At 40.7% G+C, this 576,716-nt stretch overlaps 6 protein-coding genes and 1 non-coding gene across 25 annotated transcripts; 3 read left to right on the top strand and 4 right to left on the bottom strand.

Moving 5' to 3' along the window:
• Positions 1 to 212,161: 212,161 nt before the first annotated feature.
• LOC129510073 (U6 spliceosomal RNA) lies at positions 212,162 to 212,265 on the bottom strand. The gene has a single exon (XR_008664515.1). It is a non-coding gene; the product is annotated as a U6 spliceosomal RNA (small nuclear RNA).
• Positions 212,266 to 227,442: 15,177 nt separating this feature from the next.
• Positions 227,443 to 400,485, top strand: PRLR (prolactin receptor). 12 transcript variants are annotated; one of them, XM_055324915.1, is made up of 12 exons: positions 265,755 to 265,896; positions 299,695 to 299,922; positions 345,061 to 345,122; positions 360,161 to 360,336; positions 374,507 to 374,718; positions 377,545 to 377,677; positions 379,074 to 379,243; positions 386,824 to 386,993; positions 389,031 to 389,172; positions 390,652 to 390,751; positions 391,252 to 391,321; positions 393,479 to 400,485. In XM_055324915.1, the coding sequence occupies exons 5-12, from the start codon at positions 374,649 to 374,651 to the stop codon at positions 394,499 to 394,501; spliced, it is 1,878 nt and encodes a 625-aa protein (XP_055180890.1). In that variant the 5' UTR covers positions 265,755 to 265,896; positions 299,695 to 299,922; positions 345,061 to 345,122; positions 360,161 to 360,336; positions 374,507 to 374,648; the 3' UTR covers positions 394,502 to 400,485. The 12 variants fall into 12 exon arrangements, with proteins under 12 accessions (XP_055180893.1, XP_055180884.1, XP_055180883.1 ...); XM_055324918.1 differs by lacking the exons at positions 265,755 to 265,896; positions 299,695 to 299,922 and adding an exon at positions 227,443 to 227,560 and having other exon boundaries at positions 374,606 to 374,718; XM_055324909.1 differs by lacking the exons at positions 265,755 to 265,896; positions 299,695 to 299,922 and adding an exon at positions 227,443 to 227,560.
• Positions 400,486 to 411,360: 10,875 nt separating this feature from the next.
• AGXT2 (alanine--glyoxylate aminotransferase 2) lies at positions 411,361 to 448,015 on the top strand. Of its 8 annotated transcripts, none has more exons than XM_055325762.1 (15): positions 411,361 to 411,503; positions 411,911 to 412,051; positions 418,178 to 418,263; positions 419,557 to 419,741; positions 422,885 to 423,008; positions 424,089 to 424,183; positions 425,928 to 426,021; positions 426,683 to 426,776; positions 430,857 to 430,957; positions 431,527 to 431,619; positions 434,410 to 434,542; positions 436,801 to 436,892; positions 438,436 to 438,585; positions 442,977 to 443,075; positions 447,313 to 448,015. In XM_055325762.1, the coding sequence occupies exons 1-15, from the start codon at positions 411,416 to 411,418 to the stop codon at positions 447,418 to 447,420; spliced, it is 1,683 nt and encodes a 560-aa protein (XP_055181737.1). In that variant the 5' UTR covers positions 411,361 to 411,415; the 3' UTR covers positions 447,421 to 448,015. The 8 variants fall into 8 exon arrangements, with proteins under 8 accessions (XP_055181737.1, XP_055181736.1, XP_055181738.1 ...); XM_055325761.1 differs by having other exon boundaries at positions 418,175 to 418,263; XM_055325763.1 differs by lacking the exon at positions 447,313 to 448,015 and adding an exon at positions 444,020 to 444,385 and having other exon boundaries at positions 418,175 to 418,263.
• Positions 448,016 to 470,882: 22,867 nt separating this feature from the next.
• DNAJC21 (DnaJ heat shock protein family (Hsp40) member C21) lies at positions 470,883 to 495,041 on the bottom strand. Its single transcript, XM_055325889.1, has 12 exons — positions 494,859 to 495,041; positions 487,380 to 487,473; positions 485,722 to 485,845; positions 484,815 to 484,937; positions 482,790 to 483,094; positions 481,767 to 481,918; positions 479,529 to 479,616; positions 476,761 to 476,919; positions 476,307 to 476,349; positions 473,502 to 473,674; positions 471,898 to 471,973; positions 470,883 to 471,384 (listed from the first exon to the last, which is right to left on the bottom strand). The coding sequence occupies exons 1-12, from the start codon at positions 494,953 to 494,955 to the stop codon at positions 471,223 to 471,225; spliced, it is 1,596 nt and encodes a 531-aa protein (XP_055181864.1). The 5' UTR covers positions 494,956 to 495,041; the 3' UTR covers positions 470,883 to 471,222.
• A 3,272-nt stretch (positions 495,042 to 498,313) lies between these two features.
• BRIX1 (biogenesis of ribosomes BRX1) lies at positions 498,314 to 508,728 on the bottom strand. Its single transcript, XM_055325366.1, has 10 exons — positions 508,535 to 508,728; positions 504,829 to 504,940; positions 503,503 to 503,546; positions 501,758 to 501,828; positions 501,444 to 501,493; positions 501,247 to 501,320; positions 501,050 to 501,100; positions 500,626 to 500,727; positions 498,966 to 499,094; positions 498,314 to 498,725 (listed from the first exon to the last, which is right to left on the bottom strand). The coding sequence occupies exons 1-10, from the start codon at positions 508,691 to 508,693 to the stop codon at positions 498,456 to 498,458; spliced, it is 1,062 nt and encodes a 353-aa protein (XP_055181341.1). The 5' UTR covers positions 508,694 to 508,728; the 3' UTR covers positions 498,314 to 498,455.
• Positions 508,729 to 508,810: 82 nt separating this feature from the next.
• On the top strand, positions 508,811 to 517,990 carry RAD1 (RAD1 checkpoint DNA exonuclease). The gene is made up of 6 exons (XM_055325367.1): positions 508,811 to 508,982; positions 509,372 to 509,636; positions 511,134 to 511,242; positions 512,750 to 513,008; positions 515,018 to 515,116; positions 515,428 to 517,990. The coding sequence occupies exons 2-6, from the start codon at positions 509,442 to 509,444 to the stop codon at positions 515,609 to 515,611; spliced, it is 846 nt and encodes a 281-aa protein (XP_055181342.1). The 5' UTR covers positions 508,811 to 508,982; positions 509,372 to 509,441; the 3' UTR covers positions 515,612 to 517,990.
• Positions 517,991 to 523,262: 5,272 nt separating this feature from the next.
• Positions 523,263 to 576,395, bottom strand: TTC23L (tetratricopeptide repeat domain 23 like). The gene is made up of 11 exons (XM_055325888.1): positions 576,241 to 576,395; positions 575,317 to 575,391; positions 570,953 to 571,136; positions 567,225 to 567,348; positions 555,923 to 556,079; positions 554,360 to 554,485; positions 551,258 to 551,435; positions 549,181 to 549,289; positions 538,861 to 538,988; positions 530,672 to 530,754; positions 523,263 to 523,493 (listed from the first exon to the last, which is right to left on the bottom strand). The coding sequence occupies exons 2-11, from the start codon at positions 575,382 to 575,384 to the stop codon at positions 523,412 to 523,414; spliced, it is 1,239 nt and encodes a 412-aa protein (XP_055181863.1). The 5' UTR covers positions 575,385 to 575,391; positions 576,241 to 576,395; the 3' UTR covers positions 523,263 to 523,411.
• Between the last annotated feature and the right edge of the window lie 321 nt (positions 576,396 to 576,716).

The raw sequence follows: 576,716 nt of genomic DNA, 5'->3' as shown, positions 1-576,716 counted from the left end.
CTATCCTAATGTGTTGAATATTTTTTGTCATTCATTTAACAGTAATCATGAGTGAATGCTTCATATTTCCCATAATTTTCCTTAAAACTCATAAAACAAAACAAGACAATGTTTCCATAAGTATTTTCATATATTTTACCATTGATAAAGATTGACAAAAATCTTAAATTCTAAGAAGAGTTTTAAATATATAAAAATGTGTTCCTCTTGGAAGCCCACCTGCACAGATAGGCAGTCTTGGCTAAGTTCTCTTTGCCAGTGTGTCCCACTCTGTCGCAGCTAATCATTGCTAGTTACTGTACTTCTTTGCTGCTCAAAATGTGTTCTATTAACCAGGGGCATCAACATCTCCTGGGAACTTTTGAAAATGCAAAAACCTCCAGCCCCTTTTAAGACCTACTGATCTAGAAACCACAGATTCAGTTCTTCATTTAATTCCTACACAAGTTAATGTTTGGGAAGCACTGAGTCAGGAGTGATGAGAATAAACGCTTTCAATTATCTTCTCCTTTTTTTTTTTTTTTTTTTGGTTTTGATTTGTTGAACTCTATTTAAACCTCACCTTGAAGGTGAAAACAACTATTACATAGTACTTTTCTGCCCAGCTTGAAGTGAGTATCTTTTTTCTTTGATGGGGCACAAATGCCACTACATGATTTCAAAGCAAACAAATCAAGATAAAGTTTTCCTGGGAAATTCAAAGGGGGAGAAATCAAGAATAAACAATTGCCTAAGTATACTTGCCAAAACTAGATGTATTGTTCAAGTGATAAGATTCCTTCTTTTTATCCACAGGTCATAGCAAACAAAAACACAGGCTCCTTTATATAGGTAATTACTACATCAGAGTTTTATAAATGACACTTTCTGCTGGCAGATTCTTTTTGATGAAAGTGGGTTCTTTGAAAACTACACTTTAAAAAGTATGAATATCTGTACTAGAACAATTCAGAAAAATAACATGTAACTTTTTGACCACCGAAAGTCAATAGAGTATTTTTTCAACATCTAGTAGAAAATCGTATCTCTGATTTAAAAGAGCAGATGGAAAATTTTCTTCTGAAAATCATTGTTAATAAGACCATCTCTTCAATCCTTGCAAGAATTTCACAATGTGTACATCTCTAAACAGAGCAACAGGAGAAAAACAAGATTATTGTTTTTCCTATGAACCTGGAGGAAATAATCACTCTTTTCATTTAATCTGTGAGGAATAGATAGATGAAAGTCTCTAAAACATATACTTTCACTTATTGTTATATCGTTCCTGAGAGATTCTTTTGCACACTTTTTTTAAAAGATTTTATTTATTTATTTGAGAGAAAGAGAGAGAGCTAGAGAGAATATGAATGGTAAGGAGGGGGAGAGGGAAAGGGAGAAGCAGACTTCCCATTGAATGGGGATTCAGTAAACATGGGGCTTGATCCCAGGAACCCAAGATCATGACCTGAGCCAAAAGCAGACACTTAACTGAGCCAAACAGGCCCCCCTCTCCTGAGCATTCTAAGAAGCTAGACTTCAGGTAGCTTGTCAGACAGCTTTTGGTAGATTGAGATGGCTTTAAGTTCTTTGACATTCCTCCTTTCGATAGGTTGGGTCTAATGCCACTCTGTTTGCACCTGAGGTGGCCTTGTTACAGAATGCAGGGAAAGTGACACTGTGATGTCCAAGGCTAGAACACAAATCAAAAAGCAACCCTTGTCTTGCTTCTTGGAATGCCACCTATCTAGTTGCCTCACATTTGTTCCCCCTTCGGGACCCGGCAGCCATGCTGCAAGAAGCCCAGGCCATACAGAGAGGCCATGTGCAACTGCTTGGGTAACTGCCTCAACTGACAGCCCTGTGAGAATTATTGTGATATCCATGGCTCCAGGCCCCAGGCTACATCTGACTGCAAAAACAAAAGATGCCACCAAGGGAGAATTGCCTGCTGAATGCTTCCCGAATTCCTGACCACAAAATAAAATGGATGCTTTAAGATGCTAAATTTTTAGGTGATTTCTTCTACAGCAATAGATAAAACACCAACAAACACCTCACAGACCCTGTACACAGAGACTGTGTTTTCCTATCTTTTGCCCTTTAAATCCCATAGCATTGACTCTTTCTTCAGCACTAATATTAACCACAGCTTTGTCTGATCATAAATATCTTGACTATCTCAGATTGCTAAGATGTCGTTCACCTAATTTCATTTTGTTTTCCAAAGCTTAATAACCCAATTAGGTTGCATGACAACAAAAATGAATTTAGAGAGAATTATTGTCGCTAGGATTGGATTTGTAGCATGAAGACAATAGCTCTGGTACTTGAACCCTTGAGAAAGCTAAGTACAAGCTAAGAAGAGCAGTATCTAAGAGACAAGCAAAAACATGAATGAGAACAAAAACGTTGTTGGCTGCTTTTGCAAAAGGCTTTCCTAAATATGACCTCATAGCATAGTTTGTTCCAAAGCATAAGTGCTTTCCCAAGAACTTTAACAAACATCCATTTTTTAGAAAATGGGCCAACTATTTTCAACTACTAAAATGTGTTGTTTTCAACCCATGGATAAAAGAATTACAACTTTGAAATTAAAGTTTGTGGATTAAGCAGCAGGTTAGTTTCAAGTTACAGCTTGCAGTTCTTGACTTAAACCATAACTTGTCAGAAGTAGGGACTTCAATCATTTTGTGCCATTTTTAACCAGAGTTCCTATGTATCTTTCCTGCCCCTGCAGGCTGGCTTCATCTAGGTACTCTATTATATTAATATACTAGAGGCTTACAAATCTAAAATTGTTTCCTCCTTTGGTAGTCACCTAGACCATGTTTTGGCATATTCCAATAGGGCATAGGAATCCCAGATATTGGAACTGCATATGTGTCTTTTTTAGGGCTGAGAGGTGAAGGGATTTCAAGATGTTATGATGCTCACAAGATCCAGAATAGCTGATTTCTATTGTGTGGTCTGATGGCCTGTTTTCTCCATGAACGTCCTGTGATATTATATACTTAGTGAAACAATGACAATAGGGGAATCAAATCATCACCTTATTCTTAGCTGGATTACTGCCTAATACCATAATGTAAGAATCCCCCCGTAAAGTTAGGACAATTTAGGCTGAAGGCCCACGCAGCCCTCTTTTTTCCCATAGGGCCCCTAAGTCTGCCACCAATCCTAGAGTAATGCAATCTCCCCTGGGCCTGAGTATGTTTAAAAAGAGGAAAGAACACACAGCCTAAGACTAGGCCTTTATGTTAATTTACCTATCTTATAGCATATATGTAGGAATGTAGAACCAGAGTGAGAGTGAGATTCAGGTTCATGCCAACACATGTTAATTAAGCCCACAGAAGCTGGAAGCCAAAGGCCACAAGCAACCACTATATGGTCACTTGCAGTGGCCATGCCATCTTGTATAAGTGGCTCAATTGTATTAGCAGCTCCAGTCCTGTTATCACCCGCACCTCCCCACAAGGTACAGCAGAGTAACAAGAAGAGAATGGGGAAAGAGAAGCTTTCCAGTTTTCCTCATATTAGATAAGTTTTTCTTCTTCCTAAACTTGTGAAGCCAGAACGGGTATATTGATCCTCCTCTTCACCTGATAAATGAAGGTAAGAAAATCTCTACAGCATAGCTGTGAAAATCAGCTTTGTTAGAGGAGTTAATGTCTGTGACAACTTAGACTTCAAAGGTAGCTTCTTTGATTAAAATATTGATTCCATGGTAAAAAGAAAGTTTTTAAAATCACATATTTAAAGAAATGAGTATTTTTTTTCATAGATGCTTAATTATATAGACCACATAAGCATCAATGGCTGGTGTTGCTAAGGGAGTATGATGTTCCGCAGTCCCTATGTCTGCCTGTGTTTTCACTCATCCATTTCTTCTCATCTCTCTTGAGTCTAATCCAGTCAGGCTCTCACCATGCTTGCCCACCGATGCTCCTCTTGTTGAGGTCACTAATGAGTGCCAGCCTGCCAAACTCAGGTCCAGTGGAAGCTCTGTGCCAATGTGGGACCGCTGCAGTAGAGCAATAGATGGGTGGTGCTTAGCATGGAGAGGACCCAAGGCAACTCCTAGCCTGGTTCCCCTTATTCCTGCAAGGCAGAGAATGAACCCAGAAAGTCCTTCTGGAGAACTTTGTGGTGCAGGAAAAGGAAGTTAGGGAGGATATGGAATTAAGAGTTGGCATGGGGATCCCTGGGTGGCGCAGCGGTTTGGCGCCTGCCTTTGGCCCAGGGCGCGATCCTGGAGACCCGGGATCGAATCCCACGTCGGGCTCCCGGTGCATGGAGCCTGCTTCTCCCTCTGCCTGTGTCTCTGCCTCTCTCTCTCTCTGTGACTATCATAAATAAATTAAAAATAAAAAAAAAAATTAAAAGAGTTGGCATGGTTAGAGTGGCGCAGCTGAGGGAACCCTATAGTAAGGCTGTAGAGTGGACAGGCCAGAGTCTAGTGCAGCTAAGTCTTTGAGGTTTGAGGGAGATAGGAAGGAAGTGCAGGCAGTAGGAGGAGATGGCCTTCCTTTCTTGCTCCATATCTCCATGAGCAGACCTCCACTAGAATTCCACCTGGCCTTTCTCCACCTCATCACTTTTTACCAAGGAAGGAGAAGGAAGTGATATGATGCTGAATTGGAGAAAGAACTGAGAAAATGTAATGCACTTCCTCCTTCCCTTTCTGGATCTTTCTACCTATAGAGCACACATTTTAGTCTTCTCTCTCGAGGTCAATGGGGCCTGTCTCTGCAAGGTGGGGTGGGCTGGTGGCGGCTACATTTGCCCAGCTGTGCCAATGATGGAATGCCTGTTCAATTACATAGAGAATATTAGCTACAAGATCTAAGCTCTATGTTCTCCCATATTCTTTTGATCAGTGATCTCAGTTTCCCAAAGTCTTCTGTTTTTCTCTTAACTGGAACAGGAAATAAAATATTAGTTTACTAGCCTTCTCAAATCCCAATAGAGATTGGAGATGGCACTTTCAATACTTTGTTATACAGGCAACAAGCAACATGACAATAGAATGAAGGGGAAGATGGCATCAGCCTGTATGTTTGCATGTGTGCTTAATAGGAGCTATTATAGAGTTTCTGGAGGCAATAGGATGCTTCAATAGTAAAAGGCAAATAATAGAAGACACAGGGAACAGATGATAATTGCAGGAGCAAAGTCCTTCACTAGATGAAAAGCATGCTGGAGACTTGTGCACAAGTGGAGTAATTGCCCTCAAATGAGAGCAGGGGCTGAATTCCCATGGTAATAGGAAGGAAAACAGAGATTATAGGTTCAGATATACTCAACTGTGTGGGAGGACAGGGAAATTCTTTTCCAATTGCTTCCATTTTCTCAGTGAGATGGAAAAACAGGGTCATCTGCTATTAAAATATGGACCTAAATGTCAATATTTGGATCTAGGTTTGTTGATTCCATCTAAAAATAATTCAGTGTCCATGTGATTTCTTCAACATCAAACTAAACCTGAAGGCCTTTACCCCTGGATGGAGTCTGGTCTTTCTGGTTTTATTTTTAATTCTTCTGTGGATTTTTATTTTAATTAATTAGCTAATTCATTAATTTTAAACAACCTCCAATTCTTTGCAGATGCATCACTGATAAATTAATAAGCAGATGTAGAATGGGTAAACAAGTAAATAAAATAAATGTGCACTAATTGTAAAATATTATAGCTATTCTTTACCATAAGAATTTTACTAAACTATAAGCAGAGAAGACCTATTGCTTTCCATTGTTTTTCCCCAAGTGGAATTTGAAAGCAGCATAGCCCCATTTGCAGGTCTGTGCTAACAACATAGAACCAAAGACAAATTCAGTCATCTTTTCAGTATCCTGACACTGGACCTACTGCAGAGGGTCTACTTAAAATATTTTGATGCTTCTCAAATAAACTTTTCAGAATGATAAGCTTTGTACTCCTTACTTTGATGAATAGAGACATAGACAAGGGATGGCCAAGAAGCTGGCTCTGTGTCTTGTATAAAACAGGGGAAAGAGTTTTGAAATAAAGCAAAGACATCTGTTGAAGTTACCAGAGACTAAATACTCTTTGCTCCTCATCCTACTGCGGTATTATATGCTAGTATGAAAGTTAATCAAGGAAAAAGTAAGAGTAACAAGTGACAAAACCGAACATTAAATCATTCTCAGTTGTGAAAAGACAAGTAAAAACAAATCAAAAAACAAAAAAACAAATCAACTGATAATGGACCATCATACCCCATTAGGGACACCAGCCATGTTTATAATAAATCCTCTATGATAAAAAATGACATATCCTGTAGGAGAAGGGTGAAAAGCAAAGATATTTCCCTATTGGGAGATAAACTAGGTGGAAGGGAAAGGGACTCTCAGAAGCATAACTTAAATCAATTTTCTCAAATTACTAATGACCAGGAAACTGCAGCACTTTTGAAAATTTACTCAATTAAGACACCACCTTTGTATCAGTGAGTAAGAGCTAGAGTCGCGAAGAATGAACTCAAATATATAGGTGACAGGTATATTGACCATGAAAAAACTTTCCATTTACCGTTGCCTTAAGTTCAGATGCTAACTCACTTGTTTTTGAATATGACGAACCATAAAACAACAATGAAAAAAATGCAAGAAGTAATGCAATAGAATAAAAAAATGATTCAGTTGTCAAAATCTGTTTGGTTCCTTGATTTCCTTAATATAAACAATAACTCTAAACATTATATTTTATAATGTCTACAGAGATATCCAATTCAGACTTCCTTGACATTTGATGAGGGAGTAGTGCCCTGCAGTTAAGTGGCAAGGGAGTTTATAATTTATACTTTACAGAATCAGAATAACACATTTTCTTCCACTTTTAGGGAAACAAATATATTTGGTCCATCTTCTCACATTCATGGGTAACTGTCCATTTGATCCCATCCACTTGTAAACAGTTCCTTGTAAATACTCCTTCTTGTGCTTTTGTTTTTCAGTGCTTATCCATCAAACCTCTCTATTCTTCAGTGTATTTTTTTTTCTCTTCAGTGTATTTATCACTTGATCTTCCCTGTAGCATGTTCAAAGAATAAATACCTTTATCTGAAACAGGGGAGGACTTGTTTTCAATCATTGCATCATTCACATTTGTGGACACGGCTGGCTGCCTCTCAAGTTCAAAAGTTTTTGAGCAGTGTCTCCATTCACATGAAGTGTGCCATGAAGGTGACTTAAACATCTCCAGGTTTCCTGTCACAAATGAGATGTGATGACGTCATGCTCATTGAAGTCTGCTGTATTCCCAACCACAAAAAGGCTGAGAAGGGAAGTATGGCAATAATGTTGCCCATTCTTTCCGAGGCAAAGCTAAGGGTTGGAGTGGGAGAAAATGGGACAAACACAAATCACTTCATCTACATTCCTGGTGTGTAGAGCTTTCCAAAATGTACCTTGTAAATGATTTAGGCTTTCCGTAAAACTTCTTCTTTGCCAACAAGATACAACAGTTTACAAGGAAAGATTTCAAAAACCATGTATGTTGTCAGACCTAGATTTGAGTCCTGGCTTGAGACTTCTCATTAAAGGAAATAATCAATTCTTCTTATTGTATAAGTCAGTTGGATTAGTTTTCCTATGAAACTTAATACCAAAAGCCTCTTAACAAATGGATCAATTCTACAATATTGGAATTTGAACACCTACATCAGAGGGTTTTGAGAAAAGAATAAGTAAATATGTATTTCACATGGTGCATGTCATATTGCATATGCTTAATAAATGTCACCCTTGTCATAACTGACAGAGTATGTTATTACTACTACTACTATTATTATTATTATTATTATTATTATTATCTCCTAGTATTTCAGAGTAGGAAAGCTTAAACTAGACAAGTTAAGTGATCTGCCCAAGGTCACACAGTGAGCTGTGCATAAAGTAGGAAAGATCCTCATATTTCTAGACTCCTATAAGACAATATGCGTTTTGCCCCATTGTGTAGGCCTCCTATATTAGAAAAGTATCTCTACTTGTCACCATCACCTTCATGGGCTCTAAATTTTATGCAGAGTATCTTTTCCACTTTTTAAAATAATGGAGCACTAGATAGTCCTTTGATTTAATTGCTCTCTCCTTATAAGAAGCTTTACTATTCACATGCTTCTATTCATCTTCATGTTTTCTCTTGAGGAAGTAGTAAAACAAAACACTCCATTTGATGAGCTGGAAAATTGAAAGCCAAAAAGCAAAGTCTACATATTTTCTGTTTCACATAATAAATACTAACACTTTGGGTCAACTCATTTCTTTTCCATTTCACTGTTTGTTTGTTTGTTTCTTTTTCTGCAATGAGAAAAGAGCCAGAAATTGTAGAGCTATATCCCTATGGCAGAGCTTGGATTATGGGGAGAAGTAGGTGAAAGAACATTAGGGAAGAAACTACCCCATGTTGTCCCTTCATTTGCTCCAATTTTCTAACTTTTTCACAAACTGAAGCAGCTGCTAAATTTCATTGCTCCTGATGATGCCCTAGATGTCTGGAAAAATTCATTTCACATGAATTTTGTTTATAATAGATAAAGTTGCTTCGATTTTTATGTTTTGTCCTGACCTTATGGTTTCAGGACAAGACTGGTTGTTAAATCTCACAGCATTTCCTAGTATATTTGTGCTTTGCAAAGAAATGAAGCTTTCTCTGTCAACTTAACTATGTGTCATTGTGCAGTGCAAATCATGAAATCTGGCATTATTCTTTTCTAAAGTCATCTCCCAAAGAAGTAGTGTTCCTTCATTAAAATTTTAAAAATTACTTTAGAGACTTAGGGCATTGGAGTTGCCTGAGAATTAGATGAACTGGAAAAATACTGTTTTTCTAAAATTATCAAGAGCTTCTTCAGTTAAATAAGTTAATGTGTCCTCATCATAGTTCCCTGCAATTTCAGATTCAGGGTTGTAATACTAACATAGAAATTCACCTACCAGTGCCTCATGGGAAAAATTAAATCCTCCTACAGACCTGATCGTATCCACTCATATCTGCAGTAGTTCGAATGATTGATTCCCCCAAATCATTCCATCTCAGATGCATAGTCTAAAGTAGTAATTCCTTCACTAGTGGTTGGTCTAAGCATACATATGTGATGCAATTAAAGCAAGTGAGGCAGGAGGGTAAGCCCGGGGCGGGGGGGAGATAAGGGGGGCTTCTGGAATGAATGAGCTACAGACATTTTATCTTAGGCTGAGTTCCCTAAAGAACTGATAAAAAAATTCGATGTGGACCTTTATGAAAGGTATTTACTGAAAGCATACTCTCGGGAGAGTGGTAATGAGACAGGCAGAATAAGATATAGAAGAAAAGCTAAGCAAGAATGTACTATCAGTGGGTGAATGGCTTCAGCCTGGTCCTACAGGAAAACTTGGAACAAAAATTGCACTTGAGGTTGGTTCTACCTTGAGGCAAAGGGATAATAACCTTTTGTTCTCCCTTGTCAATCAGTTATTAGGTGCTGGTTGCCCCCTTCTCTTACCCTGCCCTCGAATGGAGGGTCATTACCTCCCAGACAAGGTGCCTTCTATTTGGTCAAATGCAATTCTCACAGCAGCTTAGGGACAAGTATGATCTGAGCAAGTCATCAACAGTATTTCCTATGGATATGATACCCAAACTTGTGGGTCTGAGGATGCCTGCACGTAGGACAGGGCAGGTCCAATTCACCACAGAGAAATGGAGCAGACCCTTGACACACTCAACATACTCCAGACTTCCTCTTATATGAGATACATTGTGGAAACCACCTAGACTCATCTTCTATTCTTGTCATCAAGATATTCTAACTCAATACTTACCAACAGGTGATATTTCATATACTATTATTGTAATAGGCGTACTTAGAAATAAAACATTCAAAAAGCAAACAGATATAAATCAAAATATGTATTTTCCCTGTCCCCCACCCACAGCCATCTCCTCGGATAAGTTGACTCTTATTTCTTCTCATCTTTCCTCCATAATACAAAGCATTATGCTTATTATATTTCTATTTCTTTATCAATTATAAGTAGTATCCATTGATCTTTTGCCATAAAACCTGAGAAATTAGCTCATTGATGTTACCTCCACTTTCCTGCTCTTCTGCCCAATATTTATCAGTTATGTATATTCCTTATGTCTTTACTTTGGTATGTTGGGACTTCAAAAACAAACTCATTGCTTTTTAATGGATTCATCAACTTTAAATAGTTTCTGATTCCCCAGTTATAAAATGAGGTGAGGTGTGTGTCTGTACTTCTTCCTCGACCCTTCTGCTTGCCTCTAGATCAAAACTTTGCTTGGTTCCACCATTATCATGTTGTTAAGACCTATAACAGTCCTATTTCTCCATAAGCCTTATAGCAGATCTTGCTTAAGCCCACCACTCCATGTCATTGGACACTTCTAGAGGTCAGAAGTCCAACTAAATTAAATAAATTTAATTAAATATTATATTAAATTTTAATAAATAAATCTGTCACAGATAGAAGGATGGATTTAAGGAGAGGTGACCAGAGTAAGGACTTGTCCAGGTCTGAACCAATGAAAAAATAAATGGAAACATGGCATGAAGAGTAAAGAAGGAGAAAGAGATTTGAGGAACAATTAGGAAATGAAATCAGCAAAATATGGTCATTGATGAAAGTAGGGTTAAGTGAAAAGGAGGAAATCCGTAATATCCCAAGATTTCTAGCCTGGTGACTGCTGTGGCCACTGATGAGTTGAACTAATGGCCAACAGTAGATGGAAGTGACAGCAGAGTTGATAAATTCAATTTGGGAAACCTGGAATTTATGGTATTTATGGGGCATTTAAGAAGAAATAGACAACAAACACTTGGCTACAGAAGTCTGAAGATTTGCGAGGATAAACTAGAGCTGAAGATGCCTATGCAGCTGTCATCAGGATATTTATTGTAGGTGCAGGCAAAACCACAGGGATTTCCCAGAAGGAGGTGTGTTCCAGTTACAGACCAATAATGGCCCCCAAAGATGTTTATGTCATAATCCCTGGAACCTGTGAATATGTTATCTTACACAGCAAAGAAGACTTTGCAGACGTGATTAGGGCAAGGATCTTGACATAAGGAGATTACATTGGATAATCCAAATAAATCCAATGAAATCACAAATGTCCTTATAAGAGGAGGGTGCAAAGGTCAGAGTCAGGGAAGCAGAGTTGATGGCAGAAGTCAGAGAGAGATTCAAAAATGCTACACTGCTGGCTTTAATGATGGAAGAAGGGGAAATCAGCCAAGGAAAAGCAGGTAATCACTCTAAGCTGAACAAAGCAAGCAAATAAAATTCCCCTCCCAGGTCCTTCAGAAGGAATCAGCCCTGCCAACACCTTGACTTGAGCCCAGTGGGACTGATTTTGGACTTCTGTCCTCCAGAATTATGAAACAATAAATTTTTGGTAGTTTTCTACAGCAGCAATAAAAGACTAATGCTGTGACCTTGTGTGAGTCACTTGACATCTGCTTGACTCCATTTATTCTGTCTTTCCAAAAATGTGTACTGAATAGGTACTCTGTCCCAATAAAGTAGACTTGAGAAATCAACAGCATAGTGGAAAAGGAAGAAACAGAGAAATAATTTTAAATACAGAGTGAGGGGGCTGACAAAAATAGAGCTTTGTAAAGGAACCATGGAGTCGGACAGAATGGAAGGGTCAATTTTCTCTAGGATGAGATATAAGGAAGGTCCCACTAAGGTGATGAAGCTCAGTTGAGTCCAAGAGATGCCTGTAAAAATTACTAGAGGCTTCCTGAGGCTCCTCAAAACCACAAAGTTCTGATATCAGCAAATCTTTTGTAAATGGAGTGACTGATGAGGGTTCAGAAGGCAAGCTGAGGACAAAACACAAGCTGACACCTCACAAACACAAGCTCACAGCCCACACACACACACACACACACACTTCTGGGTGGAATATGTGTGAATTCTTTAGGAGGTTCCCACCTGTCTTAATGTCAATGCCTTGCTAAAGGAAAAAAACCTTAACTTTTTTTTTTTAATGAGATAGAGAGAGGGGTAGAGACACAGATAGAGGGGGTAGCGGGGTCCTCAAGGGAGCCCGATGTGGGACTTGTTCTCAGGACCCCAGGATCACGTGAAGGCACATGCCCAATTGCTGAGCCACCCAGGCATCCTAAAATAACCTTAACCTGACAGTGGCAAGGCCTCTGGTATCCTGTGAGTTTCTTGAACATAAAAATCCTTTTGAAACTTGCCTTTCCTTTACCTCTGCCAACTCCCAAGTATGTCATCAGCTACCCCTCATGACCCTGGGGCAGCCACTCTTCTTGCCCAGAGGTTCTGTCCTCATGCTTTAATAAAACCACCGTTTTGCACCAAAGACATCTCCACATTTCTTTCTTGGTTGTGGGTGCTGGACCTCACCCCACCAAACCTCACCTATATTCCAAAACTACATTATAATTGTGAGACATCATAGGAAATAGGCAGCCATTCTGGACTAAAGTGAATGACTTCCTCAATTACTTTTTCTGAATTTCTCTAATCATGACTCACACTTCTCTCCTCCAGATGATTCCCTTTGGATGGTGACATTTAACATTAACCTATCATTCTTAGCAACCGAAATAATTAAAATTAATTATACTTCTATTTTTAGTTGATTGTTTTTTCTTTATTTATTTATGCATTAGTTTTATACCAAAAACTAAGTGACTCGAAGCAATGGGATCTTATTGTCTCACAGTTTTGGAGTCTAGACATCCAAAATCAGGGTGCTGGCAAGTCTGTGCTCCCTCTGAGGGCTCTAGGGGAGAATCCTTTCTTGCCTTTTCAAGCCTCTGGTGCTTGCTGGCAATTTTTGACATTTCTTGGTTTGTAGATGCATCATTACAGTCACATGGCCAACTTCTCTGTGCCCAAATTTTCCCTTTTTATAAGGACTTTAGCCATATTGGATTAAAGCCCACCCCTAATGACCTCATTTTAACTTGGTTGCCTCTGTAAAGATCCTATTGTCAAGTAAGGTCACATTCTGAAATAGCAGGGATCAGATTTCCAACATACGACTTTTCCTTTGGTGGAGAGACACAATTCAACTCGAAACGGAATAGAAATTTGACAATAGATAAGAGAAGAGCAAGAACAAGGCAAAGTTCAGGAAAAAAAATATGCAATTAATGCATGCGGTGACAAAATAATTTTACCGTTTTTAAACCCATATTAAAATTTCTATTTAAATATTTTTTAACGTTTTCAATCTCTTTAGGAAAATAGTTTTGTTGTCACTCAAAATTTGTATAAGTACAAGTTATTTCATAAAGTAATCTGAATCTGAAATGAGACTAAAATAAATAATTAACGGATGCAGAATTGTTCTCCTATAGGGAAGTATAAAAGTTGACGGTGAGGTTGGAAGGGTTTTGGGGAGGAATAAGTGAAATAATGCATTTAAAATATTTGCCAAGTGATTTGCAATTAGCAAGTTTCCAATATCACCTATTGATAAAATTAGTAAGAACAGCTGGGAAAGAGCAAAACTCTGTGAAATTTCCAATATTATCATCAATTATGCTTTTTTACATTTAAAATTACTTCCTATTGAATTAGAGGAAAAAAAGGTAGAGACCAGCTGAGTACTTTTAGTCTAAAGAAATGACACCAAAATAACCTTTATAAAATAATAGAATCAATACACCAGAAGCAAGAGGTGCCACGGGCAGATACTGAATATGAACACATGGGGATTTCAGCCTAAATCGCTTGCCTCACAGCAACACAAATACAGAATCAATTTCCAAGAAAAAGTACAAAAGCAAATAGCAGAAATGCTTTTAAACTGGTAGACATTAATTGCTTAAGGATGATTAAAGAAGCCATAATTTTAGATTAAAATGGAATAAAATGATATGATTGTTAGTGTAAGCAGCCCCTTTTAGTGCCCGCAGTCATTACATTTTTTTTAGATAATAAGAAATACTATTACAGAAGAGAAAGATCCTGTAGAATTGTCACTTCTTTAAGGCAGCAATTTGTGAAGCTACCCAGGATAGAGACTGTTCTCGTCAGCAGGGAGAAGTGTATGATGATTTCATGCTGCTGAAATCAATTTCTTACCCATTCCTTTATTTTTAATTTAGAGTTGAAGAAAATTTTAAGAGAAAGACCAGAGTTTAAATCTATTTCAAATCAGCTATATATTTGCTTCTGGAGAAGAGAGTGTGGGTGAAGTTTACGCGAATATACAGGAAGTTAATTTTAGGGGAAGAATTCACCAGAAGCACAAGAGTTACTCAGAATGACCAAATCAGCTAAGTATCTCTCCCCGTCAGCTTTACATACAAAGGGGCTGCATTCAACATGAAGTCGGGTTTTTTTTCCCCCAAAGATTATGTGTGAATGGCAACATTTTGCTGGCGGACGGGATTTCTATGGGAAGCTTTTCTTGCCCTGTGCTGGCATAGGAATCAGCAATCCCATTCCCATCCCAGTCTAATCTTTAGCAGCTCTCCTCAATTTCCATATGAATTTCCTTGTGGACCAATCACTTCTCTGATACCAGGTTCTAACGGGATTCTTCTTGCTGCTTCCCTGAACTGAATTATTGAAAAGCCTGTTGTAACCATCAGAATGCCTTTTCATTAGAGTCAACATTATTATTCATCCAACCTTGTAACAGACCAACCTTGAAAAGACCTTGTAACAACAACTTCCCAAGTTGGGAGAGTTTGATAAGCCTCAGGAATCTGAATTTCTTAAAATCTCTCTTCATTTATATTCTCTGATCATGTATATAAATCAACATGCAGGTCCGTGTAAGAACCTTCTCCCTAGAAGAATGGGGGAACTATAATTCTGTACCTTGTGAGTTCCAGTGCCCTGGACATGGTAACGCTTACACATCGTGTGTATGTGTGTGTGAGTACATCTATGCGTTTTAGAGTGTATGTAATAAAGTCTATTTACTTCCAGATATTTGGAGAAAGATTTAGACTGTTAGTAGAAATGAGAAAGCAAAAAGTAAGCTCCCTGATAAATCAAGAGCTTTAAAATTATTTGAGCATTAATTCCAATGACAAAGATAGATTATTAAGTATGCAGCAAAAATAACAAAGGAGTGATGAATCAGTCCAGAATATCATAACCACCCATGTTCTTGATTCCTATCACTTCCTTCTATTCATGATATTTTATGGATTGCATGAATTTTTGAAGCTCTTGTCAATCCTTCTTTAGAGCAGAGTTGCCAGTAACCAACAATGATAAGACTAATAACGCTACTAGCAACGACTGAGATCATCTGTTAAGTTCCAGACACTACAGCAAGCACTTTACATATAATATTATCTAAATTCACATCTACCCTATCAGAGGGATATCATTACTCTTCCCATTTTACTGATGAGGGAACTGAATACTGAGCTTCCAAAAGTTTGAGTCCTGCAACTGAAAAGTGATTGGGCTGAGTGGAACCCATGAAATCTGATTTCAAAGCTTACCATTCCTATTAAATAAATAGAACCATTTATATATTTTTTTTAAAAAAATGGCATTTTAGGGGCACTTGGGTGGCTCAATCAGTTAAGCATCCGACTCTTGATTTCGGCTCAGGTCCTGATCTCAGGGTCATGGCATTAGGCTCCGTGATCAGCAGTGATTCTGTCTCAGATTCACTCCCTCGCCCTCTACCCCTCACCCCTCATGCATACTCTCTCTCTCTTTCTCTCTCTTAAATAAATAAATCTTAAAAAAAGAAATAGAAATGGCACTTTAAAACGCACGCTTGTTTGCAACTTTGCAAGGTTTTGCCTCAGGACATAATGCCCCAGACCAGATTTTGGTTACTGCATGCATTATTTATACTGTGTCTGCTTCCCAAATGAACTCGAATTGGTTTACAAGAACAGATACATCATGCTAGAGGGAAACATCTAAGAATGATGACCTTTAACAACAGAAGGAAGTATGAAGAGTTCCCACCAGAAGACCTACTTGAAATGAAGCCACTGTGATTCAAAATGAAGTCTTGGCAACTGAGACACCAGAGTGGTCAGCAGGAGTTTGCAGATTATTTATGTATTTGTTTTTCCTGAGTGTAGAGGGAAGATTTCTTGAGATATTAATCTTGGAAACGCTTCTTTTTTCTTACCCTTTCCAATCTTTTCCTTGTCAGTCTGTGATACTCCCCCCGCCAACCACCATGGCTTTGAAGGGGAAAATGTTGTATTTTATATCATAAATGCAAAGAGAAAAGCATAATTATGTTCAGCAATCACTTTAATTTCCATACTGAGCTTCTGAGAATCAAAAGGGAAGGCTTGCAGGAGAGTTTTCACTGTGGAAATGATTAGAAAGAGAAGAGAATTGGTGTTGCCTCTCTGGGCAATTGCACAAGGAAGGGCGTTTGTCTGGGGGATGAGTATCGTGAACACAGGTCTCAGAACCTCAAGGTTCCACCCAATGCAGCCGGGTGAAAAGCTGGGGACTTCCTTCTGCTCTTGTACAAAGGGTCCATGTCCACTTTCTAATTTGGACCTTCCCTCTGCAGCTGCCTGTGTGGAACATCCAGCAGAAGGACCCCTGCCTGTGCTGCTGGAAACTTGTCTCAGGACAGCAACAGCTTTGCCAAGAACCTGGGGCACAAAGTGGAGTCCTTGATCCTTAGAGGGGGTGGGGTGGTGTGGGATGAAAAGCCCTGTGACAAAAATGAAAGGAAGCAAGGAAACCAATCCTAGGCTGTCACTGACAGAGGAGGAATTTAGTGCTTCAGCACACATACACGCGTACACTCACACACACAGTGATTTTTTTTTTAGAAGACTGTATATTGCCATAGGAAATATATCCTTTCATATTGCATTTTTCTCTTAAAAATCACTTTCATGTAGGGTATGAATAGTGTAATAGAAATTTTTTAAATGTTGCAGAAACACATTTCAATAAATAACTTTTTCGTCTCTATTTGGAACTGTAATTCATTGGAGGCCTTTGTATGATAAATTAAGACAGAGCAGTTCAGATGTTTCTTTCAGCCTCCCCAACTTAGTGAGAAGTTACCACGTAGGGCAGCAGTCGTGCATTAGAATCCCCTGAAAGGCTTGTAAAAGATTGCCGGGCCCCACCTCCAGATTCAGCAGGATTAGGGTGGGGCCCAATATTATACATTTATTTCTTTTTATTTTTAAGATTTTATTTATTTGACAGAGAGAGAGCACAAGTAGGGGGAGTGGCAGGCAGAGAGAGAGGGAGAAGCAGGCTCCCCACTGAGCAGGGAGCCCAATGCAGGGCTCAATCCCAGGACCCCAGAATCATGACCTGAGCCAAAGGCAGATGCCCAAGTGACTGAGCCACCCAGACACCCCAATAATATACATTTCTAACAAGTTCCCAAATGCTGTTGTCTCTGCTGGTCTGGGACCACAACTTGAGAAGCATTGACTTGGGGGACTTAGGAACTTGAATTTTCAACATATCCTTTAAGATCTGTCACAAATACTGGTGGCTTCACTTTGAGTGGACCTTTCACAAAGCCTGGGGTTAAGCAAACACACATAAGTACTTTCTCTGGGTTAGGCAATGGCTCAGGCTATGCACTTCATCCTCACAGCAATCCCATCAGGTAGGTAATATTATTAGCCTCATTTTGCAAACTGGGAAACAGAGGCACAGAGAGGTTAAGTGACTTGCCCAAGGTCACACAGTTAGTAGATCACCAAACTAAGATTTGAAGTCAGATCATCTGTTTGTGCTTATAACTATGGTACACTGCCAGTTACTGAAGTCCCTAACCAGTCTTGGAACTGTAAGTATTTTCTCTGAGCGCTTTAGATATAGAGTATGTAGACAGGACATTGGCCTCTTATGATAAATGACTGCAGCATTTGGGATGGGAATTAGGCCAACTGGTACACCAACCTTTTCAGGGACATGGGACCCAGAAGGCTCGTGGGCAAGAGCTTCCTAAGCATAGAATTTTACACCACTCTCTGCTGGGACTAGAAATCTTCAAAGGCTTCCCTTCACACTTAGACCACCATCCCAACCCTCGCTCAGCCTGCTCTGACTTCCCCTCAATCCCTCTCATCTCCACCCTGCACCTGTCCCTCCTGTTTGCCTGCAGACGCCCTCTTTCCACATCCCCTGCTCTGCTCTTTCATTGGCTGGCTTCTACCTGAATCTTGCCTGTGGATAGTACAGAGGAAGAGGGAGAAGGGAGGTGTTGAAACATTCACCCCTTAGGTCTCTGACCTGTCTTGTCCATGACTCCTGCCCTTGTCAGGAAAGTCCTACTCCTGTAGCAGGGCCTTATCTGGGCCCCAGTACCCCTGAAGATTCCCTTAGCACTCCCAGCTTACAGCTGCTAATGACTTCTTGCCACTTCTAATCTCTGGGTTGCCTCACCATCCCACCTGGCCTCTCAGCTCTCCTGCCACCCATGCAATCAGTTCTACATATTAATTTCCTCTATTTTCATGCATTGAGTGGTTTTTACTTTCCTCATTAGACTGTGACAGGTACTTCTTAATTTATCTGCACCAGCCACCCTGGATCTCTTTCTTTTGTACTAGTTGTTCCCTCTATGAAATGCCCTTCTCTGAAACGGTTTCATGTCTTGTTCTCACATGTCATTCCAGTCTTGGTACAAATGTCACTTCCTCAGACAGCTTATCTGATCATCCTGTATAAAGTAAATTACCTGGTCTCACTTTATCAGATTTTTCTGTTTAATTTTCTCATAACACTCATCACTAACTAAAGTGATATTAGTTACTTACGTGTTTACTTATTTACTGATCATCTTCCCACAATAGGATATGGAGCTATAGGATAGCTCCAGGAGGGTGGGTATCTTGGGTGTCTTGTTCATTACTGTGCTTTCATATATTGGGTACACAATGTCTGGCATTTAACAAATATCTATTGATGAACAGACTGACTATCTGATAACAAAGTGATTGATTGAATGAATTAATATATCTTCAGTGAGATGACCCCAGGAGGGCAAATGGGTAATGACTTGAATGCCAACCCTGATCAAATTAGTCATGTCTATAGAGAGTACAAAACATCCTAGCCTAGAGGATTTTGAGGGTAAGTCTTAATTAACAGTGATCTAATTGAGCTTTAAAAGGATTTTAATTTGATGCCTGGAGCAGGTTGGATTATGAACAGTCTGTTAACACAATAGACACCCAGGTGTTCACTAACCTGCTAATGTATCCTTGGATGGCTGAATGACTTAGTGACCCGGGCTATTTAACACTGTCCATTTAAATGCTAGAGAATGTCTTCCTGCCTCAAAATAATGACTTGGGTTTTACATGTTGGATATTGTACTGCTCTTTCTGACAGTAATTGGTGGTCAGGGTTCAATGCTTCTTAAAGCAACTAATGAAATAAAGAAAGGTATGTATCTTCCTATTTACTGTAGAAGCAGAGAATGTGCATGTTTGTTCAAAAGTGATGTATATTTTATGGCAGAAAACTTAGAAAGTGCAGAAATCACAAAAGAGGAGAATTACCCAGAGAAAATCACTGCTAATGATTTAGTATAAAACCTCCCAGGATCCTTCCATGCACACATATGCATTATTTTCACAAAAACTGTTTCTCTTATGCATACTGTTTTATATCATGATTTTTTCACAAAAATATATTATGTACATTTCCCCATGCTGTTGGATAGTCTTCTAGCATACTGCCATAAGCCCTATACTGTGTTTCATCATAATGCCATATGAATCCTATGGATTTAATTATTTTTCTATTGGTGGATTTATAACAGTATTTTTTAATGTAATATATAGATCTTTAACATTCTCTTAGGTATAGATCTGCACAAATGCATACTCACTTCTTTGGAGCACATTACTGGTAAAGCAATTACTGTATCTTCTCCTTCATTAATATTTTTTTTATTTCCATTGAGCTGTGGAGTTATGTTAAAATAATTCAAATATTTCTCTAAAAACATTAGTTTTTATGTTCTATGCCTTTCCTCTAAAAGCATTCTTCATGAACTTCATTTCATTTTATTTCTTGATCAACAGACAGATGTCTTCTAGTTGTTAAAGAATAGTGAATACATGGGTGACATGCTTTACGAGCCCTTCCAAATATGAGTGTGAGTTTTAATTACCCTTATAGATAATATTCAGTTGGACCTGGGACAACATGCTTGGTCACATTTCCCTAATTGCCCTAGAATTTTCTTCCATATGGTTCCACAGAAGAAAAATCTTGGCTTAACCTGAGTGTTGCCTACTTACAGGCTCTGGTTATAGACATAGATACAGATAGAGACATAGACAAGATATGTGTAGCTTTCGGTATAGTCATAACTATAAAGATATGCTTTTGTCTAGAGGTTCTGCAGAGCATTTTTCTAATCCTTGCAAATAAAAATATTGCCATATGTATTCTGGTGTATATTTCTTTTCGTGCATTTTGCCTGTAAGATGGATAAATTAAAAATGCATCCGTAGATATGTTTGGCTTTGGGAAAATTTCTGATCATTGTTTCAGAATTTTTGTTCTTTCTTATGAATTACTCATTTTTTTTCTTTGAGTTTCTTTCTCTCCATTCCATGTCTGTCTTTCCTTTCTTTGCATTTCAGGAGAGTATCCTAGCTGCCTATTTCAGCTTTTCACATCATGTTTTTCATTCCCTACCATGTGGGCTATCATTTCTTTAATACGTGTTTAGTTTTTTGAAAATTTTTCACTCCCTTATTCTTCTCTTTCTTTATCTTGAACTGTTCCACCTTTATTTTGGTCTATTTCTTCATGTATCTTTCTATTTCTGGTTTAAAGAAGTCAGGTCAGTTGTTACTTTGTTAAGGTCAACATGGTCTAAAAATTTTCTTCTCAGATTACTAGTTCATGATTTTTCACCAATGTGCTTTGCTTCTCAGTCTTCAGAAAGCTTTTTGTTTTTTGTTTTTTTTTCTCCTCCATTGGATCAAGGGTATGGATTTTTCTTGCTTTCATTTCTTTCAGCTTTTGTGCTGACCAAAATCCATCCTCAGATTTATATCTGGAGGACAGAGATTCCGTGACAAGTTCCAACCCGATGACCAAGTTTTGGTGGACAAACACCTCCCCTCCCCAATTTTGTCCTATTCTCTTTATTTTTCTGCAAATGATTACTTGGTATGCTGAACAATTGAAATAGGTGAAACACTATGCAGAGTTCCTGGAAGTTCTTCCTGTCTTTAGCCTAATGCAGGAGTTTTATATCTGGAGACCACATTAAATTTGATGTTGTGGCATTTAAATACACCTAGAAATAAAGAGGGTGGGGCAAGACACAATTCTCTGTCTTAAAACACACACACACACACAAACCTTTGAGGAAGAGACATCAACTCCATCTCAGTCACCTGGTTAAAAAGGTGTCTGGTGATCTGAATCTAAATGCACAATGGGAGATGTTAAAAACTTTTCCCCTCTTTTTATTCTGGGTTACTTAGATTTCAAGAGGGAAAACTGTACATACCATCTCCTTTTGGAGGCTCTAGAGGAGAATCCATTCTGGTACCTTTTCCAGTTTCTGGAGGCCACCTACATTCCTTGATTCCTGACTCATCATCTTTTTTTTTAATTCATAAATTTATTTTTTATTGGTGTTCAATTTGCCAACACATAGACTAATACCCAGTGCTCATCCCGTCAAATGCCCACCTCAGTGCCTGTCACCCAGTCACCCCCACCCGCCCCCCCTTGATTCCTGACTCATCATCTTTAAAGCATGTCGCTCCAACCTTTCCTTCCCGTGTCACATCTCCTTTTCTGACTCTGCTTTCCTTGCCTCCACTTCCTAATGACCCTTGCAGTTACATTAGGCCCACTTGGATAATCCAGGACAATCTCCCCATGTTGAGAAGCTTAATTATGTCTGCGGAATCTCTTTTGCCAAGTAAAGTAACCTATTCACAGGTTCCATGAATTAGAACAAGGACATCTTGGTGGGGACATTTTTCTGTCTACCTCAACCCTTCTGCCCTAATTTTCTAGGTAAAATTATGCATGGTATATTATAAAAAATACCCTTTCCCAAAATCTCAGTGGTGGTAAACCTATATTAGCTACCTGTTGCTGCATCACAAATTACTGCCAAAGTAAGTAATTTATAACATTTATCATCTCACAGTTTCTATGGATCAGAAATCTAGACTTGGGTTAGCAGTGTACCTTCATAGGGTTGCAGTCACATCATCAGCTAGAGCGATGCTCTCATCTGAAGGCTTGACTTAGATAGGATGCGCTTCCAAGCTTACCTATGTGTGGTTGGCAGAGTCAGTCCCTTGCTTTGAAGGTCTCTCCACAGGGATGCCTCACCAGAGGGCAGTTGGATTTTACCGGATGGGAAATCCAAGAGAGAGCAAGAGAGAATGTGTGCAAGGTGGAAGTCCACAGTCTTTTTAAAATCTTGTCTTAAGATCACATCACTTTGCCATGTTCTGTTCATGAGAAGTGAGTTGAGGCATCTACTCCATATTCACGAAGACTGGATAAAACATGAGTATTATAGAGATTATTAGATAGGCATGGCATCTTAGAGGCTGCAGACACCCTAATACATTGAAAATTACACAAATCAAAAAAAAAAGAAAATTACACAAATCAAAAAAAAAGAAAATTACACAAATCTTTCTTTTCCTCTATTTCCACATTAGCATTATATTAAATGGTAATTTTAGAATATTTTGGAATATATTTTTTGAAGATTTTATTTTTTTATTTGGGAGCAAGAGAGGGAATGAGAGAGAGCCCTGAGTTGAGGAGGGCAGAGGGGCAGAAGAAGAAGCAGACTCCCTGCTGTGCAGGGAGCCTGAGGTGGGCCTCGCTCTCAGGACCCCAGGATAATGACCTGAGCCAAAGCCAGATGTTTAACTGACTAAGCCACCCCGGCACCCTAGAATATCTTGAAATATTTTAAATGGAGCAGTTTTTTAACAGTCTGTGTGATTATGTAACTCATTTGTGAAGAATAGAAAAAAATATAATCATTATGGGTTTCAGTTTTAACAATGTTTTTTTCTATTGACAATAAAGGCTGGAGAAAAAAAGAATGAATATTATTAACCCAAATTGAAATACTCTAGTGGATATGTTCAGATGACAGGTAGATAAAAATCAAATTGGAGGGAAAGTATCTCTTTTACCTTAAGCCTTTACCGAAAAGTCCTATTCTGTAAAAGACCACTGGATTTCTACCCTACAATTGAATTAAGTACTTGATTATTTCTCTTTTTTTTTGTACTTGATTATTTCAAATAATGGATGATACGTAATTCACTTTTCTCTCATCTTTTATTATTTCTCTCTCTTTTTGTATAATGCTACTCAACATAGAGATAACTTTTATCATTATAGGAACAATCTAAATTTCAGCACACTTTTTTTCAACGGATCAAGGAGAGTTTTGACTTGAAGAATTTATGTGCCCATTCACCAAAGCAAACTGTCAGTAATAATTAGTGTTGTTTATTCAATGTTAGTTCAATAATGTTGGTTCTTCATCTTAGAAAATATAATCCTGGCATTTAAAGTCAGCACAGATTGTCTGTTTTCTTACCATTTTTTTTCATTATTGAGGAAACAAAAAGGTACAATAGCAAAAAAACAAAAAATAAGTGTTGAGAGTTTTTGTTTCTTTTTTAAGATTTTATTTATTTGTTCATGAGAGACACAGAGTGGGAGGCAGGAGAGGCAGGCTCCCCATAGAGTAGGGAGCCTGGTGTGGGATTCAATCCCAGGACCCTGGGATCACAACCTGAGCTGAAGACAGAAGCTCAGGGTGTTGGAAGTTTGAAGGTAGAAGGACTAAAATGATAAACATGTTAACCCAGTTGAACTCAAGGTGTGAAATATGGAGAGGTTAAAGGGAATAAAAGAAAAACATAATAATTGTAACCATTCTTTCTAAATGTGAGTAAAGTGAATTTTATTTAACCACATTAGAGTTTTGAAGAGAAGAATGAAATGTTTTAAATTTAGGGAAAAGTACTTAAAGAGAGGCATTTTAACTTCTTAAGACAGAGGGTGTACAGGGAAGAGGTCATGTATCTATATTATGTGTTTAAGAACCTTTGCAGGTTTTTTTTTTTAATTGAAATGTTTGATCTGTTCTTCTATTCCTTCTGTTACTTGCATTCCTTCTTGAATCATTCAGGCAATCCTTGAACACCTCCAAGCACACAGCAGTATGTTTCTTAGGAGAAAGTGACTCTGTAATAATATACTGCTTCGACAGAATCAAATAGGTTGCCCTATAACTTCAATCAATAAGTTCTAGTTGCCTTATTGGATTATAAATATTATTTTCTAGAAAATGGACTCCTATGACCTAATTTGAATCAGATATTCTTCTTTGGCTAATCCTCTGTGGCTGTGTTTGTGCATATCTGAATGTAGAGGACAGTCATACTACATTAAAATGGCACCATCAACCATATAAATGAAATGAAGAGAGGAAATTGAAAAGGTTGATTTCTAGGAAAAGAGGTCACAGAACCCAGAATAAAAGGAACATGAAGTAAATAAAACCAAAATTTTCAGTATAGCATAATACCTTTAAAATACCTGAAGATAATCATCAGACTTCCTATGAGTCTTCCCCTTCCTAATTTTTATACCATGAGACTTTTTAAAGATTTATTTATTTATTTATTTATTTGAGAGAGAGAGAGAGAGAGAGAGAGAGCAGGGAGAGGGGCAGAGGGAGAGGGAGAGAAAAAAATCCTCAAGCAGACTCCTGGCTGAGCCCCGGACCCAACATGAGGCTTCATCCCCGGACCCTGAGATCATGACCTGAGCCAAAATCAAGAATTGGCTGCTTAATTAACTGAGTCACCCAGGCACCCCTATACCATGAGATTTTTGAAAACATCTTCATATGATTTTGAAGCCCTCATCTTTTAAATTTGTGAATATTAGATAATGTACAGTATAATCAGTGACTAGCATAATGTATAATTCTACATACCTGTCTAACCAGTATTCATGGCAAGAAGTAGAGTTTTGCCCACACCTGTAAGGCCTCCAATACATTCATTTCCTTTATTCCCAGGGAAAAACAGTCCCCTGACTTAATTACTTACTTACTTTGTTGCTTTTATTTATTTATTTATTTATTTTGATAGTATGTATATCTATCTATATATATATCTATCATCTATCTATCTCTTCCTTAAACATTATAAGTCACTTTTGTCTGTTTTTTTTCTGAGCTTTGTATAATGGATTTGTAGAGTATATTAATCTATTTGTGTCTTGATTCCTTTGCTTAAACATGCTATTTACAAATCCATGCTATTGGTGTATGTAGCTATATTTTGTTGTGTTTATATTGTGTGCCATTAAATGAATGGGGTACATTTCTTAAAGTCATGCTAAAGTTGAGGCACATTGTAAACTTCTCAAGTAGGATGTTATTATGCACACTGGTGCTGTGAATCTTCTAGATCATGCGTCCTGGAACAGAAAAGTATGTGTTTTCTCTAGGGAGTATACCAAGGAGCTGCAATGCACAACAATAGGTTGTGCCTGTCCTTAGTTTTCTCAGATAAACACCTACTAAAGAGGTTACACCAGTTTACATCATCAACCCCTGGTAGGATATGAGAGTTCTTTTTGCTCCACATATTCACTATGATTTAGTTATCCTCACATTTTCAACCTCTTCTTTGTGGTTATATTTTACAAATGTTCCCATCTTAAATCATGGCCCTCAGAATTGTACCCAATGCTTCAGATGTGATTTAACCAGAGCACTGTTAATTCACTTGTTATTAAATAGTATACGTCTATGATTAACCTAATCACATAAGTTTCAGACTAATCCAAACCCTGAAGTCTTTTATTGAAAAGTCATGTCTCTCTCATAGTATATTTTTGCAGGTGACTTTTGGATAGAACTTCAATACTTTATGCTTATTTTTCTTCATCTTAGTAAATTAGATCTATGATTCTACTTCTCAAGATTGTTAATTGTTCTGTCACCAAAAATACTAGCCATCTCTCTCAGTCTCCATTTGATGTAAGTCACTGATACATTGAGAAGAATAGGGCACAACTTGAAAAATGTACCAAAACATTTCCCTCAGGTTAACTCCTGGCTGCTGCTCAGGATTCTCATAGTTTGGCTTGTTAATCAGTTGCAAAAGCATCCCTATTATTTTACTGTCCAGGAGTGTTCACGTTCAACCTATAATTCATTAACTTTCAATTGCTAGCCTTTCCTTCTTGTTGTAATATAAGGTATAAGAACCCACTCTTTGCATGTAAACTTTCCCTCCCAAGACTTAGATCATTCTGAATTTTGGCCACCCTGAGCTTTTACTGAAGGACTGTAGAACCTTTGATATTCTCCTTTGGTTATTTGCCCCTGCTTTTATCTTGTACACAAGCCCTTGAAACTTGACCCCATCTGCGGGGCCTTGTAGAATCAGCATGTTTTCTTTTTCATATAGCTGCTCTTCATTTTCTCACTTGCAATTATGAAATCAGATGAAATTGTCAAGAACTCTCTGAAAAAGAAATTCCATGGTTTCATAGATTCATGTCATGAAGTCATGCCTACTTTTTTCCCGACTTTTTAAAAAAGGTTTTATTTATTTATTTCACACACACACACACACACAGAAAAAGAGCACAAGCAGGGGGAGCAGGAAAAGGGAGAAGCAGGCTCCCCACTGAGCAGAGAGCTTGATTCAGGGCTCCATCTCAGGATCCTGGGATCATGACCTGAGCAGAAGGCGAACCCTTAACAGCCTGAGCCATCCAGCCACCTGTCTCTGATTTTTTTTTTTTTATCTTTCTAAAAATCAAGGGCATACCTTTGGTAGGCTACCATGAACTGTGAAATGAGTGTTTTTTCCCTGGCCCCACGATTTCTCCTTCAGTAGTGAAGAAATCATTCCTATTGGCAGGTCCTGTTTTATGTGTAGTTACAGAGTCCTATGCTCAGAAAGTTCCCATGTTTTTAAGTGCTCTGTCATCATCATTTTAAATTCTTTTTTTTTTTAAGATTTTATTTATGTATTCATGAGAGACAGAGACAGAGAGAGAGAGAGAGAGAGAGAGAGAGAGGCAGAGACATAGGCAGAGGGAGAAGCAGGCTGTCTGCAGGAGCCCGATGTGGGACTCTATCCCAAGACCCTGGGATCGCGACCTGAACCAAAGGAAGACATTAAACCACTGAGCCACCCAGGTGTCCCTCATTTTGAAATTTTTAATAAGTTCTGAATAAAAGGCCTACATTTTCATTTTCCTTGGGGTTCTGAAAATTATGTAGCTCTTCTTGCATTCATAATAGAAAATTATCCATTTGCTATCTTTATTTCCTAGGAGATAAAGTGGATTATAAGGCAAGTTAGGACATTTTCAGGTTTTCTTCACTCAACAATATTTCCAGGGATGTTCACTATGTTTAGCAATTTATTCCTATAACCATGGTTCAGAACTTTTGGTCAAAATCTATCTCCAAAATATTTCCCTTAAAAAAATTAAAATTGCTTCCAACAAAAGAATAGCATATTTACTGCAAGAAAATTGGAAAGTAAAATAAGACTTTTCTACAATTCATTAAAAACTAGCTTTAATATATTTTTAGACTTTTTAATGATCTATTAACATAATTATGATTAGTCAGCATCTACCAAGTTTTATAAATCAATATTTTAAATGTTTTTTTTTCTAAAGATTTTATTTATTTATTCATGAGAGACACAGAGAAAGAGGCAGGCAGAGACATAGGCAGAGGGAGAAGCAGGCTCCAGGCAGGGAGCCCAATGTGGGACTCAATCCCAGGTCTCCAGGATCATGCCCTGGACTGAAGGCAGACACTCAACCACTGAGCCACCCAGGCCTCCCTTAAATGGTATTTTTAATTTAAAAAATACATATTCTCAAGTTTTAAAAAATGAATCCAGAAGATCATAATTTTTTTTATTTTTTTAAAGATTATTTGAGAGGGAGGGAGAAAGAGCATGAGCAGAGAGGGGCAGAGGGAAAGAAAGAGAGAGAATCTCATCTTTTGAACCACATCATGTCTCCACTGGCAGCTAGTGGGTGGAGATGGGGGATGCTGCTAAATATTCTACAATGCACATGAGAGTCCATTCCTCCTCCTCCACAATAAAAACTATCCAACCCAAAATGCCAGTAGTGCTAAAACTGAAAAACTAGTTTAATATAATTCTGGGTGTGCTACAAAATACAATTACACAGGAAAAAGAAATGAGATGTATAAATATTGGAAAGAAGAAACACTTTTTGTTTGTTTTGCAGAAGATATGATGCACTAGTCTACCCGAGGAAGCCATTTAGAACACTACTGACTGATTTTAATGTGTAACAGAAAAAGGAAGTATACTAAAAATACAAAAAAGTAGTGCGCATAACAACTTGTGATATTTTAAGGTGTTAACCTCAACCAGATGTGTATAAATAATGAGAAAATGTAAACATATATTTCGTTTATAACTTCTTCTTGTAATCATCTAAATTTTTAATCAAATCTATTTTTTTTTTGTCAACAAATGTGGTTTGGAATTAAGTTTTCTGCAGGAATATGCTTTGATGATGCAGAGGAAAACATCTTGAAGTAGGTGCCCAGATTAAGAAGCTGTGCTGGCTTGTAAATCAACATACTGTCTCCTTCCTTGACAAAGTCTGCTATGAAAAATATCAGCTGATCTAAATAGTGTGCTTACTGAGCTGCAAAAATTGTGAATTACATAAAGACTAATGTATTAGCTTTGATAAAATTCTTTTTATTCTGTTTACCATAGAGTTGACTATGAACAAGTGTCATTTCATGGTGACATACAAGACTGGGGTTTCAAGAGGAAAAAATCTGTTGAGAACACTTGAACTACAGAAAAATCTCTTTGTGTTTTTGGTCCCAACATTTTAAAGATATAAAATGGACATCCAAACTTACTTTTCCCTAATATCTTCTGTATTTTAATAGCTTTAATACTTCCATGCAACATGCTTTGCAGTGACAGTTAAAAGAACCAAAGTGAAAATACAAAGCTTGGAAGGAAGGTTTCTACAGACCGATTTGAACTTTTTCATCATTTAAGTATAATTAAGCATGAAGTAGGTGATGATCTTAATATTGCACACTTGCAAAAATCAACCACTGAAAATTTTCTGGATTTGATAGGATGCTTTGAATTTTATTTTCTGTCAAAAGATCCATTCTAGGAAATTCACTAGTTTTGAAGCCACTTCTTTTATCAGAAGATACTGCAAATGTATAACCTTTAAGAATAAGCTGTTGGAACTGAATACTGATGAAAATTGAAGAGGGATTTGGAAATACAGCTTCATTTGAGAAAAAATTATAAATGAATATTGAGAACTTAGTAACATTCCTTTAACTTCTATTGCCATTCCCTTGAGCATACTCCTGAGAGCTGAGTTTCTCTACTCTGAATGTTATTAAAACAGTTTAGATATATTTGTCCCTCTGTGAGTAGTGAGATTGTCAGTCCAACCCAGAGAAGACACATGCAAAAACCAAGTTCACTGGTCACATTCAAAACCTTAAATATTCGTATATGTGGTCATTCAAAGTATGTGCATAGGTATCTGATGTGATAAACTGTGGTGAAGGACTAGATTTTTTTTTTAATGAAGCATTGATCCAAAAAGAGGAAAAATATAAGAAAATTATTTAAGAGACTTTGTCTCTAAATGTGCTAGGTCTAAGTGGTTTTCAGATGAGTTCTTTTAAACATGTAAAGAAGAGATGATTGGCGCAATATTTTAAAAGCCCTAGAGCATAGAAAGAAAGGAATCACTTCATTCATTATTACGAGATCACAATAACCCTCCTGTGAAAACAAGGAAGACAAAGTGGAAAATTATATTTAAAAAAGCTTATGAAAAAATTCTCACATGAAATGATTATAGGCACATATTAAAACAACTCCAGAATGTAAGGATCATTCGATAACAGAAAAACTATAAATTTAAATAGTACTACTCATGTACCATATTAATAGGTCAAAACAGAAAAACATAACTATTATAGTAGATGCCAAACAGACATTGGACAATGTTGAGCATCCACAGTTGATGTTTAAAATTTAGAAAATAAAGATAAATACTTTTTTATATACATATATTAATAGTCAGACACCCCCCCCACACACACACACACAAATCTCAGGTTGAAAGTCAGCATTATGCTGAATGATGAAATGCTAAAGTTATTGTCATAAACCAGGAACAAATCAAGATCTATCATCATTATTGTTTAATACCATCTCCAGAAATTTCTCTTGGAGAGATTTAAAACTCTAATATAGACGGGAATGTGGCAAATTGAATAATGGGTCCCTAAAGATATTCTTGGAAGCTGTGAAGATATTCTATTACATGGCAAAAGGGAATTTACAGATGTGATTAAGATAACAGAACTTAAATGGGATAATTACCCTGGATTATAGATGGGCTCAGTCTAATCACACTATCTCTTAAAAAACACAGAACAAAGAGTCAGAGATTTCAAGTGTGAGAAGGATTTGACACACTGCTGCTGCCTCAAAGAGGAGGGGCAAACATGCAAGAGCCTTAGAGATACCTCTAGGTGCTAAGGGTGGCTCCCAAATGACAGCCAGCAAGGACACTGGGAACTGCAATTTCAAGGAACTAGATACTGCCAACAATGAGCTGGGAGGCAGACATTACCCAGAGTCTCTCCATAAGAAGCCAGCATGACAACACCATGATTTCATCTTCATGAAACCCATAGAGGAGAAACCAATCCAAATTTCTGACCCACAGAACCATGAGATAATACAGTTGTGCTCTTTGAAGCTACTAAACTTGTGTTAATTTGCAACATCAATGTTATGGACTGAATTGTATTAGCCAGAAGTCCTATGTTGAAGGCCTAACCCCCAAGATGACTGAATTTGGAGAGAGGGTCTTTAAGGAGGTAATTAATTTGTGGTCATAAAAGTGGGATCCTAATTCTTATAAGAAGAAAGGAGACACCAGATCCTCATCCCATCCCTGCCCCTGTAAAGGTCCTGTGAGGACAAGAGAGGAAATAGCCATCTGCAAACCAAGGAGAGAGACCTCAACAGACACCTTGATCTTAGACTTCCAGCCTCAAGAACTGTGAGAAAAGACATTTCTGTATTTAAGTCCCCCACTTGGTGGTGGCATTCTGTTGTGGCAGCCAAGTAATAGAAAACAAATGTGGTTAGCAAGAGGGTCCCACAGGGGACTGACCCTTACAGTGTGAGATTTCTGGGTTTGTCAGTTTATTTACAGTTAGTTGACAATGTATTTTTGCAATCTTAAAATTTTATCAATGTGATCAAATTTATCACTCTTTTATGGCTCTGGATTTTATGTCTTGCCTCAGAAGGTCATTGGATCTCTCTACCCACCATTCCTTACTATCTCTAGGATAGTTGGGGTTTTTAAAAAATGTATTTATTTATTTGAGACACACAGAGAGAGAGAGAACAAGCAAGGGGAGCTTCACAGGGAATGGAGAAGCAGGCAATCTGCTGCACGGAGCCTGATGGAGGGCTCCATCCCAGGAGCCTGGGATCGTGACCCTTAACTGAGCCACCCAGGTGCCCCAAGAATTGCTTTAAATATAAGAGTGCATAATGGGCATTCTTCCCCTATCCAACATTGTGTTGTTTTTTAAAGTCTCTTCTATTAACTTTCTCTTTCCTGTTTACCAGTATCCTTGAATACCAAGAATAGCGCATGGTATGTAATAGGCACAAAATAAATTTGTCTTGACTAAATGCAGTTACTTTTGAGAGATGCGTTATCTAATTGCCTTGTCTGAATTTCTTTTTTTTTTAAGATTTTATTTATTTATTCATGAGAGACACAGAGAGAGGGAGAAAGGGGCAGACACACAGGCAGAGGGAGAAGCAGGTTCCATGCAGGGAGCCCAATGTGGAACTTGATCCTGGGTCTCCAGGACCACGCCCTGGGCTGAAGGCCAGCGCTAAACCTCTGGGCCACTGGGGCTGCCCTGAATTTCTATTGATTCCTTTGTGAGTTGTTTTTTTCTCCCCACTCACTGTATTATGTGGCAGATTAAAACAAAAAGGCATGCCTTGAACATTCCAATCCTGTTCAAAGCAATACCCAAGACGTTTCTTTACCTCTCTTTACTTTGGACTATTATTTCAGATTTTCTTTCTTTTTTTTTTTTTCTCAAGATTTCATTTATTTATTCATGAGAGACACAGAGACATAGAGGCAGAAGCAGGTTCTCTTTGGGGAGCCAATTTGGTACTCATGCCAGGACCCCAGGATCACGCCCTGAACTGAAAGCAGATGCTCAACCACTGAGCCACCCAGGTGCCTCTATTTTTTAAGATTTTCACCTTTTTTTTTTTTTTTTTTTTACTACTCATAGTTCTTTTGACTTCTTTTCATGCAGTCATGTAGATACTATCTTACCACAGATCACAGGGAGTGGTGAGTTGGAGCCCTCTTGTAGCAGCTCATAAGAGCTAAATGTTTGCCTCTTTTTCCAACACTGTGTTTAGTGAGGTCAGTTAGTCACTTGAAATTAGTCATGGTGGGAGTATTGACACCGGAGGAATTGGCAAATGCTACAAATCAGTCTTTTCCCAGAAAACACTGGCTCTAAGATTCAAACTGTAATTTAGTGTTCCCCATGCTCTCTAGTCACACTTGTCCCTAGGAGAGAACAGGGGACAAGAAGCTAAAATAATCTTCTTGTGCTGTCATTAAACGCTATTTGAAAAGGTTACTCAGAAGATTTGGATGACCACTGGAAGGCTTTTTTCAATGCTTGTGTTTTTGTAATCTTATGTTTGAAAAATTGTTAGTTAGCTTTTATTTATTTTTTTTGGAAAATAATAATCAAAAATGGTTTTTATTTCTATAAAATAAAGAATTAAAAACTGAGCTTAAAATTTTATACAAGGTCATTTTAATAAACTAAATGTCTATTAATAGGGTAATGTTAAATAACTTATGTTAAGCCCATACAAAGGAATATCCTACGGTGGTATAACAAGTGTGTATGTTGTTGGCATAAAAAGTATTGTTAATTAGAAAAAGTAAATAGTAGAAAAATGTGTATCTTACGATTGCACTTATGTACAAAAACTATTGAAAAGAGGCATTCAGGGGGGCCTCTGAGGGTGCTGGTGATGTTTTGTTTTTCGATTTGGATGGTGGTTGTACTCCGGGGTTCAGTTTGTGTCAATTCATTATGCTATAAAATTATGATATGCCTACTTTTGTGTGTGTGTGTGTTATACTCCAATTAAAAAGTTTACTTAAGAAGATTGTCTAAAAACATGTGTTTAGCTATCTGTGTGTATAATTTCTTAGAAGAAAATTTAAAAGTAAACAATTATTCAGAGTGTCTTCCTCAGGTGGGAGGGGTAGCATTTGGGAACTAGCAAAAGGGACTCTCACTTTCTACCCCTTATATTTTGTATTGTTTGAATGTTCTACAGTGGGTATATGTTATTTTGGAGGGGGAAAAAAGTCTCTCCAAGGAACTATTTAAAAAATTAACTACACATCTGTCACTTTACCTTGAAAATGGATTTTTTTACTTTCCACATTCAGCTGCTACTTATGTTCTACTTGAAATTCCAAATGGTGGGAGGACTAATCCTTCCCTATGATTTGTAAACACATTAACAGAGGTGACACTTCTGAAATGTAAAATCTGTGTGACAGCCTTCTTCAAAGGAGTCTCATTTGTCTTTGAAAACCAAGTAAATTACCTGAGTGGATACAAATTCCATTTTGTGAAATCTTTGTTGAGAGGTGAATGAATAATTGATCAGAAGCCTGCAAGCAGGTACGTTGGCCCTAACTCTCTTCCTGGGGACAGTTGGATAAATATTTTAGTTTTAAAACATTTTTGAAAGTTAGTATAAGAAAGTATTTGAGGACAAGAGACACAGGGTTTTTAAATAATATGTCCAAGGCTGGTCTTGATCTTGATGAAGCCTTCTAGGGGACTAAGAGAGAGTTCTTCACAGACTAAAGTACACATGTTTCTTGAGACTCCCAAACTAGGTCTCATCCCCTGGAAAATAGGTTTTTAACTATTTTAATTCAACAAGAGCTGCTGTATATATCTGTTCAACTGCACTGAGAGCAAGGTGGTCAGAAGCTGAAATCTGGCTTTTGTTCCTCCCCTACCACTACCAAAAAGGCAGCCTCCATCCGGAGGGGGCACCATCTTGTCAACCACAAAAGCCACTTTCTAGGCTGATAGTAGCCCTGCTTGGACCAATATTAGAGAAAGAAGGACTATTTCTTTTGCATTCATCATTGGAATATCCTTTGGAATTTTTTTAATTTTTAATTTTTATTTTTTATTTATGATAGGCACAGAGTGAGAGACAGAGGCAGAGACACAGGCAGAGGGAGAAGCAGGCTCCATGCACCGGGAGCCCGACATGGGACTCCATCCCGGGTCCCCAGGATCGCACTCTGGGCCAAAGGCAGGTGGCAAACCGCTGCGCCACCCAAGGATCCCTATCCTTTGGAATTTAAGTCATTTGAAGCTATTACTTACAACCATATTGGATTAGGTTCATCTATATTTCTGACACTTTTAGAGCCTAAGACTTTGGTTCCTTACCTCACCCTATAGCAAAATCATGGAAATGCCTGGAAACATTTTTGTTTACTTCAGCACTGATAATTTTTAAAGTTACTCACCAGATTGCCATTTTAAATCTTTGATGTCTGGGCTGGTGAACGAGACCTTATCATATATTGTACCTTTTCATCTCTCTAAAGCAAACCAAACACCTTCTTATTAGACCAAACAGTCCTGGGCTCAGCGTCCGAAATTTGCCTTTCATTCTGCCTGCCAGTCCTAGATTAAGCTTGGGGGAAACAACATGGCCAAACATGCTGGCTCTGGCCAACCAACCTCTTGGTCAAATCCTAAACTGTGGATAGCATATCATAGAATTTATAGCTGATCCAAACTCTGGCTAAGCGTCTAGGCGTATGCTTAGATCTTTAGCTTACTTTTAGCTCTGCCTTCCAAACCCCCTGTGTTAACCTCAGGCAAACTTTCCTTCTCACTGAGTTACAGCAAACCCCTTCCAGGTCATTAAACCTTCAGTCTTTTAGTTCATCCTGCCATGCCTGAAAACCAATCTGTCCAGTTTGCAGTTCACATCAACTGCTTCCTCTGAAGTTGTCATAAGACTTCACTTAAGCTCTGTGCAGTTCTTTAAACCTCTCACTGCAAATTCAAAAGCCACAATTTTGAAGGTCTGAAAATGAAAATTTAATAGTCAGAATTCTAATGTGTCAATAAAACTTGACTAAATCACCCAAAAACCACATAATCCAGTTGAGAAATGGCCAGAAAAGATGAATAGACACTTTTCCAAAGAAGACATCCAGATGGCTAACAGACACGTGCAAAAATGCTCAACATCACTCATCATCAGGGAAATACACATCAAAACCACAATGAGATACCACCCCATACCTATCAGAGTGGCTAAAATTAAAAACTCAGGAAATAATAGATGTTGGCAAGGATGCAGAGAAAGGGGAACACGTTTGCACTATTGGTGGGAATGCAAACTGGTGCAGTCACTCTGGAAAACAGTGTGCAGGTTCCTCAAAAAATTAAAAGTAGAACTACTCTATGGGTCAGCAATTGCACTATCAGGTATTTATCTAAAGGATACAAAAATGCTGACTTGAAGGGGCACATGCATGCCAATGTTTACAGTAACAGTATCAACAATAGCTAAATTATGGAAAGAGCCCACATTTCCATCAGCTGATGAATGGATAAAGAATATGTGGTATACATACATACAATGGAATATTACGAGGCAATCAAAAAGAATGTAGTCTTGCCATTTGCAACAGCATGGTTGGAACCAGAGTGTATTATGCTAAGTGAAACAAGTTAGAGAAAGACAAATATATGATTTCACTCATGTGTAGAATTTAAGAAACAAAACAAATGAACATAGGGGAAGGGAAGGAAAAATAAGATAAAAATAGAGAGGGAGACAAAACATAAGAGATTCTTAAATACACAGAACAAAATGAGGGTTACTGGAGAGGAGGTGGGTGGGGAATGGGCTAGATGGGTGATGGGCATTAAGGAAGGCACTTCTTAGCATGAGCACTGGGCATTATATGTAAGTGATGAATTGCTAAATTCCTGAAGCCAATGCCACAATGTATGTTAACTAACTTGAATTTAAAAAAAGAAAAAAACTTGACCAAAGCATATATTTTAAATGTTTACACACAGTGCTCACAAATACTTTTTACTCCCATATTTTCTCTGATTTTTTAAAAAGTTTTGTTTATTTAAGTATTATTAACACTCAACATCAGTCTCAAACTCACCACTCTGAGATCAAGAGTCACATGCTCTACGGACTAAGCCAGCCAGGCACTCCTCTGACTTTTTTAAAAGACAGCATTCTGTAAAGATAATTAACTCCGCAGTAATAAAACTCTGGTTTGAAACTCTGTTCCTCTCCTTGCTTAATTCTTCTCAGGTGGGAAGGCTATTCACTATTTTTAGGGTTTGTCCCCTTCTATGTAAAATGAAGTTGTGCTATACTTACCTTAAGGATTTCTTTTGAGGATCAAATGAAATAACAGGGGTAATATACCTGACATAAAGTAGATGCCTGGTAAAGGTTAGTTCCCCTATTACGCCCTTGCCCCAGAATAATTTGCTTACATTACTTTCTAAGTAAAGTAAATAGATAATGATTGATTTTGCATATTTCTCAGAACTTCATCTATCACTGACATTGTCATTTCTCATCATCAGTAAGTTGATTTACCCAAAGCTAGCCTTCAAACAGTGAGTAAGCTCATTGGAATTCATTGTTTTGTCTTCTTTCTTTGATGTAAGTTTAACAACTTTTATCTAGACATCAGTCCACCTGCACATCCTAAAACTTGTCTGTCATCAAAGAGTTTCATTCATTGCTGTTTAACAAATAAATAATATTTAAGAAAAAAAGGCTTTCCTTAGTTTTCTTCTCAAAATTAAGAGTAAAAGAATTATGGGAGAAAAGGTACAAAAATTAAATATGATACTTATTTTAAATGCAAGTAATAAACTGTTAAAAGTAATTATAATCTCAATATATTGTAAGCAAAGTGAAAAATTGACATTCTTGTCTTAAGCAAATCGACTTTAGATTTTCATTCTTGATCATCTCTGTAGTTCAAAGCAGATGTGCTTAAACTAGAATACCAGGAAATGAATACAATCAACATTTAAATACATTTAAGTATTACTAATTTTTAAAATATTTTAAGGGGTTAGCCTGGGTGGCTCAGAGGTTTAGCGCTGCCTTCAGCCCAGGATGTGATTCTGGAGACCTGGATCGAGTCCCACATCGGGCTCCCTGCATGGAGCCTGCTTCTCCCCCTGCCTGTGTCTCCGCCTCTCTCTCTCTCTCTCTCTCTCTCTCTCTCTATCTCTCTCTCTCTCTGTAACTCATGAATAAATAAATAAAATCTTTTTAAAAAAACAAAATAAAATATTTTAAGAGACCACATGGATGCAATCAAGCGTTCTCACTTTTATTTTTCTCATTTTGCCTTCTTTTTCATGACATTACTTCTCTACACTTAAGACAGCACAAATTATCTGTTTCCTTTGTTGGCTTTATAAGTCCAAGATCTTTCCATTTTTATACTCTCTCTTAAGTAGCAATTTTATTAGGAATTTTCAAATAAGTATGTGAGAAGAGCATAAGGACAGGTAGTTTTCAAAAGTACACAGATCTCCTATCACCCAAAGGTGCCTCTAGTCAGGCTCAACAGCGAGGCTGGTGGAGTTTAAATGTTTGCATATTATAGACCTCCATGCCTTCCAACTGCTCCACCAGGATAGGATTTCAGTTGCTCTCTTCATTCCCTTTAATCAAATGCTCTGTATTTAAGAGTTCTGATTCCATCCTTAAGAAAATGAAATTATTGCATGATCATGGAACTGCACTGGGAGAGCAATAAATGAGAAGTCATTAAAAGGTCTGATTCAGCAGCCCTCAGACAAAGGTCAAGTCAATTTTTCTACAAGCAATGTTGAAAGCATAAATGGTGAAATTATTGATGCCAAAGTGGTCCACTCTTACTAACAATAATATTAGTCTGTTAACAAATTCTTGTAATGCAAACATTTGTCTCTTCAGAGGAGCAAAATGAGTTGCTGCATTCAAACATCCAATCTGTTGACTGAAGATTATTTAGGGTAGGGAGTGGTTTCACAAAGCCATTTTATGAATTTATTCCATTAAGATTTTTTAAGACAGATGATGGATAGATGGATAGATGATAAATAAATGAAATAGGCAGGAGGGAAGATATATATCTAAATAAATCATCATATAGAACTAGATATTGAGAGAGAGACACTGTATAAAGTATATGACATATATACACCCATGTGCCAAAAACATTTAAAATAGATATTTAAAACCTACAAGAATTTTTTACTCATTCTATTCATCTATTGGTGGACATTTAGGTTACTTCAGTCTCTTGGTTATTATGAATAATGCTACAATTAACATCAGTGTGCAGGGGTGCCTATGTGGCTCAGTCAGTTAGGCATCCAGCCTTGGTTTTGGCTAAGGTCATGATTTCATGGGATTAAGGTCATGGGATTAAGCCCCATGTCTAGCTCCACACTCAACAGGGATTCTGCTTGCAGATTCTCTCCCTCTGCATCCACCCTCTTCCCACTCATGCTCAAACACTCTCTCTCTCTAAAATAAAATAAAATAAATAAGTCTTATTTATTTTTGCTTTGGGTTTCATATCTGAGAAAGCATTTCCAAATCCAATGTCATAAGGATTTTCCTCTGTGTTTTCTACTAGGAGTTATATAGTTTCAGGTCTTATGCTTAGATCTTTCATCTATTTTGAGTTGATTTTTGTATATGGTGTAAGGTAAAGGACCAGCTTCATTTGTTCACTTGGTGGATATCCAGTTTCTCAACATCGTTTGTTGTAGAGACTATTCATTCTGCATTGTGCAGTTTTGGAATCCTTGTCAAAGGTCATTCTACCATATACATGAGGATTCATTTCTGGGCTCTCTATTCTGTTTAATTAGTTTATATGTCTGTCTTTATGCTGGTACCATACTGTTTTAATTACTATATCTTTGCAATATGTTTTGAAACCAGGAAGTTTAAGTTCTCCAACTTTATTTTTCTTTGTTTTGACTATTTGAGTGCTTTGGAGATTTTGTATTAATTTTAGGGTGATTTTTCCTATTTCTGAAGAAATACCATTGATATTTTGGTAGGAACTGCATGAACTTATAGATTTCTTTAGGTAGTATAAACATTTTAACAATATTAAGTCTCCCAATCCATGAACAAGGACTTCCAGACTATGTTGAATAGAAGTGGCAAGAGCACTTGCTATATCTTACTGGGAAAGCTTTCAGTTTTTCAGCTTGACTATGATGTTAGCTATGGGGTTTTCACATATGACTTTTATTATGTGGACATAATTTCCTTCTATTCCTAGCTTATTTAATATTTTTAACATGAAAGGGTATTGAATTTGGCCGAATGCTTTTTCTGCATCAATTGAGACGGTCATATGGTTTAGTTTTTTTACATTCATTCTATTAATGTGGTGTGGTACATTAATCTTACAATCTAGTAATAAATCCCACTTGGTCTTGATGTAGAATTCTGCCAATGTGTTGTTGAATTCTGTTAAGGATTTTTCTATTGGATGGCCTGGGTGGCTCAGTGGTTAAGTGTCTGCCTTCGGCTCAGTGCATGATCCTAGGGTCCTGGATTGAGTCCTACATCAGGCTCCCTGCAGGAGCCTGCTTCTCCCTCTGCCTATGTCTCTGCCTCTCTCTCTCTCTCTCTCTCTCTCTCTCTCTCTCTCTCTCTCTGTGTGTCTCTCATGAATAAATAAATAAAATATTTTTTTAAAAAGGATTTTTGTATAATATTCACCCAGATATTGTTCTACAGTTTTCTTATAGTATCTTTGTTTGCCTGATTTGGATATCAGGGTAATGCTAGTAATGACTTTGGAAGTGTTCCCTCATCTTCAATCTTTGGAAGAGTTTTAGGAGGATTTGTGTTAATTATTCTTTAACACAACTTTTATTTGAGAAAGAGAAAGAGAGAGCACATGAGGGAGAGGGAGAAGCAGACTCTCCACTGAGCAGGGAGCCCAACACACAGGGCTTGATCCTAGGACCCCAGGATCATGACCTGAACTGAAGGCAGATGCTCAACAAACTGAGCTATCCCAGCACCCCTGTTGGGAAGTTTTTTTATCACTGATTCAATCTTTTTACTTCTTATAGGTCCATTCAGATTTCTTCATGATTCAATCTTGGTAAATTGTATATTTCTAGGAATTTATCCATTCCTTCTAGCTCATCCAATTTGTTAGCATGTAATTGTTCCTAGTAACCTCTTATGATCCCATGTATTTCTGTGGTGTCAGTTGTAAAGTTTCCTCTTTCATTTCTGATTTTATTTGTTTGAATGTTTTTTTTTTACTTAGCTAAAGATTTGTTGATCTTGTCTATCTTTTCAGAAAACTCAGTTTTATTGAATTTTTTTTTCTCTTTCAGTTTGAAGGACTCCTTTTAGCAATTCTTGTAAGGCAGATATGAAAAGGTCTTTACTTCTCCATCATTTGCTGAATATAGTATTTTTGGTTTGCAGTTTTTTTCTTTTAGCACTTATAGTATGTCACTCCACTTCTGATATATATATACACACACACACAACACATACATACAGAGAGAGAGATGGAAAGATGGGAGGAGAGAGAATGAGAGAGAGAGAAGAGAGAAAAACTTATTAGAAGGAATTGGCTTTTGGGCAGCCTGGGTGACTCAGCAGTTTAGCACCGCCTTCCGCCCAGGGCATGATCCTGGAGACCCTGGATCGAGTCCCACGTTGGGTTCCCTGCATGGAGCTTGGTTCTCCCTCTGCCTGTGTCTCTGCCTCTCTCTCTCTTTGTGTCTGTCTCTCTTGAATAAATAAATAAATCTTCAGGAAAAAAAAAAAGAATTGGCTTTCACAATTATGGAGATTGAGAAATCCCACAATCTGCCATTTTTAAGCTGGAGACCCAGGAGAGCTGATATGTAGTGCCAGTCAAAGTCTGAAGGCCTGAGAACCAGGATTGCTGATGATATGTTATGGTTTGAAAACCAGCAAGCTTGAGATCCAAGAAGAGCCAATGCTTCAGCCTAAGCAAAGGCCGGAAAAGACCAATATCCCACCTCAAGCACTCAGGCAGGAGAAGTTTCCTCTTACTCAACCTTTTTGTTCTATTCAGATCTTCAGTTGATTGAATGAGACCCATTCACATTAGGGATGAAAATCTGCTTTATTAAGTATAGGCAAGAAGACATACAAAGGAGTTGACCACAATTTGGGGGATGTTTTTAATACCAAAAGGAAAACTTTCCTAATTCATGGCAAAGATTCATCGGCCGCATACCAGGTAATCTTTCAATAGAAGTCAATGCCACCAGTCATATTGCTCCTAAGTCCCCTGGTCAGAAGATACCGTAGAATGTTGTTTATTAAAATATGACCAAAGGATTATCTGAATGAGAATCACCTGGGTGAATTAAAAACACAAACGCTAAAACCTAACTCTGGAACTATTGCATCAGCATCTCCATGACAGTATCTGAAGTATGCTGAACCTTATATATATATCGCTGACTTTTGAAAGTTAAAATAATTTATTTTTTGGACTTCCCTTCCAAATATGGCTTCAGGGAAATAGGTAGAGGCTTGTCTATAAGCTTTGAACCAAATTTTCTCTGATTGTTCAATGTGGAGGGTGATACCAATCTCACTTGACAGCGAATGGAGAAGAGCATAGATTGGGTATTCAAAAGTTTTGCTCAATAAATTGAATTCTGAATATCTTTTCAGTAAGTGGGTTTACTAAATAAAATGATTCATTGGGCACTTTTGCTTCTTGGCATCTATTGAGTTAGCAGTCATCTGTTCTTTTGTGCTGTTCTTACCTTTGGTTTTTCAAGTTCTGAGAAAAATGAAAGGAAAAGAAACTAATAATTACACAGTTCTTAAAATACACCATGCTCAATATTAGGTATAATAACTTTCATTTTGCCGATGTAATCCTCACAGAAGTCCAATGGAATAAGATATTATTAAATCTCCATGAAACTCAAGAGATTCACTTTGCTTGTCCAAAGCCACACATGTAGTAACTTAAAGAGCCACAAATTGAACCCAAGACTATCTATCATAAGGCCCAGGCTCTTTATGTATTGAATATTGTTGTCCTCTTAGGTTAGACCACAAGCTAGTTTGGGGAGCATTTATTGAGAACTCAATCCAAAAATGTAATTCTCTTCACCTTAAGAGAGTTTTTGAATCAGTGAATGAATATACAACTGTCTGTGTATAGTAGGGAGGTCTTCTGAGCTATTTCTATACATTTACCAGGTATTTGTTAATTCTCATGTCTTTTAAGGTACTTGGGTGAAAGCCTGTGAGAAACTCTGCCCTAAACTATTCTCAGTATTGTCAGCTAAAACCCAGACACCCTAAGAAAGTACACAGAAGTCCAAATAACTCATTGAAACAACTGCTTGTGAACTGGTTTATACCCATTGTTCTTCTCTAATTAGATGTGTGCTTCCACATAATGAAAGTCAGAAGGAAGGATTAATATTTTATGAAATCTGCCTCCAGGAATAAAGCTGGCAGTAGAAGTTAAAGGGCAGTTCTAGCTATTACATGTTGGAAGTAAAAATAATAAAGCATAGGTACAAAAATTTTGTAAAATGCATGAAATTCTGTAACTTCCTCTTCTATGAGAATTTGCTTTCCTTTATTTCTCCACAGCAACTAGTAAAAAAGTTCATAAAAGCCAAAACACTTGTGTACTTTTATAGTTTATACCACAACAGCTTCAAAAAAAATTCTGACAGTAATAGCCCTGAGCTTCTGCTCCAAGGGAATGTCTAATGATGCTTTCACACTCAGGATGGACTCCAAATGTACTCTTCTTATGCAAAGGAGAATAATTTTGAACAAGTGCGAAGGGGAACCTTAAGAACTTTTTTTTAGGTCATTGCAAAGGCCCTGAGTAAGGAACAGCATGCTGTTGAGGTTTGCCTATACCCAATATTCCAGAATAGAGTTGGAGTCAGAATCCAAGGAGATAGAATGACTCAGGTCAGCATAACAGAAGGTAGGAAAGTAGACTGTGTTTCTAGGATAAGATTTCAGGGAGTTGTTCTGGACCTGGAGGTGACCTCATGGGCCTAAAAATAGAATGGTCAATAGGAGTTCCAGACACATTAGAGCCAACCAACTAAACATTGATGGATTTTAAGGCAAATTCAGGTAAGTCAAATATTTTGATAATTTTTACAGTGCTGAAATAAATGGAGTATTACTAGACTTTTAGATATCATCATGAGTAGATTCTTATCAATGAGTTCAGATTTCTTCTCTCATATCCCACTGACAAAAGGTGGGAACATATCAAGAATTTATCCACTCAGCAAATTTGGGTAAGGAACCCATTACCCAATAGCTCAGTTTGGGTCAAGGGCTCATCCCAGAATCAGTCAATGGTAATCAGAAAAGAGAGGATCACAATGTATGAACTTGGCTTTGATCATAGCAATGAGGATAAGGGGAAGGGAAGGCCATTTTCTATGCATTGCCAGGAAGGCAACACCATATGTGTCCAAAATAGCACATGTGATGATTTTTTCAGATGTCCATATGATTGCATTTTTCTATCATTGCTCTATAATTTTTGTAAATCTAGTTTCATGCACATAACCTCTTAAATACTCAGAAAGTGTTTGTTGAGTTAATTATGAATGACTTTACCTTTTCCTGTACCAACTTCATAATCTGAATTTCAAAGATAATATGAATACTCTTTATCTGAATCTGCATTTGTAGTAGAATCCCCAAAAGAATAGCATTTTGTCCTCTCTCTACCCTTTTCTTCCCTCAATAATCTTATCTATTTCTATGAATATATATACATGTATATTTCTATCATATATATGATAAAAATGATATAGATGATTCCTGAATATAATCTAGCAGAGATCTCATCCTTGAACATAAAAGCAGGATGGAAAGTATTTGAGTGAGGAAGTGAATAATGTGAGAAAGATGATTGGAAAAAGACAAGAAGGCCTGGGTGGTTCAGTCACTTAAGCATCTCATTCTTGATTTCAGCTCAGGTCATGACCTGGGAGTTGTGAGATCAAGTCCCAAGTTGGACTCTGTGCTGGCCATGGAGCCTGCTTAAAATTCTCTCTCTCCCTTTCCCACTGCTCCTCCCAACCCTCCAAAAAAAAGAAAAAGAACAAAGTTCTGGGGAAGAACACTATTTGGGGCACCTGATAGCAGTTGGTAATATCCCCCAGATCACTGCACTGTGAAGGATTCCGATCCTGCATCCAGACTCTGAAGGATAGAGTGCCAAGTGTAAGGGGAAGGTCAAGCAAGAGACTGAAGTCACTTGTACCACCTGTTTGAGCCACCCAGTAGTCATCTCCAATGAAAGGTTGCATGCGGTGGGGCGGGGGGGGGGGGGAGGTAAGTCAGAAAAGGAGGCTGGGATAGTATAATTAGGTAGGAAGAGAATTAGGATAGAGTCAAGTATAGGAAAAAGGCAAAAAGGAAGGCTAATAATATGAAACAGCTAAAATTCAAATATTATAAGGTCAAAAGAGATGTCTCTTTGTATTGGCGAATAAGTCATTGAGAATTTCTGTTGCCGTACAGTGTTGATTGTGCATACCTAACGCAAGTGGAGTGAAAAGCAGATGGGAGATGAGAAAATGTGGACAACGTTGTAGTCTACTCAGGAAGCCCCCTATGTATGAGAAGGGGAGCCAGTGACTAGATTAGGCTACAGAACGGAAATAAAGTTGTATTTTTTAAAAGGATGGAAGTGAGCATATTTGAAGCCTGTGCAGCAGCAAAGGTTCAATGGTTCAAGCAGTGCGGGAAAAATGTACTAGGATTTTCACTGCAGCATTGTTTGTAATAGAAAAAAAAACGAAAACAAAAACAAAAACAAACAAAAAAACCCCCAGAAATGACTAAATACCCATCAATAAAAAAACGATAAATGCTGTACAATCATCCATACGCACGCGCGCGCGCACACACACACACACACACACCATTTAATGTTGCATTTCTAGCACCTAGCACAGTATTCTATATTTATTACAGTATTCTATAATTATTAAGAAATAGTTATATGCTAAAAATTAACATTTACTAATTAAATTATAATAATGTCTGTCTCTACCTATAAGTGAAGGGATTTTGGTCTGTTTTGTTCACTGTGATATCCTTAATACCTAGACCAATACTCGGCATAAAGTAGGTGCTCAAGAAATATCTGTTAAATGGTTAGTATAAAATTGAATGAACCAGAGCTCCACCAATGAATATGGATGAATTACATAAGTATAATTTTTTTCATAAGTATAATTTTGAATGAAAATGGTAACTTTCAAAAGAAATCTATAAATGATGCCACTTCTTAAAAAGTTAAACTTTTGAAAAAAAAGTAGGTTAAACTTTTGCACAGTGGTACCATATACTGTTTTGGGTTCTATACATATATTTCAAATATGTATAATCAGATACATGGATATACAATTATAGGTATGGGTATACAAACACATACACATCTGTGGGTATATACATGTACATATATATATGGTCAATTTTCATTATTTACAGTCCTTCTGTTCTCTAAGATACCACGAACACTGAATTAGCAAATTCTGAACCATTGTTCCTGGGGAGAGTTCAGGGTTAGCTCCCTGTGAGGCTTGGGCCACATTTTTGTCAACTGGTCATGTTACTGATTCATTAACATTGAACTCATGGCCAATGGCTCTATAACTCACACCTGAATGAAGCATATCTAATGGGTGTTTTCTCCATAAGTCACATCACAGCCTTTTTATACTTAAGAGGCTAGAAAGCATTTCAGCCCTATGCTTAGAATTTGTTATAAACAGAGAAATCACAAAGAAAAAGCACAGAAATGCAAAAAGCATAGCACCAAATAGACCACAAAAGGGACACTTCTTTATAGTTTAAGAGCTGAAATGAAAAACACTATAGAGCTTCCCTGCTCAACCTGAGGTAGGAACACAGGGGGTCTAATGACTCAAAATTTATCCTGTTCTCTGCATATACACAAATGACCACAAAAGCACTGATGATGTTAACTTGGAAACCACAAATAAATTTTAGCTAGTAGGCAAATTCCCAAATATGGTGAAATCTGTGAGTAGTGAGGATTGACTATATGTTTATATACTTTGGTAGTCACTACTTTTTTAAAAAAGATTTTATTTATTTATTTGACAGAGAGAGAGAGCCTAGGCAGGAGGAGTGGCAGGCAGAGAGAGAGTGAGAAGAAGACTCCCCACTGAGCAGGGAGCCCAATGTGGGGCTGGATCCTAGAACCCAGGATCATGACCTGAGCCAGAGGCAGAGGGTTAACCAACTGAGTCACCCAGCACCCCAGTAGTCGGTATTTTTGAAGTCAGACAAGGTGGGAGTAATTTTGAATTATGGGGAAGAGGGAGAAGGGAAGGAAATGCGAATTATATAAACAATGGAAGTAGAGTGGGAGATAAGCAGTTATCTACTGTATCATCTCTTTCTTTTCCTTGTCTGTAATAGTTTATAATAAATGCAAAGGTTATTTTTAAAATAAGAGAAAATAGCTCAAAAATCAATAATTCTCTTAATAGAAGCAGTGTCTAGTTTCAATCCCACTCAGAATCTTACTTCCTACAAGTGATTGTCTTCAGCTCGTTTTTCAGATCATTTTCTTCTAGAATTTTACCCCACTTAGAAAAAAACAAGATACGCAGTTCTCTATATAGAATTAAGAATTTCATACAAAGACTGCATCACCAAATCACGAGTGTAGATTCAACCTAAGAGAAATGGAGTCCGTGGCCAATGTAGAGTTGTAGCTTAGTTTCCTTACCAGTTAAATGTCAGACCAATATTAGCCTTGGGAATCTAAATTGAGTGACATATGCAACAAACTTCTTACTATATTTCAAAGATTGGGCCAAATATAAAAATGAGAAAAAAAGGAGCCTGCAGATCTGATGGTGGTGGGAAGTCTGGAAATTTATATGTGAGAGACACCAAAGGAAATCAGACAGCAATCATTAACATCAGTATGGTGACAATGAAATACACATATGAAAAGGTGGCCTAAAGAACATAATCCCAAAATATGCTGTATAGATTTTGTCTGTCTCCATCTACTTTTTAAAATATTTTATTTATTTATTTATTTATTTATTTATTTATTTGGGAGCGAGAGAGAGCTAGAAGCAGACTCTTTGCTGAATAGAAAGCCCAAAGTGGGGCTCCATCCCAGAACTTTGAGATCATGACCTGAGCTGAAGGCAACTACTTGACAGACTGAGCCATCGAGGCACCCCAATCTCCACCTACTTAGTGAAGACATGGGTGTGTCTGCTGTGTTCATTAAATCCTGCCATGTGGTAGGCACTTAATAAATACCTGTTGAATTAACAAGTGAATGAATACAGGACTGTGGAAAATGTAAAAGAATATGCTATGTTACAATGCTATGAATAGTTTCCCTGAAAAACTCGTTCATGTGTAAACTCAAAATATTTCTCATCCACGTTGGAGAGCTAAAGAAGAGTGACATTTGTGCCACCTGCATCTTCACATCACTGAGGTCTCAGTGGATACCCAGTGGGTCTAGGTCAACAGCATGGCTTCCCCTTTCTCAGGAAGTTCCAGTGAGAAGAACTCAGTTTCAAAAGTACCTACTGATAAGAATTCACTTAAAATGACAGAGGGACTTCCTTTGGGGAGAACAGGGGAGTTCTTTGGGACACTCATGTTTAAAAGCCAATACTTAAATCTTATGTTTATCTCCCCTAAAGAGTCCAAAATTATTTTTGTTTGTTTCTTCCTCGTTTATGACTTTCCTGCATATTATGGCTGATATTTTCACACACAGCATTTTAATTATCTACAGAGGGACTGGCTTGGTTGCTCATGACTTTTTTCTTCCTTTTTTCTTTCTTTCTTTCTTCTTTCTTTCTTTCTTTCTTTCTTTCTTCTTTCTTTCTTTCTTCTTTCTTTCTTTCTTCTTTCTTTCTTTCTTTCATCGTTCAAGATTTTTAAAAACTGATGCATCTGAAAGAGAGAGAGAGAGTGATAAAGAGCATGAACAAGGGTCAGGGTCAGGAACAGAATTCCTACTGAGGAGGGAGCCTGACTCAGGACTTGATCTCAGGACCTTGGGATCCTGACCTGAGCGAAAGGCAGATGCTTAACCGACTGAGCCACCCAGGCACCCCATGACTTTTTCATTAGTATGTTAGTTTTATGTTTTTATGTGTTATATCCTGACAGTTCTCACCATATTTTGCTAGTTTACTTATCAGTGATCATTCATCACCAGGATTTGAATTAGCAAACGTATTCTTTTGTGTGTGTGTGATTTAACATTTTTTTATAAATTTATTTTTTATTGGTTTTCAATTTGCCAACAATAGAATAACACCCAGTGCTCATCTCATCAAGTGCCCCCCTCAGTGCCCGTCACACAGTCACCCCCAACCCCCTGCCCAACTTCCCTTCCACCTCCCCCTAGTTCGTTTCCCAGAGTTAGGAGTCTCTCATGTTCTGTCTCCCTTTCATATTTCCCGCTCATTTTTTCTCCTTTCCCCTTTATTCCCTTTCACTATTTTTTATATTCCCCGAATGAATGAGACCATATAATGTTTGTCCTTCTCCGACTGACTTATTTCACTCAGCATAGCAAACATATTCTTTTGTTTAGTGTTGCTTTTAATCTCTTCTTCCTCCGTCTTAATTTTGAATAGCAAAAATATTATAGTGCTTTATTCTTTGGGTCCTAATCCACTAACAATTATAAAGATCCATGAATTCCCTGTTCTTGTTTTTGTAACATTCAAAATTTCATTTTTTCATTACCTGCCGTAGCATATTGTAAAAAGAGTAAAGGTTAGAAGTCCTGATTTTTAATCCATTTTCTGCAATTTACTAACTCTATGAATTTCAGCAAATCATTCAAACCCTCTGTGCCTTAGTTTCTTTATCCATCCAACAAGGATAATAACACTATTTTTATAGGATTATTCTCAAACCAACTGAAACAAAAGCCTGACTGTCTTCCAGAATGCACAAAGCACTTTATCAATCTAAGATACTATTGCCAGAGGTACCTTTCCAATCAGGTTGCCCTGCTCACTGGTTTAGGTGTGCTGGCCCCAAAATACCTACTGTTCATGATAGGCAGAGTCATAGCTAGACACCTTGGTAGAAATCAGTTATTAAGTCATTCTTAATAAATACATATATATTTTTTTTTGAGCACATACTGCGTGGCTGACTCTTTTTGAGGAGTTGCCAATACAGTGGTCAATGATACAGATAGTCTTTACTCTTATGAGTTTACATTGGGGTCAGCATAAGATTATAGGAAAAAGATAGTTAACATAAAATTAAAAATATATATGTTCAGGAATATTTATCCTTATATTCATAATGCAGAAGTGATGACATGTTCTCAATGTTGTAAATTATACATATAAATAAGTTCCTGTTCCCCCAAAACCCCTCCCATTCTTAATGTGTATGCATGTACCTTAAAAATTCACAGGCATTCATATGGTGATATTTAGGTTGGAGATGGGGGAATACTCACTCCCCGAGGCAGGTGTCTTCATTAGCAACTTTACGGGAAGGTCATCTCCCATCCCAGATGCAGTTGCCTTTTCTCCATCTTGACAGCCCTCTCCTGTCTTTTCTTGTGGGAGAAAAACAGTTTGCCTCAGACCCATGAAAGACTTTTTCTTCACCATCTCCATCACCCCATTGATGTAAATGACTGTCATACTATAAACATCTTCCCTGTACCTCATTCCATCCTAAGGACTGTATATGTGCCCTCAATCTGCTTTGGATTTATTGAATCCTTTTGGTGGAAAGTGAAGGTTAGCTCATGCTTTCTCCTTGTAACTTGGCATAATAGTGGAGGACACATGAGTGGACGGCTGAGATCCCAATCATACTTCTTAGTAGCTGTGTAAGCTTGGGCAAGAGACGTAGTTCTTCTGTGCCTCAGCTTCTTCATCTGGAAGATGAGATAATAAAATTACTCACCTCACAATGTTTTTGTAAGAGTTAAGTGAGATAATACCTGTAATGTACTATCCAGTACAGAGTGATCCCTCAATATTATTTATAAAATTATTATTTCTTGACAAGGTAATTAATCTTGGTGCTACCATAATCTTCTCATAGAAGGCCTGATGGCTCTAAGAAAATGAACAAAGGTTTATTGGATAAATATAAAGTCAGACTGGATAATTATTTGAATAAGAGGAAGCTATATAACAGGTGCAATGTTTTGGACCCCAATATCTATGGCCCCAGCTAATTTAATTTCTCTGAGGGGGTCATTTATTTGCTCACCAATAACACAAAAGGATTAGCCTCAGTTCATCTCAAATTGTAAAAATGATCTGAAAAGGCATAATTACAGGAGAAAAAAACTATAGTGAGGACTTCAAATTATTCAGAGATGAAGTGTGAATAAGAATCAAGTGGAAAATGTTCTAAGCTGATGTGGACAGGAGGAACAGAAGAAAGTAGCTCTTGAGTCACATTAGCTGACATAAACCCATGACCCAAACAGAAAAGGTAGCTTAAAAGTCTTCTGGGTCATGGGAACCATGAAAGATAGAACAATAAGCTCTAAGTGCCAATTTCCTGGATTGTTGAGCCGGTGAAATGACAATTTCAATGTGCTTTGAAAAAGATAAAAGTGCCTTAAAGATATGAGGCCATTTAATAATGAGCAGATAATCTCCTTCAATAATGGATACTTATGACTGAAGACAGGATCTTGTGTTCATTCCTCAACATCCTATTGGTTTTGGTTGATTTAAGGCAGAAGATATAAGAGTCAGCCATTCTCTGTTTACTGTTCATTTAGAATCCAAAGTAACTTATTTTGCTGAGATTTTCTTCCTCCTTTTCTTTGAAACACACTTTTTGACTTTTGCTGTTGTTAGAGAATTTTAAAAAAATGTTTCTCAGTGCAACTGGAGTATGATTGTTCCTTACTCCCATGTCATTCTAGAGATTTAGGAAAAGTGGGACTTACACTTGAAATAAATTTTCATAATGGTCCAAGGAAGGAGTTGGAGAAGGCAATGAAAGTAATTGTCACAGGACACTGAAAAGGACAAGACACTTCACTAGATGAAAAAAAAAAAAGATCATTGTTTTATTCGTTGCACATTTTACAAATTATTCGCTATCAGAGACACTTTTATGTCTTAAAATACCTGTAACCTTTGTCAACAGTTGTGTTCGGTTACGTTCAGTTATAACGAAAGAAGATCTGATTATGATGTTCTTGCAAGATAACACTTTCAGTTGCTAGGACAACATCCCCCCCCCCCCGCCCCGAAGCCATATGCCTGGATCTTCAGTAAACAATAATAAATTATCAAGATGTCTAAAGTTGGCTCTTGAAAATCATCCAGATATAGGAGGCTGTGAAAGGAGATTTCCTCAAGATATGAGAAAAGACATCTGAAAATAAAAAAGCAAAAATCTTATTTTGTCAAACTGTTATAGTATTTAAAACATTTTTTATTTGTAGTAGTACCCTTCTATGTGCCCTCATTGTGTCCTATTTCAGTCTAATACACATGGAATCAGACTTTGCTATCCCCCTGAGCTAAGGTTATATAGAAGAAACCAAAAGAGAATGAAAGTTTCCTATAGCTTCTAAATCATTTAGGAAAAATAAATAAATCATATGATCCATATCCTATGGATAAGGACTGCCTTAGGAACTAAGGACCCAAGGAACTAAGGACCAAATGGGGGAGTAGATTAATACAGAACAGTGTCAAATGGTGTTTGCAATAAGCAGCACCCAAGATGGTCCCCAATGACCACCCCTCCTAGTATTCACACCCTTGTATAGTCCCCTCCACATCATACCAGGGTCGATCTGTCTTACCAACACTATGTGACAGGATGACAGTACATCACCTCTGAGATTTGGTTATAAAAGATAATGTTGCTTCCATCTTGGTCACTCCCTCCCTCCCCCTCTTAGATAATTCCCTAGAAGAGAAGTCAGATGCATGTTGTGAGCTGCCCTATGGAGAGGCCCACAAATGAGAATGACAGCTGGCAAGGACCTGAGCCCCACAGCCAATAGCTATGAGGGTGAGCTTGTAAAAGGATCCCACAGATCAGTCAAGCCTTCAGAAGACTGTAGCCTAGCCAGCATCTTGACTGTGATCTCCTGAGTCTCTGAGCTAGAACCACCCAGCCCTCACAAACTGTGAGATAACACGTTTATGGGTTTAAGCCTCTAAGTTTGGAACTAATTTCTTATGCATCAATATACATCTAATGCAGTGTTTTTCAGACTAAAACTACTCTCGGAATCAGAAAAAGAGAGAGGTCAGTGAGGCCTCAGCTCTTGTAGATAACGCAGCTTGGGGGAAGTGTAGCAAAAGAACAGGCATTTCAAATATTGAGAATAGATCTTCCTCCTGTCCCTCTATCCTAGCCCTGTGCTTCCTTTCTCCAGCAAAGTCAGTTACTGGTTGCCTGTGTATCTTTCTGGCATATTCTGAGCATTTCTTTTTTTTTTAAAGATTTTATTTATTTATTCATGAGAGACACACAGAGAGAGGCAGAGACACAGGCAGAGGGAGAAGCAGGCTCCATGCAGAGAAGCAGGCTCCATGCAGGGAGCCAATGTTGGACTTGATCCCAGGACTCCAGGGTCAGCCCTGGGCCAAGGGCAGGCGCTAAACCACTGAGCCATCCAGGGATCCCCTATTCTGAGCATTTCTGATGTTGATTTGAACATATTTGATCTACACAAAAAGAACTTTTCCTTCATATATATGGAAGACAGAACATGTAGGCTTGTGAAAACTTTGTACCATGTTTTGAACCCATCTGCAAAGTAGGTTTGTTTATCAATCCTAATGTTTAACATCTATTGTCTGAACTTACTTCCTTTTTATTTTGCTTTTCTATTTTGCTCAACTCCATAGAACAGACTATTTAAATTTGCAATTGGACTTGGGACTCCTTAAAAGTCACTTGAATAAAAACCTATCCTAAATGGTCACTACCATTTATGTAGCAGACTCGTTCCCATCAGTTAGTCTTTCCCTTCATTCTGGAGATATTAAGCTTTCATTAATAATTTATTATCTATTTTTAATAAATGTGCTGTTGGTGTTCATTAGCAATTCATTATTTGGTTTAACACTGTGCTCAGCTCAGTGTCTTTGAATATTAAATTTTTGGCCTTTCAGAATTGTGAAGATTTCTTATTCTGTGTAAAATTCACACATTAATTATTAGAGTTTTAGTCTTGTTTATGAGCCTCATCAGCTCCTGAGACTTTTCAAACACAGGCTATCCATGAAGTTATATTTTCCTTCTTCGGAACTTCTTTGTGCTATCTATATGTCAGCTTCTGGAATCATGTTGCCTACATTCTGCTTTTTTTTAAGTTTGACTGAAAAAAAAATGCAGATTATCTGAATCAACATTTGAAGATTCAATGAAAATCTATTTCAGTCTCAGGTACACAAAAGATAATTTCTTTATTTTCACTAACAAGTTTTTCCTTCAAATGTAATATTTCTATATCACTATTTGCCTCATTCTGTTTTTATGTCCTCTTTGACTGCAAACTGTTTATTTTTAACCCCAGACCACAAAATACATTCACACATCACACACACACACACACACACACACACACACACACACACACAGATTAACATATTCTAAAAGCCAGGAAAGCTATAGCACTCATGTTGTTTAAAACCCGGTCAACTGAGTCCACTTGTTTTCATTTTTATTTTCCAGAAGTGTGATTTCTGCCATTAGCTAGGTATTCCTAGACCGTATTTTCTTTCTTGCTCTAGCTAATTTTTACCATGGGATAATTTGCAATAAGTGATACAGTTCACAGAAATTTTCTCCAGCTTGCCCTCATTTCCTTTGTGATGGTGCAATAGTAAACATTTGCTCTTGGGTTCTACTAATTTCTTCCACCCCAACTTAACTAACTTTATTTTTTGTTGCTTGGCCCCTGCCCTGGGAGGCCAACCCCTAAAGTCTACTGCTTATGACTTTCCAGTTTTTCCAACTTCATTCTATTTGTCTTAACATTCACCATTGCTCAATTTTGTCCACCTCTCTTCTACCACACAATGCAAGCCTATCTTCCTCTGTGAAAACTTTCGGACTGAAACATACAATGGAGCTTGATAATCTAATGACTTAAAAAAAAACACACACACATAGTAAATAGTAAGGGAAAGCTAATCTTCTAATAAGGGAATATGACATCAGTACAAACCCATAGGAACAGACCCCATTCCTGGATTCTTTGGATGTTATCACAAAGATGACATGCATTGAGAGAAAACCCACAGATTAGTTCTCCAAGTTTATAGCTTAAGAACACACCGCCTGGGATGCTTGCAAAGGTTGTAAGTTCTAGGCCCTACTCCCAGAGAATCCAATCTGGTAAATCTTGAGGTTGGATCCAAGAGTCTGCACCCTGCAAGATTTCTTTGAAATCAGGTTTAGATTCATGTTTTGTGGAAGATTTCGATGGGAAACACAGAAAGCTCATACCATCAGATCAATATGTGTATGTTCATAGTATTGAAACAGGGAGGAAGACAAAGTAAGTGTTTATCACGCATGGGAAATTATCACCCATTTTTCAGGTGGTTTAGAAGATTCTTCAGAGAAGGTATAATTAAATGAACCAGTTAAGTAATCCAGGAAAAACATATATTTATGGGAAATTGTCTTGTGAAGAGTTTAAGGAAACTATTTTAATTTGCTTTGAAATCTGAAAAGACAGAAAAGTCTAAAGGAAAGTAGGTATTTTTACAAAGTAGAAAAATTGGAAACAACTAAGAGGGAAACTAATTTAAACTTTACAAGATCCATTAATTCTAATGATTCTGTCTGCTTTATTACAAATTTATGGGCATGCAATTGGCTCCTATTTAATGTAGAAAAATATTTGAATTAGGCCTTTGCCTACAGAGAAGTGACTCTCCTTCCTGGCTACATGATAGAATTATCTGGAAACTTTAATGAATATTTATGCCTGGATCCCACCCTCTATATATTGGGTTTTAATTAGTCTTGGGCATGGCCTGTGCATCAAGATTGCTAAAACCTTTTCAGATGATTTTAATGTGCAGCCTAGGTTACTAACGACTGTTCTAGTGAACCTGGAAAGTACTTCAGCACTACGAAATTAAGCTATCTGAGATAGACTGATTGACTAGAGCAATGCACACACAGTACGCAGTGCTTTGCAGTTCATCATTAGTGAAAGGCTTGAAACTCTGTACTTATTTCCAATGTTAAGTGTTATCAGACTGTTAGATGCAAGTTGTGTTTCAGTAACCGATTATAAAGATGAGTGATCCTTTTTTTATTTACATATTATTTATTTGGCCAATTAGTCCATACGTGGGAGTGAAATAAGCCTAAAATCAGATACGAACATCCTGATTTTCACACTCACTTGGACCTTACTTTCACATTCCACTTGAAAGGTGAAATAATGGCCCCAAAGATGGGTCCTAATCCCCAGAACTTGAATTGCATGAACACAGCAAAGGGGATTTAAGGTGGCAGATGGAATGAAGGTTGCTAATTAGTAGATTTTAGGTTAGGAAAATTATCCTGGGTCCGATGTCATCACAAGAGTCCTTAAATATGGAACAAGGAGGCAAAAATAAAGGTCAGAGAAAGATACGTGACAACATATGCAGGGTCAGAGGGACATGAAGTGAGAAGTCAGTTCACTGGTGGTACTGGCTTTGAAGAAGGAGGAGGAAGGCCATGAGCCCATGGAATGCCTCTAGAAGCTAGAAGAGTCAAGGAAATTAATTGTCCCCTAGAACCTTTAGGAAATTCACACAGCACTCTACCAACACCTTGGATGTAGCCAGGTGAGTCCATTTTGGACTCTGACCTTCCAAATCATAAGATAATGAATTTACATTGTGTTAAGCCACTAAGTTTGTGGTCATTTTTAACAGTAGCAATAGGAAACTGATAGAACTTACCTATTTCATATAAAAAAGTAAAACCCATGGAAATGTGAAGACATCCTTTTAGGATCAGCTCTTCGGTGGTCCCAGGGCTCAGGGACACAAACCAGCTTTCTCATGTCATATACACTAACCAGGAGGACTATGATTCCTACCCCAGTGTGTTGGATGATGCCTAGCCTCCTCAGTGAAAGCACAGCCTCTCAGTCCACAAATCCTCAGATGGTTAGGGGGACCAGCAGAGGGACAGCACTGAGAAAAAGCAAGCTCTCTCCTGTACTCTTCATCATGCCCTGTATTGTCAGTGTTTTTGCAGACTTCTAAATAAACAAAGCTATTGTTTTGAGGGTTTGTCACCACATCAATGAGAATTTGTTTTCTTGTTTCATGTGTCTCTTTCGTAATTAGCCCTGTGTACATATGTTGCTCAGTGACAACTTCCAGATCTTTCACAGTGAAGTTCTTAATTCTGTTTTCAGAGAGTTCTTTTTTGAAGTTTCTTTTTTTTAAGATTTTATTTATTTATTCATGAGAGACACACACACACACAGAGAGAGAGAGAGAGAGAGAGAGAGGCAGAGACACAGGCACAGGGAGAAGCAGGTTCCACGCAAGGAGCTCAATGTGGGACTCGATCCCGGGTCCCCTGGATCAGGCCCTGGGCTGAAGGCGGGGCTAAACTGCTGAGCCACCCGGGCTGCCCTTCCTTGAAGTTTCTATTCTGCAAACTTCCCTTTCTGCTTAGCCATGAAAATATGCAGTGTTAGGTCAATACAAACAAGACAATCACTCTAATTTTTGACAGAAGAGTATAATGTGAAAGGAAAATAAAAGTTATTGTTGTGCAGGGCAGATGCTGAACTTCCTGGCAAAGAATTCAGTTTCCTGATTGCATGATATCTGTATAGTGTCATTTTGTACTTCTACTTTCTCCTCGTTTAGCAAATATTTGAATAATTACCATGTCACTTTAGGATACGATGATGAAGATGGCAGGCATGACCCCATCTCTCCTGGAACTTAAAATCTAGTGGGTGTTACAGAAAAGAAAACAGAACATTCCAATATTGGGTTATTAATGTGTTTATTCACCTGCCAATTATTTATGAAGTACTTATGCTGAGCTAGTGCCAGGAACAGAAAAGTAAGACCCAAGGCTACATTTTAGATACTTAAATGAGGATGGTAGGAAGTCTCTTCCACACAAATTTAATGTTTATGGAATATCCTTAAACATAGAGATTTTATAAAACTGACTGCCTTCATCCCTGAGGCTGGCTGTGGAGTAGCTGGTACATTTGTGTGCCAGGCCCTTCTTTCTAGAGTCTCAGCAGACCCCACTTAGCACTGTAGTTTTTTTATTCTGAGATCCTCCCAGACTATGAATTTAGGATTCCATTTAGAACCTTTTTTTCTGAAAACTTGGAATTGTTCCCAAAACAAATAAATCAAAATCCAAGATGACTTTGCAACTAAGTAACCTTAGAAGAGGGGGTTTTGTTGGCCACATTAAAAATCATCTGGGAATGCTTGAAATTCCTACTGAATTACAATCTCAGTGCCTGCCTGACACTCTGGAACCTGCATTTGTAACATGGACCCCAGGACTGAAGTACGATTGTTACTGTCTTAGAGGATCCTCAGTCTATCCCACACTGTCATGTTTCTTTATCAATTTTGAACAGCCAGATCTCTCTAATTTGACTCTAAAGTCAAGAGGTTTCCTTAGGGATTTTGAATAAGGCTACCTGCTTAAACCAGTAAATCCCATACATCATGCATGAGATGACATCTGGAGAAGTAATGAGCTTATTTATAAGAGCTTGTTTATAAACGTTTGATCTGAGGAGAAGGGAACACTCTAGTTCAACCCTCCAAGGTAACTTGGATGCAATTCAGGTTGGCAAGGTACATAGCTATACCTAGGTAAGCAAAATAATGAAACCTTATCAATTACATTATAACAGGTCTTAGAAAAGCTTGTTAAGGGGGGCACCTGAGTGGCTCAGTGGTTGAGTGTCTGCCTTTGGCTCAGATCATGATCCCAGGGGTCCTGGGATCAAGTCCCACATCAGGATCCTTGCAGCAAGTCTGCTTCTCCCTCTGCCTATGTCTCTGCCTCTTTCTGTGTCTCTCATGAATAAATAAATAAAATCTTAAAAAAAAAACCTTGTTAATGGAAGGCTTCTCATTCCTTCAAAGTCTGTCTCTCTTTTTACCCTTATTATTGTCTAAAATAAAAGACTGATAGTGTTATTCAGCACAGGTGAAGGGAACAGGGTGGCTTGACAGGGAGAGAGGGGGAAGGAGACTGGATTTGGGAGAGAATAAACAATGGATCTTTAGACAAATCTTTTATTTTCTCAGTTAGAGATGAGTCAGCAGGCTTCACTATAAATGGGAGGAAACACTCTCAAGACTATCCCTAAGAGTCTTGGCTCTGAGTCCATAATCACTGCTCCGTTTTCTGACTGTAATTTGGAATCCCTGGAGATGTCACTACAGAGGGAGAACACTGGCCAGAAACCTGTGTACCCCAGTGTACTTAATGTTTATTTTTCTCATTGTATATTCATATGTTGATTTGTGGTTTATGATTCTTTCTCTGTTGAGTCTGGAGAGTTGGGCTCCATGGCCCCAACAACCCCTCTAATTATGGTATCAAAGTGATTTCTTGACTGCTAACTTGAGAGTCAAGACTCTGTGAGACCCAGCTTAACTGAGCAGCTGGATTTGTTTTTCAATAGCATTTCCAGGTTATTTCTAAAGAACTATAAAAAGTATTGTAGACTTTTTAGAGCTGTTAGGAGTCGATATCTTACAAAGAAGGAAACAGGCTCAAAGAGGTGAAGTGACAAGCCAGGGACACAGGACAAGAACACGGATGGCTAGAGACACAGACGTCTTGACTGAAAGGGCAACATTGCTTCATGCATTACAGCATCTCTGACAAACACTTTTGGGCACAAGGACTTTGTTTTCATCCGCTTACATGCCCATGGACTTTTAATGACCTTACACCTTTGTTAGAAAGCAGATCCCTCCACAGATATAAAGACTTCATACTTATAGGAGCTTCTCAGATAGAGTAATTTTTCCCAAGGCCTTATAGCTTCCAAAACCAATATATGTTGATGCATGATGATATACTTCTTAAGCCTGCCATGGATTTTTTCCTCTTTTCCTAGTCATTCAAAAGTACCCCTGCCTAAGCATACTAAAAATGAGGTAGAAGAAGATAAATAAAACTCCCTTGCTTGAAAATTTGATCTTCTTATTTTGACAATGACTCTTATGCTTTGACAAAATGTTTATGTCCTATTAAAAACACAGTCATCCATCAAACTTGGTTTTAAACTTAAGAATGAAAAGGGGAGGTCAGGATGCCCCACAGATGTGATTTACATCCTAAGGCATGTTTAGACAGACCTCCTGCCCACAGGATTGCCTTCCGATGTAACAGTCATAAAAACTTCACTTTATCTGTTTTGTCTTGTTTGCTATGCTGCGTTTGCCCAGTGCTTCCAGGGCTAGAGAATAACAGAAACCAGACCAGAAATCACGGCGTTTTCTCTGGGCCCGAAATATCCTGTGCCAGAACAGTCACTGGACTCCCACCAATCTGTTGATTGGATTCAGATTATGACCTCCCCACTTGTTCTGTTTAAATTACCATGAAGGTATGAGCTCAACAGTGCTCCGAAATGGTGTTGGCATATGCCCTGTAAACAGCCCACACCCAGGCCTTAGGAACCCCTCACCAATAGCCTAGGAAAATCGCTATTACAAAACAACTTAAAGGTTTGAACTCCAGAAGCAGTGAAAGTCCACTTTGGAATGTCTAAGTGGCAGCAGGATCTCAGAGCCTGAGTTGCTTCCCACTCTTTAGCCCATAAAAAGTGTCTCTTTATCAGCAAACAAGGATATTAAAAGATATAAAAATAATGTTTATAACATATGGTTGTCATGAGGATTAAGTGATACAGTTCACTTAGTATTTGAGCTACATATTCAGGAGATTATTTATATAATCAGCCTTTAATAGTTCTAACAGAACCTGGCACTTGGAAGTTCTTAAAATATCTTTCATCCATTCATTTTGAGGTACATTTCCTCTTTGGTACTTAGACTCTTGAGCACTCATGGCAAGAAGAAAGGAGACACAAGACAGAAATGCAAAAGAAATTCCCATCTGTTTTTCATCCTCTTATGCTGGGTAAGCAGAAATTGAATGGGAACCATGGAAAATTATTGTTGAATGAGTAAAATAAATCAAGATGAACCTATAACAGAAAAGTGTGGTATGGTTGACATAATAAGCAGACAAGCTTTTCAGCTTGGGCAGACAGGTTGACCTAAAGTGAAATTCACACAGAAAAATGGAAGATCAAGAGATGGCCCTGCCAACACATGCCAGGGTGAGAAACGTCCTCTCCTAAAAATGAGTCTTTTCCCCACTTGAATCCTCAAAGAGAAAGGGGAGGAGAAATACTGAGGAATAGAAACCCTGGACAGGAGGGAAGCCTGGGTAGCTCAGTGGTTGAGCGTCTGCCCTTGGCTCAAGTCATGGTCCCTGGGTCGTGAGATCAAGTCCTGCATCAGGCTCCTTGTAGGGAGCCTCCTTCTCTCTCTGCCTAAGTCTCTGCCCCTCTCTATGTATCTCATCAATATATATAAATAAAATCCTAAGAGAAAAAAAAAGGACCCTGGGGAGGAGCTGATCTGTGCTTCTCTCACCTGGCTGAATTCCTGACAGGTTTATTCATTCTGTTGTTGGTATGTCCCCGTCCCAGCATCACACTGATTTCAGGAAACTCTCAAGGTCATTAGTAAGGGAGCAAATTATCTGCAGCCAGAGATCACCTCCACAATGACACTCCTCTCCAGACTATTACAGAGGACTCTCTTTCCCTCCTAGTTGCACCGCTCAACCCCATTGCCTGTGTGCAGAGGGCCTCTCAAGGCTGCAGATGGAGAAGACTGTGATCCGAGCTAGCTGACAAATCTCTGATTGTTGGAATTGTTTGGCAGGGTGGATTTGCCAAACAACCAATTTCCCCTAACTTGAAAACAAGATGAGAAAAGAGGAACAGCTGAGATGCCTGGTGTCGTTGGCTTCCCCAGTTATAAAGGAAGGCTACTCGGGACCTTGGCACTGTGCCTTCTGGAGTAGATGCTGCCTCAGGCAGAGTGGACTGGACTCCAAAACCCAGGAGGGCCATCAAGGTTCGTGTTGGGCACCCCGAGGTTGTCCTCCAAATAGCCAAGCCGTCCCCTCCCACTGAATACCAGACACATTTGGGAGAATTGGGAAATTGACCTCAGTTTTTCAAAGGGCCTGTTTAGTTGTAAATTTTCTCACCCTCTTCATCAGTGATTGGCATTAGAGTGAGCATGTGACCCCATGCGGCCCAGAATGTCAGCCATCCTCTCAGTGCAGGGGTATCCACTGGACAGATGGGTGGACAGATGCGTGGATGGATGGGTGGATAGATGGGTGGCAAAGGAGAAGCTGAGCCCCAGTTAAACTGCTGAAACAAGCCTGAAGTGGGCCTGCCTTCGAGGACATCCTAGGAGATCTAATAAATGTCTTCACTAGCGCAAACTATTTGAGTGTAGTTTTCTTACTTGCTGCCAAAACATCCCCCAAATACAGAAATCTCTTTAACATACATAATTTGTCTTTTTTGAAAAAGATTTATTTGTTTGTTTGTTTGTTTGTTTGTTTATGATAGACATAGACAGAGGCAGAGACACAGGAGGAGGGAGAAGCAGGCTCCATGCCGGGAGCCTGATGTGGAACTCGATCCGGGGACTCCAGGATCTCGCCCTAGGCCAAAGGCAGGCGCTAAACCACTGAGCCACCCAGGGACCCCCATGATTTGTCTTTTAAACTGTTACACTTTGATGTAAACATGTAGGGGCAGCTCTCTAAGGAACACAGTTTCAAATGAATGAATGGATGGATGGATGGATGAATTTGCTTTTTAAAAGCTCATCTAATTATCACATTTTATTCATTAATTCTATAAGGCTTAATTAAATGTCCCCTCTGTGTCTAGTGCCATGCTTGACAGTGAAGGTCAGCGGGTACGTAAGACACTGCATTCAAATTGTTCATGTCTGCTGAAAGATACAGAAGCAAAAATGAACGGGGAAAAATACAATGTGATAAATGTGATAATAAAGCTGGGTTACTGTTCCTAGGTTCCAAAGAAGGGCTGTGGCCAGAGCTGTGTTTCACAGGGTGACTGAGAGCTAAGTCAGGGACAGGGGAAACAAATGAGTATTCTATGCATTGGAGACGTGAACAAAGTGAAGGCATCATCACTCAGACTGTAATGTGAATGAGTTGTTCAACGCACAACATACACTACTGTATATAGCAAGCCTCAGTCAAGACAAAGGAAAATGGAGAATGGTGTGAGAATTCACAGAACTATAGACTGTCATTCTCGCTACAATGGCATACAGGACATGACAGAAGATGAGGTTGGAGAGATACTCAGAGACGTGCATTCTTCTTAGAGAATCACCTATGTAACATGATAAGGAAGCTTTATTCCATAAGCAGGTTATTTTTCCTAAAGTATGTGTGTTTAGCATTGCCTGGTGAATGTTTTTCAAATGTAGACTCGCAGGCCTATCTCCCAGATATTGATGTCATAAGTCTGGGGGGAGTCCAAGTACCTGTATTTTTGACCAGAGCTCCAGTTGATTCTTCTTCTTCCTAAATTGAAAAAAAAAAAAAAAAAAACAGTGGTGGCGATGCAGTGTCCCTGCAGGAGGTCAGCCAGTGGAGTGACAGGCCCCATTTGTTTCAGAAAATGACCATTCTGGCTGCTGGCTGAGGAATGGAAGGGGAGCTGGCACACTGGAGGCGGTTAGGAAGATGGGCAGCAGTTCCTATGAAATGTGAGGAGACAAGGACGATGGGGATGGGAAGGACGCCAAAGATGCACGCAGCTCTTCGCAGATGGTCTCAAGGCCAGAGGAACACCATGACCCTCACTTGTCTTCTGGATGGAGAGCTTGATTTAAGAAACTCCTCACAAGTGGGCAGAGAGAGCCAGAAGCCTGTGTGGCCTCTCCTGAAGGTGTTACCACAAATGACTTTAAGGTTCTTGCTGAGGAGATGCCTGTTCCAACAGCTGAGGGGAGGCAGCTGTGTAGTAGTTGGTTCCCAAAGAAACCACCAAAGAAAATCACACACTCCTTATCCTCAGAAATCTTTCATTTGCAGGAGGAGAGAAGACATATGACCCCAAATAGTTGCAAAATATTCCTTCAACTGTCAAGTATTTTACAGCAAAAGAAGTCAGTGTGGTGAAGAGGAGAGGAATCAGGAAAGAAAGGGACAGGGGGAGACAGGTAGAGGAGCAAAACTCACAGTCTTCCTCAGACCTTTCGCATTCCAGGATTCTGACCAATTGGTTGAGGAGACAAAAGGGCTCATTCAGTAATCCAAAACCCAGTGTTTCCACCCAAGTCCAAACACTCCTCTGCTGCATACTAGATGTCTGGCCTGAGGGGAGTTATCTAATCCTTGTTTCCTCATCTGTAAAATGGGGGTAATAATTGTACTCCCTCAGATGGTGGCCATAGTAGTAAATGAGTTCCCATCTGTGAAGCTCTTAGAAGAATGGGAGCACTTTGTAGAACAACAGTACAACACCTAGCGAGCTCTTAGAATCCTTATTTAAATGTAATTTAAATAAAATATACTTAATGAATTATATTTAAGATAAATTAAATTCAAATTTGAATTAAAATGTGTGTGCTACATCTGCAATGACTGGCCAGGACCTGTACTGAGCCAGCATCTCTGCATTCAAGCCTTTATTTCCCTGTTGGGACCAGTGTAGTGGCTCATAGGGTCCAATAGCAGAGAGACATCTGTGATCGCACCTACGGAGAAATCTGTGCCCATATTCACGGTGCTGCTGTGCAGCCTCTTGCGGAGGCTCCAGAGTTGCTATTTCCTTAACATTGTTGAAAGCACCTGACTCTTTCATTTCCCCCATGGGTTTCCAGCCTTTTGTATTTTAACCTGTGGTTTCCAGCATTTTTCCCCCACTGATTTAATTTCTAAACGTACAGGAAAAGAGTGTCAGTCAACATTCTTGTTATTGCAACCTCCAAAATGAGCTTTTCTATTCTTCCTTCCACAATGATATTTTTATAAAAAACTATTAATATTATTTCTGTCTATGGTTCTACCCAAGGGATAATAGAATTTCACCTATGTGTGTGAGGCTCCATAAGACTTAGAAGAAAAAAAAAATGCCTTGAAGAAAAAAATGCCTGGTAGACAAGAGCCTTAATTTTAAAAGTTTAGCATTGAGTTCCAGTCCAAAGAACTGTGAGCTGGATGATAGTTAGTTCCCATATTTCAGAAGGGGAGGTAGGTGTGAAGACACTGTCCAGCCAAGCTACACTTGACTTTATGAGTGTATTTTATAACAGTAAAGAAACATCCATGAGAACCATCTTCTCTTGTATAGACTGAAAGACATTTGTTGCTCTGGGCAGGAGCATTCCATAGAAAATGGTTTCATAGAGCAAGGCTTTTGGACTTATGTACATCAGAAACTCCTCAAGTATTTATCAAAATTTCAAAGGCTGTACCATAAGCCTAAGTAAGCCATCTCTGAGAAGATCCAAAGGCTCTGGTATCCAGGCTCCTTGGCTAATTTTGTACATACCAAAGTTTTTGAACATGCTAACGAAGACTCCAACAGAGGGCACCTTCATGGCTCTGATACTTAAACTGAGGAAAGTGGTTAGTCAGAGCCAAAGTTTCAGAAATCTGGGTAATCTTGGGGTAAGGAAATTTCTGTTCCTAAAATATTGGTGTATAAATACATTATACTTCAGACAATTATAATCCAAGAAAAGGGATAGAGAAAGTGAAGTTTTAGAAGATAGACCCATAATAGGTTATGGACAACTTAAGGGTGGAATCCTATAACCTCTGGGGATCACCTCTCTCACAAAATATCCCTTGGAGATATTATCCACAAGGATGCTCCCATTTGACATTTGAGGAGACAGCAAAGTTGAGACTCTATTGTATTCTTCTATCAGATTGTAAATTCTCAAGGACAGAATCTGGGCCTTTGGTATTTGTCCCTCTGGACACTGCCAGCATGCCTGTTAAAGATGGATAATAACAGACCTCAGCAAATCCCGAGCAAAGGTTTGCTGAAATGAACTGGGGGAAGGATTGCTTTATTGAGAAGAGTCCCCCTGGAAAAGAGAAAACCCAACATAGTTCAAAGAGGTCCAAGGGTGAATTTACAAAACATGTACATTGTTATTGAATGCATCCCTGACATTTCACTAAAAATGTCAACATCATATTTTTCATTTCTGTCCTGACCCTATTCATGCAATTCTGTTTACAAAACTTTGTCATTGGCTGTCTCTGTGTCTCCGTCTTTTTTGGCTACCCAGAATTTTGCTAACCTTCGACTAATTTAGTAATACTAAGGTCTAACTTATAAAGCACACTTTAAATAAACTTCTCTGTTTTGATTTATTTTGATCTCTAGGGCCATTTTTCAGTGTATTTCAAAATAAGTATGGCCTTAAAATATTTCTTCAAAATGAGGTTGTTGGTTTTTTGTTTTTTTTCTTCTTTTTGGAGTAGTTCGACAGCAATATTAAGATACGAAAGGTCTTCCACTGGTTGTAACGGTCCCTGGTACCTAGCGTGCTGACATATTTCATAAGTAAAGCGGTCCACAAAAGAGCAGCCTCTTTGACCTCTGAAAAATCACATATGTTACGGAAAAGAGAAAACAGATTTTGGCTAGTTTTATTTCACAAGGTACTTGGTCCCTTTTTAGGAGTTCAGGAGGTTAGAGGAAGATTTGAGTTTCAATATTCTTGCAAAATCCTTGCTTTTCTATCTGAAAGAGAAGTTCGGAAAAGCAGCTTTTGCAAGTTGAAAAAGCTTTTAACATTGTTATGAATTACATAATAATATAAGCTAAGGATAAATGAATGAAAAACACATGGATTACCAATCCTGTTGATTATAGATGTGTTTGAAATTTAAGAGAAAAAATATGTTGTGATACAATACATGTAGAGTTTTTACAGAGCCAAGACTGTGTGTAGAATATAATTGACAGTGTTCAAGAAGCCCCTGGGATAAAGGCTTTCAGTACTATTTCCACAGCTATAATCTTTAGACAAACACAACATCAGCCTTCTTGTTATATAAGCATGCAAAAATACGGTTATTTGTGCAGGAAAAATAATCTAAACAAATCAAATTTACATAGAGTTTATTAAGTAGACCTTAACCTTTCACCACAGTGAAATGGACAATGAGATCATAGGATGCCACCCTGGAAAAGCCCCTAGAGATTATTGGGAATCCTCCCATATTGACTTGGGGTAGAAGATGATAAATTACTGGCCAATCACACAAGAGGTAAAAATTAGCATTAAGGCTGGCTCAAAACTTGTTATTTTAGATCCTGACAGAAAAGAATCATTAAGCAAGGAAAATGTTGGAAATGCTTGCTATTACTCAACATTATATCCCCGTGGACCAAAGATTTATCTGTAATACTGCATAAATTCTGCAGCAGGTATGGAATTAAATTAAAATCTTGCACTTACACAAAGTAGCTATATGATGCAAGTAGCACTTTTAGACTTACTACATTATAGAATAGCTCCGAATATCTAGTATTTTAGGACTTGATACTGAGTCAAAGGCAAATGGAAGGACTTGAATGGATACACAGGACAGACAAAAAGATGAATTCTACTCTAAAAGAAGAATGAGGAGCAGAGAAGCTGGAAGGAGAGAAGGCCAGACTACCACTCGCTACCAGTGCAATCTGGGTCAAGGCATCGCTTGGAGTCTCAAATTTCCGAAATCACTTTTTTGGATGATTCTAAAAAGTATTTAGAAACCATTCTAAAAAGTATTTGTTTAATAGATATGATATCATTGCTACTGTTATACTAATCAAATAGGTATGTATTATACTACTGAAAAGCATACAGTGTTCATGTTAGTATAATATAAATGTAAGAAATACTGTTACTGTTTTAAATGCTTTGATAGTCAATATTTTTGTGGTCATAGTGCCCATCATATTAGTAACTTTACACAGAAATCATTGTGGAGTTGGCAGTGCCCTTTTTTAATTGGAGTTCAATTTGCCAAAATATAGCATAACACCCAGTGCTCATCCCATCAAGTGCCCCCCTCAGTGCCCATCACCCAGTCACCCCAACCCCCGCCCACCTCCCTTTCCACCACCCCTTGTTCGTTTCCCAGAGTTAGGAGTCTCTCATGTTTTGTCACCCTTTCTGATATTTTCACTCATTTTCTCTCCTTTCCCCTTTATTCCCTTTCACTATTTTTTATATTCCCCAAATGAAATGAGACCATATAATGTTTGTCTTTATCTGATTGACTTACTTCACTCAGCGTAATACCCTCCAGTTCCATCCACGATGAAGCAAATGGTGGGTATTTGTCATTTCTAATGGCTGAGGAATATTCCATTGTATACATAGACCACATCTTCTTTATCCATCATCTTTTGATGGACACCGAGGCTCCTTCCACAGTTTGGCTATTGTGGACATTGCTGCTAGAAACATTACAGGTGTCCCGCTGGTTCACTGCATCTGTATCTTTGGGGTAAATCCCCAGCAGTGCAATTGCTGGGTCATAGGGTAGCTCTATTTTTAACTCTTTGAGGAACCTCTACACAGTTTTCCAGAGTGGCTGCACCAGTTCACATTCCCACCAACAGTGTAAGAGGGTTTCTCTTTCTCCACATCCTCTCCAACATTTGTTGTTTCCTGTCTTGTTAATTTTCACCATTTTCACTGGTGTGAGGTGGGATCTCATTGTGGTTTTGGTTTGTATTTCCCTGATGGCAAGTGATGCGGAGCATCTTCTCATGTGCGTGTTGGCCACGTCTATGTCTTCCTCTGTGAGATTTCTCTTCATGTCTTTTGCCCATTTCATGATTGGATTGTTTGTTTCTTTGCTGTTGAGTTTAATAAGTTCTTTATAGATCTTGGATACCAGCCCTTTATCTGATATGTCATTTGCAAATATCTTCTCCCATTCTGTAGGTTGTCTTTTAGCTTTGTTGACTGTTTCTTTTGCTGTGCAGAAGCTTTTTATCTTGATGAAGTCCCAATAGTTCATTTTTGCTTTTGTTTTCCTTGCCTTCACAGAGGTAACTTGCAAGAAGTTACTGTGGCCAAGTTCAAAAAGGGTGTTGCCTGTGTTCTCCTCTAGGATTTTGATGGATTCTTGTCTCACATTTAGATCTTTCATCCGTTTTGTGTTTATCTTTGTGTATGGTGCAAGAGAATGCTCTAGTTTCTTTCTTCTCCATGTGGCTGTCCAATTTCCCAGCACCGTTTATTGAAGAGACTGTCCTTTTTCCAGTGGATACTCTTTCCTGCTTTGTCAAATATTAGTTGACCATAGAGTTGAGGGCCCATTTCTGGATTCTGTATTCTGTTCCATTGATCTATGTGTCTGTTTTTGTGCCAGTACCACCCTGTCTTGATGACCACAGCTTTGTAGTACAACCTGAAATCTGGCATTGTGATGCCCCCAGCTATGGTTTTCATTTTTAATATTCCCCTGGCTATTCAGGGTCTTTTCTGATTCCACACAAATCTTAAGATGATTTGTTCCAACTCTCTGAAGAAAGTCCATGGTATTTTGATAGGGATTGCATTAAATGTGTAAATTGCCCTGGGTAACATTGACATTTTCACAATATTAATTCTTCCAATCCATGAGCATGGAATATTTTTCCATCTCTTTGTGTCTTCCTCCATTTCTTTCAGAAGTGTTCTGTAGTTTTTAAGGCATAGATCCTTTACCTCTTTGGTTAGATTTATTCCTAGGTATCTTATGCTTTTGGGTGCAATTGTAAATGGGATTGACTCCTTAATTTCTCTTTCTTCAGTCTCATTGTTAGTGTATGGAAATGCCACTGACTCCTGGGCATTGATTTTGTATCTGGCCATACTGCCGAATTGCTGTAGGAGTTCTAGCAATCTTGGGGTGGAGTCTTTTGGGTTTTCTATGTACAGTACCATGTCATCTGAAAAGAGGGAGAGTCTGACTTCTTCTTTGCCAATTTGAATGCCTTTTATTTCTTTTTGTTGTCTGATTGCTGAGGTTAGGACTTCGAGTACTATGTTGAATAGCAGTGGTGAGAGTGGACATCCCTGTCATGTTCCTGATCTTAGGGGAAAGGCTCCATTGTTTCCCATTGAGAATGATATTTGCTGTGGACTTTTCGTAGATGTCTTTTAAGATGCTGAGGAATGTTCCCTCTATCCCTACACTCTGAAGAGTTTTGATCAGGAATGGATGCTGTATTTTGTAAATGCTTTCTCTGCATCTATTGAGAGGATCATATGGTTCTTGTTTTTTCTCTTGTTGATATGATTTATCACATTGATTGCTTTATGAGTGTTGAACCAGCCTTGCATCCCGGGAATAAATGCCACCTGGTCATGGTGTATAATCTTTTTAATGTACTATTGGATCCTATTAGCTAGTATCTTGTTGAGAATTTTTGCAACTATGTTCATCAGGGATATTGGTCTATAATTCTTTTTGGTGATGCCTTTGTCTGGTTTTGGAATTAAGGTGATGCTGGCCTCATAGAATGAGTTTGGAAGTATTCCATCCCTTTCTATATTTCGGAACCACTTTAGTAGAATAGGTATTGTTTCTTCTTTAAACATTTGATAGAATTCCCCTGGGAAGCCATCTGGCCCTGGACTTTTGTGTCTTGGGATGCTTTTGATGACTGCTTCAATTTCCTCCCTGGGTATGGGTCTGTTCAGGTTTTCTATTTCTTCTTGTCCCAGTTTTGGTAGTTTGTGGTTTTCCAGAAATGTGTCCATTTCTTCTAGATTGCCTAATTTATTGGCGTATAGCTGCTCATAATATGTTTTTAAAATCGTTTGTATTTCCTTGGTATTGGTGGTGATCTCTCCTTTTTCATTTGTGATTTTATTAATTTGAGTCTTTTCTCTTTTGTTTTTAATAAGGCTGGCTAATGGTTCATCTACCTTATTAATTCTTTCAAAGAACCAACTCCTGGTTTTGTTGATCTGTTCCACAGTTCTTCTGATCTCTATTTCATTGAGTTCTGCTTGAATCTTTATTAATTCTCTTCTTCGGCTGGGTGTAGGTTTTATTTGCTGTTCTTTCTCCAGTTCCTTTAGGTGCAAAGTTAGCTTCTGTATTTGAGTTTTTTCCAGTTTTTTGAGGGATGCTTGTATTGCGATGTACTTCCCTCTCAGGACTGCTTTTGCTGTATCCCAAAGATTTTAAATGGTTGTGTCTTCATTCTCATTAGTTTCCATGAATCTTTTTAATTCTTCCTTAATTTCCTGGTTGACCCTTTCATCTTTTAGCAAGATGCTCTTTAACCTCCACGTGTTTGAATTTCTTCCAAATTTCTTCTTGTGATTTAGTTCTAGTTTCATACCATTATGGTCTGAAAATATGCAGGGGACAATCCCAATCTTTTGGTTTGGGTTAAGACCTGATTTGTGACCCAGTATGTGGTCTATTCTGGAGAAAGTTCCATGTGCACTTGAGACGAATGTGTATTCAGTTGTATTTGGATGTAAAGTTCTGTAAATATCTGTGAGATCCATCTGGTCCAGTGTATCATTTAAAGCTCTTGTTTCTTTGGAGATGTTGTGCTTAGAAGATCTGTCATTTACAGAAAACTCCGTGTTGAAGTCTCCCAGTATAAGTGTATTATTATCTAAGTATGTCTTAACTTTGGTTATTAATTGATTGATATACTTGGCAGCTCCCACATTAGGGGCATATTCATGCTCTGCATTCAGTCAATATTCATGACTGTTAGGTCCTCTTGTTGGATAGATCCTTTAAGTATGATATAGTGTCCCTCTTCATCTCTTACTACAGTCTTTGGGATAAACTTTAATTTATCTGATATGAGGATGGCTACCCCTGCTTTCTTTTGAGGACCATTTGAATGGTAAATGGTTCTCCAACCTTTCATTTTCATGCTGTAGGTGTCCTTAGGTCTAAAATGACTCTCTTGTAGACAGCAAATAAATGGGTCTTGCTTCTTTATCCAGTCTGAAACCCTGCACCTTTTCATGGGATCATTAAGCCCATTCACGTTCAGAGTTACTATTGAAAGACATGAATTTAGTGTCATCATAATATCTATTCAGCCCCTGTTTTTGTGGATTGTTTCTTTGGACTTCCTCTTTCTTTTACAGAGTCCCCCCTTGATATTTCTTGCAGAGCTGGTTTGGTGGTCACATATTCATTCAGTTTCTGCCTATTTTGGAAGCTCTTTATCTCTCCTATTCTGAATGAGAGCGCCTTGCTGGATAGAGTATTCTTGGCTGCAGGTTCTTCTCATTTAGGACCCTGAATATATCCTGCCAGCCCTTTCTGGCCTGCCAGGTCTCTGTGGAGAGGTCTGCAGTTAATCTAATATTTCTTCCCATTTAAGTTAGGGATCTCTTGTCTCTTGCTGTTTTAAGGATCTTCTCTTTGTCTTTGGAATTTGCAAGTTTCACTATTAAATGTCGGGGTGTTGAACAGTTTTTATGATTTTAGGGGGGGATCTCTCTATCTCCTGGATCTGAATGCCTGTTTCCCTCCCCGAGTTAGGGAAGTTCTCAGCTATGATTTGTTCAAATACCCTTTCTGGTCCTCTGTCCCTTTTGGCATCCTCTGGAACCCCAATTAAACATAGATTTTTCCTTCTGTCATTTATTTCCTTTAACCTTTCCTCATGATCTTTTAATTGTTTTTCTCTTTTTGCCTCAGCTTCCTTCCTTGCCATCAACTTGTCTTCTATGTCACTCACTTGTTCTTCACCCTCGTCATTAGGACCTCCAGCTTGGATTGCATCTCATTTAATTGATTTTTAATTTCGGCCTGATTAGATCTAAATTCTGCAGTCATGACATCTCTTGAATCCTTTATGCTTTTTTCCAGAGCCACCAGTAGCTTTTTAATTGTGCTTCTGGCGGCGCCCTTTTTTAAAGAATCCCAGGAGACTAATGAGATGTCCAAGGGTGGAAAGTGGGGAGCCAGAGTTCTATTCACAAGACTCTTTCCCTATCTAGTTACAACTTTTACTAATCTGTCATCCACCTTGTGCTTCAAGTTTTCCAAACACCTTCAGCATCTTTCCACTTGAATACCCCACTAGCTCAATGTCAACATGTATAAAACCACATTTCTTCCTTGTTCTCTGAATTCACAGCTCCTGGTGTTATTCATGATACCATAGGTGGCCCAATCACTCAGCCTGAAACCAACCTTGGCTTCATCTTCATCTTCACCCTGTCCTCTGCTCATATATGTCTAATTCATCACCAAGTTCTACTTCTTTTTTGAAATTGAAGTGAAATTCCTATAACATAGAATGAACCATTTTAAAACATACAATTCAGTGGCAGTTAGAACATTCACATTTATCAAGTTCCCAAATGCTTTTGTCACCCCAAAGAGAATCCACGTACCTACTAAGCAGTCACCTCCAGTTCCCTCATCCCTGGCCCCTGGCAACTACCAATCTTTCTTCTGTCTCTATGGATTTCCCTAGTTGAATATTTCAGATAAACGGAGTCATACAATATAAGACTTTTAGCATCTGGCTTCTTTCATTTAGAGAAGTTTTTGAGGTTCACCTATGTTGAATTATATATCAGTATTTCATTCTTTGGTATGACTAAACAATACTCCATTGTATGGATTACCACATTTTGTGTATCCATTCATCTGTTGATGAGCATTTGGGCTGTTTCCACCTTTAGGCTATTATGAATAGTGCTGCTAGGAGCATTTATTACAAGTATTTGAGTGTCAGTTTTCAATTCTTTTGGGTATATACACTCTTAGAGTTCTCCAGAGAAATCAAACCAATAGGTTCTCTCTATAAAGGGGCATATATATATACATAGATTTATTTTCAAGAATTAGCTCACAGGATTACGGGAGTTGGGAAGTCTGAAATTTGCAAGCCAGGCCAGGAGGTTGGAAGTTCAGATAAGCGTTGTGGTTTTGAGTCTAAATTTTGCAGATTGACAGACTCAGGCAAGTCTTATTTCTATGTTGCCTACTTGGGGAGAATTCTTTCTTCTTTGGGAATCCTTAGTCTTTGCTTTCAAGACTTTCAAATGATTGAATGAGGTCCATTCCCATTATGAAGGGTAATCTCTTTTACTCAGTTTGCTGATTTCAGTGTTAATTACATTTGAAAAATACTTCTGCTACAACATCTAGACTGGTGTTTGGCTAAATAATTGATCACCATAGTCTAGGGAGCCTTGTGCTGCACAAGTGACCTCAGGAGCCTGATTAGTTGACATTTGCTGGCTTCCAGGTCACAGCTGGCTGGCTCTTCTGGTCTGGACACCAAGAGCTATAAATCTTGCCTTCTATTCCTTCCAGCTCCAGGTGGCCCTGGCCCCCCAGCATGGTGGAATCTGGGAGGGGAGGCAAGCAAAAGCCTCCTTGAAAATGTAAACACATGATAACATAGAAATGTACCTCATTCCAAACTACATGTAGGCAAACAAATGTTTAATTTCAGACCCAGCCATTTGCCCCATAAATACAGCCCTAATAAGGATAGTCAGTTAGAAGCCTCACCTGAGGAGAGGGCACTCCACCCAGGCCTCTCAGTGGAGACTCCAACCTGGCTGTCTCCACGGGGCTTCCCCAGCTAATGAGGTAGGATGTTCTAAGTACCCGATTTGATGTAACTTTGTCTTATTCTTCTTTATTGCTTACTCTTGCCCTCATCTATGTGCAGATTTTTATTTTCTTCTTCTTGCTTCTATTAGATTGTTATAATATCAATAAAGTATTCTTTCCTCTTGGAAATTGAGAGTATGGCTGTTGTGAGTCTTTTCTTCAGAGCACAAGTCCAGAGCAGCCCGGGTGACTCAGCAGTTTACCGCCAGCTTTGGCCAGGGTGTAATCCTGGAGTCCTAGGATCCAGTCCCACGTCCGGCTCCCTGCATGGAGCCTGCTTCTCCCTCTGCCTGTGTCTCTCTCTCTGTGTCTCTCATGAATAATAATAAAAAAAAAAAACCCACAAGTCCAGGTTGTTACCTGTCCTAAACAACTGGCCATAAATCAGAGGTTCCCATGACCCTCTCCTTGGGTTCAATTAATTTGCTAGAGCAGAAACATTTTAGTTACTAGATCACTGGTTTTTTATAAAGGGATATAATTCAAGAACCAGATGGAAAAGATACATAGGGCAAATTTAGGGAAAGGGGTGTAGAGCTTCCATGCCCCCTCTGGGCATGCCACTCTGCCAGCACCTCCATGTGTTCAAAGCTCTCCAAAACTCTGTCTTTCTGGGGTTTTATGGAGGCTTCATTACATAGTCATGATTGATAAAATCATTGCCCATTGGTGATTCATTCAACCTTGAAGCTTCTTCCTCTCCCTGGAGGCTGAGAGATAGGATTGAAAGTTCCAACCTTCTAATCACATGGTTGGTTCTCCTGGCAACCAGCCCCCATTTTTAGACAGGATCCAAAATTCACCTCATTAACCTAACAAGAGACAGCTTTGTTGCTTTCAACATTTAGGAAACTAAAAGCCTTTTAGAGGTTCTGTGCCAGAAATGGGACAAAGACCAAATATATATTTCTTATTATAAACACAATATCAAACCATGAAATTGTCTCCACGGTAGCTGCCCCATTTTGCATTCCCACCAGCAAAGCACAATGATTCAATTTCTCCACATCCTCTCCAACACATATTAGTTTTTTGTGGTTTTTACTATAGCCATCCTAGGGAATGGGAAGCGGTCTGATCATTTTTTATTATACCTTTGCAATCACAAAATATTTGTTCTTGGAATTTCACTAAATAAGATAACTATCTTTTGCATGACATGAGAGGTTCTGGGGACCTGGACTGGATGAACTCATTGTTATTGAAGTATCCTTTGGAGAGATTACATCTCAAAAATTATTCCAGTACATATAGTGAGCAGGGAAATGCTCCTTCCTAGCTTCTGATGTTTCCTTCCACATAGAGGAACTTCACAAGTTAATACTGTAAGCAGTTCTGTACACTCTCAGACATAAGTGATGGCTGAGCTTGGATAGAAGAAGGAGGCATGGGTCACTCAGATCCTTCCTTTGCTTTTTTCTTAAGAGTTAACTGCCTGTAGAGAATCAGTCTTGACTCTGCTCATCTAAGGAAGAGCCCCATACCTGCAGGTTGAGAGTTATTTCCAGTCCCATGCTGATCTATAAGTCTGTCTAATCTTGGGGTTCAGTATGAGAAATCCATACGCTTACAGATCTCTGTTACAAAAGGTTTATTTTGGTCTCTAACTGTTGATCCTTTTGTCTTATCTCAATTATTTTAGAACTTAGGTTGGGAAATGGAATGTCCTTTATTGTATCCATTACGTGATGACATATCTATAAATATAATTAACATCACTGTATTAATTTTATTCTATGATTAATCTAATCTTGCAATAATGTAAGAATTCACTCATTTGTTGGGTATACTTTATAGATGTGAAAGATCCATCTCATTGGTTGATACTATTGAGCAAAGAATTGATTCCTAGGTGCTGAAGCTGTTTGGTTAAAGCAGTTATTATTAAAAGATGGGTCAGCTATGAATTTTGTACAAGAATTACAGCTGTAATTGTTTAACTTTTAAAAACTATTTTTGTGGGCCTGAGGAAAGGACCTGGTGGAGATTTTTCTTCTCTAAAATCAAAATGCTGCTTTTCTGAAACAAAGAATATAGAAAACAATTTAAAATGAGAGAATTCACAAGATTTGTGGGCTGGGGGAGGAAAATTTGAAGAGAGAAGTGAATTTGATTAAGTAAATCTTTGATTTATTCTGTTTGAACTGATCCTTCATAATGTACTTTTATAAGAACTGTTCTTACACATTCCCTCATATCATTATATTTTCTATTCCCACTAATTATGCTTTTTCTGGTCCTTTCATAATCCTCCCAACTTGATGAATATGTGCATATCTTTCCCCTGAGGCAAATTTTCTATTGTGACAGGTATTTATTTAAATAAGATAATTTATTCTCTAGACAGATCATTAGCAATGTGTGATTGCTGTGTGTGCTTCAGAATACCCAGATGGTCAGGCATCTTATTGTGAATTTTCTTGCAAAATTTCAAGTTCAGGTTTCTAAACAGATAAACATTTCTAAGAGCCAGTCAGTCTGCATACTTGTGTCCCATGTGTATGCCTGTCGCACATTCTGGATTCTTCTATTTCAAAGCCGTTATAATTTCTCACCACTAATATCTGAAGCATGAGATTACAAAAATGTTGTTCCAGGGACACTGTCAGCCTAGGAATTAATTATAGACAAAAAAAAACAAAAAACAAAAAAACTTCACTTAGAGTTGTGTACCTATATTGAATGCAATCTACCATTGTTAAAAGGCTGTCTCTACTTAGGTTATTAATTACTCTCTGTTATTTATTTTGAGGTTTGAATTTTACTTTTATAATGAATTATTTTATGAGCGTATTAAACAATAATAATAGAGCCAACTTCATATCTTTATACTAAGGATTTAATGAGTTAATACATGTATTTAGAACATGTTAGCTATTATTTCTATTATTACAATTATTATTATTATTTATATTAGTTTGGGAAGGTAGATTATATTATTTTTATTTAATCTTGAGATTAAAAGCACGAGCCTGAGTTTTGACCCAGACTTACCAGCCACATGAGTGTATTACTCAGCTTGAGCCACCATAACCAAAACAGATTGGATAGCTTAAACAATATTTTCTCACAGTTCTGAAAGTTGGAACTCCAAGATTAGGATGCCAGCATGGTTGGTTTCCAATGAGATTTCTCTTCCTGGCTTGTAGATGGCTACTTTCTTGCTTTGTGCTCACATGACATCTTCTTTGTAGGAGCTCTGAGAAACAGACAGAAACAGAAACAGAGACACAGAGAGAGACAGAGTTCTCTGATGTCACTTCTTATTAGAGCCACGAATCTCAACAGACCAGGACCCCCTCTCATGACCTCATCGAAACCCACCTTCCAAAGGCCCCACCTCCAAGCACCACCATACTGGATGGGGAAAAGCATCCACATACAAATTTTGTGAGGGATGCAATTCAGTCCATGTCAATGAAGCTGGCAATATTTACCCTCTCTAAGACGAATTTCTCAATTTGTAAAATGTGGATTAGAAGACAATGGAGTCATTGTGAGACTTAAGTTATTATTTTCATCATTTTATTTGTGTCATTTTGTGAGGTTTTTCCCCACCAGAACCCTATTGTTTCTATCATAAGAACAATTATGAGACAATCTTCTAAGAGGGGAAAAAAAAGTATCTTTTCTTTTTTTTAATTTGAATTCAATTAATTAACATATAGTATATTATTAGTTTCAGAGATAGAGTTCAGTGATTCCTCAGTTGTATATAACACCCTGTGCTCATTACATCACATGCCCTCCTAAATGCCCATCACCCTATTACCCCATCCCCCACCCCTCTGCCCTCCAGCTGTTCTTGTTTCCTATGGTTAAGAGACTCTTATGGTTTGTCTTCCTCTCTGATTACTTCTTGTTTTATTTTTCCTTCCTTTCCTCTATGCTCCTCTGTTTTATTTCTTAAATTCCACATATGAGTGAAATCATGATATTGTCTTTCTCTGATGGGCTTATTTCACTCAGCATAATAACCTCTAGCTCCATCCACACTGTTGCAAATGGCGAGATTTCATTTTTTTATGGCGGAGTAATATTCCATATATACCACATCTTCTTTATCCATTCATCTGTTGATGGACATCTGGGCTCTTTCCATAGTGTGGCTATTGTGGACAATGCTGCTATAAACATTGAGGTGCAGGTGTCCCTTCAGATCAATATATTTGTATCTTTGGGTAAATACCTAGTAGTCCAATTGCTGGGTAGCTCTATTTTCACTCTTTTCCAGAGTGATTGTATCAGCTTGCTTTCCCACTATCAGTACAAGAAGGTTTCCCTTTCTCCACATCCTCCCCAACATTTGTTATTTCCAGACTTGTTAATTTTAGTCATTCTGATGGGTGTGAGGTGGTATCTCAATGTGGTTTTAATTTGTATTTCCTTGATGCTGAGTGATGTGGAGCATTTTTTCATGTGTCTGTTGGCCACTTGTAGGTCTTCATTGGAGAAATGTCTGTTCATGTCTTCTGCCCATTTCTTGACTAGAGTATTTGTTCTTTGGGTGTTGAGTTTGAGAAGTTCTTTACAGATTTTAGATACTAAGCCTTTATCTGATAAAACATTTGCAAAAATCTCCCACTCTGTAGGTTGTCTTTTGGTTTTGTCGACTATTTCCTTAGCTGTGCAAAAGCTTTTTATCTTTTTTTAAAAAATATTTTATTTATTCAAGAGACACACACAGAGAGAGGCAGACACATAGGCAGAGGGAGAAACAGGCTCCCCATGGGGAGCCTGATGTGGATTTCGATCCCGGGACTCCAGGATCACATCCTGAGCCAAAGGCAGACACTCAACCACTGAACCATGCAGGCATCCTGAAAGCTTTTTATCTTGATGAAATCCCAAAAGCTCATGTTTGCCTTTGTTTCCCTTGTCTTTGGAGACATGTCACACCAGAAGTTGTTGCTCTTCTATTCTTGTTGGCTTTTTGTTCTGCCTGTTTTGCTTTCAAATTCCTTCCTGATGTAACCTCAGCCTATCTTTTCAGTCATGTAGTACCCTCTACTTCCACCATGTGAAGTATCTTCCAGCTAAAGCAGACCACTCTCTGCCTTGGTGCTCTGTTTGCATAGAGTATGCTATTTAACCAAATCCATACAACTTTTAAAATCTCTCTCTAGAAATCAGGTTTTTTCCTATAGCACCAGCACTTTGGGTCATTCTTATAGATGTTGTTTTTCATCTGCTTTGTATTATAATTAGTTATATGCAATTGCAGCTTATGTCCCCATTGGCGAAAAGCTCTTTGAGTGAAAGATGAATCAGATTATTTCCCAGACTTAGCACATAGTGACCATTCACTTCATAAATGAACTGAAACAACAGAAGGGCATGTGCTGAATTTACATTTTCCTTTGTACTTTTAAGGCAAAAAGAGATGATCATATTCATTTTAATAAAGAAAAGACCATGACGGGGGTAGCCCACTCAAGAAAAACAACTTTTGAGTACTCAAGAAACAGTAATTATATACACAGAGTTGATGTGTTAATTTATTTTTTTTAAAGATTTATTTATCCATTTTAGAGAGAGAATGCACACGAGCGGGAGATGCACATGAAGAGAGAGAGAGAGAGAATCTCAAGCAGACCCTATGTCCAGTGCAGAGCCCAACTCAGGGCTCAATCTCATGACCATGAGATCATGACCCTAGCTGAAACCAAGAGTGGGGCGCTCAACCAACTGTGCCACCAGGCACCCCAATGTGTTAACTTAAATTATAGTAAAGTATTCATTAAAGTAAATTCCCTGAAGGTCAGTATTAGACAACTGCTCACCAGTTTAGGTTACTACTCCATATACTTGAATACAATACAAATAAATTACATATATCTAGCAGTTAAGAGTCTACAAAGTATTTCCATGTACATGATCTCTTTTGATCATTACATTAGCACTGTGAAATGGACAACATAATTATTTTTAAATCAACTCTACAGAAAAAAAAATCCAAGTTTAAAAAGATGTGACCTGTCCAAGGTTATAAGCTGATACACACTTGTATCAGCAGATCTTTTTGCTCTGAGTCTGCTCTCTGTGAAACATATTATCTCCCACCACACAGCATGCCTTAAAAACTATTCCATTATCCATATATTTTAATAAATCAGACTAAGGTCTTCCACCACCTTCCTCCCCTTAATTATTAAGCAATTTTTTACTACACTCTGAGTTTTCATTTGATTAAACCTTCCATGGAACAGATTGTATTCGATTGTAAAATACACAGGGAAAAATCCTATTATGATTAGGTCAATTCTTTTTTTTCCAGTGGTTTTTTCTATTACTTAAGTAAACTACTGTACTGCATTTATTCAGTGTATTAAATGTATTTAAAAAAAACCATATCCCTATTAATTCTCTATTTATTTAAAAAAAAACCTTTGAAATCCAGCTAAATAGTTTAAATTGCTTAATTTCACAAAAATTCTAACATTGCTTCCCTGCAGAACACATCAGTAAAAATGAACTTGAAATATGACATATCACACACTAGTTTGTTTCTTATTAAAAGTTAACAATATTTGATCAAAGCATCTAAATTTCATAGACTTAAAGCATTTCTCGTGGGTGTATTTGCTAATAATTGGTTTGCTTGGCTCTGGGCTATTATTTGTTTTTCCTTATAAAATGGTGGTAAAGTTTTGTAATTTAAAAAAAAAACATGCTTGTTTAGTAAGTAATACTAATTATAATTTCCCCTGAGTGATGACTTTGATTCTATTCTCCAGGGAAAACTCAGCAGTATTGAGGACTTTTTTTTTTTTTTAGAACTCTTAAACTACTCCAATTAACTACTTGCAGATGGAATTCATTAAGTGATTTTCTCTAGAAGAGAATGTTTAGTTCACTTATGTTGTAGTGAACACTATGGTTGCTTCCATTTTGTGTGACACTAAATTTTTATTAGTATGACCCTCTTTTGCTTGAAAAGGCTGTACTAACCTTTTAGGCTTGCACGAGTATGAACAACCTCTTCCTGGTGGTTAAGAGGCTTGCCCTATACTTATAAGCCTTTGGCTTGGCTTCTTGCCATGACATCAATTAGGGCTTATTTCTTCTCTGTTGGGGTTAGGGTGCCAGTTTATGACAGGGAAAGAAAGCCCTTCAGATAATAAGTGCTACTTCATTTAGATTCCAAGATCATATCTTTCCATTGAGTTTCCTATGAAATTGTATCAGCTAGACTCTGGAGCCAAAGCTCTTAGAGACAGAGTTCAAAGAGTTGATTGCAAAAATAGTATAGTGATATTTTTGGTAGTAAATTAAAATTGGTATGGCCAAACTTCTGGATATTCTGAATGTTTTGATGTGGCTGGATGACTTTAAAGATGCCAAATGAATACCCTATGAGAGTGGTACATCCTAGAAAGATTGAAATTTTAGGTTCTAATAATGTGGAGTCCTCAGGGTCTCTGAGAAACAAAGGTAGCAGATCTGCCAAGCAGACATTGAGACATCAGGATGGGAATGAGCTAAAGAAGATGAATCTCAGGGCCCCTGGGTGGCTCAGTGGTAGGGTGTCTGCCTTCAGCTCAGGGCATAATCCTGGGGTCCTGGGATTGAGTCTTGCATCAGGCTTCCTGCTCTGCTCATGTCTCTGCCTCTCTCTGTATGTCTCTTGTGAATAAATAAATTAAAAATCTTTTTAAAAATGAGTCATACTTTGATATTCCAGTATGTTTTTCATTACCAAGATGTTAACTGATTACTCAACTATGTGTATATTTTATTGAAAGCCTTGAATGCCACTAGACATTGGTTGATATCTGGGCAGCCGCCAGATGCCCTCTATAATGACTGCAAAATGGCCTTCAATGAACTTCAGCTCCTGGGATTCACAGATATTGTGGAAATGATCACGTGTGACTTCCAAGGCCAAGTCATTAAAAACATTGCAGCAGAATCTGCCTTGCTCTCTTGGATCAGTCTGGGGAAAGCCATGTTATGAGGACATTCAAGCAACCTTCTGGAGAAATCCACATGGTGAAGACCTGAGGCCTCCTGCCAACAAACAGCATGAACTTGCCAGCCATGTGAGTGAGTCACCTCAGAAGTGGGGTCTTCCAGCCCCTGACACCTTCTGGCCACTATGTTTTGGGGTAATAGTTTGTGCAGCAACAGATAACTGCTATTAGAAATGTATAAAGTCTTGCTTTCCACAAACCTGATTTATCAAAAATTTGCTTCAGATTGAGACTCTTCCAGACTCTTTTCATGATGCTAGGACCCAAGTGGCAAAAGAGAACTGATGGCAAACATGGGATCATGACACATCATTCCAACTCCATCTTACTAACTTGGTCCCCTTGATTAACGGAACCGGAAACATCCAGCTGGTTACTCTGCTCTCCTCACTCTCTGTGATTATGAACACCATTTAAATGGGACCTGAAGGGGATCCCTGGGTGGCGCAGTGGTGGCGCCTGCCTTTGGCCCAGGGCGCGATCTTGGAGACCCGGGATCGAATCCCACATCGGGCTCCCGGTGCATGGAGCCTGCTTCTCCCTCTGCCTATGTCTCTGCCTCTCTCTCTCTCTCTCTCTGTGACTATCATAAATAAATAAATTTTTTTTTAAAAAAAGAACTTCTTTAAAAAAATAAATAAATAAATAAATGGGACCTGAATTTCAAGGAGACTAGAAATTTTTGTTCTGCAATTAAATAAATGTAATGTGTTCCAAACATTTTTGCTTGAGTTCCCTGCATTTCCAGCTATATCACGGGCTAATTCAGAGGTGAATGGGCCAGGTTGATGGTAACTATTTAACAACATCACAATGAAAATGGCTGAGGAGAGCAATAAGGAAAGAATTGAATCAAAGGCTAAGATTCAAGATGGCCAGCCTGTTTGAAGCTCATGGCTGAGCCCTTGGCCCTCGCCTCACATCCTAGGCAGCACTCTTGCCGAACTGCCACGTGTGGTACAGGAGCCAGGCCAGGCCAGGGCTGCATGCACACAATAAGCCGTGTCTGTGTGTGTGTGTGTGTGTGTGTGTGTGTGTGTGTGTGTGTGTGTCAGGGGCAGGAGGGGTGGGGGGGTTGGAGGGAGTGGATAAGCATGCAGTGAAAAAAATCAGAGACAATATTACAGAAGAAAACTCCAAAGCCAAAAAGCACCTATTGTGACTTTGAGTAGTCCAACACTGAAAGAGGCAGGAATTTGGAGAAGATTCTCCAAGGATGGTAGAATGATGTAGTGATTGCCTGAAACATGGGAAGACTGTAACACACACGGGTGCCAGGAGGCAAGACTTCCAGAGTAGGTGGAGAGAAGGGGAGTGTACAAGGTCTGGTGAGAAGTGGTGACACCAGAGGGGTGCTATGTGCATAGGGAGACCTTGAAAAACATCTGAGAAGAGAGACATGGACGGTAGCTAGAGAAAACACAAGACAACATCCCAACAGCCAGTGGACTTTGACGTTTCCAGCACAGGACTCACAAGCCCCAAAGGAAGGTGGTCTTCTAGAGTGAGAATGCTGGTTTTGAGGGGCCCTGGACAGATTTTCATTAAACGGTAGCCTTTCACTAGTCAAGCCTGTTGTATTGACTAAACAATACAAATAAAACAGAAACACCCTTGATAGTGCATATGAAGATGACAGATAATTCCTCCACATGGCTGAGAACTTTCTTAAGAGACAGAACTTGACCATGACATCGTTGGGTGCTCAGCCTCCTGCCATAATCCCTGGAATATAGTCAGTGTTCAGTACATACTTACGCAAAGAGAAAAATGAAATGTAATCATTTAATTGGTCAAATTGTGCAATTGCTCTCCGGGACCCTCTGAGTCTCAGCAGCTACAAAGTTTTTGCTTTGGGCTTTGGATTGCTTTGATTTGCTCCTCTGGCCACAGTTGCTGGAAATGTTCCAGCTGGAATAAACAAGGTTTTCTCTTCACCCTTCAGGGCCTCAGACTGTTCACATGGAACTAGAGGATCTCTCTGGTCCCATGCGACTCTCCTGCTAGTTCTGTTCAGTTGCTCCATTTTGCAAGTGGAAAATCAGAGGATTTTTCCCAGAGCACACAACTGGTGGAGAGTGCAACTGCGTTCAAACACCAGCTCCTTGGCTAGAAGCCAGCCCCCTTTCTATCCTCCAACTTATCAATAAACCTGTATCTACAAATAGCCATACTACTGCTTCTGGCCTCAAAATCAGCAGTAGGTGACCATGGGCATGACTTCTTTGTGGAATATCAGACTGGAACTTCAGCTGAGAATTGCTAAGTATGACACTGGCTTGGAAGATGAGCTGACGACCCTGGGAAACAGATGAACTTTGCAGGCAAATGTTGGCACTGTGGATTCCAGTCTCCTCCACGCCTTTCACTGACTATAGGTATCTGAGATGCATGCTAAGGGAAAAAAAAGAAAGGCCACACTGCTGATTATTCTGTGTTTGCTCTTCCCCCTCCTTGCAGATAAATCAGCTCTTCTCTGTCATGCTTTGTGCACTACGAGGAGGCATGACCCCTGAAACCTGCGATCCCTGGATCTCTTCGTCCTCTGGCTTCCCATCAGGTCTGGAGGGAGATCTGAGGGAAGAAGGAGAGATTGGGGTAGATCTCCCCTGCTCCCTTCTTGATCTAGCACCAAATTCTGGCAACCTGTGACACAGCTCCTGCCATCAGGCTCTGGAAAATACAGTCTCTACCTCCTGGATTCTTCTTGCTTGGAGGAGGCACCATCTTCCTGCGACTGGCAACCTTGGGAGCCTCCAGATCACTTGCTGCTCTTCCTAAGCTGCTCACATCTCGCTAAGTAATTCACTTCCCAGATTCCAGCTGAATGAGCCTTTTGGTTCCTGCCAGGACTTTGCCCAATAGAGTCACTCAAAGCAAAATGCCTGTCACAATATTAAAAAGGCATGGCTTTATAAGCACAATTGCTCAACCTCAGCACTACTAATATTTGGGGCTGGATAATTCTTCATCATCTGGCACTGTCCTGTGCATTGTAGGATGATTAACAGCATCCCTAGCCTGTCTACAATTTAAAGGCCAGTTGTACCCTTTCTCTGAACTGTGACAACTAAACATGTCTTCAGACTTTGCCAAATGTACTCTGGGTAGCAAAGTTCCCCTAGTTGAGAACTTCGTATTAATCTTTATATTAGTTTTGTCTCTAATAGAGTTTTATCTTTTTATACCTCAACTTCAATCCACAATTTATATTTGTGTCACCCAATAATCATGATAATACTATTTACAATTCATTTTTCATATATTAACCCACTTAACTTAGAAATCCTATAAAATCGACTCAGCCTACTTTGGTGTGAGACGAAAGGTCAAAGAATTTAAGTGATTTCCCCAAGAGCATTCAGCTAACAATTGGGAAAAGTTAAACTGAATCCTAAGCTTTGGCCTGTAAGTCCCTTGCTCTATTCTGGTGATTCTCACCTTGGGGTGGTTTTGCCCCCCAGAGGACATGTGGCCATTTCTGAAGACATTTTTGGTCATCTTGGGTGTGTGGAGGATATCACTGGTGTCTATCAGGCATAGGCCAGGGCTGCTGCTTGAAATCCTACAATGCACAGGTACAGCTACCCCCCGCCACTCAATGAAGAATTATCCTCCCAAAATGTCATTACTGTGTGGTTGAGAAAGGCTGATCTATCCACTGTGCTACACTATCCCCTCAACTATCTAGCATGTTTCTCTGACTTCTTCGTACCCTTTGGCCAGCGTGTTCTTTTGCATTTATAAAGCTGTATTAAAGCCATAAATTGATAGTAGCTCACATTTCAAGGAAGTTCAATCAAGCTAAGTTTAACTTTGGAAGTGTAATAAATCTACCTCTCTTCTCTATTGTTTTTAATGTACTTTCCTCCTTACAGTCTATGTTGCTGAAAAAAAAAAGCGTAGAGAGAAATTTTTATCTTCTTAGATTTAGAAAGCAATTTTGGAACATGGGAATGTCAAAAGGAAAAAAAAAGTGGTAAATGCTTTGAAGTCTAAATAGAATTTTTTTATAACTTGATTATTGATACAATATTTATAAAATATCTTAAGTTCTGTTTTTCAATCTTGACCGAGAAATATTGTAAATGGGGAATATAAAAAAAAACTTTTTTAATGAGGTTGGAAGGAGAAAAAGAACTTTTTAAATGAGGTCATACAAATTGAATCTTAGAATGTGTAACCTATTAACATTGCCTTGTTTCATTTATTAATATGCATTTAAGATTCACAAATAAAACCATAGATACTCACATTCAAGTTTTTCTGTATGCCTACATTTTCAAGTCAGTTGGGTAAATGCCAAAGATGAGAATTGCTGAATCATATGGTAAGACTATATGTAGCTCTGTAAGAAACTATCCAACTGTCTTCCACAATGGCTTTATCATTTTGCATTCTCCCCAGCGATGAATATCGCTCCATATCTACACTAGCAATTGATATTGATGGTATTTTGGATTTTAACCATTTGATATAGAGTGTATCATTCCTGACTCTTCTTTCCTGTTTACTGTAACATTATCATTCGTTTCACTTCTCCATAAATGTTATTCATTCAATACCTTTTCCTTTTGCCTAAAGAACAACTTCTAGCATTTCTTGCAGGCAGGGCTGCTGGTGTTAAGTTTCCTGGTTTTTGTTTTTTGTGGGATTTTTTTTGTTTTGTTTTGTTTTTGTTTTTTGTCTGAGAAAGTCTTCATTTCTTCTTCCCTTTTGAAGGATAATTTTGCTAGAATGGAAACTTAGGATGGCGTTTTTTCTTTCGACACTTTAAATTTTTCACTCATTCTCTTCTTTCAGGTATATTTCTCCTGCTTTGTATTACCTAAGCTTCCTGGCTTTGTTGTTTGGGTCTGTTTTTAATATTGGAAAGTTTTTGACCATTAGTACCTCAAATATTTCTTCTTTTTAATTTCTTACATCTCCTCTGTTATTCCAATTGTGTTCATGTTACATCTTTAGATATGTCCCACTGTTCTTGTATTTTCTACTATATTTGATACTTTGTGGGGTGTTTTATTTTTGTTTTGTTTTGTTTTTTAGTTTTAATTTCAGCTTGGGAAGTTTCTATTGGTTTGTCTTCAAACTCACTGATTTTATTCCCCATGGCCAAGGCCAGTAAGTATATTGATGAGCAAATCAAAGATATTCTTCATTTCTGTTACTGTGTTTTTGCTTTCTACCATTTTTTCTTTCCATTATTTTTAAGTGCATATCTCTCTGCGTATATTACCCATCTGTTTATGTATGTTGTCTACTTTTTCCAGAAGAGCGCTTAACATCTTTAATAGTTCAAGTCCCTTGCCTTAGATTTCGAAAATTGGTTACATAGCTGAGTTTGGTTTTATTTCTTTGTCTCTTTAGGCTGTGGTTTTTCTCACGTCTTTCAGCATGTTTTGCAATTTTGTTTTTTGAAAGCTAGTAAACTCCCATGCTTTTTAGCTGTGAGATGCTTTAGATGCTTTACTCAGCCACCCTGAACCCCAGGCACCTCATCTCTAAGACTGAGGAAATAAAACAATATAAATTTGTTATGAGGATTGCTTAAAAATAAGGTCCTGGGCAGAGAGTGAGACTTATGGCAGCCATGGTGAGGTACATAGATTGATAATTCTTGGATGTCAGCCTGGCTGACCTTAGGAAGTGGCAAGTGTTCTCTCTTCTGCAAGTTTCCATGGCAGCTCTCTGTTCGTTTGGGATGGCAGTCAGACGGAGGGAGTGTAGACAACACAGCACCAAGTCCTTTATACTGTAGAGAAGAACCCAGCCTAATGGTCGTGTATAAAGCCTTCAGTTGGCCGTCATCCTTGAGTGTAATATTCCATTTTCTCACACTAAATGCCATTTTTTAGAGCTGTCAGAATACACTTACACCTAAACACCATGAGGTCTTCTGGGCTGAAGACAAGTGGGATACCATGGTTGTGGTGGTGGGACATTTGGAGTCAGAAGAAAAACATATCAGGAACCACCCTCCAGTCGATGATCATTTGAATCAGCCCCATCTGATGGAGAGTACAATCACAGGGAAAGATATTTTGCAAAAGAAAAGATTAAAATAGCGTCTCAGAAAACACACAAAGACACACACATATACACACAAACCCACACCAATTAGTTATGTTAACTTCAAATTCCTTAATTTGAATCTAAGTAATTTTAACAGATAGTTTATTCTTCTGTATTTCAGTAGAAAGAAAACTATGGAATTGAGAGTTTGGGGAAAGTCTATGGAAGTAGTAGGTTACTTATCATTACAGACCACAACTGTGTCAGCTTTCACTAGTGTTGAAAATAATACCCATGAGAGGCAGAATAATGGCTCCCAAAGATGTCAGTGTTTCAGTCCCTGGATCCTGTGAATGTGTTGCCGTGCATGACCAGAAGAACTTCGCAAATGTGATTAGGTCAAGGAAATTCAGATGGAAGATTATCCAGGATTCCCAGTGGACCAAATCTAATCACCTGCATCCTTAAAAGCAGAGAACGTTGCCTGGTTGTGGCAAGAGGGAGATGTGAAGGATCCATGGAAGAATGATCAGAGGGAGCCAATACTACTGGCATTTTAAGATGAAGAAAGGAAGCCAGGAGCCAAGGAATGTGGATAGAAGCTGGGAAAGGCAGGAAAATGGATACTCCTTGAGATCCTCCAGAGAGTAATGCAGCTTGTTGATGCCTTGATTTTAGCCCAGGGAGGCCAGTGTCAGACTTCTAACCTATAGAATGGTAGGAATAAATTTGTGGTTTTTTTAAGCCACTAAGTTTATAATAATTTGTTACAGCAGCAATAGAAATCTAACACAGTACCCATTTTAGAAACAAAATATATCATTTGTAATAGTTGTACCACTCTTCAAAGAGGAGAGTCTTTCTAAGTCTTTCTCCTTGCAGACTTCCAGATCCCAGGGCTATATAGGATAGGTTATCAATATGGCATTAATATCCTAGAAGTCACACTGACCATTATTTCGATTTCAAATATTAAAAATTCGGGATGCTTGGGTGGCTCAGTGGTTGAGCATCTTCCTTTAGCTCAGGGCCTGGAGTCCTGGGATCGAGTCTCACGTGAGGCTCCTTGCATGGAGCCTGCTTTTCCCTCTGCCTGTCTCTGCCTCTCTCTGTGCATCTCTCATGAATACATAAATAAAATCTTTAAAAAATATATTAAAACTCCTTCAGAAAAATATCAATCCTGAACCTCGTGACAACGTCTCTGTTCACAGGTTTAGTAGTACGTATGTAATAGCTAAAATGATTCCCAATTTGTAGGAGAAGCGACAGACAGCCAAGACAGATTTACACAAATGTGCATGCTCTGTTCTAGCTGGGACTTTCATTTGCTGCAGGTAGCTGTTGCTGAGTCATTGCATTTCTGCCTCTTCAGTAAGTCTTGTGGCCCACTGAGGAAGTTACAGAGAGCAGAGCATTTTCTAGGGCTAAAAACAAACAGCAAACAAATGGACCCATGATCCTATGAATCATATCAGAGATTGGAGACAGATAATATTTCAATATAATTGAAAAAAAACACATAATACTTCAGGGAAAAACGAAATTGTAGGCCCTTAGAGCAAATTAAAAGGAAACTGTTCAGCATCTATCAGTCCAAAGAACTGAAAGTTAGAGTAAGAGTCATCCCACAACTTTCTTACTTAGCTGTTGGAGGTTGGGGGAAGAAGAAAGGGGTAGTTTCAGTAAAACCTGCTCCAGTGACAACTCAGTCGATTTAAATAAGAGATAGAAACATATGCCCACACATCAAATGAGTGGCAGCTCCATTTGTTGTGAATCCCCATGAAGTAGTTGTTTTTTAAAAAAGTATTTCTCTTATACAAAGATTTCTTCTGGAAGACAGTTACTGCTAGATTACTGCTAGTTACTGCTAGATTAGCACCAGAATTATGGTAATCAGAATCTTCTGCTATGAAAGACGTTTCTTAGGACAATTTGGCACTGTGGGTTCTTTAGTATTGCTGATACAGTTATGATAATTCAGTGACTTTTGCTTAAAAAAATTAGTTGAAAGCACATTTGAACTCAACAGGAAATGTGACAAAATAACCAGCAATTATTTTTCCCCAAATGCTGTAACTGCAAACATGAAAGCCTAATAAGTTTTTATAGCAACTGGAGAAAAAAAAAATCTTTTTTTGTTGAGAACCTACAAGCAGTTCATTCGCAATTTTGCATCGCATATTTTTGCCAATGTAACTTTCCTCCTTGATTTTTAGCCTGCTTTTGAGTCTAGATGGATATAATATTTCTCAATACTGTCCGATGATTGCATGCTAAATCATATGATATCAATCTAGGAAAGCCTCAGTCTTTTACTGGATAATAAATAATGGAGTATTTTAGAGAATTTATGTTAAAGATAAATAGAGTCCAGTAAATAGTTAATATGCCTTATTCAGCTTTTGCCATGCTGCTTGGCTCAATTCAAAATGAATTGTGTTGGCACACCTTGAAAAAATAGAAGAAAATACAGGTCAGAGGAGGTCTGTCGCCTGTAGGGGGCAGCAGAAAGAGCTTGCTCCTGGTGGGTAACGTCAGGACGCTTCAAGACACCTCTTTTGTCAATGAAATCATGTGGTTGTTTCAAATGTAATCACCAGATATTGACCCAAGTTACTATGATCCCTAAGGAGACACACTCACTCTTCCCTTTGTCACCCTTAGCAACATACAGAACGTAGCAGTTGTATTTCCTTTCTCAAATCTACAGCTGGGCTACAGAGATTTGCAGTTATTAACAATACACATAGGTAAATGAAGGACACTTTTCAGAAACCCTGCCCTTTGACATTTAGTAAGTGCAAAGTGAACACTCTTTTAGAGAAATGTAAACGTCTTCTTTCCTGCCTGGCTAACATTGATTGAGCACTGATTAATGCGCAAAACTGTGTTCTAGGAACTCTATAAATACTAAATTTTTATTACTCACAACAGCACTATGAAGTACCTTCCTATTGGCATCTCATTTTGCAGATGAGATAACTGTGGTTCAAAATGATCCCCATCTGCCCAAGGTCATACCCCTGATATACAGTAGAGCCAATAGATATAATTCTAAATATCCTGCGCCTCAATTACAACAGGAAACTGCCTGTGTGCAGTGGGGTGGAAGTAGGACACTTGGTGGCCTTTTATTAACACTATGTCCATTTTGTCTCAGCCACGACGCTGTAATCATATATTCCACAGCCAGGAAACCCACGTTTAAATGTGACTTACGTGAGATGCTGGTCTCAAAGAGCTCTTTAGTCCTTCGCATTGACAAATCAACATGGAGATCCAAGGAGCTGAGTGAATGTAGAGAGAGCCAAACTTCTACATGTCCTATTTTTATAGCAGCTTAGCTACGAGCAATTTAAGGAAGAAATAAGTGGAGCCTTTTCCTTTCCTTCCTTTATTCATCCCACAAGTCAATAAACATTTATACTGCTTGACTGTGTGCCAGGAAACGTTATAGGTTCTAACGATCCAGTGGTGACTAAGAAGCAGGTCCTGCCTTTGGAAAGCTCAAAATCTAGTGAGGAAGCCAGAAAAAGAGGTAGTTTACAAAGATGTGTGGTAAGCGCTATGCTACATGAAAGCAGAATGCTACAAGTACAAATAGAAGGATGTCTAACCTAGTTGGGAGATTAAGAAAGGTGGCTTAGAAGGGATAAAATGACTTTTAAGTTCTGGCATTTTAAGGCACTTAGTGAAAAGAGCCAAAAATAGCAATGAACAGTTAAAAAAAATTCTATTAGACTTTTGGAGACTTATACATGTTCTGCAGACATGAATAAAAACTTCAATTACTAAAGTCAACAAACAAATTGGGTCTCATGAGCTTCTCAAGGGAAGGGAGTGTGTCTTACACAGATTTATATGGTCAGGGCCTAACACAACAGCCAGCACCCAGTAAGTCTGCAGAACCGGCTTAACTGCAGGAATGAAATTCCCCGGGGGAGCGGGCTTGTTCTCGAACCTCACCTGTATCGAAGCTCTCTCAGGGAGTATGAAAACACAGGAATTGTTAGGAACAACTGACCCAATTTATACTTCTTGTTTCAGGTGACCATCATAACTCTAAAAATTGTTCATCAAGAAGAACTACCTGCCTCCAAATCTGGTTTGGGGATGAAAACTTAGATTTAGATAGTGGAATTGAATCTGAGGTGAATTCGGAGAGGGAAAAAAAAAAAGAATTGACACATGTCAGGGTTTCTACTTAATCTCAATTGAATCACTTCTCTCTCTTCCCTCTTTCCAGTTTTTCTACTGGCAAGAGGTTTGAGAGTAGAAATGGAAGAACAGGGAAGAGGTCAAGTTTGAAAGGAATGCTGGTAGCTCAGGAAAAGTCTCTACAGACTCGTAGCTGAATTGAATCCCCACTCATGAACAGACGTGTCAAGACACTGCCCTACACCTCCCACCCCGTGCCCCACCACTGACAGATGTAAGCACTTATATTGAAAAGAAAGCTAAAAAAAAGAAAGAAAGAAGAAAGAAAGAAAGAAAGAAGAAAGAAAGAAAGAAAGAAAGAAAAGAAGAAGAAGAAAGAAAGAAAGAAAGAAAGAAAGAAAGAAAGAAAGAAAGAAGAAAGAAAGAAAGTTCTTGACACTGTTAAATGCCAGAACTCTAACCGATTGAGGGCACCCTCTTGTTTCAAGTTATTACAAAGAGATTATTTTTTGGGGGGAGGGGGTACAAAACGACACATGAAAAGTAACTTTAGCATCTTTCTATCTGTTTTTAATAGTACTATGTGTTATTTTTTAAATTACTCAACTTTTTGAGAAATAAAAAAGTGAAAACCATAAATTTTATAAAACAAGTCCAGCTATGCTAAATTATCACAGGATCTTAGCCTCAGGACCCAGAGTAAATTCAACCAAACCCAAGATGCTCAGGAAAAGAAACCATTTTCATAAGGATTTACAGGATGTCTGCTAGCATCCACGAGCCACCACACATATCACTGTGGGGACAGCCTGCTGAGTGGGAAATGAAACAGGGAAAACTTTACAGGCTGGAAAGGATGTCTCACAACTCAATTTCCTTTGGAATTGCTATGTGTTCCACACATCTAGTGTGGTACTGCTCATGCAGGTCAGACCCGTAAAGTTAAGATTTTCATAGGAAAATTTTACAGTTTCTGAACTGAGTATTAGAAATCAGCTGATACCATGAACCGTTGGTTAATGGATCTGCAGCAAGATAAGCACTGAAAAGAAGAGTAGGCATTTTTTTAAAAAAGATTTTATTTATCTATTTATGAGACACAGAGAGAGAGAGAGAGGGAGAGAGAGAGAGAGAGAGAGAGAGAGGCAGAGACACAGGCAGAGGGAGAAGCAGGCTCCATGCAGGGAGCCTAGTGGGGGACTCCATCCCGGGACTCCAGGATCAGGCCCTGGGCTGAAGGCAGCGCTAAACCAATGAGCCCCCCGGGCTGCCCAAAAGAGTAGGTATTTAGACTTTTATATCAAGCTGACAGTTATTCTACATCTGTTGCATCTCATAAAAAAAAAATGGGGATTAAATTGTTATATCTTTTATTCTAACTTTATTTTCTAGTCACTCTATTTCATTTCAGAAATGGTCATTCCTTAAGAAGTTGGATGGTTTCTATTTTGGGTTTTTTTTTAAAGGTCCTTCTACATAGAGTTTGAGAGCTGCCCTGGGGGTCATGCTGAGATACCTCCAGGGCGGCCTGGGGCTGTCAGTATGTGGAGCTGCAGGAAACCAGCAGGCTTTGGAAAACCAGCAGGCTATTAATCTGTTTTAAATATTGGGTAACAGCAAGGTTTAGGATGGTTATAATGAAAACTGCAAAGATAATATTTACTTTGGAAAGGGAAAAAGAAGATCATATACCTGGAGTCTTCCTCTCTCTCTAAACAGAGGGAGAAAATATACTGCTTTTATATCTTTATATTTCCTTCTTTCCCTTCACCTGTTTCCAGGGATGGAAGCGCAGCCTAAAATACATGACCAGGTTGAAGGAGAAACTGATTTCAAAGCCTCTGCCTGTGTTGTGTGCTGCAGACCCCACTTTGAGCATCAGAGCCCACTTTGGGGGGGTGGGGGTGGGGGGTAAAAAATGAAACTGATCTTCATGAGAAATACTGGAAATCTGAGGATTGTGGAAGGCTAAGGTGGTGAGGGAGAGAAAGTTCTGGGAAGATGACTTTGAGATCAGAGCCTAGGTGAAATTCTCAGTGGCACAGAAAGGCTATGGATTTTAGAACACTGTTAATATTCCATTTAAATGACCGCCTGTGCTGTACTATCAGATGCAGTAATTTCCCTCCATTAGCCTGAATCTTCAATAAAAGTCAGCTCCCTCCGATTGCTTTGCATTAATGAAGCTCAGGGAAAGAAAGTGGAGTGTGTATGTGTTACCTGGGTGTACAAAGGGGGGTGCGGGTGCAGGTTCCCTACCGAGGCAAATTCACAAGCTCCCAGAGCAGCAGCAGCTGGAGCGGAGCACAGGGCACGGAGAGACTCTGCAGAGATCAGAAAAGTTGATGAGAAATGCCCGGGGTTAACAGGTGCTCCTGTCTCTCCCCTGGCCCACAAGCCCCAAAGATACTGTTGCTCTTTGAACTTCAGGTGGCAAAACATTTGTCTAGAATATGAGAGAAGGTGTGGGAAGGCGTAGGATGATAATGCTGAGGACGCTGTGGAAAAGCAAGCTGAACTTAGTGGTCTTAACGTTATCAAGCAATTCCTGTGTGCCAAGCAGAAGAATGTCCTGTTTGTCATCTCGTTTACTTTTTTTTTTTTTTTTTTTTTTTTTTACTTTTTATTTATTTATGATAGTCACAGAGAGAGAGGCAGAGGGAGAAGCAGGCTCCATGCACCGGGAGCCCGACGTGGGATTCGATCCCGGGTCTCCAGGATCGCGCCCTGGGCTACAGGCAGGCGCTAAACCGCTGCGCCACCCAGGGATCCCATCTCGTTTACTCTATAAAGAGACCCTAGTGGTTGAATTCTGTAGTAGATATCCCCATTTTACAAGTTTTATTTTAACAGAGCCAAAAATGCAGTAGCAACACATTGAAGGTCACTGAGTCCAACCTCCTTCATTTTTAAATGAGAAAATTGAAGTCCAAAGATAGTAAATTAACCCAATAGCACATGATAATAGGTGTCAGAGTCAAGTCTAAAAGAGGCCCAGAAGAACAGCAAGAGTTTACTTCTTGCAACAAGAGAGCAGAGAAGGGCTCAATAGCATAATTCTAAAGAATTTAAATATATACATGGGAAGCTGGTCTTAAAAATGACAGCTTTCTTTCATATCAACCATATAAGAAATTTTTCTTTTATCTATTCACCAGGTTGGATTTCTCCTTCTCTTTCTCCTGGTCCTTCTTCTTTTACTATTGTAAACACAGAAGAAGAAAGGTGTGCTCTTTTAGCTGATTATTCCCACCAGGACGTCCTGGTGAGGGCCAAAGTATTAGCTAAATGCAACACTAGATCCATGGATCAGCCTTATGTAGAGACTGACTACTTCAGTGTATCCACTTATTAGACTCTCCAGTTTTACGGCATGTGCTGGGTTTATATCTTCCTAATTTGGGAATTTATTTTGTCCCAAGGTGTTGAAATTAAGTGAGTTAAATTTTGTGTTCAGAGAGAAGGGGAAAGTAAAGCAGACTCTGTGTGAATTCAGTTGGGTAGACAGTCAACCACAAGAAGTTCTCTCTGTTGAATGGGTGTTGAGATGTCCTATTTGATAGCCCAGCACTCGGCGCCACACCCTGGCTTTCATTAAGGTATGAAAGAAACATTGTCCTGTCATCCTGATGATTCTTGATCCCACCCAGGGAAACATTCTTTACTGGTATTTCATAGATCATAATTTATTTTCATACATCCAATTGATACACAACTCAAACAGTTCCCTAGACTCAGAAATGATGAACTTGAGTCTTTATGTCTTCTAGTTTATATTTGGTTTATTTTATCCAAAGACCTATAACACAATTGAGACCATAAAGATCATCTCACGGAAACTCTTTGATCACCCAGATAAGGAAGCTGTGCCTAGTGCATAGTAGGCGCTCAATGAGTAGCTACTGAACCATTGGACAAAACAAATCTGACTTGCTGAGTCATGTGCCAGAGCTGTGACGAGAAACACGGTCTTCTAACTTTTTGCTCAGGTCCTTCCTACCGCATCACCCTTCCCTTCAGCCTCAATACATGTCTGTGAGCTGCTGCTGCCTCAGCTCACGAAGAGTGAAATTCCATGTAGAGATGCGAGTCACAGAAGGAGCCTTGGTTCCTACACAATTAACATCTGCATCTTTCTCAAGGAAAGACATGGGAATCATCTTTAATAGAATGCTGAACTAAGCAGAAGTAGAGGCAATGAGAACACTTTTTCCTTAATACCCACACCCACCCACACACACCCCCACACACACTCCAGTTGCACACACTATTAAAATATGGAATGCACCTTCATTTCTGTAATATTAATTGCTATTGCTGATTTAACATGCTGTCATTTCCAGCACGTGTAGAACAAATAACGTAAGCACGGTTACTTGGCCAATTCTGTGAGCAAAAGCCACAGGCCACGCAGTATCTCTGAGACTTGTAACAGAGAAACATTTTAAGACTTTGGTTCATAATTTTAATAAACCGCTTTTTAAGAGACAAAAAGAAGTCAATACTTCCATAAGATTGGAAGCTTAAATGATGCAAAATAAAAAAAAAAAAAAGAAGAAGAGAGAGAAAATTCAGAAGTGAAAAGGTGACGTCAAGGACTTCACACTCGGAAGAGGTGATTATTGAAAATAAATAAAACGAAGGCAACCATTGCTTAACGTGAATCATAATATTGCGGGAATGACTCAGCTCACTTCGCATCAATGCTGTAAGGAGAAGGCACATATCAAAATCATTCAAGGAACTTTTCCATCAAATGTACATCCCCCGCCTCTGGTTAATATATGTTCATTTCCCCCTCTCTGTGTGTCCTGAAAACTCCCCAAGCCATCCGGAGAGGAGCCCCCACTTCTCCTCCTGTTCTTGCTGGTGAGAGGATCTCCCACTTCACTTGTTCTTATGGCGAACTTTATGAATATAGCTGTAGTCACGGCATCAAGTGTAGCACGAAGATAGGGGAGCGGAGGGCTGGATTGATCACTTGGAGACGTAGAGCGCACAGAAGAAAAAGATAACCCCAGATTTAACAAAGTTGCAAAGAGAAGCAAGGAGCTGAAATTTATCAGGGCCTGTCACCTGCCAGGTAGGACATAGTCCGCACCCTTTAGGTACTAGCTCATTCATTAACTTACTCTCTATTCATTTCACAGATGTGTATTAAGAGCTGACTGTATGCTGTGTATGCAGTCATATCCCACATAGGCCTGGTCTCTAGATTCGCAGAGCTTGCATGGTAAATTGGGGGAGATACCATCCAACCAGGGGAGAGCATAGGTAAAAATTCAGATTCACCTCACGGAAGAAATGACTATGTGAAATGGAAGGAAACACAGGGTTAGGACAGTGCACCGGCTCTATTTTTATGCAGGTTCAGGAGGAAAGGTTTCTCTAAGAAAGGTACATTGAAGCCAAAGCCTCAAGGATACACAACACATAGCCACCGAAGCAAAGCCATCAGGGCCCTGTCCTGTCCCATCACACACAATTTCAGGGCCAGGACCTGACTGCCATCTGCCAGCACCTGTATCTCTTTCCCTGGGGGCTCAGGGGTCCCAGATGCCCCATGGGCCAGCAGGGGAAAGTGCTGGGGAGTTAACAGTCCCCCGAGAGTAGAACCGAAGTAATGTCTGTTGGGAGTTAAGGTGCAAATCCCCCCACTTCTGGGGCCCCTGGCCAGAGAATTCTAACCTGAGGATCCCAGGCTGATTCCCAGGGTCAACCAGGGGCAGGAGGAAGCGCCAGCCTTCCAGAAGAGCGGCCCTGTGAGTGGCTGCTCATTAGTGCCCCTTACTGGTCATTGATCCCTTCCATGCCTCAGCCTCCCCAGGTCCTTCCCTGTTTCTTGGGACAACCTTCAAAATGTGGGACTTGAACTCCAGGCCGCATCTCACCATATCTTTCCTCAAGAACTTGACTAGGACACCAGCTAAAGTGTACCCCAGGCTGCGGAGAGAGGGGCTGGGAAGCCCTGGGGCAGGCCACCGAGGAGGCCGGGGGACCAGAGCATGGGGAGGGGGCCACCAAGGAGGCCGGGGGACCAGAGCGCAGAGAGGGGGCCACTGAGGAGGCCGGGAGACCAGAGCACGGGGAGGGGACAACCGAGGAGGCCAGGGGACCAGAGCGCGGGGAGGGGGTGACCGAGGAGGCCGGGGGACTAGAGCCTGGGGAGGGGGCCACCAAGGAGGCCGGGGGACCAGAGCGCAGAGAGGGGGCCACTGAGGAGGCCGGGAGACCAGAGCGCGGGGAGGGGACAACCGAGGAGGCCAGGGGACCAGAGCGCGGGGAGGGGGTGACCGAGGAGGCCGGGGGACCAGAGCATGGGGAGGGGGCCACCAAGGAGGCCGGGGAACCAGAGCGCAGAGAGGGGGCCACTGAGGAGGCCGGGAGACCAGAGCGCGGGGAGGGGACAACCGAGGAGGCCAGGGGACCAGGGCGTGGGGAGGGGGCCACCTGAGGAGGCCGGGGGACCAGAGTGCAGGGAGGGGGCCACTGAGGAGGCCAGGAGACCAGAGCGCAGGGAGGGGACAACCGAGGAGGCCAGGGGACCAGGGCGCGGGGAGGGGGCCACCGAGGAGGCAGGGGGCCCAGGGCGCAGGGAGGGGGCCTGGAGGAGAAAGCCCGCGGGCCGGCGGTCTTGGGGTCATGGCCCTCCTCCAGCTTCCAAGCAGCCGAGGATGCGCGGCATTACAGCGGGGGCCAGGCCCCCTCTGGCTTTGAAGTCAGCGGCCTCGCAACCTTAATTCCATCTGTAGCCTCAACCCCCATTTGCCTGGAGCCTTGCTTATCCCCGGGCCTGGGGACTCAAACTGGAACCACTTGGTCAGGGGAGCCTTCTCTCTACCGTGACCACGTAAAGGAGCTTGTATTTTTCAAAGAGATACAGGCCAGTGGAAAAATTTAAACTGTCGAATGATATGATCTACCCTCTGTTCTTTTTCTTTCTTTTTTTTTTTTTAAAGATTTTATTTATTTATTCATGAGACACACAGAGAGAGGCACAGACATAGGCAGAGGGAGGCAGGCTCCCCGTGGAGAGCCTGATGCAGACTCCATCCCAGGACCCTGGGATCAAGCCCTGAGCCAGAGGCAGATCCTCAACGGCTGAGCCACTCCGGTGCCCCTACCCTGTGCTCTTAAATGATAGTTACCATATAGTGAATCATCTGCAGAGGACAGAAATGAAAACAGGATGATTAATCAGGAAACCAGGGATCCCTGGGTGGCACAGCGGTTTGGCGCCTGCCTTTGGCCCAGGGCGCGATCCTGGAGACACGGGATCGAATCCCACATCGGGCTCCCGGTGCATGGAGCCTGCTTCTCCCTCTGCCTGTGTCTCTGCCTCTCTCTCTCACTGTGTGCCTATCATAAATAAATAATAATAAAAAAAAACAAAAAAAATAAATAAATAAAAAATAAAAAATAAATAAAAATTTAAAAAAATTAATCAGGAAACCACTGCAAAAACTCAGGTGAGAAACAGTGGTAAGGGGGCCGAGGTAGTGGTATAAAAGATTCTGGGAGGTCAACAGAACCCGGGTAAGGATCAGATCTGAGAAAAAGGGAAAGGGAGGTTTTGAAAATGATTCCCAGATGTCTCACTTTTACGTCTGGAGGCTTAGCTGATGTGGAAAACATTGGTTTAGGAAAGATAAAACTTTCAAGTTTCATCAAGCTCATTTTTAGATACATGTGAAATATGTAAGTGATATAATTAAGTGGATATATGAGTCTGAAATTCAAAAGTGAGGACTGAATTAAGGGTATAAATTCTTGAGCCGCCACTGTAGTGATCGGAGCTACAGCCGTGGGAATGAATGCAGTCACCAGAGCACAGAGAGAAGCAGCAGAAAGGAATAAGGATGAGATCAAGCATTTAGGCATAAAATCCCGTACCCCGGGGCACGACCTGTTGGTTCTGCTGTTTGCCAGCTGTCCCCTCCTCTTTCTACTTTTGCCCATTGGACTTCTGAGTGGTGCTCATCAGATCAACTGTACTACATGGCTCTGGACCTTTCCTATTTTCCACTTATTACTTTTTATGCTACATTCTGGGTGCTTTTCTCAAATCTGTCCAATTTCATTGTCACCTGTGTCGATTTACTATTTAGCATGCTCATTGAGTTTTGATTTTATTTTAATCTAGTGATGATACTTTTATTTCCAGAATTTCTAATTAATCCCTTATAAAATCTGAATTCGCTTTTCCCACATCTTCTTCTTATCTGTTTGTTCTATTCCTTCCTTCACCCTGTTAAACATTTAAATCTTTATGTTTAGATCTTTTTAGTTCTCAGGGTGCAAATGCTCCCATTTTTTTCATTTGCTGTTTATTCTTTTGTAGTTTGTTGTGTCTGTGAGATCTGCCCCAAGGAGACTTACATTTGGTGGGAAATTCATGTGCCTGGGCTATGGACATTTTTTTCTCTCTAGTTGGATTCTATAGTTACTTTAAAAATATTATAGTTACTTTTAAAAGTTTACTTATAGTTACTTTAAAAAGATTAACCTTCTTAAAAAATTTGAGGCTTTTAACTTTAAAAAAAATCATAAATCTTGTGGGTCAGAGCAATCCAAAGTTCTGAGACTTCTGAACCTACCCACATTCTTGTTTGTTTGAAAAATGTAAATAATGATGCCAAATCCACACATGACTTCAATAACCAAAGTCAAGGAAAACTGCTAATACAAGGTTTTTTTAATCCTTCTAAATCTGGGTTTTTATCATGCTTGCAGCACTTTATCTGCTGCTTTGTTTTGTTAGGCTGGCATCAAAATGATATGTTCTAATGGGATCCCTTTAGACCTTGAAAATACATCGTCAGTTGGAAGATTGTTCACTAGCCTTTTGGAAGTTTCCATTCAGTTACGTCAGTTGACAGAAATGCAGTCTTGTGGCCTGGACATTATCTGAATCTCTGCAGGATCCATGAAACTTATTTCTACCAGAAACAATCAAACTGTAGATGGAAGACAGAAACTTTGATATGACCGTCCTTTCCAGCTCCATTGGCTCAAAGTAGCTGGCCTGTTTTAGTCAATGGCAGCCTCTAGAGCCTAAGTTAATGCCTTAGTGTCATGGTTTGGCTAGATTCATATAACTTTTGCTCCAGTTTTTTAATAGAAATGCCTCAAGATAATTTGCCTACCGAAGGCACGCAAAACACAGTCTGGAAAGAACTATATGCCATCAGCTATTGATGATTAAAGCACAGTCTCACAGAATTGGGGAAAGGATTGAACGAACTCCATTCAGATATAGACAAGTTATTATAGCATTAGGTATACCATGGCCTGAAGCCTTTGATATATGGATTCACCATGTGAAAAAACCTAATAATCATTGAGGACAGTGATATTTCCTTAAAACACAGGAAAATGGTTTACATGTCATATTTCATTTTGTAGATTAATACTATATTCAATAAAAGTCCTTATATTCTGACCGAATTTTTATACCTATAGGTTTATAGAAGAAAGTTATTTGGTTACCGTTAAAAGGGGGAAATAAAGAATGTTTTAAAAATAGGTATTATCATGTAAGTTGATATTTTTGAGCCAAAATATATTTGGTCTCAAAGATGCATGCATAGATCTGTAGGGTTTTTTTTGTTTTGTTTTTTCTTTTTTTTTTTTATGCCTAGTTGAAAGGCCCAGCAAAAGTCAATTGGGAAAACAGGGATTTTTTTCCTTAGTTTATGGATTTAGGTTTATAAAGACCAGCTGTTGAGAGTTGCTTTTTTTTTTTTTAAATGTACTTTCATGATGTTAGAATACGTTCCCATTAGAGGATGTGGTAAGCAGAATAAAGGCCCGTCAACGTTGTCTATGTTCTCGTCTCGGGAATGTGTGAAAATGTTAGGTATGTGGCAAAGGGTAATGAAGGATGCAGATGGAATCTTAATTGTTAATCAGCTGACATTAAAATAGAGATTATCCTGGATTATTTGGGTGGGCCAAATGCAATCACAGAGGCTCATAAAAGTGGAAAAGGAAGGCAAAAAAGGAAGTTAGCAGTTTTGTGAGAACTACGTAAACCACCCTTGCTGACTCCGAACAAAAGAAAAAGGAACCCATGATTCAAGAAAGCAGGGAGCCCCTAGGAGCTGTACACAGCCTACCTTAGAGCTTCCAGAAGAATGTGGCCCTACTGACAACTTTATTTTTAGCCCATTAAAAAAAAAGTGGAACTTCTAACTTAAAAAATAATAAGTTGGTGGGGTTTTTAAGCCATGAAGTTTGAGGTAATTTGTTATAGCAGCAATAAAAAACTAATAGAAATGCTGCCAGGATGATACAGAGTATCAACACTCGGGGGAAAAGAATAGATTGTAGCCACAGAGTGGACAGAGATAATACAACTCAAATTTAATGCCACTCACTTTGAATTCTGCATAAAAATATTACAAGCCTTTAAAAATGTATACCAAACTTTAATGAAAGGAACGTAAAATCCACTGGAGAGAGAGAAAGAATTTTAAATCAGAGGAAAAAAAAAAACACATAACTCGTGGGATTTTGAACTGGATACAAGCATCCTACTGGTAGTGGGAACAAAATGTTCCAGGATAACAAAGAGAAGTTAGTTACACCTTGAGCATTCAAGGGAGACCTACATGTGGTTGGCACATAAGTTGGGCCTACAAAGGGGAATGGATTTTCACCCTTATGAAAGGAAGGCAGAAAAGCATTGTAGACAGATATCAAGGACATTTGGCATGAGAGTAAAAAGTCTGTTCCCGAACCTACAGTGTAGAGTGACCTAGAGTTTAAAGGGGAAAGTAGATTGGGTCCAGATTATGCAAAGTCTTGGGTGCATTCCTAAAAAGTTTTGACTCTCTCATAGGCCAAAGTGCACAAACTAGAGGCCTGCAGATGTGTTTCAGTTAGTTCTCACAGTGTATGTCCATGTGTGTGTTTGAGGTTTTGGTTTGCTTATAATTTAAGTTACAAAATTAAAAACATTTTAAAAATTATGAGACCTAACATAAAATTCTAGGCTTCCAGCTTCTCTTTGGGGGGGGGGGAGGGGCGCGAAATAAAGAACTAACAGAGATGACTTGACCACATTAGGCCCTACTTGACCACGAATGGCTAGAGGTAAGTAGCAACTGACCCTTTGGTCTATGCATGTCCTCTGCCAGCCACCACAATTTCCTAACTCTCCACCACTCCCTATTGTATGACACCTATCTATGTCATAAATGTTTGTACCTGCTGGACTTCCACAGGCATTTGTGTTTGTGAACCTTTGCTGTAAGCAGGTGGTAACCACTGAAGGATTTTAAGATCAAATTTGTGCTTTGGGAAGAAAACCCCGGTAGCAATTTTAAAATATCCTTTGAATTCTGGTGGCACAGAATGTGCATTTCTGTCATTGTACTTACAACATTGAGTTAAAATGATCTATTGATGTGTTTTTGTCTTCCCTGCTAGGCAGTGAAATCTTGTAAAGGGTCAGAGATGTTTCTTATAAATTACTGTTGATACTACTGGATGATTGTGTAATGATTTCTTAAAATATTTTGAAGCACTAGACAAATGTTTAATAAACATAAATGAGTTTTAAGTCTTACCCAGATCCTTCCAATCACAAAGATCTTCTCCTGTGCCACTATGCTATGCGTCTTGCAGTTCTGAGGCACTGAAAATTCCACTGGAAAAAAAAATTTGAAATAAGTCATAATAATACTATCAAATTCAGACAGAATAAATGTAGATACTCAGATCACTTTCCTGGTCACCTCCCTGCCCTCTTTCATAGATAATACACAAATATATTAAAATCCACTTAGCATGAGAGCTTCTCTGATAATAATGTGTTATATTGCTTTAGCAATTATGTAAAGGAGTGAGAATAGCTTGATTTCAAATGACCGGCCCATTTGAAGCCGCACATGAAAATGGCATCGAGTGAAAGTTCAGTCGTAGTGTTAACGGATCATGAATATACCCATTCAGCTAAATGAACCAAGTTTCTTTTTAATTTATAATAGGAAAATAAGCTGTAGATCACTTACCCACAAGGAAAGTCATTATTTGGGAATAAAATTGAAAGCAAAGCTAGAAAATTTACCCCACCTGTCTTTGAATTTACACACCCAGGTTCTCATTGGACAAATTAACTGGCCATTTCCCAGGTATCCATATGTGGTAAAGTGATGTATCTATTAAATATGGGTGCATATCTTTAAGGGGAAACCTTACAAAATTCTAGGGGCACTGTGGTAACAGACACTTTTGCGAAGACAAAACCAAATACTTTTGATTTGAGACTGCAAAACAGCGTGCATAATTATGGACTATAGAGGGCCACCAATGTAAAGTGGAAAAAAAAAAGTGACTAGGGATTTACTGACTTAAAGTGTTTAACAGAAAGTCTGGAAACACTGTCATATCAGAATTTGGTGCTGGGGAAAGAAGAAGGCTTAATCAAAATCTTAATAGATGAATCCTTTTCTGCAGAAATAATCCACAGTCAAGGATGCCAATTTCTTTTTCAAGACCCTTTTTGAAGGCTTACTAAATAAACAGCCCCTGAGAAAGCGACCATAACACTGCCACCGGATGGAGAACATGCCAAAACTGATACCAGTGACAATGAGAACATGCCTGCTACTTTCATTTGTTCCTTCATTTGTTCCATTATCTATTCCTTTCCTCTTTGGCCAATGAGAGTGCCTTTTGCACAGAGACACATGATAGCAGATGGAGACACGAACAGAAAAGGAAGAAAATATGCAATTCGGGAAATCGCACACAAGCAACAAACAAAGTTATTAGAAGCAGCAGGCAGGTCAAATGTGTAACAGAATATGATGCAGAGTGAGGGGATACAGGGCAACACACAGCCAGTGGGTATGATCCAGAGAACATTTTCTGTAGGGATCGATTTAGGGTTAGAGGGACAGCTTCTGTGACTCTCTGATGGCCTTACCAGCATAACTTGCAGGACCCAGTGCGAAATGAAAACAGACGCCTTCTTGTTTAAAAAAAAAAAAATAATAATTTAAAAAAAACAAAACAAAAACAAAAAAAAAAAACAGGACAGAATGTATTTTCCTTTCTTCTGCAGTTTTCTGTCCTTACCTGTCATAGTATTTTTGTATTTGCTGTTAATGTGCTTGCTCAGGCACAGGAGTATCGTGGGCAACCCCAGATCCTCACAGGTGCCAGAGCCCTCTCTTATGACATAGCACATAAAGCACTTGTGCCCAACCCACCTCCCCTGACCTGGAGGCCCAGGATCCCATGGGAGGAGCGCCACAGTGATCTCAGGGAAGGCCATAAGATGCAGGACCATGAGCAAGCTGAGGTTTCAAGTAACTTGCACATGCTCCATTGATCCATTGGACTTCACTTACAAAACACAAATTCAAAAAAAAAAAAACACAAATTCACAGGTAAAATTATTAAGAATATCCAGATGCAGCCTTAAATCCTATTCATGGGGCACTTCTCAGAGTAGGCCAGTGCAACCGCATGGTCATATGTGGTAGTCACAACCACCATGTAGCCAGCCCTGTGGCAAATCAACCAGTCCTGAAAGATATCTCAAATTTTCACTAAGGTCGAAGTAAACGTAACTAGCCTCCCCACAAGAAAGAATTACAGAATCAAGGGGGAAAGAGAGAGGCAGAGAAGTTACTATGAACTTCACTGTCCATGTAAAAAAACTTTTTTAAGATTGAAAAAAAGGAAGGTCACAGAGTTCTATACAAAGTGAAATACACTGGAAATATTTTAAGGGTAAAGAAAAATCCTATACCTATCCAGATGCAAAAAATATAAATTTTCTTAAATGTTTCAACAAAGAAACAAAAACCCTCTGGACCTTACTTAGATGATCATCGATGTTAAAAGACAGAAGATTGGGCAGCCCCGGTGGCTCAGCAGTTTAGCGCCGCCTTCAGCCCAGGGTGTGACCCTGGAGACCCGGGATCGAGTCCCACGCATGGGGCCTGCTCCTCCCTCTGCCTGTGTCTCTGCCTCTTTCTCTCTGTGTCTCTCATGAATAAATAGATGGAATCTTAAAAAAAAAAAAAAAAAAAAAAGACGGAAGACTATTCCAGAACATGGTTTGTGGACAATAGTGGTGAAATGTGAGGGCTCTATCCTGGTCAAATCATTGTCTACTAAAGCAAGAGAAACCCATTCATATATATGCTCAAGTAACAAAACCATACACCAGCCATATATTCTTTGAGGGCATTGAGGAGAACTATTTGAAATGTGCTCTATCTGGCTATGAAATCAACCAAAATCAAGATACCAAGAATAAGAAAAATCGTTTTATTTAAAGTATCCCAGCAAGTATTAAAATTAAACATATAAAGTATAAATAATTTTTTCTATATCTGTGTTTAGATTTGAATTCCACCAGAAATAGACCCTGAGGCACGGATTTCAGAGCAAGTGTTTTATTTGGAATGTCAGGAAATAGGTAAAAGAACGAGAGAAGAGGAAGGCAACCAATACTGGGTCCATTGTCAAGCCAGTTACAATGAGGATTACTAGAGCTGAATCCCACAGGGAAGTTTTGACAAACTGTGCAAAATGCATGCCCCTGAGTCACCACACCCAAGGGATGAGAGTTCGGGGACACTTACCCCTCAATGTCCACTAGTCATTGGTTGAGAGCTACAGGAGTGGGTTATTGGGCCTCACTTCCAGCCTGGAGGCTAAACAGAGCTCCTTGGCAGCTTCGGGGTACAGATGTAAGTGGATGTTAGCAGGAGAACACTGCAGGAGGAAGGTCTGAAGGATGTCAGTGGCCACAGACAGAGCCGCAGGCTGCTTGTGTCACCCAGTGCAAGTAGCCACAACCAAAGGAGATATGATGGTGAAAAAATAAAAAATGCAGAGGGTAAGCTGATTGACAGCCCCAGATACAATCTGTAACACTAGAGGGTGAAGAAGGGTAGAGAAAACACAGCAAAGGAAATCCATGCCAAACTCCTTGTTGCTTATAAAAGAAAAATGCAAAGTTACTGTCTATTGAGAATTATAGAAATAGAAGCTTGGTTTAACCCTGCACTTGCAAAATTAAGGGCAACTACAAGAGGATAAAAAAAAATAGGGGGATCCCTGGGTGGCGCAGCGGTTTGGCGCCTGCCTTTGGCCCAGGGCGCGATCCTGGAGACCCGGGATCGAATCCCACGTCGGGCTCCCGGTGCACGGAGCCTGCTTCTCTCTCTGCCTATGTCTCTGCCTCTCTCTCTCTCTCTGTGACTATCATAAATAAATAAAAATTAAAAAAAAATCAAAAAAATAGTTGTTTTCTTGGTTTAACCCTGCACTTACAAAATTAAGGGCAACTACAAGAGGATAAAAAAAATAGTTGTTTTGCATCCATACTGCCACACAAAATTAAAAAGGAACAAATGTATCATAATACAAGCAAAAGAAAAGCAAAGAGAAGTAGAACAGAGTAACACCAACTGTTTCTATTTAACCATATGCCTGCATGAGTACACTGTGCTGCCAAAGAGCAAAAGTTGTCCTTTGTGTTTTAAAAATTCCTATATGTGCTGCTTATAAAAAATATGCCCAGATCTAAGTAGTATAAGGTTCAAAAATAAATAAGACACAATGCCTAAATGCAGTGCCAGGTCGAAGAGGAAATGTTTTCCTGTAAGGAATATACTCAATAAGGCAGAGTATGCCATCATAAAGTAATCATTCATTGTGTTTATTTATTTAAAGGGCTTGCTGATCTGACATGAAATACTGTCTTGGATGAAGATAACATAAAACTCATAATATGCCCCTGCAACGAGGACATTGACGAGAAACTGCTTAATAACTGTCATCAATTCAGAAGAGTCTAATACGAAAGCGAATGTGAAGTGCCCTGAAATCTTACAGCTCATGTAACAGAGGCTTCCTGAAACTTGACATTCGTATCACATGCCAATCAAGTGCTGTGCGCCTGAAATAACAGTAAAGAATGTTACTGGATTGTGCCAGAAGAAACTAAGCTAGCTTTCTCTTCTCTATAGACGATATTTTATTTTATTTTTAAGATTTTATTCATGTATTCATGAGAGACACAGATTGAGAGAGAGAGGCAGAGACACAGGTAGAGGGAGAAGCAGGCTCCATGCAGGGAGCCTGATGTGGGGCTCGATCCCAGGTCTCCAGGATCACGCCCTGGGATAAAGGCAGCACTAAACTGCTGAGCCACCCGGGCTTCTCTTTGATCTGTTTCTACCTGAAGACTTAGAAAGTCTTTTCTTTTTTTTTTTACTTGAAATGTTCAACCAATGGTTGATCCATAAATGATCATGGACAGCAGAAGGCAACTACTCCTCGAGACAGCAACTGGCCAATCACATCTGGGTGCAGGTTTCTACCTGTGAGGTCTAAGGTCTGCCACAGAGACTCATCAAACCTAGAAGACAGGAAGTCCTCAGTAAGTTGGGGGCACTAGATCCTGGAGGGCCCCACCACTCAACAAGGAAGATACGGTCATTAAATAGCCCTGAACCAAATTCTGAAGGAAGCTTTGGTTTGCAGTTGACTAGACTGCATAGATAGTTGCAGTCTATGTTTAATTGGTATTAAACATACTATGGTATTTTTGGTATCTATGGTATTTTTAAGACACAACTGTGTATTTCTTGCTCTATCATGGATAAGCTTCCACCTTCAGCTATACATGTGTGTATACACACACACACACACACACACATTTGTATTTCCTTCAGGTGGTTCAATGCTATCATTACAATGTAATGATCTGGAATTACAGAATAAAACTTTAGTGTTCAACACAATTTAATAATTTTGAAAATGATTGCTCAAATCATTGAATTGATTACTGAATAGGTAGGTAGGTTCAAATGGTCTAAATGATCCCACTGGCTGTTTTGTTAAGCATAAATGAGTTACCACAATTACCTAAATACCATGTAAATAGAACAAAAAGGAGGAAAGGTAGCACTACAGCTGACCTTTGCATATGGGTTTGAACTGAGCAGGTTCACTTATATGCAGATTTTTTACAGTACTGTAAATGAACTTTTAACTCCTATGATTTTTTCTTTTTTTTAAAAGATTTATTTATTTATTATGATAGACACACACAGAGAAAGAGAGAGAGAAAGGCAGAGACCCAGGAGGAGGGAGAAGCAGGCTCCATGTCAGGAGCCCAACATGGGACTCAATCCTGAGTCTCCAGGATCCCGCCCTGGGCTGAAGGTGGGCGCTAAACCGCTGAGCCACCCAGGGAGCCCCTATAGACGATATTTTAAAATCTAATCATATGATAGAAAACATTATAGGAAGAAGTAATCAAAGAGTGTGTAGGAGAGAAAAATGAAGGAGAAAAGGTAATATGGAGAGTATTTCAGACAGCTAATTAATAAAAAAATGCAGTGAATATTTCTGATTTTGTGATGTTTGTGGTATTTATGGCTGTATTTTCCTTTTTCATTCTAAATAAACATTCAGTAACATGCTTCATTTGCATTTGTAAATGTGTGTGTGTGTGTGTGTGTGTGTGTGTGTCTTCCGGAGCCCACCAGTGAGGCAAAGGACTGCCCCTGACCTCTACCACCAGGGGCCAGCAGCTCATTTCATCTTGTTCCTGTCACTTGTTAACATCTAAAATTTCCTTGCCTTTTTGTTTAAATGTGTATTGTTTATAGCTCTCTGTCCACCCCACCCCAACACATGGGATATAATACGCAATCCTGTAGCTGTGTTCTTCACTGTGAAACCCCTACCTCAAAGAACAGTTCTAGTCAACCAATGACTGGTGAACAAATACATAGAAAAAAGACTGGAAGATAATATATACCAGTTTGGCTTTTTTTTTTTTTTTAATGACCACTTCTGAGGGGTGAGGCTATAGATGGTCATTTATCTTTGGTTTTATGTTTGTATGATTCTTCAGGTTTTCTGTAGACACATGATCAGGAAAAACAAAAACAAAACCTCAATACCCATCAACAGAGGACGGCTGAACTACAGTAGTGATACATGCAAAAATTATACATCTACTATAAAAAAAAAGAGAGAGAAAGATCTTGGTACAGATATGAAAACATCTCCAAAATATATTAGTGCCAGACAGATGATCTGGAATGGCCAATCATGCTGGTTTGTCCAGGGATAAGAAGTTTCCCAAGACACGAGACCGTCAGTGCTAAAACCCTAAAACCAGGAAAGTTCTGGGCTAGCAGGCAATGGTGGTTGCCCCAAGTTTAGCTTCTTTTCTCTTTAAAATTAGTGGGAATTAGAATACAAGCTCAAATTCATTTGCATACACATAGAAAGCCTCAGGAAGGGTACACGAGAAAGTAACAATAATGCTTGGCTGTTTTATCTTTGGTGGGGATGGGTAGATGGAGCTCTGAGAGTGAAGAGTTATTTGTGGGTATGCTTTTAAATGCTTGACCTATGTGAATTTGATAGCTGTTCAATAATTAAACAGGCAAACACAGGGGTACCTGAGTGGCTCCGCAGGTTGAGCATCTGCCTTCTGCTCAGGTCATGATCCTGGAGTCCTGGGATCACTCCCACATCAGGCTCCCCACTCCATGAGGAGCCTGCTTCTCCCCCTCCCTCTGCCTGCTGCTCCCTTGCTTGTGTGCATGCTCTCTCTCTCACTCTCGCTCTCAAATAAATAAAATCTTTAAAGAAAACAGGCAAACATATAAACAAATAAAAATAACCCCCCAAAGACAGTCAGAAATTTGAAAACAATCTATTTTGTGGGGGCAAAATATGTACCCTCCCTAAGCAAAGTGTGTAGATAATTCACAGAGTCGAATGACTTGGAACCTTTCTTGCAAAATGTATTTTTTTTTATAACCTCTGCCATCTAGCTTTGGGATAATGAATGTAATGCAATGTCCTGCCCTTTGAGAACAGACATGCAGGCTGCCTTGCCCGGGTCAAAGACAGCGAGTCTGAGCAGCACTTAAATTTCTAAATTGACCAGAGTCTCAACATGGGCTCATAAACCTACTGTCTGTAAGAAAATAGATTGTACACAAACCAAATCAGCCCTTGAGCAACTGGATATGTACCTCACTTTGAAAATGCATCTATATCACAGATTTGACTCTTCTTTATACCGTCCATGCACATTTCAACAAGGCTCTGCAAAATATTATGACTTTAAAAAATTCCCATAAAACTTCAGCTTCAAATTCATATTTTTTCTAAAGTGTTTGTTTCTCCACTAGTTGGGGGCAGGAGAGAGAGGGAGAGGCAATAGAAACAGTGGGAGTAGTTCCTAGAGTGACGTGTATGCAACAGTGTGTGTGTAATATGCACATGTGTCTTTGCTGTTGAACCAGGAGCACCAGTGATGAAAGTCCCAGTTGAAAGGGGAGACCAATGTCCCACCTCAAACAGTCTGGGAGAGAGGGTACATCCTTCCTTCCTTTGCCTCTCTGTTCCGCTCAGGCCCTCAAGGGCTTAAATGATGCCCACCCTGACTGGCAAGGACAGTCTGTTTTACTCTACTGAGCAATGTTAATCTCATGCAGAAATGCCCTCAGAGACACATCCAGAAATAATGGTTACTCCTATATCTGGGTAACCCATGATCCAGTCAAGTTAACACATAACATCAGCTAACACGGGGAAGTCAAGAGATGCATGGAAATGCATCAGACATGATCTCTGCCGCTAGGAGAAGTGGTGACCATACAGCTGCTGAACGACAGGTGTCACAACCCCAGACGTGGCTGAGCATGATCTAGTTGGATTGTCCAGCTGGCACAGAGTGGGATTTGCCAGGCTTGGAACTGGACAGCTCATCTGAGGCAGCGATGACTTTATGTAGGTGGAAAGATGGTGTGCAGGTGCTTTGCGGGTGTTCAGTGCCATTGAAGAAGAGGACAAGGGAGAAGGGGGTTAGTGCAGCACTGGAATGAGCAGCAAAAACATGGACATGCAGAGCAGGAGCTGTTCAGGGGCAAGTAGACAAGTTATTGAAGGAATCATGGAGCGGGCACTATCCATAGCTGAGCAATCAGCTCCAGCAAGTCCACAGTGAGAACTGGGCCTGGGCAGAGATTCATCTCTACACACCTGTTCCCAAAGGTGGACGGAGGTGTGGATGTAAAGACCAAAACAAAGTGGCGATTAGTTCTAGAGGGACTGATGTATGGGGCAAATTTTTGGACCAGGTCCGGCACAAGAGCATACAGAGCTAGTTACCTCAAAATTTACTGCACATAATATGCAAAAATAGTTCAAGGAGGATCAGTTTAAAATGCAAACTAAAGCTTTAGAACTCCTAGAAAATAAGTAGGAGAAAATTTGCATAATTCTGAGCTCAACAAAAAGTTATTAGACAAGATGCAAATATTCCTCAACATAAAAGAAAAAAGATGATAAATTGGATTTGATTACAACTTAAAGAGTTTTTTGCTTTGCAGAAAACCACTGGTAAGACAAAAATGAAACTGCAAGCTACAATTCATAACACACGCATTTAAGAAATGAATTGTATTCAGAATATATAAATAATGCTTACACCTCAGTAAGGAGACAAACAACCCGATAAGACATTTGCAAAACTTGGGGCGTCTGGGTGACTCAGTTGGCTAAGTGCCTGGATGTTGGGATCAAACCCAGATCTGCTCAGCAGGGAGCCTGCTTCTCCCTTTCCCTCTGCCTACTGCTCCACCTACCTGTACTCTATATATGCATTTACTAAGTAAACAAAATCTTTATAAAAAAAAGAAAAGAAAGAAAGAAATTTGCCAAATGACTAAAATTTCGGAAACTAGGGTGCCTGGATGGCTTAGTTGATTGCGCAACCAACTCTAATCTCATGGGTTGTGGGACCAGGCCTCGTGTGAGGCTCCATGCTCAGTGCAGAGTCTCCTTGTCGCTCTTCCTTTCTGCCCCTCCCCCCTTCTCTAAAATGAATCTTTAAGAAAAAAAATTAAAAGAGCAAAAATATCCAGTTCTCATGTATATGTAGGGAAATGGGCACACTCAAATACTGTAAGTCTGAATTGTCACAGTCTTTTTGAAAAAATATCTGCCGATTTTAGCAAATTATGAAAAGAATATGCATATATGTATATTTATAACCATAGCCATAATGAAGAAAACCTACTTTCAAAATGCAACATCTAAAAATAAAAGTAGCAGTACATAAGAAAGTTTACTGCAGCATTATTTGTGGTATAGAAAATAAATAAGAAAAATTCGGAATGTCCATTAGTAGCTTTAAAAATTATGATAGTTCTGGGGTGCCTGGGTGGCAGCTAAATGTCGGTTTCTTGATTTCAGCTTAGGTCATGATCTCAGGATTGGAGACAGCCTCGTGCAGGGCTCTTCACTGGGCATGGAGCTTGCTGGGAGTCTCTCTCTCCTTCTCTCTCCTTCTGCCCCTCCCTGCCATTTGCATGCCCTCTCTCTAAAGAAAAAATAAACTATAATAATTCTATGCCATAAAATATTATTAAACTATTAAAACAATGAGCCATAGTTTCTGCCTTTGATGAGAGCAGTAGGAAAAGCATGGCCCATTTTGCTTCTGTGCTTGTCTTTCATGGATTGCATCTTCAGCAGTAGCACCTGAATCTCATTCAAGGATCTACTGCTCAGCCCTTGTGCTTCTTGGGGGTCCACTCCCAATACAGGGTAGAGCATAGTTATCTCGGGGAAACACAGTGAGCTCAAGAACACAAAGTCAGTACAACCAAACTCAATCAAATGGAATTAAACATCTTTTTCTGAGATGCTAGGAGTACAAGGTGATAGAAGGTGAGGCGGGTCTTTCATGCAGGACTTGGACAGAAGGAGGGTGGCCTCCAACCAGCCACATGATGAAGCCTGCCCACAAAGGAGCTGAGAGATCCAGAGAAACTGAATCCTGAAGGTATCTTCAGAACACACCTGGAGCTACACCAGTTCTTTTTCTTTTTTTAAAGGCTTATTTATTTACTTATTTCTTTGAGAGAGCAAGAGAGCAAGAGAGTGAGCTTGCACAAGCAGGGGGAGGATAGAGGGAGAGAGACAATCTTAACCAGACTGAGCTTGGAGCCCCAGGATGGGCATCATCTCCTGACGCTGAGATCATGACCTGAGCTGAAATCAAGAGTTTGCTATTGACCAACTGAACCTCTCAGGCACCTCTACACCAGCTCTTTAAAAAAGTCCTTATTGATACATTTACATGCTTTGGTAACTTGAATGGAGAAAGTTGGGAAATAACAGAATGGCAGATTTGTACTGCTCACCTAAAGGGGTCGAAATGAGAAGAGTTGAGAGAGGATTATGAAAGTATTATTAATGACACTATAATGTTACTGTATGTAGTAATATTACTCTATCATTAAGACACTTTTGGATTTCATCTGTCATTATCAGGATGTATAATATTTGAAACTGAAAAAAAATCTTACAAAAGACCTCGTGCTTTGACTATCATTATCAGTAAGTCTAGATTTCTGCTTTTGGAAATATGGAACATGAAATTCAAATGTGTCTGTGAAAATTCAAGGATGAATTTGCCTCTTTTTTTCTACTTAAAATAAGAAAACATTTCCCTTAAACAAAGCTTATCTTTGACAACAGGGTTGCAATGAGAATGTTCTAACTGCTTTTTGCTAACTGGTCCATATGGTTACTGCATACGAATAAAGTCTCTGCAGCCAACAGATCACAGCCTGTGTGAAGTTTGGGCTTCCAAAAGAATGGAGTAAGAGGTCCCAATAGAGGTTTAAACTGTAGAAGCAGGGGGTCCTGGGTGGCTCAGTGGGTTAAACATCTGCCTTCACTTCAGGTCATGATCCCAGGTCCTGAGCCATCCAGGCGCCCAGGCAGCCTGGTTCTCCCTCTCCCTCTGCCCCTCCCCCTTGCTCATGTGTGCTCTTGCTCTCTCTCTCTCTGTCTCTCTCTCTCTCAAATAATAAATAAATAAATAAACATCTTTAAATTGGTAAAGTAGGTAGGGGCTCCATGACCTTTGTAACATATGCTCAGAAATTTGCACTGTATTTGGAGATTGCTGGGGAGCTGAAAGGTTGGGAGCAGTCAGGGGACGTGGTGAGACAAATAACTCTGGGGGTTGTGTTAACCTGGGCTAAACAACACTAAATACCCCCTCGCATAGACCTGAAAATTTCTTCTCCTGGAGCCCTTCCAGGCTGCTTTAATCCCAAAATGATGTAAGTGTAATTTTGAAATAGTTCCACATGCTAGCCATGTATTTCTACTGTGATTCAAAGATTCAAATCATTTAATGCTTTTCCTTTTAAAAAGGAGGGTTTTTTATATTCAAATGCTCTAAATTGTTCAAAGCATTTATGCCATCCTAAATGGAATGATGTGACCAAAGACATAATTGTTAGTGCTTCCTGTCTTGCGTTTCTATGTTCTGTCCTCTCTTTTCTCATTTCCAGGTACAAATATTATTAGGAAGGAAGATTCCAAAAGCTCTGCAATGAAGTTTCAAATCCTTTACATAAACATTTGTCAATCACATATAGGTTAGTGTTGCCTCTGTCCCTCAGAGTCCCTGCTACCAAATGGAGGCATTAATTTTTTGTAAGACTATTTGGTAAACATCTAGTATAACCCAGGACTCTTTAAGGTCCATAGTAAAAATTTATTTTACAGAATCAGTATCTGCTTTTTCTTTTTTCTTAGATGTATAAAAAATTACATTTCCTAGCTCGATTTTAGTGAAGTGAAGTCATGTGACTGCTCATTATCAATGGATTAAAAGAAGTGGAAGGAGGTGTGTCCCTTCTAGGAAGAAACAAAGAAGAGCAGACATGAAATCTCCATGCTTTGTTTTCCCCTGCCATAGTACCCAAAAAAGGCCATGGTCCATATGGTGTAGCAATAAAATGAGAGAACTTCTCTTAGCCTGGATCACTGAGTTACCATCTAAGAAACAGAGAAGCCATCCTGTTCCTCTCCCTAATCAAACTGAATTGCACATATCCTTATGAATGAGAAATGAGACTTTGATTCACTAAGTCACTGCTATTCCAGGTTTCATTTGTAAGCATTGCTGGCTTATGCTGTCTAATAAAGTTTCTAAGACGCTTCTGAGAATCTGATGCTACTATGCAACCCCAGCTAGGTGTATATTCAAACATCTTAAATAAAGAATATGAAAAAGCCTCTCCATGAAGCCCCCACCACAGGTAGATATTAAAGATTAAAGAATCTTTAGCTACTTCCTAGCAAACAAAATATCCTGTGTGTGTGCAGAAACACTATTGCTTTATGTTATAATGGTTCAGAACTCATCTAACTTTGCAACTGGAAGTTGGTGGGTTGATGCAGGAAAATCAGGTGAATAATTCCTAAATTGCTTGTCAAAACAAGACACAGTCTGTCCCTAAGCATACCAGCTCTGATTACGCTAAAGCAGTAGCTTAGGGACCAGAGGCAAGAAGGAATCAGCTGGGCATTAGCTAAGTGGGCTGGCTTTGTACTATAGTAGAGGATAAAGAGCAATCTAGCGGTCTGCTCTACCTGGGGGTTGAAGTTGTGACCTGAAAACAAGAACCCCTTAGCATTCTGATTTGTTTACTTCAGAGAAAGCAATGACTTTCTGTTTCTCAGGGGGGGAAAAAAAAGAAAAAGGAAGAAAAATACTCTGAAGAGTCACACAGAAAGACTCACACAGAAAGACCTCCTTACCATCAAAGGGCTCTTCTAAGAAGCGGTGTTGGTGAAGGAAATAGAAAAGTATCAAAACCCTGCAGACAGGTTAAATGGTGAGAGGCACAAGTATGTTTGTTAGAGTACTTTCACTTTACCTAACTACACCCTAAACATTGAAAACATGGTTTTTGAGGTATTCATTAAATAAATCAATCCCTCACATTGTGTCTTCTGTGCAGCTATGTGTACTCAGGGATGGTTCCTGGCCGACATGGAAAAAAACACGTTTTTCCTATCGGGCTTCATTTCATTTTCTTTCTTCACTTTGGCCACCCTATACCTTCCTTCCCAGCTTTGCCCTTCTCTGCTAACTGCTCACTATACCGCTCTCGGTAGGGTGTAGGCTAATCCTTGGCTAACCAGGGCTAGTCAAACCTTCAAACCTTCTACTACACTTCCTGTCACCTATTGAAATTAACCAAGATATACGTACATTTGAGCTCTTCAGGGCTAGGTTGCTTGGATAAGTCAGGGGTGACAGCTTGCTGATCTAGGAAAATTGCAGTTTCTTAAATCAAGAACACAAATATACTGGAGGTCTTTTGCATTGGATTGCAAAATATGCCCATTTGTGCCTCGTGTATTGTCCTGAAATAATCAGCATGATAGATACAGTTCCCTTTTCCAGCTAGCAAAGAAAGTGCTAGAACAGATAACATATTTCTTAGAAGAATGGGGAGGTGAAATGAAGACATTTGTTTTAAATATGAGACCACTCAGGGTGCCTGGGTGGCTCAGTGGGTTAAGCATCCAACTTTTGATATAGGCTCAGGTCTTGATCTCAGGGTCTTAATTTTGGGGTTGTGAGTTCAAGCCCCGCATTGGGCTCCACACTTGGTGGAGCCTACTTTGAAAAAATTAAAAAGATGAGACCACCCACAGGGGATAAAACAGTAGTCTTTAGATGGTCTTGTACTGGAAAATGCAAATGCTCTGTTTACTGAAGGCTTGAAGGGGCAGAACTATAGCAAAGAGTGAAGAACGCATGCACAGAGACAAATGCTGAGATCAATACAAGAAAGATTTTATTGTTATTGTTGTTGTTAAACTTAAAGATTGGAGATATTTCTAAACTTAAATATGAAGGAAATAAAGAAAAATCATTGCATAAAACCATAAACGAGGACATCAAAAAGAAGAAATAACAAATAAGGAGTAGTAAGAGTTATAGCTAAGATTCATTGAACATTCCCATCTGTCTAGCACAAATGATTAAGAATCCAATTTATATTCATTCAAATAAACACCCCATCACAAATAATAGTAAATAATACCATTATCTCCATTATCATTTTAGAAATGAGGATACTTAGGCAGAGAAGTTGAGAAAAGTCAAGGAAAACCCATTCATGGTTACCTAGTAGTTACTGGAGCTGGGATTTTGAAGTAAGACACTCTAGCTCCAGACTCAGTGTTTTATCTACATTATTATTGAGAGAGGAAGAAAAAGATGGAAATTTGTAGGAGAAAACAAATGGAAAGATGGGTAAGAACAAAATGACTGGTCCATAAGCAAACTATAGGTGATAAATAAAGTATAAATATGAACAAATAAACATAAACAGAGGCTCGTAACCATCTCATGGACTTGATGGAATGTTTTGATAATATGTCCCTGGAAGAGAACTTATTCCTCATTCAAAAGAATACAGATTAACTTGAAAGAGAGAAGAATACAGATGAGTAAAATACGCTTACTCCTTAGATCTGCAAAGTGGAGAGGAGGCACTCTGAGGTAAGAATAAAAGGGCATAGCTATAAGCTGACTGGCCAAAAAAGGGATTTTAATGGTACATACCAGAAGCAGACCATTGCATAGATGATGGGCTGACAGTCTAGACACCAGCTGGCAGCCTTGCTCTTCTAAAATATAATGGTACAAACAAATTCTTGATTTGCTGAAAGCTAACTGCTTGAAGGTAGAGGAAATAATGAGATTTAGGTCTACTCTGGTCTTAATTTTGGTCAAGGAAAATTTATTGAGGGTGTGGAAGTGGAAGGATCCTTGCAAGAAAGTGGCAATGTGGTAATGGCATTTGTAATATCCAAGGAAGCTAACACTGGGTGTAGTAAGCTATTATATAGGGCTTTAGGGAGCAAAATTTCAGAGTTGACCTCATGCATTCTTGACAATAATATAAAGTATTACTTTTACCATTTTATCTCATAAGTCTGCAACCTTAGAACACTTTGAGGCTACTTACCATCTTCTTGCCTTTTACTATTATTTTCATGCATTTTAGTGTGATAGATAAGCTCCACTGAAATATTGTCTTGTATGGTCAATTTCATTTATATTTACTCTTCCTCATGTTCTTTCTTCCCACTGGCATTTCTGTTTTCATCTAGGCTCATTTTCCCTCGGCCTAGATAATTCCTTTTGTTGTTTCTGTCTGTTTAGGTAGTCTACTGATGGCAGCATAACTCAGGAGTCACTGTAAGGATTTTTTTCTCTGGGATGCCTGGGTGGCTCAGCGGTTGGGCATCTGCCTTCCGCCCAGGGCATGATCCCTGGATCGAGTCCCACATCAGGCTCCCTGCATGGAGCCTGTTTCTCTCTCTACCTGTGTCTCTGCCTCTCTTTGTGTCTCTCATGAATAAATAAATAAAATCTTAAAAAAAACAAAGGATGTCTTCTCTGGGTGTAGAAGTCAAACTTGACTGTTATTTTCCTTCAGCACTTTAAATACATCACTCACCAGTCTTGACTTACTACCTCTGAAGGCAAGTCTGCTGTCAGTATTATTGTGGTTTCTTTAAAAGTTAAGTGTCTTTTATCTCTATCACTTTAAAGAGCATATGCCACATGATTTTTACATTTTTGTTCATTTTTCTTCTTTGTATTTTGCACACTTCATTGGGTATTTTCTTATTAATCTATTATCCAGTTTATTAATTCAATCTTTCAATATATCCACTCTATTAAAATGCATTCACTAATTTTTTTAGCTCTAGAATGTGCATTTGTTTCTCCTTTTTTTAGGTTTCACTTCTGTGAAATCTTTTACCTTTTCATATTTTTTCCCTATCTTTTACTTTTTTTGACATATTAATCATAGTTATCTTAAAGTTCATGTCTGCTGACCTCAATTCTAAATCACTTTAGGGTGTGCTTCAATAGTCTACTTTTCCCCTCTTGGTTACTAACCAAATGGTTTTGCTTCATCTCATGTCAAGTATCGTAATTTTATTGAGTACAAAAGAACTATAGTGTTTCCAGATGAAATTATCTTCCCCAGATAGTTTTACCACTCCTCTGATACACAGAAAAGTAGATCATACATCACCATCATCCAATCAGGATTGAGCTAAGCCAGTGCCGCGTTTTGGTTTTGGTCAACTCTAGTTCATCACTATTCCTAGCATGTGGGCCTCTACGGTTTCTAGAGACAGCCTGGTGATCTTTGACTCTTTGTCCTTGATAGTCTGCAGACAATTTAGTTCAGGCATCCTCTTACAGAGGTCTCTGTTTTATGAGGATGTGGGAGATTTCATTCTGCTTTCCAGAGGCTGTGGATCTTAGCCTCCTGTATAGCTTCAAAGTTAAATAAGTATCTTGTGTAGGCAATGAGCCAAATATTTGAGATCTTTCCATTTTTCCAATATAACCCACCTTGTACAACTGCTGAAAGCTTTGTTAGTTTCTTTTTCTCTCACCAATAACTCTTCACCTAGACTAAGCCCCAATATCCGTCTTCTACTCTGTGCCCAGAAACAAATATTTTTAATAAAAATAAACTGTGCTGATCATCAGATCAAAATTGAATGATATGTCCTAAATACAATAATCATCTTTTCCTTTGACTTTCATGATACTATAAATATGTGGTGGGACGCCTGGGTGGCTCAGTGATTGAGCATCTGCCTTCTGCTCAGGGCATGATCCCAGTGTTCTGGGATCGAGACCCATGTCAGGCTCCCAGCGGGAAGCCTGCTTCTCCCTCTGCCTGTGTCTCTTGCCTCTCTCTGTGTGTATCTCATGAATAAATAGATAAAATCTTTAAAACTAAATAAATAAAAATAAAATAAATAAATGTCTGGTTTTCCTCCCAGCTCTCTGGCTATTTTGGCTTTTCTAATTGTAGTCTCTCCTCCCCACTATTCTTTCAGTGTCTGTGTTCCTCTCTGTTTGGCATTTATATCTCTAGTATTTAGCATAAAAACTTTCACCTAGGTGTATTTAATATATATCTAGTTGACTGAGAAAATAATTTACAGCATCAATAAGTAGCATAACTCTGTGGTAAGAATAGAAATAGGCAGGCTCTCATCCAAACTGCACTAGCCTTATTTCAGAGGAAGAAAATGAACAAAGAAACTAGCTGATGTATTTTATTTCTACCTTTTTCAGTGATCTTCAGTCAGTTGACAGTAAAAATAACCAACAAGGACTGGAAGTTCCAGATAGGAGTTTAAAAGAGTCTTTGTTCTATGCACTAATAAAAAGCTTTTGCATGGAGCTAAAAGTATCCAGTCGGAAAAGAAACATGCTAATTTTGTACATATATTTTAAGATTTTATTTATTTATTCATGAAAGACACACAGAGAGAGGTAGAAACATAGGCAGAGGGAGAAGCAGGCTCCCTGCAGGGAGCCCAATGTGGGACTTGATCCCAGAACCCCAGGATCACAACCTGGGGCAAAGGCAGATGCTCAACCATGGAGCCACTCAGGCATCCCTAATTTTGCTTCTTTCAGAATACTCCAAAACTTTTGATTAAAGAAATCTCCCCTTCTCAATAATGTCTATTCCCTTATCAAGTATACATATATACCATTGCCTTAAAGACATTCAAAATATAACTAAAAGGTAAGTCAACCACATTGAAATTATTCTCTGTCAATAAATAAATCAAAAAATAAAATAAAACAAAATAAAATAAAATAAAAAGAAAATAGTCACTGCTGAGCTCCTAGTACCTTAGGTAACACCTCATTGTACCAGTATCACACCACCACACTGTACTAATATCAATATTTCTTGAACATACATTAACCAAAGGAAGGGACAATGCCCAGAGTTCTACTCATTTTAAGAGGAAATCCAGTATATGCCCAAAAAGGAAAAAAAAAAAGATAATACACGGATAACTGATAATTGAATATACAGTTAATATTCTTTAAGATTATAAATCGCATGGATTATTAATGATAAAAACTATCATTTAATGAGAATCTATTCTGGGCTGACTGTGCTAAGCTTTTTGCATTTATTTCCTCACTTAAATCTCAACAATGTCATGAGGTAGTTATCACTGTAACTGCTTCATAGAAGTAACAAAGGCTTAGAGACTATGTGTGGTGTAAGAGTAAGGTCCGCAAACCAGATTCTTGAAGTTAGAACCCCAGCTATAAAATGTATTCGCTTTAACCTTGGGCAAATTGCTTAACCTCCCTGCTCAGTTTCCCCCATGAAAACTGGAGGTAATGATAATGAGCACGCTTGGGTAAAGCAGCTGGTACATAGTAAGTACCTATATGTGTATGACATTGGGGGAATTATTCAATTAGAATTTGTTCAAGGTCACACAACTAGTGGTGACAGAGCCAGGATGTCTTTCCAGGTTCCGAAGCTCATATCTTAACTAAAAATGTTCCAATTTCTTACCACAAATTAGATTGTAGTCTTTCTAATACGTTTAGCTAAGAATTAGTATGTATTTTATTGGGTTTCACACAACTCATTAAAATAGTATTAGTTGTTCTCACTACCCATTGTTGATTGAATCTTTACGGCCTAGAACCAGATACTTGATACACAATGAAGACCTGGAAGTGTCCAGAATAGAAATGTTTGGAGCTCTGCTTGGTGGGCATGGGCAGACAATTACTGACTCGTAGCCCCACAAGGGACTTGATCTTATGAGGAAAGATACGTGGTAGGGATCCGACAATTGCCAATGAACTATTTCCTTCACAGAAGAAAAGAAGCTACAAAACTAAGAAAAATAGCCTTCCTCTCTCTGCTTTCACACCTCATTTTGACTATTTACACAAAGGTAAATAAATATATGTCATTTCTGTCAATTCTGATGGTGATGTTCAGAGCAGCTGACATTTGTAGGATAATGCTGAATTTTTCTTTAAGCATAAAACAGGGGCAATGATATTAATGTTGCTCTAGCTCTGCTTTTGCTCCCCATACAAAAGCTGTGCCCAAAGGGGGTGTGTGTGTGTTTAGCACATTTCCTGGAGTTCTTTTTAAATTGATCTTCCTTGTTCAGAAAGAGTTGGCAGTAAAACATTGGTGGCATCAAGAGAAGTGAAAACTTTGTAACTCTGTTATCAGAGTTGTTGACTGAATTTGTAAATCACATTATAGGGTAATGCTGGAACCCAAATATTCTTACACTCAAGTCTGTGTTTAATAGCAACAATGGCTGTGACTTGAAAGCTGACACTGTAACAGAGACAAGACAAACAAACATGGTGTGCCTAGCTGGGCTGCCTTCTGTCCCAAGAAGCAAGCAATGTGAATATACCCTGCACTGACCTTGTGAACCATAGCTCAGAAGACTAAACTCCCTTCCCACATCTATTGAGTCATATATAAATGCCTCAGTCTTACTTGGAAGACTCTCGAAAATATAGCCTCAAACTATTTCATCTCATGAACTCTAATGTTTGAAGCCAACTGGACAACTTACGCCTTTCTCAACAAGATTTACATTTCTTTTAAGCCATTTAGCACATATTTATTGGGCACTGTTAGGGTATTGTGGTGGGTGATGGAACCATAATGCATTTGCCCTTGTAGAGTCTAGAAAAAAAAGAGTGACATTTGGTACAAGAGTGTTGAGTTCTATGGAGAAGGACAGAACACTCTAGGAATATACATACAACATAGGGAAGCAATCCGGTATGGTGTCAGGAAGGGTGCATGAAAAAATAACTTTTAGTTACAAGATGAATAAATTCTAGAGATCTAGTGTACAGCTTGGTGACTGTTATTAATAATAATGTATTGTACACTTGACCTTTGCTAAGAGAGTAGATCATAAATGTTCTTACTACGTATATATATGCACAAAGGTAAATATATAAACTAATGGACTGGTTAATTAACTTCCTTATAGGCATCATTTCATCATTTCACGATGTACACATATGTCAAAACATCACACTGCATACCTTAGAGTGATTTGTCACTCTATTATATATTTGTCAATTAATATTTAGCAATGATTATTTGTCAGTCATACCTCAATAAGGCTGCAAACAAATAAAAAAGAATTGATATTACTTATTCTAGAGTCAAGACTACGAATGGGTTTCCCATTCTGGTGCATCCTGTGGCTCTCTGTTTTCCTGCTTCATAACACCGCTGATCTTTCTTACCAAACACTGAGTAGGCGAATGTGCCTTGCCAATCTAAATGATCTACAGGTTTGTGTGACATTATTTAAAAATTCTCCATACATTTGAACTCTACGTTTAGACAACGGGAAGTAAAGCAGTATTTTAGTACTGGTCGTGTACATTTTTTTCTCCCTTCAATTCTAACAATTTCTCTGATGGGCTTATTGAGAGAAATGGATTTGTTTCTGGTCATTTACTCCCACTTTAAAGAATGGCCTTCTGTCTACATGGAAAAGTATTGGAAACCTTGTTTACCTGGAATTATTTTGACTCTGGACTACTAGTCAAAGACTTCTTGAAAACAACATAAAGTAATAGCTTTTGTGCTGGGCCACCTGGAAGCCTTGACACTGGAAGAGCCCTGTGGATGCCGTAGCAACTGCAAGCTTTGTAGTCATAGTAACAGCCTTGTGCTCCAGAGGCAAAACCAATGAGCTTTAAGCATCACTACATTCTAGCTAAGCTTCTCTGACCTTATCAGGGAGCAACAAGATCTGTCTGTTCTTCCAAGTGCACGTGCCCCTCAGCAGGAAGGGAAAGCTGTGCATAATGTACCTGATTTAAATGTCATGTTTGGATTATTCAAGCAAGTGAATCCTTACTCTCTTTTGATCAATCAAGTGGCAGGGTTTTTTAAAACTAGGTTGCTGATTTCAATTATCCAGGAGCATTGTCACAAAAGCAGACTATACAACATCATGTTGTGAATGTTGTGGTTACTAAATATTTCAGGGGTGAAAATATGTAGGTTTCCCTTCAATGACACAGATTGGAAATCCCAGGAGACCTGGAAAATGATTTGCATCTGTTCTGTTGAATGTTTTCCTCTCATGAAGGATGGTAATAAGGAACAATACTTCTTTCAAATTAATATGTCATGCTAAGGTTCCAGTAACAAGAAACCAGTCATAATCCAATCTATACTTGGCCGGCAACGTTTTTGAAAGGCTTATGAGTTCCCCTGAACACCACCTTCCTAAAACTGGGCTAATAAACTGTGACCCTCAACATTGCATGTTCAACTTTCTCTAGCTCAAAAGTCCTGGCTAGGCAATCCATTCATAAAAAGGACATAAGTAATTCCCCTTTAAGTTAAACATTTCTAGCCTTTTATGGGTGTATCGCCTATGCTTGCACAACCTCAATGCAAATGTGTGATGACAAATCAAATGAGTTTCCCAACTGCATTTATTTAACTATTGTTGTTTACATGAACTACTTTATACTTCATAGCATGCTTCCTGTATTAAAAAAGACAGCTCAAATATTAAGCTTTTAATGCTATTTGAATTATATATTTTTTTCAAGTCCATTTCTAGTTCATCCTGTTCTGCTGTTTATGTTCCAGGCCAGTATAAGACAAGAACTCCCTAAGGAAAATCATGCTTTATAAATCAGATTTAGTTAGATACATTTCTAATGCTTCTAATCTGTCTCAACTCTCAAAATCACTCTTTATTTCATGTATACAAAGTATGTATATGAAATGCCTGTTACATATTATGTGAAATGCCTTTGAAAGTACAAAAATGAACAAGAAATGGTTCTTGCTCTCAAGAAGTTTGCAAACTAGGCTTGTTAGAGTCAGATTGTCATTTTTGGTATTGTGCAGTCATCTAAAGCAATCATTTAAAGCCACTAAACCTCATATCTTCACTTTTAATAAAACTCAAGGAGAACTGGAAGTCTACCCCTCACTTTACGGGTTCACATGTTTGTTCTGTTTTTATTTTGCTAACTCTATGAACTGAAGCAGGTTTTTAAAAAAAAATTCTTAAAGCAAGCTATTGTGTTTGAGATATATTTTGTTGCAGGTATTTTGCAATCATGTATATGCCTTTGCTGAGAATTTATTTTTATCACTAGTTTATAAAATGGCATCTTAGATATTTGACTAGAATGGAAGGGTTGTTTTTTTTTTTTTCTGTCAGAAGAATCATAGTTACTTCATCGCACCTTTGGTTGCTTTAGTCTGTACCAGATAAAGAAGGTGTTATTGGTGAATATCTTGGAACTGTCAAAAAATGGGCAACAAAGAGAAAATTTTAAATGAAAGTCAGATTTTGTGAACTAAGCTTAAAAAGAGTCCTTGTCCAAGATATGACCTCACACCTAAACTTCGGGCTGATCATATGAAAAGTAAAAGCCAAATGGACAACACTGAACTTACTGGAAAATGGTCTGATTTATCACTGTGTCCTTTTGACAATTTATAGCTATAAGCTTCATGTCATTTAATTTTATCCTCATTTGGCCATTGAAATCTTTGCTAATACTAGAGAAGCAAAAAATTTAAAGAAAGTCACTGAAATCACAGATATTATACAGCTAGAATGGATATTAGATTCACGTAGTCATGAAACCCCATTGCTTTGCAAATGAGGACATTAATGCCTGTCTAAGTTTCCTTCTAGTCTAAAATTTCAGGTTTGACTATTTCTTGACAACCCAACCAAACTAACTAATTGATGTCAGTGTTGACTTTCAGTCAAATAAGTCATCTGCCTTCAGGAGGATCATTTGATTCATGCCCTTTAATTTCTTCCTATTTTTCTTCAGTTCATTTCAGTTTCAGCTTCCTCCAACTCATTAACAAGTCACCATGGTTAAAGTTCATGAAGGGTTAATAGGAGAAAGCAATTAACTGGTATCCTCCAGGGTGAGATCATCTTAAATTGTACTGCTTAGGATTTATGTTAAATCTGGTAAAGAAATGGTTAACAGTGATATCAGACTTTTGAAGAAATAGTTTGCTTTTTCTGAGTCTATTAATCTTGTGTTTAGGATTCTGTGTTTAAGATTTCCTTTGTTTCTTTTGTTTAGGATTTCCTTTGTCTCCATTGTCTTGCAGTTAGTCTCTGTCTGCCTGCATATTTTCATTTATTTTCCTCACTTCCTTCTTCAACTTTCTTCTACAAACTCATCTTTCTTCTTCTTACATCTGGTTTAATGGTAGCCATGCCAAGAGATGCCATTCAACCCTTGATGTCTGAATATTAATATAAACTCATGGTCCTGCGTGACTATTCTGATTCTGTAGCAGAAATGTGGGTGAGAAAACACACATATACACGCACACCACACACACACACACACACACACACACACACACACATTAATGCAGTCTCTTAGGGATAAACAAATCTGCTCCATAGACAAGCCATGGTTTGAAAAAAATTGTTCCCCATGTCCCTTTGCCAGCACCTTACTTTGGTAAGAGTGCCTCTCCTGAACTTGGTGAACACATGGACATTGTCTCTTTGTTATTCCTTTGGCAACTTGATGGAGCAGTTTCCTCACCCACAATGACCTGTGTCCTCAGGCTTTCCTCCTCCTTCTCCCCTTTGAAAACTTACTTCCTCTGGATATTATGCTTTCAAGATCCTTGTCTCTCAGGCTAGAGACAATCTTCTAAATTATTTGTCTGAAGATGTTAATGGATGATAATGGCTTAATGTGTATCTTAAAAGGACTCTTCAGGGCTCTAACCTAAATGAGCTGATTCTAGCACTGGGGTGTGCTGGCTGGGAATATTTGCAGCATTAATACTTTGCCCTGCATGCCCTTTAATTCATTTAGTGTACAGTCATCCATCAACTGTGAACCAGCTGTATTTATCCAGCTTAGATGCTTATATATTCCTGTACCTCAAAAGAAAAACTAACAATAAAAACTCGCAACTATCAAGGGTCTATAATGACCCTGAATTAGTTTGTTTGGACTGCTACAGAAAATACCACACACTGGGTGGCTTAAGCAACAGAAATGTATTTTCTCACAGTTTTGGAGAATAGAAGTCCCAAGATCAAGGGGCCTACAGGGTTGGTTTCTTCTGAGGCCTCTCTCCTTTTCTTGCACATGGCCCATCTTCTTGCTGTGCCCTCACATGGTCTTTCCTCTGGGCACACCCATGTCTGTGTCCTAATCTTCTCTTCTTATAGGAGCACCAGTCATGTTGATTTGAGCCTCCCCATATGTTTTACCTTAGTTATCTCTTTAGAGGCCCTGTCTCCAGTACAGTCACATTCTGAGTCAGTGGGGGTTAGGCCTTCAACAGTTGAATTTGGGGAGGCTACAATGCCACACATAGTAGAGTTTCATGTTACATTAAACAATTTACATGTGTCATCTTTCACCATTAAACAGGATCAAGGGCAGTCCCGGTGGCGCAGTGGTTTGGCGCCGCCTGCAGCCTGGGGTGTGATCCTGAGTCCCGCATCGGGCTCCCTGCATGGAGCCTGCTTCTCCCTCTGTCTGTGTCTCTGCCATTCTCTCTCTGTGTCTATGAATAAATAAATAAATAACCTTAAAAAAAAAAACAAAACAGGATCGAGAGAGGGTCATTTTATTGTTAAAATTTTTTCTGCTGAAAAATTGAGGGTCCAGAGGGATAAGTAACTTATGCAAGGTCATGTAACTACTAGGAAGTGGAATTGGAAATTGAATTGAGCCTTACAGTCCCAAAGCCTATACTTTTCTGCTATATCACTCTGCTTTCAGCTAAGAGTTACAGCCAGTCAGCCTGCTCCAAGACACAATGATTATTCTTCCTGGAATTTTTTACTCCATGGGATACAGACTTCACTGATGTGTAGGCAAAAATTCTCCTAAAGAACATGTGTTAAAAACACAGAAAAATGAACTATTTTCCTACTATAGTCAGATTCTGTAAATTGGTGAACATTAAAGAGGATTTGACTTTTTTCAGTAACAGGAAAGTCTTGTAATTTTAGTTTTTTACCAGCCACAGTGATGTTTTAAAAAATATCTATAGAAAAATTTTAAATCAACCAAAGGGTATTAATTAGCATGTATTCGTCTAGTTTCTAACCCACCAAGGTGTGCAAAGAGAAGTAACTTAGGATTTTCAATATTTTATGAGAGAAATAGTCCACAAAAATCCTTAAGTTTTTCTCAATTCAAAAATATTTTCAAAGGAAAGAGCCAGCTGAACATAAAAAGCCCAGTCTTCTTCTTTGGTATTCTTCTTTTCTATCACTAGAAATGTAAACAAGATGCCTCCTAACTCATTCATATTCTTTATTTTACTTTTTTTTTTTTTGCTGCAACACACTGAAATGGTAAGAGATAATCTGTGACAAGTTAGTTCTTTTATTTTATTTATTTATGTTTTAGCTGCACAGGTTTGTTTACATGAAAAAAAAATCCATAACTCTAATCAGATGATGAAATGATGATGGTATTCCTAAAGAAAGCAATAGGAAAGCAAAATTCTTCTATATGAGTTTTCAGTTAAGAATTGTTGTTTCGGCCTTCTAAGGAAAGCAGAGGAAAGTGATGAAGAAGAAAATAATGAAAAATTAGGATTCAAATCTTACTGTGCAAACTTGAAGATGGGAAATTGTTGAAATTGTGGTAAAATTCTTTCTTCACAGTCCTATCCTTAGCATGAAAAAAATAAGAGAAATGTAATTTCCTGCCTATAGGAAATTACACTTGCAAATGTTTCTTTCTTGTGGTATAGTCATTGCACTGGAATAAATGCACTGCTACTGAGTGATGATGAAAATATAATTCAGCAGTAGAGGAAAAGAAAGGAATTGGGTCCCTCAGATCTGATAATTAAAAAATTAGTAATTTTGCTGAAGGTCAAATGGGCAATTCCTTAAAATCCCCCATAGAGATAAAGCAGCGCTGCCATCATCTGCATGTCTATAGAGGGTTAAATCTATAGATTCTATTTTATGTGGGTTAGATGGGCTCCCTCTAGGTCATGGCCATTGACCTTACTTATAAACTCAGTTACACATCTTGCTCTTGGATACTCAAGATCCACAAATGACTAATGAAATAGTGGATAGTTGATGGCAAATCTAATTTAATTCAAAGAAATAGCAAAATAGTTAAGCAATTGTTACCAGCACCAGCACATATGTTACCATATGTAAAGAACAGCTTGTATGCCAGAACTATGGCTTGGCAATGATCCCACACCTCTAGAAGGTGGTGGAGAGGATTTGGGATTAGTTGTTTCTGGACAAGAAAATTAACTTTCTGTCTTATAGTCCAGAAATTTAATTGCCAGCTAACCTGAAGGAGATTAAATCCAAAGGAGATCATTTTATGAATCAAACTTAAGCTGATTGCAAATCAAACAAGTTGATTTGCAACCATTAGCATTTCTCATGATACCTAGCGCAGTGCCAGAGATGTGAGACACACCAAAAGTATTTACAAATCACAGCATCCATCTAATAGATAGTTGATAACCAAGACTACAATTTACTAGTTTACCTTAAGCAATAACACTTAACCTGTTTGGGGGTCATGAATTCCTTTGGGAATCTTTTCTTTATTGTGTTGACACACAATGTTACATTAGTTGCAGATGTATAATGTGTTGTGAGTCAACAACTATGTACACTATGCTACACACACCACAGGTATAGCTCCCATGTGTCTCCATATGAGGCTATTACAATATCACTGACTGGATTCCCTGTGGTGTATCTTTCATCACTGTGACTTGCTCCTTGTGTAGCTGGAAGCCTCTACCTCCCACTCCTCTTCATCCATATTGCCCATCCTCCCACCTGCCTCTTTTCTGGCAACCACAATACAATTTTACTAATGTGTGGAATTTAAAAAACAAAACAAACGAAGCAGAAACCGACTCATACATACAAGGGATCTTTTGATGCCAGAAAGCTTTCTTTCCAGAAAACATAAAACACACACATTCAATATTTTGTAGAGAATATTAGAGTGTTTAAAGGATCTTTAGAGACCATCCATGGGTACCAGTTTAAGAAGCTCTGATGGAATTTCCAGTGCTCAGTGTATTTGTGTCAATCCTTGAGGTATTGATACTTCAAGGAAAAGAAACAGGGAGAAAGCTGTTTGATGTGGCTATCACCAGAGAATTGAAAAAGAAATGTTAGGTTATGTCATCTAAAGTATGGAAGAATCAGTTGTTCTGCTCACTGAGAAAGGTTGTATATTGGGACTAAGCAACCTTGAAGCCCTTTGCTAAGGGCATCAGTAGCAGGCGTCAAGTCCAAAGTCAAAAGTCCACAAAGGCAAAGAGGACATCCTGTTTTCTCTGCTCTAAGTGGTTCAGTTCTGTATATTTAGAATATAAATCCTTTAAGACCATATCACACCTTTATGTCATGGCTTATTGTTGTCAAATTTTTAAGATAAGCCCACCCTCATAAGGGCATATTCACTCACATAAGGGCAAAATATTCATTCAACAAGTCATTTTTTTCAGTAGGCACAGAAATATAGTGATGACATACACTGTTCATGATTTTATGGAGTTTACAAACTCCATATGGACTCACCAAACATGGGCAAAGCAATTTTTTTAGAGCCATTAACCTTTTTTTATCTAAATAGACAAAAACAAGACAAAATGCAGCTGAGTCTCCTCACAATAAGGAAAATACTCCCAAACTTAAATGAATAATTGAACTAAACTCCTACTACAAATAATGCATTGTCTACAGAGAAAGAATAAGATTAGTCCTTGGTCTTAATGAATTTATAATTTCATTGGGAAGATATTGTAGCTGTTAAAAGTCAGGCAGATCTGGTTTTCAAATTTTAATTTTGAAAAGCTTTGCCTATTTTTTTCCCTTGGACAATCTCCTTATCCTCTTTAATGCTCAATTTCTTCATCTGAAAATAGGGAAAACAATAGCTATATCACAGTATTGTTACAAAATTTAAAGAGGTAAAGTTTTAAAGAAACTTGACACTAGGGCACCTGGGTGAGCTTCTGCCTTTGGTTCAGATCGTGATTCCTGGGGTCCTGGGATCGAGTTCTGCATCAGGCTCCCCACATGGAGCCTGCTTCTCCTCTGCCTGTGTCTCTGCCTCTGTTGTCTCTCTGAATAAATAAATAAAATTTTTAAAAAAAGAAACAACACTTAAGTGTTTAACAATAGCTCTCACGATTTCTAAAACAGATATAATAAATTCTATACAAATAATGTCACATATTGCTGACAATGATAAAACATCAAATGATTAGTACATGTAATAGCAGATTCTGTTAAGAAAGATCAGCATGGGCTGGGCTAGTCAGAAGCTTCAGGAGAAGATGAGACCTGAGCTCCATCTTAAAGTCTGAGTAGGCTCTGGTACAGGGGAGAGTAGATCAGAGAAGATGGGAAAGTGCACTAAGTAGTCAGTAGGGAGATTGTACATGTTTTATTGGGTGACAGTGAGTAGATTAATCTGGCTTATTTAAAGGATTCATGTAAGGTAACAGTATAAGAGAATTTTGGAAAAGTAGAGTTATGAAAAATTGGGGAATGTCTTGAATCTTCATGAACAAGCAAGAAATGGAAAAACATTTCAGACATATCTTAGAAAGATTCATCACATCACTGTGGTAGAGGAAGCAAATTTTATTTGCACAGAGGGCTTTAGAAAATGGAGAGGTAGGTAAGACTGTCAATTGAGGTTATTAGAAAAAATAAGTTGACACTGACACAATCTGATGGATTAAGGCAGTTAGAATGGAATAGAATAAACCAAGACTAGAAACATGAAAAAAAAAGGATTGATGATGCTTATCAGTTGATTGGAAAGAGAAATGACCTGAAGATGATGGATTCAGCAACTATGTATTGAAGACATAGTAGTGAACCTGCATTTCTTAGAGAAATGAGGGCACTACATACTGTATAAAGTAGGTTTCTTCTGGCAGGCAGAAGTAGGAAGATCATTTTAACTATGAACAATTTACTTCTTGTAGGTAGGAACCATGTTGCACTCATCTTGGACTCCTCAACACTTAGTACAGTATCAGGAGTATGAATGATTTAAAACACACATGAGGAACAGGTGAATATGTTATGGTTCACCTTGAACTTGAGTAGTATAGGTATACAACTGGAATTCAAATCTAAATCTGAGCTGGAAATAGCCTGGTTAGAGTATGAGATGAGATACATTATGAGGGACAGAGGAGGATGGTAGGTGTGACCCATGGTTTGGGACTAACAGATGCCCATCTTTCCCTTTAGCTCAACATGATCCATGCAGTAAGCCAGCTTCCAATTGTCAGCATCCGCAACTCTTTGCTTGAAGACTTCCACTGCCCACCAGAGCTCCTTTGATCTACATTGTGAAGCAAATAAGAAAAGCTGAAGAATTATCACCCTTGGGAATAGCCCTCAACGTCAGAAAGGAGCTGATGGATAAATACTCCAGGTCCTTTGTGTGGGATAATTCTGTGGTGTATGTTCTATACTTTCTCCCAGAGTTCCCTAGTAAAATCCAGTTGCCCGCAGTGGTTATTGACTTGATGGCTCACCCTTTTTGGCTTCCTCCTCCTCCTCTACTACTTCCCATCAGTTTCATCTCCTGATAATTCCTCACAATATCTTGTTTTCAGAGTCTGCCTCCAGGACCTTTCATTCTGTCAGTGAGAATGACAGAAGATCAGCAAGAGAAGTAAACAAGGTGAACCTGATTTTGATGGGGAGCACCAGTGGTTCAGGCATGCCAGGAGAACATAATGGATAGTGATGCTATATATGGGGAAGACAGCCCAGCCCAGATCCAGGTCCTATGGAGAAAGGAAGGCTGAGTATCTGGCTCCCAATAGCCAAGCTGAGGCTAGAATTTAGGGTGTCAATTCCAAGGAGAGATAACAGGCCATATGGGGAATTCAATCAGATGAACTAGGTTGGTGGTAAAAAAAAAAATGTATCAAAAAGCAAAAGTGAAAGATGTGGAAATAAACTGAATTCAAACCAGGATTTATATGGCTAAATCCTAAAAACTGCCCAAGTGAGTGGATAGTCCTAGGATGCAGCTGAAAGGAGAGATTTGACTAGGTGACGGATGGAGAGTTAAACGGTTGAAGGCTCTGTTTGCTTAGCTCCGTCATTAGAGGTCATTGCCATCTGCATACTTTGGCCACATATTGTCTGTCTGCAAGTAGGCAGGCATCTGCAATGAGCTGCATCCTTTATCATTCTTTTAATATTTGCTCTCTTCTCTCTTCTCTCTCAAGATAGCACTTTTGGAATCTTCCCAACACAGGCTCACTGTTTGTCCTCCCAGGTTTCTGTGCTCTTCAGGGTAGGATGACCCTGGCAGGCAAAAGGCTCAGGTCACAGCTGGCAGATTCATTGACTTGGCAATTAGTCTGCCTGGTGCCCTCCACCGTGGCTCCTTTCCATCTCCTTGAGCTCAGTGTCAGCCTGCTGTTCACCAGCCTGAGCCAGGCTCTAGTACACACCTCCTGCCTGAAGCCGTGCCTTTTGCCATTTGCCTCTCTTGAGCCAGTTGATCAGTCTTTGCCATCGCATCTACCCCATGGCTACCTTATATCCTTTCACCTCTAGGATATCTTTTTTTACATCTTGGGGGGCAGAGACTGCATGTTTGATAGTCCACTTTGGAGGCTACTATGCCATACCTTTCTCCTGGATAGCATCCAAGAAGATAGGCATTTGAAAGCATCACCAGGATTTTTGCCATTTGCAAAAATTAGATGGCTGCTGCCACTGTTGCTGCTGATGCCACACCAGCCTCAATTGTCCGCCTCCTCACTGTGTGATCCAGGTTCTTGGCCTCTTGCTGACATTTCCAGCATTATAGAGAAACAACGACTGGAGGGAGAAACAGACTAATGTCATCTTGCAAATGAAGCTGCTTGTTTTTCAAATGTCAAGGCCTTGCCTCTTCATATTTCACACTTCTGCAAAATATTTTGCACCCAAGTACACTGGGAAATGGTAAAGGCTCTTAATTCCATCCCAGGGCATGTGAAGTTTGCTGGATGCAGTGATTCTAAAGAGCCTTGGACAGTTTCCTGTTGGTTATAGTAACTTTCAAAGCTATTACAAACCCTCTTAGGAAATAATGTTGTTGTTTCAGTACTCCTGGTTCGTTAGCAAACCAGCAGACACAACCATACAGCATGTAGTACAACATGCTAATGAGATCTCAGTGTGTTACATCAATCCGCTGAAAGACCATTTAACAACATCTGTCAGAGTGTTGACTGTCCAGATAAATTTAGAATGATTTTAGAGGCATCTTTCTGCCCACAGAACTTACAGTGAAAAATAAAATGCTGGCTGCAAAATACTCAGCTGGGAAGGCTTGATATAGCATACAGTCTTGTTCTATTCCTTTTTATTTTATTTTTTTAAAGATTTTATTTATTTACTCATGAAAGACACAGAGATAGAGAGGTAGAGACATAGACAGAGGAAGAAGCAGACTCGATGCAGGGAGCCTGATGCAGGACTCGATCCTGGGACTCCAGGATCATGCCCTGGGCCAAAGGCAGATGCTTAACCGCCAAGCCATCCAAGCGTCCCATTGTTCTATTCCTTTTTAGATGAGATCTTTTCTGATGATGGAAAAAGGTAAGAAAAAATCCAGCCAGGGAAGTAACCATATAGTTGCTGTTAGATAAATATTCTAGTTCATGTTAAATGTGCACATGTGTGTGCCAAATTATTGATAGTGTATAATATAATTATACTTACCAATGTTATTCTCTTATGACACCATTGGCTTGTGCCTAAAAAATCTAATGTAAATCAGGTTAACCCATTAAATTCTTATTTAAAATGGGATAAATACTGGTACCCTTTCTCTGCTTCTTACTACAAGATCACATATCATCTAACTATAGCCAGAAGAAATTGTGTGGATGGGTGGGAAGCAGGAAGAAGGATATCCTGTATATCTTAAAATCCAAACAAAACAAAATCCTTGAAATTGAAAATATACTTGAACTCCTAACAAAGCCAATACTGTACAACGCTGATGGGTACCCTCTTGTGTTTATTCATTGTGTAATACATATGCACATACAGTCACACACAGCTACTGAATATTTCGTGCTTATTTTTTAAAATTGTTACGAGTGCACTCTATTTGTACTTTCAGAGGGAAATTATAACATTCAAATCAATGTTCAAGTCAGGTATAGAAAGTAAGATATCAGTTTTCAATTGAGAGTCCTTAACAGAATTTAGCTAACCATAAACTCAATTTTTTAATTTGTATTTGTTTTCTTAAAAGTATAAAGATAGGACATAGAAGGTGAAAGACAAAAAAAAATCATAGGTAAAGAAAATCTTTCAAATCTTTCACATTTCCCCTGCAATGTGAAATCTAAAATGAATATTTGGTGATAAGGGCCTCATGGTGGAGCCAAGTCTGGACAGAACAGCAACGCTACTGAGTTTCTGTTGTTTTCTTAAAACCAGTTGGTGTATAAGAGGAAGACTTTTATCTCAGTACTTAATAACTCATAATATTTTTACTTAATGAGCATTTACCTTGTGCTAGATTCCATGCCAAACTATGAATACCCATAATTTCATTTCATCCTTACAATAGCTGTTAAAGAATTATAATTACCCTCATTGTACAAAGGAAGAAACCAAATCTGAGATTGGATAAGTAAAATACCTAAGATCACCAAACTAATAAGAAGTAGAACGATCCTGAATTCTCACTGTACTGTTCATGCCCTGCCCTCTACTAGTTTGGGATTCTTTTGTTTGCTATGCAGGAGAAGCTGGTCTGTATAGGTCAGCATTTTTCAATAGAAGTATAGTATCAACCATATATATATATGATTTAAATTTTTTGTTAGCCACAATAAAAAAGGGAAAAATAAGTAAAGACTAATTTTAAATAATCCAATATATCTAATCTCATCCATATTTCAAGTGCGCAATAGCTCAATGTGGCTAGTAGCTACCATTTTGGAGAGCACAGTTCCCAACTATCTAATTTTCAAATCACCAGATCTGTCAGATGACTCGTGGTAAATGGCTGTCAAAAGAAAGTGATGATTATTCCAAAATATTTTTATCAACGGGTCTACAGGAAATCCAACCAATAAGTAAATATACAAAATTTTGAATCTTCTGGAAGCAACAGGAAGAAACAGACAAATAGGAGATGTCAGTGACAAAAAAGAGAAGGAAGAAGAGGAAGAAAGAAAAGGAAGAAACCTATTAGAGTGGTTATAATAAGAGCTAAAGTTTATTTGAACACATGGACACTCAACCAAGGCTTCATGACTCAGCTGCAGAAAAGATCGTTTCTGAGTAAGCAGAGAAGCAGAGACAACTGTAAGTATATGTAAATACACTTGATTGAAATGAAGGAAAAGGGAGTCTGTGGTTTTACTCCAGTGTTATGACTAACATAGTTAGGCCTTGTGTTGAGTTTTTAATGAAGCTTGGCTAAAAATACTGCTGCTGATTTCATCAGCTGCTGTTAGGCTAGTAGGACCTGCTATTCTGTAAGGAAGGATGGAACCTACAGGAGGAGCTAAGAAGTGATCAGAGTCTATGAGCACAAGGACGCAGAGGGCGACTGGCCAAAGGTAACATGTCTGCAATTTCCACATGGGTCACAGAGGCTCACAAATCTCATATTTCACCTTTCTCTGCCTACCACCTGCACCTTCAAGTTTGGCCAGGAAGAACTATCATCTTGTCATACTACATCAGTTCTCCTTTTTCAGTTAGGAACGAGACTTCCCTGACCTCCTGAACTTTGGGGGGAGGACCATGCATTATTTAGGGTTGCAGCTCATGTGCCTTACATGACCAGGAACAACAAATATTTTGTTGAATGGTGCTACTGGTCATTCTCATGTACTGGCCTTTGGGGGCTTGGTTGACCTCAAATTTCCATTGTATCCTTCAAATAATGTGAAGAGGTCTCAGAGAGATGCCTCCAGCCCCTAGATCCATTTCTTCTGAACTGTGAGAACCTGAATTAGTTACTGCCTCTGTTTTCTCATCAAGATTCATTCCTAGCACATAGTAGACACTCTTTATTTGTTGAAACAATGAGTGAATGGCCCTGTTTCATAGCAGGTACCAAAGCACAGGTTTCGTTGCTTAGGTTGAATCCTTTGATCGTGGACCCACATGTTAAGAATGGCTGCTCGGGATTTTAGGAAGATCAAAGAGAATGGGAGGACAGGTATCAGAAGGACCTCAGGAAACTAGATTCCTCCCCTCCTCTCCTCCCCCACACACTGGTTTAGATCAGACAGTTATAAAACAAAGACCCAAGAGTGAGATCTCAGAGATTTGAATTAAAGGAAAAACTGTAGGAGAATGGGAGGACAGGTATCAGAAGGACCTCAGGAAACTAGATTCCTCCCCTCCTCTCCTCCCCCACACACTGGTTTAGATCAGACAGTTATAAAACAAAGACCCAAGAGTGAGATCTCAGAGATTTGAATTAAAGGAAAAACTGTAGGAGGGATGACAAGCTACAAGTCATCTTAATAACAAAGACACAGAAACTCAGATTTTGCACAAGGGAGCTCCAGGATTGAGAAGGTGGCTTGTCTTGTGACCAGGTGTGTTATTAGGATGAGCACCTAGAAACAAAAGTTAACATCAGGACTGGGGGTACCTGAAGGATTCCATCCACAAATGAGGGGCTGCTGTCCCTTGTGCTACTATTTTAAGTGATGGGTTCCAGGCCCAGAAGGATCTATAAATTAGAGCATGGGTTCTGGAGATATCACAAGTTCTGCTTGCAATATTCATGCCCTGCCCCCACTCTTTTTTATAAAACTGTGCTCAGCTAGAGATCACAAGAACAAGTTCTTTTCTGGAAATCACAGGGGAGAGAAACTATCAATATCTGCTTCCCTGTCTTCAACCTTCCAGGCTTAAGAAGATTCAGGGCCCCCCCACAGGTGAGTCAGAGTTTCTCAGAGTTTGTGGGCTTGTTTTCCATTGTGGCTTACTGAGGAGATTTTTAAAAACTGTTTATAACTTCTTTCTCAAAGCAAGCTTGACACCACTCTAGTTCCATGAGAAATAAACTCAACTATCATTAATAACTTTCCTATGTTTAAAGGTAAGGTTTTATGATTTTTAAAAATTTCACACTAATAACTGTTTCAGGGAATGCAAAAAAAAAAAACTGAAGACATAGTCCTTGCCTTCAACTTAATAAGTCAAAAGCTGTTTTTGCAGCAGCTGCTGTGTGCCAGGCACTCTGGTCTCCAATGGTGCACAATGTGGATGGATTAGATGAATGCCATAAAAAGAGTACATGGTTATGTAGGGAAATAGACAAACCATTGCAGGGATGGTGAGAGCTACTATGGAAACCACAGGGTCTAATGGGAGCATATAGTTTGGGAGCCTAACCTGAACTGGAGACAGAAAGTGTAGCTGGGAAAGGCTTTCCTGAGCAGGTGATGTTTAAATTTAGGAAACTTAAGTTCATTTGAAGAAGCCAAGTGATGGCACCTCAAGCCAAATTTACTCTCCTGGGAGGACTACTGTGAGGGACTAAATTGTGTGGAAAAGGGGAGGCTGGAGGAGGTAAGAACTAGAGGAATCAGGAAGGAAGGTGGGACTTAAATTTGTCTTTGAATAGAGATAAACAGGGTTGAGTTTTTCAGGAAAAAAACATGATCTAAGACACAGCATACTGTGTCTCATACTACCTGTGAAATAATGAAGCTCTGGTTTTTGTTTGTTTTTACAATCCAGTGTGGAGCTCATATGTATTATAAATTTTAGCAAATTTAACTTAACTATTTCTTGAGCACATGTGGTGTATCTAGATTGGGATTAGTACTGTTTGCCACATGGCCATTCTTTGAATGCAAAGAACAGCTTTTATTTTATTTATTTATTCATGAGAGACAGAGAGAGAGAGAGAGAGAGAGAGAGAGAGGCAGAGAGAGGAGCAGGCTCCATGCAGGGAGCCCAATGTGGGACTCGATCCCAGGTCTCCGGGATCACGCCCTGGGCCAAAGGCAGGCGCTCTACCATTGAGCCACCCAGGCATCCCAGAAGGAGTAGAAAAGATTCCCTAGTTGTCTTTAACCAGTCCCCCAGACCTAGCTTCAAATCGCAGCCCTACCATTTGCTAGCTGAGAGCAGCATACTAAACCTCTCTTAGCCTGTTTTTCCATTTACAAAATGGAGATGACAAAATCATTGCTAGGAGGTTATTGTGATGAATTAAATAATGTAATAATTAAATAATGCCATTTCAGTCTCTGAATTCCTACCGCCTTTCTATATTAAGTGTTGCACAAAGTTTTCCCTCCAGCTCACCAAGCTTATTCAAGAAAGGAAGCTTTGTTTGTTACTATGGGGTAACAATAAGCATTAGGGGGTCAAATAAACATCCAAAGCATGATGGGATGCAGGAAACCTTGGGTCCATATAATTCGCTTCTCTATTGCCAAACCCTCCTTTTCCTGGTCCACTTCAAACTTCTCATTCCTCGACTTCAGTTAGTGGAATAGTCTTGGGTAACGGACTTAAAGCAATAATTCTCCATCCCTTCCCACAATACGTTGTAACCTCAGTCAGCTTGGCCCTGTACTAGTCATAAAATACTTTTTTTTTTCCTTACGCACTTCGTCATAGACACTCTGCTTCGGTCAGTTCTCAAGTAGGAACTTGGGTTTATAGAGTCGGTGTTGTCCAGGGATGCCCCACAATTCCAGGAATTGCCTTTTTTTGATTCACACAATCCAGCTTTATCTAAAAATGGAGGGCGCTGGTTGTTAAAAACCCAGGCTCTGTCACCAGACCACCTGGATTCATGATTCCAGCTCCGCCATTGATCAGCTCTGTGTTCTTGTGCGGATGACCAAAACCCCATGCCTCAGTTTCCCTATGGGGATAAGGCAAATATCTACTTATACTGTTGTTGTGGGAATTAACTGGTTGATATGCATAAAGTGTTTTAAAGGGTACTTGGGTAAGTGCTCAGTAAGGGTTTGTGTTTTATACTAAAGCACACCTGAAAAAAATATAACTCGTGTATCAAACCTATAACTTCAGATTTTATTGCTTGGGCTAAATAAAATCAATGGGCCTACTAAAAAGTATATTATGTAAGCTGGCCGAGGTAATAGACTGATAAGGCACAAATCACAAGAGTGATTGTAAATGACTTAATTTTATGACTTAAATTTAGGAAAATGACTTGAATTTCGGAAACACTTCCCTCGTTCGAAAAGAACTAGAAACGGACCCAGGAAATGGACCCACTTTTCCTTTATGCATTTGTGAATCACCCATAGAGAATGCTCTTCACTCCGACACAAGGCATCTGGGTTTTTTTGTCAGGGGTCTCTGCAACCAGTCCTGTGTACAGATTTCTTGCTCCAGTTTTTGGCAATGAGGCAATTCCCCTGAATTAGAATATGATTAGTCTAAGAACTGGACATATGTGAACTCCAAATAAGTCCCACATTGCTGTTAATCACACTCAAGTAATAATACGATATGGACAAGGAGCCGGATGACTCAGTTTCTAATTGTTCTAGCCTTGTTTTAGCTGTGGAACCTCAGGCGAATGACTTTCCCTAGCTTTGCATTTTCCTTAACTGAGGCTCCAACATCAGCTCTTTTTCCTTGTGGGGACGTTCCATCGAATACCATGCTATGTGAAACCTTTTGGCAAACACCTGAGAGAGCTATGTACACAGATATAAATATTGAGCATGAGATTAGGCTGTGAAAAAGAGTTGCTAATGACACTTTTAGGGGAAATAGACAAGATTCAAGATTCTTAAAAGGGATCATAGCATGGGACTCTAGCATGGAGACGGGGGAGCCAGACTGTGGGGCTCTAAGCTACGCCCCTGACTGCCTGAGTGAACTGTGTGCCTCCAGGTCCTCATCTGTAAAATGGGGATAATAATAGAGCCCGCTTTGCAGGTGGTTTACGAATACTTGATGTGCTAACTAACACTTACAGGGAGCCTGGGACAATGGCTTATTCTTAGTATATGTTCAATAAGTTAACTCTGAGTATCAAACTGCTATATTTAACAAGACACTGCTGGTGAGAATTCTGATCATTTGGGTGAGGTGATTTTTGTTGAAATAGAGTCTGGATTCTTTCTTGCTGTGCACTTGCCATGAAAAGATAGCCTGTAAATGAATTGAAGGTAAAGATTTTAAAGGACACATTGTATTTAATGGATATTTATTTGTATTTAATGTGTATGATTTATCCTAGCGGGTATTATTTTTTAAATGCTTAGACTTAGTTTTATAACATCTGGTGGTTACATTTTTTCCCAAGGCCAGTGGAAGTAGAGAATAAGGATCAAGATATGGAGTCTGGAATTGGGCTGCCTGGGCTTGAATCCTCATTTCATTACTTGCTAAGTGTATTGACTCCTGCGGACAGATCACTTAAACTCCCCAAACATCAGTAGCCTCAGGTAAAAATTGGAAATAATAAGTGCTTATCTCATGGAGTTATTGAGAGATTTACAGGCGGGAAGAGCTGAGAGCATTAAGCAACTGTTTGTTGCTGTTATTATTGGATCAATTTGCACTGGAATCTATGGAGCCATCTTTCCAGTCACTCACGTGGTGGAATTAGATATAGGGTTCAAATGTGCAGACGAAAGCATATATTTAAGTAATGATACTATGACCCAGGCTTCTGGTCTTGTTACGCCTCCATTGATGGGCTATCTCTCCTGGGAAAGGTGCTCTGTGGGCAGGAGAAAGGACATAGCCCACATTCTTTTCCTGCGAGAAGATTTTTTCACCTCATTACTTCAATAAGATGTCAGGGGACTCTGTGTCTTGTCTTCACTTGTCCCCTGGTCATTTTCCTACTTTTTTATGCTCCTCTATACCACCTAATTTAGGCTGCCTCCTTTAAAAAAAAAAAATGCTCATTTATTCATTCATGAGAGAGGCAGAGACACAGGCAAAGGAGGAAGCAGGCCCCATGCAGGGAGCCAGACATGGGACTCGATCCCAGGTCTCCAGGATCACGCCCTGGGCCAAAGGCGGCGCTAAACCGCTGAGCCACACAGGCTGCCCTAGGCTGTCTCCTTTTGAAGAAGCAGATGTTTACCTCAGGAACGTTTCCAGAGTTTTCCCTCAAAGTATGGGAAATGCTTTACAGCTGTGGTGCCTGAGTTTTGGTTTGTTAAAACTGGGAGTTGAGAGCCACTTACCAGGTAGATAGATGCCCCAGGCCTAACATGGTCAGGGAGTGACCACAGCAAAAGCCCCAGGGAGGCTGGGTGCCGTGTGGAGTTTGCCATTTGCCTTCCATTTCTGACTCCATTTAAATCAATTATTTTAACCAAAACACAGTTATACATTTCACAACCGTGATTTTAAGAGCAATGCCAACATTTCAAAGCCTTGACTCTAGAGGGTCATTGAGATTCAAAAAAAAAAAACAACAACAACAACAACAACAAAAATAACCCATTCATTTTAACCAAGCCACATGTTTGGATCATGCCCTAAAAGTCAGGTTGGACTGTACCCATATATCTATGGCCTTCCCTGCGTCATGAGCTGAGGAATTTTATGGCGTACACTGACCCTGGTGGAACCTTGTAAACTAATTGATAGCAAGTGTTTCAAAATCTTCCCTTCTCAGTATGAATCGTGTGTTTGTACCTTGTTTGTGTAACATGTGATGCACTCAAGCAGAGAAAGGAAAAAGTCCTTTGAGAGATGGGAAGAGATGTAGTTAATAAAATCATAGCCACAAGGGCTAGTCATGATGATAAGCTCTTTGCCTAAATTATCTTATTTAATTGTCACATAATATGAAGATGTCAACCAATACCTTAAAACACATACGATTATAAACCTTAAAACGGGCATTATATTCACATCAGTCCTTCTTTACAAAAAAAATGTTGATAAACAGGGCAGCTAAGGAAATGGTTCTGGAATAATCCAGTCTATTCTTGCCTATTCTGAGCATCCAAATCTTAATTCCCTTGGGATGTCTGGTCCACATATTCTAAGTATCTCTTTTTTCCCATGACAAATCTATCCTGAGTAAGATCAGGATACCAGCCATTGGCATGAAATCAGGAGGGGCAGAGTACTTGAGAGCTTTGCCATCACCAGTGATGTAACTTGCAACAGGCTTTAACTTATAAACAAGCTACCAAATCCATGGCACCCAATTTGCTCAGAAAGAAAAATGTACCAGAATATTCTGGAGAAAGCTGTGATATCTTTAAATTAGTAGGAGCTCTGCAAGGGTGTCATTATGGTTCAAATGGAGTCCAGGGCCTTCAGAACCAAATCCAAATTCGTCCCTCTATCATGGCACACCTTTCACAACCTTGGTTCTTCCACTCCTCCTTCCTGTGGCATTCCCTAACACACTTCTATCCGACTTCCTCTCCTACCACTCTCTTCTATTTATACATTTTTAAATGCAGTATCAAGCAATTTTATTAACACAAACTGACCTGCAATCTCTGAATATTTATTAAAAGAGCACACACATGTAGAATGTTGGCAAAAAAATAAAATGACTTGCTGCTTAAGACTGAATCCATAGTTTATGCAGAAACTACATATTAGAGGACACAGAGACAATAAAACCATAATCCTCATAAAATATAAAGTGGAGACTTGTTAAAATTTTTCTTTGAACTGTTAACTAATAAAGGAGCTGGTAACAAGTCCCAGCCCATTCAAAGGAGAATCCAAAGGGCAGACAAATATAAGGAATGCTGAAATGAATTCCTTCACAGAAGCATAACACAATGGACAAAATTATTGGGATATTAATCAATTGCACCTTCACTGGTAAAAATCATTTGCATTTCTATGGACAAGAAGAATTTGCATTACTTCATTTTTCCTCGATTAACAGAGTTGTCAAGTAGTTCAAAGACAATGGATGTCACAGACAACCTGGCAGTGACATTTGGTAATCTTTTTTTTTAACTTTTGCTATTTCAAGCTTTTGCATGATTCCTCCTGACATATTAGATACCATACAAGGTGGTATGTAGGAAACTAATAGCCATGGGTACTAGCCACTGTGACAAGCTCTTTACTTAAATTATTTTTATTATCACATAACTCTGTGAAGTAAGTATTAATCAAGGCTTAAATACATAGAATTATAAATCTTCAAAGAATGTTATATAAATCAATCTTTAGTCCCTCCTTACTAAGGAACATTTGATGACTAAGGTAGCTAAAGAAATACTTTTGGCGTAGATTACTTCTTATGGGTATCTCATGTTGCTCTGGCCTTGGCCAGTCTGGCTAGCAGATATGGGATCTTGGCCGCTGCTGCTTCTTCCTCCTATTCCTCCCCTTCTTCCTCATCTTCCTTTTCATCTTCTTCTCCTCCTTCTTATTCTTTAACCAATTATTGAAAGATCTTAATATTTGATCATCAACTCCAGAAATGCTCACACAATCCTGGGGCCCTGCAGGATTAGATGGAACTCCATCTAATCTGAGTGTTCTAGCCCTGGTCTGGCTTCTCTCTGTGTACACTGACACGGGAGGGGATTTTAGGTCCCTTGTCATGAGCAGAATCTTACTTGCTTACTCAGAAAGCTGAACACAAACACCTTATTGTTTAGAAATGTTTTCTCCAAGATGCTTCCTATGAAGTGCTATCGATCCCTGAACTTCTGTCCCAAATCTCCACTGTAACTCTTAGTATGACTGTTTGATCATTTCACAGTACAGTATAGAATATATTTCTCTTGTTCATTCATTCATTCATTGGACAGAGTCATGGCCCGCCTCCTCGGTGCTAGATATAGCCCTTGGTCCAAAGGAAACCAACAGTGAACAAACCAGACAAAAACTGTTGCCCCTTAGAATTTAGACATTTTTTTTTTAAACAAGTGGAATCTTTGCCATGTTAACTGATAAGAAGTACTAAGGAATAAAGAAGACAGGAGAGGAAGGAGCTAAGTTTATGATAATGTGGTATGAATTGAGGGAGCACAGAAATTTGTTACCTGCTTGGTCAAGGAATATCTCACAAAGACTTGAAGATGAGAAGGTGAGCCATGTAGATATCCATGTGGCTATGCACATTTTATGAGTGCAAAGACTCTGAGGTGAGAGCATGTCTGGGATGTTCAGGCACATCAAGGAAAAATATCAAAGATGTCAGTGTAAATCATGAGAAAAAGCACACTCTTCCTCTTAAACACTGAAGACCTAGTTCATTGTATGAACTTAGTATACCCCCACCTTTTTGGGAACATGGCAGGAATACAGAGATAGACTGTGAATGAATGAATAAATGAATGAATGAATGGAATCCAGTGTCCTTCCAGTGCTGGTCATAAAGTATTAGTATCACAGGCCTACAGACTTCATTTTCCCCCCTCTAAAACTCATAAGGAGTTCACAATATTTTAAATTTAAATTTTTTTTAAATTAAGTAATTAAAAACTTAATTTTACTGTATGACTAAATTGAACGTTCTGATTTTTTTAGATAGCTTATTTTAGAGAAAATTAAATCCTTCATTCTCTATTTTTCTATATTTAAATATTGAAATGAAGGTAATGAAAGTGTTAATTGATGCTGGAGAATGCATATTAGCTCCCTAAATTAGCTCTTTAAAGGCCTGCGGGAGGTGCTTTGCCAAGAACAAGAATTTTCAACAAATGTTTGGTTTCAGATAGAGATCAAAGGCAATTTTATCTTAACTTTATAATATGGCCAAACATTTATAAGATCATACACATTTCTCTTTTTTCTCATTTTTCATTTTGCCAAATTATTAGCCCTCCCTAATTCCATAACATCATTACTGGAGGGCATTGCAGATCAAATAGGATGTAGACATGCCTTGTTTTATTGCACTTCACTGTAGCACACTTTGCACACTGTGTATTCTACAAATCAGGGGTTTGTGGCAACCCTGCCTCAACCAGATGCATCGGTGCCATTTTTCCAACAGCATTCACTCACTTCGCACCTATCAAAATTACATTTTGATAATTCTTGCAATATTTCAAACTTTTTCATTATGATTATATTTGTTGTGGTGATCTGTGTTACGTGATCTTTGATGTTACTATTATAATTGTTTTGGGGCACCACAAACTGCACCCGTATAAGATGGTAAATTTAATTGATAAATGTTGTGTTGTGCTCTGATGGCTCTAGCAACCGGCTGCTTCCCCTTCTGTCTCTCTGTCTCTCTGTCTCTCTCTCCTCAGGCCTCCCCAGTCCCTGAAATAGGACAAGATTGAAATTAGGCCAATTAATATCCCCTACAATGACCTCTAAATGTTCAAGTGAAAGGAAAAGTTACTGCCTCTCATTTATATCAGAAGCTAGAAATGATGAAGTTTAGTGAGCAAGGCATGTTGAAAGCTGAGATAAGTCAAAAGCTAGGCCCAACAGTTAGCAAAGTTGTGAATGCAACGGGAAAGTTCTTGAAAGAAATGAAAAGTGCGAGCCCAATGAGCACACGTATGATAAAAAAAATAAATCAGCCTTATTGCTGATATGGGGAAAGTTTTAGTGATCTGGATAGATTTAACAGGCCACAATATTCCTTTAAACCAAAGCTTGAGAGGAGAGGAAGCTGCAGGAGAAAAGTTTGAAGCTAAGCAGAGGTTGGCTCCTGAGATTTAAGGAAAGAAGCCATTGTCATAACGTAAAAGTGCAAGATGAGGCAGCAAGTTCTGAAGTCCAAGCTACAAGTTATCCAGAGAGCTCAGATAATTAATAAAGGTGGTTACACTAAACAACAGATTTTCAATGCAGATACAATAGCATCATCATATTGAGAGATGAGGCCACCTCGGATGTTCATAGCCAGAGAAGAGAAGTCGATCAATGACTGACATCAAAGCTTCAAAGGACAGGTTGACTCTCTTGTTAGGGGCTAATGCAGCTGGTGATGTTAAGTTGAAGCCAGTGCTCATTTACCACCCTGAAAATCCTAGGGCCCTTAAGAATCCTTCTAAATATACTCTGCCTGTACCCTATAAGTGGAATGACAAAGTGACAGTACATCTAGTTTAATGAATATTTTAAGCCTACTGCTGAGCCTTACCACTCAGAAAAAAAAAAAAAAAAGATTCCTTTCAAAATATTGACAATCTAGCCAGACAAGAGCTCTGATGGGCTATCCAATAAGATCAATGCTGTCTTAATGCCTGCTAACACAACATCTATTCTGCAGCCCCTGGACCAAGGAGTAATTTTGACTTTCAGGTCTCATTATTTTAAAAATACATTTTGTAAGGCTATGGCCACCATAGACAGTGATTGCTCAGAATAATCCGGGCAAAGTCAATTGAAAACCTTCCGGAAAAGATTCGCAATTCTAGATGCTATAAAGAACTTTTATGAGTCATGGGAAGAGGTTAAAGTATCAACCTGAACAGGAGCTAGGAAGAAGTTGATTCTAACCCTCATGGATGACTTTTGGGGTTCAAGACTTCAGTGGAGGAAGTGAGTGCAGGTGTGGTGGAAATAGCAAGAGAGCTAGAAGTAGAAATGGGACCTGAGGATGGGATTGAGTTGCTACAATTTCATGATAGAACGTTAACAAATGAGGAGTTGCTTCTTATGGATGAGGGAGGAAACTGGCTTCTTGAAATAGAATCTATTCCTGGTGAAGATGCTGTGAAGATGGTTGAAATGGCAATGAACAATTTAGAATTTTACATAAACTTCTTAAGGGCTAGACTCCAATTTTTTGAAAGTTTTGACTCCAGTTGTGAAAGAAGTCCTACCATGGGTAAAATACTATCAAAAAGCATCACACACTACAGAGAAGTCCTTCCTGAAAGGAAGAATTGATCGATGTGGCAAGCTTCATTGTTGTCTTATTTCAATAAGCCTTCAGCAACCACCACTCTGATCAGTCAGCAGCCATCAACACTGAGACAAAACCTTGCACCAGCAAACCAATTATGACTCACTGAAAGCTCAGATGATGGTTAGCATTTTTTAGCAAGAAAGCATTTTTTAAAATTAAGATATGTTTCTTTAGTAATAAAGAATGCTGTTGCACGCTTAATAGGCTACAGTATGGTGTGTATGTGACTTTTACGGACACTGGAAAGCCAAACATTTCATTTGCCTCACGTTACGGGGATATTTACGTTTATTGTGGTGGTCTGGAATGGAACCCACAATATCTCTGAGTTATGCCTGTCCTTAAAGCTATTAACATTATTATGTGTTTACTATTTATATAGCAGTTAATGACCTAAAGCAAAGTGCTTTCTAGATCTTCTCTGTTTATTCCTCACTAAGCCACATGCTATGTAAATTTTTTTCAAGGAGATTGGACCATTTCAGAAATGAAAAAAATTTAAAAAGGAACAAAATTTTTAAGAGCTGGAAAGATCTATCTTGAGCACATGATCCAATTTACCAGTGCTCTTTGCCTACATCTCCTGTTGCTTCTCTTTCTCTTTTTAATCTCCTTTTCTCCATGTCAATGACATATTTAAGAACATATGAAAAGGATGTATGTGTGTGTGAGTGTGAATGACATTGAACGACGTCAACCTCATCACCTTTCTAATTCAGAGCACAGAATGGCTTTTATTGTTCAATATGTTTTCAACAGTTAGAGAGGAGTAGGGAGAAGAAGTCACTTTGATTTCTTACTCTCTGTCTCACAAATACGAGTTCTGGTGGCCTCCTGTTGCTGAGCCCACTCCATTCGTAGCGTCTATGAGAATGGGCATTCAGTCATCACACCACATCTTCCAAAACTGCTCAGTCCATCTTCCCCTTTACCTAAGTCTCCTCCCTAATTGACTCCACTGTAGCAGATTTTGCAAAATTTCCAAATGTATATTTAAATATTAGCCAACAGGCATGGTTTAATTAAATAAAGCTCATTATTTTCTCTTTCCTTTCTTCTTCCTTAACATACTGATCCCAGGTTTTTATATCACTCTTATTTCTTTTTTCCACTCCCCAGAAGTTGTAGATCAAGACAAAACTTAGACTAGACAGAGACCAGGATAGAAGAAACAGAATCCAGACCTGGACATCCTTGAGATTTTCTGTGTTGAGTTCATCTGCCCAGCTTGTTAGCAGTTTGGTAAACCAGTTTAAGGGTTTTAGAAACTAGCATCCTTGATTCAAATATTGGATCTAACATTTGCCAGTTCTGCAGTCTTTGGCAAATTCATTAGCCTTTCTGCACATTGGCTTCCCTTTTATAAAATGAGGATGGTTTTTTTGTGCTTAACTCCAGAAGCTCTTCTAAGAATTAAAACAAACAAAGGTCTTAACTTTAGAATCTCTCTCATTTAATTATCATAACATCCCTATGGGACCATATGTTTGTCCCAATTTTACAGACAAGACAACTATTGATCAGAGTCATAGAGCTAGTCTTCCTTTCCTTCCTCCCTCCCTCTCTCCCTCCTTCCCTTCTTTCCTTCCTTCCTTCCTGCCTTCCTTCAATGAATATGTATAGCAAGCCAGCTAGGTACCTTCATGAAGCCTTCCATTCTAGTGGAGACAGTAATTAGTTGGCTGCTGGGGCACCACACAGTGCAATTTGCTCAACTCTTTTGAGCTCAGACTGACTGGCTCACAACAGAACAGGAACGAAAATACACAGAATGTGGATCTTTTAGGCCAGATGAACCTTGAGCTGTGCTACTTTCTGCTGTCACATTTCACGCCCTCTTGTGGTTCTGATTACATCAATCCAAGATATCACATATTTTGAAAATAATTAGAATTTGAGAGGAGATTTTGATTGTATTTGTGGCTGAGGCCCAAACCAACCCATTAGTAATACTCTCCAAATCAATCTGTCTGTCATTGGCACGTGTGGTGATTCACATGGGGTATGTCCCCAGATGGGAGAGGAATTCACATTTTAGTATAGAAATAGGGGCAAGCCAGAACCCCAGTAAGACCACAAGCAAAGTAATAATATAAAATCACAGTGATTCAACATGGCTGCAGGGCTTACCACATGGCGTGACCTTCACAGCATCCAAAGAGGTTCCCAAGTGAAAAGATGGATGCAAGATATATGCACAGCATGTGCAAGGAGCACCTCAAAGTTGCCGGCCTCTATGAATATGAAAATAAGGCATGTACATTGTATGCCACCTTATATGGGGCCTATTAGTTTCCTAGGGCTCCTGTAATAAAGAACCCCCCAAACACGGGTGGCTTAAAACAAAAGAAATGTATTATCTCACAATTCTGGAGAGGCCAGACATCTGAAATCAAGGTGCTGGCAAGATTATGCTTCCCCTAAAGTCTCCAGGGGAGAATCCTTCCTTGCCTCAGCAAGCTTCTGGTATTTGCTGATAGTTCTGGTGTCTTGGGGTGTACCCGTGTCACTCCGGTCACGTGGCTGTCTTCTCCCCATATGTCTCCATGCTGTCTTTCCTCTGTGTACATCTGTCTTTATGTCCATACTGGATTAGGTCATCCCGGGTCATACTGGATCAGGGCCCACCCTAATGTCCTCCTCTTAACCTGATTACCTTTGTAATGACTATTTCTCCTGAGGTAATGGGGAGTTAGGACTTCAATATGTCCTCTTCAGGGGACATAATTCAAACCATAACACTAGGTTATAGTGAAAGTTGTTAGCACTACCTGCTTTCTAACCTGAGTTATGCAAACAGAAGGGGCAACAGGAGAAGGGTGCCAGATTTAGGTGGAAAAAATATATATATATATTTTATATATACATATGATTCCCAGTTAAATTTGGATTGCAGATCAACAATGTGTAATTTTTTAAATGAAGTATGTTTCATATATTTTATAGGACATACTTATGTTTAAAATATGTATTGGTTATTTATACTGAACTCACATTTCACTGAGTATCCTATATTTTATTTGGCAACCCTAAAACAGGCCCTGTGAGCCTTCTTCCTTCTGGTAGCTTCTAGGTTCCAGTCCACTCCAAGAAGACACCAGTAACAATGCGTTTGCCACAGAGAACCCTTCCCTGAGAGTTCAGAGCCTTGGATTCCAGCCCCCCATGAGCTGCAGGTGTTTGATTTGACCAAAGCAATCCACATCTCTCTGACTTGGTTTCTTCATCAGCTAAAATTGAAATACGAGGGCATATGATGTGATGAGCACTGGGTGTGATACACAACTGATGAATTATTGAACACTACATCTGAAACTAATGATGTAGTAGTATATGTTGGCTAATTGAATTTAAATTAAAAAAAAAGAAACACTTTTTAAAAATGAAATAAGAACATCTTTCTTATCAGCCTTAAATTATTGCTGCAATGCTCAAACAAGATAAACAAAATGAAGATGCTTCTCAAATATTCAAGTGCTGTCACTTGAGCACTTGTCACTTGTAAGTTGTTATTTTTCTAGCTTTGAATTTAGAAGCCTGGCAACTTTGCCTTATTCTGTGCTCTGAAAGCCAATTCTGTAGACCAGCAGACAGTGTGTGTGCATCCACCCCTCACCTCTACTAAAAGAATGGTCTCCTTGGAGAACTCCTGCAATGGTTTCAGTGCTCCACGATAACAGACTAAAGAATTGGAAAGAGAAATGTTGGCCAGAAAAGTGACCCCCCGAGGTGATAACCAGGACATTTTGCTTTCAGACCTCTGTTCTGAAACATAAAAGTTTTTCCATCAACACTTTCATACATCTCTTTCTCTGCAGATGGAATTAGTGTTTTTGTACCAGTGGGTGAGAAATCACTTTTTACATTTGGAGAATAGTCTCATCTAAAAAATAAAATAAAATAGGGAGGAAAAAAAGAGACCCTGAAATGCTGAGTACTGAAATCACAGCTTTTCCTGAATAATACGCATCCAATTCTGAGGAAAATTTTCAAGTAAGATCTGGAATAATTAGCCACACTTGCTAAATAAACACTCGATGTGGTTGCTATCAAAATGAAAATGCATCATTTCTATTTTGACTCTAAGGGTCCATAATTAAGTAGGCTTGGCAGCTGTTTTAAATCCACGCACCTCAGGAAGAAAATTATATGCTTTATCCAGTAAAGAGATTGTGGTTTGTATTTTCATTTTGTCTCTAAAGGATGATGTTTGGTGTTTTGTTTTTTTGTTTTTTGTTTTTTTGATTTTTTTTTTACCAAAAGGTAAGATTTTCCTTCACTTGTTTGAAGCAAAGTGCCCTCGTCAGAGTTTATAGACAGTATCATAAAGTGAGAGTAAATTTTAGTTGATTGTTGTAACTTATGTATTTCATATTATGTATTTCAATATATTTACCATCTTAATTATTTTTCTTAAATGTGCTATATTTGGTATCTAAGTCTACTATATAAGTGCAGCAATACAGCATCATTGCTTCAATTGGACATTTAGGTGGGTTACTGTCCGGTGTTAAATCAAATCAATTAACTTTCTTGTTTTTATGAAATGCTTATTTTCTTTGACAACTATCTTCTGTTTCATGTGATGCCACTGTGTACTATTTATTAACAGTGTGCATCCTCTACAGCTCTACTTGTAGACTGTGCAAAAAACAAACTCTATGAAATTGTCAAGCTGAACAGTGTTGAAATATTTATGTTGTCTGAGGAGCTAATGCTTCTTGTTTTAACTGGAACTTTTATTTCTGATTAAGACTTTCTTTTTTAATCTTATGTTTAATTTAGAACATGGCCTTAAGATGTTAGTATTTTAGAAGAGTCAGCGACTTTATAATAATCGGTGACTTTTTTTCCCAAGATACACATCACTGGAGAGGAGGGCAGCTAAGGAGATGGATTCAGTCCCATTGCTGATGGGAATCGGAAATGGGAAAAAATGGACCTATACAGTTCTGGCTATCCTGCTATGAACATGGAGCTTCCCAGGAAAGAGAATGATTAGAAGGATGACATGATATCTGCTGGGTGAACCCACCACCATGTGACTAGAGGCCTGACAAGCATCCATCATGTACGAAGTTTAAGTAGTTTGTTCACAGGCCATGAGTTCTTGGACATTGATTAGTGGATGTTGTAGATACCTTCTGTCGTTTTTCAGACTAAGCTGAATCTGGATATCCCCTAATTAGGGAGATTTTAAGGCTTGGAGAGAGATTTTCTTGAGGTTTCCAAGTCTTTGGACAGTAATATATTGGGCCATACGTATTGGCAATGTACTGAGCCATAACAGTACTAAGCTTGAGGACTGAGCAGAGATTGGTTACTACTAGATATAACCTTTTTTGAAGGAAATCATTAGTATTTTCACTTTGGCATACTTCCCTTATTAACCATCCCCTACCTTTGTAAAAACAAAACCAAAAACAAACAAAACATAGACTTCACAAAGCACTTTTATGCTAATGATCCCAAATCTCTTATCCCCATTTGCAACAGAGGGACATGTGTCTGAGAGAGACGGGGTGACTTTCCCAGCGTCCCTACAATATGTTAAGTTTCCTTCCCTAAATTACCATATGTCAATTATTCATGTATTAAATATTATTTATTAGAACCTACCACATGCCAGAGGAGGTGCTGGGATCAACTGGTGATCAATCAAGAAATACAAAATAACTGTCCCTACCCTCATAGAGCCTACAGACCGTTAAGGGAAACAGGTGAGCAATCACAACACTGCGTAATGAGAACTTTCATAAATGAGGCATAAGGAACTACTACTGACAGGTGGTTGAAGGCCCCACATCACCACTATCTCAAGTGACATTTATGGGCACTTACCATGCTAGGCACTGTGTCATTGCTTTGCAAATACCATCTTTATTATTCACTCACGCAGTCAACGGAGAAGAGAGAGACACATGGAGAGGTTAACCAATCTGTGTCACAAAGAAAAGTGAAGCCCAAATTTAACTAAGCAGTCTGTCTTGAGCCCTCAGACATGGAATTTCATCTAGATTAATTATAATCTTCCTGAAGAAAAGATTTTGATTAGCAAACTGACACCGAGTTCTGTTCAGTGAGGCAGAAAAGATTTGACTAATGATCGGTTTGAGTAAAAATCTATCATAATTTCTAAACATATTTCTTTCAAAACTGAAATAGAAATGAAATTTTATGAAGTTTCTGTGGCCAGGGTGTAGAGATTATTTAAATATTCTAACAAGCCCACAGTCAAATCAAAGGAGTTAGCTGCTATGCTCATCTCTGTTATATTGCAAACAGGATTTTTCACCTTCTATAAATTAATCAGGAGGGTAGAAATCACCGAATGGTATCATTATGACTACAGAGTACTCAGTAGATGTAGCCCTGGAGTTTTGTTGCAGGAAAGCACGTAGGCGTCAATTGCGTTTCCCCTCTGGAAGACTGGTCCAAAGCCAAACTTGAATTGGCACATGGAGTGACATGTTTTCACCTTTCCAGCCTCTTGAGTTTTATTTTTCACAACATTTCTTTTAACTTCTATCCAGGCACATTTAACAAACTTCCCAGTCCCATTGATTATAATGCTTTTATATCCAGTAAAATCATTTATTCTTTGATTTGGTGGTCTATTTTTTTCTGGACATTAATTAAGAACCTAAAATATTGCTAGCAATCAAGAGTTAAAGGCAGGCGGCAAAAGTGTTTCAGCAAGAGTAACACCATTTTGTTTTATTTTGCTTCGCAGTTTGGAAAAGGAAATTGCATTGCTTTTGAAAATAAATGTTGTGAAATTGTAACCCGTGCCATATCTATTCTGGTCTTCAATTGAAACTGTCTTTGTGGCAGATTGCACAGAAAGTCCTATCTTTAATCGGCCTCAAGCAATCTATGTAGAACACTTACCCCATTTCCAATAACACATAGGTTGGCAAACCAGGACTCGTGAAAATAAAATTACTAAAAACTGTAATAAATATTCAACTAAATATAATCAGCATGTGCTTTAGCTCATTGTAATCTGTTTTTCTTACATATACCCTAAATCACAAATTTCTTTTCATGTCAATCTTGTTTACCAAAGACACACTTAATTTTCACAAGGATTTTATTTATTTATTAATTATTTATTTATTTATTTATTTATTTAGTCATCACTACACCCAATGCAGGGCTCAAACTCATGACCCCAAGACAAGTGCAGGGTTCAAACTCATGACCCCGAGATCAAGAATCACATGTTCTTCTAACTGAGCCAGCCCCCAGCGAGAACTTCTCTTAACGTTTGTTACTTCATCAGTTGTTAGGATAAGTGACAATCAGCCCATCTTCCCATTATGATAAATATCTGAAGTGATCGTCTATAGTTACTTTATATATGCATTTTTAAGCTAAAAATGTCTTTCATTTTGATTATTCCCTTTTTATCCAACTTTACTCTGAATGCCTTTTGTCTTTTCCCAAAGATTTACACTGTTTGGTTTGTCTCTCCTCCTTGGAGAAGTGGCAGGTGACAGGTCGCCCACAGCCAGTGCTGCCAGGGGTTAGGAGGCCACCCATGTCCTCTCATAGGAAAGGTTCATCCCCACCTACTCACCTGAAGCCTTTCTGACATCCTATCCTAAAAGAGGTGGAGTTAATTGTAGATTTAATGCAATTTATAGCATGCAAAGAGGGCAAAAGGGGGACACAAGCAGAAGACTCAAAATTAGCCCCTGCTCTGTTCTAAAATCGAGTGGCTTTGGGCAAGTCATTCCTCCTCCCTGTTCCTTCATTTGTTCCTACCAAACTGTGAGTTGGTACAAACATTCTCTGGGCTTCACTCCAGCTCTACTGTGGTATGTTTTCTAAGGCCTTCTGATATCATGGAGGTAAGTCTGCTTTGGACAAATAAAAGTTGTTATCACGGAATCATTTGATAATAAGATCCTAGGCCTTCACTCTATACCAGTTTAGCTTGAACTCAGAAGGGGTAAACTCGGGCAACGTGATGAGGGGATTACTCAACCCAGACAGGTAGTTTGGGTGCTTGCAAGCAGGGACAGACGGGCCCGTCTGGGTCATTCTAGCCACCCACAGCATAATTCACTAAGGACAGACTCCCGCAGTAGTCAGATGCTCCCACATCAGCATATGCTAACGATTAGCCACGGCAGAGCCATTTGTCTTAACTAAAGTCTGTTAGCTGAAGCCTAATTAAACGTTGGCAGTTCCTTGAAAAAACAATTTAAAAAGTCATTCCACAGTATCATCTTGTCATTGCAGAAAGCTTTAATTAGCAGGATACACAGAGAATGGGAGATCTTTTCCTCAAGTGTGTGCTACTTTCAGAAATAGTCAGGTGCTCATCTAGAATAACACTTTGCTGAGACAGATGTTCTCTCAATGCAACTTTGAGGAATATCAGCTGGTAGGTTTTCCCCTATGGTTGGGAATAAGGAAAAAAAAGTAAATTTTGTTTTGTTCATCTGGAGGACATATAGAAAATATCCAAACCGTGTAGTAACAAATATAACCGGAATGTCCCTAATTACCTCTACGTCTTCTCTTCAATTCTACAAGCTTTCCTCTTATTTTTAAGTATTTGGTGGGTTTTTCTGGTCTACTAGTTTCCTGACCCCTATTATCTCTGGCACATTAATGCTCCCAAAATAAAAATTTGCCCCCTAATGGTTTGGAGCTTAAGATCCTGAATATAGGGGCACTGGGTGGCTCAGTCAGTTAAGCATCTGACTCTTGATTTTGGCTCAGGTCATGATCTCAGGGGAGTGAGATCGAGCCCTATGTCAGGGTCTGCACTGGGTGTGGAGCCTGTTTGAGATTCTTTCTCTCTCTCTCTCCTCCTATTCCTTCCCCACCTGTCTCTCTCTCCTCCACCCCACCCCACCCCACCCCCCAAAAAAAAAGAGAGAGAGAGAGAGATTCTGAATATAAGATGATATGAGCAGCACCAGCCTGGGGTTTTCCAAGAATGGCCTAGAGAGACTTGTCAGATCAATTCTCAGTTCCTTCTGTGAGGCTGTGCTACTGCCTGTCTTGTTCTTGGTAAGTTTCCTAAAGTAGTCATTGTTTTGAGCTGTGGTTTAAAAGTTTCGACTTGAAGCAGATTCTGTAGTAAATAAGAAAGTAAAAATCACTCTTCTTGGGACAAGGCGGTGACTGATGGCTAACCTGTCCTCCTCTAAAAAGCAGTTCAGTGATTTGGCTCACTGTCCTCCTGGAGGTACCATGCTAGTGAGGTAGACCGTCTCTTCTAACCTTTTGCCTCAGTTTGTCACTTACTCAACTGAAGTTAAGACATCTTTCCCCACCCCCCTGCTCCAAACTGACAGAGGCATTACATTTGGGATATTGAATATGCTCCCAAATGAAAGCCTTCCATTGAGCAGCTGCCACGTATAGAGTGGTTTCCTTAGAAAGAACATGAAAGCTAAAGAGAGTAGAGGGTCCCATGCAAATTCCCAGGAAGGCTGATGTGAGCTTAAGAAAAAGGAGGGTGCCCTGAGGACGAGATTCCAACTCAGATCTGGTTTGATAGCCTATAATCACTGGTGGATTGCATCCAGCCTCTGCCTGAAAACTTAGCCATGTTGAGATGGAAAGAGGCCCTGATGATGAGTACATGTGGATCTCGGGGCCTCTTGCTAAACGCATCCCAAACTATGTGCAATAACGTAGAAGATCAGGAAGTGTGTTCCTATGAATGAGTGAGAAATAAAAATACAAGGTAAACTACCTCAAGTTCATCTTTGATGCCTACCTGTACCTTTGTTTATTTTTGTTTGGTTTCTTATATACAACTGATTGTTTGGAAGTTACATCCATCTAATTTTCCAGCCTTGGAAATTGTGAGAATAATTCCAGACACATAAATCAGTTGACGTAAACCTCTTCACTTGGACAAGGCCATAGCTTCTGGTTTTGTGTAGTTCACTGCCCTTTCCATATTTTGTGAATTTTCAGAAAGAAATCTAAGAGCTAGACAATAAGTCAATCTTCTCAACCTCTGAGGCTACTCTACTGTCACCAAGCCTCAAGGAACCTGTAGTCATTCAAAATGAGGCAAAACCCCAAGCTTCTAGATAGGATATTGTGGATAGCCAGTACATGCCACCTCAGCAGGGGTACCTGAACTTTCTTTACATATAGATTTTAAAAGGAAAATTGTAAAATACCTCTTTTCTGTATAACACCAACACACACTGGTATGACCCTTTCTTACAACATCATCCCTATGAGGTTGGAGAGCAGAATGATATCTGCAAATCTACTGGTTTAGGCACAGGCAAATTTTCAAAGTATGAATATGTTCACTGGGAATATGGAAACAAAATGAAACTTTGACTCTTAAGTCAAAGTCCTATAGCCAAATATTTTGGACCACCCACATCTACTAAAAGCAAGTTTGCCGATCTAGATTGCTAGGTCACTAGATCATTGCTCTAGATCACTCCCTCTATGGTAGCCAGCCTTCAGCATAGCCCCAGTGATCCTCATGTACTGGTAGTCACACCCTTGCATATGTCTCTTCCATGTCTTATCAGGGTCCGTCTATGTGACCAAGAGGACATAGCAGCAGCGATGATATGTTACTTCTCAAAATGGGTCATAAAAGACCTAGTGACTTCTGCCTCACACTCCTTCTCTTGGATTGCTTGCTCTGGGAGATGCTAGCTGCCATTTTGTGAGAACATTCAAACTTCCTTACAAAGAGGCCCCTGTGTGAAGAGCAATTGAGGCCAATAGCCAGTGAGGAACTGAGTCCTGTCAACAACCTCAGTAATGAACTTGGAAGCAGATCCTCTTACCCAGTCAAGCCTTGTATGACTGCAATCTTGGCCAACATCTCCATCACAATTGCATGACTGGCCCTGAACTAGAACCAACCCGCTGAGCTTCTCCCTAATGCCTGACTCATAGTAATAGATACGAAGTAATAGATAAACTAATGCTCTCTCTTTCCTCATCTTACTGATTTAAGGTTGATGGTTTATCATTTATTTCTCTAAACCTATATAGTCTAAAGTAACTTCTTATGTCTTCTAAAAGTACAAGTTCAGGAATTTCTTTAACCAATTCAAGTAAAAGATCTTATTCCAAGGCTTTACACTGAAAAAGACTTCAGTCTCCTTTGCTATAGAGATTGTCCTATAAGGCTTTTCTTTGAGGCTTGAGTCTCACACAGACACACAAATATATGACTGAAATGCACTAATTTTGTTGATACAAATCTAATCAAGATGCTAAATTGGGATTGAGGTAAAAATAAGACAATAGAAGTCACTTTAAATGTATCATTCACTAAAAATCACCTCAAGAAATTCCTCTTAACGTTTTACTTATTTAAAAGAGAAAAACCTCTACCTCCTTCTCCTCCACAGATTGTTAGCACTTAAAAAACAAACAAAACAAAAAACAACAACAAAAAAAAAAACAGTTTCTGAAGCATTTTTCAGTGTCAGTTTTCTTCTTATCTAAAAGACAAATAGTTTGAGTATGAATCATTGACCACCATATCTTCCTAGCAAATTATCATTGCAGTTAAAAAAACCGACTTTCAGGAAAGATTTTGTGGTTGAAAATCCATTCCTGAATCTTATGATACTTTCCCAACATGCTGGCAATGCCTGATTCCTATTGACTTAAGACTTAAGATATCCTCGGTTGAGAAGCATGGCCCTGGGCCTCTAGTTTTTAATTCTCTGCGCTCTGTTTCAGCTTGAAATCCTCTCCACAACCAAATCAAATTTACCCCACCTCTACAGTCCAAGCAGCTCTTAACCAGAGGTCAATAACTTGAAGAGTCATTCAATGGAATCTTTCTGTGCTGCTAGGCCGCTTACTAAAAAGAAAATGAGATATACATAAATAACATTGCTAAGCTTCCTTGTGACTTCTAATGAAAATAGATGGTTGTAGCACTAAAAAGAAGAAAAAAAAATCCAATGTATTCTCATGTTTCTGTTTTTGTTAATTAAAAATGCCAGGAACCAAAATAAGTTATGCAATTCTTTATTCATAATTGTCTTCTTGACAAATGAAGTAGTCAATGATGGAGAAAGGAAGGCCACAAATCTGAGCTGACCTACCAGCATCTAAGACAAAAAGAGGCATGTCCAATATGGATTAATGGCCTCCATGTGTAGTGCCAGCACCCACCGTGGCCCAAATAAAGAAGGAAGGACTCTGCTTACACCCTTCCACCACCTCTAAGTTCTCAAGTTCAAGACAATGGCCATCAATGGATTTATCCTACAGAGTTTCAAGTATTTAAAGTCTGGGTTGTTTTCTTACCTTAATTCTATGCTCCATACTTTTTGCAACTTTTCACTAGAACTTCTTTTTTTTAAGATTTTATTTATTTATTCATGAGAGACACACACACACACACAGAGAGGCAGACACAGGCAGAGGGAGAAGCTGGCTTCATGCAGGGATCCTGACGTGGGACTTGATCCCGGGTCTCCAGGATCACACCCTGGGCTAAACCACTGAGCCACCCGGGCTGCCCACTAGAACTTCTTTATTCATTTTGCATCTAATTTATAAGCATAGGTCATCTGATTCAGACTTTTGGTAGATTATTCCTCAGAGAGTTAACTGCCTTTACAGTTTCACTAATCCAAACCTGATGAGCCCCATGGACTCAATCTTCAAAGATGCCATATTAAAGATCCATTTTTAACGATGAGACTTCTGCTCCAAAATGTCCTTAGATGTGGCCATATAACTAGACTCATAGCACTATCCAATGGACTCCTCTTCAATGACAGAAATGTTCCACATCTGCATTGTCTGGTATAGTAGCCACTAACCAAAATATAACTTTTGGGCATTTGAAAAGTGGCTAGTGTGATGGAAGAAGAGAATTTCTAATTTTATTTCTTTTTAATTAATTTAAATTTGGCTTCCGAATTGGACAGCACCAAGGGAGTCTTATGAATTCGTCCATTTGTTCTTTCCAACTAGAAGCATTTTAAAGCTGAAAAGGTCACAAGAAAGCTAAGTGGAATACGATGCTGTCTAGCAATGTCTAATTTTGAATTCATAAGCTGTGGAAAATGTGTCCCAACATCCATATAAACTGGGCAAATCTGTTTGATTGGTTCTCGGCTCTGTGCCTTTCCCATGCCTTTTGAATGATGTTTTTCTATGTGTGATTTACAACAAGCTCTCATAGGTTCTGCAGAGGGCTTGAGAGATACGGAGATCTGGCTAGTGCTGAATCGTTCAATCTTTGACCTCCCTGAAACTGGCTCTTATCCAAACCACCTCCCCCCTAAAATTATATTCTTGCTTCCCTCATTTTACTAGTTATGAAATAGATGCTGAAAACATTTGTGAGTCCTACATCGTGGAAAAAAAAATACTCTGGTTTTTCAGTCCAAATGTTTCTCTTTCTCAAACAATAGAAAATCCTGGGGCACTTTTTTCATCCCTGGGCAACTCCAGAGAGCAACCTTGAAAGCCTTCAGTTCAAAGCACACTCGATTTTTTTTATTTACATGCAATTAGCCAACATAGACTACATTGTTTGTTTCAGATGTAAAGTTCAGTAAATCATCAGTTGCATATAACACCCAGTGCTCATCAGATCATGTGCCCTCCTTAATGCCCATCACCCAGGTTACTCCACCCCCTGACACCCTTTCCCTCCAGCAACCTTCAATTTGTTTCCTAGAGTTAAGAGTCTCTCACGGTTTGTCTCCCTCTCTGATTTCCTCCCATTCCCTTTCCCCTCCCTTCCCCTATGATCCTCTGTGCTGTTTCTTATATTCCTCATACTGGTGAAAACATATAATAATTGTCTTTCTCTGATTGACTTACTTCACTCATCATAATACTCACTCCAGTTCCATCCATGACGATATAAATGATAAAGAAGATGCGGTATATACACATGCAATGGAATATTACTTAGCCAACAGAAAGGTTGAAATCAAACATTCAATTTTTGAGTGTTCCCAAAGGTAAGACATTTACTGAAAAGATCTGTGATATGTGCCTCCATATCTCAATACTCTTCAATCTTTTGCACAGTTTAATATTTTAAATGGTGTCCATAGGACTAAACATTCTGAGTGAAAACACTGTTAAGTAATACTTCACCAGAGAGATGAGTGTACAAATTTACAAATTAGATCTTAGTGGAGTACCATTCCCCTTACAAAAGGATTTCTTGTTTTCTTTTTGTTGTTGTTGTTTAAAGATTTTATTTATTCATGAGAAACACGGATTGAGAGGCAGAGACCTAGGCAGAGAGAGAAGCAGACTCCTCCCAGGGAGCCTGATGTAGGACTCGATCCTGGGAACCCAGGATCATGACCTGAGTCAAAGGCAGACACTCGAACACTGAGCCACCCAGGCGTCCCGGATTTCTTGTTTTCAAAAAGATCACCTCCACCCCTTTAAACAGTAGTACACATAAATGTTTACCAAACCCAACCTACTTGTTCTGTACTCTATAGTTCTGGGTAACTAAATATTTACTTAATTGTCTTATTTGCCTACTAAGAACAATCCAAATGGTAGACAAAGCAAGTCCCCAGATGATAATATGCTGTTTTTTAAAACTCTGAAGTCACAGAAATTCACATCTTTATGGAAATAAAACCTTTTTTAAAAATGGCAAATTCTAAACTTTATGAAATCGTTAGGTGGCGGGATATATTTGTTTTCAAACACGTTATTTTATTATTGCTTTATTTATGAGGAACACCCTACTTTAGGAGTGACTTTAGTTTCTAAGGAGAGAGCAACATCAGGAAGGGATTTTTTTCTTCCATAGCGTCAGGAATTGTCTCCCATCTCATTATCTCTGATCTTTTCTTATCTTCCCTAGGATCAGGCCTGTAGGCTTTCCAAGATTCCTTCAAGCAAATAAAGGAGCCTGTTTCTTAAAATAGTCTGGTCAGCCTCATTGAGGCTGCTGGTGTCTCCTACCCATGGCCAGACCCTTGCCTACAGCATGCCACTGATTCCCATATTCTTTGGCTTGGTTTCATTTCTAGCTGAGAACCCTCGTCTAGATTCCAACACCTATTTGCTTTCATTTCCCAAATTCTGACACATAATCTTCCCAGATGTAATCTTTTTCTGCCTGGATTATTTTTTCTACCTGTTCCTTCCTACCTTAATTGAAGTTCATAAATGTGACTTTTTTGCCACCTTGACTTGTGTTTCTGCCCTTACTCTCCTGCTTTGTTTGTTGTTTCCTGGACTTGTTGTAAACCTTAAATGCAAAAGAAAAATGAGGCTCAGAGAGATGAAGTGATTTCCTGTAGGTCACACACCAAGTATAAAGGCTGGTCATTGGGTTTTATGGTCCCACTTACGTCCCACCATGCTTTCTACCCCTGAGACCAGGGAAGGCCCCATGCAGAAGCCACGCTGCATTGAAGGGTAGAGAGTCCAGTTCTCCTATAGGAAGCCCAAAGCTGCATCTCTCTGTGCTATTCTCATGTGAGTAGAGACACAAATATGAAAAAGCAGAGAGCTATAAATCCAGGAACTATCTGAAAAAAGCAAAATATAATGAAAAAAAATTGGGTTGGATGTACAGCTCCTTGGGTTTAACAAAACCTCTACATTGATTTATGCTTTATTAAGTAATAGTGTCCTTATACAGAGGGACATTTCCTAACATTGCTGGTAACATAAAATACTTCTATAATTGACAAGTAAACTCCATGTCAACTTTGGATGATCTAAGGATTTAACGGGGAGAAATGTGGTGGTTGAGTAACATCTTTTTTTACCTGACAATAAATAATGTCATCCATCTGAGTCACTGGGATTTATTATTAAGTGATATTTTAGCTCTGACATTCCCAGGGCAACTTGCTCTTTAAGAATGGGCCAAACTTGATGACTTACGTCCCCTGGAAAGATGAGTAGCTCATCTAAACATCCTACCACTCACTCTGTGGATATCTGAATTTGCCAATCTGAAGGATATGCCCCTGACCTCACCTGACAAGCCACGTATGCAAGAGAGCCTGTTCCAGGGGCCATGCCTTGAACATTTCAGTCTCTGTTTGTATAGAATTGTGCTAAACAGAGCCATAATATTCAGAGGGGATAATACGCAGCCTAAACGAAAGAATATTCCAAATGAGCTCATGCATTCATTAGAGATATCTAAATGGTATGGAGCCAGGTGGAGAGCTGACTTCATCTCACTAATTGGTGTGTAAATAGCAGGCATGGTGAGGCGGGGGAGGGCGTGGATATTAAAGATGTTTTCCAGAGGTTGATGGATGAAATGAAGAAAGCGTCCAAATATTTGGGGGAGACCGATGTCGGAAACGTACTTCACAGTCAGACAGACATTGAGCCTTTCTGATTTCCACAGTTGGATCACACACCAGGGACAGAGAACGACTGTGCCAAGTAGCTTTTGCTTTCTGAGTGGGTGGTTGAATAATACAAAGAAGACAGTCACTTTATGCTGGGCTCCGTTCAAGCTGCAATCTGCTGCAGTGTACAAGTAATCATCAAAAAGCCCATGCTTCACAACTGCTATTTTTGGCTTCTTTCATTATCAGAAGGCCAAACTGGTGTGAGCCAAGACAATCAGCAGATGGGCAGAGCAACATATCAGAGACACCCAAGTTCACTAAATGCCATTTAGAGGGGGGGAAAAAAACCCACCCAGGGAAGAGCCCCATGGGCATCATTCCAACTCATTACATCTAGAAAAGGAAAAGAGCTGCTCTTAACGGGTCTCAGCCTTGGCAAGGTAGGCTGTTCTCTCTGGCACTGCGTGGAATCAATCTAACCGGAAGTGGAAAGAGTCCAGCAGTGCTATGGCAACCACAGCTGCTGCAGGAGGGGAGGAGGGACCCACAGGCAGATCTGAGGGCAGAGGGGGACGGTGCACTCTGGTGAGGGGAGCCCTCAGGACCCACTCTGCTCCAAACCCTGAGATGTCACTTATCCCTGGGGTTAACTCCCATTTGGGAAGACAGGCTTTCCTTCCATTAGGAAAACAAGCTCTACTTACAGCAGTGAGGTACCCAGAACCCAGGGTGAGAGGGCAAGGAGTGCATTCGTGGCTCATTATTCATGTGCCCCTTCGTGTGACAGTTCACCCTGAGATGTTGGAGATGGAGCAACAAGCAATGCTCCTGGGCAACAGACAGTAACACAATATGAGACCTTTATTCCGGAATGTTCTACTGGAGTACTCCCCCCCACAAAGTATTAGCCCCAGAGTCTGTTGAAGCTTTTCTTTTTCTTAAGATGAAAAGTTTTCACATATTTTTTTCTCAACTGTTCACATCCACCAACTTCTTCCCATCTCTCTTTGCTGTCAGCACTTTGCCACTTCCTTCCCTTCTCCCTAAGTTTACAGTGGTGACAATGACATATAAATTCCACTGACTGGAATAGAATAAAATAGCTAGATGATTCCATGAAAGAGGATTTAACTCAGGAAGGCCAAAGGAGCAAAAACAATTGGTTGACTGGACTCTGCTAATCCACTACCGTGTCACTCCCGGGTCAATGAGATTCTTATGTCACATTAGAGGCTATTTGGTCCCCATTTTAATCCTTTTCTATCCCACCCATTCAAATTCCAGGGATCATAAGGAACCACTGCCTTTGTCACATTTGGCATCTCTTCATGAATTTCCTCATCTATTTGAGAAGAGCACTGCTCTATAATTATTGAAAAGTGCTATACATGTCATTACAGGAGCTAACCTATGACAGACTACATCTCCTCTGTGAGACAGAGGCCACTCCTTGATCCTGAACACTCATTCTTCCCTCCTTCCTCAGAGAAACAGAACTTTCCATTTCTAGTTGAATAGGAGACCACCTAGAATAAAGACCACTTATCCCACTTTCCTGAGTAGCTTACATAGGAAACATTACAGCCACATTACTAAAATCTGGCCACAGGAATGTGAAAAGAAATTCTGAAAGCAATTTCCAAGCTATGTCCTTGAAGAATAAGCCAGTTCTATTTCTTCTCCCTATATTGCACTGCTCTTGAACATAATCCTGGCAAAAATAATCCCACATTAGACCAATGGGGCAAAGTCAACATCCTAGAGATAACAGAGCAACAGAAGAGTTTCTGGTGCTCCTCATGGAGCACAGCCACTCACTGTACCTGCCCTGAACCACCTGATTCTGGATGTTACAGAGGAAAGAAAGGAACTTCTATCTTGTTGAGCCTGTGCTATACTGGCTGCTATTCAGGCTGCTAAATCTAATAAACAGGATTGTCTATCTACACTTATTTCCTCTGTTCTGCCAAGCGACTAGAAAACCTGGGTGGTCTGCACCAATGTAGGTACTATGGGGATTTGTCAGAGATTGTCTCAGGGTGCCAGGAATCTGACCCAAGAAGTCAAGAAAAAGCAAGAGGTAAATTTGTATTATAAGACAGTAGGATAACAGCCTCCCAAACATCGGGAATTAAGTAAGATAAGGGAAGTCAAATCTGATAGAGTCACACAAAGCAGAAAGCTCCAAAGAGAGTATACACATGTGGTCAGACATGTGGGAAACCTAGCACAGTGGCCTGGACGCGTAGAGTCAGGAGGCCGGGCAGAGGAATTCCAAAAGCTTCAAAGACCAGAGCTGCAAAGTGAAATGTGTGAATGGCTCTGCCCAGTGGCCATGGGCTTCTGTTACCTCTTATACTGAAGTGGTCCGAGCTTACTGGCTTAGTTGCATCTTGTGGTTCTCTAGTTTTTGTTTTTTTTTTTTTTTTTTTTTAGATTTTATTTATTTATTCATAAGAGATACAGAGTGAGAGGCAGATAGGGCGCCGGATGCAGGACTTGATCCCAGGACCACAGGATCACGACCTGAGCCAAAAGGAGATGCTCAACCACTGAGCCACCCAGATGCCCTTCATGGTTCTCTAGTCTTAAAAGCACCTAGCCTTCATCTGAGCAGAAAACTCATTGCTTATATCAGAAAGGCAGGTTGTAATTCTTGCAGTGAATTGGAGCCCTCATTGGTTGAAAGAAACCTAGACCATAGGGATCCCTCTGGAACCAGTGGAAGAGAAAGTAGACTCAGGATTTAGATTGCACCATCCAATATGGTAGCCATCAGCTACATCAAGTAAACACTTGAAATGTGGCTAATCAGAGTTGAGATATGCTGTACATGTAAAATGAACAATGGATTTTGAAGACCGAGCAAAAATAGATTGTAAAATATCTCATTAATATTCTTATACTGATTACATGTTGAAATGGTGTTTTGGATATTTTAGATTAAATGAAATATATTATTAAATTTAATTTCTCCTGTTTCTTTTTACTATATTTTATATGGGAATTCCAGAAACTATAAATTACATATGTAGCTCACATTATACTGAATAACACTGGTGTAGACCCTGGGTTTCTAATACCTTGAAGGAACTTTTGTTTTCACAGGTGAGAGAAGCTTCAGACTGCAGACACCTGACACCTGAGTTCCATCTCATCACCAAAGTAGCAGAGAGCCAATTGGACTCAGCCACGTCCTTCCCTTTCTGGTTCAATAAGTCCAAATATTTTGGGTTAATGTAAACACTCAGCCATAACAAAGGGATTCTGTGCACTATCTCCCACAAAGATATCATTTTTGGCCAAATTCTTGATCTCCCGCAATTGTTATTCAACAGTTTTAGCCATTAAAAGTTGAAAAATCTATTTAATTTAGCAACATTGGAATAACAGTAAGGGGCATTTTTTATACAGAATCTTCTCACTGACCTAACTAAATATTCATTACAGTCTATTCTAAAGCAGGACCTCCTGTAAGCACAAAGGATGTGTCCTTTCTATGTGATATGACAGGGGAAGGAGTATACAAAAAATTTAAATAGTAATTCATTTTTACAGAAGACAATTCTCTTTTCCTTGACCACTCTATCCTAAAAACACAAACAAGACCTTTACAAAATCTGCTGTGGTCCTCCAGTGAACCATGGCTCAACCCCAGATTAGCAAACATTGGGTAGAAAATTTGGAAACAAGTAAGGAAGTTTAGATATGCAGCTTTACCAGACTGTATGTACATGATTGAGTTGACAAGTTTTAATAAATCTGTATTATTTACAGAAAGCTGGGGGTGATTGCTACTGCATTATGGAGTAGAAAATTTAATAGGCCTTTCTTTTCCCTTTGGGTCTCATCTAAATATCCTTTTGGTTCAAGAAGAGAACTCTGTCACCCATGTCTACAATGGGTGCTGATTTCTATGTCAAGTGCCTGATACTCCTGAAGAAAAGTCTTTCCTTTCAGCTAAACAATGCAGTAAGTAAACAATTGTGCTACAAACGAGCCTGTTCACTCGGGGTTTTTCTTTTATCTGACCTCCTTTAAACTTCCTGCATAGATTTGATTCCTTAGATTTACCACCCCCCCCCAAAAAAAGAGTAAGACACATTTGAGTTATAGAAGTGGAGGTCTAATATGGATGGACCTTGAGTGTATTATGCTAAATGAAATGAGTCAAACAGAGAAAGACAAAAATTGTATGATCCCACTTACACGTGGACTTGTAGAAACAGGCAGTAGAATGGTGGTTATCAGGGGCTGGCAGAGACGTTGGTCAAAGAGAACAAATTCCCAGCTGAAAGAATCAGCTCTGGGATTTTCATAATACACACCATTTGTGATTATAGTTAACAATACTGTGTCATACTTGAGAGTTGCTGATAGAGTAAATCTTTTTTTTTATTTACTTATGATAGTCACAGAGAGAGAGAGAGAGAGAGGCAGAGACACAGGCAGAGGGAGAAGCAGGCTCCATGCACCGGGAGCCCGATGTGGGATTCGATCCCGGGTCTCCAGGATCGCGCCCCGGGCCAAAGACAGGCGCCAAACCGCTGCGCCACCCAGGGATTCCTGATAGAGTAAATCTTAAATGCTCTTATAAAAAAAAAAGAAACACCAATTATGTGACATGATGAGTAGCTAATGCATAGCAGTAATCATATTGCAATATATATCAAATCAACACATTGATGCTTTAAACTTATAAAATTGTTGTATGTCAATTATATCTCAATAAAGCTGGAAGAAAAATAAAGCAATGGGAATCTATTTGTAAAGAGTAGAAATAAGGAGGATAGGCATGCAGATGCTGGACCCCACTTCTTTCTCCACCCTCCCATTTTCCACTCCCCCATCCCACCATGCAAAATAAAGTCTTTGGAAAGAGACTAGATCAAGATACAGTGCAGTCAATGCAGGTCTAACAACTGAGTTATCTCCTTGTCCCTGTGAGTGTGAATACAATTTCATTTCCCACCTTTGGGATTACTCAGCAGCTCTCCTTGTTCCCCTGCTGCTACTGACTAAAAGGCATTCACCTTCCCTGCTTCACAATTTCACCTCACTGATGCAATCTGGGACTCAAGTATAGCGGCTTTTCTATTCTGTTTTAGTTCTCAGACCATTTTCATTGTTATCCATAATCTGTGAACCACATTAGGAAGTGTTTTAATCATTTGTCCCTTTTTGCAATGAAGTTTATTAAGCGTGATTAAATTAAAATATTCTAGATTGTGAGCATAGCATAACACAGAGATGTCAAATCACTGTTGTACGCTGAAACTAATGTAACATTGTGTGTCAACTATACTCAAAAAATGAATTAAAAACAAAAATAAAGATTCATAAATTGAATATACCCAAACATTAAACATGGCTTTTCACAGGTAATTAGAGATGAATATGATTTAATTAGATTTAAATCAGGTAAGAGAAATGCACGATTTGCTGACAAATTTATTTTAAACGATGTCATATTTGCTTTTGATAAGTATGAAAATGTAGCGTAAGTTTGGTTGTTTTATTTAACTGAAATTGACAAAAAATGTTATAATCTCTAATTATTTCATCTTGGTTTACAAAAAAATCAACTGCCCTATTCTTAAACATCTGTTTCATTTTAAATAACAAGATCAGAAAAAAGGATTTTCAATAACCGTTTTTTGTAAATAACCATTAAAGATACAGAAATTATTTTCTATTACTATATGAAAATTCAAATCAAATTTACTTATATTTTCTCTCTTTAATGTAGATTTTTGAAATATTAAAGATGATTTTATAGCCTTACACTAATTGGCAAAAACGAATATAACTTATAGAACTATTAAAAGTCATCTTGAAGTGCAGTTGCAGATATTCAGTCACTTTTATGTTACTCATTAAGTTTTATTTCAAATTAAATATATCTAATTCCTCCTGGCTTTAACTAGGGAGATATTATAGATACAAAATTAAATAATATATGACTAAGAATACACTAAATAATTTAAAATTCTATCATTCCTGGACTCCTGCTTCTGATAATATGGCAGATTAGATACCCTGAATGATGCTTTTGATGGAAACCATTAAAATGCTGAGGAAAAATTTATTTATTTAATTTTTTTGAGAAATAATTTAAAGCATCATTTTAAATGCATTGCTGAGCTGTCAAAAACATAAGCAACATGCTGATCTCACAAAAAAAAAATTGTAAGCAGGACTCTTAGCAGGTAAATGGAAAAGGGAAAATCAACTTTTCCCTGAGGTTAGCTTCCACACCATAAAGATTTGGGGCTTCCGTTGGACTTGGTTGCCTGCACATGGTACATGATGCAAGAGATAGGATGTCTCTAGGGAATCTAATAAAAGAGCTCCACATAAACCTGGAACTTCAAAGGGTAGTGCCTTCTGAGTGTTAGATTAAACAAGTAATAGATGTTTACACGCCAAAGAGGACAACATGAGAAAACCCTCATCTCAATCTGGATACAAAATGAAGGAAAAATCACCTGTAAGAATTCGTTTTTCCAAGAGGACGGTCACACAGATTTTGTTTGGGATTTACCTTTTTTGATGTAAAAGTTTCAAGTGGAGAATTTAAATCAAGTGTTGCAGGATTTAGTTGTGGCAGAGTCAACGGTGCTTACTGAAACCCCAAGGGCTTCCTCAGCTTCCTTGAAAGTGGGCAGGATCACATGACTAGTTCTGACCAATGGGCTATAAGTAGATGAGACACAAATTACTTCTGGACAGAAGAAAAGCAGACCTGATAAAAAATGGTCTAACTCTGTGTTCCCCAACAGTGTTTACCAACATGGATGTGTGTTCCAGATAAAACATCTGCAAGGTATTGGAAACTCACTTGGATGGAGATAACAAGCCCTCAAGAGTTCCCTCAATTTACAACAGACTTCTAATAAACAAAAAATCAACCTAGGGTATGTCAAGAAACTGAGATTTAGGGCAATTTTGCTATTTCACCTAATCTAGCCTAACCTGGCTGATGAAATACAACTGCCAAATGACTTAAAGAAGCAAATACAAATAACATTGTGAGGAACTCAATTTATACCAGGACTCAAAGAAGTACCACAGAAAAAAAATCCAAAGAACATGAACAGCCCACAGTCAAAATTCGTAAAACATGCACACACACACACACACAAAAACACAATGATTAACATCTAAATTAAACTGCCCTCCAAAACTTCAAAAATGTGTAATATAAAACAAAATAAATAAATAAAAATAAAATGCAAAATTACATCATTATATTTAAAGAAACAAAATAATAATTTGAAAATATAAACAAGAGACAAGGAACTACAAACACTAAGACTCAAAATGGGTTGAAAAGTACTACTAGAAATTAAATATATAACTCAAAGTTAAGTAAATAAGCAAAACCTTTAAAAAAAGAATACATAAATGTTTCTACGCCCTTCTGGCTTTTAGTATTGCTGCTAAGAGCAAGCTGACATTGCTGCTTGTTGACAGTGAGGTGTTAATTATCTCTGGCTACTTTTAAGATCTCTTTTCCTCTGGTATTGTGCAATTTCACTATGATGCATCTTAGACTAGATTTATGTGCATTTATCCTGCTTGAAAACCAAGTGGCTTCCAGGTTCTTAAGATTGGTGTATTTCAATAATTCTTGAACATTCTGTAATTATTTCCTTGGCTATTGCTTTTAGAAGATTCTATTATCTCTTTCTCAAACTCTGATTGAATCTATCTTCATTTTCTCACGCTACTTGTATGCCTTATAACCTCGCCTTCAGATGCTCCTGAATGTCATCTTGGATTATTTATTTATATTCAGATTTATCAGTTATCTCCTCAGTTCTGTCTCACCTGCTGTTTAATCCATTTGAGAGAAAAACAACATGAGCAGAGGGGGAGGGGCAGAAGGAGAGGGAGAAACAGACTCCCCGCTGAGCAGGGGCCCAACAAGGGGATCCTTCCCAGGACCCCAGGATCATGACCCAAGCCGAAGGCAGATGCTTAACTGACTGAGCCACCCAAGTGCCCCAACATTTATGTATTCTGCTTAGAAAAAACTTGTCAAATGAGAACCAGTCACCAGCAAACTTTCAAAACTGAGGGGAAAATAAAGCAGTTTTAAACAATCGTAAACCTAGGGAGTTCACTCCCAAAAAGACTTCTTAAAAGGACATTTTAAGGAATGAATTTTAAGCACAAAGAAACTATGCTAGATGGAAGATCTATGATGCAATAAAAGAAACAATATGTAAATATATTGGTAAATATGTAGATAATACCAAGCAAATATTGACATAATACAAACAATAAAAATTTCCAATGTACGATAGATGACTAATAGGCCAAAATGAAAATACTGGACAGGAAGAGCTTATAAACTGAATGGGGATATGAACAAAATTGGTCCTTTTATTATTCAAGAGAAGAGTAGAGATAAAATTTACTTTATTAAGTGTATATGTTAAGATAGCCAGAGTGGCCACAAGAAGAATGGATATATAATATATAATTTCCCAAAAAGCAGAGGGGAGAAAATGGGGGGAAAAAAAACTCAAATAATTGAAAAAGCAAGAAAGAAAAAAAGAAATGGATCAAAATGGTACAAATAAGAGGCACACAATACAATGGAAAGAATTAATACAAATATATCAATATTTATAATAAATAACATGAATTAAAGCCTTGATATATACCCAATGGAAATGCTACTTCACAGAAAGTCATGAACTAAAGTTTCCTGAGCAACATATTAGTAAGAGCCCAAAGAAACTTCTTAAACACTCATTCTACAGTAGAATGGAGACATAAATGGGGGTCTATTTTATGCAGTGGAATCCTATACAATGATAAGAATGAATGATCTACAATTATATACAACAAGATGGATGAACCTCTCAAACATCTTGAGTAAAAGAAGGTAGACACAAAAGACAGTATAATGCATTTACATAAAGCACAAAAACAGTCGAGAAACTAGTCCATGAGGTTAGAGATAAGAATAGTGGTTGCCCCTGGTGAGAGGAAGGGGAAGACAAGACTGGAAAGGATATAGATGGGGCATCTGGCGGAGCAGTAAGGTTTTCTTTCTTCACCTGGGTATTGGTTACACAACTGAGTCTAGTTTATAAAAATACATTGAGCAATATACTCATGTTTTTGTTTTGTTTTTTTTTTTTAATTTATTTATGATAGTCACACACACAGAGAGAGAGAAGCAGAGATACAGGCAGAGGGAGAAGCAGGCTCCATGCACCGGGAGCCCGACGTGGGATTCGATCCCAGGTCTCCAGGATCGCGCCCTGGGCCAAAGGCAGGCGCCAAACTGCTGCGCCACCCAGGGATCCCCATGTTTTTGTTTATATATTAAATTTCATGGTTTTAGAAATCCAGGTACATGCTATTCATAGGAGATATACCCATCATTTTAAAGCAGAAATATTAAAGTCAAAAGATCAAAAGATGGAAAAAATGACCAGGTAATTACTAATTAAATTATTCGACAAAATTGGGCTCAAGGAAAAAAGCATTACTAGGAATACAGACATTTACTAAAACATGAAATAAAATTCTAAACACAAAAAGTGAATGACTTTTTGTCAATATATTTGAAAACATTGAGTGAAAAGGGTAAATTCTGTGAAAAGATACAACTTATTAAAAGTTATTTGAACAGATACATTTCTATATCCTTTAAAGCAATTAAATCAGTAGATAAAATCTCCCAATCACACAAAATTACTAGACCCACATAGCTTTACTAGAGAATCCTATCATTCAGAAGACAGATAATTCCAAGCTCATACAAGTTCTTCCTCGTTACAGGAAAAAAAGAGAGAGAGTGAGAGAGAGAGAGGAAGAAAACACTCAAAATCATGTTCAGAGGCCAACCTCATCTTGTTATCAAATTTAATCAAGAGAAGTACAATGAAGAAAATCACAAGGCCAGTCTCACTCATGAATACAGATGGAAAAATGCTCTACAAAACATTAACTCAGCAAAACCAGCAGTAAACATAACAGGTAATATATTTAGACCATGTTGGATTTATCCTAGAAAAAAGGAACTAATTATTTTGTAATTCACTGCATTACAGAAAAAACATAGGATTATTTTTCAACATATGCCAAAAAAGGATTCAATAAAATGAAAATCCATTCACAATAAGATCTCTCAGCATTAGGAATTAGAGGCATGCTCATTTCTTTCTTTTTTTCTTTTCTTTTCTTTTTTTTTTTTTTTTCCTTCTAGAATTGCTGCTTGCCTGCCTCTCCCATGATCTGGGCTCTAGGGGGGCCGACCCCTAAGGGCTGTATAATCTAGGTGCCCTTGTCCTCAGCTATGTATAGAATTTGGCCAATGTGAGCAAGAAATTCATGGGTAAGAGGAGAGGAAGGTCAGGATATTTCCTCCCCATTGGATGCTACACTTCAGTCCCCCTGTAACCACAGCTCCTATCATGAAGCCACTAGTTCACGAAACCAGCTCTGCCTTGACATACTATCAGCAGGTCTAGAGGAGACAAACAGCTTCTTATCAGATTCCTCATCACCCCTCGTTCGTTTTCCTAACACTGACCACATTTACATAAATCTCCCTTCATTCAGTACTCCTCCAAATCCCACCTGATACGTCCCATCCTGCCCTCTACCCCTGCAATTTATTTCTGTCATTATCAAATAACGTTACTAATAAAGTTACACAAGATGTTCTTGTGTGTCCTTCCAAAAAATAAGTAAGCAGGCATAGATCCTGCCCCAGAGGATTTGAGTTTAATATGGCCAGAATTGAGCAAACACCGCAGGGGAAGCTAGCTAAATTCCCACATCCGCAAATTCCTACAAAGAGAGTCCGAAAATAGATAGTCAAGTAATCTCTCTTGCAAAGTAAGAATGCAACCATGGGTAGTCTTGTCCTGTCTTGCAGACAAATGTAACCAAAACAGGTTGATAAAGGGATGGGGGGGGGGGTAGAGTGACTTGCCCAAAGGCACACAGTTAATTAGTGGAACAGTGAGTCAAAATCCAGGTCTCATGACTCACGGTCCATTGCTCTATTTTCTTCACTATTTTTCCTCTTTGATAAAGACAACTGTGTGTGCCTACCCATCACTTGTAAATAAAGTCGGGGTAATAAATCATGGTTTCCTCAATCATAACATTGAAGGGATGATGATTCAGTTGAATAATGGAAAAATACTGGTTTTACTGCAACAATGGCTGTGGTTCTGAAGCAGGACTCAGCACAGGCTATTAGAATGGTTACTCATGTCATCTCTACAGCCCTCTAGAAGTTTCTTTGGGGTGTAGAGGCAATATAACTAGTGTTTAAGTCTATAAGGCACTAAGTTGGGCAGACTGAACTTTGTTTTCCTTCTCTGCCTCTTGCCAGCCTATTTCCTAATATATAAAATGAGGATCATCAAAGCACCTCCATCATGGACATGTTGCAAGGTTTAAACGACTTAATGCATGATGTGCCTAGCATTTATTCTGAACCTTAGTGAGAAATCAGTAAATATTCGTCATCATCGTTTTGTTATGACAATGTCTCCATAGAACATCTTTAACAGCAGAACTTGTAAATGGTTTCTCCTTAAAAATCAAACCCAGCCCATTCTTGTATGTACCTCCATTTAATTTTGCTTCCACAAGGTTCTATAGAATCGAATCATCGGAGCACCTGGGTGGCTCAGCGGCTGAGCATCTGCCTTTGGCCCAGGTCATGATCCCGGCTCCCGGGATCGAGTCCTGCATCAGGCTCCTCACAGAGAGCCTGCTTCTCCCTCTGCCTGTGTCTCTGCCTCTCTCTCTCTGTGTCTCTCATGAGTAAATAAATAAATAAGTCTTAAAAAAAAAAAAAAGAATCCAAGTATTATTGTTCCACTGGAATACTTGGAACCCTTCTTATGCCCCGGCACCTATAACTATGCACACCCTAGGAATATAATGCTATTTTAATTAAACATTGTAAAATCTGTACAAATCTTGAAAGCAATTCAGAAAACTATGTGACACAGTGAGAAACAACAAACAGGTCGATCGTAGGCTGAATAAATTATTGCTCTTGCTGACACTGATTCTGTAGGGTGCCAACAGACTTCTTTTTCAGCCTGCTGTGCTTTTAATTTAAGTACGCTGGCCAATTTTCTAACCCAGCTGAAAAAAATCAAGCAAAGACTATGAACTCTGACACCCTCTGTTGGGTCCAATACAAGTTGAACGCTTGGATTATCGGCTACGCAGTTACCCACACATGAAACTGCCTGGCACCTTCCAAGGGCTTCAGCATTTCCCTGGGACCCATGTCAAGCCCTGGTCCACGAATAGGAACTTGCCACTGTCGTTTTGATTCACACCCGGCAGTGGTTGCCCTCAGCCTTTTCAAATTCTGCGTGGCCAGCAGGTATTTTGTAAAAGACAAAATAGCCTGGGTAGACGTGCTGTGCTGTCAGAAGTTGTCCTGACACCGTTAACTCTGTGCCCTGGGTGACCGCTGATTAGGCCTTGCTGGTAAAGGGAATGAAAATGGGAAGCTGTTCCTTAGCACAAAGCTGCCCCCCCCCACTTTCCCCCTTCCCCCAGCCACTTTAGTGGGGAGCATGGGGACTGTAACTGTTTCTAAATCTTGGATGCAACCTGCCCATGCCCTTGCCAGAGAGTCGGAGAAGATACAGGGTTAGGAAACACAGGGGCAGAGAAAAGATTTTGCCGGCAGGTGTAGCCTAGGTAAAAAGCCAGCGGACAGCCGGGTGAAAGCAAAACATTTCCGAACCAACTCCCAACTCAAATCGCTACCAAGCTTTCCTGCTACACTAAGAGTCATGTGTGATGTGAGTAACACACTCTGGAAAATATTTTATCACTGCTGACATAACCGGGATCTGAGTGTTAGGGTTGAAAGCTCTTTCGGGAAGGGTTACTAGCCTTTTTATGTAGTTTAGCAGGAGATCAAATCAGTGTAAATGAAAAATACACATTAAGGAAATGAAAATGCTCCCCCCGCCCCAAACACACAAATTAATCAGACACCTTTCAAAGGCAGAAACTTTCTCTTCAAAATGGAAAGAAAAAAAAAAAAACCAGCCAGTTTGTTATCTTTGTATTTATCTTTATGGATCATTGGATAAGGTAAGGCAATCTGTTGTTTGTTGGGAGAAGAAAAATGATCCCTTCCTCTTCCAAAACCAATTATACACTGCTTTCATTCTGATCTGCATTTTCTTTTCCAAGACTCTATTTTTTTAAAAATTGGATCATGGCTTTGTCTGGGTGTCTATGGATGGGGCGTACACAAACATGCATATGTGTGAGGGGTGATGGTGAGTAATCGTAACAAGCATTTATTGAGCACTCTCTGTTTGCTAGGCTTTAAGTGCATTTTTCATCTGGTCTCATGAATACTCATGAAGTGGGGGCTACTTTCCACAGTTATTTTCCCGATGAGAAAAGAGAAGAGGAACCTTCCTGAAACATTTAGCTCTTTCAGGCATACGTTTACTTTATTAACGCAGGATTTCATTAGAGTGTTTTTTACCTGGATTAGTTCCCTCCCCACCAGCCCCGCCACCATAATCTCCTTTGAATAATTGGGGAGGCACCACCAGTTCATATGTCCTTGCATTTAAACAGGATCTTATCAGATTTGTGAGAATGCCTAAATCATACTCTCTATTGGGATCTACACTTAAAATGATGGTTTATAAAGGATTAAGAGAGTTTTATATCACTTTATTCTTCTGTTCCCTAAGAATTTAGCTATGCCTCTTGTCCCCTGTGTTGGGGAGAAGACCCTATCCTCTGGCTCCTCTCAGGCCTCCTCTACACCCCCCATACATCTTGCCCGGACATCCAATTTCTGCTTCAGAGGACTTAAAATCCCCCAAGGTTCCTCAACTTCATGCCTCCAGGTGCTGCCTCAGTAATTTCTGTGGAAAGTTCTGTTTTTCTCTAAACAGAGAGTTCTGGAAGAGGCTGGCTGTTGCCCTTATCAGTTGACAGCAGTGTTCATGTGCTACTGTAGCTCTCTGCTTCTCTCCTGCCTGTTTTCTACCTGCATCTTCTTTGGCGGCATGTTCTTTTGGGGAGTATATTCTCTTTAGTTTCTCCACTTCCCTGGATAAATTCCTCTTAGGAGGAGTCCCTTCTCCTTTGGCACATGAACTGAGACCATCAGCCAGCACAAATACCTGCTCTTGAAGGACATCACTGTCCCCACAGAGGTCAAGGTTATCACTCTGTGCCCGTGTTGCCGGTGGGCAGCAGTTCCATCTGGGATCCCGCACTTCTGGTCTTACAGTTGGCCAAATTACAAATGAAAAGGCCTACACTCTAGTCTACACCAAGACGCCTTAATTTTTTTGTACTTCACTGCTAATTATCCCCACATGAAAGTCAGAGTGTCTTGGATATGCCTGAGAAGGGTCTGGGCGCTACAGCACACTGCCTCCACAGCTCCAAAGGAGTGTGCTGTTGCATCACAGAGAAGCAAGGAAGAGGCTAAATTCCTGTTCTGTGACTTCAGAAAAAATCAGCTTGATAAGGAGACAATGTTCCTTAATTGTTGCAAATCCAGGGAGTTTTTTTTTAAGATTTATTTATTTATTCATTCAGAAAGAGCAAAGAGAGAGGCAGAGATACAGGCAGAGGGAGAGGCAGGCTCCATGCAGGAAGCCCGATGTGGGACTCGATCCTGCGTCTCCAGGATCACACCCCGGGCCGCAGGCGGCGCTAAACCGCTGCGCCACCGGGACTGCCCTCCAGGGAGTTTTAAAAGAAAAAAAATCATAGCCTCCAAGGAAATCTGGAACAGGAAAATTGGGGATGTGTCAGTTATGCTAAGCACTTGTCCCTCTTTCTTTAAAGTTCAAGTTCCTTCATGGAGACAGATGCTTTCTTGTGGTTATTGCTGTGCATTTAGCCACGGTTAGATTAAACAACACAAATGCTTTGTTTATGTACAGTGTCTTTCATCTGGGCTCTTTGTGAGATTTTAAACACACACTCATTAATCCTCAGGATGTTTCAACGTACACAAATACTTCTTTATTCCTAGACAGGAGTTTAACAGACAATGTAGTTCAAGTGTTGATGTTCACGATCCTGCAAGCCAAATCATAGTTTTCTGATCATTTTCTGGCATAGCCAATTTTTCTGTTTTTTTCTCTTTGCCTTTAGTTTATCCTTAAAATATTTCACCCACGTGCTTTTATTTCCCATTTATTAAGCTGTGTGTCTTTCTAAACAGTTATTTTACCAACCTGAATTATGCAGCTTTGCCACTTTATGGTGCTCAATTATTTCAAAGCCATTCTCACCAAAATGAATTTCCGAACTCTGGTTTGGACACAAGTCCTAAGGGAATGATCCTAAATGTCTCCTGAAATTTGCCTGGAAGTGTTATTGAATGTAGGATGGCTGCCTGTTATTCTGATTAATATTTTCCTTTCAATAGTTGTGGGCATTCTCAAAAAGCATTAGGCTGCAGAGAAATAAAAGTGGATAATTCTATTTCCTGTTCTGTATGAACTTGCTTGGTTTTGTAGTTAGCAAATGCTGTTCCTTCCCACACCTGCTTAAATGCAGAGACTCGCCACCAAACACAAACACATCTGCCGTTAGCTTTGTTTCTTGAGCAAACTGATGTCTAGTTTAAATTGAAAAGTCTGGCACTCTATGCACGAAAGGATGGCCAACTGGGAGAAGGAATTCCATAGAAAACCAATGCACAGTTCTAGATGGTTTGGAGGGGAATATAATCCTACCTTTACTCCCCAGTTTGAAACATGTTATGTGAACGAACATAACTGATATGATTATGCTCAGGGAAAAGTGGCAGCTTTTAAAGAAACTTGTATCCAAATAGTTTGACTCTTTCCACAACTGCCTGCAAGTCTGTGGAACCTGATCTCGGTGGAGAAATGGGTGAACGCTCTTTCTGTGTGGCTTGAACCCACCACTATGGAGCCAGGACTCTGTGTCCCCCTCTGTGTCCAGCGGTCTGGATGGTTCTCCAAATCACCTGCCCATACAACACACTATGGAAGGTCCCAGGGGGAGTCATAATCAGAAATTTCTGAAGATGAAAAGAAGTCCAAGAGAGGAACATTGATAGCTTGTTGCATGCATGGTTATTGCCCACTGATGAGCAGAATGGACTGCTAAATTCTCACTTTATCCTCACATACTTCTCGTAGACTCACTCCCTCTCATAGCTTTAATAATCTTTTTGGTGTCAGTGACCACCCCCCCCCCCATTCTGTGTCTCCAACTATGGTCTCCATTTTCATGTTCAGAACCATGTACCAGTCATTTTGACTCTGATTTTTCACTAAATTGAAATCACAATCTCTACTAGACCTGCTCCTCCTCTTGCTTTGTGGATCTCAGGCACTGTCATACTGTCATAGTTGTCAAAACCAGAAATTCTATTGGGTCTTTACCTCTCCCTCTCCCTCTTTCTCCACAGCCCACCACACATGCACCTGCATACACACACACACACATGTTCATACACACACATGCACACACAATCATTTATTCTTCAAAGCTCATTCTACCTTTCAAATATCTCTGGAAACCAACTCCTATGCTCTAACCCCACTGCCACCATGGCAGTTCAAATCATATCATCACTAGCTTGGTAACTGTTAAAACCTTCTGATCAGTTAGTCTTCAGTCTTTATCTTTGGCCTTTCCCTGCCACTCCTCCAGACTGGCCTTTCAATTGTATCTAGGTTTTTGTAATTCCTCAAAGATTATATTCCTTCCCTTACACTCAGGCTTTCCTCTGCACTGTACCCTCTAGCTGGAAGACCCTTCTACCCTCCCTGCCTGGCACCTGCTATTGATCCCTGAGATCTCAGCTTAGATATCCCTGCCCTGACCTCAATCTCCGTACAGTGCCCTCCTTTGTGATCCCTGGGCTTCCTGGAATGTTCTGCTTGCTTGTTTATACTTCCAGCAGAATGCAACCTCCAATCCCAACTTCTGGGCCTGGGACCTGGCTTACCTTGCTTACCATTGCATTGCTGGCAGGTACCACAAGGTGGGGACACAGGTGGTGTTCAGTAAACATTTATAAACTCAAAGAGGAAGAGAAGAAGGAGAATTGGGGAAGGAGGGAGATTGGGTGTAAATCACTGTGCTTTGTAAAGATGTAAATAAATATGTGAATGTAAATAAATGTGTAAGTAAACAAATTCCTGAAATCAGTGTTCTGTTCTTGTGATTTTCCTCTTTGTCATAGAAATAGACTATTGAGGGAAAAAAAACCCAAATAGTTTCACATCCTATTTAGTTGGTTTCTGGTGAACAAGTTTTAAACTATAGATTTATTCTGAAAGTCCGAATAATATTTTTAACACCTAAGAGAAAACTGATGTTTAGTAGGGTAGTATAGTGGAGTCTTTTGTAAAGTAAAATCTTCTCTACTTGTGTTTTCTAAAAATCCAGATTTCATAAATAGCACTTCGTTTTAAGTGAGCTATACCAGAACAGTACTTTACTACTAAGGTGGTAAGCTCCTATAAGAGTTTTCTAGAAAACTCTCAGATTCACCTCTTTAGTGAAAAAAAAAAAAAAAAACATTATCACAATAGAGAGAGAGTGGGGTCGATATCTAAGTCTAATTTTTTTAAAAGATCAGATTTTGATAAGAGTACTTCCCATTTTAAATCCACTTCAATACCCATACCAGTGTACATTTATGGGTGAATCAAGATGCTTCCAAATATTAATACATAGATGCCTTCAAGGCCAAATGATCCTGGGTGCATGATAGGAATGTTCCATGTGCTTTTAAGTTCCAACCACATTAAGCCTATAAGACAAGAACCAATTTTGATGGAATATTTTTACATTAATTTTTCAAAGTCAAAGTGCAATTTCAGAAGCTCAGACATCAATTTGTCCATTGTTTTTTTTTTTTGTTTGTTTGTTTGTTTGTTTTCCAGTCCAGGTTGCTTTTAATTTCTATGGTCATTTGAACAACTTCTCTTTCATCAAGGAAAATAAAGGGAGAACAGAGACTAAGATCCATAAGGCTCATGTGCAGGCTTCGAAATGTCTATCCCCTCCTCTTGAGAAAGAGAGAGATCTCAGGTTGTGGATTTAGGGCAAAATTAGCAGATGAAAGATCACTTCTCTAGTGCAAAGATGTAATAAAGAACTTAACAATGCTGTAATCTAAAAGAGTAATTCCATTCTGGCCTAAGAGTTGGAGAAAGACTTAATTAGCTTTTCCCATTGCTAATGCCAACAGATCTATTGTCCAGACAGCGAGAGGCCAAGAGCCATGAGGTCTGCTGAATCTCACAGTTTCCTATTTGGATAAGAAAAGAGATTTACAGAGGCCCAGTGTGCAAGCTACTGGGGAAAAAGACCAGGCATGATGGACTGCTGTCATTAATCTTTGGACAGTCAGAAACAAAACTACATTTGTGCCAGAAAGTAATTATCTCTTTTAATTGGATTTTTTTTCCTTCTTGAAATACATAGTGTTAGAATTATTTCTCTAGTATTAAATAGGTAGGCTCATGGTAGGACCCAGTAAAACTGGCTCTTTCATGCAGGGCAGAGTGGGATGGGGAACCTGAGAAGTAATTTCAAAAACCTCTTCCCACAAAGATTCTTTGAAATGCATGCCTTGAGTTTACTTGATACCCAAAAATTTTACAGAAGGTTTAATTGTTTAAAATGTTTAAATTATTTAAACCTAATTGTTTTTAAAAAGAGAGATGCATATTTGGCTTACTTGTAGGCAATCCGGTTTATTTCCTTCTACCACCAAGCCCCAAATTTTCATGATGAAAGTTTCTTTCAATACTTGTCTCATTTCATAGAGATTTATTGAGATTTACAAGTACTTGTGTAGCCTTCTTACGTCTACTTGTTCTGTCCTTTATTTAGTTTGAGGCACATCCAAGAACCATTATCCAGAGCTGCTTTACTATTAATAAATATTTTAAATAATTTATCTCCAACTGAAGAACAAATATAACCAAAATTAAAATGATAGCTCTTGCTTTTATTTTCAATGTCTATGGCCTTGGGCATAATTTTTGCATTAACATCTTTATAATTTTATTTACCTTATCAGCACTCAGTCTGCCTTAAAAACTTCTCTGATGTTTTATACTTTTTCCCTTCTAAGATTCCAAGGCACTTTTCTGTACTCTTTAAATATTTTTTATGGTAGATAGTCAAGACTGCATCTTTAATCTTTGGTGCTACCAGAATCTAGCACTGAAAACAGCTTGTCATCAGAACTCAATTTAAGTTTAAAAATAAATGCTTGAGGTGTGCCTGGCAGCTCAGTCAGTTAAGCGTCTAACTCTTGGTTTCAACTCAGGTCATGTTCTCAGGGTTGTGAGATGGAGCCCTCCATCAGGCTCCATACTCAATGGGGAGTCAGCTTGATATTCTCTCCTTCTCCCTCTGTCCCTCCTCTGACCCATGCACACACTCTCTCTCTCTAAAATAAATAAATAAATAAATAAATAAATAAATAAATAAATAAATAAATAAATAAATCTTTAAAAATAAATAAATAAATACTGGATTGAAAGAATATATTACATTAAATTAGTTACATGTTTTTCTTTCCTTGATTCCTTTTTGTGCCCCTACAGCTCATGGAAAACTGTATGTTCAATAAACAATGATCAATGACAAAATAGGTAGTGAAGTAGGCAGAGAAGTAAAAGTTGGCCCAAATTCAAGGACCTTTGTTTTTGTCTTTCAATTCTTTTTTCTATCATTCCACTAAGAAAGTAATAATTCCCCTTTATACCTTTTTAAATTCATGAGAGCCATTTATAGGAGGGATAAGTGAGCCCTGCAAGTAGCAGAATTAATTAAAGTTGATTTTGAGAGATAAGCAGATGTTGGTGAAAGGAGAGCAAAGGTCCTGAGGGTGGTTTGATCCCACCATGGTGTGTCATGCAGCTCTGAGAGAGAAGTGCACATATTTTGATGGTAGCCAAAACAGGCTAATAGTAAAAGTATGAATTTTATATTCTTTCTAAAATGGTTATAGCTTAACTCATTGTCTACTCTTTCATAAAGGTATTTAAAATCCCTCTGGTTGTCTCTATATGACACTAGAAAAACTTCTTTTTTCTTCCTGTTAACTGAAGCATTTAATGGCATCCCAGATGCTACCTTTCTTACCATGCATTGGCATTATTTGCAGCAAAGAAGAAAAAATTCTCTCCCTCCCACTTGCCAGCTTCCCATTCCTCCCTAGTGTGTGACTAGAAGGAGTAGGGGTAAAAAAGAAGAGTAGAAAAGTATCCCAGAGTCATGTATGATTTGGAGCCAATCTGTGGATCTGAGTATCACAAAATCTTAAATCCCTTAATTGGATTAGGTTGCTCCTAGGAACTGAATTTCATCATATGTGGCCAAACATGTGCATATGTTAAGGGAAAAGAAGTTGGAAAACTAGTGTTTTATTAAGTGTTGGTCAACATATTTGAAAGCTAGGAAGATTTTTTTTTTTAGAGAATCTCACTAGGAAATAGGTAAATGTGTCCTTTTGAACTTCCAAAAGCTTCAATGAGAAACTGAACAAAAACAATAGAACCAGGGCACCTGGGTGGCTTAGCAGTTGAGCATCTGTCTTCGCCTCAGGTCATGATCCCAGGGTCCTGGGATGGAGCCCCACATCAAGCTCTCTGTGAGGACCCTGGTTCTCCTTCTGCCTACGTCTCTGTCTCTCCTGTGTCTCTCTGTTTCTCATGAATAAATAAATTAAAAATCTTAAACAAACAAACAAACAAACAGTAAAACCGGGTTTACTTAGTCAACTGGGTCACTAATGATTTCTTACTGTCAAGTTGTCTGTCATTGACGTAATCAAATTAAAGTTTTTCTAAATGTGGGTGTGGGAGGATGACTTTATTTTATGTATAACTTGCATCCAGAAAGTACAGAATGATTAACTAGCATGCATCCATGGAACTTTCTGGCAATATTGCTACACTTTGTTATTATTTCTTAGCTCTCAAAAGGGATAAAAAGTACCAGTAAATGATTTGAGGAAAAGATAGTCACATAACCTTAGGCAAGCCTAGTGCCCTTATACTCTGAAAGGAGAAGGAAAAGACCAAAGACTTCTTAACGTAAGCCTGGAGTGGACTTTGTTGAACAAAAACATGAGAAATTGTCCTTATGACTCTTCAGCAAATCAGAATACAGGAGGGTTCTTTCCTTTGAAGCAGTACCTCAGACTCATTTCATCTAAGGGCCTGTTCCCTGGCCCATTCCAGGGTGAGGCAAGGGAAGAGGGTACTTGGGGTCATGAACATATGTTCTTCAGGTTCTAAAACCCCCTGGGTCAGCTTGGGAATTGCTATGGTTCCATATACCAAATCGTTATACCAAAGATAATAAATTTGTCTGTCTTATTTGATATTTTATCTAGCTCCATTAGCTCATATATGCACTATTATTTATTGAATGAATTAATGATTATGATACCAACAATAAGAATGTTTTTCCACTTATTGAGAACCTACTAAGTGCTAAAACTTCATGTGAATTCCCTTATTTAATCCTTGTGTATTCCATGGGCAACGGTCTCCTGGAGTTTTCTTTTCATTGCAGTCTTTTTGAAAAGTGATGGTCAGAATGCTTTATGGTAGAAACAAATGAATTCAAATTTAGTATTAGGAAGTTTCCTCATTAAAAATTTCTTTTATAATCATGAAAAATAAAGGCTATAAAAGTAAAAAAAAATCTTTGTGTGAATTTATACATTCACAAGATTATAGAGAAGGGACTTTTGAGCTATCTAGTCTGGTTCCTTAATTTTAAAAGGAGGAAAATGAACCACAGATTAGATAAGACCCAGATAGTAGTAGACCCCTTAACAGGCAGGTCCTAGTAAGCTCATTTGATATATTCTTTTACTCTTCTCTTCAAGATTATTAGGGTTAACAAGTATCTAATTATTATTAGAGTCAGTAGAATCCCTGGGATACTTGTAATGACATGAACACTTGCATAAATAGTGATGTATTGCTCAGTGGGGATTCTCAAGAAGTGAGTGTGGGTAAGAGAGGAATGAAGTAATAACTACACCATATCCCAAAATTTCCCATAGAATCTTTCTATGCTATTGTCAATTAAAAAAGTTTTGACCATGAGTCCTCATGAGAAATTGTCCCGCAGGTGACTTTCCTTTCATCCATTAGTTGGATCTCCCCAGAAAAAGTCTTGAGAACCTGGTTTGTGTCCCCAGGGGATATTGCCTCTAGCCAAATCACTGTGGGAAGGAAGGAATTATAACTGGAGTTTGAGGTAAGAAGTCAGAGGGACCCAGCCCTGCGGAGGCACCATGGGCAATGCTCTCCCAAGAGGCTGAGCTCCTGGTTCTCTAGCTGTGAATGACAGAGCATCCCAGGATGTCCTGCTGTCCCAGTGCTACAAGATTAGTTATATAATGCCTGTAAGCGTGCTCATCATATTATTGTAGCATTACCTAGGCTTGGTTATCTGGGCATAGAAACTGTTAGACATCCCAGAACACAACTGGAAGGTGGCAATCAGTTTTTAGAGAAAGAGAAAGTCCATAGAACTGACATTTTCTTACAAATGCAGAAAGGCTGGTCGTAAAAGTGAAAACGTATGATCATCAAGTCATGTTCTAAAGAAATTTTGAGTGCTTCCCTCTACCTCAGAAAGGACTCTATTGTAACCTTCCCTATTTAATGAGAATCTATTCTTTGTTGTATTTTTTAAATATTTTAAGGCCAACTTTCTAATTTTCCTAACATTTAGCTAATACACAATTAAGAAATGTACTCCATACCCAACTCCAAAGCAGCTTAAGCTTGAAAGGTTGCATTTGGAAACGATATATAATTCAACCCCACACTGCCTTTGTGTAGGTAAAACATTAAGAGAATATCAGGTCGTTTCTTAGTTGATGGTTGATTTTGTTTAACAAGATGAACATTAGCATGGACCATATAGCCATACAACACTCCCCAGTGAGGAAATCAGGAGACACAGTTGTTGTCTTTGGCTGTGGTGGAGAAGTCTTAATTTCAGAAGTACTTACAAGCCTGATCTCTAAATTTATTTCTTTTAGTGATAAAGACTCATAAGTAGTTAATTCAGCCTGCTAATACAGTGTGTCCAACAAGATTCCTCCACAGCAGCCTAGAGTATCCAGGCCTGATTCTAGTTGATCAGATTTTTTCCTATAGGTCAAGTAAAGTCCACTTCCCCCTTTTATTGATGCTTACAGTAAGCATGGGTTTTAAAAAGACAAAACTCAAGGCTATCCAACAGAAAATTCCTTCTATTTCATCAGATTTTCATCAGGCAGTTTTGTTCAGCACCTTGTTTTCTCTCTTGGGAGGAGCATTCACACCCATGTGGATGAAGGTTTTCTTGGAGTCAGACTCATTATTAACTCCCAAGCTTTTAGAACTGCCTTTTGTAAAGGCAGAGCTCTCCCAGCTGAAATGTTTCACTACAATTAAGTTGTTCCTTAATCATGTTAAGTATCTATAGAAAATCAAAACAAGAGGCATTGGGGCATTTGACAGTCAATTGCAAGAATGTTCATGTAGAGGGTTGTGGTAGGGTCTCACAAAACTTTCACAAAGGGCTTTTTTTCCTTATAATATTGACTACACCATATGACAGTTCTGAATTCATTAAGAGCTCCTTTGAATCTCAAACACAGATCAAGTCAGGGTGACAATATTACAAGCAGATATAAGATGAGCTGATGAGCCAAAGAAGGTTAACAGAGAACCAGTTATGAGTTTGAAGTTATTACCTTTTTGCGGCTGTAAGCAGTTTAATGTTCAAAGTCTTAAAACCCCAGCTTAAGACAAAATATTCTCCCAAGTGCTTCAGCATAGCTATCATTTTTTAAAGGAACAAAAGTAAAATGCCATTTTTTTTTGGTGGAGAGAATTAGCTTTATTGCTTTTCTAATCTTGATTTACTTCTTCAATCAGTGAACATTTATTGAATACCCAGCATATACCTCACAATGGACGAGACCCAGTGAAGAAGGCTCCTAAAAAATCTGCCATAAGGGAAGTTAAAAAGAAACAGCTATGAACATTAGATAGGAATACTTCAAACTTTAAAACAAGTTCATTTTTATATCTCCACCTCTCTGCACAACTGTCTGGATCCTCAAAGATTGGTGTCCAATAAATTGCCACTAATTGGCTGAAAACTAAAAGCAAAAGGAGAAGCACTGTGTTCTTGATTCTGGAAGACTTGCCACAGAAAATGTGAAAGAATGGCTGAATGGGTTTTACTCTGATCCTGAACATGCTGAAGCAGAGACCATTCAAACTGGAAGGAACAGTGAGGGGGACAAAAGCATGATGTCCACACCTGACACTGATCCAGGTATGTTTAGGATTGGTAACTGGGCAGGCCTGGCTGGAGAAGGTGACAAGGTCCAGCAATATGATGGATCACAGGTTTGCTGAGTAGAACAATAAGGGATGTTTTTACTCATCCTTTAGCACATGAAAGTCACTTACATTTTTCTGATCCGAAATGTATCAACTAAATCAATGGAATCAATGAAAGTCTTAGTTTAGGAAGTTGGATTTGGAAGGAACGTAAAAGGTGGCTTATAGCATGTAGAGAAAAAGATGATGTAAAGGTTTTACAATATGTCTGTTAAAAATTTTTTTAAAGATTTTGTTTAGTATTTGACAGAGCAAGAGAGAGAGTGTGAGCACAGGTAGGGGGAGTCCCAGGCAGAGGGGAAGAAGTAAGCTTCCCACTGAGCAGGGAGCCCTACAGAGGATTCAGTTCCAGGACCCTGGGATCATGACCTAAGCCAAAGGCAAATTAACCAACTGAACCACTCAGGCACCCCAGTCTGTAAAACTTTGACACTCCATTCTTCACGAAGACAGGCCTAACTCTCCCCTCCTAGAATGTGGACTGAATAAAGTGATTCACTTCTTTTTAAAAAATATTTATTTATTTATGTATTTATTTATTTATTTACTTACTTACTTACTTATTTACTTATTTATTTGTTTGAGAGAGAGAGTGTGTGTGTGCACAGGCGTGTGTGTGCAGGGGAGGGGCAGAGGGAGAGAATCTCAAGCAGACTCCCCATTAAGCACAGAGCTTAATACAGGGCTCCATCCCACGACCCACGAGATCATGATGTGAGCCAAAAACCAAGAGTCAACTGCTCAATCAACTGAGCCATCCAGGTGCCCCTAAGTGACTCACTTCTAACAAATAGAATATAGCAAAAAGAATAGTGGGTGACTTCTGAGGCGAGATTATCAAATTATAATTTCTGCCTGATAGGCTCCCTTGGGTCCTTCACTTCAGGAAAGTCAGCCCCTGTGTCATGTGGACACTCAAGTTGCCCATTGGAAAGGCCCATCTAGGGAGGAAAATGAGAACCTCCTACCAACAGCTAAGCATCAACCTGCCTTCCATATGCATGAGCCACTATGGGAGCACATCCTCCAGCTCATCAAGCCTTCAAATGACTGCACCCTGGGGATATCCTGACTGTAATTTTATGAGTGAGATCCTAAGCCAGATTCCCCAGTTAACCTATTCCTGAATTTCTGAGGCAGAAAAACTGCCAAGATAAGCTTGAGGATGATTTATGACACAGAATTAATAATCAATGCAGATGGTCAGGCTAACCTTTAAAACAGTTGTTGTAATAAGCTAAGACTTGGAATATGGTCTTGGTCATGAGAATGGTCAGGAATAAATAGGCATAAAACATTATAAGGGGGACACCTGGATGGCTCAGTGGCTGAGTGTCTGACTTTGGCTCAAGGCATGATCCCAAGGTCCTGGGATGGAGTCCTGCATCAGTCTAGTCTCCTCTAGTCTCCCCACAGGTAGCTTGTTTCTCCCTCGCCCTATGCCTATGCCTCTCTCTGTGTGTCTCTCATGAATAAATGAAAAAAAAAACATTATGAGGGACAAGACCTGGTGGTTTACTGAACAAAAGAGTAGAGGGAGACAGATAAAACAAGATGACTGAGAAAGTAAGAGGACAGTAGTAGCCATGAAAGAACCATCAGTAAGGAATGGGTGGGAAAAATGGCTTTAGGAAAAATCATCTCTTAACCTCATAACTGTAGAGCACTGGGTCAAATAAGCTGTAATGAGAATGATAAAATGTTGACTTTAGAAGACTGCATAGACATTGGTTGATTAAGAACTACCTCCTTTTGCAGATAAAGCCAAGGCAGTCACATAGAACCCTGTGTTTAGAAGGGCTGCGTGCTTCTTGGTCTAATGCTCTTCTCCTGCCCTCTTGAAATTCTGAATAATTTTTGAAAACACACCCTGAATTTTCACTTTCCACCACGCCAGCAAATTAAACAGCTAGTGTGGTGTACACTCCAGCCTTTCCCTGTTAATTCTGAGAGAATTACATGATGAGTGTGGGATTACCTGTTTGTCACATAATCCAGAGCTTTGAGAGTGGGAGAGAATGGTTTGGTTCTTACTATATTGCATTGTTTGTCACCATTTGTAATATGTTCCTTTTAGTAATCATTATTCAGGTGGTGAATCATCATGATGGCAATTGGCCTGAAACATAGATCTCCCTTAAGTTGCTAGCAGGTAACATCCCTGATTTCCAACTGTGGGTTCTCCTTCAGAGGACATGTGAGGTCCCTTTGAGGAGACCCTGTCACATCCATGAAGGCTAAATCCACTACTTGTAATACTGCAGCATATTGTATGGTATATCGTAAATCAACTCGTGTCATATCCGTTTACTGAGCCTGTTCTAACTTGAACAAATAGTGAAAAAAAAAAAGACACATTCTTCTCAATGAGTTCTAGTTCATGATAACTAATCTAGACATATTTTCCCAGAACTATTATTCTTGGGCAAGAAAAAACTATTATGCAAAAAAAAAGCCTTTTATTAGAAGCAAAGAGTATGGGGAGTGGAATATAGATACTTATCCTTGAAAAACAGACTCTAACATCAAACTTTTAAGAATAGTTCTACAGTGAAATGAATCTCAGTGTCAGCATCCACCTGCTTCATATTTTTATTCATAGCCCATGAGTTTTAGGTAGAGGTGTTTGAAACACGTGACATAATAAAATATAAAGTATTTGTAACCATAACCATAATTTATTTCTAGACCACTGCGATCTAATTATTAATGCTTGTAGCTTCATTTACTGAGGAGTAGGAAGGAAAACACGTAGATGCATCTGGTTGCAAGAGGTAGTAGCAAGCAACCATCCTTGTTTTAAGTGGAACCACAGCCATTGCTTCTAAACACACAGAATTAAACATTCAAATTCAAAGAACCATGAAGGGAAATGGGCTACGTACCCAGGGGTGGGTTTTTTTTATGATTGAGTAATTAGCTTTTATAATTAAGCAATTTGGGTGATAGAATGGCTTTTCCCCTGATTACCTAGCGTGGTGGGTTGCTTCCTACTCTGTTAGCAAAAAAGGAATCCTATTTTGCTCAACGAGCGTGCAATACTGCAATTTCATAAGCGCGGGAGCAGGGCAATCTCATCCTCAGGTCCATGGATTCCCAGAAGGTCTGCGGGACTACAGGGGGGTGAGAACCTCACCTCACTTGCTCAAGTTGGATGCAAAACATGGTGTGGTCACGGGTATGTCGAGTATTTCTCTGCCTGGAATACGGGCATCCTCTCTGCCGAACTGGCCCTGGAGGCTCAACCCCAATGCCACCTCCTCGTAGAAGGCTTCTCCCAGCCACTCAGCCGCCACACCTCCCACCCACCCTGCCTCTGGGAAGCCCTGCTAGGTACCCTTAGGTTTTTCAGATCTGTTATCATTCATCTTTCCTTTGACACATTTCAATCTTTTTCCCCAACATATTGGGAGGTTCTGGAAGGTGAATATCATCGGTGCCTTGTTGCTTTTGTATTTCCAACATATAATACACTGTGATGGGAGGCCTTCTGTGAGTCTTTGTTGACATCGTTGCTCTTAAGAGCGTCTCAGTTTAGAGCCTCTCCCCTGGCACTGCCCACATGATCTGAAAAACTGTCCCAAATATCTCCCCCACTCACCTTGCTCTCACCGTCAGGCTAACCTCAGGAGAGTCTACTGGTACTTCACCATCATTCCATGTTTCACACTCATGAATCCCATTTATACCGTATTATTTATCTCCTTGGTGCAGACAAGGAGAGTTCAGATCTGGATTTGGGGGACAATATTTCTAAATAATGTAAGATTGTCTGATAAAATTTATCTGAGGCTTTTAAATAGCATTTCTGTAGGGTCATTAAATAATAAAGAAATCTCCTGACTATGCTTTAATCTACCCGTCCCCCTCCCCGCACAAGAAGCAGGCTTTCACTAGAGCTATGCTCCTCCCTCTTCTTCAGTTAAACGTAATAAAAGTTCTTTTTTTTTTTAAACATTTAAATTTTTTTTATTATTTATTTATGATAGTCATACAGAGAGAGAGAGAGAGGCAGAGACACAGGCAGAGGGAGAAGCAGGCTCCATGCACCGGGAGCCTGACATGGGATTCGATCCCGGGTCTCCAGGATCGCGCCCTGGGCCAAAGGCAGGTGCCAAACCGCTGCGCCACCCAGGGATCCCCCGTAATAAAAGTTCTGAAGGCATATAACACCAATTAAAGGGCTTGCTTTAGAAATGTATATGATGTGCTCAGAGTTTATGTGCCTCTGTGTATATGGTACCTCATGCACGTGTTTGTACAATTTGTGAGACACTGTGTCTCCCCTTCTGTTGTAGCACTTAGCAGAATTTGTTTTATATTAAAATCGTCTATGTACATGTTTGTCCTCCTCCTCTTAAATTGGACATGCCAAGCTAGGAGGGCCAGAGCTCTTTTTACTTGGACACTTCTGCTGCTTGAGCATACACAGTGCTTTGCATATGGCAGGTTCAAAGTAAATTTGGATTTAATTCCAAAGAGAGCATTCATAGCGATATGAAATATTAGGGGATACTCAAGCATGGCAGGTTTTGGCAAGAAAACCGTATCAGGTTCATGCTTACTTGAACTGCTCCTTCTGGATGGAGAGTGAATATCAGGGAGATTGCAATTGCCTATGAGCAGAAGTGGTACTTCTTCTACTCGGAGAGCATGGCCAGGCTCACCGATGCAGACAGTTCCAAAGCAGAAAAGACCTGGAGTGCCAGGGAGCTGGAAATTTGCTTTCCTTGATTGATACACAGGCATATTCTTCCCAAATGATTCCTTAGAAGACTGTGTGTCACTAAATTGTCACGGACAGACTTTTCTTTTAGATTAAAAAATCAAAAACTGTCTTTTCTGGTCCAGTCCTACCCTTCGATCAGTTCATTTTTGGGTGTTTTTTTTTTTTAAGATGATTGATTGATTGATTGATTGATTGATTTAAAGGATGAGAGAGAGAGAGTATGAGTGGGAAGAGGGCCAGAGGGAAGGAGAGAAACTCAAGTAGACTCCCCTCTAAGCATAGAGTCTGTCATGGGGTTTGATCTCATGCCCCTGACCCTGAGGTCATGACCTGAGCCAAAATCAAGAGTCAGATGCTCAACAGACTGAGCCGCCCAGGTGTCCCCCTACCCCCCGCCCCCCGATCAGTTTTAGCACACCGAAGTAGCACGTCTCCTGAGCCAGAGCCAACTCCAGGCGCCCTGCAGGTGCTCACGACATCTGCAGATCAGTAAAGCACGGGCAGGCAGTTTCATTTTCTGTCAAGATCTCAGAAATCAATGTTCCAATGCAAATGGGACCAGAAAGGGTTTATAAGAAGCATAGAATTCTGATTGAACGCCTTCAGGTGGGGTCTGAGGACCCCCTTCCTTCACCCACAATCCCACAACACCTTTTCTCTTAAATCCCATTCCGTGTGCTGGAACAGACTCTTCTGATGATGTGAAACTTTCCTCCGAATGAAAAAATGGGACCTCTTTGAAGTTTATCTAATCACAAATACCTTTTTATTTAGATGATCTCTGGGACATATAGCAGGGAGAAGAACTTAGGCATTGAATATATTGTTTTTTTTTTTTTCTGATTTTAGGGTCCATGTGTCCCAGTGTGCTTTCTAAGACACAGAGAACAAAAGTCCAGCCACTTTCAAACTAAGGACACTAGCCAAGTACTGCAGAATAACTATTCTATTCCCACTTCATTTCTAAGGCTTCTAAGCATATTTAGTAACTTTTCTTTTCCTTTTGGAAGAAGAAAGGTTAAAAAAAAATCCTCCCAAATTCTCAAATATCCTCTCCTCCTTTAAACTCTGCTTTTCCTCTGCTTCTGCCCACCCCTCACCATCTCATCCGTTACACAGGAAATCTCCAAGAGTCCTTACTGATTAAATATCCTAGATCAGTGTTCCCTTTCTAGGCTCAAACACACGAACTCAATCTGCTCAAGGTATTTTCCTTCACCTCTCACAGATCTATGTGGGATACCCTATAATTTTGAAGTGTCTGGCAAATTACTGTCCATTTAACATCCAGATACATCCTATTTGACTCAAGTTTACTGCAGAGGGTGAGAAAATAACACATCTGATTAGAGTAGACTACTCTAATCAAAGGAATTAAGTTGTGGGTGTCTCTTAACATGTGCTTAGCTTGGAGACAAGCAGGACGGGCTATCCAGATGTTCTCAGTAACTACCAGGGGATCACACTTCCCTTAGAGGATCATAATCATAATGTGGGCCTTCATTCTGGTGGTCTCTCCTGCCAGAAAACAGATCACACCTTGCATCTGCACGTGCACTTGGTCACCTGCTTCACTCTCAACCCCCAACTCCAAACCACAAGTGGTAAAGATCATCAATACACAGAGAGGCTTCCAGAAAGAACCATAAGTCTGCTTGGTGAATCTAAAGAGAATTCCTGGTTCACTCATGACCCTGTTAAAATGCAAATGAATAGATAGTGACTTTGCAAAGGAAACTAGGTGAAATGTAGGCTTATATTCCTTCCTCCAAAATTCCTTCTATCAAAATATAATATTTGGTATAAATTAGGAAGTGCCTCATCTCTGTGAGGTCAGTCATGCTCATATTTCAGTCAGGATCACCCAACTAGCATGTAAGCACCCAGGTTCCTAGGCTCCTTTTTAAAAAATATTTTATTTACTCATGAGAGACCCAGAGAGAGAGGCAGAGACACAGGCAGAGGGAGAAGCAGACTCCTCACAGGGAGCCTGATGCAGGACTTGATCCCAGGACCCCAGTATCATGACCTGAGCCAAAGGCAGACACTCAACCACTGAGCCACCCAGGCACCCTCAAAACTACTTTTAGAATAATAGCAACACTTATTTACTTTTTCATTGTTTTGATATTTGCACTTGATGCAAGCCATAATGGATAACACTGATGACACCTTAGTATAAATCAACGCAGGGCCCACTCTAGGTTAGCAGTCACCGTGTCCTTGCAGACACACATTCACAGCAAAAAGTCAAACTGCCAGTTTTACTTAAAAACATCCTTAATGAAGCAGACAATTTTATAAATTCTATGAAATCACAAATCATGAGTACAAATCTTTTACACTGTGTGATGGAGTGGGAAGTTAATGCAAACACTTTTCCTCTTACCCAAACATAATGATGTGAGAAGAATTTTATTTTATATTATAAAAATATATTTATATTTAAATATATTATAAAATTATTTTATTTTATTTTATTTTATTTTAATTGTAAAAGAGCACTCATGTGGTTGTTTGACCAGCAAGCTAAACCAGCTGGAGTTTGGTGATTTTTGTTTTGTTTTGTTGTTTTTTTGGAGAACATCAGCTTTACTTGAAAGAAGGAGTGACAAACTATGGCTGTTCAGACTCAAGCATTTGATAGACATTGTCTTAGAACTGAACAAAGTAAACCTGTCATGTCAAAAAAACCCAGCTAACAGCATTTCTTGCCAATGACAAAATTTGAGCTTTCCAGGGAAAATTAGAAATTTAGAAAATTCATCACTGTGAGCTTGACAGCTCCCTAATACTTGAAGACCTAATGGTGCTAGAAAATGTGATTTTTTTTTCATATTGTATAATGAAATGTGTCACCATTTGGAAGATGTTGATAACCCAGTGAACCAATATTTTTGACGTGACCAAGGCAGGATATTATAGGGTCATGCATGCATGCAAGACTCACTCAAGGTACAATGTAAAACTGTGCATCCTAATGCAACAGATTCCCAAGAGTTCACTGGTATGGTTTTAGGTTAGATATCACATGACAACTGACTTTGAAGGAACTACTACTAGTTGAGTTTCAGTGCAGTGTCAAAGAATTATATCAATACTATCCAAGTAGACTATTTGAAATATTTAAAATATTGGGGCCCCTGGGTGGCTCAGTGGTTGAGAGCCTGCCTTCGGCTCAGGTCATGCTCCCAGGGTCCTAGGATCCAGCTCTGCATCAGGCTCCCCACATGGTGCCCTACTTCTCCCTCTGCATAAGTCTCTGCCTCTCTCTGTGTGTCTCTCATGAATAAATAAAAAAATATATATCAATAAAAATAAAATATTAAAAATACTAAAATATCTCTTTCAAATATATATATAATATATATATAGCCAGCTTTGTTTCATGTACTTCAAAGTAACATATCAAAACAGAGTAGATGCAGAGGTGGATATAAACTCCAGCTATTTTCTATTAATCTAAGATGTAAAAGAAACTTACAAAAATATAAGATAATGTCACTTCTCACACAATGGTTTTGCTTAGGGAATATATTTTTTAAAATAAAAAACAGTATTGGGGTCCCTAGGTGGCTCAGTGGTTGAGCGTCTGCCTTTCGCTCAGATCATGATCCTGGGGTCCTGGGATCCAGTCCCATATTGGGCTCCCTGCAGGGAGCTTGCTTCTCCCTCTGCCTATGTCTCTGCCTCTCTGCATCTCTCATGAATTAAATAAGTAAAATCTTTTTTAAAAAAAAAAAACACAGTGTATCTATTCACATGGAATGCATTTTTATTTCTAGAGGAATTGATGCATCATATTTTAATATTTTTTTATTTTTAATGTCTAAGATGGTAAATATCTTCATACAAAATTTATGCTTTTCAAGGGGTTCTCAGTGCTTTTAAGAGGGTGAAAATTCCCTGCGACTACAGGGCTGAAAGCTTTCCCTTTTGGCTCTCCACATACCACACTGCAAAAAACGTCCACTCGCCTTCTCAAACATATGTGCAAAGGTGGCCCTCCAGGAAATCCTGACGACAGTGGAGTCATTTCTGTGAGGTTTGCAGAGGAGGTGGCAGTCTTGTCTCTACTCTGTGCAGTCTCTCACCCACTCGGGCATCCTGGACTGTTTTCTGTTGAAAACTGCAACATTTAAGTCATTCTTTTCCCATTTCCAAACAAGTTGGCATCCTATGTCTCTGTCTCACTGAGAACAAAAGGTGATATTTTCTAATAGAGGATGTCAAGCTCCTGTGTGGCACTCTAGTTATGTAAATCATAACCAGTGGGGTACATTGGAGCAAGGGTACACCTAACCTCTCTGCACAATTTTTGCAACTTCCCATGAATTTGTTAAAATAAGACGCTGTTAAGACCAAAAAGAAAGAAAGGAAGAAAGAAAAAGAATGTCAGTCTCCAGCTGGCTTGTGTGAGAGATGCAGTTTTCAGGAGACCCTAACATTGCCATGCAGAAAGGTAAATACTTCCATGGGGCGCCTGGGTGGCTCAGTGGGTTAAGCGGTTGTCTTCTGCTCAGGTCATGATCTCCCATCACCCTCCCACCCCCCTCCTGGGATCTAGCCCTGCCCCAGCTGGGAGCCTGCTTCTCCCTCTCCCTCTGCCCTCTCCCCCTCCCTCATGCTCTGTTCCAACTCTCTCTCTCTCTCAAATAAATAAATAAAATCTTTAAAAAAAAGAAAAATAAACGGAAAAGAAAGAAAAGTAGATCCTTTCTTGGCATAGGTACACATGAAGCCCTTGCCCCAAGGTTAGAGATACATGTAGGGTACAGATGCAGTATTTTTCAAGCCGTCAGAGGGAATGGACGGGATCTTTCTTAAAAAGCCTCTAAAATTATTTCCCTGGACCTGGTCTTAACTTGTGTACTTAGCATTGGCTCCTGTCCCCAAGAAGGGAGAAGAGGAAGAGAGAGAAAGGGAAGATGTGAATGATGAAAGGGAAGAAGAAAAGAAGGGAGAGAAGGAAGAAAGGAAGGATGGAGGAAGGGAGGGAGGAAGACAGGTCAAGTAGGGAGGCATTAATAGAATATGGTCCCTAGGTTTTAGGCATTGTTGTTTACATGTTTTCTCACAAAAGAGGAGGTTGGAAATATCAGAAAGGGAGACAGAACATGAAAGACTCCTAACTCTGGGAAACGAACTAGGGGTGGTGGAAGGGGAGGTAGGCGGGGGGTGGGGGTGACTGGGTGACGGGCACTGAGGGGGGCACTTGATGGGCTGAGCACTGAGTGTTATTCTATATGTTGGCAAATTGAACACCAATAAAAAATAAATTTATATATAAAAAAGAGGAAGTTAGAGTGTGAAATTGTTGGGTTGTTTTCCCACTACCAACTACCTAATAAGGAACAGTGTCAGGCTGTCTCTCCACAGCACAGGTTCTTTCCAAATGGTGTCTTCCTTCTCTTTGAAATGCTTCCCAACTTTTAATAGCGACAGAATGAAACAAAACAATGCTCACAAATGAATGCAAATCTTCAAATGCTTTTACCCTGTAGGGGCACAGATTTCCATACATCACCTAAAGAGTGTCCAGATCCTTTAGAAACGTGTAAGGGAGATAGGATGGTCTAGCTAATATTAAATAGATTTGTGCTAAGATTTTCATAAAATCACCAATATTCAGTAATTTTTAGTAATTTTATTTAGCGTTAGTAACATCTATGGAAAGCAAGCTCGTGAATGGATTTTTTCGTCCCAGGGATGACTTCACACTAATACTTTGAAAGCAAGCATTTTAAAAGCTTTGCTGGATGCCAGGAAAGGAACCTGGAGTTTTAGAAACATGTCTCTCAGATATTTGTAATAATCCCCACTTACCAGCTGAAGAAATGACAGTTCAGAGAGATAAGTGATTTGCTCAAATAGGTTGCAAGTAGCCAAGCTGGATGGCCAGTCAAGATATTTTTACAACCCAAACCACGCAATTAACCTCTATGTATTAGTCAGTGTTATAATTGACCGTATAATGTTGGCATTATCTTAAATCTGGACCATTCGCTATAGTAATTAGAGACTCCATAGTTTTATCTTAAAAAGAGGTTAGTATATGCTACTATAATCATTATTATTCTAAAATTAGAATAAATTATTTTCAAGTCATTTGTAACTGAGACATATCCAAAATCACATGAAATTCTCCTACCTACTGTAAGATTAAAATAGAATATGTTCTCTGATAAAAAAACAATAGCTAGCCACTAGTATGTGCCTGGTATGTGAATATTCTAAATATTCATGTAACAATTATACCCATATTATGCCCATTGTTTAGAGGCGACCGAGGCACACAGAGGTTACGTAACTTGTATGAGAGCCTGGTATGTGAACCTATGATTCCCAGCAAGGCCATCTCGTTGCAGAGCTCATGCTCTTAAACAATGAGATCTGCTAGTGCAAGCAAAACAGACACGTATGTGTGCATGCACGCACACACACATAGATACACATTTAAGTTAAAAAATATAGGAAGACACAAGACTGCTAGTATGGACTCATTAAAAATGTCAGCGTCTTGGAACACAGGATGATTGCTCTAGAATAAAGATCAAAGACAAATGATGATCAAATGCAAAACATGATCCATACATGAATCCTAGTCTGGGAAAAATAGAAGCTATACAGGACATTTGAGGACAATTTTGGAAATTTGGGTATGGACTGTATATTAGATAAGATTGTTGTCTCAATGCCACACTTTACACTTTTGTGGTTGTACAGAAGAATGTCTGTGTTCTTAGATGCTGCATGCTAAAGCATTTGGGGGTGTAGTCTTGTGTTATCTGCAATGTTGTATTGAATAGTTCCAAAAAGAAAAAATGCACACACACAGTGAGAAATAAGGCACCGTGAAATTAGATGATTCAGCTATAGGTCCAGAGAGAGGGAGAGAGAGATGTATTTGTGTTTACATGCATACATACATGCACAGAATGAATGATAAAATATGGAAAATGTCAAATAATTGTGTGTGAAGATTTCTTTCTCTCCCTAAAATCTGGGAAGTATACCCTTTTTAGCTATTCACCTCTCAAGCTTTCCCTGGACTCTATATCTCTCACATGCCAACTTGAATATAAATTCTTGCAAAATAACTTTCCCTTGAAATCCTAAATAGATTAATTCCATTCTTGAGGTCCTAAGCTCCCTCCTTTCCCAACCCCCCCCCCCACCTCCACCCACATTGTTCATTTTCTCACAGCTTATCTCTCTTAAAAACTGCATTTTTTCCATGTCTCATTCTGGATGAGTCACACCTTTCTGGCATAGGAAAGCAGTTACCTAATGTTGATGTGTTTTGCTCACTAGGCTGCTATTTACCAGGGCAGGTGGTAAGAAGAGACTGTGGGTCCCTGGGATTCACTGCAGGTGGTGGTCCGGAACTGGAAACATTTAATTAAAGATCCACCTTTTTCAATATCACTCTATCTGCATTCCAATCTCCCATCTTCTGTTGGCTTTTTACCAACAGAAATGAAGCTGGTTTCTGAATTTGGCACCTGGAGGCTTTGTTCTGGAACCTGTCTTCTGCCTCAAAGCGCTTCCCTAAAATCTCTAATTCAAAGCTTTTATGGAAATGAAGTTACCATTTTGACTACCTTTGCAGAGTCTTACGTGTGGATCCTGAAGAAAATTAATGCAAATTATACCCATGTGTGATGAAAAGGGAAAGTATGTCTCTGATGAGACCTAATAGTGATTTTTCAAAATAGAGAAACCTTGTTTCTCTAACCAGCCAGCAAAAAGGGAAAAACATACATCTTCTATTATTTCTAAATTTTATTTTTGCCTTTGCTAATGACCATGGTGAATCTTACTTCCTACCTTTGATCAGTTGGTCTCTTACACTCTTGAGTCATCTCTTTGAGGTGTCAGAAAAGGCATGTGATAGAGGATAGAGATGACACCAAAGATAAACATGTGGAGTGTTGGAAATGAAGATACACCATGTCACAATTGCAAATCCACACAGCAGGCAGAGGGCAACGTGAACAAGTTTAATGAGTCTGGATGTAAAAACCATCCTTCCCTTTAAATGTTAGAATCTTTCCATGTGTTCCCCTGGAAGCATGGGGCTCTATGAGTTTAACTTTTATTTTCTCACTTTTAGTAGCAACCTAGACAAAGCGAAATACTTGTCTAGTCTAAGAAAAACAACAATGCAAGTGAAATGATAAATAACAACTGACATGCATCCAGCTTCAGGGTCAGGGAGACCACAGGGAACTGGGGAGATGGAGGTGGGCTGCAGGGAGTGGGCGCCACGTAGAGGGAAGCCACTGCTCAAGGTGAGTAGACTCTCCACAGGTGCAATGGGAGCTCTCTGGAGATAGATGATACTCTTTCAAGAAAAGCTGCAAATATATATTTTGTGGTAAAATCTCCAGTTTTTAAATACCATATGATCCAAGAATTCCACTACTGGGCATTTACCCAAAAGAAAAAAAAAAACACTAGTTCAAAAGATATAGGCACCCCTATGTGTAGTGCAGCATTATTTACAGTAGCCAAGACATGGAAACCGCACAAGCATCCATCAGAAACTGAATGACCATAAAAGATGGGGATATACTCAATGGAAGATGACTAAAAAAAGAACGAAAACTTGCCATTTGTGCCAACAGGGATGGACCTAGAGAGTATTATGCCAAGTCAAATAAATCAGACAGAGAACAACAAATACTCTATGATTTCACTTGTATGTGAACCTGAAACAACAAAGCAAACAGACTCTTAATTACAGAGAACAAACAAAGTGATGGTTGCCAGAGGGGGTGTGTGAAGAATGCATCTAAATAGATAAAAAGGATACCAAGGTACAAACTTCCAGTTATAAAATAAATCCTGGAGATTAAGAAGCACGACATAGAGGATACAGTCAAAAATATTGGGCTAACATAGTATGGTGACAGGTGCTGACTACACTTACTGTGGCGAGCACTGGATAATGTATAGATCAATATGTTGGACACCTGAAACTAATATAACATGGTGTGTTATACTTCAGTAAAAAATTACAATAATAAAAAATTTTCAAATCCTCCCTATTTTTGAAAAAAGGTATATGAGCTGCATTCAGTTTCATCACTAATGCTGCCCTGGATGGTCTCCCTGTTTTATGTATAAATGAAGTGACATTGTCGTGGGCATAGAACCCGCACCATGTGATTGGCTCAAACTGCAATAGCAGTGATAGAGGTTTATTTTTTTTTAAGATTTTATTTATTCGTGAGAGACAGAGAGAGAGAGGGGCAGAGACACAGGCAGAGGGAGAAGTCGGCTCCATGCAGGGAGCCTGACGCGGGACTCGATCCCGGGTCTCCAGGATCACGTCCTGGGCTGAAGGCAGGCGCTTAACCGCTGAGCCACCCGGGTGTCCCAGCGATAGAGGTTTAACACAACCAAAAGTATTATTTCCTGGAAGATTTGCGTAGCCGATGAAAATGGTTGTAGCCACCTTGTAAGAAAGGTGTTTATAGGAGGAGCCGACGTCACTTTCAGTTAAGAGTATAAAATCCCATGACGTTCAAGGTCCTGTGGCCTTTTAAATTCAGGGAGACAATAAGCCAACTGACTCAAGCAAAGGAATGATTTCCACCTGGCCTGAGATCACTGACCAACTTCCTGTTTAAAGCTGAGTGAGAGAAGGCAAGGAGCACAACTGCAGAAAAACAAGTCGCTTGCCCCCAAGCGCCATGGAAGACGGGCATGAACGTCCACGGACAGCGCAGAGGCTGCTTCCTCATGCGAACAACGAGTCGTGCTGTTTGCCTTGGCAGCCGCAGCCCGCCCACAGAAAGAGCCCTGGCACACAGGATTTCTGTGAACTGTCCGTCCTACCCTGGAATTATTAGCCCACAGGAGACAGAGTGAAGGGGACAAGGAGATGTGACCCCGCCACCTGCCCCGCTCACCTCTTGTCTCTAATTGTGAGAGTAGCCTCTGCTCGCCCTGTTCCTCCCATGGGGAGCAAGAGGTGGCTTCAGGATTCCAGCCAGCGAAGGAGCCCACAGGTGTGGGAGGCGGCCTGGAAGGGCTGGGAGAGGCCGCTGGCCAGGGCTGCTCTGGCAGGAGCCGGTGGGCCGGCGTCCAGCCTGCCAGGCGTCCCAGCTGTGCGGCTCAGGCCCTCTCAGCCTTAGTGGAGGCCTGTCTCACTGCCCAAACGAGGCAGCTTGTTTGATGCTCCGTATGTTGGACAGAAAGGGTATACTTTGCCTTGAAAATAGAAAGAGAGAGGGAGAGAGTAAGTGAGAGAAAGGAGGAACAGCAGATCAAATGATAATTTCCTAGATTTTGTGTCTTGCCCCACTTTCTAGCTAACAGCCAGCTGGCTGATGATCTATTCAGAGTGGGGCGACCAGATCTTCCTTTCTCGGCTCCCACCGACCCCATACCCCACCCCAAGGACATGCCTCAGGACAGGCGAGAGCCCACTCTGGATGGATGGATGGATGGCTGTAATAAAAATGAGCAGGGGACTTGACGGGATGAGCACTCGGTGATATGCTATATGTTGGCAAATTGAGCCCCAATTAAAAATAATAGAAATAAATAAAAATTAAAAATTTTTAAGATAAAAAAAAAAAAGAGAGAGAGAGCAGGGGCCAGGAGTTCATGCCTGTGGTAGAGGGAATCTGAGTTCCCAGCCTGCAAAAGGCCAGTTGCAAAAGAGTAAGGTCGCAGGCCAGCAGGTCAGTAGGACCAAAAACTACACTTGTTCCTTCTTTTCTCCTCTCCTCCCCTTCCTGCCCTCCCCTGCTCCTCCCTCCCCTTCTGGTCCCTTCTGTTCTCTCCCTCTCCCTGTCCTCCTGCCTCATTCTCATGCTCTCTCTCTCTCTCTCTCTCTCTCTCTCTGTCCCCTGTCCCTACTCATGGACATTGCACACTAGTGTTTTGTTTTGTTTGAACAGGCCCCACCCAGAGCCTCACCCCACCCTGAGATGCACCTGAATGGAGGTCCCCTGTGCCCATGGTGGCGACTGGGAATGTGTTTCACAAAATCCCCAGCAAACTAATGGTGTTTGGTCTCCTTTGTTCACTCCGTGACTCGAGGCTAAAGCCTGCAGCCGTGCGCCGAGCACAGCCAGTTACCTGCAGCCCTTCCGTGAGCCTAGCAAAGAACTGCGAGTTACCGAGGGAGATCTGCAAACACCTTCTGCAGGACAGTAATTGGAATCGCTGTTCTCTCAACACACAGCCCCGAAGCTCTGAAGCCAGGACTAATTTCTTTCCACGCAGGAACAACAGGAGAATGAGAGAGTGAATGAGAAGCAGGAAGAGAGGGACAGGCTCAGAGAAAATTCTTGCTTCCAAGCCACAAAATACTAATAATAAAATGAATTAAATGATAATAAAGATAACGTTTGAAAAGATCTCTTTGAGCAGGACCCCCTAGTGTCAACATGTTCGCATGACTGCATTGAAGGTAAGCAGGAGGCCAGGCCAGGCCGAGGCCGGGGAGGCTGTCTCACGCTGAGCCGCACAGGGCAAAGGCAAAGTGAGCCCATCCTGATGCCCACAGAGCAGGTGGGCCGGCAGGGAGGTGCTGTCACAGAGGCCCTTTGGTGGCCCGGCCTGTCTCTCGGTCACCCACAGAACTCCAGATCCTTACAGTTTGCAACCTGGCCTTTTAGATGTTTACAAAGGATCAGGTTTTCTTTGGCTCAGTGGGAGACCTGGCCGGAGGCTTCTGTACCGTGAACTAAATTGCCAACGTCTAACACTACCTGGACTCCCAGCGGTGCTGTGATGTCATGGGTCTGCTTGGCCTGGGCCCAGTTTTGTGACCTTGGAGAAGCCCTCACTTCTCTGGCCCTGGATTCCTTAGTTTCTAAAATTGGAGGGGGGGGGTAGTTTTTTCTTGTTATATCAGCTTTACTGAAATATAATTCACATGCCATAAAATTTACCCTTTTAAAAAATGTACAGTTCAGTGCTTTCTAGTATATGCACAGGGTTGTGCAAACATCACCACTATCTAATTTCAGAACATTTTCACCAACCCGGGAAGAAACTGTACCATTTAGCAGTAAATCACATTCCGCCCCCCCATCCCCTTGGTCCCTGGCAACCATTAATTTACTTTCTGCCTCTATGGATTTGCCTGTCCTGGACATTTCACATAAATAGAATCATATGTCCTTTATTGTTTGGCCCCTTTCACTTAGTATAATGGTTTCAAAGTTCATCTGTATTACAGCGTGTATCAATACTTCCTTCCTTGAAGCCAAATAATTCCATTGTGCGGCTGTATCGCATTTTGTTTATCCATTCATCTGCTGATGGACATTTGGATTATCTCCACTTTTTGGCTATTAAAAATGGTGTCTCTATCAACATTCACGTAAAATTTTGGGTGTGGGCACATGTTTTCTTCTGTCTTCGGTATGTACCCAGGAGTGGAACTGCTGGGTCCTCTGGTAACTCCAGTTGGCATCTTAAGAAACTGCCAGACTGGTTTTAGTCACATCATTTTACATTCTCACTGGCAGTGTTGAAGGTTCCAGTCTCTCCACATCCTCATCAACACTTGCTATTGTTGTCTGCCTTCCATTTTAGCTTTTCCTAGTGGGTTGGAAGTGTTTACTTGTTGAAGTAGACTTGCGAACAATCTCCCACTAGGATCACGGGTACCTCATAATGATTTGGTATTTTTGTATGTCACGAAATGATCCCCACAATGAGTGTAGTTACCACCTGCAGCCATACAAAGTTGTTACAATATCAGGGACTCCATTCTACGTGCTGCACATTACAGCCTCATGACTTACTCACTTCGTAAGTAGGAGTTAGTACTCCTCCAAAATAGGCAAGGCACCTTCCCCTATTTTGCCGGTCCCCTCCTTCTCTCTGGTAACCAATAGTTTGTTTCCTATGTCTATGAGTCTATTTGTTTTGTCTTGTTTTTTTTTTTTTTTTTAGAATCCACATATAAGTAAAACCATATGGTATTTTTCTTTCTCTGACTTATTTCACTTAGCACAATATTCTTTAAGTCCATCCCTGTTGTCACAAATGGCAAGATTTCATTCTTTTTTATGGCTGAGTAATATTCAATGATATCTATACACTACATCTTCTTTATCCATTCATCTATCAGAGGATGCTTGGGGTTGCTTCCATATCTTGACTATGTAAATAATGCTGCAATTCACATAGAAGTGAATATATTTCTCTGAGTTGGTGTTTTTGTTTTCTTTGGATAAATATCCAGAAGTGGAATTACTGGATCGAATGGTAGTTCAATTTTTAATTTTTTGAGGAAACTCCATACTGTTTTCCATAGTAGCCGCACCAAGTCCAAGTTCTGCTCCTATCAACAGTGTACGAGGGGTCCCTTTTCTCCACATCCTCTCCAACATTTATTATTTATCTTTTGGATAATAGCCAATCTGATGAGTAGAAGGTAGTATTTCATTGTAGTTTTGATTTGCATTTCCCTGATGATCAGTGATATTGAGCATCTTTTCACTGGCCTATCGCTGTCTGTATGTAGTCTTTGGAAAAATATTTATTCAAGTCTTCTGTCCATTTTACAGCCAGGTTGTTTGTTTTCCTATATTTAGTTGTAGAAGTTTTATATATATTTTGCATCTTAACCTTTATTGGATGTGTGATTTGCAAACATCTTCTCCCATTCAGTATGTTTTCATTTTGTTGGAGGTTTTCTTCACTGTGCAAAAGCTTTTTAGTTTGATGTAAGTCCATTTCTTTATTTTAGCTCTTGTTGCCCTTAACTGAAAAGACTGGGCCAAAAAATAATAGTAATAATGCTTAGACTAGTGTCATAAATAACTACCTATGTTATCTTCCAGGAATTTTATGGTTTCAGGTCTTACATTCAAATCTTTCATCCATTTCAAATTTATTTTTCTATGTAGTGTAAAAAAGTGGTCCGGTTTCATTCTCTTGCATGTAGCTGTCCAGTTTTCCCAACATCATTTATGGAAGAGACTGCCTTCTCCAGTGTATATTTTTGCCATCTTTGTCATATATTAATTGACTATATATGAGTGGTCTTATTTCTAGAATCTATTCTATTCCATTGATCTATATGTCTGTTTTCATGCCAGTAGCATACTGTTTTGATTACTACAGCTTTGTAATATAGTTGGAAATCAGGGAGCATTCTTGCAAACCTTGAAACCTCCAGCATTCTTGTTCTCCCTCAAGATTGCTTTGGCTATTCAAAGTCTTTTGTGGTTCATACAAATTTTGACACTCCTTGTTCTAGTTCTGTGAAAAACACCTTTGGTATTTTGATGGGGATTGCATTGGATCTAAAGATGGCTTTAAGTAATATGGACATTTTAACAATATTAATTCTTTCAATCCATTAGCATAGTATATCTTTTCATTTATTTACTTATTGCCACTTATTTCCATTTATTAATTGAAGAACTTGTCTTCAATTTCTTTCATCAGTGTCACAGTTTTCAGAGTACAGGTCTTTCACCTCCTTGGTTAAATTTATTAGTAGGTATTTTATTTTTATTTTTCTTCCAAATTTTATTTAAGTTCCAGTTAGATAACATAGAGTGATTCATTTCAGGCATAGGATTCAGGGATTCATCATTCACATCTGTCAAATACTGATAGTTTTACTTCTTCTTTTTCAATCCTGATGCTTTTTATTTCTTTTTCTTGCCTAATTGTTGTGACTAAGATGTCCATACCATGTGTTCATCACAAATGCTTTCTTAATAGCCATCACCCATCTATCCCATCTCCCGAGGACCTCCCCTTCAGCAATCCTCAGTTTGTTCTATAGAGTTAAGAGTTTGTTTTATGGTTTGCTTTTCTCTTTTCTCCCCCAACCATGTTCATCTGTTTTGTTTAAGTTCTACACATGAATTAAATCATATGCTATTTGTCTTTCTCTGACTGACTTATTTTACTTAGCATAATATTCTCAAGCTCTATCCACATCATTGCAAGCGACCAGATTCCATTCTTTTCAATGGCTGAGTAATATTTCTATATTCTACAATTTATTTATGCATTCATCAGTCGATGGACACTTGTGCTATTTCCATAATTGTTGATAATGCTGCTATAAACATCAGGGTGCATGTATTCCTTCAAATCAGTATTTTTTTATCCTTCGGGTAAATATCTAGTAGTGCAATTACTGGATTATAGAGTAGTTCTATTTTTAGCTTTTTTAAGAACTACCTGTTTTCCAGAGTGGCTGTGCCAGTTTGCATTCCCACCAACAATGTAAAAAGCTTCCCCTTTCTTTGCATCCTCATCAACATTTGCTGTTTCTTGTGTTGTTAATTTTAAGCCATTCTGACAGGTGTGAGGTGGTATCTCCTTGTGGCTTTTATTTGTATTTCCCTGATGATGAGTGATGTTAAGCATCTTTTCATGTGTCTGTTAGCCATCTGGATGTTTTCTTTCGAAAAATGTCTAGTTATGTCTTCTGCCTATTTTTTAACTCGATGCAGTTATAAATAGGTTTGTTTTCTTAATTTCTCTAATAGCTCATTATTAGTGTATAGCAACACAACAGATTTCTGTATATTAATTTTGTATCGTTTGACTTTACTGAGTTCATGTATTAGTTCTAACAGTTTTCTCATGGAGTTTTTAGGATTTTCCACATAAAGTATCATGTCATCTGCAAATACTGATAGTTTTACTTCTTCCTTTCCAATCTCGATACTTTTTATTTCTTTTTCTTGCCTAATTGTTGTGACTAAGATGTCCATACCATGTTGAATAAAAGTGGTAAGAGTGGGCATCCTCCTCTTGTTCCTGATCTTAGAGGAAAAGCTTTCAGCTTTTCACCATTGAGGATGATATTAGCTGTGAGTGTGTCATATGTGATCTTTATTATATTGAGATACATTCCTTCTATATCCACTTTGTTGAGAGTTTTTATCATAAATGGGTGCTAAATTTTGTCAAATGCTTTTTCTGTTTTTATTAAGATAATCATACGATTTTTATTCTTCATTTTGTTTATGTGGTGTATCATGTTGATTAATTTGCAGATGTTGAATCACTCTTCCATCCCTGGAATAAATCCCACTTGATGATTGTGTGTGATACTTTTAACATATTGCTGAAATTCAGTTTGCTAATATTTTGTTGAACGTTTTTGCATTTATATTCACCAGAGATATCGGCCTGTAGTTTTCTTTTTTTGTGGTGTCTTTGTCTGGTTTTGATATCAGGATAAAGCTGGTCTCATGAAATGAATTTAGAAGTGCTCTTTCCTCTTCAATTTTTTGAAATAATTTGAAAAGGACAGATACTAACTCTTCTTTAAATGTTTGGCAGAATTCATCTATAATACTCTCTGGTCCTGGACTTTGGGTTTTTGAGAAACTTTTAAAGTGTCAATTCAGTTTCATTGCTTGGAATCACTCTTTTCAGATTTCCTGTTTCCTTGTCATTCAATCTTAGTAAGTTTTGTGTTTCTAGGAATTTATCCACTTCTACTAGGTTTGCAATTTCTTGGTGTATAATTGTTCATAGTACTTTCTTATGATTTTTTCCTGTGGTATCAGTTGTAACATATCTTTCATTTTTTAATTTTATTTATTTGGGATCTTTTGCTTTCTCTCCTTGATGAGTCTGGAAGGAGGTTCATCATCTTCTTTTTATTTTTTAAGAACCACTTTTAGTTTCATTGATATTTTCTATTTCTTAAGTCTATTTCATTTATTTGTGCTATGATCTCTATTATTTTCTTCCTTCTATTAACTTTGGGTTTTGTTTGTTTGTTTTTGGTTTTTGTTTGTTTGTTTGTTTGGGTATAAAGTTTATTATTTGAGATTTTTCTTGTTTCTTGAGGTGGGTCTGTATCACTATGAACTTTTTTCTTTAATTGTTTTTCCTACATCCCATAGATTTTGGAAAATTATGTTTCCATTTTCATTTGTCTCAAGGTATTTTTTGTTTCCTTCTTCGATTTCTTCATTGATTTTCCCTTTGACTGCTTCATTGTGTGTTTAGAAGCATGTCGTTTATGCTCCACGTTTGTGTTTTTTCCAATTTTCATCTTGTAATTGATTGCTTTGTGGCCAGATAAGATGCTTGATCTGATTTTAATCTTTTTTCATTTATTAAGACTTGTTTTGTGGTCAGACATGTGATCTATCCTGGAAAATGTTTCATATATACTTGAAAAGAATGTGTGTTTTGCAGTTTTTGGATGAAAGTCCTATGTATATTAAGTTCATCTAGTCTAATGTGTCATTTAAGGGCAATGTTTCCTTATTAATTCTCTGTCTGAATAATTGATCCATTGGTGTAAGTGGGGGGTTTTAAGTCCCCCACTACTAATTGTGTTACTATCAACTTCTCTTTTTATGTCTGTTAATATTTGCTTTATACATTTCAGTGCTCCTAATTTGGGTGCATAAATATGTATGAATGTTACAACCTCTTATTGGATTGAGCCCTTTATCATTATGTAATACTCTTCTTTGTCTTGTTACACTCTTTGTTTTAAAGTCTGATATTATTTGATATGATATTGCTATTGCTACATCAGCTTTCTTTATGTTTCCACTTACATGGAATATTCTTTTCTACCCCTTTAATCTCAATCTATGTGTATTTTTACATCTGAAGTGAGTCTGTTATAGGCAGCACAGAGATGGGCCTGGGGTTCTTTTATCCATTCAATCATCCAACCAATGTCTTTTGATTGCAGCATTTAGTTCATTTACATTTAAAGTAATTATTGATAGGTATATATTTATTGCCATTGTATTAAGTGTTTTTTGGTTGTTTTTGTAGTTCTCTGCTCCTTCCTTCTTCTCTTGGTTCCTTCCCTTGTGGTTTGATGGTTTTCTTTAGTGTTATGTTTGTTTATTGCGTTTTTTTGTGTGTGTCTCTATTATAGGTGTTTAGTTTGTGGTTATCACAATATATATATATATATATATATATATATATATATATATATATGGCAGTCTATTTTAGCTGATAGTCATTTAGGGTTAGATGCATTCTAGAAGTATGGAACCCTTCATGAATTTACATGTCATCCTTGCACAGGGGCCATGCTAATCTTCTCTGTATCCTTGCAATTCCAAGTAAAAAATAGATCAGGAATTGTCAAAAATGACAACCCTGAGTGAAAAGTAAACTGTATTACAGGACCTAATATAAATTTAATTTATATATCTTATTTTAATTTAATAATTATAAAATGTACATTAAATCACTGTATTGAAATGCAACATTTTATAAAACAGTATTTACCCTTACCACCTGCAGTATACTTCTTTTCTCTCTCTTTATTGCTGGTGGCCATTAAATTAATTTCATGACCTGCTAAGTGGGTCACAATGCACAATTTAAAATATCTGATCTAGATCATGAATTCATTCCACAAGTATTTATTCAACACTAGCATGTGCCAGGCTGCCAAGTATTGTTCTAAGTTCAGCAGAGAACTAAATAGACAAGAATTCTTGACCCCATAGAGCTTACATTCTGGAATTGGGAATACATACACACACACACACGCACACACACACACACACGTGTTATATATAATTTGTGATACATATGATATATCCCTACAAACTATATGGCATGTCATATTGTATAGCAGATATTATCAGTGCCCTACCCATAATCCTGAATATATCATATCATATCATATCATATCATATCATATCATGTCATATCATCACTTTGGTGTGCTTTCTCCTATTCCAGGAGTCAAGATCTGCATGTCTTTGCCATGAGACAAAGTCAAAAGAAGGCTTCCCAAAGTCAAAGAAGGCTTATTTGCCCACCTTGAGGAGAAGCAAAAATTAGTATTCCATCCTCAAGACTCCTACAGCCAATGACTAATGGAAGTTGGTGTAAAAATAGCCCAGCTTCTTCTTCACCTGAGTAACTTTAGAGCACCTCCCAAGAAACCACTTATACTTGAATTCTTGGCACAAAGTCTACTTCTGGGGTAACCCAAATTATAAAAGATGATACATTTTATGATAAAACACAAATAGGAAAAGAAGTGAGAGAGGGCCATGGGGGAGAGAATTTTAAATGGGAAGATCTGGGAAGACCTCACTGATAGGAAATAAGCCCCATTTGAGGAAAAGCCTGATGCAGTAGGGGAGAAAGATATGTGGATATGGAAGACAAAGGATGCTTCAGGGAAGGGAAGCAGTAAGTGTAAAGACCCAGAAGCAAGAGTAAGTAGACCAGTGCAATGGAATAAATGTTTGTATCATCCCAAATTCATATGTCGAAGCCTTAATCTCCAAATGATGGTATTTGGAGATGGGCTTTTGGGAGGTAAGCAGGTTTAAATGAAGTCATAAAAATGAATCCCACAGGATGAGATTAGTGACCTTATAATGAAAGGGAGGGAATCAATGCTCTTTCTGCCATGTAGGGATACAGCAAGAAGGTAGCCATCGTTTATGAATGAGGAGGAGAGCTGTGACCAGAGCTCTCCCACATGCTGACACCCTGATCTCAGACATCCAGCTTCCAGAACCAGGAGAGATAAATTGCTGTTTAAGCCACCTATCATATCTATATATTCCTTTAAAGCTGCTCTGACAGCAGAAAAAGACAGAGATTCATGGAGGAGATCTGAGATATAAGAGGCATATATAAGTAGACACTTTTAGCCTCACCATTTTGTTCTTTGACCATATAATACTGATTGAGGGTTGTGTATCTTGGAAACCTGATTCAAAAGTATACCATATTATTTAAAGTCAGGAAATGTGGTAATAGCAAGCAGACAGAGAAGCTGACAGAGGTGTCAGGGATTGTGTGTGAACATTTCAGAACTTCTACCAACACTCATATAGGGGATTTTTTTTTAATTAAGCCTTCTAAAAATAAAAAATAAAGTAAGCTTTCTATATTGACTTGCACGGTTTCCCATTATTAATTAAATCTTACTGTCAGGCTTCAGGGACGCCTTGGGTGCTTTCATATTCCCAAGTCATTAGCTTATTCGGGCCTTTTCATTGGCTGCTTACAGCACAATGCAATTGTCTTTTGGCATCTGTTTTCTCATTCTAAAAAATGGCTCTAGCAGCCTTGACCACCACTGATACCATCATACCTGTTTGGTAATCACTTATCTATTCCCTTAAGGAAGGGAAGGGATCAAAAGAACAGTAAGAGAATAAAGGGGATTGAGAAATAATTTGGGGATTTTTATGATGAGAAAAGACTTATACTTTTTTTTTTACAGTCACATTTTAGAGAAAGGAATCCCTTGTATGTTAACTCAAACAGAGAACCAAACCAAAACAAACAGAGAACCCATCTTTGCTTAAACTCTTTCAGTGATGGAAACCTCACTGCTTTGCAAAATGGTCATTCCAATTCTCAGGCTCCATTGATTATATTAAAAGTTCCCCACTATTTTGAATTAAACTCCGAAGAACTTTCGAAGCAACTCAGAAGTATCTCTTTCATATGGCAATCCTTTGTATGATTGAATAAAACCAACCCACTTGCCTCATTTTCCTCTGCCAAACATTATCAGATCCATAAGACATTTCATACGCGATCACAAGCACTTGAACATAACTTGGATGATTGACTTGCCAGCAATTATACTAATCATAACATAACTGCACACCCGATCCTGTTCTAAGTGCTTTAGTTCAATTACCTCATTTTAATACTCAAGCAGTTCTGTTAGGTAAGTACAGTTATTATTCCTTTTATAGATGAGGACACTATGAAACATAGAAGTTAAATAATTTGCCTAATTACATATAGTCAGTAAGTTGTGGTGCCACACACTCAAACTTGCTGGTTTGACTCTGGAGCTCATATTATTCATTCATTCTGTTCTACTACGTGTCAGAAGTTCAGAGATAACAGAAGTAAAATGAATGAATCACTGAAGTAGCTCTTAGTAAAATTAATTGTGCACACACCAAAAAGACAATTTGCAAACCAGGAGCACTCAAACCAAAACATGGTAAGAGGCTCAGGGATATATATTGTTATAAAGTGGCTTATATCATGAGAAAGCATTGATTTTATTCTTCACAGTGACTGGTTATAGTATTAGAGTTTCCTTTATTGGACAATGGCTACCTCATATCAATCTTGAGAAGCAGTTTAAGTTTTGCTTATGATTTTTAGGGGCACAAGCAAAAAATGACCCAGATCAAGTTAGTCTTGAAAAGAATAAGCTAAATTAAGTTTTATTTGTATGACTTAACTGGTTTTGTCTACTCAGGGAGTTTTCTTTTTCTTTTTTTTTTTATATAAATTAATTTTTATTGGTGTTCAATTTACCAACATACAGAATAACACCCAGTGCTCATCCCGTCAAGTGTCCCCCTCCGTGCCCGTCACCCATTCACCCCCACCCCCCGCCCTCCTCCCCTTCCACCACCCCTAGTTCATTTCCCAGAGTTAGGAGTCTTTATGTTCTGTGTCCCTTTCTGATATCTCCCACACATTTCTTCTCCCTTCCCTTATATTCCCCTTCACTATTATTCATATTCCCCAAATGAGTGAGAACATACACTGTTTGTCCTTCTCCGATTGACTTACTTCACTCAGCATAATACCCTACTCAGGGAGTTTTCAAGGCAAGTATCTGTTTTTTATCTTAACACACCCATCCACTAACAAACCCATGGTTAGCTGGTATGAGTCCAGACTAAGACTCAGACCTTCTAAGTCCTAGTACAGTGCTCTCTTCACCATGCCACATTATCCTGAGTGTGGATGGAATGTCCGTGGGAGAAAGTAGGGGAGGAGGAACTAGGTACAGAATTCCCAAATCCGAATCTTCAGAAGAACTGGATATTCGTTGATTTTTCATTTCTGTTACCAAAAATAACCTTCCTTATTTCTGAATTTAGTCAGGAAAATGCACATTGGCAAAGACAAAAAGGTAGTCTTGCTCTAGAAAAGACTTGTAAGATTCTCCCTAATTCTCACACTTTAAGCCCCAGTGAAGACAAAGATCAGGGAAGTCTTCACTGGAACCAGGAAGGAAGCAGTGGCCTCCAGCTACAGATCCTTGTCACCTGAGGCTGCTGAGATGGTGAAAAGTCAGTGGTGAAAGCTTCTTTTGTGTGGTGTTTTCCTTCTTCCTCAAAAAGGTAAGAGGTGGAATAAGGAGAAAGTGATGGTCCTAGCTTATAAAGCTGAATCTGAAAGATTTCATCAACAAAGTGAACTCTCAGGAAGGGCTCATGAAGCGAAATCTCAGAGACAGGAACCAAAGAAGGAGAAAGAGATGACAACTGTCAATAGCATTATCAATTGTCAATAGCATGGCAGCATCCAGGGTGATCTACTCAACATGAAAGTCAGCTCATGCCATGTTGCTCAATGCCCCAGTGACTTTCCTCTTCCCTCCCAAAAGGAGACTTCTTTCAGAAAGGCACCCCAGAGTCCTCATTTAGAACTCTGCTCGATTTTCTATCCCACTTCTCTGCTTTGTTTTACTTCTCAGCATATACCACTCCCTGACATACGGTGTGTTTCTTTTTAGTCTCTCCTCTCCCCAACTCCAGAATATAATACCATGGAAGACATCTCAGACTGAATCTAATTTTTTTCCTGTCGTAATCCAGCATCTAAAACTGAAACTGGTAATGGTTGATGGATGGATGAATGAATGAAAAAACTAAATCAACAAAACTAGGAGGAAGAGAGAAAGCAGATTGGTAAAGATAATAACAAAAAGATGAATAATTTTAGTTGTAAGGAGACCTGAAAATGAGATTTGTAACCCAAATATGGACAGGAAGATGGGGTAAGATGAGCGGAACTGGTAGGTCCTTAAGAATGTTTAAAAAATAGGAACGTTCATCTTGTCTGCAAATCAACCAAAGGTCTATTTTAATAGCTTTTTCTCTCCAATCCCACACACATAAAAATGGTTCCAAGAGCTTTTATTTAGTGAGCCAGACATATGATCTGTATTAGTTCCAGTATTCACAATGACCCTGAGAGTAAGGAATTATTATTCCTGCAGAGGAAAGTGGGGGGGAAAGTCAAGCAATTTACTCACAATAGCCAAAAGTTGAACTCCACTCAAATGGCCATCAGCAGATGAATGGATAAACAAAATGTTGCATATTATTCAGCCATAAAAAGGAATGAAATAATGATACATGGATAACCCTAAAAAAAAGTGTGCTATGTGAAAAAAGCCAAAATGTCACATATTGTGTGATTCCATTAATATGAAACAAAAGGAATAAGTAAATCTATAGAAACAGCAGATTGGCTCCCAAGGACTGGGAGGAGGGGGATGTGTGCTTAATTGATGTATACGGGTTCTCCTTTGGGGGTGATAAAACTTTTGGGAAGTAGACATAGGTAATGGTTGCACATCATTGTGAATATAAAAAATGACACTGTATTGTACACTTCAGAATAGTTGATTTATGTTCACCTCAATAATTAAATTAAATTAAATTAAATTAAATTAAATTAAATTGTTAGCAATTTGCGCAGAGCTAAAATGAGTTCCTCAAGTTTAAATGAAAGGAAACCAAACAGCAATAAGAAAGCATACAAAAGTATAAAACTCATTAGTAAAAACAAATATGCGGACAAATACACAATACTGTAATACTGTAATGGTGGTACCTAAATCATTTTTTATTTTAATATAAAAGGTTAGAGAATAGTATTAAGAATAATGATAATTACAAATATTTGATAATGGATACACACTATAAAAAGATATAAATAGTCACAATAAAGCATATGGGGAGGTCAAACTGGAGTTTTTATGTACTATAGAAGTAATGTTATCTGTTTAAAACAGACTCATAAACATAAACATAAAATGTTTTATGTAAGCCTCATGGTAACCACAAAAAAAAATCTATAAAAGATAATAAAAGAGACAGAAGTTAAAAGAGTATTACTACAAAAAAAATCAACAAAAATTCAAAGGAAAGAAAGCAAGAGAGAAAATGAGGCACAAAAGAGCTACAAGACAGACAAAAATAATTAGGAAAATGTCAATAGTAAATCCTTTCATATCAATAATTACTTTAACATAAATGGATAAACTCTTCAATCAATCTTTTTATTTAAAAAAAAAAGAGAGAACCAACTATATGCTATCTACACCAGATTTACTTTATAGTTGAGGACAAACTGATTAAAAGTGAAGGGATGATAAAGATTGATAAAGATATTCCATACAAATGATAAAAAAAAAAAGCACAGAGATGGCCATGCTTATATCAGACAAAATAGACTACAAGTAAAAAATTGTCCCTAGAGACAAAGAAGGACATTATGTAATGATAAAAGGATAAATTCATCAAGAAGATATAACAATTTTGAATATATATAATCACATGACAACAGAGCACCTAAATATATAAAGAAATGTTGCCAGATCTGAAGGGAGACATAGATGGTAACACAATATTAGTAAAAGACAGAATAACCCACTTTCAATTATGGACAGAATATCCAGACAGAATAGTACTAAGGAAATAGAGAACTAGACAATACTGTAGCCCAAATGAACCTAACAGAAATATATAGAACATTCCATTCAATCGCAGTAAAATACACATTCTCTTCAAGCACACATGGGATTCTTCAGGAAAGAGCATATGTTAGGTCACAAAACTAGTCTTAATTTCAATTTTAAGAATACCAAAATCATACCAAATATCTTTTCAAAAACACAATGGAATGTATCTAGGAATCAAAAATAGAAGGAAAACTAGAAATTCACAAATAAGTGGAAATTAAGTAACACACTCTTTTGAACAACGATTGGGTCAAAGATGATATCAAAAGAGAGACCAGAAAAGGACTTAAGACAAATGAAAATAAAAGTATAACATACAAAAATTTATGAGATGCAGCAAAAGGAGTGCTAGAAGGGAAGTTTATGGTGAAAAACCTGCATTAAAGAAGATCTAAAAAAAGAAAGAAAGAAAAAAGAAAGAAAGAAAGAAAGAAAGAAAGAAAGAAAGAAAGAAAGAAAGAGAAAACCAACCTTAAATCTCAAGGAACTAGAAAAAGAAGAAAAAAACTAAGCCCAGAGTTAACATAAGGAATAAATAATGGAGAATAAAGAAAAAAATCATTCATTTGGGGAATATGAATAATAGTGAAAGGGAATATAAGGGAAGGGAGAAGAAATGTGTGAGAAATATCAGAAAGGGAGACAGAACATAAAGACTTCTAACTCTGGGAAATGAACTAGGGGTGGTGGAGGGGGAGGAGGGCGGGGGGTGGAGGTGAATGGGTGACGGGCACTGAGGGGTACACTTGACGGGATGAGCACTGGGTGTTATTCTGTATGTTGGTAAATTGAACACCAATAAAAATTAATTTATAAAAAAAATCGATGAGATAGAGAACAGAAAAACAAATAGAAAAAATCAACAAAATCAAGTTTGTTTGTTTGTTGTTTTTAAATAAAACAGACAAACCTTTAGCTGGACTAAGAAAAAAGAGACAGAAGAATTAAATGAATAATATTATAAATGAAAGGGGGAAATATTACCTGACACAAGGGAAGTAAAAAGGATCCCAAGGGACTACACAGAGAATGTTTGTGTGCTATTGGTAGGAATGCAAAATAGTGTAGCTGCTTACAGAAAATAGTATGAAGGTTCCTCAAAAAATTGAAGATAGAACTAACATATGATCCCAGCAATCCCACTTTGGGTATCTGTCCCAAAAATTGATATGAGGGTCTTGAAGAGGTATCTGTGCAGTATTGTAGTCACAATAGCCAAGATATGGGAACAACCTACATATCCATGGACAAATAAATGCATAAAGAAAATGTAATGTAGTATGTACATACAGTGGGATATTATATAGCCTTTAAAAAAGGAAATCCTGCAATATGCGAGAACATGGATGAACCTAGAGGACATGATGCTAAGGGACATAACCTGGTCACAGAAAGACAAATACTGCATGATTCTATTTATATTTGGTATCTAAAATAGTAAACTCATAGGGATGCCTGGGTGGTTCAGTAAGTTAAGCATCTGACTCTTGATTTTGCATCAGACCATGATCTCAGGGTTCTGGGAGCCAGCCCTGCATTTGGGGTCTGGGATCTGTGGGGAATCTGCTTGTGATTCTCTACCTCTCCCTCTGCTCCCTCCACCTCACAAACGCATGCAGGTGTGTGTGCATGCTCTCTCTCTCTCTCTTTCTCTCTCTCTCTCTCATAAATAAATCTTAAAAAAAAAAGTCAAACTCATAAAACCAGAGACTAGAATGGTAGTTTCCAGGAGCTGGAGGGAGGAGAAAACGCGCTGTCATTGTTAAAAGGGTGTGAAGTTTCAGTTCTGCAAAGTGAATAAGTTCCAGGAGAGCTGCTGTGTAACATTGGGTCTATAGTTAGCAATATTGGATAGTACACTTAAAATGTTGTTAAGAGGGTAGATCTCACGTTAAGTGCTCTTACTACAACTTAAAATACAATAAAACAAATATTCACCATAGTGAATAGAAACATAGTCGGAAATGTATCTGGCAGCATGTTCCCAATCATATGATTTCTCAGTTTTACAATCTGGAAGTGGAATTTGTAACATCTGGCTGTCCCTACATCTCCCTCCATCCCTTCCCCAAAACACACGTAAGATAGAGATGGAGAAAGCATATAAGCCAGTCAATTTTTCCCCCGGTACCAATTAGGCACTTCCAGAGAACACTCACTTTACTGTCACTTGGGCTTTATGAACTCTAGAGCCCTGAAGCAGCAGATCTTATCAAAATACAAAGTCAGATTCAGAAGGTGAGGGTTGAGCCTGAGATCTTGCATTCCTAATAAGCTCCCAGGTGATGATGCCAATGCAGCTGGTCTAAGGACCCACACTTTGGGTGGCAAGATGCATATGCAATAGCCTAAAGACACCCTTGCACCTCTTTCAGACTCTTAACAACCATTGCATTCTATTCAGCATTCTCAGTTTCCCTCCTTGAGGTTAGGAGATATAGATCTTCACCAGTCAACAGACCAGCTCTCTTAGCATCTTCCACATGGAGAAAAAGATTTCCATTCCCATGTTCATAAACACTCATTGTACTTAGCCTGAATGCTTATCAACTAGTAAGGGTTTCCTTGGAAGGAAGGAAACATTGTCTAATAATAGTAGTGCCTTTTATTTACACATGGTTTATAATTTACCAAATGCATGTACACATGTCAGCTCATATCAGCCTCACAATGATGCTCAGAGGTAGAACAGAGGAGTGTATTACAAACCCACTTGATAGAAGCAAGCAGATAGAAGCAAGCAACCACCTTCTGAGTTGGAGTGATCAGAGAAAGGTTTCAGAAGAAAGTAACTTTGAATATGAAGATCAGGAAGGGATACAGTTTTGAGTAGGTGAGAAAATTAATATTTATAACATTTATAAATGAAAAATATTATACTTAATGTGCATAATTCACATATTATATTTAATATAATAATATGTTAATTGTTGCTTACTTATATTTTATTCAGATATATTATACTTGAATATTAATTATATTAATGCCAAGAAGGGAAGATGGGATTCAAACACACTGTAAAGATTTATTGAACTACTACTCCCAAAACCAGTAAGATCAGCAGGAGCAAAGACCTTTAACTTCAATCTAATGTAATCAGATTCAGCAGGGAAACATTTGAGTTTCACACGGACGAGGCTGGTGAGAGGGAGGCCATCCAGCAGGGAAGCTATGGAAGAAAAGAAATGAGAAATGATGAAGGCATGACCTGGAATATTAACAGTGGAAAGGGATAAAAAGATATTTGTGCTTTATTGAGTGTAGATTGTGACAGAAGGAGTATTAACAGTTGAAGCCATCAGGATAAGCTTTTATATCTCAAGGACCATAAAAATGTGCATGCTCTTTGGCTTAGTTATGTCTCACTGGGATCTTAGGCGAAGGAAATAAGTCCCCCAAAGGCAAAGTTGCTTTCCACAGACATGTCCCCTGTAGTATTATTTATAACAGTATAAGTTTGGGAACAACTGAAATGTTCATAAGATGGTATGATTAAGTAAATTATTGTGCAATAAAAGTGAAATGACATAGTAAGATTCAAGAAAAATTTGAGGAATAGTCTTAAAAGATCTAAATAAGCACAGAGACATAATTCCTGGGTGAAAGAACTAATGTTTCAAATGCTATACATTTTTTTCAAATTAATAAATAAATGCAATGTCATGCCAAAGAATTTTTCTTTAATTTGAACAAATTGATTCTAAAACTTTATGAAAAAATAAATAGGGATAGCCTGAGTGGCTCAGTGGTTGAGTGTCTGCCTTCGGCTCAGGGCATGATCCTGCGTCCGGGGAACGAGTCCCACATTGGGCTCCCTGTGGAGAGCCTGCTTCTCCCTCTGCCTGTGTCTCTGCCTCTCTCTGTGTCTCTCATGAATAAATAAATAAAATCCTTAAAAAAAGAAAGAAAAAAGAAATATATTGGGCACCTGGGTGGGTCAGTTGGTTAAGCATCTGCCTTTGGCTCAGATCATGATTCCAGGGTCCTAGGATCCAGCAGCCCCTCATTTAGCTCCCTGTCAGTTAAGATGGTAAATTCAAATATATCTATATCTATCTATCTATAGATAGGTATCTTTCACACTATCTATAGATAGATATAGATATATATATCACATTTATCAAGAACATTTTAAGAGGAAAGACTGTGATAAAGTATTTGCACTAATAGGAATATAATACGCTATTTTTACAATAGCTATCAAAATCATGCATTATTGGCATGCAAATCGATATGTCAAACGAGACAGAGTAGTGCCTGGAATACATAGAAATATATATGTAAATGTAATGTATTATATTGACATTAGAAATCATTGGAGAAATCATAGATTTTTCAATAAGGAGTGATGGGATCATTGATAATGCATTCAGAAGAAAATTAATATTTATAATATTTATAAATGAAAATATACTTAATGTGTATAATTCACATATTATATTCAATATAAGAATATGTAATGTGTTAATGTGTTGCTTCTATTTTATTTAAATATATAATTGAATATTAATTATATTAATATATGGTGGTATTTATAATATTTATACATGCAATAAATTTAATATCTATATATTTAAAAATAATTCCTAGGATAATTAAAGATCTATTTTTTAAAAATTAGCAATGTTAGAAGCAGAGAAACAATACAAAAAACCCAGAGTCTTAGCAGAATATAGTGGACATATTTGACTAGATAAAAACACAAAACGTAGGTGCAGTGACATAGTCTCTAAACAAAATCAAGGGAAATAGGGCAGAGAAATGTTTACAATAGTTTTCACTAGGTGTTAATATAATATGTATAATAGTTAGAGACCTCAAAGATTATATTTAAAACATACCAGAAGAAAAATAGGCACAGGATTGAACAACTACAGCATAAGAAAAAAATTCAAATAATAAACATATGGACTCAACCTCCTAAAAGGTCAGGAGACTGTGAATTAGAACAACAAGACACCATATTTCACTTACCAGACTGGCAAAAATCAGATTGATAAACCCAGGGGGGGGCAAGAATGTGAGAAAACGTCCTAGGCAGGACTGTATATTAGTAGGAGTGTGTATTGCTAAATAATTTGGGAATGTTTACCTACCTTAGGACTCACTTCTCGGACTTCTAAGACTTTCTTCCATAACATTTTTGGAGAGCAATTTGGCAGTGATCTATCAAAAGTTTCGTTCTCATTCCCACTGACCCAACAATGCCATTTCTAACGGTCTATCCTAAGGTACATGCACAGATAATCATGGCAACACTTTTTACAATAAACAGTTGAAGTTACCAAATATCTAACAATGGAAGAATGGTAGAATAAATTACAAACTACACAGCCATTAAAAAGAAAGAGTTGTTTATAGCTAGTAATCTAGAATATGTAATTGCACTACACTTTAAAAAGACAGGTCACAGAAATCATTACATTTTTAGTTTAAAAAAAATTTGCATGTGCCTATGGAGACATGAGGATATATGTGATAGCTATGCACCAATCTGTTCATGGTGGTCACCTCCAGAGATGAAATCAGAGAAAAGGAGGAGGGTGTGTGATTTGGGAAGGATATATCTGACTTTTTAGATATATAGCTTTTTTTTTTAACAGTGCTCTGATGGGGTGCCTGGGTGGCTCGGTTGGTTAAGTGTCTGCCTTCAGCTCAGGTCATGATCCCAGAGGCCTGGGATCAAGCCCTGCATGGGGCTCCCTGCTCAGTGGGGAGTCTGTTTCATGCTCATTCTCTCTCAAATAAACAAATAAAAATTAAAAAAAAAAACAGTGAAAGTGCTTTTCTTTTTACTATGGTTATTATTAGCATTTTTCTTTTTCTTTCTTCTTTTAAATTTTTTTTTTATTTTTAAGAAAGGAATATAGTCCTTGAAGAAAGATGAAGAACCAAAGGCAAAACTGTTCCCATCCAGGAAGGAGGAGAAAGAAGAGAAGCGTGGCAAAAGGCAAGACAGAGAGGTCATGGACAACAAGGGTGTGGGGAGGTAGGGGCTGAGAACCAAGGAAGACAGCTTCAGGAGGACGAAGGGAGGGAGGGGGGCAGGGCAGTGCAGAGAGGCCCGGATGACACCCCTCAGAGAGCAGGGGATGAGTAGCATGCTGTGTTGGAAGCCGGGGTGCACACGTGGATTTGGGAGTCCTTTTCTACCCTGCCTGTGTATCTCTAGAGAAACAGAGAATCAAGGCCTCACCCTAAACCTCCTGCATTGGAAGCTCTTCGAGTGACACCCAGACCCAGTGGCTCTGAAACACTCCTCAGACGATTGTGGTGGTGTGCGGCCAAGGTAGCGAACCACTGGTGGAAGGCATGGAAGGTGTGATGAGTCAGGGAAGCTGAGGACTGTAGCTCATTCTTTCCCACTAAGTTTGACAGCTGCAGACTGGAGTGAACTAGATTAATAAAAGTTATCAGAACTTGGTAAAGCCCCCAAAGGGTTACCAGCATCAAGGCAGATATGAGCATGTTGTAGGCTTAGATGAAAAGCCCACAGGGAGAAGAGATTAAATATTCTAAGAAGGTGGTAAAAAGGAGGAAAGGGGGAAAAAAAAGAACTTAATATTTCTAGGCTTTCTGTTATTTGCCAGGCGTTTTACATATGCTATCACCATTAATGTTATTATTTCTTTTCCTGGTGATTAATAACCACGATTATTATTACTTTTGAGGCATACAGTACTGCATCCTAGTTACAGGGAGGCAACTGAAGCTTCAGAAGCCCAGGTGAATGGCAGGGACTCAAACCCAGGCCCAAAGCCTTCGGCTACGGAGCAGGGTGTTGGAGGCAGTGCGAGGGGTAGGGTCCAGGACTCAGCCTGAGGAAGGAGCAGCTTGGAGGAAACGCAGAGCAGGTCCACATCTGTGTCATCCTCAGATGGAGACAAGTCAAAGGGGGCCTGAGCGTGTTAGTGCAGAGATGAGGAGGAGGCTGGGGCAACCAGCGGGGGCACAGGGAGTAGAGACCCAGGCTCAGGACGGGCTTCCTGCATCACCTGAGGAAGGCTGAAGCCAGGTGATTCCCTAACAGTGAACGCTGGTGGCTTAGGGACAGTACCTGCGCACGGCACCACAGAGCAGAAAGCCAGCCTTGCCCTTCTCTCCCAAGTGAGATGATGCATTAGTCACTCAACAACCCATCTGTCACCTGCTGGAAGCCCGGAGCACAGGTGAGCTGAGCTGCCTGCAGCTGACACCAACCTCGACGTGGGACAGCGGGGTCCCTACCTTCCAAGAGCTGCCAGTCTGCACTTACCCAGAGTGCTATTTTTCTCACCAGCGATTCACGTTGCCTGCCTAGAACAGCTCCAAGAAAACTGAGTAATCCTTGCAAAGGTCATACAGAAATCTTCTGTCATTGAAGATCTCATGTCACCCAGTGGTTCGGGAAATAAATAGGAGTTTTGCATACTTTTGTGGCCGCCAGAGCCAAGGCAAATGTACCTGGGTGATCACCAGAAGCAGGTGACGGCTGTGCGTGAAAGATGCATCTCCCTCTAGACGCGGAGAACCAGATGGAGCCTAGGGCCCTGCTGCTCAACAGGGATGGTCAGGTTGACCTACCTGGGGGTCTCTAGTCCAGAAGGATCACCAGAGCATCCTGGGATTTCTAACGTCTTCCTGCATCCTGGCAAGTGGCCGCCAATGAATATCACTCGCCAGTAATTCCGGGATGGTAGCAAAAGCGGCCTCAAAGGAGGAAAGCCCAGAGTTCCAGTAACTTCTGGTTTTGAAACTTGAGAGGCTCCCTTTAGACTATCTCCTTGATACTCCTCCGGGGTTCTGAAACCATCGGCTGCAGTGTTAATCAATGGCATCAAACACACGGCAGCAACTTACTAATTGAGGGATAACTATTTGATTCAGGGCAGTTGCTATCTGTTTCAGGACTTTCTGGCAAGAGAAAAAGGTACCGGTTGCGCACAGTTTTGTTATTACCAAATTAAAAAAAAATTAAAAAAAAACCCTGTTGGAAAAAAAATAAATTCTTACATGTGCGGGGAAAAAAAAATAACAAAAATGTGGCCCTACCCCCTGTATCTCGGTATATATACTCCGTGTGCGGCGGAAAAGAAACACGGCCCCCCTGGACATTTGGGCTTTGGGGGTTCGAAAGGAAAGCGAAACCCTGCTTAGGTCACTGACTGTTTATTTTCTTTTCCCTTTTTCACTCTGACCCCTCCTTCTAGTCTAGTCGGGGAAGGGGAGATTCACCTCCCCCCATCCCAGCCCCCCCCCCCATCAAATGTTGCCAAGGGCCTGTTATCCAGAAAGGCGGAAAGAAATGTGACACATCTCGGCTGCGAGGAGGGATGCCGTCTTCGAGGTCACTCGATGTGTTCCGCTTATTACTGTTTAGCCCGGGTATACGCCGGTGCAGCCTCAGTGGGAGGCGTGCGGCCCTCGTCTCGCACCCCCCCCCCAATCTGGAATAATCGGTCATTTCCTCTCTGCGCCCTGGCTGATGCCTGCTCCCCCCCCCCCCCCCCAGCACCTCCCTCACCTCGTAAAACTGGCAGGCTCTGGGCATTCCGCCTGCTGCAGAAAATCACTGTTTTGCCTCCAGCAAGGAACATGAAGGTTGCAACACTGGCGCCTCCTCCAATGAAGAAAGAGTGAACAAGTGCACCGAGTTGAGCCGCTTCCCACGCAGCCACCGGCCCGGGGACCCGAGGTCCCGAGCCGCCCGGCGCCCGGGCTTCCCCGCCCCGCCCCGTCCCCGCCCCTCCGCGCCCCGCCCCCGCCCCCGCCGTCTCGCAGGATCCGCTCCGTCTCTCCGGACCGTACCCGCTGTCGGCGGCGCGGCCCCGCGCGCTCGGCGGATCCCCGCGTCCCAGTGCGGCAGCGCCCACGGACTGGCCGGCAGACGTGGCTCCCGGGCCCAAGTGAGTAGCCGCGGCGGCCCGCGGGCTGGAGGCGGGAGAGCGGCCGGGGCAGCGCGCGCGCGGCGCGGGGGCTCGCGGGTTCGAGGCCCGGGCTGCGGCCCCGGGGGGCTCCCGGACGCGGCGCGAGGCGGCGGCGCAGGTGCAGGCGCAGGTGCAGGTGCAGGCGCGAGAGCCGGGCGTCCCCTCGGGGCGACGCTGAGAAGGCGCCCCCTCCCCTCCCGGCCGCACGCGTGGGGCTTCCCCCCCCCTTTTTTTTTTCTTTTTTAAAAGGCATCTTGAGATGCGCCCCGGAGACGCAGTGTCGGCGCGACAGGGGGATCCTCGCAATGGCAATTCTTTACATCAGACCGAAAAGGGAAAATTAATGATGATGATGATGATGATGATGATGATGATGATGATGATGGTAGCAGCGGGCAGGGGCTCGGGCAGGTGAGGCGATGCCCGCGGGCTCGCGGCGCACACTCCGCGGGGAAAGTTCAGGCGTCGCGGGTGCGGGCCCGAAGGCGGGGCGCCCCCTCCCCCCGGAGCGGGGCCGGGAGCGAGGCCTTCCAGCCCCGGGGGTAGCGGCAGCGGCAGCGGCAGCGGAGCCGAGCGGGCCCGCAGGACCGGGGAGGCGGCCTCGGGGCGCGGCGGGAGGGGCCCGCGGGGCCGCCTCTCCCTGTGTCCCCGGGAAGCAGCGCGCGGTGCCCTGGGAAGAAGCGATCTGGGGTTCTCTGTGCTTGGGCTTGTAAAGGTTTGCCGGATACTGTTATTACCCCGGGGAGGCTGCTGTGCGGTGGTTCACCAAGTTGGCTGGCGACGCCTCCCCCTCTCCTGCTGCTCGCCCGGCGGAGCCTCGGGCGCTGCAAACTCGCGGGCTCCTCGGGCTCGCCTCCTCTCCGGGCTCCGGCTGTCTTCGCAACACGCAGGGAAATTGGTCACACTTGTATATGTCCCATTAAACATTATAGGTGTGTACACCCTGTGTGCTTTATATGCGCGTGTAGATGGAGATGGAGTAAAAGTGCTGAAGAGCCTAAGGAAGAAGATGAAATTTTTGCTTTTCGTGTTTCTTAAAAATTGGGAATCGTGAGTCCTTTTGAGAATTAGCTGTGAATCTTCTCCCAAGGGGGGGGTGTTCTGTTTTTTTTTTTGAGGGGGGGATGTTCTTATGGAATGTACATAAAGTTTTGCAAGGGTTTGAAGGCACTCCCTGAAGATTGGGCCTGAATCCCAATAAATATTCCTTTCCTTCGTTTTGAGGACCTTTTGTATCAAGATCACCCAGCCCAACCTCTGCTGGCAGCTGGGTTGGCTATGGAAGTAACCTGTAGCCTTCAGGTGGGGTCTGGAGTCAGTCACGCTGCTGAAGGAGAAAGCACTCGTGTCATGAGTGAGCTCCTGGGGTACCCTTCCCCAGAGACTTCACCTGTCCCTGCCTCCTGGGGAACCTTCCTCACAAACTTTTCATGACTTTCCCAAGGTGAGGTCCTCGCCCCTGGAGTCTGGAGTCCTATAAACAGCACTCAAGAGCCACCTGTAGAAAGTCACTGCCTCAATCTTTCACCCAGCTGGATGTCAGACAGTGGAGCCAAAGCTTTGTTTAGAAACAAAGTGCTGGGATGCCTGGGTGGCTCAGCGGTTGAGCATCTGCCTTCAGCTCAGGGCCTGATCCCAGGATCCGGGATCAAGTCCCACATCGGGCTCCCTGCATGGAGCCTGCTTCTCCCTCTGCCTGTGTCTCTGTCTCTCTCTCTCTCATGATTAAATAAATAAATCTTTTTTAAAAAAAGGAAACAAAGTGCTGTTTGCTCCCCTGTGCATAGAAAGGGTAGTAATAGTGTTCTTTTGGACCTATGCACTTCTCTTTTAAAGTACTAAGGACTCCTCTTGGGGCATCTGAGTGGCTCAGTTGGTTAAGTGTCTGACTGAATTTTGTCAGACTCCGTGCTGAACATGAAGCCTGCCTAAGATTCTCTTCCTCTCCCTCCGCTCCTCTCCCCGACCCCCCCAAAAAGAAAAAAAAATAATAAAGTACTAGGAACTCCCATCTTAGGGGACCCGAGTCTTCCATTGGCAGTGCCAGCAGCATACAGGAGAGGACACATGGAGCTTTGGAACCCAACAGACTGGGCTTCAAATCTTGACTCCCACACTTGGACAAATCACTGAACTAATGCAAACCTCACTTTCCCTTTTTGTAAAATGGGGAACAATGCCTCCTTTCTTGTATAGATGTTGGGAAAATGGAAAATGAGAAATGGAAATGCCTGGTTTATAGTCAGTAGTAAGCTGCTCTTATTAATATTAATGGGAGGTTAAGTAAGTGTTAAATAGTTTCATGCTTTTTTAGAGCAGCTTACTCTTCCATGGGGCTTATGTCAGCAAAAGCTAATTATTCTTATTATTATTCTTAATAGACAAATTATTATTAAAGACAAAGGGTGGGTTCAGAATACACAGCTGGCTTTACTGCTTCACTTTTATCAAGCAGAGCACTCTGTGTTGCCAGCAAGTAAAATGTGTCCAGACTGACATGGATTCTCCACTCTTCCTCACAATTCTCTTTGGGCCCATAATCTTGAACACGAAATAGCTAGCTCTCTGCTTGTAGTGACAAACACCTCTGTGTGGACACTGAAGAGGTCTCATGGTTGCATCCCTCTGCAGATACCCTAGAAACTGTCTCTGTAAAGAGAATTGTCTCCACTGTCATCGTCCGAAGTGTGGCACAGATATAGCCAATTCAGCTTATCCTGTGTCTCTATATCTCTCCCCTTCTGTCTCTTTCTTTAAAAAAAAAGATTTTATTTATTTATTTGACATACACAGAGAGAGAGAGAGAGAGAGAGAGAGAGAGAGAGAGAGAGGAGAGTGCACACCTGCACAAGTAGGCAGAGCAACAGGCAGTGGGAGAGGGAGAAGCAGATGCCCTGCTGGGCAGGGAGCCTGTCGCAGGCCTCGATCCCAGGACCCGGGGATCATGAACTGAGCCAAAGGCAGATGCTTGACTGACTGAGCCACTCAGGCACCCCTCTCTTTCTTTGCTCCTGGCCCCTCAGCTGCAAGAAGCTGGATGACATTGAGATGTGGAAAGAAATACCAGAATCCTAAGAGGAAATTGGATACCCTCAAAGTAGCTATTCCAAAGATGGAACTGTCTCTGTAAAGAGAATTGTCTTTATTCTCGCAGGGCATTGTTGCATGCAGAGGTGACAGGACTGATATCTACTATTCACTGAACCTTCAAGATGGCCTAAGCACTTGACTACATAACCTCAATTAATTCTCCTAGTGACACTGAAGGGTATGAATTATCAGTTAAAGCTTTACAGATAAATGGAAACTTATAAAAATTTATGTGACTTGCCCAGGCTGCATAGCAGCTAAAAGGCAGAACCAGGATCTAAGCCCAGGTCTACCGGACTTTTGATGCTCACTCTTTTCACACTGCCTAGTGCTGCCAAGCTCCCTGGCATCAGAAGGTTGCATCATGCCAACTGGGTCCCAACCCAGTTCTTCTTCTTCAGAGCATTGAGAGCAGGAATAACCAAATCTTCTAGATGATTTAAATGGTATGAACATACACTTCACATGTGATACATATTAATAGGCGGCGACAATGAAATAGCCTGTGAAGAATGATCTTCCCAACCCTTTCCAGATCCAACTGGGAGAGTCGAGTTAGGCAACACCAGGCCTTGGCAGGCAAGGCTGGCTCTGGCCCACTAATTTCTGAACGACTCTGAAAGGTTCACTCTCTACTACTTTGAGAATCAGGACACCATTTACAGTTAGTTCCCTGTGTGAAGCATTTATTCGTTCATTTATTGACTCAACAAATACTTGCTGAGCTCTGGAAAAGACAGACAAGGTCCCTGCTTTTTGTGGTGCTTCTGTGTGCTACAGAGAGTGACAGGAGGCAGGTGAGCAAATGCAGAAATAAGATAATTTCAGATACTGAGAAATGCTATGAAGAAAATAAAGAGAGGCTAGGGGCTCAAGAGTAACAGGGCTTGGAGGCAATTTGAAATAGGGCAGCCAAGGAGATTTCTACAAAAAGGTCACCCTTGAACATAAACTTGCATAAAAAGACGGAGCCAGCCTGATGAAGGTCTGATGAAAGGGCTGCCTTAGCAGAAAAACCTCCAGGGAAAGATCTGGAAATGAAATAAATGAAGCAGTAGAGCCTCAAATATAATGAGATGGTGCCTTGAAAATCAATTTGGGTTTTATGTAGGGGAAATTCTCGATTGACTGCCTACCATACTCTTCTAGGCTGTGCTTTGGACTTACTGCCTATCTTATTTCACCTCCCCAACAGTCTGGAGAGTTAGCTATTTTTGTCTCCCTTTGATAGGAAAGAAACCAAAATTCATACAAGGTAAGCAGCTAGCTCAAGGTCACAAAGCTGGTCTTCAAATCCCATAGTCTGTTTGGCTCCAAAGCCTAAAGCTTTTTTGCTAACACAGTATGTGGCCTTTGAGATAATCTCTTTCAGAAGATAGCAAGGAGCTAAAAGAAGGAGAGTAGCAAAAGTACATTTAGGTGACTAAATGCTGACAGCCAATTTCTATCTCATGGCCCAAATTCCAGTGTGTGTCTCAACTTGCACTGTGTAGCGCAGTAGCACTAGCCATGTGTGACGACTGGGTACTTGAAATATGATCAGTCCAAATTGAGATGTACTCTAAGTGTAAAACATACCCTAGATTTCAAAGACCTAGAACCAAAGAAAAAAAAAAGAAAAAAACCCGCCTCATTAATTTTTATATTGATTAAATGTTAGAATGGTAATATTTTGGATGCATTGGTTTAGCTAAAATAGACTATTAAAATTAATTTCATCTGTTTTAATTTTTTAAATGTGATTAATAGGGAAAATTAAATCGCATATCTGACTTGCATTGTATTTGCATTTAACAAAACTGGTATAGACTAATGAGTTGACAAATATATGATAGGAAACTTTCCTCCCTTCCTCCTAACATGACTTTTTCTCTATTCTTGGCTCAGACTTCTCAAGTGTTAGCCATCAGGCAAATCTCAAGAAGTTTTCTAACATCTTATGACCAAAGGATCATTTTGGTTGGTTTTGTTTCTTTTTTTTCCTTTGTTTTTGTTTTTTGTTTTTAGATTTTATTTATTTATTCATGAGAGACACAAAGAAAGAGGCAGAGACACAGGCAGAGGGAGAAGCAGGCTCCCTGTGGGTAGCCTGATGCAGAACTTGATCCCAGGACTCCAGGATCAAGACCTGAGCCAAAGGCAGAAGCTCAACCACTGAGCCACCCAGGTGCCCCCCAATGGGTCCTTTTGATTCTAAATTTAGATTTACCTAAAGTCACCTTCCAGGACAGTGTGTCATTCCGGCACTTTGTAAAATTGGATTAGGAGACAGCTAGGGCTTCATGTTTGTGTGTAACGCCCATCAAATAAGACATCTCATTGGCTGATAATGTTTCTCCCACTCTGTCCTTTTGCTTACATAAACAATACACAGTCCCAGTTTCCAGAAGGACTGCTCCAAGATTATCACAGAAAGCCATTTTGGTTTCTTTTGTCTGCTAACTAAAGTGGCTCTTGAATATTCTGTCACCAAAGTAAAGGTATGATTTGGTCCTGCAATTTCATGTGGCCCAAGGGGAGAGCAGTCAGATTCCAAAGTTGTTAGAGGAAGCCTCTGGGATAGCTGAAGCCTGGATTCTACTTTGTCTGATTTTGCTTTGTCTGCTGGTTTGTGTGTTACCCTCAGCCTGCCCCCCCCAACCCCCAGCAATCCTGTAGTAAGTTCAGAGTTGATGAGATCGTGCCGCATAAAATGCTCATGAAGAAACGTGCTGTACAGATGTTGGCCATGGTTATCACTGATGACCTGAGGATGGGAGACATCCATCTGTAGGGAAGAGCTTCCTTTCCGGGGCTTGAGCAAAGCACTAGATGAGATGTTCTTTCACATATACAAGGAGTATTTGTTTATTTTTACTTTTAACCTACATGTGGGGGGAAATGACAGTGAGAAGCAGAGCACAAGTGAATTTTAAAATATCTACATCAACGACAACCATGTCTTTTGGCATCTTCCAGGCCAAGAAGTCTGTGCTAGCTCCGTAGAGAAAATAACAGAACAAAACAGAGGTCTTTGCTCTGGAGGGGCACATGATCGAGAAGATGGGTGTAAATGTAAAACACCAGGAGCAATGTCAGAAAATATTCTTCAGGTGTTAGGTGAATGAAATAGAGTTTAGAGATTCCAGAGGGCAGTGTGCCTGAGAAAGGCAAGGTACGAGATGGACATTGAAGGACATAAAACAAGGTTAAAGACAAATGGACATGGGGAGAGAGGGCATCGCCAGAAAGGGAACATGCACAAGTGGTGCGACAATGGGAATGTGCAGGGAGGGTTTGGTGTTGTGAAAGGTATACTTGGCATCGCCAAGGAAGCTTTTACAGGCATACTGATGCCACAGCCCCATCCCCAGAGTTTTCATTTAATCAGCTTAGGAGGAGAGACTGGGTATCAGTATTATTGTTGTGTTGGTTTTTTTTCAATTCCCCAGAATATTCTAAAATGAATATTCTGAGTCAGAGTGGGAAACCACTGAGAAAAAAAAAACACAAGGCTTTTTTAAGATCATAATCATGGGAAATAAAATTTAAAGGGCAATATTTTAAAGGGGATTAAAGATAGTCAAGATGGGTGGTCTTTAAGGAAATTTGATATACATGTATATTTATTTATTTATTATTTTTTAAATGGGCTCTACGCTTAGCACAGCGCCCAACATGGGGCTTCAACTCATGACCCTGAGATCAAAACCTGAGCTGAGATTAAGAGTTGGATGCTTAACCGACTGAGCCACCCAGGTGCCCCAATCCATGTATATTTCTATGGAGTCTTTTTAATTCACAGATAATTGTTCATAGTGATCCAATCCACTTGGGTGTGGCTAAAAGTTGTAATGCACTGCTTATTTCCTTCCTCTGTGTGTTTTTGCAGTGTACTATAGTTAATCCTAGCTAAGTGTGGGGCAGTTGGTATCTCACAGCCACCAGGCTTTGTGTTATCTTAGCGAAGGGCTTTATTATCACTTGTAAAAAAGTAGCCATTTTACAGTAATCTGTAACCTTCTCTCACCTCTCCAACTTGACAAATTGGGAAATAGAGTTTAATTACTTGCCTTGGGCCTTGAGGCTACCTGGCACCAAAAGTGAAATTAGAATTCTCAGCCACTGAATTCCTCATATCTTGTTTGGCTCCCAAAGCAAGCCAGCCCAGTCTCCTGTTGATGTTAGAATACTCTGTCCTAGCAATATTATTTCTTCAATGAATGAATCAGTGTTACAGATCAGTAGGTGAAAGATGACAAGTTGGCCTGAGCGGCAGCACCGCGATGCTGAATGTCAGTAGGACATAGGCAGCCCCAGCAGTCCCTGGAGGCCCATCCCTGTGATCTAGGAGCTCCAATTCTAGTGAAAGTTTGGCCATGCTTATTATTGCTTCTCCAGTCCTACCTCTGGGACATGAAGGCTCCTTAGCCCCAGAGCTTCTGGGCTGTTCTAATTGCTCTCTGAAGCTCCTGTTCACTGAAAGGATATTGATTTTTGTTACATACCTGAAAAAAAAGAGAAGAAAGTCCAATAATTTTTACAGCTGCATTTTTAAAGAATGCTTTATGTGTTTTGGGAACTTCTGGATTTGTTGACAATGGTGAGGCCGGGAGGACTTTATGAAAGATAGTGAAAAAAAAGCTAGAGTCCGGGCACTACAGCCTCTTTAGGACAAGAAGATCAATTAATTTTGCACCATTCCCACATGGTTACTTTCTTTTTCTCTGTCTCTAAGCCCATTACTGATTTAAGAACAATTTCTAAGATCTTCAGTTATAGCAAAAAGCAAAACTCTAGAATGGTAGTCCTCAACAATATTTGCTCATGACAATCATCTCAGGAGCTTTAAAAATACAGATGCCCAGGCCCCACTCATAGACCCACTGAATCAAGATTCTGGGAATGGAGCCTGGGCATCCATATTTATTTACAGTTCTCCTGGTGATTATAATGTTTATCAGTAAAAGCTGATCTTACTGCTCGACTAAGATCCAAATCTCAATTACATATTTATATTTCTCCTTTTGTCTTGCCTTAGTACATGACCCCCAAGAACCATGCAAACCATATTTGTGTTGTCATTCTACTTTGGGAAACATAGTTTCTACATCATATTAAGTGATGTTAACTCCAAACTCAGAATGTCCTACATAGTCTCATGATTAAAATTTTTGTAAGTGCAGTTTGGAGATCAGATTGCCAGAAGCTTGATAATTATGAGATTGAAAGATAGAGGTTAAGCTTTTCTGCCGCTGGTGCGTTAAATTGCCCAATTGCTATGTTGATCTTTAGCAACACTTGCTTTCCTCTCTCAGCCATTTTAAAGCCAATTAACTCCATTCTTGTTCACACCCTTATTAAAAAATATAATTACACAGTCTTCTCCAGGGATTGTCATTGGATAGACTTCACAAAGTGAATTGGCCAGGAACTAACTAGGTGGTGTAAGACCCTCTCAGCCCCGAGAAATCGCTTGGGATGCCGAGGCTACCAGCCCCAGTGTAGGCTAGGTGAGTCATGAATTTTAGTTTGGAAAGAGACAATTACAAGTCACCCAAATATAGAAGAACCTAGGACACAGAAAATGGTTGTGGAACCAATCTGAGAGTAATTATCCAGGGCTTAGTTAAGTGTGAGACTCCAGGCATTCTCAGAAGGTTGTATTAATGCCAAAAAAAGCAACCAAGTGTTTGTACTAGATTTGGAGGGCAGGGGAGAAAGGGGATGATGTAGCAGTGGACTTTTCTGGAGTGTTAAGCTTGCAGAATTAGAAGATGAGAAATTGTGAAGGAGGTTGCAGAGAGTACATTCAAATAATACAGAGGGTCTGCTACAGCCTGAGGCTGTTACATGACCTGCAGAGAAAGTGATAAAGTTCCTGCTGTCCTGGAATTTACAGTCCAGTGAGGGGCAACAGATTTCCACATTAAGAAACCAGTAAGTAAAAATCCAGTAAGTTGATTAGTGCTTTGAGGACTAATAAAGGGCGATAAAGGGAGTGGAGTCTGATATGTGCTGTTTTAGTAGGATTACAAGAGTTGTCCTCTCTGAAGTGGTGGCATTTGAGGTAACGCATCAGTGTTAAAGCAACACAGAGATCAGGAAGGAAGAAGGCCAGGTAGAGGAACAACAAGCTTAGAAGCTCTGAGATTGGAAAGGTTTTGACATGTTCAGGAGACCAGTGTGGCTGGATCTCAACGAGGAAGGGAGGGAGCGTCAGGCAGGAAAACAGCCCAGGGGGCTGGAGGTCATGGGGTAGAGTTAGGATTTTAAGTACTTTAAGGAGTATAATGTGTTCTTTTTTAAAAATTCAATTCATTAACGTATTGTGTATTACTAGAGTCAGAGGTAGAATTTAGTGATTCATCAGTTGCATATAACACCCAGTGCTCATCACATCACGTGCCATCCCTAATACCCATCACCCAGTTACCCCATCCCCCCCCCACCTTCCCTCCAGCAACCCTCAGTTTGATTCCTAGAGTTAAAAGTCTCTGATGGTTTGTCTCCAGAGGGTACTATGCAAAGAGAAATAAGTCAATCAGAGAAAGACAATTATCATATGACTTCACTCATATGTGGAATTAAAAATAAATGATCATGGGGGAAGGGGGAAATAAAATAAAAGGAAATTAGGGAATAATATGTTCTATATTGCATTTTAGAGATCTCTCAGGCTTCTGTGTGGGGAATGCAGTGTGGACTGGAAGCAGAAGGAGAATGTGGCAGGTACAGCAGAAGATGAGGATGGATCAGCTGAGATGGGAGCAGCAGCATAGAAGGGTGGGATTCAGGAGCGATTTTAGAGGTGGGACCAGCATGTGTCCTAGGTGGCTCGGGCCAGCAAGTGATGGCAGACCTAGTGGTCTGAGATCATTGCTCCTGCCCCATCCCTACTCAGGCCACTGGTCTTGAGTTAAAATAGAGTAACATCTAATGCTATTTGGAAACATTAAGGGTTTTTCACCTTACCTTATTTAAGCAGAAAAAAAAAAATCAAATTCCTATCCCGGGGGAAATTTGTTTGCTGCTTTTTACCTCCTGACCCTGAAAATGTCATCCTGTCTCATAAGACTGTTGTGATGGGTTTTGTTGTTTTTGATTCCTGTGCTTTCTATAAATGCAGGAAATATCACATTCACATTGCTAAGTTTATCTCTCTTTTTTTTTTCTGAGTATTTTGACAACTTGTCTGTGTTTACTGGATCCTTCATGCCGTCAGACGTTTACACACAGCTTTTTGCCATTGGTCAGTTTCTCCATGTAAATGGTGACATCATAGTAGCAAGCATTTAATGAGCACTACTACATGTAAGACATTGTTTTAAGATTTTCACATTTAATCCTCCCAGTCACCCTTTGAATGAGTACTCTTATTATTATCATTTTATAAATGAAGAAACTGAGGCAAAAAAAAAAGAGGTTAAGTCACTTACCCAAGTTCACCCAGTCCAAGTTTTGCACCAAGTCTGACTGCAGAGCTCTTGAGTTCTCAGTCACTAAGCTGTGCTGCTTTCCCCATCTCCTCTTCACTCTTTTTTACATAAATGAAGCCTCTACCTTCAGAATCAGACTTCTTTCTCCTGCAAAACCCCCAAGGTACTAGGAGGTGATTCGGCAGGGCAGGACCTCCATGGGTGGAACTGGAGAGGAAATGCCCCAGTTTGGAGACTGGATGATGTAGCCCCTCTCCGGGAGCATTGCACATCTGAACCACTCAGCCAAGGTGGGAGGAGAATCACCCACCCAGGGAGCTGGCTGGACAAGGTTGCCAACACCAGAGGACTCTCGTGGAATGCCCTCTTTTCTTCTCACCTCCTTTCCTGCCCACCACTCATAGCTCCTGGGTTGCACCCACTTACCTGTCCCGTCTCAAAAAAATAAAAAAGAAGGAACTCACAGTTTGTCAGTAAGCTGTACAACAAATTCTGGTTGCTCCTCAGGATCATCTGAGGCTGGCCTTTAGAAGCTAACGACAACAGGATGGTCATGAACTCATCTGTTAATCCAATTTTGCTTTAAAAATATTGAAGATTCTCTCCAGAGTTTCATTATTAGAAGTGAAATAAACCTGGGGAACACAGTAGTCCACACTGTTTTCTCTGCCTTCTACTGCTTATCTACTTCCAGAAAATTCTCTCAAGTTTCTTGGTTTTCCAAGTGTGAAAGTAAGACCTTCCTCCTTTCCTGTTGGTAGTATCAGCAATGAATTTAACAGAATTGAGCTTTATACAAAGAAATGCATTAAAATTTCTTTCTCTCCTTTAATGATTATTCAGCAATAACTATAAAGGCAATAATTGTAAAAGTTCATCTATGCTGTTAGTTTTAACTTATTATATATTTCAGTTAAATAGAAGGCTTTTTCTTTTTCCACTCCAATTGCTGTAGGGTAATTTTCTATAGAAACTGACATGTATTCATTGGAAGTGTAGAATTTATGTATTGAAGTCATAAATCTGTTCATTCCACTGTTTGGTTTCCAATAAAAGTATAATTTTAAAATGTTACACAATATATGTCAGATATTTCCTATGGTCGTATTAACTCCCAAATTCAAAACTACAAAGGAAAAAGAAAGCTATAGTTACAGTTGCGTTAGGCTCCCATCTTTTTTAAGTTAGGAAGATTGTAGTGAGACATCAACTAATTTTAAAAAGTTTGAAAGCCATTTGAAACAATCTCTGAATATCTTCCAGATAGCTCAGTACCCTATAGATAGCTTAACTTAAAAAAAACATTCATCTTCAAACCAATAAGGTAATTTCCTCCTTTATTGGACAGGTTTGATTAAATATTCAGCAAAAAGTGAGAGAGCGAATATGTACTAAATGTGAATATATCCTTAAATCAAGTCATTCAAACATCAGAGCAATGTGATGGCAGCTGTTTGATGATAAGGATGACTCTATCTCATTCAGGGTTTCACTAGAAGAGTTTTAGTTTTCTCTTAGCCAACTTTTCTGATTTTATATTCCAAAGACCATCACTGAAGCTGTAATACTGAGCTCAGATCTGTGACTTTTAAAACTATATTTATTTTTGTACACAGTTTTAAAATTCAAGGTACAAAAGAATGTTCATTGAAAAATACTTCTCTCTTCTATCTCACAGCCCCGCATTGTCCCCATAGGCAATCACTCTTACTGGATAATTATTAAAAATGTGCCATGCTTTAATGAAGACATACTATGTATATGAGTATGGGCTAGATGTCCTTTTTTTAGTCACTTCATAGCTGAGATGCTGTGACTCCTTGAAGCCAGAGCCTGCATTCTATTGCTGAACTCCCAATCCTACTAGCACTGATTCTTTATTGGTTCTGGAGCTTTCTGTCTGAACTCAAGGGTATTATTCAGAGCAGCTAGTAGAGGATGAATAGCAGTATTTTTGGAGAAGGTTTCATCTGACAAGTATAGAGGAGGAGATGAAATTACATGAGATGCCCATGTATGGGTATTGGTAGGCATGTTCTTACAATGGTGATTTTACAAATAATCTTGATAGAGTTTTCAAGTATCAGGGTGAGAGTCACCCCTCTGTGCCTGGCTTTCTCATATCTATAACCAGGACACTAAAACATCTGTTCCACAGTTGCTGGGAGAATAAGTTAAGGTAAGTATATGTAAAACCCTCAGCACTAAGGAAACACTCTGTTCATGGGAGTCGTTAGTTTCACCTTCGTCAAATAATTCATGACTTAGTGGGGAGATCAACAAATGTAAGGTCAATGAGGCAAAATTCCAAGGGCACTGGACACAATGTTGAGTCTGAGCTTAGCATGATTAATGATCCAGTAATCCCTCCAAAATCCCATATGTGCCATTCAGTTCAACCATTTCCCTTCCTTCTTGCACTTCATCAGCAGACCAACATGGCACTTCTAGTTGGCAGCCCTTATAAAAGAATTCACCTGAATACAAAAGCAGCATATTCCTTCTTTCTGCTGAATCAGCTTTAAAGTTCTGCCACTAGGAAGGATCCATAGAAAGTTTGCCACGCCTCTCTCAAGCCTCAGTCTTCTTTGCAAAAACGGAGATGAAAGGGCCTGCGTTCCACAACTGTTTTGAGGATGGAGTACAGTAATGGATGAGAAACACCTCATTATGCTTGGCCCTCAAAATGAGCCCATGACCTTCTCCTGTGGCTCCATATGTTTGGATGTTTAGAGCAGTGTGTCACACATAGAAGGAAGGCTCAGGAATGATAAAAGCTTGTTGATTTGGTTATTTGTACACCCAACCACAAATGGTGTCCTTTCAAAACCATTCTTATAGCCAGACACTCAATTGGAGTGCATGGGCCTTTGGAACCCAAATCTGATAAATATTGAGGAAGACTCCTCAAGAGAGATGAAGCTAAGAGATTAGCTAAATATACTTTCTCCAGTTGGCCTACATTTGATGCCAGCAGGCAAATCAGAGCTGGTTGGACCATGTGCAATTCTGAGAAATGAGGAAAGCAAAGAAGCACCTGTTCTTCCTCTAGTAAAGCCAAGGCGAATGGAAAAGCTCAGAAATATATGGCACCATTGCAAATACAATGGGGAAGGTTGGAAATGTGCTGCAAAAATCACATTGCTGGGGAAGACACAGCTTCCCACTCATGCTAGAGAGCCCGTCAGACTGGTCTTGGACTGGACAAAGGCCTGAATGGCCAGGGGCCGGACTCTACAGGAACTGGGCCCCAGGCACTTATGCTTGAAAACCAACCTAACAAAGCATGTCTGTTTCCATTTGTGACAGATGAAATGATAGGGGTTTTGTAGAAAGCCAAACAATCACAAAAGCAAAAATGCCTGCTTTCCTTTGGCCACGCAGAGGGGGCCTCAGACTTGGTGGCTATGTGGCACTAGTTCTGGTGACTGCACCAGAAGGGACAATTAGTTTTAGACCCTTGTTTTTCTCAATTCTCATATTGTTGTTCTTTCCATATATTTCTAATTCCTTAAATGTAATTGTGACTAATACTATAAAAAGGAAACTTCCACTTGTGAGCAAACTGTGTAGGTAGAGTCCAATAGCAAAAGTCTACAAAAGACTAACATAGGTATTGGAACAGCAGTGACAGGGCTTCAAATATCCTGTACTGCCAAGGTGAAAATATTCTGTACTGTTAAGGTGAGAATCAACAATGTCCAGGGAAGACTTTGAATTCTAAGGCACAACTAAAGTGTAATAACTTCAGAGGTTGTCGATTTCTTTTAAAATTAAAATCACATATGGGAGCTTAGGGAAATCTTCAAGTGGAACATGAACAGTGCTTATGGATTCTCATCAAAGTTCTCAGAAAACTGAGTAAGAACTTGGGAAATACGTATCAAATGTATCCCATGGAGACCTACTTTACAAAAATGGTCATTGACTGGAAACTTTTCATTGATACTCCTTTGGAAGCAATGAATTTCAAATAGGACATGATTATCATACAATGTGATAGGTAATTCTGATTATCCAAGCAGCTAGGACAGTATTCAGAGGCAAACCATTAAGCTTCTCCGGGAATTTTTCTTCTGTGCAGGTAGGCGGCTGCTATAGAGACTTCCTTTTTGTGGGTGAATTTGCCTGGCAGAGGGCAAACAGTGGGAGAGAAAGGATGACACTGATTATTGCTGATGACAGTTAAAAATGAAATGACCTTAATAAAGCTCGTACTTGGAGTTGGTGACTGAGTCAGAGCTCTGTACCTGAAGAGCTCAACCATCATGTCTCAAAGCTGAGATCTTGTTCATTAACTGCTGGGGCTTTTTTTCTCCTCAATTTTGAGAGAAAATTTAAATTCTCTAAGGGATTTGATATTTTAGAAAATATGAAAGGATTTTAATAGTGTCATCCCCCAAATAGCAACTCCCTGCCCTCCAGCTGATATCCATATGTCACATGGGAACTACATGCAACTACAAACTCCACCTTTAACAATGGTCTCTATGTTCTGGGCACTGCTGTCAGAAGAGGGATCAAGGCATTTGCCCAGAGGTGAAAATTTGTCCCTGAAAATGTATTTCATTAGGCAAAGTGGAAACAAAAACACCCAACAATGGCACAGCTTTTCTAAGTTGTTCTCTTATATAACCATTTAGACAGTGCAACTGTTGTGATTACCAAAGTCATGTCATAATACATGTATGCAAATTGATTTCATACCAGGGAACTTCATGGGAAAAAAAATGTCACTATTTCCAAAGACTGTGAATTTGGTTTCTTTGTGGGTAAAACACTGCTAATATACTTTTTGTATAGGAAAGTGCAATATTTTGATCTGAAAATCAGAAGCCCAAACCTTAGTTCCAATTGACCTTATGACATCATTTCATACTTCTGAGTTTCATTTCCCAATAATTTCATGATACTTTGTTGATGGGGAGCCCCAAATTGAAAAACATCAAAAAGAGTTACATACAATCAGAAGCCTATTTTCTCATCATCTCCCTAGAATTCAGGAAGAATCCTTAATTTGATTACCAAACCTCCAGAGGTAAGAACAAATGACAGGTAAATAGGCATTTTTTTTCAGGCTTTTCGTGTGATTATCAGAATTGCTGCCCTAGCCAAAATCCTGCACCAACCAAGAAGTGTTCATCTAGAAGAACGTATTTCATCCTGCTTAATGTGGACCTCAAATATGAATAATATTAGCATATTCCTAATATGTCTTAGCCTGGAATCAGCAAACTTCTTTTGTAAAGAGCCAAATAGTAAAATATTTTAGGACTTGCAAGCTACACAGCCTTTGTCACAACTATTCAGCTCTGCCCTAGTCAGACAAAAGCAGCCCCACAGCCAGTGCATAAATAAATGAGTATGGCCATTTTCCAACAAAACTTCATTATCAAAAATAGCCAAGCGGTAAGATTTGGCCCATGGGCTGTATTTCGCTGACCCCTGTTCTGGACTCTCTTAATACTGCAGTGTCAATCTGATGTCACTCTGCAGATTTAATTTATACTAAATTCCATTTAAACTATTAATATTTTAGTTACTGTTATATAATACATTTTGAAACTGTTGTCACATCATAATGATTTTATCTAAATTTTTGTTTGATCTATTAATATTTAGACAATATTACATCATGAATTTGTTGTCATATCATGTGAATTTTTTGAAATCTTTGTTTATTCTATCAGTATTTGTAGTCTATAACAAACATGACTTAACAAGTCTCTTGTTAACTATCTAATGGATAATGTAGTAAGTCCCTTCCTCCTTCCTTTCTAATGCAATGAGATTTTACATAATTACAGTAGGGGGAATAAGTCTACCCTATCCCTATGTCTCTTGATATTCACCATATCCTATGATAGCTTTTATTTTTGCAGACTGAATAGCTCTGATCTTCATGATTTGTCCTTAAATAATCCCTTCTCCCTCATCTCTGTGATCATGATATGCCTCCATCACTGAATCTTTCCAGGCTGTGTGGGTCCTTGTAGTGTAGTAACTAGACTAGGACAGCGTGTCCCAGACTGGTCACATCATCTCTTCCTAAAGCCTTCCAGCTGTACCTTTTGACTGCAGAAGCAGTCAACAAAGTAAAAAAAAAAAAAAAAAAAAAAAAAAGTGAAAGTGGGAAAGAAATCGAGAAAGCCCAGATGATTTTTGGAAAAGCAAAATGGCTCGCATGAAAAGGAAATAGTGACTCTTGCAAAACACTCTGAACTGGCTACTAATGCATTCTATAATCCCTTTAAATCTTAGTTGTGACCACAATTAAGCTTTCTGGAGGGTTGAAAGAGTGAAAACAAAACTAACACCCTGCTTTGCCTAGGAATGATCCTACAGAAATTTAAGCAAAGACCTCTGGTAAGAGTTTGTGATGGAAACCAACCATGCAGAGTTTACACAAATCACATATCTGTGAGGTGAGAAGATTTGGGACGTAATCTAGTACAATGGGCTAAATAACTCTGGAATGAGCTCTGCTACACAGAAAGGGCTATGCTACTAATCTGGGAAGATCTATGTTTGCATTAAATTCTCTCGTCTGTCCTCCTGCCCCAAGGGGAAAAGTAAACATGATTGGTGAGATCAGTTATAGAAGGACTATCTTGCCATTAAAAGTCCTGTGCAGGAGTACCTGAGTGGCTCAGTTGGTTAAGCTTCTGACTCTTGATTTCAGCTCAGGTCATGATCTCAGGGTCGTGAGATGAAGCCCCACATGAGAAAAAGAAAAAGAAGTCCTGTGCGAAATTTCAAAGTCAAATTTATCATGATCATCGTTGGGAGCAATCCTGCAAAAGTCATGAAACAAACATATCAAACCACTTAGACACTATGCTAAGTGCTGGGGAAGTAATAGTGAGCAGAATGGTCTCTTCCCTTGTAAAGCTTGTAGTATAATGAGGAAACAGATGCCAAAAATATTCAAGTACATTTGTTAAGTATGGTAAGGACAACAAAAGGGAGGTACATTGTTTACTGAAACAGTAACTGTGAGAAAGTGATGGTTGACCTAACATCAAAATGGGAAGGAAGAGTTTCATCAGCAAAAGGAACAGCACTTGCCAAGTCTGCAAGGTAGAAGAGAGCGTGCCAAATGTAGGGGAATAGAGGAGACTCAGAGAAACAAAATATAAGGAAAAGCTGGAGAATGAGAGAGAGGCCAGGCCACACACAATCTCAAGAAGCCTTTACGGTATTTGAAGAAGAGGGCTAGCATAATCCTGTTGGTATTTTTAAAAGGAAATATCAAACCATCCAATTAGGGAAGAAATTAAGTTTAAAGTTAAGTTTTCATCTTCTTTTTTGAAAAAAATCAAAACGAAACAATCTAGGGGGAAGAAAAAAACACTCAGCTACTCTGTGGAGAATATTGTCAGAAGCAAGAGTCAATGCCTGTGCACTTAAGTACGATTTTTAAATTCTAGCCTGGAGGGTAGCCCAAGCCTCTGTATCATCACACAGTTAAGACGTTCCTTAGGGAAATGCTTGGAAACGAATGTTGTACCACACGGTATGATTGACACCCTCCATGAGTTTTGGTACTTTGGGATGTCAAGCACATACTTTGGAGGACGAAAAAGAGATTTAACTACCCTCTGTTGAGGAACTCATGAGCCCTGATTTTCCTTCACGTCTACATGGTATTTCCATCTCCATGAATTACATCTAGCAATAAGCCAACTAGTTGGTTTATCGTCCAAGTCTGATCAGTTCTGAACTGTGTGTCTGTTGTATGTAACTTACTGGTCTTTGAGTGTTTGGTTTTTGATTTGCCTACCCCTTGACTTATTTTGCCCCAGGAGAAGAACTGTTTTTTAGATCAATCAAAGGAAGTTTGACTTTATTTGGTCCTTTAAGGAGATAATTTTGCATAAGAATACACATGTTCACTCTTCAGCATATTGTAGAGTAGGTGAGGCCTAAAATTTTAATTACTTCTTTCTGGCACTACAGAATGGAATAAAGAAAATTGATATTACCTGTATCCCACCCCCTAGGAAAAAAATTACTGTTTACATATGGTAAAATTTTTTCCTCTCTCATTTCTAAGAGAAATGAGCAATATATTATATATACATTTTTCAAAAGTTCTTTTTAAAACTTAATGTTACATGATAGTCAATTATATGTGTGTCACTACTTTCTGAAAACATGTTTTTGAATCTGTCCTAACATTCCTTCATAGGAATGCACTAATTTTGCCAATTTGATAAGTCTAAAATAATATTAATTTTCATTTCTTTGATTACCAGGTGTAATTATTTTTTCATACATTTACCACCCTTCACATGTCTTCTTTTCTGAATTACCTTCTATGTCCATCATCAACATTTCTATTTATGGAAATACCTGGGTGGCTCAGCAGTTGAGTGTCTGACCTTTGGCTCAGGGTGTGATCCTGGAGTCCAGGTATCGAGTCCCACATCGGGCTCCCTGCATGGAGCCTGCTTCTCCCTCTGCCTATGCCTCTGCCTCTCTCTGTGTCTCTCATGAATAAATAAATGAAATCTTACTAAAAAAAAAGGTTTCTATTTGTGTTTCTCAGTATTGTCTTAATTTTTAAAAAATGAACTCTATAAATTTAAGGATATTTATTTTCTATAATATTTATTATACATATTTTTACCCAATTTTGTCTTTTAATTCTGTGTGAAGTATTTTTGGTAAACACACTTAATAGATTTTTATGGCTTGAAGGCTATCAGTGTTTTACTTTGTAGCTGTTTATTTAACAATACTTAGTGTTACCTATCAGGCAGGAAGCTACATACTGGGAGTAAAACAGAATCAGACAGGGATGGTTTTGCCTTCTCAGAGCTTGTAGTTTAATGAGGAAGACACACAAAAGCCAGGCCAGTATAATATGACACATTATAAGCTCTGTGGGAAGTACGAGGTGGTGTGAGGCACCTAATCTGGACGTTGGGTTAAGAGAAGGTTTCTGGAAGGAAGCAACTTTCTAGCTGAGAATGAAGAGACAGGGTGATGCCCATTAGGACAGAGAAAAACAGTATGTGCAAAGGTTCGTATTCAGGACATTCACCTACATACTAAATGTCCCCTGTGCATATAACATGGAGTGTGTATGTGCCAGGGGGGAGTGGAATGATGGTGGAGGAGGAGTAGATGTGAGCAGGAGACCACTGGGGAGGGTGTGGTTTGCAGTAGTTCAGAGACAGAATGATGAGGGGCAAGGAATGTGCTAGATCACTCATCCCTTTTCATTAAGATAAACAATGCTTTGATTATATATATAGTTCTTATGCATATCATATTGTCTACTGAGGAATAATTTATTTAGTTTTATTGTCATATATACATCAGTTTTTGGGGTCAGCACCATACTAGTTTGGAGTTTTATGAAACATTTAAACTGGGAGGGCATGTATCCTCTCATCACTTTTCACTTTCAAAATTAATTTATCTACTCTTTTCAGTGTGTTCTGGGTAAACTGTAAAATGATTTTGAAAAGTTAGAAAAGCATATTCATGTGCACGCACACACAATCTCCCTTTGTTAAGTCTATAACTCCCAATGCGTTAAGTCTATAGATCAGTTACAAAAGAACTGACCATCTTTTTAATAGAGTCAGCCCATCAAGAAGCATTGAACATCTACCCATGTACTTGAATTTTCTTCTATATTTCTTATTAAAATGTTATAGTTCTACTCAAATAGATCCTGCACATTTTTTTGTTAGGGTTATTTGTTAGGGTTATAATTTTTGTTTTTCATTATGAATGGATCTTTTTTTTCCCATATCTTCTCTCTGATATTGCTGGACTATGGAAAATACTAATATGCATATATTGTCTTTCTACCTATTTAAGTCATAATTAATTTTAAGAATTTTTAGGGGGGCCAGGGTAGCTCAGTTGGTTAAGCGTCTGCCTTCGGCTTAGGTCGTGATCCCAAGGTCCTGGGATCAGGTCTCGCATCAGGCTCTCCACTTGACAGGAAACCTGCTTCTCCCTCTCCGTCTGTCTATCTCTCCCTCTGCTTGTGCTCTCTCTCTCTCTGTCAAATAAATAAATAAAATCTTTTTTTTAAAAAAAGAATTTTTAGTTGTTATAAGAGTTTGCAGTCATGGTGCCTATAAATAGTAATTTTCCACCTTCCATCCCATTTTTATTTGATGTCTTCTAGCATTGATTATAACTTCTATTAAATAGCAACGATAATAGTGAACATCCTGTCTTAGTAACAACTTTAAGATTGCTTATTATTTTAACACTTTTTAAAAGTATGTTCTATGAGACATAATAAAACAAGCATGGGAAATGCTACAAATGAAATCTTCTCTCCCAGGGATTATTAATTCATATTCATAACTTAATGACCTGAGATATGCAATAAAGAAACTAGTGGAACTGAGTTGGACCCTAAGTCTCTATAATCTATTTGACAACAGAAGTCATTTTGTCTCATTTGGAAATATACACCAATGATAACAGTCAACATTATATTCATTTAATCTAATTTTTTTCAATTTTTTTGTGCACCTTGTTTTTTAAATCTATTGCCACATGGACTATGGTTTGGTTTTGCTTTTATTTTTTCCAATAATCTAGAAAATAGTCATCCTCTTTTTATTTCTAAAAGTGATTGCACCTAAAGTTTTCCAAAACATGTGTACCTCTTATTTTATACTTACCAAAGTCATAGACATGATCATTTACTTTTATAATCAAGTTTAGAAGGAAATGATATGCTTGAATAACCCTATTAAAGATGAGACACTTACTTCATTTTACTTCCTTTCAACCATTTTCTCAGTATTTGTAAGAATAATTTAACATTTCTTTAATTCAGGTTACTGTCAGTTACATATTTTATATTATTTTACTTTTGTGAATTATTTTATCTATTCAGTAATGTACTCATATTTACAATACATTCTTGGATACTTATATGGTTTATTTGGTTTCTGTGCACATAGTTATTGGCCATGTCGTATCAGTGACTCATTTCATGTGTTGCTGAGTAGTAGTCTATTATATGGATACCTTATGATTTGTTGAGTGATTTTCCTATTTATGGATGATACCTGGGCTATTTTCAGTTTGGGGCTATTATGACTAAAGCAGCTATTAACATTCTTGATAGATTTGTTGTGGACATAGTTTTCCTTTTTTTTTTTTTTTTTTTTTGGATACTTCTGTAGGGGTGGAATTTTGAGGTCAAAGACTGGGAATATATTTAACTGTTAAGAAACTAACAAGTTTTCCAGAGTGGTTGTTGCCATTTTATATTCCCACCAGCAATTTATGAGTTTCAGTTGCTCTGCATCCCTGGTGACATTGGTGTTGTCACTCTTCATTTAGCCATCCTGGTGGATGTGTAGCACTATCTCACTGTGATCACTGGTCTCTTTTTCATAATTATAAATTAGCCCTAATTTGATTAAGTGCCCTACTTTATGTATCTAACCGTCTCATCTCATTGCCCCCTTTTAGAGAGTACTATGTAGGGCTTTTATATTTTAAGGAGTGTCTAGTTCTGTGTCCTACAGTGTCTATTTTACTTCTTATTGCCTTCAGTGGACATATTAATATGATTATTAATACTGTTCATTTTTTGGTTTCTCTACAATCCTCCTTATCTTACTCAGCCTTTTATCTCAAAACAGCTAACTGTCCACTTTCACAGTATATTTTTTACACAACAATTGAGAATGAGAAATGATTTTCTGAAATTGTCTTTGAGAAGATGTTTCTGTTTTCATGTTTGTACTTTATCCCCTGTCTGTGCTGTTTATTTTTCATGCTCACGCATCCAGGAATGAAGCCCAATCCACTTAGACCCAATATTTGTGAACACATAGCATGTGCAATGTGTTCTGAGACCTGCTCAGTATGTACCAGGCTATAAGTTTTTGGTTCACAGCTGGTGAGCAGAATGACATGTCCTAGTTCAATATCAGCATCTAACAGGAATGCTGCTGATGTAGCTTTGTGTATGGAGAGAACATCCTCTCTTCCCCTACCTCCTATTCTCCTACACTCAAAACAGGAACCACAAAAATTTGTCATCTCTGAGAAGCCTTTCTTCTGGGACTCTTCCTTTCTTCCTCCTATAGTCTTTACTTGTTGAATATATATTCTAGAATTCAGTGTGCCACTACTTGGTCTTGTAATATCCAGATTCACTGTTTTCTGAAGGTTGAGATTTTAATATGAACATCGAAGGGATGCCCTGCTAGGTTGAAGATTGGAACCCTGCTAGGTTCCATTCAGAGCCGAACAGTTTTCAGGAAAGGAATGTATTATCTGCCTATCTTCTTTGAAGCCAAAGATTTGATTTGTTTTCTGCAGCACTTTGTGTTTGCTAGTAATTGTGATTCACATTTCAGGGCCATAGGTCATGTGAGTCCTGACATTTCCTCCAAGTTTCTGGCTATAAACTGACCAGTGAGTCTTGGTTTTTTATATTGGGCGGGTCTTGGCTTTTTATATTGTCTAGACTTTTCCTTCTCTTCCTTCCTCCACCCCATGTCTTTACAAGTAGTCAGAAATAAGTACTTCTTTCCAGAAATCTAATAAATGTCTTCTTAAGTCTTTTTAAGTTTTAAGATTTTATTATTCTGCACATTTCCCCTATGAATCTTGGCTAAATCCCTTACACTTGGTTGTGTGAACAACTCGCATGTTTCTCTGTTTTACATAATGAACTCTCTACCATTCTTGAGCTTTAGCATTTTGAAGTGCTATCTCAACAAGAAAACTCCTTTACAGATGACCAAATATCTTGGGGGAGAAAAGTAGCAGAAATCTAATTAATCATATTTTTGTCATTTTCTTAAAAGGATGATTATGTGTATGTCCTGAACGATGTGGCATTATCATCTCTGAGTGGCATCTGAATTAAACACAAGTAATGTTTACTGAGGTCCTGTACCTCAGTACAGATGTACCAGGAACTGTATTAGAAAGTAGATAAATAGAGTTATATAAGACATGATCTCTTGCATTGAGGAACTCAAGGTCTTCGTCCTCCCTCTACCATTGTCAGGTGCAGGGCTGTCTTTGAATTTGGCAAGTGAGTCCAGTCTTTGGAATATGGAAGTCACTCATATTGTTTAAAATTCTTTTGGCTCTCATACAAATATATATATTTTTTCTCTTAGGAGCATATTCTTTATGTCTCTTACAAAAGTTTTTGGCTCTGGAATTATATTGCATTGCTCTCTGGGGGTAATAAGATTGGTGAGGTGAGAGTCTTTGAAGAATAACACTAAATAGTGTAGGAACTAAGATTGAGGCCTCAGCTTGGCTCTCAGGACATCCTGTAGGAACCCTCTGCTGTGTACAGTGAAAATCGCAAACCCTGCTCTCTCAAAGAAATAGGCCTATCCTAGCCATAGATTCAAAACATAGGTATTAAACAATTTCATCATCATACGTAAGTACATGTTATACACTCTCATCTCAGGATACTTTTCTAATCCAGAAGTGAGACTACAAAATTAAATTACAATCTTCTTTTGAGAGAAAAATTTCATACAATTAGCCTTTGAAATATATTCCCTAAAATGCCATGAAAACATTGTCCCATAAAACAGTGTTTCTAATAAACACATATGTCCTTGCCCTTGATTTTTCTTATCACCACCAATAAAAATAAGAACTGGGTTGTAAAAAAAAAAAAGGAGAAGAAGAAGAAAAGAAAGAAAAAGAAAAAATCAGTCTTGACTTTCTCAATCTTGACTTGCAACAACAAGGATACTGAAGATAAAGGTTCAAGGAGAAAAAAAAAATCAACTACCAGCCCAAAATATTTAGCATAGCTTTGGATAAAGACTCAAAATTCCCATGTTTGTCCATTAAACGAAAAAAAAAAGGAGCTTTGTTGTTAGGAAACCATATTTCAGAAGTGAAGTGGCCCCGCTAATACTTTGCCTGCTCCAGTATGAATTATTGGTCTCTTTACACAGATATTTGACAAGTTCTTAGCAAAGCTGTGTTAGACTAGTGCAGAGCCCCATCAGATCTGTACTAATAGCCCCTGAACCGTCACTTGGTAGATTTCTGCTCCCTTTTATGCCATAGGTGGTAGACAATACTTCAGACCACAAATGGCCAGAACATGTTGAATCCGAAGTTTTGGCATGACACGATGCTGTCTGCCTCCTTGTGGTGATTTCTGATACAATGGAATGATTCTGAGGGTGCCTGGGTAGCAGGGTCAGTTAAACATCTGCCTTCTGCTCAGGTCATGATCCCGGAGTCCTATGATTGAGCCCCACATCGAGTTCTTTGCTCCGCAAGGAATCTGCTTCTTCCTCTCTCTCTGCTTCTCCTCTCTACCCCTCACTCATGTGCTTTCTCTTAAAAAAATAATAAAGTCTTTAAAAAAATAGAATGATTCTGGCCATGGTAGGAACTTAAGAGATCTTGGTTCATCATTTCTTTTATGTCCAGTGGGTCATGCTAGTTATACACTCAGCAGAATATCTCACTGAGCACAGCATCTCATGCAGCCACTGGCATCACCTTTGGCATAACCACATATTTGATAACTAAAGGATTTTTTATTTTTTTTGTTTTATTTATTTATTTATTTATTTATTTATTTATTTATTTATTTATTTATGAATCTTTTTTAAGCATATCAGGAGCCTAACTTCTATAGCATGAGACTCCATTCAGCTTTCTACTGCATGTAGAAAAGACAGCTCAGGGATCCCTGGGTGGCGCAGCGGTTTAGCGCCTGCCTTTGGCCCAGGGCGCGGTCCTGGAGACCCGGGATCGAGTCCCACGTCGGGTTCCCGGTGCATGGAGCCTGCTTCTCCCTCTGCCTGTGTCTCTGCCTCTCTCTCTCTCTCTCTCTCTCTCTCTCTCTCTCTCTGTGCGACGATCATAAATTAAAAAAAAAAAAGACAGCTCAGTCTTTTCTAAAAAGATTATTCTCCAACAAGGAAACATTTGAGGCAACGTGTCAACAAGGTGGCCTGGTAATTGTTGCTCCTTCCAAAACCAGATGAAAGATGTTGGCTCAGATCATCTTCTCTCCCCAGTACCCCATGGGAGCAAAATCTACCAAGCAAATCTTCCGCTGACACCAAGAAGCCATTAGAGATTGATAACATATTTAAGAATGAGGCCAGGAATAGGGTCATTATACAACATCCTCTATTTGATTGTATTAACAGAGGAATTTCCACTGACATTTTCAGAGACATAAAAGAATTATTGGCTTTCACAGGAGTATAGGAATGACCTAAAGCTATATGGCATTCATGTCATGTCTCTTGTTAATATATCTTGTATTATTAGTTTACTTTCCAACAGATGCCCTAATATATTTTTCTAAAGTAGAAACAAGTCGTATTATGATCATCGTTCTTAAGAGAATTACCTAAAATGTATTCATTTAATCTCTGAATCATTTTCCAACTGCTATTGCTTGCCTGTTATGTGCTGGATACTATGTGAGGCACCAATATGAAAAGGTGACATCTCTACTCTTGAGAAACACACAGGTCTGGTGGAGGAGAGAGCTGTGATAGAGTCACAGATGGGGTTAGGGCAGTTATTGAACAAGCAGGAAAAGAATGAAGAGATTCTCTAGAGGAAATAGCACACACAAACTTACAGCTAGTCACAAGTTCCTGAAATCTGGGGCAGCTACAAGGAGTCTGATGGGCAAAATACACAAGGAAGAAGTAGGAAAGGGCAGTGCGTGGCTGAGAAACGTAGGTCGGGCCGGACGGTAAAGAGCTGAATACTATGTGGGCTATGTGGAGTCTTTTGTGATTCATGGTAGTCACAATCAGTGGAAGACTTGAAGTCGGGTCTCTTGATTCATAGGCATGGTTTTCCCTGTGGGATTACACTCATCCCTTCAAACACAAATGACCACCACACTGAAGATCACTGAATGCAAACACTTAAATTGCCTATCGGAAGCAGTCATTGAGTTTTCTTATTATTATCTCCATCCAAGTAAAGTATAAAGAGTTAAGTAACTTGTCCAAGGTCACACAACAAGTTAGGTGATCCCAAGCAATCTGGCTTCAGAGCCTCTAGTCTTAACTACACCACGTCTCCCCCACCCCAGGTCTAGATGGAGATCTTTATGCATTTGTGTGTTCTACTGATATGAGTGTTGGCAGGTTAAGTGAATACCTTCCAGAATAGATCTGATAACTGGCCAGGTTTGAAACTGAAAGGATAAATGTCTATAGCACAGGTCTTGGGATCAAGGAATGAAAGATATTTCCTAGTCACATTTCCAAATACCTTTTATTCTGCACTTTCCTGGCTCTTTGAGACCAAACATCTGGGACTGGGCAACTATATCCTGTTAAAAGCCATATCCTGTTAAAAGCATCCTCCTGAAGTACCAAAGGATGTTACTCTGAGATGCTACAAATATTGCAATCGTATTCACTACTCAAGGCATTGAAAGTTAAAGCCAGGGATCCCTGGGTGGCTCAGTGGTTTGGTGCCTGCCTTTGGCCCGGGGCGTGATCCTGAAGACCCGGGATCGAGTCCTACGTTGGGCTCCAGCATGGAGCCTACTTCTCCCTCTGCCTGTGTCTCTGCCTCTCTCTCTCTCTCTCTCTCTCTCTCTCTCTGTTTATGATGAATAAACAAAATCTTAAAAAAAAAAGAAAGTTAAAGCCTGCAAATCTGCAAGACAGATTTTGTGCCTGATTAGTATTGGTGGTTTGGCTTTGTTTGAATATTCATGGAGAAAATGATAAAGAAATTGGAATGTAAGTTGAAGTTAAAGCAGGATGGGCAGGGGATCCCTGGGTGGCGCAGCGGTTTGGCGCCTGCCTTTGGCCCGGGGCGCGATCCTGGAGACCCGGGATCGAATCCCACATCGGGCTCCCGGTGCATGGAGCCTGCTTCTCCCTCTGCCTGTGTCTCTGCCTCTCTCTCTCTCTCTCTCTCTGTGACTATCATAAGTAAATTAAAAAAAAAAAAAAGCAGGATGGGCAGGCCCGACTAGTATTTCTCTATGCAATGACATTAATAACATCCAAACAGACCTTAGGGCTGTCTTCTTACTTTGCAATTACCAAAGGAATAAGATACCATTTTCCTTGGAAGCCTGAATGTTAAATATACTCCTACAACATGATTCAAATATTGTGGTTTTAAAAGTCACCTATTGGGCAGGCCGATGGCGCAGCGGTTTGGCGCCGCCTTCCGCCCGGGTCGTGATCCTGGAGTCCTGGGATCGAGTCCCAAATCGGGCTCTCTGCGTGGAGCCTGCTTCTCCCTCTGCCTGTGTCTCTGCCTCTCTCTCTCTCTCTCTCTCTCTCTCTCTCTCCTCTCCCTCTCTCTCTCTCTCTCTCTCTCTGTCTCTCATGAATAAATAAATACAATTTTTTAAAAAAAAGTCACCTATTGTGTTTTGAATATCTATAGCTCTTCGATACCTTATTAGGAGTCAATATTTGCTGGAAGTTCAGCGTCAAAGATTCATTGTGTGGGAGGAGGCAGGGTTACTCCAAAACACAGAACCAGTACAGTAGAAGTTGTTACCACAGGACGCATCCAACAGCGTTAAGGAAGAACTTTCAATTGACTAGCATGGAACTTCCTCGACTTCCAGTGGGGTCATGGCCTGGTACACCCATTGTACGTTGAAAATACTGTAAATTGCAAATGCATTTAGGACACCTAACCTACCAAACATGACAGCTTAGGCTAGTCTACCTTAAACGTGCTCAGAACACTTCCATGAGCCTCCAGTTGGTCCAAATCATCTAACCCAAAGCATATTTTATAATAAAGTGTTGACCAGCTCACGTAATTTATTGAATACTATACTGAAAGTGAGAAACAGCATGGTTGTATGGGGACAGAATGGTTGTAAGTGTACTTGTTGTTCACCCTCGTGATGACGTGGCAGTCTGGGAGCTGCGGCTCTTTGCCCCTGCCCAGAATCGTGAGAAAGGCTCTTCTGGCATATCGCTATATTTGGGAAAAGATCAAAATTCTGAAAGTATGGTTTCTACTAAATGCATATTGCTTTTGTAGCACCTTAAAGCTAAAAATCGTAAGTCAAACTATCAGTATGTCAGGGACCGTCTGCTCTGTGATACCCTGCAACTACTATGCAAAATAGTGAGCTCCATTTCCCCAGAGGTGGTTGAGCAGAGATTGAAGAACTATTGGAGGGTGGTGCCAAGGTGGAATAAGAGCATGATGTCTGAGGCTGGGCTACAATGGCCCCCAAAGAGTCCTCCTTCTCTAAAGTGTTGTGAAATAATTTGCAAGCCCTGGCCTGCACACAGACCTTCATATTCCATTTTATCATACTCACCCATTCCAAATGGAAAAGGATACTCCATCCACTTTTTGGAAGTCATTGTCATCTTTACATTCATTTTTATATCTCTGAAATGTTAATGTTTGTTGATCTTATAAATACTATGTATCTACATATTACATATTCATATATATCTACATGTTGGCATATAGATTAATGTATCTATGTGTGTATTTGCACATGCCCAATACCTTTAACAGCATTTCATTAATCCTCTGGCCATGTTTACAAGGTAGAACATGAGAGGTATATTTCTGTGATCATATTACAGACGAAAAAAACAGGGGCCCAGGATCTTCCCACATCCTCCTTGTTTGGTAATGCCCTTTGAATAGAGTCCTTTATTTTCTGTGTGGATATCTTGTTTGGTTTTAATTACAGTGAAAACTTTCTTTGGAGAGATTTTATCTTTTGTTTTATTACCCTAGAATGCATTGTTCCTGGTCTAAGATTTCCCCTCCTCACACATAGCTAATATTTAAGAAGCATGTGTTAAATTGAGTTGTCATACTAACACTTTCCCAGTCTCGGGTCAGAGCAAAAGGAGACTATGTACATCTTAGATCTGATGAGACCACTAGAGGTCAAAGCATCTGACAACAGGGAAAATTTCAGATGATGTGATGCTCCTAGTCATAACATAGAAGTAGCAAAATAAATGTGCATGGGTGACTAAAATAAGACTTCCCTCTGTAAATCAGCTCCTGCCTGAGTCAAATGATAAATTTCTCAGAAACATTTGTAAAACTGGATCCAGTTTTTGTTGCCTTAGGGAGACTGTATAAAGCAGAGATAACTGCTATATTCAAAGGAGAATTGGTTTGTTTTCCTGTTGATGTTGAGAGGCAATGGTGATGGTTTGGCTAGACCCTGCTGGAAGGCCCAAAACAGATTCAAAGTCCTCAACTTGGAAATGAAGAGTCAACCTTTTCTTTTTCTTTTTCTCTTTTTTTTTAAGATTTTATTTATTTATTCATGAGAGACACAGAGAGAGGCAGAGACATAGGCAGAGGGAGAAGCAGGCTCCCCGCCGGGAGCCCAGTGCAGGACTCATGGGACTGCAGGATCACGCCCTGAGCCAAAGGCAGACACACAACCGCTGAGCCACCCAGGAGTCCCATTTTTCTTTTCTTTTTAAGATTTATTTTATTTTAGAAAAGAAAGGGGAGAGGGGCAGAGGGAGAGAATCTTCAAGCAGATTCTCTACTTGGAGCCCAACAGGGGCTTGATTCTACCATTGTGACCTGAGCTGAAATCAAAAGTTGGATGCTCTCAATCGACTGAGCCCCCCAGGCACCCCTGAACCTCTTTCTGCTTTGGCTTTTCTTATATAAGAAATCTCACTCGAGGATCAACTGCATATTTTTACAAGGTCATGGTTTTGCAAGACACGGGCCATGTTTTCAAGTCAATGGTTTCACTAACCATTGACTTAGAGTGTCTTAGAACTGCTAACATTTCCGAGGCATCTTGGAAGGCACTAAATCAAGTAACCCAATCCCAGGGTTGTCTGTGTCCAAGCCAACACAGGCCTTATCTCTTGCCACAAAGATTCATTTGCAGTACTCATTAGTCATTCTCCAAGCCTTTAACTTAGGCAAGCAAAGATCAGTGTCAGCTGTTTTTCCCTTTCACTGTTGAGATTCCCTTAAAGAACTGACCTGTGCCAACTCTGATGAAAATTCCACCTTTATTTTTCTTGTCCAGCTAAATGATCACTTCTTCCTTTTTATCTTATCCCCTTGCTCCAAAGCAGGGTTTGGTATGCTTCTGTCATTCTCATTATGGATTCTTAAGATGGCGCCAGGAGAGTGAGCAATTGAACTTATACCTCTGCTTAATGCAGCTTCCCTGAGTCATAGAAGATGGATCCAAGTTTTTAGCCAGTCTCATGAGATAGAAGATTCTTCAGCAACACACTTCATTATCAAAACATGGGACAAGAAGTAGAGAAGATCTCTAGTAGATAGATTTCTGCTCACTCCTACACATCACCTTGCCTTTGCAGGGTACTTCAAAGGAAATTTTTTCATTCTAATCTCATAGAAACTCCAGGAAGTATATATTATCAGTCTCATTCTTCAGAGATGAAGAGAGTAAGGCAAAACGGTGACGTGGTGTGGCCTTGGCCACATGGCAGAGAAACAGCCAGGTCAGGGCTTGGGCACAGGTCTTCTGACATCTGCCATATCCAAGCCTCTTTTTTCTACTTCATGGCTGCCTTCCCAGTTTCATGAAAAGAATCAAAGCCTGGACAGATAAATAACAACAGTACTAAAACTAATGATTGGCTTTTTAGGATTTGCTACATGCTTGATGCCATACTAATAACTTCAGATGCATTATTGCTTCCACCTTTCATAATTTTTGAGGGCTACCATCATTATCCCCACTGAAAGAAGAAGCTGGGTTTCAGATATCCTAAGGGACTTGCTCAAAGTTATACTGGTTGGCAGAGATAGCATCCATCCCCAGATATTGAACCGTGGAATTTGCTAGCTCCATAAAACAAAAATTTGAGGGGAAACAAACCAACAAACCACGGCCTTGTGAACGGAGTCCTGAGCATGAAGGATAAAAGGTCTGAGTGTGAGTTCTAACTCTGATTCTGTTCACCTGTGTGATCTCGGGAGAATCTGTTGACTCTTTGGATTGTCTACTTCTCATTATAAAATGGGGCTGGTACTATTTGGCCTGATGTCTCACAGAGGAGGAACCAGTTAGGCTAGACATGCTAAGAGTCTCTCTAAGCTGGAGCGCACCATACAAAGATAAGGTATCATTCTTAGAATTGTAACCCTAGTGTCCTGACACCTCATAGCACTGCCAGAAATTCTGGATTTTTCCCTCAGTCCCATATGCAATCCATAGCTGCCAGATCAGCTTGGTTAAAAAGACCTTTATTCTTAGAGAATGTGTCCATAAGAGTATCTCCATTTCCTTGTAGAGTGAGATTAAGCTACCTTCTACAAACAGTATATTTTTGAGCAGTCTCTACCTGGCTGCTGGACAAAGCCATTGTCATCAACAAACTAGATGGAATCACTGCCTTGAGGGTGTTTGTATTCTGGGAATGACTAACAACTTTCTCTTACCCTAGAGCAAGTAGGGCTTTCAGAGGGAAGATCCTGGGGCAGCCTGTGGCCAAGGCCAAGACAGAATTGAATCGCTCTTGTGTCCAGCGTCACTGGCCATCGTGAGAGTTGCCATTTACCGATTGCCTCCTATGGGACAGGTGCATTAATCTATTATTTCTCCCAATAGCCTGTGAAGTATTTTTATCCCCAATTTCCAAAAGACAAAAGTGAGGATCTGGGAGAAATAGTCCTAAGCTAGTAAGTTTTGTACTGGCCTTTCTGAAGTGGGAGAGCTAGATTCTTATCTCACAGAGTCGAAGAATGAATCTCGTGGATGAAGAAGAGTGAGTAAAGTGATACAAGTTCATTAAGCAAGGATACAGAGAAAGCCCTCAGAAGTAAGAGGGATCTCGACAGGGTTGCCACTGGGGGCTTGTAGGGTTGGTCTTTTATTGAAAGCCAACCAGGAAACCTAAATCCTTTTAACATCTCTATTGATTACACGTTGAGTAAGGACTAGTGGTAACACCTTTAAAGGCCCATTTGCCTTTTAGGGTCTGGTTCATTTTCTATTGGCCCAGAGTAGCTCTTATAAGACCCCACCTCTGACACTTAGGGACAGGATGGTCTGGTTTGTTTATTTCTGGTTTCCTTTCATCTCCACATTTTTGAGATTTTTGTGAGCCTGATTCCATGGCCCCTTACCTATCTCTCCCTACCTGGCCCTGCCTGGCCCTTACTCATTTCTGCTGGGTTATCCATCCTCTGTCCCCTCAATAATTAGCCAGTTTCCAAGTGCCACCCCTCCTCCAGGGCAGCTCTCCTTCCTGCCAGTCATCAGAACCACCCAGGGCTTAGAGGACCATGCTGGCAGGAAAGAAACTGCATTTTCTAAAACTCACAACCACACTTTGGGTTGGGTCTGGGCTAGAACCACCGCTCTCTGTCTCTACTTTTTTTAGGGGCAGGGGCTTTATCAAAGCCTTTGTTTTTCTTCTCGCCATTCAGTGTGGGTTTCTATTTAGTTGTGACAATAGACATAATATTTTTGGAAATTTTGCTCCCTTGGAATACAAATTTGAAATTTATGGGGATTGAGAAAGCTATAAAATGTAGTGGGAATGAGCAGTCTGCAACGAGAAGTATGCAAAATACTAGTTTTCCATCTCGTTTACAGATCTACAGTCACCTTATTTTGTAATATCAAGATAAGTTTTGTGGTTACTGCATTGCTCATGTAATAACCAGGTTTTATTTCAAGAATGATGAAGGACAGAACGTACAGAGGGAGAATATATTTTGGAAGACTTGTTTTTTTGTTTGTTTCCAATTTTCAAGTTTTGCAGAAAGTCTTTTAGAAGATATTTAAAAGTTTCCTAAGTTTCACTCCCTTTAAGGTAACTTCTAGCTATAAGAATGATGCCTTTAAAATCTTTTTTTAAAAAGGATTTTATTTATCTGACAGAGAGAGAAAGAGCCCAAGCCAGGGGAGGGGCAGAGGGAGAGAGAAGCAGATTCCCTGCTGAGCAGGGAACCGGGTGTGGGGCTCAATCCCAGGACCCCAGCATCATGACCTGAGCCCAAGGCAGATGCTTAACTGACTGAGCCACGCAGGCACCCCGCCCTAAAAACCTGTCATTACCTGGATCACAGGAAATTGGTGGAAATTTTTACTACTAATCATATAGTACTGCAGAGTAGATCAAACAACTCTTCTTTTCAGAAAATAACATTTTCAGCCACATATGTTAATCTGCCTCATAGATTTAAGCATTTCACATCTGGGGGATCTTAAACTGAAAATGTCCACAAATCACACAGCCTGGCTGGCTGGGGAGGAGGGAAGATACAGAGTAAGGGGATCCACCCTGAATTCCAGTCTCTTGGCTGATCCTGCATTTCTCCTACAGCATTTCTTTACATTTAAGAAAAACCCAATTGCACTTGACAGGATGAGCACTGGATGTTATTCTGTATGTTGACAAATTGAACACCAATAAAAAATAAATTTATTTAAAAAAGAAAAGAAAAGAAAAGCCCAATTGTCTTGCAAACTGTATCACCCTTTTGGTGAGGTTAGACGGCTTACGGCCACATTTCTAGCATTTTCTCTTGGTTTTCGTGCTTTTGGAGGAAAAGAAGCCCTGTTCCCTCTGACACTGGAGCTTCCTGCCAAAGGACTCTGCTTTCTCTGTGGCCAGCTCTGGAGACCCAGAAATCCAGTCTGTCGGGGACAGCCAAAGTCACAGGCAGAGGACACATAATTAGCTCGTGTGAACTTTGCTGTTGTTCTTATGGTGGTGGTTTTTATTTAGGATCAAAGAGTTCAAGCGGGAACCGATCTGCTGGCTGTGGGGAAAGTTTCAGGTTTCTTGGCTTAAGCAGATCATTGGACTAACAGGTCACCTGTAGAGAGTGTCTGTCGCTCCCTGAGCGCCTCTGCACTGTCAAGAGCTGCAGTAACCACAGTCTAAGTGACTGATTTTATAACCTAACCCAGGTAGGTGCTACGTACTTTTTAGTGGCAAAGAAGCGGTGGGGAAGGAAAAGAGAACAAAGACCCAAGTGGTGGAATTTAGTAATAAAAACAAAGCAGAAAACCAAAAACATATTTCTTTCAACAGCCAATGTACTTTCCTGTTTAGAGAACTGTTGCCCCCCCCCACTTAACCACAGACAACAAAGAATAAAATAAATTGGGGCTCCTGGGTAGCGCAGTCAGTTAAGCAGTCAACTCTTGGTTTTGGCTCAGGTTGTGATCTCAGGGTCGTGGGATCGAGTCCCACATTGGGCTCCACACTCCGCTCAGTGTCTGCTTAAGACTCTCTCCCTCTCCCTGGGCCTCTCTCTACCACGCTCTCCCTCTCAATAAATAAATATTTTTTTAAAAAGAATAAAATAAATTAAGATTAAATGGCTAGTTATTCAATAGGGGTAGGGAAATTAGAGTCTGGAATTCCCGTGCTTGTCTTTGAGAAAGGAATGAGGCAAAGAGAAGATGAAAATGCCATTGTCTGTTCTGTGCAATAGAGAGACTTCTGTGAGCATCCACAGAAACCCGCCCTTCGTCTGTTGCCAGGAAAGCCCACGGGAGGTTATCAGCTTTGCAGCTTCCCTAAGGGCTCCATGGAGTCAGGGCATGAAAAAAAAAAGTTTCTGTTTGGGTATTTTGGCAGGTATAAGACAACATTATTGAGTAATACTCTGCTAGGGCCTGGGACCAGCACCAGGTGAGCAGGAAAAGAGAATCCCTCTCTGGGACAAGGTTTTCTCAACCCTCCTGCTCTCAGAGGGGCCCTGAGATGTCTACAGGACGAGTACGGGAGTTGTCAGCATCATTGACAAATTCCTGAAGTGGATCTTCTCTGTCACTGGGGGAGCTGAAGGGAGGCCAAAAGATGTTGTAAGAGGAATTGAAGGGCTGGCTAGAGAAATGGTCCCATGTGCACCTCCGGTGCCACACCCCTGGCGGCTCCCCCACAGTCAGGGCAGGGCCTAGAAGCTGCTTTGCCTTCTCTCCAGGACAGGTGTGGCTCCTCTGCCTGCCAGTCTCGTTCTCATGCTGTTGCATGTCCAAGGATCATCCCCAGGGGCTGATGCAGATTCATGTTGGCCAACTCAAGTGGTAAAGGGGACCCTGAACTGGGACGCCTGCGTGGCTCAGTGGTTGAGCGTCTGCCTTTGGCTCAGGACATGATCCTGGGGTCCTGGGATCGAGTCCTGCATCGGGCTCCCTGCAGGGAGCCTGCTTCTCCCTCTGCCTATGTCTCTGCCTCTCTCTGTGTGTCTCTCATGAATAAATAAATAAAATCTTTAAAAGGGAGGGAGGGGACCCTGAACCTTGGCTTCTGGTAGTTTTGCTCCCATCCAAAATTGAGCAAGGTTGTGTGCTGAGAGCAGCACTCCCTGGCGATAGAGGCTCCCTGCCGGGGATGAGTCTCAGCCTAGCCCAAGTGCTCTCTCAGGGATGATGTGAGGTGCGTGCACTGGTTTACCTCCAGCTGCCCTCCACGTTTACACCCGGTAGGTCCTCTCTCCAGCCTCAAGACTCAATGGCTGTGACGAGAGGACTGGCAGTCGGGTGGGGAGGGATAGAGGGGAGCTCCGCTGAACAGGGGAGAGGCAGGGATGCCAACTCCAGGAGAGTTTAATCCTTCACCTGGGCTAACCCCATCTTCAATAGCCCAGACACTGGGGGAGCAGCCAGAGGGGGCGGAGCTGGCCCTCTGGCTAAGTGATGTTCAAAGACAGAAAAGAGAAAAGCAAAAAGCCATTATAGCTTTAAACACTTTTGCTGAGTCTGCTTCAGGTCCTGGAGCAAAGCACACAGGGAGAGCTGGCCTCGCCCTCTTCCTTTCCCATGAGTGACTTATTTCTCCTTTTGACTAAAGTTCTTGGCAAAGTGATTTACCTTGGATAAGGAAAAAGTTGAGGCCAGGGGAGACTGGTGCCCAAGGACCATCCTTGCCCCTGGGACCCATTCCCTCAGAGAAGTCTTGATTGGCCTCCACTTAGTCCATCTGCAGACCCACTGGGGTGTCTTTGCCAGTGGCTTTGGGCTGCTGCCCAGGCTCCCAGGCGAGAGCTCCGTGCTCCCACCAGCACAACAGTCCTCATGCCTCTGCCCGGGGAGTGAGGAAGATTCCTTCTACAGAAGCACTTCTCTCGAGGAGGCGAGGCCTGCTAGCTGAGGTCTGTCATGCCTTTGCTCACAGAGGTGCCAGCCTACGCTCTGCCCTTCATCCTCTCTCCTTCTAACCCCCTCGCCCATGCAAGACTCCTTGCCTTCAGGCCACGACCAGACCACTTTCACACTTCAGAATGTGATTTCGTAAGAAACCCCCACGAGGACAGTCATTGCCAACCTCCTGGAAGGAACCAGAGGACTTCTCTTCTCCTGCCTGCCATTGCAGTGGCTTCCTTTGGTGGCCAGGGCCGTGAGCAGTCAGACACACTGAGCCTCTCTACGTGGATAAGCAAAACTCCATTGACTTCTCTCCTTTCCTGTTTTTCCCTCAAGGATCTAGGGAATTGCTAAATGTGTCCCACAGCCCTGCCATATCTTCTTCAGCAAACTTGGAGACATTCTTCCAAAGGTGTGGCGGTTTACTATGCCCTGGGCATCTTCTCATGCTGTGGAGGCAGCAGAAAAGAAAACCATGCCTCTCATACCACCACTTCCACACCCAGCCTTCTGGGGAATCATAATTCTTAATGCATCTGGAGGAGGAGGGGCTAGGATGCTCCAGAAGAAAACGGTTGGCACAGTCAGCTTGAAAGAGGTTATCCTGAGCTATGGCTCAAATTTTATACACCCATTTATTCCCCTAGAATTTATTGAGCACCTACTATGTTGTGCCTGGGTTCTAGAGCTACAGGGTGGAAGACAAACAGTACTGCTGCAGAACCTGGGGAGTTGAGTCTAGGGCAGGGCCTCACAGCCAATGAAGATTCTATGCTCAGGACCGTTGGCCCCCCAACTAGCTTCTGCTGGAGGGACTGCCCCCCGGCTTCTCCTGGTGGGGGTCTAGTGATACCGTGTGAGGAGCAAAAGCTCAAGGAGGTGCATCTGACTCAGGGGAGTCAGGCTTTGGAGAATTCCTTCAAGAGTTTCAGTTAAGGGCGCCTAGGTGACTCAGTCAATTAAGAGACTGCCTTGGGCTCAGGTCATGGTCCCAGGGTCCTGGGATGGAGCCCCTCATCAGGCTTCCTGCTCAGGGGGGAGTCTGCTTCTCCCTCTCCCTCTGCCTTTAATTTCCTGTCTTCCCTTCCTTTTATCCTGCCACACTCTTGACACCTTCCAAAAAGCTTAGTGGCTCCTCCCTGCCTACAGGATTGAGTTCAGACTTCTCGGTTTGCCTTTCTGGGGCATGCAGGCTCAGTATAGGACTGTTGAATATGGTATCAGAATGAACCATTCTCTTGGTCTTTTTCAGCACCTGTATTTCACAGGAGTTGATGGGCTGGTCTTTCTGGGAACTTGAGATTAGTATTTTTCCTTCAAAATCAACTTTACTTCTTGCTTAGAACCTGTTACAGACAAAGGTCTTCCCCACCCCTACCCCCAGCCAAACCCAATAGACATACGTGAGCCAGCTGTCCCTGACCCCACACTCTGACCCTTGGAATGAACTGAAACAAAGTGTCCCTTCATGTTTTTCAGCAACGGCTTGTCTTGTCTGCTCTATCCTCATAACTGAACAATGATTGCAATCCTCTGTACTTTAATATGTAGATAAATTATTAACAGTGGGTTGTACCTTTTCCCAGGTTGTAAAAGGATGACTGGTTAGAGTCCCAACGTTCTCCTTGTCAGTGGAGGAAATGTAGGAGAGGTTGTCATCTCAGGCCACTTGTCTCTAAGACTCGTAACAAAGATGTGGCAGGCTCCAGCCAGGAGTGTGAGCAGGGTGACAGACAGCAGAAACGACCCAGGTGAGCCTTGGTGACTGTCCATTTCTTTGTCGGTTTTGATCCTTTTTTCCCATCTTTCACTTCTGGGACCAGGAACGGGCAGCGGGCGGAGAGTATAAGTAGCATATCAATGGCTGTTCAAAGGTCTTAGGGAAAGGGCTGTGTTTTGATAAGAAATGGGCAAGGACACTACATGTTAACATAAAGACCAACGTGAAGGCCCACTGTGAACCCCAAGTATTCCAAGAGGAAAGTGTGGACCTGGCATGGGCACAAAGATGGAGAGGCCAACATGATAATATACTGGCGTGATCACATGACAGACCAGTCTGTCCTAGGGGAATGGGAAAGGACAAATTGGGGGGAGAAGTTGGGGACGGGGCATGGTTCAGGGCCCAGAAGATGCTGGAGTCAAGGATGCATTGCTTGATGTGGAATTGGGAACATCTCCAGATCCAGCAGGAAGGTAGAGAGACTGAACTGTGCAGAGCCACTGGAGCCCGTGCATGCCGCCTTCATCAACCATAACTGTTTTGGGCTGAAGTGTTGTTGTTGTTGTTGTTGTTGTTGTTGTCATTGCCGTTGTCGTTGTTTTAACAGGTGTCAGCTTTTTAGAGCAGTCTTAAGTTTACAGAAAAATCATGAAGAAAATACAGAGGGTTCCAGTGTCACCCAGTCTCCCCTACATGTAAATCCTTTTATTATTAACATCTTGCATTAGCTTGGTACATTTCTCACAATGATGAACCAATATGGATATATTAGTATTGGTTAAAGTCTGTAGTTTACATCAGGGTAAACACAACTCTTTTGTGTTGTACCATTCTGTTTGACCAGTGCGTAATGTCAGGTGTCCGCCGTTACAGTGTTGTATGGAATAGCTTCACTGCCCTAAAATCCCATCTCTCGCAATCTGGCTTTCTCCCATACCTTTGGCAGCCACCGATCCTCTTACTGTCTATATTTTGCCTATTCCACGATGTCATATAACCAGAATCACATAGAATGTGAGTTCTATAGAATTCGGACAACCTTCTTTTACTTAGCAAATATGCATTTAAGTTTTCTCCACTCTTCATGCCTTGATAGGTCATTTCTTTTTAGCGCTTAGTAATATCCCCTTGTATGGATGTGCCACAGCTTGTTCATCCATTCAAGCAGACTTTTCAGTGAGTTAAAAGGCAGAAGCAAGGGGCACCTGGGTGGTCGTTCAGTTGGTTAAGCATCTGCCTTTGGCTTAGGTCATGATCTCAGGGTCCTGGGATCTAGCCCTGCTTTGAGATCCCTGCTCAGCAGGAAGCCTGCTTCTCCTCCTCCCTCATCCCCTCCTTCTGCCTCTCCCACCCCATGTTCTTTCACTCTTGTGTGCACAGGCTGTATCTCTCAAATAAACAAATAATTTTTTTTAAAAAAAAGGCAAGCAATGAAGAGTAGATGAAGAAGAAGGAGCAAAGGCCACAAGATGTCAAAGAAGCAAAAGGTTTAGAGAAGGGGAATAACAAACTTTAGTGCAGAGGCCTGAACCAGCCCAAGACAAGGTTCTTGAGACCAGTGTTCAGTAAGAGAGGCCAACTCCTCACTGATTCCTGCCAGGCCTTCCCTGCTTGTATAGTCATGAAGTTTTATAGATACTTCATAAGGGTAAGAACCATGCCAGCCTCATCCTGAGAGTCCAACACATGGCAGATAGCCAATGAATAGTTGACAAGGCATCTAAACCTCCAGAATCTTTTCTAAAGAGCAAGTTTGCCCAATCACCAGAAGATCTGAAGCGTCTGAGGCTGGCCTGTCATCTCTGGCGGGTCCCCTGCCTGCTTGGCTGAGCCCCTCTGTGCCACAGGTGGAGGGCGGGGGGTGGGCAAGGGTAGCCTAGGACTTTTACCTTCTTCCCTGGGAATACATGTCTGTTGCCACCATCTTCACCTGTCTTGTGAGATGTTCTACGGACACAAGCAGGCTCGACTGTAGGGAGGCGGAAAAACCAAGGGAGATATGGGCCAACCTAACATAGGAGGTTAAAAAAGCTTTCTTGCCATAGGATTGGAATTCAGCTTTCCATGTACTCATTTTTCAACCCAATCACATGGCAGGATAATTAGCCCAAATAACTTCTGTATAACTGGAAGAACAAGCAGGGTGATTCAGGTGATAAGAAACAGCTACGAGAGGAAGACGGGCCATGCCTTCCACTCAGAAAATATGCTAATGTACAGGGGGAAATTCTGTGCCACAAAAGTCTCAGTCCACGAGTGGGAATGATTGAAGCCCAGTGAGGGGAGTGCAGCTGGGGAGAAGGGGCTGCTCTGCAGGGGAGCTGGTAAGTCAGGTCAAAAATTGCAAAGCACATAGAAATCTGCCAGTTACAAATTAGTAGCTCAGTGGTGCTCCCTGGACAAAATAGCACATCACTGAGACCTGGTGTGTTGGTGCAGGGTCATTGCTTAAAATCTGGTCTTCTCCTAGGGTGTGATATTGGTGTTCCTTGGTACCCACATGACTTTCAGTGTAATGAGAAGGGCACATGAGCCCAGGAAGACTATGAGGGTGTCTGGCTTGGGGTCTGTTCCTATCCTACCCACGTAAATACTCATGTGCCCTACGTAGTTCCCACAACCAGTGGAGAGCTCTTGAGAATTTCTTCTGTAAGAAAAAGAATGTAGTGGATTCTTGACCCAAAGGCTATCCTGAACAATGGGGCTCATCTGGAGACATGCATTGACTCCTCCTCCCCACTGTTACTTCACTAGAGGAGTCAGGGTTACTGTGGACATTTAATTTGATGGATGGCAGAGGTAGAAACATTAGGTGGAGTGAGGAATAGCTGCCTTCCCACCTTGAAGCACCAAATGGCAATCCCTGAAGAAGGAGGACATGTCTGTGAGGTAGATGGCCCAGTGTTGATTCTGTAGGTCCCCAGAGGGGCAGAAAAAGTAGTCCAAACATCTCCATGTAATCAGAAACCCAAACAGAGGAGAGTCAAGCTCAAATCACAGCATGGTGTCTGCCTTGGGGACAGTTGGTCTCTCCTGATGCATCCACATCTGGCCACTTCTGCTGAACCTGGCGGGTGTCTGGGGCATTGCTGGCACATGTGGATCCCCACAGAGCTACGACAAAGCTTTCCATATCCAAAAAGTTCTATGAGGAAGATGGTGTTTGTGCCTCACCAAAATCTATATTCTTGGGGTGTCTGTTATTTTGGTGCTTTATGACACAGAATTTTCAGCTTCATTTCTTGCTCATTGGCTTTTGTCTTCAGGCGTAGGACCTGCTTGTGGAAATTTAGGGCACAGTCCACCATTTGGCAGTAGAGGCAAAGTGGCAAGCCTCGGTTACTCTGCCCTGGGAACACGCACCACTGCCACACAATCCTCCACCTCTCTCCTCCCATTCATGCTCTTCCTCCCTGGCTTTCCAGAACACTCTTTAGACTTAACTCCTTCTTTCTTGGTCCATGCCCTTCCTTTCCACTTATCCTGTTTGTTAGCCACAGACATGGGAGCACATTTAAATATCCACCCATAACAAAGGTAAAACCTAAGCATGGGACCCAGAGTCCCCAGGAAATTGGAATGTAGGGGAGATAGGAGGTCATAGAGCTGAGAGTGGCAGGCAGAGGCAGGCATTGGCTCTTTCCCAAGGAGCCCTGAATTTCCGGGGCCATTAAAGGGCCCCATTTATGACAGAGCCCACAGCCATGCCCTTACTGTCTATAACAGAATTATAGGTCACTCACTTACTCATGTATTCTCTCAGCAAATGCTGAGTTATATAACAGGGTTGACTTGGAACACAAAGATACCTGAAAAATAGTCTTTTCCCCAAGAAGTTTCATAACAAGTGTGATGAAGTCTGTGGTCTGTGGTCCTGAAAGATGCCCGGGTAGTGAGGAAGCTGGGAGCCCATCTGGGCTGATCTGGGAAGAAGTTCTAAGGACTTGACACCTGAAACGAGTCTTGAAGGGAAGGTTGAGAGGAGGAGGGCACTGGGTAGCATGTTCCTGACAGGAGCCAACGCAGAGGCAAAGGCACCGAGCAAGCAGGGAGGTCATTGGGATTTCAGTGGCTGGAGGCCCAGGGAGAAGGCAGAGCCAGCTCAGGAGGGACCCTGAGGTCTGTGCATGGGAGGCCGTGGAGCAGAGAGATGTGCAATCAGATTCATACTTTGAGCAGGAAGGCCTGGCTGAAATGTGGAGAGCAGTTTAGAAGGAACCAGACAGACACACAGAATGCATCAGAGGCCGTTACAATAAGATTGGCTGGAAACGACACCCTCTCCACACCTGTCCACCCTGGGCTCCCTGTCGGAGGGGAAGGCCAGCCGGAGAAAGGGCTCGCAGGAAACTCGGTCATTGGTCTCATCATTTTTGTGCTGCCTGTGACTATAATGGCTTTGTTTTACAGCCACTATCATGTCAAATCACCATCGCATGAACGTTCCCATCAGGTGAAAGCTAGCCTCCAGAACGGGGAGACGACAACCGTCTGTTGTCTGAGCCACTCAGCTCGTGGCCCTTTGTTACGCAGCCCCAGCGCACGCTGATGCAAGCAGCCGGCTCACTAATCCCACATGGAGGCTACTGGGGTGTAGAGAGGAATGCCTCCCTCGAGTGGAGAAGACACACCCTTTACATCTCCCAGGTCTCTCCAGGGCCAGTCCAGGTCACGTTCTAGTCTGGAGGTTGGGCAGCATCGCAGGGTCATGCTATGGGTGAGCCGCCCGGCGAAGTTACCTGTCCTCATTATGCCAGCACCGCCCAGTAGAAATATAAGGTGCCAATATGCTTGGGAAAACTCTCTCCTGCTCCCAGGATTCTGAGCAGAAACAGGTGCAGCCAAATATAACCCCAGCCCCCCTCCTCCTCCACCCAGCCTCTCACCACAAGGAACCGACAGGTTCCATTGCTCTTAGAGTAACGGACACGTGGGCAGAGGGGAGACAGCTGCTCTCATTCCTTGATAGGCCTCCATCCCAGCAGTGTGCATGTATAAATTCCACCAGTGTCACTGCTCCTGCTACGAGTCCCACAGTTAATTATTAACAACTAAACAAATCCATAGTGAGCTGAGATTAGGTCTTGTTGCAAGGCTCGGGCATTTTCTGAAAGCATGTTTCCATGAGGACTTCGCCCCCATTGGATTCCTCATCAGGGTACAGGACAGAAAGACAGACAAACATCAGGTCTGTAATTTCAGCTAGGAGAGACCCAAGCCTGAAACCTCAGGGAGTTCACTTGGAAAAGGTCTTCCTAGAGAAGTGGACTTTCCTAGTCAGTGTCTCAACCAAACAGGTGTTTGGAGGGAATAAAAATCATATTACCTTAGAAGGAACTGGGGTAGTCTGGCCTGACTCGGAGCCTATTTAGAAAGAACATCATTCATTGTGCAAAATAACTCTAAATGATGGTAAACTGTCAGGGGAATTTGGCTGATTGCCGGGGTACACCCACCATGAAATTAACACATTTTGGAATTTAGGTTGGAAGGGAGGTGGAAATTCATTTTGTTCTTTCTCAGTGTATGGTTGAGGCTTCTGTAACCGATGGGTAGCCTACGTCTAGAGAGTAAGACTAACGCCTTGCTTCCTGCCTAGGGAAGCCTAAAAGCCTAGGATGCTTCAGAATGTCCTATAGTAGATGTTTCTCTAATGTTCTTCAAACAGTTCCCCAAATTTTTTATGCAAAATAAAATTTTCCTTTATTGCTGTAATACAGAAGTGGACCTTGACCTAAATCATGCCAAAATCTCATCATTCAAACTAATGGTAACCCCACACTTGCTTAGCATTTGTGATACATATGGCATTAGGGTAAATCAGATGGCCTACCTCTTAGATGCCTCATAGATACTTATGTTATTATTTGGAAGGTTGAATAAATTTATGCAAAGTGCTTAGAACTCCACTTATACCATCTCCTCTGCAGCCTTAGTGTGTCCCTGATTTGGTCAAGTAGAACCATGCATGCCCTGTGAGAAAGGGAAGGAGGTAAGGTGCAGGCAAGGTTGACCTTCTAGGTAAACACCATTGGATGAGCACCCATGTGCTGCAGTGGTCCCCATGCCCATGTCTAATGCATCCTAGTCCATCAAGTTCTCACTTTTTTAAAAGCTTAAAAGTTTCAAAGTGCCTCAATAAAAGGCAAATACTCTTCTGAGGGATATCATTTTAATCAGCCAACCATTATCAGGAATTCTTTTACATCTTTCCAGGGGCCTAAAAGAGCAAAAAGGTCTTACAGGTAAAGGCACAAGAAAAAGGCCAATCTTCTGATGGGAGAGAATTCAGACCATAGATTGGGATGGTAATTTGATATCTAGACTGATCCACTCCAAAGTGACTTTTTCTCTAAGAATAAATTCAGGTCTTCTTGGGTTACATTCTTGCAGATAGGAAACATATTTTTTATATATAAATATATATATATATATATTTACATATTTTGACTGTGTGAGTTGGCAAAAGGAAATGGTGGAATGTTTCAAGTACCATGCCTATTTTGTTTTTCCCAGAAACATATCCATCTACATCCCTGAGGTTTCAACATTCCACTCAGTTCTGGGCTCTCTATCCAAAAGAAAATGATCATATGCCCACATGTGTGTCTATAGCTGACCACAATGCAGTATCAGGATTTTATTCAAACTCTATGGCCTCTCTCCACATGTGAGGTAAAGAGGAAATCACATGGACCCTAAGGGGTATCTTAGAGACCCTGGCCTTGATTAAATTAAATTAAAATTAAGCAAGTGTAACAGGATCCTTAGGAGACAGACTCGGGACCTGGGATCAGGCCACACTTTCTGAATGTGGAAGGCATACCATGAGCCTACCAGCTTTACTGGAGAACCCAAGAATTAAGGCCAGGACACATCAAGAATCCTGTATTCAATTCTGTGATGTACCTTTGACAAGGAGCATTGACAACTTATAGTTTGTCCAGTGGGTGGTGACAGGGAAATAGATTGATGATACCAGAGAAATGTGAGACATGGGATGTTGTTTCCCAGAGGAAGATGATGGCTGTCTATTCTTTAAAGGACTGTCATATGGAAGAGGGAGAAGTATTCTTCTTCACCCCAAATGGTAAAAGTAGGACTAGGGAAAGGAGGTTATGGATGACCAAGTCTTTCCAGCACTTAGAGTTGTCTAGAGTGAAGCATCATTGTGCAGGTTGATGCTTTGCCTGGTGTTTGATGTGTTGTCTCAGTGTCAGGGGCATATGGTGGGGGAAGGGGCAGAGGGGACACCAGTCAGAGAGGTTGAAGAGGAAATGCCTTCTTGGGCAGGAGATTGCACTAGTTGTTGCTAACTATTAAAATGATTTTTTAAGTGGATGGATAATAAAGTGGGTGTATGGTCTCTGTATTCCACAAACTTTTAATTTCCCACATCAACTATTTCATGCACAGAAAACCTAAGAAACAGGGAAGCTAATCAGGTTGCAAAGTATTTTAAACATACTGTCTGGGGAGCCATTGGATCACAAATGGCAGGTACACATTGTGGATAAGAGCATGGGCTGTGGAGGCCAAGCCCACATGGGTTCAGGTCCTGCCTCTGCCTTCATTAACTTTCATGTTCTGGAATGAGTTATCAAACTTAGATATGCCTTCACTTTTGTGGCTGTAAGGTGGAAATAACACCTGACTTCTACTGTTGTTGTGAGCCAGTTACCACACCAGAACTTCAGAACTCTGTCTGGCACATGGTGAGCTCTCAGTAAATACTGTTTTACTCCGTAAAACAGTAGCTTAATGATGATGGTCACAGAAGGAGAAATCATCGGGGTTTCTTAAGTCCGTAAAAGAATTTAAACAGCATGGCACTGCCTTCAGTAACAAAGCATACATGTTCAGGAGTGATTAATTCTGTAAGTGGAGTGAATGACAGCTAGTCCCATGAAGCAATGGAAAAATAGAGCCTGGTGATATTTTTGGATAGTGAAGCCCAAAGAGAATGGAAGGGTAGCCGAGTTCCTAGGATTTCCCTGGACTGCTTCCTTGGACTGTGCTCTGCCTTTTTCCCCAAGAGACATAAAAACCAAAGCCTCATCCAGATTACTCATCTTTCCCAGTGTTAACAGTACATGGTTACATCTGGTTGACAACTGAATTATCTCTACGCTAAATTTTTTTCTTATTGTAAAAGCACCTGTACGACCAGGGGAAAAAGGAGAAAAAAAAACACAAGAAGGCTTAGTTTCTCATCATGGTAATTGCCTGAGAGGGCTTGTTGGGGGTCTGGGAGCCCTTCATCCCAACTTTGGTCTTTTGAATTTCCCAGGTTCTAATTACTTTGCTAAGCTGGAAGCTAATGAAAAGAAGGGAGAAAGATCTTGAATGTCCCTCTCAGGACATAATGTGGCTCTTAAGAGTCTGTCTTCTTATTTGTCCAAATGAAATAGATCACTGGGGAAACAGCAAAAGTCTCCTCCTGTTGAGAAAACACATTTTCCAGTCCTGGGTGTTACACCACTTTGGTTCTGTGTGAAATAAGGCAGCGTCCTAACGCTAAATGATCAACTGCATATAATGGGATGAGCTTATTTTTCATGTTCCCAATAAATACAATGAAACCACAGACAACTCTGGATGGTCTCTTCGGAAACCGTATGGTGCCAAGAACAGGAATTTAAATTGGTTCCTTTCTCCTTGGGTTGTTTATAAAACCAACATTATTAAAAATTACTAAGAACTATTAAGCTTCATTAGTGTGCTCTGGGGCATGATTCAGTGCTTGGGTAATATGCGCTAATCATCCACTGATCATGCCCATCTCCTAGGACTCTTCCAACTGGTACGTTCATGCTTATCCTGAAATTTTAAGTAGGGACGAAACAGTAGCTTGCATCAAGCGTGAGGTGGAAATTATTTCTCCTGATTGCCTTGTTACTGTTTCTTCCTCTTTCTTGTACTTCTTATGACACTGGTCATAAAATCTATCTGCATGGAGATCTGTCCATTACACAGAACATTACATAACTTAATTTACAGAGGGAAAATTATTTCTGGCAGCAGTATCACTTAACCTGAAGAGGCACTATTTGGCCAACTAACTGTGGGACTAAGAGTCAGGCATAGACAGTGCCCTGGTTTCTCTAGGTCAACAATTATAAGCTGTTCTTTTTTTTTAAGATTTTATTTATTTATTCATGATAGACACACAGAGAGAGAGGCAGAGACACAGGCAGAGGGAGAAGCAGGCTCCATGCAGGGAGCCCGACATGGGACTCGATCCCGGGACCCCAGGCTCTGGGCTGAAGGTGGCGCCAAACCTCTGAGCCATCCGGGGTGCCCTATAAGCTGTTCTTTACTTGACCTAGCATAGATGTAGAAGGTGGTTGAATTCAGCAAAATTTTCCTCATGAAAGTTTCATTTGTCTGAAAGGTTTTACACACTGATCTGCAAAGAATGTCCACAAAACCCCTTGGTTTGAGAACACGGGCTGCAGGCTAGGTTCTCCCAGGCAGAAAATACATCTTCAAAATTTCAGTGGTTAATGGTGGAACATGGATCAGATGTAGTGCAGCATGTTCCAAGTCCCCTCTCAGCCAAATGCAATAACTTGTCAACTTTACCTAACAGCAGCTGAAGACCTTAAAACTGTCAGCGGGCTCCATGAAAGATCTCCAGAAAGAAGGTGGAGAAACATTTAAATGTGTGTGGATAACTTCTACCTTTTATTTGCATGCACAGAGCCTGAGTAGTTATCCTTCCCTCCCAAGAGACTTTCTGTTTAAGAAGGCTTTAGGATCTATTCTCCTTAATCATATAGAAAGAATTCACTGGGTTGGAAAATTTTAGCTTCCACTTTATTTCTTACTTTACAAAGAATTGTGCTTCATCTGTGAATGAGTTCTGATGATAGAGAATTGGATGCTGCCAATTAGTGTTATTAAACGTACTAAGGCAGGGGAGGGACTCCTTTAGAAGAATAACAGAGTCTGAGGGGGATCTCTTCTTCCTAGGCATCTGCCCAGAGATGTTTCTGAACTTAACAGTTACATTAAATAATTCAAACTTGGGGCACCTGGGTGACTCAGTGGCTGAGCGTCTGCCTTTGGCACGGGTCCCAAGGTCCTGGGATCGAGTCCCACATCAGGCTCCCCACAGAGAGCCTGCTTCTCCCTCTGCCTATATCTCTGCCTCTCTGTGTGTGTCTCTCATGAATAAATAAATAAAATTTAAAAAAAATAAATAAATAATTCAAAATTACTGTAAGTGCACAGCACTTTCCTCCCACAATGTTACTGAAATTAAGGATGCCAAATCATTCTTCTCCCATTATTACTTCACAATGGAAATGTATGGCTCATCCTGCTATTAGACTAACTAGAGTCTAATGCCTGACTAATTAATGTACAACAATGCCAGGATTAGTAAGCATGATGTTGGTTGACTTTAGCCCCTAAGAACATCACTCTTGGTTGAATAAATAGAATGGCCAGTGGAATCCCTATGTAGGTATTATTGACTGGTTTTGGACACTCAACTACATACCCCAGTAAAAATAATAGGACACAGTTTTATTCCTATGAAAACTTGAGAATTAGGCATTTTAGGACTTAACTAAATGTGTTGCTCATTACTTTTGTCCAAGGACATACTAACCAATGATAGATTTTTAAATACCTGCTATAGGCCACTTCCATTTTTGAATTGAGGAGGTAGGAGATACTTAACTTCAGAGAGAAATTCGTTAACTATACACAACCTATGTAGTAAACGTCAAAATGAGAAGCATAGATAAATGTTGTATAAAATTACTCTGTGACCCACTCAGGCTAATGCAGGCACTCCATAAGCACTTACAGGGGTAGGTAGCTCTTTATCTGCTCACTTGCATATTATTGCCCCACTGTGCAGGACTGGAAGCTTCATGGGGGCAGGGCCCATACTATCTGTCTTACCTGGCCTGTAACTAGCAATCAGTAAAAGGTGATAGCATAGAGGAAGCTACATAGAGAAAATAGGGCAAAGGATGGGCAAAACTTTAACAGACATGAATGTTTAAAGGCTGAATGAACAGATAAACCAAGACAGGAAGCAAGAATTAGCAGACCAAATATATCCTTTCACTGTCTCAGCAAACATTTGCAGATCCCTCCCCTTTTGCTAGATACTGTGTCAGCAATATAGGTACAAAGGTGAAGAAACATCATTCCCATGGGCCGAGAAGAGATTTGCAGACCAGCCTGGATAACATGAGGTAGGCTGACTGGGATTAGGAATGGTCAGGATTGGTGAGCTGTGAAGAATAGAGTACATATGTTGTGAAAAACTGTGGGACCTTCATCTTGAAGATGATGAAAAACAGCAAAAAAATTTAAATTAGGGAAGGTTAAAAAGTCATTGGGAAGGTCCCCAAAGTAACCATGACATCATTGTTAGGAGAAGGTTTGTTACTGATGGAAACTTTAGTTGCACACCCTAAGAAACACTATCTCAGCACTTTAAGAAAAGTGAGGTATATTTTCACACAGGCAGAAATTTCCAGGACTGGGTAATATTTGCATTTTTATTGTTTAATTTTTACCTTACCAGTATGTTAATATTATTAACAGTGTTTTGTAATTTTTTTCATAAATATAGCTTGTTTCTTTAAATATTACATTCCTAAAAAGCTCTGGTGCATTGTTAAAATGTGGTTTTAGTATATTCTATGAATATACTAGACATAGACAAAAATCTTTTTTAGCAAACTTCACTTGCATTTTATAATATACTTCAATAGGATAGTGGGACTTGGTCATATTCATTTCATAGAGAAACTGCTAGAATTTATCTGCTCCATGACATTAATGTAGGGCCAGACAGTATTACAACTAACATCAGTAACTAACTCTTCAACATGATGTTTCCTATGGAACATGCAGTGAACATTTTGCATTTTGTCTATGCAGCCAGATTTTTTTTAAAGATTATTTATTTATTCATAGGAGTCACAGAGAGAGAGAGAGAGGCAGAGGGAGAAGCGGGCTCCATGCAGAGAGCCTGATGTGGGACTCGATCCAGGGTCTCCAGGATAGCGCCCTAGGCTGCAGGCGGCGCTAAACCGTATGCAGCCAGATTTTAACAAGGTGTATTCTGGTTGCAAGCTAGTTCCTTCATAGGATATATAGCTATCTTCAGACCCCATAAATAAACTAGAGGTGTAGGAAGTAGGAAGATGAAGAGGATCTCGGTGTAGAAATGAACCTTAACATCATCTTTCGTGAAAGCCTACTTTGCAACTGAGTGACAAAAATTGGTATTTAAAAAAGTCGAACTTGGAACAGGATAAAAACAAATAACCTAATTTTAAAAAGGCAAAGGATCTGAATAGGCATTTCTCCATAAAAGATACCCAAATGGCCAGTTAAGCATATGAGAAGATGCTCTCCGTCCTTACTCACTAGAGGGAGACAAATCAAAACCACAATGAGATACCATGTCACACACACATAAGAATGGCTATAATTTAAAGAACAAGCAATAACAAGTGTTAGTGAGGGTGTGAAGAAATTAAAACACTCGTACTCTGCTGATGGACGCATTACAATGGTGCAGCCGCTTCAGAAAACAGTTTGGCAGTTCCTCAAAACTTTAAAGTGACTCTATGATCCAGCAATTCCAATGCGAAGTATGTATCTCCCCAAATTGAGAACAAACAAACAAATGTGTGTACATGAATGTTCATAGTGACACCATTCATACTCTCTAAAAGAAGGAAACAGCCCAGGTGTCCATCAACAGGTGTATGGGTAAACAAAATTTTACAATCTAATCTGTACAATGGAATATTATTTCATAGAAGGGATTGAAGTGTAGTGATTGATATACGCTATGACACAGATGAACCTCAGAAACATTATACAAAGTGAAAGGATCCAATCACAAAGGCCATGTATTTGATGATTCCATGTATGTAAAGTGTCCAGAATAGGGAAATCCACAGAGACAAAAGGTAGATCAGTGGTTGCCAGGGGCTGGGGGAAGGAGGTTAGGAAATGACAGGTAATGTTACTGAGTTTCTTCTAGTGGTGATAAAAATAATCTCAAATTGCTTGTGATGATGGATGTTCATTCAACCTTAAAAATGTGCCAAAACGCCACTGAATTGTGCACTTTAAAAGGGTGAATTTTATGGCCTCTGAATTATTTCTCAATTTTAAAAAAATAAAAAAGGAAGGTAAAAAAGATTAAATTTGGAATTATTGATGGTTTTTTAAGCCTGTTGATATGTAGTTAAATTAGTCCTTGGTTTTGGAGAAAGCCATGAAAAAAATTGTAATTGGGAGAAGTTATAAGCAAATAGATGGATGAGTCAAGAAAATTGGGAGAGAATTAAAATGATAATAAGAGACAGTCCACAGAAAGATTAAGTTGTGGTGTCCAAAAACAATCAGACACGTGTATATGGGGGCCGTGATGTGTACGTATGTGTATTTCTAATATATACATGTACATATGTTAATATTATATCATATATAATACATAACATATAACATATTTAAAATACGTTTATATTTTATTATCATATTTAAATATTAAAATGTTAAATATTTAATATGTATTTAAATCCTTTTCCTGCTTTTGCTTCTCAGTGTTCTCTTACTTTGTGTGCCATAATCATCTAATAATTGAAGAAGAAGAAAGTGGGGGGCGCCTGGCTCCCTGAGTCAGTTGAACATGTAACTCTTGATATCGGGGTTGTAAGTTGGAAACCCATGCTGGGTACAGAGATTACTCAAAAATAAAATCTTAAAAAGAAAAATAAAGTGAGTGTGGAAGGATGTTGCTTCGCTCTGATCAGATGAAGAAAATAGGAGCAGTTCTTAAAGTCTTACTAAAAAAAATCATGTCCTATTTGTCTTCACGTTGGAAGAAAATCACATAAAGTGGCATCACTTGCTAATGCTTGGAAAACTTACTCTTAAAAACTCTGAAGGCAAAGTCTACACAAGGCCTTTTCTGCCTTGCTTACTAGATTCTCTCTCAGGTTGAGGCATCCACGTGTACACTCTACATAAGTCATTAGGTACGGGACCTATCACAGACCTGCCATCTCTCTCTCAATCCATCCGTCCATCTCCCTATCTATCAATCAATCTATCTTTAATCAGGATGTCTACAGGGCAGTCGATATCCAAACATGATGAACATCCTTTGCTAAGTCATAAAATAACTTTAAAATCACCATTAAGATTATACCATATGCCAGACCCTGCACCTGAGCTAAGCATATGCCATTCACTAAATCAGACACATGCTTGCCTCTGAGGCTTGCAGTAGCCAGGAAGAAGCTTAGTCCAGGTAGGACAAGTCCCACAGGCTGTGTGATGCTCAGGGTGGGGCTCTTACCCATAATTTCCAGTCTGAAGCTGGAGAGCAGAGACAAGAATCCCATCCTGGGAAAGTTCCCAAGGGGAAAGCCAAGGTGGCAGGTCCCAAAACAGGTCAGAAACAAGGATTTGGCCAGACAATAGGAGCCAAGACATGGAGCCCAGACAGAGTGGTTTGGATGTGGGGCAGAAAGAAATGTGGTTCACTGGAAAACTAGGTGAAAGAAAGGGAGGAATGGTGGAGGGGGCAAAATGGCAAAGTCTCTATATTAGTGCCTGGCACCAGGCTAAAGAATGTTCACAGCACCATTGCTTGTAAGAGAAAAATGTGGGAAACAGTTACCCATCCAAAGGAATGCACAAGTTAATTGTGGGGTTTTCAAATTTTCTGCATAAAAATTTAATTAGCCAGAGTGGTATGGAGCAACGTAGAAAATGAAGAACAGCAAAAAACTACCCTTAAAAGAAGAGCATGTTAACAACCTCTTCTTTCCTTCCCACTTTGTTCGCTGAAGTGTCAGTTGTAGTGTCTTTCAATTGAATGTAACATGTCTTTTTGAAGAGGTAAGAGGCAAAAGGTTCAGTTGGCAAAAGTAGAAGGGAAACCGGGAAGACTTTAACTTCTGAACAAGAAGGTCACTCTTGCCAGAGGCCTTGGAGGACGGCAACATTCTGCATTTTATTTCCTAATGTTTTTCCTTAAATAAAGGGCCACAGACTTCAGGCCAATGTTGGCAGCTCCTAAATGATTCTTCCAAATTCCTTAAAATTGAGCTCTGTAGGGTCCAACAGACCTGCTTTGGCTGCTCCTTCACCAGAACAATTGCTCCCTAGTGAACAGGATCAGGGCTGAGAAAGAGGAAAAAGCGGGTGATAAGTGGATCCTCGCCCAGAATAATAACTCGATTTTCTCTGCCTGCCGCCTAACATCACAATGAAGGCTTTCTAGGTTATAAGAGGCTCTCATAAACATGAACCCACGTCTGAAAGGTATTGAATTTCATCAGCCAACATCTGCACAGATGTCCCTAGAGAACAAGACCATAATAAATTACACCAGAGATGAGATGGGGTTGCAGGAGAAGGTTTGAAGGACAAGAGGGGTGAAGAGTGTGGAGTCAAAGGGTGGGAATAAGACATGCTTTGCCTACCAGATAAGTCTTTTCAGGGCTGGGGAGCCTGGGTGGCTCAATTGGTTAAGCATCTGACTTTTGGTTTCCACCCAGGTCATGATCTCAGGGTCATGGGAACAAACTCTGTGTCGGGCTCCCAGTGCTCACCCGGAGTCTGCTTGAGATTCTCTCTCTCCCCTTCCTCCCTCTCTGTACCTCCACCTCATTCTTGCTCATTCTCTCACTCAAACACACAAATAAGTAAATAAATAAATCATTTAAAAAAAAGAACAATCACAATAACAAACAAAACCCACAGAAACCAAAAAAAAATTTTTAAGAAAAAAAATAACTCCACAACATAAGTATCGGAAACTTCCTTCTTATCCACAAAGTTGAAGCAAAAATGAATTGATTCCATTTTTTTTCACCAAACCACAACTCATTTTTGCTTAAATAAAAATATTAACACTTTCCTGGAGCGAATGTAATGCTGTCTGTTTCCCCAGAAGAGAAAGTCCATCCAGCAGCAAAGCAGACACCAGGTGTCCACTGTGGCTCCGCGGAAGAGAAGCAGGACCCCTACAGAGTGAACAGAGGGGCCTCATGCTGCTCCAGGACCTGGCAGGAGATTGGAGATGCCTTAGCTAGCACAGGGGCCCCACAGCGAACGGGGCAATCTGAGAAGGGCTTGCTAACGAACCTCCTCCCAAAGGTGTGAGTATTCAAGACAGGAGCCGGTACCCGGGCTGGCACCTGCAGGACCACCTGTATCCACAGGCCGAGGGGCAGGAACAGTCCTACCTGCACCTGCCGAAAGCTCCACCTGGAGGGAAGTAGTGGCCGTCATTCAGCCCAGGGTGACTTCTCAGTGAGGCAGCAGGGGGATAAATGCCCCAACTGCACCTCTTGTCTCCCTCTGTCTCCTGTGGGCCTCATTCATCCAAAAGTCTGAAAGCAAGCGAACCATGGATGCAGTCTAGACAGCCCAGGGCAGGAAGCAGGTGGGGAGGTGTGCAAGGGGGGGAGTGTAGGGGAGGGGGGAACATGCAGCGCTGCAGCTCCCCAGGGAGCTGTCCTGACTGCCACTTAGTAGAGACTGAACACGCGTGGGTGAGCATCATGCCTCTGGGGTAAAGCGCCTTGAGTCTGAAGGGACATGCACCTGCTTTCTGAAACCAGCTAGTGCTAGTACCTCCCCATCGGTTTGGCTATTTTAGGAGCTTGTTCCTCAGAACTGCCCAGCCCCTCAGGTTAAACAACCTGGTTGCTGTGGTTCACAGAAAAAAAAAAAAAAAAAGAAGTTAGCTTTCAATATTGACATAACTTATTGAATGCATAGTATAGTTTTGCTCAGATTTATTTATTTATTTATTTATTTATTTATTTATTTATTTATTTATTTATATATTTTGCTCAGATTTAAAAAGCCCTGGTATTTTAAAACACACATATAGGTGAGATTATTTACATTACACACACACACACACACACACACACAATTCTATACTTTTTCAAAAAGTAACATTTCTTTAAAATCTATCCCTAGAGTGAGTGGAACTGAGGGCTTATTTAGAAACCATGGTGATCCCTAAGGAAGCCGTTTTAAGGGTTTGATCTCAAGCAGTTCCCAAACCCTGACCTCTTGTGTCCTACAACCCCAGCTGACATTCATGCACCTTTACAGCCATACTTTAAATGTGTTGAAATACTTCCTGTTCTGGTAGACAGATACCTACCTACTGTGTTACCCCTGGGCTTCCCCACTGCTGCTCCAGCTGCCCGAGCCCTTTCTTCCTGGCCTCTCCCCACATTATCACAGATCCCATTATCCAGTGATAAAAGGGTCACCCTCTTCCTATCCACAACAGCCGAGTGCATCTGTTCTGAGGGGCCAGTGCCCGGATGTACCTGTTGCCAAGGAGTCTGAACATCACCCCTGTTTACACAAGAGTTAATTGGGTGATGTTCCTCACCTACAGAGAGAAAAAAATAGCACCACTCCTCTGGAAGCAATCAGCTCTCATTTTGGGTGTCTCCCTCTGCAGGCCACGGCATCATCCATTGTTAAGACTCAGCACCCTGAATAGCATCCCTCTCTATCCCATGGCTATGGGTGGAAGTATTCATAAATTTCTCTGGAGTGAATTTGGAATGCCCCTCTGAGGACAGATACTGCAACATTCAAGTTGTTATGTAGGCGGGGGTTGCTATCATTGTTATTTGTTTATTGTTTTCATTCCTTGTGTGGCTTTCTTGTTTGTTTGAGATCTTAGAGTTTTCTGCTACAGTCATTACGGCAGAGTTTCTCCAGAGGGGTGGTAATACCAGTTAAAGAATTAGTTCCATCATCATTTAACTTAATCTGGGGATAAAAATGAGATGCTTTTAAAGAGCCAATGTAAGAAAAGAACAAACAAGTAAACAGAAACAAACTGAAGAAGAGGAAATTAAATCCACTCTCAGCACTAGTAAGCAACTCCTGTCTTCTACTAAATTGTAGACCTTTGCAAGAGCAGGGGCGATGTCTGTTTGCTTATTATGTTATTCTATGTGGCTGTAATGGTGTCTGGCACATAGTTGAATATGTATATTTATCTAATTAATAGACCAATTAAATTAGGCTCAGACCTCGCTTCTGATGCTAACCCTGTGTTTCCAGTAGCTGCTTTAAGGCATAGTAAATTTTGAGGCCAGTTCATCTACTTCCGGCTTTTATAGGAAAAGAGGTTTTTATTTCCATTTTGAAACAAACAAGCCAATGCTACAATGAAAGAACGGGAAGACCTGCCCTCTGCTCCTGACTGTCACCAGCCTAAATCTAAGCCTCACTGTGGTCCCTTTTCACTTAATGATGTGATGAACTTCTAATGAAGTTTGAAGTATATACTCATCAGCATGATCAGTTATGCTCCTCACATTCAAATTTTGCGATCTAAATCCACAGCACAAACACTGCTGACTATATTGTGGCACATACCGTCTGTCCTATCATGTCAATCTGGGTGATTCCTTAAACGATACATTATGGGATCCCAGTTATGTGTTCTCAACAGAGCCTCTTGACTGAGCCAAAGCTTACAATTTTATAAACCTCCGTGAAATAGCCTTCCTTAGTGACAATGTGTAATGCCATGTCCTAGGAAATTAAGTGGCAACATCTAAAAAAAATAGTCTCCCAGTCACAGAGACCAAGCCCTGTACCAAAACAGTAGGCAGCACACAGGAACTCATGCTATAGATAAACTCAGAGAGGTGTCTCAGGCTGCTTGCATTTAAAAATACTAAAAGCAGTGCACCTGGGTGGCTCTGATCTCAGCTCAGGTCTTGATCTCAGGGTCACGAGTTTAAATCCTGTGTTGGGCTCTACACTGAGCGTGGAGCCTACTTAAAAAATAAATCTTTAAAAATGCAAAAAGCAGACTAAGAAAGCAAAATGACCACCTTAAGAGATCATCATGCATAGAAATAGAAAGCATTCCATAGCACCTGATGATTTTGGTTATTCAGTTAATATTAAATGATGTCTAAGAGGTATGTGATAATTCAGAAAGTCTAGGGTAAGAAACAAGGTGGAAGCCAGTTTTGGTGGATGTTGATAAATCACTAATTAATTAGAGATCATCCACAGTATTTCCTCATAAGGATCATTGCTAAAAATTGTTGCGGTGACAACATAGCCTTGCAAGATTGCAATGTTCTGTTGCAAACAAGATTGCAAACAAGATGTACTGCCAAAGTGATTACCCATTTTACACTATCATGAATCCATCTTTTCAATATTAATTTACATCATTAGGACACCCCCTGTTCCAAAGGCATTTTCTTGAGATTTCCTGGACCATTTGCAAGAACCAAAGCTAGTCTACAGAAATTCATATTTTATATTGACCCAGCTACCACACGAAGATATTTATATGCATGAAATGTAGTTTTGCCTTACTGATAAAGTAATAAATAAAGCCTTGAATATCTAATAAAACAAGGTCTTTCCACGAGCTGTACATACACACACACACAGATTAAATAGAGTAAAATGGTCAGATAGAGACTCCAAAACACTATCAGTCTACATGTGACAAGCGTCCATGTCCTCTTTTGGGTCATTCAATGCCTAGTTGCTCTTGTTAGAAGGAAAGTCTTCATAAAACTCAGCATTAATCAAACTAATATGAAACTGATTAACCACAATACAACAGCAGGAAATCAGCGTGATTAGGAGAACTCTAATTAATTACTGATTTACCACTACCCACCAGAATTGGTTTCTTAGTCATCATTTGTTGAAGATTCTCAGTTGCACACTTGAGAAGAATTTGTTCTGGCTTTGCTGATATCCAGAGCTTTCAGGATTTGAGGTGTGGGATCTTTTTTTTTTTTAATTTTTTTTTTTTTGAAGTGTGGGATCTTGATTCACTGATAGCCTATTAGGGCATGAATAGAGGACGACCTCATAAGCTTGAAGTCCATAGTCACACCATAAATAAAACAAGATCTTCAATATTCTCAGGACACCTTAATCCTACCATATTTTTCTTTTAGGAAGGACAATCTTTTCATTGCTTCTCTTGGAGTGAAACACTTACATTATATTTCACTTCAAGATATTTTCTAATTTCCATTGTGATTTCCTCGTAAATCTATAGGCTTATTAAAAATATATTGCTTAGGGGTGCCTGGGTGGTGCTGTCAGTTACATGTCTGCCTTCAGCTCAGGTCATGATCCTGGGGTCTCAAGATAGAGCCCCGTATCAGGCTCCCTGGTCAGTGGGGAGTCTGCTTCACCCTCTGCCCCAATCCTGCCAGTGCTTTTCCTCGCTCATTCTCTGTCTCTCAATAAATAAATAAAATCTTTAAAATATATATATATATATTAAGCAATATATATTGCTTAATATATATATTGCTTATATATATTAAGCAATATATATATATATTGCTTAATTTACAAACATTTGTGAGATTTTCTAGTTAGCTCTCTGATATTAATTCCTAATTTAATTCTACTGTGGTCAGAAAGCACACACTGGGACTTTAACCCTTTGAAATTTGCTGAAATTCATGGCCTAGTGTTTGGTCTAAAATAATGAATATTTCCATGTGCATTTGAAAAGAACATGCATTCTACAGAGTTGTTGGCTGTAGTGTTCTATGAATGTCAATTAAGTTTCTGATCATGTTATACAAACCATCTTTCTATGTATATCCTTACTAACTTTCATTTGCATGGGCAATTTGATTTGAGAATGGTATATTAACATCCCCTATGATTATGTATTTATCTATTTTTTCCTTTTAGTTCTGGAAATTTTTGCCTTATATATACTGGAGATATATAATTACATGAGTGTAGATTTTTGTTTCCCTCCAGTGGATTCTTTTATCATTATCAAGTGTCCCTCCTTTTATTTAATAATACTTCTTGATTAAATTCTGCTTCATTTGTTATTAGGTATAGCTGTTCCAACTTTCTTTTGATTAGTGTTCTGATGATGTATCTTTCTCCATACCTTTATTTTCAACTTTTCTGTGCCCTATCTTATAATTTACTCAGATTTAATGTTATTACTGAATTATTTGAATTTAAATCTGCCATCTGAATATTTATTTTCCTTCTGTCCATCTATTTTTATTCCTTTTAATCCCTTCTTGCCTCTCTTAAAATTTTGATCAGTGACCATTTTTAAATCATTCCATTTGTTCTTTTTATTACCTTGTTAAGTAGGCCTCTGTTACAGTTGTTTTAGTGGCTACTCAAGGGTTATAGCATGCATCTTGCACATAGTTACAGTCTACTTTGTTAGTATTTGAATACCTTCCTAGATGATACAAGTAGCTTACAAAAACTTAATGTCATTTATAATGCCTTCAGCCTTTTGTATTATTGTTATGTGTTTTGATTCTACATCTGTTGATAAAATCATAAGATAATTATTGTTGTTTTAAATAGTCGATACTTATTTAGATTTACTAGATATTTGCTTTCTCTGGTGATCTTTGTTCATTCCTACATTACCATGCTTCTATCTGTGATCATGTTCTTACTGTCTCTAGAACTTCTGTTAGTATTTCTCTGAGTTCAGAACTCCTGGCTATGTATTTTCTCTGTTTTAGTTTGGACTCACTTCTCTGTGGTCCCCTCATTCCTAGGTAATTGCCTTTCAAGACTCAGTCACCTTGGCTTCTCTTTGCCTGATGAGACTGCCTCAAATCCAGGACATTTTATACTAGTCCACATCTGTTCCCTGCCCCCAAAATTGACAAATGCCATAAGTGTAAAAGAGCAGAGGCCAATGTAAGAATTGCCTCAGCGCACTCCCTTACCCTGGGATCTTGGATCCTTCTGATGCCTTGAAAGAGTTTTGTGTAATATATTCATATTGTATTTATTTTTATGTATATCATATATTATTTATATTTATTTATAATTTATTTATATTGCATATATATGTGTAGTATATAAGTATATAGTTGTTCTTAGCAGCATATTAGTGTGAAACAAGCTACTCCATCTCGGCTAGAGGGAAGGTGGAACTTCTTACTCTTAAGAATAAGGAAAAGGATTTTATAACTTTGAATTTACCATCATAAAGGCATCCTCAAATGTCAGGCTATGTGGATTCCCAAGACTTTAGCACACACAGAAGTCAGAAACTACTATTTCTTGTCATATGTTTAAGGGTGTGTAATGGAGCCAAACTTAGCCACAAACTGCCAGATGATACTGAGGTATCAGTGATTACTACTCAGAAATAGTACCATAAAAACAACATAATCCACAGGGGAAAACAAACACAATCGGCTGATGAAGAGATTCCTACTTTTACTGCAGGGACTGCAAGAGTTCTACAACACAGCCATTAAATTTGTGCCTCACAACATGTCCTTCTTGAACACCTCTTTTGAAAATCTTTAAGATAATTTTACTCCCATTTTTTATGCTTATAAAGTATTGGAGTTTTGTCTCATATTTATCTTCAAGGCTGACAGAAGAATATTGAATGCTGATAATGCTCTGAACATCTGCAGTGACATCCCCAAAACTTGTCAAAATCAACCCAAAGATGCATCCATCCAAGTCTATTAACTTACCTGGTTAACTCTGTGGACTACCAAATTTAACTGAGCATGGGAGAGGAAGAAAGTTGAGAAAAATCAAGATTACACTTGAGAAAGGATATTCCTCAGTTATTATCATGAATTATTTGCCCCTAGAATGTTCTTTCTGGAGGTGTTACATTTACAGGCCATGCTACCCAAAACAGAACTGGTTATGGCTGAAAATTTATCCCAATATTGAAAAGATTCAAGAAAACTATAGCACATGCCAGGCTATTTAGAATAACTCACCATGGAACATGACCATGAAACCATAGACAAAAATTCATATTTGTTGTAAAAGCCTATCCTAAAACGAATAAAAAAGGAATAATTATGGAGGATTCCATCTTAAAGTGTCCCAAAGCATATCTTTTTTTCTTATTATTATTTACACTAAATGTGTGTTACATGTATTTGCTTCCTTTGGGTTAAATTTTTATTCTGGAACATTTTAAATATGCATAAAATTAGAGAAAAGAGTATAATAAAATCGTATGCTCCCATCATCTTCAAAATTATCAATTCATGACAAATCTTGTGTATATCTTGTTTCATTTAATGATCAAAGCTCTCGATTATTATTTGCAACACATGGATGCTAAACAGTATTATTTCCCACCATGGACCTACATGTATTCAAGTTGTACATCAGAAAGTGTGGATGGAAGTCATTACTATCAAGCAAATGGTCATGTTGAGAAGAATGTCCTAATGGAGCTTGTCCAAGGGACTGACTGTTAACTAGTTCCAGGTTTCTCTCTCCCAGAATGTGATTCTATTCCATGTTCACTGGCAGGATTTGGTTCTGTTAAAGTATTTATGTAGCTGCATTGTCTTCATTTGTCTTAGCCACTTCCCACCCTACTTTCACATAGGTTAATCAGAGGGTCAGTAGTATGCAGCTGCATGGGATACAGGTGTGCACTGCCAATGTTTTTACCTTTTTTGAGTTCTTGTGAGTTTCTTGCTCCTGCAGTAAATGTGATTTGAGCAGGGGGCGAGGTGGTGGTTGGAGGAAGAGAGAAATACGTGGAGGAAGTCATTCTGAGTAGGGTATTGCCCCATTAAAAGACTGTGATTAAAGTCTCTGAGTCCTAAGCCATCACACCGAGCAGAACTGCTTAAGTAAGAACTAAGTCAGGAAATGCGGAGTTTGTGAAAGTTTCATAGGTCATCCATTAACTGACATTTCAAACATAGATGTACAAAGTGAACTCTTTACATCTCTTTCCCTAGTAAGTGAAACATCCTCAACCCAGACTCAAACCGAAATTTACAAATTATCCTTGATTACACTTTTCCACCCCCTATGTCCATTCTATTCGCAAGTCTTATTATCTTTATCTCAAAGATTTATCTCAAATCCCATCTCTCTTCACCAGTTCTGCTGCTCCCTGCTGATCTGAAGGCCGTCATCTCTGAGCTGGACTTAGTCCTCTAGTAACCTCCTCCGGACCCCTGACTCCACTGTTTTCATCATTCTTTCCACCTTGTCTTTCCGCTCCCATTTCCCACACAGTTGCCAAAGTGATCCAGGGAAAAAGCTACATCATATATAAAATTTTTATAACTTCTTAATATACTTTGACTAGAATCAAACTTCTAGACCCTGATGCATTCAATCCCTATCTGCTTCCACAATCTTCTATAAGACTACTTTTGCCATACACTCTAGCCATGCGGGCCTCTTGAGTACCTCAAGTAACTCAGTGCTCTCACAGTTTGGGACTTGTTGCACCTGCTGTTTCCTCTGCCTAGAATGCTTTTTCTCTGGCTATCAAGTAGTTGACTCTTCTCCATTTATTTTTTTATTTTTTTTCTTCTCCATTTCTGATAACGAGCTTACATAGTTCATACTCAGAGAGCCCTTCCCTGACCACCCAATCAGTAAACTGTCCTTGGCTTCATAGGTTGTCATAATACCACATTTACTTTCTCCTTGAAACTTAAGATTGTCTGCTGTATTTATCAGCAGTTTTTATTTTTTTTAATAAAACAGCTGTCACTTGTCTCTTTTCTTGGCTCAAAATCCATCTAGCTTCATCTCAAGCGTCAGCTTCAATAAGCAGAACTCTGGCCAGATATCTGCAGCATATGAATTGTCAGAGCCTCCTGACAAGTGATAACGCAGTGTCTATATTTACTTGAGCTGTATCTGAGCAGTGACCAAGTCTGTCTATTCATCATCATGTCCCTAGTACGATGCTTTTATATAGTAAGCAACTGATAAGTATTTGACACAGGCATAAATGAATGAATGAACTTTTCAGGAATACTAGAGTCAGAGAAACTTGAAGTTTGAAAAGTTAAGAAATTTTGGCACTTGAAGAACACTAGGAAATTAACATAAACCTTCTTTGGTATTACTGTGGAATCTATGATTCAGTTTACATGCAGGATTTCAGGAATACATAGGCTTCATGTAGTCAGATACCTCCCCAGGTGACATGTCAGACTCTGCCTTACAAATTTGACTCTGAGGGTGCCAGACTTGAACAGAACTAAACGGAGGCACAACCCTCACTCCCTCAGGGCATATTCATGTTCAAATGGCCTAAATGCCAGTTTACTTGGTCATTATCTTGTATCCAGGCTCTTCCTCAGGATATAGTGTTCATCGGAAAACATTGAATCCCAGTGTTCAACTGGGATTGGCACAACAAATCCCACATCATTCTAGCAGGCTTGCTAGAGGCTCAGACCCTTTGCTGCCTGAGGGGTACAAATAAGAACAGCGAACTCCCAATTGTAGAGGAAATTCTGATCCAAAGAGACTCACTGCTAGAAAGTATAGGCATGTTCACTCCAGGTGTCCACTGGAATATACCAGTGTACCCTCTTCCCACTCACTTGGCAACTTTTAAAAATACAAGTGGGTGGGGGGATGGGAGAAAAGATAAAGGGATTAAGAGTACGCTTATCTTGATGTGTACTGAGAAATGTATAGAATTGTTGAATCATTATATTGTATATGTGAAACTAATATTACACTATATGCTAATTTTACTTGAGTTTAAAAAACACAGTGAAAAATAAAAGCAGTTAATCATCTCAGTTAGAAGCTGTCAAAATGGTGATAGGTAGAGGAAACCGCCTGGTCGATGCAGAGCCTAAGCATATGGAGAGATAGAATCTGAATCCAGGCCTACAACCAGTACTCACCGTGGACAGGTCACCCCTCTGCTGGGCTTCCTTTCTTCATCTGAGATATGAAACCACTGAACCAGCTCATCTCATTCAGATCTCTCAGTTCTGACTCTTTAATTTGAGAAGTCTTGTATTTTGAAACTGCAGTCTCGAGCAACAATCTCAACAGGTTGTGTATGTAATTATATACTTATTCTCACAGTTTCATAAGATCAGAAACTAGTGAAATTCATTTTTGTGCTACTTTTGTATTCCTGCTTACTTTGAATAGAAAAATCCTTCCTAAAAAATCCTAGAAATGTACTTCCTCAAAACATGGAAGAAAAACGTGAAAAATGCACCCTGGGGGCCAACAAGCTTATTTGGTATAGAGACAAGGTCGGGTCCAATGAATTTAGGCGGCTTGAGCTGTGTGGTTTGTTTTTGGAGCTAATCTTGAATTTAAACTCTGTGTCATCTATCAGAAAACTAAAGAAGATTGAAGTCTACAAAATACTGATGCTAAGATAGGTATATTTTACTTCCTGCCACAGGACTTCTTTTACCATAATCACTAATAAGCCTTTTTTTTTTTTTTTTTTTTTTTTTACTGGGAAGGGTAAAAGGCTGGAGGTCTTGACACAGCCATAAAGAAGAATGAAATCTTGCCATTTGCAATGACATGGATGGACTTAGAGAGTATTGGCTAAGCGAAATAAGTCAGAGAAAGACAAATACCATATGATTTTACTCATATGTGGAATTTAAGAAAAACAAATGAGCATAGGGAAAAAGAGAGAGAGAGAGGGAAAGAGGCAAACCAAGAAATAGACTCATTAACTATAAAGAACAAACTGGTGGTTACCAGAGGGGAAGTGGGGGGTGTTTAAGTGGGAATTAAGGAGGATACTTGTGATGAGCAACAGGTGTTGTGTGTAAGGGTTGAATCACTATATTGTAGACCTGAAACTAATATTACACTGTACGTTTACCTAACTGGAATTTAAATTAAAAATTTAAATAAATAAATAAAAGATTATTTAACCAAAAAAAAAGGTCTTGAGACAAATGTTAGAATTCAATGTCCAGCATTTGTCTTAATGCATTAGACTCACTGGATAAATGATAGCCATTTGTTGTGACTCTGTATAACATCCATAGAAGAAGCTCAAGGCTTTGTTGTTTTATTTTTTTTTTTGAGTTGAAGTATAATTAGCACAATGTTACATTAGTTCTAGGTGTAAAACATAGTGATTGGACAAGACTATAATTTATGCTATGCTCACCGTAAGTGTGGTTATCATCTGTGACCATACGATGTTATTACAGTACCATTAACTATATTCCCTATGCTGTACCTTTCATCCCCATGACTTACTTATTCCATAACTGGATGCCTGTATTTCCCACTTCCCTTCACTCATTTTGCCCATCCCCCTGGCAACCACCAGATTGTTCTCTGTATTTATGGGTCTACTTCTGCTTGTTTGTTTGTTCGTTGGCTGTTGTTTTTTAGATTCCACATAAAAATGAAATCATATGGTATTTTTCTTTCTCTGTCTGAATTAGTTCAGTTGGCATCATACTCTTTAGGTCCATCACAACAGCTCAAGGTTTTTAAAGCCTTGAAAAATTGGTTTTAGAAAGTATCACCTGGAAAACTTCAAGCTTTCCTTTCTCACAAGACTTCTGGAGTAGAACTAGTCACCAGTGTTGCAAGGCTCTCAAGGAAAAGTCACTATTGCTTGCAAAATTATCCTCTGTGAAGTTTAGGTTTCCAACATGGATCTACCTGTGTGTAGTCTCTGGCCAGATATTCATCAGCCATGTCAAAAGGCCAGTGGAGGCATTAATGCAGATAATCCCAATTAGCACTACTCCCCTCAGAAAATGAAAAGAAGCTTGCCTGATGAAGCAGGGAGCCTTGGCAATTAGACAGAATTAATGTATCTTCTATAACTTATGCTACAATCAGATATTTTCAGGACAAAGCATTTGGTGAGCTGGATACATTCAGCCAGTTGCTTCAATTTTCTACTGTACTTTACTTCTGTAATTATGGCCACGGATTTGAAAATAGTCATATGGATAGAGTTGTGACTTTAAGGGTCAGAATGCCTCTGAAGAATAATACCATATTCATTTTTAGAATGATGATCCTGCAGAGGTCACTTCCCTAGCAGTAATCTCTGGTCTTGATGAAGGAGCATTCATACCATCTAGTCCATCCCTTTGCAACCAGCATCAGGTCTCTGTGGGATCAAATCATTTTGGAGTTTAATCAGCTCTATAACAGGAGACAAGAACTGGGGAGCAAGGCACTACAGGAGTTAACTGACTTTCCAGGGAGCTAGACATGAAGCAGGGATGAGAATTGGTGACTCTCATTACATCATTATGCTTCTCAGATGGCTGACAAGGGAAAGCAATATAATCCATAGCCTTGGAAAAAAGTCCTTTGTCAGATAGGGGTTAAGCAAACTATTTTTGTAAGGTACTGGATCACTAAATAGTTTTGGCTTTGCAGGACATATGGTCTTTGTCGCAACTACTGGACTTAGGTACTGTAGCATTAAAGTAGCCACAGACAGTATGTAATGGAATAGGTGTGGCTGTATGCCAATAAAACTTTTTAATGAAGATGTAAATATGAATTTCACTTATCTCATGTTACAAAATATTATTTCAACTTGGATTTTTTTTCAATTATTTTAAAATGTAAAAAATAAAATAAAAAATAGGGACACCTGGTAGCTCAGTTGGTTGGGCAGCCCACTCTTGATTTCAGCTCAGGTCATAATCTCAGGATTGTGAGATCTAGTCCCACATGGGCTCTGTACTCAGCACGAAGTCTGCTTGTCCCTCTCCCTCTTCCACCCTGCTCCTCCCACACCCCCACCCCAACTGTGAGCTCACAGGCTCTCATAAATAAATAAATAAATAAATAAATAAATAAATAAATAAATAAAAAAAATCTTTTAAAACATAAAAAAACATTCTTAACTTATTGTGGGCTGGTTTGACCTATGGCAGGAGCTACCTACCCCTATTGTAAAGTAACATCTCGGACCAGAATTGATCCTTTATCCTAGATGATACCCATTTTCTCTGGCTCCACACCACATCCAAGAGCCTTAAATCACACTCATTTGTTCTCTGCAGAGGTCCTGTCACATTAGACTGTGAAGTTAAGCTACTTTTACATTTCATCTATGAAGTGCCTTATTCAAGGAAAGTCATCCTACGTGACTTAAGTCATAGGATTTAGGAAAAGACAGAGGGAAAGAATTCCTTCTGGCAAACGCACACTCAGCCACAAATGCCAGTTATATCGTCAGTGAGCATTGATGGTTTGGATTGCACTAAATAACATCAGTCAAAAGAGTATAAATGTTGCCTGTTAACATGGCTTTCGCAGGCAAAACAGAAAATGCCCCAAACTCCTTGCTAACATCACTGACTTCATGCCAATGAAAGGAAATGCTTGGGTTTGTATGTGAATAACTGCCTCAAGAAATATGCCACATTCTTTGGATCAATTGGAGTTCTAGAGACATGTTCCTTGGGCAGGCCTGATTTGTTTGCTCACTTAGCATACAGCCAAGTATTCTCTTAAAATCCAAGGGCTTTTTCTGCTACTGACAGACACTATTTGTTTGTATCAGAAGGGTGGACAGCCCTCTGGTAACACTAGTGTTTTCTGGGTTGAGAATAAGCAGATGCAGGTCTGCAGTTTTTCTCTTGGATGAGGGCAGGAGGTCTAAACTGAGGGAATAATGCTTTTTTGCTCATTTTCATTTCTTGACTGGAGTGCCCTCAGAGGCAAAGAGTGAGCCATGAAGGTTTTCCGGAAACTAAGAGAGGGCTAAAGGATATCATATCAGTTACTTGCCACAGTGGTGACTTTGAGCTCGAACTATCACAAACAGAGGCCTATAGGTAGGATACTAGAGCTATATTCCAGACCCTACCATGGGATACAAGTTCCTGAGGACCACTACTCATATTGCTCTTGAAGTTTTGTCACACATGATACTACCTCATGAGAATTACTAAGACTGGCACAGTGTTGCCTTTTGTGATATTTACGGTCACCAAGAGTTTTTGGTTGCAAGGGATGGAACCCAACTCAGACTAACTGAACAAAAATAAATACATAAAAAAGTAAATAACAGTAGCTCAAAAGCCTGGAAAAACTATGTTTTGATCTTTAGACATAATTGCGTCCGTATTTAAGAAGCATACATCATCTCTCCTTTCCTTTGTTTGTCTTATCTCTGTTTTCATCTGTGTTGGCTTCATCCTCTATGTGTACAGAAAGCCGGACCCTGGCATTTCCAGACTCATAGGCTACTTGCAACTCACAGTCTCAAAAGGAAAGAGCATCTCTCCTAGCATCTGTTTCTGTCTCTGTGAAAAGACCTCACTTGTCCCTGCTTCAGTCATATGTTCACCCTTGGACTTATCAGTGAGTCCAGAGGGATGAAATACTCGGATTGGCTACCACAGGCCAGATGTTCACCTGTTTAGTGTTACTAGAATCATGTGAAGTGAGCAGGAGGAGATTTTGATAATGAAAGAATGAAACAAACACAAAACAAAAAGCCTGTATTACACTAGTAATTCATTTGCATTTAGTAAGAACATGGTTTTCATAAGGAGTAAGCAAATCAGAAGCTACCTGGTGAACCATCAATTATTTCTAGATATTTCTCCATTCCCTGGTCTTCTTTCCTTCCTTTCACTGAGTTATGCTGGTGATCTGCTCACTGTGGACCAAAGACGACAGGGATAAAAGGGCTCATCTTCCTCTGCTATTGTGAGGATTAGATAGTGCGAAGACTTTGATGCCAATACTAACATCACTGCCTTACAGAAGCCTGCCTTAATTCTGATGAAAGGATCATCATTTTTGGCACAATTCACAGGTTGTCTGAATACCCAAAGTGTAAAGCTAGCAAATATATGGCTTGCAGAGGAAGCCTCATATCATAGCAAGAACATAGTGAGAAAGTAATACATTTTTAATTAATGTTTAATGGAAAATTAATCAGTAGTCTCCTCAGCTGGAAAGGAGATACTAGATAGAAAAAACACACACAAAAGGTTCAAGGTTCCCTTTAAAAACTGCCAAAACTTACCCAAAACAGTGTTAAAACAAGAAAACAGATGACTTCTAAGAAGAGGAATTATAATCTCTAGGGGAAAAAAAGAGGATAAAATCATCAGGATTTCACTTCTTTGGTTCTTTACTCCCCTTCTTTAGGCTTTCCAGTCATTTTCAAGAGATGAGGCTATGTGTGCTTAAAGGAGAAGTCCAAGGGTTTTGGAACCCCAGATTCTCATGAATAAAACAAGGTGTTTGGATGAATGAGGCCCAGGGTCCTGTCCAGTGTGGACATGCTGTGATCCTGTGTCCAACTTTCTGATCTATATTCTGACCTTACATTGAATGTGGTATAAGCAATCCCTAAGAACCACACCAAGCTATGCTCTGTTAAGGGAAGAGGACAAGTCCTCTCCCTGATGAGATATCTCATCAACCAGGAAGCGGTTAAGCAGACTTGATATGATAGCATCTGTACCTCAGCCTCCCTGGAGCATCCATGAGTTCTTCCAAAAATCCATGCCTTGCATAAGAAGTCAAGAAAATATTGTGCTAATAAAAATTTGGACTACCAGTGAGAGTTCTGCCCCCATACATGGGGGAAAAGTGCCTATTTCAGATCCTAGACATTGCTCTCAGCCCAAGTATATAAAGTTCTATTTATAGAAGGATCAAATAATTAATGTTTTTTGACATTTTGAGGAAAGCTGAGTCCAAACCACCTTAGATATCATTTCTTTTATGCCAGCCCTCTGAGACTACACTGAAAAATGGAAATAGTAATGGGATTTTTTCAAGTAGGCCCACAGGGCTAGGTTAAAGTTAAGTGGCATAACACATGCAAAATGGTAGGTGCTTATTAGAGGATAGCCATTGACCATTCATCCACTCAGCAGATGCTTATTAAGTTATCTTCCATTTGCTAGGGGCTATTCTTAGTGCTAGGGACATAGCAATAAACAGCACCATCAATGGAATTTATGTTCTCTGTGTAGGAGATAAACTAAGCAAATGTCAGATGGTGACAAGTGCTAAAGAGATAAATAAAAAGAAAGGAAGAATATTATGGAGTGTCCATGGGAAAAGAAGCAATTGCAAATAGAGCAGTCATGGAAGGTTAGACACACCTCTAGTATTTGCAAGGCTTGGGGGAAAGGTACAAGTACAGGACTGCCTGCTATATGTTTAAATCTTGATAAACTATGAAGCCAATCATAGATTAATGTCCCACCTTGACCACATACCTTCATTACATCTTGGCAATGCTCAGATTTGGAGTTTTCAAACCCTCAGAGCTCTATCCTAGAATGTGAAATGTTCTGTCTCTAGCCAGTGTCCCTCCCCACTCCCACTTTTTCCCTTCTCAACACGGTCCTATACCATGAGAACTTTCAAACACATGTGTGTGAATGCTCCAGCCCACAACTCCAAGTTCCATGAATGCACCTCATAAACAGCTGCCTCTCACCCCATAAACGGCTGCCTCTCGTCCTCCTCTCGGGCCTAGGAATGTGCCCACTGGCAGCATGGTCCTAGAAGTGGGGTTGGACCACTGGGGCAGGGAACTCTGGTTGCTCAGAATGTTCTCTAGGAGTGGGGAGAGGGAGTGGGCTCTCAGTAGACACCTCACGTTAGCCCTGCATACTCTTTGCCCCTTTGGAAAGGGATAAATGAGAGCAGTCCCCTCTAAAGAGGGAGATATGGGACAGTTGCCCTTCTTGGCTGGGTCAAAGGAAAGAACTGGTGAAGAACCCACTGACATGGTAATTTTGAGCAAAGACCCGAAGGAGTTGAGAGACCAATCCATGGAGGGTATTTGAGGAAAGAGTATTGTGGACAGCAGAAGTGGCAAGTGCAAAGCTCTGAAGTAGGAACACGCGTAATATATTCCAAGAGCATTAAAGAGACCAGAGAGACTGGAGGAGCACAAGTGAGGGGAGTGGTGATTTCAGAGAGAGGTCTGGAGGCCAGATCTTGAAAATTCATGTAGGTCATTATAATGAGTAGGACTGTTATTTGAGCAAGATGGGAAGCCATCTTGGCTTACTATGTAAGTAAGGATCTTACTATGGATCCTTGGATCCGTATGTTTGGATCCATATATTGGATCTTACTATGTTTTAAAAGAATTATACTGGCTGATGCTGGAAATGGGCTGCAAGGGGCAAAGAGAGAGGCAGGGAGGCCAGCCAGAAGGCCAATGCAATCATCCAGGCAAATGCCATCGCTTCGACCAAAGTGGTGGCAGTGAAGAAATGAGAGAAGGTTTCATTTTTAAATCTCATTTAAAGTAGAGTTAACAGGATTTGCCAGTGGGTTGCATGTGGAGTGGTAAGAGAGAAGAGTCAAGGATGATTCCACAGCTTTTTGGCTTAAGCATCTGGAGAGATAAAGTTGCTCTGTTTTTCTGTAACATAGGAGTAAACATAATTATAAACCATATTACTGGCAGCAGCCAATAAAAAGCCCCTGGATGATTTGAAGTAAAATAAAAGCAAAAGGTTTTCAATAAGAAGGGAGAGGAAGCTTGTATTGTTCTGCCCATGCAAGCAATGTGTATGTATTTTTTGTACACTAGTATTCACAGTTGGACAGAGCTTGTTTGCGAAATCATACATATCTTTTGTTTGAACTCCATTTTGTACCTTTAATCAAAAGGGCAGAACCTAAAATTACTGGGGTCGAGTAGAATCAGTCCTGGGCGCGGCCCTCCTTAGCTTCGGGATCTCCAGCAAGACCTTTAATTTTTTTCAAGCCTCAGTTCCTACATCTTAAGAATGTGGATGACAGTTGCCCATTTCATCAGCTCAGAAACAGCATCCACGTCCCAGGGGTCATTAAATACTAATGGCCTCCATTTAAGCAAAAGTTTAAACAAATATTTGGTCCTACCCATACTATAATTTATACCTTTGTTCATTGTTCTTCTGTGCTATGAACAGTTGATGATGGGGTGGTTTTCTTTAGCTATGATTTATGTGATCAGAGAAGTAAAACCAGTTAGCTCATTTGGTTATATTCTGAAATTAATGAGGTGTTCTTTTTGTAGGTGTTCACAAATTAGTTTCACTCTCTTTCTTGGCCACACACTTCACCTCAGCTTCACAAATGAGTGGAATTGACTGAAGCATGGGTCCAACAAGAGAGTGTAAACCCATCACTCCTGTTGAGAAAACAGCTCAGAACGCAAGCGTCCCTGCTGGTAGTAATATTTTGTTCAGATCTGAAGGATACAACCTTGAATCCCTTGTGATCATGGCAAAGAATAAATAAGAATGTAAGTAATTAAGTAAAATATAAGAAGAACAGTATAAGACTAAGTAACCATAAAGTTTAAAGTGTCTCATGAAGTATTAAGGCACTAAAATAGCTTTGACATTATTTTCCTAGCCTCCAAGAGTTTCTACACCTGAAATATTTGTGCTTCCAATTGTAGCTCTCAGAACCTTTGCTTCCTCAAATGCAAACCAAGAAGTTGGACGCCTTTACTTCAAAGAGGTTTTCCAGCTTAAGTGATTGCTAATTCTATGAGTCTTCTTCCTGGAAACTGTTCCTTCCACTCGGCACAGTAGATATATTGACATGTATTTTATTTAATCCTCAACTTTAGAATCTGGTTTTGGTGAACTGCAGTTATTTGAAGGTTTCAACAAATCCTCTTGGCATCTGAGAAAATTATTATCAATACCAGTTAAGGGATTTGTCAATCCTGTGTGATTGATTTTGAAATCTGTTAGCAGGGCTCTCTCTGGAGGCAAGGAATCTCATCGTTGGGCTTTTGTGTAAAAGTGAAGCAGCCTGGGATGACACCTGGGATTTGGCTACTGCTTCAGTCTTAACCAAATGAGCAGTCATCGTCTTCAGGGCTGCTGGCTTCCTGTAGCCTTGCAGAAATAATAGTGTGTGTGTGTGTGTGTGTGTGTGTGTGTGTGTGTGTGTGTGTGTGTGATGGAGTAGAAGGATGGGGGGCAGCAAGCAGAGACATGAGGGAGAAATAGGAGGGAGAAAAACAATCACAAAAGGACCAACCCACTCTGAGCAAATGAAAAAAATTCTTAGAATGCAATACTGGCTGTGTGTGTGAATAATTGGCTTGCAAATCACTTCCTTCACTTGCTTGTTATATAAAAATGATCATTTCAGTTTTGACGAAAGCCCAGAAGGAAACCAGGGCTTACTGGTTAGTTGTGTATATGGCTTTTGTGTAGAATAAAGCTTCATACATGGGGTTCTGAGTTGCTGGCCCACAGACCTGAGCAGGCAGATTTGAGACTGGTTATTACATAATTTTTGAGAAATGAAATCTCCAGCGAGTTGGCCTCAGGAGCAAAATGAAGAGTGAAACTAGAGGACAATCTGAAGCCTTTATCTAAATTTAAATCACAGTTCTCTAGGCAGAAGAAGAAGCAACAAACTCCAAAGGTTAAGGCATGTGGCTTTTGTTGGAGAGATTTTGCTAATTATCTTTCTTACGAAGATTTGACAATCACCCTTTATTAAGTGTTCACAATATACCACTATTTTATACACATGATTACCCCTCCTTAAAATAATCCTGCATGATGGCTTGGCTATTATTTTCCCCATATTAAGGATAAGAAAACTGAGACTTAGGAAGGTTATTAGCTTAAAGTCAAATGGCAAGTTAACAGAAGAGCTGCGATTGAGTTCCAGGTCTTGCCAGTAGCAAGTTTCTATGCCTTTTTCCAATACCCTAGCTCGCCTCTGTTCGATTGTCTGATAACTTGGCAAATGTGCACCTCACCCTACTGTGTGGGCTTTTATATGCTTCTCCCCATTTTCTGTCAGTCTTATTGCTGTGAGTGAGATAGGAATGGCAGGAAATCATAATATATACATCATTGTCTTCAATATTTAGTTGGTTCCTTGTTCTGGATTGGTTTTCTCCCTTGTTAGAATATTTAGTCTCCTCTGCAAACTATAACAGTATAAATTTTATATTTTCTCTGGGATACATGTCTCCCAACACATTATAAATAATGAAAATTGGCCTAAAATGTTTAATTAAGAAACTGTAAAATAGACCGTACTCAGCATGGCATTACTGTGGATTCATGGCGTCCATTTGTCCCTAGAGCTATAGAACCTTCAGATTAAGCTAATCAGTACTATTGTTATGTGCAGTGTTGGCAATTTTATTCTATGCTTTTCCATTCCCGGCATCTGTGCTTCTAAATATAATGTGATGTAAACGCCTAACTTGTTCTCGTGGTTTTGTTAAACTTTTTGGTGCTGATAGTTTGAAAGGGAAGAGGAACATGTCCTAAGAAGTATCCCAACTTATGCGGCACTATCCGAAGCTTACATCTAGCATAGCAATGGCTTAGATGCCAGCTGGTCCTGAAGTACCTACCGATCATTCCAGAATTTGAGCTTCCTAGTTTTCTGCATAGCATTTTGTCATGTGTAAATATTTTCCAATATTTTCCAATATACCATCTGTTTTCTAGAGGTACAGAAGGATACAGTTATTTACAGGATAAATCTCACCTTGATGAAACAATCAAAATTGCCATGCACCAATAAATTGTTGATTAAACCTTGCATACAGGAATGAGGTATTGGGAATGTGGTTCATAGTTAAGGAGGATGGATCACACAGATTAAGGCTGTAAAACTTACCCATTATGGTGGCATCATAAAGGGCACTACTACCAAAAACTGAAAATACTATTTTTTATCTTTGTTATTTATGTTTTTTGACTTTCAGAAAGAAAAAACCACCTTCATATTAAAATGGGCTAAATTACAGTGTGGCAACAAACAAATTCCATCAGTATGTTCCAATTACCAGTTGCTTTATGACAAACTGTCCCAACCTAGTGGTAAATAACAATCATTTTATTATGCTCACACATTCTGTATATCAGAAAATCTGACATAATATCACGGTGATGTTTTGTGTCTGCTGCATAATATCTGGGGTTTCCTCTGGGAACACTCAAATGGCTTGGGGGCTGAAATCATCTAGAAGCTTCTTCATTCACATGTTTGGTGCCTGGCTGGGATAACTCAGACTCAGTGGGACTCGTAACAAGAGCCTCTTGTGTGTGAACTCTCTGTGTGGCTTGGGGTCTGTGATGGTGGGATTCAGAGAGCCATCATGCAATGAGCCAGTGTTCCAAAAGGGTCAAAGCGGCAAGAGCAGCTTTCTGACCTTTTCTGACTCAATTTCCATAATCATGAAGCATCACTTCAGACACTCACATCAAAGGGGAGGAGAAATATAATCTACTTCCTGATGGGAGAATAGTAAACTTACACCAAAGAAGAGCATGCTGGATGGGTGATATTATGGGCCATCTTGATCATCTTTGGAATATACCATCTGTCATATATCAGCTTACAACACAAGGGTTTATTTCATTCTGAAAGTCTGCTGTGGATCCAGGCAATTCTCCAGAGTCAATTGATGATTTAACAATCCAGGCTGCTGTTTCCATCTTGTAGCTTCTCCATATCACTCATGATTCCAAAACCACGGCTATAGGGGAAGAGCAGCATGGAAGATCCCATGCCAGCTCTTAGATACACAACCCAGAAGGAACGTAAGTCACTTCTACTTACGTTTCATGGCTCATGTAGCCGTGCCTACATTTCATGGAGAAAGCAAGTGTGGTCTTCTTATGTGCTCACAAAGAAAACAGAGCTAGAAATGCTGACAAATGGCCATATGATTTATCACAGCTTCAGAGATATTGCCTGAGTGGTGAAATCTCATAATTGTGATCAGTGCTGGTTTTTGTACTTGTCAAATTAGTTCATTCATTCCTTTATAAATCTACCAAATATATATTCCATGCCTACTATGTGCAATACATCAGTAGCTAGTTCCCAGAAAGGATTCACCTACCTTTAAAAAGTGTATGATTGATTTTACTCCAGAAAACCAATTAAAATTTCAGTTGCTTTGTCATTGACTCCTTTGTGTGTAGGGCGGTGGGGGAAGTGGGAGACAGATCCTACACTGCCCTGTCCCCTCCAAGGAATATGAAATAAGACTTTTTTTCTCTCCTTACCTCCCAGGATAGTGATTTTTATCATTTTTATACACAATTATAGTCAAAATCCTTTTTCTTCAATATTCATCATCTGTCTTCCCTTTTGCAGGCTGTAATTTCATGAGACGCTATTGGGGATGCAGCTATATTTCCAGAAAATGCAGATGGTGGATATTAAATTGAACACTGCCATGGCAATACACTGTGTGATAAATTAAGTGGCTTTAATCCAGTTTAGAGTAATCATGCATCATTAGTCTGACAGCCCGATTCCATTTGTTGTTGTTTTAAAAGGAAGTTTCTATATCAAGGCTGCAAACTGTGGTTAAGTCTGGACAGAAGTTTCCTATTTTCCAAAAGCAGAGCTTGTAACTATATTTCAACAACGAAAAGAACAAAAACCAGCAGGAGCTCTGTTTGGGGCCAGTTTGTATCTCAGTCTTCAGTTAGAAAATTGTATTTCTAATGGAAAACGATAGGACAATCCTCACTCCCTGGTGAGAAAGAATGAAGAGGAAGAAATTATCTCTATGACAGACTGAAGTAGTGATGTTGTGGTTTTGCCTGGGTAGCTGTCTTCCTAAGTGACTTTGGGTGTGTAGAAAACCACTTGACTTTGATTTATCCAATGCCCCAAATCTCCAACTAGAATTTTCAAAATTATTAAGAACTTAGGGGAAGTTCTTACTTAAAAGCAGTAATAAGGGGGGCAGCCCAGGTGGCTCAACGGTTTAGCACCTGCTTCAGCTCAGGGCCTGATCCTGGAGACCCGGGATCGAGTCCCACGTCAGGCTCCCTTCATGGAGCCTGCCTTTCCCTCTCCCTATATCTCTGCCTCTGTGTGTGTGTGTGTGTGTATGTGTGTGTGTGTCTCATTAATAAATAAAATAAAATAAAATAAAATAAAATAAAATAAATAAAATAAATAAATAATAATAATAAAAATTAATAAATAAAAACAGTAACAGGAAATGTAAACAATGGAAATTATCGGAGGTTCACACTAAAAATTACTTTGAGCAAACATATAGCTGGAAAAAATTTAAAATCAGGATTGATAAAGCTCTTCCGTGAGACCCCTAACTATTGAAGTGCACCCACAATGACATGAACCCCTATGAGAAACTGGATAAGAAACTTAGTGGCCTGCTATCCTATCCAATGCAAAAAACAGTATTTTTAGGATTATCATCATAGGTTTTAGTTTGTTACAGCTATATGGCTTGTGAGGTCTTGCAAACTAGGTCAACCAGTCAGCCCTCAGATCTCGCATACCGTATGCAGTTAAGCCAAGAGGAACAAACAGAGATATTATCAAAACCACCAGCAAAACTGTCAATAGGTATTCTGATGATAACTTTACCTTTTAATGAAATCTCAGGTCTTTTAAGGTCAGTCGGATGTAAACTAAGCTGGAGATGATTATACTAAAAGGAAAGTTACTAAGCAGCACAACATTTTGAATTCCAAGAATTTTAGTTACATCGTAGTAGATACATATCACCAACTTCACTTACTTGGTGCTTTGGAGTCCGAGGCACTATATTTTAGAGCCTGGGCTGTCCTTCTCAAGTTCATCTTCTGGCAGTCTTTTAAAACTTTTGAAGGCTTACCAGTCTTGAAAAATTAAAGAAACTCTGTATGTATGTTTATTTTTCATGTGTATTCCTTGCATCTTTAAAATTCTACATATGTGTGTACTTCTTAAATCCCCAAACATGCATGCTACCTAATATTTATTTCTTTTCCCTGCTTAAGTACAAATACTGGTATTTTAAATGTGAAACTAGGGATTCCCTTGTTGGCAATATCAAATTCTTCTATAGTGTTAATCTAAAGAATTTTCTCTTTTAAAATTAAAGTTTGAACTAAATGGCTTCTAATATCTTCTCTAAGAGAAGGAAGAGACTTCTCTTTTTTGTATTTATTGGACACATACCATGTGCTCTGTGCTTACTTACACACAGTGTCTTATTCAATCCCCATAACAATCCCACCAGATAAACATTACTAGTCTTTTACAGAGGAAAACCCCAGGGGTACCTGGGTGGCTCGGTGGTTGTGCATCTGCCTTCCGTTCAGGTGGTGATCCTGGGATCCTGAGATCAAGTCCTGCATCAGGCTCTGCGAGGGAAGCCTGCTTCTCCCTCTGCCTGTGTCTCTGTCTCTGTGTGTGTGTGTCTCTTGTGAATAAATAAATAAAATCTTTAAAAAATGAAAACCCAAACTTCCTAAAAATTAAAGTTTGTCCAAACGGTCATGACCATTCAGCACTGAAGCTGGACTTGCGCTCCCGATCTGTCTCGCATCAAAGCCCACTGAAATGAGGAGGGGCCCACAAAGGCCCCTCCTCATTTCACATGGTATTTTGCAGTAAGCAATGACTATCTCACATAGCATTGAGCCTTTCTTTTTTTTTTTTTTTTTTTTTTTTGCCCTCAAGAGGGGCTAGAGCCAAACCTTCTACTCCGTTTACTGGCATCACAAAATGTTTCACTAATTCTAAACAAAAACAACAACAGCAAAAACCTATACCCTGGAAATTCAACCTAAACTGAATGATTGGAATAGTTTAAGTATGTATAGGATAGTTGGTCAACGTCTAATTGACTATGCAAAGTGAAGTTGAACTTAAAACAATTTTCTAAGTAATTAAGGTCAAAATAATTGCTATTAAGGAAAAAGTAGTTTGAAATATTTAAGAGAGTGGGTTATAAAATTTTCCAACTTAAGTTAGTATCATATACTTAGAGCATTTAGTCAAAACACCTTTCCAAATTTATTCCTCTAAAACTGAGTGGAAAAATTAAACCTACGATTGATTCTCTGTTGTTTACTTATCTGTATTGTAAACATAAATGTATTTTATATATTTTTCTCCTGTTATATTCTTTTAGTGTCATGTTTTTTTTAAATTTTAATTCCTGTTAACATACAGTGTTATGTTAGTTTCAAGTGTATAATATAGTAATTCAACACTTACATACATCACCCTGTGCTCATACAGTAAAATGCACTCCTTAATCCCTATCACCTATTTCACCCATGGCCTCACCTGCCTCCTCTCTGGTAGCCATCAATTTGTTCTCTATAATTATGAATCTGTTTCTTGGTTTCTCTCTCTCTCTTATCTCTCTCTCTCTCTCTCTCTCTCTCTCTCTCTCTCTCTTTCCTCTCTCCTTTCCTCCTTTGCTTGTCTTAAATTCTACATATGAGTGAAATCATATGGTATTTGTCTTTCTCTGACTGACTTATTTCACTTAGCATGATGCCCTCTAGTTCCATCCATGGCATTGCAAATGGCAAAATTTCATTTTTTTATGGCTGAGTAATATTGCATTGTGTATATATACTACAACATCTTTATTCCTTCATCAGTACATGGACACTTGGGCTGTTTCCATAGTTCAGCTACCGTCGATAATGCTGCTGTAAACATCAGTGTGCATCCTTTTGAGGAACCTCCATACTATTTTCCAAAGTGGCTGCACCAATTTGCATTCCCACCAACAGTGCAAGAAGATTCCCCTTTCTCCACATCCCCACCAACACCTTTTGCTTCTTGTGTTGTTGATTTTAGCCTATTTGACGGGGCTGAGGTGATATCTCATTGTAGTTTTAATTTGCATTTCCCTGATGAGGAGTAACATTGAGCATCTTTTCGTGTGTCTGTTAGCCATCTGTATATCTTTTTTGGGAAAATGTCTATTCATATCTTCTCCCCGTTTTTAATTGGAGTATTCATTTTTTAGTGTTGAGTTTTAGAAGTTTTTTATATATTTTAGATACTAACCATTTATCAGATATGTTATTTGCAAATATCTTCTCCCATTCTGTAGGCTGGCTTTTAGTTTTGTTGATGATTTCCTTTGCTGTACAGAAGCTTTTTATTTTAATAAAATTCCTGTAGTTTATTTTTGCTTCTGTTTCCATTGCCTCAGGAGACATATCTAGAAAGAAGTTGCTGCAGCCCATGTCAAAGAGGTTACTGCCTGTATTCTCCTCCAGGATTTTTATGGTTTCAGAGCTCACATTTAGCCCAGTTTAAATTTATTTTTGTGTTTGGTGTAAGCAAGTGGTCCAGTTTCATTCTTTTGCAGGTTGCTGTCAGTTTTCCCAGCTCCATTTGTTGAAGAGATTGTCTTTTTCCCATTGCAGATTCTTTCCTGCTTTGTTGAAGAATGGACTATATAGTTGTAGGTTCATTTCTATGTTTTCTATTGTTCTGTTGATCAATGTGTTTATTTTTGTGTCAGTACCAGATCGTCTTGATGACCACATTTGTAAGATAGCTTGAAGTCTGGAATTGTGATGCTTCCAGCTTTGCTTTGCTTTTTCAAAATTATTTTGTCTTTTGGGGTCTTTGTGGTTCTACACAAATTTTAGGATTATTTGTTCCAGTTCAGTATGAAAGATGCTGTTGGCATTTTGATAGGGATTGCATTAAATGTCTAGTTTGTTTTGGGTAATATAAATATTTTAACAGTACTTGTTCTTCCAATCCATGAGCATGGAATGTCTTTCCATTTCTTTGTGTCATCTTCAATTTCTTTCATCAGTGTTTTATAGTTTCAGAGTATAGGTCTTACACCTTTCTGGTTAGATTTATTCCTAGGCATCTTATTGTTTGTGGTGCAGTTGTAAATGGAATTTATTCCTTAATTTTTCTTTCTGCTGCTTCATTATCGGTGTATAGAAACACAACAGATTTCTGTACATTGATTTTGTATCCTGCAACTTTACTGAATTCATGTATCAGCTCTAGCAGTTTTTGGGTAGAGTCTTTTCAGTTTTCTATATAGATTATCTTGTCATCTGCAAATAGTGAGAGTTTTCATTCTTTCTCGCCAACTTGGATGCCCTTTATTTCTTTTTGTTGTCTGATTGCTGTGGCCAGGACTTCTAGTTCCATGGTAGTAACAGTGGTGAAAGTGGTATTTCTGTCTTGTTCCTGACCATAGAGGAAAAGCTCTCAGTTTTCCCCCATTATCTGTGGGTTTTTCATATATTGACTTTATTATATTGAAGCATGTCCCTCTAAATTTTGTTCAGAGTTTTTTATCATAAATGGATGTTGTACTTTGTCAAGTGCTTTCCCTGCATCTATTGAAATGATCATATGGTTCTTATCCTTTCTTTTATTAATGTGGTATATCACATTGATTGATTTGTGAATATTGAACCATCCTTGCAACCCAGAAGTAAATCCCACTGATCATGGTAAATAATTCTTGTAATGTATTGGTGTTTGCCAGTATTTCACTGAGAACTTTTGCATCCATGTTCATCAGGGATATTGGCCTGTATTTCTCTTTTTTAGTGGAGTCTTTATCTTGTTTTGGTATGTGTTATGTTGGTCTAATAGAATGAATTTGGAAGTTTTCCTTTCTTTTATATTTTATTGAAATAGGTTGAGAAGAATAGATATCAACTCTTTAAATGTTTGGTAGAACTTGCCTATGAAACCACCTGGCTGCAGACTTGTGTTTGTTGGGAGTTTTTTGATTACTGATTCCATTTCTTTGTTGGTTTATTTGTTCAAGTTTACTAATTCTTATGTTTCAGTTTTGGTAATTTATATGTTTTCTTGAATTTATCCATTTCTTCCAGGTTGTTTAATTTGTTGGCATATGGTTTTCAAAATATTATCTTATAATTGTTTTTATTTCTGTGGTGTTGTTACTTCTCCTTTCTCATTTGTGATTTCGTTTATTTGGGTCCTTTCTCTTTTCTTTTTGATAAGTCTGGCTAAATGTTTATCAATTTTACTTTTTTTTTCAAAGAAATAGCTCCTGCTTTTATTAATCTATTCTATTGTTTTTGTAGTTTCTGTATCATTTATTTCTGCTCTAATATTTATTATTGCCTCCCTTCTGCTGGCATTAGGCTTCGTTTGTTTTTCTTTTTCTAGCTCCTAGACACTTTCCAAGATGGCGGAGGAGTAGGAGACCTTAGTTTTGTCTGGTCCCGGGAATTCAGCTAGATAGCTATCAAATCATTCTGAATATCTGTGAACTCAACTGAAGATCTAAGAAAAGAATTGCTACAATTATACAAATAGAATTTTTGTAAGAATGACAAGATGGAAAAGCTCAGTACAAAAAGGAGAACAGGAGGCAGTACTAACTGCAAGGGACATAATCAGTATGAATATAAGTAAGATGTTAGAACTAGAGTTCAAATAATGATTATAAGGATACTAGCTGTACTTGAAAAAAAAAAACATAGAAGACCCCAGAAAATCCCTTTCTGGAGAAATAAAAGAACTAAAATCTAATCAAAACAAAATCAAAAGGCTATTAATGAGATGTAATTTAAAAATGGAGGTTCTAACTGTAGGATAAATGAGACAGAAGAGAGAATTAATGAAATAGAAGATGAAATGATGGAGAATAAAGAAGATTTTTCTAGCTCCTTTAGCTGTAAGGTTAGGTTGTTTGAGATTTTTCTTGCTTCTTGAGGTAGAACTATATTGCTATATACTTCCCTCTTAGGATTGCTTTTGCTGCATCCCAAAGGTTTTGGACTGTTTCTTTCATTTTCATTTGTTCCCATGTATTTTTTATTTCTTCTCTGATTTCCTGACTGACTCATTCATTGTTTAATAGCATATTGTTTAACTTCAATGTATTTATGGCCTTTCCAATTTTTTCTTGTCATTAACTTCTAGCTTCATAGCATTGTGGTCAGAAAAGACCCCTGGTATAATTTCAATCTTTTTGTATTTGTTAAGCCTGTTTTGTGATGTAATATGTAATCTATTTTAGAGATCATGTGCACCTGAAAAGAATATGTACGCTGCTGTTTTAGGATGGAATATTCTGAATATATTTGTTAAGTCCATCTGATTCAGTGTGTCATTCAAAGCCATTGTTTATTTGTTTATTTTCTGTTTAGGTGATCTGTCCATTGATATAAGTGGGGCATTGAAGTCCCCTACTATTATTGTGTTATTATCAATTAATTCCTTTATGTGTGTTTTTAATTGTTTTATATATTTGGGTGCTCCCATGTTGGGTGCATAAATATTTGCAATTGTTATATCTTCTTGTTGGTTTGTTCCTTTTAGAATTATATAATGCCCTTCTCTGTCTCTTTTTACAGTCTTTGTTTTAAAGTCTGGTTTGTCCAATATAAGTATTGCTACTCCAGCTTTCTTTTGACATCCATTCACATGATGTTTCTCCACACTCTCACTTTCAATCTGCACATGTCTTTAGATCTAAAATGAGTCTCTTGTAAGAACATATAGATGGGTCTTACTTTTTGGTCCATTCTGACATTCTGTGTCTTTTCATGAGAGCATTTAATATGTTTACATTCAAAGTAATTATTGATAGATACATATTTATTGCCTTTTGTTACTTGTTTTAGCATTGTTTCTGGGGATTTTCTGTTATCCTTTCTTGTCTTTGTTACTTTTGGTCTCTCACTTGCATTCAAAGAATCCCCTTTAATATTTCTTGCAGGGCTGGTTTAGTGGCCACAAACTCCTTTAGTTTTTGTTTGTCTGGGAAACCCTTTATCTCTCCTTCTATTCTGAATGAAAGCCTTGCTGGATAGAATATTCTTGGCTACAGATTTTTCCCATTTAGCATTTTGAATATATCATGCCAGTTCTGTCTGATTTGCCAAGTTTCTGTTGAGAATTCTCCAGCTAGCCTTGTGGGTCTTCCCTTGTGAGTTAAGAACTTCTTTTGTCTTGCTTCTTTTAAGAAATTTTCTTTGTCACTATATTTTGCAAATTTAATTACAATATGTCTTTGTATTTGCCTGCTTTTGTTGACTTTGATGGAAATTCTCTGTTCCCCCTGGATCTGTTTCCTTCCCCAGATTAAGGAAGTTTTCAGCTATTATTTCTTCAAGTAAATTTTTGCCCCCTTTTCTCTCTCTCTTCTGGGACTCCTATAATGCAAATGTTATTATGTTTGATGAAGTCACTGAGTTCTCTAAGTTTATTCTTGTGTTCCATAATTCTTTCACTCTTTTGTTCAGCTTCATTATTTTCCATTATTTTGTCTTTTAGGTCACTAATACATTTCTCCATTTTTTTTTCCAACCTGCTGTTCATTGAGTCAGACCTGTTTCCAATCTCATTTATTGTACTCTTCATCTCTGACTGATTATTTTTTAGCACTTTATCTCTGTGGTAAGGGTCTCATTGATGTCTTCTATTCTTTTCCCAAGCTGAGTGAGTATCCTTATGATTCTTACTTTAAATTCTTTATCAGGCATGTTATCTATATCAGTTTCACTTAGATATCTGGCCACGGCCTTATCTTCTTCTTTCATTTGAGATAAATTCCTCTGTGTTGGCCTTTTGTCTAAGTCCCTGTCTTCTCCTCTGTGTTAGAAAAGCCATGTCTCCTGCTCATGAGAGTAATGGCTTTATGAAGAAGAGGTCATGCGGTGTCCAGGGCCTGGTGTTTCAAGGAATGTCTACAGTGTGTGCTGTGTGTGCTCTGCTGTTGTGTTTTAACTGCTCTACCCTTTGGGCCACTAATCTGAAGAGGTTCTCCTTGCCTTCTGTGAGCACTGTTTTGTCCCTGGCCTAAATGTAGTGAGTTTTATCTAGGTGTGCTCTGCTTATGAAATGAGACCTGACAACAACTCCACCAGAACTGAGGCTCTGCAGAACTCTATAGTTGAGAAATGTGGTGTGCGCAGAGGTCTCTGCTGGTCTTCTGGGAGCAGGGGCCTGGTGCAGGGGGACTGAGGCAAGCATGACTCAGAAGAGCAGTCTCACTGGACTACAGGGGGGTGGAGCTTGGTGTAAACAGGTTAGGCAGCCAGTGTTGGTGCTCCTCTGCTTCCCAGAGGTGGCTCTGTGTTTATGATGAGTGGCTGGGGAGGGAAATGGTGCCAGCCAGCTCCCTGTTCTGGGAGGCATCTCCACCAATACTGCCTGTCAGGTCATACTCTGAGAAAAGCAGTATCCCCACTGTGTTCTCCAGGCATTTCCCACATCTCTGTTTCCACACTGTCCTTCCCAGTTGTTTGCCTGACTTCTCTCCAGGAGCAGAGTGTGGTACCCTCTGGGCTCTATCACAGCCAAGCCTGCTGACCTTTAAAACTCTAGGCTTTAAGCCCTACTGATTGCAAGAACTCACATAATTCAGCTGATTATGTTTTCCAAACCAATGGCTTTGGGAAAACATTCACCTTGTGCATTCTCCTGTGTTCTTCTATCTCTCTCTCTCTCTCTCTCTCTCTCTCTCTCTATATATATATATATATATATATATATATATATATTATATATATATATATCTTTTCCATGGCATTGGTTCACTCCCCTCCATAGCAGCCATGATCTGTTTCTACCCTAAACCACATCTTTGCACTTCCTACCTTCTTTGATATGGCCTCTTCTCTCCCTTTTATTTTTTTAAGATTTTATTTATTTATTCATAAGAAACACAGACAGAGAGAAGCAGCAGAGATATAGGCAGAGGGAGAGCAAGCTTCCTGCAAGGAGCCCAATGCAGCATTCAATCCTGGATCCCAGGATCACGACCTGAGCCAAAGGCAATACTCAATAGCTAAGCCACCGAGGCATCCCTTCTCTCCCTTTAGTTAAGGAGTTTGTTTTTTCAGTCTTCAGGTCAATTTCTGAGGCATTTAGAATGATTCGATAGTTATCTAGCTGTGTTCATGTTCAAAATGAGCCTAGCATCCTCCTACTACACCACCATCTTCCTTTCCTTCCTCTCATGAAGTTTAAGAAGCGATTTTCTTCCCATTCTACCATAGTAAATTCATTCACATGTTCCACTAGTGATGGATCCAGTTGACTCCATAAGAAGCGCCATACATATTTAATCTTTGGTTTTTGTTTTTGTTTTTTGCCACAGTTTATTGTCTGTTATATTTTTTCTAGTATAGTTGACACACAATATTACATTACTTTCAGATATACAACATAGTGATTTAACAAGTTTATACAGACTATCATAAAATAAATAAAAATTAAAAAAAATTAACAAGTTTATACATTATGCTATGCTCACCACAAGTGTAACTACCAAATGTCCCTATACATTACTATTATAATATCATTGACTATATTCCTTATGTTGTGCTTTTTATTCCCATCTCTCTTCTTTTTTGAGAGTTAAAATGTGTTTATCCAGGTATAAAACAAGACCTTTTTTTTTTTTTCAGGAAGTCAGTAGTGCTTTGAATGACTTCTGTATTCTGATTCTTCTAAATTGTTTTGTTTGTCTCTTCTGAGTTGAAATTTATTTTTTATTTCTGGCCCTTAATTAAGGGCCATCCCCTTAAGGGGATGGGGAGGGACAGAGGAAGTGAGAGAATTCTTAAGCAGACTCCCCACTAGATGTGGAACCCAACACAAGGATCAGTCCCAGGACCCTGAGATCATGACCTGAACCAAAATCAAGTCAACTACTTAACCAACTGAGCCATCCAGGCACCCCAGCCCTGATTTTTATAAAAGTATTTCTCCCAACTAACCCTGAATAATCATACAATCACAGCTTTAGCTATCATGAGTCCCATTACCATTCAGCCTCAGTTAAACACTATCTCCCAAGACATAGATTCTGATTGTCAGCATCTACTTTGAAAAATGATTGAACTGTCTTCTTCATTTCATTTCAACACAAGAAAAAAATCCACTTTTTAAAACTGTGGTTTAATAATTCCTGAAATGGGAATGATAACAGACTCCCATGAATCTGAGAAAACATTTCATGCTTCCAGAAATGAAGAAAGAAATGAAGCAATAATGTCACTCAGGCACAGTTGGAAGCAGTGCCACTAGAACAAGGAATAAATCTCAGATAAAGGGAGCAATGCAGGAACTGGCAGCTGTAAAGTGGATCTCCTGGAAGCAGGAACAACTGTAAATCTTTCCTAGTTGTGGCTGTGCTTTCTATCTAGGTTAGTATAGGAAGCTGTGAAACAGAAAACTATATGAAGAATCAGTAATGTATAGTGTGACAGAGGGACTCATTTTTAATGGCTTGGCAAATGGGGTAGTATTGGAAGGGGGAGCTGTCAACACTATCCTACTCTTCTCCCCGACATCCATTCCACTTCTGGGTCTCCAGAACTTTAGAGATAGAGGTAGTGTTGGGGAGAGGAGGAAGGTGATTGGAAGTTCTTTCCTGTTCCCAGGCCAATTGGATGTCTCTACTTCCCTCTTCTTTATCTCCAACTCCTTTCCAAAAAAGTGAAATAAGTCATGCTAAATAAGGGCTGATTTGATTGCCTGGTTAAGTAAATAGTTGCTCTGTCAGAAGCACTGCTCTCAGAGAAGCTCTGAGGTTGCCTTTCATCACTCCAAGCCCATATATCTGGGGTCTCCATCCTTTCCTACAGAGAGAGGAATTAAATTTCACATTCCTAAATGATTGACAGTATGTGCAGTGCCCCATGTCGATTGGACATGTGTGCCTGGCTTCATATTCTTAAGAGGACTTATCATGATGGCACACACATGGGGGAGACATTGGGATGTTCCCCAACCCTCAATCAGGAAATAATATTGCCACCCATGTATGAAACAGTGGTGCTTAAGAAGGACCTCTGTTAAAGTGGTTTTACCTTAGGAATATAAAGGCCTATATGAGAGGAACTTAATCTTTGATGTAATAAAACAGTTCACAGAAGGAAAGAAATAACAATTTCTTAGAATAGAAATAAATGAAATAGAAAATAGAAAAATAATAAAAAATGAAACAGAATTGGTTTTTGGAAAAGATAAACAAAATTGACAAACCCACATGCAGACTAATTAAGAAAAAAGAGAGACTCAAATAAATAAAGTAAGGAGACATTACAAGTGATACCACAGAAATATAAAGGATCATAAGAGACTATTATGAATAATTATATACCAAAGTACTTAAAAATCTAGAAGAAACTGATAAATTTATAAAACCATACAATATACGAAGGCTATATTATGAAGAAATAAGAAAACTAAATACACATATAACTAGCATAGATATTGAATCAGTATACAAAAACTACCCAACAAAGAAAAGTCCAGGATTGATGACTTCACTGGTGAGTTCTACCAAACATTTAAAGAATGAATGCCAATTCTTCTCACACTCTTCTAAAAAATTAAAAAGAAAACTTCCAAGCTCATGTTAGGAGGCTAGCATTACCCTGATACCAAAGCCACCCAAAAACACCACAAGAAAAAAATATTACAGACCAATATCCCTAATGAATGCAGATGTAAAAATCTTCAACAAAATACTAACAAACCAAAACCCATAACACATTGAGAAGATCATACACTGTGACCAAGTGGAACTTATTGCTGGAGTGCAAAGGTGACTCAATATATGCAAATTAGTTAATGTGATACATTACATTAACAGAATAAAGGATTAAAATTACATGATTATCTCAGTAAATGCAGGAAAAGCATTTGACAAAACTCAGCATCCTCTCGTGATAAAAACTCAACAAACTCGGAATAGAAGGAAATATCTCAACATAATTAAAGCTGTATGTGAAAAACCCATAGCGAACATCCTATTCAAAGGTAAAAAAAAAAAGAAAGAAAGAAAGAAAGAAAGAAAGAAAGAAAGAAAGAAAGAAAGAAAGAAAAGAAAAAAAGAAAGCTTTTACTCCAAGATCAGGAGAAACACAAGGATGCCTACTCTCACCACTTCTATTCAACATAGTACTAGAAGTCCTAGGCAGAACAGTTAGGTGAGGAAAAGTAATAAAAGCCATCCAAACTGGAAAGAAAGAAGTAAAAATGTCCCTGTTTGCAAATGACATGATCTTACATATAGGAAACCCTAAAGACTCCATAAAGTTACTGTTAGAACTAATAAATGAGTTCAGTACAGTTGCAAGATACAAAATAAACATACAAAAATCAATTACATTTCTATACACAGACAACAAACTACCTAAGAAGGAAATTAGGAAAACAATCCTAATCCCATTTACAATAGCATCCCCAAAAATAAAATACTTAGGAATAGATATAGGAGGGGCAAGATGGCGGAAGAGCAGGGTCCCCAAATCACCTGTCCCCACCAAATTACCTAGATAACCTTCAAACCATCCTGAAAATTTACGAATTCGGCCTGAGATGTAAAGAGAGACCAGCTGGAATGCTACAGTGAGAAAAGTCCGCGCTTCTATCAAGGTAGGAAGACGGGGGGAAAAGAAATAAAGGAACAAAAGGCCTCCGAGGGGGAGGGGCCCCGCGAGGAGCCGGGCTGAGGCCGGGGCGAGTGTCCCCAGGACAGGAGAGCCCCGTCCCGGAGGAGCAGGAGCTGCACCAACCTTCCCGGGCGGGCGGAAAGGGGCTCGCAGGGAGTTGGAGCAGGACCCAGGAGAGCGGGGATGCCCTCAGGCTCCCTGGGACACTAACAGACACCTGCGCCCCGGGAGAGTGCGCCGAGCTCCCTAAGGGCTGCAGCACGCACCGGAGCAGCTCGGAGGGGCTCGGGAGCGGCTCCAGGGAGGGGGCTGCGGGGCGGGAGCGCAAATCCAACAACACAGGCCCCGGAGCACAGGGCGCCGGGACACAGCCCAGGATCCGGCCTCCCCCCGGGACAGGCAGAGGCCGGGAGGGCCCAGGACAGCGAGGACGCTCCTGCCCGGAGCTGAGCACATCAGCGGCCCCGCCCCGGAGCCTCCAGGCCCTGCGGACGGAGAACCGAGAGCCCCGAGCCCGTAGTTCCTGCGGAGGCTGAATCCAGGCTTCCAGAGTTGCCATAGCAACTGCAACTGTTCCTCCTGAGGTAAACAACCCCCGCTGAGCCCTGCAGCAGGCAGGGGCAGAGCAGCTCCCCCAAGTGCTAACACCTGAAAATCAGCACAGCAGGCCCCTCCCCCAGAAGACCAGCTGGACGGACCAGTGATACTCCCCCGTGTTCCAATACAACTTGTTTTTGGCCACTCTGCACTGAGCAAAATGACTAGAAGGAAAACCTCACTTCAAAAGAAAGAATCAGAAACAGCCCTCTCTCCCACAGAGTTACAAAATCTGGATTACACTTCAATGTCAGAAAGCCAATTCAGAAGCACTATTCTACAGCTACTGGTGGCTCTAGAAAAAAGCATTAAGGCCTCACGAGACTTCATGACTGCAGAATTTAGATCCAATCAGGCAGAAATTAAAAATCAATTGAATGAGATGCAATCCAAACTAGAAGTCCTAACGACGAGGGTTAATGAGGTGGAAGAACGAGTGAGTGACATAGAAGACAAGTTAATGGCAAAGAGGGAAACTGAGGAAAAAAGAGATAAACAATTAAAGAACCATGAAGACAGATTAAGGCAAATAAATGACACTCTAAGAAAGAAAAACCTACGTTTAATTGGGGTTCCCGAGGGCGCCGAAAGGGACAGAGGGCCAGAATATGTATTTGAACAAATCCTAGCTGAAAACTTTCCCAATCTGGGAAGGGAAACAGGCATTCAGATCCAGGAAATAGAGAGATCCCCCCCTAAAATCAATAAAAACCGTTCAACACCTCGACATCTAATAGTGAAGCTTGCAAATTCCAAAGATAAAGAGAAGATCCTTAAAGCAGCAAGAGACAAGAAGTCCCTGACTTTCATGGGGAGGAATATTAGGGTAACAGCAGACCTCTCCACAGAGACCTGGCAGGCCAGAAAGGGCTGGCAGGATATATTCAGGGTCCTAAATGAGAAGAACATGCAACCAAGAATACTTTATCCAGCAAGGCTCTCATTCAAAATGGAAGGAGAGATAAAGAGCTTCCAAGACAGGCAGGAACTGAAAGAATATGTGACCTCCAAACCAGCTCTGCAAGAAATTTTAAGGGGGACTCTTAAAACTCCCCTTTAAGAAGAAGTTCAAGTAACTCTGAACGTGAATGGGCTTAATGACCCCATCAAAAGGCGCAGAGTTTCAGACTGGATAAAAAAACAGGACCCATCTATTTGCTGTCTACAAGAGACTCATTTTAGACAGAAGGACACCTACAACCTGAAAATAAAAGGTTGGAGAACCATTTACCATTCAAATGGTTCTCAAAATATACCCTAAAAACTACAGAACACTTCTGAAAGAAATTGAGGAAGACACAAAGAGTTGGAAAAATATTCCATGCTCATGGATTGGCAGAATTAATATTGTGAAAATGTCAATGTTACCCAGGGCAATTTACACGTATAATGCAATCCCTATCAAAATACCATGGACTTTCTTCAGAGACTTAGAACAAATTATTTTAAGATTTGTGTGGAATCAGAAAAGACCCCAAATAGCCAGGGGAATTTTAAAAAAAGAAAACCATATCTGGGGGCATCACAATGCCAGATTTCAGGTTGTACTACAAAGCTGTGTTCATCAAGACAGTGTGGTACTGGCACAAAAACAGACATATAGATCAATGGAACAGAACAGAGAACCCAGAAGTGGACCCTGAACTTTATGCTCAACTAATATACGATAAAGGAGGAAAGACGATCCACTAGAAGAAAGACAGTCTCTTCAATAAATGGTGCTGGGAAAATTGGACATCCACATGCAGAAGAATGAAACTGGACCACTCTCTTGCACCATACACAAAGATAAACTCAAAATAGATGAAAGATCTAAATGTGAGACAAGATTCCATCAAAATCCCAGAGAAGAACTCAGGCAACACCCTTTTTTAACTTGGCCACAGTAACCGGAGAAGGACAAACAGTGTATGTTCTCATTCATTTGGGGAATATGAATAATAGCGAAAGGGAATATAAGGGAAGGGAGAAGAAATGTGTGAGAAATATCAGAAAGGGAGACAGAACATAGAGACTCCTAACTCTGGGAAATGAACTGGGGGTGGTGGAGGGGGAGGAGGGTGGGGGGTGGGGGTGAATGGGTGACGGGCACTGAGGGGTACACTTGACGGGATGAGCACTGGGTGTTATTCTGTATGTTGGTAAATTGAACACCAATAAAAATTAATTTATAAAAAAAAAATAAATACAGGTATCTAGTGCAAAAAAAAAATAAAATAAAATAAAATAAAATACTTAGGAATAAATAACCAAGAAAGTGAGAGACGTGTATATTAGAAACTACAAAACATTGATGTGAAAGAAATCAAAGAACTCACAAACAAATGGAAACATATCCCATTTTCATGGATTAGAAGATTTAATATTGTTTAAAATGTCCGTACTGCCAAAGGCAATCTACAGATTTGATGCAATCCCTGTCAAAACTGCAATAACAATTTTAGAGAAATAGAACAAACAGTTCTACAATTCCTGTGGAACCACAAAAGACCATGAATAGTGAAATCAATCTTGACGAAGAAAAACAAAGCTGAAGATATCACACTTCCTGATTTCATGATACATTACAAAACTCCCAATAATCAAAACAGTATGATACTGACATAGACATAATGACCAATAGAACTGAATAGAAAAACCAGAAATAAATCCAAGTATATATGGTCAACCAATCTTCAAGAAGGATTCTAAGAATATTCAATCGGAAAAATAATCTCTTCAACAAATGGCCGTTGCACAACTGGGATCCACATGGGAAAAAATAAAATTGGACCCTTATCTTACAACAAATATAAAAATCAACTCAAAATAGTTTAAAGTATTAAATGTAAAACCTGAAACTGTAAAACTAGAAGAACACAAATGAAAAGCTTCATGACATTGATATTGTCAGATTTCATGGATAGGACACCAAAAGCACATGTAACAAAAATAAAAATAAACAAGTGATGCTGCATCAAACAAAACTCTTCTGCACAGCAAAGGAATCAATAAACAGAATGACAAAGCAACCTATTGAACAGGAGAAAATATTTGAAACCATGTATCTAATAAGAAGTTAATATGCAAAATTTGGACAGAACTCCTACAACTTGATTAAAAAAAAAACACTCCAAAACAAACAAAAAAAACTAATAACCCAAATTTTAAAATGGGCTAAGGATTTCAATAGAAATTTCTCCAAATGAAGACATATATATCGCCAAAAGATATGGGGGAAAATGCTCATCATCACTAGTAGTCAGGGAAGTGTAAATCAAAATCAGTCAGGGAGGGACATCTGGGTGGCTCAGCGATTGAGCTTTGGCCTTGGGCTTGGGGCATGATCCCGGGTTCAAGGATCAAGTCCTGCATTGGGCTTCCTGCAAGGAGACTGCTTCTCCCTGTCTGTGTCTCTGCCTGTGTGTGTGTGTGTGTGTGTGTGTGTGTGTGTGTGTCTCATGAATAAATAAAATCTCTCGAAAAAAAAAAAACCCACAGGCATATGGCATGTCACACCTGTCAGCATGGCTATTATTAAAACACAAAAACAAACAAAAAAAACTACCAAAAAAATAAAAGTTATGTAGGATGGCATGGGACCCTCGCGTGCTGTTGGTGGGAAGGCAAAATGTGCAGCTGTTATGAAAAACATTATAGAGATTTCTCAAAAAACTAAGAATGGAATTATCATACAATTCAGCAATCCCACTTCTCAGTATACATCCAAAAGAATGGACATCAGGATCTCGAAGACATATTAGCACTTCCATATTATTGCAGCACGGTTCAAAATAACTAAGATACGCAAACAAACTAAATGTCCATTAACAGATGAATGGATAAAAAAATATAGTATATACATATAATGGAATACTATTCAGCCTTTTATTTTTTTATTTTTTTCTATTCAGCCTTTTAAAAAAAGAAAATTCTGTAATATGTGACATTGATAAACTTTGAAGACATTATGCTAATGAAATAAGGCAGTCACAGAAAGACAAATGCTACACGATTCTGTTTATCTAAAATAGTCAAATTCACAGAATCAAGAAATGGAATGACAGTTGCCAGGGCCTGGGAAGGGAAGGACTGGAGACTTAATAATCAATGGGCATCAAGTTTTAGTTAAATTAATAGCTTCTACAGGTCTGCTCTACAGCATTGTACCTGTAGTCAACTAACATAGTGTACACTTAGAATTTTTACGATGGTAGATGTCATGTGAAGTGTTCTTATACAATAAAATATTTTTTAAAAAATATGTTAAATTAATTAATTAATTTAATTAAATAAAAATATGTAAAGTATTGGAGCACCTGGGTGACTCAGTCAGTTAAGGGACCTCCTTCAGCTCAGGTCATGATCCCAGAGTCAGGTCCTGGAATCGAGTCCCGTGTCAGGCTCCCTGCTCAGCAAGGAGTCTGCTTCTCCCTCTCCCTCTGTGCTCTCTCTCTTTCATTTGCTTTCCAGTAAAAAAATAAAATGTTAAAAAAAAAATACATGTCAAGTATCCATGGGGAGTGGTGCTTACCTGTTTATTCTCCTTATCCCAACTCCAATTGTCTTAGACATTCTTTGATCAGTAGAAATGTAGGCTATTTCTTAAATGTTTTACAGATTTTATAAAGATGCTTCTAAGTAAAGAGAAACTAATTTTGTTTCATGCGATATTAATAATTTTCTTGCTGTGATTCCATCAAATGGAGTTGCAGACCCTGAAGAACAGCATTTCTCTTCTTGTCTTTATTTTGTTTTTCCAAAAATCACCCACAGGGCAACTGAATGCTCCAGCAATAGGTGTTAGGGGGAAAAAAAGAGGCATTTCTGTGCAGTCAGAAAAAGTCTGTACTCTGTTAACAGCATAACGTTTAGGAAATAAATTTTCGGTACCTGCTGGAGCAGGCTGATGTGTGAACCAGACTTCCACAGCCTATGATAATCACTCCTGGGTGATTTGCCAGGGCCGATATTTTATCATGAATGCAAAAGGGATGAGCACTGTTCTCCTAATATAGTCATTACTTGCCACACCATGCTGGTAAATAATATGCATATGATGATATGAGAGACACAGTGTTCCCATTGCTCTTTTTTTTTTTATTCGTGGAACTCCATCTTTTATAAAATGCTGCAAAAATCAAAGGCAAATTACCTCAAAATTTGATTTTATCTTCCTCCCATTCACCCTTGCTGGTGCCCACACAACACACATAATATATTTTTCATTTGACCAGTGGTTTTAGAATAGACCCTTCTGTTCATACTCTTACTGTAGAATGTTCTAAAATAACTCAGTGAAGACTCATTCATTTGTTGATTTACAAATATAATTTAAGCACCTACTATGTGCCTGGTACTATGCCAAACCTCTACTATGTCTAATAGAATAGTGGAGAAAATGGAACCATCTTGATTCAGGCACTGTTGGGTTTGTTTGTTTCCCAAACCTTTCCAAAATCTGTGACATCATATAAAGACAAAAGAGAACATAAAATGGATATTTTAAATAAAAGTGGATTCATAATGAATGCAAGAACTCAAAAGCTCTCCAGAACACATATTTCAATGGACAGCCATGAGTAAATTGATAAGCTGGAAAAACAGCATGATTGGGCCCATGGATTTGGGAGAGAAAGCCCCATTTATAGACTTAGAAAGAAGTGGACACATAAGTGTGTTTTACTGAGAGTAAAGCTTTATTTATGTGTATCTAACCTATCAGAATGTTTTAGTCCTTGTGGTCAGTAATTCTTCCACTTATTCATTTAACAAATATCTATTGACCTACTACTATGGATCTATCAGTTGTTGTAGGTACTGGGAATTAAGGGTGCTACCCTCCTTGAGTTTACATTTGGCTCCTAGTAGAGTAAAAACATGTAAATAGACAAACAAATATACCAGATACTAGAACTTGTGATATGTGCTATAAAGAAGACAACTGAAATGTATACGAATGTGTGTGTAAGAGGTAGAGCCAATCCTGCAAAAAAGGGGAGGAAAAGAATTTCAGGGAGAAAACAGAATATTTACCTCTCGTTTCCAAAACATAGCTCTGCCTGGACAGAAGCAATATACAATTATCTTAGTCAGAGGTTAGCAAATCCCACCTGGCGTCTGCATTTATAAAGAAAAATTTAGTTCTGTTTTTATAAATAAACTGTTTTTACAGCACAGCCATACGTATTTTTTTTCACAGTGTCTATGGCTATCTTCATACTATAACAACAGGCCTTTATAATTGCAACAGAGGCACTATGTTTTTCAGCAAAGCTGGAAATATTTACTTTCTGGCCCTTTACAGAAAAAGCTACCAACCCCTGATAAATCAGCAATTTGAATAATCATTACATATGTTGTCTTTTTTATTCTGTTGTCTTTAGCCTTGTGAGATTAAACTAATCATTTACAGAAGCTCTGCTAAAATGCACCTAATTATGATAGTTGATATTTATTGAGTGAAATTATGTCCCAGGCAATCTTCGAAGCACTTCACCTGAATTGCACGGCAATGCTCGTAATGGCCCTACGGGGTGGGAACTCCTATCACTCCGGCTTATAGATGAGGAAACTTAGACACAGAGAAGTTAAGTAATTCACTTGATGCTACGCAGTGGGTAAGTGGTGGCATCAAGATTCAAAACTGGACAGTTTGGTTTGTAAACACTACCTTAAACTGACTTTGTGATTTAACATTCTGCCAACTCCACTACCATAACACACCATTGCTTTAAACTGCCTGTCTATTCCTAATTTGCACAAGTAAACAGACATCATGCTCCAAAGAATTTAGAACTTACTCTGGAGCCAAATTTTACAGCTGTTTCTTGCTTAGCGTTCAGAATGTACAGAAGGCATTTGACGGGATGAGCACTGGGTGATATGCTATATGTTGGTAAATTGAACTCCAAAAAAAAAATAATTTAATTTAATTTTTAAAAAATGTACAGAAGGCTTTCAGGTAATTGCCTCTTAAATTTCTTTGAAAAGTGTGGGGCAAAATTAATTAATTGATTAATTAATAAATAAAAAAAAGAAGAGTGTGGGGCAAATAATTGGTGCTTTCAGGAATGGTTCTGCCCATACTAGAAATCTAGACTGTTTCTTTAATTACCCAAATATTCTCACTATTAAATGTACTAGATAATTCTACAACCTTCTCCCTTATCTTGGCTCTAAGACATGTCATTAGCTAATACCAGCATCTGTCTCTCCTTATTTTCTAAGGATCCAATGTAACTTCAGCCACCCGTCCCAGATTCCTTGATGATTTCCACTAAAACCCCAGGTATACTTGGTACAGCCATGTATAAACTCTCCCGAAAAATGTATTTCAGAAATCTTAAATTCTGTGATGCCCGGTTCAATCTAGACTTCTAGCAGCCCTGTTCCTGAAACCGCATATGCTAATCTCTATGAAAGATGTCTATTTTTCTAGATTTTTTTTCCCAGCATGTTCATTTCTGAAGAGATACCCACAGGTTGGTATAAGCTTCCAAAAATCACTTGCACATAAGCACATCCAGCATTAACACTAAATATTAGAGAATTGCCTACTTCCTAAGTTCAAGTACAGGCCATGAATTGTTACTGAGTAACCACAAAGCGCTAAACAGTGCCCAGTCACACAGGTGGGAGCTCTCCGGGGATGGCGAGGACAGGGAGCACTAAAGAGAAAATTGAATATACAATATAGCGAGCATTATAATGAACTAGGTACAGGATGATGTTGGGGTGGAGAGCATGGCCAAGGAGAGCTCTGTAAATGCGTGTATATATGTGTGTGCAAATATTTTCACTTGTAAAATGGGATTAAACGTTTTAATATTTTAACACTTTAATATTTCATAATATTTCCTACTGGTTGGCTCCCACTAAAAAGGAATGTGTCTTTCCATTAAAGGACCTGTTACAATTCAGTCATCATTTCTGTGTCTCTTCTCTTGTCTTGTTATTGAAGAGTGTACACTTCTTTGAAGTCAGAGAATCACCTTTCATGATATGCATGTAAACATGTAGATGAATCAGATAACTGCATCCTTGAGGAAGGAGGTTGTTTTAAAATACATGAACCAGTGGGAGGACAAAAGTGTGGGAGACAATGGTTTTCTTACTGGATTTCTAAGAGTCCTAGAACTATGCTGGTGCTGGAGCTCCAAAGGCGCCTTTTTGTGCAAACAGGAGGCTGAATGGATGGGACTGGTCCCATGCACTTTCTTATCTTCTTTCAGCTCCTCTTGTCTATACTTTGAGATCCCATACAGATTTTCCATTAAGAAAAGAAAGTTATGCAACTTTTCAAAAGTCTTACAAAGTGGCGGAAGTTCAGACTTTTTATTTAACAGGTCTAGGTTCAAACTATAGCTCAGTCCCTTAAAATTCGTGTGTCTTTAGACCAATTTCTACTAACCTGCCAGCCTCATTTTCTTTATGAATAAAACAAGGGCAGTAATAGCTCTTGTTAGCGCGAAGTCCCGGTGAGGATTTTTTAAAAAGTGTTAAGCGCACCTCACAGCAAGTTCACATTGTCAGTAAATGCTTGCAGATGGTACCTTGGGTCAGGACTCCCAGGTACTGAACAACACTGACTCACAGCCATTGATATGATGTTACTTTTTCTTTTCAATCTGTCTCCTTCCTCCCAAATGGCTCTATCAGAGCCCAAGGAAGAGTTTTAAGCACATGGTGTTTTTGTTTTTTTTTTTTTTCTGTAAGGCAGTAGTTTTCAAAGCGTTGACCTTGGACCAGCACCATCACCATCCCCTGAGAAATTAATAGAAATGTAAACTCTCAAGGCCTATCCCAAACCTATGAATCAGAAACTGTGGAGTACCCATTTAGCAATCTGTGTTCTGACAAGCCTTCTAGGTGATTCTGATGTACACTGAAGTTTGAGAACCATGGTGAAGAATGGGCTTGTGTGGATTGGCCATTGCAGTGGAAGCCAGCAAGGTACAGGGTGAGCCAGTCAGAAACAGAACTGGGTCTCTCAAGGACTGGAAACTAGATCCAATTTGAGTTCCAATCATCTCTCCAGTTGGTATTCATAGGTCTTCACTCTGATGTTGCCTTTCTCATGAATCGGTGAACTTCCAGGGCAGTGGCTTTCAACAGGAGGCAGTTCTGTCCCCCAGGGGTGTTTGGCAATATCTGGAAACATTCCTTACTGTCACCACTAGGCAGTTAGTACTGGCATCTAGCAAGTAGAGGGCAGGAAACATCCTGCAAAGCACAGGACAGGCCCACAGCAACAAAATATCCAACCCAAAATTTCAATAGTGCCAAGATTGAGAAACTCTGCTCTGGAGATCTTCCTGCTGATCCACTTGCCTCTATTCCCACAACCAACTGACTTCTTGGCCTTGTACCCTGCGGGCTCTTAAACTGGCTTCTGTGAATCCTAAGGAGGTTCAAGGACCTCAAGAAATCCATAAACTCTCAAAAATATTTACTATATATACATTCATGTCATATATTTATGACATATAGTTGTCGTATTTATTTATTTCTCTTTTGGGGTGCAACATTTGGGAAAGGGTGCCACATGGCTTTCATCAGATTCTCAGAAGGTGTCTTCCTCTGTTAACTGTCTATTATTTCTCTACCTCTGAGTTCTTCTCCTTCACTGTTTTACCAGTTGCTGGTGGTTTCAGTTTACTCTAGAATCATGGCTACTCTGCTGTCTTTCTACTTTATAGCTTCTCAATTTCTACTCTCCCTGCTGCTTTCTTTTTGTTGTTAACATTTCCCAGTTCAAATTCCCAAGATGAGGAGTCTGATGATCACTGCTCTCCTCTCTTCAGGCAGAGCTTTTCACCCCAGACACCTCCCTAGGCCCCTGACAGTCCTCCGTGCTAGCTGCCCTGGGGCCCTGGTCAGACCACAGGGACATGGAGAAGGCTGGTAGGGAGCAGCATCCAGTACAAAATATGGCCATCCAGGGCAGGCTCCCTCAGAACAGGCACTGGTTTGGCAGGCACTGTGGTCCTACAAAGATGATGAGAAAACCCAGGAATTGGGTTCTGGCTAGAGAAGCCGCAAGAGCATCTGGAAAGCAGACAGAGCACAGAGTCTCTCTCAAGCAGAAGGGAGGGTCCAGGGATCCCTGGGTGGCACAGTGGTTTAGCGCCTGTCTTTGGCCCAGGGCGCGATCCTGGAGACCTGGGATCGAATCCCACGTCGGGCTCCCGGTGCATGGAGCCTGCTTTTCCCTCTGCCTGTGTCTCTGCCTCTCTCTCTCTCTCTCTCTGTGACTATCATAAATTAAAAAATAATAATAAAATAAAGAGGAGTTCTCACTTTAAAAAAAAAAAAAAGAAGAAGGCAGGGTCCAGCGAGAACAGGCCCAGATGCAGAAGCCTGCGATGGGGGTTCCTGGAGTCGAGTAGGAAAGGTGATCCAGGACAAGGAAGGAGGGTCAGGGCTCAAGGCCTCAACCTAATCAAGGCAGAGCAAGCACAGAAGGAACAGAAATGAACCAATAAAATGGAACAGATCAGCAGAAGCATGGCTCTGTGTCTCCCAGCAGAAGCATGGCTCTATGTCTCCTGTTGTTGCTTTTATTCTCCTCCTTTTTCAGCAGAAGCCAGTGCACTCGAGAACTCTGCTGAGAGGCTTGTGGGACAAGACAGCCAGAAACCCTGCATGCAGGAGCTGAGGAAGGCCAGGGGCCCGACAGCAAGCAGCTCTGAGCTTTGATTTGCCCTCTGGGCCTCTCGTCTTCCATTTGTGTTTCTTCTCCTGCCTTTTGCTTTTCCTCAGCTGATTTCACTAGGATAGAATTAGTTTATTTTTCTGACCAGATAGTAAATAAGTATTTGTTTCCTAATTCGAAGTTTTATTTTTTTACTTTTTATTTATTTTTTTTAAAGATTTTATTTATTTATTCATGTTAGACACACACAGAGAGAGAGAGAGAGAGGAGAGCAGAGACACAGGCAGAGGGAGAAGCAGGCTCCATGCAGGGAGCCCGACGCGGGACTCGATCCCGGGACTCCAGGATCGCGCGCTGGGCCAAAGGCAGGTGCTAAACCACTGAGCCACCCAGGGATCCCCCTAATTCTAAATTTTAAAAGCAACAAAGTAGAACTCTAAGGAAAAAAACACAAAACTCTAAGCCATATTAAATTATATATTTTTTCTTTGTGTAGGCTTAAATGGATTGTTCTTCTTTGGATCAATAGATTCAAAGGAAAACAAAATGTTCCTTGACCCAAGGTTAAATACGTAGTTCAGGTGACTAGTATATGTCACCCCAGCCTCAAAGAAGTACCTTAGACAATGGTTCTTAAACTTCAGCACACATTAGAATTCTAATGTTCAGGTGGTCCCTCCATTAAATCAGAAAGTTTGGTGACAAGGAAGCTAGGAATCAGTATGTTTTAAGGTTTTCTGGTAATTCCAATGTGCAACAGATTTTAGGAACTACCGCCTTTGAGGTTGTATTAATAAACCTCTAATACTGGCTTGCTGCTGTCTTACCACTTTTCTTTTCATCAAAAAGCAGAGTGTGACAGAAAGCACTTTTTTTTTCAGTTAATTGAATTAAATCTCAGTTAATTGAGGTCGTGCTGGAATTTATTGCCAGGAGGCAACCAGAAGGATAGTTGCTGACTTCTGTGTAAACAGCAGTCAGACTGGCATTTTGACATCCTGTAGTCAAAATAATTGATTTATCCACTGATTTTTGGTTGTCAGTTTAATCTTCAACTTTGTAACTTGGTGTTTTAATTTATTCAGATACAACTTTGGACCCTGAGGATTTTCTAATTTATTCACCACCTTGTTCTCCAGAAGCATTTGAAAGCAATAAACTCTCCATGGCACCAGATCTTTGTGTGATAATCCAAGGAGAAAGTACTCATCAGAACGTTTCCAGAGCTCATCCAATTTCATCTCTGTCTCAGCTTCCTGGTATCTTTTCCATCCTCAAATGTGAAGAGTTTTGTGGTTTGTTTTTCAAAAAGATAGTCTGAAAGACTCTTAAGGCCTGTGTCTGAGCACAATCTATTTTGATGGCATGTTCTCATAACTATTTGGCAAAAATGAGAGTGTGAGCTCACTGGAGCAAGGCCTTTTTGTGCTTCTATCAACTTTGTGCTTTGGCAGTTCAGAGACCCTCAGCTGCTGGTGCACAGCCTGTAAGGAGAGAAAGCAAGCTTTGTGAGCAAGGGATCAGACTCAGGGCTGCTCAATCTCATAGGAAAAGCCTAACATACAATTAAGTGATGGTCCCCAAAGGCATGCCAGATTAGTAGACAGAAAATTCAGGGGGCACGTGGGTAGCTCAGTTGGGTAAGCATCTTGATTTCTCAGAGTTGTGAGATCTAGCCCCGGATGGGGCCCTACACTCAGTATGGAGTCTGCTTGAGATACTTTCTCTCCCTCTCCTTCTGCCTCTCCACTATATCTCATATGCTTCCTTTCTCTCCCTCTCTCCCTCCCTCTCTCTCTCTCTCTCTCTCTCTTCTCTCTCTCTCTCAAATAAATAAATAAATCTTAAAAAAAAAAGAAAGAAAGAAAATTCAGGCTAATTGGACTCTACTGCCACAGAAGAAACAGATTAAAATGCAGTTAACTGGAAGTTTAGTGAACCCAAGGCAGTAACTTCAGAATTAAATAAAAGATTTGACTACCAAGAAATCCTGTAGCATCTCCATTCTTAGAGAGACAGTCTGCTATGGGATGGGGATCAGAGGAATGGGTACAGTTCTACTTGGTCTCTAACTTGCCATATAACTATGCATGTTACATGACTTTTCAGGGCTTCGGTGTTCCCATCTGTCAGGTGAAAAGTTGAGCCAAGTGGTCACCAAAGTCCCTTATTATGTACCAACATTCCTTGATATATAAAAACAGGACATGTACACTTCTGTCTTGAATGGGTCTTAATAGCAGTTGCTTATCTGAGGTTCCTTCCAACTCAAGAATTTACAGACTAATTCCATTAATTTCTTCCTTATTTTGAATTGCAAAAATACAACCAGATCCATATTAGATGATACTAAATAATTATTATTAATTATGTTAGATATAACACTATGGTTATGTAAGAATATAGTCATAATTGCTAGATATATGTACTGAAATGGGTAGGAATAAAGTAACCTGATGCCTGGGATTTGCATTTTTAAAAATTAGTAAAATAAAACAATGTATCTTGTAATCTCTCCAGGTCTCATGAGATGCTTTTTGGGTTGGCAACCTTTCTGAATATGGAGTCTATATATTCTAAAAAAAAAAAAAAAAAAAAAAGGAGTCAGGAGCCTGGAGTATGCAGATGTTCATGGTCTTGACTGCTATGGACATAGAGCCAAGGGATTAAAAGCTTTAGAGGCTGCACAACGTTTTTTCTAAAGACATACGAGATGTGGAAGTTGAGTTAATTTAACTTTTCCTTCCTCCATGTTACATGGATAGGTTGGTAAACTGAAACTAATTTCCCCCGGAGAAAATGGAAGTCCTGAGAGGTTTTAGGCTCTGTGAGGACACATACCAAAGGTTACATCAAAGCCAGAATGAAGATTGAAGGATGAGGTTCTATGACTACCTCTCTTCCATCTGCCTTCCACAGCTGGGGAAGTACCAAAAGCATAAGTATGTTTTTGGCCCCCATTTGCCCATGTGGGTTTTGCATTTGTCCAGTATCCAAATCTCTTTAATCATTCTTAAAGCATCTTCCAGTGGTTAGAGTTCTCCTTTAATAAAAATTAACAAGCTCTCATAGCAGTGAACTCAGAACACCATCGCTGGCTTCTTATAGGACATTAGCAACTTTCTCCCAAAAAAAAAAAAAAAAAACATAGATGCTGCACTAGAATAGGAATATGCTATATCCTGACCAAATCCTATACATTCTATTTTAACTAATTAAAAATACTATCAAGTTTTAAATTGGTTCATAGAGGAAGTATGAGTTGGTCACAGAAAGATGTCTGTGTAAACACACCAACCTACTCAGGTAAAAGCATCTGTATTAGTGTCTTGGGGTTTCCATAACACAGTGTCACAATGGGATAGCTTAAAACAACATTTATTTTCTCACACTTCTGGAAGCTAAAAGTCTGTAATCAAGGTTTCAATAGGGCCGTGTTGCCTCTCAGACTCTGGGTCTGAGTAGAATCCTTCCTTGCCTCTTGGGAGCTTCTGGTGGTATCCACAATCCATAGCATTCCTTGGCTTGCAAGCTGCACCATTCCTGGCTCAGTCTCTGCCATTACAGGAGTATGCATATCTCTTCTTTACTTCTTTTTTTTAAGAACACAAGTCATATCATTGGTTAAGGGCTCATTGTTATCAGGATGACCTCATCTTACCTAATATATCTCCAGTGACCTTATTTCTAAATGAGGTCACATTCTGAGGTACTGGGGGACTTTACCATCTCTTTTGGGAAAGGGGATACAGTTCACCTCATAATATCATCCAGACAGATGACAGTGTGAAAGGTTTCCATCTGCACCTTCTGTTGTGGCTAGGCTTCTGGCTTTACACAATTTTAGAGCCAAAATTCCACTTCTGTATGGAAAGTGATTTTTGACAAGAAGCTTTGAGAAAACAGCCCAAGTTCCGTGGCCAGTGCCAGCTCCATTGCAACACATGACCCATCCTGTGTGACATCCATAGAATCCCAGGGAAGCCAAGTGCTTCGGATGGAGGGTGGCTGGGTAGACTCAGGCTTACGGTGAGAAGGGTTGCTCAGGATTCATGGCTCACCCTCAGCAGCGCACCTTGCCACATTGGCCATCACCCCTCTCAGTTTTTCCCATCTTCTGGCTCATTCACTCTGCTTTGCTGAAACCACACCTGCTTCTAATGTAGCCATTTTAATTCTGTTGCACATGAGCTATAAACTAAATAAGCCAAACCACACAAATCCAACCACCACCACAAGCAAGTTTTCCAATTGTTGGTTGTTTTGTTTTTGCTTTTTTTTTTTTTTGATAGGGTGGGGGGTTCTTGGAACCTTGTATATCACAAGGCAAATACTAATCTGCCTGCAGAGTCAGCTTGCTAAAGAGTAATCATCGAACAGGTGGGTGCTCATCAGAATGGCACAGGCTGGTCCTTAAGGATGTTCAGATCCACAAACAAATCCTACCAGGGACTCTTAGTAAATCTAGCAAGCTCTGCCTTCACCTTCTGGACTCTGAAGCAAGCATCCAAACTTTGTCTGGTTGCAGATGTCCAGAGTAAGTCACTGGGCTTCTTGGATTCTGAGCAGATTTCCTGGTGCTACAGGCTCTCCTCTCCTCCCCTCCCCTCCCCTCCCCTCCCCTCCCCTCCCCTCCCCTCCTCTCCTCCTCCTCTCCTCTCCTCCTCTCCTCTCCTCTCTTCTCTTCTCTTCTCTTCTCTTCTCTTCTCTTCTCTCTTTCTCCTCTTCTCTTCCCCTCTCTTCTCTTCTCTTCTCTTCTCTTCTCTCTCTTCTCCTCTCCTCTCCTCTCCTCTCCTCTCCTCTTCTCTCTCTCTCTCTCTCTCTCTCTCTCTCTCTCTCTCTCCTCTCTCTCAGTGAGGATCAGGTCCTCAAGGACGTGGGAGGACAGTGAAAGTGTGTTTGCAGAATTGAAATCCCATGCCTACTCTCACCCCACTGCTTGGCATATTATTTGCCTTCTGAGCAAGTGGAAAGGAGATAAACCATTGTGCCATGGGCAGAGGATGGAAGGTAAAGGAAGAGGAAGAAACAAGACAAAAGAGGAAATCAGTGTCAAAGAGGGAAGAAAATATTAATCTTGGGTAAAGCGATCAAGACTTACATGATATAGTGATCTCTAAATGATGAACTGGATGTAGCCAGGGTACTGTTATCTTTCCAGATTTCAGGCTCCTTAAAACCAGTTAAGCCCCAACTCATCTTAAAACCCACTAAGCCCCAGCTCCCCATTCGCCATGGTTGATCACTTGACCTATGCATAAATCCTCCCTGGCCTTGTTGAACCAAAGGCATAGAACAGAGGCAGGGCTCTGTCAGAGTGACTCATCTCCAGTCAGCTCAGGTAGGCATGCAGAAAAGCTGAGTGGAAAACAAGGCTCTCAGTATCTAGAAACTGGATTGGGATCTCCATCCAAAGGACATAATTTTGCCATTGATTTAGTTGCTTGTACAACATGCGGAACAAGTCCAGGACTCCAACATGAAAACTTTTTCTCCTCAATACCTAAACGCCAACCATAATCTTTCTGAGTTCTCTCAGTTGGTATCCCTGTTCTGGTCTATTTCTTATTTTAATGCCCACTCTTGGAATTAAGGCTGCCTCATTTCCACCACCATCATCCAGAAAGGAGAGAATGTGCCACCATCTTTCTCTTTTCCATCAGTTTTTGTCTTTCTTGTTTTGTATCCATTAACGATGGCTCTGGTTCCCTTTGCAATTTGGAGCCACAGAGGCCTTGCATGGATCAGCTCTGGTTTGAAACACTGGTGAGGTTTTGGAAGGAAAAGAAAGAGAACGCAGGGTGGAGATCAGAGATGGAGGCAGATTTGAAGGTTTGGCCTAAAAATTATACTTAATAAATGGAGGGTCGGCTATCTCTGGAATTCTGACTTCCCAGCAGTCACATACTTGACAGACAGGTTACAAGTAAGGACAAGATTAATTATTAGGGCTTTGTGGAGGGTGAGAGGGAAAATAAATGCTTTCATGTTCATCAATGTTTATCAAAAAAAAGTATTGCTAATGATGAGAGCTGCTGACCGTGAAAGAATATGATCATTTTTGACAAGTAAGTAGGGGAAATAACACACTAACATTTCTTTTGACAACTTTATTGTGATGTAATTTACATACCATGAAGTTCACCTGTCTAAAGTATACAGTTAGGTGGTTTCTAGTATATTTACTGAATTCTGTGACCACTTTCAAATTTTGATTTGAAAGCATTTTATCACCACCAAGAAAAACTTACTACACATTAGCAGTCATTCCCATTCTCCTTTTTCCACCCTCCACCCCCACCCAAGCCCCAACAACCATGAATCTACTTTGTGCCTCTGTAGATTTCCCTTTTCTGGACAATTCGCAGAAATGGAATCATACTGTATTAAGTCATTTGTGACTGGCTTCTTTCCCCTATGATAATGTTCTTGAGCTTTGCCCATGTTGTAGCAGGTGGCAGGCAAACACTTCATTCCTTTTGTATTGCCAAATAATATTCCATGATAAGGATATACTACATTTTGTGTATCCATTCATCAATTGATGGACAACACACTAGGTATTTTAATTAAAAGAACAAATTGCCATGACCTCTGTGATCTACGTTGAGCACCTTTTTAGCTGTATGTATGAGCTCATAAAACAGTTCCTGATCTTAATATCTTGGATTTCAGGGAGTTTAGTTTTAATAGCAAAACTGATTGCTATTTAAGTTTGTGGACAGTGGATGCTGGCAGGGTGACCTAATGATAATAGCCTAGTAAGATCATGATATTTTTATTTGCCTTTTTTAATTCTCCTAATAGAGTGGATCTGTATTTAAGAGTTCATCCCTCCCTTTTCATAAAATAGCCTTAGACTGTATGAAATCTTGTTAATGGTGTGAACACAGAATGTAGCACCTGCCTTTGTGTGTTCAGCCAACAAATTCACACCCGAATGTGAGGCCAAGCGCCATAGCTGGTCTGCCAGGGGTCTGCTCGATGTACTCAGCTGTCGGGTGTGTCTGCCTCTTTCCTACTTCTGGCTCAGGTATGAATGAAGAGACATGGAAAAGAGGAGGGGCAGGGAGCAAAGAGGTTCCTCAGGTCTTAGATGGTGCCCTGGGATCCATATTCAGGCAGTTCTTACCTGAGGTCATGAAACCCTTGCTGTCCATGCTCCTTACATGGAGAGTAGTGACCAGACTGAGGGTTCTAGAATTCTGGCATGGCCATTCCCTACTTCTGGTTATTGGGTGAGTACTTAACCTATCTTGTTCTCATCAGCAAAGTGAAGATAATAATAATTCTTATTTCCTGGAGATGCTTTGAGGGTTTCCATAATTCCTAGCACATAACGAATGTACTCTCAGTGTTAACCATTAATATCATTAGCATGTATGAATCACTTGCTATTTTCTGGCTACTGTGCATCGAATCTTCACAACAATCTAAAGAGGTAGCTAATAGTAGTCCCACTTCATAGATGAAGAAATTGAGGTATGAGGGACTTTATGTCTTCCTCAAGGTCACATGGCTAGAAGATGGCATAAGTCGCATTTATCCGCCCTTCAGTATGGTTCTAAATGTTGTGTGTACCCTAATTAGATAATCTTGCCTACATCCTAGCCAATATGCTATGCTGGGACATCACCATAATAGCACACACAAATTTATTTTCATAACGAATGATTGATGCAATAAGGCTACTTTGGAAAATGTCACCAAAACCCATGACCAAAAAGCAGAAACCTGGGGTGAAGCTATTGGAACAAATGTAGGGTTTAAGGAACCTCAAAGTAAAGCAAATCATTGAGCTAGGTGCTATGTCCTCCTCAGTCTGGGGATCCAGGCCCCCTGGTTTATGGGACTAAAAGAAACTGCACGTGGCACCCTTGAACTAAAGATGATATTTTGACTCATTTCCATCAGCTAGATAATTAGTCTTTCGTGCCCATGTTGACATTTCAGGTCTCAAATAAATGGTTTCGGATGTCCCCATTACCATCACCACTCCTCCACCGTCAGCACTTTTAAATTAGTCTTGGGAGCAGAAAAGTAAACAGAAGCACAGATTATCATTCCACCAAGTTCAGCTACTCCTAAAAAAGGCAACATCTGATAGTCAAACAAACAACTAGATTGAAAAACAGAAATGTCAGCATTGACCCACGCTAGTTATTTGCTATTCCATGAGGGTCATTAGCTGTGTTGCTCCAAGATTGAAGGAGAAAACTGTTCAAGGGCCAGAAACAAATAGCATTTTGATGGTCCTCAACTGGCTGAAGTCATAGGAAAGCTAATACAGATTTTCCTCCTAACATTCCTCTTTAAACAATCTCCCTGATTATACAGTATAAAACAGAAACAATTTTAGCTACTAATCCTAAATAATCCTAAACCTTGGATACTAAAACCAGGAAATATTTATTCTCTTATATTTCCAGGTAAAAAGGTGTTCTCAATTCATATTACCACAATCATAACAATCTCTATTTTAATTAAAAGAGTATGTTCTTTCCCCACTTGCAGTATTAATGGCTTCACATGCAGAAAGATCCTTTTCATAAGCCCCCTCCTGAGGATTTAGAGATCAAGACAGAGGTAACATTTTTAAAATATTCTTAATATTGCAATCAACTGGGGATTATTTTTTAAGTCAGTTCCTTGAGAATTCTGGATAATGTCTTTTCATCAGCTGCAAGTTGTTTATTGTTGTCTCTTTAATTAGGAGTGTAACCCTAACTTGCAGATGCTATAAACTTCTTTGGGAAAGTGGACTTAACACTTGTAGTCTCTGAGCTAAAATAGGCAGGAAGCCATTTTGTTCGGGTCCACTGTTCAGGGCCACCTCATCCCTGCCTCCAACCTAGTAGGGTCGCCCCAGTCAAGATGATTGTTGGCCAAATTGTGCAGATTTACACCATGGCTATTCACTGGACTGGAACAACTACTTTTCTTTTCAGTGATCCCAACTGGATGTTGTAAAATCCGGCTCTAAACTCTACCCTTCCCTGCTAGTCAATCAAGGAGACCTGGACTTTGGTTCTTTTTAAATTATCAGTGATACCCTTTATTTACTTTGCACTCACTCCCAGAAGGATTTGAAGACACCTGCTTTAGATATGGTTCTGCTAAACTATAACCTTGAGCAGGTTGTAACAATCATAAAACTTCTAACCTTTCACAGTACTTCACTGTTATGAAGCACTTCTCCATCCTGTCCCTCGTTAAAGTTATTACCCTCCAAGAAAACCAGTTGACCTTCATGTTTCTGGTAAAGCTAGCAGGTGGAAAACACTTTGAAACACGAGGGCAGTGGACAAATGCAAGAGTTTCCCTGTTAATCTACTGGCTGGCGGGACAAGAGTTTCAGGATGTTGGACCAAATTTGTTTTCAGCTCTGGCCCCCAAAGAAGTTCCCATCCTGGATATTTGTCAAGAAGGAGAGGTTAGAAATGCCAAGACCGGGGGGGTCAGGGTGAATATCCCGCCAAGGATCCATCCAAGGAACTTCTTGGAAAGAAATGAATTGAGGAATTTGGCCTGAATACCAGCAGCTGGAAAAGGGCCTTAAGTATTCTTACCAGATGACTTCAGGAGTATCTCAATTCTGGAGTTTAGGGATTATGGGTTACAGCTTAAATTGTAAGCCTACAGTCTCTAAGAATCATAGCATGTCAGAGTTGAAATCAGTCCCCTTACTGATCTTGCAGCCCTGACCCAGGTCCCCAGCCCTTCTAGGGTTTCATCTGGTCTCTGCTTAGGGAACTTGTCTCTTACCAAATAGTACACTTCTTGCTTGGGACACAATAACCATTAAACAGTTATTCATCCTCTTGAGTCCAGGCCTTCTGCCTTCTAACATGACCCATTCACTGTGGTTCTTCCCAGTAATGAGCAAGTGGACTGTCCCGTGAGGCACTTCACTACTCTCTCAGTGAACTCAAATCTGCTTCCATGCCATTTTCTCCAGTTAGAGGAGTTCTCTTTTTGTGCCTTTGGATGTTTTCTCAGTGATCACAGGAGCCCTGAATGATTTCAGAGACAATGCACAAAGCCCCTGAGAGTTGGCACATCTCCCTTTCTACTCTCAACTTCTCCTTATCTTCTATTTCTCCTCCTTTTCCTCTGATATTTGCACCCAGCTCTCTTATAATTATTTGGAAAATTAAGCATGAACTCATACACGGAAGGCAGAGGTTTCCAGTGGAAAAAGGAGAGAGGAACTTGGTTCAAGCCATGACAAATTTCCACCTTTAAAGCTTTATAATAAATATTATTATTATTTACCACATCAGGTAAATAATAATATTTACCACATCAGGTAAATGGGAGTACATGGGAGTCGATGTGGGTGGGTGAGAGTATAACGATAGAACATAAATTAATATTCATTATAAATTGCAACGTAAAAAAAATAAAAAATAAAAAAATAAATTGCAATGTACTATAAAACTACTGAATACTTCAATGTTAAATTCTAAAAGATCTCAAGCATCATGTGGTCCTGGCTTCTTGTTTTCCACTAGGACATTAAACAGAGAAGAAAAGTGACGTGTCCAAAGACCACAACCCCAGTGAGAGGCAGAGCTGGAAATGGAAGCCTGACTTTCCAACTCACAATTCTTTACTCCTTCTACTGCCTTTCTGTTGAACGATGAAATCAATAAAATCATCCATGCGTGGACCCTAAATAATACCCAACACATATTAGGTACTCAGTGACTAATGGCTGAAGAAACATATGAGTAAATGAATCAATGAATGACTAGTACTCCTTTACGATGATGACATTTTATAGTTTCCTTCCAAATGTCACTTCTGTTTTTAACCATTTTTAATTAAGGCTCCAATAAGGAGCTTGGTGCTCAAGATGGGCTTGTGAAGATTATATGAGGCAATGCATGAAAGTCTTCAAAAGCAATCGGCGATCAGTAAATGTTAACTATTATTGTTATCTGTTTTTTAGTTATTGTCCTGAAAAGACTATGCTGATGCTATAAAAATTCACTAATCTGAAAATCACTTTCCAGTCTACTCAGCAAAGGAATTCTGGAACTGCAAAAGTATTACTACTACTTGTTGATTCCTATCCTGTGCCTGTAACTAGGTCATCCATGCCTGCCCCTGGGTGTTGGCACCCAAAAAGACACAAAGTCCCAGACTCTGTAATTTCCTTCTCTGATCTTGTGTTTACGTAGCCCCTGACCTTTGGGCTCTGTCTCCCGTTCCCAGTCAGGACTTGCCAGTCAGTTGGACCTGAGAAGTTACTTTGCTTTACTTTGTTTGACCCTTAGCACTCTTTCTCCCTCTCCTTCAATCTCAATCTCAATCAAAGTTTTGGAATTTCCCTTGGTTTCCAGAACTCCCAGGCATCCTGGCAGCTCTATCCCCAAACAAGGCCCTCTCCCTTGACCCAAACTGGTGTGTCTGCCTCTGCCTTACATATAGGTCAGGCATGCTCCGGTTTGTGGCATTTGTTATAAATATTGATTTTTTATATTTGGGGCTCGAAGGTAGACTTAGGCTCTTCACATTTCTGTGTTTTAGAGAAGAGAAAAAAAAGGTATTGTTTATTTTTCTTTCCACCTTTTTTATTTAAATTCCAGTTAGTTGACATACAGTGTAATATTATTCCATGTGTATAATATAGTGATTCATCCATCACCCGGTGCTCATCACAAGTGCACTCCTTAATCCCCATCACCTTATTTCCTCCATTCCCCCCACTCAGCTCCCCTCTGGTGACCATCAGTGTGTTCTCTACAGTTAAGAGTCTGTTTCTTGGTCTTCCTCTCTCTTTTCTCACCCACTGTGTTCATTTGTTTTGCTTCTTAAATTCCACATATGAGTGAAATCATATGACATTTGTCTTTCTCTGACTGACTTACTTTGCTTCACGTAATACCCTCTAGCTGCATTGACATTGTTTGCAAATGGCAAAATTCATTCTTTTTTATGGCTGAATAATATCTATTGTATATATACATCACGTCTTCTTTTCCCATTCATCTGTCAACAGTTGGGCTCTTTCCATAATTTGGCTATTGTTGATAATGCTGCTGTAAACATAGAGGTGCATGTATCCTCTCAAATTAGTATTTTTGTATTCTTTAGGTAAATACCTAGAAATCCAATTGATTGCTGGATTGTAAGGTAGTTCTATTTTTAACTTTATGCGGAATCTCTATACTGCTCTCCAGAGTGGCTGCACCAGTTTGCATTCCCACCAACAGTCCAAGAAGGTTCCTTTTTCTTCTACATCCTCGCCGACACCTGCTATTTCTTGTGTTGTTCTGATTCTATCAGCCATTCTGATAGATATAAGGTGATATCTCATTGTAGTTTTGATTTGCATTTCCGTGATGGTGAGTCATGATGAGCATCTTTTCATGGGTCTGTTGGGTCTGTTGGTCATCTGTATATCTTCTTTGGAAAAATATCTATTCATGTCTTCTGCCTATTTCTGTATTAACTGAACTAGCTCTTTCCACTCCCTTCCATCTGTTGCCTCTGGTCCCCCGTTTTAATGGTGGTAGGATTCGACCTGCCCATGAACAATGACTCTTGAATGCTTTATTGGGTTATTGGGTTACTTTCCCTTCAGGGGCTTCATACACGTATCACACATGTATGTACATGTTACCATACATGATCTGCATCATTTGCCAGAATGCTTAAACCTTTCTTCCTAATCTCTGACCATTTATCAAGACTTAAGACTAAATTTGAAGTAATGTCAGTAAACAAGAAAGAGCTTTGGTAAATTCACCAATTGAGGATTGTCCCTGAAGTTCTAGTGTGGACAAGACTTACTGATAATCTTGTTAATCTGTCTTCTGATGAATTAACATTTAATATCTTTTCATTTAATAGTACATCTACTCCTGCTATAATCCCAGCAAGAATGTAAGTTCCTTCAGAGCATGGACTTGATCTGTTTATAGTCACAGCTCTATCTTTAGAACATAAAAACAAAGAGCAGGCAACCAACCAATGTTTGTTAAATAATGAATGGAGAATGGATGAATGGATGAATGGATGAATGAATGAATGAATGAATGAGAAGCAGAATGGAGTTGTGGTTGGGCCACAGTTTAGGCATCAAAAAGATTCCTGTTTTGGCGATGCCACATCCCAGCTTTGAGACCTCTCTGAATTTCTGTTTCTTCATCAATAAAAGAGAGATGGTAATGGTACCTCCCCCATAGGTTTGGGGGATGATTAAATAAGAGAATTCCTATTAAAGTTCTTAGAGCAATAGCTGGCATATTTTCAGAACTCAATAAATGTTGACTGTTACATCTATTCTGTTCAGTGAAAATCCTCAAATGTTAAGGCTTATTAGAGATAACTGAGTTAATTTAATATGACTAGTAGTGAAGACTGTACTAAAGACAAATTAGTTTCATTATCTGTCAGCAAGATTTTGCTTACAGAGCCAAGTTGACAAAACATGAATCTGTCACACCTACCATGTTTAAAACACTACACTAGGATTTCAGGAGTGGGCAAGGTGCAAGGATAAGAGTGACAGAGTCTCTTCCCTCTAGGGACACAAAATCTAGAAGGCCTACTATGTAGGTAGTACTATGCTAAGTATATATAAATGTGAGGCACTGTCACCTCCCCACATCATCTGACTGACTTTTTGTGCTTTGCAGAAAATTACAACACTTTGCCTTTCTTTTAAACTCTCACAATGAGCAACCCACTCACTACCTCATGAAACATCTCATTCTACGTGGGAATTATAGTCACCATTAGAAAGGTTTGCCTTAAAATTAGCACAAATCTACTTTTCCATGATCTCTTTTTTTTCCTTTTTTATTTAAACTAGCCAACATGTAGTAGTACATCGTTAGTTTCAGGTAATTCAATAATTCATCAGTTGCCTGTAACATCTATGATTTCTATGTATTGATCCAACTTCTGCCTTCTGGACACACCCAGAAAAAAATTTTTCCCTGTATATCAGAAGTCAGCTAAGTAAGACCTGCAGGCCAAATGCAGCTCCTCGTTTATTTTTGTAAATAAAGTTTGTTGGAACACAACCAAGCCTATTAATTTATCTGTTGTCTGCGGCTGCTTTTGCACAAGAGCAGACTAGTTGCAACAGAGAACTTATGGCTTACAAGGTCAAAAATATTTATTATTTGGCCCTTAAAGAAAAAAATTTGGTCTGCTCTATATGGCAGACCTTGAAACATTTACAGCTAATATGTCTCCACTTAAAGTGGGAAGCCCAGAACTGTGCCTAGAACTGCAGATGGGAGCTAATGGAGGCAGAATAACGGTGCAATATCACCTCTCTTGTCCTGGACACCATACTTCTAATGATGTGGCCAGAGATTAGGTTGCTCTTTGATTGACACATAATACTAGAATGTATAAAAGACTACATCTCAGAGATGATTTTCCCCCAGGAGCTTTTGTTAATCTCTGCCTCCCCACCCTGCATTGGTGGAGCTTAGTGTTAGAAACTATGTCTTTACATCTTTACATCTCTCCAGCCCGTCCAGAGCTATCTGAAAACAGTTCAGCATGTATTAAAGAGCTGCATTGGTCAGGGTCAGATAGGAAGATGATACACTCAAGCTAGGATTTTTAAGACACTATAATAAAGAGACCATTGACATACCTGGGGGCAAGGTTGAGAGCTAACAACAGAATTTATCACCACCCTTTCTCCATAAAGGGGAATGGGGAGGGAGGGATTTTGTTGGGACCCAGTGAGAGCTGGAGCTATGGAAGAAGGGCTGCACCAATGGAGCTGTGGTAGTAGACACACAACCACTGCCAGCACCAAGCCACGAGCAAGGCAGGGAGGGAGGGATATATTACCCTGAGGTGCTCTACTCCCAACCTCTGCCTTCTGTGGGTGGAGCCCAAGCTGAAGCTAATGTTGAAGGGCAAGAGGAGTCACCCCTAGAAGGCAGAGAGCAGGACAGAGAGCAGGTGCAGAAGTTGGGACAGAGAATGACAGGGCTAAAGTATGTGCCAGGTGCTTAATAAATGCTGAGTGAATAAACAGATGGACAGATGAAGTGAACCCAAGGCCTGTTGTTCAGTAAATGTTTGTCAAACTGCAGAAATGAGTGGCGGGGGCATGATCTCATTTATGGCCCCTTGCCCCAGAGCCATCACTGCTCCAGCTTGGCATTCCAGACTCTCTACCCCCAGTGGAGGCCTTGTCCTGGGCTCTACTCCCTTCACACCTTTCCATAGCCTCGGCTGACCCCTTGGGGTTTCCTGCAAGAGCATGAAAAGAGACTAGATTCTTCTGAACATAGCTAGGACATTATCAAAGACAGGGCTTTAAGTCCTGAAATTATTCACAGAATCTAAAATGCATTCTAGAATGTTCAGCATCTTAAAAAATGAAAAAAAAATAGCATCACTGTACCACATGGAGAGAAATTGGTGGCTTTTGAAAAAGCTGCCTCAGACATTTGTGTTTCAGGCTCTGGATTTACCAGACACCTCATTATCAAGTACCTTGGGACTGGCTGCTTCATGTTCAAACAGTCCTCAACACATCATAGGCTTTTATTGCAAAGATGTCTGGGCCTTCCATTCATTTTGCCAGTAGCAGTAATGTTGAGATATTGTGGGGGGGCGGGGGAGTGAAAGAGATCCTCAGTGGCCCGCTTGTCACTTTCTCCTCCATCAGTTGAGTCAGCACAGAGTATTCAGCACTTGATTTCTCAAGCACAGAATTCCTAAGGATTCTGAATTTTGAAAACATAGAACTTACTTAAAGGCATTGTTTGGTCTGCTACTCTAAACTAGATTGTTCCAGCACAGAATGTGCATGACAAAATTGGCCACTAAATTAGGAATTACTATCCATATATCAAATTTTAAAAAGTAGACATATATGGACCAATTTTGTATTCAAGTCCTGAAATCATCTTTGCTCTAACTCAGAGCCATAGTACTGACACTTGTCACCTTGTCCGTCACAGACTCAGGCCAGTCAGATCCCAGAGTTTAAAATGTCCCATACAAAATCCAGGGCCATATGTATTAGGAGGACCAAGATGGGAACCATGATTTCTGATGGGCACAGCCCAACTGACACACACCCATACCCAGCAGCCCAGTGAACAAGCTTATCATCACCAAGTTATTCACACTTGGAAAACCATTCTTCTACCAAATTCTGCTCATGTGAACTCATGAGACAGCATCCAACTTGACCTTCAGGTGAGAGTGGCCTAATGCCCGAATTCAGTCATGGCTATAAAGGGATTTGTCAATAAGCTTCACTAAAGTCTGTTAGGACCAAATTTCATCAAATCTAATCCCAATTAGGATTACTGGCAAAATTTGAGTAAAATCTACAGATTAGATAGTATTTAATCAAAGTTAATTTTCTGTATCAAAGTTAATTTTCTGATTTTAATCATTCCACCATGTTAAGGTAAGGGAATGCCTTTATTTTTAGGAAAACACACTGAAATATCTAGGGGTTAAGAGGCATCATGACTACAACTTATTCTCAAGTGATTCAGAAAAAATAACTGTGGAGAAGAAAGAATGATAAATTAAAGATGGTAAAATATTAACTATTAGGGTATCTGAGGGAAGGGTTTATGGGGTTAGGGCATCTGGATGGCTGAGCAGTTGAGCATCTGCTTTCATGCTCCGGGTGTGATCCCAGGGTCTCAGGATTGAGTCCCACGTCGGGCTCCCTGCATGGAGCCTGCTTCTCCCTCTGCCTATGTCTCTGCCTCTCTCTGTGTGTCTCTCATGAATAAATAAAATATTTTTTAAAAAAAAGAAGGGTTTATGGGATTTTCTTTTTTATGATTTTTGCAACTTGTCTTTAAGTTTGAAATTACCTCAATCAAGTTGCCAAGAAAACTAATTCCAAAAAACTGGGGCTATCGTATATGCCTATCCTCACTGAAGGACAGTGATTGCAGTCACACTGGTGCTGCAAAGTGAATCAGAAATGAACTCTCCTCTTTGTCATCCCTCAACTAAGATGAGTCATCTTCTCTTTCAGTTAAAGAGCCCTTCTATTCATGGAGGTGAACACTAAGGAAGCTTTCCACATGAACCCCAAAGGTAAGGGGAACTTGATCACATGTCCCTCTGTCACACGCTCATCTGTCCTGTTGTCCACTTCAACCAGGCAAGAGCGGGGTCTCACCTATCTTGGCTCACAGAGAAGATCATTCCAAACTGGTCAGTGTCTGCATTGTCTCCTTCTGCTGTTCTCAAAGACCTTTTCAATCTCCCCAGCCAGTCCTGCTCAGAAAAACCTTCTGTTTTTCTAAAAGGAAATACCAAAACTATTAATAGCTGATGTTTCTTAGTGGTGCGATTATGAGGGATTTTTATTTTCTTCTCATGTTTTTCTGTACTTGAGAGATTTTCAACAATGGCTGTGTTACTTTTAAAATCAGGAAGTGTTTGTTCTATTTCCCCAAGAATCGCTACATAAATTCTTGCTGTAGCTTTCTGTGCACCTGCAGCCCTCTAATATCATGACTGCTCTTTGTGTCCTCCCTCCTAGCCCACAGACCTCATGGAAAGACTCCTATGTGGCAGGCCCTGGATCTTCCCTATCTACCATTGGCAAGGAAAATCATTTCCTGGCCCCAGGGCCCACTGAGTCCCGGGCACAATCTGCTGGCAAACAAACTAATGGTTGGCTCTCCTCACTTCCAGTATCCTATTGCCATTTTGGCATTGCCCTATTGTCATTTTGGCATTGGAATTGGGTAGAAGTACTTAACTTACATTTATCCCCTTCATCCCAACTCAAATACCATGCCCCTATTCCATTTTCCTAGGATACCAGGCCCAGCTGACAAATAAATCAGTCATATGAAGTATTAAGACTCCTCCTTACAGATGGAGAAACCAAATCGTATGGCTTGCCTCTGTATATACTACAGTATAATGGGATCTAGACCCACTGAGACCAACATGACTGTGTAACCCTGCACTCTGTCTTTTAGAAGAAGTTAAGGACTCTTGAAGATATGAACTGACTGGGTCATTGGTTGAAGAAAATTGTGGTCGATATTATCCTAGGATTTCCTGCAGCCACCCAGGATATGTACTGGTCTTCCAAAACTGAAAAGATGGTAGCCATTGGAGGATCATAGGGCACTTCAGCATTAAGAACCAAGCCTGAGCTTTCCCTGTGGCCCAGAGTTCCTCAGCTTGAGCCTTGTTGACATTCTGGGCCAGATAATTCTTTGTCACTGAGGCTGTTCTGCTCATCCCTGAGATCTTAGCAGCATCCCTAATCTCTACCCACTCATGCCAGTAGGACAGCACCTCACCCTGCTTATAACAATCAGCAATGTCCCCGGACCTTGCCTCAGGTCCCAGGAAAGACAAAATTTCCCTCTAGTAGTGATAATAAAATAATGTTTCCAGACATTCCCAAACATCCCCTGGGTTGGGGTGGAAGCACAATCATCCCCATGGACAACCACCGTTCTAAGTTACTTCAGCCCAGCAAGAACTTCTGCTTTTCATGCAAATGGACTGAAATGTATCGTATTCAGAGTAAAGTTAGCAAGGACTTGCAGAAGGACTGCCATAAGTTGTCAAATGCTCTGGCACAACAGGCCCCTGTGGCATAATATATTCCACCCAGGAGTATTTGGTAACATTGCATCTGGTGAATCAACCTAGCCAGACAACCAGCACCTCTGGGTTTCTGGCCCTTGATGCCAAGTGCCTCAGAGCATTTGTTTGAATGGAATGCCAAGAAGAGCAGGGTAGCACTGAACACTGTGGGTATTCCTTCCATTCGTGAGGACAAAGAGGTCCAGAAAAGCACTGCGGTCAGGCTGTGTAGTCTGAACTGTGTTGCAAAAACACCAAGGGGATATTTGGCTGCTGTTTTGTTTCTTTTTTTTTAATCTTCTGGACCACATTGTACTAAGGATTTGGGACTCAGTCTCTAATTACTTCATAAAGTTTGATATTTTTAAGTAAATAGGCACCCATTCTTGTCAGTGGTTTGACTGGAACTTTTTTTTCCATTCCTCGGAGAGTGCAGAGCAAGTGAGGTTGTAGGAGCAGATCTACCTATGCTAACAGTTGGTGATCCAAGGCCCTCAGAGTAAATTCCGAAGTGCTGGGATTGGTAACTGCTCTTCCTGCCTCTTTTTCCTGTGGTTGATACCCTCCATGCACCCACCTTCCATCATCCTCCACCCTTTACTCAACCTAGTGTTTGGTTTGAAAGGCTGCCTCTGATGCCCATGAGTATCTGTGAAAACAAGGGCAAGAATTCAAGAACACTTACATGGTCATCCAAAAGAAACAAATGCAGCTCAGTTTCAGGGTGAAAAGAACAACCAGAAAGCAATGTTCATAAAGGAATTGGGGGGAGAAGGGCGAAAAATCTCCCTAAAAGAGAAAATAAAAAAAATTTTTTTAAAGATTTTATTTATTCATAAGAGAGAGGCAGAGACACAGGCAGAGGGAGAAGCAGGCTCCATGCAGGTAGCCTGATGTAGGACTCCATCCCGGGACTCCAGGATCACGCCCTGGGCTGAAGGCAGGTGCTAAACCGCCGAGCCACCCAGGGATTCCCAGAAAATCAAAATTAAGCCTAGAATTGCAATTCCTGACCAAGACACCACCAAAAATGCCACAGTCCATCTTGTGACCTTTAACCTGGTGTCTAGTCTCTTTGACATAACTGTTAGCCCTTCAGTCTTGTCTCAATGAGATCTCTCTAACAATCTCTCCCTGGCACCTCCTCCCGAGGGTGGCCCAGAGTACCACCCTGACTGGCATGCCAGGTTCTTTTCTAAGAGCTTGGCATCTCTGGGCCCTGCCTATTCCAACTCTCCTACCTCCAGGCTTTTCCCAAGCTCTCATCTGCAAAACTCTGACTTTAACTTTTTCCAGATTGCAAGAAGCCAAGAGAAGCTTAGAAGCAGCCCAGAGCATGCTTCTGGGGGTAGGGGGAGGGGGACATCCACAGAGTTTGCTTTGAAGTGTGTCTAAAGCTCTATGCCTATAATGTTTTCACCTGCCATATTTGCCTGCCGGAGTCCTTCAGATTCCTATCATCTGAGCCTCTGCTTCGACTGAAGTATGGCATAGCTCAAAACCTATGCACTGACCTAGAGGGGTAAGACCTTAATTTACGGATAAGAATCTGTTCATCAGATTAGCTTTTTGATACTTCTTTGAGATGAGGGACTTGGAATTCGGACACAGGACAAGTTCATTTGATTGCTGCAGAGAGATGGAAATGATGGAGGTCTCGAACTCCAGACTCGCACTGTCCAATACACTAACCATTAGCCCCATGTGGTAATTTACATGTAAATTCACTGAAAATAAATAACTTTTAAAATCCAGTTCCTCAGTCACATTGGCCACATTTCAAATGTTCACATGTGGCTGGTGGCTACCATACTAGACAGAGCAGATAGAGAACATTTTCATCTTCATAGAAAGTTCCATTAGGCAGCACTCCTCTAGCCTGAAGGGGAATTCTGGAGAGGGGATTCTGGAGAGGAAGCCTAAAATCACCAGTGATGTAGGGAGGGATAGAGAAGAGTAGAAGGAGCAAAACTCCAAAGGGAAAGTGAAAGGGGACCAAAGGTAAACTTTGTATGCTTTGCCAACGGCCCAACCCTGACCAAACATGTATCCACTCCATCACAAAGCTCTCTCGGTTGACACCTGCAAATAAAGGAGTGGCTGGGGTCAGCTTTGGGCCCCATTCCCTCCATTGTATGGCCCCTAAGTTCTGTGGGCTCCTTTTGAAGCAAAAGACTCTACCCAAATCCTGAGCTGAGGGGGCTCAGCACATCACTCAAACACAGAAGTCACTTGGCTCCTAGCCAAGGGAAATCACCACCCAGTAGCATAAAGCATCCCATCAGTATCCAAGAATCCACTTAGAGCTGGGGCTTCAAAATAAAAGGCATACAGAGGGAAAAGAGTAACTTCTCCTTCTGGAATTAGACCTCTATAGAGTCTGGGGGACACTGTGCATCCAAGCAGCAATTGTCCTCCCTTACTGATCATGGCGGTTCACGTCTACATAGCATTTGCCATCATATGGGACATTTCACATATTAATCCAGCTTAGTTCATCCTCACAATAATTGGCTGAGGAAAGCAGGCCAGATGACCCTCTCAACACTTTCTATTAGAAGAAATTCATACTCAGAGAAAGAGATGTGCCGCAGTTGATCAATTAGTAAATGGCAGAACCAGCTCTGGAAACTACCCTCCCTCACTGTCTGTGCCTGGTGTCACCTCTCTCAGGTGATGAGGGTTATTTTGTATTTGTCTAAAACCCCCACAAGTATCAGCCCCAAAGGGTGTGACCTTGCCTCGGATAATGACTCCAGTTTATATCCAACCCCAAGCCAACAACAGAGCCCTGAGCAGCCTCATGGACTCTTCATTACCAGTGACCCTTGCAAGCTCCCAAGCAAGAGGGCAAAGTGTACTCATGGCTAGAACAAGGACACTGATGTGACTTTTCTTAGAAGACCTCTTTAGACAACTGCTGATATCCAGAAAATGGCAAAAGGGAGTGGTGTTCATGGCAGCCTCTGCACCTGACTTCATGAATCTGTTTTCCTGTGCATAAGACACAGGCGAATCCTATTTTCCCGGTTCCCAAAATTCTAAGTCTGCAGTGGGAAACATGCCAGTGGCTTTTGCTTGCTAGAAAAAGATCCAGGACACTGGATCAGATTAGTTCATTTATTGGACTTTCAGTAGTTTGGGCCAAATATTTATGACTTATTCTCAGATTTGAAAGAATTTCTCACTGTAGGGGAGCCATTTCCATACATGGCTAAATGGCAGATCATATTCTATATTTTTCTTTGACATAGTATGTACATAAGTGAACAGACATGCAGAGTAATTATTGGACTTTTGCTTCTGGTGAGCTCTTGTAGTAAATTAGCCATAGTCCAGAGAACTAGAAAGCAAACTCAAAAGGATAACCAAATAGATACAGCAACAGTGAGGATAGTGACAAAATCAAATGATTACTTTAAATGTGCCCGATAAAGCAATACCCCCTACCAACAACACATTACTTTATTGCTTCCCTTTATAGCAACATCCAGATACTTCTCAATGTCCACCTAGCTCTCTACCTCTAAGTCACAGAGCTGAAAACTTGCCCCTATCATCACTACTGCTGAAATGTTCATGCAGACTTTGGTGAAATCCACCCCCAAGACCAGATGTCGGTTAAAAGTGGATTAAACAGTGAGCATGTAACCCTCGCTGAGAATTCCTGAGAAAACCCATCCCAGGTGTCACAATACCCCCACAAACCCAGAATCTTACCATTGCAGGAAGCTTTTCCTCCTTGCTCTTTTTACTTGGGAGGAAAATCTTTTTCAGTAGGTCCCATAAGACCCCTTGCTCTGGCTCAGTGGCCAGAACTGAGTAGGAAAACCACTCGTAAACTAAGATAAATGGGAAATGAGATTACAAGATTCTCTTAGACCAATGATACCTCCTCATCCTCTGGGACTAGACAGCTGCTAGCTGACAAAACCGAGCTCTGCGAACAGAAGCAAAGGGGAAAACACAATCAGCAGTATCTGCCATGCCCAGTGATACCCAGGGCTGGGGACAGGAAAGAGGGGCTTTCTACTCCTCCTCCCCCAGGCAGCCTCCCCAGGGAAGCCGCCTAGCTCCTCCACCAGTTCACATCTGCCCGCCATTGGCTCATGTGGCACCTACAGAACTCCCTCTTAATACTTGTATCATCGACATTGAGTGTTTTACTGGCTTCTCTCTTCACTACCAGACTGTTAGTACTAAGGCAGTTGTGTTAGCACAACCCTGTCTTCTCAGGGCCCTGCCCATGCCTGCTGCAGTGTAGACGCTCAGTGGATATCTGTGGAAAGATGGGTTGATGAGTGGTTGGGTGGATGGATATATGGATGGGTGAATGTTCCAGCCTCTAAGCTATGGAAGCTTTGCCTTTTTCCACAAATGCCTTAAAAAGGGCTGAATCTTGGTTTTCCTTCCTCCTCCCCATTCTCACTTACTGAAACTGCACTGGGAGTATTTATTGTTCCACCCCAGACTCAGGCTAACTCAAGCACCTTGGCCATTATGTCTTTGATTGGACCAGTAGCTTTTTGTTAAGAAAGGGCTTCTTCTGAGGGAAGCTGAATAAAGGAGAAAGAAGAGGAAAGAGTGAATATAAGCCAGTAAAAGAGACAAGTAATTATCTTGCTGCATAAGTAGCTCACATGTTTTGAAGGAAGAAGCAGGTTTGAAAGAACATATTGTACATGACTGAGAAAAGGTGATTAAATCGGTAGAGACAGGATGTGCTTGTACAAGATGGAGCAAAGTGAGGGAAGAGAGGGGGACTTTGGGACTGGTAGTGGTTTCAAGATGTGACAGAAATGCTCCGATTTCCGGCCAACAGGCAACGAGATGGGCCTTTAACCCTTGAGTCCATTGACTACCCCACCTCCCCATCACCCTTTGAACTTCCAGCTCCTTCTGCTTTCTATACCAAGGATGAACAGAAGCTAAGGGGCTAAGGTAAAGCAAGTGGCCAGCTTCTGAGCGAGAACCCCCACTGAACTTCTTAAACTCCTCTTGCGTAAGATGACCCCACCCTTCTCTGAGGCTCTGACAAGAGTTTTTCCATGAAATTGCCTTTCACCCACTTGTCAGAAGCTTAATGGCAAATAATGGCTTGTTACCCCTGAGTATTTTAAAGAACTCTCAGGTGGATGCAGTAATGGAATTCAGAGAAGTAGAGGGAATTCTTAAAAACAAGGGAGCAGGCTGTAGGACATCAAGAACTATTACAATCACCCTTTACTGCCTGGGAGAGTGAGGGGGAGCCAGGGCGTATGCTCAGCCGCACACACTGGTTAACATGGAAGTTGGCTGTCAACAACTGCTGGAAATTTTGACACAACACAGAAAAGCAGTTTCTGTATTCCCCAAATGGGGACCTTTTCCGTGTATTTACACCATGAAAGGACATGTTTTTACTAGCAGACTCTTTTTGTGGTGTTAAAATTTTTCTTGGGACTTTTCCCCCTTGACTACTAAAGTGATAATTTTTTATTTAAGTATTTTAGAAATATTTTATTTTATTACCAAGTAATCTTTTTTTTTATTTTAGAGTCATCCTCCTAGAGCTAGCTATTGCCAATTATATTGGTGTATATATATTTCTAGCCTTTTTTCTGTGCACATAAAATATAGAGAGATACAGATACTGGAATTGAGGTCAAAGACTTACTTTTCATTCGCAGTCTTTTTCCTTTACACAGGTTTCTATATCATTAAATTTTTTATTACATTCTTTTTTTTTACATTTTACTTTTTTTTAATTTTTATTTATTTATGATAGTCACAGAGAGAGAGAGAGAGAGGCAGAGACACAGGCAGAGGGAGAAGCAGGCTCCATGCACCGGGAGCCCAACGTGGGATTCGATCCCGGGTCTCCAGGATCGCGCCCTGGGCCAAAGGCAGGCGCCAAACCACTGCGCCACCCAGGGATCCCTATTATATTCTTTTAAAGAATAGATAATATTTGATTGTATGATTATACCATGATCTAGTTAAAAAGTCCTCTACTGGTTGATATTTAGATTTTTTTCAATGTTCTCTTTTTATAAATAGTGCTGGGGGGATTTTTTTTTTTTTTTGGTAGGGTTTTGTTTTTGCTCATCTCTATTCACTTGGAACAAATTCCTAGATGTCTGTTTTTCAATTTGAAGTGTATCTACATTCATAAGGCTTTCAATATATATTACCAAAGAGACTGTACCAATTTACACTCAGAAGACAAAGTGCCAATCCCACTTCTACCCTTGAGCAGCCTGAAGTGTTTGCAAAATCAGTGATACAATCCTGAAATCTCACATTGGTGAGAAAAGAATAAAATAAAATATTTTACATGAAAATACTTTGAAAATCAAAACTCCCATGAAAACATACGTTGCTATTATTATCAATTTTTAAACCACCCAAGATGGAAGAGGTGTTACCTCTCTCAACCACACATCCCAATAATTAACAGCACTTTAAAGAATAAAATCCTTCTCAACTTCCCTCTAACTACAACTTACACTCAATAAATTCCATTTATTCGAAACCATTTGTTGAGCACCTTTTATGCATTGAGATTTGCATTAAGTATGAGGAATACAGAAGAAAAAAATAAACACAGTTCTTGACATCAATGAGCTTCTAACCTTGGTAGATAGAGGGAGAGAGAAAGAGAAATCAGGATTCATTATGATGGCCTGGGTACGGTCCCCCATTTTGAGGCGATTCAAGGAAGTCCCTGCCTGGAGGAAGGAAAGATGAAACTGAGCATAAGGCCACAGGCGAGCTTTTGGTTAGGTGGCCATGCGACAATCCTCATTGCTTCTGAAACAGTATGAAGAAATCGCATTGAACTAGCAGCTATATTCCTATGTGGAGAGGGAGCTGTTTCTGGGGGTGAAGACTTTAATAAGCCACATGCTGGGAAGGCAAAGACCCTCATGGGTCTTAGAGGAACCACTGGACAGGTATAATTTCTCTAAAAATCAGCCTGGCATTTTTAGTCGGTGAGACAGGACAGCAGAAACAGAGAGTAGAATTGCTTGGGACTATAGAGAGGACTTTAGGGAGGTATGGAAGGAAGATGAAAGGGGTAAGATGCAGCACTTTGGAGAGGAAGACGGAGATGCCTAATAAGGAATTTTGACAAGTGACTGTTGCGAAGTGTGCTACCTTTCTACCTACAAAATCCTTGCTCTTGTGACTACATGAAGTGATGTAGGGCTGTGTGTGGCCTCCAGATGGGTGAGAGTGAGAACAGAGGCTGCCTGTTGGAGGCTGCCGCACCTGGTTTACTCATCTTCCATTCAGTAGGCATCTAAGTGCTCCTGTGTGCTCAGAAGACTTCTGTTAAGCAAGCAGGAAACCCCTCTTCTGAACTGCATAGGATATTAAAGTGAACATTATCTGCTGTTCCTCTCATAGTGACTCAGTGTGCCCACTTGGGCTCCAAGCATCTGACACATGCACAGAGCTTTAGAGAAAAGGCTGGGATTATAATGGGGCCTTTTAGGCAATCAAGGACATTCGGAAACGAATTTCAGAAAATCCTGGCATGTATCAGCCCCTCTGCTTAGGCGAACCCATGGAAAGCATCCCGAGCCATTTATATTTTGTCTTGTAAATAAACTGGCAATTAACAGCACTTTGAGTATCAGCAAAGCAGCAAATCTCCCTTTGAAATCATATTGTTCTTGTGGTAATATTAAAAATAATTTCAGTCTCTAAAGCTGAGTGGAAAAGCATGAGAATGCAACAATAGGATGACTGCCAGGTCAAGGATGAAAATCATTATGGATAGTCTTTCAAAGAGACTGTTTACAAAGCTAGGGAGAATTGACTAAGCTTTTGAATATTGACTTCCTAATCTTTTTTTTTTTCCTTTGGTGGTCTCAGGGTTGTCTGGAAAACACACTATATGTTGTGCAAAGAGGTGATGTTATTATTGTAAGGCGATGAGCCAGCAGTGACTTACTGGGTCCTGCCCGGCCACAGTCATGGTGGCCAAGTGTGCAGACATTTGCACAGGCCAGTTACTGCACTGTGAGCAAACACATTGGTACAGGAGGCCCAGCAACCAACAAAGAGTGAGACCTACTGTCTGTTGCTGTGCTGATGGTCTGGTAGGCTTTCTAAGAAATATACGGAGAAATCCTTTTACAATTGATGATAGCATTTGCTTTTGAAGTTGTTAGGCATGTTTTAGCATATTTTTCTAAGTGCATTGTCTTACTTTGGGATAAAGAAATGCATCAATATTCAGAGCTCACTTATTCAACAACCACATCTTAGCTTTGTTACCCATCTGTCCTTGAGCTCAAACTAATATACATGAACAGCTTTATTGGAAAAATCAATAAGGTCTCATATCCTTCAGTAGTAGGAAGGACTTATTGATTAATGGGAAGACATGTTTCAGAGCTCAAGGTCAAGTGCTTTTTCAGTAGATCGGTGAATCAAAATAATGTATGACATATGGCCTTATAAACTGTTCAGTCAATCAGTCATCCAACAAGTGCTGTTGAACATCATGAACATACATAAATGTGACAGTGTGTGGGGGCTGAAAATGTAGAGGAAGCAAGACAGGTTACTCTGAGAGTTTGATGATGGTATTCAAGATGGAACAGTGGCAGTAGGCCACATCCCAGAGATTTCCCACTCATTCGCAGATCTTCTACTTGGCTAAATATAGTAGTCACCATCTAAACTAAGCTGCACTGACTCTCCCTGTATTATTCAGGCTGAGTAATGCTAGCCATTATAATACCTAGCCTCTCTCTATCTTGGAAGCTTGAGAACCAAGGGTTTGGCTGTCACTCAAGTCATAGTTCATGATGCATCAGCAGAGGATGCAGGAAGGATCCTGCATCTACTGGCTATGCTTGACTCTTAGGACCATCAAGCCCCTAATTTAATCTTCTTCTGTCCAGTAAAGGAAGAGAGAGAGAATGAATGAATGAACAAGAAAATGAGAATGTGTGAAAAGTTTAAATACCAGAACCAGATTAGAAGTATATCATTTTTGCTCACTTTCAGATGCCACAACTCAGTCACCTGATCCCATCTGATTACAAGGGAGTCAATCAGGTGATCTTTAACTATGTGCCCAGAAGGAAAAGGAGAACCAAATTTCTAATGGACAACAGAAGTTTTTACCACTCCTGTGAATGGTCTCCCAGGATTCTGAGATGGTAGGAGAAAGCAGAAAATGAGGAAAAATGCTCTTGACACATCCTTGAGGATTTCTTCTTAGACATGTTAACTTTCTCAGATGTGCACACAGCCCACTCTTGATGCTTTAAAGACTCTCCCATCAGGCACTTGCCCATCTTTCCAGGCCTTAGTTGCTCCCTATAGAAAAGTGAGAGAAGGAATCAGAATCCTTCCATGTTTTTTTGTTCCTTCACATCCAAAATTCTGGAACTCCTAATGTGCATTTCCCCCTGAGACAAATAAGCAGGGATCCAGGGGGGCAATGCCACTAGACCAATAATTTATTTTTTATTTTAATTTTAACTTCTTTTCTTACTTCTCAAGCCCAGGTTTCTAGAAATTAAACTATACATAATAGACAAAGTTTTTATCAATATAATACTGATTTTTATGGAAAACTAAAGTTGTATTGTGTTTGAGTGAACAGAACATTCACACATATAACATACACAAAGACCCCTCTGTGAAAAAAAAAAATCTTGTTTGAACAGTCTTGCAAAATATGTTCCCCTCTTATTCTCCTGCCCTGTATTAGTCATTTTCGCAGTGATAACAAACAGTGCTATCCCAGTGGCTTACAACATTTACTTTTTGCTTATTTTACAAAAGGAAGGCAGATCAGCTACAGGTTGGCAGTGGCTCTGCTAGGATTGGCTGGACTCTGCTGGGCTCATCTAGGCTCCACCTGTCTTCTTGTTCTAGAATCCAGACTATGGGAACAACCACTATCTGGGGCATCCTGAGGGCATGTGGAGAACAAGAACAAGAAGGCCTAAGCCAAACCATGCAATTGTATATCAGTCTTCTGTTTGGACATGGCAAAAACAACCACAACCATTCACATTCTATTGACCAAAGCTTTTCACATGGCCAGGTCCAAAGTTGTTGAGATAAGATGTGTCTTCCTCCCACAGGATGATGATATGTAGTCCTGTGACTGTGAGAGAGCAAATATTTGAGGATTATAACCCAGTCTGCGGAGAACCCCACCATCTCCACTGAAGTTACAATACTTCTTCTCACAGAGAAGAAGCCACTCTACCTACCTCTTTCTGTGGTGGAAAGTTCTTGGGTTAGAGACCATTCCCAGGGAGAGGCAATCAGCCACGGGGAAATAGAGGGATTTAGCAAACATTTACGTAGTCTAAATTATAGGCAGGGAACTTTTTAAAATTCATTGGCAGTACTAACTCATCTGATCTTCATCACAGCTCTGTGAAGTTGGTCCTAGTATTATCCCCATTTTACAGATGAGAAAACTAAGGCACAGAGAAGTTAAGTAAGTTGCCTATGATCACACATGTAGTAAATAGCAGAAACAGGATTCCAACCCAGATAATCTGGCTCCGAAATCCCTATTCTTAAATACTGTGAAGGGAAAAGAAATGAAGTGAGTCCAGCACCCCAAACTGGTGGCTGATAAGCTATGCTTTTAGAGGAGACATAATAAAAATGTCTGAAAGGGACAGACATCATTTCAGTAAGATAAGTATTACTGTCTTCAGTACTCATTGAAGTATTACTGTGCATACAAGTACATGATACCTGTATGTTTTTCAGGCATACATAAAACTGGACATTCTCAGATTGTTACGATATAGGCTGTCCTAGGCACTGCCCTGCATAAATATCTTCTTTCTTGGAGTTTATACTTTAGTGGAGGCAAACACACAATCAACACATAGCTAAGGAAAAAATGTCATAGGTCGATGATGGTAAGTACTGTGGAAAACAGTAAAGTAAGACCAGGAGATGAAGAATGTGGAACAGTGCTGGAAATGGGTTGCAATTTAAAGATGGTGGTCAATGTTGGCTTTGTTGGTAGGTGACATTTGAGCAATGGCCCAGAAGAGGTGAGGGAGGTCAGTATTTGATGAATGAATGAATGCTTAAGCAGATCTAGCTATCCCTGTAAGCCTAAAAAAAAAAAAGAAGAAAAAGAAGGAAGGAAGGAAGGAAGGAAGGAAGGAAGGAAGGAAGGAAGGAAGGAAGGAAGGAAGGAAGAAAGAAAGGAAGAAAGGAAGAAAGGAAGAAAGGAAAAGAAAAGATTACTTATTACTTATACCCAATCCAGCCACCCTCTGCCCTGGTGTAACTCATGCTGATTTGTTGGCTAAGCCCTGGCCCTCTTTTCCCTCACTTGGCTGTGGCCACCCCCATTCCACCAAAGGATTTTCTGCTGGACAGAAAGGGGCATAAACGTGATCTTCTCTTTAAATGCCAATGGATTCTTTCTGATTGGGAATATGCAGGGGTCATGTGGTGGTGATTGTTTCCATTGTTCTGGGGATGGGAGGAGAAGGGTTGATTTGGCCTATTATTTGGATGTCTGCACACACGTGTGTCTGAGACAAGGCTGAGCATATCTTGCTCAACAAAGTAGGGAGTCAGATATGACAGACAGAGCTAATAGAATTACTGAGCAGTGAGCAAGTGAGAAGGTGTGAAGCCTTTGCTGATGTGCCGAGATTAAACCTGGCTGATATGCGAAAGGAGAAGAGCATATCTGTTTTCCTGCTCTCTGACTCTCTAGGAACGAGAAGGGTCAGACCAGGAGGAGCCAGGACCTGCAAATCAGTCAAACCCCCATGAAAAGCAGGGAAGTGGAGAGGGAGGGGGAGGGAGATTGCACTAGAGGGAAGAGGGCAGGCAATAGGCTGAGCTGGGAGGACCAGAATCTGCTGGCCCTGGTCACAGAAGAATTAGTCTGCACAGTTGACAAGGCAAATTACAGAACCAGGGCACAAGGCAAGACCCATGTGAGGCCTCCTTGGGCTCTCCCACTGGATGGACATTTTTCCCAGTACCCACAGGTAGGGCTCCGAGGGCCCCAGCTGTGGAAATCTGTGGGTAGAGGTAGCCAGGTAGGTCAGGGCATTTTCTAGGCTATGTGAGTAGACATACATTACAACATCTTATTGCAGAAGTCCCAGGCTATGTAGGAGGCACACTTAGGAAAGCCGAGGTGGGCTGAGGGTTTTGTTTGTTTCTTCATTTCTTTAAGTTATGGTTAGGCTTTTGTGTTTGTTTTTTTATTTTGGTTTAGAAAACTGATTAATTAACAGTTTGCCTCCCCCTTCCCCCTCCCCCATCCTCTCCGATGCATCCTCTCTGATGCAGTTGTCAGCCGGAGGAAACAAAAATCCCTTGAAGCATTAACATGCAGAGCCAGCAATGGGCAAGGCCCAAGCAGGGGCCCAGGAGGGCCAGGGGAAGTCAGCACAGGAGCAGGGGGTGGAAGATAGAAGAAGGGAAGGAGTCTGGGCTCACAGGGCATCTCCCGGTCAGAGGGTGCTGTGTATGTGAACTTGCATGAAGCTGGCCTCAAAGTTTGACTCCCATGTCCTCCTTTTCCATGTGTGAGCACTGAGTCCAGAGGGCTGGATCCACAGTGGGGGTGTGCTGGAAATGTTTAACAATTGCCCCCTGCCCCAAGGAAAAAAGAAGAAATAAGAAAAACCTGATTTGTGCCATTTGCCAATTCCCGTAGTACAAATACGTAGGCTCCCTATGGCTGAGTTCAGGCTACCAGCCTGGAGCCACCTGGCTTACAACATTCCTGAAAACTTAACAGTTGCCCTCTGTGGTAGCTGGGTGCATGCACCCCTGCAGAGAGTCCCCTTGAAGTCACAGCTCCAGGGCCCTCCTCACAGGAAATTCCCTGAGCCCTCCCCAGGCCAGGTCTTTCCCCAGGAGAAGGCCCTTTCTAGGCCCAGAGGGTGGAGAAGCGGCCAATTCTCCCTTCACCACCACTATCTTCCTTCTCCACCTCTTTCTGCTAGAGCTAGGTCTTTCAAACATCAGCTTGCAGAAGAACCACCCGAGTGCTTGTTGCAAGTGCCCCTTCTGTAAAAGGCACAACATAGGGAGTATGGGGATCGGTATTATAATAGCATCCCACAGAGACAGACGGTAGCTACCCTTGTGCTGGGCAGAGCGAAACATCTGGAGATGCTGAATCACTGCGCTGTACACCTGAAACTTACATAACATTGTGTGTCAACTCTTCTCAAATGGAAAATATTTTTTAAAGCAACAAAACATTTAAAAATGCCCCTTCTAGTACAAACTTGCAATCAGTAGATAAACACGTCCTAGAGATCTAATGCGGAGCGTAGTGACTATAGCTGACAGTGCTGTGCTACAAACTTCAAAGCTGCTAAGAGACCAGGTCTTAATTGTTCCCATCAACGTGACGTGATGGCAGTGTGGTGGGCATATGGTGATATAGAAATGTGTCAAATCAGCATGATATACACCTTGAACTTATATAATGTTATATGCTAATTATATTTCAGTAATTTTTTTTAATTTTAAAAAATGCCATTTTCTAGGCCCCGCCCTCCAAAACCTTTGACCCATTATATCTGGTATGGGCAATGCTGCTTAGAACACTCTAGAAGCAGTGATCCAGGAACATCCACTCCTATTGACAGACCATCCCTGCATCCCCATGGCAGCCAGCACCAGAGCCACCTGTGTATAGGGGAAGGAGGGAGACCTTTATCAGGTAAGGGCCCCCTTGAAGGGCTCAGAACCCACGGCCCCAGGGACCTCTGGTGGCCATGGCACGTGGTTAACAATACAGATCTCAGAGCCTAACTGCTGACCAACTATATCCATTTTACAGGCTATGCAACCTTGGTCAACTCATGGAGCCTCTCTGGCCCCCAGTGTCCTCATCTGTAAAATGGATATATTATTAACAGTCCTTGCACCTCAGCACCTCAGGCTTGTTATGAGGGAGAGGAACGTAGTGTATCCTGTATGAGGGTTTGCCAGTTTTATCACCACACATTTTGAGCACACTGGAGGCTTTTAAGATAAGGTTGTTGGTTTAAACCACTTACCCCTTTGAGCTTCAGTTTTCTCATATTTGAAATGGGAACAATGATGTAGTAGCAGTAGCAATGAGTAGTAACGATAGTCACTTACCTGCACACTGCACAGGATTATTTTTTTTTTAGATTTTATTTCTTTATTCATGAGAAACACAGAGAGAGAGGCAGAGACATAGGCAGAGAGAGAGGCAAGCTCCCTGTGAGGAACCCAGTGAAGAACTCGATCCCAGGACCCTGGGATGACATCCTGAGCTGAAGACAGATGCTCAACTGCTGAGCCACCCAGGCGTCCCTGCACAGGATTATTGTAAAAATAAAATATGATGATGAGAAAGTGCAAAGTGCTTTGTAAACTATAACCATCTAGATAAAAGGTTTGTTTGTCATTTGATCTTTGATGTTGTTACTAATTTGAGGCAGAACTCAGAGTCTACAGACTGGATTCTTGTTTTTGCTCTGTCTTCTACACTGAGTGATAGTGGACATAGCCCATTACCCCTCTGAGCCTCAGTTTCCTCTCCTTTCAAATGGAGCCTCTTAGCAGAGGTGTTGCATGTGTTAGATGACCCTGTGCCAGTTAATGCTTTCCCACTTTCACTTCATGCTGGAATGTTCCAGAGGGCCTTTTAAAAATGCCTGTGTATGGCTAGGCCCAATCCTCAATCAGTTAATCAGAATCTCTAGTGACAAGGCCACAGGAATGGGTACTTTTAAGAAGTTCCCTACATTGTCCTAATGCAAATTCTGGGTTGAAAACCAATCATTTCTGGGGTGTCTGGGTGGCTCAGTTAGTTAAGCCTCCAACTCTTGGTTTCTGCACAGGTCATGATCTCAGGGTCCTGGAATCGAGCCTCGTATTGGGCTCCACACTCAGCAGGGAGTCTGATGGAGGATTCTCTCTCTCTCTCTCTCTCTCTCTCTCTCAAATAAGTAAAATTTTTATTAAAAAGATTTCTGTGAAACAGCTATGTAAGACATAATCTACAACTTATGGTGTTTTTAAAAATGTTATTAGTTGATTGATGATCTCATGAGAAACTAGTTACTCTGAAAATAGGCCAACATCTGTTTTGCACCCTCTGCCTAAAGTGTGCCCTTGCCAGGGAGGACTACAGCTCACCCACATGTTATTCTGGCCTCCAAGCCAGGCAGGTCATGTGAAAACCAGTCTCCCCCAAGTTGGAGATGCTGCTGGGAAGCTGTGTCAGCCCATGCACAATGCCTCCAGCCACAGAGATGGATTCAGACTCTGTTTTATTAAAAGTGACTCCAGTGCAAAGGTGCATACATGACAGCATTTAAGTTTACCCCATCTGGGTCCGGAGCCAGGAGATCTTTCTATTGAAGTCCCATATGCGGTACCAATCCAGAGTCAGCTCCAATTTGGACAGATGCTGCCTCTGCCAACCTTTTGCATCTTGGGGCTCCACCAAGTTCCCCCTCAGTGGCACCTCTGGGGGTCATGGGAAAGGAGGGAGGGAGGGTGTCTGCTATCAGAGGTGGACAGTTTATATCAGTCTCTGTACTGTTTCTCATAACTTTCACACAGCCATGGTGTTCTGACTACACTGCTGTACTCTCATAGGATGGTCATTTTGTATAAAAGTAGTTCCTGGAAAGAAGAGGCAAGATTGTGGAAGAGTAAGGTCTTCTTTTCATCTGGTCCCCTTAATTTTTCTAGATAACTATCAAACCATCCTGAACCTGAGAATTCAACCTGAGACATAAGGAAAGAATGGCTGGAACTCTACAAATAGAAAAGTGACCATTTTTCATAAGTGTGTATTTTGCTTGGGTCATGGTTGATATTTTTGACCCTGCTCATTCATACAGCCATTCTTCATGGGACAAAATGACTATAAAGAAGGAATTCACAACAAAAGAAAGAACCAGAGATAATACCCTCTGCAACAGATCTAATGGATATCGATTTAAGTAAAATGTCATAGATGGAGTTCAGGATAACAATCATTAGAGTTACTAGTCGGGCTTAAAAAAAGCATTAAAGACTCTAGAATCTCTTACTGCAGAAATGAGATGTAATCAGGCCAAAATTAAAAATACTCTAACTGAGATGCAGTCTAAACTGGATGTTCTAACAACTAGAGTAAATGAGGCAGAAGAAAGAATAAGTGACATAGAAGACAAGTTGATGGTAAGAAAGGAAGTGAGAAAAAGAGACAAAAAGACAACAAAGAGCTCATAAGGAAAGGCTCCAAGAAATAATGATGGTTTGAAAAAAAAAAAAATAACATCCTTATTATTGGAATTCCTGAGGGCACAAGGAGAGAGAGAGCCAGAAGGTATATTTAAGCAAATCATAGCTGAGAACTTCCCTAATCTGAGGAAGGAAACAGGCATTCATATCCAAGGAGTAGAGAGGACCCCTCCCAAAATCAATAAAAATAGATCAACACACTGACATATAATAATGAAGTTTGCAAATTCCAGAGAAAAAGAGAAAATCCTGAAAGCAGCCCGAGACAAGACATTCCTAACAGAGAGGGAGAAATATTAGAATGACAGAAGACCTCTCCACAGAGACCTGGCAGGCTAGAAAGTGCTGGCATGATATATTCGGGGTACTAAATGAGAAGAACATGCAGCCAAGAATACTCGATCAAGCAAAGCTGTTATTAAGAATGGAAGGAGAGGTAAAGAGTTCTAGGACAAACAGAAACTGAGAGAATATGTGACCACCAAGCCACTCCTGCAAGAAATATTAAGGGGCATACTATAAGCAAAAAAGGAGCCCAAAGAGACAGAGACAATCTGCAGAAACAGAGCTAGTACAGATAATACAGTGGCACTAAATTCACATTTTCAATAGTTACTACAAACGTGAATGGGTTAAATGCTCCAGTCAAAAGACACAGGGTATCAGATTGGATAAAAAAGAAGCAAGACCCATCCATATGCTATCTATAAGAGACTCGTTTTAGACCTAAAGACACCTTCAGACTGAAAATGAGGTGATGGAGAACCATTTACTATACAAATGGACCTCAAAATAAAGTGGGGGTAGTGATCCTCATATCAGAAGAATTACATTTTAAACCAAAGACTGTAATAAGAGATGAAGAGGAACACAATAGCATATTTAAAGGGTCTATCCAACAAGAACATCTAACAATTATAAATATATATGCTTCTAATTTGAGAGTAGCCAGTTATATCAACCAGTTAATAACCAAAGTAAAGAAACACGCAGATAATAATACATTAACAGTAGGAGAATTCAACACCCCACCCACAGCAATGGAAAGATCATCTAAGCAGAAGATCAACAAAGAAACAAGGGCTTTGTTTTTTTGTTTTTAAAGATTTTATTTATTTATTCATAAGAGACACACAGAGAGAGGCAAAGACACAGGCAGAGGGAGAAGCAGGATCCGTGCACGGAGCCTGATGTGGGACTTGATACCAGGTCTCCAGGATCACACCCTGGGCCAAAGGCAGGCGCTAAACCACTGAGCCATCCAGGGATCCCATGGGCTTTGAATGACACACTGGACCAGATGGACTTCACAGATATATACAGAGCATCCTGTTCTAATGTAACAGAATATGCATTCTTCTCCACTGTACATGGAATTTTCTTCAGATAGACCACATACTGGGTCACAAATCAGGTCTCAACTGACACCAAAAGATTGGGGTTATACCCTGCATATTTTCAGGCCACAGTGCTTTGAAACCTGAACTCCATCACAAGAGGAAATTTGGAAGAAACTCAAGTACTTGGAGGTTAAAGAGCATCTTCCTAAAGAATAAATGGCTCAACCAGGAAATTAGAGAAGAATTAAAAAGATTTATGCAAACTATGAAACAAAAATGAAAGCACAACTTTTCAAAAGCCTTTGGAATACAACAAAGGCTGTCCTAAAAAGGAAGTATATTTCAATACAAGTCTTTCTCAAAAAATTAGAATAATCTCAAATACACAAGCTAACTTATACCCAAAGGCGCTGGAGAAAGAACAGCAAATAAAGTCTAAACCAAGCAGGAGAAGAAAAATATAAAGATTAGAGCAAGAATCAATGAAATAGAAAGTAGGAGAATAGTAGAACAGATCATTTAAACTATGAGCTTATGGGCAGCCAGGGTCGCTCAGCGGTTTAGCGCCGCCTTCAGCCCAGGGTGTGATCCTGGAGACCTGGGATCGAGTCCCACGTCAGGCTCCCTGCATGGAGCCTGCTTCTCCCTCTGCCTGTGTCTCTGCCTCTCTGTCTCTCATGAATAAATAAATTTTTAAAAAATAAAAGAATAAGCTAGGAGCTTATTCTTTGAAAGAATTAATAAAATAGATAAACCCCTACCCACACTTATTAAAGAGAAAAGACTCAAATTAGTAAAATCATGAATGAAAGAGGAGATCACAACCAACTCTGAAGAAATAGAAACAATTATAAGAACATATTATGCTCAACTAGATTCCAACAAATTAGGCAATCTGGGAGAAATGCATTCTTGGAAACTTATAAACTACCAAAACTGAAACAGGAAGAAATTGAAAACCTGAACAGACCAGTAACCAGCAAGGAAATTGAAGCAGCCACCAAAAACCTTCCAAGAAACAGGAGTCCAGGGCCAGATGGCTTCCCAGGGGAATTCCACCAAACATTTAAAGAAGAAATAATACCTATTTTACTGAAGCTGAATAATACCTATTCTATCAAAAGATAGAAATGGAAGGAAAACTTCCAAACTTGTTCTATGAGGCCAGCGTTACCTTGATCCCAAAACCAAAGATCCCAACCAAAAGAATTACAGACCAATATCCCTGATGAACATGGATGTCAAAATAATCACCAAGATACTAGCCAATAGGATCCAACAATACATTAAAGAGATTATTCACCATGACCAAGTAGGATTTACTCCTGGGATGCAAGAGTAGTTCAACATTTGCAAATCAGTCAATGTGATAGATGACATTAATAAAAGGAAAGAAACATATGATCCTCTCAGTTGATGCAGAAAAGGCATTTGACAAAATATAGCATCCTCTCTTAATTAAAACTCTTCAAAGTTTATGGATAGAGGGAACATACCTCGGTATCATAAAAGCCATCTACAGGGCAGCCCAGGTGGCTCAGCAGTTTAGTGCTGACTTCAGCCCAGGGCATGATCCTGGAGATCTGGGATCGAGTCCCATGTCAGGCCTCCTGCATGGAGTCTGCTTCTCCCTCTGCCTGTGTCTCTGCCTCTCTCTGTGTGTCTCTCATGAATAAATAAATAAAATCTTTTTTAAAAAAAAAGCCATCTACGAAAAGCGACTGAATATATCATTCTCAATGGGGAATACCTGAGAACTTTTCCCTTAGGATCAGGAACATGACAGGGATGCCCATTCTCACCACTGTTGTTCAACATAGTACTAGAAGTCCTGGCCTCAGCAATCTGACAACAAAAAAGAAATAAAAGGCATTCAAATGGGCAGAGGTCAAACTCTCACTCTGCAGATGATGTGATACTGTATGTGGAAAATCCAAAAGACCCCACCCCAAAATTGCTAGAACTCCTACAGCAATTCAACAATGTGGCAGGACACAAAATCAATGCACAGAAATCAGTAGCATTTCTATACACTAACAATGAGACTGAAGAAAGAGAAATTAAGGAATTGATCCCATTTACAATTGCACCAAAACCTATACAATACCTAGGAATAAACCTAACCAAAGAGGTAAAGGATCTGTCCTTTAAAAACTACGAACACTTATGAAAGAAATCGAGGAAGACACAAAGAGATGGAAATACATTCCGTGCTCCGGATTGGAAGAATAAGTTTTGTGAAAACGTTTGTGCTACCCAGAGCAATCTACACATTCAGTGCCATCCTTATGAAAATGCCACGGACGTTTTTCACAGAGTTGGAACAAATAATACTAAGATTTGTATGGAACCAGAAAGACCCCGCATAGCCAGAGGAATGTTGAGAAAGAAAACCAAAGCTGGGGACATCACAATGCCTGACTTCAAGCTCTATTTCAAAGCTGTGATCATCAAGAGAGCATGGTACTGGCACAAAAACAGACACACAGATCAATGGAACAGAATAGAAAACCAAAAAATGGACCTTCCACTCTATAGTCAACTCGTCTTTCATGAAGCAGGAAAGAATACCTAATGGAAAAAAGGCATTCACTTCAATGAATGTTGTTGGGAAAATTGGACAGCATATGCAGAAGAATGAAACTAGACCATTCTCTTACACCATACACAAGGATAAACTCAAAGTGGATGGAAGACCTTCATGTGAGACAAGAATCCATCAAAAGAGAACACAGGCAGCAACCTTTTCTACCTCAGCCACAACAACTTCTTGCAAGACATGTCTCTAAAGGCAAGGGAAACAAAAGCAAAAATGAACTACTGGGACTTCATCAAGATAAAAAGCTTCTGCAGAGCAAAGAAAACAGTCAACAAAACTGTAAGGCAACCTACAGAATGGGGGGAGATATTTGCAAATGACATATCAGATAAAGGGCTAGTATCCAAGATCTATAAAGAGCCAAACTGTGGAAGGAGCCACGATGCCCTTCGACAAATGAATGGGTAAAGATGTGGTCTGTATATGTATTACTCAGCCATCAAAAAGGATGAATATCTATTATTTACACTGATGTGGATGGAACTGGAGGGTGTTACACTGAGTGAAATAAGTCAATTGGAGAAAGACAATTATATGGTTTCATTCATGTGTGGAATGTAAGAAATAGTGCAAGGGACCATAAGGGAAGGAGTGGAAACTGAGTGGGGAAAAATTAGAGAGGAAGACAAACCATGAGAGACTCTTAACTCTGGGAAACAAACTGAGGGTTACTGAAGGGGTGGTGGTTGTGGGGATGGGATAACTGGATAACAGGCATTAAATGGGGGGCACATGATGTGATGAGCACCGGGTGTTCCATTGTATGTTGGCAAATTGAATAAATGAATGAATGAGTAAATAAATAAATAAATAAATAAATAAATAAATAAATAAATTTCCCTTGTGGAAAGTGCCAGACGTTTCCCACCAAAGGACATCTCACACTAGGGAATAAGATGGAAAATTGAGAAGCAGTAAGATGTAAACTTGATAGTTGCATGATAAAAAATAATAATAATAATGGATGGTCACCTGAGCAAGGGTCCCGCGGGTGAAGGTTCACAAGCAAATGTGTAAATATGTTGTCCAGGCTCCGGACACAGAAACAGGTCATCAGGGAGAGCTGGGGCCTTCATCTCCCACTCCCAGGGTTCCCGGAGCACCACATCCCCAGCTTTGTGTGTCTGCATCCAAGAGCAAAGAGCGGCCACCATGTTCTCCTTAAAGCCTGTTGCCTCCCTTCTCAAAGACAGAAAACTAAGTGGGCTCCTCGTTTATTGTTGGATAACACTAACCTGGGACCAGCTCCCTTGTATGCAGTTTCATCCTATATCCTTGATCCTTTGGGGGCGTTTTCACCTTTATGGCTTCACTGATTCACTTACTCATTCTCCAGGCAATCACTGGTCACTGACTTTGGGCAGAGTTGTTATCATGGACTTAATCTTGAGCCTTAATCTCAGCCTTTGGCTGCTCTCCCCACCCTGAGCAGATTATGGCTCCCGTTTGCCAGACTAAACGTTGGCATTCTAAATTGGGAAGGCAAGCCAGGCTTCTGGAAATCAAGGTACCTGTGGAGTTCCCTCGCTGTTATTTTAGCCTCAGGCCATCTAACCAGAGTGGCACAGCAGGTAAAGAGCCCAAAGAAGACCCCAAAGGATACAAATACAGTTCCTAATACTTAAAACAATGGATTAATACACGTAAAATTTGTTCGCAAGAAATAAGACTTTTTACATTTTTAGGACAAGAGAGACATTTGAAATTTGATTTGCATTCACAGTCAGGAGATGGGGCACTCCTAACCACTGATGGTAAGAAACCCAAGGCGGAGAGGGGTGCAAGAGAATTTGAGGAGTTCAGAGCCTCCCTATCATCTGAGTCTTGTTTTTGTTTTTTAATGTCCTGTACTCTTAATTCAAAGTTTCTTCATATGTTAAATACCTTCAGAAGTGTTTAAATTTTTTTAAGACTTTATTTATTTATTCATGAGAGATACAGGGAGGCAGAGACATAGGCAAGGAACCTGATGTGGGGCTCGATCCCAGGACCCAGGGATCATGATCTGAGCTGGAGGCAGATGCTCAACCACTGAGCCACCAGGTGCCCCCAGAAGTGTTGAAACTTCCAACTGATTCTATTCAACATTTTTAACTGTGCAAATACTTTTACCATTTTTAACTTGAAAATACTCTTCACTAGGTATCTGGTAAGCTCAGAAAAATACAGCAAATGGGTGCTATTTTCTGTTCTAATTTTTTTCTTATTGTAAAAAGGAAATATTTAAGTCCAATAATTATAACACGTCTTTATCTCCATTCAGAATAACTTACCTGAAACACATTTTATGCAACAATACTCATCAAGTAATTGGTTCTTATTTATTACTCTTTTTTTGTTTCATCAAATTTATATGCTGCAAAATTGTAGGCTTTTTCTATTTCTTTTTTTTTTTAAGATTTTGTTTATTCATGAGAGACACAGAGAGAGGCAGAGACACAGGCAGAGGGAGGAGCAGGCTCCATGCAGGGAGCCACGTGGGACTCAATCCCAGGACCCCAGGATCACAACCTGAGCCGAAGGCAGATGCTCAACCACTGAGCCACCCAGCTGTCCCTGGCTTTTTCTATTTCATTCTTTTTTTGGTAAATGTATCCACTTAAAACCAGGAGCTTCATCAAATTTTAATTTTTTTTATTTCTTATGTCTCTTACTTTGTTGAAACAAACAAATTAAAAAAAAACACACACAGTTTTCCCATTTCCCCACGTCCTCAATCCCTCCACTTCTGGCCAATCTATTCTCTGTATCTATAAGTTTAGCTTTATAGACATAGGTAGGCGATAGACATTTTTTTTAGATTCCATGTATAAGAAGGATCACCTAGTATTTGTCCTGCCATCTGAGCCTTGATTAGTCTTAACAAAACCCATAGTTTGCCAAAACCTGGAAATTACTCAAATGCCCATCAAGAGTAGAATGAATAAATTATGGCCTTTCATTCAATATGATATGAATGGAGATAAATGAGATGAAGTGAAAATGAATTTTGTAAAACTATATGTAAAAAGATGAGTCATACAGCAACGTGGAATTAAGGAAGTCAGCCACACTCACAAAATGCATGTTGAATGATTCCATTTCTATAAAGTACAAAAGTTTGCAAAAGTCATCTGTGGTGTTAGAAGTCAGAAGCATGGTTTCTATTGGGGGGTAGAGATTGGGAAGAGACACCAGGGCGACTTTGGGGGTGCTGTTAGTGTTCTTTGTGTTGGTCATAACACAAGCATATTCACTTTGCAATAATTCATTAAACAGAATACCTACAGTTTGTGCATGCCTTATGTGTGATGGTCTATAAAAAAAATCCAAATGTTGACTTGGGCCCTACTTATCCATCAGAAATTGAGCTTGCTATAGCTAGGTAGGTCCTCAGAGCCACTGCCTAGCATGCTAGGTCCATTTCTAGAGTCAAGGGACTCTAGGGATCCATTTCTGGGTCAAAAATATGATTAGAATATTGGAGCAATATTGGCAGATGAGTCAGGTCAGGATGGGGACTGCATTCACTTAGGTTTGGGGAGCAAATCCCACAGAATGGTAGAGCCAAGATCCATGCCATTCAGAATTGGTTCAGGGCTTGGGTGGGCCAGAATCTGCAGATGGTGGGTACACAGTGGGTCTACTAGTGGGTAGACAGTGGGGAATGGTATGTTGGGAGCTCATATCTGTGATTTTTAACTCTCAGGAGCCACACTGCCTCCCCTCCTATGGTTTGCCCTTTCCACTATGGATAGTAGAATCAGCAGCCACCATGGGACTGTGGCCCTAATTTTCTATCCAAGAAGAATAGCTCTTATTTCTTAGAAAAGCAAGCTATGAGGCATAAATTTCCCTTTTTAAACTCTTGGCCTATGTAGAAAAGACTTGGCTTAATGGAAGAGGGTGATGAAGGGAAGCTTTTGGAAAAGAGAGCCTAGACAGGATCAGCATTGATGCAAAGCAAAATGGGGAAGGAGGATTTTGTGGAGATCGTACCACAGTGGGCCATAGTATTGTGGGAAGATTTGTTTGAATAAGATAATGGGAGTAACAAAGTTGGGGAGAGGGTCTTTGAGGATTCAGAAGCAAGGTAGCTTGTCATGGACAAGGTATGGGGCCTGCTGACTTCATACAGACCTGCTCTTCAGTCCTGAATCTTGCATTTTTAAACCACAATCACCTCCAGCGAGCTAGTGGGGACTGAAGCCAAGATAAGTGTCCTTGAACTGAGGTATGGGGCTGACTTTTTCCTAATTGGAGTCCAAATATCTGGAGCAATTTGCCCCCATAACCATCACTAAAAGTAGGCTGTGGACGGACCCTCTGGGTGTTCCAGCCCCAACTGGGATCAATAAGGAGGCCCTTGATCAAGATCTCACTTGCAGTGGGGGCTGGGAAGCCAGGGGGAGGCTCATGAGAAACAAAAAACAAATTTATCCCTAGCCTCGTATCCACCAGCCATAAAAACTGCTAGCGGACAAGCAGGAGATAAGCCTAGTTCTGGGAAAAACCACAATACGTGACCAACATTAAGCTTCAGCGTAGCTCCCTTAGGAGTTAGCAGTTGTGATTACCTTTCTCTGTGAAGGTTTACTTACCCTACTGTGTTTGACCGGCTGGGGAATAAGATGCAAGAGGAGTTGAGAAATCGTTGTTGAAACACAGTAACACCACCACCAGGTCTAATTCCCTGGCACGAGGATTTCAAGGCCCCAGAAAGTACATGGTGGCTATTAGCAGATTTTAGGATAGCTGAGGAGATCCTAGGGGAAATGGATTTTTGTTTTCATTTGTTTTTTAGCCCATAAAATACTTCCTAAAAGCATTCTTGTAGGAAAACTTTATTTAAGAGAGTTTCTTTGAGCCTGGGCCCGCAGAGCAGGAAATATGAGCAATGGCAATGTCTGCTCCTACCCACCCCCACCCTGCTTTCCCCATCTAGCCATTTCTTTTACAAAACACATGCAGCCCTGGTCTGTAGAGCTGCCCGGGCAGCATCAGACCTTGACTAAAAATTATGATTTACAGCATGTTGATCTCGAGCGTTGTGAGGCCATGCCCAAAAAAGCAGAGAAGTCTCAATAAAAAGGTTATTCTAGAACTTTCTCAGCCAGTGGGCCAAATCCCATCCCCAAGCCAGGAGGAGATCATCGGATTGCCAAGACAGAGAAGCCTCCCAGGGCTGTATAGACCGAATGCAGCCGGATTTGCGAGAGCCAAGTGTCTGTGAGATCCCCAACACACATGGGACCGGCAGCTGGGGTAACCCTTAACCCTCCCTGGCTCTCCCGACTCCACGCCTGCTCGGGGCCCTGCGTGCTGCTCACTCGGGGTAGTTGCTGTTGTCTCCCCCCCCACCCCGCCCCGCCACGGAAGGAGGAATCCTTGCACCGTCCATCACAGACCGTCTGCAAGTCAAGATGATCCCAGATGCTCTTGGATTCACAGCATTTCTCTCTCCCGTTGGCGTGGGACTTTGCTGACCCTCTCTGGGCTTCAGTAGCAGCACCTGTTAATGGGGGGGGGGGGCAGGAGGTAACAGTCTGTGCCACTCAGGGGCTGCCGTGACAGCTAACTGAAATGCAAGTGATGACATTAGTATCCTGGGATTTCTCCCTATTTACCACCTGAGCATCTTTAACCCAGGGACATGCCCATGGAAGCAAACATCTAAAAGTTCAGATTTTCCTGTCTGCTGCTCATAATACTTTGCAAAAGCTTCTGGAAGTAGCCTCCCTCCTGCCCTCATCACCACAGCTATATCTCCCCATGACAACATCCACATCTCCTACATCCCAAAAGGAGGTCAATTTTCTACATGTGCACTTGCAGTTTTTGTTCTGTGAGACCCCTGAGTGATTTCATGCGTGTTCAGAATGATTCGATGACTACCTATCATGTTCCAGGAATGAGACAAGCTCAGGGACCCATGATCCAGCATCTTAACTCCTCCTTCCCAACGCTGTTATAGCAAAGACGGTGTGCGGAATTCCTTCTGCTTTATATGCTGAAGATCAAATGTGAATCTGGTATTTTATGTCAAAATCACCTAAATTTATTTCCGTCCCTACTCTTATCTCAGTGCTAAGGATTCATTACCTGTCTGAGTGTATGTTATACAATTATTATATTATTTTGCATGATAAAAAAATGAAATGCAAGTGATGAGAACACTTAGCACCGTGTCTGGCCCACAGCTAGTGCTCCAGACAGGGTGGGCATGGTTATACCTACTGGGAGCCTTTAGCAACTCGGTTTAAATTGAATGACCCAAGGGGTTGGATGGGGCAGGTGGTTTAGAATGTGCAGTCTGGGGAGAGGGAGGCATTTGGAAGGAATCCTGGAAGAGCAACTAGAATGTCCCCAAAGAAGAGCATGCTGGCTTCCTCACAGTAGCCGTTACTAAACCAAAAGCCCCAATATAAGAGAGCACTTGATGGGGACGCCTGGGTGGCTCAGCGGTTGAGCACCTGCCTTCGGCCCTGGAGTGACCCTGGAGTCCCGGGATCGAGTCCCACATCGGGCTCCCTGCATGGAGCCTGCTTCTCCCTCTGCCTGTGACTGTCATGAATAAATAAATAAAATCTTTAAAAGAGAGAGAGCACTTGATGGTGCCAAGGTGCCCCAAATCTCTGTTGTCACTGAGATTTCCATTTGCAAGTATGTGTCAGAGGAAGTGGTGGCAGGTGGAGAGAGCCTTCTGGAAGCTGTCCATGAGGTGGTGTCCAGCTAGCACACGGGGAGCCACCTCTGGCCCGGAGGGACGGGCGAAGGCTGGTGTTCTCAGGGCTCGTCAGACAACACCCAGCCGTTTCAAATGTCTCAAAATGGGCTGCCTTAGCCGCTCCATGTTCTTCCCTTGATTTATAAAAATCCTGAGATTTGAAACAAAATGTATGCCATATGTTTCCAAGAAGTTACACTTAGTTCATCAAATTTGTTGTTTTCTGAGAGCTCTTTGGAATCCAACAAGACGAGTGAACCTTTTTCAAATGTCTTCAAAAATGTTTTTTTCTTAGAAGAACATTTAGAGGCTTTGAAATTTGTTCCAAGGGTAAAAATAATAGTATTAATAATAAATTGCCCCAAACTCTCAAGCCCTGCAGGTTTCAAATTGACTTAATTCTCCCAAACCAAGGAACTTGAATTACTGGGGTTTGTCATTTCTTGAAAGAGAAGAAAGCAAAAGCGTGCTTGCTGGAGTTCCCTGTGTGGTTCGCAGGTATGCCCACAGCCCAGCAAACTTCTTCCTCAGCCTACACTTGGAGAGGAAGCTCCACCCAACCGCCCCAACCCCCCCCCCCCCACCTCCAAGACTTGACATCAGTGAGGCCAGATTGAAGTCGTCCTGAGGGTACTTACCCAGTGTGTTGACTTTTCAGCCTGGCTTATTTTTGGCTAACGGATCAAAGTCCTCCCAGAAGGGATCTCTGGTAGGACATGCAATCTGTGTCACATGAAATGGGTGATATGTTGTTAGGCGAGCGCAGGGTGGAAAGAGAACAATTTTTCTTTGAGGTCTGCATGGGAGCGGGGAGCCAGAGCGGCTGCCCCGTGGCTGCCCTTGAACGTTGTCATCTGATGACCTCTGGTGGCAGACTTTCTCCTCGCATGTGTGCATGGATGCTTCTGAGCCAAGCCATCCAACCAAGTTACATTTTCCTACATTCCTTTCCTCCTCTTTTGTCATTCACATTAAGCAAGGAGCAAGGATCAGTTGCAAACACCCAGAAGACAGTGGTGCATGTGCCTGGCCAGACAGTCACTTCACAAAAGTCGCCTGGTGCCTTCTCTTCCAGTGAACGTCTGAAACATTTCCGGTAGAGAGAGAAAGGAGCCAAAATGAAGGAAAGTGTGGCATCCAGAACTGTTTTCATTTTGCTACTTTTTCTCACCACCAGTCTCCTGAATGGTAAGTAAAGAGACTGTCCTGCTCTCTTTAGTACCCTGGGGTGTTTCTCGAGACGGTGACGAGTCCACATAGTCCTCTTGTGCTGCAGTTACAGGACATGAAAACGTCATTCGCTGCTATTATTTGCAATATTTTGGGCATTGAAATTAATGCAAAAGTGAGTGCAAAAGAATGAATGCAGTGAATGCAAAAGTGTATCCCGGAGCTCTGCCTTCCAGCCTCACCCCGGGAGTGCAGGGAAGCAGCTGTCAGAATGACCAGACCTGAGGCTTGGTCCCCCTTCTGTCGGCTTCCTACTATGCGTGACCTTGAGCCAATCACCTAATCTCTCTGGCTTTCCACATTTTCAAAGGGAGCACAACGATGCTCCCTGCACCTCCCATGAAAGAAGGTGTGCGGAAAATCTTGGAAACACTGTAAAGAGATAAAGGGGATTGCTGTTGTGTGGTGGGAAGGGTATAGCTAACTCTAGCATCTGTGCTAATGGGAGAAACGAAGTTCAGGGCTGGAGTGTGCATGCTGGTGTTTGATTATTTCTGAGTGCCCACCTCTGGGTACTTTGGAGTGGGAGAACTTTTGTGTGTACTTCTGCGTGTATTTGCTTCCCTGCGTGTATCTGATTGCAAAGGCTCCTCTGCGTACACCAGCATGAGTACACATCTGTGTGTGCGCCACCACGTATGTGTGTATTCCCACGTGTGTGCTCGCGTGTACTTCTATGTGTATGCAGCTGCATCTACGGGGAGGGGGGCTGTGCGTGTGTGCATTCGTGAGCCCGGCTCTATGTGAACATACGTGTGCGCCTGTGTGGACCTAGGTGGTTGTCCCCCCGTGTGCATTTTATAAGGAGAGGGAGACAGTCCATTAATTTTCACCGTCTCCGCTAAAGTGACTGAAGGGAACATATGACTAATTGTAATTTCACAACTGCACTCTCCTCTCTTGAGGTTCCTAGAGGTGCTGTGAATAACCAGTGACATGTGAAAGAGAAAAGCTTCCAGAGAGAGAGAGAGAGAGAGAGAGAGCAGAGCTCCAGTATAATCCATAGGGAAACCTGATGTACTCACATAATCAACAGTTGCCTTAACTGGCTTCTGAGTGTGCTCACCATTGAGCCCTAGGGTTGGGGGGTGTTTTTAATAAACTTTGCATTTTGCCCCACACGCTCGTCCCCGGCCACAACAAAACACAACAAACAAATCACTTCAATCTCGTGAGAGTATCCTCAAGAAATTTTCCCTGGAGAAAGAGGAATGTTACGAATACTGGCCAACCCAACCCCGGGCTGGCTGGCATGGAGTTTTAAGGTTTCCTGTGATTCTTTAGAGAGTTTTCAGTGGGCCTGGGGGCGGGAGCTAGAGGGTGGCTGAGCCGCCTCTGACACCATCGGCCCCGGTGTCCTCGGGCCCAGCCTGGGCGCTGGGTCATATCGTTCCATGGACTCCTCCTTCCTGGCCAGTTCTGGCTGGTGCCCCCCCTCTTCCCCTGCATGTTCTCCTCCAAACTTGCTCTCTCTGATCTGGTGCTCGCAGAGAAGTTCTGACCTAGGAGCCAGCATCGGGGTGGGGGTGGGGGGTGGGAGGAGTATAAGAGAAGGCAGAGGGAACCCCCCACCACATGAGTTCCTGAGACCCACACCTCCTGACACCTCTCCTCTCTGCGGCTGACTCTCCCAGCTGGGCACTTGGGCATCTGGCTGGACAACAGGAAGGCCGCCCGGGCTTCTGTGGACGGGCTCGAGGGGCTCCCGGCCCAGCAGCCCAAGGCAGACTCCCAGGGCCACTCTTTTCCTCTTTGGCCCTGACAGACGAGGAGGAGGAGAGGGGGCCAGCTCACCGAGGGCTTTGGGGATTAAGCAACTGAAAATTCAACGCCATCCTCCTGACCTTGTATTTCCCACGTCACCTCATTCAGCCCTTCTAGCTTCCAACTGCGATTAGATACAGCTCTTGGGTCATCATGGCAGCTGGTGACCAGGAGAGCAGCCCCCCACTCCCTCACCTCGTACCATGCCTCCGACCCCAAAAAGAGCCACGGGACTACAAGAGGACCTTTGCTGCTTCACCACAGAAAGACCTGAGGGGGAAAGGGGGGACTATAAGACGAAAGGGACTGAAAAACAAGACTTGGGAATGGGCCAGGAGAATGAGGAGTTAGACGGTGAGCCTGGGTCAGAGGTCAAAGTCAAATGGAAACGAAATGCGGAGGGAAACAGGAAGGAAAGGCGAAGATGAGGGAGGGGAGGAGAGCAGCTGAAGGCGGAGCGTAGGTGATGATGGGCAAGAACAGAAGTTTCCAGATTGAGTTAATTGTGTGGCCATGGCATGAGCAGATGGAGAAGCGCCAGAGAGCCCCGTGTCAGCCAAGTGTCCATGGGATGCTTGTGCCCGGGACAGAATTCTTTTCACAGTCACCCTTACACCATGGGAAGCTGTCAGCTGCATGGACCCTGGGATTGCAGAAGGGCCACATGCTCTTCAGTCCACATGCGTCCTCCTCACTCTTGATGTATGTGCTCTGTTGCAATTTTATAGTCACCCATCCTAGCTGGTTGCCATCTCCACCCCACAGGGGACACACACACACACACACACACACACACACACACACACACACAAATTCTCTCTTTCAGTCCCGCCAACATCAGGCAGCCCCTAGAGGAATGTTGCGGGATGCTGACCCTGGCATTTCAGAGCACCGCACCCCCAGGCCCCTGCACCCCATGCCTCATCGCTCACCTGGTCTCATCAGTCTGCTTCTGTCACCAGCAGGATGGTCCAGTGGTTGAATGCACCGTAATCTTAAGTGGCTTCTTGCTTTTTCTAGGACAATCACCTCCTGGAAAACCTGAGATCCTTAAATGTCGTTCTCCTGAGAAGGAGACATTCACCTGCTGGTGGAAGCCTGGGGATGATGGAGGACTTCCCACTAATTACACGCTGACTTACCACAAGGAAGGGTAAAAAGTTCTCTTCTCTCCTATCAAGCCCCACACGACTGCTCTCAGTCTCCAGGCCCAAAGTTAGAATTACCACCCTTCCCTGGATTGGCACGAGGAAGGCCCCTGCCACCGGAGAAAAGAACTTCACTGCCCATGTCTACATTTTCCTGGTAATGTCCTGGAGGAGCTCTCTCCATGAGCATGAGCTCAGCCGCCACCCCAGCAATACAATACTACATTACCCCCAGTGTCTGTCCCAAGCTCAGGTTGTGGCCCAAGGTCACATATGAATCTTTCCTTAATGCTAGTTAATTTTAGATGCCTATCTGTAAACCTTGTGCCGTTTATAATTTTTTAATAATTTTTACTTTTGCAATATCAGAGGAGTATCATGCAATTGTTAACAACCACGGTAAGTTAGGTTTTCAAACTTGTATCATGACCAAGAAAGTAAAGAGCCCTATAAGCGAAGGAAGGTAAGGATTTTTCCTTAGCATTTGCCAATCCACGATCTCTGATCTTCCAGAGGGCATATTTGGAGCTAAGGTTGCTGTGAGGGCTAAACAAGGTCACCTCTGTGTGAGAATTTTGTTTTACTCACAATGAAATCATCCTGGAAAGCCCAGGAGGGCTGTATCCTTCCCCAGTGAAGAAAACAGTTGCTGGTTGTGACAGCTGGCCCACATCCCAAGGATTGCACATTGTTGTACACAAAGCTGTCATCCCTTCTGGGACCCAAAGGAGTATCATGTAAATAGATTTCAGGAACTCAGACTGGCAACCAAAATAAAATAAGCCTTCACACTTCATGGTGTGTCTTGCTTGGAGACCCTGAAGTCTAAATGTAAGCAGCCTAATGAGCCACCTGGTCCTGAAATATCTCCCTCCTTAGTCATGTTACTCTGTTGCTGACTTAGTGCAATCGGAAATATGCTGATGGCAATTTTTACCCTCTTTCATCTTTTTTTTTAATGAAACATAATTCAACACATATGTGCAATAAATGCTGCATTGTGCATGGTCCCTGGTGTGTGTATACAGGGGAGAGTCACAGTTCCTGAGATGACCAGTGGCAAGTCCCTGGGTCGGCAATACCATGGCCGTTGAGAGCTTAATGTTTATTGGCAGGGGGCATATATGACAAAGCCCACAAAAACCTGTTGAAGAGAAGTTTTGATGAGAAGCAGAGTCATTGAGGACGTAAAGTAACCCTTCCACCATCTCCAGCACCCTTCTTCCCTGTCTCACCCCCAGCTGACACAGGCAGGACACAGAAGTGTGGGGAGCTGTTCCTCAGCTCTGGTTCTTGCATGTGGAAGGTCTAATCTCCAAAACCAGTGTCATTGATCTATTCAGGAAAAGACTAAACTCTTTACTACTTTCTTATTCACTGCTAATCTGTTACTCATTGCAGAGAGACACTCACACATGAATGCCCAGACTACATAACCAGTGGCCCCAACTCCTGTTACTTCAACAAGAAGCACACATCCATATGGACAATGTACATCATCACAATAAATGCCACAAACCAGATGGGAAGCAGTTCCTCGGATCCACGTTACGTCGACGTGACTTACATAGGTAAGAAGGGTGACGAGGAAGGAAAGGGATTTGTTACTCCAGTATGGATTTACCAATAGTCAACCTCAGTGTGAGTCTTCTTGGCTTTTGGATGCATCCCCAAAAAGAAAGATAAGAAAATGTTTGATATCCTTCTCAACTGAGTTTTTCAAACCAGTTCTTATCAAGTCATTCATAGCAGTAGGACTGGCACTTGGGATCCTTGTGTTTCTGTGCTTTCCCTTGACCCTTCTCATTCTCTTGGATCCAGGACTGTCCTATTTATGGGCCTCTTATCACTCCTTCCCTCAAGTCCTCCTCCTACAACCAGAGTCCCCTTCTCCCCTCCTTTCTCTCTCCTGATGGAAGACAGAGCTGCTCCATGGAATAGCAGCTCTTAGAAGGTGTCCATTTGCTTCTACACCCACAGGAATTGCCCCAACTGAGTTGCCCCAGATTCAGTTCTCAATATACATGTGCTTCTTAGAAACTGGAGCTATTATTTTAAAAATAAATAATTTGGGAAGTAAATACTACTATTTGAACAGCAGGCTGATGGCCAAGATCACAGGCACAATGTTTGGAGTAGTCATTAGCAAAGTAAAACCAAGGCAACCTGAATGCTGCTTCTGGCTTTGCATGATCAACAGTCAGCTGCAAGGCAATTTGGCATAACCTTAGTGGCCTGGATGGTTAGCAGGGGTGACAAAGGGAATCTTAGGACAAGAGATGGCTTTGCCAGGCCTGGGCTCAGCCCTCATCTTGGGTAATAATCTGGGAACTAATTAGGTTCATGGTTACCCAACTCTTCCAGATTTACCTAACACCACCCAATAAGGAAAATAAGATTAAGATTCTCAAATGTTCACTTGCATATTATCTCAATAGCATGTTATATCAGTGGTTTATTCTTAAAAACTAGAAGAGCTTCCAGCACCAACCAATACACACTTGAATATTTTCTCTTGCAGCAAATAACCGGAATGAGCATAGGGGTGGGAACTGAATTTGATCTTAGGTTAAGAAACTCAGAAAGGCAACCCCACTGGCAAGTAGAAATAGAATAAATTTTACTTAATATAAATTATTTATGATACAAAGTCTTTAAGATGCTAAATGCCAAATAATTCCTTTGTGTGAGCTCTCTCTTACATATTTAGCATTTGAGGGAAAAACAGCAAAAGCAAAAGTTCCGAAATGAGCCATTGCTACAGTGAATGTATTCATTAAAAATGGAATCACTAAAGAGTAGCACATTTAAAAAGTGAAATCAGTGAAGGCATCAATTTCACATGGGCCCTGGAAAACAAATTCTCTGGTGAAAAAGTGTTGGCCATGTTTTCCAAAATACTGAAATAAGGGTTTATGGAGCCCTCATATCACCCTACAGCATCCAGTGTTGGTGACAGGCCATAGAAGTTCATTTAAAACTCAGTGTTGGGAGCCTGGGTGGCTCAGTCAGTTGAATGTCTGACTCTTGATTTCAGCTCAGGTCATGATCTCAGGGTCATGAGATCAAGCCCCACATCTGGCTCTGCACTGGGTGTGGAGCCAGCTTGGGATTCTCTTAAAGTTTATTTTTTTAAAGTGAGTATTAACCATGGTACGTTTTCTTTTATTTGCTGTTCTTTCTCCAGTTCCTTTAGGTGGGAGGTTAGCTTCTGTATTTGAGTTTTTTCCAATTATTCTAGGGATGCTTGTATTGTGATGTATTTCCCTCTCAGGACTGCTTTTACTGTATCCCAAAGATTTTGAACAGTTGTATCTTCATTTTCATTAGATACATTTCATTCATGGATCTTTTTAATTCTTCCTGGTTGACCCTTTCATCTTTTAGTAGGATGCTCTTTAACCTCCATGTGTTTGAGTTTCTTCCAAATGTCTCCTTGTGATTGAGTTCTAGTTTCTGAAAAAGCATTGTGGTCTGAAAATAATCTTTTGGTATTGGTTGAGACCTGATCTGTGACCTAGTATGTGGTCTATTCTGGAGAAAGTTCCATGTGCACTTGAGAAGAATGTGTATTCAGTTGTGTTTGGATGTAAAGTTCTGTAAATATCTGTGAAATCCATCTGGTCAAGTGTATCATTTAAAGCTCTCATTTCTTTGGAGATGTTGTGCTTAGAAGATCTGTCATTTACAGAAAGCGCCGTGTTGAAGTCTCCCAGTATAAGTGTATTATTATCTAAGTATGTCTTAACGTTGGTTATTAATTGATTGATATACTTGGCAGCTCCCACATTAGGGGCATAAATATTCATGACTGTTAGGTCCTCTTGTTGGATAGATCCTTTAAGTATGATATAATGTCCCTCTTCATCTCTTACTACACTCTTTGGGATAAACTTTAATTTATCTGATATGATGAGGATTGCTACCCCTGCTTTCTTTTGAGGACCATTTGAATGGTAAATTCAACCTTTCATTTTCAGGATGTAGGTGTCCTTAGGTCTAAAATGAGTCTCTTGTAGACAGCAAATAGATGGGTCTTGCTTTTTTATCCATTCTGAAACCCTGCGTCTTTTGATGGGATCATTGAGCCCATTCACGTTCAGAGTAATTATTGAAAGATATGGATTTAGTGCCATCATAATACCTATTCAGTCCCTGTTTTTGTGGATTATTTCTTTGGACTTCCTCTTTCTTTTACAGAGTCCCCCTAAATATTTCTTGCAGAGCTGGTTTGGTGGTCACATATTCTTTCAGTTTCTTCCTATCTTGGAAGCTCTTTATCTCTCCTTCTATTCTGAATGAGAGCCTTGCTGGATGAAGTATCCTTGGCTGCATGTTCTTCTCATTTAGGACCCTGAATATATCCTGCCAGCCCTTTCTGGCCTGCCAGGTCTCTGTGGAGAGGTCTGCTGTTAACCTAATACTTCTTCCCATATAAGTTAGGGATCGCTTGTCTCTTGCTACTTTAAGGATTTTCTCTTTATCTTTGGAATTTGTAAATTTCACTATTAAATGTCGAGGTGCTGAAAAGTTTGTATTGATTTGGGGGTGATCTCTCTATCTCCTGGATCTGAATGCCTGTTTCCCTCCCCAAATTGGAAGTTCTCAGCTATGGTTTGTTCAAATACATTTTCTGGCCCTCTGGCCCTCTTGGCGCTCTCTGGAACCCCAATTATATGTAAATTCTTCCTTCTGAGGCTGTCATTTATTATTATTAAGGTTATTTCCCTTAGCTTTTCCTCATGGTCTTTTCATTGTTTTTCTCTTTTTTCTTCAGCTTCCTTCCTTGTCATCTACTTGTCTTCTGTCACTCACTTTTTCTTCCACCTCATTAACTCTCGTCGTTAGGACCTCCAGTTTGGATTGCATCTCATTTAATTGATTTTTAATTTCTGCCTAATTAGATCTAAATTCTGCTGTCATGAAGTCTCTTGAATCCTTTATGCTTTTTTCCAGAGCCACCAGTAGCTTTATAATTGTGCTTTGGAATTGGCTTTCTGACATCAAATTGTAATCCATATTCTGTAACTCTGTGGTAGAGAATACTGTTTCCGATTCTTTCTTTTGTGGTGAGTTCTTCCTTCTAGTCATTTTTCTCAGTGCAGTGTGGCTGCATGAGCAGGCTGTGTCAAGAATATCAACCACGGCCTAAGTAAATTTCACCCTAGAGGATTCTGATGAGGTCAGAGACCAGAAATTGAAAACAAAGATCAGAGTGAAATAAAACAAAAGGACCGCTAAAATGAAAAACTAATTTTAAAACAAAGTAGTAAAAATTAAAAGGCCAAGAATCCCAAAGAAGAAGAGAAAAAAGAAAAAAAAGAAGAGAAAAAAGCAAAAGTAAAGAGAAAAAAGAGAAGAAAAAAGGGGGGGGGGCCTGGGAGATGGTGGTGGTGACAAAGTGATCCTCTTGTTTCTGAGTATATTAAGTTCTGTATATTAGAAAATGCTCAGTCCCAAATTTATATAAATCAGAAATACTTGCAGAGGGCCCCAACATTAACCACCAAAACATAAATGAGATAAAAGAAGGGGGCAGAATGGGAATGAGGAATCTCACAGAATGAGCCAGCATGGTATATTACTTGGTTCTGGGTGCATGCTGGTCATGTTTTAGAAGGTATTAACTTCCACCATTGTAGAACAAAATGAGGCAGAGAAAACCAAAAATACAAAACAAAAACATATCTCGTATATCTCCCAAAATTAAATTGAATATGTTGAAGGGAATCAAGAAGTGGAAAATATATCTAGGACCTGTAATTATAGAAATATGAAAGTCAAAAAGGAAGAATCTTAAAAATGAAGAGGTGGTAAAATATTGTAGTTAAGATGGGAAAAGAGAAAAAAATATCAGAAATGTTTAGTCTGATATAAAAACGATTTGTACTGGAAAAATGGGGTAGGAGGGGTATCCTCTGGTTCTAAATACTGTAAATCCCTTTACTTCCCTGGAGCTTTCCAGCACTTCTGGGTCAAGAACCTGCTCTTCCTGTCCTTCCAGCTGGTCTTCTGGGGGAGGGGCTGCTGTGCTGATTCTCAGGTGTGTGCACCTGGGGGAGCTGCCCCGCCCCTGCCAGGTGCACAGCTCAGTGTGAGCTGTTTATCCTGTGAGGCCCCTGTTCCCTGGTGGCCCTGCTCTATCCCAGGCACAGGGTGGCACCAGGAGGAACAACCACACTGGCGGCGGCCAGCTCTCCGGCCCTGGAGTCCACTCCTACAGTAAGCACCTGCAGTCTCCCAGTCCGCACTGGCCTGGATGCTCGGTGGGGGGGGGAGGGCGAGGGCTCTGATCTGCACAGCTTGGGGGGCCTAGCAGGAGGGTCCTCCTCGTCCTGGGTCCTCCCCGCCTCCCCCGGGGGCTCCCCAGCAGGAGGGTTCTCCCCGTCTTGGGCTCTCCTCGCCTCCCCTGGGGGCGCCCCAGCAGGAGGGCCCTCCCCGTCCTGGGCCCTCCCCGCCTCCCCCAGGGGTGCCCCAGCAGGAGGGTCCTCCCCGTCCTGGGCCCTCCCCGCCTCCCCCAGGGGTGCCCCAGCAGGAGGGTCCTCCCAATCCTGGGCCCTCCCCGCCTCCCCCAGGGGTGCCCCAGCAGAAGGGTCCTCCCTGTCCTGGGCCCTCCCCGCCTGTCCCCAGGGAGCGCAGGATCGTGTCCCCCGGCGCCCTGGGATCCGGGCCTGCGCCCCTGGAATCGCGCTCCCAGGAGCCCCGAAGGCAGCAGGGCGCAGCCCCTTCCCCCGGAGCCGCCACCTGAGCTGCTCCCGCCCATTACCGAGCTCCGCCCGCGGGGTGCAGCGCGCTCCCCGCACCCCCCCGCGCCCCTCCTGTTAGTGACCCCAGGAACCTGGAGGCCCCGCCGCCCCCCTGCAGTCCTGCCCGAGCTCCCTGCTGGGCGCCTTTGCGTCGGGAAGGATCCGGGGCGGATTGTAAAGTCCCCGTGTCTCCGGGGGTCGGGGCTCTCCTGTCCCCAGCCTCCCGCCGCCCCCCTTAGCCCCGCTCCTCCCGGCCGCTCCCCCACTGGATTCTGTTTTGTTTTATTTATTTTTTATTTTCTTTCTCCGCCTTCCTACCTTGTTAGAGGCGCAGACCCTTCTCTCTGCAGCCCCGGCCGTTCCCTCGGCATGTCGGGCGGGATCCGTGGGCGGGAGGGTCTGTGGGGCCGGAGCGGGGACCCCTGCCTCCGCCCGCGGGCCGCCTCCCACGGGGTGCGGGGCTCTCACCCCGAGGCTCAGCCAGTGACAACCTGCAGCTCGGAATGACAGCGTTGGCAGATAATCTCTGAAATAGATTATGTCCTTGTTGCTACTGCCATTGAATTACATTTAGCAATGTTGAAGGTGCTTGAAAGCAGTGATTCTTTTTTTTTTTTTAAGATTTTTATTTATTTATTCATGAGAGAGAGAGAGAGGCAGAGACACAGGCAGAGGGAGAAGCAGGCTCCATGCAGGGAGCCTGATGTGGCACTCGACCCCAGGTCTCCAGGATGACACCCTAGGCCGAAGGCAGGCGCTAAACCTCTGAGCCAGAAAGCAGTGATTCTCATCGAGGGCCTATGTTGCCTCCCCCAGGACATTTAGCAATGACAGGAAACATCTCTGATTATCACCAGCTGGGGAGGAGGGCCGGGGGATTACTGCCGGCAGAATGCTGCTAGGCACCCCCCAGTACTCAGGACAGCGCCCGACCCCACCAACAAAGAAGTGTCTGGCCCAAAATACAGGATGCTAAGGTTGAGAAACTTTGCTTTAAAGGATTCATTCTAACCATTTTGCTGGCAGTTTTGTACTAATAGTTTTTGAGGCATTTCTCAGTAAATAGATGATGTTTGTTTAGGAAGTACATATAAAATGATCTTTCTTAGGGATTTATTTAGTAATATGTAAGCATTAGGATTAGGGGCAAATTTCCTAAAGTTTGCTTTTTAAGGCAACCGTAGGTTATAATGCCGAATACACTACAATTATGTTCACTTCCCGCCTGGCATGGGGACTGATTTGAGGAGGTAATAGATGAATAGAGAAGATATTACTGACCAGCAGGACTGAAATTAGGGTAAGACAAGCAGACAAGCTGGTACCCAAGGCACTCTGCAGAAGGCCCTCACAGACCTGCACGTAAAGGAACCGGAGAATTAATGTCCCCTTAATGTGTGTGTGTGTGTGTGGCATAATACACATAACAGAAAATTCACCATTTTACCCATCTTACAATGTGCAATCCAGTGGTATTACTTCATTCACACTGTTATGCAATGTGAATGTTATCACTATCCAGTTCCAGAACATTTTCATCACTCCAAATGGAAACTTCATACCCATTAACCAGTTACTCTGGATTCCCTGCTTTTTCCCAGCCCTAGAACAACCATTAGTCGGCTTTCTAATCTCTGTCTCTAGAGATTTGGTTATTCTGGATAATTCGAGTATATAGAATTATAGACTATGTGGCCTTTTATATCTGGCTTCTTTCACTTAGCATAATGCTTTCAAGATTCATCTATGTGAATCTAGTGTGTGTTAGTACTTCCTTCCCTCTTCTGGCTGAATAGTGTTCTATGGTATGAATATTATTTATTCATTCATCAGTTAATGGACTTTGGGGTTGTTTTCACCTATTGGCTACTGTGAATGGTGTACTATGAACACTCAGGGACAAGTTTTTGTTGAGCACTACTTTCAACTCCTTTGGGATCTACATAGGAGCGAAATTGATGGGTGACATGGTAATACTGTATTTAACTTTCTAAGTAACTTCCAGACTTTTTTTCTACAGTGGCTGTACCACTTAATTTTCCCATCAGCAATGAATGAGGGTTCCCGTGTCTCCAGTGCTCTCACCGACACTTGCTATTCTTCATTTTTGAATTCTAGCCATCCTAGTGGGTAGGAAATTGTATCTCATTGTGGTTTTGACTTGCATTTCCCAATGATTTTTGAGCACCTTTCCTGTGCTTGTTGGCCATTTGTGCCTTCTTAAATTTTGCATCTTGTTTGCTTCAACCTAACCCCACTTATGCTGACTCACACCTGATGTCAAATACAGAGTCTCCTAACCACGGCAGAGTGAAACAGTAGAGAGAGCTTGCCTCTAAGAACACATATAGTTCTGTGTTCAGATACCACTTGCACTAAATATGGCATTTCTTTCCTATCTACAGTTGAACCAGACCCTCCTGTGAACCTAACTTTGGAATTAAAACAACCAGAAGACAAAAAGCCTTATCTGTGGATGAAATGGTACCCACCCACCCTGGTTGATGTTAGATCTGGTTGGCTCACACTCCAATATGAAATTCGGTTAAAACCCAAGAAAGCAACTGAGTGGGAGGTGAGTCAACTAGAAGCTTTTGGAAAGGGTCAAGTCCTTGGCACAGATGAAGCCCTCACAGCTGAGAACAAGTCGTTCCTCCTCATTACTGGGTGACCCTGTTGCCCTCTTGATGCTGATGGGACCCACCCAGATGTGGAAGGGACTCCTCCCTTCCACTGGGATTGATGGGGGCTCATCCTCATACTCTGACAGAGCTAACTTCTTGCCCTGATCAGCTTCTTCCACCAGGTCTCCAACCCTTCTCCCTCCTCCTATCTTAGGTTGAGACACTTGTGAATGTACTTACATGGCACTAAGTAAGGAAGAAAAAAATCTCAGCATAATCAGCCCAAGGTCAATGCTATTTTATTCACTTTCAAATACTTCAATGTAAAGAAGAGATAATACATTAAATTATAGACATTATAATAGTCCACTCTGAAATATTTTAGTATATGTCTCTTTTTAAAAGGGAACATTTGAGGGGTGCCTGGCTGGCTCGGTCAGTGGAGTGTGTGACTCTTAATCTCAGGGTTGTGAGTTCTAGCCCCATACTGGGTGTGGAACCTACTTAAAATTTAAAAAAAGAAAAAAGAAGGGAACATTTGGTTTCACTCATATGTGGAATTTAAGGAACAAAACAAATGAACAAAGAGACAAACAAAAAGACTCTTCAATACAGAGAACAAGACGGTGGTTACCAGAGGGTGGTGGGATGGACATGGGTGAAATAGAGATTAAGATTACACTTATTGTGATGAGCACTGAGTTATACATAGAATTGTTGAATCACCAATTGTACACCTGAAACTGATATAACACTTGTATGTTAATTATGCTTCAATTTTAAAAAAAAAGATACTCTCAAGCCCATTAGCAATGATAAAAATGCATTTTTTTTAAAAAAGGGAACATTTCCAAAGATAGCCAAAATAGGATCACACATAGAAAATTAATTAAAATTCCTTAATAACATTTAAAGGCCAGTCCATATTTCAACTCCCCCAGTTGCTTCAAGAAAAATACCCTTAACAGCTAGTTTGATCAAACCAGAGTCCACTCCAAGACCAGTTGTTATATTGCTTTGGTCTCAACATGCTCAGGAGACTGGGCCACTTGTCCCATAGAATGTCCCACCTTCTGCTTTTGTCTGATGAGTACTCTGTGAGGTCATTTGGCTAATTTTTCTGCCCCTGTATTTCATGTAACCAGACAATTAGATCTAAAAATTTGATCAGGGATCCCTGGGTGGCGCAGCGGTTTGGCGCCTGCCTTTGACCCAGGGCGCAATCCTGGAGACCCGGCATCGAATCCCACATCGGGCTCCCAGTGCATGGAGCCTGCTTCTCCCTCTGCCTATGTCTCTGCCTCTCTCTCTTTCTCTCTCTGTGACTATCATAAATAAATAAATAAAAAATTTTTAAAAAAAATAAAAAATAAAAATTTGATCAGATTCAATTTGAACAGTTTTTGACAAGAGTACTTCAGAGGTGATATTATGGGCCTCATGTTGCATCATGCCAGGAGACGGAAATCCTCTGGTTAGCCCACCAGAAATGATGCTAAGACTGATTCTGAGATCAGAGAGGTGACAAACTGATCTCTCAATTGTAAAGTTTTATTTTGTTTGTATGCTATTGTTTCAACAAACTTGAAGGCCCAGTTCTCTTTCACCTAGGGGCTTTATACCGATTGGTAATCCTTGAATCTATAAAATCATTAGGGTTGACAAAATAACCATTTTTCAATTGTATTCACTTGGTTTTCTTCCATAAAGTAGAATTTAGAAGGGGGTAGAGGATAGGGACTACTAGAATATTTGACTCGATGTTGATGGAGTTCCCAATGGAGAGATAGAAAACCCGTTAATTTTTGTGTGAGCAATGCAAGGAGGAAAAGATAGGCTAAGAGGGTGGAATGGAGAGAACAGAGATTTATCTACAAAATCGATTCTGCTGGCTTCAGTCCTCCAATAGCTTATTATCTAGGAGAAAGGTCTATGAAAAAAACATAACACAAGTCAGAGTGACATCTATTTTCCTTGTTTGTCCCTAGACTCATTTTGCTGGGCAGCAGACTCAGTTTAAGATTCTCAGCTTATATCCAGGACAGAAATACCTTGTCCAGGTTCGCTGCAAGCCAGACCATGGATTCTGGAGTGAGTGGAGCCCAGAGAGCTCCATCCAGATACCTAATGGTGAGTGTCTTGGCCCCCTTTTGTATATATTCCAAAATATTTTTAAAACAAAATGAATTTAGTAAGTTTGGATGTAGTAACTACTAACAGAGAAACTACCTGAAGTGTTGGCCCGAAGAATAAATAGAGGTGACTTTATCATCTCTCCATCCAAATCAAAGACACTTGGAAGTGTAGCACAGTGGATCACTGTCCGCGAGGGCCAGTTTCCAAGATAAGGCTGCCAACATGGGCTTGGCATGCCTCAGAGGGCTTCTCATTCATTCTGCCCTAATCCCTCTAATTTGCTCAAGGTTATCATCTAGTTGTGCCAAAAATCTGTAAGTTGGTCTGCCATCTGAAAGGCATGGACCAGTTTTCAGTCCATGATGTCGGTTACATCTTGGTTCTTGTGTGAAGGTACAGTGCATCATAGGCTCTCCAGTCTAAGTGCCATTAAATATGACGGCTGGCACTCCATGAGAGAATGGTTCCTCTTGCATTTCTAAAGTATTTTAGAGTTTATAAAGTTATTCCCTTGTCTGGCCCTTTCAACCCGCTCAGGTATTCAGAGAGAATAGGGTTAGCATTAGGAATCAAAAGTGAGGAAAGTGAAGCCCATTGAGGTTAGAGGTCTTACCCAGAACCACACAGCAAAGCCTAGCTCTCTGACAACTCACCTGGCCAAAGTACGGGGGTGTGCGTTGGCTCGGCATTGAAAGAGCACTGAACTGTGGGTCATGAAATCCACATGGGCATCTAGTTCAGCCCTGGATCTTATTAAATAAATAAAATCAAGGGACACCTGGGTGGCTCAGTGGTGTCTGCCTTTGGCTCAGGGCGTGATCCCGGGGTCCTGGAATTGAGTCCCGCACCAGGGTGTCTCCACAGGGAGCCTGATTCTCTGCCTGTGTCTCTGACTCTCTCTCTCTCTCTCTCTCTCTCTCTCTGTGTGTGTGTGTGTGTGTGTGTGTGTGTCTCATGAATAAATTTTTAAAATCTTTTATAAATAAATAAATAAATGCACAAGGTCTAAAGGCAGATGTTCTGAACTCAAATCCCAACTGCAACTTTATAGTTTACATGTTCATGGGGAAATCACTCTCTGAGTCTCTGTATCCTAATTTTTATATACAAGGCAGTATATGTAGAGACCTTAATGCCATTGATGGCTTTAGCAAGGACTTCACGCATGATGGCCTTTATTATTATTACTGCAATGGACCTTGTGACCTTGAATTTCCTCTTAAAGGATCAAATAAAATAATATATAAAAGGGTTTTGAAATTTGTACGGTATTGTCAAATATACACAACATATTAAAATTTAATAATAAAAATTAAACTCGTCACTGATGCTACTCTCTTTGGATTGCTATTCAAATCAAAAGAAGTGTAGGGAAGGGGGGAAACCCTTTGTTCATAACTTTTGCTTATTAGTCTTGTTTGTTTTTAATGATCCTTTGATGTGATCAAAGCTTTCGGACTGTTTGCTTTTTAGATGTCACCATGAAAGATACCATCGTGTGGATCTTTGTGGCCGTTCTTTCTGCTGTCATCTGTCTGATTATGGTCGTAGCAGTGGCTTTGAAAGGCCATAGGTACTTCCCTGTCTATCACCCCTCCTCCCAATCATGGTTGTCAGGGATTGCAGCAAAAAAGATAATACAAAAATGACGGAAACCTACAGATAAGTCAAACACTTCACTTTAGCCATAGCTACAATGTGTTCACCCATAGAAAATCTTTTATCAGTACTAGCAAAAGTCGCAGAATGGACTCCTTTGAAGCTGGTGCTCTTTCCATCAAACTGAGGCTCCCGGTTGTGCAATAGTAAAACTCTCGTAAGAGCAACTCAAATCAAGAAAAGCAAGTAGTCCAAATAATCCATTCATTTCAGTATCAGCCTCCTCTGTGAGCCAGAGCTAATTAGGATGTAGGCCCCTAAAATTATTAATTGTCTTCACCATTGATTGTTAGTCTCACGGGATATCTATCTACCAAAGTCCAGGTAGCAGGTGTTTGGAGAGAATACTAATCTTTCAAAACTTACAAAGTGAGAAGGTGAGTCATCTATTCTTTCTCACAAATTATTTTATAGCATGGTGACCTGCATCCTTCCACCAGTTCCTGGGCCAAAAATAAAAGGATTTGATACTCATCTGCTGGAGGTAAGTGGCAGAAGTGGAGAATGCAGTGTGATTCACTTCTTTGTAATAATTACCTTTACACATGCGCACATAATTCCCATCAGTCCAGCCTGGCTGACTCAGGCCCTGCCCAGCTCATCCCTGCTCTTCAGCATGCGTGTTTACAGAAAGACAGGTGGAGGCACGAGGGTTCTTGCCTTCAGAAACTAAACATCAGAGAGCAAGGAGAGAAAGCCAAGAAAACATGAAAACATAGTAAGATTTGGCTAGATTTATCAGGTCTGTTCATTAGCACAGAAATAAACATTTTCTGCAAACAATGAATTTAGAAAGAGGGTGAATATTTTAATTGATACAAAACAGGGACCCACCACCACCTCCTTTGTCATACTTCAGTTCAAGTTTTCACTCGAATGTTCTTTACATAATTGCAACGTCCTATTTTAGTTGTCGCTCACTTTGAGCACTCAGTAGAGGCTGGATCAGTACAGTGGGGCTAGTGTTTGCCAGGGCCTACTTAGGCTGATTCAAGAGGGATTTAAATTCAAGTGTTTTGAATAAAGAGGGGTTAGAACATTTTAAATTTCTGTCCAGATTGAAATATATAGTTTCAATTTGACTTGGGCTTCACACTGATGTATCTAAAAGCAGTGACTGGCACATCACATCACTTGACCCACACACTGTGAGGCTAACAACACAAGCATATGAAAAGTGAATTGGCTTGACTACATTCAGTTTGATCAAAAATATCAGAGCAGGATTTAGGGCCCCAGAATTTAGGCTCCTGGTCCAGTGCTCTTATCCCACTATCTAGTCTCTAGTACTGACCTTCATAGAACCAGCATGAACATCTCAACTAAGTTAGTTAACTACTGTCTAGCTCAAAATTTGACCTTGTAGCCACAAGGACTTAATAATAAAATAACTACTGGGGCAGCCCCAGTGGCCCAGCGGTTTAGCGCCACCTTCATCCCAGGGCCTGATCCTGTAGACCTGGAATTGAGTCCCACGTCGGGCTCCCTGCATGGAGCCTGCTTCTCCCTTTGCCTATGTCTCTGCCTCTCTCTCTGTATCTCTCATGAATAAATAAATAAAATCTTTAAAAAATAAATAACTACTGTTTGTGTCACATACACACACAAAGTTTGTATCTTCTTATTTTTTAAAGATTTATTTATTTGTTTATTCATGAGAGAGATACAGAGTAGGAGTCAGAGACACAGGCAGAGGGAGAAGCAGGCTCTCTGCAGAGTCTGATGTTGGAACTCGATCCCAAGTTCTGGTATCACGCCCTGAACCAAAGGCAGGTACTCAACCACTGAGCCACCCAGCCGTCCCAAAGCTTGTATATTCTTAATCACATTACCTCTCATCTTCAAAAGAGCCCTATTATTCCCATTTTACAGATGGGGAAAGTGAGGACCATAGAGCGGCTTGTCCAAAGTCGGAACCATTTAATGAGCGATAGAGTCAAGATTTGGGTACCAGTACCTGACCTAAGTCAAGGGATCAGAAAGAAGAGTGAAAAACAGGAGGCAGGAGGCAGGAGGACTTAAGAAGGAGAACAGAGAGGATGAGAGGGAAGAAACTGGGACAGGGAGGAGGTGGGGGCAAAGAAGGGACCGGAAGTGGAGCAGAAGGAAAGGAAAGAGTAGGGGAGGAGGAGGAGGGAGGGGTAGAAAGAAGGGAAGAGGAAGAAGTAAAAAGAGGAGGAGTTGAGAGAGAAGGAAGAGGCAAGACTCTGCTTACCACTGCCAGACTCCAGAAGGCGGTAGAGTTGGTTAGGAGGCTAGTGCCCAGGTCTCATGGCCAGTGGGTCACAAAGCACCAAATGGAGGCATGAGCACCGCGGTTTTGATATCTCACAAACATTTTAGCTAATAGGTACGTGTTGATTATATGTGCATGTACTTGCCCATTAAACTCATAATCATTATTGCTTAGAGAGACACGAAGTCAAAATCATGATTTGACTGAAAGAAAAATATGAGATGAGTAACCGTCCAGGAGCTGATCATAGACAGCCTGGTCCACAAACTTTGACATTCAGGAAATTTTGCTAGGCCACCAGCACATCCCATTTGCCCATAGGCAAGACCACGGGCTTGGCCATGATGCCGACAGGGAACATTAGGAAGCTGACGGCCCTCTCTCCTTGTGTCTGTGTTTTACTAGAAGGGTAAATCTGAAGAACTACTGAGCGCACTGGGGTGCCAAGACTTCCCTCCCACTTCTGACTGTGAGGACTTGCTGGTGGAGTTTTTAGAAGTGGATGACAGTGAGGACCAGCAGCTGATGCCAGCACATCCAAAAGAACATCCAGGGCAAGAGAGGAAGCCCACCCCCTTGGATCCAGACAGCGACTCTGGCCGGGGCAGCTGCGACAGCCCTTCCCTTCTGTCTAAAAAGTGTGAGGAAGCCCGGGCAGATCCCTCCGCATTTAACACTCCCAAGAGCGTTGAGAAGCCAGAGAACCCTCAAACAAATGTGACCTACACTTGGGGCTCCCGGAGCACAAGTTCGGAAGGCAAAATCCCCTACTTCGCTGCCGGCGGGTTCAAATCTTCAACCTGGCCTTTGCCACAGCCCCCCAGCCAGCACAGCCCCAGGTCTTCTTACCACAGCATTGCTGATGTGTGTAAGCTGAACATGGGCACGGCAGGTCCATCAGCCACTCTGCTGGACAAAACAGACACACGTGCTTTAAGATCTTCAAAAACCACTGAGACTGGAGGGGAGGAAAAGGCAGCTGAGCAGAGGGAAGTGGAAAGCTTCCATTCCAAGACTGACCAAGACACACCATGGCTGTTGCCCCAGGAGAAAACCCCTTTGATCTCTGTTAGGCCCTTGGATTACGTGGAGATTCACAAGGTCAACAAAGATGGAGCATTGTCGTTGCTCCCAAAACAGAAAGAGAACAGCGGCCAGGCAGAGAAGCCCAGTACTCCCGAGGCCAGTAAGGAGTATGCTAAGGTGTCCAGGGTGATGGATAACAACATCCTGGTGTTAGTGCAGGAGCCGCGAGCTCAAAACCTGGCTTCGTTTGAAGAACCAGCCAAGGAGGCTCCGCCGTCCCATCAACAGAATCAAGCTGAAGAAGACCTGGCCTCCTTCACCTCGGCACCAAGTGGCTGTGGACTCCAGCGGGCTGGGTTGGATTACCTGGATCCCACGTGTTTTATGCACTCCTTTCAGTGATACCTTGAGTAACGGAATGATTGGTTAAAATGTGATTTTTTTTTTTCAGGTAACACTACAGAGTACAGGAAATGCACTCTACTAGAGAATGCTCGAGAATGGGTTAGAATGACACTATACAGCCTGTAGTTCACTCCTCATGCTCCATTTTCAATCAGCTGCCTCTTTCTCCAACAGCTGATTCCAGAACAAATTGTTTTGTTTCCTGTGATTTGTAGATTGACTTTTTTTTTTTGCTATTAGTTATAAAATTCTGTGTTCAATGAAATAAAAGCACATTGTTTAGCATTCTTGAGGGGCAGTGCCAACAGGTATATCCTCTGGAAGGGGCTTTCATGGTTTGGTATGCGACAGAAGGAAATGAAATACCATTGCTTACCACAGGAAGATGAGAGATGTGAGAAAAAGGCCATGAAAACCGCTTTTGAAAACCAACAAACCTTTGCAAAACCTTTGCTTAACCTTTACATTCCTCTCTTATTTTATTCAGATTAGCCAAATACAACCCACTTAAAGAAAGAATACATTCCAGATTACCCGACACATTGTTTACATGGGTTCCTATCACCTTAGTGATGCATTGCCAATATGCAAGCCAAAATGATGCCTCCAGTTTTTTTTTCTTAAAATGGTTTTAATTTATTAAGCATGGATTTTTTCCCCCTAAATTGTAATTTATTCTAAAGCCTCCAGAGAAAACCATTTTGGAGAGTGAAATTTTCTTACATGATAGGTAAATGAGCTCCATGTGGTAAATTCTTATAAAATCTTTTCCTGTTTCATTTCAGCATAAGAGATAATTTATTATACACCCTAGTCTTCAGTTAGGTTAAAAAAAAATCCCCAAAGACCAACTTTAATTTTAAAAGATAATCACAGCAGGATGGTAATGGAAATACTGCCTTACTGTACATACGAATTCTACTTTAATATAAGCCCGTAAGTTTCACAATGTATTTTTGAAGACTATTTTTCTATCACTTAGGTAAAATAAAAGACTATTTTCTATCTTCCCAGTACAGCTGTTTACGTATTTAGCGGGTACGGTATCTTCTGCTATGAGGTTATAATGAGTATTTGCAGTACATCATAGTATATGCAGTCCCTGTTTGTGGAGTAAAATGCCATAGCAACCCAAAGCCCATTGAGGAATATGAAGTGATCTGATTCTTTTCATCTCTGTGACACTGTAAACAGTCGCCAGCCTGAAGTTTTAGGGCTTTCCACAGACCAGAAATTACTTCTATAATTTAGGGCTACTCTGGGGCTTCTCCTCTTCCCTGGGTGAATATTCGTAAAACCACCACGAAAAGGTGAGTGATGACCTCTCACATACTGTTTCAAAGAGAACGTTTGGTTCTTAGAACAGTTGCCTTTCCTGGGCCTCAGTTTCCTCGGGAGGAAATGTCATCTCCAATATCCTTTCAAACTCTGGCTCCTTGATTTCATGACTCACTGAATATTTTCCAGCAAAGATCATTTTCCCAGCGCTTTGATCTTAAGTGAGCTAAAAATTAATTGTCCTTCATCATAGATAGGCAACTACTCGCCAGTGATATGCTTTTTTGATTTCTCTTTTAAATCATCAGTTCCAGTCATTCTTAACATATTGCCCATGCATGTCATAAATTACATATGTATGGGATCAGAGTCTAAGATAACATGCAAGTATGTGTCAGGAGAAGAGGCATGAGATTTTCTTAAAAAACACATATTGAAGGAGGCTCTAATTTTTAGAAAAATAATCTTTTACTGAATCAAGCCATGATTACTTTTTGCTAAGTCCAACAGCCCCAAATCTCTTTTCTTGTATCTGGCTGCAGCTTCTGTTTTTTTCCTTCTTTTTGATGAATTATAAACCATTATTGCACCGTTGGTTTAAAGAGCCATACGCTCTGAATTATAAAAAGTCATGTTTTTATAAACAAACACCTGAATATTCAAGTTACAAAGCACATGGAGATGGGCTAGCCAATGGGTGATTTATGGAAGCTTATAACCCAACCTGCAAGATGTTCTCTGGTCAGTTTTAATGAACGGGTTTAAGGCACCTCAGTGTGAGCACAAGTTATTATCAGCTACGTCCCTGACATTTAACAGAATGTCCATTCTCCTAAGTGCCTAAGACCAATCCTGGTAGGCGGGTATGTACCAAAAACTTGCTTTCGCTGGTTTGGTCCAAAGTGGGTCAATTCCTTACCACCTATATGAGATCGAGGAGTTTGACCTCTTGTCCTGTAGAGCCCAACTGAATCGGAGAATCCAATGAGTTCATGAGCTCCAGGATGCAGTTTGGCTGTGGAGGAAATCCAGCTCTTTCTTGAGATTCTCCACTGTTGCAGTCACTTGCAGAAAGACTTGGCCCTGCCTTTAGTAACTTCTCTATCTCCTTAGTGTAGACAAGAAAGAAACAGATTTGTACATATTTTACAAAGTGCCTTTCTTTACTTTTATAAAAAAAAAAAGTTTTGTTTTTTCAAGAAAAGTGTATCGATTAGAAAGTAAATTTTACTTGTCTTATGTAAATGAATGGAGAAACCAGAAAGGGAATGACAAAATGGTCTAAGGTCCAACCAGCAACTGTTCAGTGGATTTTTTAATTTATTGCTTAATTGAATTACCATAAAGCTGATGTGAATGATAACTTATTTTGTCTGATAAGAAATTGACTCTGACTAGGATTCAGGGATATGCCTGCCACCCTGTGATTCGAGACTCTTCACTTTAAAAACATATGCTTTTGAATGCCTTTGAATTGCATACCTGGGCCGGAAAAGGACAATGCATGCACAGTGGAACCTTGCACACATACAGAAACATGTAAATGTCTCTGGATTACCACCCCCAGTGATGCTAACATAGATTTGCCATTGATGAAAGCCTCATGTGTACTTCAATGAACAAATTTCTTGTTCTGCCCTTTCGGCTCAAGTACAATAGTATTGCTGGAGTAGTGGGCTGAACACCCAATTTGCAGGTCTAGGTCACATGGCTGCCACTCAACAGACTATGCGACTTTACACAAGTCCTTTAAACTCTAGCCACCAATTTTCTGACCTGTTAAATAAGTAGTTTGGCCTAAAATGTTAGTAAACCCCCGCCAGCTCTAACTGTCCTTGATTCTCATGATCAAGTAAGATCCAAGGTTTCAAAGGCCCAGGTGCAATGCAGGAAAGTATTTGACATGCCATCACCCTGATACTGCACCGGGTTAAAACGTTTAAGAGAAACATGGACATCTATTGGTCTATATCAGATTGATTTGCTTTAACATCCTGGCTTTTTTTCTTCTTAACTATCCATACTTAGAGGCTTTTTGTTCTTCTGCTCTAGAGCCTGTATTTTTCCTGAGAGTTAATTTTGTACACTAGCAACCATAGGTTCCGCAGGAAACTAAGTTCATAAACAATGGCCTTGGCCCTGCAAAGGACTAAGTCACATGTTAAATCAGCCACACAGATATCACGGTGAAGGTTGAGAGTCACTAGTCACCTCATTTAGAGATTTGCATGCTTAGAAATTCCAGATCAATTCATTAATTAATTAATTCAAAGGCCATTAACAAATCCAAGCTACGTGGATGACTCAGTTCCGGAAGTCTTAAGGAGAAATCAACAATACAAAATGATTGCCTGAGAACCTATGTTCTAACCAGAAGTTCCATTTATAATTATGGCCTGGGGTTACTCCATGATTACCAGATATATTACTGACCAATCATATAGGAATTCTCTCCCTAGGCTTGTGTATTTCCATAAGGTGATTTGAGATCTGAGATCATCATGGTATCCCTTTCAATGAACAGGGGAAAAAAAAAAAAGATGTAGAAAATAGGACATTTCCAGAGGTTTGGGCATCTCAGGATTCCACAAAATGCCAACAGTAGCCTGCTAAACCCAAATTGTATTGGACAAAGTGAATCTGTAAACTATTCAGTGTTCTGAGCTTATGGCTAAGAGATGTACATAACTCACAACACCATATGCCCGTCATTGTCATATCCGCCTCCATTCCTTTGATTTATGCTCTAATCTCAAGTCAAAAGGCACCGAGACGTGTAAAATAGAAAACATATCCTGTTTATGTGACTGTGGTCAATGAATAGAGAGACCCTTAGCCAATCGTATTCTATTAACTTCTATCAACTTTTTATCTGCTCCTGATTAAATAAAATAACAACCACCATAAAATCTTTGGCTAGTGAAGTGGTAATATCAAAAATAGCCTTTACTAGTTATGTTTAAATTATGCTTCAGCTGGATAAACCAAAATACAGTCTGAGTTTTTCCATGCAAATTTCACAAATCCTGGAGAAAAAAAAAATCTTGTTATTATGTTATCTGAAATCAAAAATCTGTAGGGCAAAGATACCTCTGAAAAATAATTTGTTTTATAAAATCTCTGATAAGGTGTTTCGAATTTTCAAAAGTAACTACCTCCCCTTCTTGTCCTACTGTCCTTCCTCCGAAGCTGCTTATTGTTTAGAAATGAAAGGTATCACGTCTCATGCTTTGACTGTTTTTCAATGGCATATTTAATGTATACTGGCCATGTGACATTCCTAACTTTAAAACAACTGTTATGTTATTTTATATTATATTGCTTTATGTGGTTCAAAACTGTTTGATGCATTGAAATATATTATCCTTGTATTGTGAGATTCATCATGTGATATAAATGAAAATAATTATATAATTCCTTATAATCTCTTCTTGTGTATTTCAATATGATTGTGTCTATGTCTGTAAAACAAAACTGAAAAAAATGTAATCATTTATTTCTGTTGAGGCTGCGAATGTATTACTTTTTTTCTTAACCTTTGTCTAGAAGTAGTGTCATATGCCATTGTACAGCTGATCTGGGGTGTTGAGTGTTTAGAGTACAATCCAACCATTGTTTGAAAGTCAACTTTCAGCTTTGCTTCATGTGACTTCTTGATAACTTCTTGAGTGTTGGTTGTATCATGAGGCTTGCTTTTGTGCTCATTCATTTTAAACAAATTTATAAGAGTCTCATGTGGAAACCAAAGCAATCTAGAACCAGCCTGTTGTGTGATGTGTCTTCTGTAAAGCCATATTGAAGCAAAGACTATGTAGTAGCAAAAGGTTCCACATTTTCAGAGCTTTCACTACCTCTGCTTTTTCTCTTTCCCTAGAAAATAACAAGCAAAATTCTTCAACATGAAGTGGGAAATTAGAAGTGATTGTTATAATAAGTTGCTGGGGATTGGTTTTGTTTGTTTGCTTGTTTTTACATGAAAATACACCTTCTAATTCACCACTTTGTAGGTTTATGCTAGGTTTTCTCAATAACCAGTTTTATATTTTATAAAAACTGGCTGAAGAATAAAAGCCAGAAAGAATACTTAGTAAATCACCAGATGAAAAAACCAACAAAACCATAGAGTGTAGATTTTTTTCCTAATGATGAGTCACCTCAAGTTGTTCACTCAAAGCCATGATAATATTTCTCACTATTTGATTTCAACAACGCCCCTAGAAATAGATATTTCCCTTATTTGATTTTAGCCATCAAATATATTACAGTATGGGAAAAGCCAGCCATATATCAGAAATAGTCTTGTTTCAATTTAAAAATACATTTCTACATGTACTTATTGTACTTTTTTTCTTTTTAGCCTTAAAGAATTTTAGAGGACTGTAGATGTCTGATTTATCTTGCATTTCTAATTCTGTAAATCTTTGGTTATTGCACATTGTACTTTCCATTTTTCCATGGATTTATTCATTGGCCTCCTTTTATTTTGAGGGGACAACATGGACCGTTATATTTTCGTCAGTAGTATGGGAAATCTGCTAACTGCTATTGTTATAACGTCCTCATTTTTACTGCACGCCAAAACCAATGCTTGCCAAACAAAATCTTGGACATCCCAGTATAATATGGTCATTATATTTCTGTTCATGTTACTGACAATACCCAGTTCGGTGCCTGGCTCAATAAATGTTTGTTTCCCTTGCCTACCCTTCCTTTATTTTTATTTGACATGTAAATAAGCAGAATAACATGTGCATGTCTGAAACAATTTTCTTGAAGCATTTTTGCTGCTAAGGGATCTATAATCTGGAAATCGTTGGGGTAAGTTGGACCAAAACAATTATCCTCCTTTATCTTCCTCCTTCCATATGATTGCGAAACATACTTTCCTTTCTTCCCCTCCAGACCCCCCCACCTCCCCCGCCTGTCACTTTCACATGAGAAGCTGCTAAAAATAAAGATGGAAGGAGCAACATGGAGACCAAACCAGAGGAGCTTGCTTAACTGTTGTAAAATAAAGGAAAGACCAAACCATTTTTGAAAATGCAGTTCTTTTGAATGGCATGATTCGTCCACATTGCTAACATTGTTTCTAACAGAATCCATTGGATTATGTGTAAAATGATCACCTTTGCTTTTTAATGAATCTAGATCTAGAAACCTTTACCAACTGTCCATGCTTGTGTTAAGAATTAGGAAATAGTTGGGGGTCTGCTTTACAGATTCTTCTCTGCCCCCTAATTCTTTCCTATCAGGAGCAATAAGGAATTTCTTATCTGAGTGTCATGCTCCAAATGGCTTCCATCAAAGAACCACCGACTCTCCCATGCTTATGTGGGTGCCACTTGCCTTAAACTCTTGAGCACACTTTTACTTCTAAACTAAAAAATTTGGAGTGCCAGTCACCAGACACAGCATTCATATAGTTAGTGACAAGCTGGAGAACAACGGAGCCAATTTTCCAGAATTATCGTATGCACGTTCCTGAAAGAAAACAAATTATTTTTGCCACTTCTTGCCAGAATCACATCTGAAACCTTAACCTCACCAGACTTCCTACAACTTACTAATCAGGTTTGATACATTCGAAATCTTCCCTCTTTTTTAGGGACTGAGAGATATAGTTTCCATTTAATAGCAATCTTGAAATGTTGCAGGGTGGGGGCAGGGTGGGACTGGGCAGGAATATAGGAAATAGGGGTATTGATGAGGCCCCAAAAGGGACCCCACTGGCCAGGGAAGCAGATTCCTGCTGCATTTACCTCTAAGAGTCCCTCCAGACCACACAGGGGAGACTGAACCCATTCTCGATGTTGGAAAAGCATATTCTACTTTGGAGATCTCGACACCTACAATGGAATTCTTTTATCTACAGCCTCCCCCACCTTCCCCACCTCACCCCTCAACTTCTGCTGCCCGCCCAAGTGTCAAGCATTTTTCTTTTATTATGATCAGGTTCACATGAAAACTTAGGCTGACAACCAGATTTGAAACACAGATATTTTTATGAACATGATAAAAAAAAATTTTTAAAGGCTAAAAGACATCAAATAAAACACCACATGAATGTAGGTTGGTGAACACTGAGATAAGAGAAGGGGGCTCAGGAATTTTTATTACTGTATTTATGAATGTGTTTGAAAGAATTTGTAAATGTCACAGCTACTTTAAGGTGACACACATTCACTCCATAAATTATTAAAAATTACAAAGTGAGCTTAAACGACACTGGCCAGTAGTTCTACTTAACATGATCGATATTGCTATTGTTACTGTACTATGTAAACTTATGGTGTTTTTCTATCTTTCTTCAGAGCAACTGCTTTTGCAATGGTAACAATGCTTAAAGTGAAGCAATAAATTACTTCCTGAGCAATGGCTTTGTAGGGTCTTTTTATATACATGTGAAACATGTATTTTATGAAAATACAACTTTGGGAAGTTTTCCTTTGCTTCCACATACTTTATTAGGACTTTTTTTTTTTTTTTTTTAAGAAGTATAAGAGGCCCCTGGGTGGCTCAGTTGGTGAAGGGTCTCAACTCCTGAATTCAGCTCAGGTCAAGATCTCAGGGTCCTCAGATCCAGCCCTGCCTAGGGCTCCAGAGAGTTGGCTGGAGATTCCTCTTCCCTCTGCCCCTTCTCTCTCTCCAAAAATAAATAAATGAATGAATAAATGAAGGGGAAAATGTCATGCAAAGCCCTTCTGGAAACAAAATACATAGTCACATGCTGAAATATTTGTCTGAGAATACACTTCAAAGGCATTTATTTCAGGCATGCCCTTTTGTGATTGTCTTTCAACACCTTCTCTGTATTTTATTTTAATTAATTAATTAATTTATTTTTTGCTAAATCTAAATCAAACCTGACATCTTGCTTCCAACTCAGGTCAGTACTCTATCTTCCTTTCCACGGCCCTCAAGCCCCCCAGTCTTTATCCATGCGCCAGACCCGAGGCTAAAAAATGCAAACATACTTGGAAGCACCCAGAAGTTCCTTGGGCCTTCTGGGAACAACCAAAAACAATCAAAAGGAGAGTTTCCAAATCTGATAGACAACAGACTTTCCCAAGTGAAGCGTGAAGCTTAAACCACAAATCTCAGTGCCAAAAAAAATCCACATTTTCTTATGTTCCCTTCTTCCTGCCTAGAGTTATCCTATTTCTTCACTTAAAACTTCAGTTGTTTTTGGACACCTGGGTGGCTCAGCAGTTGAGCGTCTGCCTTTGGCTCAGGGCATGGTCCCGGAGTCCTGGAGTCCAGGGACCCAGTACCACATGAGGCTCCCTGCAAGGAGCCTGCTTCTCCCTCTACCTGTGTCTCTGCCTCTCTCTTTCTGTGTCTTTCATGAATAAATAAAATCTTAAAAAAAAATTTCAGCTGTGATTTGATCTCCCACATAGTGTATTGTATTTATTATATAAGATAGTTCATACACACTTGAAAATTATTGAGGGTGATATAACAAAGACTGATTTGCCCACACCCAAATTTCACAAATATTAACATTTTATTCTGTTCCTGACCTTAAAAACAAAAAAAGGAAACATCACAGGTGCAGTAGTATACATCTCTCAATAACCAAATTCTCTACTTCCCTTTCCAGTGGCAACTAGTTGTGTATCCTTTCTGGCCATGTTAAAAATGCATTTACCTCATATGTATGCACCCATAAAAATATATATATATCATTATCCTGAGTGCCTATGAATTTTACATAGATAATAACATATATCATTATGTACCTCCATTTTTTTTTCAATCAGCATTGGGTTTTTGAAATCCAAATAGGTCCACCTTAATGGATGTATCCGTGTATAGTTGCATACATATATACAATTTATTGGTTAATCCCTATGTTAATCAACTTTCCATTTCCATTATTACCAATGACTCTGCAAGAAACATTTTATGCAATCTTCACTTTTTAAGAATTTACCATATTTTCTCTAGGATATACGTCTAGGGGTGTAACTGTTGGGTTATATGGAACATAACTATTCTCCAAAGCAGTTGTACCCATAAATATCCCTGTCAGCTGTGTAGGAGATGATTCCTTCCTTAATCATTACTTGAGATTGTCAGATATGTGATAATTTGATGACCATTAAATGATACATTATGGCTGTTTTAACTTTCATTGTCCTAATTAATTTGTCCTGCATCTGAATAACTCATCCTTTACCTGCTTATCTTTTTTTAAAAAAAAGATTTATTTATTTATGAGAGACAGAGACAAAGAGAGAGGCAGAGACACAGGCAGAGGGAGAGGCAGGCTCCATTCAGGGAGCCTGATGTGGGATTTGATCCCGGGTCTCCAGGATCAAGCCCTGAGCCGAAGGCAGGTGCTAAACCACTGAGCCACCCAGGGATCCCCTACCTGCTTATCTTTTACGTCATCTTTGTCATCTGCCAACTTTCTACATAAGTCTGAGTCCGACATCGGATGTCTATTCCAGCCCAGCAGTTGGTTGATCTATCCTTGCCCCTATGGTCCTGTTCTATTACCCCAGCTTTATCCAGTCTTGTTATCTGGTAAATTAATTCCTATACTTCCACCTCCTCTTCAGAATTACTCAGGCCATTCTTGTCACTTATTTATCATGTGAATTTTGAGATAGACCTATCAACTTTCAAAAAAAAAAACACACAAAAACTTATGCTGGGAATTAGATTTCGTTAATTGAATTTATGCATTAATTCTGGAAGATGTTAGAGCTGTGTAATACTGTGTCCTGATCGTGAATATGGTTTACCACTTCATTCATTCACTATGATCTTTAGTAAAGCTTTATGCTATCCTTCATAAATATCTGCTTGTGTTTTTGGAGTTTCGTTCCTAGGCACCGTAAAATTTTTGTTGCTATTCTAAGCAGTATTTTTTTATTATTTTATTCTGAGAAGTTGTTGCTTATATATAGAAATCATTAACTTTAAATACTGATTCTCAATCCTGAAGCCTCATTGAACTTGTAATTTGTAGGTTTTCTTGGATTTTTCATTTTTACAATGATATCAGAATGTAACAACTTTGTTTCTTCTTTTCCTTTTTTTTTTAAAGATTTATTTATTTATTCATGATAGACATAGAGAGAGAGTCAGAGACACAGGAGGAGGGAGAAGCAGGCTCCATGCCAGGAGCCTGAGGTGGGACTCGATCCTGGGACTCCAGGATCGCGCCTGGGACAAAGGCAGGTGCCAAGCCGCTGAGCCACCCAGGGATCCCTTGTTTCTTCTTTTCCAGGCCTTATACCTCTTATAGCTTCCTGATCTATTTCTTGGAGTTGGATTTCCAGTACAATGTTGAAGGAAGTGAACATTCTTTTTCCTGACTTTAAAGAGAATTTTACCAAAAGTTCACCATTAATTATAGGGTTTCCTGTGTATATTTTACAGATACTTTTTTACAGATACTTACATATTTTACATAGATACTTACATACTTACATATTTTACAGATACTTAATTACATTAAGGAAATTCCTTTCTATCCCTAATTTGCTACTAATTTCATATTTTGAATTGGTGTTAAAAGCTCTACATCTACTGATAATAATTTTTTTCTACATCTACTGATATGAAAATGTGGCTTTCCCCTTTTATTTGGCTAGTATATAAGTCATTACAGAGAATTAATTTAGAGAGAAGCAGAAGGAGACAGAGAGAAACAAACTCCCTGCTGAGCATGGAGCCCAAGTCTGGGTTCCACCTGAGGACCCTGAGATCATGACCTAAGCCAAAATCAAAAGTTGGTTGTTCACTGACTGGGTCACCCAGGAGCCCCAAGACCTTCCTTTTAAACACAAATCTTCCTCAATTATCTATCAGTCTTTGGACCATACCCATTACTAAACAGCACTTGATGAGTGTTGTGTACCAGGCACTGTACCAGGATACAGGAAGTATTATGGATGTGTTCTCTGTCTCCCTGGGCATCACACTCTAGTCCAGGAGCCTGAGATAACCATTGTGTGTCCATCTCTCCAGACTGACTTTTTAAAAATATTAAGTCTAATAATTCCAAATGAGCCTAATCCAAAGAGTTCATGGATTTATGAAGCCTCATTGAACTTGTAATTTGTAGATTTTGTTGGATTTTTCATTTTTACAATGATATCATCAGAATGTAACAACTTTGTTACATTGCACCATTTTTCAAGATGCACCATTTTTCAAGAAAACCAGTGCTGCATGAAACTCTAAGGGTTATGGTATCTGAGCACATCTCCAGGCAGTTATTTCCTTTAACACATCTGCCATTTCTTTACTTCATTCTGAACATCCTCTCTGTCCTCCTTCATAATCTATTCACTGTGGGATACCTGAAATAGGAAACCTGAAATACGAGTTTTTTAGTAACTTGGGTTTTATCTGAAATCCTTCCAAAATTTTCCATTTCGTTCAACTCCAGGATTCCTAAGCAAGATAGGAAAGAGAAAGGATTGCTTTGGAAAAGTTGTTATTTATCCTCAGTAATTCTTATGGACCTTGCTCTGTCATTAGCAGAAGTACTAGGATCAAAGAGCAAAGTTCACTCAGACTTAACTGATAAGTCATTAGCAAACCTATGTACCCACACAAAAAAAGCCCTATAATTATTAACTTGACAACAGAATTTGTCAAGTTAATAATTTTCCCCATTACTTCCCCATGGTTTCCCCATTGTTTCCATAATTATCAATTATCTTTTTCATGGAGAGTCTCCAATATTATCCTAACTGATAAAATATATTCTCAAGCTTCAAAGTAATTCATTATCTGAGAAATAGAGACGGCAAGCCTCTTAATTGACATCCTGCCCCTTCTACTTACCAGTCATGTGAACTGGGATCCTTTCTCATCTTTTCCAGTCCTGTATATAATGGAGAAAATTATACCTAATCTGTGTGAAAGAAAGAGAAGAAAAAGACCCAAAGCAGATGTCTCTTTAAGTCCCTAATAACTCAGAAATAATATCTGTTTAATAGTAATTTTGCCTGCAAATCTAGGGTCAGATCTTGGATTGCAAATTCAAGTGACTCCTAAGACGGAGGACGAAGATCTATCTGAGGCAATTTAAGCTTGTCCCTCAGCCAGCTTTCAGATTCGGTGGATATCACTGTACTTACACAGTGGTCAAAAGACCCACCATCTTAGAAAACAGTCTTTTGCAATATTCGTTGACAGCTTCTTAGTGGAGTGCATTTTAAATGTACATAAATTCTGACCTAGAAACCCCTCTTCAAGCATTTATCCAAAGGGGGAAAAAACAGTTGGTTTAGAGCACAAAATTCTATGCCCTAGGATGATGCAGTAAATATAGTTGTCTGTCAATAGGGACTTACTAAGTGAGATATAGGGAAACTTCCAACTTCTTCAACATGTAAAGAGCTTAGAAGTTCTCACTGCCATCCTCATAGGAAGCTAGACAAATGGAAAATGAATTACTTTTCTTGAACCCATCAGGGAAGTGAAGTTGCAGAATGACTTGTCACGGTGAAATCTAGGGACACGGGCAAATTCTGCAAGTCACAGCCTAGACTTTCTTTACCTGGAGCAAGAGCCACGGAGGTCATAACTGGTAGAAACACTTAAACAGTAATTTGGACAAATTTCTGGAGACTGAGTGTGGACTAGCATGAGAATGAGAAGCTCCCTGGTTGCCAGAGTCATAGGAGGACCCCAAAGTGTTATGAGTCATACCTACAGTAGGAATATCACCAGGCTGTCATAGCTTCATTGCTCTGGCTGGGAAAGGGGAAGAATAATCATTGTGAAATATGTTCAGAGGCTTCACATTAACAAGGATCTATTCTCTGGGGGAAATGACTTGATCAGAGCTCTATGTCTGCTATGTGAAGGGCATTTCTCTCACTCCAGCCCCTTCTCTGCTTCCTACCTCACCCAAGAGAGAGAGAAAAAAAAGAAGAAAGTCAAGGTTTCAAGGAAATAGATTGGGAAAACTAAGGCCAGGGAGGAGAGCAGACAGTAGGAGATACATATATGCGTATGAAGGACACAATCCATAGACATAGGCCCACTAATGACAGATCTAATCATAAGATTTTAGGGCTCCTGTGTAATAACAATGAATTACAAAAAACTGCCAGATCCTAACTCTATTTAAGGAGCTCTTAAGGGAAGCCCAAGACAACAGGGAATACAAAAATCAAGGACTCTACAAGTATGTGAATCTTCTGGCACCTACAGCTACAGCAAACACGAAACACATCCCAACTTCTTACCAGATTAGCATAAAACCTCACACTAAAGACTTATTCACCAGAGGTCCTATTACCCAGTGCAGCATGCGCAGCTTCCATCAAAAAGTTGCAAAGGATGCTAAACTGATAGGGAAAAAAAAAAATAGCCTGTAGAGACAAAGCATTAGAGCCAGACTCAAATATAGCACAAATTTTGGAATTATTAGACAATTTAAAGTAACTATAATTAATATGTTAAGGGCTCTTATGGAAAATGCAGACATTACATAATATCAAATGGATCATGTAAGCAGAGAGAAGGAAGCTCTAAGAAAGAATCAAAAGGAAATGTTAGGAATCAAAAGCATCGTAACAGAAATTAAGAATGTCTCTGATGGGCTCATGGGCAGACTGGACCCGGCTGAGGAAAGAATTCATGAACTCAAAGATAAGTAATAGAAACTTGCTGGATTAAAATGCAGTGAGAAAAAAAGAGTCGGGAAGGGCACATCACAGAACCTCCGAGACCTGTCCAACAATTTCGAAAAGTGTAATATATGTGTAATTGAAATAACAGCAGGAAAAGAAACACCAGACCATTAATGGCCGAAGAATTTTCCACAATTAAATAAAACAGATTAGTGGAATATTGTGAAAGAAGTAGGAATCGTGACTCAAATCTGTATTTTTTGCATAAAAAGCTGTATTATTGACTATGCAGATTATGAAATGGTGTATGTATACACAGGTGTACACATGTAATAAAGGATTTTTGGAAGAATCTCTACTTATATATAACTGTCCGATCTGTTGCAGTTTTTACTTTCATCTTTACGCTTTTCTAAATTTGAGTCTGTTTCCACAAAAGAACGTATCCCATATTAAGGTAAACAGAATAAATGTTTTCCCTTTAATTATGTTTTTAAAGATTTATTTATTTGAGAGAGAGAGAATGTGCACACACACGTTCATGCATGAGTCAGGGGAGGAGCAGAGGAAGAGGGAGAGAAAGAGAGAGAATCTCCCACAGACTCCCTACTGAGCAGGGAGCCAGAGGTGGAGCTCGATCTCAAGACCCTAAGGTGATGACCTGAGCTGAAACCAAGAATCAGATGCTTGACTGGCTGAGTCACCCGGGGGGGGGGGGGGCTATTTTCCCTCTTAAATAAAGAAGGTAAACTTCTCAATTTGAAGTTAGTGGGAATGCGGTGTTTGGCTTTCCCACCCAAGGCAGCCTCTGATGTTGTTGGGTGCCTCTCACCATAACAATCTCTAAGCTTACAACCCTAAAAAAACTTTGAGTCTTAAATCTTAAGCTTGCAGCCTACAGTGTTCACAAGTACGAAACTGATCACAGCCCAGTGGAGCTGAAGAACATACACCCAACTTCAGGAACTCAGTATTTTCTCACCTCAGTTCCAATGGCACGACAGATTGGGTGCCCCAGGGACAGGCAGTTGGCCATCTCCTGGTCACTTCCAAGAGCCCCCAGGGCAGAATGGCCTGGGAGCTGGGAGCCCACACAAAAGGGGACAATTTACATTGAATTTTAAACACTCTCTGTGCTTCTCTGGGGCCCTCACTTCCTCTGGGCATTTGAGGTAAAGGTTGTTTCCTAGATGTTGGAGGAGGGTATGACCAAGCCAGTTGTCCTCTCTGCAGGGTGATGCAAAATTTGCACTTGTGGAGGCCGAGAAAATTAAGGCCATTCCACTTTAAGTCCAGCGTTAGCACAAGTACAGCCATCCCAGGCCCCTGTGAATAAGAGCTGAACTTTACCTTACTTCAGTTACAGGAAGAAAACAGCTTGCAGCTTAACGTCCTAGAAGGCCCCATATCAAAATGTAAACAGAACTAGAGGAATTGCTCCAGCCCTTCTGGAGGTCCTCTAGACCAGTCCTTAAAACTAAGCTGAAACCCATCTCGGGGTCCAAGTCCCTGCTCCGCTGTGTCGGGTATACTTGGACCCAGGCTCAAGCTTGTAAATAAACCCTCATGTGTTTGCATGGGTGTCGGCTCCTTGGTGGTTTCTCGGATTCACAATCTTGGGCACAACACACTTATGTGGTGTCACTCGTCACCCACCACTGTTTCAGGGGGTCATGGAGAGGACTAGACCACTTGTGGCCCTGAGAGCTGGACCCAGGCGATTAGAAGCTCCTCACCCCCTCCTTTGTCCTTGAAATATATGTTCTGCTCATCTTTCCCACACTGAGAGCTGTTCCAAAGAGGCTGCCTTGAGAGAGTATTGTTGAAACCATCTGGATAGTATACCTGAGAGATGGAAACTCTAAGAAAGAATCCAGTTAACCTAGATAAGGCCTCTGAAAGTTTTGCAATTCTAGTGGGTAGATGTAGAGATCGACTTGTCCTGTGGCTGCCCAAGACAAGCCTTGGACGTTCCTCTGCTTATGAAAGCTGCCACCTGGCAATCTGAGCAGCCTGCCTTCCTCCCATCTCTCTGTGCCCTCCACGCATAGGGATGGGTTTGTGACCCAGCAACTCCTCCCTACCAAGCTCCAAATGCCCTTGTCACTGACCCCCTTAGGCACTGCCATGCTCAGGCACACTGACTCCCAGGCCGCAGCAGCTGGAAGCCTGGAACAGATGTACTTACAGCAATCTGAATGGGTCTTAAAACCATGGCTCGGAGCAAAAAAGAAAGGACACATTTATATAACTTAAAAATGCATCCACTCCAAACAACACACATTTTACAAGAATACATACCAACCAAAAGATATATATTAAATACATGAAATGGTTGCCTATGGAGATTAGGGGTGGGGTAGGCAGGAGTGACAAATGGGAATTTTAGAAATTAAAATATAATAAAAATAAAGCACCCTGACTCCTCAGGTCTCAACCTCTTGCCCTACTCGGATGCACAGCTGTCCAGAGCCCTCTTAGCTATTTCGTGTCCCTACTCCTTCCCCAGAGTACCCCCGTCCCATAGTTCTTCTTCTCTTCCTTAAAGACCCTCAATACCAACACCAATGTCTCTCCATTCACTTCACGCATATCCTCCTTTTCTCTTTCCTATTCATAGGCCTCATTTCTCAATCTCTGACCACTTCAACCATATCTTGAGCCTTCCCCTCAGCAGCCACCACCACCCTCACAGAGAAACACCCATTCTGATGAAAACCCTACCGGAGCAGAAAATTAACAAAACTGGTCCAGAAGGCCTTGACTTTGTTTGCCTGCCTTCTTTCTCTTTTCTCTCTGCCACCTTTTCTTTCCTATCCCCTAAGGCACTGACTGGCACTGCCCTGGAAGCTCTGGGGCTTGTCCAAAGTGAGGCCAATAACCACTCCATAACTCCCCCCACTCCCCAGAAGCTCCTCCCTTTCCATCCTTTGAGTCCATAGACTCAAAGTCCAGCTGGCCAGTGAGCAGTTGGAGCCCTTCCTCCGACCTGCTTCCACGGGTACTCGCTCTCGAACTGAGAGGGATGACTCCAGCCTGGAGACACCTGCTGAGAGCTTTGCACCAACAGACCTCTTCTCACAGGACCCCCAAGATGTGCCCTTCCTTGAGCCGTGAGTGGAAACCAAGAGCACGTGGGTCAGCTGGGGGTCCCCGGGGGGGGGGGGCAGGGCAGAGCTGAGCTCAGAGTCTGTTGCCTGGGATTCTGGGATAAGGCCTGGATGGGGGTTTGGAGACAGGCCATCTGACAGAGTAGTCCTCACCCCAGCAGATCCATGCCCCCTACCCGTGCCCAGTATTTTGCAGTGCCCTCTTCTTGCCCTGAAATGAAATTCATGGATAATAAAACCCAAGTATGCACAATTTCAAAGTGAAAACAATGTGGTATCTTAGCTGTAATATAAAGAAGAAACAGAAAGAAAGCAAGTCAAAATTAAGTGTTAGCTGCAATAAATAGATACTCAAGGATGGTGAGTTCAGAAGACATAAAGCCCCTCATGAATTTCTACCTTGCCCCCAGGAAGTAGTACCATCATCTCAAGCAATGACAAGGAAACAGACTCAGAGGAGTGCAGTCATGTCCCCAGAGACACCCAAGAACAAGGACTAGACCCTGAGGCTTCTTCTTCCACTCAGACTGTCTCTCCTGCGGGAACAGAAGGTGTGAGAAGACCTGGGGTCACCAGTCATTGGTGGCTTTATGTATTCTATGTTCCGTGCTTGTGATTTTCCCTGAATCTCTTCACCTCACCCCCAATTCCCCTCCACCAAACGCTAGCATAAGCAGCTGTCTGCAGGTTTCCATATGCTCACAAGCCCTAATCAGGTACAGGAAATCCTCTTCTGTCCCCCATTAGGATCAATGTGATCTTCATTTTCTCATCTTTGCCTTTTCTCTGCCTTTCCTTCCTCTCCTGTTTGCTTTTTATCCCCCCAACAGTTGCTATTCTTTGAAACTTAATACACCTCGTACTTTAGATGGTTATTTCCTTTCATCTTCACCCAAACCTGTTAGTATTATTAACCCATTTCACAGATGGGGAGACAGAAGAATAAAAGTAATTAAGAAAGTTGGTCAAAGACAGAAACGCAGAAGTAACAACTTGGGACCTAAAGCCAGGTCTGTCTGACTCCAAGTCAGAATGATTCCACCAGACCCTTCCTTATCTACTCTTCTTCCAACCCTGTTTGGGTTTCTCTTTTCCCTCAGTCATGGGTCTTTTGCCAGAACATCATTTAACCCCGTCATTTTCTGAGAAGGAGCTGGAATTATACACAGAGTCTTGGGTTCAATAAGGAGGATATTATGCTGCAAGTACCTGCTGCAAGGTAGAGAGAATGCCCTTTCTGGTCCCCCTTCCCTTTCCTGGACTGACCCCTGACAATTGTGGAGCTGGGCTTGTGGAGGCCAAGAAAATTAAGGCCATTCCACCTCAAGTTTAGCATTAGCACAAGTACAGCCATCTCAGGCCCCTGGGAATAAGAGCTGAACTTATAGGAAAAACTGCAGAATGTCCTTGACAGAGAATCCCATATCAGAAAGAAAACAGAGCTCAGAATGCCCTTGACAGCGACAGAAAATCCTGTGTTGGAAGGAAAACAGATCTTAAGAAACTCCCCCACCCTTTCCCCCATATCGGAATGAAAAAATTCCTCCACCCTTTGAAAATCCCCTAGACCAGCCCATAAAAACCCAGCTGTAACCCCCTTGGGGTCCAAGCCCCTGCACTGCTGTGTGGAGTATACTTGGGACCCAAGCTCGAGCTGGTAAATAAATCCTCGTGCGTTTGCATCGGTGTTGGCTCCTGGTGGTTTCTCGGATACGTAATCTTGGGCACAACAGGCTGGTGGTAGCAGGTGAAGCTTACTGCCTAGAAATCTCTTGATCTATTACTGGGGACGCCTTAAGAGCTGCCCCAAGGAAACTACAGGAAAAAAAGGACCCTGGCGACCTTAGGCCATGTAGACATGAATGCCACGCTCTACCTGGCCTTTCAAGAACCTGTGGGGCTTGATTTCCACTTTCTGACCTATTGTACCTGACATATGCCTGCTTGTGTTTGTTCATCCAAACACACATTCACTGACTACAGCCTTCTTAAGAACCTGCTGTGTGCAAAATATACATTCAGTCAAGAGTGTTCGAGTGCCTACTATGCATCCATATGTAGACCAAGCCACGGGGAGCAAGAAGCCATGGTTTTGTGTTGTATCTTAGTGGAGGAGATTGAGCACAAACAGACAAAACAATAAATACAAGAAAACATCCAGCAGAGATACGTGCCACGAATAAAACCAAACTGGGATAAGAAGATAGAAAAGTAGAATGGGGGAGGAAAGAGGCAGGGTCTGTGTGAGAGGTATTAAGTGCTGACAGGTAGGTGAAAATAAATATGCCACCATCCTTGTATAACGCCTGCATATAGACTGTATGGTATTTGGGTAGGTAAAGTATTCAGCTCTGCCTGTGATTGATATGCACAATCACTTTGGGCAAATATGTGCACAGAGTTACAGAAGCAATTTGTTTTGGTGTAAAAGAATAGAGAAAATATCTCTTCCTTGCTAATTATAGTTGTTAAACGTATTTCATTTCTAGGGAGATGGGGTATGTGCTCAAAAGTACTATTTCCATATGTCTGCCTACTTTATCACAAGAGGGGTGCGCAGGAGGGCAGATGAATGGCAAATAATGCCATTTCCAGCTGAGAAACCTCCCAAGATTCTTGCGAAGCCTTTTCTAAGGAAAACATTAAAATGAGCCCTAAAAGGAGTCTCCCACCTGCTCTGCTCTAGGCAGTCCTTGCTGCCATCTGCAGAACTGACTTAACCCTTGCAAAGGGCCAGGAAGAGAAGGCCTGCTCCCAAAAGGCCCAAGAGGACGGATGGACCCATCAGCTTCAGAATCGGGCAGAGCTCTTGCTTGTGAATAACTGTTCTGCAACATGCAACTGCCCTGCCTCACACAAGCAAAAAGCATTGATGGGAAACATATGGAGAGGCGGAACTGAAAGAATCAGCAGGCAGGTGAGGAGGTGGGCAGGGGTGGGCATGAAGAGACATCAGGAAGGTCCGGCAGGGATAGAAATAACTCCTAGCAGGAACAGCCTCATAAGCAAGTTATGGCTCTGAGGGGGGGCTGCAGCCATTCTTTCCAGGCAGGTTATCTGCTCAAGATGTCAGATCCTAAAGAGGGGACACCTTGTTCACCCTTCAGAGGTCTTGTGCCCATCCCTTAGCTTCACTGGTGGGAGGCAAGCACCTGATGTGATTATCCTGTCACTGAGCACACACGGTTCAGAGGGACTGAAGCACTATAGATCAATGCCAAACGTCCTCTTGGGTAGGACGTAGGTGCTTTCTGGACACCTGTGACCATCTGTAGTAACTTCCTGCAAACGGTGGAAGAGTTTATGAAGGGAAAAGGATCCCCTCTTGAGTCTGGAAGCAGATGACATAACATTTCTCCCCAGCCAACCACAGTCCCTCAATTATCCAGACTACAACTTAGTCTCAACACACCTCCGTGGTAGGTGGCATCTCTAACCCTCAACCCTACTGAAGTTTCTCAAAACTGCAAATGCCCGGTATGTAATCTCTCCCTCCCTTGGCTCTTAAGTGAATAAGATCTTTCTTTTTTAATTCCTTGGCTACCCTAAGTAAATGAGATGTCTCAAGTGGCAAGTTTTTTTTTTAAAGCTACGATTACACTATGCAAATAAGGCATAGTTAGCATTTTGATAAATCATCTTAATGTTCTATAACTATGTTCATTGTGTATTAAATAATGTATACCTTTTTTAATTTGAAAGAGTGAGGACTACCTTGTTAAATACCCTCTCTCTATTGGAAACAGGCTAGGAATGTTAGAAAACTCTTTATCATTACAGAGAGAGTATCCCCCTCCCCGGAATTTTCAGATGCCCACAAAAATTGATTTCCCTCCCTTATCATGCCACAACAGATTTTCACTTTTTGATACTATGATTTTTGGAGAGAGAAAACCAAGTTAGGGTGACACTGTTGTGGAACCTCTGAGAATTAGGTAGCTGGAAAATTAAACCCAACTACCCACTTATAATTTGCATTTATTATACAACAGCAATTCTCCAAAGAGAATTCCACCTTTAAATGTCTTGGGATGTCCAGGTGACCTGGAAAGGAAATTAGTGAATTGAATGAAAATCATTAGCTGTCATCTGTATTTAGCATCAGGCCTGAAAGGGTGACATCAGATCAGTTAAAACAACAAAAAAGAAATTTAAAAAATGCCTATACAGAAATAGACCTGGCATTTCATTTTATGAACCCAGATCACAGTCATCCCTTCCCCTACTTCTCTTGGGGCTGTCTTTCCCCTCCCACGTGCACAGCCCACAGGCGTGAACACGCAGACATGCATGTACACACACACCCACAATCTCCAAGAACCCAAAAGTTTATTAACCCCTGACTCTTGTGATGTCCTCAAAACAGAGGCTAATTAGGAATAAAGAATGCAGACAATTATCCAGATATTTAGATTTTACATTTCTTTCTAGCAGATAATGAAACCTAAAGGCTTTTTGTTTCTTTATGTCCATCAGTTATTATCATTACTATTAGTTTTGAGTTTGAGTTGTTTGGTGAGAGGAGAGCTATGAAAGGCGATAACTTGTGAGGTATTATTTAGATTCACTTCTCTATTGACTTATCTTTTTCCTCCTTGGTTGCTTCCTTCCTTCTCTCTTTCTTTGTGCTATTTCTTCCTTCCCTACTTCCTACCCTTCTTCCCTCTTTCTTTCCTTCCTTCCCCCTTCCCACTTTTCCTCCTTCTCTCTTTCCCTCCCTCTTTCCTTCCTTCCCTCTTCCTTCCTTCTCTCCTTCCTTCTTTCCTACTCTCCTTCCTTCCTTCCTTCCTTCCTTCCTTCCTTCCTTCCTTCAGATAGGCTTTCACGTATTTCATTTGGAGACCTCACTCCACCATCACATTCCTATCAGTTTGGTGAACGAAGGACTGAATAAACCTACCTTGACTGTTTGAAATTTGGGCTCTTCTTTATCAAATCCTTCTCCAAAACTCTGCCCGCCCCCTGGCCTACTTTCAGAATCCCTATAACTTTGGAGTCAAGAGAATTTACAACCTTTTCAATGGGCAGCTTCAATTGTGTAGGCAGGAAGAAGGGACTGAAGGAGTGAAGGAAATTTGAATTCTTAGAAACACTCAGAATATTTTTTTTTCCATTTCAAAAGAGTATCTAATGCAGAGAGACACAATGGAAAGCTTTTCAAAAGGTGAAATTCTCAGAAAACTTAAGCTGTTTTTTTTTCCTCATTTCTATGCATGGATAACCTAAAGTCACTTGTTTTTAAAGTAAAAGCAAATTAATGACATTAGTGATTATTTAGAGCAGAAAAGTGAATGAGATCTCTTTGAAAGAAAACATATTCAGAGTTGTTACTTTCCAGCTTCATTTAGAGGCATAATTGTTCATTGTGTTACTCAGGACTGTGACTTCATAACCACACAAAACACCAACATTTCATCTATGGATTCAAACCTTCATGCTGAATAAGAGGCATGATTTTCTCAGCTCTCTCCACCTGTAAAATGATCTTGATACTGACCTTGAATCTTCAAAAGTAACAGTATTCTTTTCTAAGAGTACTTACAAGGTCTCTAAACATCTCTTCCAGCTGTGATATTCTATAAATCCATTATCCTATCCCACTGCTATAGATGGGTCAAAGCCTGTGCTGGAAAGGAGGGGTGAAGGTGGCTAGCGAATGAGAAAAGGAGAAGTATCCTGGAAACAAACAAAGGATTGCAGAAGGGGAGTGGGGGGGGGGGAGGATGGGGTAACTGGGTGATGGGCATTAAGGAGGGCATAGGATGAGATGAGCCCTGGGTGTTATACTATATGATGGTAAATTGAATTTAAATATAATATAAAGAGAGAGAGAGAGATTGAGAGAAAGAGAAGTAGGCTGGGAGCTAGACACTTGAAATTTCATTCTGGTTCTGCAGCTAACTAGCTTGGTGAGCTTAAGCAAAGTAATTCACCACTTGGGGCTGGTTTCCTTATCTATAAAATGAGCATTTTAACAACAAAAGACATCTGAGGCCCCCTTCTAGCTCCAAATATAAATGATTCCTCCGCTTTGCCGTGGTTTGGTCTGGTTCTATGTTGTCATGGTCCTTATGCTGTGTTTTGAAGGAAAGTTTTGTCTTCCAGGTCTATTTGCATGTATTTGCTATTGTAGTACATTGCCTAGCACCTACCTCTCCTCATTCTCTCTAAGGATAGTCAACAGCCATTCCTTTATTGTTTACTGAAAGCCAACCTGTATATCAGGTATCAGGAATGGGACTGGCACCAGGATTTGGGAACTATGCAGCTCAAAGCTTAGAAAATGCCTCTAAGATCTATTCCAGCAACACAATGTACCACAGTGGCAGAAGTTTAGTGGACTGTAGAGAGAAATGCAGCCCACGAGGCAGTGTGCAGGGAAGCTCGTGAGGGACCACAGCAGGAAAAACAAAGACTTCCCCCCAAAATCCCCCATGCTTTTGTTGACTAGATTTGAAAGAAACTCTTTTTTTCTTCCAGAAAATTTTGTATTGTTTTTAAAACCAAAGATCGATTTGAACATCAAATGATGATCAAATGATTTGAACATCATATTTTTAAACTAAGAAATCAACCAAATTGCCTAAGGATCCTGATTCAAATTACTATAGGTAATTTCTATAAATGGGCTTTTTTGCTGTATAATTGAGGACCCTAACTCACTTCACCTTTAGTAGGTGCTTTCTGGACATCTGTGACCAAGCTTGGTCTTCATACAAAACCCAGAATGCCTCCATGTGACTTCACACCTGAAAAATACCAGGTAAGAGTCAGAACTTTAGCAAAACCCAAGAAGGTGGTTCTTCTTGAAAGGGCTAAATTAATGGTTTCCCCAAGAAAGACCCACAGACGGCCCTGCCTGCCCCTGACCATAGCATCCTAGATACTCTATCCTTTAAGTCACTGGGAGCATCTGAACTCTCTTACTCCACCCACTCAATGCTGTTGCATGGACTGTGCATGTGTGAGTGAGAGAGCAGAGACAGACCAAGAGTACAAGAAAGAGACTAGCGCTGTATCACAGGGATATAAATATAGATACACACACAAATACACATATCACAACTGTGGTGGCACACATTTGCTTTCTAAAATGTTGTTCAGGGGCAGCCCAGGTGGCTCAGCGGTTTAGCGCCGCCTTCAGCCCGGGGTGTGATCCTGGAGTCCTGGGATCAAGTCCCATGTTGGGCTCCCTGCATGGAGCCTGCTTCTCCCTCGCCTGTGTCTCTGCCTCTCTCTCTCTCTCTTTCTCTCTCTCTCTCTCTCTCTCTCTCATAAATAAATAAAATCTTTAGAAAATAAATAAATAAATAAATAAATAAATAAATAAATAAATAAATAAATGTTGTTCAAGCTATCTCATACAGCAACGTGTGATCTGATCTGCAGGAGTCCTTCCCTCCAAAATAAAAAGTTATAACTTTGCTCTTAGACTAAGAAATATTGGTCTCCTCTCTCTCTCTTCTTCCCTTCCTCCCTTCCTCCCTCCCTTCCTTTACAACCCCTTTATCCTATGTAATACTCAGAGGTTAGAAATTATAGAGTCAATAGTCAGGAGGGACCCACAAAGAAGAGAAGTATAGGAGAGAAGTATAGGAGAAAGTTTTGACAATTAAAGACATGAACACCACCAGCATTTCATTTTCTTTTCATTCTAAAAAAAAAAAAGAAGAAAGAAAGAAAAAAAGAAAAGAAAGAAAAGACATTACTGCAGACATTTATTTCTAAAGTCTTTTTATTTTTCCTACAGCTTAAATAAATTCAAAGACAAGGCTTTCCACTGAGACGTAGACCATTTCAGCTTCCTTCATCATATTTGATCTAGAAAGGGTTGGAAGGGCCACATTAATAATTTCCCCTATGTGAGAGGAAGGAAGGACCTGGGGCAATGAGGACACGGGACAAATACACCCACTTGCGGGCACAGGACAGCAGCCTTACGCTGCTGGGTCAGTAGAGAGGAAAGACCCTGCCTTTGAACCTGCTGTTGATCTTGTAAGAAATGTGGAGGTGAGGAAAAGAGAGATCTTAACCCTTGCATCTTCCTTATCTACAGTCCCTCGCCTATGAACGTGTCCTGGAGATCCACAAGCAACATCTTTCTCCCATACTGACGGCGTATTTTCCAAAGCCCTTGTTGCTCCACCAGGGTCACAAGGAATGGCTGTTTGATTATGAGGGAAACAGATACCTGGATTTCTTTTCTGGGATTGTCACTGTCAGTGTGGGTCACTGTCACCCGTGAGTATCCTTAAAATTCCAGTGTTTTCACTCCAGAAGGATATATGGAAAACAGGCTAAACGATGATGTTAGTGATTCAGAACTCTGGTTAAAAACTCTCTCCTGAGGCAAATCCCAGTCTATGGCTGTTCCCTGCTATAGCTCCCTGCTAGTTTCTGGTAACAACAACAACAAAAATCTTAACAGTGTGCTTTCTGTTTTCTTGACAATGCAAGATTTATTCATTCTCATGCCATGTGGCGTATACCATGTGATTGGACTGTTGCTGTGTATGTGTGTGCTTGTCTTTTTTACAAGTAACAGCTTTCCAGAGAGAGGCAATGCACTGAGGAAAAGGCAGAAAGAAGGGAAAGGCAGGAGTTCTCAGAGACCATGGGGGCGGCTGTGGGGGGGTGTGGGATGATGAAATGAGAAATCACTTCTAGCCTAAGGATCTTCCTCACCCCTGACCAATGGATGAGGAAAGAAAAGATGGTGAGAGAGAGATGTAATCATAGCTAAAAATCTGCATTAGAAATGTTTGGATCTACTAATCCTGAGATTCTCTGGAGCCTTGGTCATCCACATAAATGCCCTGGGCAGTTTCTTCTGTGGTCCTTTTGCTTTTGATGCCATTCTCTCATTTTAATGCCTATTCCTTCTTGCCTTTAATCATTTGGCCAACAAAACTCACATAAAGTGAGACCAAAATAAAGCAGCAAGCCAAAATAAATTGAGTAAGTTCAGGTCCTTCTGTCAAAGCCGGAGCAAAGGGTCTTCCCCTCCAGTAGCTGTCCAGTGGTAGGAGCGACTGCAGGGTCTAGCCTCACCTATTCCTCCCACAGCCTCCTCCTTCCTTTTTTTTTTTTTTTTTTTTGGAGATACAAACTATTACTTTTATTTTTTTAATAAGTTAATTTTTTATTGGTGTTCAATTTACCAACATACAGAATAACACCCAGTGCTCATCCCGTCACGTGTCCCCCTCAGTGCCCGTCACCCACTCACCCCCACCCCCCGCCCTCCTCCCCTTCCACCACCCCTAGTTCGTTTCCCAGAGTTAGGAGTCTTTATGTTCTGTCTCCCTTTCTGATATTTCCCACACATTTCTTCTCCCTTCCCTTATATTCCCTTTCACTATTATTCATATTCCCCAAATGAATGAGAACATACACTGTTTGTCCTTCTCCGATTGACTTACTTCACTCAGCATAATACCCTCCAGTTCCCTCCTCCTCCTTCCTGCCTCGGGAGGAACTAGTCCCACGTGAGGTCCTAACGAGCATGTAAAATAAACTTCCAATGCAGTCTAAAACACGCGGTAAGCACACATGAAAGAAAGGAAGAACAAAGTAGAGAAAATTTTTTTCGACATTCTTATTAACGATGTTGGACATTGTCCCTGTTAGTGGGCCGCTCACTAGCTTTCCAGACCTTTGTGCTTCTCCGGATCTCCTTCTGACCCTACAGCTTGCCCTCTGACCTCCTGCCTCTGGGTGTCCCAGCCCTGTTCCTCAGCCTTCTGCTCTTCTCTCTATAGCTCCTTCGTGCCTTATTACTTCCCCCATAGAACGGGCCCCACCTCTTTTCCCCCTTCCTGGTCAGTTAGTGACACAGCAGCCTTCCCCTGCTCTGTTTCTTCCACCTTGACCCCTCGCCAAGCTACTATTGTAACTCTAATAAATCCAAAGTGGGCATTGGGATGCCCCACATTTCCCACAGCCTCCAGGACACCCCCACCCCATGATATTCCACCATCAGCTGAAATCTAGCATTACCAAGGCCAAACCCATCACACTCTCCACTATACTGTTTCTATTTACATATTCATTTATTCAAAGCACACATGTGCCTCCACTCTGTGAAGGTCCTCTGCCAGGAGCTGGGTAGCCACTGGCTACATTTCTCAACTAATTCTAGACTTTCCCTGATGTTACAGGCAAGAATGTGAAGTTATATTTGACACATCCTTGCCTCTCACTTGCCTTTGCCAACCTGATACCGAGGTCTAGTTTTCCCTCCTTTGAAATGCGTCTCCTACTGGGCCCCCACGAAATCCCATTAACCCAGGCCTCCTAGGAGCCCTTCTCTTCCCACACCTGGAAGGCCACCTGGCCCTCCAGGCTGGCCTCACCATTACCGGTCTGCCCCCCTCCATTCTACCCTCATGTGACTTACATGCTTTATTTTGTTAAACAACACTTTTATCAATTATCTCTTCTGCTTAAGAGTTTACTGATATTTTGCAATTTTCTGAAGTGAATCATGGAACCCTGATTGCAGGAGAGGTTAGTTGGTAAAGTGTCCCATGAAAAAATAAGTTTTAAAAACACTTTAAACTATAGCTCCCTCCTGGAGAGAAACAATGCTTACTTGACTAACAAAAGTACCGTTAAGTCCTGCAGTAAAGAAATCTGTTTGATCTGGTATTTCTCAAAATTATTTAATTATTATTTATTTAACCACTGAACTGATTTTTTTTGAACAGCTATTAATAACAAACAGAACTGGTGTGTAACTTTAGCCATTGCTGTCCTTTAGAGATCTAGTTCAAACATCCTGTCCTATCTTTCCAAGACATTCTTAGTAAGGTCCTACCTATCTATCTACAGTTAGTTCTTACTGTCCTTCAACATGAATCTTCTGATCCTTCAAAGAATATGGTTTCATAGTTACAAAATGTTCACCAACACTGACCACTATTAGGAGTCAGATACTGGAATCTCCTTTGAAGGAAGAAGTGTTGCTCCTGTATACATGTACACAATAGATTCCTTAAAGAATAAATGAAAAGACACCCAGGGTGACATGTGGTCATCTCTACTTTCCAAACTGCTCAAAGGGTATTTGACACGAAAACCTAAGTAGCAGAGATTCTATGTCCTAAAGTAGGAATTTTTTTCTTCCAAAAATCCCTAAGAGATAATCATTTGGTCTCCATTTGAACACCTCCCTTGGTGAAGAACCCATTATCTTTAAAGGCCACCCATCCCATAGCCAGAGAGCTCTACTGGTTAGAGTTCTTTCTCATGTGTGGATGAAATCAGCCTCTTGAAACCATTTGAGAAATAGCTATATGTCTGGGTTCAATGGCCAGTGCCTGTGTGTTGGGAGGAACATACCCACTGGCAGCATGGGGAACTCTGCTCTCCTGTTTATCCAGGAAGGTAAATGCAGCGGCACAAAAGCAGCTTGGGCGCCTATGGCATACAAGTACCCTCTTCTTCCACCCTCCAATCCATGAATTTGCAGAGAAGCTTTCAGCACTTCTTCCTGAGCCTCTAAAGGTATGACGTTCTTGAAAGAACAGGAGTCTTATGATCCCAGAAGAGCTGCCCAAGGAAGCAGGAATATGAACAGGGAATTTGGTTCATGCATTGAACATCTGAAATGGTGAGCTGATAGCCAAATCTGAAAGGAATCAAAGAGAAGATAGGAATTTACGAATTGCTGGTGAAGCCAGCCAATGTTCACTCATCATCTCCAAGCCTCTGCCTCTCCTTGGAGGTTATCCTCGCTGCCACCTGTCTGTAAAAGTCACTTAGCCAAATCCCCAGCCCTCCTCTATGTACTTTCCTCTATGTTCATCGAGAAGTTTTCATCTCTTCGCTGCAGGGCCCCTCTACAAAGTTATTTGCATGTTTCCTCTTATGGAATGGAGCCATTTTTTAATAAAATTAATATCCCATTCAGTTCATTCGATCTAAGATGCACTTAGTCTTGCTAAATTGAGATGTTTTCTGCATCTGAAATGACTGAAAGTTTTTTTAAACTGAACAGAGACGTTAAAATGCTGGCCAAGATTTGCATTTCCAGATTCAATGAGTTTATATATGTAGTACCTAGAACAGTGCCCAGTACCTGGTTTTAGCTTTTATTATTATTTTACTGTATTATCTAGGTCCTCTATTCATACACACTGAACAGACAGGCTGGGGAATCCTCTCGGGCTGCAGGATCTTGGAGATGGCCTTGTCCAAGCCTTCAGAATCTGGTTGACTGGTCGAGGTTCAGGAGCTAAGCAACCCAGTCTTCAGATCCACTCACCCACTAACCAATCACTCCATACTCTTCAGCGAGTCTCCCCATCTTGGCATTTTGCAGAGCATTGAATAGAGCCAGTGAAAGCCTGGGATGTTTCATAATTGGGATAATTCTTAGCCATTTTTTTATGTCTAGCTGTTAGCAGCTGTTGAGTGAAAAGCAGTAGAATTAATGTAGTAATTCAGTGATGGGACTGCTTGTCTGAAGGTAACTCTCCTTGATTATTAGAGGTTGGGATATGCAGTCTTTAGCAATTTTGAATTAATCAGGTAAAAAGGAAATAAACTCATCTATGAGGCGATGTGTCTTCTGTTTCCCTCCAGGTCATTTTCTTGGTGAACAGTGGCTCCGAAGCCAATGACCTAGCCATGCTGATGGCCAGAGCACACTCAAAAAGTACAGACATTATTTCTTTCAGGTAATCACACCTTGGAATAACCAATTTTAATAACACTGACTTGCTCCAACACTAACTGTGCATTTTTAAAACATAGCCCAAAGGGGAAGGGGGCTTTCCCAGGAGTATCATTCTAATTTTATGTTGTTGTTTTTAAAAGATTGTATTTGTTTATTCATGAGAGATGCACAGAGAGAGGCAGAGACACAGGCAGAGGGAAAAGCAGGCTCCCTGCGAGGAGCCTGATGCAAGACTCTATCCCAGGACCCAGTAGTCATGACCTGAGCCAAAGGCAGACACTCAACCCCTGAGCCACCCAGGTGTCCTAATTTTAGGTTTTAGAGCAGAATCAGTCGAATGAATTTTATGACTGGATAACTCCATCTAAATTGGCCTGATACAAGGCAGGGTTCCCTGACTTGGGTACAAACAGCTTGGAGTACTACTAGTTATGTCATAGATCATTCTATAAAATTAAACAGATGGTCATATGACAGTTTTTTTAACTTTGAAGGTATGCCAAGTGGTTAATGACCGGTTGATACCCATAGATGTTCTATGATATGACAGAGGGCCCATTTTCATCTCTGCTTATGCTAAAGAGCCCTCTACTTCCTAGTGTCAGCTGCACTAGGTTTTTACCTTTTATTCTCTTTAACTTCAGAGGATGCATGTTTCTGCTTCTTCAGGTGACTTTTTGAAAATTGATAATTTAATAGATTAATTACAAACACTTGGTAGCTATATTAGGATTAAAAATAATAGAAAACTAAGCATTTTGTTTGCAGTTGCCTCCTTTGGGTAATTTTATATAGCACATAGAAATAGGTTCTTATAATAAGGTTTATGTCAAAGAGTGACTTAGTAAAAGTAGATAGAATGAAGAGACAGTCCCATTCTGTCACCTATCTGGCCATAATTTGTGTCTCAATTCAAAACATTTGATTACCACAGCTCATCCAATACTGCACATCCCATATAAAACATACGTGTAGTAACTATAGGCATAAGGAAATGTTTATTATCAAAGAAATATGGTAATAAAAAACGTGATTGATGTTTTACCCAAATAAACACGTTCAGATAAGTGTTGATCTATTCAAAGCAGTCATGTGTTACTAGGTTTCAACACGTTTGTGTCTCCTCCTTCAAGATAAATGACCATCCTTTTGAATAGTCTTAATAGTCATAAATCCTCACGTAAGGGTGATTTTGATTTGGGGAATTGTCAAAACCCAGTTGAAGCCAAAACTGGTGATTAGGATGATTTATACTAAATACGATAGTTTCAGGTTCAAAGAGAAACAAAACCTATGTTTCTCATATGCCAAATAAAGTGGCTTATGTGGCATTTGTGCAACAGCCACATTACAGGAACAAAGATGTGGCTTCTCAAGGTCACTGTTTTGAAGACTAATACTCACTGAATATATAATTACTGGCATGTTGCTAAAAATAAGTCTTGCTATTGAAAAGTAACTGAGTAGGGCAGTGATGAAGATTAGAGTTCTTGCCCAGATGTTCTCCAAAGCTTCCTTTCCCAGTTTCAAGTCTATGCCCCCAAAAGAAAAGACAAAGAAGTAAATTCTCGTAGCAGAGCCTTAGAAGATTTCTTAGAACTCACTAGAGTTGCATTTTAATAGTGTTCTATTTTATCTCCCTAGCCTTCACGGATCTTCTCTTTTGTCCTACTTGGCATTCCACAGGCCAGAAACCAAAAAAAAAAAGAACCTAACCCCATCTTCTCACTGTTGCTTCTCTGCAGAGGAGGCTACCATGGGGGCAGTTCTTCCACACTTGGCTTGACAAATGTAGGGTCCTTCAAAACGGAGCTCTCCAGTGGGTTGGGCTGCCAATCAGTGAGTTTTGAGATTTTTTGTCTTATTTTTCTAAAGGCTGCTGGGTATATGGTATGATTGACCAGATTGTCCAGGTATTAGGATTAGAAATGAATATAAAGCCTATCATTAATCAGGGGCTGAATTTGACTTAGTTGAACCAAAGCCCACTTGGAAGAAATGTTTATCAGATAGGCCTCCAGAGTCTGAGTAACATTTAATGATAGAGATTTTTAAACTCTGTCTTGCTTTTAAATAAAATCAAGTAAATTACAAATAAATGCATTGAAATTAGTTCTCAGAGCCTTGAAAGCATAAGATTCCTATAGAACCATCTTTGTACTCACCTTCTGTTCTCACCTGTTATGCCCACCTCAGCAAAAGAATCAGATATGATTATTCCTACTCTTTCAGATGCTCGTACCTAACTCTTGAGCAAGTTGTTTCCAGGTTGACACAAAATCAGTTTCCTTTGTGAAGTGCCCACATAACTGATTTCTAAGAAAAAAAAATTATCTTTTCAAACCAAAATATTAGGGTTTTATCCTAGGTAGGAGAGGAGTATGGGAGGCATCTCAATACCAAATTAAGAAGCCCTCTTATGCTAATCGGTATCACATGCTCCTCAAATTGGCTACCTTGTCTTCACATTTTGCCAAAATCCTTCTTTTGTCATTTACAGACAATGTGCCCAGATGTTTTCCGTGGCCCTTGGGGAGGAAGCCACTGTCGAGATTCTCCAGTGCAAACAATTAGGAAATGCAGCTGTGCACCAGGTTCAACTGGGCAGGGAGGGAGGTGTGTGGTGGATGGTCGGGAGGGGTAAGCAAACTAGAGAAAGGCTGAACCGTTCCTGAGTGAACAGATCTGGGGGAAAAAAAGGAAAAGGGAAGAGCCATAAGAAACAAAACCAGAAAGCCACTTCCCCACTCCAACTCCTCCTAACACCCTACCCCCACCCCGCCCGTCAAATCAACTTTTCTCATGCCTGCTACCCACCACTGTGTTATCTGACCGTGAGGAAGAGCGTCTCATGCTAACAGGGCTAAATTAAACAGACTAGCACTTGGTACTTAATTAAAGGAGCTCTGTTAGCTCTATTAGCAATCGTTCTGCTATCAATTTTAAAAGAAAACAAGGTTGGTGGGATTGTTTACCAATTCCCAGTGGTGAAAGGGAGAGGAAACGAATACTTTTAGCAATCTCAAAACTCCAGTCAAGAAGCTCCCCCAGGGACTCTGAATGCCAGCCAAAATGAGAGCTGTCAAAACTTAAGGCCATCCCCCAAGGCTGCTGACATCTCTTGCAAAAGTTTTAAAGGCATTCTCCAAAGGAAAGCTTCCACTCACTTACCGCGTTTTTATTTGCATTCTTTACCTATTCTTACCAAGAGAGGAGGCGTGGAAGCAGAATCTTCTTTGCTAATCAGCAGGTCTCACCTCATGCTTCTTGGCACAGTTCAGCACCTCTGAATAAGCTGCTCCTAAGTAGTGCGGAAAGAAAGAGCTAAATGCTTCTGCCGAAGATATCTGACGGAATAGTCTGACTCACAGGGTTGAGAAAAAGAATACAAATGGAAGTCTTCAAAATCAGCTTTGAAAGGAAGAAAATTCACAGGCTCCTTAAAATTCAGATGGGATAATGGCAAAATGGAGGTAGGAGGATAAAAGAATGAGCCCTGAAAGAAGATGTCTTGGTCACAGAACTTAAAACTGTAAGGAAATTTAAAGCTATATATACAACTCTCCATTTTAAAAATGAGGGAACCAAGGTCCACACCTGGGAGGCTAGAGAGCTAGGACTTAACCCCAAGCCTTCAGACTCCAAACCAGGGCCCCCCAGCCTATGGCCATCCTTGTTTACACTGACATCCCAGCAGGATGAACCCAGGGTAAAAATAATTCCCATTCTGCTGCTGACCAGGATTGAGAAGACCCTCGAAGTGAGGAGACCTAGATGCTACTCCCAGCCCCAGTTGGGTCAGCTATGAGCAAATGCTCCATCTTTGCTTCAGTTTTCTCATTTGTAAGATAGAGATAGCAGTACCTGCCCCCTGTCCCCTATTTCCAGGCTTCATAAGATCAAGAGAAGAGAGCTTTCTGTACAGGAAAGCAGATAATAGCAATGCTAAGTGTACCCCTAGAGCCATACCTGTGTGTCCTACCTAGATGGCATCAAGAATTATTATCGGTTTCATGCACCTCATAGACTTCAATCTGACCACAAAACCACGAGCACAGAGCTTAGCAGGCAGAAGCTCTCAAGAGATGGCCATTTCCCTCCATCCCCACTCTGTGTCCCTCCCTCTTTCCATCCTCTCTGCCTCTTCCCTCTTTGAGGGCTTCTTGGTTCTGGGCCAGGTTAAAAATACTAGAACCCCATGGTCATCTCTCTAGGGGCATCTGGAGGCTAGATGATAGTGACAGAAACACATTTTGGCTTCTCTGAACTGTTGTCCTTGGCATATCTGAGGTCAGCTGTTTTCTTAACTCATATCGTCAAGAGACAAGGCTGATATAATATAAAAAGGGACGGTGGCCTCCTCCAGGGCTTTTGGGAACCGAGAAGTGTCTGGTCTCTATCGTAAAAAAGCAGATTCATGTGTTTGCAAGTGTAAGCCAACGTGTAAGTACTTTGAGTATAGAAGATTCTAGTTCTCAATTCCTCTTAGGGTTCGTTCGCTGGGCGCATACAGATGCCAATCTTGGTAGAAGTTCTTTCACCTCCAGATTATGTCATCACGGTCCCCATGGGCATAAGCAGAGGTCCATGTTGTGAGCCTGATGTAGCTATTGCCGTGGTAGATTTCATTTCCTTCCTCTGTCCTTTGGTGAGGATTTTGTCTTTCCAAGTGTTCTTTTCAGACCCTGAATTTTAGATGTAACCTGTGATGACATTCACCTCCTAATGCCCACTGTCCCACAATGTACCAGGCCATGGACCAATCATGTCATTCTTCTTCCTTCACCTTTTGCGAAATGAGTTTCTTTTTTCCTTAAGAATTGTTCTTTCTGGGATCCCTGGGTGGCGCAGCGGTTTGGCGCCTGCCTTTGGCCCAGGGCGCGATCCTGGAGACCCAGGATTGAATCCCACGTCGGGCTCCCGGTGCATGGAGCCTGCTTCTCCCTCTGCCTGTGTCTCTGCCTCTCTCTCTCTCTCTCTCTGTGACTATCATAAAGAAATAAAAATTAAAAAATTAAAAATAAAAAAAAAAGAATTGTTCTTTCTTGGCCTTTCACTCTCTTTAACTGTTTCTATACCTCTGGCTAAAATAAAAACTCTTCCGTCTCTACTCTGTTGCTTGCATGGTATCCAGGAGAACATCCATTCTTTAAACCCTTGGTGTTGTCATGGTGACGCCACTGCACCACTGTCTCTCTCCAGAAGCAGCCTGACCTGGAGTTACAGCAATGAGCTCAGGAAGGAAATGCGAAATGTGAAATGAAATAAGAAGCTGATTACAGAAGGTGACCCCTCTCATCACTGAATGTGTGGTCAGTGGGAGACAAATCATGAAAGGTCTATCACAGGCTTAAGCAAAACCTTCTCTCTCTGTTTTGTCCAAATTTAAGCCATTAGGGTTGATTATGCTCCACCCTTGATTTCTCTAGTTACAGATAAGCTTGCTAAATTTCCAAATTATATTTTTTGAACATATGATCCACCCTTTAGAGTCATCTTTGGATGTTTCTCTTCTTTTCTTGATAAAAATTTAAAAATCCAGTCTCCAGAGGCAGAAATTTATTTGGCTAGTATATCCTGCTCATCAAACAACTTAAGCGATGCTAAAAATGTGCTTTCTGGGGTTGATATCCTTTTCATTACTTCTTCACACTTCCAACCTCTAACTCCAAGTAAGCAAAGACATCAAGTACCTCTCAAGTAAACTTTCCCAAAAGTCACATGTACGTTAAGGTCTGTTCAAGGCCAGGCAGTTTTTTCCCATTTTTAAATGAAGATCTGAAGTAAAATATAATTTATGCTTCAGTTTTGATGATGATGACAAAAGTTTTCTGTCCCTTATCTCTAGACTTCAAGAACTAAGACTACATCCATGCATCTAAGCTAGGACTAGGATGGGAGGTGGTGGCTCTCCTTCCAGATGGCTTTCACTGTCCCTGGGGCCAGGGCTTCCGTCACATCCACATGTCCCTCAGCACCCCTTCTGCTGTCCATGGATATGGGTTTAAGTTCAGAAACTGTGTGGTGCTGTTTAGAATCAGAGGTGTGGATGAAAATTCTGAAGGTTCAACCATGTGTAGATGTAGTTGATCTGAGACTCTTGGTATTCCAGAGAAGGCTTCCTCTCTCTTGCTCCCATGTATGAACATTATCTGGCTCTAGTACATTCTTCTTTAGACCAGACTCCAATTGTTCTATAAACATATTTATTAACTCTAAAGACTGAGACACTCTGTATCTTTAAAACTGTACATCAGATTAAGTGGCAATAAAAGGTAAATAGAGTTATTTCCAAATAGGTTAAATCCACACTCCAATTATTTTTGAATTAAATCTACCCAGTTGAGAGGACAAGTAACCTTAGGTGAAACAGCTCTGTATTCCAGACTCAGTGATACTTCGGGGCATTTCTTCCCCAGATGGAAATGACTGAAGTGGTTTGTTTATGTCTTTATGGCTATCCTCGTCTTTCTGCTCAAACCAAAGTACAAATTGTTCTGAAAGAATGTCCCCTCTTCAGAATTCTATATCCTCACATTCTGTTTACTGTATTCTCAGGATTCTAGTCCATCTACTCATCCTATTTCCTTTTTTCTATGGTTTCCCATTCTTCTGAATGCCATTCTCACATCTTCAAATGCTGTTTCGTTTGTTTGTGGTTCTTGTTTTTGCAGACTGCTGCCAAGCAAAAGACCAGTATATTGAACAGTTCAAAGATACTCTGAACAGTTCTGTGGCCAAATCAATTGCTGGATTTTTTGCAGAACCAATTCAAGTGGGTATACTGACCATAAACATTAATTGGGCTGACTTTCAAATTATCAGAGCATTTTAACTCATACATTCTAGAGAATTCCAAAATATTTAAGTGACCATTGCTGTGTCCCTCTCCAAATTCAATTCATTCTCTTGGCTCCTTAAAAAAAAAAAGAGTGCCCCCAATTTTCTACTGACCTTCAAAAACTATCTCCTGTATTCTTGGGCTGAACAGATAGATGAAACTATTGAATTCCTAAAATTCTGAAGAAAAGGAAACCCTAGCAATCTTTGGTTGCTTAATACCCACACCATCAGGGGGAGCCTTTCTCTAATGTTACCAAATCCCCTTAATCTACTTTGTTTCTAATCTCAGAAGAGAAAAAAGTTTTGTGTCCTTTTCCCAAAAGTCATGGCACAAGAGTAATGGCCCCTCTATTCACCCATAGTTGGAACAGTTCTAAAGACCATTTTAAAAATTGCTGGTATTACTAATGCTAATGATGATAATGATCTATCTTCTTTCATTTTTAATAGTTTCAAAGGGCTATGCTGTTATTATAGGACTCCCTGTTTGGTCTTTTGCAGGGGGTGAATGGAGTTGTTCAGTATCCAAAGGGGTTTTTAAAGGAAGCCTTTGAGCTGGTGCGAGAACGAGGAGGTCTGTGCATTGCAGATGAGGTGAGTGGCTGTGGAACAGGGTGATGTAGAGAGCGAGAACAAGAAAGGCATAGGGAGAAACCCCTTCAAAACCTCCTCTGCAATCCAAGACAAAAACGTCTTCTGTGGGAATTCCAAGATGTGGATTAATGAAGCCTTTGCTAGTTGACTGGTTGGTTGATGGATTAGTTGGTCCATTTAATAACCAAAAGAACCTAAACATCCAAGTTGGAGTCTATCAAATGAGTGGCTAGCAGGCACAGATGATGCTGTCATCACCTAAGATAGCTTTTTAAGTTCCCATATGGAGATTGTGTCAGAGGCAGTTCAAAAACCACATAGGAAATTTCATCTCGTAACCAAGTTTTCATCCTAATTTTGCCAAATAGTATTAACGAGGCTGGCAGCATTCATCTTAATAAAAAAACTTCTTTGGAAAAGATATTAAAAGAAAAAAATGCATGGGGCACCTGGGTGGCTCTATTGGTTAAACGTCTGACTCTTGATTTCAGCTCAGGTCACCATCTCAGCATCATGAGATCGAGTCCCAGCTCAGGCTTTGCGCTGGGTGTGGAGCCTGCTTAAGATTCTCTCTCTTTCCCTTTGTCTCTCCTCCCTTACAAAATAAAAGGGGGAAAAAATGTGGACGCTAAGAAAGAAGAGGGCCACCATTGCAGATATTTAAAAACTAGTTCCAAAAAATTCTAAAATAGCTTGAGCTAAGGCAGCATTGGTGGAATAAGCAAATGGTACCTCCAAAGGGATACTCTAAAGGGAATGAAATTCATTGGCTCTGTGTCTTTTTTAAAGGCATCAATTTAATCATAACCATACTTCATATTAGAGCATATCAAAGACAGCAGTCTTTTGTCTACTAGGAATAGCAATAGAGGTCAAAGGACCATTGCCAGGACCAGAGATGTGCTCCCGGCTCATTTCAGGGTGACCGGTCATAATTCTACTAACAAGAGTTAGACCCACCAGGAATAGGTGGGGAGCCTGTGAAGATGTTTCATACCTGTTTCAGTCCTGCTGTCTTTGCCTGAACATTTTTTCTCAGCTAAACATTCCCTATAGTGGACTTTGGGCTGTCTCCTTTGCAAAAATGTTTTTTGCTGATTTCCTCAGCCGGGTCTCTGTTATCCCCAGCTGGCCTGGCCAGTCCTCAGAGTGCTGCACATGTAAGCGAGGGCCAGCCCAGCCTCCCTTCCCCAACCTGTCGTTACAAGTTTAGGGACTGCAAGCCAATCAAAGTTAACTGTTACTAAGAAAAGAAAGGAAAAGAAAAGAAAAGAAAGAAAAAAAGAAAAGAAAAGAAAGAAAAAAAGAAAAGAAAAGATAAAAAAGAAAAGAAAAAAGAAAAGAAAATTCTGTTGGTTTACGATTTGTTAAAGAATAAACTTTAACCTTTGGAATCAGCACACAGTGAAGCTGCCACAGACTAATGAGAGGGCAAATAGATTAAATTTTAAAAATATATGACCTTCAGAATTTTCTAAGATAGGTGGTTTTCTCACAGTTTTGGTCTAAGAATTATTTGTTTACTTTAAAGAAAGAGCAAGTGAGTGCAGAAGGGGAGGAGGAGAGGAATAGGGAGAGAAAATCCTCAAGCCAACTCCCTGCTGAGCACAGAGCCCCACTCAGGGCTCAATCCCAGGACCCTGAGATCACGACTCCAGCCAAAACCAGGAGTCTGTGGGCCAACCGACTGAGCCACCCAGGTACCCTGGTTTTATCACTTTCAAGGACATAATTAGAAACTACCTAACATAGGGTGACCTTAAGAAGGATTGTCCTAATGACCAAGTGAAGATAAGAACTGCTAGATCTATAAAGTGCATGTAATAGCAATTCTATAAGGTATGTCCCGTCGTTATTATTTCAAGGAAACTTTACCAGAAAGGCTCTGGCAGAAATTTGCAGGGAATGTCTATGTGGCTTTATTCAGTTAGGCACTTCTGCTACTTCTGTATTCATTCTACGTACTAAGTACTGACTTTTATCAGGCACTCTGCCAGGTTGTTGTGGAGAAAGAGAGGAATAAGATACAGCCCCTGTCATCAGATACATACAGTGGTGACAGTAGTCCAAGGTGAGAAGTTCAGATGACAGCACGCCTGGGTGCCTTGAGGGGGAGCTCTACGAGGGCTCAGGAAAATCTTCTTAGAACAAGTGATGATGAGGCTGTTTTGAAGGACAAGAGGAGTTAATGAGATAAAGAAGCAGGGAGAGGGTCTTCTAGAAAGAGGGGAAAAGGCATGCACAAATAAACCAAAGTTAACTTGATCCAATCCTAATTTAACTGGCATAACTGGGTCATCTTCATAGTTCTCCAACCTGAAAGTCCAAGATTCTCAGGAAAGAAAGGAGATCACAGGGAAGAGAATGACGAGCCTATGTGGACCACGTGGCAACCATACCAGCCCCAATCCACTCCCTATAACTCCTGCTTCATCCAGCAGGGAAGAGGTGGTTTCTTCCCTGCTGCCTTATACACTGGAGATCCTATGAAGCATTGCTAACCAGAATGTTCCTTTACACATGCACTATTTATATGACTTTCATAGCAGTCCTGTGATATACTACTAGTACTATTTCTACTTAACAGAGTTAACAGGTTCAGAGGACTTCAGAAATATATCCAAAATCCCATAAAGTTAGTAGCACATGGTTTTTGGTAACTAAAAGCTCAGACACAGATTAAGGGCCATGTCCATGGTCATATAAAGATGGTGATGATGATGGCTGGCAAGGATGATATTGAAGAGGAAAAGAAAGGTTTCCAATGATTTTGGATTTGTGTTCCATCAGGTGCAGACAGGGTTTGGAAGGCTAGGCTCTCACTTCTGGGGCTTCCAAACCCATGGCATCCTCCCAGACATTGTCACCATGGCTAAAGGGATTGGGAATGGCTTTCCCATGGCGGCAGTTGTGACAACTCCAGGTAGGGCCTACGGGCAGGTTGCATTTGTTTCTGGGCCTCCTGCATCAGTGATGGTAGAAAACAGATGTTTGGGAACTTGTGTGGGTTGAAGACAGTGCTGGGAACTGTACATGCATTTCCTAAGCAATAATGAAAAGAAACAGTCTGCCATATGGTAGAAGAGATGGAAGAAAGCCAGCCCTTTCTGCTCTTGCTGTAGGGAGACTAATTCTCCCACCCCCACAATGAAATGCAGGGTTCTCACACTCCAACAAGGTATAGGAAATCGTGCCACAAAAACAAAACCCACACAAGCGATCCTTTCTAACCAACCTGAAGCTAACTGTGAAATTTCCAGGGAATCCTATTCTGAAGGAGACTCTTATTTGGTCTTACTGTTCTAATATGTTATAAACTCAAGGCTCAGAGTGACAGTTTTCTGCTTCCATCTCATCAACAAAACAACTGAATAAATATATCTCGCTTAGCCAGAATATTCTATCAAATGAACATAAGACCAAACCCTATTTTAAATTTTAGTGAGGTTTTATGGAAAATTATTTTTATGAACCATTTATCGTTAAAAGTCTTTAAATTATTTTGCTCTTCCCACCAATAGTAAGCACACTTCCGAGGTACTAAAGGATAATTAAGTGCTCTGATAGTTCAGTATTTTTATTGAATGAATAAAGTAATACAGAGTCCAAGCTCCTTCTGCTTGCCTCATGACAGGTCAATAATTTGAGAGGCGAGATGCTGGGGCAAGGAAAGCCAACAAACCAAGGAGATGCGAGACAATTGTCCTAAAGAATCATCTCTCCTGGGCAGGAAGTCCAAACTCCTTGTTTGTTAGCAAAAGGGAGAAGCACAAGGGAGTTGGCTGCAAAGGTGACCAATGTCTATGGACCCCTGAGAAAGGTCTCATAACTTCTTTGTCTTTGGTCATGGTCGCTCTTTGCCTATGGGAATCTGGTCATGTCCTTCCAATAAATCTTAAACATAGCATCAGCATTTCTGTCTGTACTTCCTTATCTCCTTAAGTGATGCAGGTTTCGGGTTAAAAAAACAAAAACAAAAAAAAACAAGTCTTTGCAAATCTCTGCTGTAAGCAAAATTCCTTCAAAGATTAACATGCCTACATACAGGGCAAAGCAGATGTTTCCAAGCTATAGGTCACAGCAACAAGAGAAAATGAAGCAATTTGGAGTCAGACATGCTAAGCTTCTACCTGTTACAGGTACTAAAATGTGGATGCAGAAAGTGAAATATAATGAACCAAATATATGCTCACCCTGAAAAAAATCCAGAAATTATGTTACTAAATCCTTCATGCAATCTTTTTTTAAGTATCTCCTTCTTAGTCCCAAGAGTATAATACAGAAAAAAAGGTTAACTAATGAAGGTCCCATGTAAATTCCCATAAATCAAATGTTAAGGTACTTTTCAATTCACAAAACACATGGAAGATTGTGTTATCATACTTCTCATTAAGTAAATAATTTTTCCATATCCACTGGCTGAGTAGATGAGTCAGCTAGGGCTACCATAACAAGACACCACACGCTGGGAGGCTTAAGCAGCAAATATTTATTTTTTCATAGTTCTCGAACCTCGAAGTCTCAAACCTGGTCAAGGTGCCAGCAAAATTGGTTTCTTGTGAGATATCTCTTGCAGATGGCCAACTTCTTGGTGTCCTTCTATGTCCTTTTCCCCAGACAGAAAGAGAGAGCTCTGATGTCTCTTTTTCTTCTTAGGATGATACCAGTCCTATAAGGGCCCCATCCTTGAGACTTCATTTAACCCTAATTACTCCCCTAAAGGTCTCATCTCCAAATCTGCTCACATTTAGGAAGAGGGCTTCGACATCTAAAGAAGGGTCACAGGGTGGGGAGACACACATGTAATTCCATCCCTAACATCCACTATCGGGCCACCTGGGTGGCTCAGCGGTTTAGTGCCACCTTCAGCCCAGGGCCTGATCCTAGAGACCCAGGATTGAATCCCACGTCGGGCTCCCTGCATGGAGCCTGCTTCTCCCTCTGCCTGTGTCTCTGCCTCTCTCTCTCTCTCTCTCTCTCTCTCTCTCTCTGTGTCTCTCATGAATAAATAAATAAAATCTTTAAAAAAAAATCCACTGCCTGGTGAATGAAGAATGGATTGGCTATGATGCCATGAAATATATTATTAATACAAGACAAAAGTAAATATAATTGGAATGGTGTGAGAGGAGATAACAGGAATGTCTCACTCTTTATCCACCTTTTATTTTCTCTCCCTAGAGATTGCCAACTCTCTGGCTAAATCCGTTCTTCACTTCAACACCTTTGGAGGGAACCCCATGGCCTGTGCCATTGGGTCAGCGGTTCTTGAGGTATGTTCTGGCAGCCACGTTAACATCCCTCATTTCACAAAATTACTTCAAAACCACACACACGTTATCCAGCCTCTGTCAATTACATTATTAAAGTGAAGAGGTAATACCAGTCCACAAATTTAAGTCAGATTTCCAGTCATTATTGTGCCCCTTCACCCATTTTAAGATCTACTCTGGGTGCTTGAAGTATTATGTATAATAAATATATATTTTATAGAATAGAATAATATATAATAAAGTTCATATGCATGGGAAATATAAGAAGAAGCCGCTAGCTGGTAGCACTGAAATTTCTTTTTTATTTGAGTGGTACGTGATGGATAGTCACCAACTGTTGTCTTGAATTCAGGTTAATTTTCACCCTGTCCTTGACCGTCTTCCTTCCTTTTGTTGCACAGTCATAAAGAGAATCTGAGTTCAGTGGGACCAATGAGGGAATTCAGCTGTTGTTCAGCCCCACTTGCTGAATTTTCCTGGTGTGTCCTCTGTGAAATGTCCTTGCTAATGTGCATAATAGCATTTGCTTAAGTAAGTAAGTATAGGGTATCCCTAGAAGAATGTCCAAGAAATGACTCACTGTGGTCATCTGTGGGGAGGAAAACTCGGCAGCTGGGGGACGAGGATCAGCGAGGATCCTTCTACTGTACACACTTTCATATATTCTGATTTTTTAATGAGACACATGATTCACCTACTCAAAAAATGTTAAGTATCTTTAAATAAAAATAAGTAAAAGCTTCCCTTGCTACTTAAAAAGTATGATAAGTATGATAAAATCACAATATGAAAAGCACAGCTAGGAATGTGTCATTTACTTCATTTTGTTGACATTGCCATTATGTCACCTCAACCACATAGAGAGGACTTAGGTGAACGAATAGGTCTTAAGTCATGAAGTCATGCAATTATTATCAGCTAAATATAAATGTAGTATATTGTGCGTAGTCAGTCAAGAATCACAAGTCTCTACCATGAGTGGAAGTAGGTGAAAATTTTTTTGTATCCTCAGGACCCTGGCCCTGGGCCCACACAGGGCTTCGTTCAGCTCGTCAGGTCGAGGCCCTGTGGTGGGACACTCGGCCAACGACAGTCTGTGTCTGGCTGAGGGCTGCTAAACTTAGGTCAGTAAGGTCCCAGTAGGGCCATAATCTACGACAGGTTTTTGTTCAGGTCTTTGTTCATTTGTCTTCTTCACCGCTGTATCCTACTTTTCAGCAAAGCCTTGGCGATAATGAACCTCAGGATTATGGCATCTGTGTTACAGGCTGCATTGAGACATGTCTTTTATTCTTTCCTAAATTTTTAACCATCCCTGAAGATCAGAAGGGTCTGGGGAAAGTATCCCCTATACCAAGACTCTTTTTCTCCTTACAGCAAATCTTCTTGTAGTACAGAGCATAATCACGTTAGACTTTGGTTTCCATTTGTCTGGTCAAGTTTCTGTAAAAAAGGCCATACACATTTACCTCTGTGTTTCTCAGTCAATATTAGAACTTTTTTTTTTTTTAATGCAAGGCCATTTGAGACTTTCTCTAAACAGGTGATTAAAGAAGAGAATCTACAGGAAAACAGTCAAGAAGTTGGCACCTACATGCTACAGAAGTTTGCGGAGCTGCGGGATGAATTTGAGATTGTCGGAGATGTGCGAGGCAAAGGCCTCATGATAGGAATAGAAATGGTGAAAGATAAGGTAGGTTCGGATATGCCGTGCTCTCTGTGACTTCCTGGGGACAGCAAGAGTTAAAGTGGAAAGCATGAGCCACAAGGTCACTTCATACATTCTCAGGGAGAGAGCACACAAGGCCAGCGAGGCTCAGCAAAGCCCATCCGAGGTACACGGGGAGTGCAAAACGCCAGCAGGTCATCAAGAGTTTTAGAGGAGGGAGGGAGGGAGGGCGTTTGGAACAGGGAGCTGATATTTTTCCTGCCGCTCTAGGCAAAGAACATTGGTGATGACTAAATATTTAGAATTAGACATATGGGGAAGGGAGGAAGTTATTTGGGGAGCGGCAGGTGGCCCAGAGAGCTTGGGGAAGTAAGGAAGAAGGCCAGGAGAGAGTTGTGATGATGGTTTGGGATGAGGACGTTAGGATCTACAGGATTTTGTATTTGTCTGTTTGTGAATATTTTTCAGTCTCCCAAGTAACTAGGCAGGGTGTGACTTTCGGATGACATTTCCCACAGTGACTCACACTCAATATGACAACAATTGGACTTAGCATTTTCCCCCAAACCAGTTATTCCTTTAAGTTCACTGTTTCTGTTTCTCACCCTCCACTGTTCTCCCAGTTACCCAGTGTCCAGATGAGAAAATAACCTTCTATCTCTTATTTCTAGTGCCAAATCCTGCTGATCCTTTCTTTGCCTCTGCAACCCAGGTCCCTCCCCTCTGTAAAAGCAAAGCCCAGATCATAGGGGAGTCATAGGGGGAGAATCTTGGCACCAGAGCGAAGAGTCAAACTAACTCCTTCACCTTAGCTCTTGCCCAGCTTTCTCCTAAGTGGCTTCTTACAGCATCCTAGTTTTGGAAAGTTGATGCTCAATAATTTTAGGACTCAGACCAGACTATGGGTATAAGACTCTTCCATTGATGCCATACAGCAGAGCCAATACAAAACTGGAATGTTTAAGATTTTAAAGCTAAGGGGGAAAAAAAAAAGCTAAGGGGAGACAATAACAAAATAAGAGTAACATGAGACTAGGCCCTCTGGCTCACAGGCCACAACATACTTCTCTTCAGCTTGTGGCCAAGGCAAGGGCTGTTATAAGGCTCAGAAGATTCCATCCCAGTCCCCAACCCAGGAGCTCCCCCAAAGATATCTACACTCCCAAGTCCAGACTCCACAGAGAAGGGAGGGGTTCCTCTTTTTCCCACTGGTCCAGCTTCTCCGTGCTCAGAGACACACGAACAAAAATGTTCATCAGGACTTCATCTGTCATGGTAAAACACCAGCATCCTCCCACATGGCCATTGGTACAGTACAAGCTAAATTATGGTACATCCATCCCACGGTGGCATAATCATATGTTTGAGGGGAAATATGTGCAAATTGTATTATAGGAAAAAATAAAACAGGCTATCAAATAGTGTCTATTGATTGAGCTCTGCCGTTGGGTAGTGTTAAGCATGCGCTCTGAAGGCAGACCACCCAGATTTTCACCCCAGCTCATCCATTCCTTAGTTCCATCTAATGTCCACTCAATGCCGTTCACTTCCCTACATCCAATGCCACTCAAACTTTTCCCCAACCATGGACCGCAGTACTCTCCTGTCTATATCTACCTGAGGCAATCCTAGCCTTTTTCCAGATCCAACTATTCACCACGCCTCCTTCCTAAAGCTTACCTTTGTTTTTCCCTTGGAAAAGGGCTCCAGGACTCAGAGAATCCCTCCAGCACCCACTGCCTAAAAAGCTCCTTCGAAAAGATCTTTCAAACTCTGTATTTGTTGGTTCAGTTTTCATGCAGAAATAGCTTACTTTCCTAAATAAGTTATGCACTTTTGAGGCCAGGAATCAGGCAGATGGTTAGTACTTCAAAAGTGTTTGTTGACTGAGTTCAGGTCCCTGCAACCCTTCAGACCATGTTCAAATAATTACAACAGCTCAGAACTTTACTATAACACTGTCCACCATAACCCAAAATTGAAATTCCCCTTTGCTGTTGGTGAGGACATAAATTGGTACAGCCCTTTAGACAGCAATTTGCCTGTATCTTTCAACATTTTAAATGTATGCACTTTGACCTAGCAATTCCACTTCTAGACATATGTCCTAAGCAAATACTCATAGAAGTTTGAAAGATATAGATGAGCAGGAATGTTTGTGGCATTGTTTAGAGTCATAAAAAATTAGAAACAACATAAACATCCAGCAATAGATGATTAAACAAATTATCAACAAACAATGAAATGCTGGGTAACCTTGAAGAAGACGAGGTACAAATACAATGACATAGAAGCATGTCCATGATATATTGTAAATTGTTAAAAGCAAATTGGAGAACATTATAAAGTATGATTTATTTTTTAAATATGCATATAGATGTATTTGCACACATAGAAAAAGTGTCTGGTTCACATGAAATTATTAATGGGAGGTAATCCTAGGCATAAGATTGGAGGAGAAGAAACTTTCCCATTTCCCTTTATGCACCCCCATTTCAGTTTAAGGCTTTTTTCTCAATAACCATGGATGGGTTACTTTTATAATTATTTAAATGCAGATTTACAAAAAAAAAAAAAGGTAAACATGAAGCAACATTACACACCCACCAAGAGGTTCGGTTACAAACATGCCTACTTGATTATCTAGCAGCTGGGACATAGGCTTGAGCACAGAGCCTGGGCAGCTGTCCTGGGGCTGTGTCTCAGAGTTTCCGGCACTGCTTTTCTCTGTGGAACGCATACAAAATGTTCAGTTAGTCACAGCAGTTGAGGACAGGGGATGATCAAATGGACAAGGGAGCAGGGAGGGTGCTGGCCCAGTCCAAAGTGAGGCCAAACTCCACCTGTCCAGACCTTAACTATCCAGCAAGGCCCCACCAACCCAACCTCCCCTAGAGAAACCCTTCCAGGGGGTGCTGAGTGCCTTCTGACCTCTCGCTATTCCCACACTACATTTGACCACTTTATGGTTCTCACAGCTACCTCCACTATTTTGTCATATTTTAGTCTTCCCTTTTTACTAGATGAGAACCTCAGAGGCAAGCAGGAATGTGTGATGACATCTTGGGATCAGTGAGAAGATCCTGGTCCTGTCCCCTATCCCAGGTCCTCATTACCTAGCAGTCTGAAAGTCTGAATGTTATTTTCTTTATCTCAAGGCTTTAGGACAGACAAAAATGCAAACATCTCTGGGAAGCCCAGTCTTACTCTGTGCTGGGACATTGAGACCTAAGCAGGAATGAAGGGGCATGAGGTGGAGTGCAGACTAGGGAGTGCAAGGGATGGATATTGAAGCCTAGAGGGAAGGCGGGTAGGAGCCCTGAGAAGAACAAAGCTGGGACCCCCTGGAGGGAGCCCTCCTGCACCTCATAAGGATGACAGGAGCCCGGATCATGCCTTATGCATGTGAAACCAGAGAGCCAGACCCACGCTGATGCTCATCACAGCCGTGCCACAAAAGAGAAACTCATGGTGGTGACAGCGATGAGTACTCAAGACAAGTTCACACCAGTAATTCCCACGCAAGCATCTGCCAGGCATTTCACAAATCCAGATGCCTTGGCCTGCCCCAAGTCTTCTCATTCCATACACTGAGCCTGAGCCCCAAATGTCTGTGGTTTGAAAAGGCTTCCAGGTCATGCAGACACACAGTCAGACGTGAAATGACTAAGTCAGAGGGAGGCATTGGTACTCAGGATCAGACGACAAGAGACGCACAGAATAGGCGCCAGCCCCCAGGCCAGGGCCACCAAAGGGGTACTGACACCTCTGGACCCCAGAGAGACCAACTTCAGATGCCTGATAATTTGAAACAGCCTCCGGCCCCCCAAAGTGCTTACTTTTCCCAACCTTGGAGGATTAAGTCTTGGGGGACAAAGAGGAAATTCCACAAGCCAGAGAGATGCGGACAGCTGGCGCCACCCCAGCTGCCCAGGCCATGCAGTGGCCCAGGGAAAGCCTGGATCGTTCAAGCCCTTGTGTAACTTAAGAGCCATTTCCTGGACTTTGATATGAGCCCTCTACGTGAGCAAAACAAAGTGAACAGTTGAGAATTACCACACCAATAAAGCCAGCTCCACATTTGGCGAGGGAAGAACCAAGTTCCCAGGACTGCCCTTAGCAGAGCCAAGATTCACCGGCTATCTGCATTCAACTTCATTTTTTCTTTTGGAATTTGGGATGAACTGGGATAAAAACAAGTATTTTTAATAACACCACCTCCCCCCCAAAAATTCCATCCAGTAATTCACAGCTTTATTTTTCTAATAGCTATACTCAATTACAGTGAGGAGAGAGAGACTGAGAGGGAGGGAAGCGGGTTGGTTGTTTGAGTTGCTTTTTTGCCCCCTCTCTTGGAAATAACATCCTTAACAAGTCAAACCCGAATAGGAAATATGTATTAAATGTATTTGCAGATGAGCCGCCAGCCTCTTCCCCAGGAAGAAGTCAATGAAATCCACGACAACTGCAAACGCATGGGGCTTCTAATTGGCAAAGGTGGCATTTTTGCTCAGGTAAGAGAAAGGCCGGCCTTTTCCTATCCCTTTAGGTGGGCGGCTCCCCGTTGTCCCTCCTGGTCTCTTCCTCCGGGCAGGATGCTCAGGTTTCTAGAGGGGGGTGCAGTGAGGCCCGCGGGCCACTAGAGGTCGCCGTGTTCGAGCGGTTGAGTTCCCGCCGCTCTCGGGGACCGTCCAACAAGGCACCAAGAGGGACGTACGAACCACAGCCACGGGACTTGCGGTGCGGGTCTCGGCAGAGTCATCACGGTCTTGCAATGACTAGTTTGCCGCACGTATGAATTAACTCAACCTCAGGCTCTGACTTTGGGGACTCTAAACCTGCTGGGGCATAGAGGCCACTGCGGCCAGGAGCGACCCAAGAGTGCTGGCGGGTCCTGGTGACCCTGCAGGACGGGGGGGGGGGGGGGGGGGGACCACCCTGGCTGGGTCCCCGGTGGGAACTCAGAATCAGCCGCTCACGGCGCCCTTCGCCCTCAGGCTGGGAGACGCAGGGACCAGCTTTCCCTGCTCCTTCCTGCAAAAGCCACAGACAAGCCCCAGGCAGGGGTGGCCCTGGCGTGGCCCTGGCCTGTTGGGCGGGCGCTGCTCCTAGAGCCCCCTGCCCAAGTCTCCCACGTCAGCAGGACCCTCACCCTGAAGCGCTGATATTTGAGATTTCGCGTATCTTCCGCCCCTCCCCTTCGTCATCTTTCTTTCCCGATGTCATTCTTCCGCTTTCCCTGCTCCATCCCTGCCCCACACTCTCGAGGCGCCAACACTCTCGCCTCCTACTTGTCAGGGAGCACAGGAGCTCTCGGATGACATCTCTGTGTGAACTCCGGTGTCCCCACTCCACTTCTTCCTTTTCTGAAGATTCAGGCACTGAAGTGTCTCTCCTATTCAGATTTAGATCCTCTCCCTGTACTCCTGACCCCTGACCCTCTCTACTTTTGCTCAAGGGGACATCACTCGCATCTGTGACTCTTCCCCGTTACGCGATAGGCTAAACCAACCCGCCTCCAACAAAACCAGATGAACGCTTGTGCCGGGACATTCGCTGCGAGTTCTTTCTAGTCCCCGTCACAGTTATTTTTCTATATGAATTAATGATCCAAAATCCTGTAACTGGGCAGCCCGGGGGGCTCCGCGGTTTAGCGCCGCCTTCAGCCCGGGGCCTGACCCTGGAGACCCGGGATCGAGTCCCACGTCGGGCTCCCTGCGTGGAGCCTGCTGCTCCCTCTGCCCGTGTCTCTGCCCCCCTCTCTCTCTGTGTGTCTCTCATGAGTAAATAAACAAAATCTTTAAAAAAAAAAAATCCCTTAACTTACAAAGACCCGAACATTGTTTACTTAGTTATTTCTTAGTTATCTGGGAAGCCCGTCAGCACTAAGCAACAGTTGCTATGCTGGATACTAAAGTCACAGTGAGGGGGATCCCTGGGTGGCTCAGCGGTCTAGCGCCTGCCTTCGGCCCAGGGCGTGCTCCTAGGGTTCAGGGATCGAGTCCCGCATCGGGCTCCTTGCACGGAGCCAGGCCTCTCTAATAAAAAAAATAAAATCTTTAAATATATATTTAAAAAAAATAAAGTCACAGTGATAAATAAGACCCCGTCCCTCCCCTCTCCGAGCTGGTCTCCGAGCTGGCAGGAAAGAAAGACACATCACCAGCAAGGACACCGCAACGCAGCAAGCTCCCGGAGGGCTGCAAAAAAGGAATATTACAGGAGGAGGAAAGAGAAGGGACTCCTAGCCCCGGCCTCCTGGCCGGGCTGAGCCTTACACCTTACGCAGCGAGATAAACACTCAAGGCTCGGGCAGGAACACGGCGGGGTGCCAAGAGCTCCAAGCACTCTCGAGCTTGCGGCGGGCAGGGTACTGACGCGGGCACCCTAATGCTCGCCGGGCGGGCGCCGTGGGGCCCCTCAGCCGCGGCGCCTCCCGCAGGAGAGGACTCTCGTCATGCTCATCTTCCAGATGAAGGACGAAAGGCACCGACGGGTTAATCGCTCCGGTCACAGCTGGTCGGCCGGGGGAGGCACCGGGACCTGGTGTCTGGGTCCGTCCTCCGCGCCGCGAGGATGAAGCTGAGGCCTCGGGCCTGGGGGCAGGGAGTGTGGGCGGCCGGGGAAGGGGTGCGGACGGCGCCCGCCCAACCGAGCCGCGCGCAGCCGCGTGCAGGGGGCGCGCGGGGCCGGGCGGGGCGGGGCGGGGCGGGAGGGGCCGAGGGGAGGCGCCCGCCGCCGCCCTACTTGGTTCCGGGGCGACGGCAGGCCGCACGGTCGGAGGCGGTACGACCCCCGCTGCTGCACCCCGAGGTGGCCTCTGCACCCAGGCCCTCCGCGGGGACCGCAGCGACAGCCCGACGCGCGCCGGGCGTTTCCGGGCGGAGGGAGTGCGAGGCCGAGCGGCGCCGCGGGGAGGGTCAGCAAGGCCCGGGGACTCCGGGGACTCCGGGGGGCGCCCCTGCCCCGAGGGGAGCGGGTGCAAATAAGCCCGCGGGCTCGGCGCGGAGCGGCTGGGGCGGCTGCGGGACGGGCGGGGCGCGGGCGGGGCGCGGGCGGCCGCCGGCACCCACGGCGCCTTAGTCCGTCGGGGCGAAGGGGCCAGTAGCGTTTGTAGAGGGGCGGGGGGGGGGGCGCCGAGGAGCCGGAGGGGGCGCCACGCGGGCTCCAGGGCCGAGGGCTCCGCGCGCCGCTCACCTCCAGGCGGGCACGTGGGGCCGGGCGCGCGAGCGCACGAGTTTCTCGAAAGATCTTGGCGGACGGCTCCTGAGCAGCGGGAGGCGAGGCGAGGCCGTCCTGACCCGGGGAGAGGCTGGGAGCCGCGGCGGCAGGTTAAGCGCCCCCCCCCCCCCCCCGGGACGGACGCCGGACGAGGCCCCGCAGAAGACCGAGAGCCGGAAACGCGGGCGTGGGCGAGCCCCCACCCAGGGCCCCCGGCTCGTCCCGCGGGCCGCGGTGGGGGGGGGCAGCCTCGGCGGGGGCCGGCCCCGGACCTGCGCGCACGGACGTGGGGGCGCGGGGCGCGCGGGGAGGGCCGGGGGGCGCGCGGGAGGAGGGCGGGGGTGGCGCGCGGGAGGAGGGCGGGGGGGGCGCGCGCGGGGAGGGCCGGGGGGGGGGGGGGCGCGCGCGGGGAGGGCCGGGGGGCGCGCGGGAGGAGGGCCGGGGGGCGCGCGCGGGGAGGGCCGGGGGGGCGCGCGCGGGAAGAGGGCCGGGGGGCGCGCGGGAGGAGGGCCGGGGGCGCGCGGGAGGAGGGCCGGGGGGCGCGCGCGGGGAGGGCCGGGGGGGCGCGCGCGGGGAGGGCGGGGGGGCGCGCGCGGGGAGGGCGCGGGGAGGGCGCGCGCGCGGGAAGAGGGCCGGGGGGGCGCGCGGGAGGAGGGCCGGGGGGCGCGCGGGAGGAGGGCCGGGGGGGCGCGCGCGCGGGGAGGGCCGGGGGGCGCGCGCGGGGAGGGCGGGGGGCGCGCGCGGGGAGGGCCGGGGAGGCGCGCGCGGGAAGAGGGCCGGGGGGCGCGCGGGAGGAGGGCCGGGGGCGCGCGCGGGGAGGGCCGGGGGGCGCGCGCGGGGAGGGCCGGGGGGGCGCGCGCGGGAAGAGGGCCAGGGGGCGCGCGGGAGGAGGGCCGGGGGCGCGCGCGGGGAGGGCCGGGGGCGCGCGCGGGGAGGGCCGGGGGGCGCGCGGGGAGGGCCGGGGGCGCGCGTCGTGCCACCAGCATCCCGGCGCTGCCGGCGGGCGGGAAAGGGAGGAGGGCGCGGTGGGGCCGAGCCCCCAGGCCAATGCGGGGTGGAGGAGACGGACGTTTTGGCGAAAAGGGCAGGCGCGGTGGGCCTCGGCAGCGGGCTGCTCCTGGCAGAGGAGGGTCGCAGCGCGGCCGCGGGGGGCCTGGGTGCAGAGGGCAGAGGAGGGTTCTGGAAACTGAGAAGCGAGAGGGTGGTAGGTGCCTGGCGAACGCGGAGGCTGCCCTGGGCGCTCCGAGGGGTGCCGGAGGGAGCCCTCCGTGAAGGCAGGGGGAGGACCAGGAGGTGAGCGAGGACCGGAGAGGAAGGCGGGCAGCGCCAGATGCTACCAGAACGGTTAGGAGATGGGAGGTGCGCGGCCTGCGTACAGCGTCGGGGAGGGAGGAGACCAACCCAGCGGGGACATGAAAGACACGTCAGAAAAATAAGGTTTTAGATTCTTATTCTTGGCTTAGTGCATTTTCTCAAAGTTGTATTTGATTCTACGATGACCCGTTGTTGTATTTTCCTTTGTCTCCTCAGACGTTCCGCATCGCGCCCTCGATGTGCATCACTGAACCAGATGTTAAGTTTGCAGTGGAAGTATTTCGGTCTGCCTTAACCCAGCACAGGGACAGAAGAGCTAAATAAATTGTTTAAAAATAAAAAACCATAAGCTTCAAACCATACACTTCAACTTATGTTCAGGGGTTAATTTAAGGAATTCGATTATATAATTGGTACCAGTTGTAGAGGACACGGTTGACTGCCCACCAGTCAGATGGGTTCCCAGACCCCCATTATCTTAAGAGACCTTTCAGAAAAAGGTCTTTCTTCAGAAAAAGACCTTTATCTTTCTTCAGAAAAAGACCTTTATCCCTAGCTCAGAGAATAAATCCTAATTATTCTAGGTTACTTATGGTGATTTAATTCCCCTGTCAGCCATTGGTTTGTGCATGACATGTGACATATTTTGGGACAACGAATCCTGAAGGAAAATATTTTCATGGAGGTGCCTTCAGGTGAAGGTTTCTTTATCGCCAGAAGACATGTCTTCTTACACCGATCATCATGGGCCATGCTCAAATCATGCCATTTTGGGGTCATGTACACAAAGCTTCTTTGCTGGGGTTGGAAGGTAGAAGGAAATTGAGTCCTTAGTAATGTCAATGAGCCTCTGACTTAACCAATCCTAGATTCTCATCTTGGAGCTTTGGGTTATATAAGATAATAAATTCTGTGTATTGCACAGCCTTTTTGGTTTAAGCTTATTATCTGTTACTGTAGCTATAAGCATCCTAAGAAATGATGCAGAAAATACCCCAGGTAGGTAACTGTCCTCTTCTTTTTTTTCTTTTTAAGATTTTATTTATTTCAGAGAGAGAGTAAGCAAGAGAGAGAGAGAGAGTGCAAGCAGGGGAAAGGGCAAAGGGAGAAGCAGACTCCCCACTGAGTAGGGTACTTATGCAAGGCTCAAGACCCCGGGACCATGACCTGAGCTGAAGGCAGCACTGAACTGACTGAACCACCCAGGTGCCCCTTGTCCTCTACTTTTGTAACTCCCTTAAAATGTCTATCAGAGCCTACTTCTCAAATTCTACTTTCATCCCCCTACTCTGAACTAAAACCCTCATTTCTCCTATCACAATAGTCTCCAAGACCAGAATTTTCCAGCCTTTAGTCATTAAAATGCACATTCCTAGTGGTTTTTTCCCATGTGTGTGCCACTTGTCTTAGAACTGACTTAATATTTTTTTCCTTAACTTGTTTTATTTAGATGTATTTGATAGTAACCTTTCTATAATAATAATAAGTGGGAAAGCAGTACTTCTTGTTCTACTGGAAAGTAATCGTTCAAACAGAACAAACACAAAGCAATGTGATTCAGTTCTAGCAAGACACAATTGCTGGCACATGTTCCCAGTCTGAGGCTTGTTCCTTCTTTGTTCAAAAGGGAGATTAGAGAGTATATGAGGGTGTCAAAAACTACCAGCAAACATACCCTCTTCTTAACACAAACAGAACAGGATCCACAGAATTAAAAGGGAAAAACAACTTTCTCAGCATGCAGTTAGATGTTTATTTGCGCTGTGTCCAGTTCGATGCCATGTTCTAGTGGCCTACCCCCTGAGGTGTCTGTTCCACTAACACATCCTACACCTCACTGCCAAATTTGTCTCCCGTGGGCATTGACTTACACATGCCATTCCCTTGCACAAAACCTTCCAGTTGCTCCACATGGCACCCTGGATAAGATCAAACCCCCTTTAACAAGGAGCTCAATGCTTCCATGCTTACACATGTCATTCCCTTGCATGAAACCTTTGAGTTGCTCTGCATTGTGCCCTGGATAAGATCAAAACCCTTTTAACAAAGAGCTCAATGCTTTCCAATATCCAATTTCCAAACAGAGCAAACACTTGAGAAATGCTCTGTTTTGACAAGTGGAAAGATCACTGAATTGAGAGCCAAATGATCTGAATTCTAAACTCAGTTTTCCACCACTTATTTGCTCTAGATGACCTTGGATGAGCCTCCTAACAGATTTTTAAAACTCGTTTTGGTCCCAGACTGATTGATACTTGCCCTTCCGACCTCCTGAGTTGTGTTGGGAATCAAGTAAGCTAATGATCATAAGAGCACTTGAACTATGCAAATAGAAATTCTTCCCGTCAAGCTACGTTTCTCTTCTTCCCTCTACTACAGAATCTCCAAAGAGCAGATTTTGTGCTTTTACTTCTTTGGCTCCTGTCCATGTCTCAGCGACTAGGATCTCACTCCTGCCTTTCATTCCTTGGAAACTACCTTCTCAAAAGGCTATCAGTGACTTCCTTATGGCCAACACTTAATGTTTCCTTTGAATGTGCTTTCTTTCTTTCTTTTAAATTTATATATTTATTTGAGAGAGGGAGAGCACAAGCAGGGGAATGGCAGAGAGAGAGGGAGAAGCAGATTCCTCACTGAGCAGGGATCCTGACTTGGGGCTCAATCCCAGAACTCTGGGACCATGACCTGAGCTAAAGGCAGACGCTTAACTGAGCCACCCACATGCCCTGAACGTTTTTTCTAAACAACTGCTCCCTCTTGAATATGATTTCCTTGGCTTCTGCAATGTGGTCCTTCTATCTCAGATGGCTCCTTCTCAGGCTCTTTCCCGGCAGCTCCTCAACTACAAGGCTCTGTCTTGGGCCATCTCTTCTTCCAGGCTATACTCTCTCCTCTAAATAACTTCATTTGCTTCAGGAATTTCACCTGTCCTGACTATACTGATGACTTCCAAATATTCACCTTCAGTCTCAACCTTCTTTCTGAGCCCCAACCCCAAGAGTCTAGCTGTCTGGACACCTTCATTTGGATGTCACAAGAACACTCAAAATTCAGCATAGCTGACATAAAACACACTGAATATCTCTCCTCCAATGAACCCCTTCTGGATTAATGATACTTTTTTTATCTCAGTCTCACAATTTAGGGCATCATTTTCCTCTAAGTTATCTTTTTGCTCTTCATATGACTAAGTCTCATGAATACATTCTCCAACATAGTTTTTCCAGTAAGTCCATTTATACCAAAACTGCCTTAATTTTTTTTAAGATTTTATTTATTTATTCATGAGAGACACAAAGAGAGGCAGAGACACAGGCAGCGGAAGAAGCAGGCTCCATTCAGGGAGCCTGATGTGAGACTCAGTCCCTGAACTGGGATCACTAAGCCAAAGGCAGACACTCAACCACTGAGCCAGCCAGGCATCCCCCAAAACTGTCTTAATAGGGTCATCAGCATCTCTTCTAAACTATTTAAACTACCTCCTAACTGGTATTCTGGGCTCCTTCCCAATCCATTCTCAACACTGATACCAGAGTCACTTACTTAAACAGTAAATATGGTCACATCTCTCATCTCCTGTCGCCTCTGAGGATTCCCTTTGTCCATGGAACAAAATTCAAACTCCCAACTATTATGACATTCAACGGCCTTCACAATTAGTCCCCAAACCACTTTTTTGACCTTTACTCTTTTTTTAAGACTTTATTTATTTATTCATGAGAGACACACAGAGAGGCAGAGACATAGGCAGAGGGAGAAGCAGGCTCCATGCAGGAAGCCCAATGTGGGACTTGATCCGGAGACTACAGGATCACGCCCTTAGCTAAGGCAGACACTCAACCACTGAGCCACCCAGGCATCCCTTGAGCTTTACTCTTGCTGTTCTTTTCATGCCATGCACGTCAGTTCTTTGATCCTATAGTTCACTCTACCTGGAACATTCTTCCTCTCTTCTTTGTAGAAATCACAGGGTCAGGGAGATTGGACAAAGAAGCCAAGAGTTACTTCTTTGTTCTTCTCCAATGTCTTCCCATTTTCAGTGTTCCTTTTCTTTAAAAATAAAGCAAAAGGAAAGAATGTTGAAAATAAAGTTTATTGAGGTGCCTGAGTGGCTCAGTTGGTTAAGCATCTGTCTTTGGCTCTGGTCATGATCCTGCGTCAGGCTCACTGTTCAGCAGGGAGTCTCCTTCTCCCTCTTCCTCTACCTCTTCCCCAGCTTGTGTGCTCTTTATTTCTCTCTCAAATAAATAAATAAAATCTTTTAAAAAACAGAAAAGAAAGTTTATGATAACCATTTAAAACATGAAGAGGAAACAATAAAATACAAATTTTAAACCGAACAAAAACAAAACGAAATGTTTCCATGCTCCAGCCCAAGTTCTTGCCAATGCCAGAACACCCTCTCCTAGGAGAAATAGGCTAATGGGATTTAGCTGTTCAGATAAATTCGTAGAGCATATTCCTTATGGCTTCCTGAATCCTACAGGAGGTGTATGCCTACCGGCGTACTGTTACCCTCACACCTTCAGGGGTCACTCTAGAGTAAAAACCAGCAATGGAACTCAGCTGGGTAGCCAGGTCCTGGGCCTCATTTCCTGACTGATGGTTGCATGGCTCTGAGCACCTATTGATCAGGAGAAACTGCTCCTCTTTCTTGAAGAGAATTTGGGGATTTAAGATGCATAAGCCATCAGAAGAAGCATGGAGCAGAAAGGGCAAAACCTATAGCCTTGAGCCTGGATGGTCATTAATTTCTTTCACGAGTTTATAAACATGATGGATTCCTTCTGCTTTCCATTTGGAGCCGTGGGCAGGAGCTTCGCACCCCCATTTCCCCCCTTCCATTTTCTGCTCTACCCACAGGAGGTGGGAGGTAAGCCAGCTTACATAAGGCAAGGAGCCCACATTCTTGCCAAGCTCTTTTTTATTTCCTTTCTTGTTAAAATGGTCCAAAGTGAAGATAACGAACACTCAGCTCAAGTAAACTTTTTTCCACACAAGGAACATATTGACAGTCAATCATGTGATTAGAATATAACAGTAAAATGTTGGCAGCTGTTTAAAAATTCTTGCAGTACCAATCCACTCAGGAGGGAGTAATTTAAAAAAAAAAGACCCCATCATATCAAGCTTTGGCTATGCCATTAATAATGATTATAAAGTGATGTAAAATAACACTTATAAAGAGAAAAACAGTAACAAACTATGCTCTTATTTGTGTTATGAAACTCTATTTTCGGTATCATTGTAGTTTTTGACTTTCCGCTAATTCCAAGGTAATCTCTAAACTATGGAGGACTTCATTCTTCCACCTTTGAAATCTCGCTTAAATCTTACATTTCTTGTAAAGAACAATGGAAGAATAATAGAAAAACATCAAAACATTTGCCATTTTGTCATCAGAATGCCAATGCCAGAGCATCTTTGTCATCATCAGGAGCAAAGGTTGAAGGCTGCTGGGTGCTGCATCAACCGATTGCTCTGGGGTCATTAAAGCTGAAGGCTCACTTCCAACTGGACACAAGCAGTAAAAATGGGTCATAGCTTTGCCCCATTAAAGATGGGCACAGTAGAAGACAATGCCCCAAAAGGATCTCAACAAAAGCAAAAGGTCCACCTAATTTAGTAAGAGTGCAGACAGAAACAAAGCCATCATGATACCAGTCCAGATGCAGGGAATGTCTGCAGAACTGCAAGTGTCAGGCTAGCGTCTGTGATGAAGAGCAGCCACCCAAAGAGCTCTCAAGGTCACCATCAAATTAAGAACTGGGTGGGGAGGGTCGTCGCAGACAGCTGCTAGTGCAAACACGAACTTTGAATAAGTCCCAACAACAACAACACGATGCAATGGAGTGAGCCTGCACACTCTCTCCACCTGATTTATTTCCAGCAAATTCACTTCTGCTGAAGCTTCCCGTGTCCAGAGAACAATATAACCTCATGGAACCTTTACGAGGATAAAATAAAATATGCTGGTAGCTGCTCAGTTAATGTTGACTCTTTGCTTGGTGTCTCTTTCCTTTTGACACAGAACTTTCATTCATTTTGGCACTGAATGTTTGGTGATCACCACCTCGGGCTAATGTTCTCATGTGTACAACTCATCTCCCTAACCAGACTCGAAACTTCTGGCAGGGTGACCTCATCTTCTCCATCCTCACATGTCTGCCTGACACACTGCACCTCACAGAAAGTGCAAGAATCAACTCTTCGTGCTGCTGCTTGGTGTTTCTCGCCTTTTATCTATAGATGCTACAATGTCTCCTGCAGTTTAAGGCAGCAAGTAGCCCACCTGAAATAAATAATGATACAGGCTTGCGCACGCGCGCGTGTGTGTATTCAGAAACCTATATATTTAGAAATACATGTAATATATTTCTTGAACGTGGAATATATCATTGGAAACATATATAACATATAAAAACATGTATTTGGAAATGTATTTTGTAAGGGTAGGACGTCAGGTAACAAAGTACCTTGGATTATTTTATTTATTTCTTTATTTACCTATTTATTTATTTTAAGTTTTATTTATTTAAGTGATCTCTACACCCAACATGGGGCTCCAAGTCACAATCTTGAAATCAAGAGTCCCGTCTCTTCGGACTGAGCCAGCCATGCACCCCTGGGATTATTTTAGGAAGTAAGGAAGCCACCCTTGGATGAATTCTGAGAAGACCATATGAGGAATTGAAAGGGCTCCCAGATACCTGTCCTGTCTTCTCCAAGGAGGTGTCCCAATTCTTAGCACCCTCTTTGGGGACCCAGTTCACAGCCCTGCTGTGCTCACATGGATCTCCCCCTCCCAGGGCTTGTGCTCACCTGCTTGCCGTCCACCTTCAGTGCGCCCTCCCCACACCCACAGGCCTCCCTAGCTACCGCTTCCTCATCCTTCGCCAGCCCTTGGCCACGTTCAGGGGCAGGCTGTTGTTTCACAGAAACCCTTATTCTCTCCCCCACAATCACTCCACGTTCTCTAGGATCTTACTGCACAAATTGTTCATTCTCTGCTGGATTTTCCCCTTCTACATTCTTCTTCTTTCTTCTCCTCAACCCATAAATGTGCTCCTCTTTCCTATTAAAAAAAAAAATATATATATATATATATTTCTTAAAAAAAAATCCTCTTCCTCAAAGTGATGTTGCTCTGAAGAAACTGTGGGGTGCTGCTCCAACCTTTTCTCACTCCGTCTTCCTCAGTGCCCCTAAGCTGGTTCCAGGAAACCTGTTCTTTTCAAAGTCCTTAGTAACTAGGGGTGCCTGGGTGGCTCAGGTGGTTAAGCCTACGACTATTGGTTTCAGCTCAGGTCATGATCTCAGGGTCATGAGGGTGAGCCCCCACATGGTCAGCATGGAGTCTGCTTGAGATTTTCCTTCTCCCTCTGCCCACCCCCACTCGCTTGCTCTCTCACTTTCTCATAAATAAATAAATAAATAAATAAATAAATAAATAAATAAATGTCACCAGTAACTGCGGTGATGGAATGTTATTCTTATGTGGCTACTTGACTGGCCGCGAGATTTTCCAGACTCTTGTTAAACTTTATTTCTGGGTATGGCTGTCACGGTGATTCTGAAAGAGATTAGTGTTTGGACTGGTGGACTGAGGAAGGCAGATGGACCTCCCTAGCCTGGATGGGCATCATGCCATTTGCTAAGGGCCTGAATAGAACCATAAGGTGGAGGAAGACTGGCTGTGATGTCTCTGTCTGTCTGATCATTAGAGCTGAGACATCAATCTCCTCCTGTCCGGCATCCCTGGTTCTCAGGCCTTCAGACCTAGGCAGGAATGTGCACCTTATGCTCCTCTCCTGGGTTCTCGGGCCTTCGAACTACAGCTGGCTTCTCTGGGTCTCCAGCCTGCAGATGACAGACTGGAACTTCCCAACTTCCCTAATCATATGATCCAATGTCTTATAATAAACCTCAATTGATTAGACCTAAAAAGACAGTATGAACAGGGGGAGCAGCAGGCAGAGGAAGAGGGAGAAGCAGACACCCCGCTTAGCTGGGAGCCAGATGCAGGGCTCAATCCCAGGACGCTGGAAAAGTGACCTGAGCCGAAGGCAGACACTTAAACAATTGAGCCACCCTGGTGTCCAAATATCTTTCTAGATATAGTGATATATCTATCTATGTAGATATATATACATATAGAAAGTCTATTTACATAGATACATATATATCAGCATATATCAATATATACATACATCTATATAAATAGATGTTTGGCTAAATAGCTAACTAGAGCCTATTGGTTCTTTTTTTTTAAGATTTTATTTTTAAGTAATCTCTACACTTAATGTGAGGCTCAAACTCACAACCTCAAGACCAAGAGTTACATGTTGGGAGCCAGGAAGGGACCCCAATCCTACTGGTTCTGTTTCTCTGAAAACCCTGACTAATACAACCTCTTAACTGCTAAATTCAACAAAATGCCTTTGGTCCTCACCTTTCTTGGCATTTCTGTGGCAGTTAAAGCTGTTGGTCACATTACTTTTTCTAGAATTTGTCTCCCTCTATTTTTTTTTTTTTTAATGGCTGCATGCTCTTCCATCAGCTTACTACCTCTTGAGTCTTTGCATTCTTGTGCATTGGGTTTTGTTTAGTTTGCTCCCAGAGGCTGTTATACCCCAGGGATTTTTACCTTAAACTCTTTTTTTCTCCTATCTGTGTTCTTCATCTGAGTGATTTCATCCATGATCCATGATGTCAGGCTCTTCACTATCTAGATGCTGAGGATTCCCAGAGATGCCTCCAGGGCAACCCCCGCATGGCTTAGAGACTGGTGCTATCAGCAACCCCTTCAACGTTTCCCCTAGGTCTCTACTGCATTCTCTTCCTCCTCCCTGGAGCACAGGCTCTCCTGGTGTCAGAGGGAACTGCTTGATCCAGTTGCCTGCTTGCTCTACGGTCCTGGTGCCAGAAATTCCCCACTCACCCCAGCCAGACCTAACTCACCTCTCAACTCTGGCTTGCCTCCCTGCCATCCCTTTGTACTGCCGCCTGGCCCTGCTGCTCACAGCCTTCCCACCTCCTCTAATCCCCCCCCCCCAGCTGTCATGGCTGGGTGGGAATGTTTCATCAATGGTCCTCGGTACAAGTTGGGCCTTCTTGGGCTAATTGCCCTGTTCCCTTCTTCATCATGTTGCCCACCCTGATAGTCATCCTCATCCTAATCCGTGCAAGAATTAAACCATTGCTTGTTCTTGTTATCTAACTCTTTCTCTGCTCTAGCTAAAAGCCTCAATTTGCAGGCATCATTGATTGCCACTCGAAGGAAAATTTTAAAAAGCAAAAGGTAGGAGGAGAGAATGAAATTATGCCAGAAATAAAATATTTTTAGGATTTTTTTTTCTTCCTGTGATGGTACCAGGGGTACATCAATATAGTAAATGAACTTTAGCAGAGGTGTCATCAAAAAACACTCTTCCAGCTAGTTCCATTTGGCCCTGCCACCCACCAGCACCTGGCACAGGGACTTCATCAATGCTCCTCCAGGGGTCCTGAGCCAGTTCCACCAACCTGGGCTAGAGGGCCCTCTTTATCCTTGGTAGCTTCCCTGGGGTCAACCTAGACCCCTCCAGTAACACCCCCTTCCTTCTTTTTAGCAATATTCTATTCTACCATCCATCTACTTTTTAGCAGGAGCTTTTTCCTTCACAAGAGCAATGCCTTCCCCTACATGTACACCTCTTTTTGTACACCCAGAATCAACTCCTCCCTTACTTGCCTAACCCATCCAGAAGGATTGTGGGGAGAAGTGGTGGGTTTGAGTACAAGGAAGCAAGATGTGTTTTCACTCAATCCTTTCAGCGCATCAGATAAAGGGCAGAAAATGCTTTAGTTTATGTATTAAAGTTTTGAAGATTCAGGTTTTGCCACTCTTGAAAATGTCTTTTAGAAATGCATGCTGTCAAGATGTACAATTTTAAAAGGACATATTTGAAAAAGAAGAACAAAGCTGAAGGATTCACATCTCCTGTTTTCAAAACTTATTATGAAGCTGCGGTAATCAAAACAGTGTGGTATTGGTGTGAAGAAACATTTTTAGACCAACAGAATAAAATAAAGAGCCCAGAAATAAACTCTCTCATAAATGGTCAATTGATTTTTGACAAGGGTGCCAAGACCATTCAATGGAAAAAGGATACTTTTTCAATAAATGGTGCTGAGAAAACTGGATACCCATATGCAAAAGAATGAAGCTGGGCCCTTTCCTTACAACATATACAAAAATTAACCTAAAATGGATTGAAGACTTAAATATTGAGCTAAAACTGTAAAAGTCTAGGAGAAAACACAAAAGTCTTTATGACATTAGATTTGGCAATGGTTTCTTGAATAAGGCAACAAGAGAAAAAATAGGTAAATTGGGCTTATTCTGAATGAAAAGCTTTTGTGCATTGAGAGCACTATTGAGAGAGAGAAAAGATAGCTCACATGGGGTAATATGTTTGCAAATCATATACCTGATAAGGTATCAAGAATACATAAAGACTAACAACTTAACAGCAACAAAACATCCCAACTCAAAAACGGGCAAAGGAGTTGTCTGGCGATTTCTCCAAAGATGATATACAAATGGCCAACAAGCAAGTAAAAAAAATATTCAACATCACCACTCATTAGGGAAATGCAAATCAAAACCACAGTGAGATACCACTTACACCTGTTAGGGTGGCTATTATTCAAAATACACACACATAGACAATAACGAGTATTGGGGGGGATACGTAGAAATTGGAAAACTAGCACATTGCTGGTGGGAATGTTTTCCATTGTGGAAGCAGTGTGGTAGCTCCCCCAAAAGCAAAACACAATTATCATAGGATCCAGAAATTCTCCTTCTGGATGTATCTCCAAAAGAATTGAAAGTAAGGATTCAAACAGATATTTGTATAATTGTTTATACAATGTTTATACAGCATAACTCAGAATAGCCAAAAGGTGGAAACAACTCAAGTGTTTTATGGATGAATGGATAAGCAAAATGTGGCCTATGCATACAATGGAATAGTATTCAGTCTTAAAAAGGAAGGAAATCCTGTCACATGCTACCACCCAGATGAACCCGGAAAACATTCTGCTAAGTGAAATAAACCAACCCCAAAAGGACAAATATTGTACGGTTCTGCTTGTATGAGGAACCCAGACCAGGGACATTCATAGAGAGAGAAAGTAGAATAGAGGTTACTAAGGGCTGGGGGAGGAGGGAATGGAAAATTACTGGTTAGCAGGTCCAGAATTTCGGGGGCAGGGGTGAAAAATGGATAAATGGTGGTGGTCGTTCAACATTGTGAATGTGCTTAATACTACTGACTTGTACACTTGGAAGTGATTAAAATGGTTAATTTAATGAGTTTAAACATTTTTGCAAAGAAGATACTCATGTATAGGGAACATTTTCTCCAGCAAGCACAGAGCGCAGGATTAATATAGAGACTTGGATTACATAAAGGAGTGCAGTGACACAGGGATTCAGCTGCTTTAAAGCAAACAGGCTTGACTTCACTGTATCTGGATGAGAAAAGAATCCTCACTGCAGCACAGAGAACTCATGCCTTCTCTTTGTGTGTGGGTTCCTCAGTACCACACCTTTGGTCTGCAGTGCCTCTTGGAACAAGGAAAGGTGCCAATATGTATATAAGTAGATGTAAATACCAGCACTGGTCACTGTCCACTGAGCACTGTTACCAAAGTAGGGGACGGTCTTTTCCCCAAACCAAGTGCTCTCATCTGTAAAATGAGGAGGTTGAGCTAGATAGATAAACTCAAAGATCCATATCTGCTCTAGCATTTCACTGCTGCCTGGAATTTTAAAGAAGCAGCAGGTACATCAAGAGGGCTGTGGTATCGCTTTTCCTGGAAACAGAGCTGAAGTGAATTTTTGAAGGGTCTGGGCTCTGGGATTTTGGGGCGTTGTTGTTGCAGACTTGCCCAGTCTAAGGTCTCCTAGAGAACAGGCAGGTTTCTAAGTGGCTATCAGGATGCCAGTGGTGCTAACGATGTGGGAAATTGGAAAGACCTGGGAATATGGACTATGGAAGACTTTCTTTCCTTGAAGGGGTCAGTAAAGGCCTTAGGCTTCTCTTGATCGCTTGCAAGCCTCAGAGCAAGCCTCAATAAATCCATACTGATTATGGTTTCTCCACATTCTAACCAGCCAATCTGCTCTTAGATCACATTGTTTTCCATCGTGGGATGACGCTGATGGCATGTGAGGAAAGTGTCAGGCACAAGTGAGTGATAAATGATTAAGAGACAGGGAGACTTTGCTTAGTAAGTTTACCAGGCATTTAAAAAAATAACAATGAAACTTTAGATGTTAAGGCTTCCATAGGAGTAACAAATCAACCCTTAAAATTCCAAAATAGATTTTAAAAAATACAAAAACAAACAAAAAAGAATCTGATTGTAGCCAAAACAAACAAAAGGACCTAAAATGATGAAAAAAAAATCCAAAATAGGCTCTTTTAAAATGTCCAATGTTATTATCAGTCCCCATCCCCAGCAAAGGGTGATAACAGGGAGAGGGCATTACTTCATCCTCTCAGGGGATGAGGTTGTGCTAATACTGACAATGACAACAAATTAAACCTAATATTAATTAAATTTTAAGGAAAATAAGAGCTGGTCTAACAGGCTGAAGTTTCCATTTGGAAATGAGCTAGGGGATCAGAATCGACAGCAGCCACCGCTGAGCATTTCTGCTTGCCCTGGACTTCCAGCGCAGAGTGACTTCAGGAGCAGACTCCTCTGCGGTGGTGAATGGAGGGAACCCTTCCTGAAGTTCCATTGTTTTGTCCTGGAGGAAGACTGTAAGTGTCAAATGGCAGAGGAGTTCAGAGGAAGAAAAACTCACTCAGGTTGAGGAGATACTGGGGAAACTTCGTGGAGAAGGAGTCACTGAAACAACACTGCTCCAGAGTATTGTTAGGGGGCAGGGGGGCTCCTGCTCTGGGCTCTCAGCTTTAGAGGGGTCCCATTCTACCTTGTAGTCCAAGGTATCCACAAGGCTCTGAAGTCTAGGCCATAATCTAGTTCCCCAGAACTTCAAAATCCCTTGCCCAGATAGCTCCAAATAGCCCACATGCAGGGACTACTTGGGTCTTCCCTCCCAGCCCCCCAAACCCCTGCCCCACAACCCACCAGGGGAGCTGGTTGCAGGAGTTTAGGTGGAACTTGGAAATGAGTGCTGGGCTATCTATACAAAGCAGGATGGAGCTGAGGGTGGGAAGACCGGGATGAGCAGTTGGGGAGTCAGGTCTCCCCACGGCCCCGCTCTCTGGTAGAGAATGCAAGGAATCTGAGAACTCAAAATTTGAACCTGACCTTTTGGGCCATTATAAAGTTATAATTACCAGGGTAGGAGGATAAAGCATATTTAACTTAATAGTGTGTTAGCTTGATTTATAACTTTGAAACATTTCGACATACGGTGTGTGGGTCCCCGTTTGCTCTCCTCCCCCAGGTCCCCAAAACTCTAGGGTGTGCTGAATTTAAGTGCAAAAGGCAGACTTGGACTTCTGAGCCTCAGAAGGAACCCACTATGCAGTATTCTTTTTTTTCCAACTGAGAGGAAATGGACCAAAGCAAATGAGCATCAAAACACCAGCTTGATTATCCATCATTCGAAGGGTTGTGGCAACATTGGCTTCCTACCACTAAACCCCAGAGTGAGCCAGAGACCACCCAATCACAGCAGCACTGCCACCACGGGGCTCGGCACCACCCCGCCCACCCTCCCTGCTGGACACCCCCGGGGGAGCAGAGCCTTTGCTGCTTTGCTTCCTTGCCCCCCTCACTGTGGGCCTGGATCAGACCAGAACACTCCACTCCACAGCCACACCCGCCCAGCCCAGAGAAGAAGAACAAGGGGCCAAGCGGCCCACGCGCAGTTCCTCTGCCAAACCCGCCCATCAAATAACCATCCATTCTCCTTCTCGGGTAAGGATGGGGCAGAGAGAGGCCAGGCAGCTCTGCTCAGCAGGACTGGGGGATTAGCGCATCACCCCAATGGCCCTACTATCATGCTGCTTCCAGCCTGTCTCCTACAAAAAATAGGAGGTTCTGAGAAAAATATTAAGAAGCGGGTAAATTTCAGATTTCTGAAAAAAAAAAAGGAAAGGGGAAAGGAGAGGAGAGGGGAGAGGGGAGAGGAAGGGAAAGGGAAAGGGAAAGGGAAAAGGGAAAGGGAAAGGGAAAGGGAAAGGGAAAGGGAAAGGGAAAGGGAAAGGGAAAGGGAAAGGGAAAGGGAAAGGGAAAGGGAAAGGGAAAGGGAAAGGAAAGGAAAGGAAAGGAAAGGAAAGGAAAGGAAAGGAAAGGAAAGGAAACACCAAGAAACCAACTGGATGCTCCCCTAACCCCGAACCTGCGCATGGTGTCACCGGAGAGCTACGGATGGAGGAAATGCACTCAATCCGGAGCCAGCCGGGGACTCCAGGCCTCCTCCTGGCCGGACACTCAGGTTTCGGGCTGCGCTGCTCATCACGTTGCACAAAGTGGGGGGTGGGGGGTGCTCCGCTGCTCATCCCGTTGCTGGAGAGCAGGGCGGCCTCCTTGGGTGGTGCTGCGTTGCGGGAACCCGCCGGGCTGGGCTCTGCCGCCCGGGGCGCCTGCAGGGCTCGAGGATCGGCCCTCCGCGGGGCCGCAGGCCAGGTCGCGGGTGCGCACGTCTTCGCCCCGGCAGGTGCCCCAGCGGGCGGCCAGTCCGTGCGCCCCGCGTTCGCGTGCCATTCGGTTGGGAACTATTTCCCAAACGGGTCCTGTGGCTCCGCGCTCGGCCAGGTGGGAGGACAGAAGAGGAAAAGGAGGACGGAGCCGCTGCCTGCCCTCGAGGGGCCTACAGTCCAGTTGCAGCCCAGGACTGGTCCTCGCAGGGCGCCTGGCGCTCCCTGCTTCGGGGTCCTTACCCCCTGGGGCTCTGCAGCCCGGACGTGGGGCGGCCCCAAAGACACCTATCTCCTCATCCCCGGAACCGGAACCGTGAATACGTCTCCTTATTTGGGAAAAGGGACTTTGCAGGGGTGATGGAGGATCTTGAGATGGGACATTCTGCTGGGTGATCCAGCTGGGCCTGTAATTACAAGGGTCTTTGTAAGTGGAAGCAGGTCAGAGTCAGAGGAGGAGCGACCACTAGCCATTGCGACTCGGCAGTGGTGGGGCCACACCTGCGGAGGGCCAGAGCCAGAGCTCTGGGGGCCAGAGCGCAGGAGGCCTCCAGAGGCTGGAAAAGGCCAGCAGACAGACACATCCCTCCAGCCTCCAGAAGGAGCCAGCCTTGCTGACACCTTGGCTCCAACCCAGTGAGACCCACTGCAGGCTTCTGGCTTCGAGAACCGTGAGATAATAACTGTGTATTATTTGAAGTCATCAAGTTTGTGGTCATTTATGACAGCGGAAGAGGAAACTAATACCATAGCATTACCCTCATTTCACAGATGGGGAAGCTAGAGCGCAGGGAGGTTAAGGAGTACGCTCAGGGTCACACAGCTGACGAAAGGCAGTGCTGGGATTCGAACCCAGGTTCCTTTATTTGCAAAGCCCAGGCTCTCTGAAGCACACGGTCCTCCACCCAATATAGACCGGTTCACGGAGTTACAGGACAACACAAGGCAGCCTAGCAACACGTGTTCAAGTAAAATAGACATTTCTTGGCTTTTACGTATGTCTAGTCTCAACTGAGGGTCCCAGGGAGTTGGTGACATTTCCAAAGCAAGAGCTTCCAGTAGGAGGAGAGGGCCCCAGTTTTCTGTTTCTGTCACGCTCAGCCCCTTCGGGGGTGCACTGAGTAGGTGGACGTGGAGTCCTGGGACTGGGCGTGGTGGCAACTGCCTCTTGCAGCGGCCCCAGGACCAGAGAATTCGTGAATCAAGGTCATGGTTCTGACTCCTCATAAAATAGCAATGAAATCAAGATCCAGAGAGGAAAACACCCTGGTCTGGGTTTAGATCGATTGGAATCCAATCCATGCTCTTTGCACTGCAGAGGGAAGGGGAAGCGGGGTGCAGCAGGCACCTGTGTGCCACGCACGTGGGGTTTGTAGATGAGAGCTCATGATTGCAACCACTAGACTAAGACACAGCAGTTATCAGGTCTGTTTTACTCCGAAGTTAACAGGCTCAAAGCCTTGACATAATGGGCCACAGTTAACGAACCTTGTAAACTCTGGAGCCGAGATTTGAACCCAGGTGGCTCTAACTTGAATACCTATGCTCTCCGCTCCGACCTGCAGTGGAGGAAATAGCTATCCCTACCTTTTGGTTTTGAGGTGCCTCGGAAGGCTCCTTGCACACCTGCCTTGATTCTCAACCCATCACCGTCTCTGAGGATCTACTCACTGTTCTGAGAGAGAGAGAGAGAGAGAGAGAGAGAGAGAGAGAGAACAAGCAGGTGGAGTGGCAGAGGGAAAGGGAGAGGCAGAAGGAGGCTCCCCGCTGAGCAGAGACACCCCCCCACCAGTCACCCCCCACCCGCTCCGAAGTAGGGCTCAATCCCAAGACCCCAGGATCATAATCTGAGCCAAAGGCAGACACTTAACTGACAGAACCACCCAGGTGCCCCCCATGCTACCTTTTCAAAACATGATTCATGTTTGGGGAAAACGCAGATGAATGCAGCACTTTTTTTTTTTTTAACTGTGATCGGGGGCGCCTGGGTGGCTCAGTAGTTGAGTGTCTTTGGCTCAGGGCGTCACGGAGTCGAGTCCCACAATGGGCTCCCTGCATGGAGCCTGCTTCTCCGTCTGCCTGTGTCTCTGTCTCTCTCTGTGTCTCTCATGAATAAATAAAAACTTTAAAGAAATAAATAATATGTAGTAGTTGACTTAGAGCACATGCATAAGTGGAAATGAAGTCATAAAACAGTATCTGGAGGACAAATTCAGTTTTTAAGTATCTTTATCTGCCTAGAAGTGGTCGTGGGAGTCTACGTCAAAATGTTGGTATGGGTGGGATTCCAGGTGATGCTTGTCTTCCTTTCAGTGTCCTAGGGGATCTTTTACAAACAGCATTTCATAGTTCATTAAAACATACAAGTTTGAAACAAACACAAAATCACTTTTTGAAAAACTGTTGCTCCTTTTCGAGAGAAGATTAAACTCCAGAACAGAAATACGACAAATTGTCCCTAGTGGTCTCGCCAGCAACACAAGAGGGTGACTTCCAAGGCATTCAGAAAGTATCTCCCAACTGGTCAGCTGGCAGACTAGAACAAAAGTATCCTTTCGGGAAGCAAGAACAATAAAATTCGTGCCAACAGAGGTGTCCTGAGAACAAGGTTGCTTCGGAGTGAGCCGGGCGGCTGGGACAGGTGGCCGAGGGACCACCAGCATGTACCAGTCACCTCCTTCATCTGACCACTTCGGGAGCTAGTGAGTGCCTTTCACAGATGAGGCAACTGGCAGACAAAATGTTTGCATGGGGATCCCTGGGTGGCGCAGCGGTTTGGCGCCTGCCTTTGGCCCAGGGCGCGATCCTGGAGACCTGGGATCGAATCCCACATCGGGCTCCCGGTGCATGGAGCCTGCTTCTCCCTCTGCCTGTGTCTCTGCCTCTCTCTCTCTCTGTGTGTGACTATCATAAATAAAATAAAAATTAAAAAAAAATGTTTGCATGAACAAAATGAGCTTGCTGGCCAGGCCTCCTCCAGCTGGCAGGCTTCTCTGAAGGCAGGTGGAGAATCCGAGCCCAGGCCCCCGCTGTCACTCAGGGCACCTCCCCGCACATCATCCTCCGGCACTTCTGACAGCTAATTCCGTTGGAAGTTCTGCTTCATAGCATGCTGAGACTACTGTTCCCCTTTGGACTCACGAAGGGAGGAGTTCTTACTAAATTTGAATAGAAGTACCTGAAGAGATTATATAATCTATATACCACGTTATCCATATGCTAAGAGATAGCATGATCTTTTCCTTTTTACAAGCTTCCCCTAGGTAACATTCAAATGATCTGTAGTGCAGAGGAGAATTCGAGTCTTCCCCAGTTTCAGAAAGCACTTTGTATCTGAAAGGGCATTAATGAGGTTGGGGCTGAGCGGCTTTCATAGCAAAGTAATTATGTGTACAAATGCTCGGAGCCTTCTAACATGATTAAAATCACATCTTCAAAACAGTTTCCATTGGTGTCATACCACCACATTGAAATAGTGTATTTTCAGCTTCAGCCTGTAAAAATGTCGTTTCAGTTAGGCCAGAAAGAATTTTAACATATACGATAGTATTTTCCTTTTTAATACACTGTAGGATCAATATAATCATGGATTTCTCTCCATGTTATCACTTCACTGTTTGGATTATTTCAGAAATCAACGTGAACAGCTGAAGCAAAAAAATTTCTAGCAGAAGAGACTACTGAAAGTAAGTGAAGGCTGAGTTACTGGATGCCTACTACATGCAAGCACGGTACCCAACCCTAAAAGCTTTAACCTTTACGGTTCTCCAATGTTGGTCTATTTTACAGATTTTTTTTTTTTGTAAAGATTTTATTTACTTTAGAAAAAGAGAGAGAGCTCTGTGGGAAGAGAAGGAGAAGCAGGCTCCCTGCTGAGCAGAGAGCCTGACATGGGGCTCAATCCCAGGACCTGAGCCAAAGGCAGGTGCTTAACCGACCGACTGAGCCACACTGGCACCCCCATTTTATAAATTAAAATAGAGTTTGGATGACTTGCCCAAGATCATCTAGCTAATGCTGGCGCTGGAATTTGATCTAAGACCTCGCAGAGTTCAGAGCCCACGTTCTTGCCACTGTTGAGGTCATGCCTCTCATTCAGGTAACTGCACTTGCTCAGTCAGGGCTTGAGTCATATGTGACCTAAAGCACAAAACAACAGAGGCTTCAGTAACGTGGGAATTTTATTTCTCCAGGGTGCGGAGGGAGGTGGTTTACGGCTCGCAGGGCCCCTCTGAGGTGCCCAGAACAGAAGCGCCCATGCTCTTGCTGCTCGGCTCTGGGAGGACTCATGGTCCCCGACTGGGGCTAGAGCTCCAGCCACTACCTCTTCGTTTAAGCTGGCAAGAAGAAGGAATAAGGACATCCTACATCTTGAAGGTCCCAAAAGTTGCTCAAGTCACTGGAGGGAGTGGGAAGGAAGGCTGGGAAGTAATCGGATTCTAAGTAGCTTTATGCCCAACTAGAGATTAGAGTTGAGGGAAGAAGGGGACTGAGAGACAAGTAACAGCCTCTGCCACCATGTGCTTACAGATCACGCCAGAAATCAAAGGTCACACACATCACAGCTTAACCTCTAGATCTCCCCTCTCGTGAGGGTTTATTTTGCTGGCAGGAAGGGAAACATTAACTCGTATTTCTCTGGATGTTTGAGTATTCCAAGAAAACCAGTAACAAACCCTCACTACCCACCATCCAGAATGAACAAACAAGTGCTAACATTTTTCCTTCAGATCTTAAAAACAGGTGGATGTGGATGAGGCCCCTCCTGCTGCCATGCCCCGCTTCTGTTCCTCTCCCTCCCTTTCTGGAGGCAAGTACTTTTCTGAGCGATGTTTCCCAGTGAGGTTGCTGTGCTTCCTCTTCATAAATAACACTATTTTTTAAAACAACAGCTTATTTTCACTCATTATTTTCTTCCCCAGTGGCTATCCACTGATATTATAGATCAAGCTTGATCTGTTTTCTTGTACAATAATAAGTACAAGGCTCATGGACATTTAGGCTATCTCCCACTTTTCCTAGATACAAACAATTCAGCTGTGAGCATCCATGTAATAATAATAAGCCTTGTACTTATTATTGTACAAGTGCATGGGTTCTGGAGAGTACTGCTTTTCAAGCCTTAAAGAACATATGAATCACCTAAGAAATCAACCACAGACTCATGGGGCAAGTCCAGGGTGGGACCTGAGCTCTGCCTTCAGAAGAGAGTTGCCAGGTGAAGCCCATGCTGCTGCTCCGTGGGCACCAGGAAAAGAGACTAGTTATATACCTAAGGCCACAGAGCCTCCGGTCATAGGCTAAACCTATCTTCAACTTTCACAGACATCATCAAATTGAATCAATTTTACTCCAAAAGAAATTAATTTGTTCTCATTTGTTGTTCATCCTCATCAACATTCAATCTTGATCTTGTGAGACTTTTTCCCTTCTGCCAATCTGAAAGCATAGAACAATTATGAAGTTGTTTTTCCTTGGTTCTCGGTAACAATGATCAATGTTAACTATTGTTTAACTATTCACATTGTTTAACTTTTCACATTGTTTAACTATTCCAGCTTTTTCTGTTCATGTATTTACCCATTTTTCTAATGCAGCCATTCTAAGTGTGGTCTGGGAGAGCCAGAGGGGCCCACAAGGCTCCATTTTCCTCATATACTTTAACCAAACACAGAGGAACAGACTAATTACAGAAACCAATAGAAGAATCCTCAATTTCATTAAGCTAGACAAAGAAAGTTTCAAAAATGTGAAACAATGGGGGTGCCTGCATGGCTCAGCTGGTTAAGTGTCTGCCTTTGGCTCAGGTCATGATCCCAGGGTGCTGGGACTGAGTCCTGCATCAGGCTCTCTGCTCAGTGGGGAGCCTGCGTCTTCCTCTGCCCCTGCCCTAACTTGTGCTCTCTTGCTAATAAATAAAATACTTTTTAAAATGTGAAACAATGCTTCTCTTCTCATTAAACTTTCATTCAAAAGTTATTTTTCATATTCAACATGTATTATTTTTAATAAATATTTTAAAAATCTGTTTAATTTCTAAGAGAGTGAATATCAAGATATAAGCTATACACACTAATACCCTCTGGAGTTCTCCACTTTTAAGTGAGTGAAGGCATCTTGAGACCAAAAAGTTTGAGAACTTTTGTGTTTTCTATTGTATTAATGTATGGCGGTCATGTGCTCATTGATTTGTAGGAGGGATTTTTTCACGTGTTCTGGGTGCTAATCCTGGCTGTTCTATATATTGCAAACAATTTCTCTAAGGCTAAGGCTGTTTACTTACAGTGCCTGTTTTTCCACAAAAGCTTATATTTTGATGCAGTCCTGTTTTCCTACAGTGTACTTCCACTAAACAAACTGCTCCTGTTTTGAAACCGAAGTCTCACTAGGTTTTCCAGCGAACCCCCAGCTCTGGCACCACTGAATGAATTATGGAGAAAACAGCAAACATGATTTCCCCTAAGTGTCTCCTCACAGAACCCGCATTCCATGCATCTCCCACACCTCTGCTTACTCAGTCCAGATGGTGGTCACCACTGACCCTTAAATGAGATCAATGTAAAATATGTGTTCATGTATTTTAGACTATTCTGTTTTGCTTCAAATGAAATTGAATGTTTGTGATTCACCAAAAATAACATTTTACCTTCAGCATAATACATGTTTCTGTTTTCCTCTTCAGAAGTAGATTAGGAAGGAAGGACATTCCTATAAAACTTAATACATGTTTAATTCAACATGTGCACTCCTGTCTGCAAATATCTTTTTTTTTAAAAAAAAAGATTTTTTTTATTTATTCATGGGAGACACAGAAAAGAAAGGCAGAGACACAAGCAGAGGGAGGAGCAGCAGACTCCATGCAGGGAGCCCGATGCGGGACTCGATTCTGGAAATCTAGGATCAGGCCTGGAGCCAAAGGCAGACACTCAACCGCTGAGCCACCCAGGCATCCCTGTCTGCAAATATCTTTTTTTTTTAATTTTTATTTATTTATGATAGTCACAGAGAGAGACAGAGAGAGAGAGAGAGAGAGAGAGAGAGAGAGAGGCAGAGGGAGAAGCAGGCTCCATGCACTGGGAGCCTGACATGGGATTCGATCCCGGGTCTCCAGGATCGTGCCCTGGGCCAAAGGCAGGTACTAAACCGCTGAGCCACCCAGGGATCCCCAAGCTTTTGCATTTTAAAAGCACTTTCAGAATACTATTTAAACTGGGGTGTCTGGCTGGCTCAGTGAGAGGAGCACACGGCTCTTGATCTCAGGGTTGTGAGTTCGAGTCCCACAGTGGGTGTAGAGATTAATAAATAAATAAATTTTAAATAAATCAATAAAATTTAAAAAATAAGAAGAATGACTATAGAAAACACTATTTTATCTGGTCTTCTTGATAATCCTGTATGATAAATGGAGACAATACTCTGCTAAGAACTGTGTTAGAGATAAGGAGAATAAAATTCAGAGAAGTTAAATGATTTGTCTGCATTACACACACAGGACTACAAATGAGATTTAACTTTCGATCACAACTGATGAAGATCCCCTCAAAACATGGTTGAATTTTGTCAATCAGAATAAAAGTGACAAGTAACTCCAGTCAATCCTCCTAAATAACTGCTTGGTGGGTAAAAGGAAAAGCAAGGAACGTCTGATGGCCATTCGCAGGACATTCTGTCTTTCAAGATGACTTCATATTTCTACTGTATAATAGTATGTGATCAATATGCCCTCTTGTTCATCAATATTCCTATTCCTATTACAGCCACCTCACCTAGTTCTAATTAGAGGAGGGTGGCAAGTTTTCAGATCATGGCTGGGAGAAAGAGCCCAAAGACCTGGCTGCTATTTCCCCTGAAGGGATAAGAAAGGGAGGATGGTCGACAATTAGGAGGAATTAGTGATAGGTATTAGAGAGAAAGAAGATAAGGGAAGTCTACCTGGGGGCTCAGTTAGTTACCATTGGACTTTAGCTCAGGTCATGATCTCAGGGTCCTGGGGTCAAACCCCACACTGGGCTCCCTGCTCAGTGGGGAGTCTGCATGTCCATCACTCTCTGCTCCTCCCCCTACTTGTGCTCTCTCAGATAAGTAAAATCTTTAAAAAAAAAAATCCATTATGGGGTGCATGGGTGGCTCAGTTGGTTAAGCATCTGCCTTCAGCTCAGGTCATGATCCTGAGGTCCTGGGGTGGAGCCCCCACATGGGACTCCCTGCTCAATGGGGAGTCGGCTTCTTTCTCTTCCTTTGCCCCCTATGCGTGTGCTCTCTCAAATAAATAAATAAAATCTTTACAAAAAAAATCTTGTATTTCTAAATGAAGAAAAAAAAAACACTTGAAGATTCAAGGATATAAGCAGCTTCACTGAATACAAAGTATGTATTTTAAGCTAGTGACTTCAAAGTTACTCTCAAGGCCAATTTTAAGAACTGCCTATTTAATCCATCCTCATCCTAAAAACGGACTCATCACTGATCCATATACTTGACCCATACTCACCACCATTCTCCATTTTTTGAGTTAATATTCATCTTTGTTATACAACGGATGGCATAAATATCAGCCCTATGAAAAAACGTTTACTAAAAAAGTTGTTTTCCATTAAACGATAAAAAAAAAAAAACAAAATTAAAAACTTCTGAAAATAGTGAAGAAAAAAATCCTGTCAAGGAGTTACTATAAAATCTGAACCATCTGCCACCTTGATCCATCATGCTTTATGGCTGACATTGTGCCAAAGAAGGAAGCACCATATACATTGATTTGCTTCCACCTCCAAAATTTAAATCAGAGCAAAACACCATAAGATGTATCTTATTGAGAATTACCTATAAAATCTCAAATTAAATCAATATGGCTATACCTTGAAAAGATACTAGTCTTGAAACAATCATATATGTTCAATTAGTTTCTACCTATCACTGTCCTTGAGGAAAAAAATACAGTAATCAACAATAGGTTATTTAGAAATAATTTTAAAATTAGAACTGGAGTCATCGTATCAGGTGAGAAAAAAAAATCTATGATGATTTTAAAACAATTTGAGTCTTTGATAGATCATGAAACATAAGAAAATACAAAAGCACTGAATTGTATAAAAATACTATGTGAAATCTACAAAATAAAACAGAAAGGAACATTTGTATGTGTTAAAATAATTTAATTCTCCCTGTACATTTCTGTCCACGTGAGCCAACAGAAATCAAGAATGTGTACTTTTACAGCATTTACCTGTTTTGAGACATTCAAGTCAATTCAGATGGCAAAGTAGAATTCAATCACTAATGAAATGTTTAAAAAATATATATTAAACAAAAAAAATGTTTTTACAAGATAAAAAATAATCTTCCACAATGCAATAAATTGCAGATCACCGAAATTTTAACTCTTTAGATGATTTCAGTTCAGTTTTTGGTTTCAAAATCTAGAGACAATCAAAAAGAAAAAGTGTTGGCAGAATTTCTATCTGTTTTTACGTTTCTCTTTCTTGCTTCGACTACTTGTTACGCTGCCTAAAGAACATGATGAAGGTGCTCTTGCATGACCTGTGGCTTTCAGATGGTCGAAAAGTTTATTCCGGGATGGAAATTCACTATGGCAGGTTGTACAGCTGATAACATCATTCTGAAGAGGGAAAAAAAAAATCATAAATAAAAATAAATGTTATTACCTGAGGGCAGTCATTTATGTTTTGATGTTGAGATTACTTATCAAATAATTCAAAATAAAGACCTTTTAACAAAATGACAGCCACTAAAACAGGCTCCAAAGAGGTAGCTATTCTTAAAAGTTAGGTCCCAGCAACCAACACCATCAGCTTTAAGAGTCCAGAGACATTCAACAGTGTGTACCGTATGCACTAGACCAAGGTTTTAGATCCCAAAGTAATGGAAAACAGAACATAACTGTCCTGTCACAGTCTGGTGGTCTCAATGTGCCTTTTACTTTAAAGACAAACAATGACAGTAACACAGATATAGTAAGTCCTACACTTGTCAAGAATAACTCTGGAAGGATCCACACCTACACAGCAGGTGCAGAAGGGCTCCTCACATACTTACATCTTTAGAATTAAGAGTTAGATTATATTGCTTAAACAATTTCCACTGAAAACATGTCAATATGATTTTGACCTACCACTGTCTGTGGTTCAGCAGGTACTTTGACAGATTTTTTCGTATCTTTGGCTTTCTTTCCTTTGGGTTTAGGAGCACTGGAAAATAAATTATAGAAGTCTTACAATCCAATAATGACATGTCCCTTTTAATTATTATTTTACGCCTAAGAAGAAACAGTGACATGCACTTTAAAGGCTAATCCATTAATTAGCCATTAATGGCCAATCTTATAAATTCTCCATCTCAAATGAACAGCTTTAAAGAGCAACTTTATTTATTTATTTATTTATTTTTTAAAATTTTTATTTATTTATGATAGTCACACAGAGAGAGAGAGAGGGGCAGAGGGAGAAGCAGGCTCCATGCACCGGGAGCCCGACGTGGGACTCGATCCCGGGTCTCCAGGATCGCGCCCTGGGCCAAAGGCAGGCACCAAACCACTGCGCCACCCAGGGATCCCCCTAAAGAGCAACTTTAAAGACCACAGTGGATGTCAAATTTGACACCAAAACCAAGGAATTTACTTAAAATAGTTGAAACACAAGCTACAAGACTTCGGGGGATTGTGTGGTTCCTTGTCTTCCTTCTCCTAGAGCTGCAGGCCTACCTCCCTTGAGGTCTGTTCCCCTCACTGCCGCCACCACCTCAATGCCTACATCCCCAGGTGCACTGCCCCACCCCTTCGCTGGTCCCCAGTGGTAAGCACTGAAGACTCAGGTTCCTACTTTACTCTGTCATTTGAACTCTTTCTCATGGTCCTAGGCAAGGACCTGAGGCTACTTACTGTTCAGGTCTCTGCTCAAGGAGTAAGAAATTCTTCTCTGCTCCAGAGGAACAGAGGAGGCTTGAGACAAGAAAGTACGATAAGGCAGGAAGAGGAGGACCAGGAATGCTCTCTCCCAAGAAAGACCTTCCTCTGGCCAGCCACCGTGACCTAGTGCGGCACCAACATTGCGGGGCTCCTGCCAGCAGGAAGGCCTCAGACTGTGCAGACAGATCCTGATGACCTGCACTGCGGGGCCCCACACAGGAGGACCACCATGAGCATGGACACATGCTTCATGATGCTCCAGGTGAGTGGGGTGCAGCCTCATCGGGAGACTCGTTCTCATGTGTGTATCAAGGATTACTGATCTAGCGTAAAACAAGGACCTCAATATGATAAAAAACTAGATCAAAGTGACTTTCTGATTTGGGCCGCATTGCTGAAATGTCCATGAGCACATTCCTTTAGCGTCCTCTTTCTAACATCCTTCATCTGTGTGCAGGTGGGATGTCTGTCTAGATAAATGTATAAGTCACTGATATACCTACCTGATTGGCTTCATCAATCATGGGAAAGGTGTTATTTGATATATGAAAAGATATCCTTTTTTTTTTAAGATGTTATCTATTTGAAAGTGAGAGAGAGAGAGTGAGCACACAAGCAGGGGGAGTGGCAGAAGGAAAGGCAGGCTCCCCACTGAGCAGGGAGCTTGATGCAGGGCTTGATCCCAGGATCCTGGGATCATGACCTGAGCCAAAGGCAGACACTTAACCTACTGAGCCACCCAGGCACCCCAATATATGAAAAGATAGTCTTACTACCAACATTAATTAGAAAACACCATCAAATTGACTTACTTCTTAGCTTCACTTTTTGGATCATCACAGAGTTGGACAGTCTCTGTGACACCGCTATTTGCTTGGGGACTACTTTCCAGTTCTTTGGCACGGTCTTGATTTAAATTGGTATCTTCTGATTCAACCTTTACTCCGTCTTCAGTTCCATTTTCATTAAAATTATCATCATAATTCTAGGTAACAAAACACATATGCATTACAAAATAAATAAATTCCAGGTTTTTATGATACCAAATAATCATCCTAAACAATTATAATGTTCTGTGCACTCTGGAGGAATATATCTTTAAGAAGTAAAAAGAAAAAGTGATAAAAATTTAAAAACGTGAATGTTCATTGCAGAAAGATTATATTAGGGAAAAATTGGAAACAATCCATATGTTCATTAAGTGAATGGTTGACTGTATGAAAGGAATTATGAAGCTCTTAAAAATCATATTTGCAAAGGTACTGATTCAATTTTGTGGAACAGTATTTACAACATATTAGCTAAAATATAAAAAGAAAATTATACGTATAATGTCTGATTACAATTCAATAGTAAGTAGTATCTGTAGGCCAAATTAGGGGTGATATCTCTAGTTCTCTGTATTTTCCAAATGATCTGCAATGAGTACCTATTTCTTTTATAGTTAGAGAAAAAAAACAGCAAATAAGCATTATAAAAAAGACAAAGCTTCGCAAACATACCTTCACTAAATGAACAGTGTTGTTGGTTTGCCACATTTGCTTTCCCTCCCCTTCCTCCCTCCTCTCTGTACATGCGCGCACACACACCCTGCCCCATACCCTGAAGGATGAAAGTAAGCTGTAGGCGGATATCATGACACTTCCCATGTGTCTCCTAAGAACAAAAACATGCTCCTATATACCTACAATACCCTCTTCATACACAAGAATTTAACACTGATATGATCGGTTCCATATTCATAATCCAGTAATGTCCTCTCCTTGCGAGCCCTAACAGGGGCGACAACCAAGGACCATATATTGTATGTAGTGGTCATGTCCCTTGAATTTCCTTTATTCTAGAACCACAGCCCTACTTTCCCTTTCATGATATTGATAATCTGCTGGCTGTTCTGTCCCACAGTTTGGCTTTGTCTAATTGTTTCTTTATGACTAGACTGTTACACATTTCTAGCAAAAATATTAGCACCAAAATATCTACTAAGTTCAAGATTTATTTTTTTGCAGGTAATTTTGTCTTTAGAATGTGTCCCATGGAGGATATTCAGAGTGCTGTGCTCAAAAGTTACTTGAATTCCTCCTTTCTGTCAGCCAGGGTCATTTGTTTACATTCAATTTCAGTTTTCCGGAAATTGAATATAATTCAATTACATTCATCCTGGTGGCTTATTCAGATTTCTTTTTCTGACCATACAGAACCTCTCCCAGTCTGAAGTTCCCTGATTCTCTGTATTTGCTGCCTCCTGCTCTTCAATCTACCAGTTCATGTCTCCACACTAAAGAACCGAGAAAACATCAGGAAAAGTGCTACATAAAACGAGGTCTGAACTGGGGCTTTCTTCCTGATAGAAGCAGAAATTATCAAGAAGAGTTATTAATATAAAGGAATACAGCTTTGGAGGGGGAAAAATGATGTAGCAAACAAAGCATTTTCATTAGTAAGAAAACACAAATACATGCGTTCATTACTGTAATCTACAGGACCTACCCTTTGTGACTCAAGACAAGACAGGCTTGGGTGAGGTATAAATTTGTCTTATCTTGTCTTTATTCTAGCGGTCCTGACACACACAAAAGAGAGGAAATGTTCTAAGCTAATGACTATAGAGTCTTCGAGTGGAAGACAGGATGAGTCATTTTATAAAGGAACATATAACTTGCTATGTGGTTTTATAACTGAAGCAAAAGTTCCAAGTCACAGATTTTAACAGTGACAAATTCCTGTGTCATTTATCATTTTTGGAATATGAAACAGATAAAAAATTTTCAAATATATAACCACTTGAATAGATAAGCCAAATCTAAAGTTTTATGAAAAATTATTCATGTGTTACCTAAATTTTAAAAAAATTTTCTTAAAAATTATTGTGTTAACTAAATTTTCTCAAAAAGAACTATAACATTTAATACTAATATAAGCTAATGTAAGTAGATTATGTTAAAATTGCACAGAAATCAACTCCATTCCTTTTAGAACCACCAAATACCCTTAGTAAAAATGAACAAACTCATTGTGTTTTTATACATCTACAGGACTGTTATGCATATATAACAACATAATAATTTTTTATTTAAAAATATTCTTAAGAGAGATGGGATTTAGACACCAGGTTTGAAATATACTACTTACATTTCTGAGTAATATTAAGAAACATTGTTTTTAAGTTTCACAATCACTACACATTTCTAATTAACTTTTCCTTTTGCAAATTTCATTTATGTTGTTGCCAAAAGAAACTCAGATATATAATAATCAACCCTCAAATTTTCACATATTTCTGATTTTAACTGTTGTCCTGATTTAAATACCCAGTCATCCTATGTGTCCAGATATTTTAATATTATCACTCAGCTACATAGTATCAGGGAACTAATTACACTTGTAAAATTTTAAGACATACCAACAACAGTAATTAAGTAAATCAGCAACATACATAATAATAGGGGAAAAGTGTTGAAAAAAGAAAATGTTTTTAACTCCCTTCAATCTGTTTTATAATCAATATAAAATTATAGAGTGAAAACCCCTCTCCTTAATACAAGCTATACTGAAAAGACAAAAGCAGTCCCACTTTATATTTGATATTTAGTGTTAATAAAACTTTTTTAACACACCTGTGCTGGTTTCTGTTTCTTTTTCTTCTGCTTTTTAGAAAGCCTAAGAATAAATAGAAATCAAAATGTCAAATATTTAACTGTGACCAAGTGAAAAAAAAATTAAAACACTATTGATAGAGAAGTAAAAATTTAAAAGTATTTAATAACATAAGGTATTAAAAAGAAAATATTCACATCATTTAAAAAATTAGAACAGTGGTTCCATTGATGGCAATTAGCATATCAATTACCTAGGTATAAAAGTTCTTTTAATACAGCCATAATGTATTCTGTAAAAATTATATTTGACATCATACTTTTACCCCTTTCAAAACTGTAAGTTCCCTTAAGTAGAAAAAAAATATGTGGAAAATATTAGCATAACAGAGCAACTTCTTTCAGCTAAAATAGCATTTAAATGCAATCTCATCTCTAACGTGGTAAGTACGTCTAGAAGCATTTTTAGAAGTACTTTTGTTTTGGTGCATCTTCTATTTCTTCCTCAGAATTGGCATTCAATGGATTTTCATCAATTTGAGGTCCTGAAAAATTTTCTTCCTCCTCCTCCAACTGTTGTTTTAACAAAGCAACCATTTCCCGATGCTTCTTTGATTTTTCATGATTCCTCATACTGAAAGAACAATCTGATGTTAGTAACTGCAACAGGAGTCATATATGCCCAAATATGTAGCCTGTATTAAGTGCAACCACATAAAAATTCATTTTTCCCAATAAGGAAGCAAAATGTTGGCAATCTTATAAAGAGCAACAGAGGAACCCTGTCAGGGCCAGCCCGAGTCTGTGCTCTTCCCTCCCTGTCTCTCAGCATTCTCCCTACCTTCTGTCCTTTTATCTACATATCCTCTTCCAATTTTTTGGGTCAAATTCTCTATTATTTTTGTTTTCCAATTCTTAAAATTCAGATCTTCCCCACTGTTTCCTCTTAACCACCGAGTATTAGCCAAGTGTGTACATGTTCCAGGTTATACTGGGGCTTTGAAAGATCCGGAGAAATTACAAGACAACATTCCAGCTTGGAGAGAAGACCACTTGGGTTATGATGTGAGGGCCTCAAGTATCAGAGTAGTTTACCTCCTTTTGTTTCTTTCAGTAACTGCCTTTCACCTTTAATAACTGTCTTTCCCTTCTCATTCCCACTATCCTCAAAGTGAGTTCAGATACATCCACCTTCTGCCTAAATATCGATGAGCCATGTCTCTTCCAGTGAATCTATGGGCCACGAAGTAACATTCCACAAAACAGGGTTGACAACACTTAAGTATCAGAGTTATTAGATGAATAAGAAAGTAGGAAACTTATGTCAATACATTAACTTTATCTCAACTGTTCAGATTCTGGTTTTCTAGTTTCAGTTGGTACTCTTCCTTTCCACTAAAATTCTTTGTACCATGGTTTCTTAGAGAAAATGGAACGTCTTGTGCCAGAAAGTAAGTGCTCAAAAATGACTGGGATATGTCAAAAGGATGTAGGAGTCACCTTGCAGGAACCCACACTAATCATATCTGGAAAAGTCTGAGCATGAGAAGCACAGTAATAAATTATAAAATGCTGAAAAACTTCACAAATTCATACTGATAACAGACAGACAGATGGAGGAAAGGCAGACTCTTTTATTACAGTAGAAAGCCTGATGAGGATTAATAATGTACAAGGAGCAATGGGACCAGAAAAGCTCCCTTTTGGAACCATTATGATGACAAGTGGTACCAGCTGAAATCATAAATGAATGCCAAATCTAGGATATTTGATGAGGAGCAAGATATCTGCCTAACTTTAAAGTGTCTCTCCACAGATTAAACACGCTAAAATCAGTTGCAAGGGAAAAAGTATCAACTCTACAGAAGAGTTAGCAGTGCCCTGGCTGGAAGGGCAGACAGACATTGTAGGATTCTAGCAATAAAGCTCTGAGAGCAGCACTATATGTTGATGCAGTGTTCCAGCTGGATACAGAACTTGAATCTAATCATGAGGAGATGGACAAACTGAAGATGATAAATACTCTAGTAAGAAAAAAATATATGTTAAAAGGGCCCATATTCTGAAGTGACAACAGCATAGACAAGGGAACTGGTCCAGATTAAACAAGACTAAATAAATGAATGCAATGTAAGATCCTAGACTGGACCCTGATCAGAGTGGAAGAGACACCGTACAGGACATCAACAGAAGTGGAATACGGGCAGTAAGGAGATGAAAGGACCACATCAATGTTATAAAGTTCCTGAAGCTCCCAGCTGTACTGTGATCAGCTAACAGAGTATTCTTATTTTTACTCTTAAGGAATATATATTGAAGTACTTAGAGGTAGAGGAGTATTATGTATGTAACCTACTCTCAAAATATTCAGAGAAAAACTGTGTATGTGGAGCAGACAGGTGAGGGAGAGAGAAATGGGGTGCGCACAACTGGGGCAAAACATTAGCAACAGGTGAATCGGGCGCTTGCAACTTCTACCCTGCAACTTCTCTGTAGGTCTGACGTTATTTCCAATAAAAAAATAAAATTTCACATCTCCTTCACAGTTGCTTTTGTTTTCTTGCTTGTTTCTAACTCTTCCGCTCTTGTCACTTCTCTCACCACTCCACAATTTTTCCCTTTGGGGGTTTACGTCAATACCATTTACGACTCTCACACCCCCACTGTCATCCTTCCCTCTCCTTTCTCCTTCACTGTGTTTCATTTCTTTGTCCCTGGCTGACTCTACTTTCATTTTCTGCCCTAATCTTTTCCTTCTCTTTATAATAGTATCCTTTTAAATACTTCTCTATTCCTCATTGTTTCCAAAAGGTGAAGTCCTTCTGCTTCAGCGAGTATAATTTAGGCAGGACATGTTTAAAGCTCGTAGGGTGGCAGCATTGACCTGCACGGGCGTGTGATGGCTGGAAGTGAGTTTGCCACCAACAACAGAGACCAGCTTTGGTCTAGCCCCTTGTCTGTGTGACCGTGCCTTCTTTGTTGCAACAAGCAACATTTCTTTCTAGAGACGCACCTATGTTTTAAAAAAGCAGCTATCACATAGGAATACTGGCATGAATGAGAATCAGAACAACATGCTTAACCACCAGTACAAATCCTTCTTCCTCCTCTGCTGGACAGAAATTCCCCAAAAGGACAGGTAGGAGGGTTGGTGACCAATTGCTAAGAGAACTTTCCTTTTAGGACTTTTAGTGTTCTATTTCACCTTGGAAGAAAAGGGGAGTTCAAAGATCTTAAACTTACGCCTTTTCAGTCTTGAAAGATTTGTCACATGCTGGGCAGTAAAGGTCATCGTACAGCTCAGCATCCTCAGCTTCATCACTGTCTTTACCTATGAGAGGGAGGCCAACATTAACTATCTTGTTTGAATAGAATCCAAATCTTAATCATGTTAACAAATTACTGTCTTTAGTAATGATCTAACATTACACACAAATTAGAAATTGTATTTCCTTACATAAAAACAATAACGTTACTAGGATTTGAACTGACCTTTTAAAAGCAGCCCTGGATTATAAGGGGAGGCTTCCAAATCAACCACTTTTCTTTCCAATTCTTCTCTTAAGTCTACTGAGAAGACTCAAAGTCTCTCAAAGTTCTCAGTGTGAGCTAAATTCAGAAAATCAAATGCCACTTTCATAGCTCTACTACAAAGCAGTTTCTTCACAAGGTTTCAGTTACCTCTTAAGCAAGATTTGATGTGAACACATTTGTAACTGTAATCCACTCTTAAATGCTTAAATAAATTTAGCTTATAACACTCATCCTTATTTGACAGACTGGTCATAAAACAACATTTTATATGTAAACTTTAACATGTCTTTACACCGTTGTTTTTTTAAAAAGCTTGGGGTTTTATTACAACGAAATAGTTACTATCAATATAGTCTGCAAAATCTAAGCAACTAAAATGTTGAACTAAAAGTCTCTGCAGAATCCCATAATCTATCTAAGAAATAAACAAGTAAATTGATTGCCATTGAGATCAATATATGGGATCATGCAAGGAGATCAATAAAGATCCCAGGGTCTCTCTCCTATGGTCTACGTTTTTGTTCTTTATAAATAAGGGATATTAATACGATTCTGAAGGACATTCTCATTGAATCCATAGGTGATTAAAACTTATCCTACCTAGTATTGTTTAATAAATGGTGTTATTGTGCAATTACCTGTACCCTTTCAATATACTATATAAATGATTCATCAAAAAGTTAATAAAGAATGTTGAAGTCAAAATCTGGATCTAAAAACGGTCATATGTTAGGCCTACATGCCAGCTTCTCAGAATCTTATTTTTCTCTTCAGTAAAACAGAGATCATTCTATGAGCAAAACTTTCATTTAAGGGTTATTGTGTGAGGATCAAGCAAACTCTTGCATGTGAAAGCACTTCATAAATTTTACATAAAACTTTAATTATGCCACCTCACATTTATAGAATGCATTGTAATTTTCAAAAGATTTTCACACATACTACGTCTAAGTCATTAACAAAAAGTTTCATTTCATCATCATTTGGAGTAAATAAAAGTCCATCGTTTTATCACTTAGCTGCTAGTCTAAACACATCTGTAGATACGGTCAAACTGACCTAGATCTGTGCTTAGATCTTTCCACGTTATTCCTCACGGAAAAGCTAGGGACACCGCGAAAAGTCAGGTATTCTCAACAATGCCTAATCCTCGCCTTTTCAGGTGGTCTCATGCCTGTGCTCTAACAAGAGGTGCAGAAAGGACACTTTTCAACACACCAAGAGGAGCCCCTAAACAAAGTGAGAAATGAGAGGAAGAATTTGTACACACCATGTAGACTCCTGTACAGTTATCAGTTTTTCTGGAAAGAGTTGCTATTAAAACTTGACCTACCGAGCTTCACTGCGGTTTCCTAAGTAATCAGCAGTCACACCTGTCAATATGCCCATCTGCGAAATTATTCATGCAGCCAGAAGCACACAAACTGCTTGTATGGCCAGAAGAGTTTATTAATCAAATACACTCTGGTAGTCTAGGAAATTAGACAGCTTCAATGGACTACCTTTGCGTGGCCTATACAATACAGTTTTCCATTTTAATTGCCACATTTAAAAATCAGAAGAGGTCATATAAAAATCCAGATTTCTGGGTCTGCTTAAAAAGCACACAAGGGGCAGCCCAGGTGGCTCAGTGGTTTAGCACCACCTTCAGCCCAGGGTGTGATCCTGGAAACCCAGGATCGAGTCCCACATTGGGCTCCCTGTATGGAGCCTGCTTCTCCCTCTGCCTGTGTCTCTCTCTCTCTCTCTCTCATGAATAAATAAAATCTTAAAAAAAAAAAAAGCACACGAACACGAAAACCTTGGCAACACTGGTTCTGGCAGCAGCTGAGTCTGCAGCCACTCCCCCACCCCCCTTCTTACACCTGGGCCCCTTGACCAGCCCCTGCACACACATCTGCACACAGAAACATTTATTTTCCCACGTTTCCTAATGAATGAAGTTACCTTCATGCCCATCTTTGAGTTCAGATTCCTCTATCTCATCTTCATCTGATCCATCTCCAAACTCCTTCTCATAGCGCGCCTCCATCTCCTTGAGCTCCTTCTCCAGGTCGGACACGGTCATCCAGCTCTGCTCTCTGTACTGCTCTGCCAGCCTAGACGCACAGCACAGCCTCGCTTACTCAAAGAAGGAGGTCTCCACATTGGTCCCACTTACCCTGCAGGCTTAAAACCCACCCTCCTGGAGAGAGAGGGCTCCTTCCCCCTACACTGTCAGTGTCTACAAAGTTTTAAAATCTGTGCTTCGTTCAAATGAGGGCAAAGTCACTCATCTGTTGTGTGGTTGGTTTTAACTACTCTATTAGAGGATGGGTTTGGGAAACTCTAACTCTTCGCAAGTTATTAAAAGCCTTGAGGTGGTTTTAAATCCAAAGTGTCAAGTAAAGTGATAATTTTCCAAAAATGAGGGATGGGGCAGGAAGAATTTATATAAGAAGTGAATAATCTTTAAAAGAATGCTACAATGCTCTGGACACAATGCTTTTACGCTATCTCCAAGTAACAAAGCTTTAAAGGCACAGAAACGAATTAAGAATCTGGAGCGTACAAAGACGCAGGGCTACAAGGTGGGGCCAAGCGAGGGCACTGCACTTATGTCTCAGGTCCAGTGCCTGCCGCTGTGATTGCCTTGCTATGTGATCTTGGACCCGTCTGCCTCGCCTCCTCAAAAAGATGAGGAGAAAAGCCAGGCCTTGCTTTGCAGAATTGCTGTGTACAAAGCACTTAGAACAGGGCCTTGTGCAAAGGAAGAGATCAACTGACAGTCATTACTATTACATCTCACGAGAGTCTGGTAACGGATCTCAAGTATAAAGGGCCTCTGAAGGAAAACATGCAGTGCAAAAGAAAAACATTTTCCTGGAGGCTAATGAAGCCAGGATGATGACGTGGCCCCCCATGGAAGTGCCTCATCAGGCCGGGCCCCATACCTCTACTGAGCAAGGGGCCCGGCCACGCATCCCATACTTTGCCTGCTTCAGCTTCTGCTGCCGCCTCATCTCCTCTGCCTTCCTCGCCTTCTCAGCGTTCTGTTCCTCCACGAGCTTCCGATGCGCCTGCACTCTCCTGTCTCTTTTCCGGATGAACGCGACCAGCTGACGGACAAGCTCATTCTTCTCCTTCCTTGCTTTGTCGCGAATCTTTTTGTTTTCTTTTTCCATGGCTCGTTTCTCCCAGCGGTTTGAAGCTTGTCGTGTATCATATTCTTCCTTCCAAGCAAAGCTCTTCTGAGTGCAGAAACTCTGCCAATAGGCATAGAAAGGATGGACTACCTAGCGACAAAGAAAACAAGTAAACTGCTGAGGTTTAAGAATTTTTTTCTTCAGTGAGGCAGCAAGTTATCACTGACGCAAAACATCTTTTTTCATATACATAACATCACTACTAATCAATGGAGAAAACAGTCCTTTCAGGGCTTTATAGAATAAAGCACTCTGTAGAACAAACCGAATAAGGTGATTAATGGGATGGGACCACATTCAATAAACAGCAAAAAGTAAAGGAGGACACTGTGAGGGAGCTGAAAGCCCTCCAGGAAGGGAGACAGAGGAAGAAGCTTACAGCATAGGACCAGTATCCATTCTTCTTAAATAAAGAAATGGGGAAAAAAACACACTGATAAACGCTAGTTATAAACTGGCAATTCGGGCAGCCCAGGTGGCTCAGCGGTTTAGCGCCGTCTTCAGCCCAGGGCCTGATCCTGGGGACCCTGGATCAAGTCCCGTGTCGGGCTCCTTGCATGGAGCATGCTTCTCCCTCTGCCTGTGTCTCTGCCTCTGTGTGTGTGTGTGTGCCTCTCATGAATAAGTAAATAAAATCTCTGCTAAAATAATAGAAAATAATCTCATCAAGAGAGTGATCAGAGGTCTGGGGAAAAAGCTTTAATGATGCCCATACAAGCAATGTCACCTAGTTTATTATTATGAGTGGAGAAATGGATTGGTACTATTAAATAGCTTTCCTGAATCATGGGGCATTATTGTGGAGGAATTCAGATTTTCTCGTTTTTGGCAATGTCTGGTTCCACCCTGTTACTGAAGCTTCTTTGCCTGTGGACATTGAGTTATCTTCTGCACTGTATACACCTAACATTTCAAGTTAGAGTTTGCTTTCTATTTTGCCCCAGCATGACACATTCTCATATAAGCTCATATGTGCAACCTGAAAAAAACTTACAGTTGACCATGAAAAATGTCTTGATAAGGCTTTCATCACACATCTAGAGAACAAATTAAACAACATAGATACTGAGGCTACAAAGCCACCATTATAAATGTAGACGCTGCCACGTGTCAAAACTGGATTCAACAAGATTCTTGGGTGGCTCAGAGGTTTAGCGCCTGGCTTCAGACTGGGGCGTGATCCTGGAGACCCAAGAATCCATGCAGGGAGCCTGCTTTTCCCTCTGCCTCCCTCTCTCTGTCTCTCATGAATGAATAGATAGATAGATAGATAGATAGATAGATAGATAGATAGATAGATAAATCTATCTTAAAAAAAAACTGGATTTAAAATAATGCAAAGACTCTTCTTTCTAAAAGAACATAGAGTAACTCCACAGTGACACCAGAATCTAGAGAAGAAGGGGGAACACATCCAGCCATCCGAAGCACCGAAGCACCGAGCATGACATAGACCTCCTGGGGCACGCTTGGAACATTTGAGAAACCCAAGTACAACCAAGAGAAAGATAGAAGTCTGTGAGCAAAATATGCTGCTCTCAGCAGGAAAGATAAGGGCAAAGCAACAGCAATCACTTTAAGCTGTTTTCTCCCATTTAAGGGAAGTTCTTAAAATGCTACTAAACTTGAATGGCCCATTTTGAAGTAAATTCACTACATAATTGTCCAGAAATGCAATAAAATTTTCACAGGCAATAAATATCTGTCATCTTCAACTAGTAAAATTAATTAATTAATTAATTAATTAAAATCTTTAAATAAATAAAATAAAGATAAAATAAAATAAACTGGCAATGTAATTTTCCTTTACCGTATCATAGTCGCTCTGGGAGTCTCCAAAAGTGGGGAAATCTTCCATCTCCTCTTCTAACACAGATTCTAGTTCTTCCTTCGCAATCATTTCAAAAACATTACGATAGACGGTATAAAAGCCCTAAAAAACAGTAGCAGGAACACAAATTTTTAATAGTTTTGTAGTCTAATCACAGAATACGATTTTAAAATGTAACATGAGGGATCCCTGGGTGGCACAGTGGTTTGGCGCCTGCCTTTGGCCCAGGCACGATCCTGGAGACCCGGGATCGAATCCCACGTCAGGCTCCCGGTGCATGGAGCCTGCTTCTCCCTCTGCCTGTGTCTCTGCCTCTCTCTCTCTCTGTCTCTCTCTCTCTCTCTCTCTCTCTCTGTGACTATCATAAATAAATAAAAATAAAAAATAAAAAATAAAATAAAAAAACCTTTAAAAAAAAAATAAAATGTAGGGATCCCTGGGTGGCGCAGCGGTTTGGCGCCTGCCTTTGGCCCAGGGCGCGATCCTGGAGACCCGGGATCGAATCCCATGTCGGGCTCCCGGTGCATGGAGCCTGCTTCTCCCTCTGCCTGTGTCTCTGCCTCTCTCTCTCTCTCTGTGTGTGACTATCATAAATAAATAATAAAAAAAAAAAATTTAAAAAAAAAATTTAAAAAAAAAAAAAAAATGTAACATGAAAAATTTTAATGTTAAAGAATTACAGGCTCAAGCTCTGTCACTGCAAGAACATTTAGGTTTCAACTGGAGGTTTCCATACACTGATAATTTAAGTATGAAGGCAAATGTTTTTTCAGTTTTCAAAATGAACACCATTTCACTTTTCTATTATAAAATAGTTTTAAGAACTCTTTTTGTGTTGAAAGTCTTGTGCTTAATAAGAAATTAAGAGTGAGTTCATTTATCTTACCTTTTCATCATCTCCATAACCAGAGTAACAGGTCACAGTGAAATAGTGAAGCAAATCTAAGCTGTCGTCTTGATATTCCCCATCAAGCCCACCTTTAAGTAGAGCTTCTCTATGATTATCATACCTAAACAAAGCAAATTAGTATTATCAGTGAACACTGAATAAATAAGAATTCACTGGCTGCTTTACTCTGAAACAGCCAAAATATTATTATTATACATTTTAATGTGTCCAATCCACACTCAAATTTTTTTAAATATCAACATGAAAAGATTTAATAATCTTTCACAGAACTGATTAAAATTCTGACTGCAACTTCTAATATGCTGTAGGCAAGTACTGTATAATACAATAACAAGTACATTGTTCATACTGTAATATAAACAATGGAATTTAATTAGCCAGAGAATTTCCATGACTCCCCCCAAAAAGTAGCTGCATTTCTACAGACAAGAAATATTACTAAATAGGTCAGGCACTGGACATAATCTGCTCCACAGACTGATTATGTATTTGTGATCAGATTTACCAACACAGACCAGAAAAAGACTCTTCTTAGGTTAATGTAAACAGTCCAGGAGCTTCACACATACACAATTACTCCATATAATAACTCTGTCCCCAGAGATGTAACAGGAAATCGAAGCTCAGCAATACTAAATACCTTGTCCATAATCACAAACCCAATAAGCAGCAAAGCTAGATTTCCAGACCAGGTCTCCTACATTAGAAGGACCATGTTCCTGGTAATTGTGCAGTCTGGCCTGCAGGTAACGGGAGAGTTAATTAATAGCAGGGGCTTCAGATAAATGATAAGAGAGTCCTTAGCATAGGATGGCCACCTGAGATCTGGAGAAGAGGACAGAACCAAGGAAGTCAGCAAAGAAGCAAGAAAGCAAAGAAAGAAGTTCCTAAAGAAAGGCAAAAGCATTTCTAAGGCCAGATCTCCTGAAGTTTTCAGGAGGAAAAAAAAAAAAGTAGAATTCTCTCTCTGACTATCATATAAGACAAATTTTAAAGTCAGCTGTGTTATTTAACACACAAGACTCACAGAGCAGCATTAAACACCCCCCTGCTCTTTGTAACAGCAGGCTCCTGCACATAAGTTATGTAAAGGCTTAAAACTTATTCTTTCATAGCAAAAAGTTCATCAAAAAATCTGAAAACGCAAACTTTAAACAGAAATTTTTGTCTGGAATGGTATTAACTTATCAGGTCATCCTAAGTAAAAGTATCTGTCACAGATGTAGAAGCTTAACTCTGTTTCTTCATATAAAGTAGTTCTTGGGGGAAATACTGCAATTGTTGCTCTGAAACACTCTTAAGACTCTTATGTGTTTTAAGGACAAGTCAACATTCTTGTGTAACACCAGTAAACTGGTTATACACCAGAGACATCCCATTTAAGGAGAAGTTACTTCACAAGTATCAAAGTTAAATCTATTTAATGTTGTCAAGCTTTGTTCCACCACCTATAAAGTAATTGGAGTAATCACCTCTAAGGTTCCTTTGACCCTAATACTGCATTTTATATAATGAAGATGAGAGATGACTCAGAACACACCAAAACATTTGACAAATATACATTTTTCGAATCTCCTATTGATAATTCCTCCCAACAGAACATGTTAAGATAGGAGGGACAGCGTGATGCTCACCATGCTCTCTCCTGAGGGTCACTCAACACGTCATATGCTGCTTGGATTAATTTAAATTGTTCAGCGGCTTCTGCAGCATTATCCAGATTTTTATCTGTTAAAAATAAAGTCACAGATATACAGTCAGCAAACAAGTAAAGGACAGAATCTTTTATTTTTTTTAAGATTTTTATTTATTTATTCATGATAGACACACAGAGAGAGAGAAAGACGCAGAGACACAGGTAGAGGGAGAAGCAGGCTCCATGCAGGGAGCCCGACGCGGGACTCGATCCCGGGACTCCAGGATCGCGCCTTGGGCCAAAGGCAGGCGCTAAACTGCTGAGCCACCCAGGGATCCCCAGGACAGAATCTTTTAAAGAGACCTCTCCCATCACAAATGCCATAAGTAGGTGAGGAGTGTACAAAACAAAGAAAAACAATGAGGGAAAAGCAGAGAGATCTGGGTGAGAGCTGATAATCAGGGTATGTGAGAACTATCTACTGGAGTAGAAACTGCAGGCTTTCCACTGAGCCTTGGTGCATCACCTGAGCACTCAATCTGGATATCCACAAAGGGGAAACCCTGAGGTAACATACATTCTATTTTTAGAAAAAGCTATATATATAGTTTTTTAATAAATATAAATAGTTTATGTATATAAATTATATATAGTATATACATATATACACACACGTCAAATCAGTTATGGAAGGACTTATTAGGGCTAAATTATATTTACTGTTTGCACGGTCTTTCTATTTTTTCTTTATCACCATAGAGCAAAATAAATCTCATAAAGCTTTAAAAATATATACCGATTATTCTTCCCTTGGCTGTGCTTCCTTAACTCTGAATTCAGAGACTCTCTCTGTCTCAGGCAGGTAGGCAGCTCCCAAGGTGGCCCCCAAGGACCCGCATCCATCTCCTAAGAGCCACACCCTGTGCAGCCCCCTCACAGGTCACCAGGGTTGCTCTGTGGAACCAACAGCAGGCAGCAGAAATGAGGATGCCACAGTAAGTTACTTCTGAGACTAGTTTGTAAAAGATGGCAGTTTCCACCGTGGGCCCTCGCTGTCTTGGATGGCCCTGGGAGGAGCCAGCGGCCACGGCATGAAGACGCGGGGAGAACAGGCCTCTGGCCCGCGGCCAGCAAGGAAATAAGGCCTGCCAAGACCACGCGGGTGAGACTGAGACGTGGACTTTCCCAATGAGGATACCACTCATGAGAAACCCTGAGCCGAACCACCCAGCTAAGCCACTCCCAGATCTGATCCTCACTCAGTCCATGTTTTGCAGTGTTTAAAACCCAAAGCTGGGATCCCTGGGTGGCGCAGCGGTTTGGCGCCTGCCTTTGGCCCAGGGCGTGATCCTGGAGACCCAGGATCGAATCCCACGTCGGGCTCCCAGTGCATGGAGCCTGCTTCTCCCTCTGCCTGTGTCTCTGCCTCTCTCTCTCTCGTGTGTGTGTGTGTGTGTGTGTGAGACTGTCATAAATAAAAAAATAAATAAATAAAACCCAAAGCTTTTGGTAATTTGTTATGGAGCAATAGATAATACACTCAGAAACTAAAATATTTTGAATCTACTCTGGACCATACCAAAATTGTAGAAGCTGCAACTTAATACTTGCCCCGAAGAGGCCGGAGGTAACACAGGACAGAAACATATTCCCCATGACCCAATAATCTTGCAGCCTTAGAACGAGACCTCCCCGTCTTAGGTACCCGGCGTCCAGCCCTTCAGGTGGTTTTCTGCTCAACCACTGTCACTGACAGCACCTTCTCAGGGGCAGCTCTCTTTGCTAAGATGTTTTAACATAAAACCTCTCAATGTTATTTTAGAATCACGGTAATTCTAACTTGAATGAAAAACAATCTCCCTCCCCGCAGCCCGGGTGTAAGTGGCAAGCACTACAGCGCAAGTCTGAACCCCCTCCCTCGGCGCAGCGCATGTGAGGCCAGCGACGGCCATCTGCAGTCCCCCTTCTCCTGGACTACACACTCCCATCTCCCACCGCACACCACAGTCCTCTACTTCAAACACAGTAAAGACAGGCGCCAATGGTCAAAGAGCCATTCATCACTCCCTTCTCTTCACATTCTACTTTTAATCACTCTAGCTCATAATGTTAACTTCTAGCAACAGCATCACATGACCTCATTGTGAATTTACGGTTGACAAAGTTTCTTGTGTTTTTCATACTGACAAGCCAACTGATAACTACATAATGGTTTTTTTTTTAAAAAAAAAACTAAGATATAGCTCTGAATCCATTCTGAATGTGGCAGACACTAAAGGTTAGATCATCCAACGCCTCTCCCCTTTTCTCCTGCAGCCTCTACTGTGGAGGCTGACTAAGCTCAAGGACTTGCTTTCCAGCCTCCCTTGCTGCTAGGAATTGGCCATATGACACAGTTCTGACCAGTGGGATGACGGCAGAAGTCTATTAGTATATTTTCCTCCCTTCCTCTTTCTTCTTGTCTTGCATGTGGACATGATGTTTGGTGCCTCAGCAGCCATCTTGAGACCTTGAAGGAAAAGCCAAGAGGTTCACAGAAATATTAACGAATCACTGAAACAATGCAAGGAGGCAGCTACCTCCAAGCCTTCTTGTGATAAGAGAGAGAGAAAAACACCTTAATTTAAGTGATTATAATTAGGTTTTCTGTTATGTCCAACTAATACCACCAAATTCTATCTCATTGTGGCCCTGCTGCAATCAGGTTTTAGGTAATGCAGGACAGTCAGTGGTCTATTGCCATTATTTTAAGTTTTGATTACCACTCTATGAAAGATACTACTACTAGAGCTGCCTATCCAGTACCTAGTCTCTTCTTCCTAACAAAACCGTGGTTTTGTTCACAGTGGTAATGTACCTAGTTAAAAAATTCACCTCCCCAGATGTTCTGGAGGTTGGGGAGATTAGGTGACCCAGTTTTAGCCAATGAAATATAAACACATGGCAACCAACTAAAACTTTCCAGGAAAGATTCTATTTTCCATATGAAAGGGATGGGCTTTGGTAGCACTCACCTTACACCCTTAACCCAGTCCAAAGTCAGTCTAAGGCCTACAGGTGATTATGAGGATTGAGGCAGAGACTGCTCCTTTATTCCCTTCTTCCAGTAACCGTGAACCCTGATTTTCTGGCGGGTACAGGGTCCCATGATAAAAACTCCATTTCTCAGTCTCCTTTGAAGCGTGGCATGACTGTGACTACATTCCAATCACTACCACCATAAAAGTGTTATACGACAGCTTTTAGGGACTTCCTTAAAAGGCAACCAGCACACACGCTGTCCCTGCTCTAGCCTTTCCTCCTCCGTTCTGCTCCCTGGGACCGCCAATGACCACTCTGGACAGTAAGTGAGGGCCCATCTGAAAGGAGCTAAGCAGAGTCCACAGACCTCGAGGAGGAGAACTGCTCCACCACAGCTCACCTGCAGGTCTCTGTCTGCACCTGGACACGAGAGAGCAAGAAACTTCTAGCTTTGAGGCTTAACTGTTTATACTTGGTGCAAGCACTCAAGCCTTAGAGTCAGGACAATGGAGCAGGTCTCTGACCGTTTCATCACCAAGAGCTGGAGCTACCAAGATGGGCCCTCTCTGGATTTCTTGCTAAGGTTGAGAAAAACAAAACTATTTGGTTTAGTTACTGTAGCCATCTTCCTGTCACATGCAGCTCAACAGTCCAGACATGCTTTAAGGTGAAAGTCATGATTTCTACATCTTTCATGATTCAAAAATACTCATGATTTCTACATCTTCACCAAATCATTCATAAACTTTTTGTCATAAATAAAAAAGCACAGTCCCAATTAAAGCAGAATGGCAGAAAATGCCAGCAAATAAATCTTCCCACATAAAACAAAAAAGGTGACTGGGGGAGGTATGTGGGTGGTTCTTCTTCACCTTTTAATCAGTACTGTACTCTGTTGTCCTGCTTCTTCCCACTCCCTTCCTTCCTCCCCCAAAGAAGTTTGGAGAAAGCTCAAGCTTTCAAACACAGAAAGTCCATCAATGTATCAGCTGAAAATAAGACCTAACTTCTTACTGAAGCATCTTTCTTAAACAAATTTTTCCCAGCTTGTCATATGGCTCTTTATTTCACTCAAACATACCTGAACTGGTTGACTATAATGTTAAAGTGAGATCTAAAAGCATAGATGCAATAAGTTAAAAAGCAATAATAAAGAAACAAAAAGCCCACATTTATTATTAGCCACATGCAAAGGCCACAGGTATTGCAAATCCAGTCATCCAAATTTAAAAAGCATTTTCACACTATTCTTTGTACTTTTCTCTGGATTCACTACGCACACTCTTCTATTCCCTCCCAAACTTTTTTAAGGTGCCTTTTGGAAAATTCCATGGATTGAGCCTTTTAAGTTCTGTCTTGAGGGAAGCCAGGCTTCCTGAGAATACCACTTCCCTGCAGGGCTTCCTCCTGGGGCTCCTTAAGCCACAGCCCTCATACGGCAGGTCTGGTGCTGGAGCTGGCTTCCTCCTGACTGCTGGCCCTTCACCTCACCTCCGAGGGCAAACTACATTCCTTCCAGATTCAAACCACTGGCCACCTTCTTCCCCTTCTCACTGTCCACACATCACTCAACCAATCCCCCTTAACTCACTGAGAATTCTAGCACTTGGCTCAGTTTCCATCTGCAGATACTATGATCATCATGGGTGACCTCAATGTACTCTGACCTCCTGGTCTCCCTACCCCCAGTCTTGCTCGCTCCAATCCACTCTCTCCACAATAGCTAGAGATACCTGAAAAATAAATATCTTTTTCTCCTGCTTCCGACTTTTCAGTGGCTTCCCAATGCCCTTAGGTTAAAATCCAATGTACCTAATCCAGTTTACCCCAACCTCCATGACCTGGTTGCTGCTTCCCGGGCCATGCTCACCACTTGCCCTTCCTGCACTCCGCTATGCTTTGTCTTGCCTCCCTCCACCTGTATTAACTGCTTTCTGCCTTTAGTCTTGCCTTAGAAGTCACTTCTCTGGGGATGCACATCTCTCCCACCTACACATAAACCCAGTCCAGGTCAGGCATATGTGCTCATAAGCATCTTCTATTTGCCTTCATACCACCCTGATCTCACCAGACTACAACTGCCTGTTTTCCTGTGACTCTCTGATGACTTTATGTGCCAGCAGGGAAGGGACTGTCCCTGTCTCATTCACACATCAAAGTGCTCGTAGCATCAAATAAAAGCCTTCCCTTCACAAGGAGTGATCTCACTGGAAGTCATGTTGACCCTACTGAAGATTATGTTCGGCTGCTCAACAAAAAAACAAATACCTTTAACAATGAAAAATGAGCAGCCTTTGTTTTGAAGTACAAATTCTTTTTGGAGCAAACCAAACCCCATATGTTAACCTCAGAAACATCTAACACAGAACCTTGCACACAGCATGAATTAAACATTTGCTGACTGACGGACGTAACAAATTAACAAGCCAGCGCAGCAAAATATACCATAATCCTGTGTTACCTGGAGAGGATGTATCCTTTAAGTGTACAGGCATCTTCACACCAAAAGATATTTAGGATGTTATGTTTAATGATGACATTCAGAGAAGACATGCACATTTCATTTCTAACCAGTTAGGTTTCAAAACAGTTAGTGATGTTTTAATAATGTTTGCATACTTCTTCCTTCCTTCCTTGCACTGATTTCCAATCAATCACCAAATCTGGTAATTTTTCCTTTACAGCATCTTTTCAACCTGGCCTGGCCCTTCCTTCCCACTGACCCCAAGCCTGGTGTGGGCCCTTCCATAGTGGAACCTACCTGACTTCTGTCTCTGTCCCTCTGCAGTCCACTCATGGGCCCTCACAGTACCACCTCAAGACAGCTCAATAAAACCAGCCATTAGTAGAAAAACAAATTCGACAGTCCTTAGCCTAACATTCAAGACCCTTTACAATCTGATCTTAAACTACACTAAAAAAAAAAAAAAAAAATCTTAATATTATCATCAAAATTATATATGCATTTGGTCACAAGCATCAATCACATTTTTCCAGCCAGAAAAGGCAAGGAATTTCTAACTTCCTTCTAATTCCTACTCAATTTCTGATGAACACCCTTATTACTCTAAGAATATGGTTCAATACTGTTTTTAGAATTATTCGTTTTGGATTTAATTAATTTTGACTTCCTGCTGTGATCAATGTTTAGCTTGCTTACTTTCCTCCTTTCCAATATATATTTAAGTTCCTCCGTTGGTAATCATTACTCTAAGTAACAAATCCATACCTTTATTCCTTGTTCAACCCCAGACATTACCCTTTGACCATTTGGGTCCCAAGCCCCTCCTTCAGCTCTTCTCTCAACACATAGTTTCAGATTTCCCATAAATACTGTCCTCAAACTGCCCCTGGCCCATCTCTGGTCCACCATGATGCTGTTGCCTCTACTTTTAAGCTTACTTTTCCCAGTTCCATTCCTCTGGGATCCAGCATAAATCTAGGCTCCTCTGCCAAGGGGAAGCCTCACTGCCTCTCAGGACACAGTGAAAAAACTTCGTCCCCAGAATGCCTGGGGCATTTATTAGTTGTTCCTCGAATCCAACTACCAATCGTGTGTGTTGTGCTGTTTTGTTTGCACTTGTATTTAAGATTTCACGGCTTAGGTACAGCATGTTTTCCCAGCAAGACTCTTGGGATCTCTAAGCACTTCAGAATCTTCCTTTGCTGCCTTGTATATACTGGAGGTTCTAGCGCTAATACGTAAACGTCTCAGAAGCCTCAGAAAGCAGAGATTCAACTACAGCCCTTAGTTTCCCAGTCCGAAAGATGAGATAAACTTCACGCAACTCCCAGAAGCCTGACCTACCGGCAAATAAAACATGCAAAGGAAGCATACTTCTAAGCACACGGGCAAGCTTCCCGAGGGAAGCCACCCCTTAAAAGTCTCGGTCTGCAGAACACCCGAAGGGGAGTACCGGGTCTGAATCTCAACAGCTCGCCGGGAAAGGAGTGGAGCGTGTGTGGGGGGGGGGGGGGGGCACAGCTACTTAAAAGACAGCCTGGATTTCAGTAGGGGGCCAGGCATCACGCCTGGGCAGCCGGGATTCGGCGATGAAGCTAAGGGCAGCTCAGGGCAGCTAGGCGGCAGGGCCAGGCGCTCGGGCCCCGGCCCCCCGGGAGGAGCGGGGGAAGGCGCTAGAAGGCGACCCTCCCCCCGAGTGGCACTGCGGGCCGCGGGCGCGGGGCGGCGCGGGGCGGCGCGGGGCGGGGCCGGGAGGGGCCGGGAAGGGCCGGGAAGGGCCGGGAAGGGCCGCGGGCGCGGGGGCTCGGGGCAGCCGGGCCGAGGATGCGCCCGCCGGCGGGCGGCGGCAAGGGCTCTGCGCAGCGGCACCTGGCCCGAGCCCGCGGGAGGTCGGGGCCGCCCAGGGCCCCGCAGTTATTCCGGCGGCGGGGTGCGAGGGCTGCGAGGGCTGCGAGGGCTGCGAGGGGTGGCGGGGGCCCGGCTCGTAGTTACCCGGGTGCCATTTCAGGGCCAGCTTCCGATAGGCCTTCTTGAGCTCCTCCTCGCTGGCGTCGCGCCGCACCCCCAGCGCTTCGTAGTGACACTTCATCGCCCGGCCGGGCAGGGCGCCGGGGCCGGGGCCGGGGCCGGGGCCGGGGCCGGGGCCCGGGGCGGGGCGGGGGTCCGGGCCCGGGCCGAAGAGGCGGCGGCGGCGGCGGCGGCGGCGGCGCTGCTGGGCCTCCTCGGCAGCGGGAGCCCAGCGCCCGCACCGGGCCAGCCAGCGAGCGCGGCGGCGGCGGCGGCGGCGGCGCGGGGCGGCGGCGGCGCGCGACGGCCACAGGCGGCGCGGGCTGCGGCAGGCGGGCGCGCGGAGGGGGCGGCGCCGGCGGCCGCGGCTCCGCATGGGCTGGGGGCGGGCCCGGTTCCCGGAAGGCTGCGCGAGGCGGAGGCGGGGCCCGGACAGGTGGGAGGCGGGGCCTGGACGGGCGGGGGCGGGGCCTGGAGGGCGGGAGGCGGGGCCCGGACGGGCGGGGGCGGGGCGGGGCGGGGGCGGGGCCGCGGCGGGCGTCATTGTGAGGGGCACAGTGGGCCGTCTGTGTAAGGAGCGCCGAGTGGGCGGCCCGCCCGAGGCTGATGGGGAGTCTGATGGGAGATTCTGGAAAACACCTTGTTTTCTGAAGATAATTTCTCAGCGGAGCCCCGTTTTTAGAGGAGGCAACTCGGACTCCAAGTAGTCGAGTGGTTCGTTCAGGCCTCCCCAACTGCTCAATGGCAGGATTCAGGTGGACCCAATACCGGGTTTAACTCCTCAGTTCTCTCCAGCCGCCACTCATCGAGATCTCGAATACTGCTCAATCTGACCAATATGCAGAGAAATAACGGTAGATATGATGCCCGAAATTGGGACAGTGTGAGACAGCATCAACACATTTTTTGAAACATACCAAATGTTTTACCTCCGATGTGGGTAAAATTGTGCTAACCCATCCATCCATTCCTCTCTAATCCTAACTTTCTGGTTTCTGATCCTACATTTCCTAGTATTTCACCATTTTTTCCTTGATCTAACTGATAAGAGTATTACAGGATGGGAGATCCCTACAACTGTTCCAAACAATTTGATAAGGTATCAAAATAGTATTCTAATTCTCATTTAAATATGTTGGTGAAATATGTACACCAATGTATTTCATTATAATGCGGAATGTTTACATACATCAGTTGTCAGGTGTAGGTTTCCTCAACCATGCATAAAGAGGTTTGGCTCTGTTGCTAACATCTATTGTTCAAGGTGGTCCCTCGTTTCTCTAATACTCTGCCCTATCAATCAAAACCAACCAACCCTAAACCTCATCAAGTTTTTCCACACCACTGTTCAACCAACTCATGCTCAAAATTCATACACCTGCCTCCTTTTCAAAGAAGGAAGATACCACACCACCTTTGTTTGTAAATCGGCAATGGATAATGGAGTTTGAATACAGGGTAAAATAGAAACTCTCCCCATTTGAGAATGGCTTGGCGGTAGGAATAAAACGTGACTAAGAAAATAACTTTTTTCCTCCAACTACATCTGGTTTTGCTTAGGACTTGTGAGTCACCTGCCTTTTTCCTCCTGAGAGAAGAGGGAACTCTTTTTGCCTGTAACATTGTACAGCAATGTAAAGACAATTACACTGGATATAAATGTTTAAAGAATTACCTTTGTTAAACAAGTTGGCTTCTAAATGAACATGGACTATAAAGATGATGAATTCTCATTCAAATGAGGTACTCCTATAAATGACTGTAAAAGGGAAGTAATTTGGGACAGGGAAATATGTAGAAACTGATAATCAAAATTGTAAAAAAAAAAAAAATTCCATGAAAACTCTACAACACACACCTCAGAATATGTTAGAAGTTTGGGTCTTCACTCAAACTCGCAACTTGTTGAGCCAGTATTTTATAACCTACAATTAACTTCTTGAGATGTGAGTATTTAAATTCAAATCCTGAATTACAGCTTTACATCCCGGGCTATATTCAATTGCTGAAATAAATCAGCTTTTCCTCCCCCTGCACTTAACCAGATTTGGTCTTCATTACCAGACACAAGTATTTAAAGTGAACCTCTTAAAAAAAAAAAAAAAAAAAAAGTGAACCTCTGAACTGACCTACCTGCTTAATATGGATTGCAAGATAAGTAGCCTAATTTAGACTATTTCAAAATAAAGTGGCCTCATTGTACAATCAAGGCCTTTCTTTGAAAAAAAATTAAGAAAAAATGAAATATAATAGAAAATCAATTGTTCTGTCTACAGATTTACAGAACAAAATTAAAATACAAGTGAGGAACTGGGAAAGATGTATAGACTAACTCAGCCATAGAAGAGCTCTTACAAATTAGTAAGAGAACTACAAAAACAAGATTAGTCACAAAAGAAAAACTATTATCTTCCCAAAAAGGTATTCTTTTTTAACTTACCAAACTGACAATGATTATTTCACTGTTGTTTTAAGTATATGAACTCTGACCTCTGGTGAAATACATGTCTTAACATTTGTATCTTTTGACTTGAGTTCCACTTATAGGAAACCACAAGGGTGATATAAAATAATTTACGTCAAGAAATGTTTGCTATAAGCACCCATAAGTTAATAACTGAAATATCCCACAATAGGGGATAGATTGTATAGTTACGGCATAGAGTGGAATACTATGCAATTAGTCATGTTCTATAATAAAGACATGGGGAAATGATTAATATGAAATAAGTGGGTCACAGAACAATACACACATGATTCAATCCTGTTATGGATATGTGTATATAAATCAGTCTGCCTCTTCAGCAGCTACCTACCTGTCCGTGGCCACTAACACCCAGAATCTTGTCTTTCCCTCTTACTAACTGACCTCCAGGATATAAGCTTCCTGCTTTCTGCCTCAAACAGTTCTTTCATCAGGAGAGAAACTCAAATGTTCCAGTACCCTCTAACTACTGTTCCATTTTCCTTCCTCTTAATTATTAACTCAAGCAATTTATACCCACTGCTTCTAAATTAAATTTGTAATCTACAAAATACTTTCAACACATATATTAAATCCTTTGATTCTCTAAACCTAAGAATTTTTATTGTACTCTTTCTTGAGGTGAGAAAAAAAGATCAGGGATTGGCTTTTCCAAGGCCTCTTGCATTGGTGACTCAGGGACTCCAATCTCAGTAAGATGTTTTTTCTACCAGTCTATCTGCATGTTACCGTCCGAAACTATGCTCTCAAAGTGCCTAAAATTCGTTGTTTTACAAGTAGCAATGACCCAGTAAATCTGTTTCAATTTCAGCTTTGCTAAACCCAAAATTTAAATCCAAGAAATCAAGGCTAAACCTGAAGTATGCTGAATTTTAAGTAATATCAAACTAGCTTTGAAAAGAAAAACAAATTAATTGATGAGTTCTGGTAATATTTAGAAAAACATACACAACACTGAAGCCACAAAGTTTAATTTGGTTTTTCTGTCTTAAATGCCACACTAATGAGATGTAAGGTAGTCCTGGATAATAAAACCGTATTTACACACTGAATACAAAATAAATATAAAATTACTGAAAGGTTAGTTATCCACTGATTCATTTTGCATTGCCACTGTTCATCTTCTGTTTCATTTTTCTTTGCCTTTTGTAAATCCTTTTCTTTCTTGCTTTCAAATCCACTTTTGGCTCTGGTTTTACCCACTGTATTTCTATCGGCTTTTCATCAGCTGGTATAACAAAAACATCAGCAGTGGGATCATGTGGAAGAATAGTCTTTGGTTCTTTCTTTTTCATTTTCTGTGCATCTTTCACTTGTTGTTTCTCTTTGTATTTTGCAGCTGTGATGGATCTTATGATACGCCGATGCTAAAAACAAAAAAAATATCAGATGCATTCCAAGTATATGGTGAGGACATTCCCTTACACATCTTTTCCCCCTTCACTCTTGTCATTAAAAAAAAAGTAGTAATTTGCAAAAATGTGTGCAGAAAACAACAACAACAACAACAAATTTAGTTTCATACTTAACAGAAATCGCTTGACAGAATCATTCTGGCCAGAGAGTTCTGGGCATTGAGGGACCACCAAACAGCAAAAATAGCTTACCATGTTTGGTGACTGGTAGTGAGGATTTTCATATAAAGTTGGTCCTCCAAAACTTCCCTGGAAAATCTTTATGAGATTTAAGACAAAACGAGGTCCTATTTCTACAAGAGCAGCATCTTCTTCAATGATCTTTAATAAAAAGGAAACATTTCATTATGGTTTGGATATATTGTTCCTCAAAGATACACTAGCTATAACCTCATCACAACTATGGCCCAAAGAAGTGAGAACCAATTAAATTAAGGTGGAAGTGAAACCTGCCAAGTGCCAAATTCTCACTATTTTCTGAAATAAATTACTAGTTAGAGATAATTGTCACGGGAAAATTACTGTTTTTCTCAGTGTTTCTTTTCAAATTGAGTAATTCCAATTTGGCCCTTATCTTGCTTCTTACAGTGCACATATTCTTGAAAAACTGTGGTTAAATGAATTTTTAAAATTGCGACCACTGTAACAAAATGTATTAAAGTACCCTATGGAGAATCTTTTTAAAATTTAAGTCAACCCCTAAATTGTGTTTATACATCTAATTCAAATTATGTTAAAAGGTATATAAAAGGATATTTGGCCCAATTTATTTGTGAATTTAAAGGCAATTTCTGAATTTAAAATACTAGCAGTGTTGGTTCATGTATGCCTGCCCTCAGAGGCTAAGGGGATATGTTCAACTCACACTGCAGGGTGTCCAACATACCACCACGTGCAGGAATGAGCCCAGATTACTTCATATGCTGTCTGAAACTGTCTTGCTGTTCTTTCCACTTCTCTACCTTTCTGATTTATTATTCTGCCAAACTCCTGCTTCAAGATTTCCAGAATCACCTCTCCTCCTAAATAAGTCACCGTATGACTCATCTTAGAATTCTCAGTAAATGCATTCTATAGGGATGTTTTTCTAAGTCCTAACAATGTCCACTCCCAGATTCCCACCTCTTTGGAGAAACTTTTATTTAGCTAAACATATATAGTTGCTTTTTCTTTTTAAGACTTTTTTTTTTTTTTAATTCATGACAGACTTGAGAGAGAGAGCCAGAGACACAGGCAGAGGGAGAAGCAGGCTCCATGCCCGGAGCCCGACGCCAGACTTGATCCCGGGACTCCAGGATCGTGCCCTGGGCCAAAGGCAGGCGCTAAACCACTGAGCCACCCAGGGATCCCCAATATAGTTGCTTTTTAGAAAACCCTTACTCCATACCAACGGATACCCTGGAAATAAGTAAGTAGAGAAGTAGGTAAAGTATGAGTAGGTAAAGTATGGTAAGTAGAGAAGTAGGTAAAGTATGAGACACTTGTTAATTGCTGTAAGTCAATGGGGGCAAAAAGCTATTTAAAACAAAAGAAATAAATAGGGGGATCCCTGGGTTGCTCAGCCGTTTAGTGCCTGCCTTTGGCCCAGAGCACGATCCTGGAGTACCGGGATTGAGTCCCACATCGGGCTCTTCGCAGGGAGCCTGCTTCTCCCTCTGCCCGTGTCTCTGCCCCTCTCTCTGGGTCTCTCATGAATAAATAAATAAAATCTTTAACAAAAAACAAACAAACAAATAAATAAATAAATAAATAAATAAATAAAATAAAACAAAGGAAATAATTATTTGCATTTTCTACAAATTCTATATAATACTTCATTTCAAAGTGTAATTAAAAATTAATTAAAGCTAACCTGAAAGTTCCGAAACCATATCCTATTATCCAAAATGGTGAAAGTAAACACATGGTCCACAAATGGTTGGCTTTTGGGATGATACCGTGGTGTACTAAAGATCTAGTTTAAAAAAAAAAAAAAAAGATATGTTAATTTCTTATTCTACCACATATCATGTATGTTTCAGGTAGCTAATTAACAAAAAGTCCAGAGATACTCCTGTTATTAAAAATACTTTCTAGGGTCCCTGGGTGGCGCAGCGGTTTGGCGCCTGCCTTTGGCCCAGGGCGCGATCCTGGAAATCCGGGATCGAATCCCACGTCGGGCTCCCGGTGCATGGAGCCTGCTTCTCCCTCTGCCTGTGTCTCTGCCTCTCTCTCTCTCTCTCTCTGTGACTATCATTTAAAAAAAAAAAAAAATACTTTCTAGAAAAGATATTTACCTGAATTAAGAGTTCTTTTAACAAAGCATAATGTGGTAATTCATCAAAAGCCTACAAAAATAAAGTGAACATATTATTTGACAAGTGTTTTAAAATTGTATTTTTAAATTTTAACTAATTGAACTACACAAGCATGTCCACTAAACAACTATGCAGAGTAAGAAAATTAGACCTCACACACTAAATGAGAAACTTACTGGGTCAAATGACAAAAGGGGCCGAGAACCTTTCAAACAGTTTCCAGTCATCTTTAGCTCAGCTAGGGTATGAACTAGAAAAAAATATAACAAAAGTAGCTATAACTTTGGCACAATTATCCCAAAAGCATGATTTTCAATTTTGTCATAAAAAATTTTTAAACTAAAAAAAAAAAAATTAAATTGAGTCAACTTACTGTTTTGAACAAGGAACTTAGCAGATGGTCCATGAGGTGAATTTGAAAGCCTGAGAAACATGAAATTGTTCAACTAAATAGAATTTAGAATATAGTAAACTACTTCACAGTTTAAAAGACATTATGCTGTGCTTATAACATCCATAAATTAAATTTTCTTTAAAGGTTTCAACTTTTGTGAAATCAAATGACTTTGCTTCATCCCCTGGCCCAATCTTTTTACATAGAAGACTGAAAGCAGTCTACAACCTAAGAGATACAAATAAGTCCATTTACAAGAACAGTTCCACCTAAGTCTCAATACATTCTCTTACCACATATAGAGATCCTGCTTTTTCTTAGCTTCAAAATAGATACATTTATTGCAGTTTTTCATTTCACAAACCTAAACAAAGTATAGAAACATGAAATAGATAATAAAAATGAGAACCAAAGCATTAATATCTACATAATAAAAATGAGAACCAAAGCATCAATATCTAGATTCCCCCAAAAATACTTAAGCAAGTTAATAGGCTACAAAGGTCTAAATCTAGGTAAATTCACAAAAAGAAACATTTAAAATCCCTCTTAGGTATTCTAAGGCAAACTAGACACTCTGGCCTTTCTTCTGTTCACTGGGAACCCTATCTCCCACCATACTCCCATGTGCAACCTACAGAGTAAAAAAGGATGCCTTAGGGATAAAGCACACTACAATTAGCCTCACCAATCTTAGGACACACAGTCCTTCAAGAATCAACTACACCCATTATAATGGTTATTTTTATTTCTAACTCTTTAGTGTTCTGATTTTAAGTTTAAGAAATTTAAGATTTTTCTTCCTAATCTATACTATCATTTCTTGATTTCAGTTCTGTGAAATCACTAAGGGACTAGTGAAAGGCAAAAGTTAGAAAACCTATTTTAAGTTGAATTAAACTTCTACATCTTGACAGTTTATATTACTGTAATATTCCTAAAGTAATATAGCATTCATCAACTCTCAACTACTTGAGACTTTAAACCTAACAACTTTAAAAAACTCTTAGGTCCACTGCTTTTGTTTCTTATTGGATTTAGAACAACCAACACTTATTGGTTGTTTTCTAGTTTAGCCTCAGTTGCTGGAAACTCAGACCCTGTGTTTTTCACTTATCTTCACTTGAAATCATACTTGTTTGCGGACTAAATCCCCCATTAGAATATAAGCCCAACTGGACGAAAGGGGCATTGTTCTGTTAAAACATTTTTCACAGCCTTGAAGTAAGGCCATATATAGTATAGCACGGGCTCAAAAATTCAAGCTAAATGAATAAAAGAAGCCTTTCTAATAGTGAAAGAAAATGATCTAAAAATACAATTCCTCTAAATTTTTAAAAGTTGGCTTTAAAATACAAGTTTAGGGGCACCTGGATGGCACAGTTGGTTGAGTGTCTGCCTTCGGGTCAGGTCATGATCAGGTCCTGGGGTGGAGCCCCACATATTGGGTTCCCTGCTCAGCAGAAGCCTGCTTTTCCCTCTCCCTCTGCCCCTCCCCTGCTGTGCTCTATCTCAAATAAATAAAATCTTAAAAAATAGTAAGAAATAAAAGTTTAGTATCCTCAACAATACTTTAAAAATTAAGAGCAAATACCACGTGTATCACTTTTAATACTGGCAAAAACATTTCTAAAATGTGTAGTTTTAAAAATATTTAATGGACTTTTAATTTATTTTGTACATGTTGGTAGTTTTTAAAATAAGTACCCACTATAAATTTAGCACTGTATTGTACCTGATGAGAAAAAAAAAATAAAAGAGAAACTTTGTCCTTTAGAAATGTCAATGTTTGGTGAGGTAAGACAAATATAAGAATGACCAAGAAATAATTTATACTGAATCACTAAACTGTGAGAGATAGTGAGTATATAAAAATTTATAAGCAAATCATTGAAGAGTTAATATGTCTGAGCTATCTTTTACAAAACAATTTAAAAGTCATTGAATACCTTATTGTATAATGAACATCTTTAGCGTCCCAAAATATTTTTATTCCTAAATAGTGTTCCTATATTTTACTTGAACTATCTAAAATTACCTCATTAATGACAAACAATTTGTCTTTACGATCCATTTTTGTATCTAAAAAGAAAGAAAAGAAAGAGATTTCAAAGCTACTTCAAACAAATCACACAAGCTTTCTAAAAAAGTACTGTTTTTACAATCTTCAGTTTAAGAGATTTTATTAATTTTCAAAATTATTAGGCCTAAAAACACATGACCTCTTTAAAAATCTTGTTACTTTTTTTTAATAAAAATGACTGAATAGAAAACAGTCCCACAACGGGCTCCCTGCATGGAGCCTGCTTCTCTCTCATGAATAAATAAAATCTTAATTAAAAAAATAAAAGAAAACAGTCCTCAAGAATCATAAACTATGTTCTAAGCAGTGGTCTCCTGTCAACTTTACATGTTCTATAAGTCCCTTTCAAATATGGAAACACTCTTACAAACAGAACACTATGTTCTAGGATTGCAGTTTAAGGAACACTCACTGAAGAAAATTTATTTCAATTTTGAATCACAGTTGTCAGGAAAATGGATTAAAAAATGGTTTTAGATCACAGAAAAAAAAACAATATAAATTAAATCTCTTAGTTTTAGAGATACGAAGATGTAACAGCAGACTCCAGTTTGAGAAACAGTGGTCTAAGAAACAAAATTATTATCTAGAATTAAAGCCAAAAGCTCCCCTCAACAAAGGCACAAAAACAGCTGTATGATGGTACTGCCACAGTTCTAACTTAAAACTTCGTTTGCCTGAAAGATACACCATCACTAAAAAGAATATTTTGGTATTTAGAAGTAGGCTGAGCCCCAACTTAAAGGTGCTTCAAATCCCACTATGGTCCATTAACTTTTAAATAAGAACAGGTTTTTGTTTTTTTTAATGCACATAGTGGGGGACCTGGATGGTTCAGTGATTAAGAGTATGACTGTCCATCTCAGCATTGTGTGTGAGTACAAGCCCTGCATTGGGCTTGGGTTCCACCCAGAGTATGGAGCCAACCTTAAAAAAAAAAAAAAAAAAAAAAGCAGATAGCAATACATGGCAGTCACCAATTACTTGGAAGGACAAATCAGCTTATCACCTCTGAGAGCACTACAATGAAGGCATTCCTGGACCTTCAAGAAATGTTTTGATAATAGTAGGATACCTGAGAAAGTGAAGGGAATGTTTAATGAATTTTGCAAAGAATTTCTAACAAAATGTGAATTGGAAAAACCTTATCACTGTTCTGAGGCAACAGAGTTCTTTACCTGATAAGGCTGAATAAATGACAAGGTTAAACAATAATTCAAAGTGAGAATATATAGACAAGCTTATAAATAAGAACTTTTAAAGTGTATGATATAAAGGCACCTGCTTTAGAATGAGGCATCAACATTCTCAAATCTTGCATTAAATGTCTTGTTCTGAAATTTATTCCTCTGGAAGAAAAGATGAGAATCCGTTCCTTATTTTTCCACTTGCCCTAAAGAAAAAGAAAATGTTAAAATTTTTAAAGCTCATACTGAACCTACCTTGGTTTTTTAAAGATAATTTAAAAGTATCTAGTTTTTAAATACTCCATCATCCTCTAATGTATCAAGACTATATCCTTAATTCTGCCTCTCTCTCTCGTGTGTATAATTCAGGGAACTGAGATGTTTAACTATATATACAATCTTTCCATTTTTTTTTTTAAGATTTTATTTATTCATGAGAGAAACAGAGAGAGAGACAAAGGCAGAGACACAGGCAGAGGGAGAAGCAGACTCCACGCAGGGAGCCCGACGTGGGACTGGAGCCCAGGTCTCCAGGATCAGGCCCTGGGCTGAAGGCGACACTAAACCTCTGAGCCACCCGGACTACCCTCCACTCCTGATTTCAAACTCCTCAGTCAAAATTCCTTTCACAAGAAAACTTTAATATTAATTTAATATTTACTAGATTCCTATCAGGAGTCAGGCACTGTTCTCATATGGGAAAACAGAAAACAAGCAAGCAATAAAAAAGACATGGAGGTGGGATGCCTGGGTGGCTCAGTGTTGAGCACCTGCCTTCAGCTCAGGTCATGATCCTGGGGTTCCGGGATACAGTGAGTCCGCATCAGGCTCCCCTCAAAAAGCCTGCTTCTCCCTCTGTGTCTTTCATGGATAAATAAATTAAAACAAAACACAACACAACAAAACAACAAGGAGGCAAGAATAGTGTGAAACCCTTATTTCAATGCTTTGCCATTTTCATTTTGTCTATTGTATGTGACAGATAACCACAACATGGCAAACCATCATGGCATCATGTGATGATGCAAAAAAGCAAACTTTATTGAAATAAAGTCTTATAGATGAAGTTATATCTATAATTTTATCTTATAGATGAAATTTAGATCCCCTATCTAAAAAGCAAGCTAAAATAGCCCTTGGTTCTAATAAAATAACACAGCCAATGGAAAAGTTAACTCCTTGTATATAAGGTAAGTAGAGACAAATTAATAATCATAAAAAGCTTCCAGGTAGCAGGCCAAACAATCCTGACAATCGCTCAGTGGTATTCACTGACCATGACTGCCTCCCAGAAATGCTTTCCTTGTCTTTCTTCACTTTTGTTTTTCCTTCTTCCATCTCTCCAAAACCTCCCCTGATGCTATAAAGATATTTCCTGAGCAGCCCCGGTGGCGCAGCGGATTAGCGCCGCCTGCAGCCTGGGGTGTGATCCTAGAGACCCGGGATTGAGTCCCATGTCAGGCTTCCTGCATGGAGCCTGCTTCTCCCTCTGCCTGTGTCTGTGTCTCTGTCTCTCTCTCTCTCTCTGAATAAATAAATAAAAAATCTTAAAAAAAAATAAAAATAAAAATAAAGATATTTCCTAGCCTTCTCTTGGTTTCTTCTTCTCTCCAGAAGTGAGTTCTCTTAATCATTCCATAGCTTCAACTGTCAAATGTATAGAAATGTAAAGAACTCTCACCACTTCTAATAATCCAAGTATTTGACTTAATACTACCTCAAATTCAACTCTAGAATACTAAACCTTAAACATGGTAAATTTCCTGTCATTTTTCTAACGATGCAACCATCATTTCCATCCCCCAGGTTTTGAATCATCTATTTGCCCTATTCTCCTGTATCATAAGCACTACCAAATGCTGTCAATTTCTTTCTCAAAAGAACTCTTACTCAATTCCCGTTCACAGTGCCTGAATTCAGATCCTTATCATCTCAAATCTCCTAAATGGCTAGCCTTCCCAGACAGGAGTTTCTCCAATTAAGTTTGGCCAACAAGCACCAGCTTAATTTTTTTTAAAGCACTGTTTCAATCATATCCTTAGCCTCCCAGGATTTTCTAAACAAACTCCAAAGAACATAGTTTTAACACTAGATCCTAAAATACATCTCTATTCTTCCCTCACTATTGCCCTAAATCAACCCTACCTTTGAGCTAACATGGCTCGTTTTTTCAGATTTTCAGCATTTTTCCTCCGCTTCAATGCTTTTGATCATTTTTTCTTCTTTGCCACTGTATTGTTCCCTCTCATTTTTGAAAACTGAATTCTGAAATTGTGCGCTTACTTTGAGATCCAGCGCCAGGGCTAGATCCTTCATGATCCCTTACCTGACTTGTCTTAGGGTAAGAGTAACCTCTATCTTCTGTACTTCCACAGAATTTCTCATTTTATGACTCAGGTCACATATACTATCATGTTTCCTTCCAGGTTAAGGGAAGAGTAGCAGCACTAACAATTTACTGAAAATCTTCTAGAAGTCCAGCTTATTCTTCACAAAAATTAAATCACATTCTCTTCCTCTCAGTTTGCAGATGACAGAGGAGCTCAAAATATGGACGTTAATTAATGGCAGGGCTAGAATTTAAACTCGCCTTTCATTCCTCAGAGCTAACTCCTTTCCTAGTGCTTTCCACCGTACGCTGTCATTTATCACCTACGACCTGCCAGAGTACTAACTAGGCTAAGGGCCAGGAAAGTTGAAAGAGAACCAAAACAGAAATAAATCAAAGACCATTTCTGCCTCCACAGTATCCAATCTAGGGTAAGGAATGGAAGGAAGGCCCAACAACTTGTGTTCGCCTTCTTCTGAATACAAACCATAAACTTACATGAATTCTTAGTTCCCTTCGAAACTCCCAACACTATCGGAAGTCACATTCTGGTTTAGCAATCCCAAAGCCAGAGGAGGCCTGACTGCGGACAGCGCTTGACATATTACAGAAGTGTGAATACAAGGAAAGTTCATTCTATCTAGTCTAGCTTCCAACATCCCTTAAGAGTTAAAAACCTGGGATCCCTGGGTGGCGCAGCGGTTTGGCGCCTGCCTTTGGCCCAGGGCGCTATCCTGGAGACCCGGGATCGAATCCCACGTCGGGCTCCCGGTGCATGGAGCCTGCTTCTCCCTCCGCCTGTGTCTCTGCCTCTCTTTCTCTCTCTCTCTCTGTGACTATCATAAATAAATTAATTAATTAAAAAAAAAAGAGTTAAAAACCTGATCAGGCCAGTCAAAATCATTGTCCCTAGGACAGCAAGTCTTTTAAAGGGCCGCTTAACAAGCTTCAGGATCCCCGACTGACAGCAGCTGACTACGGCGGAAGAGCAAGATAGATTAGATGGATGGATGGGTGGGTGGGTGGATAGATGGACAGCAACTCTTTAAAGGACGCTCAACAAGCTTCAGGATCCCCGACTGACAGTAGCTGACTAGATACTGGAAGATTTATACCCGATAGCGAGAAATAACTTTAAAAGGAAAGGCAGTAACACCCCCCAAGAAGAAGACAAAAATGAAGCAGACGACACACCACGGGGCGGAACACCCCAAAGGCCGCTTCCCTGCGAACCCCGCCAGAGCTCCGAGGCCCGCCCGCTTCCTCGGCCGCGGCCTCCGCGAGGGCGGCCACGTGCACGAGAACCAGCTGTAAGCACCGTGGTCCGTCTGACCGGGAAAGAGAGCCGAGGCCGAGCTCTGGCAACAGACAGGCAACTCCGAAATCAGCAAAGCTCTCACGAGGTTGGCGGCCCCAGGGAAGGCGCCAGAGCCGCAGGCGCTGGTGCAACCCGGAGGTTATCCCTCTCTACCTTGCACACGGGGCCTGGGATACGGCCTCTCTCCTCTTCCTCCGCCTCTTCTGCCACGTCGCCCAGCTTGGCTGGCTGCTTGGAATCTTCTTCGCTCTTTCTCGGTCTCTTGGCCTGAACCGCCAGGCCCCCACGCCGCTTCCTCTTGGCCGCCGCCATCTTGCCCGGTCGCCTTCGGTCTCGGCTCTCCTTCCGGCGCGGCCGCTCGCTCCCCCTTCCGATCTCTATGGTGCTTTGCGCCGGGCCCCGCGGTCCCCCGGCTCGGTGGCACGCTCTTCCGGTCTCTGGTAGGGCAGGCGCGGCGCTCTAGGCCGCCTCCAGCTCTGTGGTGACGGTGGCCGAGGTGGCCGTCGGGTCTGAGAAGAGCGGCGGGAGCCAGCCGAGCGTTCCCTCCCCGGCGGCCCGGGAGGCGCGGCGGGCTCCCTGGCGCCCGGATCCCGCCACAAAGGTGAGGTTTCCGCGTCGCGGGATCCCGGGGCTAGTAAAGAGATGCCGCGTGTGTGCAGGCCGGGGAACGGGGTTGCCTGGGCCCGCGCCCCATCCCTGTTGGTTAGGGGCAGAGTTGGCGGGGCGGGGAGCCCCGGTTTGGCGCGGAAACGCCCCCCGGGGAACTGCGGTGCTCACAACTTGCCCTGTGGTGCTGGCCCCTTGCCAGAGGCGGGAAATCGTAGCTTGGAGGAGTCGTTCTCCCCCCAAAGTCGCGAAGAGCCGAAGTGGCAGATGTGGGGTTCAGCCCTTGCCCGGCGGAGTTGGGCGCCCAGGCCGCCCCCGCCCGCCTCGGCGCAGGTGGGCGTCGCGGGCCTTGCCTGCCCTGACCCAGAGTCTTGCGGTCCTCAGGGGTTCGCCGACCCGCAGCGGCGCGTGTGGCCACCGGGAGCATCCCCTGGGGCCGCAGGAGCCGAGGGCGATGCCCCTCCTAACCCCACAGACCCAAGAGGACAGCGACTACAGCCTGGTGGCCAGCCTTGACAACGTCAGGAATCTCTCCACTGTCCTGAAGGCTATTCATTTCCGAGAACATGCGACGTGTTTCGCCACTAAAAACGGAATCAAGGTTACGGTGGAGAATGCAAAGTGTGTGCAAGCCAATGCTTTTATTCAGGTATGGAAATAGGCGTCTCTTTCTCTTCTTCTTCTTTCTTCTTCTTCTTCTTCTTCTTCTTCTTCTTCTTCTTCTTCTTCTTCTTCTTCTTCTTCTTCTTCTTCTTCTTCTACTTCTCTCTTCTTCTTCTTCTTCTTCTTCCTCTCTCTCTCCTTCCTCCTTCTCCTTCTTCTCCTTCTTCTCCTTCTTCTCTCTTCTTCTTCTTTCTTCTTCTTTCTTCTTTTCTTCTTCTTTTCATCTTCTTCTTCTTCTTTTTTTTTTTTTTTATTCGTAAGAGACACACAGAGAGGCAGGCTCCATGCAGGGAGCCGGACGTGGGACTCGATCCCGGGTCTCCAGGGTTACGCCCTGGGCTGAAGGCAGCGCTGAACTGCTGGGCCACCCGCGCTGCCCGAAATAGGCGTCTTTTTTTTTTTTTTTTTTTTTTAAAGATTGATTTATTTACTTATTCATGATAGACATAGAGAGAAAGAGAGAGAGAGAGGCAGAGACACAGGAGGAGGGAGAAGCAGGCTCCATGCCGGGAGCCCGATGCGGGACTCGATCCCGGGTCTCCAGGATCGTGCCCTGGGCTGAAGGCAGGCGCCAAACCGCTGAGCCACCCAGGGATCCCCGAAATAGGCGTATTTTTTTTAAATTAATTTTTGCCTGTTTCTTATAACTTTTTTTTTTTTAAGATTTTATTTATTCATGAGACAGGGTGAGAGAGAGAGAGGCAGAGATACAGGCAGAAGGAGAAGCAGGCTCCATGCAGGGAGCCCGATGTGGGACTCGATCCCGGGACCCCAGGATCATGCCCTGGGGTGAAGGCGGCGCTAAGCCGCTGAGCCACCCAGGCTGCCCCGAAATAGGCGTCTTTTAAGAGATTTGCCAACAGTCCTACAGATGGCAGGTGGCCACGTTGGGATGAGAACCCAAACATTTGTTTCCACAGTATATGGTTTTGGCGACTACTTCCCTTTTCCCTTTTATTGGTTATAATCCCTCCTTACAAAGTGATATATGTATGGTTCACATAGGATTTCAAATTTAATCCAACATTTTTTTTTGACACTTAAGTGCATAGTGTAACCTCAGATATAGAGGGATAGATAAGACGTGGTTCTTGTCCTCAAAAGAAATTGAAAATCGGTATCACTGATGCATTATCAGATTGTTTGGCTGTTTTCCGAAGGACTTGAGCCCTACTGATGGCCACAGAAGTGAGACAAGGGGAAGTCGCGTGGGACAATAGTTTAGATCCAAGAACCTAGATGAAGGACCTTTCCTGAAGTTTTGCATGGTACTGAAATCAATTATGCCTTAACTACCGAGTAGTAGTATTCTAACTAATAATAGTTGAAAAAAGTCTTAAGATGTTTTGATCGGTAATCAGAAATTATTTTCATGGGGTTAGCGTAACATTGTTATTTTTAAAACATATAAAGTGAAATCTAGAAACTTTTATGTGAGTTTTCATTAGTATGCATACATTTTTATGTTTACTTTTTTTCACAGGCTGGAATATTTCAAGAGTTTATAGTTCAAGAAGAGTCTGTTACTTTTCGAATAAATTTAACTATCCTTTTAGACTGTTTATCTATTTTTGGATCAAGTCCTATGCCAGGTGAACCATTCTATTTTCATTATAATGACACAAAAGCATCATACAAATGGTCAGAAAAATACAGGAGAAGTTATTAGAAGTAATAAACAATATCTTAGAAATTGCAAATTTATCATTGGTCATGATCATGGATTTCAACTTCTCACATTAATAGGAAGTATGCTGTGTTCTTTTCATATTTACAAAAGTGTTTATAATTTTTTTAATTTACAAAGTTTTAGGGGTTTTATTTCTTTTTTTAGATTTTTTTTTATTCATGAGAGGCAGAAACATAGGCAGAGGGAAACGCGGGCTCCCTGTAGGGAGCCGGATGTGGGACTCTATCCCAGGATCCCGGGATCACGCCCTGAGTCAAAGGCAGACACTCAACCGCTGAGCCAGCCAGGACTTCCAGTTTTAGGGATTTTAAATTTGAACTGACCAAGAGAAGACTTTGAATGTGTATTATCTTTAACATTGTAAAATATGTATTAAATGGTGTTTTCCCCTAACTTGTTCAGAATTATAGTTTAGTGGCAGAGAAAAACAGAAACTAATTCTCACACCTAGTTTACTGTGTTAAAAAAGTGTTTGCTTTTATTTCTTTAAGTCCTATTTATAAATTGTCTATTTCCTGAAATGTTTAATTTTAAAATATTTACATGTTTTATTTTTTTTAGGAATAGTGAATTCGGTTGCTATGGATATAAAACTACAAGGAATCCCCAGAAGAACGATTTTATTTCACAGGAAAGGAATATGGAGATTAGCTAGGGAAAATTCAGTTGTGGTTCTTTAGAAAATATGTTTTAATTTTGTACTGACAATTCTGTTATTGTTAAGTATACATTTTTCTAATGCAGCATTCCCTAGCTGGTTTTTCATAAAAGCACCTGCCTTCCCCTGTTCTTCTTCACTGTAGCTCTCCATCTAGTAAGAGGAAGGAGCTAGAATGTCCCATCCTATTCCTCCTCCTCTGCTAGTGATTTGTAGTGTTAAAACCCACACTACCATTAACCACCTTCTCTTTTTCTCTCAATTTGATCTTAAAGTTTGAGGAAATGTAAATAGTATCTCCCAATAGAAAAGGTTGGAAGGGTCCTTACACAGTAGATACACTGACATTATCAAAGCAGTCTACTGTTGTGCACATTGTACCATTGAGAAAGAGCATAGTTTATTCTGCAGTAATTCTGTTACTTGCAATATTGGTCCATGTAGATTCTTCATTCTGAAAATTGTAGGTATATAAAATCAATAAGATATTTCTGAGGTGTTTTTGGCAAACCGGAAAATGATTTCAAAGAGTTAAATTCTGTGCTGGTTCCTAGTTTTGTTATTATTTGAATTGTCTACATATGTCATCAGGGAAAATATGATCCCTTCTTATAAGGAGATAAAGATATGTATATATAGATATATGCTAGAAATTGGGCAGAATAGAATAATCTTCAAGAGTTGTAAGAATCTTAAGAAGCTGAGCATACATTATAAAGCTAAGCCCAACGTATGATTTATTTCCTTGCAGGGACTTTAACTGCACTTCGGATGTGTTACCAAGGTTATGGCTACCCTTTGATGCTATTTCTAGAAGAAGGAGGAGTGGTGACAGTCTGCAAAATCAATACTCAGGAGCCGGAGGAGACTCTGGATTTTGATTTCTGCAGCACCAATGTTATTAATAAAATTATTCTGCAGTCAGAGGGGCTCCGTGAAGCATTTTCTGAATTGGATATGACGAGTGAGGTCCTACAGATCACCATGTCTCCCGACAAGCCTTATTTCAGGTACTTGAACACAGAGGGCAATTATAGTTAATATTGTAGTCTGCTCTTTCTCTGTTTACACATTTGCTCAGGATGCAAAATTTTTATCATCTCAGCTCGTAGAATTTTCAGATCTTTAGAGAGCTTTTACTCTTCATAGTTTTATAAATCAGGAAACCTAAGGTCCAGGAAGATGAACTCAGTATTTAAAGCTTCATAGTTTTGGGTTGTAGGTCAGTAGCCCAGTCTCCTACTTCATAAACTAGAGGTCTTTTCATTGTACTACTTACTGGTATAGATCAAGTTACATCACAAGGAAAATTTGGTCTTAAACGTTTGGAAAAGGTGTTTGTATCATATGGTATCTCTTTCAAGTTAGTACAGGATACAGAAGGAAGCAGATGTTTTCTGTGCATGGTTCATTCAGTGAGTATCTATTAGTCACCTCCTGTGTGCATATCTACGTTTCAAAGCCCCTAAGAAAGGAACAGCTTAAAATCATGATGAAGAGAAGAAATATATGACACAGCATAAAAGGAGCAGAATTGCATGCCACTAAGTACCAAAATAATTAACAGAGACGCCTAGGGAACAGTACTTGAGTACTTAGGGGGTATTGATCAAGGTAAGCTCCTAAGGGAGGGCAATTTTCAGCAGAAATACAATGTCAAAAACTATCAAGCTGTTCCTGGTATTTTGAACCAACAAATTATGAAATTTTCAGGATTAGAATCCATTTGGAGAGAGGATTTAAATAGTTCTTCTGTTTTGAAATACATCAGAATATTAAAGTGTAAAGGAGGAAAAAATATGAAAGAAATGTTCTTTTTACATCTACTCTAGAAGCTGTGGGTCCTTGTAACATTTGGCAGTTACAAATTTGGATCAAGGTTGGTTACATTGTTAACCAAAATGGTAATCAAAGAAACCCTACTTAAACAGTGATATGAATGAAAATTCTGGGCGCTTAAACAGCATATTTTAGAGGATCCTCACCTAAGTGATGCCTGTGCTGACACAGGTAACTAGATGGATCATGGTATCTTTCATCTCCAGTATGAGAAGTGATTGGGTCATGTGGAACTGGGAGTTGAAATTTTTCTCTGGATCTGTTAAATTTGAGGTGTTTGTAACACTAGGGAGTAGTTTAACATACAGAGTTCAGAGGATAGGTCTAGACTGGAAATTTATTTATTTTTTTAAAGATTTTATTTATTCACAAGAGACACAGAGAGAGGCAGACATAGGCAGAGGGAGAAGCAGGATCCCAGGGATCACGCCCTGAGCCAAAAGCAGACGCTCTACCGCTGAGCCACCCAGGCGTTCCTAGACCGGAAATTTAGATTTGGGAGTCAGTCATGGCTGGGCATGGATGAGATGGCTCAGAGAAAGGTTACATTAGAGGAGAGAAAAGGTGGTGCCTGAGGAAGACCAGCAGCCACTGTGCTCACAGTACTTACCAGTGTGTTAACCCCACAGCAAATAATCAATACATTCTTGCAGATTAAACAAACCTTTACGTTTACAAATTGTCTACACACAACCTACTAATACTGCCAAGCAAGAAAAACCATGAAACAGCCTGAAGAGAGGTCTAAGATACAGAAAAGCCAGGATTCCTGGGTGTGGCGGTAAGGATGGGGAATAGGACTCCAGGCTTGCTGATGAGTTAGCTCAGGGTCTTCCATCACTCCTCAGCTCTCTCCTTTTATATTATTTCTGATTTAAGGATGGGGAAAGGTATCAGAATAGAATTAAGGTAATGAAATTCAGGCAAACAACCCTGGATTCCTTAGGTGATTCATTTTTCCAAAGCTGTTTATTAGTTGCTAGATCTTCTGACCTCCCACTGCACCCTGCAGGAATCTTTATTACTGTCATTGGTATAGTGTATTGTCAGCATTCGTTTACGTATCTGTTTCATTCACCAGAATGAGCTTCTTAAGGAAGTGTCTTCTTTACTGAGATCCTAATGGGACTTACTGTTGGACCAATGGATAAATGAATCGCTCATTTTTTTTTTACTGTAGGTTATCTACTTTTGGAAATGCAGGAAGCTCCCATCTTGATTATCCCAAAGATTCTGATTTGATGGAATCATTTCAGTGTAACCAAACCCAGGTCAACAGGTCAGTTCTTAATATATTGGTGATGATGGTGAATATCGCATATCTATTAAATAAATGTAAAGCTTTGAATCTTGCTAAAGGTATAATATCTAAATGATTAGTAGAGTGCTGGGTTTACCTGGGGATTTGGAGTTGTGATAGTGGATGAAATTGTAAAAATGAAAAATATTAGCACATTGGACAAATATTTTATTTTATTTTTATATTTGTTACTTGGTAGTTCTTGGCTAATTTTTGTCCTTTACTTGGAGTTATGAGCACTGCTTGAAGCATGTCCAAATAACAACTGCTTTTTATTTACTCCTCTACAGATACAAGATTTCTTTACTGAAACCCTCTACAAAGGCCTTAGTCCTGTCGTGTAAGGTATCTATCCGAACAGATAACCGAGGGTTTCTCTCATTACAGTATATGATTAGGAATGAGGATGGACAGATATGTTTTGTGGAATATTACTGCTGCCCTGATGAAGAAGTTTCTGAATCAGAGTCTTAAGTATGGCATTCACTGTGATCTCTACCTGAAATAGATCACATTCTCATTCTGGGTTTAGTATCTCCATGATAATTGGATTTTTCTAAAGGGAAGAAGCTGGAGGAGATGGGAACAAGGTCCATGTATCCTAATAGTTGCTGTGTATTTTGTAAGTAAATGTTTTCATGGAGTCACACATTACCCACTACTGGACTATGCTGTGGTTCCGTCTTTTGAACTCATGGGAATCATTATGAGCCAAGATGAATAATCTATTTAAGTCAGACATTTCAAGAGTCTAAAAACTTTACATTTGATGAATCCATACCTGAAATGTTCTTTTATTTATTTACTATTAGAAAAGGCAGCGGTGTGTAAGTATTGCTTATGAGTTTGAATTGCGAAGAATATATCTTAATGCAGTGGGTCTTCAAAGTGTGGCACCTAAACCAACAGCATTGGCATTACCTGGAATCTTGTTAGAGACTCTGGAAGTGAGCCAACAGTCTGTAGCATAGAAAAATTAACCCCAGGAAATTCTGATGCATGCTAAAGTTTGAGAACCACTGTTTTGAAGGATACTTTTTTTTGTTTTAATGCATTTAATTGCACGGAAATTATTGCTTTTACAAGTGATTTCTTTCCAAATGTTCTGAAGTTTAGGCTTTGCCAACAAGTCTAAGTAATTAAATGATTTATTTTTATTTTTTTATTTTTTAAAATGATTTATTTTAAAGTATGTATTTTAAAGAAAGCTATGAACAAGATATAAAGCAGACCAGAGTTACAGAATTTCTTCTTGTTTTCTGCCACTGTTCAGTGCAGTAAGTACTGTAGTAAGTACATATTAGATACCTGCTATTCACCCATAAGAGTTTCTCATCCAAACAAGATGTAGAAAACCAGCAATTAAGTGGTTTTGCACTTTCTTGGGTAATTTTCAGTCAATTCTTATGGTGTGTAGATATCTAATAAAATGCAATACTAAGATTATCTGGCTTGTTTTCTAGTAGAAAAAAATATATAACTGAAATAAAGTTCCAATGAGCTGTGTGGTAACAGCTCATTGGGTAGGCACTGTTGGCCTTTGTGGGTGAGACAGTTTTTCATGGGGGAAAAAACTCATCCCATTGCAGGATTCATTGGGCCTCCCTAGCCCCTACCTACTAATGCTAGTCTTTGTCTTTGTGACCTGTGACCCCCCCCCCAAACCCTGGTATTTGTGGTAAAGAACAGTTGAGTAATGTTAATATTCATCAGAAACATTCATCAGAAGGGTGTATTTGGAATCCTGCCTTAAAACAGGCCACATGGCATTAGAGGAGTTTGGAGAGTAGTTCAAACAAAGCACTTCAGGAAAACGCTCCCCCAGAACAGCTGTGGGCACTGCTCCCAAGTCCATGGGCAGGCCGGGTGTCTAGCCCAGAGTCACTACCTGATAACTACTAAGTCCCCCAGGTAACCTCAGGATGCCAGCTGGCACAAAAAGAGTTGGAGTTTGGTCAAGTGTAGTACACGTTTAAGAAGGAAATGAATGAATCTACTAAATGTTGTACAAATACTTTTTTAGATAAACATCAAGAACAGAAGAAACCTAAAACATAATTATGAGAATATTTAATCAGTCAGAATTTCAAGGACTATAATTTTCCTTTAAAATAGGGCAGTTCTTTTTGGCTTTTGTTCACTGGTATGTCCTATACCTAGAACAGTGCCTAATATATAACATGTTCAATAAATATTTGTTAGATGAGAGAACCTCCATTCAGGTTATCTTTTAGCATCTTATTAGTCACTATTTAATTTCAATTATTGAGCTCTGAATTGATTTCAATCTAAGGTATTTTTTAAAAGTTGGACCTGTGAAGAATTTAAAATATATATTGGTTTCATAGGGAGAGACTGACTTTTGCACACTTAAGACAATCATTTTAGCTGCACATATCGTTAGCTATTTATGCTTCATAAGCTAACGAGTGTAATTGTTTCTACATCACACTAACTTCACGGTACTGATTTAACAGAATTTCCTATTTAGTGTGTTCTCTTTGACCTAGGAATTTACTAGTTTAACTTTGCTTAAATTCCTATGAAAGTCCGCTAGGGGGAGTGCTTTCTCAGGCCGACCAGGAGGCATGGAGACTACAAATTCACGTGTCACACACACAGAAAAATAGAATCTTATTTTTTTAGACTTTTAGTTTTGCTGTTTTTGAAGTTTATCTCATTTTCTTATTAAATTGTGCTCACTACAGGAATAGGTAGTTAATTTCTCTGTTTTTAATGTTTTTCCGTGTTTGATGATGGTACGCCTCCACCTGGAATTGATGAAATGATTCAAAATAAAAAATAAGAGGATTTTTAAAATTCTACCTTTGTAATAAAAAGTCTTGTAACACACTTTTTTTCAGATTTTATTTATTTATGAGAGACGCACAGAGAGAGAGAGAGAGAGAGGCAGAGACACAGGTAGAGGGAGAAGCAGGCTCCATGCAGGGAGCCCGACATGGGACTTGATCCCGGGTCTCCAGGGTCACGCCCTGGGCTGAAGGCGGCCCTAAACCGCGCCGAGCCACCAGGGCTGCCCCATAATCACTTTTATAAGAAGCCACAGAGTTTCTGTGGTGTATCAAGTAGTCCTGGTACGAATTTGTTACAATTGCTAAAAGGGCATCATGTGGCGTTCTTAACAGTTTAGACTGGGGGATTTTTCAGAACAACATACTCCCTTCTTACTTTCCCTGTCTTCACACTGACTTCCCCTTGTCCCCACCTGAAGCAAAATCTACGGAGTCCTGAGAAATTGAGGAAATTCTATAGTAGTTTTTCTTTTCCTAATTCTATCATAGGTACTGTTTTCACACACAAGTCGGGTTACATGCACCCAGAGCAGCTGGCAGCTCTAACATAGTTTCCCCGCTCCAGGAGTAGACAGCTGGTGCCCTAATCAGAGGTGCCTTGGGCAGCTGTTCCAGGCATTTGTGTTATCCCTCTCAGTTACCACCAGAGATTCTGGTAATTAGTAGATTAAATGTTTAAAGTAGGTTTTACTTTTGAAATTAATAGCTTGTTGACCAATATGATAGATAATAATAGTGGCTCTCATGGGCAAAACTAGAGGTATTCAGGAAGTGTGAGATGATTAAATTACGTCAGAGTAGTTCCCTATGCCTGCATGGGAAGGACATGAGAATCTAGTGAGGCTTGTAGCCCATACAGTTAGGCGTGGTGCCTAGGCTTGACCCCTAAATGGTCACGCTTCCTGCCATTTTGTCCAAGGACTTCTGGTTGCTTGTTGCTGACTGGATTAGGACAATCTCACCTCTGGAATATTGTGAAGTTTGCGTTAAGTAGACCTTTCGTGGTTACTGGTGTGTGAGCTACCAAAACAGAGAAATAGGACTTCACTGACCTAAAGGAACAGGTTGCATAAACTATGCTTGCTGAAAAATGTTTATTAAAATCTGTATGTGGGGGATCCCTGGGTGGCTCAGCAGGTTAGCCCCTGCCTTCGGCCCAGGGCGTGATCCTGGAGTCCCGGGATCGAGTCCCACGTCGGGCTCCCTGCATGGAGCCTGCTTCTCCCTCTGCCTGTGTCTCTGCCTCTCTCTCTCTCTGTATCTCATGAACAAATGAATAGAATCTTTAAAAAATAAAGTAAAATAAAATAAAATCTGTGGGACAGTTTGATCTGGGCTTGATTGTTTTTTTTTTTCTTTTCTAATTTGACAGAGATTGTAGGAAAATAGCTAACCCTTATCCACCTCAAAACTTTCAGTGCCTGTTAGTTACTTTAAAAAGAATCTGAAAGTTGTGAATGACCTTATTGACTCCGATCTGTTAGAAACATCAAGTGTTTGATTGGGGTGGATTATCCAGATTGCTGGTTTCCATTGAATGAATTTAGTTCTCATCCACAGTTTTCCAAGAGAGAATGCAACTTTATATTCGGTTTTACTGAGTTGGCTATTTCCAAGATGGTTTCTTAAAACTTGAGAATTTCACAAGATACCAAACTTTTAAAACTTTTAGAACCAACAAAAGTAACAACTTGTCATTTTGTCAGCTATGAAGATATTAAAACTAGCCACCATTCATTATCACAACCATTTCATTAAACATTTGAACATCAAAATCTCACAAAATGGACTATTAGCAACTTTGCATTGATGGTAAACACAGGAAATATTTAAATATTTAAAACCTATTTCAAATGCAAAAACGGAATTACACCATAACATTTTATTTTAGTGTTACACTCATGCTTTTCTTCATTGATACACATTTGTCAGTCTAGAGATTTTAAGACTTTTGGACTTTTGGGGTCTCCCAAAATAGGAAATTTAAAAAATTTTAGTGTCCTGTCCAGTACTTTTGTTTTTTTATTTATCACAGTCGTTGTTGAAAATCCATTTTCATCTGGATATGTGAAAATGGAAGCAATGCTTCTGAGGCTCGTTTAGTCAGTTCAGAATATTCTGGGTAAGAAGAGCAGCCCCATCTCCAGAGAGGGCTAAATTAGCAATGACAGACTGGGCAACCAGTTCACAAGCCTGCAGAAAAGGTCAGTGGGATATAGCTGCTTTCAGCCAGGGCTGCAACCTGGGACCCTGGCCCTGAGTCCCAGACTGAACATACTCTGGGAATTAGCTAAGGGGGAACACACCTGCAGGAGGAAGACTACTGGTCTACAGACAAGCCGGGGGTTAATCGGTATATATGTACTTAGGCCACAGCAGCACACTACTCCCCACTACACCTTGCTTGGGTACTGGTTGCTCATTAGGTTGTACAGACTGAACAAAGGACCGAAATCATTTTTTTGAATGAAGAACCAAAATGTGGTTCTTACAAGCACGAAGTAGAGCTGTTGTTAGAAGGCATTTGGATGCCCAAAGACAGTCGTGGAGCTCCATTAATTCTGCTGATGTAATTGAGAATCGATGAAGAGGGAAAAGAAAAGTTTATATTGTAAACTCACAGGAATCTAATTTCTCTTTTCTCCCTGGGTACATGAAGACAGTAAGGGACATAATTTGAGATTGCCAACATTTTTTCCTAGATACACATTTGTTTGGGGTTGTAGGAGGGGGGAAGGTCAGGATTTTTTTTTTTTAAAAACAACCTTGGTGAACATTCCTGCCATAACAAGTCTCTCTAATCCACTTTGAGACTGGGGGCAGCATAGTGAGATGGGAAGTAATCATCTGTGATTCAGAAAATCAGCTTCATAATCACCAGGCTGACCTTGAACAAATCAGTCTATCTTGTCCCTAGCTCCTTCATTTATAGTAAGAATCAAAAAGTCCTTTCTGACTCTTAACATGGCATGAGACCAGGGCAAATGTTTTCAGAAGATCAAGTGTTTCTTCACAAGGCAGTGTTAGTGACCTGAAACAGGTTATGACTAAAAGTACTTACAAATATTATATTAAAATATTCACCAATAAACTACTTAGATATTGCAGAGTCTTTTAAAAGCCAGAACTGAAAAAAAAATGAAATTTGAGTTATAAAAGGGAATTAAGCAAGGTATTGGAGTCCCAGCCACTAAGAAACTAAAAGCGTTTTTCTAAAGATTTCTAACCCCCCTCCTCACCCTAAGTTATAGATCAGGATTCCTACTTTCTAAGGAGCCTTGAGTATTTTACCTGTAATGCTGATAAGTAGACTCCCCCCCCCTTACAGTCCTTAGTTCTGCTTTTGATCTCCCATGGCTATCAAAGTTGATAAATATGTCTTGTGATCCAAAATTTTTGTTATCAACAGGTCGGCTTTATTGTTGGCTATCTTGTGTGGAGGTTTTCAATTTACTGGTAATGGAAGACCTAAAGGAAAGCAGAAAACCATTTGTGCATTTGTCTTCGTTCTTGCCTTCTCGGCCAGCTCCAAATCACTGCTTTGTTAAGCTAGCTGGCTGAACTCAGTCTGAGGGCAACTGTTTGACCATGTGCCCACACCCCAAAAAATGCTGACTCTTCTAATAGGCCTCTAAAATGATTCTAGAGTCTTAGTTTTTCTCCCTGAAGAGCAGGGAGCAATTCCTTTGATTCAGATGGCAGCCAAGGATGTCTTAGATACCTGGATTGCCTGTAATCACAGCTGAAAAAACTGCTTTTAATCACAGCTGAAAAATTTAGGGTCTCTTACGTTGTTCATAGTTTTCAGGTGATCTCATGAACACACAGATTTTAGAACCCGGAGGCCCTGTTAAGTGCTACAAAGAGGATCTATCTTCCCCATTTCCAGCCATTAAGATTCCCATACTCTGATTTTCTAATACTGGAGAAGTTGAGCTGGAGTTAGAAGTAATCTGGTCCAAAAGAAATCTGGTCCAGAAACCTGGTTTCTATTAAGTGTTCTTCAGTCATCTCCTATTTAGACCTCAAGCCTGCAAAGTGTGGTTTTCATAGCCCCTATTTGCCTGAAAAAAAGTATTTGTTCCACAGAAACATGAGACCCAAAATTTTACAAGACTTTTTTTTAGATGATATGCAAGTTCCATCTAAAGACTAATTCATTCTCTGTCTACTACTGACTGCATAAAATACAGAAAGCTATCTGGCACTTTAACCTCCTTCTCAGTAAACCAAGAGATAATGTGGTTTCAAATCTGAAGAAATTTGAACAATTGCACAAATTAAGTCAATTGCCCAGGGTCTCATAAAATCAGGTGGGCAAAAATCTGAAGGACCTCTGCTAGGGAGCAGAAATCTGCCCGGGGCCTACTATCCTCCCGCCACAAGGTGGCAGGATTCCCCTTGCCTGAAATCTCCAGGTCACTGAAAGGACACTGATTTCCAGCCACAGCGTGTACATCATCTTCTTTGGGCTTAAGGCATTGTGTCACACTGTTTCCAAGCGCTGATAAGCTCCAGCTCACTTTTGAGATGTTAACCAGCAAAATGTTTTCCACACCAGCCTGGTGGTAGCTTTTCAGCAACAATAGTTACCAACCTCCTTTTGCTTCGTGCACCCATGTTGTAACTAGAAAGTAAGAAACTCAAAGCTCCAGCTTCAGGAAAAATAAAAATAGCTGCTATTTGTCAAATGATTGCTACGGGGCCGGGCACCTTGCTGACGACCTTCCAGACATTTTATTTTCACAGCAACACTAAGGGACAGGTACTATTCTCTCCATTCTGTTGATGAGGACACAGGGTAACATGCAGCTAGAAAGTGGTGGTAATGGAGTCTGAACCCAAATTTGTCTGTCTCCAGAGCTAGCTCTCAGCCGCCATGAATCATAAAGAAAAATTAGTTCACAGGGATGTATTGAAGTCATGTTTCTGTGATCAGATAAAATAGTTCATTGGTGAGATAGTCGTGTTCACAGACTTTATTATGTCCTGAAGTGGGGCCCAGATTCTTTACCAAACTATAAAAGCATTCTCGTACCCTCAGTTCAAGCAGGCGCTGCAGTACCCCTTGCTTTAAAATAAAACCAAATCTTTCTTAGTTTTTCTACTGTGGTTCTAAAGACTCTTTTATTTGCCAAAATTTAAATCACTGACCATTTCAAAAAGAATTCAGGTGTATAGGAATACAGTCTTTTTTAAAAAAAATTAATTTGTTTTCAACATGCCAATGGGGGAGTTTAGTATATTGAAAGTTCTGAGAAGCCCAAGAAATGAACGTGTGTCACTTTATTTATCCTACTTTATTTTTCCCTAAACCAATCTGCCCAGAGCCTTTCTCCCTCCTCCATGTAGGCAGTGCAACATCCCTTGCAATCAGCAACCCTTGCAGTACCCTCCAGAAAATGCTACTGTGTATGGCAGCCATAAAGAACTTACCATTGCTCCGATACGCTGTCCTCTGTCATACCTCAGGGCCTTTGCATATACAGTTCCTTCTTCCTGGAATGGTTTCTCTTCTCCACCTGGATGAACTGTTACTTGCCCTTCAAAAAACAACTCAGATGTAACCCTCTCAGTGAAGTCTTTTTCCAGCTTTCTTAGACTGTCTCTCCTTCCCACCTGCACTGCACTGAGATTTCTACTACAGGACTCATTCATCTTTTCATCATTTCTTCTTAGTTGCCTCTCCTACTTGATTGTTTCTTAAGAGTCATGACCGAGTTTAACTTTATTAGCACCCACATCTTGAACCGCACCCAGCATTTAGTAGGTGCTCACAAAGATAATTGTTGAAGAAATGAGTGAAGATGAGGAAACAATGTGTAGGCGACCAAGGGTCATGTAGCTATTTCATGGCGGAGTCGGGCCTCACACATGAGGTGCCTCCACTCAAAGTACACTGCTCGTGTCGCTATGCCCAAATAGCAGATCTGTGGCAGTGGCTCAGCCTTCCCCCCCACCCAGACTCCACGACAATACGAATAAATCAGCTCCACGAAGCCCTTGATGCCCTGGAACGTCAAGCAAGCATCACTCTAGGAAACCACTAATAGAGTGGGCCCACGAGATGAAAACTGTCTGCTCTCCTTGCCTATTCCACACTGTATCCTCCTATCAATCCATTTTTGTGGACATGACAGAGGCTGTAGATTGTAGAACCCCTGACCTGGCACCAGGACACAAGAGCAGAGTTGCCTCTCACGACTCATACACCGAGGTTTGCCCGAATATTCTCCCCTCTGGTTTTGTAGAGGCAGCGTTGGAATATTCACTGATAAGTGATAGGAAAAGAACAGGAGGGCCGCATCCAGAAAACCAGCCGGCGGAGCATAATTTCATCACTGAGGTCCTGCCCAAGGCTGACCTGACCGCGCACCTCATCTACCCTCTCCCTTGATGCACTCCTCTCTGGCCAGAATTGCTCCCAATCCTACGTCCCTTGGCTTTCGCCCCCCACCCCCCAGCACCCCCCCCCCCGGCCCAGAAGAGGCTGTTCTGTCTTCACATGACCGAGGGGACAGCAGACCATTAATCAATGGGCATTCCTTCTCCCCGCTCTTGGGAAGAGAAAAGGATGGTTTTCCTTGCTGCTCCTGCTGGCTTCTATATCTGAAGACCCATCAAAAGAAATAACCGAAATAGCTCTTTGGCAAATGGCTGTCCTAGAAATGTTAAAAAATAACAAAAGTGAAGTTGATGCACCATACTCTCATACTTCCAATATGTCTGGATGACTAGCTCGAGTTGTAAAACTAGCTAGTATTTATTGAATATTTATTTATTGAGCTAGTGTTTATTGACCATAAGCCAGACACTGTGCTAAGGGCATTATGTAAAAGGCTCATTTGTTCTTCATTATGTTTCCATATTATAAATACTATTCTGGTCCTCGCTGGAGGAAATTGAGGCTTAGGATAACTTGCCTTGTGACACACAGAAAATGGCAGAGCCTGGATTCCAACACAAGTCAGTCTGACTCTAACGTCCATGACCTTGACTCTTACACACCTTCTAACAATAAGAACTGTCCAGTATAGGAAAGGGCCACTTCGACAGGTGATGAGTGAGTTCCTGATTTGGGGAGGTGTTTAATTAGGTGCTGGATTATTGGGGTAATCTCAAAAATCTGCTCTACCACTACAGCTTGCTCGAATGTCAGTGGCGATTCTCTATTTGCCAGCATACTGGCTTCTTAGTAGTCCTCGTCCTCCTATCATCATCAGCGTCATCATCAGCACCACCTCTAAGTAGCACATAGGCCTCTATCAGGCCTCTTTCTGAGCAGTTTTACTTCCATTAATTTAGTCACATTTTATAGATTTTTTACAGATAAGGAAACTGAGGAGTAAAGTGACTTGTTCGAGGTCAGATAGCTAATAAATAAGAGCTGGTATCTGACTATAGTCCATTCTCTTAACACTACATTACACTGTCTCTTAATATTTGACACACATGCCATACTCTTTAAAAATTTATCTGTTTTATTATTACAGATATAATACATATTTGTTATGTAAAAAAGTCAACAGCACAAATACATAACATAGAAGTTGAAAGCCCTCCACAATCTTATGTCCCAGAGATAGTTACTGTTACCTTTACAAACTACATATTTATATATATTTATGGGTTATACTATATATGATACTCACTAATATGTACTTTTCATGTTTTTACCGCTAATAATATATCTGCAATATATCTATAACTCTTCAAAGCTCTACTTCATGCTTTCGAATGACCATATATACGATTATAAACACGAACTTGTTATATTGACCATAAACATGTACTGGTGCTCCTACTGGTGGACATTTGAGTTTTTTCTACTGTTTTGTTATTATTTAAAAAATTCTAAGGGTTGCCTGAGTGGCTCAGTCAGTTAAGCCTCTGACTCTTGATTTCAGCTCAGGTCATGATCTCAGGTTCATAAGATGGAGCCCTGCATTGGGCTCCCAGCTCAGCACGGAGTCTGCTGGTCCCTCTTTCTGCTTGTCCCCCCTGTTTCCCATACTCTATAAATAAATAAATAAGTTTTTAAAAATAAAATCTACAAGGAAGACAGAAATGTCTGCATGACTCCCAAATAACACAATAGTAATTACAACAATTAACAGTTACAGAAGCTTACAAATGCCATATATTAAGTAAAGCAATGAAAATAGAATTCTTATTATTCACATTTGTAAGATTATTTTTAAAATTTTTTAAGTATCTACATCCAACATGGGACTCAAACTCACAACCCCTAAATCAAGAGCCATATACTCTACTAACTGAGCCAGTCAGGTGCCCCTTCACACTTTTTAGATGAAGGAAGGAAGACATAAGAAGTCTCACAGCAAATGAGAAAGCTTAAATTTGAGCCCTGTCTTTATTCCAAATAATATTGCATATATTATCTCTAAAATAAGTACAAATGTTTTCTCCTAAGCCTTTCATTTCATATATACATATTCCATGGGTTTTTTTTAATTTTATTTATTTATGATAGTCACAGAGAGAGAGAGAGAGAGAGAGAGAGAGAGAGGCAGAGACATAGGCAGAGGGAGAAGCAGGCTCCATGCACCGGGAGCCCGACGTGGGATTCGATCGATCCCGGGTCTCCAGGATCGCGCCCTGGGCCAAAGGCAGGCGCTAAACCGCTGTGCCACCCAGGGATCCCTATTCCATGGGTTTTTGATCCATTCCCCTCACTTCAGAATCCATGTCCTTGAGCTCCTGAACCATTGAGCCTACTAGACATTGTCTAGTGGATGCATTGTGGGTACCTCAAACTTAACACATCCAAAATAGAAATCATCATCTTCCTCATACCCTCTAGACATCCTCCAGGATGATCTCCACTTGTCAACACTATTTCATTTAGTAGCACTACCATTCACCCAAATGTCCAAGCTAGAAACTTCAAAGTCTCCTATGACTCCTGCCTCTATTACATCTCACATCTAATTGGCTCTAAGGTCTTATTAGAATAGATCACAAATTGTTTCTCAATCCATCCTCTCCACTTTCCTCCTATTATGGCTTTAGATAATTAGGGCTCCCAACACTTCCATCTTGGACTGTTGTATCTGCCTCCTAACTGATCTCCCTGCTTCTAAAATCACCTACGTCCCATCTATCCTTTCACTGCTGTCAGAGTTAATGTCGTAAAGCCAATAATCTATCATGTTGTATCTTGTTAAAATACTTCTGTCTACTAAGTTCTAAACTCCTTAGCATGGCACATAAAATAGCCCATAATCTCACCCTAATTTATCTTTCCAAACTCATGTCCAGCATGTTCTTACTCATGTACCTTGTGTTTCCTCAGAAATATCAACTCTCTCCATGCCACTGTACTTTTTGTTCATGCTACTTGAAATGCCCTCCTCTGGCTTCTCTGCTTCCTGCTGATATCGTACTTTTCTTTGAAGACTCAGCGACCTGCCCCCAGTGTATACACAGTTTCCACCCATATTTCTAGTCTCCCAATTTATTACTTGTCCTCTTTGTTCACATTTCTATTAATGCTTTACTACACTAGTCATCTGGTCATGTGTGTTTGCTTTACTGAAAGGACTCTATCTTAAAAATATTAGTATTTAGTACTTAGAAGGAGCCTGATATGTAAGTAATTAAAACTGAAGTACATTTGTGATTTAGGTACAAGTTTATTCCAAAATCTGAGATTTTCTGTGCCTTTTCAATACACTAAAATCTGACTTGAGGATTGCAACTATCATCTAACCTTACAATCAACTCCTATTTCAAGGGGCCATTTCTGCTTTCACTTCTTTGCAGAGGCTTTAAAAGCCAAGAATTGAGGCTCCTGGCAATGAATGTCCAGTGATGTTGTCACTGGGTTTCCATAGGAGGTGGGGTAAAAAGCACAAGAGCTCATTGGAAAACTCGCCGAGTTCCAGGACATCTGGGATTGATCATTCCAGTGAGATGCTCAAGCAAAGAGAACAATTCTTGTACTGGTTTTTTAATTTTTTTTTTTTGACATCTGGGCTTTGGCAGCTACTCCTATGGCTTTGCTCAGCACTTCTTGAGGAATGAGATATGGGCTTGTTTTGGTGGAAGAAAAACCTCTACTGACTCAACTTCTGCAGCAGAGTCCTCCAAAAGACTGTTCCTCTTTATCTCAATTTTCTTGGCAGGTCCTGCGCTCATTGTCATTTACAGAGAGAATTAGTCTCCACGTGCCTAAAGAAATTCATACTACCTGGGGTCTGAATTAGGTTATACCAGCTCCTCCTAATTTCTGCTCTTCCTCTGATTCTTTTCAAACCATGGACAAGAAACAAGGAACGGTGAAAGACGGGGAAGGAAAACCTCAGGCTACCAAGGAAGTACATTCACTCCAGCTGCTCCCTAATTTTTCTTTTTAAATACAAGCTGAGTAGAACTTTAGCTCCAGGTTTGAGGGAGAAGGGGGAGTGAAGGCTGTGTTGCAAACACTGACTGAGCAAGCACACAGTCTTCCAGGCTTGGTCCTATGCATGTCCTAGACATTATTTTATTTAAAACTCACAACAACTTTATGTGGTATACTATTATCTATTTTAACGATGGAGAAACCAAAGTTCAAGATGGTTAAATGATTTTCCCAAGGCCACATACTTAGTAAGTGACAGAGGCAGGTTAAGCCAACAGGGATGAATCCAGTTATGTATGCTCTTTACTCATTACTTGTAAAATAAAATAATAATAGTTGCATGCTACACAAAAACTTCTCATTTAAACATTCAGGCCTATTACCTACAGCATCTCAGAAAGATTAACATTATCATCATTATGATTATTCCAACATTCACCGAGCATTCAAGACCTGCCAGGACTTGATCTAGGCATGGTGTATTATATATAATCTTATTCTCAGAAAACCTACCTTTTGAGCAAGGTACTGTTATTTTCTTAAACAAACAAAGGCCAAGAAAGGTTTGCCTACATCAGGGAACTGAGATTGGAACCTGAGTTTTAAATTCAGATAGTCTGTCTGCCTTCAGAGTGTGGGCTACACTGCCTACAAAGACCACATCTGGAGTTAGAAAGACCTAGTTTCAAATCCCAGTTCCACCTCTTTCTGTGTAAATATCAGCCCTCAAAAAAAAAAATCAGCCCTCAGTGCCTCCATATGTAAAATGCACCTCCAGAGGCTCCCCTGATAAGTGGGCCTCTCCATATGTATTCTCAAATTCATCAAAGTGAGAATCCCCATTCCATAGTAAAAAAGAAGTGCATTTTTGAAATGCACTGGGGTGTGGGTTCAAGTCTCACTATACTTACCAGCTAGGTGATTTAAAACAAGATACTCAAACTTTCTGATTCTCAGTTTTATCACTTGCACATGGGAGATAAAAACACCTCCCTAATAGGATTATTTGTGGGTTAGAAATAGTATATGTATTTTACAGTGCAATATTATTATACAATTACACAATATTATTAATATTGTTATGGGGGCACCTGGGTGGCTCAATAGGTTAAGCACCTGACCCTTGATTTCAGCTTAGGTCATGATCTCAGGGGAGGGAGATCAAGCCCCAACTCAGGCTCTGTGCTGGGTATGGATCCCACTTGGGATTCTCTCTCTCCCTCTCCCTCTGTCCCTTCCCCCTCTTTTTTTTAAATTTTATTTATTAATCATGAGAGAGAGAGAGAGAGGCAGAGACACAGGCAGAGGGAGAAGCAGGCTCCATGCACCGGGAGCCCGACGTGGGATTCGATCCCGGGTCTCCAGGATCACACCCTGGATTGAAGGCAGGTGCTAAACTGCTAAGCCACCCAGGGGTCCCTATATATAGTTCTTGACCAGGAAAATATACTTTCATACACATTAGCAGGTAGGGGGCAAAGTTCCCTATACACCATCCTCACATGGGCATTACTAGAGAGGCTAGAGAACCTCCTCTGGATACTGATGAAGCAGGAGAATTAGAGGCTTATTAGAGGCTTTAAGGAGAAAAGCACATGGCCTTTAGAGTCATACTTGCTTGGGCCACCACTTACTCCAAGATGAAGTATATTTAGGCAAGTTCCTTTGCAGAACATTGGACTCCCTTCCATCAAATGAGAGCTATCGTACTGGAGATTTTTGAGGATTAAATACTTCACAGCTAGGACCTAGTTCAGTCATAGGCGCTTAGTATACACCCAACAAATTTTAATTCTCTTCTTTCTTAGAAGAGAATATTTCAAGGTCAACATGATTCTGAGATGAACAAAAAGCAACAATATGCCAAAGATAAATAGATAAATAAGGGGCAAGTCTGTGCAAAACACTCTTTTATTACTAACTTTGGAGATTAAATCCTGTCCCCTACCCCAAAATCTTGCCTTATATTGAAGGACCAAGATTGTATATATGCAGCAAGAAAAAACAAGTTTAACATATTAATTTACTTTATAGAAATCCATATTGGATCTGTCACAGGCTGTCAGCTGAGAAACTCTCTTGTAGGATTTGGTTCCAATGTTCAGCATTGAAAGAGATAGGATAAATAGTAAATATTATTGCAGAAGACCCTCAGAACATTGGTTTCTGAGACACTACTAGAAATCAATTAGTTACCACCACAGGATTTGGCCAAAACCATAGCAGAGGTTGGCATTCTGCCTTAATAGCAAGAATAACAGAGGTGATCACCCCTAGCTGAAAGAATCTGGGCAAGGCCATGCTATCCACATACCCACACAGATGACCTGGTTGATGACCAGAGCCAGAACTCACCTCTGCAACAAGGTAAGGAGGTCTTTTGTGTCTCTGCTTTTACTGTGCTCACTTCCATATAAAAAGATTTGAATCATCAGACACTGTAGGTAAGTTGAAAAACATAACAAGTTAAAGAGAATCAGATAGCAAGCCCCATCATTATAAACCAAACTCAGGAGAACACTAGTGGAATTGAGATATCATGAGTTTACATTTCAAATTTCTGAATCTCCTCCTGGTTCCCAACCAAGAAGGAAAAGGAGCCTGAATTTTTTTAAGGATTTTATTTATTTATTCATGAGAGACACAGAGAGAGGCAGACGCATAGGCAGAGGGAGAAGCAGACTTCCTGTGGGGAGCCCAATGTGGGACTTGATCCCAGGACCCCAGGATCATGACCTGAGCCAAAAGCAGATGCTCAACCACTGAGCCACCCAGGTGCCCAAAGGAGCTTGAATTGAAGGCTCTGGACACCCCCCATGGGTCTATGTGTATCATTCCATTTCATTGCACCTACCACTGCTGTATATGGCTATGGATCACCCAAGTAACAGGGCCAAAACATAGCTGCAGGAGTGGCTGCCATGAGGATTTTCCAAATAGCTATGACCGAATGGATGGACATAAATGAAATTGGTGTACAGATCCTAAATATGCTATATCACTTTACTCTTAGGTAGTTTTCCATTTAAAATTTTATTCCTAACCTCTATCCAATCAAGATGGAATAACAGGGATCAGATTTACCCTTGCACTTGAAACAGCGAAGAAGAAGAAGCAGAAGAAGCAGGAGAAGGAGGAGGAGGAGGAGAGGGGAGAAGGAAGGAAGGAAGGAAGGAAGGAAGGAAGGAAGGAAGGAAGGAAGGAAGGAAGGAAGGAAAGAAAGAAAACCCATAATATATGTAACAATCTTTAAGACGCTGAACATCAGCCAACAAAGAGCAGTGTCCCTGAGAGAGGGCAACAAGTGATATAAATCCTATGACTGCCCCCAGATTATTGCTTTAGGAGCATTTCCAGGCCATGATGTAGGGAAAGGAACAACTTGAAGCTCAGCAGACTCCCTGAATTGAGGAAAAAGAGCTGAGAGTCCCAGGAGATTCTCAGAGCAGTGTAAAAGAGAGGAGACAGCTGCACAGAAAAAGATCCAGAAATATCTGCAGTGGGTCTCCTTTAATTATTCAGCAGAGTACTAATTAGCACATCTGTGTGAGAAAACTGCCCAAAGCTGGGGAAAGCATCAACTGAAGGGGCTGGCAGGAACAGGACTGGGCACTTAACACAGGGCTAGGTATAGTGCCTGTTCCAACCAGCTAATCTAGAAAGCCTCATTGTGGGTGGTGTACTCAGAAGGCTTTTTGCCTCAGTAATCAAGGGTAATTAGCCCTTGACTAAATGCTGCTCTAGTCTCATCTACTGAGTCTTAAAAGGCAAGACCTAAAAGGACCAAACTGTAACTGACATCCAGAACAAAGTTCAAAATACTTATAGGAATACAAAAATATCCAACACCCAATAACATAAAATATACAATGTCTAGCATCCAAAGATTGCCAGGCATGTAAAGAAGAAAAGTATGATCCATATGAGAAACGTATGATCCATATGAGATAAATCAATAAAAACCAACCCCAAACTGGCTTGATGTTAGAATTAGCAGAAAAGCATATTAAGACCATTACTGTAACTTTATTTCATGTGCTTAAAAAATTAAGTGAGGACATGAAAAAAATTTTTTTTAAAGACCCAAATCAAATTTCTGAGATGAAAATATCTGAAGGAAGTATACACTAGATGGGGTTAAGAGATTGACATTGGAGAAAAAAAAATCAATGAACTTGAAAGCACAGGGATAGGAATTATAGACCCAAAAAATCATGGATTGAAGTGTCTAGGTGGCTCAGTGGTTGAGCATCTGCCTTTGACTCAGGTCATGATCCCGGGGTCCCAGGATCGAGTCCTGCATCGGGCTCCCTGCAGGGAGCCTACTTCTTTTTCCGCCTATGTCTCTGCCTCTCTCTGTGTCTCTCATGAATAAATAAATAAAATCTTAAAAATCATGGATTATAGCAGTAGGTACAGAAAAATAATTTTTATAATATCCAAAACCCAATTTTATAAAATCCAACAACTATTCCTGATTTAAAAGCAACAATAACTCCTTAGCAAACCAGGAATAAAAGGGAATCTCCTCAACCTAAGAAAGCATCTATTAAAAAATCTACAGCTGGGCATCCCCGGTGGTGCAGCGGTTTAGCGCTGCCTGCAGCCTGGGGTGTGATCCTGGAGACCCGGGATCAAGTCCCACCTTGGGTTCCCTGCATGGAGCCTGCTTCTCCCTCTGCCTGTGTCTCTATGAATAAATAAATAAAATCTTTAAAAAAAATCTACAGCTAACATCAAACTTAATTGATGAAAGACTAAATTATTTCCCCTTGAAAACAGGAATTAGACAAGGTTGCCTGTTCTCACTAATTCTATTCAACATTGTACTAGATGTTCTAGCCAATGTGACAAGAAATAAAAGGCATCCAAATCAGAATGAAAGAAGTAAAACTTTATTTGCAGATGACAAGATCATCCATGTAGAAAATCTGATGAATCTATGAACAGCTACTAGAACAAGTGAGTTTAGCAAAGTTATGGACACAAAATTATTATTTTAATAAATCCCTTGTATTTCTATACTAGCATCAATAATCAGAAATTGAAATCCATATATGATACATTTAAAATAGCATCAAAATATGAAAGTAGTATGAATAAAACTAAGAAAAGATGCAGAAGATCTGTACATTGAAAATTATAAAAAATATTGGGAGAAAGTAGATGATCTATAAATGGAAGAACACCATGTGTTTATGAGTAAAAAGCTCAAGACTGTTAAGATGTTAATTCTTCCCAAGCTGATCTATACATTCAGTGGAATTCAATCCAAATCCCAACCTGTGTTTTTGGAGAAATTGACATGGCGATTCTAAAATTCCTATGGAAATGCAAAGAACCTAGAATACTCAGAATAACACTAAAAAAGAAGAACAAAGTTGGAAAACTAACACTACCTAATTTCAGGACCTGTTTTAAAGCTACAATAATCAAGACAGCAAGGTATTGGCATCAAGATAGAAGAACAGGGGGTGCGTGGCTGCCTCAGTTGGTAGAGCATGCATCTCTTGAACTCAGGGTCATGAGTTCAAGCCCTATGTTGGATGTGGAGCCTACTTTAAAAAAAAAAAAAATCAGTGGGATAGAAAAGAGTCCATAAATAAATCCACATATACATACACACACACAGATTTTTTTTAAGACTTTATATTATTTTATTTTTTATTCATGAGAGACATAGAGAATCAGAGACATAGGCAGAGGGGAAAAGCAGGCTCCCTCCTGGGAGCCTGATATGGGACTCTATCCCACGACTCCCAGATTATGACCTGATCCAAAGGCAGACGCTCAACCACTGAGCCACCCAGGTGCCCCACAAACTGATTTTTGACAAAGGTACAAAGATAATAAAGTAGAGAAAAGAATGTCTTTTCAATAAAAATAATGCAGGATTCCTGGGTGGCGCAGCGGTTTGGCGCCTGCCTTTGGCCCAGGGCGCGATCCTGGAGACCCGGGATCGAATCCCACGTCGGGCTCCCGGTGTATGGAGCCTGCTTCTCCCTCTGCCTGTGTCTCTGCCTCTCTCTCTCTCACACTGTGTGCCTATCATAAATAAATAAAACAAACAAAAATTAAAAAAAATAAAATAAAAATAATGCTAGAACCGGATATCCATATGCAAAATTAATTAATAAATTTCACTGAGATCCAGTCCTAGTACCATGGAGGAAAACTGACTCAAGTGGATCATAGACCTAAATATTAAACCTAAAACTATAAAAAAAATCTAAAAGAAAACAAAGAAGAAAAATCTTTGTGACTTTTTTAGGCAAAGATTTCCTACATAAAACATCAAAAGCATAACCTATAAAAGAACAAAATGATAAACTGAACTTCATTAAATTTTAAAATTTATGCTCTTCAAAAGACATTTGTTAAGCAAATAAACGACAAACTGCAGACTAAGAGAAAATATTTCCAAATCATATCTGATAAAGAACTTGTACCTAGAATATATAAAGAACTCTAATTTTTTTCACTTTATATCATCATTTAGGACTTGAACTAGGAACATGTGTTCATATAAACACACAAAAATTGTACATCAGCATCTTTACAATATTAAAAGAGTCATATACAAGTCCACAGGCATTGGACACAGCATGGTTAGGGTATATGAAGAACTTTTAAAAGTCAATCATAAGAAAGCAAAGAACTAATGAAAAATGAGCAGAAGATTTGGATCAACACTTCACCCAAGAAGATAAAATTAGAAATAAATACAAGGAAAGATACACAAGATAAACACAAAACCACAATGAGGGGCGCCGGAGTGGCACAGTAGGTTAAATATCCAACTTGTGATTTTGGCTCAGGTCTTGATCTCATGGATCATGAGACTGAGTTGCGTGTGGGCTCTGTCCTCAGCACAGAGTCTGCTTGGGATTCTCTCTCTTCCTCTGTCTCTCTCCTGACTTGTGCTCTTGCTCGCTCGCTCTCTCAAATAAATAAATAAATACCTTAAAAAAATACCTTAAAAAACACAATGAGACACCACTCCATACTTATTAGGGTGGCTACAATTAAAAGCACTGGCCACGTCAACTCCTGGCAAAGATGTGGAGAAACTGAATTCTCAGGCCCTGCTGGGGGGAATACATGATGCAACTATTTTCCAAAATTTTGGCAGTTTTGCGTAAAGGTAAACATACACCCATCATATTACTTAGCCATTGTACTCCTAAGGACTGAGCCAAGAGAAGAAAGTGTATCTCCATACAAACATTTGTACATGAATATTCATAGTTTTATCCGTAATAAATTCAAACTGGAAACAGTCAAATGTTCATCATCAGGTGAATGGATAAAAAAAAATCATGTTGTCCACATAATGTAGTACTCAGCAGTAAGAGTAAACCATGGATACACACAATAATATGGATAAGTCTCAAAATAATTATGGTGAAAGAATGATTTAACTACAGTATTCTACTTATATAAAATCATAGAAAATGCTAATGTGTCTACAGTGACAAAGCAAACCAGTTATTGCCTGGGGGTGGCTTTGGGGGAAGGGTGGAACTGAATAATTACAAAGGGACATGGGGAAACTTTTGGGGGTGACTGATATATTCATGATCTTGATTGTGGTAATAGTTTCACAGGTCAAGATGTCAAAACTGATCAAACTGTACACTTCAAGATATGTATAGTTTATGGTATGCAAATAAAAATTATTCCATCACGAGAGTATAATTTTTAAGGTTTGTCTTTTCTCTTCTCACCTCCACCCTACTACATTTAACTTTGATTCCTTTTAACATAAAACGTGAACTGCCCAAGAAAAAAGTTAGCCAAAAGTGTCACCCTTTTTATGCTCTATTCTATCTGCCAAAGGAGTTTCCTCACAGCATCAACTTTTGGTGAGATTTCTTGCCTTCTTTTTAGCTCCGGGAGTAGTTTCCAATCCCCAGAACAGCATCTATTAACTTAGGCTAATTCAGAAACTTCCAGCAACCCACTGATGGATACCCAGCATGAAGAAGGTGTTCCAACCTCAAAACAACAGCCTGAGTGTCAGCATGCCCTTCTAGTTCCCACCTCCTTTCTGGGCTGGGACATTGATGTGTCTAAAGCCCTAAGGATAAAAGCTGATAGCAAAGCTGCAGCCCCTACCTACCTTACAGAATCCTAAATCCCCAAGTTGAATCACTATTCCAAATGGAGGATGTAGCTGTGCCATCAGACATCCATGGCCAGGTAAAATCTAGATTGGGCTCGCTTTTCATCTTGTGTACAATATGTATGCTGGGTTGGTTTTGTTGTTGTTGTTGTTTTTCATTTCAGAAAAGTTGCTCTTGGGATCCCTGGGTGGCGCAGCAGTTTGGCGCCTGCCTTTGGCCCAGGGCGCGATCCTGGAGACCCGGGATCGAATCCCACATCGGGCTTCCGGTGCATGGAGCCTGCTTCTCCCTCTGCCTATGTCTCTGCCTCTCTCCCTCTCTCTGTGACTATCATAAATAAATAAAAATTAAAAAAAAAAGAAAAGTTGCTCTCAATGACTTCTTTGATTACTGTTTCTATTCCAAGTATTCTAGTTCTTTTTCAGGAATACACACAATTCTTCAGGTAAATCTCTACTTTGCCTCCCTCTTTCCCTTCTCTCTGCATTGCCGGACAGCTTTTCAAGTCTGCCTTATCAATCTCTGATTCTTTAAACTGGCAGGATATTATATCTCTAGAAGTATTAAAAACACAGATTCTAAACACACCTCTTAGAACTTGTGATGTAATGGTCTGAGGTGAGGCTCAGGAATCTGATTTTGTTAGTCTGTTTCATTTTTGTTTTGATTTTAATTGACTCTGTTGCAATTTTAGATTTGGGAGATGTGCTCACCATCTCTGTGACACATTAAGACAGTCTTCCCTATTTTCCACGTAGCTTTGAATTCTTTGGATTTGTTGTTTCTCTGAAATCCCTTATTTCACTCTTGAATCTCATCTCATCTTTTGGACTCAGATGGTCATTCTTTCACTGTAAAGTTTTCTGTCCTTACAGGTTTTTCTGCCCCCATCCCTATGTTCATGCTTCCCTTGAAGACATTCTTCTGATCCCTGTAACTTATTTCATAAGGTTTTCTTTTTCTCAGAATCTTCAAAATAAGGCCCCCTTTCTCCCATTATTTACTATCTTCATACTTATTTCCTGATTACATTTAGTTAACCTGAAATGAGATAAAATCTCTCTAGACCTGTTGTTTGCCAATGTACACATGTGGATTGCTTTCGACTCCTCCCTCTGCTCACATGAGTATTGGTTGAGCTTCACCAACTTTTTATCTGACATTGAATAAACTTAGATTTTATGTAGAGACATCCCTACCGATCTGACCTTGTCTTTAGCCTTGGTCTGTCAGAATACTGACTAGCTGAACCGTGGTTTGGTCTCACCTCTTGCCAGATCCTACTACAGGATGTGAACATCCAGGGTTGTCTGAGCCCCCTGGGAAGGTATCAGTATTTGGGCAAGAATGGTTTACACAAGGTGTTCTTGACCGCCCAACGTTGGGTGCTTTCATACTCCGCCACTGCCATACCTAGATTTCAACACTGCGATGTTATTACTCTTTTAAGAGGCTGGCCCAGCATGGACACAACAAAAGTCTCTGTATCATGTTCTCCCTCAGCACATCTAAGAAATGGAATTTTTGCTTTACTTAAAAAATCAAAAGGAATAGTAAAGTAAGGAAAAAGCGAAGGAAGGAAAGAAGGAGAGGGAAGCAAAAGGGAGGGGAGGGGAGGAGAGGGGAGGGGGAGGGGAGAGGAGGGAAAGAAAGGGAAAATAATCCCCCCACACCACACGTATTACTCTTCACATTGTGCTTACAGGCCCAGGAGAACATGTAAAAGGCTGCCAGCATTCACCTTCTGTAACAGCTGAATGGCCTTTCTGAGCTCTCCTTTGGCGAAGCAGATCCTGCCCATGTTGTAAAACGTTTCGGTCACTTTTTCACTGCAGTCACCATAGCTGATGACCTGAGACTTCAGTGAAGCCTTTAGCAGTCTGTAAGCCTCCTAGGGAATGAATTAAAGAAAAGCGTTTTAAAATCATTCTGGCAATTCTGAAGGAGCATGTCAGTTTTATTCCATATTCTATGGAGGAGATGTTCTACATCACACTGACCCAACCCACCAGGGTCAGGCAGTTGTGATGTGTCACCTAAGTAATGTGTTTCTGTGAAGAGTAAAATTCCAAGCTTAAGTTCAATAATGATAGTTCTTCATATATATATGATAATTAATGATAGTTAATGTATAATAATGAATATATATATATATATATAATTCATTGCCTGTTCTCATTGCAGGTCTCATAAGGAATCTCAAAAAGTCTGAGATATAATTTGATGGTTATCAGTTTCATCAGTTGATGAAAGGTATGGATTTTTCTGTAGGAAAATAAAGCCATGTCTGAACAGTCATAATATAAATTATATATATATGTATATATATATATTTACATATATAAATGAACACTATGAAGGCTAAGGATCTTGCCAAAGATCACACTGCCTCTTGTTGATTTACCTGTTCATATTTACCTGTTTTTTGCCATTTTGGACAAGCCATTTGCAAAATTCTTCAATAGTTGTCAGAGTTTCATAATCTGCTGGGCCCAATGTTGCTTGATATGCACTGATACTCTTTATAAAATATATCTCAACAGCATCTGCAAAAAAAAGGGGAACATTTAAGGCAGGCTGCTAGTCTCTACAAGTAGCTAATATCAGCTTTGGCTCAATTAAGACATTTCATACTTAAATTCATTGCCTGTTCTATTGCAGGTCTCATAAGGACCCTCAAAAAGTCTGAGATATAATTTGGCGGCATGGCATCAGCTGATGTAATGTTATCCTGTTGATGGATTTTTCTGTAGGAAAAGAAAGTCACGTCTCAACAGCCTTATCCTAAGACCCAAAATAACTACCATATTAAATTCCCAAGTGCAATAAAAGAGTATATATTTAGCTAAATTACACTCTGATAGAGTATTGTTTACTGGGATTCCTGCTAGGTGTGTGTGTGTGTGGGGGGGTGTGTCTATGTGTGTCAAGGGAGTTTTTGCTTCAAAAGTATTTTAAATATAGTTGTTATTGTTTAAAAATTTACTTTTAATGTTGTCTTTTATTCCAACCATAATAGATGTTTAGGTAATCAGTCTAGAAAATGCAATAGAAGCAAAAAGAAAATGAAAATTGTCTCCATTCACACTACTCAGAAACAGGCACTGTTAACATTTTTTACCACTGTATTAAGGTATAATTGGCATACCACACATTCAACCATGTAATTACACAGTCTGATGAAGTTTTAGTAAATTTACAGTTATGTAATCACGATCAAAATCCAGTTTTAGAAGATATCCACCAACCCCAAAATGTTTCTCCATGGCTGGTGGCAATCAATGCCTGCTCTCACCCTGTCTCAGGTAATAACTGACCTTCATTTGATCTCTATGTCTTTGTCTCTTCTAGAAATTTCATATAATTGGATTCATACAACATAGGAGTCTTTTGTGATTCTTTCATGCATCATGCTGTTTTTGAGGCTCATATATGTGCATGAAATTAGTACTTCATTCTTCCTTCTGAGTAGATACATATTGTTGATCCATTTACAAGTTGACGCATATTTGTGTATATAGTCCATTATACCTATTCTCAGTTCCAATTCTCTTCAATCTTTTCTGTGGATGAGTGTCTGTGTGCTCCCATTTTCTTTCAGCCTAAGGCCTTTCTTTAGTATTTATTTTAGGTCAGGACTACTACCAACAAATCTTGTCTGTCAGGGAATGTCTATCTCACCTTCATTTTCTTTTCTTTTTTAAAAAGTATTCCTCATTTAGGCAATCTCTACACCTTACATAGGGCTCAAACTCACAACTCTGAGATCAAGAGTAACATGCTCTTCTGACTGAGCCAGTTAGGTGCCCCTCACCCTCATTTTCAAATGATAGTTTTCCTGAATATAAATTCTTAGTTGAAAAAAAATAACAAAATAAATTAAAAAAATAAATTCTTAGTTGAATTTTATTCCAACATTTTGAATATGTTTTTCCACTACCTTCTAGCCTCCATTGTTCTGATAAAAAACCAGCCATTAATCATATTGTTCCCCTCTACAGAGTTGTTTTTCCATCGCTGCTTTCAAGATTCTCTTTTTGTCATTCAGTAATTTGACTGTGCCTAGTTGTGGTTCTCCTTGTGCTTATCTTATTTGGCATTGAGAATTTTGGATCTGTAGATAATAAACGTGGGAAGTTTGGGGCCATTATTTCTTTAGATAATTTGCTGCTTCATTCTGCCTTCTGCCCTTCTGGAGCTCCTGTTGCAGGTATGTTGGTACACCAGCTGTTGTCCCACAGATCTCTTACGCTTTGTTCATTTTCCTTCAATACCTTTCTCTTTTGTTCTTTGGTCTGGATCATTTCTAGTGCCTTACCTTTGAGCTATCTCATTCTCTCCTCTGTCATCTCAAATCTGATGTTGAGACCACTTGATGAATTTTCATTCAGTTACTGTATATTACAACTCTACAATTTCCATTTGGTTTTTTTTTTCTTAAATAGTTTATATTTCTCTATGGAGACTTCCTATTTGCTAGGCAATTTTAATTGTATTTTCTTTTAACTTAACTCTTTGGTCAGTTTCCTTTAATTCTTTGAACATATTTATGATAGCTGCTTTGAAGTCTTTGCTGAATCCAACATCTAGCCCGCTTAGAGGCAATATCTATTAACTACTCTGAGTATTTTATTTGTATGTTTCTCTTTTGTTGAAAACTGTACATTTAAAAAAAGAAAACTGTACATTTTAGATATTATATAGTAGCAACTATAGATTCTGATATATTTTTGTGGGTTTTTGTTTTGTTTTAGTGCATTGCCTAGACTTAAATTACAGAATCTGTCTCCTCTATGGTGTTTGAATGTTAATGTCTTTGCTCAGGTGTTTGGTTTCTCTAAAATAGACTTTATTTTTTTAAAGCAATCACTCAGAAAAATTCAGTGGAAGGTACAGACATTTCCCACATAACCTGGCCTACTGAAAGCATTTGCGATAGTTAATTTTAAGGGTCAACTAGACTGAGCTAAGGGATGCCCAGATAGGTGATAAAACAATTTCTGGGTGTGTCTGCAAAGGTGTTTCTGGAAGAAATGAACAATTGAATCAGTATACTGAGTAAAGAAGATATGTCTTCACCAAGTTCACCAAAAACAAAAACACAAACAAAAACAAAAACAAAAAAAAAAGGAAAGGAAAGATGGAATTTCTCTCTCTCTTCTTGAGCTGGAAATCCATCTTCTGCCCTCAAATATTGAAGTTCTTGGTTCTTGGGTCTTTGAACTCTGAGACTTATACCAGTGCCCCCTCACTTCTATTGGTTATTAACTCTCTGGAAAACCCTGACTGATACAGATTTTGATGCCAGGAGTGAGCACAACAGGATTTTTACTTGCCAAAGCCACGGCTGAGTACCCAGTCAGCCAGCAGCCGATAGCAACACTGAGCCGCTGACATGGTACCATTACCCGGTATGATTAGCCAGCTATCTGGTAGCAAGCTGATTACATTGAACTATTTACTTTATGGAAAGAGCAGCATTTTTTTTTAATTTTTTTATTTTTATTTATTTTTTTAAGGATTTTATTTATTCATGAGAGACAGAGAGAGAGACACAGAGAGAGAGGCAGAAACACAGGCAGAGGGAGAAGCAGGCTCCATTCAGGGAGCCCGATGTGGGACTTGATCCGGGGTTTCCAGGATCAGGCCTTGGGCTGAAGGCAGCGCTAAACCGCTGAGCCAACGGGGCTGCCCAAGAGCAGCATTTTGTCCTTAAGTGGAATAGATTTCTACTCTGGATAAATCTGCCTTCCCTTCATGCAATGCTTCTGACAAAACTACCATCCATAAACTTACAGAATGCCTCATCCACCATTATGGTATTCCACACACCATTGCTTTGGATCAAGGAACTCACTTCATAGCAAAAGAAGTGTAGGAATAGGCCCACACTGGTGGAATTCACTGGTCTTACCATGTTCCCTACCATACTGAAGCAGCTGGCTTGATAGAATGGTGGAATGGTCTTTTGAAGATAGTTACAGTGTCAGCTGGCGGGCAATACTTTGCAAGGCTTGAGTTCTCCAGAAGGCTGTATATACTCTAGATCAGCATTCAACATATGGTGCTATTTCTCCAATAGCCAGGATTCCCAGCTAGAAATCAAGGGGTGGAAATATAAGTAGTATCTGAAAGTGAAGACTGCCACCTGTCCTCTTTGGGCTCCTCATGCCCCAAATCAAGGAAAGGAGTTCCTATGCTACCTAGGGTGACTCAGCCTGAATACTAAGGGAAACAGAACCACTACTCCTCAGTGGAGGTAAGAAAGCACCTTTCTGGAATAGGAGATTCCATCCAGTAGTTCTTAGACAGCATCTCATAGTATTACTGTGTTCTGTGATTAAGGTCACTGGAACACTACAACATCCCAATCCAGGCAGGGTTAGTAATGGCCCAGAACCCTCAGGAATGAAGGTTTCAGTCAACCCAGTAGGTAAAGAACCAGTACCAGGTGACGTGCTTGTTGAAGGCAAAGGGAATACAGAATGGTACTAGGAAAAGATAGTTATACCAGTTACAACCACGAGATGAGTTACACAAATGAGAACTGTAACTGTCATTGTATTTCCTCATTGTGCTATGAATATGCTTGTGTGCACATATGCACATATTAAGCAAATATCTTATTTTTCTTCTTTTATTCCCTTTTCATGGAACAGAAGATGTACTGATGTTATATCAGTATTTAAGTATTGTTAATTTTACATCATAGTTTTCAAGTTATGGAATATCAGAAGAGTAAACATCATTGAAGGACTTTATCTCTTCTGGGAAAGGGATTAGTACATTTTCAGTTGTACTCATGGTAGTTATACCATATTAGGCATAATTATGTCTTTATTTGGAGATTAAGTAGGTTTGAGGAGATGCATGTAAGATCAAGTGGACGAGGAGTGGACTTGTCATGTTTGTGTCAACTTGACCATGCAAAGGGATGCCCAAACAGCTGATAAAACATTATTTCTGGAGTGCATCTGTGAGGGTGTCTCCAAGAGAAGTTAGCATCTAAATCAGTAGATGGAGTAAAGATGATCTGCCCTCACTGGTGTGAGTGGGCATCATTCAATCTATTGAAGACTCAAATAGAATTAAAAAAAAAAAAAAAGGTAGTTGAAGAGTGAAGTCGCTCTTGCTCATCTTGAGCTGGGATGTCTATCTCTTGCCCTTGGACATCACATAGTTGTTTTAAATTCCCAGTCTGATGATTCATATATCTGAGTCTGGTTCTGATGCTTGTTGTGACTCTTTAAACTGTGTAGTTTTTTAGTTTTTTTGTTTTGTATTGGGGTTTTTGTTTTATCTCTGCCTTTTACTATGCCTTTTAATTGTTCTTGATAGGTGGACATGATGTACTGGGTAAAACTAACTGTTCTAAATAGGCCTCTAGTAATTGGTGGTAAGATGTGGAATTTGGGTGGAGAAAGCATCCTGTAGTTCCATGATTAGCAGTCTTTCAGTGAGCCTGTGCCACTGAACCATGAACTTCACGAGTGCTTCTCTTTCTCTGTCCCCTTCTCCCTTAGGTGGCACAGGATGGCTAGAGTGGGCTGAAGTTGGATATTTCCTTCCCCCAGGCTGGTTAGGCTCTGAAAACAAAACAAAACAAAACAAAACAAAACAAATAAACAAAACAATAATAGTTTGGGCTCTGGTAAAATTGTTTCTCTTGAGGATAGGCCTTGTTTAGCAAAAAGCTCTGACGTACTTTAATTGGTTACTTCTCTCCTCTCCCTTCAGGAAGCAAGGGGGCATTTTTCTCCAATATTCACTTTGAAAACCTGGCCAAGCTCCTGGAGGTAAATCTGACAAAAGTGTAGAACCCCCCACCCCCCAACCATGGTACTTGGAATTTTTAATTTTTAATTCCCAGTTTTGTCCACACTGAGCTTCTAGAAATTTATCAGCTACAGGTCAGGCATTCCTACCCCGGTACCGGTTCCTGTAGAGATAGGTATCTGCTCAGGCAAATTGTGGTTCCCTGTCTCCCTAATTTCAGAGGCATCGGTTTGCCCTGTGATCTCACTTCTCTGACAGACCTAAGAGCTACTGATTTTCCAGTTTGTTCAGCTTTTTTACTTGTTGTTAGGGTAGAGCGGTAACCTCTGAGCTCCTACATGCTAGAGACCTAAAGTCTTTGCTTGTGTTTTAAGGCTTTTTTTTTTTTTTTTTAATTTTGGTCTGGATTCGTGGGGTTTCCTCTGTGCCTGCAGAACCTAATGCTGACCCAGCTAACTGACTTGGAAAGAGACTGTGCTCAAAACCTTTACAGTGTATGTCTTCCATCTTCTCTTGATTGATCTGTATGTAGACTGAGGCGTGCATTCAAAGCTCTGCTGCATTTCAAGCCTCCTTTGCTTATGATTTTCTGTATCTTCCCTGTACATGTATGTGGTTTTCCAGTGGGCTAGGGGTGTTGGGAGAGCTTACCTGGCCTTCTCTTGGCTCTTTCATTTCCAGGTTCTTCCTGTACCGTTCTCAGTGGCCCCAAACTCATACAAACCAGGACAGCAACTTTAGGCTACCACATATGCAGGTTTTCTTTCCTTTCATGTCTTCTGACTTGGCCACCTTTACCTGATGAATTGGGGGGTGGGGGAGTTTGCCCCTTGCTCTCCGAATTGAGTCCCATGCCTCTGTCACAAAGTTGCTGGTTCTATCGGCCAGCCCCCTTCTGATAAAACTGCTTTTCTCAGATGGACTGAGGTGGGTAGGAGCTGCCTCAGGCAAAAAGGCCAAGAAGACTCTCTCTTTTACCCAAAGCTCTAGCAATTCTCCGAGGATGCTTTCAATTTGTTGTCTGCTTATTTCCAGTGCCTTCAAATGGTTGTTTTTTGCCATTTTATTCAATTTATGTATGTGTGTGTGCTGAGAGGATGCACAGACCTCTTCACAAAGGCAGGGCTGGAAGTCTCTACCTTTGTTTACATTGTGATGTACATTTTGATGCAATTTTACTTACTCTGCAGTTCATTTTTCATGGTTTTTATATACATAAATGTGTGTAATTATAAACAATAGTATTATGTCCTAAAAATGCAAGGTATTTTCTCCTTAATACTGTTACTTTTTATTTTTTTAATACTGTTATTTTTTAATACTGTTGTTTTTAACTACTTTATTTATAAAGTCTTACCCTTTCAAAGACTACAAATTCCATCTAATATACTAAATATTCCTTTCACTAATTGATAAACATGTAGATTAAAAAAATAAAATAAAATAAAAATAAACATGTAGGTTGTTTTCTAATTTTTTTATAATTACAAATAGTGCCACAGGAACCTCCTTATGCCTGTTTCCTTTTGATTTTACTAGGTAGTATCAAGTTATTTTCAAAATTTCATATCAATTTATACTATCACTCCCACCATATATGAATGAGCAGACCTGTTTTCTCACAATCTGGCAAGTGCTAGAGATTTTCATATTTAAAAAATTTGGACATGGGATGGGTGAAAACTTGACTTTAAAGGTATGTATAGTTTAAGATGTGTAATATTCTGCCAAATTATACTTCAGAGAGTTTGTGTCGATCCTAAATATCATTTTTTGAAATGATGACAATTTGATAGAAACTTGATCTTTGCTGTTTTATATTTCTGCATTATTACTATGATTGAAACTTTTCCATGTGATTATTGGCTATTTGCTTTAGGTAATGCTCAGTCTTATATTTCTATTGTAAAGTAGATGTAAATTTTAGCTCTTACATTTAGGACAATGATCCATTTTGAATTAATGTTTGTGTATGTTTATGAAAGTGAGTTTTTTTTTTCCTTTTGACATGTGAATACATGGTTCCAACTGTTCCAATTCCATTGTTGAAAAGACTGTTCTTTCCACATCGAACTATCTAAGGATCTTTATCAAAAATTAATTGGCCTTACTCATACAGGTCTATTGGGTTCCAGACTCTGATCTCTGTTCCTGCATCAGTAGCAAACTCTCTTTATTACTGCTGCTTTATAATGAATCTTAAATCAGGTAGTATGTTTGCTCTAATTGTATTATTTTTCAAAATAGTTTCAGCTGTTCTAATTTCTTTGCATTTATATATAAGTTTTAGAGTCAGCTTGTCTACATTAACAACAATTGCTGAGACTTTGTTAATTTGTGTTAAATCAAGATATCAATTTCTGTAGAAGTGACTTTACTGTATGTCTTCCAATCTATGAATATATTGTCTCCATTTGAGTCACCTCTCATTTCTGTGATTGGGGTTTTGTAGTTTTCAGCACACAGATACTGTACACATTTTGTTAGATTTATACCTAAGTGTTTCATTTGGGGGGAGGTGGAGGAAAGCAGTATTTCTATAAATTTCAGGTTCCAGTTGTGCATTGCTAATGTATAGAAATATGATGGAGTTTGCATGTTGACCTTATATTCTGTGATTTTGCAAAGCTTAAACTCAGTGACTAGTTCTAGGAGTTTTTTTAGATTCCTTAAAATTTTCAACAGAGACAGCTGTATTGTTGCAAATACAGTATTTTATTTCTTTTAAGTTAAAATGTCCTGTAGGAGCCTGTGTGGCTCAGTCAGTAGAGCATGTGACTCTTGATCTTGGGGTCATGAATTCAAGCTCCATGTGGGACATCAAGATAACCTGAAAAGAAAATCAGTCAGGCTCTGTGTCTTTTTCTTGCCTATTGCACTGGCTAGGACTTCCAGTATTGTTGAATAAAAGAAGTGAGAATTAACATCCTTACCTTGTTCCCGATCTTAAGGGCAAAAACTCACACTCTTTCACCATTAAGTATGATGTTAGCTATACTGTTTTTGCACATGCCTTTTATTAGATTGAGGAAGTTCCCCTTCCATTATTAAAGGATGTTGGATTTTGTCACATGCTTCTTCTGCATCAGTTAAGGTTATGTGCTTTTCATCCTTGGATTCCTAGTACGGTAGAGTACATTCATTCAGGCTTAAATACTGAACCAGCCTGACATTCTCAAGAAAAAAGCTCCCCTTGATCTTGGTACACTATTCTTTTGTATACATTACTATATATTTTCTTGAGGATTTTTTGCCTTTATGTGCATGAACGGTCTTATTTTAGAGTTGTATTTTGTTTTGTTTTTTTCTTGTAATGTCTTTGTCCAGTTTTGGTATCAGGGTAATGCTAGGCTCATAAAATGATTTGGGAAATGTTCCCTCCTCTTCAATTTTCTGGAAAAGATTATGTAGGGTGGGTGTTAATTCTTTAAGTGTGAAGTAGAATTACCCATTGAAATCGTATGGATGTCAATATTTTTCTCAATAAGTTAACTACAAATTCTTTTTTTTTAAATAAATAAAGGCCTATTTGAGTTATCTGGTCATCCTGGATTATGTTTCATTTTATTTGTGGTAGTTTGTGACAGACACAAGTTTTAGATATTCTTATAATTAACTCTATCAACCTCTTTTTCTGTTTATCTTCATGCTCAGAAAGTTCTTCCTCCAATTTTTAATGTTAGGAGTTTTGTTTCCAGTGCTATATTTCCTTCTGAATAATTTATATTTTCAGTTTTGATGTTGAAATGTGATCCATTTGGAATTTAGTGAATGATAGAAGGTAAAGATCTAAATCTTCTTTAAAGTTAAAAATTAGAATATAAGAAAAGAATAAGATGGCCTTAGAATCTCCCAAATCTAGAAGCATAAAACTTTCTCACTTGAACAAAACTTTTACATATTCACAAATAGACTAAATGTGTTTTAACCATGATGACTATTTTTAAAAACTCAAATACGAATCCTGTTAGTACACACAAGAAATTTTTTTTAAAAGAAGATGATTAGCTAGAAAACACAGAATCAGGAAATCTTTGATGAATATGCTCAAGAAAATAATCAAAATATTAAAATAACTTCTGAAAACTGAACAAAATTGTTTAATGACATGGGGAAATGCAACAGTAGAAAACAGTAGGATGTAATACTTTCCCTACAATTCTTTCTCTCTTCCTCTTCCTCTCTTTCATATATGACTGGAAAATAATGGGCACCTAAATGGATTCCTTTTATAAGCAGAGAAAATCAACATTTTAAAATGTTTAAATCTTATTCTTTACAAATCCCCACTTCCTCTTGATGGGCCACTGAATCCATTAGCATCCATTAATCTAATCCAGCCAGCTCAACAGGGCACGCTGTCCTTCCTCACCAGTTCTTTTGTGTCTCTCTCAAAGCTACTCACTTTCCAAAGGGTGACCTCGCCTGAGAAAGGACTACTGCTGATGGGTGAATTCATTTCTTGGCTTTCCTCCAGAACCCCCAGTACCTCACATTTGAATATAGGTCATGAAAATTCTAGCTGCTACAAACATTCTCTCTTGTCAGCCAGAGGAAAATAGTCAAAGAGATTGAGAATGGAGGAGGAAGTGAGGAGGAGCCAATGGTTTTGTCTTTTATCACTGGATATCCTCATCAACCGATACAATCACAGGTCACATTCATAGTGTGTATGATCTCTCTACTTTTTATGCAGGTGAATTCTGCTGAGATTCTACGGGAATAAAGGAAATAGAAATCAGATGACTTTATTGGTTTTGATGTTCCAACTACTTTGCGGAGATATTATTGTGCCTAAATTAATATTTAAATGATTTTGTACAAAATGGTGTCCAGTCCAATTTTTCCACCACAGTCATGAATAGCTGACTATAATCTGTCCATATTGATAGATAGACCATTGCCAGTGTGCTTCCCTCCCATGGGAAATGATGATAACTGCAAGCTACCCCCTCCACCTACCCCTGTGTTGCGCCTCTCCAGACATGGCATGAGCCTTGGCTAGTAACGCGCTTGCCTCTGCAGTTTGGGGGCTGACTTCAGTGAACAAAGAAACACAGATAGAATAGGCCTGGAATAGAGAAAATCATGATCAAATAAGTACCCAAATGATAGTGTTTCACTGAGGATTTTCTAAGAGCTCTCATGAAATTGCTACCTGAGAGCTGTATATATCTAATCATGGAGTTAAAAGAGAGATGAGTTTGAGTCCCAGCTACTCCCTAGCTATGAGTCTTGAGCAAGTAACTTCACCTTCACATGTAGAATATATATAGCTTCCATCAATCAGGGCTTGGAAAAGATTTAATGAGATGGTACATGCAAAGCACTGGGCATAGTACCATCACATGGTAAGTCCTCAATAAATATTAGCTATTATTATTTTTTCTTTGGTTTCATAGCAAAATTACAGTTACAACTTTAGCTCAGCCTCTCAAAGATCTGCCATCAAAGGAAGTCCAGGGGAGCTGAGCATGGATCGTAAAGCCATATCACCTGGGTTCCTATCTAGCTCAGCCACTTACGACACAAGGCAATCACTAACTTCTTCAAATATAAAATGGAAATTTCAGAAATTATTGTTGCAAACAGTTACTGTAAAGATTAAATGAATTAACATATGTGTTTAGAATACCACCTGGAATGTCGTAAGCATGAGAGAAGTGGAGATTTTATTATTATTATCACTTGTACTAAAATGGAAGGAGAAAGAAGAGACAAAACATCTGGTCCACACCCACCAACAAGAAAAAAAACCACCCATGCTTCACAGTTCACAGGTCAAACATCATGAGGTATTTCAAGGAGCTCCAAAGATTATTAAGATAACACTACGGAGCTAAGACATAGTTCAGAGCTAAGACAGGCTCTGGGAGCTCAAATTTTCTAAGTTCAAACCTCTGCTCTCCTACGTGTTAGCTACACAACTTCAGCTGAATTAGCTTTTATGTTCTTTATGCTTCAGTTTCCTCACTCTCAAATAAAATAAAATAATAATAATGCCTCCACGGCATAGGGTTATTTCATGGATTAAATGAATACATCCTCAAGGGCACATAGTAAAAACATTCCATAAATGTTAACTATTATTTCTGTTGTTGGGAAACAGTGATTATACATTGTTTTATCTATTCTGATCAGACCACTGCTTACAGAAAGTCTTGTACACAAAAACCAGACCCCTTTCTCTGTAAGCAGTGGACTCCCTGCTTACAGAGCAGCATTCCCTAACGTTTCTCCATTGTATGAATACTAATAACTTTGGATTGTGAGATTACCTGCAATGCCTTTACTACAGTAGCAGACTATCTTCACATATACCGTTGAATTGCATTGTGCATTTTCTATGATATAGAAAATCAGATATTTTGATCTACTTTTGGCTTTGGGAGATACCTGAAGCCACAAGCAAGGTTCTCATTCAAGGAGAGAAAAGGTAAATTTAACAAGCAGTTTCAAGGGAAATTTCAGGTATATGATAGATAAAAATATCCTACACTGGTTTTCATTATAATAGACTCAACAGTCCTTCCAGTTTTGTTTTGTTTTCCCCTGGGCATTTGTCAAATTAGTTACCTCCAAGTGAAACACTCTCTTGTCAGTTTAAGTTTTGACTTGTTGTTACGACCAGCTACACTAGCCTAGAGGACAAATGCCAGCGTTATACCAAAATGTCATGATTTTTTTCACTTAAGAAAGCCCTTTGTGTTCACTAAAGACTTAAGTTTGGTTGTCCCTATGGTTTTTTTCCCCTGGAGTAGACTCACTTGGTGACCTCTTCCTAACACCCACAGAGATGAGGGAGGCCCAGGAGGGGGAATTTGGTTTCAGATCAGGTCAAAGAGCAGATACATATACCATGAGTCAGTGTTCTCTGCCCATGTTGTTTAAGGTTGAGGAAGGGCTTTTGTCTGGATTTGGCAGGAAATCCATCCCACCCCACCTCGTTCTTCTGAGAAGCTCAAACTTCCCTGGCCCTGGGAATAGGACCTGGGGCCAAACAAGGCCTCTAGGCTGGGGCTTCTTCCAACTCACCAACCTGCTCCAAATACTGGATGGCCTGATCATGGTTCCTCCTCAGCTGCTCGATCTGAGCGATTTCCTCATATAGACTGACCAGATCCAATGTCCTATCACCCTTAGCAGCAATAACATTGTCAATTGCCTTTTCAAAGTATGCCAGAGCGAGGTTCAATCTGTGGATGGCCAAGGAAGCTCTGTAAGAACAGGGATAAAGATGCAGTCAGACCCCTTACTTGTGCAGACATAAAAGGAACTGACCCTAAGAACAAAACACTTTGGCCTTCATAGGCCCATCATGAGTGGCTAGCTAACAATCCATTCTTGGTATGAACAAGCTCCTATCAACCTGCATTTTACCTACCAGATTCCACTGACTACCATTCACTTACATTAATATTGCATGCTATAGTGTATTTTATAAAAAAGCAAAAGGAAAAAAATGGCTTCCAGCAATTCACAAGGTGGGATGATCTACCCATAAACATAGACTTTCTAGAATCAAAATAAAATTTTATTACTTCTGGCTCCCTCTCTTTCAGACCAATGCAAATTTATTGCTTTGTCTTGTTTGATTTAGTTTAATTTATTCTTCCTCAGTTAAAAATGAGAGAGGACAGAGAAAACAATGTAAATATCCCCTCCAAAATGCAGTGGTTAAATAAATTGTAACACATCATATAATATTTCAGACTTTAAAAATCATGCTTCCTTTTTAGGCTAAATAATACGGGGAAAAATTAAAAGTGTGCTAAGTTAAAAAAAAAAGTGGTATGACTATACTTAAAATTGACCCTGACCTACCTTTCTTTTCTTTTTTCTATCTATCTTCTATCTATCTGTCTATCTATCTATCTATCTATCTATCACTAATATCTAACTATAATGCGTATATAGCAGTTTTGTTTGGGTGGTGAAATAAAACTTTTATTTTCTTCTTCATATCTGTATTTTCAAATCTTCCAAAACAAAATACAGTTTTTAAAAATGAGAATAAAATAACATTTCATTCAGTTTATCCTTCTAGGGACAGAAAGACACCAGGAGAACATGATAGTTAAAGCTGGTTTTCACAGATACTGGCTTTATAGTCAAAATCCAGTGGCTGGTATTTCCTTCCAAATAAAACAAGGTGAAGCACACCTAAATTGGTTGTTGTGAAGATTAGATTAAAATTTATACATGAAATCACTTAATATGGTAGATACACAATCAATATTACTTCCCCTCACCCCTTGCTTCCACCTTTGTATTCCCAAATTGAAAAAAAAGTGTGTGTATAAAATCATTTTATATAAGGCATTCTGCAAATTATAATTTATTTTAAGCTGAAAGGCTTATCCTTCCCTGAAGGTTAGGATTAATAATCAAAAGAGTACTGGCCTGTTATCTGATAATTCTTTACCAAAAAAATTTGATCATCAGACCATTATTTCCTTTGATCATAAGTTACACAATGAAAATGCCTCTCATCATGGGGCACCTGGGTGGCTCAGTTGGTTAAGTGTCTGCTTTCAACTCAGGTCATGATCTCAAGGTCCTGGGATTGAGCCCCTCATCAAGCCCCGCATCGAGCTCTACATTCTGCCCTGCATCAGGCTCCCTGCTCAGTGGGGAGCCTGTTTCTCCCTCTCCTGCCCTCCTGCTTTGCACTCTCTCTCTGTCGAAGGAATAAAATCTTTAAAAAGAAAATGCCTCTCATCAAGAGCTTGTCGGGAGATATTAGCCAAGTTGTCTGGCCTAAATAATCATACTTTATTGCTCCCACCTTTAAAACAAAAGAAGGGATTTGCGCTTACTAGATATTTGTTCAATATAAAATATAACTTGATATGGTACAGAAGGTGAGCTATGGATTCAGATGACTCGTCTACAGTGCTGGCTCCTTTACTTATTAATTCTGTCACCTTGAGTTACTCTTTCTGTGTCTTAATTTTCTTATCTGTGAAATGAAAATAAAAATATCTTCCTACCTCAGAGGCTTATAGTAGAGGATTGAGTTAAATAAGTTATGTAAAGCACTTAGACTAGTGTCTTGGATATAGCTATACTTAGTAAATGTTCTAACACTTAGAACAGTGCACATACAATATAGATACTAAGTAAATATTGCACAACAAATGAATGAATGAAATATGCACTAGAATTTATTCTGAAAAAGGAGGAAGGCTATCTTCCTCAAAAACCTTAGCCACTGACCCATGTGACAGCAGCAGACGTTCACTAGATTCTAATTTATGGCCCTGTGAACTTATATCCATAGTTTAATTTAGCTCTGGGCATTCCAACACCATCCCACCATTTCGCATTTGATTTCTAGACTCATGGTTAGAGCAGACATCACTCATGTACTTCACTTACCATTCAGTCACCATCCCTACCATGCCAAGTGCTTACAGTTTTGGAAACAGATTGCCTTCAAGGATGCAAAGATACTTTTAAAAATTCTAGGTAATAGTAAACCTTTTATTTATTTTTTCTTCTAATAATCTGATGGGTCCACTTTTGTATGTAACTATCATGATTCTCTTGGAGGATATCTAACTCAACTGTGAAACAGCTGAGTCTTGTTCTGGCTTGAACAAATCCCATGTACTTGGTTTCCATATGGAACAGAACTTTCCTTAAAAATGCATGCGCTACACATAGCTTTAATGGGTCTCCAATAAACGGTCTTCATGAAGTGTTCTTTCCTCGTCTTTTAAGATATCCTACTTAATGACAAAAGTGGGTTGGCAATTCAGATAAAGACAATTTGAGATTAAGTCTGAGAGGTAGTCTAAGGGTGAGGAGTGCGTGAGTTCAGACCACGGATCTAACATTAAAAGCTTGTCACCACGGACGGTTTGTTTAATCTCATTTTGTTTTCCCTGCCCTCTGTCTAATGAGATCATGACTGCACCGGCCACCTCAATGGTGGTTAAGGATTAAATGGGTACCACACACAAAGCTCAGACCATGAGGTGTGCATTTGGGAAACACAAGCCTCTTTTACTGTCATTTGAGGCTCTGGGGGTTTTTTGCCCTCAGTATTTTTCTTCCCTTATACGGAGAGCACACGGAACAATCAATTCCAGGCCTTATTCACAAAAGCCTAACCCTCCCATAGCCCACATCTTACCTGCCCAAAGCAATTGTCAGGTCTTTCTCTGAGACTTGTAATTTGCGAACACCTCCCTTATATAATTCTTTCAGCTCCTTCATGTTTCTCTCTGCCTTCTGCAGGTTGAAATAAGCCTCTCTGCCAGTGAAACAGTCAAGGACAAGGCCAGGCACACAAACTCCCCCATTGCCCAGGGACAGCATTTGATAAACAAATAAAAGGGCCCTTTGGGAAAACGAAGCAGAATTTGAAAATAGGCACTTTACTATGTTATTTTCCATATGTGTATGTTGTCAAGAATTCTTTCGGAAACAAACAGAGCCCTGAGTTTCCCATGTCAGTAGCCTGAATCCAGGGCTGGGGTGGGTGATGAGATGTGGAGGCGTGAGTAGAAACTGTACCCTAGGCTACATTTCCTGTGGAGGCGTCCACTGCATGACAACAGCCATGCAGTTTTCCCAAGCTGGTTCCTATGAATGGTAAAAGAGAGGAACTAAGTCTGCTGAAAGGGACTTTCTGGATCATTTAGAAAGTTCAAGCAAAGCAGGTTTTTGGCAAGAAGCAAACAGCAGGAAAGAAAATCCCCTTAAGTCCCAAACATCCTTCTATTTCCCACATTTTCAATAGCTCCTTCTAAGGGTGTGACAGTGGAAGGCCACAGATCAGTTTTTGCAAGCTGAGTATGAAGACCAAAAAAGTAGAGGGGGATATGTAAAGAGGAGAGACTGGGGGCACATGGTCTCAAAGATGACTCATGATTAATTTTTTTAATACGCAATGCTTTACAAATGTGCGTGTCATCCTTGTGCGGGGGCTGTGCTGTAGTGTTCCAACTGTAGTGTATGATCATTCATGAATGTGAAACGCCCTTAACAGTTTTCAAGCAGAGATGGTACCAAAAGGCTGTCAAAATCACAAGCTTCCTGCAGAGTAACAGTTTCCTCCTGGTGAGAGAGAGAACGAATTCTTTTGTCTATTTTGCTTGGCCTCTAGCTTCATGGGTAGTATTCTCAATAGTATTTCAGAAAAACAAAAATGATTAAGAGTCCATTAAATCAGAGGTTTCTGGCTGCATATTACAATCACCTGGAGGACTTTAAAAAAATCTCAATAAACAGATGACCCTGCCCCCCCTCCCCCGGACCTACTAAATCAAAATCTCTAGGGTGGGACCCAAATAGCAGTAATTCTTAAAAGATCCCCAGGAGATGATGCAGCCTCATTCAACAAACATTGCTTCAAATTCCCACCCATTCGTCCTCTTCTTAACATCACTCCCACTGCTGTCACCTAGGTCCTCACTGCTAACACGGATCTTCTTTGGTGCTCCATGAAGGGCAGGACAGATGCTGAGGTTTTCAACTGGTTAAGAGATGTGTCACCAGTGAGATCCCTCCCGTGGCTCAGCTCAGATATCATATGAATAGACACAGGAAGAACATTCCTACCTTTCTAGATGGAGATGAGAGGCCTATAGAGGGAAGCCTGGGCCAATCTCTCTGGCTCCTGAGTGAGACAACCCCTCTGGCACCTGTGGCCCCTGGCCCCAATCTTCAGGCCCAGCTAGGAAAGGAAGGATATTGGTTCTGCAGGAGCCAGGCCACCCCCAGGGTGTAGTACAGCATGACCAGAGCTTCCAGGATTTCCTTTTTCTCCTTGTTTGAGGCTGTGCTTCCCTTCCAGGTCAGCAGCGTGTTCTTGGCAGACTCAGCATGTTTCTTGGCCTGAGCTGGAAGGCCTAGGGGAAATTTGAGGGTGGGTGGCAGGACGAAAAACATTAGAAAAAAGGCATGTTTCAGTCAAAGACATCTCTGGGAGGAAAGAGGTGGGTAGTGTGGTTGTCAAATGGTCTATAGTATTTGTTTCCCAAGCTGGCTGTGCATCAGAATGATCTGGAATGCCTGTAGAGAATAGAAATGCCTGGGTCCCACCCTGGATCTACTGAGTTGGAATCTCTAGAGAAATGGAGTCCAAGAATCTACATTTTTAATTAATTCCACAAGCGCTTCTTATGCAACCGTAACTGCATTAATCCGTGGGCCTCTGCTTGGAAATCACTGATAGAGACAGGAGGGGAAGCTGAGTATCCTGCTCTCAATTCTGGCACTAATGCCACGTGATCTTTTCAACCCACACAGCTTCTCCATCCTCCAAATGTAAAATGACAATAATCATAGAAGCTGCCCTTTTACCAAATACCTGGAGACTGTCCAGGAACAAACAAGGCTATGCCACAGAGTGCTATGCTTTGAGCTCTCTGGAAAAGCATTCTAAAAATACAAGGGCTTATGCATACAATTACTTCCATCTGGGGATTTTTTTCAATCCAAGATGAGTCTAGTTAAACTAATTGGTCACACACACACACACACACACACACACACACACACACACAATCTGATTCCTAAATACCATGAGGCCCCTTCACTAAGATGACAAAGGGAATGCCAAACTCCAGCCAGACAGAACTCGTGGTGTTTCCCCTTGTTTTCTAATGAAAGTCTGGAGTTGCTGGGTACCCACTTGAACTGCTATCTATCCAGTTAATTAACAGAGGTAGACTTGGCAACATTCAATTTCTAGAGCTCATTCTTCATCTTTCAACCTAGTTCATGTCTAGTGATCCCTGATGGACAAGAGAAGCCCCGGAGAAAACAGAAAGGTCGTCAGAGAGCTCGTTACCCTAGGAGTCCTCCACTTTCCTAGAGATAGTCATGGCTGGTGTTCTGGTCAGCTCTCCCCTCTGCAGGTGGGTAAACATATTTACCCCTCAGGTAGGCCAGCCGTGCCCCTAATTCTCACGTCACACTTCCAGTCCTCAGTCTGTTCCACCTTTGGTCCTTGGAGCCTGGTTTCACAGTACAGGTATAGTCAATGACCATAAAGATGACTTGAACACTTGAGGACTGCAGCCCTCATACATTCCAGATGTGCAGGACCTCCTTAACGAGCTGCCACAAGGGCAGGGAGCGGGAAGCAGGGAGAAAGGAGAACAGAGCTTCTCTGGGAGAGGCCTACAAGTAACCTAGAAGCCAGGAAGTCTTTGTAGAACACTCAGAGATGCCTGTCCTACAGGTCTCAACTCAAGAGAAAAATAGGAGTCTGTGGCAAAAGAGGGATGTGTCTCAGGTTAGCAGGTAACAGAGCCCTCAGACTGCACTGTGCAACATGAAAAGCCTATTAAAATGCAGATTCCTGGGCCCTGCTCCCAGGAGTTGTGGTTCACAGGTTCTGAGGTGAGAACAGAGGATTCACATCTATAACCACCATCCTAAGGTGATAACTTGATGCAGGCTGAGGACCACACTTGGTGAAGCATTTAGCAAAATCTTTATGCAAGCGGTAGGACTCATTTTTGAAGAGTAGGTAGTTTGATAGAGAAGAATGAGGAAGGGTTTCCACTTGGGGTAAACAACCTGAGGCCATAAAGACAAAATAAGCAATAAACGTGTGTGTGTACACACTGGTGGTGGGATGTGGTGGCAGTATATAGGAGTGTCGAGGCAGTAAGGAGGCCAGCCCTTCTTCAGGGGAGGTTTAAATGTAGACACATAAGGTGCGAATTGGATAAGTAAAATGAGGTCTTGGGGGGGCGCGTGGGTGGCTCAGTAGATTAACCGTCTGCCTTCAGCTCAGGTCGTGATCTCGGGGTCCTGGGATGGAGCCCCACGTGAGGCTCCTTGCTCAGCAGTCTGCTTCTCCCTCTGCCCCTCCCCCCTACATGCTCACTCTCTCTATGAATAAAATATTTTAAAACAACATGAAATAAAATAAAATGGAATCTTGGATGCCAAGGTGAGGAGGGAGGATTGGATCTGTTAGGTACTGGGGAGTCTTTATAGGTTTTGAGGAAGGGAATAGAAACAGTAAAGTCTGCCAAGGACACTAGACCAAGAAAATAAAACAGGAAACTGAGAAAGTCTTTTTATCAAATAGGCTGTTTCCTACAACCAGGTGGGCCCTTGGGAGTGTGGGAATAACTATAATAATAATAATATAATAAATAATAATAAATAATAATAATAATGTGTGGGAACTCAATCTAGATGCTTCCTTTGGTCTGTTGGAAGGAGAACAGTGAAACTGGCTGAGCCACCTAAAACCACCCCAGAATCTGGGGTCCTGAATGGAGGACAGACGAGAAAGTTGTTCTGAGGCTTTGCCTGTCTGCCCTGCCACTCATCCCCCAAATGCCCAGTGCTGATTGTGAAACCCCCAGAGGAATATTCTTCCTCTAAGCTCAACAGCTAATTAATTATGTGGTTTTTCATCTCCACTTTATCATGCCCCGCATTGCGGTCCTTCTGGTGAAAAAGCTGAGCTGGTGACCATTGGGCCTGAGCAAACGGAGCTAGGATCTCAACTGAAAATGGTTCGTTAAACTTTAAAATCAGCCCTAAAGGAAAAAAGTCATTTCCTTATGGTTCCCAGAATCCACTCTGGTCTCCAAAGTGGGCTGCATATAGCCCTACAGTATGCAAGATGCCATAATGGCATAGGGCAAAAAAAGACAATTGCTCTATTTTTAAAATTTTTGTTTTTATTTTGTGAGTATTTATATTACATAATATGTTAATACCATTATACGTAATTTATAATAAATACACATATATGGAGTTTGCTCACATTTTTTGAAGTGATAAGGGTGCTAATTCTCAAGTGTTTAGAGATCACTGCTCTAGATAATGTTTTCCAACCTTTTCAAGTATGAGTTCTTTTTTTTTTTTTAAGATTTTATTTATTTATTCATGAAAGACAGAGAGACGGGTAGTGACATAGACAGAGGGAGAAGCAGGCTCCTCACAGGGAGCCCTCCCAGGACCTCAGGATCATACCCTGAACCGTAGGCAGATATTCAACAGCTGAGCCACCCAGGCGTTGCCGGGAGAGCTCTTTTTATGTTTTAAAAAACCCTTCACTTTGTGATATTTTTATGGCATTTCCTGACAAAAATTCATGATGTCAGAAAGTACGATTATGAATCAGGATCAGTAATCACTTGAAATAGATGTGCTTTTGTGAATCTCAAGCACACTCTTTCCTGTTAAAATAATACCTCAGATGTGTACAGATAGGAGTCTCAAGTCAACTCCCCCTGGAGGCAGCTCACAGACCTGTGATCTGGTTCCGTAACTCCAAGTCCCACTTGCCCAGTTCCAGTGGCCATTCTGAGAAACCCAGTCATTTTCCTTTACTTGCTCTTCTCCCAAGCCACAGACACTATGCTTCCCCTTGCATCGACAGGGCAGCAATCATAGACGTAAAAATCAGGCCCTCTCCTGGAGCCTGAGATTGAGAAATTACAGGGAGCTACTGATGAGCTGGAATATGGGCCCTGGCATTGTCCACCAAACATATCGAATCATTTTGCTTTTGTCAGGGATGTGATTCCACCACTTTCATCTGTTACTCTGACTCAGGCCAGAGAGGATCAGCTCAGAGACACCCGGGCTCTGGAGTTGCTGCTGTCACCTTGATCATTAACTATACTTAAGTTCGTGTGGACGGTGATTAAGAGCAGGGCCTGGAGCCAGGCTTCCCAGACACCGATCTTGCCTCGGCCACTCCCTACCAACCCTGTGGCCTTGAACAAGTTACTTCCTCTATCTGTGCCACCGTTTACTCACCTGTAAAATGGTAATGAAAATACGTTCCACCCTGTAGGAATCTGTTGTAAGGATTAAGTTAGTTAATTCATGAAAAAGAGCACCTGGCACACAGGGTAGAAGCGAGTTTGAATAAATGTTAGCCATCATCGTCACTACTGCTCCTACTACCACCAGAGTCTGTTCTCTTAAGCAGTTTATTATATTTGCCCTTTCTTTGGACATTTGTCATAGAGCTGCTTACAGAACCTCTGTAAAAGGCTGCGTTCTCAAATGCAACCTCATTGCAGGCGGGCATTAGGTTTCCTGCACGTCAGATCACCTGGTTTTTCTCATTCTCTGTTATCCCTGTACCAGTTTTTTTTTTTTCTTTTAACCAACTAGACAGAGAAGGTAGGGTTCATGACTTACGCTTCTTTTTTTCTGTATTTTGCAACACTTAGAGACCAGGATACGTAGAAAGTTCCCAGTAATAACAGGCTGATTAATTTATGCTTCATTGGGATGCCTGGGTGGCTCAGCGGTTGAGCATCTGCCTTCGGCTCAGGGTGTGATCCCGGGGTCCCGGGGCGGAGTCCCACATTGGGATCCTTGCATGGAGCCCGCTTCTCCCTCTGCCTATGTCTCTGCCTCTTTCTGTGTTTCTTGGGAATAAATAAAATCCTTTAAAAATTTACTGTTTCATTAACAGCAAGCAAAATATCAGGAAACTGCTTGTCCATGTCACTATATTCTCCTTCTTGAACTCTGGGACACCAGTTCACCACTAGGTGACAAAGTACCCTGTAGTTCTGGGCCTGCCCTTGCTCAGCCGTGGAATCGCTGGGTTCGTTGGGCCCACCACCAGGTCCGCTGGCTCTAGTCCCATCTGCAGTCCCTTCCTCTAGTTTGACAACCAGCAACCCTTTCACCTGCTTTGCAAAGGCTTCCTGTTCTCTCCTGTTATTGACTCCTGAACCCCATTCCATCAATTGCTCTATTTCTTAAAACCTCCAGACGTTCTCTCTAAAGGGCTCCTTCCTCACTGCCAAAACTGTCTCCTTCTCTTCTAAAATCATCCTCACAGGACTTTTCTGCCTTCTCTAGCTAGCCTGCTTTCCCTCATTCCTTTCAATATGTAGTAGGTACCACATGGTAGTCTGGCCTGCGGGCGCCTTCCCCTCTTTCCTTCGTGCCTGGGATCTGGCTTCTGCTCAAACCACTCTGCAGAAACCCTTCTCCCAAAGACCTCCTCCTAAATAAATCCAGTCATGGTTTCTCAGTCAGACGCTCTTAGCTGCTTGGCTTCTCCTCTTGGCCCCTATGACACTGCACCAACTCAGTTCTCCTTTATAAACCTTCTCTTGTTGCTTCTTTGTTAACTCTTTCCAAAGACCCTTTGTTTCCTTCTCCAAGGGTCTTTCAGTTTCTTCCTTTTCTTTCTTTTTCTTTTTCTTTCTTTCTTTCTCTCTCTCTCTTTTCTTTCTTTTTCTTTCTTTCTTCTTTCTTTCCTTCCTTCTTCTTTCTTTCCTTCCTTCTTCCTTCCTTTCTTTCTTTCTTTCTTTCTTTCTTTCTTTCTTTCTTTCTTTCTTTCTTTCTTTCTTTCTTTCTTTCTTTCTTTCTTTCTTTCTTTCTTTCTTTCTTTCTTTCTTTTCTTTCTGCCTGCCTGCCTGCCTGCCTGCCTTAGAAGTTTTAACAATCCCTAGCACTTCCTTCCACCTTGGCCTCCATGCTTATAATTTTCCATTTCCCCTCTCGAGTTCTGCTCTTAAATTTTCCTCCAAGCTTACAATTCTCCACCTGCCCTCCCAAGTTCTAGTCCAGAATTTCCTGCACCAAGTCAAAATGTGCTAGTGGATTTCTCTACTGCAATTCAAAATCACTGGCACCTGGATCTGCCATTCCTCTCCCCTTTCCTGACTGATGTCTTTCTGTAAGTGGAGTCTGCAGGGGCCTGACCTTCATGATCATCGTTGGACCTCATTTCTCCTCAATCCCAAATTAGACATCAGGTCCTGCCAATTCTTCCTTCACAGTATTTCTTTCTTTTTTTTTTAAGGTTATTGGTGAATAGGTAATATAGTTCCATGGTTCGAAAGTTAAAATTAGGGGCACCTGGGTCGCTCAGTGGTTGAGCATCTGCCTTTGGCTCAGGGTGTGATCCCAGGGTTCAGAGATCGAGTCTTACATCAGGCTCCACAGGGATAGCCTGTTTCTCCCTCTGCCTGTGTCTCTGCCTCTCTGTGTCTTTCATGAATAAATAAATAAAATCTTTTAAAAAAATGTTTAAATTATATGACAGTTGAGGGGTCTCACTCCCACTCTTGTCCTCTTTCAATGCAAGCCCCCACTAGGTAACCTATTTCTGCCTCTGTCTTGTGTATCCTTCAGTGTTTCTTTATGTAAATAGAAGCACAGATTCTCTCTCCCCTTTGTTCTCACACAAAATGAGGCATCTTAAACACCATACTGTATTGTACATTCTCTTTTGGGTGAAGATGCATCCAGGAGCTTTTTCCCTGGTAGTAGAAGGCGCTTCCTCATGCCCTTTTAAAAGCTGCATATAATCTGCTGTGGGTATTCATCCTCTGAGGGCCTGATGGGGACACTGGGTGTAAATAATGCTGCAAAGAATGATCTTATCCATGTAATCTTATAAATGTGTACTTTAGAAAACGTCCCAGAAAGGTAAAAGATGAATGTATCTGTCCTTCAGAGACTCCTAAATCCTTACCTTCTCACTCATTCCACTTGTCACCAGCACAGTGTTACATCTAGATTACTGGATAGCTTCCCTTCCGGTTATCATTGCTAGCTTAGCCTTTCCAAAAGCACACTTTGATGTATTCATCTACCTGCTGGAAAACCTCCAGTCATTCTCCTTGCCTACCACATAAATCACAAACTCCTTAGCCTGTATATAAAACACACCATGGCCTGCCAACGTACCCTCCTTTCCGGATTCATCCTAAAAGTCCTGCCCATGTCTAGACAGCCTGCCCCCTGCTTTCCAGATACATGTTATGATCTTATTCCTTCCAGGTCTTGTTCTTCACCAGAAACGCCCGCCCCTTCTGTCTACCCAAACTCTGCTCATTCTTTAAGGGCCTTCTCGAATGGCATACCCCCCTGAGTCTATTACTCACCATCTCAGCCAGAAATGATTCCACCCAACTTCCCCTGAAGCCCTGTATTTTTTTTTTAAGCCCTGTATTTAAATCAATTACATGGCATTCACCTTATGGTGCCTTCTGTCACAACTACGTCTGCGTGCAGCTCACCTTTCACACGAGGTTGTGACTTCTTTGAAGGCAAAGACTGCCTCCTGGACCTTGTATTTCCCAAAGTTCTCTTTATGATATTTCAAATATATAAGTCCTGCAGTAAATACTCACTGGAAGACTGTTTATTGAGAGAAATCCGCCTTTTGGCTTGACCTCCACCCCCTGGTGCTGGAAAAGGCTCATAGGGAAATGAGGCAAGGAGGTTTGATGGCTATAAAACACACACACATGCAGCGAGGCATGAACACGCACAGATGCATACATTCCGCCTACACAGAAGGCTGGCTCATGAATTCTGCCCATTTTGAAGCAATTGAGGATTAATAACATCAGAACTAAGTGGAGCTTGGCAAGCACTTCATCCCTCTTGATGGTCTGTGATTTTTCAAAGCTTTGGTTGTTTTATTCCATGGACCACAGACTTTAAAGAAGTTACAGTGAAGGGACTGGGAAAGTCCTATAACTGAAATAAGAGGTTGTTTTCAAGAAAAGGTCATCAGCATAGTCTATTCTGGAAAAACTCTAGGTTAGGTTTCAGAAAGTCTGGTTTCCAGACTGGACACTGTTCTATTGTGTAGCACCTTACCTAATCAGGATGTTGTTTTTCCCATCTAGAAAAAACAAACACATCTTCCTATAAAAGGAAAACTTGTTTTCCCCTCCACCATGCCACCCCAAATGTGGTTCTCCATTCACGCGACAGGAAGAACTGAGAATCAGAGAAAAAAGGATGGTATTCTCACCATCTTCTGTGTTATTACCGTTCACCTATCTTGACTCAACTTGGAATCTAATTGGAAAAGTAAAACCCAGAGTCCATGTGTGACTGTTCATGGAACAAGCTGATTTCAGAAGATGAGGACCAACTTCTTCCCACAGACCCACCTGATAATCTCTCCCAACACCAGGAGGCAGCCTCGGACCCGGCCCAGGTTCAGGCAGATGTCCCCCTAAATACTGGTGGTGCCCTCCGCTCCAGTTCAAGCTGCCATCACTGCAAGGCTCAAGTTCAGCAAAAATCTCGTAGATAGCCTCGCTGAATGTGGGTCTACTAATCACAGGCCCTTGCCAAACCCAGGGCCTGTGATTAGCCAACTGCCAAATCCATGGGTCTCTTTGGCCTTCACATCCTCCTATCTCTGTGGGTCCTGAAACTGCTGGAATCACACTGCACTTCTTTCTGAAACCCTTTCTCTCCCCTTGGCTTCCCTGACCTGGCCCCTCCTGATCCTTTGCTGGCTCTGCTTCCACAGCCTTCCTGATGCTCTCCTCCCATCTTCTCTCCTCTGCCCTCTTTCCCTCTCTTTATGCTTTTTCTGATTAAGCTCACCCACTCTTAGGGCCTCATCCTGCCCCTGTGTGTTAATCCCTCCCTAACTGACATCCTTCCCGAGTGCTGGCTCTACTCTTCAGTTGTCTACTCAACATTTCATCATGATGTTCCATGGCTACCTGACACCGGGTACGATCCAGCCTGTTTGAAACCAAACTCAGGAGCTTCTCCTCCCTTTCCCCATCAGCCGGGTCTTCCTCTTTAGCTCCCTATTTCAGCGACCCTGAAAACCAGGTCATGCACTATTCAACTCAGCTCTTCCCTCAGCTCCCCATCCCATATGTAACTGCCCACTAATGTCACCACTTCTGCATGTCGTTTCTTCTACATTCCAACTGCCATGGCCACTACCTACAGCGACTCTTGTCTGGGCTGCATCATGGCCTAACTGCTCTGCACCCTACTTTTTCTATTGGTCCAACTTACCCCCCAGAGTCTTTCATTTCACAACATAAGCTTGATTATGTCACCACCTCACTCAAAATCTTTTAATAAATCCCTAAATTCCCTGATACCTGGGCCCAAATTAACCTTCCAGTCCCATTACCAGGCAAGACCCGTCTGTCCCCAGGTATCTTCTGTTCTACACTAACCTCTTGGGTCCAGAGAGAAACCACAGTGTTCTGTGTAAGGAGTTTCAAAGAGAATAAAACCCCCTCTCACCTCCCACTCCTCAGATCAACACATATGGAGGGCCAACTCTGTGTTCTCTACTGCTCCCCTTGAAATCTACATGGTAAACCTGTTTTCCTTCGAAGACAAGACAAATGTCACCTTCTCTCTGCAGCCTTCCCCAACCAGTGGCAGAACCCCTGATCTGCTTCATTTGTGTCCCCAGAACTGTGTTCCTGTCTCCCGAGGGCAGGGACCAGCAGTACGCATTCATGTGTCGCTAGGGCCTAGCACACTGCCACCAGACTTCTCACAGGAGCTCTCAAGCCTTAAAATGGCACAAAGCTAAATTTGATTCTTATCGTGAGGGCAGCAAGTTTAGGAGGAGATGAGCCTGAATGAAAGAGAGAAATTGCAAATGAAGAATCATGTGGGTCCACCAGAAGATTTCCTTTTGCTGAAGGCTTTCCTGATGTCCCTTAAATCTCACAGACAAGTGGTTGCTTGTTCTGCCAGAAGTGAGGACCCCCTCCTCTCCTTAGCCCTCGCAGCCTTCTCTCAGAACACAAAAGATGTGTTCTTAAGGCCGGCAAGAGCCTCACTGTGACCTCACTGTGGCCTCATTGTGACCCACTGCTTATGCCCAATGTCAACCACTCACGGGCTTGCCGCATTCACAGCCAAATGGATCTGAAGTTTCATTGAAAACATGAGCTCAAGGGGGCCCAAAAAGCCCTAAGAAGGAACACGTGTTCTGAGCTTAACGGAATTATTTATGGAGGCTAATAATAAATTGAATTCTATTTTAACCTTTTCAAAAGCTCTGATTTCTGATAGCTAGGCTCCTTATGGTCCAGGTATTTTGGTTCCCTTCCCCTGTAGCCCTCAAACTAACTTCTCAAGCCCTTAAACCACTTACTTGTTACCTAAGCCAGGCCCCACCTGAAGACTCAGGTCCACGGGGAACTTGGCTCAGTTCTACGAAGCAATAACATCTGCTGATCCAGACTGTATACCGGAGACTGTATTAGGTTCTAGGAAGACCTAGTCCCTGCTCTCAGGGAGCCTCTGTTTCAGAGACAGAGGTATTTGAACAAAGCACATGTGAGTTTGTACAGAGACCCCTGGTAGAAGTCCAGGCAGTCCGTGCAGGACACAGCTGGTGACGGGGCACAAAGTCCTGGGCTGACCATGTCCTTGGTTCCAGGGACATGTGTCTCAATCAGTCTGAACAAATATTTACTGAACCTCTACTGCACAGTTCCTGCCCTCATGGATCTTACATTTTGAGTTTCAGTTTTTTTTTCTGATTTTATTTTATTTCAGAGAGAGAGAGAGAGAGAGAGCAGGGTTGGGGTTAGGGGTGGGGATGGAGGGGCAGAGGGGGAAGCAGACTCCCCACCAAGTAGGGAGCCCGATGCGAGACTCGACCCCAGGACCCTGGGATCAGACCTGAGCCAAAGGCAGACACTTCACCAGTGAGCCACCGAAGTGCCCCAGGATTTCAGTTTTAGCAAATGCATCTCTATCTTGTTCTTCTGTACAGAGTACGTTCCAGAAGCAGCATTTCTCTAGAATGAGGGCTCTGTCGTTTCCTCAGCTAGACCTTCTAGGAACTTGAATTCCGCCCACAGAATTCAGGTCCTATTACTGGGACTCACCCTGATGCTGAATGTACATCGCTGCCTGTCCTTCCCCTGTGGACCTGTAGCTGGAACTTGTGATATTGTCCTTTGCCCACTGTGCCTTAGTGCCCTCATCTGTAAACTATGGATAACAATAGTATCTCTCTCCAAGGGATATTATGGGGACTAAATGAGACAAGCTTAGCACATGCTAAGTACTCAATGAATCAACTATCATCATTATCTTGATTTCTAAGATGCCTGCCACACTGCCTGTCTCATCCGTGGAGTTTCCCACCTCTTGGTGAGGTGGGTGAGGTGTGAGTTGGGGGCAGGAAGGGACCGCCCTCAGGCATCCCCACCCCCACCACTGCCATGCTTGTGGGTTGGCTTAGATTGGCTCGCATGGGCTGGCCCACCCAGACCCAGTCGGGGACCAGGTACCTCTCAGTGTCAGGTAGCCATAGGCTAGGCTGGCCAAAGCCTGCGCACACTTCCAGTGTTCTTCCCCAAAAATAATCCGAGAAAGGATGACACAACGAATCAGCTCCTTATTTGCTTGGGTATTCTGCAGAGAGCAAAGAAGCATTATACTTTTTGGAAAGGAGGAAAGCTCCATCCAGCCCATACTCTTCTCACGGGAATGTAGGACTGAATTCTCCCGCTGTCTTTTTCTCTTTTCTTCCCTTCCCTTCCTGTCCCACTACCAACCCAGCAAGATTTGTTGGCTGTCCTTTCTTCGTAAGTCCTTGAACTAAGCTCTTCTCACTTCTGCCCTGAGTACCTGGTTCAAGCCACCCTCATCTTTCACCTGGCTGAACACAACAGCCACTCCTAACTGCTTCCACTCTTGCCTCCCTTCCCCCAGTCTACTCTCAACATCATAACCAGAGTGACTTCTTTTAACCTTGTATCGTGAAAAACTTTAGCAATATACAAAAATAGCACTGAGAAGGGCTCACTTCGTTTCATGAGGTATCTGCTCATGGTCAATCTTGTTTCCTATCTATCCTCCTCATCCACCCAACCTATTATTTTGAAGAAAATCAGGTATTAAATCATTTCATATTTCATAAGTATCTCCTAAAGATCTGGAATTAGATAATCAGAAAAACACTCTCACCAAAACATTAACAATAATTCTGTAATGTTAAATATCTAGTCTCATAAATCTAATAATTACCTCATAAATCTAATATTTTTAAAGATTTTATTTATTTATTTGACAGAGAGAGAGAGCACAAGCAAGGAGGAGCAGGAGAGGCAGACTCCCCATTGAGCAGGGAGACTGATTCAGGGCTTGGGGATCATGACCTGAGCTAAAGGAAGCTGCTTAACCAACTGGGCCACCCAGGTGCCCCATAAATCTAATTTTTTCTTTACAGTCTTCCTGTCCATACACTGAGATCAGTCTTCTGAGTCTCTTTTCACTTATAGGTTCTGTTCCCATGTCTATCTAGTTCCTTTTATTGCAAATTATTTGTGAAGAAATTGGGTCTTTTGGATTCCAGTGTTTCCCAAACATGTACATTTTGTTTATTGCATTCTTATGGTGTCATTCAACATGTCCCTCCAATCTCTGTACTGCTTTTACATTGGGAGCTGGATTTAGAAATTGGGCTAACTTTAGTTCTGTTCTGGTTTTTTTTTTTTTTAGCCTGCTTCATGGGTTTGCATATGTTCTTCCACCAGAAGATACCTAATGTCTGACTGTCTCTTTTTCTGATTATTGACACTACTACATGGATTCGTTCATAAAAGTTTATAAAATGCTGATAGCCTCTTTCTATCATTGTTCCTTCGTGTGTTAGCTGGCATAATTCTATAACGAAAACTCTCCCCTCATCTACTTTTTGGTTACCCAGTAGTACAGTTTGTAACAGGAGGACAAGATACACGACTTATTTTCTTTCTATTTGCTAGCTTTCAAAATAATGAGTGCAGTCACTTGCATCCTCCAGTGGTGACCAAATAGCCTGTTTTTATTATTATTATAAACATGGGTTTTAAAACAGACCAGATATTCCTGAACAGTGCAAACTAATTTGACTCGGCCTTTGCACCTATTTCCCATCTTGGGACGCTCGAACACGTCATTCACTCTCTCGTTTCATCATTTTGTTCACTTCAGAGAGGTCTTTCTTGGCATCTTATCGAAAATAGTCTTGTACCCCATCACTTACTATCCCATTCCCTATTTTATTTTTTTCTTCCTGGCACTTACCTCTCTCTGATACTGCACTGTTATATTTTGTTTGTCTATTATGTCTCCCCATATAGAAGTTCCCTGAGAACAGAAGTTCATTCCTCATGTTCACTACTGTTTTCCTAGTGCACAGAGGATGTACTCATTCCATACCTGCTGAATGAATCATCTCTCTATTGGCTAGGATAAGGACGGGGTGGAGAAGAGCTCCCTGCTGCCCTAGGGCTCATAGGCAGAGTTCTCTAAGAGATCACAGAATTGTGTCTTCAAGTTATAGATTTCATTGACTTGACAAGACATATCAATTGGCTGCACAAATTGATAAAAATCAAGCACTGACTTTCTAGTAAGGTGAAACTAGCACTTCAAAGCCTCAAAAGCTTGGAGTTTGGGCTCTGGTTCTAATGTTTATGGACTGCAGTGCTTTGGGTAAGATCACCCTGAGTTCTGGCTTCCTTTTCTCTTTGGAAACCCATACCATCCACCTCAGGGAGTGATTGGTAGGAAAATGAGTCATCATCAAAGGGGTCCAAATGTGTTAAGTGCTATCTAAGTGTGACCCTACAGGGTCGTAAACAGATACAGCGTTGGAAGACTGCTCCCCTGTCTCCTTCCTAACCTGCCACTTCACCTGCTCCCAGCTCATAGGCACACATGCAGTGTTACAGGGCATTCCCTCAATGCTTTGCAAATGCCCATTCTGTCAGAAGTGCTGAGTGTTCTCCATGGGCTAACCACCAAATTTACTAAGTTTCACTTGAAGAAGAAACATACTACCATGAAAAATCCCTGGAATGGGAGTACAAAGGCTTAAGTTCTGTCCTGGCTCTAGACATCCTGTATTTACCCATCCTCAAGCTTCCTGCTCTGGTGAAACTGAGAAAACCAATATGGACTCTAGAAGTCTCCTGCTATTTCCAATCCTCCTGCCCTTCAGGTCTGTGAGCACTAGGCTAGGCTAGATTTAACTCCTAAGTCTAAATCTTTGTCATTATCCAAACTGGCCAAGAGGTTGTCATGCCTTAAAAACTCACACTTGTACTCTATGACAGATGGTACTTGTCTGTTTCTAAAAGCAAAGGTTCTAGCCTGGGTCTGTTAAATGCTAATGGGTACAGGCCGAGATGCCTGTCCTGTTTTGCAAGTCCTCTGGATAATTTACAGAGGTAAATTTGTAGATATATTCAACTAGGCGTATCAGCTTCTATCACCTGCCTGTGAGGTATCTCTCGGCCTTTCCTAAAGCCATCTACAGACCTTTTCTCCACACGTGATTTTAAGCCCATGTTTCCCGTGGCTAGGGGTGGCCAGGAAGTCAGTGGATGAATTCCTTAGTTGATAAATCATGCTCCAGGAGCATGCCAGTGCCTGCATTCTAATAACGGAGGTCACTATCATCTTGTCTCGGGTTCCTGGATTTTGCACATTCTATTAATAACACTTGCTCTGACTAGTTATCAAGTCTTTGCCTCACTCTGAAAAATGCACACCTAGACTCTGACCTCTGCTGCTACCTCCCGTTTCTGGTGCTTTAGTCTGCTCATGAGTCCACTGAACTGGCATCTGAGCCACGACCTCAGCCTGGCTACCTTTGTTCTCAGTCTCCTGCCTCTTATCCTGGCCTCTTGTTACCCATGAGATATCATTCTGAAACCTTTCAGGAGAAATAAAAAAGCAGGTTTTTAATTAAAGGTAATCAAACATCAACACAAAGAATGAAATGTTCACTTTCCATTTAAAGCTAGGAGTGCAAATACTCCATGGAAGAATGCACAGTGACCCAGGTTTGGAACCTCAAGGCAAGGTTGCTACCTGACCATGCTCTGCTTTGTTTTCTTCCACTTGTAAAAAAAATAGAACAACTTCCTCTGCCTCGAGTGCTTCAGTATCCCATGAAGGCAGAGCTTCTGTAATCACGGACATATTTTTACAGGGAAACTAAAACCTAGTGAGCTTTTTGTTTTACCATTTTTTTCTTAATAAGCTGAGTTATCTTCTTCTGGGAATGGGCCAATTTCTCTTTAGGAAGAGCCATGTAGCCTACGGCCTTTTCCTCCTTGGCTTTGATGTCTTCTTCACTCTCTCCAGACCCACTAGAGTAATACAACTCATCCCTTTTCTGGTATGCTGGGATCTTGGCTTGCTGTGACCTGTAAATACCAGAGAGGGGCATGGATTCAGATGTGACCTATGCATATCTCAAACCAACTAAAATTGAAGGACAGAGTGCTTCCAATGGGGGGTAGGAATATGCACTTTAATATAAACTTGAAGGAATAAAGTCTGGGGGATAAGCTCATGTCACCCTTGAAGCCCAGAATCAAGACAGCAATGTGGTGATTCAAATGAAAGAGATTTGGTAAACTACCCACCTGTATCAGAGTCCTAGCTCTGCTACTTACTAACCATATGATCCTAAGCAAGTTATTAATTTGCTTCTCTGTAAAATGAGGTCAATCAGATGAGTTGACTAGATTAAATCAGATAATACTTATCAATCTTAGCATGGTGATTACCTGCTATTTAGTAAGTACTATTTTAATATAAGTTATTATTATTTTATTAGCTCCATGACTTGGTTTCTTCAACAACAAAATGAAGGTGTTGAATTGGAAGATTTCAAAGATCTTTTATATTCTAAAATTCTGATTCAAACCAGGAAAGATATAATGAAATAATGGGAAGGGAATAACAGTTTGAATCTAGACTTCACTGTTCTCTTTCATGTTTCTGTTTTAAAAATGTTTTTAAAGATTTAGTTATTAAAAAAAAAGATTATTTAGTTATTTATTTATTCATGAGAGCAACAGAGAGAGAGGCAGAGAAGCAGGCAGAGGGAGAAGCAGGCTTCCTGCAGGGAGTCCTAAGTGGGATTCGAGCCCAGAACCCCAGGATCATGCCCTGAGCCAAAGGCAGATGCTCAACCACTGAACCACCCAGGCATCCCCTTCATTCATATTTCTTAAAGGTAGTGGCCAACTAACTAAAGAGGATGAGGCCCCACCAAGGAGAAGGGAGGGAACCCTACACAGTCAAGAGCAGATGCAGAAGCAAAATGACCTTCTCAGTTGTATTACAAATAAATGTGTTGAAAAGAGCTGAATGGGTTGAAAATCTGCCCTCTCTCTCCTCACTTCTCTCCTTCCCACCCTCCCTTTCTCCCTCCTGCCTGCCTCCTCTCTCACATGCAAAATGTAATCTGTCATCAATGCTGAACATAATTATGAATGAGTAATTGGAAATGGTAAAGATAAAAGTCAAAGGAGTTAATCTTACACAAAAAAGAAAAACCACATCTTAACATCACTAGAAAAATCAAAGTGATCCAGAAAAAAACAGAATTCTGAAATCTTAATAGCAACAACAGAATGTTTAATTATAAACAAGTCCCCCAAAGGAGTCACCTTTGCATATACAATAGCTTTTAAAAGTTCAATGACTACATAGTTTTAAGAATAAAATTTATCTTTTTTCCACTGATTAGATAAGTAATGTTTACTGTAAAGAGAGAGAGAGAAAGAAAAGAAAAGGAAAAGAAAAGAAGAGAAGAAGAAAAGAAAGAAAGAAAGAAAGAAAGATAGATAGATGTCAAGTATAATCTTTTACACTAGGTTTGAAAAACACCATGTTAATATCCATCCAGATTTCCTGTTCTAAATAATCCACCCAGGGGCACACAGAATGAACCAGGCCACATGGACAGGAGAGCAACATTTCTTCTGGCCCAGGCCCTGGCAAAATCACTTTCTGCCCACAAACAAAAGTGAGCTTTTGTTTCCACATTGCCAACCCAGTGGAAAAGCCAGAGAACATGGCTGATGCAAGGTGATCAGAAGGTAGGTGCTAAGCTTGCCTCCTCTCTGCCTGGGTGAATTCCATGCTCCTCCTTCAAGACCCAATTAAGATGTCACCTCTGCTGGAGTCTTGCACTAGAGTAGCAAGTAGAGACAGCCTTTAAACGGCTTGCAAAAATTTCCTCCAAACTTCTACTGTGGTGTGAAACACACTATAGTCTCATTTTCAAAATCTGTCTGTTTTGTTTCCGAGTTGTCTTTGCCTTCTAGCAAATATACACCAGGCACAGGGCTGAATCTCATTTGTTTCTGAAACCCTGATACTTGGCTTACAGTAAAGACAAATAACGGCTTGTTAAATGATGCACAAATGAATGAAACAAGAAAACATGGCCTTTAGTATACCTGAAAAATACTGAAGATGGAGGGAATCTGTGGCAGAAGATCGTAAGTCAAGAAACGAACAGAAAATTTAGTCCCTCAATAGAAGATTTTGCTTAGGCTGCACATTGCACAGACCTGGAGCTTAAGTTCAATCTATCGAGATTGCCAAAGAGATTGCCAATTATGGATCTTAAAAATTAGAAGTCCTAAATATTTTAAGTGCAGCCTTCCATAAAATTAAGCTGACACCAAAGGTAGCAAGCTTCAACAGAAAGCACCTTAAAGGAAGGAGAAATGGGGATCCCTGGGTGGCGCAGCGGTTTGGCGCCTGCCTTTGGCCCGGGGCGCGATCCTGGAGACCCGGGATCAAGTCCCACATCGGGCTCCCGGTGCATGGAGCCTGCTTCTCCCTCTGCCTGTGTCTCTGCCTCTCTCTCTCTCTCTCTCTCTGTGACTATCATAAATAAATAAAAATTAAAAAAAACTAAAAAAAAAAGGAAGGAGAAATGTTGAGATTTTGACAAATGACTTGAGAATGCAAAGCCCTAACCTAGCTTTGCATCTAAACATCTTCAATAAGAAAGAGGAATGGAGAATAATGACCAGTCAGATATCTTGAAAGATAAAATAACAGAATAAAAAGAATACGCAGGTTGAATGAAAGGTCTGTCTTGCCAGGTTTATGACTTATTCTATATGTTGCCATCATAGATATGAATTCAGACTAGTAATAATAAATATGAATTATCTGATTACTTCCAGGATACTTTACTGTAAACTCTACATCTTAACTTCAATTTTTATACTTATATAGTCCTTAACCTCAGGATATTTTATGAAGTGGTACAAAATTAGTAAGATGTTAGTAAACACTCGTCACATAGTGGCTATTAAGCACATGAAACGTGGCTAATCTGAATTGAGATGTGCTGTAAGTATAAAATACACACTGAATTTCAAAGACTTAGTATGAAGAAAAAATATAAAATATTTCATGAGTTATTTTATAAAATACTCCTACATAAAGATACAGTATTAAAATTCAGTTTACCTATTTCCTTTTTATATTTTAACATGACTACTGAAAAACTTTAAATTACACATGTGGCTGGCATTTGTGACTTGTGTTATATTTCTATTTGGCAGCACTGGTATAAAGCAACGGTTCTCAACCAAGGGTGACATTGCCCCAAGGGGATATTTGACAATGTCTGGAGACACTGTGGTTTGTCATTACTGGGACAGTGCTACTGGCATCTCCTGGGTAGAGACCAGGAATGCTTCTAAACAACCCACAATGCATAGGTCAGGCTTCCACAACAAAGAGTTATCCAACCTAAAATGTCAATAGTGCCAAAGTTGGGAACCCCTAGTATAGAAAAATGGTTAGAGAACTGACTCTGCAATCCAGCTGCCAAATCTGAATCACAGCTGTATAATTTGGGGCCAATTACCTAACCTTTTTTGGACTCACACTCCTTAGCTATAAAATTATAATAGTTTAATAGTATACCCAGTACAGAGACCTTGGGGCAATGAGATGACTTAATACATGTAAATAAGTACTTAGAACAGTGCCTAGCACATAATATTTGCTCAGTAAGTATGAGCTATTATGATGTAAAAGTTTTAATTTACTTATCGTCTATTTCATAAGACAATTTTAATTTGCTCACTGTTATATTTAATTCTCTTTGACTATATCAATCTTGTGATAACTAGCCTATCTATAAAAAATAAAATTTCCCTTCAGTTAGGAAAAACCAATTATTTTCCTTCTTACATAGGTTGCACAAGTACAAGTGGATCATATAGCAGAACTGTTATTAAAACACACCACAGGGACACCTGTGTGGCTCAACGGTTGAGTGTCTGCCTTCAGCTCAGGGCATGATCCTGGAGTCCCAGGATCGAGTCCCACGTCGGGCTCCCTGCACAGAGCCTGCTTCTCCCTCTGCCTGTGTCTCTACCTCTCTTTCTGTGTCTTTCATGAATAAATAAATAAAATCTTAAAAAAAAAACACATCACAGAAGTTCAATCTTCTCTTCTATATAATATGCACGCAAAGCTCAGCACCCCAGGTTTGCCTTAAGTGGGAGGTCCCAGTGTTCCAGGCCAGTGAGTGTGATGTCAAGGTTCTGTGGTACTTACAGGTGGAAGCAGAAGTCCCAATCCGTGTCATTGCTGACAGTTGGAATACAGATGGGGCTAGCCTGCATCTTCTTCCTACCAAGAATCACAAGTCAGGTTAGCTTTGGGGGTAAAAAAAAAAAAAAAAAAAAAAAAGAAAAAGAAAAAGAAAAAGACTTAGAAGTGTACTCTATTTTCCCTGTTGGATGCTATACTGAAACTGCCCAGATACATAACCCACCTGAAATCCACAAATCCAATATGCACACTAATGTATAGAGATACCTGTAAAGCAGAAACTAATGGCATTTGCCAAATTAAACCTCTGAATTAAATCTTTCCCCTAATTCCCACTCCATAGTACCTCCAAAATCCCTGATTTTTTTTTTTTACCTCCCTAAAGCCAGTATATTTACAGCTCCTGAATCATCAAAACTAGGTTCTCTTACTCAAGTCAGATACTGTTTTTGCCAGATGGAGCCAAGCAAAGCAACCAGTTTTAAGCGTTAAATGAGTATGGCCAATGCACTGGTTAACTCTCCTTGCCCCTAGGGCTAGCCCGCTAATAGGAAGGCCCCAGTCAAGGAACACACACGCGTCCGCTTGGGTATTGTCCTTAGTTGATGGGGGAAACGGCTGAAACCTCATGACAAAAATCTGATTTATAATTATCTGTGAAATTCAATTCTCATGGCTCTCCCTGTTGCCTAGATCAAATGGGAATCGAGGGCAGCCCCGGTGGCTCAGCGGTTAGCGCCGCCCGCAGCCCAGGGCGTGACCCTGGAGACCCGGGATCGGGATCGAGTCCCGCGTCGGGCTCCCGCAGGAGCCTGCTTCTCCCTCCGCCTGTGTCTCTGCTTCTCTGTGTCTCTCATTAATAAATAAAATCTTAAAAAAAAAAAAAGAAAAAATCAAATCGGAATCGAAAGCCGCTCCTCATCTCACCCTGCAGAATGTCACTCATTCCCCCCTGAGGAGCCTGAACATCCACAGTCCAAACACCAGAAAGAGCTTAATTTCGCTTTCTAATCTCTGCTTCCAACACCATAGCCCCGAGGGCGGGGGGAGGAGCTTTGAGTTCTCAGACTCCGAAACTGCGCTCCAGGAGGTTCCACAAGGCCCCACCGGAGCCTCGGAGGCCGCCTCCCCGCGGGTGCGGGGGCTGCCGCCGCCACGGCGGCCTGGGCCCACCTGGAGGCGGCGGCGGGGGCGGGGCCGCGCACCTGGGGGGGGCGGGGAAGCCACGCCCGGAACGAGCCTGGCCGCTCCCTCAGCCCGCGAGCTCCGCTCCCTCCGACCGCGTCGGCGTCGGCGCACCCGCCTCAGGGCGCCTCACGGATGCCCGGCGGAAGCGAGGCCCTCGGCTCGGTCGGCCGGCGCGGCGCGCGCGAAGCCCGGGTTCCGGCGCGGGGACGCCGGGG

This window comes from Nyctereutes procyonoides, unplaced genomic scaffold (genome assembly GCF_905146905.1).
Source record: "Nyctereutes procyonoides isolate TBG_1078 unplaced genomic scaffold, NYPRO_anot_genome, whole genome shotgun sequence".
In the NCBI taxonomy this organism is placed as follows: Eukaryota; Metazoa; Chordata; class Mammalia; order Carnivora; family Canidae; genus Nyctereutes; species Nyctereutes procyonoides.
The sequence above is the reverse complement of the archived record's forward strand: the minus strand, read 5'-3'. Positions and strand labels throughout refer to the sequence as shown.

Coding starts and splice junctions, on each gene's coding strand:
- BRIX1 (XM_055325366.1), bottom strand. CDS start 508,693: ATGGCGGCGGCCAAGAGGAAGCGGCGTGGGGGCCTGGCGGTTCAGGCC. Junction 501,829..503,502: donor AATTGTTTGTCATTAATGAG/GTAATTTTAGAT, acceptor TACTTTGTTTAG/GTTTGTGAAATGAAAAACTG. Junction 500,728..501,049: donor TAAAAGAACTCTTAATTCAG/GTAAATATCTTT, acceptor TTTTTAAACTAG/ATCTTTAGTACACCACGGTA.
- AGXT2 (XM_055325761.1), top strand. CDS start 411,416: ATGACTCCAGCCTGGAGACACCTGCTGAGAGCTTTGCACCAACAGACC. Junction 430,958..431,526: donor TTTTTGCAGAACCAATTCAA/GTGGGTATACTG, acceptor GGTCTTTTGCAG/GGGGTGAATGGAGTTGTTCA. Junction 434,543..436,800: donor GGCAGTTGTGACAACTCCAG/GTAGGGCCTACG, acceptor TTCTCTCCCTAG/AGATTGCCAACTCTCTGGCT.
- PRLR (XM_055324919.1), top strand. CDS start 374,649: ATGAAGGAAAGTGTGGCATCCAGAACTGTTTTCATTTTGCTACTTTTT. Junction 379,244..386,823: donor CGTCGACGTGACTTACATAG/GTAAGAAGGGTG, acceptor TCCTATCTACAG/TTGAACCAGACCCTCCTGTG. Junction 386,994..389,030: donor AGAAAGCAACTGAGTGGGAG/GTGAGTCAACTA, acceptor GTTTGTCCCTAG/ACTCATTTTGCTGGGCAGCA.
- DNAJC21 (XM_055325889.1), bottom strand. CDS start 494,955: ATGAAGTGTCACTACGAAGCGCTGGGGGTGCGGCGCGACGCCAGCGAG. Junction 487,474..494,858: donor GGCCCTGAAATGGCACCCGG/GTAACTACGAGC, acceptor TATTTTTAACAG/ATAAAAATCTGGATAATGCT. Junction 476,350..476,760: donor GAAGATGCACCAAAACAAAA/GTACTTCTAAAA, acceptor ATTTATTCTTAG/GCTTTCTAAAAAGCAGAAGA.
- RAD1 (XM_055325367.1), top strand. CDS start 509,442: ATGCCCCTCCTAACCCCACAGACCCAAGAGGACAGCGACTACAGCCTG. Junction 509,637..511,133: donor AAGCCAATGCTTTTATTCAG/GTATGGAAATAG, acceptor TTTTTTTCACAG/GCTGGAATATTTCAAGAGTT. Junction 511,243..512,749: donor TGGATCAAGTCCTATGCCAG/GTGAACCATTCT, acceptor ATTTCCTTGCAG/GGACTTTAACTGCACTTCGG.
- TTC23L (XM_055325888.1), bottom strand. CDS start 575,384: ATGCAGGCTAGCCCCATCTGTATTCCAACTGTCAGCAATGACACGGAT. Junction 567,349..570,952: donor AGCTTATTAAGAAAAAAATG/GTAAAACAAAAA, acceptor TGCTCTCTGCAG/AATACCCAAGCAAATAAGGA. Junction 538,989..549,180: donor TGGAGAGGCGCAACACAGGG/GTAGGTGGAGGG, acceptor TTTTTTTTGCAG/ATGCTGTTGAGATATATTTT.